Below are 477,671 nucleotides of genomic sequence, written 5' to 3' on the forward strand. Positions count from 1 at the left end.
ACACCCGTCTAGCGCCACGCTTTTTGTTTTTGAAAGAAACTGCCAGATGGCGCTTATGTCTCACGTGTGACGTGACTTGATGCGCTCGTTCGCCTCCACTGCACGCTCGAGGCACTCTAACGCAGCGCCTCCAGAATACCATTCGCCGATTATCTTGAGCATAACATCAAATCAATTTTTGTTCACTCTCTCCACACGCAAGCCCATCGTCTTTCGACGACATTTGCAGATTAAATGCAGATACGGGGCCAATTTTTTTTCAGCTAGCCTACGTTTATTTTGCAGCTTCTGTCACCAGCCTGGCCTTCATTCTGTCCACTTCGCAAACGCATCGTAATGGGTGCACCTGCCATTTCAAGTAAATAGGTTTTTATCTCGGACTTAATTCAACTCACTATAGATGCCGATTTGTCACGACCGTGTTCCAAAAAGGACATTACATATGTAGTTTGCTCGGCAAGTTGGTTTATAATATTTTTGGAAGAGCAAACTAACGAGCTCAACCTGACAGTACATCGAGCGAAATGTTTATGGCGGAAAGTCCACAAAAGCAATGTACGAGAAGCGCATTCATGAAACCTAGGCAGAGGCGTTTCACAGCTGCATACCTAACACTACAAAGGCAAGAAGCGTGTCAAAATGGTATGATGAACGCCACGTGCACCCTAAACTGACAACCCGAATTCCTTATATATTTGTAAGGACAACTGAAGGATACATGCGTTGTGCTTTGCCTTTTTTGTTTTTAAGGCTTAAAAATCTTCACGTACAATGTATATCTTCCTTTGCCGATGACACTGATATATTGGGGACGCAGATACTAGCGAAGATGTTAGTTTTGTGCCTGAAGGGTGTTCATACTGCCTATATATAGGTGTAACTAGGCCTCGACCCGTCTGATCTCAGTAGACAGGGCCGCATGACAAAAGAATTCCTTTCTAATCATTGAATGTTATTGGCAAAGGAAAAAAAAACAAAAAAGAAATATTGAACGTGAAACTCGTGAAGCCTTCGAAATAAAATCAGGGCGAAGTGTCATGTGAGTGATCATCCAGCTTTCCTCACAGATAAACTTGGCGTTGATACTTTGGTGTTTCATGGATATCGGCTGCTTCATACCACCTTGAAACATTTGTTGGAAAAAATTTACGGTTAATTGTGCAACTGTGGTTTAGATAGTTTCTTAAACATGTGCTTGTGGTTATTTTTGTGGCTTTTTTATAACATTCTGTTTTAAGTCCAGCACTCGACTTGCCTGGTTCCTACGCTACATTCGTGTTTTTCGTTGGTTTATTCTTACGTAGATAAGCAAAGATCATCCCTATTATCGTCATGTGGGCGTAGGACCCACCCTTCCTCATTCTCCCATATTTCACCATCGTGAACGCATAAAAAAGGTCTTCCCCGCAGGGGTGTCTGCGCAAGTAGGCGTTTGGTGTGTAGCGACACCACGGACCCGAGCGAACGGGGGAGTTTTGACTCCCTCCCACGCCTAGCCGTGCGTGGCTTTGCCGTGCCCGGGGAAAAGGGGATCCTGGGGGTTGAGCCGACGCTGGGTGATTGGACCTTTAAGGCCCCCCCGGCAGAAGCAAACACACCCCTTTGGCCCCGGCTTCACGTTGACGGCACCCCTGGGCTGACACACCCAGGGGAAACCGGCAGTCGCCTTTTCCTATCTCTCTCTCCCTACATCTTCGTCTTTATCTCTTACTTCTGCTCTCTTCCGTTTACTTCCAAACTTCCTGGCGGCTAGGGTTAACCCTGTGCAAATAGCCTACCTTGTTCTAGGCGCATTGGGTTATAGTGGCGTTGTACGGCTGGCGTCTGCAGGTTTCAGCATCCGCAAACTTGTAGCGTCCCCTTGTTTGGCTCCGTGGTGGGTGGCCGCCAACGCTGCTGAACAAAAATAAGACAGGCATGCACAGAGCATTCCCCTTACTGTCTGATCGTACCAGCTTAAAGCGGGTACGCACCGATGATATAAACTTTTTTAACCAGCCCAAAGAAACATATCCTCACTATCATGTTATCCACTGTGAAAAAAACTGAAAAGCAAGACAGAACCGTCTCTCCTTTCCTGGTTTCTAGATGTCTTACCGAAACTCTTGGCACAGGATACAAGGTAACCAAAATGGCTAGTGGAGACCTTCTCCTCGAAATCCGTGACAAAGAACAATTTGAAAAGCTAGACCGTCTTTCAGATTTCGGTGGCATACCAATAACCATAACACCACATAGATCAGTGAACACAACTCGCGGGGTGGTATCTGACATGGACTTACTTGACTTGACTGAGACTGAACTTTTGGAGGGGTGGAAGAGCCGAAATGTCACTAATGTACAGAGAATCATAATTAGAAGAGATAATAAGGAAACACCGACGAAACACTTATTACTCACATTTGCATCCAGTAAACTACCGGAATCTATTCAAACAGGGTACACAAAGACATCTATCAGGCCGTACGTACCAAATCCTCGTCGTTGCTTCCAACGCCAGAGGTATGGCCATGGCTCTAAAACCTGTCGTGGTCGCCAGACTTGTGCACAATGTGGAGTCCTAGGCCACGTGTCTGAGAACTGCAAACAACCGCCACACTGTGTATTCTGCGAAGGAAACCATGCCGCATATTCACGCTCCTGCACATACTGGAAAAAAGAAAAAGAAATAATTACGTTGAAGGTGAAGGAGAACATTACATTTAAGGAAGCACGGCGAAGAGTCGCTCCATTCTATGGACCTACATACGCTGATGCGGCGCGTCAGGGGGCACCGCCGCACCAGCCCTCGCCACTCCTTCGGCCCGCGCATACCGAGCCGGCGGTTGTGGCACCTGCCCCCAAGGCAGCTGTAGCTCAGGCTACAGCTCAGGCTGTAGCCTGAGCTGTAGCTCAGGCTGTAGCTCAGGCTGTAGCTCAGGCGAGGCCCGAAATTTGAACTAACAGCCCGCACGTGCGGGCATCCAGTGCCTCCGAGGAGGCAATGGATACGTCGGCACCCTTGGTGCCGAAAGAGCGGCGTGGCTCCCTGGTGCGCGTCAAAAAACGAAAAAGCAGATAACAGGGCCTGCTGATGGCCCTGTTAAGTGAACTCAAACTCCCTGTCTAAACAGCCACTCGCTTTTCGTACACACAGCACTATTTCACATTCACCATGAACACTCAAATTATACAATGGAACGTCAGGGGCCTTCTCAGAAACCTTGACGACATCCAAGAACTCTTACATGAACACTCACCAAAAGTGCTGTGTGTACGAGAAACACACCTTAATTTAAAACACACAAATTTTCTTCGTAAATACGTTATTTTCCGAAAAGACCATGTTGATGCCATGACATCATCCGGAGGTGTTGCCATCATAGTGAATCAAGGAATAGCATGCACACACAACTCCAAACATCCCTTGAGGCAGTGGCTGTTCGAGCGGTTCTTTTTGATAAACTGATCACAATCTGCACTATTTACATTCCTCCTAGCTATCAGCTGCCAAAACGCGATTTACACTCTCTAATTGATGAACTTCCGGAGCCTTATGTTCTCCTTGGAGACTTTAATGCGCATAGCAGGCTATGGGGTGACTCTCGGTATGACGCGCGAGGTCGACTGATCGAACAGTTCCTTATCTCGTCGAGCGCGTGTCTCCTAAATCGAACAGAACCAACCTATTATAACCTCGCTAATAACACCTACTCCTCCATAGACCTGAGCATAGTATCTCCATCTCTTGTGCCTCTACTCCAGTGGAAAGTCGTCAGTAATCTGTACGGAAGTGACCACTTCCCAGTAGTTTTGAGCACAACTATACTAACTGAGTGTTCACCACGTGGTCCTAAATGGCTCATAACCAGAGCCGGCTGGTAACAGGTTTATACAATCGCTCGTCTAGGTTGGAGTGACATATGTACTTTGAACATTGATGTTGCTGTCAACTACTTCACAGCGTTTTTGATTGATGCTGCAACAAAATGCATCCCACAAACAAATGGACACCCTGGAAACAGGCGTGTGCCATGGTGGAACTCTGAATGCCAAAACGCGCGCAAACAGCAAAACAGAGCATGGAGGTTGCTTCGAAACTCACCGACAGCCGAAAATCTTAACACCTTCAAGAAAATAAAGTCTCAAGGCAGGAGAACGCGTCGGCAGGCCAGAAGAGAAAGCTGGCAGAAGTTTTTGTCAGGGGTTAATTCATACACACAGGAGGCTAAAGTCTCAAACATGGTCGGTAGGATAGCAGGAAAACAAGTACACACACTTCCACTCGTAAGCACTCAAGATACCTTGAAAGATCAGGCAAACTTCCTTGGTGCACACTTCGAACGGGTGTCCAGCTCGTCCCACTATACTGACACTTTCCAAAAATACAGAACAAGAATAGGAAAGCAGAAACTCGAACACAAATGCACTAGATGCGAGGCATATAACCAAGCTTTCAGTCTAGCTGAGCTCCGAATATCTCTAAACTCTTGCAGTACTTCTGCCCCAGGTTCTGACCGTGTAGTGTATGAAATATTAAAAAAACCTACCAATCGAAACGCGAAAAACCTTACTTTGTTTGTACAATGCTATTTGGTTTTCTGGCACTATCCCTACCTCCTGGAAAGAGGCTATTCATATTCCCATTTTGAAAGAGGGCAAGGACCCTTCCTCAGCTTCGAGTGATGGGCCTATTGCACTTTCAAGCTGCTTGTGCAAAATATTCGAAAAAATGATAAACTGCCGACTTGTACATTTCCTTCAAACAAACAATTTGCTCGACCCATTTCAATGCGGGTTTCGAGAGAGTAGATCCACCACAGACCACCTTGTTCGTATCGAGGCACAGATCAGAGACGCTTTCGTCCATAAACAATATTTTCTCTCTGGGTTCCTCGATATCGAAAATGCTTATGATACAACATGGCGCTTTGGAATTCTAAGAGACCTGTCCCACATTGGCGTGCGCGGTAAAATGTTTTCCATAATCAAGAGTTACTTGTCCAATCGTACATTCTGTGTCCGTGTGGGCAGTGTTCTCTCCCAAACATTTGTCCAGGAAACAGGCGTGCCGCAAGGTGGTGTGCTTAGTTGTACACTTTTTCTCATAAAAATGAATTCCTTGCGCTTGACCATCATTCGCAATATGTTCTATTGTACATATGTCGATGACGTCCAGCTTGGCTTTAGGTCTTGCAATCTGGCAATGTGTGAGCGGCAGGTTCAGTTAGGTTTAAAGAAGGTCTCCAAATGGGCAGAGAAAAACGGATTCTGACTAAACCCACAAAAAAGCACGCGTGTCTTGTTCTCCAGAAAGAGAGGCATGCACTCAGAACCCGACATTGAACTGAACGGTCAACGTCTGTCTGTTAATACGGAGCATAAATTTTTAGGATTAATCTTGGACAACAAGTTGACCTTCGTACCGCACATCAAGTATCTAAAAACAAAATGTTTAAAAGCCGTGAATGTTTTAAAAGTGTTGTCACGTACTAGGTGGGGTTGTGACAGGCAATGTCTCGTAAACCTATATAGAAGCCTCATTCGCACCCGCTTAGATTATGGGGCCGTTGTCTATCAGTCTGCCACTCAAAGTGTTTTGAAGATGTGGGACCCCGTGCACCATTTGGGCATCCGCCTTTTCGCACCAGCCCCGTAGATAGCCTTTATGTTGAGTCAAATGAGTGGTCGCTTCATCTGCAGAGAACTTACATGTCCTTTGTTTATTTCCTTAAGGTGAAAGCAGACAAGAAGCACCCCTCATACTCTACTATTAATGATTTGTCGAGCTCAATTTTTTTTTCAAAACAGGCCTTCGATGAGGCAGCCCTTCTCAATTCACCTGAAGAGTCTAGCTGAGGAAACTGGAGTCTCACTAGAACACAGTTCAATGGCTCCTGTAGCATACCCGCCACCATGGCAATGGCAGACTATAGACTGCGATGTGTCTTTTCTAGAAGTTACAAAACATGCGCCTATTGCCCATATCGGAACATACTTCCTGGAACTTCAACACAAATACACACGTCCTGAGTTCTTTACAGATGCCTCCTAGTCTAACTCCTCTGTGTCCTACGCTGCTGTCGGTCCATCCTTTTCGGATGCTGGCCCTCTACATGCAGGCACAAGTAACCTCACAGCGGAAGCCTATGCGATACTTGGGGCGGCTAAACACATCAAGCAATTACAAATACAAAAAGCAGTAATTTATACAGACTCCCTCAGTGTAGTAACGGCTCTGCACACTCTTAAAAAACACAAAAACCCAGTACTTGTCTCACTTTACTCCATTTTATGCACACTCTACACACTCAAACAACATGTTGTAGTGTGCTGGGTGCCAGGGCACCGTGAGATTCAAGGCAACGTGAGGGCGGATCAGCTCGCTGCATCCGTCCACAAAAGCACTGCCCCTACACCCATATCAATCCCGGCGCTTGATCTTAAGCCGTCTCTCAAACGAAACCTCAGAGTATACTGGCAAAGCAAGTGGGATACACACACACAAAACAAACTACACGTTATTAAGCCACATCTTGGTCATTGGCTGCCCGTATCGAAATCGCGTCATACAGAGGTAATACTAACGAGACTCAGGATAGGACACACTTACGCGACACACACATACCTTTTGTCTGGTGACGATCCACCATTGTTTGACAGATGTGGTGAAGCATTAACAGTCCTTCACATGTTAATTCAGTGCAAACACTTAGAAACTCTATGAAAACAACATTTTTCATTACCCTACCGACAACATATACCTTTACACCCTGCAATGTTCGTCGGTAGGGAACCGCTTTTTAGTCATAAATCATTGTTACCCTTTTTAAAAGAAATTCATAGTTTTCATATCATATTCCCGGGCATCCCGTAGCATGACCTCTCCAGAGAGGTTTTTGCTGCGGTGGTTACACAAGAAAGCACTTGCCTCACGGCCCTTGGACGCAAGGGTATGAACGAGTGAGGCACTTATGCTAATGCCATACATATCCACCATCGTCTTTTATTATCACCAACTTTTGTCATCTATTCACACCACACACACCTTTCACGGCATGATCATGATTTTTTTACTTGTATGTTTTTACCCGCCTTACCGCGAGGAATTTTATGCGCCTTATACAGCCGCTTATCACAATCATTGTCCATATTTTTAGTAAGATGAACTGGCGCTCTTTGGCCGTGAAATGGCCCTTGCGCCACAAAACATCAAACATCATCATCAGAAAAGGTCTTCATCAACGCGTGACAAGAACGAGAGATGTGTTCCGATTATAAGTCGGCCAACTCGCCGATGAGTCTATCAGTGGAATGGAAAGACTCTGATTGAGGCGTGAGTCAGAGTCTGAATGAGTCCGGCTAGGTTATACTTAAGCCACAGCATTGATTTTCCAAATTGTTAATCTGTCTAACTCCCCCTATCCCTGGAACTCATTTCATTGAAGGTCCTTGATAAAAACCACTTGCTCATATCTTCGGCAGCGGTGACAGCGGTGGACAGATTTTGGCAGCGGTGACAGCGGCGGAGCAGCAGGCGTAATTCTTGACTGTTGCACATTACAGGCGTCAATGCAACCATGCTGACAGCGATATTCGACGGACACGTGGGAGCCCCGCCGCGGTGGTCTAGTGGCTAAGGTACTCGGCTGCTGACCCGCAGGGCGCGGGTTCGAATCCCGGCTGCGGCGGCTGCATTTCCGATGGAGGCGGAAATGTTGTAGGCCCGTGTGCTCAGATTTGGGTGCACGTTAAAGAACCCCAGGTGGTCTAAATTACCGGAGCCCTCCACTACGGCGGCTCTCATAATCATATAGTGGTTTTGGGACGTTAAACCCCACATATCAATCAATCAATCAATCAATCAATCAATCAATCAATCAATCAATCAATCAATCAATCGACGGACACGTGGGACTGCGCCGCAAGACAGCGCAAGTGTACAAAAGAGGACGGCAGCGCACAGGCTTCGTTCATCGGGTCCTGACTGCGCAGGCTGAACGACAGAGCACGTGACCACCGCCCGGCTATAAAACTACCGCTGTTGCACGGACGCATCATTTGGCAGCGGTGACAGCGGCGGAGCAGCAGGCGTAATTCTTGACTGTTGCACATTACAGGCGTCAATGCAACCATGCTGACAGCGATATTCGACGGACACGTGGGACTGCGCCGCAAGACAGCGCAAGTGTACAAAAGAGGACGGCAGCGCACAGGCTTCGTTCATCGGGTCCTGACTGCGCAGGCTGAACGACAGAGCACGTGACCACCGCCCGGCTATAAAATTACCGCTGTTGCACGGACGCATCATTTGGCAGCGGTGACAGCGGCGGAGCAGCAGGCGTAATTTTTGACTGTTGCAAATTACAGGCGTCAATGCAACCATGCTGACAGCGATATTCGACGGACACGTGGGACTGCGCCGCAAGACAGCGCAAGTGTACAAAAGAGGACGGCAGCGCACAGGCTTCGTTCATCGGGTCCTGACTGCGCAGGCTGAACGACAGAGCACGTGACCACCGCCCGGCTATAAAACTACCGCTGTTGCACGGACGCACCATTTCGCAGCGGCGACAGCGGCGGAGCAGCCGGCGTAATTTTTGACTGTTGCAAATTACAGGCGTCAATGCAACCATGCTGACAGCGATATTCGACGGACACGTGGGACTGCGCCGCAAGACAGCGCAAGTGTACAAAAGAGGACGGCAGCGCACAGGCTTCGTTCATCGGGTCCTGACTGCGCAGGCTGAACGACAGAGCACGTGACCACCGCCCGGCTATAAAACTACCGCTGTTGCATGGACGCACCATTTCGCAGCGGCGACAGCGGCGGAGCAGCCGGCGTAATTTTTGACTGTTGCAAATTACAGGCGTCAATGCAACCATGCTGACAGCGATATTCGACGGACACGTGGGACTGCGCCGCAAGACAGCGCAAGTGTACAAAAGAGGACGGCAGCGCACAGGCTTCGTTCATCGGGTCCTGACTGCGCAGGCTGAACGACAGAGCACGTGACCACCGCCCGGCTATAAAACTACCGCTGTTGCACGGACGCATAATTTGGCAGCGGTGACAGCGGCGGAGCAGCAGGCGTGATTCTTGACTGCTGCACATTACAGGTTAGCAAAATTTTCAAATATTTCTAAAAGTCAATTAGGACATTATCTCTGTCACCGCTGCCACAAAGAGTGACACTTTCTGTTCGTTGTTGTGACCATTAAAAATGACAAAGGATGTTTCAAAACAGGTTGAACAGTTCAAAGATGAACTCCGGAATGAATTTAAGAACTTGAAAGAATCTCTCGAAAGAAACATGCGTGCAGCAGAGAGAAAACTCCGGACTGAGATCGACGACATGAAGCGCAGCATGGATTTCATTAGTAAAATCTCGATGATGCTAACTTGCGGCTTGATGCTACTTTGACGGAGAACAGCTCTCTTAAAAAAGAAAACGAAGCGCTCCAGCATAAAGGTCGCTCATTAGAAAGGTAAGTAATGGAATGTCAAACCAGTCTTGTGAAAACTGAGCAGTACTCGCGCAACAAAAACCTTGAGATTAAAGGTGTTACGGAAACACCCGAATGAGTGTTTGGGAGATGTTCTTGCTCAAATTGGAACGGCCATCAGTGAACCTATCTGCGCGAACGATATAGACGTAATTCACAGAGTGGCAACGAAAGACAAGACAAAGAAGAACATTATTGTTCAGTTCGTGAAGCGCGAAAAGAGAGACGAGATTCTAGAGAAGGCTAAGCAAACAAAACTTACGAGCGGAAGCCTGGGTCTATCACTGGAAGCTTCTAGAAGTGAGGCAAATCATCCTATCTTTGTAAATGAACACATTTGTCGGTATCTAAAGACACTACTTGGTATGGCAAAAGCGCAAGCGGGAACATGGCTGGAAGCTTGTCTGGATAAAAAACGGTGCCATTTTTGCCCGTCGCGATGGGACTTCATCCATTGTGCCAATAAAACCCGAGAGCGATTTGGACAAGATTACCGCCAGAGGATAAGGATGCGCGCCCCCTGCGCGAACACTTCGATTGTCCAGATTGTAGAAACATGGATGCTAACTTCGTGCTACCTGAGGACATGCGTGGTATGATATCTGACAACTCAGAGGAGCTTTTTAAGGTTTACCATCTAAATGTTAGATCCATGCAATGTAAATTTGATGAAATCCACGCCCTTTTAGAATCCTGCATTGTTAGTTTCGATGCACTTATGTTCACTGAGACTTGGTACAATGAAAATTGGGATCACTTTGTTTTACCGTCTTACGATCATTTCTTTTTACACAGAAGAAAATTGTAGGGGTGGTGGAGTTTCTATTCAGGTTGCTATACCAGGTTTTGAAATTCTACCAGAGCTTAGCACTGTTACTTGTGATATCGAAGCCATTTGTATTAAGAAAAATAGCAATGTGTTCGCTGTTCTGTACAGACCACCAAGTGGCAACATATCGGCGTTCTTGAAGTTTCTCGATTCTTTGCTTTCATGTGCCAGTGAAAACAGATGGTTACTAACAATAGGCGGTGATATGAACATTGACATTGCAAAAGGCTTCAGTGCGGCGAATGATTTTTTGCTTGTATTACAAAGCAACGGTTTTCAAAATCCTATATCAACACCTACACGCGTTACTCTTTCATCAGCATCTGTGCTAGATTTGTTCATTACTAATCGAAACACTGATGGCATTCTCTCTGGCGTTATCAACAGTGACGTCAGTCATCACCTACCTACATTTTGCATGCTTAACCGTAACAGTTCATTGCAACAAAGGGATTGGCCTCAGCTCGTGTACAGGGATATATCGTATCAAGCGCTACAGGTGTTTCGGGATAAGATTTCTAAAACAGACTGGAGGGAAGTATTTCTTCTTGAAGACAGCAATAAGTGTTATGACTTATTTATAAAAATTTTCAAAAAACGAATACATCAAGCTTAATAAACATAACAATAAGCTTTTTGCCAACTTTCTTAAGTCTCGTAAAACGGAAGAATTAAAAGAGTTTAGGAAATTTCGAAATAAGTTGAATAAAGCCATTAAAAATCAAAAAACGAATATTATAAGCGTGTATTTGACAACGATTGCTTGTGTAGTGGTAACAAAGTGTGGAAAAAAATAAACGAGGTACTAAACCAGAATATCAAGGATTATACGATCGCCAACCTCGTCATAGAAGACAAAACGATTGGTGGGACCGAACTCGCCAACCTTTTCAACAATTTCTTTGTTCAAATCGGAAGTAGCACCTACTGTCACGAAGCTGCTAATCGTATCCCGAGACTATCCCACACAATGTACTTGCAGCCAACATCTGTCCCTGAAGTGACAATGCTGTATCAGAAGCTTAGGAACAGTCGTAGCCACGATGTGGATGATTTAGAAATAAAACCAATCAAATACGTTATAGACTTAATATCACCAGTTCTTACACACATATATAACGTCGCTATTTCTACTGGGCTTTTTCCAGACAGCATGCAGGTGGCTAGAGTTTCAGTGATTTACAAGAATGGAGACAAAAATAGCTTAAGCAACTATCGTCCTGTGTCAATATTGCCTATCTTTTAAAAGGGACTTGAGAAAGTAATAAATTGTCGTATTGAGAAATTTATTACAAAATACAACCTATTAACAAATCACCAATTTGGCTTCAGAAAGGGACGTTGCACTGAGACAGCACTTCTTGTTCAAAAAGAGGAAATATTACACAACTTTGAAAATAAGGTCATGACACTGGGTATATTTCTAGATTTTAGTAAAGCTTTCGATCGGGTAAACCACTCAATTTCATTTGAAAAGTTAGAACATTATGGGTTACGTGGGAGAGTGTTACAACTTATTAAATCTTATTTGAAAATGCGCTACCAATATGTTGAACTAAATAAATGTAAATCACATCTTAGGCCTATTGAATATGGGGTTCCTCAGGGTAGCATACTAGGACCGATTCTCTTCCTTTTCTATATTAGTGATATTGTAAGAATCTATGAGGATTGTAAATATATCATATATGCCGACGATTGCTCGGTTCTTCTTGAGGGAAGAGACTTGGAGACCATAACACGAAAGGGTGATACATTCTGTCATAACTTACAGATATGGTGCAAGTTCAATAGGCTTACTTTAAACGAATCGAAAACTAAATGTGTGTTGTTCCGTGCCCCGGGCATTTTAAGAAGCATCGACGATTACATAATTCTTGGGCCATTTCAAATTAATATAAAGAAACATATTAAGATTCTTGGTGTAATTTTTTCAGAAAATATGCCTGGAATGAACATGTGAGAACCTTATTGCCAAAAATAAACAGAGCAGCCGGTGTATTAAGCCTAAACCATGATACTTTTCCTGTTAGCATATAAAGAATGTTATATTTCGCGCTCTTCAACTCTCGCTTATATTATTGCACGATAATATGGGGAAACACAACATTATCAAACTTACAGCAAATATTCTTAGTCCAGAAAAAAAGCACTTCGTTCAATAGAAAACGTATCGTTTCTAGAACACACAGAACCTTTATTCCACAAACATAAAATTATGAAGATTCACAACATATACAAGCATAAACTACTGAGAACATACAAAAATGCCACATTAGGAAGAACACAGCTATTCGAAGAAATTGCAAATCTTCGAGCAAATACAATTTCCTATCCTTTCAGGTATCGCCCACCATACCACGTTCCTTTCTCGCGTACCCATTATGGGAAAGAAAAAAGTTGATTATGTACCCGCAACCACACTAAATGAACTAGAACAAAGAAATGTTGACGTTCTTAACTTTACTAACAAAACCTTACAAGATCATTTTATGTAAATGTATTAGAACTACTCATGTCTGTATACTTACAGTAGCTGGTTTTACTAAAGTGATTGTAACTTAAAACATACATTCATGTTTTTTTTTCATTAGAACACCGTAGTCTACATAACTACTTTTGGTAATCGAATTGTATATACTGTGGCTATATAGACTTGTTAGATGTTTTGCCCTGTCACTATACTGCTGTACGGGTGACCAGAGCTTAGTCAAGCTGCGCAAGCGCAGCTTTTTTCTCTGGTCCCCTATTTTCGCAGTGACAACGCTCTGTAGTGCCTGAAGCGAAAATAAAATTTGATTTGATTGATTTGATGATGATTCGAATGATCACCTTAACTTAAAAGCACGGAATGAAATAGCGACATAAAATGCACCACTGAGTTGAGATATCAACATTAATGCTAACGTGAACAAGGATATAATGTATACTGCCTACTTCCAAGGAGCACATCTATTTGTAAATTTGTTTGCAGAGTCACGGAGCTAATGCCGTTTGCGCCGGCGTGATTTCACAATTTGAAGTTAGAATTCCCAACGAGGCGTTAGCAGTTTCTCTTAAAACACCCGTAATTTTTGGTGATGTTAAAGTGATTTTTTGCATCACACTGGCTGCAACTTTATTGCTAATAGGTAATGTGATTATACACTACACCGTTCGCATACTCTGACAAAGTAGAATGAGCAAATTATGCCCAGCATGCTGCAAAACTCGTATGATCTTTTCCAAGACGAGAGAAGAACGCATATCGGATTACGATAATAACGAGAGGAAAATCTAAATAATTATTCGTAACTCAAATATTGTGTATCTAGTGTAAATCACAATTGTTCAAAATTAATGAACATGGCTTTAAGAGGGCATGGAAGTGGATTGCGCAGCATGTTCTGGCACATGTGCAACTCCCGGGAGTATTACATCGTGATTTACATTGAGTCTTATCTACAATTGTGTACCAAATCAGCGGAGAATGAGCACTGTATTCCACCTTCATTAATCATGCGGCTTCCAAGGCGACAGAGCAGCACGATTTGCAAGCATCGACCACCCCTATGCTCTCTCCTGTATTGAACTGCTTGCCCCCAGACGCCGCTTCTGTTTTTGCATGAATAAATGCGGCGATTGGAAAATTATGGAGCGCAAAAGAAAATATTCACAAGAACGAGAGCGATGGGACGGGCGCTTGTGATTGCCCTTTCGATGTATTGTTTTGCGCTAAACAAGTTTAAATCTCGACAAACTTTAAGTTTTGTAAATGTAGTGACAACGCATGCTATCAGCTCTAATAGCATTTCCTGCCATGTGATACGCTGAAAGCTTTCGAGTGGATTCCAAGGAGGAAGGGGGCAGGAATCAACACACCGCTCCTGCTGTGTGCGACGCTCAGTTACTGGCAAAAACAAATTATTTCAAGCTGTATTGCGGTCAAAGAAGTTTGTGACACCTGAGAACTTGAGGATGTTCTAAACGCTTTGCCAGCGCGCCTGCAGTTTAGGACTACGTATCGACACGGTATAGAAGTGCCCTTTTTTGTATTTCTTCTTAATCAAACTTTTTTCTATTCATAGTCAGTTTCGACACACGGAAGCAATTAATTTCGGCGGTTGCTCACCCGTCATTGGGTTCGCCCAGTCCCTTCTGCGAAAAACTTGACGACACGGGTTTTATCCCAGGCTCAAGTTTGTCATACCTGAGCTTTTGCGTTCTTTGTACGCCCCACGGAATGCAGACAGGCTACAAAACGCAGCGACAAGCTCTACTGTCCGGGTTTAGAACATGCAGCACTAATATCTGTTATATTTCAAATGTGAGCATTCGGCAGACGTCTGCTTGGTTGGGGGAACAGAAAATAAAAAAAAACCCAGAAAACTCCAGCCAATAATTATATTAAGAAACCCAACGTTTTGAAGGCTGATCGTCTTTTTTCTTCGGGTTGAGAAAGCCCGGGATGTTTGCCACGACTCGCTGCAAGCGCTGGAAGTAGAGGGAGGGCAGTGTTTCCAGTGGTGCAGTTGTTGTCTCCCACTGTTCCAGGACTGTTCCAGGACTCAAAGGAGAGCCGCTGGCGAAGGTTTCTTTCTGTTTAGAAGATCACCGTGCTGTAGGGACAGGTATGGTGGCCAACCCGCTTACAATGTTTTGCCTCTTCCCCTGTTCATTTGACCGAAGTCCTTCCTGTGCTGCCACATTTTTTCATGCAAGTTCTTGGTTTAGCCGGCGCACACGAGCCTGCACACGGCACCTTGCGCTATTCCCGCAGATGCAAGGTCTTAGAACCAGCGGATGAAACTTCCGATGATGGTGGGAGGCTTGGGCAACTTCGACTTCTGCCTTTTTAACTTCTCTGGCGCCCACGATGTAGAAGATCGACACCAGCCGTTGTTGCGGTGCGGTTGGTGTCACAATTTCCCCTTCTTTTCTTTTGCGGAGGGCTCTGCGAATAAACGCCTTTGTAAATAACCATCGGTGCCGAGGTCACGGATTATTTTCTGCCTTCGCCACTGTGGTGACAAGTGGTGATTGAATAAATGGCTGTTTCGATGGGAGTTTTCACGTTCGTTCAGATTTCTCTATTCTTACCCGAGAAAGTTGGTTTTGAACGTTTTTGCTCTTGGGAATGGCCGTACATATGTACGTATAGGGTTGTTTTTCAGAGGAAGCTTGCAGTAACTCATCTGGGAGGCTGGTGTGATTAGCTAAAAGTCGCCTAACTCACAAAGCTCGGGGGGGGGGGGGGGTCTTGAGAAGGCATGCAGATAGCACAGCAATATGTAAAGAGAGGATATTTTGCGCAATGGAGCGTTGCTAAAGCCTTTTTATCAGCCATTTATTTAGGACCATCCCCACTTCCAGTCATACATTACGTCCTATTCCCCCCTCCCCCCCATCCCCGACACACACTGTGATAAGGGATAACACTGGTGCACGCCATAAATAGCCCCTATTTTTCGGTGGACTCTATGAGCAAAGGAGCACTTAAACAAAAAAATGACACTTTTTTTTTTTTTGCAACCGATGGCAGGAAAGCTCGTTTGATCGAGCGCGCGATGTTAATTGTTGAAGTCTTGGTTCCACAGAGCGCCGAGTGAGGCGGGACCCAGAGGAGTTTTCGCATGGAGGAAAGGAATTCCTGGGTTTTCGTGCAAAGCTAACTGGCTAGGTGGACCCACAAAACCGCGTGCACGCTGTGATGCACCATGTCGACAAGTCTCTTCAAGGAGGTTTCGTGGGCGCTACTGTGATCTGCTTTCCAGCGTTGTAAATATGCGTAAACGCTTCAAAAAACGCCGCTGAAGCTCGAACACTGGCCTTTGTAATCCCGTACAAGTCTGCCCCTCTTTCCGTTGAAAGGGTTCTCCAGGTGCAGCCAACACAAAATTCGTGACGCGGGGGGTGGTTGTTTGTTTACCGGAATGACGAAGGCATATACAGTATGCCGATGGGCGACACGCGATTCAAAATTAATTTTGAATACGTTCTAGGTGACAATATTTGTTTACATTTCATAGATGATGTGTGTATCTACACAAATCTATTTGACGGGTTATCTCGCTTTCAAAATTTTGTTTCAGTACTCCTTTTAAGGAAAAGAAAGGGAGAGGGAGTATGGGCTGGTATGAATATAAAGAGCGGTCTCACAAACAAACGAGATTCAAGAACTGCTCTCCATCCCCACCACCCACCCGCACCTCCTTGCGTCTTTCAAGAATGTAGTCTTTGAAGTAGGAAACAAAGAAAACGCGCATGTCCTATACTCATTTCGCTTCTTTTGTATTCGTTGTAGCACTTGCATCATAAGTCGCTGTTTCCTCATGGGAGGCGGATTAGCGCCTTTTTCGTGCATTTCTTGAATCACTATAGCTATGCTATTGTGACCTACATAAACGCCCACCTGTCTGTTACCCAAAAATAAAAAAAAAACAGTACATTACGCATGAAGACTGCGAGCTCCACTTGCCTTTACTTACCCATTGAAAAGAGGCTCTTCTATTGTTCATTTATTTAATAGTAGCCTCAAGGACGGAAGGCATTACAGATGCAAGTGGCACATTTGATGAAAAATAAAAGAATAACTGTTACTTGGAAGTAAAAATAATACAAAGAGAAAGTTAATAAGGAATAATACCTAGAAGATAAAACAGCATCACTGTGAACGTAAAAAAAAAAACGAAATTTCTAGCGATACAGTGCTCGCTACGTGAACAAACGGAGTGCCCTGAAAGAACTTATATTCAATGCTGAAAAACAAACAAATTACCGAGCGTTTGCCAGTCCTCTTACATCTCCATGCTGTTCTCTCACGCATTACTGCTAAAAGTTGTGATTTTCAGCAAAACAGGCAGAAAAAAACACAGTAAAGTAGCCTTTTTTAAATTGTAGTTTCGGTTTCCACGCCGCCGTCGAGAAGTTGCCGCCGCGGCCGCCGCCGAAACGTTACTAGATCCTGACGTTGATTTTGCCCGGCAGGCGCCGACGATGCCGCCGACTAAGAACGACCTCCACGCCCACGCCGGTCGAAACCGCCTAGGTACAGTACACTTCTAGTACACTCTAGCTTCGTCACACGGGACGGTTTTTTGCTGGTCGAACCATTTCGCCAACGTGACAAATTCGTTGACGAGCCCAAAACGTCACGGCTGCCGGGGCGCTTTTTTTAAAGGCGATAGTCTTTCCACAGAACACCTATACACTACCATTTCTTGGGGTCTTTCTTGGGGACCTTCGACGAAAAAATTTTGGTCAGTCTACCAGTGTCAGAAAGAAAGGGGAGTTGGCACCCGAAAGCGCCGCGTCCCAGAGTACGTGTCACTCATCAAACCCTCATCAACCAGTTACGTTCACCCCAGTAGGGTGCTCCGCCCCTGGTTAGAGGGTGGTCCTGTTTTTTTTTTTTTTTTGGTGAACGGCCCTTCCCGGACAAGGGTGCCCATCCACTCGGCGCGCAAAGCACCGAGCAAACGCGACATATCTTGCGGCCCCATACCGCGAGATGGACGGTACCTTACCCAGGCGAGGGGGCTACTCTTTAGCGCAGCTGACGAGGTCAGAGCACACGGAGATGTGGCCTTTCCATAGCGACCGGTGGTCGAAGACCCCCGTGGTCCCCGCTCAAAGCGAGTGGTCGGGCTACGCCCCCTTGGCGCGACGAAGACGATCGGCGCGCGCAAGAAACTGGTAGGTGTTCTCTGGAAACACGTAGCAGGCTTGTGCCCACTGGCTACCTGCCAGCGAGCGGTTTGAAATAAGACGCAGCAGCAGCCACCAGCCACGCGCGCAAGAGACCGGTATACACACGCCGAGGGCGGGGCTAGTGAGAGAAACGAGTTTAGCCAACACCACCTAGTCTAGGTGGTGTTGGTTTAGCTCGGAGGGGGAAAGAGTGCATTCGTTCTCACCCTCTAAGAGGAGCGAGAGAGGAGGAGGAAGCGTCTACCAAGGGGCGCGCCGCCTGAAAGAAACCGGCGCAGAGTTTTTCAAAGCACTGGGGTTTAGGGACAGGGAGGAAAAAACAGACTTTGAGCGGGTAGAGTTAACTAGAAGGAGGTTATCTGATTGATGACTAAAGTCAAGGCACGAGTGAAAATTAGAAGCTTCACTGCTAAGTACGAATCCTCACTCTCTCTATGTAAAGGAAAAAAAAATATAGTTTTTGGTTCATTCAGTGTTACGGCTTGGTGGCGCTAGCCACCGCCCGATCTAAAGGGTACAGCCATACCCATCTATCAATCCATCCATCCACTGCTTTCTCCCGGAGAAGAGAGGAGGAGGGCGCCGCCGAGCAGAATGTAAACCACCGGACGTGGTCGTTTCGATTCGCTCGCAAGATTTGAAGCTGGACGGTTGTGCCCTCGCGATCTCCGACTTCAGCGTAGCTCCCGCCGACGGTTCGCCCTCCGCGGTCTCCTGAAGCCGTGCAGCTCTCGCATTGTGGTGCCCCGCCCTTGGACTGCTTCGACCGGATCCCCACTTTCCTATCTCCTTCTTTTTTCCTCTCGTTGGCTGTCTTCTTCTCCTTCTATTTTCCTTCTATTCTTTTTATCCCTCCTTCCCCCCACCCCTATAAGGCACTGCGCCGTGTCGCCTGAAGGCAGACAGAAATTAGGTGCCTTTTTCCTCTTTCTCATGAACCACTAACAACAACGTGGTCGTTTGTCCGAGCGCGGAATGAACGCGCCCATGGACTTAAGCAACAAGGCATGCAGACGAGTGATGCCTCGCCAAATCATGCTGCTAGATGTTCCGCCATCATAGCCGGATGGTTAGTTGCCCGTTAGACTCACTATAGATCACTGGCGGTCGGTGCCAGGTTTCGAGAAACTTCTTTGCGCCTAGGCGATACCGCTCACGAAAGAGATGGAACCAGACCCCTTTCCGCACTTTTGCAAGCAGTTCGTGAAGGCCCGGAAGTCTCGCCTGGTAAATGGCCTCGCATCGCGCCGACCAATAGTCTGGCAACTGACTTATGCAACGCCAAACAGAACGTTGCCATGTGGTATAGGCACTCGTCGAGAAGCACGAGCTGGTTGACCGCGTGAGTGCGGATTTAAATATCGAACCGTGGGATATGAAACTACCGGGAGCTGAAATAAGTCGGCTATCTTTCGGAGTAGGGCTTTTGGAAGGAAGCCCTCGTGAAAGATGTGAACCGCGTCCTCTCGACTGTGACAAAATGGATAAACACCGCACTGGATGCCACATTCATTCTTCTTATTCCTCGTCCCGCAGTGCGCTGCGAATACGCACCAACTTGTTCAAGTTTTAATTCTCATCTAGTCGATGTTATTGATTGCCAATGAGTAAGCCAGCATAAGAATAACTAGTGGAGTTCTCCTGAGCGACATTAATATTGATATCACCCAGCAAAATGATGTGAATGCTGGATTCAGTGCAAGTATCGAGTAGTTTTCCAAGATGGGTTTAGTGTAGGTATTGAGCAGTTTTCAAAATTCTTGAAAAAAGTGTTAAGTTCTGTTATATCGTGATCTGAATACGACACTTATCAAGGTTTTTTTTTTGTTTTATGAGGCACTGAGCTTTTCATATAATTCTGCAATATCCATAGTTATCCATGTAACTAATAAAAAATGCCCTGCACCTCTTGTTATGACACATTGGTTATAAAATTTTCTGTCTTCTGCAATGATTGCCAAATATATTTAGAAGGTATATTAGGCGTTAAGGTCTGCTGTCCGTCCGCTCTGCCCTTCAAACCCAATGAGGCTCAGGCAGGCCAATTTTGTATCTCTGAGCTACTTTTTCAAAATTATAATAAAATATTAATATTACTATTATTCCCACATGCATCTTGTGATATGTATACCTCCTGTAGCAAAATTTATACAATCATGTTCACTTAACGAGCTATGTTGATTGGACATCCAGCAAGTGCTGGCAAACGTGCAATTTAAGTGATATCAAATACCAATCAGCATAAAAGGTATGCAGGACATACTCCTTTCACAACTGGCAGAAGCAGGGTGGCATGTGGCTCGCAAGCAAGTTTTAAGAGCACCTTCATACGTTTAGCCGAGTGGAGTACTAATATAAATGCACTGTAACAAATCCAAACTGTCCACTTTGTTATGGCTCATAGATTAAACATAACCGTTTTGTATCATCTAACCTCAGGTTTATTTTATTTGGCAGAAGTTGCAGAATGTTTGAGGATCAATGAATTATTTTTCTTAGAAAAACGCCTTTCATAAAGAAATGATCAGCAGTGCACACTAATCATCATCTATTGTTCTTTTACCATTAGTTAAGCAAACATGTTAAGAAAAAAAAACATCAACTAGCAAACCGGCCATGTTTTTTTTCTTTGCCATGTATTTCTACATATTGCAAAGAACGACAATCTACACTTTGCTCAATAAGTGCAGAACTCAGCATGAAATTTCAGCAAGCAATATCCGAATTTTTCATTTCATTTTGTGAGCTCGAAAAAAAAAAGAAAGTTTGTAGTAAAAGAAGTCGAGCCCGAGTTCTTAGTAAAACATTCAATCTGATGAATGCTGAAAGACTAAGGGAGTTCTTTGTTTAATCTTCGGCGTAGCGACACGAGCACTGGCCTGTCATTGGCATGCCTCTTTTTCTACAAGATGGTCTAGAACGGGAACATTTTCCAGTGCCTTATGGCACACTTTATTCAAGGTATCATGCATCTCTCCGCATTTGGGCGAGCACTGGGATGTGTAGTCCCAATGTTAATCGTTTGGTTGATTTCAATGAAAGGCTACAAACATTTTTTTCTATTATCAGTTCTCGAGGTATGACATTTGCCATGCACTAAAGAAACAAGTACTTGCCCATGCGCAACGATTCACTGAAACACTGGCCTTTCTGTGGTGATGCTCTTGTTTTACAAAACAAGTTGAACAGATAATTTTTGGAAAGCATTGCAAAAAGAAATAAACTGATGGCAGTGAGACAGAGAATGATCAGTATGGTAAATCAGTGGGTTGATGATGATGATGATGATATGATATGTGGGGTTTAACGTCCCAAACTCACTATATGATTATGAGAGACGCCGTAGTGGAGGGCTCCGGAAATTTAGACCACCTGGGGTTCTTTAACGTGCACCCAAATCTGAGCACACGGGCCTACAACATTTCCGCCTCCATCGGAAATGCAGCCGCCGCAGCCGGGATTCGAACCCGCGTTCTGCGGGTCAGCTGCCGAGTACCTTAGCCACTAGACCACCGCGGCGGAGCGTAAATCAGTGGGTTGATGTTTCATTAGTGATTGGATAGTTTTATGACGAACATCAGCATCAAGTACAGGTGCAGAAGTCGGCAGGAAATCCTATGCACATCAACATTTGTTGGCTCTACGGTTCTCATATTCCAGCATGCATTTGTAATACTCAACTACGATCAAGCCAACCAGTGTTCTGCTGTCGAATAATGCACCAGCTATTAAATTCCCCATTTTCTAAAGAGCAACTGCATGTAGTAACAATAAAGATTTTCAGGATCGTTCTGGACCATTTCTTGACCACCAACTGCACACGGACGGTGGCGAAAAAGAGGTGCAGGAGCATTAGCGATTTATTTGGAGCGGAACCCAACTGTCTATCGCTAATTCATTGATGGAAGCAGCATTTTGTTTTTTGCAGCAGATGCTGGGGCATAAAAAAGTGGTGGTTTGGAACAGCCTTAAGTGCCTTCGGAGCACAAAAAAATGCTAGTTTAGGGTGGCTATTCGTGTTTTCGAAGCAGATACATGTTCCTAACAACTCCTGAAGACTGAGGCATCATTTAGGTATTTCATAATTATATATATTTATTATCAAATATACAGTGCACTAGTATACAGTTAGTTAGAGGGAGGGGGTTCGGACTTTCCTTTTGTTCAGACTGGGGAAAACTTCAATTGCAAGTGTCCCCCTTGAGATTTACTGTAGATTTAACACATAGTATATTAGAGTTAAAAGTTACAAAAAAGTGCAATGAACTTTTTAAACAATTGCCTTTCACTGCGTACCTGTGTTAACTGTTCCTCAGCTATGTGAAATATGCAAATCGCGAAACAGGTTAAAAAACAGTGAACAGAACAATGCATTTGCTCGAGCTTGGACCCCATGCTCGTTATGAGAGAGGATAGTTTTTTTTGGGGACCTTTGATACAAAAATTTTGGTCTGTCCGTCTATCTGTCTGTCTGTAAATCTGTTCGTTTGTCCGCTCTTAACAGAACCCTAAACGGCACAAAATTGGCCAAACGATACTCCAAACAGCCGACCCCATTCGCAGCGCCCACCAATATTGCTCAAGATTCAGCGTTCATACTTGTCTGATTGTCAATTAAAAATCAATCTGCTAGCACATGCAAGGCACGCACATTGGCGTCGTTGCTATGCACGATCTGCATCCCACAGGAACGCTCCCTAGTATGACGCCAGATGCAGAGTTGAAGCTAGCACCGATTGCGTACAGCAAGGACGCAATCGGTGTTCCAATTGCGTGCACTGGCAAGTACAGTGGGGTTCCGTGTACCTCGATAGGCAAAGCGTCCACGCAGGCCTTGTCTACTAACGCCGAGGACGGCTAGTTCCGCTTTGTTATTCTTGGGCAACTTTTTTGCGACCCTTTCATTTCTTATGTAAATGAAGATACAACCGCTATTACAAAAAATGGTCACCATGGCCTGATGACTTGTGGTTTTTCTGGATTTACACCACCGAGTAGCATACTCAGATGAGCGTGTACACAGCTGCTTTGTGTATTGTTTAGGCCCACTGGATAGTCACATGGTTCAAATTCATTGCTTTTAGTTTCCCAACACCATTTGGGAGCAGGTTTGAAGCAAGTACTTGCGAATATTGCACTTTGGAGCGACATTTTTCTTGTGGAGAAGTTTGGAGCAATTGGAGCAGCACTTCCATCACTGCTAATTTGTGGACGTCACATTCGACCATGCGTTCTGGCATTCACTCGTACAGCGGTTTATGCGGCAAAAAGGTAAGAGTAACTACTGCCTATAAACAAGCTAATTAAAGACTCAAAACGAGTGAAAGCTACTGTATATCGCGAGATAGTGGGCATAAATGCTAATTGCAGAAATAAACAATCCTCAAAATGCTAAAAGAAGCGCTGCTGGCCTAGCATGCAGCTTGCGGCAGTTAGAGTACATGAAACGCAAATGCTAGAGTAGGCCCACCAAAATACCCATGCAAAGTTAACGTGCGAAAGCGCATTGTCTTCAAACAGGCTGATGTCACACTCAACACGTGTACCTCGCAACAGAAATAGGCGAAATCGCCCACAGCGAACAATTGTGCGAGAAACATACGCAGGTTTCGAGACCTCAAGATAGCCTCAACGTGCAGGTGTCTGCGAATTCTCGGTGAGTGAAACACCCGCACTTTATGGGTAAGCACTGAAACGACGCACAAACACAAGTTAATTGTTCTTGCTAAACGGCGCACCACAAACCAAAGTCCGAGCCGAAAGCGCTCACCGTGGCTGTCTCACATTCATAAAGCCGTACAAACTATTCCCTGACCAAATACACACGCAAAAAATTGCATTTGAAAAAAAAAGTTACAGATTTTCCCGACGATTCGCAAACTTCTTGGTAAACCCCCCCTCCAAAAAAAAAAATAAATAAAAAACCTCACCTTCATATGGTGGCGCTGTGGTGCAATAGGTAATGGGGAGCCTACATGATGGTCATGTAGGCTACCTGATACGTAAGATATCTGGTTCGTGTGCATGTGGTCCCAAGTTCGATTTCGGAGCTGCGGGTGCTTTGCATGTTAATTTCGCAGGTGTAGATTGACGTGATACTGTCCAATTACCTGTAGCCATAAGATTCGCCGCGATATCAGCAAAAAAATGCACAAAAAATCTAAAACAAACTTTTTTTCGCGTCAGGGCCAGGCCGCTTATTGAAGTGTCACCTATAACCACAGGCCGTACTTAGCCCCAGAAAATTTGACCTAGAATCCCGCATATTCTGAAGGCCATTAGGGATAGGGCCGCTTCCTGTAGGACACTGCTAGGGAGCCCAGAAAATTTGACCTAGAATCCCGCATATTCTGAAGGCTATTAGGAATAGGGCCGCTTCCTGTAGGACACTGCTAGGGAGCCGTGTAACGAACTGACTAGGAGCAACCATAATTTGACCAAATTTCCTGCCAGCTGGCGTGTATTCTTGCCAGGATTTGACCAAGAGTGTAGAATAATGTTTTTTCACCACGATGTCAATGCTCTATAACACCAATATCTCACATAATAGGCTGTCTTTTTGGTGCTTTTGGTATAGTGTCTTCATATAAGTGTTATGAGTGCTCATATACCAGTAAGGTCTTTTTTCTTGAAAGAGATAACAATCCAAGATATACTTATCAAAACTGCCTTGGAAGAGTTGGGGGGGGGGGGGGTCAGAGCCTTTGCTTACGTAATTCGTGCCTCTAATCAATAAATCTTGAAATTGTGTATGAATGAAACTGTTTTCGTATGCAAGTAAGTAGAGGTCAGCATAAACGTGAATATTGATAAGCCGGAGATTAGTATTGAAACTGAGTATATATGACCATAGGTCAACAAAGAGAAGTGGAACTCCATCAGTGTCACTGCAGAAATACATCTTGCTCTTCGGACTCGCTCACACTCAGAGTACCTAAAGTTTTCCTGAGCTAAAGTCATTCTGACTCACCTCGACAAAATTTCTTTCAACCAGACTCACTCGGAGTCTAACTCACAAAAATATTACTCACGCAGATTCACTCAGACTCGCCGCTCGATCTGAGTCTGTGAGTTTGCTCAAGTGAGTTCGTTGACCTATGGTGAGTGTATGCATGTGTTCGATCAGGTGACCTTCTATGGAAAAGGGGCGAGTAGCAGTGAATATAGGAAAAGGGCCCCTCTGCTTCATTGGTGCACGTGTGCCCAATGAGGTGGAATTTTATTGAAAAGAATACATTACTGTGGACACACGAGGGACCCTTTCCTCCATGAGTATACATGTCCCTAATGAGTTCGCATTTCAATGAACATGATGCATTGCAGTGAACACAGGGAAATGGATTCACTCCTCTGTACAGGCAGATGTGTCTCATGAGGATCTCTTCCAAAAAGTATTTATTACAGTAGAAACAGGAACACGGCCACTATCAAATATGTATGCAGATGTCTTACCAGGAGGCTTTCTACACAAAGAATGCAAGAAAATGGATGCTCTCACGTGTGCTTTCGCATGTGTCTCGTAAGGTTCTTTTTGTCGATAAAAGATGCATTGCAATGGACACAGGAAAATGGACGCTCTCCTGTGTGCTTTCGCATGTGTACTGTGAGGTTCTTTTTTTCTGCAAAAGATGCATTGCAGTGGACACAGGAAAATGGACGCTCTCCTGTGTGCTTTCGCACGTGTCTTACAAGATTGCTTTTCTGCAGAAAGGACGCATTGCAGTGGACACAGGAAAATGAACGCTCTCCTGTGTGCTTTCGCATGTGTCTCATAAGGGAAGTTTTGTGTACAAATGAAGCATTGCAGTGGACACAGGAAAATGGACGCTCTCCTGTGTGCTTTCGCACGTGTATTGTGAGGTTCTTTTTTTCTGCAAAAGATGCATTGCAGTGGACACAGGAAAATGGAAGCTCTCCTGTGTGTTTGAGGATGTGCTTCGAAAGGGAAGTTCTGTACATAAAAGAAGCATTGCAGTGGATACAGGAAAATGGACGCTCTCCAGTGTGCTTGCGGATGTGCCTCATGAGGTAGTTTTTCAGTACAAAAGAAGCATTGCAGTGGACACAGGAAAATGGACGCTCTCCTGTGTGCGTGCGGATGTGTCTCTTGAGGGTGCTTTTATGTACAAAAGAAGCATTGCAATGAACACAGGAAAATGGACGCTCACCTGGGTGAGAGCGGATGTGGTCAGTGAGGTGGCCTTTCAGCAAAAAAGAAGCATTGCAGAGGGCACAAGAGAAGGGCCGTTCTCCTGTGTGCGTACGGATATGTCTAACGAGGGTGCATTTCGTCACAAAAGATGCACTGCAGCTAACACAGGAAAATGGCCCCTCTCCTGTGTGAATGCGCATGTGCTCATTGAGGTGGTTTTTTATCGAAAAAGATGCACTGCAGAGGACGCAGGGGAAGGGCCGATCCCCTGTGTGGGTGCACAAGTGAGCCCCAAGCTTGGACTTGTACATGAATGCAGCTGGACAAAAGCGGCACTGAAAGGGGGGCTCGCCCATGTGTTTCAGAAGGTGTCTGTTCATAGTTGATTTGTCCACGGTCACATAAGTGCACTGCTGGCAGGAATGAAGTCGGCTTCGTACAGATGCCAGTGAAGAAGACCGTTCCAAGGAGACACACGACAGGGAGCCTGAAAAGACATTGAGAGCCCACAAAGCAATGCAAATTATGTGTGACACACTACATGGAACTGCACTACAGCAGCAGGCAATACACATGGGCAGCTGTGCATGCAAAATATATTGATGTCCACCTCATCTCACTAAGGCTACCATTGTGCCAATAGGGCACCATCACAGCATGTATTACAATAATTCCCATCTGGCATCGGATAAATTCTATGGTCAACACATGCGAACAAAGTGTGCCAGAAACTAGAATACAATTTAGTTCTCATTCCATTGCTAAGTATATTGCAAACGTCGAAAGTGTCTGAATGTGCACAAAACAAAACTAGCCCATTAAACTGCTTACTGAAGTTCTGTTTGCGGAGAAGTATTCACAAAACACTGCACACAAATTACCACTTCTTATCACAACACATCAAGCATAATAAAAAAATATGAGTGAAATATATTTATGTGATGCACTGTGTAAAATTAAAAACAAACAACACACATTTATGCACTACCGCAGCAACTGTTTATATTGCCACTTGGCTGCTAGTTGCGGCGAGCGCAAGCCATGGCTGCCCGCGAGAATCGAAGACGATGTCCTGGGGCAGCGCCTGCTCTGGCTAGTTGTTTTTTATTGAAGCAGCCATCTTGCCAGTTTTCGGTGCGTCTCCCTGCCGGCTCAGTTCTTTCAAGTTGAAGACCTTCTGTAGCACGTGAACACTGGTGTAGCTGCTAAGCAACCCCCAGCCGATGTTCCAAACGCCTCCAGGTAACCCTGTACCTGCAGTGACAACACCTGTTCGCTGCTCAAGCCGAAGACTCCGAGGAATACCACCTGAGCGTGGACCTCTTCCCGAGATGACGTCTGTCACACCCTCGAACGCTATGGAAGGCGCTGCAGCCTCCAACGCACAGGAAAGCGCTGCAGCCATGCCTCATACGCTGTGAAAGCCACATGTGCCGAGGGTGTTCCACGGTTCTGTCTTGGAGGATGTTGAAGACTGGCTGGCTCAGTTCGAACGGGTCTCGGATTACAATGGTTGGACCGACTTCGACAAAGTGAGGAAGGTGTATTTCAGCTCGGAGGACGGCGCTCGTACTTGGTACGAAAATCATGTACCTTTTCCCTCGTGAAGCGTCTTTCGTCGATACTTGCTGGCAAGTTGGGCCGATCCCGATGGCCGTGAACGAGCCGAGCGAGCGATTCAGTCGCGCCTCTAAATGCCGAATGAAAGTGCCACGATGTATGTGGAGGACAAGACGAGCCTCTTTCGTCGAGCCGACCCCGACATGGCGGAAGAAAAGAGGGTCCGTCATTTAATGCGAGGAGTGAAGAAGCAGCTTTTCGCTGGCCTCGTTCGCTGTCCCCCAAAGACCGTGGCGGAATTTCGGACCGAAGCTACAACCATGGAGAAAGTGCTGCAGCAGCGCTCTACTGTGTACGACCGGCAAGTGAGTGCCGCTTCGTCAATAGGTCAGATCGGAGGTGCGGCAAGCAACATCAACATCGACTCTTTCGGTGACCTCATTCGATCGGTGGTGCGTGATGAACTACAAAAGATTCAGTGCGAGTCCTAACCTACCACAGGGTCTATTTGCAGCCTTGTCAGAAACGAAGTACGACAGGCTCTCCAAGTGCCGCCTTCCAACTATGTCTCCCCTGTCCCGACGGAGCCACATCGTGCATCATATGCAGAAGCTGTCAGCCAATACACTCCTGCTTCACAGCGCTTCGTTAATCCTTTGCCTCAGGATGCACTTAAAAATCGACAGCCGCTTCACAGAAAATCCAGCGTATGGCGCACACCTGACAGATGACCACTGTGTTATCACTGTGGTGAAGCTGTACATGTGTACCGGGAATCTCGCTATCGTCGCCTCGAACTACAGGGCTTTGCTGTCGACGCACCATGACCGAGATTCGGCGAAAGGCTGAGAGCTATTGAAGATTACCTCTCATAGCAGCGCATGCCACTGCGGCGGCACTCGCGGTCCCCATCCCCAAGGCGATCTTCAAATTTTCGGAGCTTCCCAGGGGCGGCGACGGTGCGCTCGCCAAGCCCTAGGCGGTAAAACTAATGATAGCGGCCTACGGGAGCGAGGCCGCTGACACTCGACGCAAGCAAGGCCTCCCACCGGCGCAAGCACTTACACCGAGCGATTCCCCGACGACAGCGACGAAAGCCAGAAGCAGATTTTCTTAGAACATACATGTGGTAGTCGACGGTCACCACAACGTTAGTGCATTATTGGACACAGGTGCAGACTACTCGATCATAAGCGGGAAACTAGCAGCGCACATAAAGAAAGTTGTTACGCCTTGGTACGAAGCACAAATTGGTACTGCCGGTGGGCACGTAGTCACCCCAATCGGCATGTGCACTATCAGAGTGAGCATTCGGGGACGTATGTTTCTCGCCAGCTGCCTCGTACTTGGTGACTGTTCCCGAGACCTAATCCTGGGAGTCGACTTTTTGTGGGAGCACAGCGCTATTATCGATCTTCAAGAGCGTACCGCGACGTTTTTGACAGCTGAATCTTCCGACAAATATGACGACATCCGTGACAGCATGCTTCGCGTTTCTGCCTACAGCATCCTTTTGCCCCTACGTTCAAGGATCCTAGTTGATCTGGTGTCTGACAAGTTACCGGATGGTGAGGTTGTCGACAAAGGAAACTTGACGCTTTTGTTCGCGCTGCACGCAGCCTCATCAAGCTTCATGACGGACACTCTGCCCTACTTGTGACTAATTTCAGTAACGAGTACCAGCACCGGTTTCGCGACACCGCCATCGCTTTCGCCTACCCCACCGCAGACGTTTCTGAATGCTTCGCATCTACATCAGCCGACAACGGGCTTCGACTGACACCAAGCGACGTGACTTCACTACTTGCAAAAGTTGATGTGAACTGGACCCTCTCGGAACAACAACATACCGAGCTACGTGAACTGCTATATCAATTTAAAAAGTGCTTCTCGTCCACCTCAAAGGTTCGTCAGACAACGATCGCCAAACACAGAATAATTACGTATACCAACATCTCGGCCATAAAACAACACCTATACCGCGTTTCAACAAAGGAACGTGTCGTGATAAATGCTGAAGTCGAAGAGATGTTGCAAGTTACGTTATCCGACCTTCGAAGAATGCGTGGTCATCTCCAGTCGTGCTCGTGAAGAAAAAAGATGGATCACTGCACTTCTGTGTGGACTACAGGAAACTCAACAGCGTGACTAAAAAAGACATCTATACGCTGCCCCACATCAAAGATTCCCACAACAGACTGCGGCGGGCCAAGTATTTTTCATCGATAGACTTGAAAAGTGGCTACTGGCAGATTGAAGTTGATGAACGAGATCGTGAAAAAACCGCCTTCGTTACACCGGATTGCCTATATGAATTCAAAGTGCTTCTCTTCAGCCTCTGTTCTCTATCTGCAACATTCCAGAGAATGATGGACACTGTTCTTACCGGTCGTAAGTGGCACACATGCCTAGTTTATCTGGATGATGTTGTCAAGTTTTCTGCCACCTTTGAGGAGCACCTGAAGCGTCTGCCGAATGTGCTGGAAGCGCTCCGCTCTGCTAACCCGACACTGAAGCCAGAAAAATGCCACTTCCTTTACAAGGAACTAAGATTTCTCGACCATGTTGTCAGTGCGGATGGTATTCGACCAGACCAAGACAAAAGTACCGCGGTGGCCTCGTTTTTTGTTCCACGTTATAAAAGGCAGTACATCGCTTGCTAGGGCTCTGCGCGTACTATCGCCGCTTTATAGCCAATTTTTCTAGGATTGCCGAACCACTCACTCGACTCACTCGTGAAGATGTTCCATTCGTCTTAGAGGATCAACAGGACGCAGCTTTCTCTGAACTACGGGAGCGTTTGCAGACACCACCACTCCTCGCTTACTTTGACCATGACGCTGATACTGAATTTCATATTGACGCCAGCAACGTGGGTCTTGGTGCTGTCCTCGTACAACAACAAGAGGGCACAGAGCGAGTGACAGCGTACGCTAGCCGCACTCTTTTCCATGCCGATGACAACTACTCCCTGTCAGAGAAAGAGTGCCTCGTGTATGGGCCACAATGAAATTTAGGCTTTACCTTTACGGGGTCACTTTAAGGTAGTGACCGACCATCATTCGTAGCGCTGGTTAGCCAACCTACGGGACCCGTGTGGGCAACTGGCGCTATGGAGTCTTCGTCCGCAGGAATACGATTTCACGATCGCTTACAAATCGGGCCGCAAGCACAAAGATGCTGATTCATTATTCCCAGCATCTGTCGAAGTTTGTGGCCACGACACTGAGGATGACGGTGGTTTCCTTGGGGCCCTTACTACAACAGATCTGATTACACGACAGCGCCCGAACGATGAAATTCGCGCAGTTATCGAAAACCTTGAAGGACGCAATTCTTCTATACCTCGATGTATTTATCGAAGTATGTTGTCGTTATGTCTGCGAAATGGGGTCCTGTATAAGAAAAACTCCAAAGGCAATGAGAGAACATATCTTCTAGTTGTGTCAACTGCCATCCGTGACGACATTCTTCTTGCCTGCCACGATGAGCCCACATTTGGTCATTGAGGTTCCTCTCGAACTCTCGTCTCGGAATCTCGCTCGAGTTCGACAAGCATACTACTGGCCTAAGCTTTCTGCATCCGCTAAGTGATTCATGAAAAGCTGCCGGGAATGTCAACGCCGCAAATCTCTGCCACTGAAGCCCGTGGGGCTTCTTTAACCAATAGAACTACCCAGAGCGCCATTTGATCAAATAGGAATGGACTTACTGGGGCCCTTTCTGCTATTATCTGCCGGCAACAAAATGATCGTAATGGCCGCCGACTATTTGACGAAGTATGCTGAAACAAAGGCACTACAACGTGCTACGGCTTCTGACGTCGCCCAATTCGTTATGGACCAGATCGTTTTTCGACATGGCGCTACGTCGTGCGTAATCACAGAGGAACAGCATTCATGACCCACCTCATTCATGACGTATTCAAGCTCAGCTACACGAGACATCGCAAGACCACGACATATCGTACGCAGAGCAACGGCTTGACAGAGCAACTAAACAAGACCATCACTGACATGTTATCTATGTACGTAGATGTCCAACATAAGACCTGAAACCAGGTGCTACCATACGTCATACTCGCGTACAATACTTCCGTTCAGGAAACTACGCAATTCAAACCTTTCCGTCTTGTCTATAGACGTGACGTCCAGACCATGCTGGATGCGATACTTCCACACAATTCCGACGCTTTGATCATTGCTGATGCTGTCGAGCTTACCCAGTACGCCGGAGAAGCACACCAGTTAGCACGCCTACACATTACCCACCTGCAGAGCGCAGACGCATGCTGCTACAACGCTCACAATCGACAAGTTGAATACCATCCAGGCGATCAAGTTTATGTGTGGACTCCAGTCCGACTCAAGGGATTGTCAGAAAAACTGCTCAGTCGCTACTTCGGACCATACAAAGTGTTGGGACGCGTGAGCGATGTGAACTAAGAGTTGGTCACTGACGGCACCTTCTTGCCACGGCGGCGAAGGCACTCCTCAGAGATTGTGCACGTAGTGTGACTAAAGCTGTACTTCACGCGATAGTGTGACTGTGCATGAACCTTATCGGTGTTTCTGTGTATGCGCGTATTTTCTTTGGTCACCCCGACTTTGCCTTTGAACTTCACGAGCATCAGAGCGATGCCTTTTTTTAGTAATGGAGTAATGCCACTTGGCCGCTAGTTACGGCGAGCGCAAGCCATGGCTGCCCGCGAGAATGGAAGACGATGTTCTGGGGCAGCGCGTGCTCTGGCTAGTTGTTTATTGAAGCAGCCATCTTGCCAGTTCTCGGTGTATTTCCCCGCCGGCTCAATTCTTCCAAGTTGAAGACCTTTCGTAGCAAGTGACAATACATTATTGCCACAGTTACATTTTTCACTAACGTCTCTCTACAGTTTCCATGAAAGCACAATGATAAGCAGGGGAGACAAAGTCATTTATCAAAGCAAACTATCACTGTTGCGGATGATTGTGACAGCGCGACAACAAGCAGGAGAACCAAGGAGAAAGAAGAATAGTTAGGCACGAGCGGTTGGAATAAAGGCACGCTCTAGGTCTAGGGCTCGGGTCTTGAATACGCGACATCCTTCTGGTGTCGAAACCCCCCCTCCCGGTCACGCCCTTCCAAGACTTCTATTTCTGATGGCGTCGCCGGAGCGGCTGCGTAAGTAGCGTGGCGTCGTCTGGGCTAGCGTCACACGAACTATCACGCTGCTGACCGACGAGGTGCAGGCTTCCGTTTCTGTTGCCAGTCAGGTCGACTCTCACGTTGCCTACCTCCCTCAAAGGAATGCCAAACTTGTCACCTTAAACAAAGAAATCTTCGATGCGACTGACGACGACGACTATGAGGAAGAGCTCGAAGTCGTGGAAGAATACGACCGAAGGGTCTCTTGCACCGTGCCCTGAGCGCGTTTCTTCCTCCGAGAGGCCGCAAACAAGGCGACAATAACAAGTGCTGCAAGGTCGGTAGCTACATCACCTAACGCCGATGCCGGTGGTGCCAGCACCGCAGTCCAGAGTCATGTCAGTGACTCTTCTCGAGTAGCCGATGAGATTCCCAGTCTAGAAACGATGCCGCATCGTCACACGGTGGCCCTGCCGAAACTACAGATCCCGATGTTTCCCGGCGCACTTCGCGATTGGCAGTCCTTCTGGGACCATTTCAGTGCCACAATTCATCTGGATGAAGACCTTTTACAGATAGAGAAGTTCCAGTACCTTCAGTCCTATTTGAGTGGTGCAGCAAAGAGAGCAATCGAAGACATCCGACTAACCGAGGACCATTACAACATCGCGATCAAGACCTAGACGGAGCGATTTGGTCGATGCGACTTGCTTTTCAACAAGCATGTTGACGAAGCCACGGCCTTAGCGCCAGTGAAGTCGTCGACAGACGTGGAGAAACTTCGCCTGCTCTACGACAAGGTCAACTTTCGAGTCTTCACGTTCACCGGTTTGGGCGTCTCTCCGAACCAGTACGACGTGGTCCTCGACCACGTTCTGATGAAGTGTCTGCCAGGTGATTTTGCGATTCTCTACTGCTAGAAGGCGCAGGAAGCTCCGCAGGAAACGTCCGGCATCGCAACACTTGAACAGAGAGCTCGCCAGACTGCCGAATCGCTCAGGTTTCTACGCATTCAGATTAAGGTTCGCGAGAAAACCAGGCCAGAACAAACAGCGTCTGGTTTCTCGCAGTCGCAGCCTGAAGAGGTAGAACCTTTGTCGGCACCGATGGGACATTTGTCTACGCTGTCCGCACTTGCTGCCGAATCTGTTACATTTACGGAAGAGATGTGCCCTTTATGCAGCAGTTGTCAGCACACCATCACGAATTGCAACGTTCAACTCCCGGCTGAGGGAAAACGCTACTGCTACGTTGCGGCTTGCAAAACCACATGGCGCGTTTTTGCCGCCTGCACGCAGCATCACCGGTAAGTGCAACCAACGACACCTCACTATCCTCTGTGAATTGTTCACACTGGCAGCCCCAACCAGGATAAACGCGACGACAGTAAACCAGGACAAACTCCACATCGCCGGGCGATGCAGCTAACATGCCTTCAGTGACATCGGCCCCAAGCGCCCTGAGCGGAATGAACGCCGTTCTTCTTCAAACAGGACGAGTCTGGATAGAGTACGGGTCCCGAAAGTGTCTCGTGGGCATTCTTCTCGACAGCGGCAGCCAGCGCGCATTCATCGCAGCGGATGTTTCAAAGGACCTAAGGTGCCCGGTTATCGGAACCAAAGAACTTTCTTTGGTTACGTTCGGCCACTCGAAGCCATGCGAAGTAACACGCAGTTGACGGGTAGCGTTGACTCTATGAGGCCAACGTAGGGACATGGCGATAACCGTGGAGGCCTTGGAAGTACCCAAAGTGTGTGCAGTAACAAGTCCGCCGCTCAGTACTGATGTTTCACAGCTTTTGTGGGACATGAACTTGTCATGCTGCAGACAACTTTCATCCTGACACCTGGAACCCACAGGAAGTAAGCATCTTACTTGGTTCCGACGTCTACTAGAAGGTAGTAACTGGAAGAATAGATCGCTTGTCCAGTGATCTTACGGCCATGAAAACCAAGTTTGGCTGGACTGTTCAGGGCACCATAGAACGCGAGAGAAGTTCAGCATACATGAGCGCTCTATTCCTGTACTATACCTCGAAGTTCGTCCCTAACGGTGATCTTTCTGCAATAAGGCGTCTCGATGTCAGGGGGCCAAGGCACCTGCTGAGAAAAGAAACAAGGCTCCACCAGAACTTGAGGCATCTGAACAGGGCATCATAAAGTTGGATGGCTGCTACAACGTTCCGCTAAAACCACCAGTTTTGGGTAGACATTCAGGCAGTGATCATCGAAGATTGGGAGAAGGCTATTTACATGTGCAATTGAACTGGTTCAAGAAACGTTCTGAACTGTATAGACACCGTGGCAAGGCAATCAGAGAGGCATTTAGCAAAAAACAGAAAAGACGATTTGAAATACGACAGCCAAAAGATGATGGCTATTATGCGCCTCATCATGCAGTCATTCATGAAAATGCTGTCACACCAAGGCTTTGTGCTGTGTGACACCTCAACGCACACGCTAGGTCATGCCTGTCACAACGATGCCCTGCTGAAGGGTTCAAAGCTCAGCGCTGATGTTGTGCAGTAGCGGCTCGTCTTCCAGAGCCAACCAGTCGTCTAATGTAAGTTCGGGGGAGATCTTTGGTGGGAAGACCGGTCATACCGGATCACCCGCTTGACAGGAAATGCATTGAGACGGTCATTAGTGCTACAGCTTAAACGCCGAAGGCCTCGTTGTTGGGAGCTGCGAAGTGTGTTCCTGTGTTGACAGTAGCGCATGTTCAGTGCTACAATAGCTGAATGGGGCGGTCAGCGCACCCAGCAGAGAATGATATTGGGCGCATGCTTTACAGTGACTAGCTTCTGGAAAGGCAAGGAAAGTGACTGGTTCAGTTAGCATATAATCTGGAGGCAAGTCAGCCAGACAAGTGATCTGGACTAGCGAAACTACCTCGTGATCGTCTTGGCCCCTTGAGAGTATGTTGCAGATAATTGCGGCCGCGCAACAACAAGCAGGAAAACTGAGGAGAAAGAAGAATGGGAGGGCACGAGCGGTAGAATTAAACATGGACGTTCTTGGTGTAGGGCTCGGGTCTTGAATACGCGACAACCACTACTGATAGTGGTCGCGTCTTATCTGCATAAGTATTTTGCTCAGCATACACAGATATGTAAAAACAAAAGGATGCATTATTAAGTTTTTAGTCTGGACCATGAGACATTCGTAAACGTGGCGTGTGTGTTGTAGCCGAAGTTACGACAAGTGGACTTGTCGTTTTCAAGGTTTCTTGTTGAAAAGTCGACTGCAACACCCACACTGTGTTTACGAATTTTTAACCACAAGCTTTCATCTTCTCCTTCTTGCCTTTTGTTCGAACTTCCAGTCTAAATCAGTTATTTGCCACACAAGCGAAGCTTCATGTCGACAATTTAAATTAACACTGCAATAAAATTCATTACTTTTCCCATTTCAATACTGTTTGCACAAACCCTGAAAAAAAGAAAGATTAGTAAATTAGTAAATCTCGCTCGTTTTGATTCCGGCAATCTGGAGTCGCAGTCCAGTTATGGTCGCATACCAATCACAAGCTTGAGTTCGTAATGCATTAGGCTGCCACATACGGTGTAAACTGGTAAAAAAGTTTCAAGAAGAATCTACTACAATGCCTGTATGGCAATATCCAGAGGAAGTAATTTTCAAGTAATAACTGATAGTAATGCGTAATGAATAATTTTTGCAGTATGTTCAAAGACTACGGTCAGAATATGAGAGATGCCATAGTGCAGGGCTCCGAATATTTCTACAGCCTCGAGTTCCTTATTAAGTAAGGAATATTCCTGTGCTTACATCACTCCTGGCAGACATTGTTTCTCTACCGTCACTCACCGAACACTCTTTCTAAGGTTCTGGTTAAATACTGGCCGTCCTGGCTATGGTTATTAACATGCTAAAAACACTGATATCAAGAAGAATGTGCCATTAGTTGGCTATATCCAGCACAGTAAGAAGATCCCAGTTGAGGGCATAGCACGTGACATTGCGAGAACTCTTTGAGGTGACATGCGTAATTTTAGTGATCTGTTGCTGAGCAGATGAGTAACAGCCACGAGAAATAACACCCACAAATGAAATGCACGAGCATTCCTAAAATCTTATATTCAAATTGCAGCGATGCTATATGTTACGTCGCAAGTGAACGGCTCAGTAACCAAGCAAGAACAAAAAAGGTTTATTTTGCGTGTCTCACTTTTATGTGCTCGGCGATGGCGATGACGTCATGACAACATTGACGACACGCTTGCATGGCGTAGCACATCTCCCCCTTTTACCAGTTGAACCGTTGAGGTGGTCGCCGTAGCCTGTTGGACCGGCGAAGCGGTGGCGGTGCTTCAGGTTGGCTAGAGGGCGGCGACCCTGCCGGCGTGGGGTCAGCCATGCCGGCTGGCATCGGCGAGGTTTCGTTAGCGGTGGTGGTGGATGTTGTAGTGCCCCCTGGCTGCGCCGTGTTCGACTCCTTCGGGGTGCGCAGCCGCAGTTGATTCGCATGACGACGTTGCTCGCCGTCCGGCGTAGGCACAGTCGCCATCCGAGCCCCTTGGGTACTAAACTCCCGGCAACCATTTTGGCCGGCTGTGGAAACTTCTCAGCCACACCGGCTGTCCTGGACAGAACGGCATGGTGGAGGAGCGCTCTTCAAGACGCGGTTCCCCGCCTGCACTCGGGAGGCAACAGTCTAGCCTGGTCCGTAGCTGATAACCCAGCAGTAGTTCGGACGGAGACTTCCCAGCCTTTACCGGTGTCCATCGTTATCGGCATAAAAACTGAGACGTTTAATGAATGTGCACCCCCTTGGCTTTTTCGAAGGCCTTCCTTGATCGTGCGAACCGCGCGTTCCGCCAGGCCATTTGACTGCGGGTGGTAAGGCGCCGTCGTCACGTGGTTGATCCTGTTCATTCTTACGAACTTCTGAAACTCGGCTGAGACAAACTGTGGCCCATTATCTGAAACAAGTGTATGTGGCAGTCGAAACCTGGCAAATATGGGCCTCAACGCTTCCACGGTGGCTTCTGATGTCGTACTCCGCCTCGATATGGCCTCCAGCCACTTTGTTTCAGCATCTACGACCACCAGTAGCACGTTTCCGACGGGGCCTGCGTAGTCGATGTGCACTCGAGACCATTTCCGGCCCGTTTCTGGCCTAGGCACCGGAACCTGCGCAGGAGGCATTGCACTGGTTTGAGCACACCTCTCACATTCGCGTACCATCCTTTCGATGTCGGCATCCAACCCTTGATACCAAAAAATGGTTCGAGCAAGGTTTTTCATTGCCGCCATCCCTGGATGTGTTTTATGTAGGAGCCTCAAAAGACTCCCAGCAGCCGCTGATGGCACTACTATTCTATGTCCCCAATAAATGAGGTCCTGATTCACCGTCAGCTCATCCTTTTTCTGGAAGAATGGCCGGAATCGCTCCTCGGACTCTTTCAGGTACTGCGGCCAGCCCTGCAGGATCCACTTTCGCACCTGCTGTAACATAGCATCACGGATGATTAGAACCGCCAACTCTTTGGTACTGATGGGTGCCGCGTTCACAGCTTCAGCGTATAATACATACTCGGGAGCGTCGTATTCTACGTTATCGGGCTGCCCCCGAGGAATAGGGAGTCGGCTGAAGGCATCTGCGTTTACGTTTTCAGATCCTTTACGATAGGTTAGGCTGTACCGATATCCACCGAACAGCAGGGCCCAACGCTGAATGCGGGCCGCGGCCATCGGCGGAATTCCCTTGACTGGACTGAACAGTCCGGTTAACGGTTTGTGGTCGGTTACTAGTTCAAAGTGGGTCCCATACAGATAGTCTCTGAACCTGGTCACGCCAAATACGAGGGCGAGGGCCTCCTTTTCCTACTGGGAATAATTTTTCTCGGCTTTTGTTAATGTTCGTGACCTGAATCCGATAGGGTAGTCAATTCCTCCGACTCGATGCGACAACACTGCTCCTAATCCTACTGCTGAAGCGTCGCCCTCTAGGCGAATGGGCTTGCTTGGGTCAAAATGCACCAAAAGTTTTGCATTCTTCACTGCTTGTTTAGCTGCCTCGAAAGCATTCTGCTGTTGTCTGCCCCAGACCCATTTTACGCCCTTTGCCAACAATGCCTATAAGGGAGCTAGTAAGGTCGACACATTAGACAAAAACTTGCCGTAGTAATTTAACAGACCTAAAAAAGCTTTCAGTTCTCTTACCAAAGTGGGCTGGGGGGGGGGGGGGGCGTCGAGCAGTGCCGTGATGTTGTCGCTTTTGGGGCGTAGGCCGTGTCGGTCGATGCAGTGTCCGAGAAAGGTGACTTGCTCTTGCCTGAACTTGCATTTCTTCCGTCGTATGCGCAGGCCGTGTTCCCTCAGGCGCTGTAGCACTTGCTCAAGGATCCTGCAGTCGTTTGCCTTTTCCGATACAATTATGTCGTCCAGATATACCTGCACGCCGGGGATACCGCTGAGCACGGCCTCAATGCGCCGCTGGAAGATTGCTGGCGCTGACGACACTCCGAACGGCAGCCTGTTGAAACAGTAGAGACCCTTGTGCATGTTAAAAACGACTAGCCTCTTCGAGTCCTCGTCAAGGGGCAGCTGATCATAGGCGTTTCTCAAGTCCAATGTGCTGAAAGCTTCTCCGCCGTTGAGGTTCGCAAAGATATCGTCAACCCGCGGCAGCGGATATTGCTCCATTATGGCAGCTGCGTTCACCGTAAGCCGGAAGTCGCCGCATAATCGCACCTGTCCATCCTTCTTGACTACGGGCACCACGGGTGTGGTTCATTCGGCCGATGTTACCGGTGATAACACCCCTTCGTTTACCAGCCGATCTAATTCTGCTGATACCATTTGTTTGAGCGCATACGGCACCATCCGCGCCTTACAAAACCGGGGTCTTGCGCCTTCTTTGACGGTCAGGTGTACCGGTGGCCCTCTGAGCAAACCCAACCCCGGAGCAAAGATATCACTGTACTTTGATAGCATGGTTTCCACCATTCTGTCTGCATTTTCCGCCTGCTCATACGCCACCTTGTTTCCAGTGAGTACCAGCACGCCTGCCGTATTGAAGCTGCGGATAGTGTCACGGCCGCAAAGCATCGGTCCCGGACAGTCGATGACGAAAAGTTCGGCCTGGATGGTCGCGCCACTCATGGTCGCATTGAGTTGCAATTTTCCGTTGATAGGAAGTGGTCCCTTGAAACACGACAGCTTCATTGTTGTGGCTTGCAAACGTGACCATTTGCCTCGGTGTCACTCGAACACTGGCCGCGGAATAACACTCACAGGTGAACCCGTGTCTACCAACATCGTGAGCGGCACTCCGTTCCAGCTTATCTGGCGCAAAATAGGCTTTACGTGCGTGCTGTCCGTCACTTGATGTGCAGTCAGCGTGTATAAAGCTTCGAAGTCCTCCGAACTCTCTTGTGGATCTTGCAAAAGGGCGTTCGCTTGTTGCCTCCGATTAGTGTCTTCGTACGACGCTCTACACACTCGTGCCAAGTGGCCGCGTCTCCGGTATCGATTGCACACTGTTCGGAGATGACGACAATCATCCGCTTGGTGCGAAGATGCACCACAGCGGGTGCAAGGCCGATGATCATCGCGAGATAGCCCACTTGCTTTCTTTGACTTCGAACGTGAGAGGCCCGGCCGGACAAAATTCGTTGTGTCGGCTACCGGGGAGGGCAGTGGCTGCATGTTCTGCGCATTTTCCGCGGTGGCCTCAGCAGCCATTACGAAGTCTTCTGCTTCCTTCAAAGTCAGGGAACCGCGGGTCAACAACAGACGTCTTACGTCGTCGTCTCGAACACCACATACAATGCGGTCCCGCAGCATGCGGTGCAACATGTCGCCGAAATTGCAGTCTTCGGCCATGCGGCGAAGGGCGGCTACAAAATCCCGCACTCGCTCACCTTCTGCCTGTGTGCGCGTGAAGAATCGGTAGCTGGCTGCTGTTTCATTGACCTGCGGCTTATAGTGGCTCTGGAGATGCTTGATGACATCGCTGTAGGTGAGGTCGTTCACGCTTTTGGGGTGGCATCGTCCCTGAAGTACTTTGACGGCGCCATTGGACAGAGCCGCCACCAGCAGGGCTCGTTGTTTTGCCTCGTCTGTGATTTCCTGTGCTTAAAAGTATGCTTCCAAGCGTACCTTGTAGGCGGACCAGCCTCCTTCTTCTTCCGTGAATGCAGGCACCTGTCCCGGCGCCATAGCTGCCTGTTTCAGAAGCCGTGCTTCAAAGCCTCCTCCCACCGCGTCGATTCGTGCCTCGTCACCACTGTTCGAGTGAACGGCTCAGTAACCAAGCAAGAACAAAAAAGTTTTATTTTGCGTGTCTCGCTTTTATGTGCTCGGCGATGGCAATGACGTCATGACATGATTGGCGACACGCTTGCATGACGTAGCACTATACATTAACAGATTTCCACTTTGCATGCATTCATCTTCTAGCCGTTCCCACAAAGTGCTGCCTTGAGAGCGCCTAGCTTGTTTTTGGTGCATTGTCTCCGACAGCTGTTCCAGCGGTGCGACGCGGGGTATCGTGGTAAGGACACATGATCCGTGCCAATTCCTCCAAATGTACATGCGCTGAGGAATCCGCTCCTCAGAAACAGGCAATACACTACTGAGAACGTCCAAACGAAACAACATTGATGGTGTACGTGTACGAGTACGCTCAGGCACGCCATGTGCACATGTGTGATGTGATACAGAGATGACTTCTTGAAGTAAAACTGTAGATACTTAATAAACAGGTGCGGTTGGTTGCTGTCTCAAAATAAATCAACAGGTGTTTCATACCTTTGTACACATACCTTTGTACGCACTGTACTTGCCGCTCTCTCACCAATTACATCGCACTAAAAAGACAGACAACACGAAAATTACTATCTCACTATGGCAACCGTATTCCTTTACGTCAGCATTTTGAAGGATGATGACTGGTCGAACGCAAAAGCATTGAGTTGCTACCCTCATTTTATGTAACAGTTTGAAATGCCGCTATGGCACCTTTGCGGCCAAACTGAATTTTTCATAAATCCGATGAGAAACGCGAATACATACCTGAAAAACAACTGTATGGTTCTGTCTGCATAGCAGTTGAAGATACGATTTTCTTTTCGTCCTTCTGGGTTCCTTCGTGGTGCATGAGTAGCTGCACTTGAACCGATTTCTCTGTACCATCATTCGTTTCACACGCTGGCTCTGGTGATGTTTCCACAGCTTGTCTCAAACCACAAGCCAGACCTGGTGCTACTTTAAGAACTTCCTCTGTTACAACATCATCCTGAAATTAATTTGCTTGTTTTGTTACAAGTGGTAATAAAAAATATAATTCCGAGAAAAGAAATCAAAGCCGCTTTACCTGATCCATTTCGCTACGATGATTTGGTTTTGACGTGTGTAGGATGGTTGTGCCTCCAAGAAGCAACCATCCAAGAATCTGAAATAGAGCACGAAAAGACGAGTTACTGATGTATACACACAAAAATAGGAATATATCGCATTCATTAGAACGCCCGCTTCTTAAACATTTTTTAAAGGATAAAATAAAACCAATTATACTTCTGTACAATTGCCTAATCAAATTTCTAATGCCGCACCAAGTACTGCCAATGTTCGTCAAGAACTCAAACCTAAAGGACGGTAAAAATTTAGGCGAGTTGGAAAATGGCCATGACGTTCAGCGTAAACAAAACACAAACAATATAAGGAAACGACGACACAAACGTTGAATCGTTGAAAGCACTGACACAGCATTTCTGTCACCATTTCCTTCTCTTGTCCATGTTTTGTTTGCACTGGGTCTCATAACTAAAACCAGTTATATACATTTGTGTGGAGTTTCACTGAAGGTGTCGTAACAATATTACCACTAGTGAAAGAAGCTCATGTAAATATACTTCCTTGAAATTAAATATAAAGATGAAAATGGTTGTTTGGCCTCTCTATTTCTGAAAATATTTGAAAGAATATCTTTGTATCTATATATATGCTGTAAAATTTCGATCCAGCGCATCCTTCCCTTACTGTGAAAGATAATCGGACATGATTTGTAGAGGGCGCTCTTCCTCGTTAACGAATTGGAAACAAGATGGCAGCAAAGGAGCGGTGCGTGCTTTTAATAAAATATGTTTGTTGAAACCTGTGCGTAGCATGGATTGAAAGACGAAGAGGAGTAGTGGAGCAGAAACTTGATGAGCTTGGACAGTTCTACGGAGGCCGTGTTGGGAGGCTGTTGCGCAGTGCGCCAATACAGTCTGCAAAAAAGATTTTAAACATAGTTTGTTCTTTATGCTGAAGATTCTGGAAGTCGGCCTTCATTCCACTAGCTATCGCTTCTGGCCTGCCATGTCATTCTGCAACCAGACCGTCCCGAAGTGCGTGAAGAACAAGCAGGCTTGTCATTAATTCCAAAGTACAAAAATTGTGAATGGTGCAAAATAACTCATCCAATCCCGAAAATTAAGAGTTCTCGAAGCGTCATGCCCTCTATAGTTGATGAAAGGCGGTCATAGTCAGGAGGGCTAAACACCGAGTCGAAAACTTTCCCGAAGCACGAATCGGTAGCCAAATAAACAGGGAAGCACCCATTTCTTGTTGCAGAAATCTGAAGGATTCTATTATTCTGCTGGTGCGAATTTTCGGTAATGATACTTGCGACAGTGAAGCCATTTCAAACTTTCTTTTTTCCCACTATGGACACACACTGACAATTAAGATATACACTTATTTTCATGATTGCAGCAACGCCAGAAGATTTTGATACCATTGTTTTATAAAGGTATTCTGGAAAGAATCTCTGCGCATAGAGGAATACTGTACTTGCTAATATTGTGACGGAATCGCAATGCTGATGAACGCAGAGACCGCGTGTCCAAACTGAAACTGTTTATATGGCAGAAATCGTGGTCGGTACACGGGAAGTCAGATTGCAGCGATGTGTACTGACACTGGTACCAGCAAAGAAAGCGTCGGCTGTCGGTACTCTAACTAACGCTCACGCACATCGGCATTTACGCAAGTGCTGTTGAATATGCTATCACTAGTGGCCACGTAGGTTCAAGAGTCATCTGTTATGTTCACGTTGTGCCCTTAATCTTAACAAAATGATCTACTGCAGTCCTGAAGCTTTCCAAACACAACAAGAGCACTTTTTGCGCTAGGAATCACTAACAGCGTAATGGGGCGATAACAAAAATTGACAAAAGAATGTGGATATCCTCCATGAAAGAAGCTAAGGAAGTTACAAAGGCAGCAGGACATTCGCTCACGAGTGTGCACAAAAGCATACGATGCGGCACTGCATGTGTCAGAATTTTGTGAGCCCATGTGTTCAAGCTTCGTGCAAAGTGACGTGACTGTCCAAGTCTGCATCCGGAAACCTAAACCGAAAGTTGCATAAATAAATAAGGTGAAATGAAATTATTTAGCAATACTACATAAATCGTGAAGTGGGTATCATAATCCTAGTGCCATAAGAAATGTTTGCAACAAAGAAAGCACAAGCCACAAATTTGATGGCGCCTCCTCTTTGGAATTTCTATTTTCTTTCTCATCAACTACATTATTCTCTACAGTGGACTGCTAGTTGTCAACCTGGTTTTCCATTCTTCAAGATTTTCTCATACGTTTTCATGGTGAGCTGTCTATGCTTTGTCTGAAAACTGTAGTGTCTCAATTTTTTTAGCAAGAGTAGCGTTCTGCTACATATTGTTAGACACTCTTAGTGTGTTGAAATACTTTTTTGAAACTTTTTTCAATGTCGCTCGATTGCTACTTCACATTATGTTCAAATCTTGGGTTGAATTTCATCTAGTTATTTTCTGACAACTGTACCACAAGGATACATCATAAGAACACACTAAAAAGTACATAATTGACACTTGGCAGTAGCGAAGCAAGTGAAAAGTCAAGTAGACCAAGGTTAAGTAAATATTCGCAAATAACCAGCTCGCGTAAAAAAAAGTGGACCATGTCTCCGAAGGAAACCATGACGGGATGTGAAGCAAAAGCGGTGCGCACGGCGTTGACCTGGCTGAAAAGGGCGTCGACGAAGGTGCTGGAAGAACAATTTAAAGAAAAACTTGGTCTTTACTCGAGTTAACGTTTCTTTGAAATGCACAAACACGGGATGCTGGTTGAGTTTCGTGCAAGTTTCACCACAGATAAAAGAGTCGAAAGAGTGTATTCACTCGACCTGCGGTCGAGCGTTACGGGCGTTAGAGAAGGTGAAGCGAGAGAGAAGTGAGTTTTGAGTGGGTGGAGGAGCAACAGCACCTTGACGTAATGGGAGGAGCTGGCAGCTGCTGCAGGTGAGGGAGAGAGGAACATCAACGCAAAGCTGCGACTTGACCTACTTGGCATTGTTCCAACAACGGCGGCGTGGAGAACGCAATGCGTGCGGCGCGCTAGCAAGGAGACACAGGTGGACAGCGTTACACAGGGTACTCAAAAAGCTGCTTAGCATCTGAAACCACAGCATATCCACGAAGTGAATGGTGATGAGTTGGTGAAGCAGTGGGATCATTTGGTGTTACCGTAAATCAGCCGTGACATTGACCGCTCATGCATTTAAATCGGTGCCAAAGCAGTGTGCGATTACATACGATTATTGGTCATAAATTGTACATGGTGTTCAGTAGTGAATTTCATTTTGCCTTCATTATTACTGCTTTGTGGTACCAGATCTTGACCAAACTTGGCAAAGACGAGGTCTCTGAACATTACCTGGGTGGTTGTTTCCAGTCATATCAAATGCGTTGTAAAAAGCATATAGAGACGTCGTATACTACACAAACTACTCGTAGTCCACAATCATTGTTATCACGGCTACAGTGCACGCACATGCCACCAACGAAAAATCCCAGACTTTAAAAGGACTGTCTACTCTCCATCACTGCTTTTCCGTTTTGTGTCACAATAAAAAAACGTATCATCTGTACTGCCTAACCTAACAGCGGTTTTTCTGGAAAGTGTGTAGAAATTTTTAAAATTTGCGTTCGGCCTCCTTTCATCGATGGGATGAATGCCCACAATGCTCGTCCGTGTAGGCGATGACAATTGTACTGCCGGTGAAAGTCGAAAACTGAGCTTTATCAAGTTCTGTTTATTAATGAAACAAATACCTCAGTGGTCATTGAAGACACGCATCCACTTTTTTGTTCTTGTGAGTTTCTCCGACATCCGAGTGATTACGTCAAGTGAGGACACTTAGTAGCAATTAACAAAACATCTGATAACTGTATCTGTAAGAAACAAGCTATTCGGTCACCAATATTGTGTATTCAAAAGTGAAGAGAATAAAGGAGAAAAAGCCTTGTGCTCTTTGTTCATCAGCGTCTGACTGATAAGGTCATGTGTTCGAAGACTCCCATCAAACGCTGTGCACAAGCCGCGGTTAGACGGCGGGGTGCGATCATAGCTATACGATCGTGATACAACAAAATGGCAATGAGAAAAAGCTTGTGAGAGGAATGTTACAGTTATGTTAATCTACGCCTTGACTGCAGTTTACTTGTGTGTCTCTTGTAAATTTACTGAAAGGATGTCAGTCACAGCTGTGACACCGTTTTTATTTGCCTCTAGTACTGCTCTAAGGCCACAGAAACGATGGACAAAGTTTTTCAAAGCGTACCTTGTGTCGGTCAGGGACTGTGACTGGCTAGCAGAGCGAAAGGCAGCACCTGTTCTAACACCACTCTGAGTGGAAGGACTGCGTCTGTACTTTAACAACAAAGCAGTGAAACAAACAACAGCAGTAAGCGTCGCTACGGACGCCCCACAACCTCAATTTTCTACTGAACCAGTGTAGACATCTGTGCATCGCACGAGTTATTGGATGAGTGAGTACACAAAGTTAATAAATGGTTTGGACTTGCTCTTCATGAATACAATGAATTTCAACGTTGAGAGACATCAGTTATGCATGAGGCTTCAGTTGACGTTTGAACCTTTCACCTAGTATGTTGCTCAACTCAAACAACTAGCTTTGACTTGGAATTTGCATCGACAATTTATGAACGCATGCAGGATTAACTTGTTGACGTAGTCTCCAACCTAGCGTTGCGCGAGCGCTTCTCGAATTCCAGCTGAACAGTTGCTTTGGCCAAGGCTAAAGAAATTGGCAAAGCTATGGAAGCAACACACAAAGTTAATGCGGTTTATGATAGAGCACCAATGCAATGCATTGACGAATTGCAATGTGAAATCGAACGCTAGATCAGCAGCGCGTCCTCCAAGCAACTTTCTGATTTCGTGCACCCGTTCGTGAGCCAGATAGTGTTCGTTACAACTATGCAGCAACAGGCTCGCACCACGGCATCCGTGCCGCAGAAGAAGGTGCAAGAAGCAACCAAGGTAACAACCACCGATCGTTTTGCTACTGTTGTGGCTCGATGAAGTACAAAGCAAATGCGAAAAACTGCCCAGAATGAAGACAACAGTGTCGCAAGTGTCAGAAACATGGATTGTTCGCGGTTGTTTGTCATAAAACCGTCTGCAGAAGTTGCAGTGTCCCAAGCCCTAGTCTCCACTGCTGGAGAACATAGCGTCCTGAATTCACCACACATTCTTAGAATAGGATTGCCACTATGCAAGAAGGGACCTAAAGTTCACAAAACATTTAAGGAAAATATGCTTCCTCATCTTATAGGTACTGGTGCCACAGTATTCTTTGTAAATAACGCTGATTTTCAGAACTTGAAAAATTTTGCACCTTGTCTCTTTCAGCGCCGAGTCTTCAAAACTATTCTGGCAAGTTGATTCCTAGTCTGGGCACCTTCAAAATGGAAATTGAATACAGTGGCATGCGGGCAACAGTGACACATTACATCACAGAGGAAGGTTTCTTGCTGCTCAGCCTTGACGCCATGAAGAAGCTACATATTTATATGGTTGGGTCAACCAGAGAACTGCACGGGCTGCAAACCGACCTGAGAGCTTGGCCTAGGTAAGGCATTGTTGGATAAAGCCCAGACAGGGCTCGGGCCTGGGCCCGAGTCTGGCCCGTCCTATGCCCAGGTCTCAAATACAGGGTGTTTCAAGAAATATGTCCAATAACTATTCAAAATTAGCAAAAGGAGGCATCTGCGCGCTACCTGCGCCGTTCCCTAAATTCTGGCATAGGGCATCTTCAGGTGCGTACAGACTTCAAATACAGAAGTAATAAAAAAGCTTAAAAATTAGCTTTTTATGCAATTCATAACAATTGACTTTTCATTGCGGGCATTTTTGAAGTTATTCGCAAATGCGCTGTTTGGTGCGTGCAGGTTTCGCCATTGCCAGCTAAATTAACAAGATTTCGTTGCTGTGTGGTGATTACCAGCGCCCGCCTCTCCGAAATTTTAAAGTGGATATCGACTATTTGTAGGAAGAACATTGATTCACCCACTTGACTCAACCAGCTATTTCCATTGGTTAAAGAGTTAATTGTTTCAATTGCTACATAATTTCCGCAATTAAAACAAGAGTGTAGTGAAGCAGAGGCTTGTTTGTTTTTGGACTGTTGGAATGTATGCCATAGTGTGGGCGGCATTGCGCTGAGCGCCAATAAAGGGTCCAGGAAAATCGTTTGACATCGTTTTGGTGACGAGGCTTATGGAACACAGCCTTCATCTCCCCAAGCTTTTGCTTCCAATATGGGACGTCTTCTTGCCGCCAGACCATCGTGGGGCGTGCCAAAATCGAGCAAGCATCTCCTCGAGCCCAAACTATGAGGATTGTCATGGAGGTGAACCAGCAACTCTAGTCTACACAGTTTGGCCTCCTGACGCTTCCCGTCCTGCAAAACAGGTTAAAGACTTAGCTGCGCTGAATGCCGAGCTGGAAGCCTTCTCCTGACAGATAAGGAAAAGGGAGAAGACTACGACTCTGTCATGGAATATGAGTAAACTACTGCCAGTGCCTTGGCCCTGCTATACCCATGGACAGGCTGCTCAAGGTTTTTGCACTCCCTTCAACGGCGCATCCACACACAATCAGGGATGGGGTCCCGGAAGCGACCTTGGCCCCGGACACGCCGCAACCACTTGACACTTGACAACTAATTTTTCTCTACCCAGTTAGTTCTGGCGCAACAGAAACATTACCCTTTGTAGTGTTTGTAGCTGCCACAGTTAATTCCAAAAGTACATAGTAATTTTACAGGCAGTATTTTTTTATCTGAGAGGCTCGTAACACGGATGAGCCTTTTCAGCATTCCTGGCGACTTGTGCATCCTGTTGTTGTTCTGCTTTCGCAGAAGTTCCAGTAACTATGCTTAACCACATTTATTCTGAGCTTTAAAACTCCTTTTGAAAATAACAAGTCTTTAAAATGAGATGCTTTATACAGCTTCTCTGTCATTGTACCATGTTGCATGCACCTGCATCCGACATTGTTGCCCCTGTGTCGCGGATGGCTTGTTATTATTATCAACAATATTTATTTTTTTTAACTGTAGCTGTAGCCTGATTTTTGTTATCGTCATGCAAAGAATAAAGATAATTTTTTGGCCAACAGTGCTTTGCGTTTAGTCAGAGTGAGTGCCTTAGCCAGAGCCGATTCGCGGCCGAAGTCCACAAGGTTATCAGGCAGTCACTGTCACTCGCTAATGTACTCGAAAATCACTCCACTTGGTTTTTTTGTCTTGTGGCACCACATGAAGCACAGACCGCCCAAATCATGATTATGCATGCTTACGTGCATTGAGAAGATGACAGAAGATGTGCTGTTGTGAACATTGGGGATGTTAAAAGCTTCAAGCCTTACGACGATTTTAAGACAGCCTTCTACAGCGTCAGATAGACGGACCAACATGGGGAACCTCACTTCTATCGCATCAGGATTATTCTCCTCGAAAGTAAGCTTGCTTCAAATTAGCCGCTATATTTTACTTATTTATGTGTTTGCATATGTGTGTACGTGCATGAGTGAGTGACAATATAGAGCATGTGTGCAACAGACTGCACCCCAGCTGTCGTCATGCCTACATGTTCCTTGTTCATTATTCTCGCAGATAGTGTTTCGAAGAACCTTGAAATGCTATGTCTTTCTTAACAATTTACAATGCTATACCGCACCCTATCAGTGAAAAATTAAAAACGATTGCACCTATGTAGTCACCGAGAATAAATATTGGTGTCTGTCTAGACGTTAGACAAGGAAACAAGGATTGTTGGCGTACATATCATCTCGTTAGCTGTACTTGTGTGGTTTTGCTATGTGTGGTTTGTGTGGTTTTGCTATGAATATATTTCAAGTCATGAAATTTTATTCTATCATAATGAAATGCTTATCTAATTTTGTGCTGAAAGGCCGAAAGAAAAATTTGAATCTAGAACTCATAGATAAAGAATGCTCCATGTTTTGGGTATCACAGCAGGGTGCTGGCATTGTATCAGCATAACGTTTTTTGTATTTTTCAGGGACTGAAGATGACCTCAAAGTAAAAATGAGGCAAAGGCGAGTGCAAATTCCGAAAAATCCTTGATGGAAGCAACAGTGAAGACAGCGGTAAAAGCATTCAGGTAAGCATAGTTTTCTTATAGCAATGATGTCTCTTTGGCATTTCTCAATGGGGAAATGACATGATATGTATTTGATGACATTTCTTTCTCTTACAGACACCAAAAAAAGAAAAGCAGGAAGATCCCAACAACGTGCTACTTGACCTACTGGCATACAAGAAAAAGTAAGCTCATGCAAAAAGGGCATCAGCAGCGAAGCAGCCCACTGACTTCTGCCCAGGAAAAATAGGCCCGCCTCAGCGCTATAGTGAGGCAGAAGGAAGTAGAGCTGAAAGACTTCAAAGCTCTTAATAAGAATCTGCAACAGAAGCTTATAGACACAAAGGGTTCTAGGCAAGGTAAGCAATGTTTCGTGAGCATAAGGAACACAGTATAAAAAGTAGCGATTATATTTTTCTAGAAGCATATTCAATTATTAAAAAATCCCCAGTGTTCTAATGCCTTTTATATTTCTCTTGGTGCAGCCAATTCATCGCAGGCACTGCCACCTGCCTTGCCAGCAGTGTTGTCACAGCCACATATTGCTGAAACATTGCCTCAAAAGCTGGAGGTGCCGGACTGCAACTTCTGTTTCATGAGTTTTCGTAGAACCCATCAACTGACATAAGCTTGATGGATTGTATTGAAATTTGTGATAGCATTCTTTTACAGGCTGACATTCAGAACATATTGAGGATGACAACGTGAGCATGGCAGCGTATTCAAAGCAATCCTAAAAACTCTCTCTTTGCAAAAGACCTCATGACGGCATTGTGGAGCGCCACTGAGTGTCTTGAGTAAAGGAGAGGCATGAGACACCTACCAAACGTGGAACTGCGGCGACGGTGCACGAGAAGAGGACAGTCATTCGAGCGCACACGCACCAGCCATGTAGATGCAAGAGATTGGTCAGAGAGAGGCTCGTGGCACGGACTCGTGCGCCGGGAGAAAAAATGCCGGAATATGAGCTGGCACTGTGTGTTGGGACGCCAAGCTGCAAAAACGTGTGAAATGAGCAGCGCTACCCCGACAAGAGCAGCATGGCCGCTCTGTTCTGAGGATGTCGGCAAGTAGAGCTTGAAAAGTGGCCGTTGATCTAGGAGATGGTCTTAAGTGGGACTGCCAGGACTGCCAAGCAGTTCCTCTTGGACTTGCACCTGTTCCACATCGCACATATTATTATCCTTCAGACTTTTTGCTGATATTACCTTTCAAACTTTTTGCACTTGGATAATGACGCTGACGCGTTGCTGTTACGTAGCTGATAATTATGACAATGGGAGACAAGGAACACTCGTACGAGAACAAGTTTACAGGAAGCAACAGCTCGCTCATATTCGAGAGAGGGATTTGGTCACAAGTGCCTTTCGTCATCAGAAACCTGAACTTACTCGACGCACAAAGGTCACAACCTTTGTGCGTTACCCTTCGAAGTCAACACAACAGCACTTTAGTGCAGATAGAAGCTGTTGTCATTCCTTACATCTGTGGTGACATAATTGAATCTTGATACAAATGAACTTCACAGTCATGCAGAAAATAAATCATTTGCGAATACAGAGTTTTCTCCAAGCATCACCTGTGAAGCTGCAGTAGGTCTTCTAATTGGGTAGGATCAATTGTGGAAAGTAGTGCTAACTATAAGTTGGGTGTAGGATGACAGAGTGTTAATTGCCATTAGCACGAAAATGGGATGGACTTTACAAGGTCCACCATCCGTTGAGGAGCAAGGTGCACAGTATGCGAGCAGTCATACCTGCATCCTGCGAACAGATGTCTACGATGGGGTGGATTTCTCATACTCATCACAACGGGTTTCGAGCTTGATACCAGTGGTATTGTAGAAAAGCCATTTGCAAAGAAAAATATCAACATAAAAGGGTTCAACAAAGCCATCGATGTCCAAAATGGTCGTAAAGAAGTTGCGTTACCAAGGACATTAGAAAAGAATCATGGCAGTGTTCGCATTTTTTTTTTGAAGAAAGAAACAAGTGAACCTTGTGTAAAAAGTATGATGCCACGCAAGAAAAAGAAAGCAGTGGAAAAGATCGCCGCTCATAAAATGTCAGAAGTAATCTGCGAAACAGGTTCAGCGAGAACCCTCAGTTGTGCTGGACACGTCTTCTAAGGGAGCAGAAGAGTGGTTTATCGTGCATGGAATAAAAAATTAAAGCGATAGTTCATGCACCCACACCACAGAACATGAAATCCTTTTCGTAATTCCTAGGAGTCGCCAGCTACTATGTCAAGTTCTTGCATCACTATGCAGATTTAGTGTAACCATTGTGCAAAATGGTTAGTCATTTGAATGGACGGCTAAAGCTCAGAAGAGTTTTGATCAGTTAAAGGAGCAGTTGGCCTACAAAGCTGTTGTGCAGATGTTAGACACTGAGCTATCTGTCATAGTCACTACGAATGCGTCTGATGTCCGGTTAGGAGCAGCTTTTCAGCAAAAGGAAGGATCACATCTTCATACAGTGGCTTTTGCATAGCATGCCTTCTCACTGGCAAATGGAAATATTTCGAAGGGGAATGTGAAGCACTCGCTTGTTTATTCGTTAGCGAAAAATGATACATCTATTTGTGGGGCAGGTGCTTTACACTCGGAAGCGATCGCCCAGCATTAGTTGCTTTGCTATCCACTGGAGATTCAGGTCGTCGACTATTACGCGTTTCTCGATTGACAATTCATTTACTGTATTACAACTTTCAAATATTAATGAGAAATGACAGACAAATATGCCAACAAAAGTAGAGGGAATATCATTAAAAGTAATTGTGATGTAATTGTGAAGAAATAAATGTGGATGAAAAGATAACTTGCCGTGGGCAGGATCCGAACCTGCAACTTCCAAATAACGCATTCGATGCTCTATCAACTGAGCTACCAGGGCGGCTATCCCCCTGCCCATTTTATTGGGTATGTATGTGCATTAAACGTGGAAGCGTCAGTAAACGCCGTCTGTTGCCATTGCGGCAAATGTAGGACACTCAATTTTCGCATACTGGCATGACGTAGCACGTGGTCTTATTACGAGCGGCAGCTGAACATTAATTCCTCGCAAACTACGTGAAGCCTATAAGTCTTCCAGAATGAGACCCTCTCTATAATTAAAAGAAAAAAGGTTAAACTTACGGGCTCATTTTCTTTGTTGAAAACAATATTATTGAAAACTGACATGCAATTAGGCGAAAGAAAGTATAGCGGATAATTTTAGAAGTAATTGTAATGTAAAGAAAGAAAAGTGGATGAAAAGATGACTTGCCATGGGCAAGATCCGAACTTGCGACCTTCGAAAAACGCAGCCGATTCTCTACTAACTGAGCTACCACGGCGTTGACTGACGCTCTCACAATTAATGCACATACATACCCAATAAACTGGATGGGGGGATAGCCACTGTGGTAGCTCATTGGATAGAGCATCGAATGCATTATTGAAAGGTTGCAGGTTCAGATCCTACCCACCTGCAATTCATCGTTTCATCCACACTTTTTTCACATTTACATTACCATTGCTTCTAATATTTTCCCATATACTTTCCTTGGCATAGGTGTCTGTCAGTTCTCATTAATATTGTTTCTAACAAACAAAATAAGCCCTTAAGTTTACGCTTTTTTCCAACTTTCAAATATAATAACACAGAGGCATGAAAAATAATGAAGACGCATTTCCTAGACTACCCATCAATGAACATTACGCCAGTACTGCGGAGAAAGAAGAAATCGTTCCACTAGTAAATTCGGCAGTTGGCAAGGCTACTGTACAGGCTACAACAGCCAATGATCCTACGCTGACTAAGCTAATTCAACAACTCTGTAAAAGCTGGTTACATAAGAAGGCATTATCAGCTGACCTGATTCCATTTTTAAGATTCAAGTCAAATTGTCGCTGGTGGGTGGTCTTCTTGTGCACACAAACTGCACAGTAATTCCCAAAGTGCTTCGCTCAACTTTCTCACAGTTGGCGCATAAATTGCATGCTCGCATAGTTTGCACAAAGAAGCATCTGAGAGGGAGATACTGGTGGCCTCACCTATATAAGGGTGTCTAGGAATATGTAAACAATTGTCTCATATGTCAATCAGCAGATAAGTCGGCCAAAGTGGTCTTTGCGCTTTTACAACCTGTTCCTCAGCTAGATCAGCCCTCATAAATGTTAGCCATGAATATACAGTGGAAAACAATTCATACGTTTTTTAGTGGATCGGGAAGGAAAAACGGAACAGCTGAGAAAATGCCAGAGTGATATAAGCTGCAAAAATTAATGAAATCACAGGCATTTTCACTACAAATTATTTATTTGGGCATGGTGAGCCTCAGACTTGAAATATTCAAGAAAAGTTGACTGCCGATTCTTTCACTCGCTGGTAAACACCACACGTTTCTCAATAAACTGGAAGGCCGCATTGATTTCAGCGTCGCTTTTGTGTATGATGTACCTGCGAAGGTGATCCAGAGCCGTGATGGCTTCTCCAAAGCTGTGAAAGACTAACTCCACTGCCAACTCTTCAGAATCGCGTGACTCGTGCTCGTCGTCATTATGGCAGTCACCAGATTCACTTGCCATCGAGTTTGCAATGAACCGAGCCATCCATGTTGCAGGAAAGGAACACCCTCAGCTGGTCTTTGCCGCAATTGCCTCCATGGTAGGTTTCACCCTGCAGGCTTAACGATTTAGATGGCTGCACACGAAAGAAGACGCCTGTTTGGTCAGCATTGTAATTGTCACAAGACTTGTACCTTTCAGTTAAAGCAGGTAGTGTGGACTTCCAATCTTCGACTGTTTACACGTTCACACTTATCGGTTCTCTACCTACTGTTTTGTAAGCAATGCCGTGCCTCTTGCAGAAACTATCAATCCAGCCATTGAGCGCTGCCCAATCTGTCGGCTATTTCCATCACCTTCTCCTGTGAAATGCTGCCATCATAGGTAATGTTGGCAGCGCGAGATCTCTTGAACCAAGTGAGAAGAGCCTTGTCAAGGCTCCCGAAGTTCGCACGACGCGCTTGCTTGGCTTTTGGGCTGACGACAGCAGCATTCTTTCCAATCTCGGCATGCTTCGGGACGATGCTGTTGAGCGTTGACGGCGGCATGTTAAGGTTTTTGGCAATCTCGACCCTTTTAGTAGCGAAGCTCCTTATGGTATAGGGCAATCCGTTGTCCCTTCGGCATACCCAGAAGCGTCTCCCTTATCCTACAATAGATGACGTTGTATGTATAGGTCCTTGAAAATATAGGTACGGGGTTGTCTGTGGACGAAGGGAGCACACTCGATGTTCAGATGAAAACTGTTTATTCGGAACAACTTGCGGCCAGAAACTGAAGGTCTGACTGTAGCAACACTAGAGCACTGACAGCGGCGAACAGAGCGTCGGCCGGCGATCAACTGACAATCGGCAAAACGCGGCGGTATTTATACATGTGTCATTGAATATTCTAGCTTTATCACTCGTCACCCCGCAAGCTCTGGAATAATCTCCAGTGTATGGGTAAAGCGGGCAATCTTAACAGAACGATCTACAAGGATTGCAAACGTTCTCGAACAATGATGCGCAGTTAGCTGAGCATTTCTTACCCAGATTTGTGAGGTTTAACGTCCCAAAACCACCATATGATTATGAGAGACGCCGTACTGGAGGGCTCCGGAAATTTTGACCACCTGGGGTTCTTTAACGTGCACCCAAATTTGAGTACACGGGCCTACAACATTTCCGCCCCCATCGGAAATGCAGCCGCCACAGCCGGGATTCACATTCCTTACCCAGGCTTTGATGGCTAAAACCGAATCAAACAAAAGTGAAAATAGGAAAGTGTGTGGAAATTTTATCCCTAGATGGCATTAGTGGTTTTTGTATTGCTGACAGATGGATGGACAGAAAGACAAACGGACAGACAGATGCATGATGAGACTCACAGCAAACAGACTGGTGCTTCGCCCCACTTATCAGCATTCCCTCAGTGGATATGCTGTGAATTTTCTTCACGCTGGCTGCTAGTCGATTGCTACAAGTATGTCCTGCTTTTCTTTAAGGGAAAACACTTTCCACTTAAGCATTGCAATTAAGACTTGAGAAAGAGTGCGTTGACAAGTTAAACGGTATTAACAGGGTTTGAGCACACAACAATGATTGAAGATGAGTGACAGAACTGTGGCGGTGGTTGACTGTCACACACTATGGGCATTCCGTAATGAAACTTCTGTTGTAAGCACACTGGTAATAGTGATAGCACTTCTCACAAGTGGGCATTTAGGGCCAGCCTCTCCAACTCTCTAGTGGCTTTTGTAGCCGGTTGGTAGCCAAGCCAGGTCAAGACTGTCAAAAGTAATATCAAAATGGCAGCACCCGGGCGGGTTCAGTGGGCTAGGTTGCAACGCATTATTGAGGAATGGGCTGACAGTTTCGACATAATAGCAGGCCTCGCAATACATGAGATTCTACGGGAGCTATGCTTGTACTGATGAAAAACAATGTAACAGCCAACCGCAGCAGGGAAGAACATAATAGCGCGCTGTAGTCAGACCCTTAAACATCCCACCAAGCCCAAATCATGCAATAACTGTCATGCATGGCCGAAAGTATGTTTTAATTCCTCCGAGATTATGCATGATGCCATAAATTTTCTTCAACATCTATTTAACATAGAGAAATTTCAAGTGATATTGTTACCGACAATGGTCCTCCATTCATTTCTAAACCATTCCAGGATTTTCTAAAGGAAAGAGGCAATCAGCTTTGTAAATCGTCGAATTATCATCCATAATTCAGTGGACTAATCAGACAGTTCATTAGAGTACTGAAGGAAGGAAAACAGGTCGCACGCCTACAGGACAAACTAGTGAAACAGACCATTTTTGAGTATCAAGCCTTGTATGAATTTTTACCGCATGTGAAAACGGGAGTTCCACCTGCAGTGCTGTTACATGGCAGAGCACCTTGAACACGACTGAATTTCAGTAACACAAAGTTATCTGAAAATCAAACCTGCCGCTGAGCATAAATACCAATCCATCACACTATAGAGTGCAATCAGAGGACAATTAATTCTTCAGACCACAAACTCACAACAGAATCCAGAGTAAACAGCAGCAGATGCAACCCTATGCTGATAAACGTACAGGCACGAAGTACCCGTCAGTAAAAGTTGGAGATTACGTTGATGTTTGGTCATACCGCACAAGTACGAGCAAGTACTTAGGACCACATTTCAAGTCATGCGAAGGAGAGGTCAAAACTTATTTCTCCTTAGCGACAGTGAGACTTTTTCACGATAGTGAATGTTTCAAAATTAATTCGAATACCAGAGCATTCAGGGAATGATGATTGCTTTCCACGCACTTGTTATTCCTATGCTGGACTAGCTCGCTATTTAGGCTCCTCACTTGCAGAAGAACAGTCTGATGGCACTGATAATGTCACAAATACTTCGCACAATAACGCTCTTCCTGATATGGGTGTTCCAATGCCTGAATACCTCTGATCTACCACTGCAGACTTTTGCAAAAAGAAGGGAAAAGATAGCACAATACCCTCATCAGTTGACAGTAACACTTAACAGACAAATTCGAATGCTGGAGCTGGGCGTCCAGTATGCAAGCGCCACTCTCCAAGACAAACCAGACTACAAGATGAAGTTTTAAGCTTCTTGATGCAAGGCCTTGTAGTTATCTTGTGCTGTGCATTACTATGTCTGTTGTGTTTTTTCTTTTGTTCTATTGTTCTAATGCGATAAGTGCCTCACAAAATTTATTAGTTTTTTTATTAAGATTTCTCTACTTTTCCGTGTGAATGTCACAAAGTTTCTGATGTGTTCGTTGCTTATAACGTAATGGCATTGATCAGATATTATTAAATCGGAGCTTATTTTCAAGGAGGGAATGATGTCATCATGTCAAGTGACGTCATCTAGTGGCAATCCACAAAACATGCCCTAACTGAATTTGTAAAAGTAGTGACACAGGCCATTCGGCCCCTACCATTGTGTTTTTGGAAAAGGAAGAATAAAAAAGCAGAGGGTCTCGCACTCTTTTTTCATTGGCGTCTGACTGCTGTGGTCAAACGTTCGAGGCACCCCTTCAAATGCTGTGCGCGGGCCTCTGTTGAACGGCGGGCTGCAATATTAGCTGTATGATAGCGATACAAGAGTTTGCAGGCAAGCGATCACCGGCAGTGCCACCAGGCACCTCTGTAAACGGGCGACAAAAAAAAGCAAAACTTTAACTCTTGCACATCCTGAAGCTGCCCCAAGTGCGCAAAATACAATACCAGGTTATGAATGTTTGTTTTTTAGCAAAATAGGTTACCCTGCGAAGATTTCTTGTCCTACCAGTAGATTGGCCACATCCCTGTTGTATGATTCTAGCAGTCACTTTTGTCGACTTTCAGCATCTACTTGAAATTATAATTCCTTTTTTTACAGGATGTCAGCGTGCTTGTTGCCACCGGTGTCATGTACGATGTTCTCGTTTGCACCATGACCAGAAAGAGCTTTTTGTGCAGAGGATAGTCTATTTAGGGAGCTTCGCCCTAAAATGTGAAGACAAAGTGCATCTTTCTGGTTCCCTCATTGTTGCCAAATGGCTATACTTAGTAAAGCCTCTCTGTTCATAAAGGCAGTTCTGGTGCTTGGGCTAAATCCAAAGATATGCCTCCTGCACAAAGATGTTGACAGCCAAAGCATGTGGATATGCAGATCAGGTGCAGTGGCAATTTTTCTTGCAACGATAAACGACTAGTAGGCACTGTGAGCAGATTGTCCGCTCTAAAATAGGCAGGTAAAATAGACGTCTGTGCTTCCTGGATAGCTTGCTGCTATCAAGCTAGCTTGGAAGGCCCAAGAAAACGTGAATAGCCTTCGTGCGGTAGATACACACAAACTGACGACCCACCAGGACATGTGGCTATAGCCTTAAGCATTGGTCTTTGTCATAGGTTGTGGAAAAAATTTGGCAGAACCAACGTAACTTGGGAATCAATCTTATGCGTAGCATGCGAATAGAAGGTGCATGAGTTCCAATTGTTTTTATTTAGCGACGCGTTATGAAATGGCCCTCAATAATGTACAAATTCATGCATAGATATATTGTTACGATGTGTATGTGCCAAAGTGAGAAGAGGCAATAGAAGTGTGAACTTTCGAAGAAGATCTGTCGGCAGCTTTGTCCCGTGCGGCCTCACCTTCCCAGCCTTGTGTTCAATAAACCCCAACACCCCTACTTCAGACGTAGCAGAGTGGTGGAAGGTGCTGGGTATAACAACCAACGACGGGACAGCTACCCTTAGGACTTCGCCAAAGTCGTCGCTTCGCCAGCCTGCCTCCTCCTTTGCCCAGTATGCCTGACGAAGCAGAAGCTCGGGAACCAAACCCGAGCAGTTCTTGGCCGTATCACAAAGAGCCACGAACGTTTTCCGGAAAGGCCAAGGATGACGTGGACACATGGCTCAAGCACTAAAAGTGGGTAAGCCAATACAACAAATAGGATCCTGCCTCCCAGCTGTATCGTGTTTTTTTTTCTTATCTTACTGACGATGCACTCATCTGGTACAAGAACCACGAAGAAATGCTGACAACGTGGGAACAATTTGTTGCTGAGATAACGAAGTGTTTCAGTAACACTGCTGCGCAAAAGAAGCCTGCTGAGCAGGCTTTTGCACAAAGGGCTCAGTTGCCTGGTGAGACTTGTACAATGTACACAGAAGACATTTTGAGGCTCTGTAAGCTAGTAGATTCCAGCATGTCCGAAGAAGACAAGGTGGGACATTTATTGAAAGGTATTGCTGAGAATGTCTATAACTATCTAATAAGAAAAAAAAGCCTGACCTTCATGTCAAATGTCATCAGACACTGTCAGACGTTTGAGACATTGAAGCAGCGCAGAATAACGCTGAAATTTGCCCATCTGGCCAATGTCACCGCGGTGGCTAGCATGGAAACTGCACCACCTAATGAACTAGCTACAACCACCCGTCAGATCGTTCGAGAAGAGCTAGGCAGACAAAAAAGCACGACACGTGAAGTGGCTTACGCCTCTTGGCGCCATTTCCCGCAAGATGTGGCTACCTCACAGCTTCAGAATTTCGAGAGTTAATCCGTCAACGCAGCGAAGCTTGCAGAATCTCAGCGCAGCTATCGCTGAAGTCGGACTTACTACCAGAGGCCGCCGTACCCTCCGCGCTACCGAAACGATCGACCGTACCACCGGCCAGCGAACGATTATGTTGTGCGTCGCACTCCTGCAAATTACCATGCCAACATGCCAGATCACGTCGAGTCGCAGCGATGACTTCCCTCAGCTCTTGTGTGCTACAACTGCGGCGTGACTGGTCACATATCAAGGTACTGCGATCGCTCGCGATTACCCCGCTACGAACAGCCGCCACCCCGGATTCAGCAGCTCGGTGTCCCACCTTTTGAAGAACACTGCACCAGCCAACCACGACCCAAAAGCAGCTTCCGGCAGGGACACTTCCGCAACACTTCTCCGGTCTCAGACCAAAGTGTGACACCACCTCCAGCATCTCGACTGCGCCGGTCACCATCGCACCGTCTTCACTACCCGTCCCCATATCAGGAAAACTAGGCAGCGCGACCGCTGGGGGTTAGGTCGCTGGTGACTCGCTGCAAGAACAGATACCTCCGCCGCTGTTTATGTTTAAAAACAGACGGCAAGTTTTTGTTAATGGTGTAGATACGATGCCTTTGGTGGACACTGGAGCCACCGTGTCAATCATGAGAGCTGCGTTCAAAGCTGGTTTGGGACTAAATGTAATGTTTTTAAGGGAGAAAGCGATAACGTTCTGTGGCGTGTGTGGCAACTCGTTGTGTCTGATTATTGTTTGTACCGCGGCAGTGTCAATGAGTGACCAAGTGTACAGAATTCATGTTTCTTCCAAGGAGTAAGCATGACATCGTTCTAGGCACAGATTTCCTGCAAATGTGTGGGGCCCCTTTAGATTGTCGAAATGGCGAGGTTATCATAAATGACATTGTTGCTCATAGACTTATCGAGAATTCGGGCAAGAAAACGGCGCGCTCTGAGTGCATGAAGATACCGTTGTCCCGGCCTCCTGTGGTGTATGCGTTCCAGTATTTTCTTCGCATATTAACCACAACAATACCAGGTTCGACGCGCTAGTGGAGCCTTTCCATCCGATTGTATAAAGAAGAAATCGTTGGTACCTCACAGCCTAGTCTCAGTGAGAAAAGGTCGTTCAGAACTTTGGACAATAAATTGTTCAAATGAACCGGTGCTGCTACCAGGAGGACATAAGCTAGCCTTGTTTAAAGAATACTCGCCGACAACAGTAGCTGTCCTATGTGACGTCCGACGTGACAACCAAGTGACCACCTGCTCAGGTGGTTCAAAAATTTTACCTATGGCTGATAAGTCATTGGCTGCCGACAAGCGCATCATGCTTGTGGACGTTGTTATGCCTGCGAGTCCACAGCGAACGTCCATGTTTCTGAAAAAGGCAATCTGTGTCAAGGCCAGCCCGTGAGCCCGCCTGACGCGAACGACTCAACGGCGTCAACACGCGGCGGTGCCTCTCTGCCGTGCACGCAGTGAGTCACCTCAGCCAGCGAGCCCGTCGAGCAAGCAACCGGCGCCTTCCTGTCTGGCGGGTCTGACGCAATGCGTGGCGACGTCCCTCGTCCTTGGGTGCAGCCACCTGCAGCGCAGCCTCTCCAGATTCAATGAGAATGACGCGGCCCAGCGGTGACCATATTGGAGGAGTCTGACCTCACGACCAGCGGCGCTTCTGGTTGAACATTTGGTTACTCAAAGAATCCACCCGGCGCATATAAAAAAAGCCCTGCGGCGCGTCGCGAGCAGCAGACCTATGTGTTATAGAGGAGAGCTCGGCTCTTCGGGTCTCTAAGCTGTCGGCCCCAGTGCCGAATTTGTAACACCTCTGTATATATGCTGTACATAAACCTTGTTTAACTCACCGTAGTCTCGTCCGCTCGTCTATCAGCTCTGCGCAGAAGCAGTCGCGAGCTGAGAAACCTACGCTACCAAACGGTTGGTGACATTCCCTGCGGAGTTCGATGCAGTGGCGCCTTCGGGACCGTGTTGGCGTCGCCGTCTTTCAAAACAGTGGTTGCAGCGGTGGGATTTCGAGGCGCCCTTCATAACGTCGTCGGAGGCGCGCTTCGCAACAACGTTCTGTTGAAGTACTTGCAAGTTTTCAATTTCTCCCAGAGTGACCATGCGCCTTCGATTCCTCCCTGACGTACACGCCACAGGATAAATACAGAAACGGTACAGCCCATCCGACAAAAACCGTGCCGAGTATCGCTGTCCGAGTGCAAGATAATAGACGATCAAGTGCGTCAAATGCTCCAAAAGGGCGTTATTCAAGAATCATAGAGTACTTGGGCAGCTCCTGTGATTCTTGTGAAAAAGACAAATGGTACCTGGAGATTTTGTGTTGACTATCACGGTTGGAACTCCATCACGAAGAAAGATGTTTATCCTCTTCCACGAATTGATGACGCCTTGGACTGTCTCCATTCAGCGTCCTACTTTTCCCCTATCGATTTACGTTCAGGCCACTGGCATCTAGTGGACAAGCAAAACACTGCTTTAATAAACCCGGACAGACTTTATCAATTGAACGTGATGCCACTAGGATTACGTAAGGCTCCTGCCACAATCCAAACGTTCGTGGATACGGTTCTGCATGACCTAACATAAAACATCTATATGAGCTACCTAGATGACATCCTGATCTTCGGGCGCACATTTCGTGAGCACAACGAACGCGTGGACATTGTTCTGAAATGCATTAGAAACGCTGGTGTTGTTCTTAATTCGAAGTGTGATTTCGGCGACTCGTCAAACTTTGGTACTTGGGCACCTCATGAAGAAAGATGATATCAGGCCTGACCCAAACAAGACAGCAGCTGTGAAGGCGTGCAAACCACCTTGCTCAACGAAAGAGATTCGTAGCTTCCTATGCTTGTGCTCGTACTTTCGCCGATTAACTCCCGCATTCGCCGACCTTGCCTTCCCCTTGACCCGCCTGCTACGTCAAGGTGCTAGTTTTTAATGGATACATGACTCTGAGATGGCCTTCAACCAACTCAAGTTCTTACGTCACAGCCTAATCTACGGCACCTTGACCCTTCTGCACCGACCAAAGTTCATACTGACGCCAGCGGCATTGGCATAGATGCATTTCTAGTAAAACGCTGCGATGGAACGAAACATGTCATTGCATATGCCAGTAGATTTTTAAGTAAACCGGAACGGAATTACACAGTGACTGAGCAAGAATGTTTGGTGCTCGTCTTCCCTGTACAGCAATTCCATTGATACCTGTACGGTCGTCCCTTCCAAGTGGTCACAGACCATCATTCCTTGTGCTGGCTCGTAAGCCTTCAAGACCCATCTGGCTGCCTTGTACGCTGGGCTCTATGGTTGCAACAGTATGCCTTCACGGTATTGTACAAGAGTGGCAGGAATCACGCTGACGCTGAATGCATTTCGCGGATGCCGATTACTACAACACTTTGCGATGCCAACAATTTCGATCACCTAATTGCGTCAGTGACTCCAATATTCCCGGACAATACCACCTTGGAAAATGAGCAGTGGAATGACGTCAGCTTGGAGCCGTTATTTGCTGACGCACGAGCATCCACTTTGGCAGGACGCTTTTGCGCTTGTCAAGGATTTCTTCACAAGAAGACCTTCTCGGCCACAGGTTTCCCCCGCCTCCCTTGCTGGTAGTTTCGGACACACCGTGTTCCTCTGTTTTGCATGCCATGCAGGACGACGCAACTTTGGGTCACCTGGGAATGACGCAAACACTTCTTTGTACACAGAAGCGATTTTACTGGCCACGCATGCACCAGTTAGTTGAGCAGTATGTGGCCAGTTGTACTCAATGCCAGACGCACAAATCAGTCACGACTGCTTGGGCAGGACTTCTACAGCCTGTGACGCGTCCCAGCACTCCATTTGAGCAAGTTGGCATTGACCTCGGAGGTTCTTTGTCTATTGAGCAAAAGGCAACTGATCGATTGCAGTGTGTGCCGGTTATCTTAGCCGCTACTACGAGACGGCCACCCTGCCATCTGCGACGGCTGGCCAAGTATCCTCATTCCTCCTGCACCCTACTATACAGCGCCACGCACCTCCTGGCGTCATAATAACTGACAGCGGCTGTCAGTTTACGCCAGACGTCAAGAAACTGCTCCGTATGTGTGGCTTGGAACTTCGACATTCGACACCTTACCATTCACAGACGAATGGCCTTACTGAAAGCACAAATCGGACGCTAGTGAATATGCTCTCAATGTACGTGGCGTCCAATCACAAAAACTGCGAGGACATATCACGTATGCCTTCAACACTGCCCAAAACGAGATTACCGGCCACAGCCTTTTCTTCCTTTTTTTAGGTTCGACCCCCTTGTTATACCCTTGACACTATCTTTTTGTTTTATGACAATGACGATCCTTCTTTAGCCGAAACACTTTGCCTTGCAGAAGAAACTCGTCGTCTTGCCCGCCTGCGTACTATAGCATCACAAGACCGCTGAAAGCTCCGCTACGACAGCAAGCATCGCCACGTCCCATATGAACTAGAAGACCTTGTCCTGATGTGGAAGCCTATGCGCAAGCATGGCTTGTCCACAAAACTCCTCGCCCACTACACTGGACCATTTATTGTCCTTAAGCGCCTCAGTGCAGTCGATTATAAAACAGCACAACCGACAGTTAGTGGGAGACAATTCACTAAGACTGAGGTTACCATACGGCTTGCCTCAAAGTTTTTAGACTGCGGGACGATGCATGAAATGCGCGGTGCGCTTCATCTGCGAAGAGGGAAATATTACGACGTTTATGTGCCGGACTGAGAAGAGGGAATAGAAGTGTGGACTTTTGAAAGAAGATCTCTCGGCAGCTTCGTCCCCTGCGGCTTCGCCATCCCAGCCTTCTGTTCAATAAATCCTCGCACCCTTACTTGAGACGTAACAATATGTTAAACAGCAGTATATGTTTTAGATTATATGGTGTTCACAGTAGTGCAACAATGCAAACAGCAGCATAGATAATAGTACCAGTAGAAGCGGTGAGCTGATGTGAAGCGCTGGTGTTTGTGCTGGGGTCACGAGAATGGGCTACACAAGTCAACCTGAGCAGATGACGCCCAACTGCTGTTAACGTTAACCTGACATGACAACTGTATCATAGGAGTACGCATGTAATGTTTATAAAGCTTGATAGCCAGTACTCGAACAATTCACGTTTCACAAACATTAGGGTCCATTTGCAAGGTATGCCTGAGACCTGGTGTGGCTCTGTAGTGGAATACGCGACTGCCACGCTGAATGATAGGGTTTGATTCCTGCTGAGACACTTACATTTATTCTTTGCATTTGTCCAGTCAACGCTGCTTATGTCAGGTTTTTCTTAACGCTCAAGCATTAAAATTCCCCCTGTGTGTTCTCGCTGTTCCTGTGTAGACATAAAATGTCTGTCACCTGCCACACATACCAGCCTTGGTATATGTTTCACTGTTTCTTGGAAAACGTTCGATGACGTACACGATGAGATTGTGACATTATTCATGTCATGACCAGCGTGTCATGTAGGTCAAACCATCTTACCTTACCATACTAATTAGAGAGGTGACCATGACAGCACCCAGACGTGGGCGGCTAGACAGATAGATTAGGAAGACAAGCAGATAGATGCCAAAAGTGCTGGCAGTGTGCAATGAAATACTTCGCATTTAATAATGATGAATGACACTTAGACAGCACTCGTTCATGGGCCGGCTATGTTGTTATGTGCCCCTTCTTCCCTTAGTTTGTGTCAGCTCCTTGTGTGCCTCCACCCAGGTATCACTCTTCATCATGACGGTATAAGTACAGCACTCATAAATTGAAACAGGCATTTTTAGGGCTACGTAGCACAAATACTTAAGTTTTGACCAGGGCTACGTAGCACAAATACTACAGTTTTGACTGTCTTCAGTTAGGGCCATATCAGTGTAGCTTAGAACGAAGTGTGTACATCAAAGCAAAAATTATTTCTAGACACCAGATTCGTTTCGACATGATGTAATATTTTGAGCATTTTTACATAGGTTGTGCTACGACCAAAATTCATGCTGCACTTCAATCAGTAAATACTGCACATAGGCACTAAATAAAAGCTTTGCGTATTGTTTTGCTGCGAGGGGCTGGCTAATATCTTTACAGCTCGCAAAAAAGTGCGTACATACCCACAGAGGAGAATGCCTATAGTGGCTAGGCATGAATGAAAGGAAGCAGGTTGCGCCTTCGTCCACTGGACGGTACCACATGTCCGCCTGGAGCAGGGCACCACGCAGGGATGCAACAGCTAAAAAAGAATTTGGAGCAATTTTCAGAGCAGCAAAATGCTGCTTTTCGAGCACTAAAATCCAAATTCAGAGCACGTTACGGGAAAAAATTTTCTTATGAAAGACCGAACTTGCAGCAGTACGAAAAAGAAGGTTTACATTAAAAGAAATATATTTACAAAACATTCAACCCCCCTAAATCGTGCATAGTGAACATGGGCACTTCTATTTAAATAAAAGTAGTGTTTTGAATTACCCCACTGAGAAACAATGAAGCCCACATTAGCATTTGCAATGCCTGTGGAATCCTTTGACAGACTGTACGAATTCAAATATGGCTCTGCCAAGCTGGTGACCTTCAAATTAAGGAGATTCGTGAAACCGAGGTGCAGGGATGGCAAACAAAAAAAACTGGCGCACAAGTTTTCTTTGGGGGGAGGTCGGGAGAAGTGTTATTCGATGTTCTAAATGATTGCCAGCAAATCTTTTAGACACCAGAAATCACAAGTGCTCACAATTACACGGCGCATACACGCATGAGTAATTTAAAAACTGTGCTGCGTTCCCTTACTAGCTACAAAGCCCCTCCCAAATCACAAGACACTTTTCCACGGGACCCCAGTACACTACGGCCAGGGTGGCTTAAGCAGCATTCTGCGCCCCCTAAGGTTAGAACAAGGACAAAAAATTTTCGAACCACTACCCCCCCCCCCCCCCCCCCATGAAGGTGTGGTTATGTTTAGATTGATAGATTGATATGTGGGGTTTAACGTCCCAAAACCACTATATGATTATGAGAGACGCCGTAGTGGAGGGCTCCGGAAAGTTAGACCACCTGGGGTTCTTTAACGTGCACCCAAATCTGAGCACACGGGCCTACAACATTTCCGCCTCCATCGGAAATGCAGCCGCCGCAGCCGGGATTCGAACCCGCGCCCTGCGGGTCAGCAGCCGAGTACCTTAGCCACTAGACCACCGCGGCGGGGTGGTTATGTTTAGGGCCCAACTTCTCGGCTTGCTTGCAAGGTGCGTTCAACCCGCAACACCAACCGGCGTTCATCTTGGAAGTGATTTGTGTGGCAAACGTGGTGGCTGGCAATGACGGCGTTCCGAAAACATAAACTTTGAGCGCGAGCGAAAAATGCGGCGTACGTTATACTATACCTGCGTTTGCTGACTGGGAAATTCATATTTTTGGCAAATTGTGGGTGGCTGCGGCAACGCTTTTTGGGGGGGGGGGAGGGCTTGATGTTTCATTATGCACCAGTAGGTATCCGCTATGGTCCGCGAACCGATGAGCGTTTGGTGTTGTGTTTTCATCTTTTACTTCATCTGATGGATTGCCATTCACGAGTGTCCTCACGCGTAATGAAAACACACACACACATACACACACGCACACACGCACACACGCACACACACACAAACACACACACACACACTCACACACTCACACACACACACACACACACACACACACACACACACACACACACACACACACACACACACACACACACACATACACACACCTTACAACGTGTTGTAAGGTTAGGGTCTGCAGCTTGGTTTGATTAATGACGCAAAGTGCAGGCGGCCTATGTAGCCTCAATTTTTGCTAGAGTAACGCACGTGAGATATTTATGTGGCTGGTCGGGCGTTTTGGTGAAGCGTAGCACAATTTTAGCAAATTTCGTGGTTTTGGCACAGCTGGGTGCAAAAATGGAGAATTCTATCAAATTGGTTCAATTAGCGCAGCTGTTGCACCCCTGCGCTGCCTGTCAAACTGCCTGCAGAAGTACTGGACTATGAACAGAAAAGGAAGACGAAGATGTTTCAACGCAGCCGTGGTTTCTTTCGCTTCGTTAAAAATTACTCGACACTATGAAAATCTCGACCGTATCAAGATAAAAAGCTTCTCAGAAGCAAATGGGGAGCTGAGGACTTCGGTGAAGACACTCCTTTGCCCTGTCCTGCTGATCCTGTGCGACTAGCCAACCTTGAATCTGCAAGGCTAACGTTTAGGCCTAGTATGGACTAGCGTCCATACTCGCCTAAAGAAGAAGACGTGCTGGTGGCAGATGTGAGCGTTTCATCTAAGCCATCACTGGACTATAGCGCATGACCACTTCCGTGCCAACTACAGCAGCGATGTGCAGCTGACAGTTTGACGATTCAAAGCACAACGACCAAGGAGTGTACACTTCATGATGAGAGTACGAACTAACGAGAGGTCGTGCTAGTGGATAGTGGAGACCCCATGGACGTGCAGGCTTCTGGCGGTCCCGTCATTCCAGCAAAGCGAGGTTTTTTTGTAATTGTGCATCAATAAGATGCCATTGTATCGAACAACCACCGAAAAAAGTAATGGCCACTCCTGACAATGCCTCCACGCTCTCCGCTTCTCAGTCTTACCCAACACCCACCCTTCCCAATCTTTTCGAGTTAACCTACGCCCCATCTCATGCTACGACATAAATTCAGTGCGCGCCACACATGTTCAAAGCGTCATTGACCATGCCCTTGAAACAAAAGGGTACAGAGGGTTCGCAGCATACAGATCGACCAACATGATTACTGTGCACTTGGCATCTCTCAACAATGTGCAGAAACTATGCTCTTTAACATCTATACCGCTGTCAAAAGATCGAGAGCTGCCTGTTTAGTGCTACTTTGCATTGGGCCCTGACATACAAAAGTGTGTTGTCTATGGCATTGACCCTGAAGACTCTCCTGAGATAATATGCCACGAATTGTACTTCCCAATGCACAGGGTTCTTGCGGCCAGATTCATGGGCAAAAGTCGTACTTGCTTAGTAACGGTGCAGGGCCCCCAATGTATTCCAAACAAATTTTACTACTATGGGTGTTTGTTGCGCCCTGAACCCTACCTTCCTCGAGCAATTTTCTGTTACCGTTGCTTTCAACGGGGACACATGCAGGCATTTTGCCCTGAGCGAACTATTGACCCAAACAGCCTCCCACCTGAGGGCCAACCACGACATCGATGTGGCCTACGTGAATCCGATGAGCACATAATGACAAGCATAAACTGTCTGACTAAACAGAAGGCCACAGTGAGATCATGAAAGGCTACACCAAAAAACAATATAGTAAGAACTAACAATCGCTTCAAACTTCTTACTAAAGAGCCGGAGGCACTCACGCCAGAAAACACACAAGGCTCGGAGAAACAACTGTATTCTGTGGTTAAACAAGGCAGACAAACCCAGACAATGAAACCAAAATTAGCTGAACCACTGCATGAATCGAATAATGGCCATGGTGATATTGACGCTCGGATAGAAGCACTGGCCAAAGAAATTGAGGGGCCACACAAACGTAAAGAATTTGGTCATTCTGAGGCGCCAGAAAACAGGATCTATGCACAACGAGTCACTGAGTGCGCATTCCCCAGTTACACCTGCAGCCCACACGATACAACTTGTCAACAAACCTGTTGAAACAGCAGTTTTGGATCAGCCTGCTCAACTGACGGCACTCATACAGAATTGCTTGCATGATGGCTAACTTTCTGCACCAGCTGCCACGTGACGGAATTCTTCAATGGAATTGTCCAGGCTTAAGCTCAGAATTAGGAGAATTTAAAACTAAGCTTGAATACAACAAGCTACATGCAGGGGCACTATTTATTCAAAAGCATAATAAGCATTGCTCTCTGTACAATTTTAAAGGGTATCAGGACCTGTTCATTACAGATAGGCGTGCTACGACTATGGGTCGAACTCCAGGAAAAGCCGCAGCGTATGTGTCATTGCGTATTCCTCATACAATGATTACTATTGCGCCATGGTAAAGTGGGAAATAAGAAGTTGTCACTGTTCTGACACGACCATCGAGGACTTCTGTCATACTAGTGTCTTTTTATGCCAGACCACAGCGTTCACGTCTTAACTTGGGATGGATAGCACATTTGCTTTCTACATTTCCGGGGATTCCTATCCTCGTAAGTGGAGATTTATATGCTCCACATACAGATTGAGGTTACAAGCACAGCTCCCAGCGAGGATGCCAGGTTAAAAACATCATGACTGATGCCACGTTTACACTGTTGAACCATTAAACTGCGTCTACGTGCTCTGTACGTACAACATCAGAAACGCACGCTCCGGATCTCACATGGTGGTTGGGTCCTGGGACACCGCAATGGCGAGTGGAGGCCGATACCTGGGGTAGTGGTCATATGCCAATCAATATTGGTATACAAAGAAGATGCATAAGGAAAATTCAACGTGTAGCGATCACACACTGGGATAAATTTCGGCAATCGATTGCTAAAGTTCGCACAGTGTTCACAGAAATTCTTCCTGCTTTGCAAGAACTGCTCCGCAGTAACACAGTCGTGACCACCGTTGACGAAGAACAACGTCAACTGGACCTCGCTCTTTTGAGACTCTGGGCGAAGCGACGTCAGGCGCACCTGTATGCATAGAGGAATCCAGATGCACCAGGTAGCCGTGCACATGCCAACCATATAGCAGCAGCAAAGGCACGTCGGCACAAAAAGCAGCTTTCCCGACAGCGGTGCCATGAGTGGAGTGAAAAACTTGGATCTGGCATAAAAACAGAGCCCTTCGGCGTACGTTGCGGTCTATGAAATGCCGTCACAAGCAACCTGACCCTGCAGCGAGCAACAGGTTATCAATGCAAAGTACGCCACAAGGATTCGCAGAGCAGGCTGCAAGAGCATTTTTTCCAAAGTATGATAGTGCATCTTCTATAGCCTGTCCCGAAATCGACGAGCTTGACCCAAGTCCCAAATCCAATATATCTAGTCCTTTCGGCATAGTCGAACTAATAGCAGCGATTGAAACTTCTCACCAAGGAACAACACCTGGTCCCGACGGTATTTCTTCTGATGTTTTCAATAACAAGGAAGGTGAAGCTGTCGATGCACTTCTACAGGCTATTAATAAAGTATGGGAGACTGGGGATGTCCCATCTGATGGGAAACACTCAGCTGTCATCCCGATTCCAAAACCCGGAAAATCTTCAAATAACCTGCAATCCTTACGCCCAATTTTATTGACTGCTACTGTCTGCAAGCTTGCTGAAAAGATGTTGGCCACACGTGTTTCCTGGTGGCTTGAATGACACAACAAGTACCATCCGGCTCAAATCGGGTTCCGTTCTCAATTGGGAACTGAAGACGGTCTTTCTATCTTGTCGTACGACATTTTACAAGGACCTCCGCATAGCCACGCAGTGCGCACTGTAGTAGCAACGGACATAACGAAAGCTTACGGGAACATAAACAATCATGCAATTTCATCCAACAACATGGAGCTCTGATTTCCACTGGGGGTAGAAGATTAATTTACTCTTTTCTTCACACCCCCACATTGGTGATAAAAGTAGATGGAAAGCCTGAAGGGTGCTTCGTGTCCAACAGAGGTGTCCCGCAAGGATCCGTTATGGCTCCTCTCCTGTTCTACATTGCTCTAATACCTCTAGCATGGCAACTACACCGAATTGCAGACGTGAGATTTCTGATATACGCTGATGATTTGACTTTATGGTCTGTGCATTAGGACGTCTCAAGACAAGCACAACAGCTTCAGAAAGCTCTTGATGTTCTTGAGCTACACTCGGAATGCAGAGTTAGACATGTCCGACCAAAAATCAAGCTCTATGTTGAGGTGGCTAACAAGGCAGGACGCAGAAAAATCAAGCAGTGCCCCTTTACATTTACACTAGGTGCAGTGACCATTCCTAGGGCTTTGGAGGTCCGCATACTAGGTCTTGATACTCACCAGTCCGGCAGTGGAGTGCAGTGGTTTCGCAAATTTGGACATAGTTACACAAGAACACTTCATCTGATTCGCTGCATTGCATAGAAAGCAGCTGGAGCTCATACACATGTAGCTAGACAGCTCGTCCGCACAGTTCTTCAGCCTAGAATTTTATACCAGGCGCAATTTCAACGGTTAAATCTGGCACAGTTGGCACAGTTGGAGACTATTAAGAGTGATGCTCTATGCGCACAATAACAGCGTTACCTCGCATCACTCCCATACCAACTTTACAGGAGTACGCCCAGCTTAACAAAATTGCAGAGCTGATTTTGCAAAGAGAAAAAGCTGGTGAAATCAAACGACAACTTGGGCCAGTTGTTGCTGCATTGCATGGTGACTTTCAACGCGGCTCTCGCATTGACAACCAGCCCGAGTCTATGCCTCCCTGGGAATGCACCATCATCACATCTAATGAAACAACAAAGTTACGGCCCTCAGATACAGCCTCTACAATTGACGAACGCTCCATCATCGAAGCTTCATGCGGTAATACTTGCAAACTATATACAGATCCTGCTATCCTTCAAGACGGCGGAAGGACATCATTCCTGAGTACTACGCATAAATTTGTCAGTGGCCACCAGCGTTATCTATCTACAGAAGCCACTCCTCTTGTGATGGATCTCCAAGCCATCCATAAAACAATCCAGGATGCTACCTCTAAGCTGCCCACAATTAAACAGAGTGACTTGTACACTGATTCCTTAGGAGCTATGAAGGAGCTCAAGAAAAACAGAAGTGTCTCTTTTGAAGAACGCTTGTTTCTGCGCTCTGTATAGTTTAGTTAAACCATCAGTTTTTGAGGTTCCTCGCCTCCCCGTCTTGCGGTGATGGCCGTGGAGCATGCCAGAGGCCCGCCTGGTCAGAGGTCCTCACACCCGTCAACCACAAGAAAGTGATCTGGCTCCCCCAGTGACACTGAAGACACCGATCTGTATTCTATGTCGGAAGACGACAGATCCGATGACAGCTTCATACCTGTCCGGGGTAAAAGGGCGAAGAGAAGGGCTGCCAATATACAGCATCAGCTCCTGCAGGTACAGCGACTGTACAGTCAAGGCTTGCGCGCTGGCTGCATGTCATCATCTTCATGCCGGAAGATCCTTCAAGCAACCTGCGAATGCTGAACAGGCAAGCCCTTTCCATTGCTCTGGAATGTGCGGTGCTAGATCAAATTAAGGACTTAAGAGTAAACCCAAGGAAGAATATTCTTGCCATAGACGTGCACGATGTGAGTGCGCTAGGACAGCTGCAGCAAAGACTGAGCTGGGCGACATTAAAATGTGCCCCTTTATCCCGATAGATGATAAATCAATCACCGGTATAATTTATGACATCGACATTGCCATTCCTAATGTTGACATGCCTACCCTCATCAAGCCTGCAAACGAGGGAACTGTCATTACGCAAGTGCGGCGCCTTGGAAATACGCGCTGTGTAAAAGTGTTTTTCCAGGGAGATTGCATACCGTTCCACGTTAGAGTTGGACATTTCCGACATCCGGTTCGACCATTCATCCAAAAGCCACTTCAATGTCATCAATGCTTCAGGCTAGGACACGTCAAGGGCGTATGTGCTAACTCACGACAGTGTCCCCGTTGCGCAGAACCTCATGCCGAAGACACCTGTCCTCACGCAGCGGTCCTCACGCTTCCTCGTCGAAAGACTGTCCTCGAATCCAAAAGGAGCACGCGGTTCTCAAACAAATGGCCCGAGACAACTCGACACACAGGGAGGCAGCTGAAGTCGTCCGACGTCGGTGTCATCGAAAGTCTTCAAAGAAGGCACATTCCCAAAATGCTATTTCTCACTCTTTAGCGGTTCCACTCAGTAGCGCCGCCCAAGGACCCACCACTTCTACGAAAGAAGCGGAGAAGCCTCCTTCTCTGGAGGAATGGCCCCCGCACCCGACCTGCTCTTACGCCAAAGAATCTCTCCAGGTTGCAGCCACGCCAGAGCCGTCTCCAGCCATGAAAGATTTGCCTAAAACAGAACGCCGAGTGATCTCAGTGCTGCGTTCCCTCGTTGGAGCCATTCGAGCGATATTAGTTGACATGAAGACAGCATCTGCTCAAAGCGCACATGGAGTATTGGACATCCAATTAAACACCAGCGGACTAAACTCATGCCTTTCAGATTTTCGTCAGTTTGTGTATATCAACGTGTTTCCACTCGTAATTTGTGAACCCAATTTGTTGAAACCAATAAGACTTTTGGTGTACGAAGCTGTCATGTCTTCAACAAACGGTGCGTGCAGCAAAATCATCGTCTTTGTTCGTCGTGAATTGACGTATGTTATGCAACCAATTGCACCTCACGATGACAATCAGTATGTCTGCATCACTGTGAAAAAGAACAAACTCATGTTTACTCTCATAGGCGTTTATATGTCGCCTTCAAATATTCTCGATCCCAGGAGATTAGTGGATATTTTAAGAGGGTGTCCTGCACCATGGGTCATCATGAGTGATTCCAATACACATCATCACGCATGGGGAAGTACGTGGACGAACGCAAGAGGACGCAGGTTAGCAAACATCGCCTACAACTATGACCTTACTCTTCTGAACGACAGTAGCCCCACTTTTCTACGAGGGGTGACATACGGCAGCTGTCTCAACCTTGCTTCTGTCTCCAACTCGCTCGCAAGATTCGTCAAGTGGTTTCTAGATGTTGAAACACGAGGAAGTGATCACATTCATATCTACCTTAACATCAGACACCCGTCTAGTTGTGGTCCACGGACGACCATTCGACAGTCCAATGAACCGACTTCAAATCTGACATGGAAGATGTTTGCAGCGATGCCCTACGATCTGGGTTAGAGCAAACAATTAGGAGCACAATGCAAAACGCCACTCGCACGGTGATGATATCTTCCGCACGAAACGACTTTGACATGAGTTGGAGCGACTCCGAGCACTTCAATTCTTTGTATTAGCAGAAGATGGCCCAACTACGTGACGCTATACTTCTAGGGGTGTTCCTCAAGGCGGAGTTCTTAGCCCAACGCTATTCAATCTTGCACTAGTTGGCCTTGCTGAATACTTGCCAAGTACCATTAAGATCTCAATATACGCAGATGACATATGTGTTTGGACTTCGGCAGTCACACGTCCTCAGATACGTTCCCGGCTTCAAAGAGCAGCAACTATGATTGCCACTACTTGTTAAAACAAGGTCTCAGCATATCACAAAAAAATGCGCGCTGGTGGCCTTCACTCGCAAAGCAATGACTCCTTATGTTATCTCAATCTGCAGGCGACCCATTTCTTATTCCAGAACTCACTGGTTTCTGGGCATCATTATTTACAGATCCTTTGTTGGAGTCCGCATGTGGCCTGTACGGAAAAGCGCCTGACCGCTATTTCCCAATTGTTCAAGTTCCTGGCTGGAAAGACATGGGGGATGTCAGTAGGTACAATGATGGCACTCTACAAAGCCATGTTTCTCGGTTTCCTGAGATATAGCTTACCCGTGCTGAGTAATACCTGCAAGACCAATGTTCGTGTTCTACAGGCAGTGCAAGCCCAAGCACTGAGAGTGTGCCTTGGTCTGCCCAGATGTACGTTAACAGAGGCAACAATTGCAATTGCCGGTGACTATCCGATACAAACTCACATTGTTGTAGAAGTCCTGAGAACGCACATCAGACACTTTGCGCGTGCTCCCTATCATCACCTTGCACTGTTGCCTTCAGAGAGAAGCCAAGCATTGTTCACTAAAATGATTGTGAAGTACAACGAGAAACTTCTCTCGGGCTTCACTCCTGCATCTAAACCATCGACACCCCCTTGGTGCCTTATTCGACCCACTGTGCATCTTAGTGTACCAGGGATCTGAAGGAAATCTGAGCTTTCATCGCCTGTGCTGAAGAAACTGTCTCTTCTTCTTTTGCACGAGAAATATTCAGACAGCGTACATATATATAACGATGGCTCCCCGAACCGCCAGTGTTCATCAGGTGCAGTATTTGTCCCAGCAAGAGGTGTTACCATCAGCTCTGGACTGACCACTCCACGGCATCTACAGCAGTGGAACCAGCTGCTTTGCGCGCTGCACTTTGTGTGGTATATCAGGAACCACCGCAACAATGGTTGATTTTCAGCGACTCAAGGGCTGCCCTACAATCTGTGCTCTCAGCACTGGGTCGCGGGCCGTACGAACAGCATGTTTTTTAAATTAGATGCCTTCTCCACACTTCACACGAGAAAGCGCATCATGTGATATTTCAGTGACTACCAAGTCACTGCGGCATCATAGGGAACGAACAGGCCGATACTGCCACGCGGGCAGCTCTTGAAGGAGCACAAGAAGAAGCCATACCACTTTCGCTGACCGATGCTGCCAATAATCTACGACGACTTGCGCGTGAAATCACGTTTCCACTATGGTGCCCACCAAGCAACGAAACGAATCGTCAACACCACCTGTCCTCTTTGATGGCTCTCCGCATGCCTACTGGCCTCGACCGAAGAGAAGCCACCATTTTTCATCGCTTATGGCTAGGAGTGGCACTTACAAAATTTTTCATTTGTCATAGGAATGGCCGACAACGCTCTCTGCGAAGTCTGTTATTGCGAAAAGACGCTACACCACATCTTGTGCGACCGTCCGTTGTATGACATCCAGAGACAGTCACTGGCGCCCGTTTTTGCGCCTATCGACAACAGCCAAATGTCTATGGACACCATTCTGTAAAGTGCCCGAGAGAAGACATTGCAACAGAAGGCGACAAAAGCTCTGTTGAAATTTCTACGTGAAACGGACTTGAACGAACGGCTGTAAAAGCAATGTCACACACCGCGAAAGACAAGATTGGACAATGACTGAGTGTGCGCGCGTGTGCTGCCGAATGTGCTGTGTTTATCTCTCTTCCCTCTCTGCTCTCTATCTTTCATCTCGCCCATCTCTCTTCCATTTGCAGGGTAGCAAACCGGCTGCCCAGAGGCTGGTTAACCTCCGTGCCGTTCTTTTTCTCCTTTTTTTCCTTCCTTAATGAAAGTACACAAGGCTTTGGAGATTTGCCAGGCTATTTATAAGCTGAACCATGATACGGCTACTTGCGTAAAAGTGCACTGGATTCAAGGCCATGCTGCGAACCCAGACAACACTTCTGCTGACCGGCAGGCGCACTGACCTCCAGACGTAGACCTTCCAGCAACTCTCCTTCCACCTCAGCCCCTAAACTTACTCCATACCCGTAAAAATGTTCTCCGGCACGATACACCTGCTCTCATTCAACCGTGTGTCTGTTCTCTCCCCCCCACCTTACTAGGACGGAGGAAGTTGTGCTTAGGGGGCTTCAGGCAGGGGTGGCTCTTACACCGGCATTTATATGATCATCAAACTGGTCACATTTACGAGTTGGTGATACGTGTCCGTATTGTCCCACTCCAGCGATGCAAGCAGATATATACCACCTTTTTATGGACATGTAAAGGGTTGCCCCGCCGCAGTGGTCTAGTGGCTAAGGTACTCGGCTACTGACCCGCAGGTCGCGCGATCGAATCCCGGCTGCAGCGGCTGCATTTGCGATGGAGGCGGAAATGTTGTAGGCCCATGTGCTCACATTTGGGTGCACGTTAAAGAACCCCAGGTGGTCGAAATTTCCGGAGCCCTCCACTATGGCGTCTCTCATAACCATAAGGTGATTTTGGGACAAAAAACCCCACATATCAATCAATCAAAACATGTAAACGTTGCGGCCAGTATGCTCCTATCACATACTTCAAGCCAGCTTTCGCAACAGCGACACAGACAGTTATAACCACTGGATACATGAAAACAGATTTCACAAAACACTACTTTACTTCATACACAACACCGGCCTAACAGAACACAATTAACAAAAAATATGCCTTAAAGGCAAGCCTTTGTTGCAATACAAAAAAGACCTCGAACAATGGCATTAGGACGTCAAACTTGTAACAAGTACAGGCAAGGAAATGTATCACTATTGTGTAGAAAACATATCTACTTCTCTCGAAAAGGTCCTGCTTCGGAAGACGACAAATCTCAACACTAAGACTGTGTACTTGAAAGGTGTTTAGTAATACTTAAAGCGTTTTGAGCATTTCTTAATGTCTAATGGTACAACAGCGGCAAACTGGTTTGCTTCCACTTAAAATTTTCCCTGGGCAGGGCTTTAGTGGTGAGAGACACTAAGCAAACGTGGAAAAGAAATTGAGAGGCATCAGTGCACACAATCAAGGGTTCACTGCGTCAAGACCACACACCACGTAATTCAAACGAAGGAGGAGTCAGAAGGAGGAAAAATGTGAGGTATGTAGCATAGGGCACTCATAAGAAATGTCTTGGTTCAGGAAATTCTATGTAGAAAATGTTAGGAGTGGGTTCTTTGAAAAACAATGTAATAAATGCTAGCGAGGGATAAAGCATGCATGCGCTTGTGTCTTTTGACGAGGACACGAATTTGGTTAATGCAACCCAATCATGCTTCGAAGAGCATAGAAGTTCAAGAGCAGACACTGAATATGCCAACACAGGAGCCGTAGTCAGTATTACTGAGGAGCGAGAGTCCCACTCTAAATTTTCACATGTAAAATGTGAATCGTGCCAAATGTAACCTCGCCCATATACAGACGAGTGAATACCGTGGAAAGGTCAGCGTGGTGTGGTGGTTAAGTAAAAAAACCAGAGCATGCTCTTACATGGCATTGTTGTAAAGAAAAATGGCAGGAAGTAACCAGTTCTGATTGGAAAAGATTTGATGGAATGCCTAAAACTTGAATGGTTTAAAGTTGGCCAGATTGCGGCCGAAGCACGAGCTGTGGCTCTAATACAAAAGTACCTGGGCATGTTCTCAACAAAAGTTAGAACAGTACAAAAATTTTAGGTACATTATCTCGAATATTCGGGCCCCGCTCCTGTGTTTTGCTCCGCAAGGAAATATTTCTTTGCACTGCCGGAGAAAGTTGAGCAGCAATTAGGCTACACCACTAATCACCATCGCTAAGGAAAATGAGAGCGTATGTTGATCTGAGGAGCACAAAACAACAGTGCCCTTTGCTGAACACATATCGTTACCCACCTCTAGGATGAGAGAACTCGTACACAGCCCGAGCAGGAAGAAAAGTGCTTTCTGCACTGAGCTCATTTTTGCCATGTAACAAACACTCCTACTTACACCAAAGAAGCAACCATTGTTTACAGTAAGCACCAGTCTGGGATGCCTACTGCAAGCTCCAGTCATTGCCCCGATATTTCAGGCTATGACAGATGAGGTGCTTCACAGCATTTTGACACAAAAGATACATCAGCAATGTGACTTGACTATGGCAGAGTCTGACAGCGGTGATTGCCAACATCGGAATACATCTTGCACGAATTGAGGAAATCTAAAGCTTAATTTGGGTAAGTGCCTATCCTTTCACAAATCTGCGACATATCTCAGTCGCAAGGTCATGGAAGAAGACATTGACCCTGCAAACACGTAAAAGAGGGCCATCTTCCGAGCCCTTGAGCCCACAACAGTTATCCAGCTCTACCCAAATTTGGGAAGGTAGAACTTTTAGTTAAAAGTTTTTCCAAGAACACTTGGACACAGTGGCGTAACTAGATAGGACGGCGCCCAGGGCAAATATATTTCCGCGCCCCTCATTATGCCCGTGATAATTTCCGCGCCCCCCCCCCCCATTAAAAGCGCTAATGTAGGCTTCCGCGATTGCCTACTGGCGCGCGGCGGGCCATTTCGGAGGCCAAGGGCCACCAGTTCTGATTTCGATGAGCTACGCCCGCGTTTTTGTATAGTATTTTTCTTTTTTTATTCAAACTTCCGGAAGTCCCTTACCCGTCATTGTTCTCTTCCAGTCCACACTGCAAAAATCTTGACGGCACGGGCGCTTCCCAGGCCCAAGTTTCTCGTACCTAAGCTTTCGCGCTATTTGTGCATCCCAAGGAATGCAGGGTGAGTACAAAACAAAGCAACCAGCTAGACACCGCGCCCTCGGGTCTGGTATGGGGGTTAAACTGGTCGGAGTGTTCTGCCGTTTCGCTCCGTTCGCTGTTCCATTGATGGAGGTCATCCTTGTGCGGCCGCATTCTTTCAGGGAAGTTCTTGGTTTCTCCAACGTACGAAGCGGGGCAGTCGGCACATGCTGTCGGGTACACTACGCTCTGCGCTTTTTTCGCAGGTGCGTGTTCTTTGGGCCAAAGGATGAACCTGCCCATGGCGGTGGATGGCATGTGGGAAACGTTGACCCCCGCCCTTCTATTGCTTTGCTGGCGCCCGCGATGCAGGGAATCAACAAACGTCGCCGTCGTGTCACGCTTTCTCCGTCTTTCCTCCAGAGAACTCTGCGAATAAACGCCTTTGTTTAGCCTTTGGTGCCGAGGTCACGGATTATATTCGCCCTTCCTTCCGCCGCTGCGTGGACGATTAGTCGTTGGACGATCGGCTATTTCGTTGGAGTTTTCTGTTCTTACTCAAAAAAGGTGCATTCGAACTTTTTTATTTTATTTTGTTTACGTACGTGGTTGGTTTCAGGGAAGCTTTCAGTAAGTGGTTTGGGAGGCTGGTGGGGTTCGCTGAAACTCATCTAACCCAGTGCTGCGGAGCACAAAACAAAGCTTAGCCGAGGGTCATGGGAAGGCACGGAGGTAGCGCAGCAAAATGAAAATAGAGGATCCTTTTCCCGATGCAAAAGCCATTGCGGCAACCCTTTCCTTCACCACCATCCCCACTTCCAGTCGTACATTACAACCTCGCCCCTCCCCCCTTCCAGGCGGTTTTACGGAAAAAAACATTGACAACCTTTCCAGGGGGCGCCAACCCGAGGACTCGGCTTGGCGCCCCCTCCCTAGTGGCGCCCGGGGCACTTGTACCCCCTTGCCCCCCCCTAGTTACGCCACTGCTTGGACAGTACCAGAGACATTCTACCAGCTACTGAAGAAAAATAAAAAAATGGTCATAGGAAAGAGAACACAGCAAAACAAACAAAGCTAAGAAACAGTTACATGCATAAAAGAACTGGCATTCTATAATGTATAGAAATCGCCCACAATGTTTTTCTATGTGTCGTCTTATCGCTAAGGTACCCCGATTTTTCACGTTAGCCATGTCTTGACCGGTTTATTGTGTTCGTCAGGCTTCACGTCATATGCCAATTTTGATAAATACACTGTACAAAAAGTGACCACTATAGCACCTGGACAAAGGTGAATAGAGAGAAACAATTGAAGCACCTTTGGCTCACCAAGAAATGTTTCAGCTTTAATGTTACTCTATGAACTTTCCTTCCAGTATCTGCGTGCTGTCAAGTTCCTGTCATGTGTAATACAGCTTCGCTAATGAAGCAGTTTCACACAATGAAACCGCCTCACAACAATTTTGGAGCACAGCTCTTAGCCACCCATTCGTGCATTGAGCAGCCGCTGGCAGCTCAATGCACGATACAGCAAACGAGTACAATGTAGAATTTAAGCAGAGTGCAGCAAGCCTCTGTGAGAGTGTCTGCAATGCCTCGAGCCTGCTCGTTTTTTTTTGTGGGAGTGCAACGCATGCCATTCGCACACACGCACGAGAAAGTGAGTTAAACTGTGATGCTTGGGAGGTAAGGACGTGCATAGGTCTTAGGGACACTTGGTGTATATAACACAACACTATCGTGCAGTCACCGATGACACCACCACTAAGACATATGGCAATGGTACCCATTGATGCCATATGTGGACATTAAGTGCTGCATGAACGAAGGCCTGTATGAAGCAGCTGTTGTGGAATCAGCCACGCAGTGCCTTCTACAGTCTCCTGGTTAGCGAGGAAGTCACCTCCCCCCCCCCCCCTTTAGCTCAACGCAATATCGAAACACCTAAATAGCTGCACTTGAAATTCACAGTAGACAGTATCGTACTGGTCGAATACTTCTTATACTTGCCACTTTATGATCATCATCAGCCGCACTACGCCCACTGCATAGCAAAGCCTTTTGGCATGTTCTGTCATTCGACACAGCCCTGTGCTTGCTGCTACCCCGTTATACTCTCATACCTTTTAATCTCATCTGCCCCTTTAGTCTTCTGTCAGTTTCTGAAATGCTCGCCCTCATTTAGAATCCATGCAAATACCATTAATATTTAGAGGTTATGCTGCCTATGCACTTTGTGTCCTACGCATTTCTTCTTGATAATTTCAACAATAGTATCGTTAACACCCCTTTGTTTCCTGTCCCACTCTACTCTTTTCCTATCTATCTTTTTTTTTTCACTCATCAGTGCATCCACAATTTAAGAGGAACCCGCTTTTGTAACCTTCTAAGCTTCAAGCTTTCTGCTCCGTAGGAAAGTACAAGGATGATGCAGCCGTTTTATATCTTTCCTGTTCAAGAATAGGATAAAATAGCATTCATGATTTCAGGATGCTCGTCGAACATGATCCAACCCATCCTTATTTTCCTAGTACTCCTTTAAAACCTCCAGAGTCTCGCCACTCAACTCGCTGCAAAGCGCTGTTCTCTGCCGTGATTGTTGCATAATACTTTTACGCTCCCTAGTATTCAGACCAACTCTTCAGCTTTTCTTGTCCAATAAAGTAATCATGAGTTGTAATTCGTCCCCCGAGTTCCTCATTGATGAAATGTCATCAGTGAATCGCAGGTTACGAAAGTATATTCTCCATTAACTCATACCCATAACTTTCGCCAATTTAGGGCCCTGAAAACTTCGTGTAAGCACGCGGTGAATAGCATTACGATGATTATGTATTTTTACCTAGCACCTTTTTTTTAATTGAGATTAACTCACTTCTTAAAAACACAGGTCACCCACAAAGTTTCAACATGCGATATCTTACCTGATCTTTTGGCCTCTTCAACAAATGGGCTTTCGGTGCCTCCGATGCCTTCTGTTCATTAACGAAGATCGATGGCGCCACGGCAGCCCTTAATTGAGCAGACTTTATCGGACTTCCCATCACACGCATTAATGATAAACACCGATGGTAGTTACTATCACGAAACTGCTTCGAGCAGAGAGAAGACTCGAAATTCCTCCTTTTCATCGTCGCGACACACTGAGCAGCTTGTTTTTTCTCCCGTTGGAGGCTGTCATGAGGCACATCATTTTGGTTGCAAGTGCTTTTTCAGCCGTAAGATGTACAAATGGGCGGCATGGTGATAAGGGTAGGTTCTCCATCCAGTAGCAGCTCTTCGAAGCATGAACTGTAAACGTAGGGTGGGCAGGTCGATAACCCAGGCCAAGAAGGGCAACTGAAGCGGAAAAGCAGCACACAGTGACGATGCGAGCGTTCCGACGCGACTTCTTCACAGCGATTCAGCGTCAGCAAACTACGCCAATTCGAGTTTCTTGGAAGGTGCCATCTTGACGACAAAACGGGAAAATTGTTCGTTTGTAGCACGGAGAAAGGAAAGGTAGGAGAGGGCATGCTCAGCCGGCGCGGGGCGTGTAAAGTGTGGCAAAAATGACATCATGGCGGCCATATTCACTAGGCACAGAGGCGGCGTTGCTATGGTTACGTGTTGCGCAGTGGAGCTCTTCTAGCAGTGAGCGGCCGCGGCTGGCGGCGGAATGTGTGCCTCCCCAGGTCTCGTGCTGAGCCGTGGCGGACAATATCTGTGCTCTGCGCCACGTTATTGGTTACGCAGTGTTCTCCTGGCAGTTACATTGCTCTTAGCAACGTTTACAGATCCCTTTCTTCATCACGGGGTTTCAACAGTGCGTAGAACAAGTGCATATCCATGTGTCGTGCGGCGGATGACGCGGATGAAGCAGTTAGTGTTCAGCGAAATCGCGTTGGGCACCATGACGAAGCTGAATGACGACGAACGCCTTGCAGGTCAGTGATGGTTGAGCAGTGCTCCTGCTTGTGACAACGGACGACGCTGTTGAGCCCAGCAAGACGCCGTGAGGACCATGTACACATACGTAGTTTCGTGCTGTCTGTGTACAGTAACAACTTGCATGTGCGTATTAAAACACGTTTTCTGTTCCGCTTGGTGCACTCTCCACCAGCATTGCATGTAATCTCAACGTAACAGCAACCGCGTTCAACTGTCACTAGCACCATGCTCAAAGTCACCACGGTCGTAGAATGCTGACGCCGGTGAGTTTCACGCGGAACATGGACACAGTGGCAAGACGCTGCGTCGGCCACGTGGTGGAATGAAACCGTAGAAGGCGCACGACCGATCGTGTTGTCTGTACAGTTGCTGAATTAATGACGGGAAAGCACTTGCCGTTGTCGGTGCATCTAGCGTGCGTTCTCTCGTAGTTGCTTCGTTGTCGGCGAGCTGTTACTCCCTGTTATTACTCGGACGAAGCGATTTCGCTGAAGGTGTCCCGCAGGCTCAGAGTGATGAGCCCCGTTCCATTAGTTTCAGATCGTCACGACACACGCGCTGCGCAGCTCACGTGCTTTCCGAGTCGGAGAGAGAGTCGTGCCTTTTGCTTCACATTCGGACGTAAACAAACGAGGAGAATTTACCTAGTCAATATGGCTGACTTGCGGCTTCATCCCGGCTTCACAACGAGTGACGTCAGGGCCTCTTCTGCAGCAGTTTGCAGCATGGATACACTGTTCTTTCAACACCCCCTAGACTATTCACAAGGCCCGTTCATACCCCTCTCTCCAGACGGCATACGTCACGCTAGTTGTCCGAATGGCGGACAAGCCACGACAAGTTTGCCTTTCATCGCTACCTGCTTCGCTGGTCAGGCTGCATTAGACTTGGTGCTGCATCGCAGTGCTCTGAGTCTTCGGCCGGTCCCACGTGTCCTATTTTATTGGTGTTGCGTTTTTGAGTATGTGATTACACGTCGATCAGTGCGACATGGGACGTTGTTGTGTTCCCGGGTGCCGCGGTAATTATGACAGTGGTCCCAAAGTGCATGTTTTCGCATTCCCCAAGGATGAAGCTCAGAAGAAGTCTTGGATAACAGTGATTCCGCGAAAGGATTTCACACCAAGCATACACTCCAAGGTGAGAAACTGCTGAAATTCGTCTTACCGGCTCTATCGCAATACTGATTTCAAGGCAAACAATTCCAAGGCAATCAATTCAACACCTATGGAGAGACAAAATGCAAAGTTGGTGTTAAATGTCATTAATCCGTTTGTATCAAACGCCCTTGAGACACGTGGTGATACCCTTGAAACCACATGTGCTAGTTCAACAGCCTTCTTTATAAACATCATATCGACGTGGTGGAAAATCGTCAACGTGAAGACCCCTTCGAAAGGTCGCCGACTGAACGACACTCTTCAAAATCCAGTGAATTCTACGGTGGATCAACAGCTGGTTTTCCTTAGTGGTATGGTAGACTGGCTGGACGCTTCGAGCAGCGTCAACATGAGCCGTGGCTGCTTGACAAGGGAAACACATTCTGCGTTGAGACTCACTTGCTACTCCCTTGTTGAGCTGTCGCGGTACTGTTTAGAAGAACTGAAGTTCAAATATGTCTTGCTAGGAAAATTTCAAACTGACACTCTTTAAGATCGCTTCGGTCGCTACCGTCAGCTTGCTGGTGCACAATATCATGTTTCCGTGAGGCATCTTCTGGAGTCTGAAAAGAAAATTCGTCTGCAAAAGCTGCTGATGCTTTCGCAGCCAGACATCAGCAGCGAAATTGACACAGAAGTATCGCAACATAACTTCTCTGTTCACATCTCAAATGATGAAATTTCCAACCCAAAGCATGACATGGAGGTCGTTGCTTATATCGCTGAATATTGTGCTTATTCAGCTCTGAAGAAGCTGTCATGCGCATTTTGCAGCAGCGTGCTCGTCCTGGAGAGCAGGAACATAGATGTGGAAGGTAACACAATGATTGACAACTTGTCAAGGGGAAGCTTAAAGTTTCCGCAGCCATGTACTGTGCACATGGTGCTGGTGACAACGCTTGTTGTCGAAAAGCTCACCAAGGGAGAAAATGCAAAGGCGTTCCTCGCGTCGAACAACCAACGTGGCATTGTAAGCTCCATTACCACATCACTGCTAGGAGATGTTGAGCTAGAGACTCGTGAAAATGGCCATACCTCTGAGACTATTGACACGTGCGGTTCTTTTGGTTTACGAAGGAAGACGCTATCACTTTCTGTTAAGCGCAACGCAGGCCGCGTTTATCTTGTATGCCACTCTGGAACGCGTTACGACGCGTGTATAAAAAACTGACACGTGCGGTTCTTTTCGTTTGCGAAGGAAGACGCTATCACTTTCTGTTAAGCGCAACGCAGGCCGCGTTTATCTTGTATGCCACTTTGGAACGCGTTACGACGCGTGTATAAAAAGCCGGCGCAGTGCGCCACTGGGGGTCTCTTTTTTTTTCCGTCGGCCGACGACTGTTCACGCCGCTGTTGCTGTGAGTTGTGTTTGGCCCTGTTTTGCTGGGCACAAGTTCGCCCAATAAACAGTTCGCCTGACACCGCCCTGACTCCTGCGTGCTTCCTCTCAAGTGCTACGTGTATCACAACCTCGTGACATCTGGTGGAGGTGCTTCTCTGTCCATGTACCGTACGCCCCCGTCCAGCCGTGAGCCAAGCCCAAGCCGCCAAGAGGACGACGCCGACCCGGTCGTTCGAGTGAGCCGAAGACAACAAGGACTACCGCCCGAATACCTGCCGCTCCCCGACAAGGACAAGAAAACAAAGGCTGCTACGAGGAACTATTGTTCCTTGGCCACGTTATCAGCAAGTCGGGAGTGCTCCCTGATCCACAGAAAACAGCTGCGATCGCCGACTTTCCTGCACCCACCGACAAGAAAGCAGTACGCCGATTTCTTGGCCTCTGCGCTTATTACAGGCGCTTCGTGAAGAACTTTTCGCGGATCGCCGAGCCACCGACGTACCTCACGAAGGCCGACGTCGACTTCAAATGGGAAACGCCGCAAGTCGAGGCATTTCAATAATTAAAGCGACGCCTGCAAACGCCGCCAATACTGGCACACTTCGACGAAGAAGCTGACACCGAAATTCACACGGACGCAAGCAGCACAGGGCTCGGCGCCGTGATCGTGCAGAGGACCGACGGACTTGAAAGGGTCATCAGTTACGCTAGCCGGTCACTTTCGAAGGCAGAAGCCAATTATTCCACGACAGAAAAGGAATGCCTTGCCATCATCTGGGCTACATCAAAGTTCCGCCCCTACCTGTACGGCAGGCCTTTCAAAGTCGTGAGTGACCACCACGCCTTGTGTTGGCTAGCTAACTTGAAGGATCCATCAGGGCGCCTCGCACGGTGGAGTCTCAGACTACAAGAATTTGACATCACCGTCGTCTACAAGAGCGGACGAAAGCACTCCGACGCCGACTGCTTGTCTCGCGCCCCAGTCGATCCGCCGCCCCAGGATGACCAGGACGACGACTCTTTCCTAGGACCCATAAGTACCGACGACTACGCGGAACGCCAACGAGCTGACCCGGAGCTCAAGATCCTCATGGACTACCTGCAAGGCAAGACCGCCGACGTGCCGAAAGTATTCCGCCGAGGACTGGCTTCGTTTTTCCTGCGAAACAACGTCCTCCTGAAGAAAAACTTCTCGCCGCTCCGCGCCGACCACCTCCTCGTGGTACCTTCAGCGTTACGTCCAGAGGTTCTGGAAGCATTACACGACGACCCGACAGCCGGACATCTTGGTGTTTCCCGCACACTGTCACGAATACAAGAGAAGTACTATTGGCCTCGCCTCGCTGCCGACGTCGCCCACTACGTAAAAACATGCAGAGACTGTCAGCGACGCAAGACGCCGACAACTAGGCCAGCCGGACTTCTGCAACCCGTCGAACCACCTCAACAGCCATTCCAACAAATCGGCATGGACTTATTGGGGCCGTTCCCGACGTCAACTTCTGGCAACAAATGGATTGTCGTAGCGACTGACTACCTCACCCGCTATGCCGAAACAAGGGCCTTGCCCAAGGGCACTGCCGCCGAGGTCGCCATGTTCTTCATCGAGAACATCGTCCTCCGCCACGGAGCCCCCGAGGTCCTCATCACCGACAGAGGTACGGCCTTTACGGCTGACCTAACGCAAGCGATCTTGAGGTACAGTCAGACAAGCCACCGCCGAACCACCGCGTACCACCCACAGACGAATGGCCTCACCGAGCGTCTAAATAAGACCATCGCCGACATGCTGGCCATGTACGTGGACGTCGAGCACAATACGTGGGACGCCATACTCCCGTATGTAACCTTCGCGTACAACACGGCCGTGCAGGAAACGACGCAGTTTGCTCCATACAAGCTCGTCTACGGACGGAGCCCAACAACGACGCTTGACGCCATGCTACCGGTCGGCACCGACGGAGAAGACCTCGACGTCGCCAGCTACCTGGATCGCGCTGAAGAAGCTCGACAGCTAGCCCGCCTGCGTATCAAGAGCCAACAGACGGTCGACAGGCGCCACTACAACCTTCGACGACACCACACCGAATACCAACCAGGTGACCTTGTCTGGGTCTGGACGCCGATACGACGACGGGGATTGTCTGAGAAGCTCCTGCGACGCTACTTTGGACCCTACAAGGTAGTCCGACGTCGTGGTGAACTGGACTATGAGGTCGTGCCCGATGGCTTAACGTCATCCCAACGACGCCGTGCACGACCCGAAGTCGTACACGTGGTGCGACTTAAACCTTATTACGCGCGCTGATTAGCTGTGACGCATTGTTAATGTAATTTATTGCATGTACTCTCTCTTATGTTCTGTCTTTAGCATCGGGACGATGCTTTTTCAGAGGGGGGTAGTGACACGTGCGGTTCTTTTGGTTTACGAAGGAAGACGCTATCACTTTCTGTTAAGCGCAACGCAGGCCGCGTTTATCTTGTATGCCACTCTGGAACGCGTTACGACGCGTGTATAAAAAAACTGACACGTGCGGTTCTTTTCGTTTGCGAAGGAAGACGCTATCACTTTCTGTTAAGCGCAACGCAGGCCGCGTTTATCTTGTATGCCACTTTGGAACGCGTTACGACGCGTGTATAAAAAGCCGGCGCAGTGCGCCACTGGGGGTCTTCTTTTTTTTCCGTCGGCCGACGACTGTTCACGCCGCTGTTGCTGTGAGTTGTGTTTGGCCCTGTTTTGCTGGGCACAAGTTCGCCCAATAAACAGTTCGCCTGACACCGCCCTGACTCCTGCGTGCTTCCTCTCAAGTGCTGCGTGTATCACAACCTCGTGACACTATCGTGGGGCATGTAGTGCGTGTTGCAACAAATGTCGCTCTGAACAACTTTTGTAGACTTCGAAATGACACCATCGAAAGCACCGCACAAAAAAAGGCAGCTGACAGAAAAATCAAAACCTTGAACAAGAAATGAGGTAGGATGGTTTTAGCCTTTCGTCCTAATAAAACCACTTCTACAAATGCATTTCTAACTATTACAGTTTGAGCACTAAAGTGTAAAGGCAGGCGTAAACAAATGCAGACCGCGCAGAAACAAAAAAAGAACAAAAAAACACCGGCTTTCAATAAGTGCCCACAGCAGATATAACGAGAACGAGTGGCGACGACCGCCGGGGTGCAGGTGGGCAACTAGCGTGACGTCACGCTCTCCCTGGAGGGGTCTTGTGAGTAGTCTAGGTGGTGTTGGTTCTTTGCAGTACGTTCCACATGGGCCTCCTTTGCGCATGCGTGGCCGTCGCCTAGCAACGGAGACGCGCTTTACGAGCGTAGCCGAGCGGCCGAGCCGAATGGTGTTGGCCGAGCACAGGCATGTCGGGCGTGTAATAGCGCGATAGCACCGCTTGGCCGCTGTTACTACGCTCAGCACTTGTTGAGAGCCGATTCCGTGCCACTTTTCCTGCGGCACGGGGCTCTATGGAGCCTGCAGTGGCGACAGCACCTGAAGGAAATGTATTAAGGAGGCACCTATGGGACTTGAAGAAGTGTGAAAACACGTGGACCGGCTATGCTGACTGCAGAGAGGCATACGAAGAGCTTTTGAGGGAACTCGCCGCTGTCAATGTGTGCTTCCAGAATGAGCACTCAGTGAAGCCAAAAGGTATGTTCATCGCAAATACGTAGCGTGTACGTGCCGCCTCAGGATGGTGCGTGAGGGATGGATGGTCAAACTTTTATATCAAGAGTCCTGAGAGATGCGACTAGCGCACAGTGGGCTCCTCCCACGTTGGGACGGATGATGTAAAGATTTATTTTATCTGTGCAGGCAGGCTGATGTTCAGCACTCAATGCGGACATGTGGTCATAAATGAAAACATCCCTTTTAAGGTTGTCCAGACCACGGACAGAGGCTGCCTCTTTGGGAGAGACCTGCACAAGGTGCAGAATTCAAGAAATCAACATGTAACATTCGCACGGACACATCGATCGAACCGATACGGATAGTTTAATTTGTCACATGCACTCATATCCTTTTCGCATTGAAGCGTGCAAGTATTGGTATGTCGCACAAAATTCTGCTGATGCGCATTCACAGTGACATGCCTTCACGACCACATCACTGTAGGGAAACAAAAGAGCAAACCCACGCTGATCGACATTGTTAACGTTTATCAATTATTTGGCAGATTTTATGTTTATTTAGTTATTATATAGGACATAAAGTTTCATCTGTTTATCGACCGATTAACGTTTTCATGGCGATCGAGGTACGTATTACCAGATATTAGTGAAAAACGCTTGCCTAAAATGTGACATTCTCTGATACTGAAACCAAGTGAGCCGTATTTTAACAGCTGGTCTTCCAGTGCTGTCTGTCATTGCTGATTGCACGTAAAATTGTAACAGTGAAACTCAAACAACTGCTGCAGTTGCAGAGCGACACGAAATCCATAAATGAGTAGCACATGGGGCATCGAATAATGTTAAAGTGAACATCTTTGAAAATAATCTGTCTTTGGCAAAGAAATATCAATGTAGTTTTTTTTCTTTTTCGGTAATACACCTATTCATCAATAAAGCTAGATAAAACAGTAATTACTTAAAGGAGGGTAATATTCAGGTTAAAATGATTAAACGTACAGCCCTATTAGCATTTCTTGTGGTATGCACTTTTATGTTTGTTATAAAAACCAGGGGATTCATTTTATGGGGAGGGGACAAGGGAGGGTCAAGCCATAATGCTAATTTAAATGTGAGCCAAATACTGTGGCACCTGTACCCAAGTGGAGACGTGGAGTGCTGCTCCTAAGTGAATTTATAATGCCAAAACACAAACTACTTCCTCTAATCCATGTATGATTGCCATTATTTGTTGCATACTGATGTTCCATATCTCATTTCATGCAATAGGAGAAGCATGTCGACTGGTCAGCAGCTACCTTCCAGCGAAAAAAGGTGAGGCTACAGGGGACAAAGAAGAAGGGGTGCACTGCAACGATGCATGTGAAACAAGTGGAGTTGTATCCGGAATTCAGGGTAAACAGAAAAACGAATGCATATAGCCTGATATATTACTTGTTGGCTTTAATCAATACTGAAGTTAAAGTTGGAGACATCCACAAAGTAGTAGTAGTTTGCGTTAAATTAGTGAAAGCAATCTGTGGCTTGAATCTGCAGCGCTGTGTGTGTGTGTGTGTGTGTCTTCCTTTGTCCTTGTGGTTGCGCGCTACACCAGTTTCATGGATCAAAACCAACTAGCCCAACAACGCGTTTTAGAGCTTGAAACATGCACCATGATATACATGTTTTTGATAATGCATGCGCATTGCACATGTAATACTGAATTACACTTTTTGCTCCTCATTCTGTGCATAAATGTGTCTTTTATTGATTGTGGCCAAAATGACTGAATAAAGTCTACGAGTATGAGCACCTTTAAATTTTATGCACACCTGTTTGATGATGCATACGTAATTTTGAAACTTAGAATAACAGAGAGCTGAGCTAGTTGGTAAGCATTCATTGTAGTGGTAAGTATTCATTATATTATTGATAAGTTCTCGGTGTCCTGACTTTTTTCTTGTGTCCGTGTTTGCATGCCCTGTATTTTTGAAAGCGCTGTGTGGACAATTATTCAACCTACAAGTTTTACAGCTTGAACTGTTAACTATTTTTGAAATCACTGCATGAAACGTTATTTAGTTTGTGAATGTAGGTACTTATTTTATAAATCATTCTTTATGCCGTGAAAATCACTCTATAATCCCAAGAATGGTCGTTGAAGTGGGTTATATCTTTAACTACACTTGTTTTGACACACTAGTTCTGTGTAAGAGTTACATTTCGCACCACAATTGCTTGTGCATGCTACTAGGACCAAGAAGCAACAAGAGTGTTGCACACACATCTTGCAATACCTCTTGACAAACAGGTTTGTTGTTTCGTGGGCAGTCATCACTTTATAATTCACTCGAATGGTGCGTGAATGTGCAAAGTTTTTCTTGTTACTGTTGTTTGGTGTGTTTTACTTGGATCTCTTTATGTATTGATACTGCAATCATTGCTGCAAGGTTTCAGCACTTCATGCTACCTATGAAAGTGTCAGTCGAGCGCCATTGAAAAATTTAACTGCTCTTTAGTGTTTATAGCACCGAAGTGCAGTATTCATGGGTAAAGGATGCATGGCAGCGCATATATTTCTGGCAAATGCAGCTAAAGCTGAAAAAAAGTTGTGTATTTAAAATCATTTTAGTATTATTGTATTGAGGGTATTGTGTAATGTCACCGTTATAAAACACAGCTTTCTAATGTCTACGTGCTTCAATTGTCATGTCTTCTCTGCTTTCATATGTCAAATGCACCTTCATTTTCTACCACTGAAAGAGGTTCCCATTTTTGCAGCCAATTTTGGGAACAATCTAATTTCTTTTACGCGGTTTATCATTTGCTCTTTTCTTTAATTTTTAGATCAACATCCCACAACCATGTACCAAATGGGAGCACGAAACAGCTTCAAAGGAAATGATCTCTCGACTGAGGTTGGCATTGCAAGAAGAAGCTAGTGGTAAACCTGTTCTGCACCAGCATCGCTTCTATGCTGTATGTCCGACAGGGAAAGCCACTCTAATCATGACATTGATGCTCGCTGGGCAGGCTACGCACAGCCGATAAATTCAGAAGTGTCCAAAAAAATTTGTGAGGTTGTACAACAAGGTGTGACATCTGTAAAAACTGTTGAGAGCTGCCTAAAGTTTTTTGTACGAGATGTACTGTTCTCAAACAAGCAGTGCCCCCCATCTACTTGCAGAGACTTTTACCTTACGAACACAGACATAAAAATCATATTCAGAAGGCACTTCGTAGGGACAGATTTAGTTCACTTGATCAAGAGAATGTGGCAGTGTATGTAGAACAAATGAAAGAGAAAGCACCTGGAACAAGATGTTTTTTCCGAGCCTATCATGCCATGTCTCTGGAAAATGATCCTGATGGGCAAAAGGAACCGCAGGCCGAGTTACTTGATTGTGACGCTTTACAAACTGTGGCACAGGAATGTGAGCAGACACTGCTGCTTTGCATTCAGACTGAGTTCATGAAGGACTTGATACTTAAGTACAGTGATGTTGTCGTATGTCTTGATGCTACATACAAAACAACGAAATATGCACTTCCACTCTTCCTTATTGTGGTGAAAACTTCAAGTTGCTATGCTGTTGCAGGTACATTTATTGTACAATTTGAAACAGCTCTCTGCATCGAAGAGGCATTAAACATCCTTAAGGCCTGTAATTCAACCCTAAGTCCTAAGTTTTGGATGGTGGACTATAGCCCGGCAGAGATCAGTGCACTTTATGTTGCCTTCCCGAAGAGTAGGCCAGTCCTATGTGACTTTCACCGAGAGCTGGCTTGGCACAGGTGGCTTTCGAAAAAAGAAAATGAAGTACAAGATGTTGACGGTATTAAGAAAATGCTGAGGCAAGTATTAGCCAGTACAAACGAGGGTGACTTGACCAAAGCAATTGAAGCTTTGAAGGAGTCACAACAATGGAAGGGAAACGAGAAGCTGCAATCCTATCTAAGTAATAAGTGGCTTTCAGTAAAAGAAATGTGGGTGAAAAAGTACAGGTTGGACCTCCCTTTTGGCATAAACAACGGAAGAGAATAAAAAAAACAAGGAGCTCAAGGCATACTTGGCTGGAAACAGTGGTCGCCGTAGCCTGCAAGGGCTTTTGAAAGTCTTAGTTGAAAGCTTTTTTCCGGAAAAATAGGTGCAGTTCTTGCAAGCAAATCTGAGTTTTTCAACTTCATACCGCCTTTATCATCATGATGTGCCCGATTTCCTCCATGGGAGGCCCCCTGTTGTAGCTAAGCATATTATGGAGCGGCTCACAGTGGGCATGTCGGCTGGCCTCGCGTCGACATCATGTCAAATCCGTTTATTTTCTTCATGCAGCTTCTCGTCTTGGGATCGACGGCGACGGTCCGAGAGACGTATTGCACATTCGTCTTCGCTGAACCCCTGGAAAATTCTGAAGACTGCGCAGGACAACCAGTGCACTACAAGCGGTGCTGGGAAGGATGGAAGGTGCCACGTGCGGCTACATCGACGTCACCGGGCGGAGATATAAATTCACGGCATCCATCGAGCTTCTTCAGTGGGCATGTCGGCTGGCCTCGCGTCGACATCATGTCAAATCCGTTTATTTTCTTCATGCAGGTTCGTGATGATGTTTTATTTGTCATATGTGACGACCCTTTCTTTGTCCAGCTGACATGCCCATGTAGCTTAAGCAGAATCTGTTCTAGTGTACGCGATATGCTTCTCTCTTTGCTTTTATTGTGTAACGACGTCGAGCCGAATCCCGGCCCTGACGTTCAAAAGTTGCTTGCTGAGCTTTTGGATGGTCAGAAAAGCATTCGGAAAAGGCTGTATGGCATTGAGCTGAAGTTAAAAAAAGTGGAAGAAGTTGCTACGGCTGTAAATGAGGTGAAAACAATGGCGTATAAGTTGGAAAAAAGGGTCGTAAGCTAGGAAAGCAAGCTAGCTGATCTTGAAGATAGAAATAGGCGGAACAACTTGATTGTCTTCGGTATACCGGAAACAACTAATGAAAGTTTCGATGAACTCAGCGAAAGTGTGTTGAAGGGTGTGTTTACCAATATCCTGGCAATACAAGTGTCGTGTGCGGAAAGAATTCACAGAATTGGGCGCAAACAACTACGTAAGCCTCGCCCTATAATTATAAAGTTTATTGATTACCGTGACAAGGTTAGTGTGCTTAAAACTTGCTTCAAACTAAAGGGTACAGGTTTCTCGATTTCTGAGGACTTCTCGAAAGCTACACGACATAAAAGAAGAAAACTTTGGGAAAGCTTGGCAGAAAATCGAAGGGCAGGCGAAAAGGTGAAATTAATCTATGACAAAATCCGAGTTAACGGTGTTCTGTTCGTTTGGAATGCAGACCGTAACGAACGAGTGCCACTTCCAGGTAATGTCGTTAAGAAATCTCAGCAGTGAACCGAAGCACAATCAGGCAATTCACTTCGCTACATTCAGTTTAACGCCCGCGGCATCATTAGTAAACTTGATGACCTGGAAAGTATCACAATAGCGCATGCACCCCATCTGATTGTAATAACAGAAACCTGGCTACATTCAGATATTAAGGACGACGAAATAGCGCCCCAAGGATATGGCATTTATAGGAAAGACAGACCATCTCGTGTTGGTGGTGTGGCCATCCTGTTTAAAAACAACCTCAATGTGACTAGGCTTCCGATAAAGACGGCATTGAAGGTGTCATTATTAAAATACATCTTGAGGAAATGAACTTGGTTGTGGGTGCATTTTACCGCCCTCCGTTTGCCGAGAAGGCGTTTTTTGATGGTATTAAAGATTTTCTTTGTTCTTGCAACACCAGCACTTCTAATATATGGTTAGCTGGCGATTTTAATATTCCTCAAGTTAATTGGGACGCGGACTTCCCGGAATCACTTTCTAGTGCTGCTGAGCCCTTGGTCGACATTGTTATTTTTCATGACTGAACACAGTTAGTAAAACAACCCACCCGTGTTCAAAGTAACGCACAATCTATTTTGGACCTGTTTCTTGTGAGTGACAGAACACTTCGCCGAAATCCTGCTTTGTGCGTCTATGACGGTGTATCCGATCATCGATTGTTATCTTTGAGCATTCCACTCCACGTAAGGAAAGAAGTGAAGAAAAAACGCGTAGTGCCAAATTTCACTCGTGCTCATCAGCACGAGTGAAACTACGTCGCCGTTCTTGACCTGTTAGATATATCGTTTTCAGATTTCGGTGATATGTATGAATCAAGTAGTTGCTCTGTCGAAGATTTGTCGGGTTTCTTAAAAAATCTTGTTATGAAATGCGTCTCAAGTCATGTCCCCTCAAAGATTATCAGAACGCAATCTGCTCGCCCTTGGACGACGAGGGAAGTAGTGCGAGCGGGACGCAAACTAAAGAAGATGCGCAAAAGACTGCGCCAGAACCCGTTGTCTTCTCATGTATGAAAATTTTCTAATATGTGTTTGCAGTTAAATGAAACCATAAAGAAGGCAAAAGACTACTTTTTCAACATATCTTTGAAAAACTTCTTGCTTTCTGCTCCTGCGAAGTTCTGGCGACACTTGTCACCTAGGAAGCAACAGGCATATAAAATCCTCATTATTGGAGAATTGGTAACTGATGAATCACTCCTTGCATCATCGTTTAACAAGTTCTTCTGTTCAGTCTACAAAATGACGATGGGAAACAACCAAACTTTGCGATTTCTCAGTACGTACCCAAAAATTTTGACTTAATGATAACTGAAGAGGGTGTCTTATCACTGCTGCTTAAAATCAATATAAAGAAATCACCAGCAATTGATTGCATACCGAACGCATTTCTAGTAAGGTATGCAGAATGGTGTTCAAAGTATCCATCTATTATATTAAAAAAAAACATTGTCCACTGCAGAACTCCCGAGAAATTGGAAGCGCGTGAAGGTTGTTCCGATCCCTAAGGTGGAAGATGATTTACTAATTACGTTATACAGACCAATATCTTTACTGTGTACCTGCTCAAAAATGCTAGAGCATATTATTTTTACGCACTTGTCAAACTTTCTGCAACAAAATAAATTGATTGATTGCCGCCAACATGGTTTCCATAAGGGAATGTCGACGGTTACCCGACTCCTTGAAACAATACACGAGTTTGCCTCAGCCTTACATAAACAGAGTCAAATCGATATAACATTTTTGGACTTCCAAAAGGCATTTGATCGCGTTTTGCACCATAAGCTTTTGTTAAAATTAAAACCCATATTACAAAATAACTCACTTCTCTCATGGATAGAGTCTGTGGTAAAAAAAAAACGCTGCCCTAGAGAGTGTGCGTCATGCTTTGACGTAGAAAATCGGTGTGCGGGGCCGATTTAGTATTTCAAAGTGCGCGGGAATCATTATGATGGTGATAGCGGCAAAACTATGAGCGCGCCTATGCGCGTGCTCGTGTGCGTACCACGTGAAAAAGCTCCCGAGCCACGGAGACAGCTCGGCTCACCCCAGAGAGCAGAGAGCAAGGACAAGTTCGGGCCACGCCCCGGCTGCTCGTTCTGACCCTTCGTGTCCGGGCCTCGTCTCGGCGTTGAAGTCCTCGGGTGCGTCCTGGACTGGGCATCGCCCCACCTCGCCCCACGTTGGTCTGAAGCGGCGTTCGTCACGGCCAGCTGCTGTTCTGGTCTCGGAGCGAGACGCTGTCCCAGGTCTGTTCGCGGCAGACGGGCGGTACGCTGTTCTCGGTTGTGTACAGGCAAGCGCAGGCGTTGACCACCGTACTGGGATGCCCCTGGCGGTTATCTTTTAGACCGGGCCCCGCCTCGGTACGAACTCCGCAAGCACAAGGCACACCGCCTCCTGACTACCAGAGAGCTCAAGGTCAACCGCAACGTTCACGCCCCAAGAGTAGAATGTGAGTGGACGAACAAGAACATCAACTCTCTTTCGCGTAGGACCGTGAACGCGTGTATATATGTGTGAGTTTATGTTGTGTGTATCCCCTTGTCCGTCTTCGTGTATATAAAAGTCTCTCGTTGTCCTCGAACGTCCTCTGTTCTCATCTGGCTAACCTGCGCCCACAGTTGCCCACAAATTTTGGCGAGCCTGCCAGGATAGATCGGCCTTACCTTCTTGCCGAGAGCCAGACGGGCGGGACGAACCGATGGATTTAGAGAAATTGCACGCGATCGGAACGGACATGGGTCTAACAGGATCGGCACTGCAGGAATGGGTTGACGCGGAGCGCGTTATCGAAAGGGACCTTCGTGCGCAAGTTCGCGACGAGCAGGGAGAAAAGATAGCGCTGGAGGAAAGACGGCTGCAAGCCGAGGAGCGCGTTTTGCTGTTGAAGCTAAAGTTGCAAGAGCAGAAGACTGGTTCGAACGCGGGAGAGATAGGGAGACCGGCAAGCGATGACGCAGCGTCCCCAGCTGTAATGGATAGCTGTGGCCCGCACAAGCTATTACCACCGTTCAACGAGATGCGAGATGACCTCGACGCATATCTGCAGCGTTTTGAGCGCGTCACGGTGTCTCAGGAGTGGCCTCAGAGCAAATGGGCCTTTTCGCTCAGCTTGTGCCTGACGGGAGAGGCGTTATCCGTGATTAGTCGACTTGACTCTGCTTCCGCCACCGACTATGATCAGGTGAAGGCAACATTGCTGTTACGACTCCGGTATACGGCTGAAGGATACCGCGAGAAATTTCGCAAGGCGAGACCACAGGACAAGGAGACGGGGCTCCAATATGCTTCTCGCATAGCAGGTCATTTCGACCGTTGGATGGAGCTGGCAAATGTCGAGAAAACATATGACGCTCTTCGCGACGTAATGATTTCAGAACAGTTCATGAAGGGATGCTCACCCACCCTGAGGGTATTTCTGAAGGAGAGGAACTGTAAGAAATTGCACTCTTTAGCGCAGAACGCAGACTGCTTTCTGGAAGCCCAAGATTTGTTCAATTTGGGCAAGGATAAACTATCTAAGGAGAGCTCAGCAGATGCTCGTAAAGCAGAAACTGCTAAGCGCCAGTTCAAGGGCCAAAGTCTCTGTTTCTTGTGCAATAAGACAGGGCACCGGGCGTCTGAATGTTGGTCTCGGGCAAGAAATAAGCTGTCAGCAACAGGCTGGTCGAGTGGCAGAAACGGTTCGTCTATGGAGACAACTCGAACCCAGGAAAAGCAGTTGGCGTCGTGCACGCTGTCACCCAAAGAAGGAGACAACGCTGACACACCGGAGAAACCGGATGAAGGGTACGTCGTACTCCAGACTGGGGAGGCTATCCCGATCGTGAATATGACGTCGACGCATACCCCAACTGTGGCTGATGTCGGAACTCTGCCTGTAGTGAGAGGATTGCTTGAGGGCAAAACTGTATCTGTACTTCGAGATACGGGATGCAACACGGTAGTGGTACGAGAAAGGCTTGTCCCGAAAGAGAAGTTTACGGGGACTACAAGTCCGGTTTTTCTGCTCGACAGAACAGTGCACCACTTGCCGGAGGCAATCGTTTCTATTGACACACCGTTCTTCACCGGTGTCGTGCGAGTTAAATGCATGAAGAACCCTCTATACGATGTCGTGCTAGGCAACATCGAAGGTGCCCGATCTACAGAGCTAGAATATTCGCACAAGCCTCAACAGCATCGTGATTACAGCGGAGGGAATGTAGTCAGAAAACTCGCTAACTCGCCCGTGCCCATCATCGCGGACGACACGCAAAGTGATGTCGGAAACGATTCAGGCTACTTACCAATGACAGTAGAGACAACTTGCACACCTCATAGACCCGCAGATCAAGTACCACTCGGTGATAGTGCTGCAGCAGTGAAAGAAACACGCGCCACAGCCAGGCTACCTGTTCTGAAAGCCACTACCCCAATCATAGATAAAGTGACGCTTGAGGAATATCAAAGAAATGACCCATCGTTACGGCATTGTTATGAGAGTCTTGGTAAAAAGTTAATAGTAAAAGATCGCGAAACCTGCTTCTTTCTTGTAGATGGTATCTTGTATCGAAAGCACAAGCTACTCTCAGAGAAGGAACTCGAACAACTGGTCGTACCGAGACAACTGCGAGAGACTGTGCTCAAACTAGCCCATGAAGGTATCCTCGCCGGACACCAAGGGATATCCCGAACAACTGACCGTATTCTTGCCGAATTCTTCTGGCCAGGTGTTCAATCAGAAACCAAGAGGTTTGTGAAGTCCTGCGATATCTGTCAGCGGACTGTCCCGCGCCATTTGGTTGGTCGGGCTCCGCTAGGTACCATGCCAATCATTGAGACCCCGTTTTCACGTGTGGGCATCGACATCATCGGTCCTTTGTCACCGACATCTTCCAAGGGCAACAGGTACATTCTAACCATGGTGGATTTTGCAACGAGATATCCAGACGCCATCGCACTTCCTTCGAGTGAAAGCAAGGTCGTGGCAGAAGGACTAATGGAAATGCTGTCGCGAGTTGGTCTACCACGCGAAATTGTAAGCGACCGCGGGACAAGCTTCACGTCGTCGGTTATGAAGGAGTTCAGCCGGCTACTATCTATCAGGCAATTACCGACAACCCCTTACCATCCGATGGCAAACGGGTTGGTCGAACAATTCAACGGCACGTTGAAGCAAATGCTCCGCCGAATGAGTCGGGAAAGCCCGAAAAATTGGGACCGCTACCTCGGCCCCCTCCTTTTCGCGTATCGGGAGATGCCACAAAAGAGTACGGGATACTCACCATTCGAGTTGCTTTATGGCCGGTATGTTCGCGGCCCAATGGCGATTTTGAGAGACTTGTGGACTAACCCAAAGTTGGATGACGCGACCAAATCAACCTATGAATACATCGTAGAACTGCGGGAACGTCTGCAACGAACCTGTGAAATAGCATCTCAGGAACTTGCGAAGACACATGTTCGTCAGAAGACTTACTATGATCGCAAGGCGAAGAAGCGGGACTTAATCGTGGGTGACAAAGTTCTCGTGCTGCTACCCGCCGATCACAACAAACTGATACTAACATGGAAGGGCCCCTTTACTGTGACAGACAAGAAAAGCCCTTTGGATTATGCTGTGGACCTCGGTCACAGAACAACTGTCTTCCACATCAACATGCTCAAAAAGTACGAGCTGTGGAATGCCTCGGACACGTCAACGACGACAGCTGCTGCTGTAACGTCAATCCATCAAGTGGAAATCGAAGGCACAGAATATTTATTACATGCCCCACTTGCACAAACGCAGAATTGGAAGGATGTGGCTGTAGCACCTAGCCTTAGTAGAGAACAAAAAAACCAAGTCCAAGAGCTCCTTTCCACCTACCACGACATATTTTCTGATTTACCGGGAAAGACTGATGTTGTAGAATGCCAGCTGAAATTGACCACCGCTCATCCCATACACGTCCGACAATACCCCATACCTTTCGCTGTTAAGGAAGCTATTGAGAAAGAAATCCAGGAAATGTTACGGCTGGGCATAATAGAGAAGTCTGCATCTGCTTATCAAGTGCCGATTGTGGTTGTCAAGAAGAAGGATGGCACGATGCGCCTCTGCATTGATTTTCGTCAACTTAACAATGTGGTCGTTCCTGATGCGGAACCAATTCCACGCGCTAACATAATGTTTGCACGACTTACTGGGCGTCAATACTTTTCGAAGTTTGACTTCACAAAAGGATATTGGCAGGTACCCATGGCCAGTACGTCAAAAGAAGCTACAGCATTTTTCTGTGACTCGGGCCTATACCAATTCCCCCGCACCTTGATGGGATGAACACATGGTCACATTACGCCATGTATTTCAACGTGTGCGCGAGGCGCGTTTAACTATCAAGCGAAAAGAAGCGAGATAGGTTCCCCGACGACTAGATTCCTTGGTCACATTGTGGGACAAGGGCTGCTACAACCTCAGAAGGACACATCAGACAAAATCGTGCCAGCGAAACGGCCGGAAAGTAAGAAAGAGCTTCGAGCCTTTCTCGGACTTACCGGCTACTACCGAGAGTTTGTGCCCAACTATGCCGAGATTTCACATCCACTTACCGAGCTCACGAAGAAAGGAAGTCCTAATAAGCTGGAATGGCGTGACGAGCATCAGGATGCATTTCAAAAGCTCAAGGCAATGATGTCAAAGCGACCCATACTGAAAGCACCTAACCTCGAGAAGCCTTTCGTATTGCGCACTGACGCATCATCACGGAGTTTGGGAGCTGTCCTCCTACAAGAACACAATGGTCTCCTGCATCCAGTGTCCTACGCCAGTAGAAAGCTGCTACCGCGTGAAGTGGCATATTCTACAATTGAGAGAGAATGCCTCGCCATCGTGTGGGGTGTCCAGAAATTTCATGTGTACCTCTACGGCAGGCCATTCGTTTTGCAATCAGACCACCAGCCACTGAAATACATCAACTCTGCCCGACAAATCAACACACGAGTGCTACGCTGGAGCCTACTCTTGATGGACTACGACTTCCACGTAGAATACATTAAGGGCTCAGATAATGTCGGCGCCGACTATCTTAGCCGCACATCTCTTACTACTGACTAGGCTGTCCGATTACTCGTATAGACACACAAAGAACTCATGACGCGGGTAATACGTTGTCTACTCTATGAACATGCCTACCATTCTTATCCCCACCGTTTCGCTGTTCTTGAACTGGGGGGAAGATGTGGTAAAAAAAACGCTGCCCTAGAGAGTGTGCGTCATGCTTTGACGTAGAAAATCGGTGTGCGGGGCCGATTTAGTATTTCAAAGTGCACGGGAATCATTATGATGGTGATAGCGGCAAAACTATGAGCGCGCCTATGCGCGTGCTCGTGCGCGTACCACGTGAAAAAGCTCCCGAGCCACGGAGACAGCTCGGCTCACCCCAGAGAGCAGAGAGCAAGGACAAGTTCGGGCCCCGCCCCGGCTGCTCGTTCTAACCCTCCGTGTCCGGGCCTCGTCTCGGCGTTGAAGTCCTCGGGTGCGTCCTGGACTGGGCATCGCCCCACCTCGCCCCACGTTGGTCTGAAGCGGCGTTCGTCACGGCCAGCTGCTGTTCTGGTCTCGGAGCGAGACGCTGTCCCAGGTCTGTTCGCGGCAGACGGGCGGTACGCTGTTCTCGGTTGTGTACAGGCAAGCCCAGGCGTTGACCACCGTACTGGGATGCCCCTGGCGGTTATCTTTTAGACCGGGCCCCGCCTCTGTACGAACTCCGCAAGTACAAGGCACACCGCCTCCTGACTACCAGAGAGCTCAAGGTCAACCGCAACGTTCACGCCCCAAGAGTAGAATATGAGTGGACGAACAAGAACATCAACTCTCTTTCGCGTAGGACCGTGAACGCGTGTATATATGTGTGAGTATATGTTGTGTGTATCCCCTTGTCCGTCTTCGTGTATATAAAAGTCTCTCGTTGTCCTCGAACGTCCTCTGTTCTCATCTGGCTAACCTGCGCCCACAGTTGCCCACAGAGTCACACTTATCGTCTAGGAGTCAATGCGTATCAGTTGGTGGCTCGTGTTCACGCCCGGCGCCCGTGCAATCAGGCATTCCCCAAGGGTCGGTTCTCGGGCTACTATTCTTTTTAGTTTATATAAATGATATCGTAAACGATAGACCCGTCAAAATCAAACTATTCGCGGCCGATTGCATCCTTTATCAGGAAGTAAACACACCTGCTGACCAGGCATTATTAAGTAGTGCCCTGGACAAACTGCATATTTGGTGTGAAAAATGGCAGATGAGCATCAATACTACAAAAACCGTCTCAATGACAATTTCAAGAAAGAAGGTGCCACTTACTTTCCAGTATTCAATAAATGGTCGCTGTCTTAGTGCTGTAAATCGTTATAAATACTTAGGTTTAATAATCACTTCAGACCTCCGGTGGAATGAACATATCACTTTTGTAGAAAAGAAAGCCATAAAAAAGCTTGGATATCTTAGAAGATCGTTACGACAGTCAACGCAAAAAATAAAACTATTAGCATATAAAACCTACATTCGTCCCCTTTTGGAATATGCCTGCGTGGTCTGGGACCCATACACAAAGAAAAATATTGATAAACTAGAAAACCTACAAAGAAAATCTGCGCGATTTATCTTTCGCTCATGCAATCCCCTTACGTCATTCACTGCTTTGCTTCAGACAGCGAACTTGGAAGCATTACATTTGCGGCTATATCGCGAAAGACTAATATATATGTATCTGCTCTGCCACGATAAGCTTGGCATTGATTCAAGTGCGTATATAGGAAAAGTTGTGCGACGACCCACGCGGGCGGATCACTCAAAAAATTACAGGAATTTTCTTGCAGAACGAACTTGTACATGGGCTCTTTTTTCCCACGAACTGTACGCAAGTGGAATCGCCTCCCTGGTGGGATTGTGGAGGCGGCGACAGTGGCGTCATTCTTATCGGAGCTAAAAAACTTATGGCATGTCTTCCTGCCATATTTGTACTCTTTGTTTTGTGATGTTGCATTGTTAGTACACAAGTGATGTTAGTACGCACTTATATAGATATTAGGCTATGCGCAATTGCATGTCATTCACTGTATATTTTTCTTTTTACCGCGTTAAAACCTGTGTGTCCGCGACATTCTCTGTGCGTAATATATTGTGAAAATGTTCAGCGTGCTATATCTATATTTATATGTTACCCACTCCTGCTTATGGCTTCACTTTGAAGCCAGCAGAAATCCTGTAAATAAATAAAATAAAATAAATAAACAAGAGCATCTGATTACAGGTCGGGGGACGTGGAAGTCGGCAGTGAACAAGGAACATTTTGCATTCGTTCTGTCACTCAGGGTGGTGGCTTTCATGAAGTTAACTTTAGTGATCCAAGCTGTACATGCTTCGACTTCAAGAAGTCAAAATTGCCATGCAAACACTTTGCTGCCATTTTTTTTTACTTGTTGATGGGTGGGGCTTTTCACGTCTACCTGCGGAATACAGGGAAGGGCCTAACATGACTGCCCATTCTGTCACAAGCTGCACATCTGCTGACACAGAAGATCCTGAAGTGCTAGCTGATCCGGTCACTGAAGAGTTTCAGTGTGGTTTGCAGAAAACATCTGAACAAAGTAGGCGCCACTTAAGTCAAAAATAAGGGCCGAAACCGATCGTCTGCTCTCTTCTCTACACTACATTCACAATGACACAGTGTTGTAACACTTGTTTGGCGCACTACATGAGGCAAGAATCCTCGCTGAAGAAAATGTTACCACAAGCAGTGGAATCGGTATACGAGGCTCACCAACAAAAGAGTGCTCAGGAGTGGCAGCAAAAAAAAAAAGAGCACAAGCATCACCAGCAACTGGAGTTGTAGTGAAGAAACTGCAGTTACATAAGGACCATCTGCCTCAGAAGGAGCACTGGGTCTCAAGGGGAAGGGTAGACCGAAAGGCTGAAGTTATGAGGAAATGTTACAAGTCACCGTTCTGATTTGTAAGCCAGCAGGTAATGTTTGGTGCTTTGGAGCAAGGATACTAAAATAAAAACTGTATTTTCAATATGCACACCCCAAAGCTTGTATGTCAATGAACCCTTTCTTTTAGATAGACTGATCCAATATTCTTTGCTCCTATCAGGTTGTGTAATATCTTTTGCTGGTTCATACTGCCAGAGTTTGTGAAAGGCTGCGTGCTGACAGACTATGGTCCTTTGTATTAGCGAGAAACTTTGCATGACATCTTTTTTTTTTCGTCGCACTCTGTAAACAATGTTCTCTTATGGTGCCCTTCTTCACTGTGGTTTAGTGGAGTCTGCCACACATGCTACCAGTGTTTATTTTTAGTTCTTGTAATTAGTTCCTGAAATGATGTTTGTGCACTATTCTTCTATGAATAATATTCATTTCTATGCCACCAATGTGTATTTACGTTGTGTATAACACTCATTGCTTTCAAGTTTTATTTTTATAGTGTTTGTGCAGTATTGTTTTATGACACATATTCATTTCTGTACCACCAATGTGTATTTATCTCATGTATGTGACTCATTACTTTTAAATGTTATATTTATGCTGATTGAACAATTGACATGCATTCGTAATATTGAATATGATGTATATTCTGCCTCTGATGCGTCTCTTGTGGAAGCATTAGTCTTGCTGTTTGGTACAGCAAGCCCTCAAACATCAGACCTTCTTCTGTGTACCGTGTTTATTAGTAAATAATTAAGCGCTAACAAAAATAAACTGTATTCTGATTTTGATGCACCGTGGTCAGCAGTTTACATTTTCTCATTCTTGCATGCCTATTACTACGACAAACAACGAGCGAAACAGTTGAAGTGTTCGTGGATTTCGTAAGAAAACAGGCGAGTCTGTCTTGGGTCTGCCAACGTTCATAAAATGGTCAGCACGGCTGCTAATGGTGCTTTTTTCCCAAGATATTTTGCTTCTACACGCGTGGCCGTCTTGCATGCTTAGCATTCGGTGCCCATCTACATGCCACGCAGTACATGCGCTCTTTAGTGAACCCGCAACCATAGGTCGGCGTACTCACTCGTGAGTTGACTCACTCAGGCTCGGATCGAGCCACCAGTCTGAGTCTGTGTGAGTCCAGGTGAGTGATATTTTGGTGAGTTTGAGTCCGAGCGAGTCCGGTCGAAGAAAATTTTCGCGAGTGTGAGTCTGAGTGAGCCCTGCTCAGAAAAATTTTGGTGAGTGTTAGTCTGAGTGAGCTCCACAATTTTTGCCGACCTATGCCCGCAGCCGCCCCAGCATCGCACTGCAGCTGAAACCCAGTATCAGCCCAGCCGGACAGCCATGCGGTAAGTATCGTTATAGAGGTGTGTGCAGGGTTCCCCATCATTCAACGCAGCGCCCCCCCCCTCCCTCTCTTGTGTGACTTGGGGGTCAATGTATGGAGCAGATTTTGCGCCCTCCCCTCCTGGGTGACTAGGTGAGGCGCCCCCCCCCCCCCCCCCCCCCATGCGCACGCCTATGAGTACCGTAACGTGTCGCCTTTCCTACTGCATAGACAGGCGACCGACATTTGCGTGCGGTAGATGCCGTATTTTCGGCGTTTAGCGTACGGAGGTGCTAAGATGCTCCAATGAAATGGCCTGTACTGAAGTACAATAAAAACTCGGGCTCCCTTATGCATTTGCCTGAGACGACTGGAAGGTAAAAGCCACGAAGACGATGTTCTAGATGAATTACCCGTTCAAACGCTCACCGTTAATGGGCCTAGTTGCTGCATAACTTTGCAGGTAAGAACTTCAGCACAAACGAGGGCTAATTACAGAGAGATGAGACGAGCCCTGGCGCAGTGCGCGTGTTCCGTCCTGATTAGCGCTAAAGTATTCACCTTCAAAATGTACTGAAGAAACATTTGTATCGGATGGAGAGAAGTAGCACAAGTACAGACCAGGAGCGTAGACAGGGGGGGGGGGGGTGACCCCCCTCCGAAATTTTTCAATTTTGCAGATGTATATATACACGCACACATACAAACGCACGCACGAACATACACGGAGTATGGTCAACCCCCCCCCCCCCCTCTCCAAGAAAAAATTCTGGCTACGCCCTTGGCACATGCCGGCGTGCAGCGCATATAATCGCCCATCGTAGCAGCTGCACGCCCAATACTTCTTTCAAATGTGCCCACGTGGGAGCCTTCGTCTGTTTTTTTTATTCTTCTAAGCTTGATTTGGCCTGTTGTAGAGCGACATTTTTAGTTCGGTCCTCATAGGCGTCTGCTAGTGACGCGAACGAGCGCTGCCCATGGTTGCCAGGCGTGGCCACGCATGCGCAAAGGAGACCCATGTGGAACGCACTGCAAAGAACTCCCTTTTGTGTGGGGCTGCCTGCTGCGCTACAGTGTACTAGAAGAGGGCAGTGGGCTTACTCCACAGCTACTCTGACGCTTTTGACGTCACATAAGAGATATGGCGCCACAGGCATCTTCAATGGAAGCTTCACCTGCAGAAGCTGCTCGCCGATGGCCGCTCGTAAAAGTTGCAACGTGCATTTATTTGATATTTGTAATAAACTTGCATGCTTTGACTGCCCTCTGATAATATTAAGAGCTTCTGGTGCTCTCGCTTCACAGTGTTTTCCTTATCTTTTGCGATACAGCTTCCCGAAAATTAGTCCGATCACTCCGATGGCAACCGTCGCAGTCTCTGCATTCTACTTTCTAGTGCGACGCAGCTAACGCTTTGTGTGTGTGTGGGGGGGGGGGGGTCGGAGGGTGTGTGCTTGAGTTAGTAGAGTATTCCTGATAAGCACTATATTTGTTGAGGCCACATCGTGTTTGCTCGAATATAACACCTCGTCGAAAAGGATGATATATCCCACAAATTATATGTTTGATACAGTGACCAAACGTGCGGTTCATGCTGTGTAGACCGAACCTAAAGAGAATTCGCAACAAGATTATGCCCGCCCTTTTACGACATAATTAGAAAACAGTGCACGTTCACTTCCTAGAAAAGCTTTAACATGCAGGCGTGCTGGCTGGGTTTGCGCATTTATTATAAAGTGAAATTGTAGTGCTTAAATAATTTTTGTTCTGCTTCAGTTGTAGACCATGGCACAACAGTTTTCTGGGGGTTATTAATAATCATAATTATGCAAATACACGTATGTTAGACATATGTAGAGCCACGTAGTGAAGAACTAAATAAAGATACACACGAAGCTTCTGCTCCTGACATGATAACTTTTATTTGGAAGAACTGTAGTGCACCATCTAGCCGCTGATTTACACACCTTATTCACTTCATGTGTGACGGCTCATCTTCAGCTGCTTGGCCCTCTGCCGCTTCCCTGCCTATTTGTCAGTGTTCAGTCCTTTCAAATTAAATGAAGACGTGTGACAACGTAAAAAGAAATTACTTTTGCTTTGAGGGTAGCTGCGTGCGCACTGCAACCAACTTCAATCGAGAGTCTGCGCTGAACTATTGCCAGTATGTCCATAATGCTGTCAGAGTGCAGCTTACTCTGGCAAAAATATTCGGTGGAAATATTTTTGAGCTTTTTCATGAAGCTGTACAGCTGGCTTGAGGGATGAAGGAGGCCTCCTCGGTCACAAAAGTTGGTCAGCCGAACAAGCTGAAAACAGCCTCGGCATGGATAGTGGGTGAGGTATGCGCACTTTTTTTCCATCGATAATATGCGCAGACGCGGTTGCAAGTGGAGTTCGCAAACTGCGTTGGTGTCTTCCAGAAGCTTGTCTGCTCTGTGTTGGTTCTTCTCGCATTCTTTCAGCCTGTTGTCATCCTTCAGGACGCCAAACAATGACAGGTCTTGCTTACTCTTCACGAACACGTTGCCTGTTACACACCCAAGTGCCTAACAGTGGTTTTGCCGTTGTCGCGGCATGGTTACAGTATGCAATGTAAAGCATACTGTCGTCTTGCGTGGTGCGTAACGCTCAAAGCTGACGGCAAAAACTCGGTGCACCAATGTCCACAGCCACACAACCTGGCTCAAACTCAGTTGCTCTGCAGGACTTGACCGGCTCACAAACGGCTCAGCTGCAACGTCCCTCCCAAAATTCTTCCACGAATGGATGGATGGATGGATGGATGGATGTGGCTGAACCCTTTAGATCGGGCGGCGGCTAACGCCACCTAGCCGTAATACTTAGTGAAGTAACTATTAGATTTATCTTTTTTTTCCTTTAAATAGTGAGGTTGAGGATTCGTACTATGAAGTGAAGGGTTTAATTTTCACTCGTGCCTTGATTTTAGCCACCAATCAGATAACCTCTTTCTAGTTAAGTCTACCTGCTTAAACTCTATTTTGCCCTCCCTGTCCCTAAACCCCAGTGCTTTGAAAAACTCTGCGTAATCATCCTGAACTATAGGGTGAAGCCCTTTACAGAACATTATCAGGTGTTCGGCAGTTTCTTCTTCCTCTCCACACGCACTGAATACTGTATCTACCCCTTCGTATTTGGACCGATATGTCTTGGTTCGCAATACTCCCGTCCTGGCCTCAAACAGTAGAGAACTACCCCGAGTATTATCATAGATCCTTTATTTGGATATTTCCTGTTTAAAAGTTCGATAGATCTCTAGTGCGGACTTCTTAATCGTGCCAATTCTCCACACGTCAGTCTCCGTTTCCCTCACTTTCTTCTTAACCGATAGTTCTTTTTGGTTTGGCCACCTGCTGTTTTCTAAGTATTTACCGGTCAAGTTCCTGGCTCGCTTCCTCCTATTTGTATAGACATTCTTTATGTACAAGTAGTCGAAAACCTTCCTAGCCCAACGCTCTTCCCCCAGTTCTATCAATCGCTTCTCAAACTTTATCTTGCTGCTAGCTTCCCTGCCCTCAAATGATGTCCATCCCATATCACCTTGTACTCCCTGATTTGGTGTATTCCCGTGAGCTCCTAAAGCAAGCTTACCTATTCCACGTTGCTTAATTTCTAATCTTGAACTTCTGATCTCATGCACAAGACCGAATTGCAGAAAGACAGCCCAGGAACCATGACCCCTTTTCATATTTCTCTCGCAGCATCATATCTATTGTAATTCCACAGTGCCCTATTTTTCATGACTGCTGCATTCCTGTTACCTTTAGTCGTCATGTATACTTCGTGTTACCTTAGGTACTCGGTCCCATTGCTTATCCATACGGCCAGATATTTGTATTTATCTGTTATCTCTAGCGTGACCTCCTGTATTCTAAGCTCAATACCTTTGTTGTCATTGAAAATCATGACTGCTGATTTTTCCTTACTGAATCTAAACTCTAACCTATCTCCCTCATATCCGCAGATGTCCATCGATCTCTGCAAATTTTCCTTGTTGTCGGCCATTATTACTATATCATCTGCGTACATTAATACTGGTAGTGCCTGATCAATGAGTTTTTCTTGTTTGACTAAAGAGATGTTGAAGCCAAGTCCACATCCCTCTAATTTGGCCTCTATCCTTGTAGGTACATCATGAATAACAAGGGTGACAGTAGACACCCCTGCCTAAGTCCCCGTTTCACCTCTGTGGGCTTGGATACCTGTTTTTTGCACTTTATAACTACCTTGCTACTTTTAGAGATTTCCTTTAAAAGATTAGTGACTCCATCTTCCACAACCAGTGTGTCTAGTATTCCCCACAAGTCCTCTTGAACCACGCTATCATACGCTCCCTTGATATAAAAAAAAATGCTAGCCACAGGGGCCTGAGTTCCTTTTCTGCTAATTCGATGCACTGCGTCAGTGAGGGCAGGTTGTCTTCCAACCTCCTGTGTTTCTGAAACCCATTCTGCAGTTCCCCCAGCACCCCGTCATCCTATATCCATGCCTGCAGTCTTTCCTTTATAATCTGCATCGCCAGCCTGTAGACCACTGATGTCCATGTTATAGGACGGTAGTTGCTTATGTCATCTTCGTCCCCCTTTCCTTTATAGATCATGCTCATCCTGCTAAGTTTCCATCCGTCAGGGACTTCACCATCGATTATTGTTCTACTCACTGCCTCTCTCAAAGTCTGTTTAGACTTCGGACCCAATGTCTTTATCAGCATAATTAGTATGGTATCTGGGCCTGTTGATGTACTATTTGGAACCTTCTTCTCAGCCCTTTCTTACTCTCGTTGTGAAAATGGAGCCATTGTGCCACTTGATCCATCTCTGTCTATTGTGGTGCATAAGGCACTTCTTTGTTGAAATATTTCTGTCACCCTTGTTCTTATATATTCAATAGCTTCGTCCCCTTCTAGCCTAGCACCTTGAGCTGTAGTTATAAACATCTGCTCTAGGTTTGTTTCATTTCTTAGGGAGTTTAGATGGTTCCGAAACTTTGCAGCTGCCTTTCTATATTTAATGTATTTCGGCCAGCCACGGAGCTCCCTTTCTTCTAATATTTTTATTGATTTTAAGGGATGCGTCCCTTCTACAGCTTAGAAAGCTTTGCCATTTTCTTTCAACATCATCTGTCGGTTCACACCGCTGTTTAGCATGTCTGTGTTCCCTAGAGGCTTCCTGGCGTTTCGCTATGGCTCTCTTAACTTCCTCATCCCACCAACTCTTGGGTTCGTGCCTTCTTTTCAGAAGGCACAAACCTGCTATGCTGCTATTTTTTGTGCCTTAGCAAGCTCTAGCTCAAACAGTCTAATTAAATTCGTGAATGTCCACACTGTTTTATTATCCTCAGTGATTACTTTCTCAGTTTGTTTAGTAGCTATTTCTTTTTGCCTTTATGAATAAAAAGTTTCCTGTAGTTGCTCATCTTGTCTCATTCCCACTTTCCCTGCTCTTCCCATCCTTAGCTTTATATGTTTGTGATCACTTCTGGAGCCACCTTCACCTATGTGCATTCCCCTGAGCTTATAATACATACTATGTGACATCAGTGCGTAATCTATTGTTGACTGCAGCCTTCCTACCTCCCATGTTATTTGTCCTTGACACTTCTGGGTACTGTTTCAAATGATCAAATCATGCCTTTCACACATATCCATGACCATTTTGCCTGTTGAGTCAGTTTACCCATCTATATCTTCTATGTGTGCATTCATATCTCCTAGTTTAATTATCTCGCACTCTATTCCTAAATTCTGAATGTAATTTGATACACACTCTACCATTGCCTGGTTTTCTTCTCTGGGCTCTGCTCCGTCCACAAGTACACGAAACCAAGGAGTTTCATTTGCCCTGCCACTTTCCCTTTTAGCCATAAATGTTCCTTGTATCCCTGCTTGACTCTTCGCCAACCGTTCTCTTATGTATAAATGCACCAATCAGGGGCGGCGCCAGGATGTTTTTACTGGGGGGGCAACCACGAAAAGTGAGTTCTTCCGGGGGGGGGGGGGGCAAGCTAGCTCTGCTGCTACTAGGTTTTCAATATATGCTTCCGGGCACTTGGGTGGGCATAGGGGGGGGGGGGGGGCAGGCGAGAATTTTGGGGGGGCTCCAGCTCACCCTTGCCCCCCTCCTGGCGCCGCCCCTGGCACCAATTCCACCCCCTTTTTGCTGCCTTCTATTCTATTGCAAAATTCCTATACGTAGTCCGGATTGCAGTGTGGTTGCTTCAGGTCCCGCAGATGTGTCTCCACAACCCCACATACTATCAGCTCCTCCTGCCTCAACTTCTCTTCTATCTCTTCCCACTTTAACGTATTCCTGCCACCCTGCATGTTAATATAGCCTACGTCTGACTTAGCTCGGCTCTTGTGCTTACGTCGATTTCTTATTTCACGGACTTCGTGTGGCTTGAATATTTGTGCCCATTTAGGTCCGTCTTTGGCTACACTGTTGGCCTCAGGGCTCTGGGTCCCCCTAAAAAAGCTATGGCTTGGTGACCCATTCTGTTACCAACCCTCCTGCCCGTCGCACCACTGTAGTGAATGCCAGCCTGTGCAAAGTGGCGAGCGCCGGGCTCGTACACGTCTTGGTTAACTTCCATTACGCTGTATCCGAGTTGCCGGCTCAAAACCTTGATCACACAGTTGGCCTCCACTGCCCTCCTTTTAATCCCAAGAGGCTGCCCCCAGACATCTGGGACTGTGCATATAGTCACATGCACACTCCCAGAGGCTTTTCAGAGCTTACGCATCCCATCCTGTAGCTTTCTCTGAAGGTTTTAATCCTTGCCCCTCAAGACATCATTGAGTTTAGCTTGAATAATGACTAGATTTTCGCCCTTCATGCTGTTTTCTACAACCTCCTGAGCTTTGGCCAGTGAATCCACCATGCTCTTCCATGACTGTGCCTCCACCCTGACTCTCCCATCTTCCTTCACTGTCTTGAAGACACCATCCCTAACCCTGGCCACGTTAGAGTCCCCCACCACTAGGACCCTTCTACGCTCCAATCGCTGGCTTCCTGTTTGTGATGGCGCCCCTGTTTGCTTCACCTGTTTCTCTCTCTGCCGTCTGTCCTGTGTTACTGCCCTGCTTGAAGACTGCTGCGACACCGAGCTGTATGTTCTCGGAGCCTCCATGCTGTGGCCAGACACTGCGGCCCCCTGACCTCCCTTCTCGCCTGTTCCTTCCCGCCTGTCGCCTTCTCCGCTACCCACGCTTTCCGTCTCACACCACTCGGGGTTGGGGCAAAGCGCCATTAGCTCCTTTACCCGCTGCTCTAGCTCGGTCAGCCCTTCCCGTTCTTTTCGAAGGTCGCCCTTCATTTGCTTTAATAGGCTGGCGGTAGCCTCCTCCCGTTCACGCGACGCTCCGAACTCTTTTTGGAGTTCTATCCTCTTCTCTTGTTCCACCTTAAGCTCCCCCTGAAGCCCCTTGATGCTAGCCTCCATGCGTTGCACGGCAGCTTTCAGTGCATCGCACAGCCTGCACACGAAGCTCGCCTTCTGCGCGTTGGCCAAACTCGTGAATGCTGTCTCATCTAAGTAGAACCAGCGCTTGCATTCTTCGCATTGCAACAGCTTACTCTCGCTCGTGGTTTTCCTAGCCTCCTTAGCCATCGCCCGCCGGACCATCGGACCGAGTGCCCGACAGGCCTATGTTCAACACTAATCCCGCTATTCAGCCGCCTCCGTTAACTCTCCTACCTCAACAACTGTTTGAAGTTACCACCTACATCGCACACATACGTGTTCAATTTCGTTAGTAGCCTCTCACTAGGTCCCCTTCGTGTTCCGCTCTAGCTCTTTAACAACTAACCGGGCGCCCCGACCTTCTTCAAAACAGCCGCCTAGCCCGTTCACGTGGTCAATGTCACTACAACGTTGCCCGTGTCCCACACCTACAGTACTCGCAACGATAATTGATGATTAGGGGCGAAAAAAATAATAATGTGTTCACAAATACAAAGAAATAAAAAGAAACTTTTTTCACGTTGCGCGCTGCTTCTGCACCAACCGACCTTGCACGACCTTGAATTTGCCGAACAGGTGGAGCGCGCGAAAACCGCTCGTGCGACCAGAGATTCAGAGAACCACAAACGTGCGACATTTCTGGAGCCACCCCTATGCATACCTTCCGCCGGAGAGTGAGCCCACTGCCCCCTTCTAGTCCACTGTAGCTGCGGTGCGCGGCGCAGAAGACGCTGCAAAAAAAAAAAAAAAAAAAAATAGGCCGAGAAGGCTGCGCCGCGAACGAGCCACCCCCACAGAGAAACGACTGCTGCGCCGCACAGAAGTGACGCCATGCATTTTTCGGTTAGGCGCTTCGTTTGAATAGTCGGGAGTGTCCAGCAGTACGTCTAGACGTTACAATAAAAGTTAAAGTTACGTCCAAACGTAAAAGTAAACAAAACTTATTAGTTTGACCCAGCGTGACAACAATAGAAAACCGGCTTGTTTGCTACCCGAAATCAATCAGCAGCTGTGGCGTAGTTCTACACATGAAGGAATTTTAAAAAGCCTATTAAATAGGACGCTTTTTATTTCTTTTCTTTGTTTCATGTTTCTCCTTTGTTTGATGTATATTTGTTTGTGAATGTTGTATGTACACAGGCAATAAAGGAAGAAAAAAAAGCAGCTGTGGCGTAGTTGGTTAAAGCAGTACATCAAAAGCTGGTGAGGTGGTTCAAGTCTTATTGCATTTAGCGTTACTTTCTCATTTTTTTTGTTCACGCATGTATTGTTATAACATTTTTGCCTGCTCATCAGCCTGGCTTGCTGCTGCTGGCCCCGTCCAGAGACCCTTTAATATTGGATCTTTGATGCATCGCACAATAAAGTGTTTTGCGAATTAGTGCTCTTAATCGGCGTGACACAAAAATACACGAAGAACGCAAATACAGCTGGCTGCATTGGTTTCTTCGGCACGGGTGTCAGGAATGTTGAGTTCCACGGTTTATCAAAGTTTTGATGACAGAAAGGTGCACTGCACGTAGTCTCGGGCAACTTTTTTTATGTCGCTCAGTGTACCATCACCTGACGAGGTAACCGGCAGGCCGCTTCAAAATACTGACGTGCCACCGCAATGTTCTAGGCGATCAGCACTTGATAAACAATGCCCAAGGGCAAGTTCCGATGGCGTTATCCCATCTAACTGCAAAACAGCTTGTCTACCTTGCTGAATAACACGCACGGCCTGTGACAGTACGGGAGCATTTGCGTAGCAACGGATGAGAACGGCCCTACGTGTTCGCCCTTAACCAAACTGCCGGCAATGCAGTATCTCTGGCCTACGGAGATCACAGACTTCGTAAGAACACTACAATAAAGTTGTTTCCATCCATCGTATGAACACTTCGTCGATGCACTGGGGTTTCCTGCATGTGCGTCCGGTCAGTCACACGTGAACTGTGCGAAAGCATTTATTTCATCGTCAGCCTTGCATTTCGCGACAAGCAAAACTCGGCAGCAAGAACACTTTCACCTTTGACAACACCACACTTGGCATTGAAATCTAGAAAATGCAGTACGTTCAATAACTGTAATCCGCACATCATACTGAGAAACTTTATGGCGCACACACTCAGATGAAGCTGCGGCGCGGTGGACGGCCGCGCTAGCTCCAACCACCAGGTTCAACTAAGCATCCAGCAATCACATGAAGCAGTGGCGACACAGGGCCTCCGGTCCTCCTTGGAAGCAGCCTAGGCTATGGCCGCGATTTTATCGGAGTTTTTAACGACCTACACACATCGCGGGCAGCTACCATCTCGCAATGTTGTTGTTGTTCTCCTATTGTCAGTGGTGCATACCCACTGTGGGGGATAGGCCAAGAATCAAGTGGTTTTAAAATTTACTGCTTAGATTTGGAAGGATGGAGGTTTAACAGAAAGATTACCAATAGCCTAGAAAAGCGTGGTGCTTAATGCAATGCATACCAATATTTACATAAACGAATTTATTCTTAAAATAGAGCAATAATCTGATTTTATACGTATATAATTAAGTGGACATGTTAGGATAATAAAACTGGTTAATCAGTCAACCTATTAGTTTCATCAATATAGTCCGGGACGGCCGCGCATACTGTCGCATTAGAGAAACCAGAAATGGAAGCGCCAAAAGACAAAATGACAGGTATAGATAAGTCCATACCAATAACACGTAAAGGTATTTCTAATAGGGTTTTTCGTAATGTGTTAAACCGCCTGCAGGTCAAAAATAAATGGTCTATTGCTTCCAGTTCATCACAGATTGCACAAAGTGGCGAAGATGCCTGAGCAGACCTGTGTTTATAGAAATTTAGATTTGGTACCCGGCAACGCAGCCTTGTGATAGCTACTTCTTGTTTTCTAGTGCGGCAAAAGTCTCTTCGCCAGGGATATAATAAATGGCGATATTCTGTAGAGTTTGTTAGTGCTGAACCTTTAATGACTTGCATAAGCGTACGTTTGCGGATTCGAGCAATGTTTACCTTTCGCAGCCACAGCGCCCATGGCGCCCCCTGTGTTTAAAGTACTTGTAATATGTGTTTAGTTAACAAACCTAGGTTGATTTACTCGTTAAACACCTGTTTAGTAAAATTTTTGTAGGTTTAACGTATTACACATGAATAATTTACATGTTTGACCAGCTTTAGGTAATAATATTTAATTTGACGTCACTTTCGTGAGGCGCAAGAGCCACTTCTGTGTAGGGATGGCTGCTGCGCCGCGCGGCGCAGGAGACGCTGCCTTGAAGAAACTCTATGGCTTTGGAAACGCTGGCTTGGACGCGGTAGAGTAGATGAGCACAATGAGTGCGCGGACGCGTAGGAACGTTCCGCGGCGGTCAAATGCACTGACCGCGGGTACACGAACGCATGGGAAATGCTGGCACATTAGCCCCGCATTTCACGGGGAAAAAATGAAAGAAAAACGCGCGCAATTTTTTATTGCATCTCAATTTTTATTTCATGTTTTATTAATCTCTTAAAAGGCGCACAATTTTTCATTGCGTATTATTTATTTCAAGTTTTATTAATCTCTCAAAGCAACAAATACATAAACTACAGATGTTGTGTTAAATAACTTTTGCCATGTCACGTGGTATACTGTTGTCAACGTCAGAGAAGAGTCGTCTACGTAGAGGACCAACATCATTGCATAGCCGTGTACGTAGGGCCATTCATACGCCCATGTTATGCCCTCATTCTCTAGGCGTGCGCCGGCAGAGGAGAGGGGGAGCAGCGTTCACCTTGAAATTTGACCCATTTCTGCTGCGCGTAGCGTTGCAAATTTTGGCAAACGTGATCATGATTGCCTCGTCTACGCATTGCGCTTGTCAGCTCAAAATTGTCAAACCTGGTGAGTGGCCCTTTAACAGGCCGAGGAATGGCACCCTTAGCCCAATATCTGTGTTCAATATGCGATGCTCATCTTGCTATCACGCCTCTTTCTCTGAATATGCTTTGGCGGTTAACATCTACAAATACCATAGGAGGAGGAGGAAGAAACTTTATTATAAGAAACCAACAGGTTTAGGTGGCCGGACGTAGGCCTCCAATGAGGAGACGTCAAGGGCTTGCCTCGATGCCGCCTCACGGGCGTGCTGGGTCGCCCAGGTTTGGTCGTCAAGAGCGGGGCTCCACAGAGCCTCATAGAACTTCGACGAAAGGGTTGTGGCGTTAGTGTGTCTGTACTGTGCCGGGCACTCCCACAGCATGTGCGGAAGCGTAGCCCGGTGAGTGCTGTAGCACCGGCAGGGCGGTTGTGTACACGTCCGGGATTATGAGGTGAAAGCGGGCAGGTGAGAGATACGTGTTCGTTTGAAGTAGACGGAAAGTGGTGGCCTGTGCCCGGTTGAGCTTGGGGTGAGGTGGGGAAAAGGCGTTTTGTAGCTGTCGCCACACGCAATGGAGTCCTACACCATGCAACCAGCGTCACTACTTCCTCTGCCGAGATGGCTGAAGAGGTGGCCATCGCCCTGGCCACTTAATATCCCACCTGTGACACCATCGTATGCGACTCTCGCTCAGCCGTCACTAACTCAAATACAAATAACTCAAACTCAAATAACAAGCAACAAAACAAACAAAGCCCAAATTCCAAAAAACAACACTAATAACAATACAGCAACTGGAGAGATATGTTAAACATGTGTAATTCACACAATTGCGCTGGGTGCAGTGTAAAGAGACTTCTACCACAGAACACAGTCACTTACGAATCATTGTTTACATCTTGCAATATCAAAGCAAACTACCACTACTGGTCACTGCGGTATGTTATCTGCATAGCTCTTTTTCTTAGCATAGACAGATACGTTAGAACAAAGGGGTGCGTAAATAAATGCCTAGTCTGAACCTTGAGTAATTAGTGAATACGGTGTGCGTGCACTAGCTGACATTCCTTGGCAATACTGGTAAAGCGACCACAAACAACCAAGTACACGCAATCATACTTTTACCTTCAGCATCAATCAGGGTTGAGCATTATAAATTCCGTAACCAGTTACACTTTTATAGTATTATTCCTTAGTACCCACTTTTACAATAAGCAATTTCACAAAGCTAGACACCTTTTGAAAAAGAAAATGTTTGCAGTATATACACAGAAAGAAATAAAGAGGAACACTGTAATTAAGCAGGAAGATTAGAATAAAAAATTGTGTGGAAGTGTGATGCAGTGGCTTATATAGGACACAAATGTCTGGAAAACCGAAGCGATACTCTAAGTACACGTTTCCTCACATTAGCACACCACATGCAGGTAGACTATGGTAGAATCTCAACGTTATAAATATCTAGGAGTAGCATAAGTATTCATAAAAGCAGTAATTCGTAAACATGTACATCTAGCATGCTACATTGGTGTGCTGCTAGTATGCATGACATTTGAAACAAAAATGCGAAAACAAATAAAACTGGGACATGTTTTCATTTATTGTTTTACAGGGCCACACAATGTTAGAGGTCATTCTGAACGGTTGCCAGTAGTTTTCAGATGTCGGTGATTACAGTGTTGCTCTTATTTATACAGCACACGCACATGTGTGCAATTAAAGGATAAAATGCACGGTGTCCCACGAGACCTGAAATCTCTTTCATCATTTTGGCGTTCTCTGTAAGATTTCAGTAAACTGTTGCGAATGGGACTCAAATGTCCAGTGAGACTCTAGCTCTTAGTTATTTCAACACCTCAAAAACAAGTTCGATTATCCACACAGAAGGCCGCAGTGATCAGATATTACAAGTGTCACGGTGCCACGGAACCAACAAATCAGCAACACTATTCTCACGCTTCACTTTTGTGCTTCAACGACTCGTCCCAGACTCTTCTGCTGCTTAGTGGTGTCGTGTCGCCAAAAGACAAGATTCCCCCCGCTGCTGGTTCTCTGCTTTAAAACCCTGTCTTGGCCATGCAATAATGCGATTTAGGCCATGTAGTTGTCATACTTGCCGCTTGTCTCTCTAGCTCGATATTTTCCACAAAGCTTCCACATTGAAGCATCTGCGAGAAGTTGGCACGACCAACAAGTGGAGAAAGCCTTGCTCAGTTATTGGTTGTGCACCAATGAGGTTGTAGCTGGTGTAATGTTTTGTTGCTGACGTATGCGTAGACACAATGAGAACCGATGCCACCCTTCAATGTGGACGAGATGGTTGGTAAGGAGGTGGAAGAGACAAAGAGAAGCTGAAATGATTGTTTTATCCCTTTTAGCTGCCTTGTTAATGGACCGATTCGCAAGACTTTAGCAACGGTATGGTTGCATTGGCCAGGTTTACAGTTACCTTAGGACAATGGTGTTGTTTAGTCGTCCTTTAGGGTAACCCCAAACCGGCTTCTGGAAGAATTGAGTTAGAATGCCCTGAACATGATAATCGAAGAATTTCACATCGCTCAATCAAAAAGGATACCCCCACACTGGAGTGCATTCAGTTTCGTTGTTTTGGAGGCAGGTTGCTCGCAGCAGCTGATGCTCTGGCAGGTACTGTGCTAATTTCTGGCTGCAGTGATCCTCATGAGTTGCCTCACGCACCGTGGTTGCCGGTCTCACTAGTCGCATCACTGAAGTGGCCATGAGGGTTGCCAGCCGTCGCACCTCCTGCCACCTGGTTGGGACAAGAGGGGTTGTTTACTGCATGAGCCCCACCGCAGTGGACACCGTGAGGCTTGCAGCTCCAGTGGCATAACTAAGAGGGGGCACGGGAGTACAAGTACTCCAAGTACCACTTGGGAGAGGGCGCCGAGTCGAGTCCACTCAACATGTGCTCGGGGACTTCCTGAGGACCCAAACGGCGTGCTAGCACCCCACGCCTTTGGATTGGTCACCTCTACAGGCTCAAAACAAGTGAGGGCATGCCACCACACTGTTGCAACCCTCCCTTCCTCATTTTCTACCTTCCTGCCATCCGTGAAGCTACAGGCTATTTTGACTATAAATGGTGCTTCTTTCCTTCCGCAAATGAAACACAATCATCAGGGAGCCTGTGGCTTCCGGGAACCTGTCGTTCATATGAACAAGAAGCCTGTGGCTCCTTCTCATATACAAGCCCATGAAAGGCAATAAGATAAATAGGTTGGTGTAAGCCTATTTCCACATAAGCAATATTTTAGTCATGAACGTGGGTATCCTGGGATGTAGACAGAAACTTTTTTCCTTAGTGATGACCTCTATATTGGTGATTCAGCATATGTTTGTACGTGTGCACATGTATATACATATACAAGGACGAGGAAAGAATTTTATTAAGAGTCCGGTGAGTAGATGGGGTGGGCGATTGGCCCCGCCTAGGTTATGGCCAGGAGTCCTCGAATCCTGGCGGCTTCCTCGGCCCACTGGACGGCCCACATTTTGTCTTCGAGGACGGAACTGAGCATTGCGGCTTCCCAGTGCGCGCGAAGGCCGTCAGCCGAGGCCGCATACTTGTTATGAGTACTAATCCCTCTACATTCCCATAACATATGCTCCAGAGTGGCTCTGGAGTCGCAACGCTTGCACCTGTCTGTTTTGTATATATCAGGATAGATAATGTGCGATAGCACAGGATTCGTATATGTCCTAGTTTGTAACTGCCGCCATTCGACAGACTGTCTTTTTGTTAATTTTGGGTGAGAGGGCGGGAATATGCCCCTCAGTAATCTATAATGTTTTCTAATTTCATTGTATCTGGTCATTCCGTCTTCCCACTCCCACTCGTCTGCCACGCCGTAATCACCGGAGCAGGCTGGGGCGGCACTTGAGAGGGCAGCTCGGTCGGTGAGCCCTCGAGCTGCATCATGTACAGCCCCGTTGTTGCTGTCCCCCGCGCGATGGCATGAGCAGGTGTCCATATAATATATGTATTTCTGGGGCTTGTTCGACACCCTGCTTGTAGAATACGTAGTGCCTCCGGGGAGATGCGACCGTTGGCAAAGTTTCTCACTGCCGTTTGAGAGTCACTGACTATCACGGTTGCGTTTGTCTGAGCTACAGCGAGCGCTATGGCTACCTCTTCTGCTGTCTCGGTACTTGTGCGTATCGTCGCGCATGTCGTACAGCGTTTGTTGCTATCGATTATGGCTGCAGTAAACCCCCGTTTGCGCTTGTATCGAGCAGCGTCTACGAAAACTCCGACCTTGTCATTACCGAATTTTTTTGTATTTGTTTTGCTCTTGTCTCTCGTCTTATTGTGTTCGGAGTGCATGTTTTTTGGCAAGAGTGGTATCATCATTGTTTCCCTGATCTCTTTCGGGATGTCCACCTTAACTCCGTGTTGCGTGTGATACGTTATGCCTAGTCGCTCTAGAATATGTCTTCCTGCTCGTGTCTTAGAGAGACGTTCATATTGCGCCGTACGCTGCGCCTCAATAAGCTCATCTATAGTATTGTGCAGGCCTAGCTGTAACAGTTTGTCGGTGCTTGTGCTAATCGGTAGCCCTATAGCTAGTTTGAATATTTTTCGAATGAGGCAGCCTAGCTTGATCTTTTCCGCGACTTGCCATTTTAAGTACGGCGCTACGTGTACTATTCTGCTTATCACGAATGCCTGTATCAACCTTATCATCTTTTCCTCCCTCATGCCACTGTGCTTAGTTGCTATCCTTTTTATGAGTCTCATTATTTGGGCTACAGTTGCATCCAGTCACCTGAGGATTTCTCCATTGTTGCCCTTGGCTTCGATAAGCAGACCCAGTACCCTGATCCTGTCGACTATGGGTATGGTTTTTCCATCGGCTGTTCTTAACAGTATTTCTTCTATATGAGCGTGATCTTGCAGGCAGTTGCCTGGTTTGCGACCTCTACGAGTAGGTCTGTACAGCAACGGCTCCGATTTTTCCACAGAGCAGGCTAGCCCAGTACCTTCCAGATACCGCTCGACCGTTTCGACTGCTGTTTGAAGCGTTTCCTCTATTTCGCCATCACTACCACTTCTCACCCATAAGGTGATGTCGTCTGCATATATAGTATGATGCAGTCGTTTGATTGCTTGGAGTTTGGTTGGCAGTGCAATTAGAGCCAGATTGAATCATATAGGTGATAATACTGATTTTTGCGGCGTACCTACACTGCCCATCTCAATTTCCTCCGAAACTAGGTCACCATCATGATCTTTGCCTTCCTTCCTGTCAGGAAATTACGCACGTAATTGTACGTCCGTTGTCCCAGATCTAGATCGTTTACCCTTTTTAGCACCGTTGCATGGGTTACATTATCAAAGGCCTTCTTGAGGTCTAACCCTAAAATGGCCTTTGTCGCTGTTCCCGGATTATCTATAATCTGATGTTTTAACTGTAGCATTGCGTCTTGCGTTGAGAGATTCCTCCTGAACCCTATCATTGTGGGTGGAAGCGCATCCCGGTCCTCGAGATAGGTAGTTATCCTCTCCAGAATCACGTGGTCCATGAGTTTCCCCACGCAAGATGTGAGAGATATGGGTCTCAAGTCCGCAATCTGCAGTCGCTTGCCTGGCTTGGGTATTAACAAAATTTTTGCCGTCTTTCATTGTTGTGGAATCTGTCCTGTCTTCCATGGTTCGTTAATGATTTCAGTTAACTTAGTTATGGACTAGTCATCCAAATTGCGTAGCGTTTTGTTAGTTATGCCATCTGGTCCAGGTGCTGATCTAGTATTGAGTTTTTGCAAGACGGCCCTCACTTCTGCCTCCCCGATCTCGTTGTCTAAATCATCATTTGTCAGCCCTGTGTAATCAGGGTGTGTAACGGGAAGCGCTAGCGAGATGTATGTTTTCTTGATTTCATTCAGGAAATCCTGCTCTGTACCTTGATATCTTTGTATTAACCGATTAATATTGTGCCTTCCTGCCAACTTGTTTTCGTCCGGGTTTAACAAATGTCTAAGGATGGTCCACGTTTTCGCCACTCCTATCTGGTTGTCCATGTCATTGCACTTTTCCTCCCACTGTTGTCTGCACAGCTGCTGGGCGTATTGCTCTATATCCCTGTTCAATTTAGCTATCCCTCTACGAAGTGTCCGGTTGTGCCTTTGGTTTTTCCACCTCCGTTGTGAACCTTCCTTAGCTTCCCACATGTGGAGAAGCTTATTGTCTACATACTGTAGCTGCCCCTCCGGTGGCGCCATTTGCGTAGTGGCCTCCACGTATCGTTTTAACTTTTCGGTCCATTCCTCAATACCCTGTATCATTTCGTCGGGCTCCTCTCTGATGTTCCGGAACTTGTCCCAATCGACAAGTTTAAGTTGTCTGCCTTTTGCCTTCCGCGGCCCTGCCCTCACCGTTATTTCAAGTATAAAATGATCACTTCTTAAGTCATGTTGCGTATTGGTCCTTTGCGTGTCCAGCATGTTTTTGGTGAACGTCAAATCTGGCGTAGTATCCGCGCAAACGCTAGTACCTGTTATTGTAGGAATGGATGGATCGGTCACGAGCGTCAGGTCCTCCTCCTGTGCGTCCAACCACAAGTTCCTGCCTTTCTGGGTTTCGATCCTGTATCCCCATGCACCGTGTGGGGCGTTAAAATCTCCTCCAATCAATAGCCCCCGGTTGCCCGTTATAGCGAGGGTTTTTCGAAACAGCGTGCGGAATTTGTGCTTTCTGCATTTAGGACTGCTGTAAATATTCAATACAAAAAGACTGTCCTCTGTTTTCCGCGTCGTCGACTGCTGACCCGCAGGTCGCGGGTTCGAATCCCGGCTGCGGCAGCTGCATTTCCGATGGAGGCGGAAATGTTGTAGGCCCGTGTACTCAGATTTGGGTGCACGTTAAAGAACCCCAGGTGGTCTAAGTTTCCGGAGCCCTCCACTACGGCGTCTCTCATAATCATATGGTTGTTTTGGGACGTTAAACTCCACAAATAAATCTGTTTTCCGTGTCGGTATGAGTTCGAGGAGAATGTGATTTATTGCCTTGATTTCCGTGTCATGTTGCACCACCGCGTGATTTCGCTTAACCAACGTTGCTAATACCTTTGTCTCCCCATCAGCACTGCCGAATGACTTCTATCCCGACAATTTGGCCAGCCCGTGCGTTTCTCTCACCATTATGTTATCCGTGGTGCTAGAGTCTTTAAGATGTTGTTGCAAAATGTATCGTTTTCGATTATATCCTCGACAATTCCATTGCCAAATTGTGTAGCTATTTTGTCTGTCCATGGCGGCATTACAGGCTCTCTAATCCCTCGGTGGGCACCGAGGTCCTAGCGTACGGTTTGAAAGAAGTCTTAACCGGGCCCCCACCACTTGACTGCGATCCCCATATTGCTAGCTTGGCGTCAAAATCAGCCACCATTTGCTGCACTTTCTGATATATCGTCTAGCCTAGCTCCTCGATTTTGGCCTCTATGTTTGCCTCAAATCTAACTTCTTGTTGTTCGAGCTTAGTTTGCAATTTTCTTTCAATTTGTTCCATTTTGGCTTTTGATGGTGTTTGCGAATTCCTCCTGTCTTTCTTTTGGCATCGCCACTGCTTTTGGTTTCTTTACCACGGTTTTAATCGGAGCGTTCTCTGGTTTTCGTTTAACAGGGGTGAGGGCTGCTACCTCTTCGTCCATTGCTGCGCTTTTTTCCTCCATTATAACTTGTGAGGTTTCCTCGTTGCGTGTAACCCCTCCGTTTTTCAGAAAATCATTTTCTTCCCTGACTTTTTTAATCTCATTCATAAATGCAACATTGTTCTGCCTGATCTGCGCCAATTCGTTCTCTAGCGCCTTAATCCTACACTGAAGAGCAGCCTCTGCCTCCGCGCGCGCCCCAGAAGCTACATCAGCCCAGCTCACCTGGAAGGGTCCCGCGGTGCCACGGGCGCCGCTCGTTCCTTTTGGGCTTTGGGATCCTCCTCCCTTTTGTGATCGGGGAGACCCGGAATTGCCGGTCTTGGGTCTAGACTTCGATATGGACCTCGATCTGGACCTCGATCTGGATCTCGACATAGATGTGGTGGTAGCAAACGTAGAGCGGTTTTTGTTTTGTGCTTGAAGCTTGGTTAAGGCTTCTGGTCCGGATGCGCCCGGCGTCCGAGGTTCCGATCGTTGACCTGGATCGCCTCATCTTTGCCTGTGAAGTGCTTTCGCTTCCGTCTCGTAGTAAAGTGCTTCTTCTTCCTCCCGTCGGGCTCGTTCCCAGCGTCGTCGTTTTACCAGGTATGGTACCTTGAATCTGGCCTTGCAATGGCGATCTGCCGTCGGGTGGTTTTTGCCACACAGCTGGCACTTCACTTCGCACTCGTGCTCCTGCGGTGGGTTCTCAGTGCCACACTCTCTGCATTTTTGGCTATTCGGGCTCGGGCAGACGTCAGCTCTGTAACCAAGGCGTCCACACTGGTAGCACACGTCTATTTTCTTGCAGTATAGTGAGCACTTGACCAGTGCTCTTCCATAGCTCACATAACTTGGAACGTGATGCCAACCGAAGAGGACGATGACGTTCGTAGTGTTTCCCATCCTTTTGGCCATGAGGACTGTCGGATTTCTCGGGGTTACCAGCATTTCCACGATCTCTCTTGGAGACACGTCCTGCGTTAATCCTCGGATCACCCCTTTAAGATGTATCTTCCGGAGCTGACTCGTACGCATTGGCTTCGAATTCCTTGTCCCCAATCTTCAGTTGAGCGATGGTTCTGTATTTTGCGGCGCGCTCCTCTGATGGTGTGCTGACCACTAGAATGTTCTGTTTATAGTTGGCACATACCGTGTCTCCTTCCGATTCATTCCTGAGTATTTTAGCGGCGTTGGCGACGCAGCATTCTAGACGATTGATCCCGTATTCAGTGACCTTGAAGCCGTCACGTGGGCACACAATTATCTTGTAATCTTCCTTCTGCAGACGGGGTATCCTGCTCGCAGCCACAATTTGTCTTGCTCTCTGTCCCTTGCTACACCTTATTACTGACCGCGTTCTCGCTTGAGAAGTGCGTTTCTTGGTCCTTGGCTTCATGCGCTGTGGTTTCTTTGTTGGCTTGTCCTCTTCTGTTCACAAGGCGCCAACCTGCTTCGTTCACATAATCTTATTGCGTGATATCCTCGCCGTCCACACTCATCGTAGCCATCCTGTGGCATTAACCCTAGAAGACACCGCCTTGAGGAGGCTCAAGACGCCAGCGTCCATGGGCTAGGCCAAGCGCATTATGCCCAGCAGTAGGAGGCAACGGCGTCATGCGTTCGTCGGCGTTACAGAAATGTGGTCGATGTGCCGAAAATTAACCGTCCACCTACTTGAGAGCGGTATTGCGGGGTTCCGTGGAACTTCCACTTTCTTCACTGTAAAAAGGCGTCCATCAATTCTTCGATTTCACGCTGAGAATCACTGAGAATCTGCGGAGCCGACGTGGCCAAAGTAATTATTGTTTAGAAGACATCGAGGAGTTTGAGTCTTCTGATGGAAACAAAGGTGTCACGTGTCAAGTCAATGTCACTCACTAAATTAATGTTTGTGTACCCAGTCCACACACAAAGTCGCCTTCTTGCAAGTGCTTGCAGCAAACGCATGCGCGGGACTTCGGCTCAATGCTCCTCCTAAGCTAGCTTTATCAGGCATGCATCGTGATGTTCGTTATCCTTGAAGCGAAACCGTAAATGTGAAAAACACCCTGCTCTTTTCGATGCGCAATACAAAAATAGTAGCTTACTGCACACTTGAAAACATTGGTCACACTTTCCAAGCTCTTGCTGTTTCTAGATGCCAGTGCACATGAACCGGTTGTGAAACGGCTAATTGAAAGAGTAAACTCTGAGAAAAAACACGCTCGGGCATCTGGATACCTGTTTTTACAGCAAGGTTCTATGAAGCGAGGTGGCGTCATGTGATAGCAATGTTATAGCATGTCGACTGCTGCACCCTTGCTTGCAGTTGTGGACCTTGTGCAGAATAGCACCAAAGAGATACATGAAGTAGAGCTGCAATGGCAAATTATCCTATTATGAATGCATTCATGTGAATATTGCAGTGCGCTGAGCTTCAACAAGCAAAAAAATGCCAGAAATTGAAGAATATGTGCATAAACCATCGACATAAACTGCAATACGTACAGCGGCAACTATTAGAAATCGTATAGTGCACTACATCAAGTCATAAGCATTGATAGGCGCGCATCAGTTTTATTTGGTAGCACTGCGCATGTCCGCGGTGATGAGTGAACGGGGCGCACTAGACAATCCTTATTACTTGCTACTGTCCCTGTTTCATTTGATGCTGATAATCTTAAGGCTTATTCCCATTTGTCACAATAATCACAAACTCAGTTCAGCCGTAATTGTCGGGAGCTATTTATTTCGATACCTTACTAAGTCCTTTTGCTTTGATTTCTTGGTTCTACCGGTGAGCGTGTTGGTGATAACAGCATCCAGGTGTAGTCTGACTCCAGTAATGTCGGTGTCGTTTAAACATGCAAGCCTCGAAGCGATTCGGCACCGGATTTCACCATGTTCTGTCAATGCCCCGCAAACAACTATCAGGCTTCGATGGTTTTCATATCATGGTGCATTTCTTCTCATTAGTACCCTCCTACTCGCTCTTTCGACGCGTGCCTCATTCCAGGGGCGGATTGAGCTGCTTTGCATAGCTTTGCTTTCACTGCTCTGCCGCAACTCTCTTCGTGGCATGGTTTCTCTACTCGAGTTTTTCAAAACAAAAACGCCACTAATAAGAACAAGAAATTAAACACGCCCATACACTAACAGTTTGCGGCAACAGGGCACTGTCAACGAAACGACTCTTTGCAAATGCAAAGCGTCCTTTTGTCGGTTGGAGCCAGGCTTCTTTTGCAGAAAGCTGCTGCAGCTATGAGAGCATGAGGTACTCTTGCAGACGCAATGAAATGCAAACTTGCTTTCATGTTGAGATCTTCTCTGCAATGTTCAAAATCTGTAACCACATTCATCATGGCAATCATGAAAGCCACGGCATCGCTCTACCGTGGCCAAGCAGCGGCAGATTGCTTGCATGGTGTCTTTTAATGGCACTCTCTAATTGGCTGAGACAGCGCCTCCTCTATTTTTAGATGCCTGTCAGGAGGGGTGTCGCTGGCCCCGCGAGCCCTCTTCTGTTACCCTCTCTCATTCACCTCATTTCGCCGCTGGTGGCGCTGCCAGCTGACACAAGGCTCAGCTGCTGAGCTCAGCCGCACATTCCATCTCCATGCTTATTGTGCACGTGTAGCGTGGTCCGCCGTGTCACTGCTCTTTGTTGACGGTTGCCCTGCTTCCCACCAATACCCCAGAGTACACTTTTTTCCCAGTGGAAGCCATAATTAGGCTGGAAAAGGTTTGCACAAGGTCCAACCAATGGCTTCCCAAACCGGAAATTGTAACCCTTGCTTTGATTGGAGGCCACCTAGCTCGAGTTATGGCAGAAAAATGAAACTGCCAGGGTGGCATACCATTAGTTGAGAAACCGAAAGGAAACGCGCCTGTTGATAGATTGACCACATATCAGGACAAGGGAGGACTCGAGTATCTCAAAAAGAACTCATAACACTATTAAAAAGCCTCGGCAATTGAATTTGTAAACATCGTTCTTGACTACAGGAAACAAATCGTAAGGCCACCGGAGACCAGTGTGGAGAAAACTGTAAACCTTTTGATAGACCTCCCTGTCCTGAAGTGCGAGAATGAAGACCGTGCCTACAGGAAAGAATTCATTGAACTTCTCAGCAGGAAGTTCATCAAGCCACTCCTAAGTAATCATGCGATGGATATTACTGACAAGAACTGTGTAATCAAAATGTATGCTAAAAAGCCATTGTCGCGAAAAATTCTCCAATTGTAGTGTGGAGTGTTGTGCGTATTTTTTGTCACTGTAAATTTTTTGTGAAGAAAATATATGAAATCATTTGGTTGACTATACATATTTTTTGTCTATCACAAAGTAGAGAAATAGAGAGGCATTAGTTACGGGAAACTGCATGGAGGTTTGCCTCCAGCCACACACGTGCGTTGGGTGGTAGTACAGTATTCGTGATAATAAAGCGCCAGTTTTTAAAATAGGCATCTAGGTTGATTGCAATGTTAACTTTTGAAGGGCATCTTCAGCACCTAAAATGAAACATAAACAAAATAGTATGAGGAAAAATGGTAGGGCATGCCCGTCCCAACTATTTTTTGAGCTCTTAGGTACTGCTGAAATAAAACATGCCTTAGCCTTCTTCCAAAGCATGATCACAACAACAACACTATTTCTTGCGTCAGAAGGGCGATAGCTTGGTTGTAGTTCCTCACGCTGTTTCTGAAGGGGCGAATGAAACATGCCTTAGCAATCTCCCGAAGCATGATCACAACAACGACACTATTTCTTGCGTCAGGAGGGCAATAGCTTGGTTATAGTTCCTCACACTGTTTCCAAACGCGCGCTACAACAAATCGCAGAATGACCACAATCAAACACATGAAAGATATACACAGCTTCACAGGTGCAGTCTCATGCAATCCCAAAGTCGTAGTCGTAAAATCTGCTGGCGAGACACAAAATAACGTAGTTTCTGCAACTCGAGCACATTAACAGTATCCAGTAAAAACTGTGCGTTGTTCAAAAATTTCAAATCTATAATAGGCACAGCCAGAGCATCACCGCACCTTCGTCCAGAACAGACGACAGGCCGGCGATAGTGTCGGCCGGTGGCACCACACCACGGAAGGATGCAAAGCGCGGCGTCCCGCGAGCTCTTATTGTTCGGCATATGAACTGACTGGCATCTAAAAATGGAGGAGGCGCTGGCTGAGAGCGATCCGATTCGTGACAAAATACCTTGAGCACTGAATCTCTACTAGTGATTTATCTTTTCACGCCCACCTAAAACTGAACACATTCTTCATAGCCCCTACTCGTTGTACCTCAACTTATATTTCTTGTTCGTGTACCCTTAAAGGAACACTAAAACACTTAAAAAAACGAAATTATGGTGTCATGATACGTAATTTCGTGTGCCGAACTCGAAAATCAAAACGAATTTGCATAAGCCAATGCAAGTAACTTTATTTCGCCAAAAACAAGAACTGGTGCCACGGCCAACATCACGAATCTCGCCGCGACTGTGATTGGTCGAAGCTCCATGACATCACTGTCAGGAAGAGAAGGTCAGCTGACTGCGCTCACCGGTAGTCAATCCCATGTTATCTGTTGAAATCGGGTAGTTGCTGTAAGTATGGCGAGCTGTGACAGTCGAAGCGAGTTATCAGTTCATTCGTAAATGTTCGAGCCGGTCGCCACTTTAAGGGCGACGACTGAAGCGGCACAGAAAAGCGAGTTCCAACCAGCCACCCTCACCCTTTTCGGAAACTTACACTGGCACGTATAACATGCATGCCAGTGCTTAATTTTGCTTTAGTAAAGTGTTACAAACGATACCATTATCGGTGGATATCAAATTCGATAAGAAACAGCAGCATCGGAACTCGCTTTTAGACGCATATTGGCACGGCCTGCGCTAGGCGTGAGCAGAAACTTCAGCTGATCATGGATTTCACAGGTCAGACTGCAACATTGTTATTGCAGTCAGTATCTTATTTCGTAGTGGGTAAGGTGGACATGGTGCGTCGGAATGCTACCACGAGGATAAAAACAAAACAAAACAAAGTCAGACGAGGACCCACTCTTGCCACAGTGGTGATATGTGCTCTTACTGCTCTGAAATTTGCGCGAGAATAGTTTGGCTCATATATTACAGTTCTGTTTTTTTTATATTAACATCGCTATATCTAAGTTCTGCCCAGTACTATAGTGATGATGTGTTAAAATGCAAAGGGTATATGAGCTGCGCCAGAATCATGCAACTGTCGTGTAGAATAGCTTACTTGGATTATGCGTACTGATATTTTTGTACTAGTGTTTTCACAATACGTGCTCATGCACGCACTGCGTGCCAAGAGAGAAAGAAAAGGAGGGCGTCTACTGCCTCCAGCAGATTTGTGACCGCCATAGCGCGCTTCATCTCGTAAGTTTGAAGTTTTTTTTTTAGTTGCAGCGGCCTATTTTGCAGCCATTATCTGATCCTGAGCCATTATCTTATCCCGAGGAAACTTGTGAAAAGCGACCTCATCGCCACCGCAAGTGCTGCGGCAGCCATATGCCGCGCAGTAACTCGGCATCGCGAGTCCACATCAACCTTGCATAAACACAACTAGTGAATGTCAGATGGCGAAAATCTCTAATTAGAAAAAGAGAACCGTGCAATGGCAAGAAATCCCAACGAACTGACAAAACTGATGCTTTGCCAGGCAGCAGATCGCAGCAGAAACACGGTCAACCGCCAAGAAAACAAGCTAAGCTGACTGAGCGACGCAGGCGGCCCGGCGTAAAGTTGCCCGCTGGGTGGTGGCTCGACCCCGACAGTGACGTCCCCTCCCCACGTCTCTATCTCTCTTGTGCTTCGCCCTGTGCGCGCGCATGCTGAAGGGGTGTTTTTTTGGCCCGAGTCTCCTAGGTTATAGCGCCGTTGTTTATTCGAACCTTGCAAAAATAGCTTCTGTAGATGTGTTGTAAGAAGTGTCGGATACTGAATTGATGATGATGATATATGTTGTTTAATGGCGCAAGGGCAATTGATGGCCAAAGAGCGCCAGGAAATGATATCGGATGAGAGCAATGGTTATGGTAAATGGCTGTAAAAGGGCCTAAAATTCTGCGCTCTAAAGATGCGTAAGACATATATTTATTAAAATCATGAAAGTGAAGTTAAGCATGCCTGGTGAGAATGAGTCTTTAGTTATCATGACATCATAAAATAGGAGCGTTATATTAGCACCAATTTCTCGCCAGCGCCCTTGGTCCCAAGGGCCGGGAGACAGGTGCTCTTTTGGATGTAGCATCCGCAGCAGCAGCCTCTTTTCAGAGGCCGTGCTACCGATCACTTGAGTAAATAACATGGAAAGTATTTACTTTCTTTAAAAATGCATTCAATGCATTATGTTTAAAAAGAGGTTCGCGACCAATAAACATAGCTGGGTGACGGGGTATCTGTTCCTTGTACGTTAGTGGAAAATGTTTTTTTCCTGTAAGCCTCTAGCTCAGAGCATTCAAGGAGTATGTGAAGTACGGTAAGTGGACGGCCACATCTTTGACAGCTGGGTGGGTCACCACCGGACAAAAGGTGTGTGTGCGTGCTGTGTGTGTGTCCTATTCTAAGCCGACAGAGACTGACCTCTATACGGCGTGTTTTCGACGTGAGTGGCCAGTTACCGAGGTATGGTGTAATCAAGTGTAACTTGTTATGAGTTTGTTGATCCCATAACTTCTGCCAGTAAGCCCTGAGCTTTTTCCGTATGTTTGGTTTTAGGTCCATTATAGGGACAGCAACTGAAGAGTTGGCAGAGCTTCCGTTAAGTGACCTGGCGAGCTGGTCGGCCAACACATTTCCTTCGATCTCGTGATGTCCTGGCCCCAAGCACACGACATGTTGCTTGGAAGTATAGGCCGCACAGAGTATTAAATAAAGGGATATAATTATAGGGTTTCTGTGTTTTTTAAGATTTTCAATGCTTTTAAGACACTCAGGGAGTCTGTGTATATAACTACCCTTGGCGTATTCAATTCTTTGATGTGTTTAACGGCTACGAATAACGCGTAAGCCTCGGCTGTAAAAATGCTTGTGCTGGTGGACAGAACGCCGGCATCCTAAAAGGATGGGCCGACCGCCGCATAGGACACGCCAGTATGGGACTTGGATGCATCAGTATAATATTCTGGACAGTCATATTTATGTTGCAGCTCTAAGAAGTACATCCGAATGTGTATGGGGGAGGCATGCTTTGTGACAGCTACGAAAGAAGTGTCACAGTCTATAACCTGCCACTGCCATGGCGGGAGCCGCAGAGCGGGGGGGCTGAGGTGGTATTCAAGCAGTGGGACATCTGTTTTTTCAGCTAGGTCTCTAACACGCAGCGAGAAAGGGCGTGCCATTGCGGGTCGATTGTAAAAAAGTTGAGAGTTGGACAGGTCGTAATGGTGGAATATGCAGGTTGCTCACTGTTCGCATTTACTTTAAGGAAATATATGAAGGAAGAATATGTTCTCTGCAGATGGAGTGACCACTTGTCCGATTATACACAAAGGATTTCAACTGGGCTTGTTCTAAAGGCGCCTGTGGACAGGCGGATGCCTTGATGATGAACAGGGTCCAACATTTTCAGAGCGCTTGGCGTGGCAGAGTGATAGACTATTGCCCCATACTCAAGACGTGAGCGTATGAGGCTTCTATACAGATTCTTGAGGCACTTTCTGTCGCTGCCCCACGTTGTTCGTGACAGCACCTTCAGGATATTTATTATTTTCAAGCATTTATTTTTAAGATGTTTTATGTGCGGTACAAAGGTTAACTTCGCGTCTAAAATTATACCTAGGAACTTATGTTCTGTGTTTACGGGTAACGCTCACCCTTAAGGACCAGTTCACGTTCAGGGTGCAAGCCTCTTTTTCGTGAAAAAAGGACACAGGTGCTTTTCTGTGGGTTCAGTTTGAACCCGTTTTCATCAGCCCATTTGGATACCTTGATAAGGGCAAGCTGAACCTGTCGCTCACAGATCCCAAGAGAACACGATTGAAAACCTATCTGCACATCGTCGACATATGTTGAATAAAAGATATTACGTGGAATGTACAGACGGAGAGAATTCATTTTTATAATAAAGAGCGTACAGCTGAGCACCCCAACCTGTGGCACTCCGGTTTTCTGTACAAATGTTCGGGACAGAACATTGCTCACTCTAACGCGGAAGGTACGATCAAACAGATAGCTTTCAATGACACTGAACATATTACCGTGTATACCTAGGTGTGAGGGGTCTCTCAATATTCCAAACCTCCACGTAGTATCGTAGGCCTTCTCCACGTCGAGGAACACAGATAAGAAAAACTGATTATGAACAAAAGCCTCACGTATGCGTGCCTCGATACGTATAAGATGGTCGGTGGTGGATCGGCCCTCTCTAAACCCGCACTGGTATGAGTCGAGCAATTTGTTTGTTTCTAAGTAGTGAAGTAAGCGGCAATTAATCATTTTTTCAAATATTTTCCATAGGCAGCTTGTTAACGCTATAGGTCTGTAACTTGATACAGTAGAGGGATCCTTTCCCTGCTTCAAAACTGGAATTATAACAGCCTCCTTCCAGGAGGAGGGGATCACACCTGAAGACCATATGCGATTAAAAAGAAAGAGAAGGGTTTCTTTAGTTTCGGAGGGTAGTTCCTTCAGCATCGCGTACATTACGTTGTCAGAACCTGGGGTAGATGTATTACAGCAACTAAGTGCTGTTCGCAGTTCTGCTAAGCAGAATGGTGCATTATATGTCTCATTTCTTGCGCATTTTCTTTCTAACTTTTGTTTTTATATTCGTGCCTTGTAATTCTGGAAGGATTCGGAGTAGTGTGATGAGCTCGATATATGTTCGAAATGTGTGCCAAGAGAGTTGGCTTGATCTTCCAAGCTTTCCCCGAGGCTATTTACTAGTGGAAGGGAATACGTTTGTTGGCCTTTAATTTTCTTTACCTTATTCCACACTTTTCCCTCATCTGTGTACGAGTTGATACTCGATATAAACTTTGTCCAGCTCTCTCGTCTAGCTTGTCGACGCGTTCTCCTTGCCTGCGATTTGACCCGCTTGAAATTTTCCAGGTTTTCAGCTGTAGGGAAATCGCGAAGCAACGCCCATGCTTTGTTCTGAGTGGTCCGTGCTCTCCTGCATGCGTCGTTCCACCACGGGACTCGCCGTTTAGAAGACACGGCGCTCGTTTTGGCAATACATTTAGATGCGGCACCAAGTATAAAAGCTGTAAAATACGTGACAGCGTCATCTATGGTAAGGCAGACAGCTCAGTCCATGTTATGTGTGTAAGAGTTCTATACCCTTCCCAATCAGCTGAGTCAATCTTCCATCGAGGAACCTGCGGGGGTAGTTGATCTTTGTTCGGCGCACTCAGGATGATTGGGAAGTGGTCACTCCCATAAGAGTTTTTAAGAACGTTCCACTTAAAAACAGGTAAAAGGGATGGTGATGAAATGCTAAGATCTATGGAGGAGTACGTGTTGTTTGCAAGGCTAAAATACGTAGGCTCCTTTATATTTAAAAGACATAAACTAGAATAGAAAAGAAGCTGCTCAATGAGACGTCCTCGCGCATCACAGTGAGCATCGCCCCACAGGACATTGTGTGCATTAAAATCACCTAGAACCAGAAACGGCTCTGGCAGTTCATCTATTAATGATTCTAGATCACGTCTGTGTAGCTGTTGATGCGGTGGTATGTACACAGAACATATGGTAATGAGTTTGTTAAAAAGTTCAGCTCGAATGGCCACAGCCTCAAGGGCCGTTTGGAGCTTCAAATGTTGGCATGCTATACTACGATCAGGTATAATGACTACACCGCCAGATGGTACGACAGCATCCTCCCGGTCTTTTCGGAAAATAATATATTGTCATAGGAAGTCCTTGTGCTTAGGAGTTAAGTGCGTTTCTTGCACACACAGCACTTTCGCGTTGAACTTACTCAGAAGTTCTTGGGCGTCATCTAAATTTCTAAGTATTCCCTTTACGTTCCACTGTATGATGTTGTTCATAGTGGACAAAAAAGGGAAACGTGCTGTGTGCAGAGAGGACGGAGATTAGCTCATTTTACAGGGCCTTTGTCAGGCTCTGTAATCGGCGTTCTGTCCTTTTTGGGGCGGTCGAGAGAAGCTCGCCGCTCCTTCGGCGCTTCCTGCGCCCTTTGACTTGGACTGGTGTCCATAGCCTCTTGCGAGGCACTGGACGCCCGCTCTAAAGAGCGATCTGTGCGTCGCTTAGACTTCGCCTCAATCGACGAAGTCTTTGTCCCCACCGAGCTGGGAGTCGATAAAGCCCCCTTGGCCTCTTGATTGCCCTGGCTGCTGCCAGAGCTTGTAGAGGTCACTGGTGTGGACAGGCTGGATGTGGGCAGGGCAGCGCTGGCTGCTCCCACCGTAGGGGCTTGTGACATTGGCCTCGGCTCGCTAGGCGAGGTCCGGGCAAATGCCAAGGGCCTTTATGGTGCCGCCCCTCGTTGCACCACTTCGGCGAAGGGTGTTTTAGTGCCAATGTTAACGACATCCATTGTCTTGCTTCCCTGAATGTGATATTTTCCTTTACTTTTATAGTTATTATTTCTTTTTCTTTTTTCCAGGCTGGGCACGCTCTGGAGTATGTGGGCTGACTACCTTCGCAGTTAGCACAGAGGACCTCATCATGACTATATTCATCAGCACTGTGGCCGGTTGTGCCACACTTAGCACAGATCAGCTGCCCTCGGCAGCTCTGGGATGCATGACCAAATCGCTGGCATTCGAAACAACGCCTCGGGTTAGGAATGAAAGGTCGGACATGGAGTTTTATATAGCCAGTTTTGAGAGTCTCAGGTAAAGTGGTTGAGTTGAAGGTGAGTATTAAGTGCTTTTTTGCTATTTCGTTGTTGTTGCGTCTGATTTTGATTCGCTGGACATGTATTACACCTTGGTCCTTCCATCCATCAAGAAGCTCTTCTTCACTCAGTGTCATGAAATCTTCGTCCGATACCACGCCCTTCACTGTATTCATGGTACGATGTGCACTCACAGATACGGGGATTTTACCAAAGGCTACAAGATGCGAGTGTTTATTGTACTGTTCCTTGTCTTTTAATTCGAGAAGCAGATCTCCACTTGCCATCTTCGTGCCCTTATAACCGGTTCCAATGGTCTGTCTAAAGCACTTGGCCCCAAGGAAGGGTGAGATTGCTCTAGCTTTCGTAGATGATTGTTCGCATTGGAGGACATGGCATTTTGGGAAAGTTGCTCTGTTTTTGGGCCAAAGTAGTGAAGTTGCGTCGGTGCGTACCCTTTTCGAGGCACGATCAGTTCGAGAGGGGGTCGGGGATCCCATGAGAAATTGTGTATTTTTCGGTAACGGCGCCTACCACCCACCACGGAGTCCAACGAGGGGACGTGGCAGAGCATGTGGGCATGTCTGCGCAACGCCAGCAGTACGCAGTTACTATAACCCAATATGGTTTACCCTAGTTTGGATAGCCACACAAGGTTAACCCTTGCCGCCAGGAAAAACAGAAGTAAACGGAAGAGAGTAGAAGACAGGAAAGATTGAAAGTAAGAGGGAAAGACGAAGATGAAGAGAGGGAGAGACAGGAAAAGGCGACTGCCGGTTTCCCCTGGGTGGGTCAGCCCAGGGGTGCCGTCTACGTGAAGCCGGGGCCAAAGGGGTGTGTTGCCTCCGCCGGGGGGCCTTAAAGGTCCAATCACCCGGCGTCGGCTCAACCCCCAGGATCCCCTTTTCCCCGGACACGGCAAAGCCACGCACGGCTAGGCGTGGGAGGGAGCAGAAACTCCCCAGTTAGCTCGGGTCCGTGGTGTCGCTACACACCAAACGCCTACTTGCGCAGGCGCCCCTGCGGGGATACTGAATTCAAGACCTCTTTAGTATCCCTTCAAAGGGACACTAAAGGCAACTATTAGGTCGATGTGGATTGTTGAAATAGGAGTCCAGAAACCTCGTAGGGCTACTTTAGTGCCAAGAAAGTGCTTTTTTTAAATGAAATCATGTTTTAGTCGTCTGCACTGAGTTACTATCATTATTAGTATTATTTATTAGGTACCCACAGCACCTGAGTCAGTGGCAAGAAAAGCACCAAAGGTAACGCATAGTGACGATGTCCAGATGATGGTGGTAGAGGCGTTTGAATATGTCCGTCATGTTCTTGACCACGTTGTGGTTTTTGTGATAGAAGTTTTGGTCACCAGCAGCGCTAGTCAGGTAGAGGTTATGATTGTTGCTGCGCCTGCTTAAGGCGACTTAGACGAGTTTATGCGGGTGCTGTTCACCACCTTCCCGTTGCTTCGCATCCACACATGGTTCCCTCTAGCGGTATATGATGTGACTTTTGCACACAACTAATAATATATGATTAATAAAAAGTCAGCTTAGCCACAACAGCAAAGCAGTGAATGCGATAGCATGGAATAGTAAAGTAGATAGATATTCTCGGTTTAACGTCCCAAAACCACCATATGATTATGAGAGACGCCGTAGTGGAGGGCTCCGGAAATTTCTACCACCTGGGGTTTTTTAACATGCACCCGAATCTGAGCACACGGGCCTAAAACATTTCCGCCACCAAAAAATTGGAAAGTCACGAAAAGAATGGCAAGCAGATCGAAATGAGCACCGCGTTTATCCTGCACAAATTAGGTAGAGATTGAGATAAAGACGCTTGTCTCAGTAACAACGGAGATAAGCGTCTCAGTTGTTACTTTGCTGTGTCTGAAAAGCGCGGCTTTTTCGCAAACGAAGACTGTGTAACGATTGAAGTGACCTTTGTGCGCCTGGTCTCTATAACAGAATCGTTCCAGTGAAAGCCCAACGCCAGCCAAGACGTATGGTCTTACACACTGTGAGATAAAGGCGTGCGAGTGAGCGTCCACTCTCCTCCGCATCGCAAGGCAAAGTACGCGTGGGAATTGAGAGCACTCGTGGCCGCATCGTGACGGTGGGGCAACGCATACTCATTGCGCCATCTTGCTGGTAATGCTGCAAACATGATAGTCCTCCCCCCCCCCCCCCCCGAGATGCCTGTGAACAGCGCTAAGGGGCTAATAATATAAATAGCTTGCTGTTTGAACGTTGAGGAAGTTGTTCATCAATGGCTCAGTGATTAACGCCTCGGATTCACGAGGCAGAGGTCTCACGTTTGATTCCGTCCGCCGCAGTTTTTTACTCATTTTTCTTTCTTGCATTTACATATATATAAATAGGTATACATATACGGTGAAAGACGCCGGTGCCAGCGGTATAACCAGTGAAGAGTGTCCATATAATTGCTATTGCAATAATAAAACAATCAAAATATTATTAACTTATTATCATTATCTAAATTACCATTGCAAGGTGTGTGGAAATCTATTTGCCAAGGACGCCGCCCTATCTAGTTACGTTACTGTGCAGCTCTCGGCCTATGGGTGTCGGCGGCCACGCAAGAGGCATCGCTCAGCACACTGGCAAATCTCAGTGACGTGGCCAAAGTTACTGAACTGCCGGCACTTGGCTAAAGCCTCACGTGGCGTCCATGCAGCTGCAGGCTGTAGAGTGTGATGCAGTCAGGAGAGACAGGGCGTGCGAATTGGACCTTTACGGTGCTATCCACCCTGCATTACAGTGGCTGGAGCGGTTGAGCCGAGGCCTCCGAGTAACTCAGCCTACGTCAGGTCGCTGTCCCACACCGTAGACGAAGCCCATACTCGATGTGTAGGCTTATGCCAAAAAAGCCAAGGAAAGAAATAGCTGAACCATAATTGATGCCAGGAGGAAACGGAAGCCGTGGCTTCCCATGGCACAGACAAGTGCCATGATTATTTTCTTCACTTCCAGGCGCACACTCTCCGGTTTGCGCACCACCCAAATGAGGGCCCGACAGATCAATGGCCGGCAGGTTCCCTGAATGTAACAGCGATGCCATTGAGCTCCGAGATGGTCAGGATCTCTGATAAACGTCGCATCAGTGACCACCGACGTGGCACGCCGCCGTCGCTGGCCACTGGTGAGATGAAATGCCACTGACGCGATCGCGGACAATCATATTTCGTATTTGATGAACCATCTAAGGCTATCTAAGGCCTTCGCTTTAACAAGGCTGTTGTGTAGTAAGTAGCGTGGTCGGAAGTGTTCCTGCAATGTCGCAAGATGATGACAAAGTGCCAGAGACATCCAAAAACGAGAAAATCTGGCCAGATGACGTCAAGTTTGGCTAGCTAATTATAATCACGTGAATACAGTGAACGTAAAAAAACACAGCGGGCTCACAGAAATAGTAAGCACAATGATTTCTGTTTAACATTTCATTTTTCTTGGTCCAAATAGGCACAGATGATTGACATGTAGCGAGCTATAAGGTCCCAAAACCACCATATGATTCTAAGAGACGCTGTAGTGGAGGGTTCCGGAAATTTCGACAACCTGGGCTTCTTTAACATGCACCCAAATCTGAGCACACGGGCCTACAGCGTTTTCGCCTCTATAGAAAAAGCAGCCGCCACAAGCAAGATTTGATCCCACACACTGCGGGTCAGCACCCGAGTATCTTAGCCACCAGACCACCGTGGCTGGTTATATAGGCACAGATGAGACAACTCAAAAAATGGCATCCAAACTTGAAATGAGAAATTACTTTTCTGGTGCGATGAGGAACTGACTCAATAGCGCATAGGCCCACACTATCAGTGTCGTGTTGAGAAACAGCCTACTTTTCAGAGGAGGAGGAGGCCTGCCACTGCTGAAGTCACTGCCTTTTGCATGCGTGCCTGTTGGTTCATCATCGCCGTGCTGTGGAGTCCCTCTTTCCACGAGCAATAGATTTAGTGTACTCTTAGCAATCAGGTCAGGCACTTGAGATGCAGTTGGACATTTTGGCCCCAATCGCTTAAGAGAAGGCGGCAGTAGAGCCAGACGTTTTCAGATAGCTTTCTTGGTTTTACACTGTATCGTCAGGTATTTAGCCCTGGTAAAATGGCAGGCACAGCAGCCGCGGTGAGCGAAGGTTTTTTTGGTGTATGTAACAGATCGTTTCCCCTGTATTCTGCACATGTGGCAGAGATCGCTTCTTCCAGGAAATGCCTTGCGCACACATCATCAGTAAGCTACAAAGCTTTTTCAGCTCTGGCAATAGCTCGCCGCCACTTATCCGAGCGATCTTACTAACGCGGAACCTCGAAAATCAACACACGCTCTGGTCAAGCTTTCGATACCCCAGCTTGCAATTTGGGACAAAACACTGCTCATTTCGAGGCACAACCAGCAACGAGGCCGCTCACGTGTAATCGTAGTCATATGCAGCGTCGAGGTATACACACACTGATCCACAAAGTGCGAACCAACTAAATAAATGCACTGGCAGTGCTCACAGGCACAGGGCAATGTGTTTCTAAATCACAAAATCCCATGCCCACAAAGCTTCTAGGAAGATGTTCTATCATGCAAATTTCACAATGACTGCCACATGAATACCTGGCACACTATAGAGTAGCGCCATCTCAACTCGCACGACCGAAACTACTCATAGCTCAAGGTCATAGGCGAACACAATCTGCCTGTGTCCTCTCCTTATGCTGAGCGCGAGTGTCAGCATCCAACTTATTCTTATACGTGGCCCCGACCCGCAAAAGCCTACCGCCATCGCTGCATTTTCTCCACCCGCCAACCAGAAGGCCTCTCATCGATTTCTCGGTCTCCACGCCTATTACAGAGGGTTCGTCAAAAACTTCGCCCGGATCGCCGAGCCACGCACTGATTTTACAAGGTTCAACACGTGTTAGCAGGCAAACTTGAAAAACCTTTCAGGTTTCCGAAAGGAACCGCAAACGCTGACGACTCGCTGAATGACAAGGAGCTGATCTAGAACTCGGGGGGCCTTAAGAAATATCTCGAGGGCAGAGTTGCCATTATCCCAAAGGTATTCAAGCGAGCACCGACTTCGTCTATCTTGAAAAACGGGGTTCTCCAAAAAACTTCTCGGCACGTCGAGCAAAGTATCCCCCCTTCTCGTCGTTCCTTTCACCTAGCGACCAGAAATACTCCAGGCCCTGCACGACGAACCCACGGCTGGACACCTGGGAGTTTCCCGCACGCTCGCGAGAATACAAGAAAATTATTACTGGTCCCTCCTTGCGGCCAACATTGCTCTTTATGTGAAGACTTGCTGAGAGTGTCAGCGATGAATGATACCACCAATTAGGCCAGCTGGACTTCTACAGCCTATCGAGCCACCATGCCAACCATTCCAGCAAATCGATATAGACCTACTGGAGCCGTTTCCTACCTCGACTACAGGAAACAAATGGATCATCGTCCATACCGACTGCCTCACATGATATGCCATGTCAAGAGTCCTGCTTAAAGGCAGTGCATCCTAGGTTAAGGTGGCCAAATTTTTTGCTGAAAACATCGTTCTATGTCACAGTGCGCTCGAAGCCCTCGTCACTGACAGCGGTATGGCCTTTACAATGGACCTAATTCAGGCGATCTTCAGGTACAGCTAGACTAATCATCCAAGACTACCGCCAACCACCGCCTACCATCCACGGACCAATGGCCTCACTGTGTGGCTAAACAAGACCATCGCCGACATGCTGGCCATGTACGCAGACGCCGAACACAAAACTTGGGACCTCATCCTTCTGTACGTGACCTTTGCATACAACATGGCAGGGCAAGAGACAATGCAGATGTTGCCATAAAAGTTGGTCAACGGAAGGACCCCACCATCGATGCTCGACGCCCTGCTGCCAAACGTGGCTGATGAAGGAAGAAAACCTTGACGTCACTGTCTACTTTCAGTGCACGGAAGAGGCTCATCAATTCGCCCGCCTGTGTATCAAAAATTAGCAGACGTTTGCCAGCCGCTGTTACAATCTTCAACAACGCTTTGTCGAGTACCAGCCCTGTGATTGTGTCTAAAATGAACGCCGGTAAGCTGACGTTGCCTCAGTGAAAAACTTCTGCGATGGTACTCTGGACTGTACAGAAAAGTTCGACGTCTTGGCCCACTCGACTAAGGCTGTATCCCACGGCGTTACGAACTCTCAATGGCACCATGCTCACTCTGAAGCCGTCCATGTCATGCTCCACAAGTGATTTCATGCGCAAACCTGAGGCCTCTATTTTGATGTTGTTGCTGTGGTTTATTGCTTGTACTTGTTTATTTTCATTATTATTGAACTTTAATTTTTTTCTTAAGCATCGGGACGATGCGTTTTTCAGATGGGGGCAACGCCACATTCCCTCCTCAAGTTTTGTTATCGCCCCATTTCACTGTCAGGAATTCTCAGCGCTAACTTTTATTTATTTATTTATTTATTTATTATACCATCAGGGTTTTCATATTACAGAGGGGAGGGTTATGTTACATGTAGAAAATGGGAAGCAACACTTGATAAATAAATACAAAAACGAAATTTCAATAATGGGCAGAATAATACAGAGCTACGTAATATACAAACTATGTCAACAAAGACAACGTAGCAGTAGCGATAATGCAGCTAGTACATGTTCAAGCACTAAGCAAAGAACAACAATCAATCTCAAAAACAACAAGGGAAAAAAACGAAAAGAACATGACACACAAACACACACACACACACACACACACACACACACACACACACACACACACACACACATATATATATATATATATATATATATATATATATATATATATATATATATATATATATATATATATATATATATATATATATATATATATATATATATATTGTCGGCATTCATTAAGCACATCTACTCTCTTTACAGATATTCATCATCATGAGTGGTCGTCATCTTCATCTGCTGTGGGGACTTGGCTTGTCTGAGTTCTGTGCCTTGGGCATGGTCGCTTCATCGTATCTTCTGGGCCTAATAAAGGTTGCCTTCACCGTTACATGACAAGTGGTGGAGTGTGCTCTACAATCTTCCGTCCTCTCCCAGCGCAATCTGCCTCCTGGAGCTCCGCTCAGGTTGTTGTTTGTGCCAGGTGTCCGGTAACATGCCTCTGGACGAGCCAACCGGCGCTTCTGCGTCTACCTCCACGGCCCCGGCTACCGCGGCCTATCCATCGTGGATTGTCACCACGCACCAGCGTGAGCCGCCCACGTTCGCCGGACTTCGAGGTGAAGATGTGGAGGATTGGTTGGACCAGTTCAATCGAGCGAGTTCCACTAACAACTGGGATGATCCTACCAAGCTTCGCCGTGTTTCTTTCTATCTGACAGGCGTAGCGAAAACATGGTTTTTCAATCATGAAACGGACATTACGGACTGGACACGTTTCAAGCAACAGCTTTGTCAAATTTTCGGCACCCCGGGGGTTCGTTCAGCTCTCGCGAAGAAGACACTGGATGCTCGCAAGCAACAATGCGGTGAGTCTTACACATCCTACATAGAGGATGTGCTTGCTCTCTGTCACCGTTTCAACAGGTCCATGTCTGAATCAGAGAGAGTTCGTCATCTATTGAAAGGGATCGGCACGGTCGCGTTCAATGCCTTGGTCATTCGAAACCCGACTACAGTCGTTGACGTTGTTGCCACGTGCCAACGCCTAGAGGAACTTGAATCCCAACGGTTATCGCCGGACAGCGCTGAAAACACCACCACGACAGATGCCTCATTGCGTGCCATCATCCGGGCGATTATACGGGAAGAGCTGCAATCTTTCGGCCTCTCAATGACATCGAGTCCACCTCCCCCCTCCAACACTGTTTTGCGCGACGTCATCAAAGAGGAGTTGGCGTCCATGACTGGGCCAGCGTATGTAGACTCTCCTGTAATTCGACCCCAGCCGACGTACGCACAAGTCCTCGCTGGATCACCACCCGTCGTACAACCGATGCCCACACACACGACGCCTGTCCCGCTGGCTTCGTTGACTCCGAGTGCGTCTACCCAGCACCTTCACCATTTATGATGTAATGGTGAAGGCAACCTTTATTAGGCCCAGAAGACACGATGAAGCGACCACGCCCAAGCCACAGAACTCAGACAAGCCAAGTCCCCACAGCAGATGAATATGACGACCACTCATGATGATAAATATGTGTAAAAAGAGTAGATGTGCTTAATAAATGCCTACACTGCGAGAAGTTTCAATTACGTTTTATTGGCCCCTGCACTGTCTTGGACCAAACGTCTCCTGTGAATTATCGCGTGGCACCCGTTCTTCTACCGACGGACCGCCGCTACAGGGCAGCAGAAATAGATAGTCCACGTATCCCGCATGAAGCCTTTCGTACGACGTTCATCTTCGCTTTAAACTGCGGCCAAGAACTGTGGTCAGTATGACCGCTTTCACGTGGGGGAGGGTAAGTTAGTGTAGCCATCTCAGGTTATTTGAAATATGAACACCTCGATATTTGTAAGATGAACCAGCCTCAAGGTTGGTATCGCTAAGATGAGACTGTGGACAAATAAGTGAAGTGCGGCACAAAACGCATTGCTTTGCATTTTGAAATGTTCAGTTCCATGTTCCATAATTGGCAACAGGTAAATATGTTATTTAGATCCGCCTGAAGCGAGGTAACATCGTATTCGTTACTTATTTTTCGATAAAGCACGCAATCATCAGCGAATAGGCATAATTTTGATGAGACTTTAGTTGACAAATCATTCATAAAAATTAAGAACAGCAAGGGTCACAACACAGAGCCTTGGGGAACGCGCGAGAGCACCGGTTGGATGAGGGAACAAACATTTTTAGCAGAAACAAATTGTGTTCGGTTAGAAAGAAAGGCTCGAATCCAGTTAAGCACGTTAGGATCTAGATTTAAATGTTTCAGCTTAAGAAGTATTAGCTCATGACTAACCTTATCAAATGCCTTCGAATAATCTAAAAAAAGACAGTCAATGGTAAATCCAGAGTCCAGCAGGACATGCAGGTCGTTAGTAAAGACTAAGAGCTGCGTGTCACAAGGAGTTTTTTACAGAAGCCATGCTGGGAGGGTGTGAAAAACTGGTTAGACTCAAGAAATTTAACAAGGTGAGTGAAAATGATATGCTCTTGCACGGGACAGATGTGAGCGATATCGGATGGAAATTTATTGGATTGTGTGTCACCCCTGATTTGTGAACTGGCACTATCTTACCAGTCAGTCTTCCGGAAGGCTAGAGGGCTACAAGGACTGTGAAAAAATGCATGAGAGGATAGTAGAGTAATATTACGGCGGTTTTCAGGAATTTATTATTGATTCCATCAGCTCTACATGATGACGAGGTTTTAAGTTTTTTAATGACCGCACGAATACCTTTGGAGGTAAGGAAAATAGTGTCCATGGGTAGGTAATGGGATGAAGGCAAAGTGATTTGGTTGTTGTACGTCACCTGGTGTGAGAAAGCTTTTATGAATGTGTCGTTTAGTAGAGATGTGCATTCTACATCGGGCACGGGATGCCCATCAGCCGTCAGCAAGGCTATAGTGAGATTCTCGCTGCCACGCACGAAATTCCAAAACTGTCTAGGGTTATTTTTCAGCATAGTTAGCAGAATTTCATTGAAAAAGGAAAACTTTGCATGTTTTAGTGCAAATAAATAAGTTGCAGCAGCAGATTTGTAAGTTGACCAACGTTGATCAGACGGGGATTTGGTAGCAGCACGATGAAACCTTTTCTTACGGTTAGAAAGACGGTTAACGTATCTGTTGTACCATGGAGCACCAGTATTACGGAAGACTTTTTTGATGGGGATATATTTAAGAGTTAGCTCGGATACTTTAGCCTTGAATAGGTCCCAGTTGCTCTGCACCAATCTTTCGGTGTAGTAGGGTAAGAACTTATCTCAAAAAGTGCCCAAATCAATGTTTATTGAGTTAAAGTCAGCCCTTTTGTAATTGCGTGTTGTTTTAAGCTGTTTACGCATGCGTGAGAATGACAGTAAAATATGCGCTTGAATACTTTTGTGATCACTGATACCAGGAACATTAGTCACCGAAGATACGATATCTGGTTCTGATGTCAAAATAAGGTCGAGAATGGATGATGTAGTATTCGTAACGCGAGTTGGAAAATTAACAAGTTGCATAAGACCAAAATCAGAACACATGCGAATGAAATTCTGTGCTTCAGCTTAGTTAGGCAACGAATATAAGTAAGAATTAGACGACACAATATTAGCAAAATTGAAATCGCCGAGTAGAATTACATCTGCGCAGGGAAACCAAATTTTCATATGACTCAGACAATCAAGCAAGCCGTCGCAAAAACTTGAACAACCGGATGGTGGGTGGTAACATACGCCAATGACAACTTTTTTAAAAGCCACGTTGAGGACACACCAAGTTGCCTCTAATACCGAGTCCATTGCAACAGCGCAGTTTTCAATTCTCTCATTCAGTACAAGAAGAACACCACCACCACCACATCTATCACATCTGTCACAACGAGATATATTTTGTTTTTTTTTTTCGCAGCACAGCAATTCTTCGTTCCGAATTTTGTCGGAAAGCCAGTTTCAGTTAACGCAATAATATCGACATTCCAATCATTAACTGCTGCACAAATTTCATCCTTCTTGGACAGTAGGCCGCGAACGTTGGTAGAAAGCATGATCGAATGGCAAAAAGCATGAACACTGCACCTACAGTGTTCGAGAATCTTCGGGACTGCAGTAGGTCATTTTGCTATTATTACGCCTGCTTCGTAAACACAAAAAATAATTCTGGAATCTACGTCGCCACTAGCCTAGACGCTAGAATATTCAATGGCAATCAATCAATCAATCAATCAATCAATCAATCAATCAATCAATCAATCAATCAAAGAACTTTATTTTCACCAAGAAACATCTATAGTAAAAAAAAGATCAAGCCGTCATTTGACAGCTTGACAAAACCCCAACCACCCATCGATGGTGAAACGAGAGGGTACAGAACTTGATCTCAGAAGAAATAAAAAAAAAGAAAAAGAAAAAAAGATACACAAAGAAAAATGTTCAACACTTCAAGTATGCGTTACAATGTAGAATGCGAAAATCTATACAAATATGCATGCACATATCATAGATATGTGTAGAGTATAGAAAAAGTGAATGAGAAAGGAAGTAGTCTGACTTTCCTTTTACGTGGCCACAAGCTCAGCCCAAATAAACTGCTTATTATTCGACCTGCACTCTGCTCTCTCTGCTCTCATCACGACCCCGAGACAATAGGAAAAGGGCCACTTTCCTTCGTTGGTGCAGATCTGCTCAATAAGGTGGCCTTTCATTTAAAAGAATGCTTGCATTGAACACATAAGAAATGGCTTCCTGTTTGAATATACATGTCCCTAATGAGTTCGCACTTTATTGAACATGAAGCATTGCAGTGAGCACAGGGAAATAAACCTTCTCATGTGTGCAAGCAGATGTGTCGCACGAGGCCCTCCCAAAGAAGTGCCCATTACAAAGACAAGAACAGGGCGGCTATTGAGTGTGCATGCGGATGTGTCTTACAAGCTGGGTTTTCCACACAAAGGACGCATCGCAGTGGACGGAAGAAAATGGACGCTCTCCTGTGTGTTTTCGCGTGTGTCTCACAAGGTTTTTTTTTTTCTCTGCAAAAGTTGCATTGCAGTGAGCACAGGAAAATGGACGCTCTCCAGTGTGTTTTCGCATGTGTAATACGAGGGTGCTTTTCACTACAAAAGACGCATTGCAGTGGATACAGGAAAATGGACGTTCTCCTGTGTGCTTTCGCATGTGTTTTATGAGGTGGCTTTTCTCTGAAAAACATGCATTGCAGTGGACACAAGAAAATGGACGCTCTCCAGTGTGCTTTCGCATGTGTCTTATGAGGTGGCTTTTCCGCACAAAGGCCACATCGCAGTGGACGCAAGAAAATGGACGCTCTCCTGTGTGCTTTCGCATGTGTGTTACGAGGTTGCTTTTGTCTGAAAAACTTGCATCGCAGTGGACGCAAGAAAATGGACGCTCTCCTGTGTGTTTTCGCATGTGTGTTACGAGGTTGCTTTTGTCTGATAAACACGCATCACAGTGGACACAGGAAAATGGACGCTCTCCTGTGTGCTTTCTCATATGTTTTATGAGGACGCTTTTCTCTGCAAAAGATGCATTGCAGTGGACACAAGAAAATGGACTCTCTCCAGTGTGCTTTCGCATGTGTCTTGTGAGGTGGCTTTTCACTGCAAACGATGCGTTGCAGTGGATACAGGAGAATGGACGGTCGCCTGTATGAGTGCCCATGTGCTCAGTGAGGTGGCCTTTCATCGAAAAGGAAGCATTGCAGTGGGCACAAGAAAAGGGTTGATCCCCTTTATGGGTGTACAAGTGAGACCCAAGCTTGGACTTGCAAATGAATGCAGCTGGACAATAGTGGCACTGGAAGGGGGCTCGCCCTTGTGTTTCCGAAGGTGAGTAACCATAGTTGACTTGTCCAGGGTCACGTAGCAGCACTGCTGGCAGGAATGAAGTCTGCTTCGTACAGATGCCAGTGAAGAAGACCGCTCCAAGGAGACACGGGATAAGGAGCCTGAAAAGCTATTGATAGCCCAGAAAGGCATTGCAAATTGTATTTCACATACTACATGGAACTGTACTACAGCAGCAGGCAATACAGATGGGCAGCTGTGCATGCAAAATATACTGATGTTCACACCTCATCTCACACATACCAAGGCTACTGTTATGGCAACAGGGCACGGACAAAGCAAAGGTTATGAAAGTTTCCATCTTGCTGCACATAAATTCTATGGTCAACACATGCCAACACCAGTTGCCAAAAATAGAATAAAATTTAGTTCCAATTCCATTGCTATGTATACCGCAAATGTCGAAAGTGTCTGAATGTGCACGAATAAAAACTAGCCCATTAAACTGCTTACTGTAGTTCTGTTTTCAGAGAAGTGTTCAAAAAACACTGCACAGAAATCACCACTTCCTATCGAAACATATCAAGCATAATAAAAAATATGAGTGAATTGTGCTTATGTGGTGCAGTGTGTTAAAGCAAAAAAAAAACACATTTATGCACTACTGCCACAACCACTGTTTATAAATTACTGTCACAGTTTCCACATTTTCCACTAACGCCTCTGTACACTTTCAATGAGAGCCCAATGATAAGCAGGGAACACAGTCATTTACGAATCATTAGTTATATTACAGTATCAAAGCAAACTGTCACTACTCAACATTGCGGCAACTTATCTGCATAACTATTTTCCTCACCATGGACAGATAAGTAAAAACAACAGGATGCATTATTAAATGTTTTGTCTGACCCATGAGACAATCGTAAACATAATGTGTGTGCTGCAGCCAAAGCAACGACAAGTGGACTTGTCGTTTTCAAGGCTTCTTGTCAAAAAGTCGACTGCAACACCCACACCATGTTTACAAATTTTTAATAACAAGCTTCTATTTTACCCTTTTTGCTCTTCATTGGTATTCTCGTTAAAATCATTAAATTGTACAAGCAAAACTTTTTATCTAAACAATTTAAATGTAAAAACTGCAATAAATGTATTACTTTCTAAATTTCGCTTTGATTATAGACAGACACTGAAAAGAGAGACTAGTAAATCACGTATGCTTCGATTCCGGCAATCTGGAGTAGCAGTCTAGACATAATCGCATAACAATCACAAGTTTGCGTTCGTAATACATTAGGCTGCCACTTACGCTGTAAAATGATAAATAAGTTTCTAGAAGCATCTACTACAAAGCTTGTATGGCAATATCCAGAGGATGTAATTCTTGGGCAGTAACCGATAGTAATGAATAGTGAAAAAAAGAATTTATTCAGTACATACACGGGACAATACAAACAGGAACACTTGAATTATGGAGCAAGTATAGAATGGAAAAGCTGTGGTAGTGTGATGCAGTGGCATATGGGACACGAAATGATGATGTTTGATGTTTTGTGGCACAAGGGCCATTTCACGGCCAAAGAGTGCCAGTTCATCTTACTAAAAATATGGACAATGATTGTGATAAGCGGCTATATAAGGGCCATAAAATTTCTCACGGTAAGGTGAGTAAAAACATACAAGTAAAAAAATCTTGACCATGCCGTGAAAGGTGTGTGTGGTGAGAATAGATGACAAAAGTTGGTGATAATAAAAACGATGGTGGACATGTATGGCATAAGCACAACTGCCTCCCTCGTTCATACCCTTGTGTCCAAAGGCCGTGAGGCAAGTGCTTTGTTGTGTAGCCACTGCAGCAAAAACCTCTCTTGAGGGGTCGTGCTACGGAATGCCCGGGTATATGATATGAAAACTATGAATTTCTTCTAAAAACGCTAACAATGATTTATGACTAAAAAGCGGTTCCCTACCGACGAACATTGCAGGGTGTAAAGGTATATGTTGTCGGTAGGGTAATGGGAAGTGTTGTTTTCTTAGAGCTTCTAACTGTTTCACTGGATTAACATGTAAAGAACTGTTAATGCTTCACCACATCTGTCACACAATGGCGGATCGCCACCGGACAAAAGGTATGTGTGTGTCGTGTATGTGTGTCCTATCCTGAGCCTCGTTAGTATTACCTCTGTATGACGCGATTTTGATACTGGCAGCCAATGGCCAAGGTGTGGCTTAATAATGTGTAGTTTGGTTTGTGTGTGTCTATCTTACTTGCTCTGCTAGTAGTCCCTGAGGTTTCGTATGAGAGAGGGCTTAAGATCAAGGGCCAGGATTGATATGGGTGGAGGAGCATTGCTTTCGTGGACGGGTGCAGCAAGCTGATCCGCCCTCACGTTGCCTTAGATCTCACGGTGCGGCACCCAGCACACTACAACATGTTGTTTGAGTGTATAGAATGTGCATAAAATGGAGTAAAGTGAGAAGAGGACAGGTTTTTTTTTGTTTTTTAAGAGTGTGTAGAGCCGCTACGACACTGTGGGAGGCCATATAAATTGCTGCTTTTTGTATTTGTAATTGCTTGATGTGTTTGGCCGCCACAAGTATCGCATAAGCTTCCGCTGTGAATATACTTGTGCCTGGATGTAGAGGGCCAGCATTCGAAAAGGATGGGCCGACAGCAGTGTAGGACACAGAGGAGTTAGACTTGGAGGCATCTCTAAAGAACTCAGGACGTGTGTGTGTTGAAGTTCCAGGAAGTATGTTCCGGTATGGGCAATAGGCGCATGTTTTGTAACTTCTAAAAAAGACACATCGCAGTCTATAGTCTGCCATTGCCACGGTGGCGGGTATGCTACAGGAGCCATTAAACTGTGTTCAAGTGACACTCAAGTTTCCTCAGCTAGACCCTTCAGGCGAACTGAGAAGGGCTGCCTCATCGAAGGCCTGTTTTGAAACAGAATGGAGCTCGAAAAATCATTAATAGTAGAGTATGAGGGGTGCCTCTTGTCTGCTTTCACCTTAAGGAAATATACAAAGGACATGTAGGTTCTTTGCAGATGAAGCGACCACTCATTTGACTCAACATAAAGGCTTTCTACGGGGCTGGTGCGAAAATCACCCGTAGAAAGGCGGATGCCCAAATGGTGCACAGGGTCCAGCATCTTCAAAGCACTTCGAGTCGCAGACTGATAAACAACTGCCCCATAATCTAAGCGGGTGTGAATGAGGCTTCGATACAGATTTATGAGGCATTGCCTATCACTACCCCAAGTCGTACGTGACAGCACTTTTATAACATTCATGGCTTTTAAACATTTTATTTTTAAATTCTTCATGTGCGGAACGAAGGTCAGCTTGTTGTCCAAAATTAAGCCTAAGAATTTATGTTCGGCTTTGACGGACAGACGTTGACCGTTCAGTTCAATGTCGGGTTCTGAGTGCATGCCTCTCTTTCGGGAGAACAAGACACACGTGCTTTTTTGTGGGTTCAGTCAGAATCCGTTTTCCTCTGCCCATTTGGAGGCCCAAATGGTGCGCAGGGTCCAGCATCTTGAAAGCACTTCGAGTCGCAGACTGATAAAGAACGGCCCCATAATCTAAGTGGGTGCGAATGAGGCTTCTATACAGATTAATGAGGCATTGCCTGTCACTACCCCACATAGTACGTGACAACACTTTTAAAACATTCATGGCTTTTTAACATTTAGTTCTTAAATAATTGATGTGCGGTACGAAGGTCAACTTGTTGTCCAAGAATAAGCCTAAGAATTTATGTTCCGCTTTGACAGACAGACGTTGACCGTTCAGTTCAATGTCGGGTTCTGAGTGCATGCCTCTCTTTCGGGAGAACAAGACACACGTGTTTTTTTGTGGGTTCAGTCGGAATCCGTTCTCCTCTGCCCATTTGGAGGCCTTGTTTAAACCTAACTGAACCTGCCACTCACACATTGCCAAATTGCAAGATCTAAAGCCAAGCTGGACGTCATCGACATATGTACAATAAAACATATTGCGAGGAATGGACAAGCGCAAGGAATTCATTTTGATGAGAAAAAGTGTGCAGCTAAGTCTACCACCTTGCGGCAAACCTGTTTCCTGGACAAATGTTCGGGAAAAGAATGCTGCCCACTCTGACACGGAATGCCCGGTTTAACAGGTAACTTTCGATTATGTGAAACATTCTTCCGTGCACGCCAAGGTGGGATAGGTCTCTTGGAATTCCAAAGCGCCATGTTGTGTCATAAGCCTTTTCGATATCGAGGAACACAGAGAGAAAATATTGTTTATGGACGAAAGCGTCTCTGATCTGTGCCTCGATACAAACAAGGTGGTCTGTGGTGGATCTACTTTCTCGAAACCCGCATGGAAATGGGTTGAGCAAATTGTTTGTTTCAAGGAAATGTACAAGTCGGCAGTTTATTATTTTTTCGAAGACTTTGCACAAGCAGCTTGTAAGTGCAATAGGCCTATCACTCGAAGCTGAGGAAGGGTCCTTGCCCTCTTTCAAGATGGGAATAATAATAACCTCATTCCAGGAGGTACAGATAGTGCCAGAAAACCAGATGGCATTGTACAAACAAAGTAAGGTTTTTCGCGTTTCGATTGGTAGGTTTTTTTTAACATTTCATACACCACACGGTCAGAACCTGGGGCAGAAGTACTGCAGGAGTTTAGAGATGTTCGGAGCTTAGCTAGACTGAAAGCTTGGTTATATGTCTCGTATCTAGTGAATTCGTGTTCGAATTTCTGCATTTCTTTTCTTGTTCTGTATTTTTGGAAAGTGTCAGTATAGTGGGACGAGCTGGACACCCGTTCGAAGTGTGCACCGAGGAAGTTTGCCTGGTCTTCCAAGGTAACCCCTTGAGTGTTTACGAGTGGAAGTGTGTGTACTTGTTTTCCTGCTATGCTACCGACCATGTTCGAGACTTTGGCCTCCTGTGTGTATGAATTGATCCCCTACAAAAACTTCTGCCAGCTTTTTCTTCTGGCCTGCCAATGCGTTCTCCTGGCTTGAGACTTTATTTTCTTGAAGGTGTTAAGATTTTCGGCTGTCGGTGAGTTTCGAAGCAAGCTACATGCTCTGTTTTGCTGTTTGCGCGCGTTTCGGCATTCAGATTTCCACCATGGCACACGCCGGTTTCCAGGGTGTCCATTTGTTTGTGGGATGCATTTTGTTGCCGCATCAATCAAAAACGCTGCGAAGTAGTTGACAGCAACATCAATGTTCAAAGTACATACGTCACTCCAGCCTAGACGAGCGATGGTATAAAACTGTTCCCTGTCGGCTCTGCTTATGAGCCATTTGGGAACATGTGGTGGACACTCAGTTGCTGTAGTTGTGCTCAAAACTACGGGGAAGTGGTCACTTCTGTACAGATTACTGAGGACTTTCCACTGGAGTAGAGGCACTAGAGATATGCTTAGGTTGATGGAGAAGTAGGTGTTATTAGCGAGATTATAATAGGTTGGTTCTTTTCCATTTAGGAGACACGCGCTCGACGAAAGAAGGAACTGTTCAATCAGTCGACCTCGCGCGTCGCACCGAGAATCACCCCATAGCCTGCTATGCGCATTAAAGTCTCCAAGGACAACATAAGGCTCCGAAGGTTCATCAATTAAAAAGTGTAAATCACGTTTCTGCAGCTGATAGCTAGGAGGAATGTAAATAGTGCAGATTGTGATCAGTTTATCAAAAAGAACCGCTCGAACAGCCACTGCCTCAAGAGATGTTTGGAGTTGTAAGTGTGTGCATGCAATTTCTTGATTCATTATGATGGCAACACCTCCGGATGATGTCATGTCTCCACGGTCCTTTCGGAAAATAATGAATTTACTAAGAAAATTTGTGTGTTTTGAATTAAGGTGTGTTTCTTGTACACACAGCACTTTTGGTGAGTGTTCATGTAAGAGTTCTTGGATGTCGTCAAGGTTTCTGAGAAGGCCCCTGACGTTCCATTGTATAATTTGAGTGTTCATGGTGAATGTGAAATAGTGCTGTGTGTACGAAAAGCGAGTGGCTGTTTAGACAGGGAGTTTGAGTTCACTTAACAGGGCCATCACCGGGCCCTGTTATCTGATTTTTTGTTTTCTTGACGCGCTCCAGAGAGCCACGCTGCTCTTTCGGCACCAAGGGTGCCGACGTATCCATTGCCTTTTCGGAGGCACTGGATGCCCGCACACGCGGGCTGTTAGTTCGAATATTGGGCCTCGCCTGGTGAGGTGAGGCCTTGAGACCTGAGGACTCTGGAGTCTCCGGTCTCTGTTTGGGAGTAGGTGGTGTAGCCTGGACTACAGCCGCCTTGGGGGCAGGTGCCACAGCCAACTGCTCGGTATGCGCGGTCCGAAGGAGTGGAGAGGGCTGGTGCGACGCTGCCCCCTGTTATGCCAGCGAGTCCTCGTCAAACGACCGTGCCTCTGAAAAAGGCAATCTGGGTCAAGGCCAGCCCGCAGTCTGCCTGGCGCGATCACCTCGACGGCGTGAACACGCGCGGCGCTCCTCTGGCCCACGTGCAGTGAGTCAGTTGCGCACGTGACAGCGAGCCGGCGTCCTCGTGTCAGGTGGTCTGACGCATGGCGCGGCGGCCCCCATTGGCGGAATCTGCCCGGACGACCCGCGGCGCTTCTGATTGGACACTTTGGTTGGACCCGGTGTAAATAAAAGAAGCCCTGCGGCGCGTCGCGATCGGCGGTCCTATGTGAGAGGCGTCCCCGTGTCGGAGTGCCGACATGTGTGTGAGTCAGCGGTCTTAGGCGAAAGGCTGAATTATGTGTTAGAGGAAGAGCTCGGCTCTTCGAGTCTCTGTCGGCCCCAGTGCCGAAATTGTAACGCCTCTGTAAATATGCTGTACATAAACCTTGTTTAACTCACCGTCGTCTCGTCCGCTCGTCTTATCAGCTCTGCGCAGAAGCAGTCGCGAGCTGATAAACATACGCTACCAAACGGCTGGTGACCTTCCCGGCAGAGTTGAAAGCAGTGGCGCCTCCGGGACCGTGTTGGCGTCGCCGTCTTTCGCAACAGTGGTGGCTTCGGCGGGATCGGTCCGTCGTTCTCAACAGTGGTGGCTTCGGCGGGATAGGCCCGTCTTCCGCTTCGCAACAGTGGAGGTCAGCGGCGGGATAGGCCAGGCGCTACGCAACAGTGGTTGGCAGCTGCGGGATCGGCCGGCGTCAGCGACATCGATGCGGTGAGTGCCTGATGTTTTCCCCTCAGTTCACCAGACTACTCTAGCTCAGGTTGTAGTAGTTTAGAGAAGGGCTGTGTGAAGCATTAGAGTGAGCTTTGATCGTTTCAAGCAAAGTCGAAGTGCTTTGAAACCAAAGTTAATGCGGAGGGGGTAAACACGGGAGAGTGAAAAATTGCTTGCGCGTCTTGCTAGTTGACTTATAGTGGGTACGGCAAGTAAATTGTTAACAGGGGCAAACAGCAAGAGGCTAGTGTGAACGATGGAGAACCTTAAAGTGAAGGAACTCATCGAAATTTGTGAGGAACTCGGCATTACTTTGGGCCGTGCGAAACGAAAGCAAGCGATCCTTGAGATCATGAAGGATGAGGGAGTGTCGGCTGAGGAAGTCGATGAGGCCTGGGTGGATATCAAAGCACGCCGTGAGGAGGCTGAAAGGCGAGAAGTAGAAGCTCGCGAACGTGAGGAGGCTGAAAGGCGCGAAGCTCGCGAACGTGAAGAAAGGCGAGAAGCTCGCGAACGTGAAGAGGCTGAAAGGCGCGAACGTCGCGAGCGCGAGGAGGCCGAGAGACAAGAGCGCCTAGAGATGAAACGACTAGAATTGGCAATCCTACAGTGTTCGCAGGCGCCTAGCGTAGCTTCTCCGACGATTCAGGTCAGCGGTTTTAGAATTCGTGACCAACTGCCACCGTTCGTAGTAGGCGAGGACATGGCGAAGTATCTCGTCAAGTTTGAACACGTCTGTGAGCGAAACGCTTTGGAGCGGTCTCTTTGGGCGCGGAACCTGCTAGCTCTTCTTCCCGGCGAAGTGTCCGACGCATTAACTTGCTTGTCGAGGGAAGCGTTTGAGAGCTATGACGAGGTTAAGGAAGTGCTCTTGAGACGTTATAAGTTGTCACCCGAGGCTTTCAGGCAAAGGTTCCGGTATGCTGAAAAGGGGAATGAGTCACACGTTGACTTCGCGTTTCGTCTTAAAGCCGATTTGATTGAATGGCTCAAGGGCGAAGGTGTTTATGACGACCGCGATAAAGTGGTGGAATGCGTTGCATTGGAGCAATTCTACCGCTGCATCGAGGAGGATGTCAAACTTTGGCTGCAGGACAGACTTGGGGACGTACAGTTAAACAAGGCAGCTGAGTTGGCTGAGGAGTATTATACTCGCCGAAAGTTGCATAGCAGGGCAGCGCGCGTTGAAAAGGATGAAAGGAAAGAGGGCTTTTCAAGGAAACCTGATCAACGGAAACCCGCTCCGCACCGTAATTTCAAGAAGGACCCGTCTCTTACGAAGGACAGTGTAGGGGAAGGGCAAACAGAAGCGGAGAAATCGAGTGAGGTTTCTACCACACAGGCATTAGAACCGGAAAACAAACGGAAGCCGCTAATCTGCTACAACTGTAAAAAGGAAGGGCACATCGCGAGAAACTGTCAGGAAAAGTTTGCCTTCGCAACGATCCGAGAATCAGAAAAAAACATGCGGTTGTTGGAGCCGTATCTCCAAGAAATTAGGGTCAATGAGAAAACGTGCCGAGCATTTAGAGACTCAGCGGCAACCATGGACGTTGTCCATCCTTCATTGGTGTCTCCGGATGACTTCACAGGAGAATGCGCGTGGATCAGGCAGGTCGCCGAGGAGCAGAGTGTTCGCTTACCAATCGCCACCGTTGTCATTGAAGGCCCGTTCGGTAAGCTTCGCACCGAAGCGGCTGTGTCTGCCGCGCTGAACGATCGTTTTCCTTATCTTTTCTCCAACAGCTCGGAGCAGCTCCTCAAAGAGCAGGGCAAATCGTTCTTCCCCAACTTTGCGTGCATGGCCCTCACGCGATCGCAAGCGCGAAAGCTTTCGCGGAGGCTGGACTTGGTTCCATGCGGTGAACTCTCAAGTGACCTTGTCGGCGGGTCGACGGAACCCCAGAAAGGAAATTTTCCGCATGAGTCATGTGAGCAGTCACGCGAGCGGCCCGTCGCGGGAGCGGCCGGCGCGGTATGCGCTGGGGGAGACGACGTGGCGCCATTGAGTCAGAGCGAGAGGGTTGCAACGCTCTCGCCTGTAGCGGAAAGTTGGAGCGAGCTGCCGAGAGTTGATCGAGAGACGCTCATTCGAGGGCAGCGTGAGGATCTCTCGATTGAAGCGCTAGTGGAAAGCCAAATTGAAGCGCGAGTGGAAAGCCAGAAAAACGCGGCAAAAGTGCTGTCGAAGGAGCACTACGAGAAATCGGGGAAGAAGCGCGCTTTTGAAGTTGATAATCAGGTAATGCGGCTGCAGCCACCCAAAAGGAACAAGCTTGAGGTTGATTGGGAAGGGCCCGCCACAGTATTATCGAAGCCTTGCGATACAACTTATGAGGTGCAAGTAGGAAGGCGGCAGAACAAAATTTACAACTTGATGAAACCCAATGTTCAACATCAAGCGGTCGTAAATCAGCTGTTGAAGGCTTCAGAGGAAGAGGGAGCAGAAAATTTGAGTTCTAGTGAGGTGATCGAAGGGGGATCGAAAGTAATTTGGGAGCAGATAAACCTAGAGCCTAGCTTAAGTGAAGGAGGACCTGAGAAAGAGGACCTCAGAAAGATTGGTTCCGAGTTTGAAGACGTGTTTTCGGACCGCCCCGGAAACATGAGGGTGATCGAACACGATATCGAGCTAAGCGGTGAGGAGTCAATCAGTAGCAAGCCGTATCGTTGTTCCCCTGTGCAACGTCGCAAGTGTGAGCCGCTCTTGGTGCCGCATAGGTATCGTCGCCTAAAAGTGGCCGGTTACTGAGGTGGAGCATGTTGCTCCACAGCGCAACTTTGACGTTCGCTAAAGAAAAAAAAAAAGGGAAAGGCAAACGCTAATGCAGGTGCATTGAGCAGTGCGTTCCAGCTAGTAACTTCTCAACCTTTCGGTTTCTCGCTGGCGATTCGGGGCAAAATTTTGACCTCATCACGACCTGAGCTGAGCGCTCTCGTTCAGAGTGATCTCAAGGGGCCAACTTTATGTGGTATTCTAATTCGTTACGTTGTTGTACGTGGAAAAAAAAATTTGAGTTGTCATTTTAAGAGTCTTTTGTCCCACATGTGCCTCTTGATGTAGAGGGAACAAAATTCCGATAAACACGTAGATAGGTATATGTTGTTCTATACTTTGTCTGGTGTTCTCTTGGGTGACCGAGGGCACTTGCTTGTGTCGTGTGTTGTCTGTTGTCGAACCGTTCTTAGCAAGTTGCAGAACCATCGACAAGTGCTGAAACCGAAGATGGTCGGAAGAGACGAGCGAAGTTGGCCAGCAAGTTGTGGCGACAAGCCCGTGGAGCTGGGATCCGTCGTCAAAATGGGATGTGTTCCCGGAACAGTCTGGAGCTGTATTCTCCCCATGGCCATGGAGGCGAACCTGGAGGGACCTGGCGAACGAGCGCACCTGACATCCGAGCCCCGTGGAAGCAGCTCGTCTTTCCGGTGCATTGTCTGGCGGCGGGGGTGCTGTTATGCCAGCGAGTCCTCGTCAAACGACCGTGCCTCTGAAAAAGGCAATCTGGGTCAAGGCCAGCCCGCAGTCTGCCTGGCGCGATCACCTCGACGGCGTGAACACGCGCGGCGCTCCTCTGGCCCACGTGCAGTGAGTCAGTTGCGCACGTGACAGCGAGCCGGCGTCCTCGTGTCAGGTGGTCTGACGCATGGCGCGGCGGCCCCCATTGGCGGAATCTGCCCGGACGACCCGCGGCACTTCTGATTGGACACTTTGGTTGGACCCGGTGTAAATAAAAGAAGCCCTGCGGCGCGTCGCGATCGGCGGTCCTATGTGAGAGGCGTCCCCGTGTCGGAGTGCCGACATGTGTGTGAGTCAGCGGTCTTAGGCGAAAGGCTGAATTATGTGTTAGAGGAAGAGCTCGGCTCTTCGAGTCTCTGTCGGCCCCAGTGCCGAAATTGTAACGCCTCTGTAAATATGCTGTACATAAACCTTGTTTAACTCACCGTCGTCTCGTCCGCTCGTCTTATCAGCTCTGCGCAGAAGCAGTCGCGAGCTGATAAACATACGCTACCAAACGGCTGGTGACCTTCCCGGCGGAGTTGAAAGCAGTGGCGCCTCCGGGACCGTGTTGGCGTCGCCGTCTTTCGCAACAGTGGTGGCTTCGGCGGGATCGGTCCGTCGTTCTCAACAGTGGTGGCTTCGGCGGGATAGGCCCGTCTTCCGCTTCGCAACAGTGGAGGTCAGCGGCGGGATAGGCCCGGCGCTACGCAACACCCCCGACGCGCCGCATCAGCCTAAGATGTGTTGTAGAAAGGAGAGACCCTCTTCCGGGCTTCCTCAATGATATGTTTTCCTTGACTTTAAGATTGATTATTTCTTTTTCTTCCTTCCAGTTAGGACACGAACCCGAATACGCGGCGTGTTCCCCATCACAATTCACGCATTGAGCCGTAGTAACACAGTTATCAGATGGGTGGCCGTGGCTACCATATCTTGCACAAGTTTCCCGACCCCGGCACTTCTGCGAGCCATAACCAAATCGTTGACATTTATAACACCGTCTTGGATTGGGAATGTAGGGACGGACAGAGAGTTTATGTAGCCTGTGTCTATAGATGAAAGCAATGTGCTAGATGCGAAAGTGAGTTTTGGTAGGTATCTGTTTGTTGTCGCGTCTGATGACGATTCATTTCACATCCGTGACATTTTGCTCTTTCCACCCTTCAAGCAGTTCCTGTTCAGACATTTAGAGAAGGTCTGCTTCTGAAACAACTCCGCGTGAGGTGTTCATTGATCTATGAGGTGAAACAGATACTGGGATATTACCAAATGCTACGAGACTGCCAAGTTTTTCATAGTGCTGTTTTTCAGGCAGCTCAAGGAGAAGGTCTCCGCTAGCCATCTTTGTAACCTTGTATCCTGGGCCAAAGACTTCAGTCAGAGATTTGGCAACAAAAAATGGAGATATGGCTCTGGCTTGTTTTAACAGATTTTCACTGTGCACAACACGGTATTTAGGAAAGCATTGTCTGGGTTGGCTGAAAACTGATATTTCATCGATGCGTCCCCTCTTAAGCGGAAGAGAATCTAGGAGACGGGGAAATGCAGGTGTTCCTATAGTAGTGTACTTTTTTTCGGCAGCAATGGCAACCACCCACCATGGAGTCCAACCAGAGGACGATGAAGCATTTAATAGCATAAGGCTGCAGACGCCAGCCGTACATTGCCACTATAACCAAATAAAACTAACCAAGATTGAGTAACCACACAAGGTTAACCCTAGCCACCAGGAAAATTGGAAGTAAACAGAAGAGATAAGTAGACAGGACAGACTAAAATTAAGAGATAAAGACGAAGTTGTAGGGGAGATATAGGAAAAGGTGACTGCCGATTTCCCCTGGGTGGGTCAGCCCAGGGGTGCCGTCTACGTGAAGCCGGGGCCAAAGGGGTGTGTTGCCTCTGCCGGGGGGGCCTTAAAGGTCAAATCACCCAGCGTCGGCTCAACCCCCAGGATCCCCTTTTCCCCGGACATGGCTCAGCCACGCACGGCTAGGCGTGGGAGGGAGAAAAAACTCCCCCATTAGCTCGGGTCCGTGGTGTCGCTACACACCAAACGCCTACTTGTGCAGGTGCCCCTGCGGGGATGACACACGAAAGTCCAGTGAACCAGAGCAACACCAGAGTCATTCTATACTGGCAATGCTCTCAGTACATGTTAGCTCATTGTAGCTCACAATATGTGGATAGACTATGTAGGATCTTATTACAAATATCGAGGGGTCACAAAAAATATTTGCGCAAGCAAAAATTTTTAAATATGTAAAGCTGGTATGCAAAACAAGTGTGCCACAAGTGTGTCCAACATTTGACAACGAAAATAAATAAAATTGCACATCTTTTAATTCATTGTTTTACAAGGCCACACACAGCAATGTCACAAGTCATTCTGAACGATTGCCAGTACTTTTCAGATGTCGACAATCATAATAATTACTAGAGGCCGGGTTTTTAAGCACTAAAAAAATACCTTTGATACGCCAAAATCAGGTATGCAGAACACCAATTTAGGCCCCGAAAGTCGTAAATATAGTACATAAAAATGTGTACATAAATTCAAATAATTTCAAACAAGGATGTGCCTCACATTAATCTACTAAAAGAAGCAACAATTGTTACTGTCTATAACAGCAGAAACGCGCAAACAGTTGAACATAGCCATGGATATCCTGCACGGTTCACAGAACACAGTCTCTCCTTTTATTGTCTAGCATGGTCTGGGTCTCTTTCTTCGTGATTCAGAAGTGCAGCACAGGAGCAAATAGCTAGAGTGCTAAATGACCAGAGAAGATGGATTCCTCCGCATTAGCTAGGTCTAACCGTGTAGCGTAAATTTCTCTCTAGTCTGTGAAGACTTTGAAGGGCCCCTCAGCAGGTTGGCGCATTTAGAGCCGACGAGTGTAATGGATGCACTGGGCTCTTACGACCAGGTCAATAGTTTTAACGCTATGCGTCTCGAAAAGACTTGAAAATTAAAAGTAAATGCCGCTTGCCTTTCTCCTTGCCGGTGCGCCCCATGAAGGAGGTGGTGAAAAGCAAGTAAGGAATGTTCCTGTGCTTACATCACTCCTGACAGACACTGGCACTCTGCCGTCCCTCACCGAATACTCTTATTTAGGTCCTGGTTAAATATAGGACGTCCTGGCTAAGGTTAATAACACCATGAAAATACCGATATCAAGAATAATGTGCTGTTTCTTGGCTATATACAGCACAATAAAATGAATCCAGTTGAAGCCGTAGCACGTGACATTGCGAAGATTATTTGAGGTAGCATGCGTAACTGGTGTAATCTGTTGTTGAGCAGATGAATAAAAGGTGTGAGAAATAAAACCCACACATTGAATGTGAGAGCACTTTTTGAAAATTTCATTCTCGAATTGCAGCAAGATGCTCTACACTAATAGGCTTCTGCATTGCATGCATTATTCTTCTCGCCGTTCTTGCAACGTGCCGCCCTGACAGCGCTTCGCTTGTTTTTGGTTCAGCTGTTCCTGTGGTGTGACGCAGTCTATCGCGGTAAGGATGCATACTTTGTGCCAGCATCTCCAAATGTACACGCTCTTATGGATACGTCCCTTAGAAACAGGCAATAAACTACTCAGAACGTCCACACGAAACAACATTAACGATCTACGAGCACGAGTACTCCCGGGCAAGTCATGTGCACGTGACCTAGCTTGCGCATGAGGTGTTGATGCACATGTGTGATGTGATACTACAGCTCCTATAACAAAGAAGGTAGTGAAAAAATTGGGCTTGTTGGCTACACAGGGCAAGTGGCAAATTCTTCAAGTTAGCCTCCTCGCATAATGGTTTAGTGGGTCATAAGGAACCAATTTTAAAATATCACCACAGTGCAAAGCTCTTCATTCTGCCCGCAACAACATCCATTGTCTACGCACAATCTCTCAGGTGACCTGGCGAGGGGCCCATCAAGAAATAAATTACGAAGCAAAAGCCGTGTATGCCTTGCTTTTTTTTAAAATCCACACTCCTTTTCCCTTGACGACTTGCCATGGTTCCATATTCGTTCTCCACATGGCCGTGTCTACACAGGAAGACCTTCTGCTACTTTCTCTACATCACATCCATCCACGTTTTCGGGGCAGCTCTTCAAATTCTTAACATATGCCCTGCATATGCTAAAACGGCGCCCATTCAGTGCTACAAAAATAGTACCTTTTCCTCTGCTCAACCTCTCTTCTTTCTGAGGAGCGCTTTGTAAGCAATATATTTGGAAAACTGCTCTCACACCTCACTGTTGTGTTTCAAGGTCTTGTCTGTGAATTTTTGGTGCAACTCAAACATGGATTGGAAGCTAAGTAGTGAGGAAAACAGCCAATGCATCTAACCTCCACGACCATCATATCTTGAAGCCTAGGCACGTTATCGTTAAAAATTGAAAAAGTTAATATTTTTAAGCATCTTTTGAACGCAGTTGACCCTATTACAAAAAGTTACTGCACGTTATCGTTAAAAATTGAGAAAGTTAATAATTTTTAAGCATCTTTTGAACGCAGTTGGCCCTATTACAAAAAGTTACTGCTTGTTATCAATAATACTGCTTAATCCGCAGCTTCACCTATAACGAAACAGCACGCAAAATTTTATGGGGTAACATTGATTAGAAGCAGAGGTATCATTGTATGTAATACTAGGATGAAAGAAATTACGTTTCGAGAAAAATGGCTTTAATGATTTGAACCGAGTGTCTGTGTAACTAAGCAACCATCAATGCACTTGGAAACCACCAGGATTATTGCTTGGGGCCTCTTTAGAAGTGGTACAAGTTTTTTTCCAGCAAGACGAAAGAAGTAGTTTTATCCTAGCTTGTTTTGTGTCTATAGGTGACTCTCATCCCCGTTATCCACAGTGGGTTCATTTTTGCCATATCGAATTGCTGACTTGCGTTTACGCTTGTTTTTCATCCTATACTTCGCTATGTTTCATGAAATATTATAATTTTCTCCTTAAAAAGCCAAAATTAAATCCAATAACTCGAAATAGCACAGAAAACAACACTGACTGCTGAACAAAAATGCACACATTTTGACTAGTGGAGTGCTGCAACCAAGTAGTTAAAATTTTAAAATAAAATGAGGACGTGATGTCCGGAAGCTTTGAAGCGTGCGTAAGTAACTTAGCATTACATAATATATATATGTGACGTATAAAGTGGATTGGTAGAAGCCGAGAAGGAAGAAGTGCAGAATAGGATAAACATGGCGTATGAGCCAGGCCACGTCACCCAGTCATCGTAGCGTTACACAAGTCGACAGGATGAAGACCTCGCAACCACTTCATCGCCCGGCCATCATCATCGAAGACCTCAGTGAGACGCAGTGACCGAACGCGGACCACCAAGACCACCAAGCATCATGACAGCAGCATCAGACGACCTTCCCATCCCCAAGTACACCGGAGCAGCGGACGATGTACCTGTACAGGACTGGTTCGACCTGTTCGAGTTCCACGCTACCGCTGCATCTTGGTCGGAACGGGAAATGGTTACGAACTTCAGCGACTACGTCACCGGTGAGGCATTTAAATTTTACCTCACCCACATATTCGACAACGATGAGTCTTGGCAAAAGATAAAACAAGAAATGATCGTTTGGTTTAAAAAATACGATGACGACTACGACGAAGACTTGCATGTAACCCACCCTCCACAGACAACCGCGCTCAGTCGCCACAGTCAAAAGCAGTCCCCAAGCATTCGAACGCCCAGAATGAATCGACCACTGCCAAAACACAAAATAGAACATCAGTTCACTGACAGGCGGCCGTGCGTATTTCGGGAACAACTCAACCGTCGAACGCAGCTCCCTTGTGCACGAAAGTCGGCATTTCCAAAGTCGTGGCACCAACATACGACACGAGACGTCGCTCACCCTACTGATGCCTTTCATGCTTCGTCTCGCATACATGGTCCACCGCCTGGTTTTCGACGACGCAGCTCTTCAAAGGCTCCTAACGGTCGCTATTCGTGTCATAAGGACGCCTTGTTCATGGTAGACCAGCTGACACACGGGGAAAATACCAAACAACGCCAAGATGACTCAAAGAGTGAAAATCAGTCTTCACGCATTGGAGCAGCTTACTGCCCATCTCGCAGACTTGGCCCTCCTCCTGGTTTTCCATCGCTTGGCTCTTTCGTGACTCAAAATGTCCATCTCACATCTAGCACGCTCACAATGGTCGGGATAGAGCTGCGGAGCTCGGACGATGCTACGCCCAACCCTGGACTTACCACCCAGATTCATGCGCCAGAACACCTCGCATCGTTAGTTGCACAGAAAGAGGACCATTCACAACTCAAACCTTACCGAACCACCCCTGTTGCAATGTTGCCGTCGAGTGCGCAGCCACCAGAAACTCCAAACACAGAAGGCTCAGACGCATCGAAAGTCGCATGCTACCAGGCGCAAGAACCACTCATAGTGAGCCACGAAGAAGAATCCCCTGATGAACTATCTGTCAACCCTGAATGTTTTTTGTTGCAAGAGTTCATTTCCACGGCACCGCAGACTTGCCAAAATTTGCATTTTCAACCTGGCGATGCGACGTCACTTGTGGTACCCCCATGCAGTGGTCACCAATCCAAGAATCGAACAAATTCAGAAGCAAATCATACATCAAACCTCGTACACAGTTGTCTTTCAGAAGCGTCCGTAATCAACCACGTCACAGAAGCCTCTGAAGAGCAGGCTAGCAATGATGGCGCACCACCAACCATGCCCGATGAGCAAGAAACCTGTTCACCATGCATCAGCTGTCTACAGGACGCGTCAAACCTCAAAGTAAATGAATGTCCCATTCCGGAAGGCTTGCCACTACAGCCATCTCTTGATCAGCACCAGCAAAGCAAGCAAAGCCAAGTACAAAAACTCAAGACACAACGAAAGAGACTGCAACGAGGGCATCGAAAAACGCAAAATTTAACGGAAGTTCAGGCACCTTCATTTTCTTTTGAGAATCACGACAACCCAACGACTACCAACTATTTATTGGTCACACCAACTGTCAGAGAAAAGCAGGCTCGTGTTACTAAAGGAGTACCACCTCGACAGATTCCGCAACATCAGCAGTGCCATCAAGAACTCAAAGAACTCCGGAAAGTACGGCAGTTACATCAAGCACTACGACGAACTATAACAAGATCACAGGCAGATTTGCGGCTTAAGGATGGTCGTCAGGAACGACACCAACTAAAGAAAAGACCAAGTCAACATCTGAGCCATATTTGTAGAAGGAAACGTCAAGGATGTCTTCTGTACCAGATAACAAGCCATCATGTACAATCCTACCGACGAAGATACCACCACAGAAAACCACGAAACAGACTGAACGCTACCAATTGCAAAGTTCACGAACGCAGACATCGTATCATCAACTTCGGTTCTGGCAAACGCCAGCTGGAAGCAATGCTTCTGTCTCAGCCACGACACAAAATACAGCACCCAGGACAGAAGATTCGGCGCATACAACGTCTGACCTTCAAAGGCTACAAGGACGTCCAACCTCGTTCGTTCTTCGCAGCTGCTGAAGCCATGTCATGGTCAGTGAAGTTGTGCAAGACGTGGTTATATTTTCCAGAACGCCACAGTCAGCCTCGCCCACCCGAACGCCTGTGTTAACCGGACTGCTGCACTCCCTCCTGAAGTCTTTGAAAGTGCACGGAACTCCTCTGGAGCATAGAACCAATTGTGGATTTTGACATTTGTGACTTTCCAACCTCTCCTTGTTTACTTTTTCTTGTTCGTAATTCATGCATTCTTTCGGGGGGAGAGGGAATCGTGTGACGTATAAAGTGGATTGGTAGAAGCCGAGAAGGAAGAAGTGCAGAATAGGATAAACATGGCGTATGAGCCAGGCCACGTCACCCAGTCATCGTAGCGTTACATATATATATATATATATATATATATATATATATATATATATATATATATGTATATATATATATATATATATATATATATATATATATATATATATATATATATATATATATATGTATATATATATATATATATATATATATATATATATATATATATATATATATATATATATATATATATATATATATATATATATATATATATATATATATATAAGGTCGTAGGTTCGATTCCTGCTTACAGTTGGTAATTTTTTCATCCACTTTTCTTTCTTCTTATTTACATTCCATTAATGTTAATAACTTCCCCTGTACATTCCTTGGCATTACTGTCTGTTATATCTCATTATTATTGTGTTAAAAACACGGAAAAACGAGCCCTTAGGTATACACTTCTTTCCCTTATTACATATGTATATATATATATATATATATACATATATATATATGAAAAATATTTATGAAGAGGTACTTAGAATTATGGAAGCAGAAAATTCAGTTTTAGTTTTGAATGCACTCACCAGGAGTTGAAAAAATGATGCTACCTTTCCAGTGACTCAAGATAGCTACATAATGTTTTTCTCCAAGTATTCTTGAAGGGTCAGGGAACTCAAAAATATGAAATCACCATAAAACATTGTTTAAATGTGTTTTCAAAGGTGGTGACTGACCTTCAAGGTTCAATAAGGAATCCTACTTTACCTAAAATTTTTTTTGTTGACACCTCCCTTAGAAGTTCGCTTGTGCATGCAGAGGGCCACAGCGATCATATATTGCAAATGTCAGAGCGCTCTGTAAGCAATATATTTGGAAAACTGCTCTCACACCTCACTACTGTGTTTCAAGGGCTTGTCTTTGACTTCTTGTCTTCTACTGCTATGTGACCGCACGTCGCCCAAAAACAGGCTTCCGTAACACTGACTGCCATAGCTGTTGTCTGCACGATTGCGTCATGAGTAAGAGCGCACGAGACACACACAAGATGCTAGAATTCGGCGTTTGTGTGTCAGAACCCCCTATGGTGTGCTTAAGCGCCACGTTCCCGTACGAGATTGGACAAGAAGGCTTGTAGCATGCGGCCCAAGCTGTAATGAGAAATCCCGGAGGATGAACTGTCACTACCATGGCGAAAGCAGCAGAAGCTGCCCGGTTCTGAAATATGTTGGCATAAGGGGCCTGGGAAGTGGCCGTCTTCCTCGCAAGTACAGACTGAGGCTGCCCGGACTCTCCATAGCTTTGCTCAGCAGTTCTTAGGGAACTACAGCTCTTCCACTTTGAGCCAGAATGAATGCCGCCCACACCAGTCCTCAAAGGGAGTCATCAATGAGGCCATTGACGAGTTGCGTTAGACTAAACGGGCCAAAAATGATGGATAAGACCAGAACACCGGCAATAAAAACAAACAGCACGTTGGGCGGAAACTACCGTAAGAGCTTGGGGAGGAAGTCGACGCAACAACTGTATAAACTGTAAGATTTCGTTAACGAAACATCAATTGAGCTAGAGAAATAAGGCCTGAGGATTGAACTTGACTCGCATTTAAGTTACACCTGGTTTCACTGTATAGGCCGTTATTGTCTGCGTTTCTTTTTGGTGGCTTGAGCGTTTGTCCAGATTTTTGCCCTCTCGTGCAATATTGAATGGGTTTGCCGTGTAACCTTCGACTCGCGTCTCTCTCACAATCCAACTCTTCGCAAGAGCTCCCGAGATAAATCATGACATAAATTGCCAATTAATGTGACGAATTTATCTCGGGAGCACTTGCAAGAGATTAGATTGAGAGAGATGGGGGACGGGCATTTGAAACCAAACACACTATATGAAGAACAAGAATGAACGAAATACACAGAATTCACGCTAAAGAATTCAAAATTAACTAACTCTATATGTACACACCACACTACAACAGACTGAAAACAGAAGTAATCACTGTCTGCGATACAGCCAACTCTAGCCCTAACCGGTAGCTATTCGAGATGACATTTCAGTACCAAAACATTCTTAGAGTTTGTCGCTTTGCCACGGCGATGGTCAGTCGGTTGTGTCGTCGACCTTCCCAAAGTTCCTGCCATCATGAATCGTTTCCGCTGAAGGAGCCGATTACTAGGATGGTGCCGGTCTTTGTCGTCGTCGTCTCCGGCTCAGTTAAATTATACACCTAACTTGTCAATGGCGTCTTCACTATGATGCAGGCTTCATCCACTCTGGCTTGAAGCGGTAGAGCTGTACTCCACCCAGGGACTGCTGTGACAGCTTGGGGCAAGTCCGGGCAGCCTCAATCGAGTCCTCACAGATTGATGGCCACTCCCCGACTCTCTTTGTAGACAGCTTGAAAACCGGGCAGCTGCTATTGCTTCCACCGCGGTAGCGAAGCTGATCTTCCTGATCTTCGCAGTTCGAAGTCCCAACGCACAGTGACAGCTGATCCTCCGGTATTTCCCATTAAGACTTGGGTCCCATGCCACAAGCCTTCTTGTCCAAACTCGTATGTGAACGTGGCACTTAAGCACACACCCGAAATCTCGCACACAGACGCCGCACTCTAGACCCCGGCACGTGCCTCGTGCCTTCTTACTCATGACAAACTGTGTTTTGGTATTGTAGTGATGTTACTTAGGTCGCGTAGTTGTCACACCTGCTATTTGTCCATTTATTATGTTGATATTTTGCACAGCGCTTCCACATCGAAATTTCTGCAAGCAAGTGGCACGACAGACATGAGGAGAAAGCTTTGCTCGGTTAATAGCTGTGCATGAATTAGGTAATGTATGGTGTAATGCTACATTTCTGGCGTCGGTACAGACACGACGACAATCGATACCACGCACCCTTCTGAGTGAAGAAGAAGGTTGGGGATGCAGAGAGAGAAACAGAAAGAAGCCAAAATGATTGCTTTATCCCCTGTGACTACTTTGATATTGAACTTAAAGAGAAATTTTGGCAACAGCACGGCTGCATTGGACAAGTCCAAAGTTACCTCTGCAGCATTACAAAGTTCTGACCAGGGTTTTGTTTCCTGGTCCTTCAAGGTGACACCAAACTGGCTTCGAGATAGATCGAGTTAGCACTTTTTCATACTTCTTTACACCCTGAACACAAAACCAAGCAATTTTACATTTCTCAGCCAAAAATTTAGGGACCCTTAAGCTTCACCTTTAAAGGGACCTACAACTGGCCAGAACCTATGGGTAAATCATAGTAGAAATGAAAAGAGCATAATATTCAGTGACACATTCCTGCATTCTTTTTGCACTGTGAGTAGGACATATATTTCTGAATCATGCTCAACATGATCAAATACCGTCTTGTTGCGCAGCCTAGTGGAAGAGCCTTGAATGTAAACAATGGAATATGAAGTCGATCACTTTCTGAACGTGGTCGTGTAGTCAGAGGCTATGGTAGAGCCAGTCCTCAAAATTAAAGTATGTGTATATAATATTATCCAGCCCCGCTATATTTTGTGCTGCTTACGACGTAAAAAGGGTAAGGCTTACAATGGAAAAGCGGCGCTGCCGTCGCGGCTGCCAGTAGACCGGATTGAGCCCTGGCGCAAACGCAGTAAACAATCAAGCTCGAACATGAACTACCGAAACAGTCACCGTTTTTTGCAGAGTGAGTGTACGACTTAAGATTCACTGCAGAGAGAAAAACTCTCATCAGAAGTGTTTTGCAGCACTTTCCACTTTAATGTTCCGAATCGAACTAACTCATGGGTGAGATTTCCTTCGCGCTAAGAAAGACAGGCACCCTGAAACATGGTTGCTGGTCCTTTTAAGAGTTGCGATAGTGATATACTGCCGCTGGTGCACAGTTACACATTATAATGCATATTCATTATTGTATGATGTTAATTGAAAAGTTTCAATAGGGGATCACTACTATGCAATTGATAAAGTTGAAAGCGGCTTGTGTTACTCAAGCGTCCACATAAGGCTCTAATTAGTAGGTAGCAAGCTTTAAACCTTGATCAATTATATACGTTGAACCTTTTCGAACTTGCTATGCATCGACTAGGTGGTCTTAAGGGAATACATGCGACGTTCAGACCTGTTGCATTGAATGGCGCGCTTTAAACCACGAAGTCGTTACGATTATCACATCTTCTGATCCTTGATGGCAATTTACGCTTGTACCATGCAATATTACGGCGATATTACAAGTTGTAGTGTGAAGTCCGTATACAGGATGCGTGTTTTCATAAAGCATGAATATCATTTTCCCTGCCATTCTAAGAAGTGAAAGCTCTCTTCACTGTATGTTTAAGCGGCGGAATGGCTGTGGTAGAACACCTGCTTGCAGAGAAAACAGCCTAGATTCAAGCATCTCTCGGACCGAAAAATTTTTATCTGTGCTTTTTGCATCATTCTAGATTTTCTGATGACGCACAGGATGATTTTTTCACCCAACCCATAGTGCTGATACCGATGCAGACGACGGAATGTTTGTGAATTGTTCTCATGTTGAAAGGCATCACACCCACACTGGAGTGTGTTTGGTCAAGATGCAAAAGACCACGCTACGAGCTGACTGCTTTGGGGACACAAAGCTGCAGCGGATGATCATTTATATGTACATGTGTGATGCTAGATGTGGGAGACGTGGCCTGGCTCATACCCCATGTTTATTTCTTTTTTTCACTTCTTCTTCATCATCCTCTACCATCAGTGACTGCCTTCTTACGTCACAGGATTCCCCCTCCCCCCGAAAGTATGCGCGTGTTACAAGCAACAAAACACGAAGAATCCAAGTCCTTAAGTGGGAAAATGTCCAAACACGAAGTAAATCCTTTTGACAAGGCAGCTCAGCAAACTGGCACACACAAATAAGCACAGGAGATGGTAGCAGTTCAGTCACATCAGTGAGAACTCTGGTGAGCGAGGTTGGCTGTTGCGTTCGGGGCAGCATATGTATGCCCTGAGTCTAGAAACTGATGAAATCTGTCTTTGTAGGCGTCGCTGTCTTTCCTTTCCGGGGCTACATCGTTTGTGGTCATCAACGCAGTCATTGTCCGAGTGTGCTAACGCTTGTCTTTTGCAGAGTGCCATCTAATTAAGAGATTCCAAAGTGGCTATAGTGCCTGAGGATATTATCAGGGAAGACACGCTGGTACAAACCACAGTTGCACCTGACTATAGACCTTCTGACCTAGACCACTTGACTGCACACCACACCTTGTCAGCAGCCACCAGCAGTACGACATCGGCAATTCCGCAAGGTCACGACCTGCCTTACGAGCCAATACATCAACTTTGCCTTGTGACGCCGCACATGTCAAATGGGACACCTCGTAACCCCTGGACCCACGAAGGATGGTGCAGAAGTATCCGCTTAGTGTGTGCCCCATACTCTACACGTGACAACATTCTTTCACATAATGAACGAGACCTGCACCGACTACCCCGACACAGTCACCCGCCAGAATGTTTGACAGTACAACAGGGCAAGTCCCGGTGTATGCACAACTGACCGCCACGGCTTAGTCAAGGAGGCCTGCCAAAGACCATTTCCACGACTCTTCCTGCAATGTCGCAGCGTGCCCGAGACCTGCGCCCACAACGAGGCAGCCAAGCTCGGTCGCCTGATTCTTCGGCACTTCTGGAAGACACATCGTGGCCTCCAAAAGAAGAACCACCCAGGTACAGCCACTGTCGCCCCCCAGAGACAATCTGGAAGCTCGCCACGCTACGTTGAGTCATGGCCGAGTGTACGGATTACATGCCCACATGGGTGCGGGCTAGAGGCTAGGCTGCGCAGACGAGAAAGACGAGGCAGATAAAAAACAGTCGGCGGGCAACAAAGGTGCTGTCTTTAAGTCCCATTCCTCTCTCTCTCTCTCTCACACACACACACACACACACACACACACACACACACACACACGTCCTCCGCCAAATCACCATCCCCCTCCGACTCACTCGATTCGGACTTTTCAACATCGGTCAAGCAGGGGATCAAACCGGCCTTGTGAAAGCCCGCCAACACGGTCTTATCAGTTATGGAATTCCATACTTCACTCACCCATTTCACCACTTTTACTCAGCGTGTCTCATGTGCCCCATTTAAGTGAAGCTGTAACCACCCTCCGACATCCATGATTCCCACAAACATCGCAGGACGGTCTTAAAGCAGCAATTAACACAAATATAGAGTGGCTGAAGAATCTTGGTCATGCCACCGGGTATGATCACAGACATACAATTCTTCACACAGATACTTTTTTTGACAATGTCGGTGAAATGCGCTTGTATGCTGTCCATAACCAGCATGCCTGGCTTCACGCGGAAGAATCCGTCGGGTCGACGTGAGAAACAGTGCTCAAGCCACACCCATCATTTCTTCATCCATCCAACCCTTAGTGTTGGCCTGAACCACAACTGTAGAAGGGACAATACCTCTTGGCAAGGTTTTTCGCTTAAAAAGACGCTTGGGAGGCAACTTAGTGCCGTCTGCGCAACAGGCGAGCACAACGGTAAAGTGCGTTTTTTTTGCCTGTTGTCCTCACCATGACAGTTTTTTGGCCTTTCTCAGTGATGCTTCTCCCAAGCGGGATGTCGAAGGTCAACGGCATTTTATCCATGTTGACGATGTGGCTTGCGCTGATGTTGTGCTTCGCTACCTCCTCCCACACGAATGAGCTTAAGCGTTCCAGCTGCGCCTGAAACTCGTGAGGAAGCTTCTGACGCACTGTAGTGCAGGCTCTCATGAGAAACTGATTCTGCCACATAAAGCGTAAACACCATGACGGACCACCATTGAACCCCCCAGCGTTAGTCTCCGCTGCCAAAGCCTTCCCCTTAACGCGTAGCTGCACCATTGACAAGCCTCTTCCTCCGGCTCGCTGTTGCAGCACCCACGTTCACAGGCTACGCTCGAGGTCCGGCCAGCGTGTCTTCTTGTTGCGGTTGGCCCTCTTTGTCGATTTCATTGTCCGGAGGACGCTGTGGGCTTAGCGCCAGTCCCGGATCATTTTTTCGGAGACATTAAATTCACTCCCTGCAGCACGAGTTCCGGGTTCTTAGGCAAATTCAACCGCGCGCAGCTTGAACTTGGCATCGAGAATTCACTTACTTTGTTTTCTATGGGGCGCTATGGTGCCGTTGTAACATTAGCGAGGCTGCTGAACTTAGGCCACTACGCTACGATGCTGTAGCGAAACACAACACACGCGATGCGCAGCAGCCGCAAGTGCTATAGCGTACGGAAGTGACGGCAAATAGCGCACAATAGCCTCGTGCCATCTCTTAAGCATGACGCGTACTATTAACGCACAAGCACGACCTTTGAAATGACGGCACGGGCCACCTATTTCAGAGGTCATGGCATGAGCCTCAGCCTAATTTAAGCAGAGCCAAAGTGGCAAGTACACGGTGCTGTGTGTATTCGCAATGTTCATAAACTGCAGTGCCGCCTAGCGGAATTCAGGAGCGTCCTCTCAAGGATGATCAGTAGGCAGACACTCCCAATGCTGCCTTGTTCGGCAGTGCTAGCCGCAGTGTTAACACGTTAAAAAGAAACCAACACAAACCATTGTATGTTTCGAACATCAGTCAATATTACGGACCGTCTGTGACACGTTAACTCTGCTTCATTCTTGAGAGACGCGAAGTTTTCGTGAAAATACGTGGCAACTCGCGCTTTCAATTATAGCCCGCACAGTACATATACCAGCTTCCAAGATTTTATGCAGCAACTTTGGGTAGTTAAATGTTACTGTCTGACCATTTCAGTTAAAACTTGCCTTGTTTTACATGCGTATAGCATTCGTGAGTGCTTTCGTAGTGCATGAATCCCATAAAATTTATTGTGCGCGGAAAGTAGCGCAGGGTCGCGATTTGCGCTTTGCACCTTGGCTTACGTCGCGCTGCCACTTTTTAACGGTCGTTGATAGATGGCAGCACACTGCAAGCGATTCCTTTCTTGCCGGGTATTGGATCGAAATGATCTCCACACCCCCAGATAAATGTGGTGAGGGACGCCGTGTGGGTATTGTGCATAGTGGATGGCGCGTTGTTGGTGCTATCGAAGTCGTTTGGGAGGATAATTTTTCAGATTACTTTCAGCAGTGATGTTAAAAGAAAACCTCTTTACGTCGAGAATTTTTCTTTGGACTTGGGAGGTTGTCAGCACGCTGAGAGTGACAGCAACGATGAACGATCAGCTGCTAGCTCACGAACAGTGCGTGTCACATCCTGTCCCATCGTGCGTTAATGTTTTCACGCTTGTAAGTCACTTTGTTTATATTTATTGTATAATATCCTTTAGGCAGCTCAAAATAAAAAGAATCCATATTTTTTGTGTATTGCATGTAGCCCAATTACAGGGAGTATTACAAAATGCCGCATGCCGCCAATACGCTCGAACTTGACCAGTGTAGCGAAATGGTTAGAGCAATAAAATATGCAGTTACGACTACAGTCAACGCTAACTTCTTCTGCACTTCACTGGTGTCCTCTGAACGATGTTGTTGTCTGACAAATTTTTGCAATTTTGACATTGCGGAAAGCATACGCATGTATTCGTTTTGATATCCTTGTTTCGATTGCACTGATGAAACCTGCAACATGCAAGTTCAGAGAATTGCGCACTGCTAGAGTCTGATCATGGCTGTGAGACAGCTGCTACCTAATGGGAAGTTAAGTGCTTGTGTTCCGTTGAAGAATCAGCTACATGATGCTTACAGTACAAGCAATGACGGCGTAATATGTTTGCAATCCTGTACAGCTGCGACGACGTACTATTCCCTAGTGGCCTACTAGTGCAACAAATCCGCCAGACAGGCTCAACACAAATGATCTCGAAGTGCTGTTCAATTAGTACGTGGATTCTGGTTCGTGCAGTTTTCTGTAGCACGAACAGGATTATGCAAAGCATCGTTGATACATGGTCGATCAGATGACACCACCACCCTTTGCACTGCAGCGAGAAATGAGGCCGCGAATATTGCGCAGCTCCTATTGGTTGAGAAAGTACTTTGGTTCGATATACATTCATTTGATGATCAGGAGTTCATCCAGTGAAAGCGGCCCGGGGAGTATATCCTTGCGTTTTATCTTTTATTATGCGAGTTCACGGGTTGATCATCCTTCCACAGCCATCTTGGATTGCACGGCGCACCACCTATAGGCCATGGGCATTGCGAATTGTACGTTGTGTCCATTCTGTAGTTACACTATGATAATGACACTAAAGTTATTAACCATGCAATAAACAATGGCAACAGGGCCGCCTCTGTAAGCACGTCGGAGTCGATGAGTTTTGTGTTCACTGCTGGCGACGGCAGCACGAGCAGCTGAAAACCACCAAGATCCGTTGCGCCTTTCACAGGCTTAAGAGTGAGATGGATGGTAAAACTTTATTTCGTCACAAGTCGAACGCGGACTATTCCGTGTTAGATGGCCATCAGCCCAAGGTTGATGTTGCTCCATTTGCTGGCTCCAGTTGAGTGACGAACACTAACACTACGGCCGCAGCGCCCGCGAGCTTTGCGTGCGGTATTTCTTGACTATTTGCCTGGGTCTTCTGTGTTTCCAATAAATCTTGCCTTGTGTTAAACCTGTGGTTTCATTGTTAAGGTAAATCTTAAATAGTACTGCTCGAAGCTTGTATAGTTTGTTGCAGGTGTTAGAATCCTGATTTGCGACCACTTCGTTTTTTTTATTGTTCCGCACAACGTGCAGGTTCGATTGGGGAGGTCCGAGGAGGCGCCTCAGAACACTTCCCGCAGTACAAGTCCGTTTGACGCAAGCATTTAATGGCAACAGCTTCAGACCACTTAACCCAAAACATAACGAGTCCCAGCTCTCGAATACAGTTCCCAAGAGATGCACAAACTGAATATTATTCCCTAGACAAAAGTCCTAAGCCCTCAGTTCCTACACAGAGTGTGTCGCGGAACGTCAGAGGATTGGCATCTCACCCGCGTTGTTGCGCAAGAGTCTGGGCGCAAAGCACGGGGTTGACGCCGTCGTTGGTGTCGGTGTTGAACAGCCACACGAACCACAGGAGAAGCAGCCTTCCTAGGCTGGTAGATGCTGCCCCAGCTGACGTTGCATAGGCTGATACAGCCTCGTCTCAGCTCGAACCCGAGGATGGACAGCTCAGACCTGTCCACGGGCACCGGAACGTCAGCGCAGTCAGGCAGTCCTGGAGCCCTTCAGGTCGCCGGACAATGGAGGCAGCAGCCTTGGCTCAGGTACGGAATCCGACCGCCCCGATACGTGGCTCGTCTTCCTCCAGCCACTGCTGCGACTCCTCTTCCTTTTTCCTCACTTTGGCGTGCCTCGAAAAATGCTGCGTCTGCCTCGAATTGGCGCTTCAGTCATTTCTTGGTGTTTATTAACATACGTGCCTGCTTCTTGTTCCTTGCCGACTTCCAACTTCATTCATGGCGCGCACTTCAAATTCCGCTCGCCCCGTTTCAAGTTCTACGAACTCTGCCCGCTTTAAATTCCGCGCACTACATCACAATATGAAAGCATTGATTACTTTTTCTCTCAGCAGACATCATGATAACCTAAATCATCCGTTTTCATTGGAAGAAATAAATAACGCACTTGCAGCATGTCGACAAAGGACAGCAGCTGGTCCTGAAGGGATAACATATGCGGCGTTAAAAACCGGCGTCCTGTGGTCACAAATACTTTGTTAAAGATATTTAATGATGCATGGACAACAGAGTGCCTTCCATCCTCCTGAAAAGTTGCAAGAGTGACCCCGATTCTCAAACACGGCAAAACACCTTTATCCATAGATTCTTTCCGTCCAGTCAGCCTGACTAGCTGTCTTTGCAAACTTATGGAAAAGATGATCGATGCTAGACTACAGTGATAGACGGAATGTACGAATGTGCTTCCGGAAAATATGGTAGGCTTCCGTAGGCCCCGCTGCACCATGGATGGCATTCTAGACATTGTAACTTATGTAGATCATGAGAGGAGCTGTGGAAGAATTGCCGTTGAAGTATTTCTAGATATAAAGCGAGCATTCGACACAACCAGCTACGCTCATGTACTACACGGTTTAATTCAGTTGGGAATAGTCGGCAGAACACCAAGATGGATTGCGGAATTCTTGAGAGACAGAAAAATCTTCATTGACACAGCTAACGGCAAAAGTAAAGAGCATGAAGTTAGTCAGGGAGTTCCACAGGGCAGTGTACTAAGCCCATTTTATTTAATTGGGTTATGGCTGAATTAACCCATATCTTACCAAATAGTTTGAAATATTCACTATATGCGGACAATCAGTGAATTTGGGCATCAGACATTTCAAGCACTGCAGCAAAATCTTCATGAAGGCCTTACAATAATCAACGACATATTAAGAGCAGAGGCATGATTATTTCTTATGAGAAAACAGCTTTCCTTCCATTCACAAGGAAATGGCTTAAGAAATTTAAGCTTGAGATAAACTCTCAGCACTTACAACTTGTGCGACAGAACACATATTTAGGGGTTATTTTAGACAGACGCCTGTCTTGGACTCCAAAGATAAAATCATTAAAGGAAAAAAGTCAACTCCCTAATTAATATATTACATTGACTGACCGGAGTGAGATGAAATAATTCATGTTCTTTTTTATTGGCGTACATTCAGCAATCATTCGACAAAGAATAGCTTATGCTGCCTCGGCTTTACATGGGATATCCTGTAACTTAGAGGAGAGAATCCAAAGATTGTTGGCCAGAAGCCTTCGTATATGTCTTGGTGTACCGCGAGCATCTGCCAGTGTTTTGGTAATTGCGGAGTCTCGTCAACCGACTTTCCATGCTATGAGATTTACGGAAATTTGTCAGCATTATCTTCAGTTGGCTACTCAACACGCTAATCATCCCCTATACCGAGCTATTCAGGAGAGATCAGCTGCAAGAATTCATAAAACTACACTAGAATGCCACAGTTTACTGCCTACGCACGAATACTGGCCTCCATGTGCATCCCACCCACCATAGCAACTCTCTATCCCAGATATTACAACTTCGATTCCAGGATTAACTTGTAAGAATGATATGCCTATAATTTCAATACAGCAATTAGCTTTAACACATCCTTATACCAATTATGAAGGCTATATTCACGTGTATACCGACATACATGCCTGAATCAAAGCTCTACGTCAGCATTCGTTGTACCTACATACCAAGCGAGAAAAGCTTTTAGTCTAAGCCATTTCACAACATCTACAATGGCAGAGCTTTACGCAATACTCTGTGCTTTACGCTTCATATGTTTACAGTCCGGTCCATTTCGATGAGTAGTTAACAGTCATTCACAGTCCTCATTAGTTTCTTTAAAAGGAATTAGCTCGGGCAACAAAGCTGGTGAGCTCGCATATGAAATACAGAGGACGTACGCTATAGCAAAAGATTTAAACCACATCATAATGTTCCAGTGGGTGCCAAGCCACTGTGAAATCACAGGAAACGACATAGCTGATCACATTGCACATGCCGCGCATCAAAAAAATAATATATCACTGATACCTCTATCGATGACCGATGCACGATGTCTAATAAATAAGCTGAGCTGTCAACTGTTTATGGAAACCTGTTTCGAAAATGGCGCACAAAACTGCTCTGTGGAGAATTGCTTCATGCGTGTGGCTGGGGGGGCGATGGTGGCGGTCCGTCAGATTCGCCGCTACCCCTATCGTCTATCAAAACATGTCACTTTGGCGCTACTTGATAGGGATCATAATTTTGCTATCACATGCGAGCCTAAATTCATTCCTCAACTCGCTCGAGTTGTCAAGCGATGACATCGAAGCCGACCAATTACGGCTGAATGTGAACTACTATGCATGAATTGTCGATCTCGTGTAAGCTTTCCGTTTCATTTTCTTTCAAAGACTCGTCTTGGCTCGGCTTGGCTAAAGTAAAAAAAATACCCGTGCACGGCCAAAGGTACTTGCTTAAGAAGACCGGAGAAAATGCTGTAACTTTTGTAATTTAGCCCACTCTAAATCAGTGGTCGCGAAACTGCAGGCTTGACAAACACAACATTACTTGTTCAAACTTAGAGAGCTTCACTTTTCCTCACTGCTGGGGTTACACTGGCGTATAATCGCTGTCGCGATTAAGACTGCATAATTGCAGCAAATCGAAAAATTCTGATTATAAATGTTCTACGGTGTTTTCTGCATTACCATTCCGTGATTACAAGCTCTGACAGGTAACCTTTCCGTTGCACTCAAGAAAACTGGTACTATATATATCGGTTGTGGGTCCCTTTAATGGTTAGCCAATCGGTAGAAACAGTCATCCATGGGCTTCGGCTTCGTACAGCCTTCACGAACTCCTTTCTGTATAGAATAAAAAAAGCTAGCAGTCCTAGCTGCTCATGGGGAGAAGATCAAGAAGATGTGGAGCACATTCTTCTACATTGTAAAAATTGACGTACCTCGAAAGAACCTTTACAAAAACTGAAGTGACCTCTATCAATTGCAAAAATCTTGGGTCCATGGCCAAAAGGAAAGCTACAGCCACTGCAGCGCGTGCTGTCGTTCACTTTCTAGAGGAATTGTGTAGTCCTTGACTTTCTAAATGAATTAAAAATAACTCATAAGTACTAACCGAAAAAAAATGTATTATCTTCACTGTTAACCGGTATGTTTCAAAACAATATTTTCGTGTTTCACTACGATATTTTAGGGAAAACCTTTCTGAAAACAGTTCAGTACTTAAGTGGCAAGATCACCTTAGACATTTTATTGAACTTTCATGCTTTATGAACACTTAAATTGCATGATTACTTGCGTTTTACAAACGCTGTGTGGTGTGGACACATTTCTATGTAGTGTAGACACATTTCTGTGTGGTGTGGACACTCAATATTGAAAAACGTGGACTCTATGCATAAGCGTTGAGCTATGTAAATATGTATAGCCTTGTATTTGCTACAAAATATGCAATGTCGACTTTTGTGCAAGAGAAGAAAAGAAGCCGGTGCCATGCATTGGCAACAACCTCTCCTTATATACATTTAACGAAAAAAAAATCCACGGGCCAAACACACATGATCAGTGCCTTTTGGACAGCAGACACAGCCGCCAATCTCGCCATCGCGGGCACATGTTCGGGTTGCCCCTCCCCCCCCCCCCTAAAAACAAACAAAAAACTACTTTTGCAAGTTGACAGAGCCACCCTTATAGTTGCGTCACATCTGTGGGGCCACGCTGCATTTACTGAATAGTTTTCCATCATATCCGTGTCTGTGTTCATGTCATTCGCTCTTCGTTTTCGACGCCGTGCACGCATTCATAGTCTCACTGTGCTTGTCGTGCGCACGATGTGGCCCACGACGACGGACTGCTTTGCTTTTTTTTTGCAATAGCAATTATATTGACAGTCTCGGCTGGTTTTTTGTGCCACCAACGTCATTCAACAAATATGTGTTCGCAATTCCCACGGCCTATAGGTGGCACCCCGTGCAATCCAAGATGGCTGCAGAGGGATGATCAACCCGTGAACTAGCACAGGAAAAGATAAGATGCATGGACGTACTCTCCAGGCCGCTTTCACAGGATGAACTCTTGATCATCAAATGAATGTATATCGAACCAAAGTACTTTCTCAAGCAATAGATGCTGAATATTCTCTACCTCATTTCTCGCCGCAGTGCAAAGGGTGGTAGTTTCAGCTGATCGACCGTGTATCAACGATACTTTGCGTAATCGTGTGCGTGCTACAGAAAAACTGCGCGAGCCAGCATTCACGTACGAACTGAACGGCACTTCGAGATCATTTGTGTCAAGCCTGTCTGGTGGATTTGCCGCAGTAGTCAGTAGGCCACTAAGGAATAGCGCGCTGTCGTGGCTGCACAGGACAGAATGTTTGCCGTAGCAATTGTTTGCAAACATATTATGCCGTCATCATTATTTGCGCTGTAATCATCATGCAGTTTCTACTTCAACAGAATACAAGCATTTAACTTCCCATTAAGTATCACTTGGGTCACAGCCATGATCAGACTCCAAAAGTGCGCAATTAGCTGCACTCGGATGTTGCAGGTTCCATCAGCACGATCGAAACAAGGATATCGAAACGAATACACGCGTACGCTTTTCGCTGAGTCGAAATTGTGAAACTTTGTCGAATAACAATATTGTTCGGAGGGCACCAGTGAAGTGCAGGAGAAGTTAACACTGACTGTAGTCGTAACTGCATATTTTATTGCTCTAACCATTTTGCTACACTGGTCAAGTTCGAGCAAATTGGCGGCATGCGGCATTTTGTAATAGTCCCTGTAATTGGGCTACATGCAATATGCAAAATAATATGAATTTTTTTATTTTGACCTCACTGAAGGATATTATACAATAAATGCAATCAATGTGACTTGCAAGTGTGAAAAAAAAAAACATTAACGCACGATGGGACAGGATGTGCAACGCGCTGTTCGTGAGCTAGCCGCTGATCGTTCATCGTCGCTGTCACCCACAGCGCGTTGACAACCATCTACGTCCAGTGAAAAAGCCTCGCCGTCAAGACAGTTTCTTTGAACATCGCTACTGAAAGTAATCTGAGCCATTCTCTCTGCCGAACGACTTCTATAGCACCAACAACGCGTCGTTCTACAACCCCAACGCTGCGTTTATCTGGGGGTGCGGAGAACATTTCAATCACAGAACACCTTTCGCTCCAGTGCCAGGCAAGAAAGGAATCACTTGCAGTGTGCTGCCATCTATCAACGAACGTAAAAAACAAGAGGCGCAGCGTAGGCCAAGGTTTTGAAGTGCAATACGTGATCCTGCGCTACTTTCCGCTTGCAATGAATGCTATACGCATGTCAAACAAGGTGAGTTGCAACTGCAAAGGTTAAACAATATCATTTAATTATCCAACGTAGCTGAAGAATATCTCGCGAAGCTGATATGTGTACTCTGTGGGCTATAATTGAAAGCGCGAGTTGCCACGTATTTTCACGAAAACTTCGCCTCTCGTAAGAACGAATCAGTTTATCGTGTCATAGATGGTCCGGTATAGTCCCTGATGGACGCAACATGCAAAGTGGTTTGTGTTCGTTTCTTGCTAATGCGTTAGCACTGAGGCTGGCACTGCCGAACAAAGGATCGTTGGGAGTGCCTGCCTGCTGATCATTATGGACAGGACGCTCCTGAATTCTGCTAGGCGGCACAACAGTCTATGAACATTGCGAATACGTATCTATATATGGTGGGTGTTTGTTATTCAAATCGTCATCATCCCTGCTTGATCATAATCACCCTCATCCGCTTGTCTCTTGGTCCTCATCGCCACTGTGGGTCATAATCATCGTCATTGTCTGTGTGCAGCCTCTGCCCGTTTCTTTTGCGAGGTTTTTCCTCCAATAACTGCTGTTGCAACCAGAACTTCATACGTGGTGGAGGTCCGAGGTTTAGTGCGGGCGTTTGTTATTCACAGCCTATATGAAAACTCAAAAAACAAAAAAAGCCCCCCCCCCCCCCCCCCATGCTCGGCACCCAGGTCGTTACGATGCGCCAAGTTGCGCTTATCTACCATGCGTACTTTGCCCTGTTAATGGGGGGAGGGGGGGGGGTGATGCTTGTGCGTGTGCGCTTATCTTTCGGTGGGGAGAATCGCGTGCCTTCGACATTGACTGGGACGATATCGTTTAGTTGCCAGACGCACAAAGATCACTTAACTAGCTGGACAGGTGCCATTTTCAAAAAGAATGCATGTTTCAAACACAGCGTAGTAACGACTAGGGCACTTCTTAGCTCGAGCTCATATCTGTACCTGTGATTACGTTTTATAACTCGTTTTTGTTTAAACTGCGCGTGAAGTGTCAAGCGGTAAATCTTCTCAGTGTACTCACGTCCTATGTATGTTGTTGTCGTGCGTCATTTGTGCGTAAGAAGAACGCTGCACATTTCAATCTGTTAGCCGCTCCCAGGGTTACATTCCGAGTTGTTACTAACTCATTCATTGCTTCACCCTTGCGGCGAAACTACGACTTTAAGTTCGGAAAACCGTGTCGTCACGACCGAGGGGATGTCAGATTAGGCGTCGATGAAAACTCTTCGAGATCACGGTGATGACGAATTTTCGGAAGTCGAATTGTCACGCGCTTCCGTTTTTAGCCGCGCAGCGAGTTCGCAGGCTGGTAGCTTTTGCAATTAGCTAATCAGTTTTGCTAACACAACGGCGGGTTGAATGGGATGCAATGATCGCGATAGCGAAAAATTGTAATGTTATAAGAAGTAAGACTGGCAGCCAACTATTTTTGATTCAATATCGAAAAAATCCTACAAAACGCCGGTGTGAGCAAATACAGCCGCTCCAAGGAGAAGTGCTTTTTTCACACGGTCCCCTAGCATTGAAATCGCACTGATACTCGCTGAGATAGAGAGTGCGCCAGCGATTGCGACAGCCCTTAAAATCCAAGTTTATTATTGCTACTCGAGCGATCCCCCTCTCCCTTGTTTCATGCTCGTTCAAAGTGGGTGATTTACTTTCCGCTTGAGCATTCAACGTCAGTTCTAACATGCGGGAGATGTTATACACTTTCCAGGCAATAGGGACGGGCTGACCCATTTAACTTCTGGTTCAGCAGTGCTCACCCAATCTTACTCACTCGAGAAAGTTACAATGCGCCGGAGCATGTTATCAATTTGTACTTGTTAGGGAACATGGCGGCGATGGCAAAAATTCGCAGACAGAGTCCATATAATTGCTATTGCTATACTAATGCAGTTTTTTACAGTAAAATAAGTGTTTTGGGTTAGCTCTGCCTTCAGTCCCCCCTTTTATTTAATTTGCACCTTTACTTTTCGAAAATTTGAAATGAACCTGCCCATAACGAAATCCTCTTTATTAGGAATTTCCCCGGGAATTTATCAATTTCGTTATATCCAGGTTTATTTGTAGATCAACAGGTGTTTCAGGAGTTCGCACTGTACTTGCTCCGTTCTCACCAATTGCATTGCACTGAAGCGATAGACAATGCAAAAAATTGCTTTGCTCACTGTGGCAACCGTATTCCTTTATGTCAGACTTCTGAAGGACGATGACTTGTCGGACTCAAAAGCATCGAGCTGCTACCCTCACTTCATGTACTATTCTGAAATTCCGCTATGGCAGCTTTGCAGCCAAACCGAATTTTTCAAATGATCTGAGGACAAATGCGAATACATACCTGAAGAAAAAGCGTATGGTTCTGTTTGCATAGCAGTTATGATAGAATATTCTTTTCATTCGCTTGGGATCCTTCGTGGCACATAAGTAGCTGCCCTTGAACAGATTTCTCTATACCATCATTCCTGTCACACGCTGGCTCTAGTGATGTTTCCACAGCTTCTCGCCAATCACAAACCACACCTGGTGCTACTTTAGGTATTGGCTCTGCTGCGTAGGCATCCTGAAATAAATGTGCTTGTGTTACGAGTGATACTGCAAAGTATTTTTTCGAGAAAAGAAATGAAAGAAAGAAAGAATGAATGAGAGCTTACTTGATCTCTTTCTGTACTATGACTTGGTTTTGACGTGTGTAGAATGACTGTGCCTCCAGAGAGCAACCATGGAAGAATCTGAAATAGTGTATGAAAAAATGAGTTACGCGTGTATGCACTAAAAAATAGGAACATATAGCAATTGTTGGAATGCATGCTTCTTAAATATCTTTGAAAGGATGTAGTAAAGAAATTTGTACCTTTCTATAATAGCCCAATTTTATCTATTTCCAATGCTGCATCCAGCACTACCAATGTTGCTGAAGAACTCAATTTAATCAGACGGTCACGAATTAGGGGAGTTGGAAAATAATCATAACGTCCAGGATAAAGAAAACACGGATGAATGAGAAAACGACGCAAACACTGAATCGTTTAAAGCGGTGACGTAGCGCTTCTGTCCTCATTTTCTGCTCTTGTCGTGTTTTGTTTTCACTGGGTGTCATAACTCAAACCAATTATTTTTTTCTAAACAGAGTTTCACTGAATATTATCCTATAAAAATATTATCCTATTTTGGAAGCTGGTCATCTGAATCTACATCATTGAGATTGAAAATAATGATGAAATTCATTGATTGGCCTCTGCAGTCCTAAAATATTTACAAAAATATCTTCGTATTCTTATATATGCTCTAAAATCTCGATCCAGCGCCTCCCTCCTTTACAGTGAGAGATAAGCAAACAAGATTTGTAGAAGGCACCCTTCTTCGGTCACGAATGAATTGCAAAGTGGCAGAGGAGGAGAGGTGCACGCTTCCAGTGAAGTGCCTTTGTTGAAAATTGTGCGTAGCATTGACTGAAAGACAAAGAGGAGCAGAAACTTGACGGGTTACAGCAGTTCTGTGGACGCCGTGTTGGGACGCTATTGCACAGTGCACCAATACAGGCTGCAGAAAAGATTTTAAACATCATTTTGTTTTTATGCCGAAGACTCTGGAAGCCGGCCTTCGTCCCACGAGCTGTTGCTTTCGGTCTGGCAAGTCGTACTGCAACCACATCATCATGAAGCGTGTCAAGAACAAGCAGGCATGTCATTGATCACAGAGTACAAGGATTGTAAATAGCGCAAATAGGTCAATAAATTGCAAAAATTAGAAGTTTTTGATTGCTCATGTCCCCTATATTTGGTTAAAGGCGATCAAACAGAGTCAGACACACCGAACACCGAGCTGGAAACCTTTCTAAGACACGAATTGGCAACCAAATAATGAGTGAAGCACTAATTTCTGGTTGCAGAATTCTGGAGAATTCTATTTTTCTGCTGGTGCAAATTTTCAGTAACGATACTTACGACAGTGCAGCCAGTTGTAAAAACAAAGATATGCACCTATATTCACGGTTGCACAAAACGTCACAAGATTTTGATACCATCGTTTTATAACTAGATGCTCTGGAAAGAATCTCTGTGTATACAGGAATACTGTACTTGCTAATGTTGTCACGGGGTCGTGATGCTGACGAAGGCAGAGACGGCTTGTCCGAACTGAAACTGTTTATTTGGCTGGGAGGCGGTGAGGTTGCGCCAGCTCCAAACCGAGACTGTGCTGACCCCATCGCTAGCGCGACACGTGTGCCCCGAACTCTACGTGAGTGAAATGTGCAGTGTGTGCGCGAGCGCGAGAGCCACCCTGGCTCACATACTCTGGGGATGTGACGCAGACAGCGCGGACGGTCCGGTGTTACCGCCGCAAGTAGAACAGCGTGTGGGGTCTACGGACCCAGAAGACCAGCGAAGGGCCGTCCGGCAGCTCGAGGTCGCACTGGCGCTGCAAAGGCGAAAGGGGGACACCCCCAGTAACCCGAGCGGCGACGGGGCACGAAGGCCTTGAGGTCTAGGCCCGCGTGACATTAGGACTTCTAGTGTAACGTGAGATAGGGTGAACCCCACGCCCTGCGCGGCCGGAGGGAATCCCGCATGCTGGAACCCAATAAAGTTTATTCTCTCTCTCTTTATTTGGCTGAACTTGTGACCGGTAAACGGAAAGTAAGATTACGGCGATATACACTGGCATTGGTACCAACCGAGAGTGCGTCGACCATCGATCAACTGACCAATGCTGATGCGCATCAGCATTTAGACATGTGCATTGAATATTCCAGTGCTATCACTAGAGGGCACGTAGGTTCAAGAGTAATCAGTTATGTTCGCCTTCTGCGCGTAATCTTTACAAAATAATCTACTGCAATCCTGAAGCTTTTCAATCACTGCAAGTGCAGTTCGCACTGAGAATTACTAACAGTGTAACAAGGTGATAACAAAACTTGAAGGAATATGGCAATAACCTCGATGAAAGAAGCTAAGGAAGTTACTAAGGCATCAGGAGAATCGCTCACGGGTGTGCGCAGAAGGATACGATACGGCATTGTATGTGTCAGTTTCGCGATGCCATGTGTTCAAGCTTCCTACACAGTGACGTGACTGTTCAAATCTGCATCCGGGAACCTAAACCAAAGGTTGTATAAGTAAATAAGGTGACAGCAAATTATCTAGCGATACTACACAAATCTTGAAGTAGGTATATTATAGTAGGAAAACTGGTGACTGCACGAATTTTCTCGGGGTCCGGCTGCACATCAGAGGCGTCGACAATGTGGCCCAACACTGTAATTTGCCGGCGTCCGAAGCGGCACTTAGACGAGTTCAATTGGAGGCCTGCAGTGCGGAATATGTCGAGAATAGCTGACAAACGCTGAAGGTGGGTCTCAAATGTTGGGGAATATACAACGACATCGTCAAGATAACAAAGACATGTTGACCATTTGAACCCTTGTAGCAGAGAGTCCATCATGCGCTCGAACGTGGCTAAGGCGTTGCATAGCCCAAATGGCATAACCTTGAACTTATATAGGCCGTCTGGAGTTACAAATGCAGTCTTCTCTTGGTCTTTTTTGTCGACAGCAATCTGCCAGTAGCCGGAACATAGGTCTATTGTGGAAAAGTATCGGGTGCCGTGGAGACAATCGAGAGCGTCATCAATGCGGGGTAAAGGGTAAACGTCCTTTTTCGTGATTCTATTCAGATGACAATAATCCACGCAGAAGCGCCACGTGCCATCTTTCTTTTTAACGAGCACAACGGGGGACGCCCATGGGCTCGAAGAGGGTTCAATAATTCCTTTGGCTAACATCTTGGTGACTTCTTGTTGAATTATTTTACGCTCGGTGGCAGACACCCGGTATGGTCGCCGATGAATAGGATGAGAATCACCTGTGTTAATGCGGTGCTTGACGATTGAAGTCTGGCCGAGTGGACGGTGGTCGACGTCGAATATGTCGCGGTATGAAGCCAGAAGGTGGCATAGCGCGGTTGACTTCTCAGGTTTGAGGTCCGGGGCGATCATGGAGCGTAAGGTCGCATCGAGGCACGTGACATCCTGCATGTGATGTGGGTGCTCGGGACATATGTCAGCCGTAAAACAGGTGACGTGGTCGTCAATTAAGGGCCTTAGTGTGGCGACCGAAATTTCTTGGAGTAGCACTTGTTTTATGAAACCGAAATTGATAACAGGTAAATATGTTTGGTTAGAGGCCATGCTTACGACAGAGTGTGGGACAGTAATGTCACGCGCCAGGAGAAGATCAGTAATCGGCGTCACGATATAATCACCGTCGAGCACGGGAGAGGGTGTTACCAATTCAATGAATGTGAGAGCTTTAGGTGGTATCTGGAAGTAGTCAGTGGTGCACAAGCTGTTCGGGAGTTCAGGGTGAAAATCCGGGAAAACAGGAAGTTCCAGGCAGAGAGTACCGGCGGCATAATCTATGAGGGCAGAATGCGTCGATAGGAAGTCCATGCCGAAGATTAGGTCGTGGGGGCAATTTTCAAGCACCGTAAATAAAACGGGAACATGGCGGCCGGCAATACTAACACGAGCGGTACACATTCCAGTGATGGCCACAGTTCCACCATCAGCGACACGGAGGGCTTTAGCTGCTGCAGGCGTGAGGACTTTTTTGAGCAGGCGACACAGATGAGCACTCATTATAGACACTTGAGCTCCGGTATCGACTAACGCCGTCAAAGAAATACCGTCCACATACACCTCAATCAAGTTCGTATCAGTGGGGAGCGTCACTGGAGGATTTGGATCGTTCGCAAGCGATGCAGCACTACCTCCTGGAGCTGCATGATCTAGTTTTCCGTCCGAGAGGATCCACAGTTGACCGGCGACAAATAGCGGCGTGGTTGTGGAGATGGAGAACGGCGGCGTTGAGGTGACGGCGAACGAGCAGTGGAGCGGCTGTTGGGGATGTCGGAAGAAGGGTACACACGACTGGGCGAATACCGACGGGAGTCCTCGTATGGTCGATTAGAGGAAAATTGGCTCCAGTTTGAGGACACCCAAGTGCTGCGGCAGCAGCGGGAGATATGGCCAACTCGGTGGCAGCGGAAGCAGATCGGCTTGTCGTCTGCAGTTCTCCATTCCACCGGATTGCGGGATTGTGGAATGAAGTGTAAGTCATGGCGTGGTGCATTTGTTGTCATTGGTCTGGAGACGAGTCGGGAGACAGAGCAGGCCACAGGAAAACCAAGCTTTGCAATTACCTGCCTCACGACGGCTTGAATAATGGAGACCGGCGGAGGCGTTTCTGCGGCGCCATGGTCGAGCGGATGTGGAAGAAATGGTGCCGGACTTGACGCCTCAAGCTCCCGTCGAACTATTCGTGTCACGCTGTCCTGCATGGGCGGTGCGGCAACACGATCGGTGTAAGTGGATGTAACAGCCATGTTTGGTAGCCGCGTAAATTGAGACAGAACACGGCGGTTTTTGGCAATTTCGAAGCGACGGCATTCTTTGATAGTCATATCTACGGTCGTGACGTTATTGTAGGCGAGCAAATTGAAGGCGTCGTCCGCTATGCCCTTAAGTATGTGGCCCACCTTGTCACTCTCTGTCATTTGCTCGTCGACTTTTCGGCACAACGCGAGCACATCCTGTATGTACGAGACATACGACTCTGTTGACGACTGCACACGAGTGGCGAGTTCTTTTCGCGTTTCCATTTGGCGACCGGACGGGTCCCCAAAGATGTCGCGTAGTCGCTCCTTGAAGGTATCTCAGCTGATGAGCTCGGTCTCATGGGCGTCGAACCAGACCCGTGGGGTCCCGTCCAAGTAAAATATTACGTTGGCGAGCATCATGGTAGGGTCCCATCGGTGTGTGTGGCTAACACGCTCGTACATACGGAGCCAGTAGTCGACGTCGAGCCCAGGTTGTGCGGAGAATGTACCTGGATCACGGGGGGTGGGCATCGTCAGGTATGTAGTGGCTGGAGCTACAGATGGAGACGCTGACAGGCTGCTGTCATTGGTAGCCATGGCCGGAGACTGAATGGTGCGGCCACTGCGAAGCTTCGTGGTGAAGACGGGGAACGTTCCACCTCCACCAAATATGTTACGGAAAAGAAGAGACGCCGTAACGACGAGGCTGGGGATTAGATATATTAAAAACCAGCGGTAATGGCGTGCCTGGTTCACCAGCGATCGAGCCGAGACAACCCTTCGTCTTTCTCGTCAGGCACACACGCGCGTCGCCCCCTAGAATATCAATATGCATGCATGTAGCAATATTCCTAGTGCAATGACAAATGTTTGCAAGAAAGAATGTACAAGCCACAAATTTGATGGCACCACCCTTTTCAAATTTTCATTTTATTCCTCATCAACTACCTTAATCTCTACATTGGACTTCCGAGAGGAATGCTTGCTAGCTGTCAAGCTGGTTTCCCATTCTTTAAGAGTTTCTCTCGTGTTGTCATAGTCAGCCGTTAATGCTTTGTCTGGACGCTTTCGTGCCTCAATTTTTTTATAGCAACAGTAGCATTCTGTTACATTTTGATTTTGAGTTTTGTGTTAATATCCTCTAGACTTTTTTCAATGTCGCTCAATTGCTACCTCACATGCTGTTCAAATCTTGACTTCAAATTCCTTTAGTTCTTTCTTTACATGTTTACCGCAAGAAGACATCATAAGATCGCACCAACAACAAGTACATAACTGAACAGCACTTGGCAATAGCAAAGCATGTGAAAAGTCAAGAGCACCAAAGTTCAAGTAAAGCTTACCGGATAACCACCTTGCGTGAAAAAAGATAAACATAGCATATCCACGAAATGAATGATGACGAGTAGGCGAAGTAGTGGGATCTATTGATGTTACCATAAATCAGCCGTGACGTTGACCACTCATGCTTGTCAATGAATAACAAAGAGGTGTGCGGTTACATACGATTATTGGTCACAAATTGTACATGGTGCTAAGAAGTAAATTTTATTTTTCCTTCAATATTACTGCTTTGTGGTACCACATCTTGACTGAAGTTGGCAAAGACGAGGTTTGCTCACATTAGCCGGATGGTTGTTTAAAATCATATAAAATGCATTGTAAAAAGCATATAGAGACGTCTTATACTACAAAAAGTAGTTGTAGTCCCTGGTCCTCATTGTTATTAAGGCTACAGTGCACGCACATGCCACCAACGAACAATCCACGACTTTAAAAGGACTGTCTACTCTCAATCACTGCTTTTCTATTTTGTGTCGCAATAAAGAAGTGTACCATCTGAACTGCCTAACCTAGCAGTTGTTTTCTGGAAAGTATGTAGAATTTTTTTCAAAACTGAATTTTTCTATCTGCGTTCGGTCTCCTTTCATGGGTGGGCCCGAAACACTCGTCAGTGGAGGCGTTGACAATTGTACTGCCTGTGGAAGTCGAAAACTGAGCTTCATTGAGCTTTGTTTATTAATAAAACAAATACATCAGTGGTTGTTGAACACACACACACTTTTTTTGTTTTTATGAGCAGCTGAGGACTCCATGGTCATGCTTCTCCGTCGTTTGTGTGACGACGTCAAGTGAGCACACTTAATGGCAATCCACAAAACGTCTGACAACTATATCTGTAAGAAATAAGCTATTCTGTCCTCAACATTGTGTATTCTAAAAACGAAGAAGAATAAAAGGAAAAAGGACCTCGCGCTCTTTGTTCATCGGCGTCTGACTGATGTGGTCACGTGTTCGAAGGCTCTCAACAAACGTTGTGCGCAAGCCACCGTTGGACAACGGGGTGCGATCATAGCTATATGATCGTAATACAACAAGATGGCTTCGAGAAAAATTTTGTGAGAGGAATGTTACAGTTATGTTCACGTATGCCATGACTGCAGTTTTACTGTGTGCGCCACTTGCGAATCTTCCGGAAGAATGTCAGTCACAGCTGCGGCACCATTTTTATCTGCACCTGGTACTCCTCCAAGGCCATATAAATGATGACCAAAGCTTTTCAAGGTGTACGTTGTGTCGGTTAGAGGCTGCGAAGGGTCAGCAGTGCCAAAGGCAGCTCCTCTCCGGACATCACTCGGAGGGGAGAGACAGCGTCTGTACCTCAACAATGAAGAAGTCAAACAAACAACAGCAGTCAGCGTCGCTACGGACGCCCCACAACCTCAAGTTTCTACTGAACCAGCTCAGACCTCTGTGCATCGCACGGGAGACTCGAATGAGTGAGCACACAGAGTTACTGAATAGCTTAGACTAGCTCCTCATGGATACTAGGAATTTCATCGTTGAAATCAGCAGTTGAAGCAACAGGCTTCAACTGCCGGATAATCCTTTAACCCAGTATGTGATTCAACTAAAAAAACTAGCTTTGACTTCAAAGTTGCTTCAACATTGAATGAAGGCATTTGTGATGAACTTGTTGAAGGAGGGTACAAGACAGCGTTTCACAAGCGCTTCTTGAATACCGGTCAAACACTTACGTTGCCAAGGCTGAAAAAATCCGCAAAGCTATAGAAGCAACACAGCAAGCTAACGCAGTTCATGATAGAACACCAGTCCAATGCATTGATGAATCTGCAATGTAAAATCAAACACTAGATCAACAGCGCCTTCTTCAATTGCCTTCCGGATTTTGTGCGCCCGTTTGAAAGTCAGATAGTGTTCTACACAACTATACAGGAGAGGGCTCGCACCATTGTGTGTGTACCACAGAAGAAGGTGCAAGAAGCAACTAAGATAAAGGTCGCTGATCGTTTTACTACTGTTGTGGCTCCGTGAAGCACAAACCAAATGCAAGAAACTGCCACACCCGCACACAACAGTGTCACAAACGTGGGAAACTTGAATACTTTGCGGTTGTTTGTCATCGAAAACCATCCGGAGAAGTTAAAGCGTTTAAATGAAATATGCTTCCTCTTCTTGTGGATATTGGTGCCGCTGTAATCCTTTGAAATAACCCTGATCATCAGAATTACTTTGCAAGATTTTGCACTTTGTCTCCTTTGGTGCTCGGTCATCAGAACTATTCTGGAAACCGCATTCCTAGTCTTGGCACCTTAAGAGCGGAGATCAAACACAGAGATACGCAGGCAACAGTAACATTTTTCGTCACAGAGAAAGGTTCTTTGCGTCTCGGCGTCGACGCGATGCAGAAGCTACAAATTTATATTGTAGGGGTCAACAAGGAAAGTGCGGGCTGCAAGTTTTGCGAGGCCAGGGCAACCCTGGAACAGATGCTATGGGAGTGTGGCAGAGGTGGGGCTCCAGACGGGGACGCAGCCTCGAACCAAACACGCTGGGAGAGTGCTCTGCTCAGCCACAACAGTAGTAAGGAAGAGTGCTCTGCTCAGCCCACAGTTGGCCCTCAAGACCAACTGTGGGCCGTCCAGCGGGCCGAGGCCGCCACCAGAGCTCAAGGGCTCCTGGCCGATATCTAGGCGGGAATGTCTGCCCAGATTCCTGAATAACTCGCCAGACTTTTTTTAATAAAGTTGAGTCTCTTTATTTCGGTGGTCATTTCACTGAATCGTTTACATGGAACAAACACATTGACACGGCCATAGTAAAAGCTAGTAAGATGTTTTGCTTTATTGCCAGAAATTTCAAACAAGCAACGCGCAAAATCAAGGAAACTTTATAATTTTTATTTTGCAGGTCAGGTTCTATACTTGATTACGCATGCGTAGTATGGGACCCCCACCAAGGCTATCTATAAATTAAATAGAAAAACTTCAGAACCAAGCGGCAAGCGGCAAGGCTTGTCTTAAATAATTATAGCCCATATGCCAGCGTTTCACAAATGAATGCCACTTTGTGATAGAATCTTCTACGTGTACATACATAGAAACTACTGCTTAACCTGTTTCACCAGATAATCACCCTAACACAACAGTCAATCACCATAACTACCTTGTTCATCACCATAACTACCTTGTTCAAGCACCCTACACATCCACTTGCTGTGATAATATTGAAAAGATATCTACCTTCAATTGCAGCTTTAATGCTTTTTTTACTCACTCTTGTAATGTAAATGGGAACAAGAAAAGTGGATGAAAAGATAACTTTGCGTGAGCAGGATCTGAACCTGCGACCTTCGAATAACGCATTTGATGCTTTACCAACTGAGCAACCACGACGCTGACTGACTCATCCACGTTTAATGCACATACATACCCAATAAAGTGGATCGGGGATAGCCGCTGTGGTGGCTTAGTTGGTGGAGGATCGAACGAGTTATTCCAACGTCACAGGTTTGAATCCTGCCCGCGGCAAGTTATTTTTTCATCCACTTTTAGTTCTTTACATTTACATTATCATCATTTCTAACATTACCCCCTATACTTTCCTTAACATAATTGTCTGTCAGTTCTCATTATTATTGTTACAATGAAAGATGTTTATCTGAAAAGGGCTGATAAAAAGGGGCTGAATGGCTGCCACCCGGCACCGATCCACTCGCAAGACAAGCGCTTTTCATCCTTCCCTTCTCTTCGTCCTCCCTATCGTGTTAGCGCAGCACTCCTCCACCCGCAAACGAAGCGTTGGGCGAGTGACGGGTATGTGAACGTGGAGTCGTGCAGGCGACAGCGCTTTAGGTGCGCGACGTGAAAAAGTTGCACCTGCCGAGAACGGCAGCCGTGATTGAGGAGACGAGCTATTGAGTATGTCAGGTCACTGAGGCGACTGACAATGACGAAGGGGCCGGTGTAACGGGCCAGAAACTTTTGACACATGCCGCACTTGCGAAACGGCATCTAGAGCCAAACTATGTCACCTTCCTTGTAAGAGACGTCTTTGTGCCGTGAATCGTAGGTGATCTTGGAACAGTCCTGGTTGTAGGCCCGTGTGCTCAAACTTGGGTGCACGTTAAAGAACCCCAGGTGGTCGAAATTTCTGGAGCCCTTCACTACGGCATCTCTCATAGTCATATGGTGGTTTTGGGACGTTAAATCACCCATATCAATCGATCAATCAGAACAGTCCTAGGATGCCAACATACGAAGTCGAGCTACACGCCATGCTTCCTCTGCGTGGTAAAGAGCCTGAGCAATAGAAAGGTCCGCATGAGTATGAAATGGCAGAATGGTGTCAAGGAAGAATCGGGGCGGTCGAGTGTAAAGGAGGTAGAAGGGGCTGTAGCCAGTGGCTTCATGCCTCGCCGGGTTGTAGGCATACGTAATAAACGGAAGGATGTCATCCCGATTTTCGTGGCTTGAACAGACGTACATAGAAATCATATTGGCGAGTGTTCTGTTTGTGCGCTCCACGAGGCCATTTGTATGTAGATGATAAGGGGTCGAGTGGCGAAATTGACAATCTCAGAGACGCAAGAGCTCTTTGACCATGTGGGAAAAAAACTGGCGTCCACGATCACTCACAATAATGCGAGGCGAAGTCCGTGGCGAAGTATGACTGTCGACAGGAGGAAGCTCGAAACATCAATTGAACACACAAACGATGACCCAACGGTTGTTGTTTGATGAGCATAAGAAAGGGCCGACAAGATCCACTCCCACCATTTCGAAAGGTGTTGAGGGTGGTGTCAAAGGGTAAAGGAGTCCGATTGGGGCAGTGTTCGGGTGCTTGAATTGTTGGCATTAGTCACAAGTGGCCATATACTTTTCTTTAGTCTTTCTGCTAACTCCGGCATATTTCAGTTGTAATTTAAGTCTGTTGATCAGCTTTCGCTGCTCCCTTGGAGGGGATGGATGCAGACCACCCCGGTCGCCTGCCGGCACCAGCGGTGTCAGCGGCGGCCGCCTCCAGGAAGCGGATGGGACAAGCGAGTGACAGCGACAGTGAAGATACTCATGCTTACTATCTCAGCAGTGAGGACTACTCAGATGACGGTTTCCAACCTGTGCTGAGCCGCAAGGCGAAGAGAAGGAACATGAGGACATCCTCATCCTCAACTATTCAAACTGTAAGTGAAGCGCCGAAATCGAACACTTATACCATCCTGTTTCTGCCTGCACTTCCTACCGTCAGCATGAAACGCCTTAACAGACAGTCTGTGTCGAGGTCTCTGGAAACGCTCGTGCCAAATGAGATCACGGACATGAGAGTGAACGCAAGAAAGAATATACTGGCTGTGGGCGTTTTGCACGCAAGTGCGTTGGGCGTTCTGCGCAGTGTAACTGACTTGGACGGCAACCAGGTGCGCTCTCATGTTCCCTTGGGATGTGATGTAGTAACCGGCGTGATCTACGACATTGATGTCGCTATTTCCAATAATGACTTACAACGTCTTGTCAAGTCAACAACTGATACTCTAATTGTTGATGTCACCCGGCTAGGCAAGTCTCGCTGTGTGAAGATTGCGTTTAGGAGCACATCACTCCCCTCTCATGTGAAGGTGGGGTACTTCAGACATGCTGTGCGGCCTTTCATTCTGAAGCCTCTCCAGTGCCGTAAATGCATGAAACTTGGACATGTGAGCAGCGTCTGCGAGAATTCGGTGGTATGCCACCGCTGCGCCGAGCACCATGAAGCGGATAAGTGCGTCGCAACTGTCAAGAAATGCTCTAATTGCAATGGATCCCATGAAGCCACATCGAAGGACTGCCCGCCGATTCAGAAGGAAATTGCCATCTTGAAGGAGATGGTGCGCGATCACTCATCTCATCGAGAAGCCGCAGCTCAAGTCAGAAGGCGTCGTTCACGTCGACGTCGGTCTTCGAGGACGCCCGCTACCTCCTCGACACATTTGCGTGATCCCTCATCAGTACCACCTTCTTTGCCTCCCAGACCACATGCCGTGGGAAAGGCTGTAAAGGACAAAGCCAGTGAGCATACCCTAACTGCGACAGAGTGGCCTGCACTTCAAAGGGAAGCAGCATCAAGCAAACCGAAGGAGTTTCATGATGGCCAGTCCGCGCTCCCGGTTCGAGATCTTTCCAACCAAGACAGGCAAGTGACTGCAATTGTCCCGGTTGGAGATCTTTCCAACCAAGACAGGCAAGTGACTGCAATCGTGCAATCATTAATTGCCACGATTCGCACGCTACTGAGCAGCATACAATCTCCGTCTGCTAAGAGTGCACTGCAAATACTGGATGCACTGAATCCAGTTCTTGCTAACTTCGTATAAGCACAATGGCTCAACAAAATCTGATCTTCCGCACTGAAGTTAAAAGTGCGTCAATTTTTCAGTGGAATGCCAGAGGCATGAAGTCCCGTATCTCGGACTTACGCCAATTTGTTCGGGCCAATCAATTCCCTATACTTGTCATATGCGAACCAAACGTATCAACGCCGTATAGATTGTCCGGTTATGAAGCTTTTTGTTCAGCTGCTTGCGAAGAACGAAGCAAAGTAATTGTTTACATTCGCACAGACTTGACTTACCTTTCGCACCCAATAAGTTCAAACGACGACAATCAGTACGTGTGTCTTCGTGAAAAGAAGAATGCAGTTTCGTTCACGCTTATTGGTGGATATATATCTCCGTCATCACGATTTGACTGCGACAGATTAAAAGACATCCTAATGAGAACCGATGGGCCTTGGATCATCACCGGTGACTTCAATGCCCATCACATGCTTTGGGGAAGCACTAGGATGAATGGCAGGGGCTAGAACATTGTTACATTCGCTTCCGATTACGACTTTCCATCATGAACGATGGTACCCCCGCATATCGGCGGGGTCTCACGTATGGCAGTTGCCTTGACCTGACATTGGTGTCATGGTGCTTCTCTCACAAAGTTAAGTGGTTTTGCGATATTGAGACTCATGGGAGTGATCACATACCCACCTACGTGACGATCAATAGTATCATAAAAACTGTCCCTTCCGGTGTTGCAATTGGCACTGACTGGTCGATGTTTGCATCGCGTGTTGAGAACGCTTGCCAAGAAGGCCTCGCCTGCAGCCTGGAAAATACCATAGCGGAAGCTATGCAAGCGTCCAAATGTAAATTACCATTTTCGTCTAAAATAACACAGTTTGACATTGAACTGGAAAAATTACGAGCTATACGAAGGCGTGCTGAACGACGATACAGACGCACAAGATCAATTTACGATCTGAGGGAAGCAAGGCGGCTCCAGAAAAAGATTCAACAACGCATTTACAAACTGGAGAGCGAACGCTGGAAAGCATTCTGCGAATCTCTAGACCCTCATAAACCGCTGCCATATATCTGGAGAACAGTTCGTGGTCTTTGCTCCTCTCCGCAACAACGGCACCCTTTTAAAGCTTTGGCACTCCATCACGGAAAAACAGGACTCGAGGTGGCTGAAGAATTTTGCACGAGAGTTGCCGGGAATATTATGAACGAGAGCATCGACGCCGTGATTGTTCCTGAGACGCGATTACCAGAAATGGACATTCCGTTCACCATGGAAGAACTGGAAGGTGCGTTAGTCGCTTCTAAGCGCATGTCATCGCCAGGTCCTGATGGTATTACTTATAGTGCGTTGAGACACCTTGGAAAAAAAGCCAGAAAAGAACTTTTAACATGCTTCAACAACTCCTGGCTCAGCGGCAGTGTTCCCCGAGAATGGAAAATAAGTCGATTAATACCACTTTTGAAATCGGGAAATCACCATTGGACTTGACAGCGTATCGCCCTATTGCCCTCGCAAGCTGCCTCGGAAAAGTGATGGAAAGAATGGTTGTATTTCGTCTCGAGTGGTACTTGGAACGATACACCAAATACCCGTCTTGCAAGGCAGGCTTTCGTCGGGGCCGCTCATCCATTGACTGTGTCCTTGACTTATCGACATTTGTTCAACAAGAAAAAAGTCGCAAGCGCATATCAGTGGCACTCTTTCTTGACGTGAAGGGTGCATATGATAATGTAGCTCACGATGCCATCCTCACTTCTCTCGCAGCAATGGGCATTGGGGGACGAATGTTTCAATGGATAAAAGATTATTTAACTGGCAGGGGTTTCTTTGCACAAACATATGAGGGTACATCTGCCCAACATTACACCTACTGCGGAGTACCTCAGGGAGGTGTTTTAAGCCCCACATTGTTCAATGTAGCCCTCATTGGTCTGTTGAAGGTTCTGCCAAAGTCGGTGTGCCTATCTATATACGCCGATGATATTTGCCTCTGGAGTGCTGCAGTTACTCGCCCTCAGGTGCGTGCACGAATACAGCGGGCAGCAACCCTCACAACAGCCTACCTTCAGAAACAAAGCCTAAATATATCAACGGTGAAATGCGCGTTGATGGCGTTTACACGCAAACCAATGACACCATACCCTGTTTATATCAATGGGCAGAGTGTCAAATATGCACGGACGCATCGTTTCCTGGGTATAATAATCGACAGAAGTCTTTCGTGGAGCCCACATTGTGCGTACTTGAAGAAGAGACTGCTATCTATTGTGCATATCATGAAATTCTTGTGCGGTAAAGCATGGGGAACTTCTGTGGCCTCCATGCTACAGCTGTACAGGGCCCTATTTCTGGGTCTATTGCGCTACAGCTTGCCGGTACTGACTAACACTTGCAAATCGAATACTCATTCATTGGAGAGTTTGCAGGGTCAGGCACTGCGTGTCTGCCTAGGACTGCCCCGATGCGCTTCTGCATATGCCACAATCATGCTTGCCAAAGACCATCTGGTCAGGACATATATAGTTGTGGATTGCCTCAGAGCGCACATTCGACATGCTAGCCGTGTCCCCGACCACCACTTGGCCCTTCTACCTTCCGGAAGACCACGTGCTACGTTTTCAGACGTCATAGCCAAGCACCTAAACAGCATTCCATCAGGATATACGCCAGCTGCGAGAACGGCATGTCCTTTGTGGTGCCTCGACCAGCCGCAAGTACGTCTAGAAATTCCGGGAATCAAAAAGAAAAGCAGTCACTCCAGAGGAGCATTGAAGCAAGCAACACTGCTATTATTACATGAGTTGTACTTAGACTGAACGCAGATATACACTGATTGGTCCGTCTCGTCCAGCAGCTCATCAGGTGCCGCTGTAATTCCGGCTGCAGAAATGACAATCAAGTTTAAGTTGTCGCATATGACTACATCTATGGCATCAGAGCTTGCTGCTATAAGGGCTGCTTTACAATATCTCGTTCAAGAACGTCCAGGAAAATGGGTCATATTCTGTGATTCGAAAGCAGCGCTTCAGAGTTTGCAGTCTGCCATGCGTAGGAGGTGTCATGACCAACTGGTACAAGAAATAAGACATTGCCATCATGAAGCTCTAGCACGAGGACATGATATTATATATCAATGGCTGCCTGGACATATCGGTATTACCGGAACTCAATTAGCCGATGATGCAGCCCGCTCAGCCCATGAAGAAACCCGTGTAGTCCCGATCCCTCTATCAAGGAATGATGCAGCAAGACAACTTTACCTGCTGGCTCGAGATCTCACACGCACGTTCTGGTCGTCTACCAGCTTCCAAAGGTGTCAATTTTATGAACTGGATCCTTCGCTCAAGCTAAAGCTACCATCACAACTTTCCCGCTCTGATGGACACTGTTATGCCGCCTTTGTTTGGGTGTTGCATTTACAAAGGTGTACTCCTTTCGCATTGGTATGGCAGACACTCCTACATGCGACTACTGCGGAGCTGAAGACACCATTGAACACGTCCTGTGCAGCTGCGCTTGCTACGCCACGCAGCGATGCCAGCTCCGGATGGTTTTGAATCGACTTGACCCGGGACCAATTTGTGTGCAGAAGATACTAGGACCTTGGGCATCTGCCTCAGTTGCGCAGAAAGCAACTAAAGCACTGCTACTTTACCTTAAGTTAACAAACCTGAGCGACCGCCTATAGACTGTGTGCGCTCGCCGAGTGTGCTCGTGCTTGTGTGTACCTTCTCATCTTTCTTCAACCTCTTTTCTCCCCTTTATCCCTTCCCCAGTGCAGGTTAGCAAACCGGATGTGCGTCTGGTTAACCTCCCTGCCTTTTCTTGCATCTTTATCTCTCTCTCTCTCTCTCTTCTTATTTTAGGCCAGTAGAATCTACCTTGAATGCTGTGATACGTTTTGGCAAAACCAATGTGTCCGGCCGTCTTGTCATTGTGCATAGCACAGAACACATCTCGTCGCAAGTTTGTGGGAACTACTAATGGTAAGCGTGTGCCATCAGCCGCATAATTCTTTTTATAGAGCAGGTCATCTTGCATAACAAAGCAATTGTTGTTTGTCGGTGGAGCAGCTGAGTCGAAAAGGGCATATAGAGTGTGGTGGTCGGGCTGTTCTTTCCTGAAAGTGGCGAGGTCAGGAAAACATGTATGGTCATTGAAGGCTAGAAATTTATCAAAATTTTCAGCGTCACCGGTAGTTGTGGTTAGTGGGAGCCGCGAAAAACAGTCGGCATTGGCATGCTGGCGGCCATTCTTGTAAGGGACTGCAAAGTCAAACTTCTGCAAGCTTAGTGCCCACCGAAAAAAGCGACCAGATGGGTCACGGAGACCAACACACCAACATAGAGAATGATGGTCGGTAACAAGCATGAAGTGATGGCCGTAGAGATACGGGCGGAAGTCCTGCACAGCAAGAACTATAGCGAGACACTCTTGCACCATTACAGTGTAATTCTGTTCGGCCTTGCTCAAAGAACGACTGACGTACGCAATAGCATGCTTGATGTCACCAAAACTCTGGATGAGGACGGCACCAAGGCCAATTCCACTTGCATCGGTGTGCACTTCCGTAGTGGCAGAAGGGTCAAAATGGTAAAGTATAGGTCAGGAAGATACCATGAACTTTAGCTCCCGAAACGAAGATTCGCAAACCGTTGTTGAGGTGAAAGGCGTGTCCTTGCGTAGCAACACTGTCTACTAAAACACTAATCTTGCTGTGATGCATGGTGACTGGTGGAGGCATGGGGAAATGTGGCTGAAGATAGCTGGCGACATCACCTCCATCGGTCGCGCCGCCTAGTTTCGCGGCGGTGGGGACTTAAGACGTCGCCGAGGAGATAGAGACCTGTACATGGATGGAGACCTGCAGAGGGAGACCTGCAGGCAGCGGTGTCAAGCTCCGCACGGAAGCTGGCGAGTCGCTGCGGTAACTCGGCCGAGAGGGCGTCCTGCTATCAGAGCCGGAAGGCAAGTTGGCTCCTTCACCATCGTAATTGTTGCACTCATAGAAAGTGCGTGGTAGGTCCCTTGATCGTGCTGACATGCGACGGCGCTGAGGACAAAATCGGGCGACGCTGACGCCACATTGGAAGCAGACGAGATATGCTGCAATTGCCAGTGGGAGGATAAATGGTGCGGCTGTCCCACGACTGAGACTGCGGATAGACCGCGTACGAAGCCGTCGTGTACCTCATAACCGAGATGGGCGTTCATTGTGGAGCTTAGTATCATTGGACGAGGTGCGAAGTTGTATGTATCAACGGAAGCAGCGTTGATGCCGTCACACCCCGATCACAAGGAGGAAGCGAATCCTGAACCCGAGGAGACGGAACAGACGCCGCTTCACGTTGGCCGAGCTCTCGCTGCACCACTCGGCGGATAATTGACGCGAAGTCGGACTGGGCTAGAGTGACGTCAACGCTGGCGACAGTCGTTATGTTGGTCAAGAGGCTGAACTTCGGCGTGATGTCGAGCTCTTAAGGATTCAAATGTGCGGCAGTGCAGGATGACGTCACTGACGGACTCCAGACTGTCCTTCGCGATGAGGTACTGGTAGACGCCCGCTGCAATTCCTTTCAGAAAGTGACCCACTTTGTCCGGGACCTTGCACGAGCTCTTCTTCAATGTATGTTGTGCAGGTTTCCCAACAACCTGAGCGTGCTGCATCAGCATTTGTTCAACACGCTTCTTTTAGGCCGCTGAATCTCCGAAGCACTTCCTAATCTCGCCGACGAACTTCTGTCACGTTTTCAAGCTCTCCTCGTGGTTTTCACACCACACAGACGCGGTTCTTTGAAGGAAGAGGCTGATATTGATAGGCTGACCAGTGGCATTTGAACCACTGAACCGACTTGCCCGTTGGTATAAGCTCATTCATACGTCCACATCCACACCAGCTTTTCCTGCAAGGTTCGTGGCACAATGTAGGGTTGCCATAAGTGACTGGAGGCGGCCGGTGTCAGGAGACCATAAGCAGGTGTTAGAAGCTCCTTGTCTGTGTCGGAATCCATCTCTGGCGGTAGACTAGCAATTCACCTACTTCGGCGAATGACCAATTAATGCGTCTCTGCAGTCGGTGCGTCGTTGTTTGTAGGGAGCGCCATTGTCATACCCAGAACCTCCACCAAACTGTTACGATGAAAGATGTTTATTTGAAGATGGGCTGATGAAAAGGGGCTGAATGGCTGCCGCCCGGAACCGATCCACTCGCAAGACAAGCGCCCTTCGTCCTCCTCTTCGCTTCGTCTTCCCTGTCACGTTAGCGTAGCAATATTGTTTCTCACAAGGAAAGGAGCTCCTAAGTTTGCACTTATTTCTAACTTTCAAATTTAGTATTAAATAGGCCCGCAAAATAATGTTGAAGACGCTTTGCCTAGACTGCCCATCAACGAACATAACGCCAGTACTGCGGAGGAAGAAGTTATTGTTTCACTAGTAACTTCGGTAGCTGACAAGGCTACTGTACAGGCTGCCACAGCCAATGACCCAACACTGACTAAGGTAATGCAGCAACTCTATAAAAGGCAGGTTAGATAAGAAGGCGTCATCAGGTAACCTGATTCCATTTTTTCAAATTCAAGATGAATGGTCTCTGGTGGGTGGTCCTTTATAGAACACGAACCGCACTGTAAGTCCCAAAGTGCTACGCTCAACTTTCTTGCAGTTGGTGCATGAATTGCATCCTCGCATAGTTCGCACAAAGGAACTTCTAAGAAAGAGATACTGGTGGCCTCATCTATATAGGCAAGTCTAGGAATGTGCTAAAAATTGTCTCATATGTCAATCAGCAAATAAGTGGGCCAAAGTGGTTTTTGTGCCTTTTGCAACCTGTTCTATGGCCACATCAGCCCTCACAAAAGTTAAGCCATGAATATACAGTGGAACATATACAGCGTTCATACGTTTTTTAGCAAACTGGGGAGGAAAATCGTAAAAGGCAAGAATGAGAAAAGCTACGAAAATGAATGAAAGCACATGCGTTTTGACTACAAGCTATTTATTTTTGCATGGTGAGCCTAAGGCTTACAATAGTCAAGGATAGTTGACTGCCGATACTTTCGCTCGTTGGCATGCACCGCATTGCTCGGTAACCTTGAAGACCACACTGCTTTCAGCGCCGTTTTGGTGTGCGACGTACCTGTGAAGATAGTCCAGGGCCGTGATGGCTTCTCTAAAACTGAGATAGGCCGACTCCGTTGCCGATTCTTCAGAATCGTTTGGCTGTGCTCGTCATCGTCATCGGAGTCAGCAGCTTCACCTGTGATCAATTTTCAATGAACCGAGCCATGTTGCAGCAAAGGAGCATCGTCAGCCAGTTTTTGCTGCATTTGCCTCCATGGCACACTTCGCCCTTCAGGCTTGATGGTTTCGATGACTGCACACGGAATGGGCCTGTTTCGTTAGCATTGTAAATGTCATGAGGCCTGTATTTTTCAATTAAAGCCGATAGTGTCGACTTCCAATTACACACTGTTTCCACATTCACACTTGCCGCTTTTCCGCCTATCGTCTTGTAAGCGATGCCGTGCCTCTGGCAGAAACGGTCAAAGTAGCCATTGGACACCACAAAGTCAATGATGCCCAGTCTGTGTGCTATTTCTATCGACTTCTCATTTAAAATTCTGCCATGAAAGCTAATACCGGCAGCGCGAGCATCCTTGAACCGGGTGAGAAGAGCTTTGACGAGGTTCTTGAGGTTGGCTCCAAACGCTTGCTTGGCTTTCAGGCTGAAGAGAGTGGCATTCTTTTCAATCTCGGCATGCTTCGAGACGATGCTGTTGAGCGTTGACGGCGGCACACTAAGGTCTTTGGCAATGTCGACCCTTATAGTAGCGAAGCTTTTTAAGATCTAGGGCAATCGCTTGTCTCACCGGCATACCCAGCAGTGTCTCCCTTATCATACAATAGATGACGCTCTATGTATATGTCCTTGGAAATATAGTCACAGGGTCGTGACGTGGACAAAAGGAGCACACTCAATGTTCAGATGAAAACTGTTTATTCGGCACAACTTGCAGCCAAGAACTGAAGGTCAGACTTTAGCAACACATGGGCTCTGACAGCGGTGAACAGAGCGTCGGCAGGCGATCAACTGACAATCAGCGAAGCACGGCTGTATTTATACATGTATCATCGAATATTCAAGCCTTATCACTCGTCTTCGTGCAAGCTCCGGAACAATCTCGAGTGTTCGTGTCTAGCGGGTAATCTTGACATAACGATCGACAAGGATCGCGAATGCTCTCGAACAATCATGCGCAGTTTGCCAAGCATTCCTGACTCGGGCTTTCTGGGCGAAAACTGAATCAAACAAAAGTGAAAATATGAAATCGCGTAGCAATATTATCCCTAGATGGCATTAGTGGTTATTGTATTGTTGACAGATGGACGAACAGACAGACGCTTCGCCCCACTTATCATCATTCACTCCTTGAATATGCTGCAAACTTTTTTCCTGCTGGCAGTTTGTCAATTTCTTTAGGTACATTCCACTTTTCCTCAAGGGAAAGCACTTTCCGCTCACGCGACGACATTAGGGCTTGACAAAGATTGTGCTGACAAGTTTAGTGGTATTCAACAGGCTTAGGGCAAACAAACAAAGATTGAGGACGAGTCACAAAAGTGTGGCGGTGGTTGACTGTCACGCACTTCCGGCATTTCATAATGAACTTTCTAATGTTAATGCAGTGATGATGGTCATAGCACTTTTCATGAATAGCGATCTAGGGGCGGCCTCTCTAACTGGCCTTCGGCTTCTTGCAGCCTGTTCTGTAGCGAAGCCAGGCCAAGACTCTCAAAAGTCAAATAAAATCACGGTTCGACAGGCTAAGTTGCGAAGCATCATGCAGGAACGGGCTCACAGTTGCGCCGTAACAGCGAAGTTCGAGATATATGAGACTCTATGGGTGAAAAAAACATAACAACTGAAAAAATGCAACAGTCAGGAATGCAACAGCAGGGTTCCACTGTAGTCAGACCCTTAAATGTCACACCTAACCCAACTTATCTATTAACTGTCATGAGTTATAATTCTCGATGGCCCAAAGTATGTTTTACTTCTTCCACGGCTTCGCATGAGGTCATGAATTTTCTTAAACCTCTCTTCTGCAGAAAAGAATTTTCTAGTCAAATTGTTACCATTAATGGTCCTCAAGTCATTTTTAAATTGTTCCAGGATTTTCCAAAGAGGAATTCAGCATAGTAAGTCATAAAATTACTACCTCCAATCCAATGGTCTAATCGAACAGTTCATTAGAATATTGAAGGAAGCAATACAAGTCGCATTGCTGGAGGGCACACCAGTGTAACAGAGCATTCTTAAGTATCTAGCCATGTATCGATTTTTACGCATGTGACAACGGGAATTCTGCCCACCGTGCTTTTACATGGCAAAAAAACCTCGAACAAAATTGGATTTCAGTAACATGAAGTACCAAAATCAAATCTACCGCAGAGCGTAAATAGCTATCAATAACACTATGGAACACAATCAGAGCACAATTCATTCCAGAGATCGCAAAGTCGCAACAGAATAGAGAGTAAACAGCAACAGATGAAACCGCATGTCGATAAATGTAGAGGCGCCAAGTATACCTCAATGAAATTTGGGGATTTCGTTGAAGTTTGGTCAAACCACACAGGTACAAGCATGCACTTAGAACCCTTTCAAATCATGCAAAGGAGAGATCAAAGCTTTCTCCATAGCGACAGTAAGACTCCAAGTCTTGTTTCAAAATTATTGTGACTAACACAGCATTCAGGAAATGATGAATGCCTTCCACGCACTTAGTATTCGTATGCTGGACTAGCTCTTTAATTAGGCTCCTCGCTCACAGAAAAACAGTCTGACGGCACTAATAAAGTCACAAATACATCACACAATGATGCTCTTACTGAGGTGGTCAATACCAGATGCCTGAATACCTCCCGTCTACCTCTATACACTTTTGCAACGAGGAGGGGGAAACTAGCACCATGCCCTCATCAGCTGACAGTAGCAGTGAACAAATGAATTCGGATGCTGGAACAGGATGTCCAGTACGCAATTAAGCGCCACACTCCAAGATGAACGAAGGGCTGCGAGTTGTAGTTTTTAGCCTCTTCATGGAAAGTTTTGTAGTTAACCTGTGCCATGCATTACTACTACTGTTGTGTTGTGTTTATTTCGTTTTGTTGTTGTAATGTAATAAGTAATTTTCAAGATTTATTTTTGTTATCAAAACTTCTGTACTGGTTGCATGAGAAACTCAGTTTCCAGCGTGTTTGTTATTTATAATGTAACGGTGTTGCTCAGATATCATTGATGTGATGTCAAGTGAGGTCATCAAGTGGCAATCCACAAAACATCTGTTAACTGAGCTTGTAAGAGTAAAAGAACAGAGAACCTCGCGCTCTTTATTATTGGCGTCTTACTGCTGTGGTCATATGTTGGAGGGCTCTCGTAAAACACAGTGCGCAAACCTCAGTTAGACAGCGTGGTGCGATCATAGCTACGTGTTCGCGATACAACAGTTTCTAGGCAAGCAAATGCCGACAGTGCCACCATGCCACCAGGCGCCTCTTTACACACACGAGAAAACAAGAAGCGAAATTGAGTCTTTGGCCCATTCTAAAGCTTCCTCAAGTGCACAAAATACAATTTGAGGTTATACACATTTGTTTTTAAGCAAAATAAGTTGGCCTGCGAGGATTTCATGTCCGACCAGTATACTGGCCACATCGCTGCTGGGCGATTCCAGTGGTCACTATTTTGTTGACTCTCAACATCAACTTAAAATTATAATTCTTTTTATAGAACGTCAGCATGCTTGTTACCTCTGTTATCATAAACGATCTTCTCATTTGCACTAAGATCAGAAAAAAATGTTTGCGAACTAGACAGTCTCTTTAGAGAGCTTCGCCCTAAAATGTGAAGACAAACTATGTGTGTCTTCCTGGTTGCCTCGTTGTTGCCAAGTGGCCACGGTAGGTAAAGCCTCCCTGTTTATAAAGAAAGTTCTGGTGCCTGCGCTACATAAAAAGATATGTCCCCTGCACGAAGAAGGTTGACAGCCGAAGCACGTGGATATGCAGATAGGGTCAATGGCAATTTTTTCTGCGATGATAGATGGCTAGTAGGCAATCTGAGCAGACCGTCTGCTCTAAAATAGAAAGACAATATAGACGTCTGTGGTTCCTGCAAGGCTTAGTCTAACCAAGTTAGCTTGGAAGGCCCAAGGAAACGTGCGATAGATACGCACAAACTGATGACCCACCAGGTCACGTGGCTACAGCCTCAACCATTGGTTTTTGTCCAGGATGTAAAAATAAGTTAGGTGCTGACACTCCCCGCTCCGCGCAAGGAGAGCGCGCGGGCAGGTTGTGTTCGCCGATGAACCTAAGGTACTAGTAGTGTCCGTCGCGCGAGTTGAGGTGGCGCTACTTAATAGTGTGCCAGGTATTCACGCGGCGTTCATTTGAAATACACGCAACAAAGAGCATCTTCCTGAAAATTTGGGTGCATGAGATTTTGTGATTCAGAAATGCGTCGCCCTGTGTCTGTGAGCCCTGTCAGTGCATTTGTTCAGCTGATTCGCGCTTAGTGATTCAGTGCGCGTAGACCTCAGCGCTGCATATGACTCCGAGTACGCATCAGTGGCCTTGTCGCTAGCTGCGCCTCGAAATGGGAAATGGTGTTTTGACCCTAATAACAAGTCTTGGTTTCGGATATTTATGGAGCATGCATCGCTTTTCAAGGCTTCGCGTGAATTAGAGCCCTTGGATAAGTGGCGAAGGGCAAATCCGAAACCTCACGGAGCCTTGCGGCCTACTGAGTATATGTGCGCGAAGCATTACCCCAAAAAAAATGATCTCTGCCACATATCATGCAGAATACAAGGGAAACGTCCTGTTACACGCACTAAAGAAACCTACGCTTTCTTCGGATGCCGAGATTGTTATCTTACCGAGCTGTGCAGAATACCAGACCATGCAGCAAAAAAAAAAAAAAGAAAATCTCAGCGAAAACGGCTGGCTCTACTGACGACTTCTTGGAAGCGACGGGAGCCAAAAAGTTCAACTGCATTTGAAGTGCCTGACACTGAAAAAACAACAAATTTATTGCACGCAGATACAGTTTTTCTACAGCACAGTGACGATGAATCAGCAGGACGCATGCAAAGGGTAGCACTTTGACTTCAGCAGCGACAGGCCTCTTTCACGTAATGAGAAAGATGCTTCTCAACACGACACTGATAGTGTGGGCCTATGCGTTACCCACTCAGTTCTTCACGCAGGAAAAGTAATTTCTTGTTTTATATTGAGATGCCACATTTCTGAGCTGCCTCATCTATGCCTATTCAAGCCAAGCGATATTTATTGTAGAGTAACCAGGGAACAGAAATCATTGCAAATACATACTAATTCTGTGATGCAGTGATCGTGATTATAATTGGTGTTTATGCTTGATTTGATCACGCTAGATTTTCCCCTTTTTCTTGCAGGACCGTGACGATGTCTCTAGCGCTCCATCGTCACCATCTTGCAGCATGGCAAGCGCACTTCAAACCATGGTACTTACGACACAACACCTTTTAATTATTAATTCAAGGGCCTTATATATCCTTAGATGCCTCATCAGACGCGGAATATGATTGTCAGCATCCCGCGTCAATGGCGTAAAGGTCGAGCTGCACAAGATATACTGATGCGCTAGCTTCCACTGTCTCCTAGGCACTTCACCGAGTTCCACTCTGCCCGGCCTAATGAAATAGCGCAAAGTATGGCTGATGGCACTGGCCCATCTGTCCCGACATGGGTGTGGTACGGGTCGATGTCCAATCAAGCTTTCCCACTTACCATGCAGTGTACACTGCCAGAGGCCGATATCTGCGTGAAGCTAACAGTAGGACTGCCAAGAGTAGTGTGTCAATTTAGGTTCCTAATAGAATGCGTGTGAGTTTCCTGACACATCAGTTGAAAGCTTTCTCAAGCAGTTTTCATTCATTTCGCTGAGCAACAGAATGCGACAGTGATGTGCGCGCACGCGCTAATACACACACACACACACACACACACACACACACACACACACACACACACACACACACACACACACACACACACACACACAGACTGTCGTCTTCCTAATAGCTAGCGCGCCTTTGCCATCAGGCTGCTATTCTTATTGCAAACACCTCAAATTTTCCCTCTCTCAGCTTTTCTGTATCAATAAACATTTTTTCTCTCTTTCAAATTTTCTCTCATACACAAAGCTGTCTTTTTTTTTGTTCTGAACCAAAGATGTCGACGTCAACACCGCAATTTCTACAAAAAGAGATCTTTAGTGCTCTCGCATGAAAATGAAACCGATTTCCACAGGCCAACTTTAGCTGCTGTCGGTGCATTTATATTACAAAAACACTGTTAGCAAATGACCTGCCTATAAAATTAGGAAATCAATTTCATTACAGCAGAGTCACAATGTATTAACTTATTTACATCTATGTACATCTGTATATCGAGCATATTAAACCAGCGAGGCTTTGCAGCAATAACCTTCTACACCTGGACCAGTGAGCGTCTTAGGATGGATGGATGGATATGGCTGTACCCTTTAGATCGGGCGGTGGCTAGCGCCACCAAGCCGTAATACCTAATGAACCAAAAACTATATTTATTTTTTTTTCTTAAAAAGTGAGTTTGAGGATTCGTACTTTGCAGTGAAGAGTTTAATTTTCACTCGTGTATTGACTTTAGCCACCAATCAGATAACCTGCTTCTGGTTAAGTCTACCCGCTTAAAGTATATTTTGCCCTCCCGGTCCCTAAACCCCAGTGCTTTGAAAAACTCTGCGCCATCATCCTGAACTATAGGGTGAAGCCCTTTACAGAACATTATCAAGTGTTCGGCAGTTTCTTCTTCCTCTCCACACGCACTGCATACTGTGTCTACCCTTTCGTATTTGGCCCGATATGTCTTGGTTCGCAGTACTCCCGTCCTGGCCTCAAACAGTAGAGAACTACCCCGAGTATTATCATAGATCCTTTCCTTGGCAATTTCCTGCTTAAAAGTTCGATAGATCTCTAGTGCGGACTTCTTAATCATGCCCATTCTCCACATGTCAGTCTCCGTTTCCTTCACTTTCTTCTTAACCGATAGTTCTTTTTGGTTTGTCCACCTGCTGTTTTCCAAGTATTTACCAGTCAACTTCCTGGTTCGCTTCCTCCATTTTGTATCGACATTCTTCATGTACAAGTAGCTGAAAACCTTCCTAGCCCAACGTTCTTCCCCCATTTCTCTCAATCGTTTCTCAAATTTTATCTTGCTGCTAGCTTCCCTGCCCTCAAATGATGTCCATCCCATATCACCTTGTACTCCTTGATTTTGGTGTATTCCCGTGAGCTCCTAAAGCAAGCCTACCTATTCCACGTTGCTTAATTTCTAATCTTGCTTGAACTTCTGATCTCATGCACAAGACCGCATTGCCGAACGTCAGCCCAGGAACCATGACCCCTTTCCATATTCCTCTCACAACATCATACCTATTGTAATTCCACAGTGCCCTATTTTTCATGACTGCTGCATTCCTGTTACCTTTAGTCATCACGTATATTTCGTGTTCCCTCAGATACTCGGTCCCATTGCTTATCCATACGCCCAGATATTTGTATTTATCTGTTATCTCTAGCGTGACCTCCTGTATTCTAAGCTCACTACCTTCGTTGTCATTGAAAATCATGACTGCTGATTTTTCCCTACTGAATCTAAAATCTAACCTATCTCCCTCATTACCGCAGATGTCCATCAATCTCTGCAAATCTTCCTTGTTGTTGGCCATTAGCACTATATCATCTGCGTACATTAATGCTGGTAGTGCCTGATCAATGATAGTGCCTTAGCCAACCCTCCGCGAGCGCCACCTGTCGCATCGCACGGAAAGGGCCTAGGCGGCAAACACAATCTGGACGGGGTGCAGGCGCGGTGTCATCACCTAACATATTCTTACACCGTGTCTCTGTTATAGACTGTAGAAGAAATTCGGCATATCCCATGTACATTAGAATCAATGTTATGCAAACCATGCGGATGCAAGGTGAATGTGTTTCAATTTTTTTTACTGAGTGAGAAGTTATGAAGTGGCACTCATTATACGTACAAATCCATGCATATTTTATATTAGCAGTTGTTTGCAGTTGCATTAGGAAGCAAACAGCAACAAAGATATTAGTGACAGCAAATGCGGTGAGCTGATGTGAAGCGCTGGTGTTTGTGCTGGGGTCACGAAGATGCTAGCCCTCAACACAGCTACACAAATCACCCTCAGCAGATGACGCCCAACTGCTATTAACGTTAAGCTGACATGACAACTATATCACAGGAGTACGTATATAATGTTTATAAAGCTTGATAGCCAGTACTCCAAGGACAATCTACGTTTCACAAGCATTAGGGTCCATTCGCAAAATATATTCGAGACTTTGCTTGGTTCTGTGGTGGAATACGCGATTATCACACAGAATGCAAGGTTTTGACTCCTGCTGAGACACATTTATTCTTTGCATTCGTCCAGTCAACGCTGCCTATGTCAGCTTTTTTCTTAACGCTCAAGCATTGAAATCGCCCAAGTGTGTTCTCGCCATTCCTGGGTAGATATAAAATGTCTGTCACCTACGGGACATACCCGCTCCTAGATATGTCTCACTGTTTTTTGGAAATTGTTTGATGACGTACCCGACGAGATTGTGACATTATTGATGTCATGACCAGCGCATCATATTCGTCAAACCATCTTACCCTGCTTTACTGATTTAGTTAAGGGGGTAATCATGAGAGCACCCAGACGTGGGTACCTAGATCAGAAACAGACAGACAGACAGGCATATAGGTCCCAAAAGTGCTTGCAGTGCAAAGAAATGCTTCACATTTATTAATGAATAATGACGCAGAGACAGCAACCAATCATGGGCCAGCCACTTGGTTACGTGCCTCTTCTTCCTTTATTCTGCGTCAGCTGCTTGGTGTCTCCACCACGGTATCACTTTTTATTATGACAGTATACTTACAGCACTAGTAGACTGAAACAGGCATTTTTAGGGCTACGTAGCGCAAATACTTATGTTTTGAATGTTTTCGGTTCGAGCCATATCGGTGTAATTTATAGCAAAATGTGTACATCAAAGCAAAAATTATTTCTAAACACAAGATTCGTTTCAACATAATACGGTAATTTTGAGCAATTGTGCAGACAAGTTGTGGTACGAAAAAGTTTCATGTTGCATTTTAATCGACGAGTACTGCAAATAGGCACTAAATAAAGGCATTGCTTATGGTATTCCTGCGGGGCTGGGTGATAACATTAATCGCAACGAAGTCCCTACATATGCACAGAGTGGAATGCCTAGTGGCTGGGCATGAACGGAAGCAAGCAGGCTGCGCCTTCGTCCACAGGACAGTACCGCATGTGCACCTGGAGCTGGGCGCCAACTACTGCCTATTGAACACCCTGCAGAAGTACTAAACTGCAAGCAACGGCAACGGGACGTCGAACTTGTAAGCAGTACAGGCAAGCAAATGCCAACTTGTGAGTAGAAAACATATTGTTCTCTCTAAAGGTACTGCTTGGGAAGAACACAGAGCTCTACACAAGACTGTGTACTTGAAAGGTGTTTATTAGTACTTTAAGCGTTTTGAGTATTTCTTAATGTCTAATGGTACAACAGCACCAAACTCTTTCGCTTCCACTTACAAAATTGCCCTGGGCAGGGCACTAGTGATGACAGACACTAAGCAAATGTGGAAAAGAAAATGAGGGGTATCAGTGCACACAGTCTATGGATCACCACATCAAGACCAGAGACCACCTAACCCAATCCTAACAAAAGACGAGTGGGGAGGAGAAAAAATGTGAGAGGTGTAGCATGGGACACTTATAAGAAATGTCTTGGTTCAGAAAAATTATATTTGTTGGAAATGTTTAGAAGTAAGTTATTTGAGCAAGCATGTCCTAAGTACTAGCGCGAGACCAAGCGTTCCTGCGCCTGCATCTTCGGATGAGGCCTCGAATTTGGTTAATGCAACACAATCGTGTTAAGAAGACCGTAGAAGTTCATAAACAGAGAGTACCAGTCTAGGTTTTCACATGTAAAATGTGAACCAGGCGAAATAAAACTTTGATACTTAAAAGGACAAAGTGGTGTGGTGCTTAAGTACAAAGACAAGAGCATGATGTTACGTGTCATTGCTGTAAAGGACAATGGCAGGAAGTAACCAGTTCTGAACGAAAAAAATTTGATGGAATGCCTAAAACTTGAATGGATTGAACTTGTTCAGACTGCGGCCGAAGAGTGAGCTGTGGCTCTAATACAAAAGTACCTGCGCATGTTCTCATCAAAACCTAGAACAGTACAAAAGTTTCAAGTACATATTCTCAAAAACTCGGGCCCAGCTCTCGTGTTTTGCTCCGCAAGGAAATATTTGTTTGCATTGCAGGATTAAGTTGAGCAGCAACTAGGCTACACCACTAATCACCATTGTGAAGGAAAATGACGTCTGTTGATCTGGGGTGGAGGAGGAGAAGGAAAGAACTTTATTCAGAGTCCGGCGAGTAGATGGGGTGGGCGATTGGCCCCGCCTCGGCTACGGCCAGGAGTCCTTGAATCCTGGCGGCTTCCTCGGCCCGCTGGACGGCCGACATTTGGTCTTCGAGGACGGAGCTGAGCATTGCGGCTTCCCAGTGCGTGCGAAGGCTGTCAGCAGAAGCCGCATACTTGTTATGAGTACTAATCCCTCTACATTTCCATAACATATGCTCCAGAGTGGCTCTGGAGTCGCAACGCTTGCACCTGTTCGTTTTGTATTTATCTAGATATATAATGTGCGATAGTGCAGGTTTCGGATATGTCCTAGTTTGTAACTGCCGCCATTCGACAGACTGTCTTTTTGTAAATTTTGAGTGAGGGGGCGGGAATATGCCCCTCTGTAATCTATAATGTTTTTTAATTTCATTGTATCTGGTCATTCTGTCTTCCCACTCCCACTCGTCTGCCACGCCGTAATCACCGGAGGAGGCTGGGGCGGCACTTGAGAAGGCAGCTTGGTCGGTGAGCCCTCGAGCTGCGTCATGTACAGCCCCGTTGTTGCTGTCCCCCGCGCGATGGCATGAGCAGGTGTCCATATAATATATGTATTTCTGGGGCTTGTTCGACACCCTCCTTGTAGAATACGTAGTGCCTCCGGGGAGATGCGACCGTTGGCAAAGTTTCTCACTGCCGTTTGAGAGTCACTGACTATCACGGTTGCGTTTGTCTGAGCTACAGCGAGCGCTATGGCTACCTCTTCTGCTGTCTCGGTACTTGTGCGTATCGTCGCACATGTCGTACAGCGTTTGTTGCTATCGATTATGGCTGCAGTAAACCCCCGTTTGCGCTTGTATCGAGCAGCGTCTACGAAAACTCCGACCTTGTCATTACCGAATTTTTTTGTATTTGTTTTGCTCTTGTCTCTCGTCTGGCCTTATTGTGTTCGGAGTGCATGTTTTTTGGCAAGAGTGGTATCATCATTGTTTCCCTGATCTCTTTCGGGATGTCCACCTTAACTCCGTGTTGCGTGTGATACGTTATGCCTAGTCGCTCTAGAATATGTCTTCCTGCTCGTGTCTTAGAGAGACGTTCATATTGCGCCGTACGCTGCGCCTCAATAAGCTCATCTATAGTATTGTGCAGGCCTAGCTGTAACAGTTTGTCGGTGCTTGTGCTAATCGGTAGCCCTATAGCTAGTTTGAATATTTTTCGAATGAGGCAGTCTAGCTTGATCTTTTCCGCGACTTGCCATTTTAAGTACGGCGCTACGTATACTATTCTGCTTATCACTAATGCCTTTATCAACCTTATCGTGTTTTCCTCACTCATGCCACTGTGCTTAGTTGCTATCCCTTTTATGAGTCTCATTATTTGGGTTACAGTTGCATCCAGTCACCTGAGGATTTCTCCATTGTTGCCCTTGGCTTCGATGAGCAGACCCAGTACCCTGATCCTGTCGACTATGGGTATGGTTTTTCCATCGGCTGTTCTTAACTGTATTTCTTCTCTATGAGCGAGATCTTGCAGGCAGTTGCCTGGTTTGCGACCTCTACGAGTAGGTCTGTACAGCAACGGCTCCGATTTTTCCGCAGAGCAGGCTAGCCCAGTACCTTCCAGATACCGCTCGACCGTTTCGACTGCTGTTTGAAGCGTTTCCTCTATTTCGCCATCACTACCACTTCTCACCCTTAAGGTGATGTCGTCTGCATATATAGTATGATTCAGTCCTTCACTTGCTCGGAGTTTGGTTGGCAGTCCAATTAGAGCCAGATTGAATAACTTAGGCGATAATACCGAGCCTTGCGGCGTACCTGCACTGCCCATCTCAATTTCCTCCGAAACTAGGTCCCCTATCTTGGTCTTTGCCTTCCTTCCCGTCAGGAAATTACGCACGTAATTGTACGTCCGTTGTCCCAGATCTGGATCGTTTACCCTTTTTGGCACCTTTGCATGGGATACATTATCAAAGGCCTTCTTGAGGTCTGACCCTAGAATGGCCTTTGTCGCTGTTCCCGCATTATCTATAATCTGATGTTTTAACTGTAGCGTTGCGTCTTGCGTTGAGAGGTTCCTCCTGAACCCTATTATTGTGGGTGTAAGCGCATCTTGGTCCTCGAGATAGGTGGTTATCCTCTCCAGAATCACGTGCTCCATGAGTTTCCTCACGCAATATGTGAGAGATATGGGTCTCAAGTCCGCAATCTGCAGTCGCCTGCCTGGCTTGGGTATTAACACGATCTTTGCCATCTTCCATTGTTGCGGAATCTGTCCTGCCTTCCATGATTTGTTAATGAATTCAGTTAACTTAGTTATGGACTAGTCATCCAAATTGCGTAGTATTTTGTTAGTTATGCCATCTGGTCCAGGTGCTGATATAGTATTGAGTTTTTGCAAGACGGCCCTCACTTCTGCCTCCCCGATCTCGTTGTCTAAACAATCATTTGCCAGCCCTGTGTAATCAGGGTGTGTAACGGGAAGAGCTTGAGAGATGTATGTTTTCTTGATTTCATTTAGGAAATCCTGCTCTGTACCTTGATATCTTTGTATTAACCGATTAATATTGTGCCTTTCTGCCAACTTATTTCCGTCCGGGTTTAACAAATGTCTAAGGATGTTCCACGTTTTTGCCATTCCTATCTGGTTGTCCATGTCATTGCACTTTTCCTCCCACTGTTGCCTGCAAAGCTGCTGGGCATATTGATCTATATCCCTGTTCAATTTAGCTATCCTTCTACGAGGTGTCTGGTTGTGCCTTTGGTTTTTCCACCTCCATTGTAAACCTTCCTTAGTTTCCCACATGTGGAAAAGCTTATTGTCTACATACTGTAGCTGCCCCTCCGGTGGCGCCATTTGCGTAGTGGCCTCCACGTATCGTTTTAACTTTTCGGTCCATTCCTCAATACTCTATATCATTTCGTTGGGCTCCTCTCTGATGTTCCGGAACTTGTCCCAATCGACAAAGTTAGGTTGTCTGCCATTTGCCTTCTGCGGCCCTGCCCTCACCGTTATTTCAAGTATAAAATGATCGCTTCCCAAGTCATATTGCGTATTGGTCCATTGCGTGTCCAGTATGTTTTTGGTGAACGTGAAATCTGGCGTGATATTCGCGCAAACGCTAGTACCTGTTCTTGTAGGAATCGCTGGATCGGTTACGAGCGTCAGGCCCTCCTCCTGTGCGTCCAACCACAAGTTCCTGCCTTTCTGGGTTTTGATCCTGTATCCCCATGCACCTTGTGCTGTGTTGAAATCTCCTCCAATCACTAGCGCCCGGTTGCCCGTTATAGCGAGGGTTTTTCATAACAACGTGCGGAATTTGTGCTTTCTGCATTTAGGACTGCTGTAAATATTCAATACAAAAAGACTGTCCTCTGTTTTCTCCGTGGGTATGAGTTCGAGGAGAATGTGATTTATTGCCTTGATTTCCGTGTCATGTTGCACCACCGCGTGATTTCGCTTAACCAACGTTGCTAATACCTTTGTCTCTCCATCAGCACTGCCGAATGACTTCTATCCCGAAAATTTGACCAGCCCGTGCGTTTCTTGCACCATTATAACAACCAAGGTGCTGGTGTCTTTAAGATGTTGTTGCACAATGTATCGTATTCGATTATATCCTCGACAATTCCATTGCCAAATCGTGTAGCTATTTTGTCTGTCCATGGCGGCGTTACAGGCTCTCTGATCGCTCAGTGGGACCGAGGTCCTAGCGTACGGTTTGAAAGAAGTCGTAACCGGGCCCCCACAACTTGACTGCGATCCCCATATTGCTAGCTTGGCACCGAAATCAGCCACCATTTGCTGCACTTTCTGCAATATCGTCTTGCCTAGCTCCTCGATTTTGGCCTCTATGTTTGCCTCAAATCTCACTTCTTGTTGTTCGAGCTTAGTTTGCAATTTTCTTTCAATTTGTTCCATTTTGGCTTCCATGGTGTTTGCGAATTTCTCCTGTCTTTCTTGTGGCGTCGCCACTGCTTTTGGTTTCTTTACCACGCTTTTAATCAGAGCGTTCTCTGGTTTACGTTTAACGGGGGTGAGGGCTGCTATCTCTTCGTCCATTGCTGCGCCTTTTTCCTCCATTATAACTTGTGAGGTTTCCTTGTAGCGTGTAACCCCTCCGTTTTTCAGAAAATTATTTTCTTTTCTGAGTTTTCTCTGGGGCGGACAAAACAACAATACCGAATTGCTGAGCAAATATTGTTACCCACCTCTATGATGAGAAAACTTGTAGGCGGCCCGAGCGGGAGGAAAATTGCGTAGTGCACTAAGCCTATTTTTGACATATCAACCACTCTTACTTGCACCATAGTAGCGACCATTGTTTATAGTAAGCAGCAGTCTCGAGTGCTTAGTGCAAGCACCAGTCATCGCATCTATATTTCAGGCGATGACAGATAAGGTGCTGCACAGCAGTCGACACAAACGATACATCAGCAATGTGAGTGACCCGACTATAAACGTCTGACATCGGTGATTGCCAGCAAGCGTCGGAATACATCTGGCACAGATTGAAAAAATCTAACGCTCAGCTTAAGTGCCCATTCTCTGAGTATTTTCACAAATATGTGACACATTTCGGTCGCAAGGTCACTGAATAAGACATTCACCTTACAAACGCGTAAAAGAGGCCAATCTTGAAAGCACCTGAGCCCACAACAGTTATCGAGCTCTACACAAATTTGAGAAGGTAGAACTTTTAGTTAAAAGTTTCTCAAGAACACTTGGACAGTAGCAGAGGTATTCTACCAGCTACCGAAAAAAAATAAGAAATGTTCATGGGAAAGAGAACGCAGCAAAACATTTAAGGCTAAACAAGATTTGCCAACAGAAAACGAGGTCCTGACTTTCTATGATGTCCAGAAATAGCTCACAATGCTTTCTGATGTAACGTCTTATCTCTTGAGTATTGTGATTTTTCACGTTGGTCATGTTATGACCTGTGAATTGTGTTCATCAGACGTCATGTCCTATGCCAATTTCGATAAATACTCCGTAGAAAAGGTGTCTACTAAAGCACCAGGACAAAGGTGACTAGAAAGAGACAATCGAAGCAACTTTGGTTTGCCAAGAAAATTAATCTCTGAACTTTCCTTCCAGTATGTGTGTGCTGTAAATTTCGTGTCATGCGTAGTACAGCTTCTCTGATGAAGCAGTTTCACACAATGACATCGCCTCACAAATATTTGGAGCACAGCTCATAGCTGTCCGTTCGTGCATTGAGAGCTGCCTGCATAACCTATGCAGTGAACGAGTACAAAAAAAATTAAAGCAGGGGTCCTCTATGATAACGTCTGCAATACCTCGTACCTGCTCGCTGTTCTTGTGGCAGTGCAACACATGCCACTCGCTCAATTGAGTTAACCTGCGAGGCTTGGGAGACAAGGACGTGCGTAGGTCTTAAGGACACCTCGTGTATATCGCTCTAACACTATCGTGCAGTCACCAATGACATCATCACTAAGGCATATGGCAATGGTACCCATCGGTGCCATATGTGGAAATCAAGTGCTACACGAACAAAGGCCTGTATGCAGCAGCTGTTGTGGACTGCAGCCACGCAGTTCCTTCTGCAGTTTCCTGGTTAGCGAGGAAGTCTCAATACTTTTCCTGTCTGTTAAAATTACTATCCCCCCCTTTTTTTGCACTGCTCGGTGCATCCACAATTCAAAGTGAGCCCTCTTGTAAGCTTCAAGCTTTCTGCTCCGTGGGTAAGTACAGGAACGATGCAGCTATTTTATATCGTTCCGTTAAGAAATAGGGCAAAGTTACATTCATGACTTGAGAATACTTGACGAACGTGCTACAACCCATCCTTATTCTCCTAGTATTCCTTTACAACTTCCAGAGTCTCGCCATTCGACTCGTTGCAAAGTGCTGTTCTCTGCCGTGATTGTTGCATAATACTGTTACGCTCCCTAGTGTTCAGACCAACTCTTCTGATTTTCTTGTCCAATAAAGAAATCATGAGCGGCAATTCGTCCCCTGAGTAACTCATCGATGAAATGTCATCAGCAAATCGAGGGTTACATATGTATACTCTCCATTAACTCATACCCATAACTTTTGCCAATCTAGGGCCCTGAAAACTTCGTGTAAGCACGCGGTGAATAGCATTAGGGAGATCATCTTTTTATGCCTTGCATCTTTTTTTTAATTAGGATTCGCTCGCTTTTTTTTAAAGAAACAGGTCACCCACAAAGCTTCAACATTCGAAATCTTACCTGATCTTTTGGCCTCTTCAACAAATGTGCTTTCGGTGCCTTCGATGCATCCTGTTTATTAACGAAGATCGATAGAGCCACGGCAGCCCTTATTTGAGCAGACTTTATCGGACTTCCCATCACACGCATTAACGATAAACACCAATGGTAGTTACTATCACGAAACTGCTTCGAGGAGAGAACAGTGGTTCTCGAAGCCTTGAAGTTCCTTGTTTTCACCGTCGCGATCCTCTGAACAGCTCGTTCTTTTTCCCGTTGGAGGTTGTGATGCGGCACATCAGTTCGGTTGCATGTGCTTCTTAGGGAAGGTTTTCATCCAGTAGCAGCTCTTCGAAGCGTGAACTATAAGCGTAGCGTGGACGAGAGTCTAGGATAAGAAGGGCAACTTACGAGGAAAACCAGCACACAGTGACGGTGCGAGCATTCTGACGCGACTTCTTTTCAGCGGCTCAGCGTTAACAAACTACCCTGATTTGAGTTTCGTGGGCGCTGCCACCTTGACAACAAAACGCAAAATTTTTCCGTTTGTATCGGTTGCATGTTTTCTCATAGAGTTCTCATGGCACCTTCAACTGAGCCACACTGCACTGGCACCGTGAGGGTAGAAGCACGGCAAGCAACGACAAACACCGCCACTGTTTAAACTTCGGTAGTTTCACGACCCGCTACGCGCCATCCGAACGTGTGAACCACAAGACACAATGTGCGTGGAAACGTCGCCTGCGCCGCCGACGCCAATTGATCGGCGCGCCGCCGCTACCAATGTGTTTTCTAAGCGTGTCATTGATATACAATTGAGTTTTTTTGTAAACCTGTTCTTTGGCAGTTAATTTTATCACCAATAAATTATTGGTCCTTGCTTAATTATGCCCTCTAGTAAACGCATGGCAATTAATTAGCCTGCCGGTTAGAGTTATATAAATAGAAATCCAACACCTTTATTCAACTCATAGAGCTTCATACAATTATTGTATGAAACTCTATAATTCAACCCTTCCTTTCAAAATGAAATAATTGGAAGCGCAAACCAACGGGACAAGGGAGAAGAGACAAAACAGCACAGACTGAAACACAGGTTATTCAGAGAATAAGTTATATACCAGAAAGATGAGAAAGGGAAACAACTAGGGAGAAGGTTGCACCTTGATCAGGTGTCGTCCAGAAACAATATTTCACAATCTAACAGTGACATGGATGGTGAACCAACACAACTATCAATATTCTTTTTAATAAAAAAGGCTTCCGCAATCTCTCTAGTTTTCGTGTCATGATGACTGTATAAGATAGATGTGCGCGAAAAATCAGGTACGCAGCCATCATGACACGAAAACTAGAGAGATTGCGGAAGCCTTTTTTATAAAAAATAATATTGATAGTTGTGTTAGTTCACTATCCATATCACTGTTAGATTGCGAAATATCGTTTCTGGAGGACACCTGATCAAGGTGCAACCTTCTCCCCAGTTGTTTCCCTTTCTCATCTTTCTGGTATATAACTTCTTCTCTGAATAAACTGAGTTTCAGTCTGCGCTTGTTTGTCTCTTCTCTTGTGTCCCGTTGGTTTGCGCTTCTAATTATTACATTATGAATTTGTACCAATAGCCCGCCTGTCAACCTTACTGCCTTCCTTTGAAAAAGTGAATTAAGTGAAAAAGCAGGACACCATACCATTCATGGCCTATCCCTCTAAGTGGCGATAGTTATAGTACAGAGCCTAGAATATACTTACTCTGAGCACTATAGTTATAGCGCGAGAACCACGGAGGAAGGAAAGGTTCCTTTCTCCGTGACGAGCACCATAGAGGTTCATACAATAATACGGCGAGAAAAGAACGACGACACAGATACAAGAAGGACACGGTTTCTGTGTCGTCGTTCTGCTCTCGCGCTATAACTATCCTCATGTCAAACCAACTATATAGCCCAAGCTCCCCCTCCCCCTAGGTGGGTTGCGCCAACGTAACGTTGGGTTGCGCCATAGAGTTAATACACACTAAAGGGAACTCTGGCGCTAGTGTCTATGGGAGCTGCAACACACGGAGCTTCAGCGAGCATGGGAATGATGGGTAGTACACACATTTGTCTATTATTTGTACTTCTGGCCTGCTTTTGCTTCTTGGCTCCGTGCATGTTCGTGTGGCTTGGAGCTGTTTTCTTACGAAACAAATATTAGCAAAGGTTCACCGTTTGCGCTTCACAACCTTTTTTTTTTTTAGGCTTAACTTTTCGAATCAAGTCACTAAGTTTGAAAGGGTTCGTTCTTTCTTTCAAAACAAAACCGTAACCAGCAATAAACGAAGCCGCAAGTACGATTTGCCACCTGCAAGTACAAAGACTAAGCAAAGTGTGTACTACCCATCATTCCCGTCACAGATCTGTGATTCCCGTGGTCGCTGAACGATCGCAACGCCAGGAAGCCCCTGAGGCTCTAGAAAATTTCATGGGTTGCGCCAAGTTGTTGAGGAATTACGGAGAAAGGAAGAAAGGAGAGGGCATGCCCAGCCGGCACGCTACGTTAAAAATGTGGAAGAAATGATGTCATGGCAGCCATAATCACAAAACACGGTGATGGCGTTGCTATGGTTACGTGTTTGCGTGTTGCGCAGCTACAGTTAGAGGTGTGCGCCGACTGGTCGGCGCGCCGCCGCCGAGAGTTTTCGCCATACCGCCGACGTTTTTCATCAGCGCAATCTGCGCGCCATATATGCGCCAGCACTGACTTTTCACAGATTTGTCCTTTTCTTTTTCATCTTGATTTATAGCTCTGTTTTACATTTTATGTAACCAGTAAAAACCAGGCTTCTTTGTTATCTTTATCCAGCTTCAGAGACCGAGAGTACCACTATGAACAGCGGCACAAGTTCGGCGGCCGCTGCATGAAATGACATAATGGACAAATTGACAAAAAAATATAATAATGTGTAGGTCGTCACCTAACGCGCTGCACTGCTACCACTTCATTTCTTCTGTGTATACGCCCTGTTTCGGGCACGATCATAGGCTGCCATCTTGGACTGATAATTACGCCGTTTTACATCCATATGAATAGTATATATACGTTGATGGTAGCATCATGGAAGCTTGATTGGAGCTTCTGAGAGTTAGTTCAGAGCATCTCGGTGCTCGCGCTTTACGCCCTGGTCTTCCAAAAATTCTCTGCAGGAGAGAACATTCGACAGTTCGCAATAATCTGCTAGGCAGCTTTTCTGTAAGGTTAGTTTTTCAACCAAGAACTCTCGTTCACAGGCTGCTTTTCTCACTCATTTCGTTTTTACCATTCCTTTTTTTTTGGATCTTGCTGTGCTCGCGTGCCTTCGCTGGAATTTGGAGAGGTGACATTTTGTTGTATTCGCGTGCTCAAAATGAGAAATAAAAGCAGTCTGTGAACGAGAGTTTTTGGTTGAAAAACAAACCTTACAGAAAAGCCGCCTTGCAGATTACTGTAAACCGACAGACTGCATGTCTATTCAGTTCAGGGCAGTCCGAAGAAATTGTCTTCATCTCTGTCCGCCAAAGGGGGGGGGGGGGTGTACTGGTTTAGAAGAAGGCGCCTAATTTCTGCAGCCCAGCAATCGAGAGAGGTAGAAAGAGAAAGTCAAACACTGCCTTCTTTTCAACCCAGGAAAGAGAGAAGATGCACGTTCAGTTCGTCGCACGGCGAGAAAGAAACATAACGTAGGTCACAGTGCAATAATACGCACGATACATCACAGTGCAATAACATTGCATCGCATGCTCAGAATAGGGTCTGCAGCGCTAGGCAGGCTAGGGCTTGTGAGAATGGAAGACTTGCAAGCGCCACAGAGTGTGGGAAACATACCTGACCAGGCACCCCAAGCTCTCGGCCAATTGTTCAGCACGTCTCGTGGCACGTCGAACAAATCAAGCAGCCTCGATTTCAAACAGCTCTTCCTAGGCCGTCAGTCAGTCAGGCGTGTTCAAAGAGTCTTTGACGAGGGGAGCCAACAGCCCTAAATAATTCGAAGAATGACTTTCGTGCTGTCGCCGCTTTTGGCGCACCTCGAGAGCGTTGATCCGGAACAAATCAGGGTAGGCTTAGCTGCAATCGTCCAAGCGGCGCCTAGCCAGGGAGGCCGATCTCAACATCTTTTACAGACACACACACATAAGCACGAACAGTTTCACTCCAAGAGGGAATTGGTAGGGGTCGCAATGACGTATGTAACGTGCATCTACTATAAAAAGGCGTGCAGTGTATGTCATAGCTTGTTTTCTTTGAACGTCTTGTAATTCTAGTATATATTCATTATATAGCTGAGGTAAGAGGCGGTTGTTAGCGGCATATAATTGGGTTAAAGTACTACAAATATTTATTCGCCGCGCATGACTTCTAGAAATGATACTCCGAGAAAAAGGAAATCGCTCCAACATTTTTAAAACTAAGTTTGCTCGTGGGAGTACTTGTTCTTTGTCTGCGCTTTTCTATAGTTCATGAGTGTTAAGCCCCCCTGCCGCTTCTATAGAATGGTGTACAATAAGCCATATCAGCGCAGTTACAAGAATTTCTACAGACTACCAAGCATACGATCACCAGGCATTTTCCCTCCAGCATATTTTGATGAAAAAAGCGACATATTTTTGCTGAACACCCGATTTGTGCACTGGGGCCCGGTGCACAGATGTTGTATGTTGTAACTCTTGATAATAGCGAGTGCGAAGACGGCAAGTAAGAGCCTCTATGTTATTGTCTGCGCATCCGGTTTAACGAAAACCTCTAGTCTTGAGAGTGTTGGGTTAAACCATGCACTCTGCCCATTGCAATTTTTCATCATGGCGTTTCTGAATAAAATTTCTGAGTGGTGCTATGTGAAGCACGCGGCAGTAGTGCCGATGTGCTATTTGGTGCTGGTACAAATAGAAAACTAGCTTGTATCTCTTCTTCAATGAGTCCTTCAATTAACCCTATTCTAGGGAGCTGAGTAGAAGACTATACGCCTGACACACCTGGAAAAGTAAAGCACATTATAAAAGACCACTTCTGCTAATTGAAGGACTCTTAGACCATCACCATCTAGACTGTGGTGTTCTGCAGAAAGATGTTGAGCCAATGATGCACCGCATTAGGCCCTAAATTTAACATTGATGTGTCCAGACAGAAATATACTCAGCGCATTTGCTAGCAGCCTGCCCTGTGTACCGACTGTAATTTTTTTTTTCAGAAAAGCTTTTTTTGTTTTTAGTGAGTTAAATAATTTTGAATTGGCACTCTACTGATCCCAGCCCTTGCATGTGTTTAAATGAAGGTGGTTGGTTTATACCTTAAGCAATGCGTCCTAGCATTACGTGCAAGCTCACCAGATGCGACAAACATCTAGACAGCATATCCAGCTCTCTAAGTAGTTATTCAAATTATTTCCGTGCAAGTATTAGCTTTAGTCAACGAGGAATTCGAATACTCTTAGAGTGCACCAAGTGGACATCTTGTGACACTGTGAAAGGATACCGACATGTCAAGCTCCTAGTTAATTACACCCGAAGATTTATAAATTGATACGGCACAACGATCATGCAAAGAATCCGCAAAAATAAAAAGGGTATGCTTCGCGGTGGATAAGTTGCAATTATAAACCAACACATTATTACTGGTTAATTAAACATGGTCCCTCAAATACTATTCAGTTAGTTTATAACTGTGGCTTCTCTGTCATGCAACATTTTTTTTATTTTATGGATTCTTTGCTTTTGTCGCACAGGTTGGTATCACTTCCCGGTAAGCGGAGAGCTGCACGTGGTTTAGATGCACCTGGGTAGGGTTCGCATTTATTGTTGACTAAAGCTACAATAATGTGGCACTCGAAATGCCAAAAATCAAAATGACGAACTTTTAGAATGCCGAAATTTAGAACACCGAAAAATCAAAAAGCCGATTATACAAGATACTGAAAGTGTAAAATGTCAAAAAATCAAAACACCTAACTATCCAAACGCCGAAATATCAAAATGTCTGCGTCACCTAGCTATACTGGAAGATGAAGTATCTAGCTAAATTAGAGGTTACGCCAGCACACTCGTTCACCCTCATTTCCAGTTGTCCCTTTACATTTATCTCAAGCCTTCATAAAATAGCAAACTATAAATTTTTCCACCTCCGATTGCACATCAGAGTGATTTCTTGCTTATCGCAAACAGTTTGCTTTGTAAGCAGTGGGGTTGTCGCTCCCTTGACGATGCCTTCAAGTCTGGCTTGCTTCCTCTTCATGGTAGCAATAAACCAAAATTGCATGGCTGTCGTAGATCACTTTCTTCGAGATTGTCATGCGAGTACCTTCTACAGGAAGGCCGGTAGTCACTCTGGCGTTGCAGTCTCTTCACTTCGCGCACCTCCAATAGTGCCTAGAATACACCTTCTTGTCAACAACATAAACATAACCACAACTGCAACAAAGTATTGGTTTTGCTTTTTGGTAACACACCCCGCCACATCTTCGTCAATTTCCCTCCGAATCGGTAGTGTCCGCGTGCATGGTTCAAGGAATTTTCGGCGATACGTCTTTTCAGCATTTTGACTTTCCAGCATTCGTTGTTTTCGGTGTTTCGATTCTATGGCATTTAAATTTTTCAGCTTTTTGACATTCGACCTTTTAATAAATCAGCGTCTTGATTTTTGACATTTTGATAGGGACCCAAGCTAATACTCCCTAATAAATCACTTCAATTAGCCTGAACAAAGTTTAATATGTTCTCTAAATGCTCTTCGCTTCCACACAGCTTGTATTTCATGCTAGGATCCATTGTTAGAAGGTATGAACACGTACAAGTACACAGATAACTTAGATAAGCCGAAGATAACTAGTGAATAATTTTCTCACCTAAAACAAAAAGTAAACAAAAACTTTCAGTCAGTACGCATTGAAAATCTCTACTAAATCGACTGTTCAGTATATTTTACTCGGAACACGTCAATGTCAAACTTACGACCACTTATGAGCAAAAAAAAAAAAAGCTTTTTTTTAGCAAAATCTGACGCCAGTTGTTCACGTTATTTTGCATTACCTACGTTTCAAATTATCTTTTGCCTACAGGAAAACTACTTGACAATTCGTTAATACAATCTATTTCATGTCACTATTATCTGTCTATGGAAAAAATCTTCGATATGCGCCGTATTTCTCTTCCTTAAGGCAGCAACAAACACCCTATGAAAGGGTTTGGAAAAATTATTTCAAGTTCAAAGGACACCCCTGTTCCATTGAACAAACTTTTCTTTATTTTAATATAGGAGTGAGTTAGTGAAAATATTATTGAGAATGTAGAACAGATTTCTTGGCAATACATTTTACGAGTCAAGCTTCAAGCTTTCCGAAAACAATTCGCATGCGTCTTACGGTACTGAAAAATGTATGTGAAGAAACATTTCAGGGGAAAATCTCTTGCTCTATAAACAGATGATCCTCAATTTTTTAAAGCTAATCTCTAATGGTCGAGCGCCAAGGTTTGGAGAGATGGCGTGGAATAGCCCAGTGATAACACTTGCCACATAAAGCTGTTTGTTTGCTCTAGATTGAGGTATAAAGTTAATTTTCACTTGGAGCCCCATGTGGTGTAAATTTCGTCTCAATGTGGACCCAAATTACGATTTTCTTAGGCCGGTATTTCTTCTCACAAAAAAAGAACTTTAGTCTCCCAAAAATATAGAAATAATATACTCTCCCCAAAGCAAGCATTTTCTTACTTAGATATTTATGCATAGCGCAACAACACAAAGAAATAAATCAGGGGCAGCGTCAGGATTATTTTACTGGTGGGGCACTCATGATAGGCGAGTTCCTTAAGGGTGAGCAGGGAGGCAGGGAACTTAGCCATTGTGTTGTGACTATGTTTTCTCTTGGGGGGGGGGGGCAGTGGGGGGCGAGTGAAAATTGAGGGGGGGGGTAGCTCCAGCTCCCCCGTGCCCACCCCTTGCGCTGCTACTTGGAAAAAAAGCAAACAGAAGATTTCGGCAAGATTTCTGGTCGCTTCTATGACAGAAAAATAGCAGCAATATTGTTCAGCTTTTAACACCTGGCACAAACGATCTTGCTTAACATGAAAACCGAATTCGCCATTAAAACGAGCAAGGTTATAGTAAATTTTGCAAACAACACTCAGACTACACTCTGCAGAATACGGAAAGAGCACACGTACGGGATAGGTCGGCAAAAAAAAATAGAACTCAGTCAGACTAACTCAATAACCATATATAAAAATATTTTGCTTGGGCTCACTCAGACTGAGACTAACGAAATTTCTCTCTATTTAAATTCACTCAGACTCACCGATGTTTTTGTCAGCCGGATCCACTAATATTTTCCTCAAATATACCCACTTATACTCAGACTGATCAAAACATTCCTCCAGCGGACTCACTCGAACTAATAGACTCGCCAAATGTTTCTAAAACAGATGCACTTGGACTAAAAATGAGCGATATTCGACTTAGTCGGCTCATACAATAAACGTCGAAGGAGCACCATTAAAAAACACATGTGGAAGAATTTCAATCGCCAAGCAACCTATATATATATATATATATATATATATATATATATATATATATATATATATATATATATATATATATATATATATATATATATATATATATATATATATATATATATATATATATATACATATATATATATATATATATATATATATATATATATATATATATATATATATATATATATATATATATATATATATATAATAGCTTTCAACATACAAAAACAAGTTATTTCCACTGTCTCTAAATATTAATATTAAAGAGAAACTTGACATTATATGCAATTTCCACGACAGGCACATGCGCGCTGATAGCACTAAATACAATAAGTACCATATGAATTGGCTGCTGTAAATACCTGTGCTATTTTAAAATTTGCTGATACTATGCTGGTACATACATTCGCCCACGCTTGTAATTTGGTCATAGTGCGGAATGCTGTAATATAAAATTTTTGTCAGCAGAAAATTTGAGAACCATGACTTGACAGGGTCGCGTTCTTCAAAAAGCCTGTTACCTGTCCCGAGTTTCGTATCAGGTAAGGTGCATTCATGGTTCATTATTCATCATGTCTTCCTTCAAAACACTACAAGAAAAACTTGTCTTCATTGGATGCACTGGTGTTAGTGCACATGTACGTGTTATCCTACATAAGCTGAGTCTTTTGACAATAACTCATCAGTTGCAATACAGCGCCTGTGTTTGCATCTTTTTAGGTATGCATGATTGTGTTGTATTGTATGCTGCTTCCCCAAAAGGAAAATAATGACTAGGTCATTACCTGCTGCAACAAATAAAAAAAAACGAGATGCAACATTTTTTTCTTTCAGTACTCCTCTTTCTGTCCCCCCCCCCCCCCCCACACACACACACGCACACCAGAGCTATAAGCGTCCAAGAAGGACGAGGGGCTGTTTACGGTTGCGCACCTGTCATTGCTTCTCTAAATGTTTCAGTGTAAGGGGGTTTGTCGGAGTAGCGAGGATATACGACTGGAATCAAAGGTGAACATTCGACATAAGCCTGTCTGTTTTGGATAGAAACTGAAGGAATGAGAACTCCAACCAAAATATATTTAAGGAAAAAAAAACCCCTATGTTTCGAAGCTGGTCCGGCTTCTTCTTTAGGGATGAAAGATTGGCTTCAAAACGTCGTTTTTTTTTTAATATGTTTCGGTTGGACTTTTCACATTACTTCAATGTACGAATAAAAGTGGGGATGGTGATAAAGGAAAGGGTTGCCCCAGTGGCTTTCGCAATACTTCATTAGGCAAAATATCTTCTCTTTTCATCTTGCTGTGTAATCTAGCCTTCTCATGACTCTCGGCTAAGCTTTGTGTTGTGCTCGGTAGCTCAGGGTGAGGTGAGTTTCCGCAAACCTTACCTGCCTTCCAAACCAGTTACTGCATGCAAGCTTCCCCTGAATGGGTGAGTCTGTGGTTGAAGAAAAGGAAAAAAAGACGCTATCTTTTCTTGCGAGAGCAGGGCCCAGTGGCTTGAAGGGGGGGGGGGGAGAAAAGAGTTCAGAAGTAGGAAGGAGGAGAAGGTTTGGAAGAACGTGACGGCCATGGCTGCCAGAGCAGAAAGAGAACAGGGGCCGTTGGCAGGGCAGTCCCAGTCGTACGACTTGGTAATGTGGAGCTGCAACCACGTACGCACATACCTATGGCCATTCCCACAAGAAAAAAAAATGTCCTAGATAACCTTTCTTGGGCAAGAATACAGAAAACTCACTAAACGAGAAAACTAAGATAAATAGACAACCGATTATCCAACCACCGACTGTCACCACAGCTGCGGAAGGCAGGAGAAACGTAATCCGTCACCTCAGCACGAGCGGCTACACAGAGGCATTTATTCGCAGAACACTGTGTATAAGAAAAGACACGGGAAACACGACACCAATGACACCGCAACGACGCCACATGTCGACCCAACTTGAGCGCAGGGAACCGTGAACGGAGCACAATGGCAGAACACTGCGACACCACTCGCAACATGTTTGCCCCATACTAGTCCCGAAGGCACGGTGTAGAGCTCGTTGCGTTTTGTAGTCTTTCTGCATTCCTTGAAGAGCACAAAGAGCGCGAAAGATTGGGTACGAGAAACTTGAGCGTGGAATACGACTTTGCCATCGAGCCTTTTGCAGTGTGGACTGGAAAAACGCGATGGGTGAAGGACGACAGGAAGTTCTTTCGCGCTTCGAAGATGACTATGAATGGGAAAAATGTGTTTAAATGGGAATAAAAAAAAAATCTATAAAAACACGGGCCTTGCTGCGTTGTGTCGGTACAACAGAATTGCAGGCCGTTTGGAAAAAGATGGCAGCAATATCTCATAAAAAGACTCGAGAATTAAAAGCCTCACTGATGGCCGAGAGGTAAAAGAATTCTTCGACCATGTTTCAGCTTGAATAAATTTATTTCCGCGAGTGATGAGGGATTACGTACGGCATGAACGGTGCGTTTCTGCCTCCTTTCTTCTTGAAATATGGCCGCGAGAATTTTCATGATACCCTAAATTACGCAGCCACTGTTTAATTGGTAGCAATTGACATGACAAAAGCTCATGGTCTGTGTCATCGTACATTTTAACAAAACTTGAAATCAAGCCAGATGGCGCATTGCTATCGGGAAATTTTTAGCGCAAACTAATGCTTCCTCACGATGTTCACAAGAACGCACCCATCCTGTCTCTCTCGTTCTTCTTAACTTCTTGTTTAGTGCTCACAACTTTCTGAATCGCCACATTTATTCAAGAAAAAACTGAAGTGGCATCTGAGGGCACAAGCAGTTCAACGCAATAGAGAGAGAGAACGGGTGCTCGATTGCTCACGAATCGTGCTGCTTTCTCGTCTTTGAAGCCACATTAATAATGAATCTGGAGCTTAGCACTTATTCTCCGTTGATTAGGTACATAATCATAGATCAAGCTCAGTGTAAATTCCGATGTCACGTAATAAAGGTGACCTGGAGTTGCACATGTGTCACAAAAAGCTGCAGAACCCAATTCCATGCCTTCGTACCGTCATGCTCGTTTAATACAAGCGTTTGTAGATTGGATTACAGAAACAACATTAAAAGACCGAGAAATATTTAGTTCCTCCGTTCGTTAGTAACGCACTTCGTTATGTAATCTTCTGTTCTCTGGGAGCAGATCACGTGAGTTTTGTAGCATGAATTAACATAAAGTGCTGTTTCTATTTCACCACAGTCAGCGAATGGTGTACTCTACAAACACATCACCTACATTAAACTTCGTGCCAACACAATGCATACAATCCTCAATTACATCGCCAAAAAAAAAATACGGGTTTCACGGAAAAAATTTCCTAATGCTTCGTTATATATTCAAACGTCAAACTTAAAAGTAGCACCACCATGAACGGGATTAACTCCATGGCCAAATTTCACTGCAAAAAGCGCTCGAATAACTGCACCTTCCAGGTATGCAATATACATTGCATGAGGTTTTAGAGGTGTGGTGACATCATTAGTTCAGGTTACATTGTTCTAGCGCAGAATTAGCTTTTTAGTCACGTTTACTATGCTTTTTAATGTTAATATTTCACCTCATCAGCCATTTAGTGACAGTCATTTCACTTCCACATCATTAAATGAGAGTTATGAATAGTTGATGTCCAAGCATTTTATAAGGTTATATGACTGGTGTTTATCAAAGGACCTAGAATGAGTTTCGGAGAGGGGGAGATATGAACAGTTTTATCATTTGAAAAATAAAGTTTTTGTCTTTACAAGCCGGAACGTCAATACGACAACAAGGCACGCCATAGTAGGAGATTTTAAATATTCGGAACCATAAGTCGGCAAAATAAATGGAGCCTATATAAACTCGCTCAGTAAATGTGCTTTTATCTTAGGACCCGATATAGGGCCCAGCCTATAGCCGGTATTTTGGTGACCAAAAACATTTTTCTCTGCAAAACATTTTCGCAATAGACTGCTTTCATAGAGTAAATCAGCCCGACATTTTTCGAATACACCTGAGGTAGTCACCAAAAGCCTTGGAAGTTTGGCGAGGAATGACCGATCAAACTTTACGTCAATATCTATCACTTTTCGTCTCCACTGTCTCTTTCTATTTTCGTGTTCTTCCTTTCTGGACATTCAACTTCACAGTAATTTAACAAATCCGCATTATATTGGTTCTATAGAAGAAAATAGCTTGTGGTACACGCATCTTAAATAAAACTTGGCCGTGTACTTATGCCACGTCTCACTGTTTTGTATCAATCATTTCACCATTCTCATCTCACCATATTGCCACGTGGTTGCGACGGCAAAGGATATGGTACTTGGGTTGCTCAAGACGACACTTTTTATTTCGTGAACATGTGCCTAGAAAAGTACAATGTACTAGAAATTCATGCTTTACGCAGATAGCAGTAATTCAAGATTGGTCGTCGGCAATATGATCTGCGTGAAGGTACGTCCCCATATATGCTCGTGGCATCGAACATCATCCGTATTGTAGGTGTCTCAAGCTTATCAGATGATTCTAAAATGATCTAGAATTTTTGCAGACAGCCAAGCGTGCTTTGCGCAAGGCAATTGATTAATATGTGGTGTTTAAAGTTTCAAAACCATTATATGATTATGAGAGATGCCGAAGTGGAGAACTCCAGAAATTATGACAACCTGGGGTTCTTTAACATGCACCCAAATCTGAACACATGGGCCTACAGCATTTTCACCTCTATCGAAAATGCTGCCGCTACAGGCGGGATTCGATCGCGCGACCTGCGGGTCAGCAGCCGAGTACCTTAGCTACTGAACCACAATGGCGGTGCCTTTGCGCTAGGCAGTTGCATAAAAATACAAGCGAAGTGGCAGTATAATAATGTTGCGATAAAATTTCAGCAGATGCGACAGGTTCCACTGTGGACGCTATTTTCATACAGAACAGTCAGCGGGTAGCCACGCGTTGCTAGGTGCATCAACGTCTTTGGGTATTTTGAGTAGGCTAAGTTTCTACCTAAAACATACGGCGTGACGACAGCACTCACCTTGACGGTAAATTTTAGCGAAACGAAGTGCACGCTTCGGTTGGATGATATGCATATTATTAAGAAGCTGTTGTGTATTCATTCCTCAAAGGTCGAGATCATCAATGGTCGAGCAAAGCTTCACTATCACGTGCTGTATGAAAGGAATATATCTAAGTAATGTTTACAGCCAGCCTATAGACTGCAACCACAACTGACGGTGTGGGCCGACATCACTCCTTTAAGTCTATATATTTAGGGTTGTATCCGTTACAGTAAAAAGTAACTAAATACGTTACTTGTTACTCTAATAAAAAAGGGAACGTTTCACGGCTCCATGTTATATATATACATAAAAAAGGTAACGCAATACCATTACCGTAAGGGAAAAACATAACGATTGTTACCTCTGCCGTAGCTCTGGAATCTTCAGTTTTAATCAATGTGTCTTTGCTGCAGAAATCCACAATGAGAATTTTTAAATTTCAAATTTATGTTTCACACATACTAACCCAAGCAAGCAATACTCAATGTTCAATTAATGAGAATCTTTTATACAAATGTGCTGAACCTTAGCAATGTTATATAGAGGCTTAAATGATGCCTGCCCATGTGATGGCTTCTGACTCTGCAGTGACCCAGGGTGAAACCATTTTTTTTTCATTGGAGCATTATACACAAAGTGAGGTTCGATAATCTACGGTATTCACAAAGAAGCTATCATTGAACTCTCAAGAAATTTACAACAATCGGCCTTTTCTTGATCCTTCAGCACCTTCAATAAAGCATGTCGAAATCGGTACTGCTGGTCCTAGCAACCGAAATGGCCCGCCGTGCGCCAGTAGGCAATCATGGAGGCCTAGGAGGACTACATTAGTGCCTTCTTATTGGGGAGGGGGGTACAGGGAGATGTCGTGGGGAGGAGGGGGGGGGGGGGGGTTCTTGCAAGTTTGTGACACCAGATGTGGCTTGCAGACGCGTAAGTCTAGAAAAATCACGAAGGGGGATACACATCTTGCAATAGCAGACATTTTGTTTTAATATTTTGCAGGTTTTATTTTTGTTTATATAGGAATTAAAATCATGCCTAGAAATAAAATTGACAAACGAACGTAGGTTCCCAGCACTCCTAATTGCATTCTTCTATTGAGTCTTTTTCGGATCCAGTCGAGAGTGGCAATTGCGATTTCAATTGTCTCACACACCTAATGGGTATTGAGCACGTATACATGCTACAAAAAGCATTAAAAAGTTGAATGTTTTATACATACTTATCAAGCATTCTTATTTGTGACGTTTTTAAGAGAAATTTTAATGGGGCCCACTTGCAAGGGGTGTTCCCCTCCCCTGACCGAGCACAGAGGGGTCGGGGAGTCAACGTTCTCTGCAGGCGTGGTGAACGGGCCTCCAGGTCGTGACCAGTGTGGGCTGTGTATCTGAGCAAATATTGCATTTGCTCTCATCTGCACATATGACCATCGACAAGTTTTTGTCTTGGGAGGATGCAAACCCCTCTTTCAACTTGCATCATGGCTGAGAAAGCGGGTCGTGTGTGTCGTTAGAGTGGATAGCAAGTGCTGGTGCGGCTTGAAGGGGTCAAGTGCCCCTTTTGCACCACCCGCCTCGCCCACGCCCATCTCTACACTTCATTCGTTGAACACTGCGGTGATGACTAGTTGACTAAATGCGCAGCTTTGTTTTCTTCTGCATTTTATACTGCTATATAACACATTCTCATATTGTGAAAAGTAAGTATATCGACTCGTTTGAAGGAAAGTAACATTCAAGGCATGACAGATATTCAAAAAAGCGGTTTCCTGCAATCGCAATAAGAAAACTCGTAGCAAACGTGCTTCTTTTTTCGTGACGCGTACAATGTAAAAGTGAGATCCGATTCGGAAAAAGCGAAATGAGTGACGTGCGTCCGTGCTTCCTCAATGTTCAATGAAAGAAGGTTTCATGAAGTATGACATAGCCAACAACAGAAACAAACTGCTGCATCTTAAATAAGAAAAAAACAAGCAAAGTGCTGCACATTCGTGGTAGAGCATGGAGATATATTGAATTATGCGTATTTTATTATGAAAGCGAAATAAAAACTATTTTACAAAACGCTTTGCATTCATCTTGATGTCTACACATCTGTGTAGTGTCATTAGTGCTATTTGGATGAAAACCCCTGAATTTCAACTAATTCAGTAACCTGTGGCAGAAGAACTTTGCGAATTTTTAGTTTCGGTTTCCGCGGCGTCGGTGCCGCCGCCGCCGATGAAAATAACCGGCGTGCGCCGACAACGCCGCCGACTCTGAACGACCCCCCCGCCGCCGCCGGTCGAAATCGCCTCGGCGCACACCTCTAGTTACAGTGGCTGGAATACTAGAAGTGTGATCACCGCCAAGCGGCTGCTATGGGAGGTAGTGACGCCGCTTTGCGATGTTTCCGCTAGGTGGCGCGCTGTCGTATACACAAGTTCTGTTCGGGCTGTCACGATGGATGGGCATGTTTTTTGAGCGATGAAGATCGACTGCGCAGATAAGTGTTTTTGCATGTTTTGAGCTTGTCTTCATAATTATAAGGCAGTGGTTGAAATCTTCGTAGCACTTATTTTATGGTACGGCTTTTTCGGGGGCCAGTCACCAGGTATTTATTAGTTAGTGCGCGTGTGTGTGTTTGAGTTTTTATTTTTTTCTTTTGCCACCCCGTGGGGGAGGTGCGCGTACATTAAACACGCAAATTTTTGTAGTAGAGCTTAGACTTTTTTTTTCGTGGTGCAGGGCTCGAGTTTAGTAATTATCGAGTATAGGGACAATTGGTGTCAGAAAGACGTGGTTAAAAAGACTGTAAAGTGTTCAGGATGTGGAGTGGGTTTGAAAGTGGACCCAAGCGTAGAAGCTGATGTAGAAGAAGCTGACGCGAAGTGTAGGCAATGTAAGGTCGAGGAAAAAATAGAGAAAGTGATGGTTGCCCAGAGTAAACTGCTGATGAGAATCGCCGAGCTCGAGACTGCGTTGGTGACAGAGCAACAGAAAACGAGGGCAATGGGAGAAAGACTGAAGTCCGCCGAGGAAGCACTAGCGAAGCTGAACAAAGAAGCGGCCTACAGAGAGAACAGTAGGGAACCGGCAACCAGAACGGTGGAGAAGGAAGAGCAAGCAAGTTTGGAAAAAACAGGTTTAGCCGGTTCAATTGTCGCAAGGTCCAGGTTCAGCGAGGTAGTGCTGGGGCTGGGAGGGGACAAAGCAGCCGGCGTCACAGGTGCAAGTAGCCCCCAGGTGCAGGACGCTCCAGCTGATAAGTCACAGCCAAGGAGGTTATACTAAATCTTCTGGAGTGGCGGTCCCGCATACCCGCCCATGTCTCGAAGTGAAGCCGCAGCGGCCATATTGCTCAGGGCAGAAGCAGGCGGCGCCTGCTTTGAAGCGCCGTGATTCTTGCCATGCGTTTCGTTATTGCTACAAAAGCACCTGTTTAATATTTTTATATAGTAGGCGAAGGAACACGGAAAGGACTTTAATGCACATCTGCTTTAATTTTTCTTGGACACTTGGCGTTTCAAGCGTGTAAAAAAAAAAGAACATGCCTGACCTGCAAGGAACGCGCAGCACAGTCACAGCGAAAGCTGGGGAGTGGTCTTTCAGAGCCTTCTCTAAAAACTCTTTGGGATGCTACAAGGGCACTGCTGGGTATCCACAGTGCCTTAAATAATCATAAATTTTCTGTAGTAGGCCAGCATTCACTATGCTATCCTTCGCCATTCTTTGGAGAATCGTGCGCGGTATTCGCTACACACTTGTTTGAAGTTTAGTGCATCTTTTTATGCAGTGGCTGATGACGATGAAGAAATATGCGTGAAGTGTTATGCACCACAGTTAATAGGTGATCAAGAACAAGTTATTTAATGGATGGGAGTGTTGGGCGACCAAGTCGTCACGAAATTCGCATTGCGTGACGCCTCGCTGTTCCTTGATGGTCTAAAACACTTTATTACTCATATTAATGCGACTCGTTTCCAGACATCAAGCCTGCCTAAAACCAGTTTAGAAACAATTTCCAGCGCTGGCGCGCCTCAGTGGTAGAATGCTGGGTTGGCACGCAGCGGACCCGGGTTGGACTCTCATTGTGTCATTGATATTCTTAACTTACCGAGTTTTTTTTGTTCGATACTAATTACGAGTGGCGGCGGCGGCGGACACGGCTCTACGCATGACCCATGTTTTGATCTCGTAACACCTTTCACTATAAAAAGAAAAAATAACTTACTCAAGGATATGACACACACACACACACACACACACACACACGCGCGTGCGCGCACACACACACACACACACACACACACACACACACATATATATATATATATATATATATATATATATATATATATATATATATATATATATATATATATATATATATATATATATATATATATATATATATATATATATATATATATATATATATATATATATATATATATATATATATATATATATATATATATATATATATATATTCTACAAAAACATAGAGCCTGCAAAAAAATTATTCTTAGCGTCATTGTGCCCCCGGACGCCAAAAGAAAATCTATGAATGCAGTCGCATAGTCGCTAAAATATGGGAGAATAAGCGAATGAGCGAAGCATGCCTACTTAAACATCGAAAGCTGAGCCCAGTGTCCGCTTCACACGATTCGCACAGCCAAATACTACCCAAGAGCCCAACATCGTCGCCTCAAAATGTGATCACAGACGTGTTCAGAAGCGTCTTGTTCAATTAGAAGCATGATACGCAACATTACTAGCACTAAATCAACACGAAAGCCACGCACGCTAAACTGCGCCCATCCGTTTTCTGCCCTGATCAATATGGCGGTGTCGGCTTCAGCCGCGGAGCCTCTCCGCCACTCCAGAATCTTTAATATAACCTCCTCGGTCACAGCATGTGATAATCGCCGGGGACTCGAATTTAAATTGATGCAAGGATGCCATCAAAGAGAGGGTAAGAGGTGACAAGAGGGTTGCAGTAGGGGCGTTTCAGGACGCAAGTTTTAAGCAGTCATGAGGCAAGCGAGCGCAAAGCTCAAAACTACAGCTGATAGACGAAACCTCGTGATAATTTAAGGCGGTTTAAACGATGACTTAAATGAAGATACAGCAGGACTAGCAACCACACTGGCGAAAGGCATCGATGACATGCGCGCCACTTCTCCTAAGGTACAGGTAGTGATACGCACGATACCGAAGGTACCGGTGCGTGATAGCAATCTGCAAAGAGCGGTTGTCAACGCAAACCAAGAGATATGGCGGATGAGTCGAAAGAAAGACTTTGAGGTGGTGGAAATAAACAGAGAGGTGCATAGGTGGGGTGGTTTTCAATGAGACAGAATTCACTTCGATGGGCGGCTAGGCCATGAGGTGGGTTGGCGACTTGCAGGACGCGCAGTAGCTTTTTTGGGGGGCAAGCGAGCCCTTCGGGGTGCAGGATAGCTAGTAACGAGGAAAACAACCAGGGAGACTCTTCGACAGGTGGTATGGACAGATACGATTCCAAAGTGGCACCAATATCTAAGATTTGCGGCCACGAGTGGCATACTGTTAAGACGTGCCTTCTTCTGTCATAGGAAAGCGAGGCTTGCCTCGCGCAACCAGCCCCAAGCCACCTGGCCGTTACTCATCAACCAAGCTGTCAACAATCCACTACTATCTGGCCCCGACCAGCATGACGAAAAGAAGAAACGCCCTCCTGTGACGTCACAAGCAACAGCGCCACCGGGACCATACTTGAACGCTGGGAAGCTGCTCATCTCCGGGATTTGCGGCCACGAGTGGCATACTGTTAACACGTGCCTTCTTCTGTCATAGGAAAGCGAGGCTTGCCTCGCACAACCAGCCCCAAGCCACCTGGCCGTTACTCATCAACCAAGCTGTCAACAATCCACTACTATCTGGCCCCGACCAGCATGACGAAAAGAAGAAACGCCCTCCTGTGACGTCACAAGCAACAGCGCCACCGGGACCATACTTAAACGCTGGGAAGCTGCTCATCTCCGGGATTCGCGGCCACGAGTGGCATACTGTTAACACGTGCCTTCTTCTGTCATAGGTAAGAAACTTTTGTTCACACTCACCGTAATTGCAGCTACCATAACTTTATGAGGCCGTAAATCCCACCACAGGTGTTGTTACAATTGTGCCATGGGTGTCGACGTTTGTACGTATCGTGCACGCATCGGTACCTTCTTTCCCAGACGAGCACACGGGTGCCATCGTGTCGATTGTTTCTTTGCAGCGTTTGGTTTAACCCGGGTACTTTGCCCTAAACCTTCTTCACTGCTACTGTCTATGTGCCTTGCGCTCCTGCTGCTATCAGCTGGAGATGTCGAAGCAAATCCAGGGCCCAAAATCGATGATGTGCTCGCACTTGTCAAGGAGTGTCATGAAGAAACCAAAACGGCTCTGGTAGAAATCAAACAGCATATCACAAGCATGGACACTCGGGTTCGCGCTATCAAACGAAGTATGAAAAATGTGTCTGATTGTAAGGTCAACATCGATGCCGCCGCTGATTCCGTTAAAGAAGTGAAAGTTCCCATTAACAAGGCCAATGAAGAGCTCGTAGATCTCGTGGAAGACATGAATAACCGCATGCGCAGAAACAATCTTATAATTAAGGGTCTTGATGAAGTTGAACATGAGGACTACGTGAAATCAGAACGTATTTAAGAGAATTTTTTTCTAAGCATCTCCGGCATGACGTTGGCGACATTGAACGGGCTCACCGCGTTGGTCGCAGTCGACCTAACATTCATAGGCCACTCATTGTAAAATTTCTGAACTTTAAATCAAAAATAGAGGCTCTGAGCCTTGGACATAAACTGAAAAACCTCGAATCACCCAAAGTATGGCTTGAGGAAGATTTTTCCCAGAAGGTTCAGTTCGCTAGAATGAAACAGCGTGAATTCGGAAAGGCAAATAGAACTGACGGAGGAAAATACTATGTGCGCTTTAGCAAGCTTCACACGGAATGCGGCATTTACCGCTATGATTCATCCATAAACCAAGTAGTCCAGGTTTCTGCAAAAAATCAGCCCTCCTCTAGGTGACACACTGTTAGTCGCTCACGTAGCTTCCAAACAATAGCCCCAGTTTCCTTACTCCTAGCAAACTTCCGCAGTATATTTCCAAAGCTTGACACCCTTAAAGCTACTATGCACACATGTTCAGCCGATATCATTATCGGCACAGAAACATGGCTTTCCGACGAAATATCAAATAAACATCTTACCCTTCCTTCAAACGTCGAAATTTTTCGCAAGGACAGGTGCGGCGTAACGATTGCAGTTAAAGAAGAGTATCGCCCATCACAAATAGACATAGATTCACCATTAGAAATTATCTGGGTCAGCATTCACATTGGCCATACACCTTGTGTCTTAGGCGCTTGTTACCGTCCCCCCGATGGTCCCGCAGATTTCGTCGACAGTTTAAACGATACAATTGGCACCATCTTGCACGAATTTCCAAGTAGCTTGTTAGTTACAGGTGGTGATTTTAACTACCCGGGCATCGACTGGCCAACAAACTCCGTCACTGCGCAAAATAATCGCCTCGAATGCCTTAGCTTCATTCAATGTATTGATTACCACCAACTTACGCAAATAGTATGCGAACCAACGCGGAGCGCACATTTGCTTGACCTCATTCTCACGAATCAACCCGAAATTACTAACACACACGTCATTGACGAAATAAGTGACCATAAGGCCATACACTGCACACTATCAGTAGCACGCGCTATCAAAACTAAAACAGAAAAACAAATCCTCAACTACGGACGCGCTGACTTACAAAAAATGAACGATATGCTGGAAACCTTAACTATTAATCTTGAAACTGGGTTGCAGGATCGTACAATGAATGAAAACTGATGTCTATTTCGCGACAAGCTCAAAGAAATTCAGGCATCTTGTGTTCCAAAAACGGTAATAAGCTCTAGGACGAACGACCCATGGTTTACCCGTGACGTCAAACGGCTTTTAAACAGAAAAAAAAGGGCCTACAGAAAGTCAACTCGAACCAACGATCCTGATGACTGGCATAACTACAAACAGATTTCTACTTTAACTGAACAAACAATACGTGAGACAAAACATAAGTATTTTAATATTACGCTCCCAAGTATTATGAAAACCGACAAAAGCAAATTCTGGAGTGTTATAAACCCCAAGAACAAAAACACGGTACCCGTCCTAACCAATACAACCGGGGATAAGTTATCCTTGCAAGAATGTGCCGAACATTTCAACAAAGCCTTTGCCAAAGTTTTCACTACCGAGCTACCTTTAAATGACTCTTTTGATCCGTCGCAACGAAACATAGATTCCAGTTTTACGCCCATTGTAATTACAGCCCATGGCGTGGCATGCGCTATCGACCACCTAGCTTCCAAAACTAGCCCCGGGCCTGAGGGTATAACAGCGAAGCTCTTGAAAATAACTTCTCCTTACTCAGCTTACCTGCTTTCGTTGTTATTTCAGCAATCCCTAGATTCAGGTTGCTTGCCGGACGATTGGAAATTTGCCCATACCCTACCATTTTTCAAATCTGGCGACCGGTCTGATCCCCTTAACTATAGGCCTATTTCACTTACTTCAATCAGCTGCAAGTTGCTGGAACATATTCTTTACACGCATGTTGTAACCCACCTTAATCAGAATAACTTCTTCATTAGCAATCAACACGGATTTAGGAAACATTTCTCATGTCAGGCACAACTTTTTGAGCTGGTCACAGACCTCCACGTTTCGCAGCACAGGTTGCTTTGTACCGATGCCATTTTTGTCGATTTGTCGAAAGCGTTCGATCGGGTTCCACATTAGCGTCTAATGGCTAAAATTTGTAACTTTAATCTGGATGACAAAACAACCCACTGGATTCGTAGTTTTTTAACAGACCGTTTGCAATCTGTAAAAATAAATGACCACGTTTCTGACCCAGTGGGTGTCTCATCAGGAGTCCCCCAGGGGTCAGTACTTGGCCCTTTACTGTTTCTGATTTATATAAACGACCTCGCATGTAACATTTCCTCGTCAATTCGTCTCTTTGCCGACGACTGTGTGATATATAGAGAAATAGTAACTTCCGATGATGTTTCTACACTCCAGCATGATTTATTTATTCTAACTGAATGGTGCGAAAAATGGCGGATGAAAATAAACGTAGAGAAAACTAAGCATGTGCAATTTTCTTCTACGACAAGATCCGACACTTATAATTACTTAATAGATAATGCCAGAATAGAAACAGTTTCATCTTTCAAATATCTGGGAGTTACATTCACCTCCAATTTAAGCTGGACCCCCCATATAGAAAAAATCACATCGAAGGCGTGTAAAAAGCTCGGCCTGCTCAAGCGTCACCTTTATTTAGCTAATTCAGAGACACGACTTCACGCGTATAATGCTCTTATCCGCTCTTCACTAGAATACACGCAAATCATCTGGCATCCACATCAGATGTGTCTGACTAACATGCTTGAATCCGTACAGAACAAGGCCGCGTGCTTCATTCTGTCATCGTACTCAAGATACCAGAGTGTATCTGCCTTGAAGAACAAACTTAATCTCCCCCCTCTCACCCAACGCAGGCAGCTGTCAAGATTAACTTTTTTTCACACCCTGTACCATCATCCAACACCATTCGCTCGCAAATTTATACTCCCGGCACCCTATACGTCCGCACGCGCTGACCACGCTCCCAAAGTTGGCCCAATTTTCGCCCGGACAAACAAATATCAGAACTCACCCCTTGTTCTGGCAATCAATGAATGGAACTCTTTACCTAGTAGCCTAGTGGACCAAACAGACATTTCTTCTTTTCAAACCGCACTCCTCGCTTTTCTAGCTATTCAAAATACACTGTAACTTGTCTTCATCATGCTCATCTTTTTAGGCTGTAAATTTGTGTTCCTGCCTTCCAAATACTAGATTTTCTGTTACTTTTACACTTTTTTTATATGTTTCACGCTGTACTTTGCAATTGTGTACTTTTGCTGCCTTTATGATATTGTAATGTCACTTTTGTTGTGTTGATTCTTTCTTTTTACAATATTGTACGCATGTGTCGGCTTTCAACCCCATCCCCCCTATGTAATGTCTATTTGGGCCCTTAGGGTACCTAAAATAAAAAAAATAAATAAATAAAAAATAGGTAGAGTCCGGGGCAGAAATAGACATAGTCATGAGCGCCCAGCCAATTCAGACATAGGGTATATTAACATGCAAGGTGGTAAGAGCAGGCTGAAGTGGGAAGAGATAGAAGAACAGCTAAGGGAGGAGAGGCCGATGATATACGGTTTTGTAGAAACACATCTCAGGGACATGGAACAACCTCCTAACAATGCGGACTACGAGTGGGAATATTGTAATAGAACAAAAGGCAGCAGAAAGGGGGGTGGTATTGGGCCATTCATTCATAAAAGTACAGACTGGCAAAGGGTCAAGCAGGAGTGCAAGGAACATTTATGGCTGAAAGGGAAAGTGGCAGGGCAAATGACACTCCGTTTCGTGTACTTGTGGACGGGAGCAAAGGCCAGAGAGGAAAACCAGGAAATGGTACAGTGTATATCTAACGACATTCAGGATTTAGGAGGAGAGTGCGAGATAATTATACTAGGAGATATAAATGCGCACATAGAATATATAGATGGGTATACCGACCCGACAGGCAAAAGGATCATGGATATATGTGAAAGGCTTGATTTGATCATTTGCAACAGTACAGAGAAGTGTGAAGTGCAAATAACATGGGAGGTAGGAAGGCAGCAGTCGACGATAGATTATGTACTGATGTCACATAGGATGTATGATAAGCTCAGGGGAATGAACATAGATGAAGGTGGCTCCAGAAGTCTGGGTAGTGATCACAAACGTATCAAGCTAAGTTTTGGAAGAGCAGAGAAAGTGGGAGTGAGACAAGATGAGCAACTACAGGAAAATTTTTATTCAGAAAGGCAAATAGAAATAGCTACTCAACAATTGAGAAAGTACTTACGGAGGATAATAAAACAGTGTGGACATACACGAATCTAATTAGACTGTTTGAGCTAGAGCCTCCTAAGACGCATGAAGAGTCACCCCCCCCCCCCCAAAAAAAAAGAGAAACTCAAAAGTTGGTGGGATGAGGAAGTTAAGAGAGCCATAGCAAAACCTCAGGAAGCCTCTAGGGAACACAGACATGCTAAGCAGCGGGGTGAACCGACAGATGATTTTGAAAGAAAATGGGGAAACCTTTCTAAGCTGTAGAAGGGATGCATCCCTTCTGATCAATGAAAATATTAGAAGAAAGGGAGCTCAGTGGCTGGCAGAAGTACATAAAAAAGATAGAAAGGCAGCTGCGAAATTTTGGAACCATCTAAAAACCCTAAGAAATGAGACGAGCCTAGAGCAGAGGTTTATACCTACAGCTCAAGGTACTAGGCTAAAAGGGGACGAAGCTATTGAATATATAAGAACAAGGATGACAGAAAAATTTCAACAAAAAAGTGCCTTATGCACGACAATAGACAGGGATGAATCAAGTGGCACAATGGCTCCATTTTCACAACGAGAGTGGGAAAGGGCTCAGAAGAGGATTCCAAAAAGTACATCAACAGGCCCAGATGGCATTCGAATTATGCTGATAAAGACATTAGGCCTGAAGTCGAAGCAGGCTTTGAGAGAGGCAGCGAGCAAAATAATAATCGATGGTGAAGTTCCCGATGGATGGAATCTTAGCAGGATGAGCATGATCTATAAAGGAAAGGGGGACAAAGCTGACATAAACAACTACCGTCCTATAACAGTGACATCAGTGGTATACAGATGGCGATACAGATTATAAAGGGAAGACTGCAGGCAAGGATAGAGGATGAGGCGGTGCTGGGGGAACTGCAGAATGGGTTTCAGAAACACAGGAGGTTGAAAGACAATCTGTTCTCACTGATGCAGTGCATCGAAATAGCAGAAAAAGAACACACGCCCCTGTGGCTAGCATTTTTGGATATCAAGGGAGCGTACGAAAGTGTGGTTCAAGAGGAATTGTGGGGAATACTGGGCACACTAGGCGTGGAACATGTAGTCACTAATCTTTTAAAGGGTATCTATAAAGGTAAAAAGGTAGTTATAAGGCCCCGCCGCGGTGGTCTAGTGGCTAAGGTACTCGGCTGCTGACCCGCAGGTCGCGGGTTCGATTCCCGGCTGCGGCGGCTGCATTTCCGATGGAGGCGGAAATGTTGTAGGCCCGTGTACTCAGATTTGGGTGCACGTTAAAGAACCCCAGGTGGTCAAAATTTCCGGAGCCCTCCACTACGGCGTCTCTCATAATCAAATGGTGGTTTTGGGACGTTAAACCCCACAAATCAATCAATCAATCAAAAAGGTAGTTATAAAGTGGGAAAAACAGGTATCCAAGCCTGCAGAGGTAAAACGGGGGCTTAGGCAGGGGTGCCCCCTGTCACCCTTATTATTCATGATGTACCTACAAGGATTAGAGGCCAAATTAAAGGGAAGTGGACTGGGCTTCAACCTCTCTTTAGTCAAACAAGGAAAACTTATTGATCAGGCACTACCAGCATTAATGTACGCAGATGATATAGTGCTAATGGCCAACAACAAGGAAGATTTGCAGAGATTGATGGACATCTGCGGTAATGAGGGAGATAGGTTAGATTTTAGATTCAGTAAGGAAAAATCAGCAGTCATGATTTTCAATGACAACGTAGGTAGTGAGCTTAGAATACAGGAGGTCACGCTAGAGATAACAGATAAATACAAATATCTGGGCGTATGGATAAGCAATGGGACCGAGTACTTGAGGGAACACGAAATATACGTGACGACTAAAGGTACCAAGGAATGCAGCAGTGATGAAAAATAGGGCCCTGTGGAATTACAATAGGTATGAAGTTGTGAGAGGAATATGGAAAGGGGTCATGGTTCCTGGGCTGACGTTCGGCAATGCGGCCTTGTGCATGAGATCAGAAGTTCAAGCAAGATTAGAAATTTAGCAACGTTGAATAGGTAGGCTTGCTTTAGGAGCTCATGGGAATACAAAATCAGGGAGTGCAAGGTGATATGGAATGGACATCATTTCAGGGCAGGAAAGCTAGCAGCAAGGTAAAATTTGAGAAGCGATTGAGAGAAATGGGGGAGGAGCGTTGGGCCAGGAAGGTTTTCAGCTACTTGTACATGAAGATTGTATATACAAAATGGAGGAAGCTAAATAGGAAATTGACTAGTAAATACTTAGAAAACAGCAGGTGGTGAAACCAAAAAGAACTAACGATTAAGAAGAAAGTGAAGGAAACGGAGACTGACATGCGGAGAATTGGCATGATTAAGAAGTCCGCACTAGAGATCTATCGAACTTTGAAGCAGGAAATTGCCAAAGAAAGGATCTATGATAACACTCGGGGTAGTTTTCTACTCTTTGAGGCAAGGACGGGAGTATTTCGAACCAAGACATTATCGGGCCAAGTACGAAGGGGTAGACACAGTATGCAGTGCGTGTGGAGAGGAAGAAGAAATTGTCGAACACTTGATAATGTTCTGTGAAGGGCTTCACCCTATAGTTCAGATTGATGGCGCAGAGTTTTTCAAAGCACTGGGGTTTAGGGACAGGGAGGGCAAAATAGACTTTAAGCGGGTAGAATTAACTAGAAGAAGGTTATCTTAGACAAGAAGGACAAGAAGGGCACGAGTGCTTACTTCCAAGTCAGTTTATTGCGCAGAGCTGAAAATATATAAAGGAGACAGTAACCATGTGACAAAAACCATAAGGCACAAAAACTTGCAGGCACTGATAAAATTTTACAGACAGTCGAATCAGTCTAATGTTTTCGGTTTTTCAATTGACATAAAGGACCTTTACTGCATGTATCCATACGATACGCAGCGTCGCACCGCTAGAACTGCTCTAAGGGACAATGCACCAAAACGGCACGAAGTGCTGTGAATGCTGGCATTGGCCAGTGCGAGAACGTTGAGAACAGCAACCCAAACAAAATGAAGGAAGCTTGGTCTCACATCTCGCTCGATACAAGGTTAAAAAATGTAATATGCATAGATTTTGTTTGCATGTTTTAATATTATTGGTAACCTTTATACTTCTATTCACGCAACAGATTGCACTAATTACACACATCGCCTCGAATCATTCTCGCCGTGTCACATACTACCTTGACGTGCACAATACCATTCTTTGTTTTATACGTCACTTCTACCATGTTGGGGTGCATGCCCGCGAAGTGAAGGTCAGGGGGCGTTCAGTGTGAAATTTCACAGCTTCCCGAGGCGTATAGCATAGCAATTCTTGGCAGATTCTTGGCCTGCTCGAAATTTTCAAACCTGCTGAAGGGCCCTTTATTGTTTTCACAGAGAGAAGAGAAATTGACCCTGTGTGGTTAGACCAAGTTATTACGAGGCAAAAAGACCACTCTGGCCTTTTAGCGCTCAGGCTATTTGTTCCTGTATTGCTATTCTCAGCCATGCCAAAAAGAAAGAGACCCAGGAACATGTTTATTCGATGGTGCATACTTATCTCACCGTGCTGAACTGTAAAATGTGAGGCTCTTATCTGCTAACAATGTGAGAAAAAGAAATTGCATGGCTGTGCTAAACCACAAGTGCTTTTGTACATAATAAAGTAAAACATTTCTGTTAGCATTCTTCTTGTACACACAGCTCCCACATGTGGTTCTTCGAAAACAAATTTTATCAAAATTTATTGTGCTGATGTTTACAATTTCAGAGGACTAAAGTGTCTTGCCCGCCTAGCCTATTTTTGGTGCCCGAAAACCCAGTCTCCAGTGCCTAAAAATTCAGCCACTAGTTATGAGGGCTCATAAAGGAGTAAGGTCATTTTTTCAAGAAAACAACACAAAATATATTCATCAAGAAGTGCCTTGGATGAGTTGGCGGTGAAAGGGGGTCAAAGCCTTGCCTTATGTAATTCGTGCCTTTAATCAATATATATTGAAATGGCATATGAATAGAGTTGTTCGTTTTCGGGTTTTATATTTTTTTCAAATTCGGAGGGTAAAAATTGGGCGGTATTTTTCAAACTGATATTCGGGAAAAAATCGTTTTTTTTGCGAAGCCATTCCTTACTTCGGGTTTTTTCGGGTTAAATATACGGTTGTACTTATCAGAACTTACACTGAGCTTATCAAAACGTATCACGGGCTTTTTAAGTATAACACGTTAAATTTGGTGTTTCAAGCTGATAATTGGGACAGACACCAGAGTATTATAGCAAATACAGTATACTACCCGAAATTGAAAATGAATCAGTGGTGTTTGGAAATGAATGAATCAGTAAACATTGACTCTTAGAAATTATACATTTTATTCTCGAAAATCTGGTCATCGATTTTTTACACGTCCTTGTTGACATACATTATCTATCTGCATGCGCAACATGTCAGTCTCCATTCGAGATCTGTCCGGTCGTTGAACATATCTCAGCTGGGAGAAAGTTCTCTCCACACCACAGCTACCATTAGCTAGGCACAACGATGTCAGTGTAGCTTTTGCAAGCCTTGGGTAGCGAGAAGTAGAGTCATGCCAATACTCGATTAGTTCGACAGCTGGGTTTGTGGGGCTCGCTTCCAGCAAATACTGGTTGAACTCGTCATTAAGGGAATCTACATTGTCGGTTACGGACATGAACAGAGGTCGGTAGTCCTGAAATGACTGCCCCAGCAGACGCTTCTGAAACGGATCAAGGACGGCTCCCAACTTCCACAAAGTTAGCTGGTTTTCCTCTTTTTCTGAGGCGTTCCGTCCAAGAGTGCAGCGCCATTTTGTGGCTAGTTTCGTGCAGAACTCTTCAGAACATGTTTTTACTAAATTAGCGCTGCGCTTGGGTAACATAGACAAAACAGCTTTGGCCTGATCGCTTTTACCGATCATCGCCGAAAGCTCCCCGACAATCTGCTGCAGCTTCACGTTTAGCAGGTGATCAAAGCTGGGCATCAAAAGCTTCCCACTTTCAAGCGTTTTCTGGGCTTCCAAAAGAGGGCCGAGTGCATCTCTCATCAAGATTGCCTTCGCATAAACAACTTCTTTTTCAGAAAGTATCCCTCGAATAGCTTCCGCTTTGCTGCTATCATGCGAGCTTTCAGCAAGTTCTGTTAACGAGCTCCACATTTCTACGATTACCACAAGTGCCTTGTAGAAGCTTTGCCATCGATTCGGGACAACAGAACGTGGCTTCTTAATGTCAGGTCCAAAGAGGCCATTAGAAGAACAAATTTCAGTGTACTTTTGGTAAAGCTTGTTAGCGTGCTTAAATAACGCTCCAAACTTGATCACTATGGATCGAACATCAGACATGCATGGTAAAGAAATGGCATGGTCAACACTCACATGAATAAGGTGTGCTATATCTTTCACATGCAAGATTTGGATCCCTTCAGCCTGACAGATTTCTCGAACCATCTTTCGCATGTACTCCGCTGAGTCTGTGGCTACTGCCACAACGCCTTTCCACGTTTTCCACTAACTGCGCTGGCCACCGTGTAAGTGTTCGATGCATTTACCCTGTCGACGTCGACCAGAACAACATGCTTCTTCACGTTTTTCTGGCTATAGTAGCACAGGAGGGTGTTGATGGTAGGCACACCAGTGATGTCTGGGGATTCATCGACGATGACGCTCACTTTCACATCTCGCATATCATCGCGGATTTTCTCCATGTCTTTGTCAAAAGCTTCTTTCAGGTATTTCAGCCGAAGTCTTTGTCCTGTTGGCATGGTCTTCGCGGCCTTGCAGTATTTGTGTGCGAAGTCTCCCAGTGGTCCGTCCGCCTGGTGACGCTAGAGCACGAACAAAGTCATGGATAGCGCCGTCCGCTTCAGTTTCTTTCGCACGCTGTCTACAGGACATATCAAAAAGCGTCTGCTGAGACATTCCCGCAGTCTCAGCTTCCTTGGAAGCCGTCTTGAACTTCTTATGACGAGATGACATTAGATGCTCACGAATTCGGTCGTAGGGCTTCTTCGCTGGATCGGTGACCATCTCGGTGTTGCAATATTTGCACACTAAAGAGCGGGTGCCTTCACTGTCTTTCGTTGCGATCTGGAGATCTTCATGTTCTTTACACCAGTCATCCAGTGTCTTTCGTTTTCTTCCCATCTCCACGCTGAAGTTTCCGGTGCCGCCTTATGTCCGCGACGGTGGCTTTGCGCTCACAAGACGCGCCTGGTAATGCTAAGTGAGGATGGCGATATGCGTCTCGTCTCGTGTCGCGCGAAAGAGTGAGGGGCGTTCGTGCGGGGTTGGACGCTGGGGGAGGGTATGGCTGGCTTCTTCGTCGCTCAATCTCTCCCCCACCGACTGGTCACCCGTCCCTTCCGCGTGAAATTCTTGGAAGCAGGTGCACATACCCTAGACTAATCTGCAGTGGGCAAAGGGGCAGATTTCTTTGCTTTTTCTTTCACCCTAAATTTGTTCACAATGTACTCAAAGCTTTGCCGGCCTCAAACGTGTTTCCCACTTTCTCCTGCAAGCATTTTTTTAGGGGGGGGGGGGTGCATGTACGCTCTCACGCATGTGCGTGCAGAGGAGAGAGGGGATGTAAAGATTAGAGAGGAGAAAGGGGTGACAAAGGAGACAGGTAGTGGTGAGAAGAGAAGGGGAAGAGCATCAACACGAGTTAGCAGCAACCCACGATTGTGCACATCGCTACAGGGAGGCTTATTCGGAGAGAAATCGGGTTTAACCCGATTCTCTTGAAACTTGTTCGGGGTGAAATAATCGGGTAAAATCGGGTTTTACCCAAAAACGAACAACCCTACATATGAATGACGCTGCTTTGGAATGCGAGTAAGTAGAAGTGAGCATAAAAGAGAATCCAGATAAGGCTGAGAGTATTAATATTGAGTAGATACAGTATAACCTCATTATAACAGAGGTCCATAGTGAAGAGAATTTTAGTGCCTTGTAAAAGGAGTATGTAAAATCCAAGTACTGTTAAAATAGACTTTTATAGAAATGCTGAATGGGTCTGTTATAACAGGAGAGAATCACGAGTCATGTCGAATTTTCTCAGTGGTGCATAAAAAGTTGACTTTTCGGAAATCCTTGTTCAGTGTCTGCAGCCTTTTCAGTATTCGATTTCCAAATACGTTCACTGAAAATTACATCGAATTGCTGTAAAAAGCTTTTTTGCGCTTGCCGAAGTGTTAAAAATCATCGTGGAAGTCACAAAAAAAAATGACGTTATTCAAAAATTATTAGCTTCGCGATGGCACAACTGCCCACCACCGTTTTGGGCTCGTTGTAAAAGCATTTTTTATTCCGTGTTCAAAAAGCAGACGTGTGAAATTCATTTGGAGGATTCCGAATGACTGCTTCTCCTGTATTGCTCCATGGAGTATGCCTCACTAGTGCGATGCTCGTTCTAAACGCCTCTGGGATAACGTCGTCTGCTTCTCGTGAATCGCGCGGCTGTCTAAAAGTCCACAACTTAGTGACATTTTTACACTCGTTCTGTATTCACGGGTTGTTAAGGCAGCTGCAAGCGCAAGTTCAGACTTTAGGTTACGATCGCGCGCCGTACTCGTCGCGAACATCGCACAAGCGCATCTCAATCCGATTGTGATAGCGCTGACTCGTTGGCGAGAAGATTCTGCTTCAGACCCTGCTATGAAGACCACCACGGGACAGATCTTCGCATTCGAAATCGAGCATGTCGTACTTTGAAACATCGGGCACCGCGGTCATGTACATCGCAGTTGCGCTTTCTGCTCAAAGTCATGGCCAGGCCTAACTACGCCCTGAACTTGGCAGGCACGACCGTCGCGCTAGCAAATATGTCAAAAGCGAATAAGCCGTAGTGTGTTTCGTCACAAGGCACAAATCACTAGAATCATAAATCTTGCGCATCGGTAGCGGACCCAAGCCGTGCTCGCCACGCACCGACTGCCCGGAACAGTGGTGGCAACGGCCAGCAGTTTTCCGCGTCAGCGCGCCAACTTGCAAAAACAAGCACGATGCACCCCAATTTCCGGCGACGAAGCTTGGCGTAATTAATCATTGTCAGACTGGACGGATATCGGTAGGCTTCGTATTTAAATTGATATGCCAACATCAGCGGTGCTATCACCGTCCCGAAAATATGCCACACAATGCTACACGAAAAGTTACAAAATTTAGGATGTACATGGCAGAAAAGTCTACTGTAAAGAAGTCCTGACTGCCTTGCAGGTCTCAGTGACATTTTAGTGAAATATATTCGAATGTCCGTTGTACCAGAATCCCTGGTAAACGAAGTTCAACCAATAAAACAATTAGAGAGGTCGACATAATGCGATCAATCAGTATGTATTAACCCAATGTCTGTTGTAAGCAGATCTGCTGTAACGAGGTTATACTGTATGACCATAGATCGACAAAGAAAAGTGGAACTCGCTCAGTCTCACTGAAGAAATATATCTTGCTTTTTGGACTCACTTACGCTCCAAGTCACGAAATTTTCCTGACCTGAACTCACTCCGATTCACCTTCACAAATTGTTTTTTCAGCCGGACTCACTTGGAGTCAAACTCACCAAAATATTACTCAAGCGTACTCACTCAGACTCACAACTCAATCTGAGTATTTTGTGAGTCGGCTAAAAAGTTAGTTCCCCGACCTGTGGCGAGTATGCGTGTGCTCAATCAGGTGGTCGTCTATTGAAAAGGGTGAGTAGCAATGAGTAACGGCTCAATCTGAGTTTTTGTGAGTTGGCTCAAAAGTTAGTTCCCCGACCTGTGGCGAGTATGCGTGTGCTCGATCAGGTGGTCGTCTATTGAAAAGGGTGAGTAGCAATGGTATACACTTTGTGCGGGGCACATTCAAAGGCGCGCGCAGCACAACTTGTGGTGTTGCGGGTGCGCAACATTGCGAGTCTTAGCAGACTGAAACGCCTGATTGCTTTGATAGCTATGATGGCGCAAGCGCCCGTAGCCAGCGTGTTAGTGCGTGCTTCGAGCAGAATTTAAAGATATCGCAGGGCGACAATCTTCCGCGATGCCACCATAAATAAATAGAAAAACCTGCACGAAAGCGGCCACGTTTTCCGCTTTAGTGAGCGCCTTGCTCCCGTCGCCAGGAATGACGGCTAAACGCGTGCATCAGGTGTGCGTACTGCATGAGGCTTGCTGCATAGCTATCATGGCAAGCTGTCATTCTTTCGAACTTAAATTATCATTGGTGCTTGCCCACTACCCGCGTACTTGCGAAATACTCGGAGCGTTTAGTAATATCGAAGGCTCCACGGCCACTCGCCGTGAAAATTGGCATGCTCGTTTGTTGTGGCGTCATGTACGGCGATTTTCAGCTGCTGAGTCTCGTGAAGTGCTTTGCTTGAAATCGTTGCGGCATCGTTGTCGCTCATCATGATCATAGTTTTACCTCACCGCTCGCGCAGCTCATGCTAAACTTGAGGCGCGGGCGAGAAAGAGAACACGAGAAGATTTATTCCAGAGAGGACGGCGCATGCTCCATTACATCTTTTGCTTCACCTGTTTAAGAATCAAAGAAAAAGGCTTTTGATTGAACTAAATTGAAGGATGGGATTCATCACTCCCGGCAGATATTTACTTTGGAGCTACACCACCTGGTTTTAGACACACGAGTGTTTGCGATGCCATATGTGATTTCCTACGCCAGATGAACAACTTGAATTGTAGGGTTATGTAAATGAAACTTATTCTTCAATGACATTACGATTTTTTCATGAATTAAGCTAATTAGTTATTTAAAAAATGATCGATTGCTAAATATCTTTAGATTTATGAACAACATCATTTATATAACAAGGCACTGCCCATTTCATGGCCAATTCCCCATGGTGCCTTCCACAAGTTTAATAAGGACCAACCAATTAACTGACATCCTAGCTTGATCCTACCGAGTGCGCATACGCTGCTGGGTGGCTACTTGTGCTTACGGTAAAATGCTATGTAACTCAGTTTGCCCTTTCACTGATCCACCCATCAACTCAGGAAAGCACTAATTGACCTCGCATTGCATTCCTCAAAACTGCAAACGATATACGGCGAGGTAGTAATTATTAAGGTCCATTAAATCGTCACATCAGCCTTGATCTGAAGTAAAATTTTTTGAAAGTATTTCTTTTCTCACCAGCTCTATGACAGCAGGAACGTCACGCAAGATCATCGCACCTGCAGAAGGTGTCTCAGACAAATTAAAGCACGCATCGGCGGAACGCGAGATGGCAGAGGGAATGGGAACTAGACACTTTTTATGTGTTCCAAAGCCGTGATCCACTTATTTTGCTGCCCAATAAAGCAGGGACAAGTCGAGAAACTATAAAACTTCCTTCCCAGAAGACACGACATGTACCTGTTGATACAATCGACTACGCAGCAGTTCACGATTCAGATAAACTTCGTGCTAGCGAACGTTGGGGGAGTGTTTTGTCTGCTCGGGCTCTCAACGTTTGTCTTCTCTGATGGCTGCCTGGCGGCGCACCAGTCTCAAAGCACGGAGTCTATAAGAAAAGAGCCACTCTTCTTTGTTCATGTGCATGTGCCCAATGAGGTGGCCTTTTATTGAAAAAAGAATACATTGCTGTGGACACCCAAGGGACCCTTTCCTGCCTAAGAATGCCTGTCTCTAATGAGTCCGCATTTCACTGAATATAATGCATTGCAGTAAACACAGGAAAATGGACCCACTCTTCTGAGCAGGCAGATGTGTCTCAAGAGGATCTCTTCCAAAAAGTATGCATCAGAGAAGAGACAGGAATAGGGCAGCTATCAAGTGTGCATGCGGATGTGTTTTACAAGCTGGATTTTCCACACAAAGGATGCATCGCAGTGGACGCAAGAAAATGGACGCTCTCATGTGTGTTTTTGCATGTGTAGAGCGAGGGTGTCTTTCTTTACAAAAGATTCACTGCAACAGATACACAAGAAAATGGTCGCTCTCTAGTGTGCTTGCGGATGTGCCTATTGAGGAAATCTTTATGTACAAAAGAAGCATTGCAGTGGATACAGGAAAATGGACGCTCTCCAGTGTGCTTGCGGATGTGCCTCTTGAGAGAACTTCTCCAGGAAAAAGAAGCATTGCAGTGGACACAGAAAAATGGACGCTCTCCTGTGTGTGTGCGGATGTGTCTTTTGAGGGATATGTTATGTACAAATGAAGCATTGCAGTGGACACAGGAAAATGGACGCTCACCTGTGTGAGTGCGAATGTGGTCAGTGAGGTGGCCTTTCTGGGAAAAGGTAGCATTGCAGTGGGCACAGGAAAATGGCCTCTCTCCTGTGTGAATGCGCATGTGCTCATTGAGGCGCATTTTTATAGAAAAAGATGCACTGCAGAGGGTGCAGGGGAAGGGCCGATCTCCTGTGTGGGTGCACAAGTGAGCCCCAAGCTTGGACTTGTACATGAATGCTGCTGGACAAAAGTGGCACTGGAAGGGGGGCTCGCCCATGTGTTTCGGAAGGTGCCTGCTCATAGTTGATTTGTCCACGGTCACATAGGTGCACTGTTGGCAGGAATGAAGTCGGCTTCGTACAGATGCCAGTGAAGAAGACTGTTCCAAGGAAACACAAGACAGGAAGCCTGAAAAGCCATTGAGAGCCCACAAAGCAATGCAAATTATGTGTCACACACTACATGGAACTGCACTACAGCGGCAGGCAATACACATGGGCAGCTGTGCATGCAAAATATATTGATGTTCCCCTCATCTCACTAAGGCAACTATTATGGCAATAGGGCACCATCACAGCAAGTGCTACAATGATTCCCATCTGGCTACGGATAAATTCTATGGTAAACACATAACACAGTGTGCCAAAAACTAGAATACAATTTAGTTCCGATTCCATTACTATGTATATTGCAAATGTCTAAAGTGTCTGAATGTGCACAAATCAAAACTAGCCCATTAAACATCTTACTGAAATTCTGTTTGTGGAGAAGTATTCACAAAACACTGCACAGAAATCACCACTTTCTATCGCAACACATCAAGCATAGTAAAAAATATGAGTGAATTATGTTTACGTGATGTAATGGGGAACAAAAAAACATCATGCATTTATGCACAACCGCAGCAACTGTTTATATATTACTGCCACAGTTAACACATTTTCCACTAACATCTCTGTACCGTTTCAATGAGAGCACTATTATAAGCAGGGAACACAGTCATTTACGAACCATTAGTTACATCATGCAGTATCAAATCAAACTACCACTACTAAACGTTGCCGCATTTTATCTGCATAACTATTTTCCTTAGTATGAACAGATATGTAAAAACAAAAGGATGTATTATTAAGTGTTTAGTCTGGACCATGACACATTCGTAAACATGATGTATGTCCTGTAGCCGAAGTTAAGGCAAGTGGACTTGTCGTTTTCAAGGCTAAAACACCCACACTGTGTTTACGAATTTTTAACCCTTTTCGCTCTTCATTGGAATTCTCGTCTGAATCATTGATTTGTTGTACAAGCAAAATTTCATCTTAACAATTTAAATTTAAACAATGTAGTAAAATTTTTTACTTGTTCAATTTTGATTGCATTATACACAAACATTGAAAAAAGAATATTACTAGTAAATCGCGTACGTTTCGATTCCGAAAATCTGGAGTAGCAGTCCAGACATGGTCACATGAGAATCACAAGTTCGAGTTCATAATGAATTAGGCTGTAATTTAAGGTGGAAAATGGTAAAAAAGTTTTAAGAAGCATCTACTGCAATGCCCGTATGGCAATATCCAGAGGATGTATTTATTGGGTGATAACTCATAGTAATGAATAGTGAATAATTTTTGTGGTATGTACAAAGACTACGATAAGATTATGAGAGATGCCGTAGTGGAGAACTCCAAATATTTCTACAACCTCGTGTTCTTTATTGTGCACCTAAATTTAAGCACACCAGCCACAAGAATTTTCGCCTAAATTAAAAGTGTAGACATCATAACCGGGAATCGATACCAGGGCTTGCAGATAAGCAGCCCAGCACGAAGACCACTAGGCCACCCAGATGGGTGAAGAAGAGTGCAGGCATTAGCAACAGCCAAATGACTGCTGTTAAAGTGATCACGAACAACAACAACAGCTTCAGCGAAGTAGTGGTGGGGCTGGGAAGGGACAAAGCAGCCGGAGCCACAGGTGCAAGTAACCCCCAGGTGCAGGACGCTCAAGCTGAAAAGTCACAGCATGTGATAATCGCCGGGGACTCGAATTTAAATCGATGCACAGAAGCCATCAAAGAGAGGGTAAGAGGTGACAAGAGGGTTGCAGTAGGGGCGTTCCCAGGACGCAAGCTGGAAGCAGTCACGAGGCAAGCGAGCAAAAAACTCAAAACTACAGCTGATAGACGAAACCTCGTGATAATTTCAGGCGGTTTAAACGATGTCTTAAATGAAGATACAGCAGGACTAGCAACTACACTGGCAAAAGGCATCGATGACATGGGCGCCACTTGTCCTCAGCTACAGGTAGCGATATGCCCGATACCTGAGTTACCGGTGTGTGATAGCAAACCTGCAAAGAGCGGTTGTCATCGCAAACCAAGAGATATGGCGGATGAGTCGAAAGAAAGGCTTTGAGGTGGTGGAAATAAACAGAGAGGTGCATAGGTGGGGTGGTTTTCAACGAGACAGAATTCACTTCGATGAGCGGCTAGGTCATGAGGTGGATTGGCGACTTGCAGGACGCGCAGTAGCTTTTTTTGGGGGGGGGGGGGGGGGCAAGCGAGCCCTTTGGGGTGCAGGATAGCTAGTAACGAGGAAAACAAGCAGGGAGACTCTTTGACAGGTGGTATGGACAGATACGATTCCAAAGTGGCACCATGTTATGCCTGCGAATCTGCAGCAAATGTCCGTGCCTCTGAAAAAGGCAATCTCTGTCAAGGCCAGTCCGCGAGCCCGCCTGACACGAACAACTGAACGGCGTCAACACTCGACGGTGCCTTTCTGGCGTGCACGTGCAGTGAGTCACCTCAGCCCGCGAGCCCGTCGAGCAAGCAACCGGCGTCTTCCTCTCTGGCGGCTGACGCAATGCCTAGCGACATCACTCGTCCTTGGGTGCAGCCACCTGCAGTACAGCCTCTCCAGATTCGATGAGAAAGAATGACGCGGCCCAGCGGCGACCCCCATTGGAGGAGTCTGACCTCACGACCAGTGGCGCTTCTGGATGGACATTCGGGTTGGACCCGGTGCATATAAAAGAAGCCCTGCGGCGCGTCGCGAGCAGTCCTATTTGAGAGCAGACCTATGTGTTAGAGAGGAGAGCTCGGCTCTTCGAGTCTCTGTCGGCCCCAGTGCCGAATTTGTAATGCCTCTGTATATATGCTGTACATAAACCTTGTTTAACTCACCGTCGTCTCGTCCGCTCGTATATCAGCTCTGCGCAGAAGCAGTCGCGAGCCGAAAAACCTACGCTACCAAACGGTTGGTGACCTTCCCTGCGGAGTTCGAAGCAGTGGCGCCTTCGGGACCGTGTTGGCATCGCCGTCTTTCAAAACAGTGGTTGCAGCGGTGGGATTTCGAGGCGCCCTTCGTAACGTCGTCGGAGGCGCGCTTCGCAAATGTGGTTGGCAGCTGCGGGATCGGCCGGCGTCAGAGACATCGATGCGGTGAGTGCCTGATGTTTTCCCCTAAGTTCACCAGACTACTCTAGCTCAGGTTGTAGTAGTTTAGAGAAGGGCTGTGTGAAGCATTGAAGTGAACTTTGATCGTTTCAAGCCGAGTCGAAGCGCTTTGAAACCAAAGTTAATGCGGAGGGGGTAAACACGGGAGTGTGAAAAATTGCTTGCGCGTCTTGCTAGTTGACTTATAGTGGGTACGGCAAGTAAATTGTTAACAGGGGCAAACAGCAAGAGGCTAGTGTGAACGACGGAGAACCTTAAAGTGAAGGAACTCATCGAAATTTGTGAGGAACTCAGGATTACTTTGGGCCGTGCAAAACGAAAGCAACCGATCCTTGAGATCATGAAGGATGAGGGAGTGTCGGCTGAGAAAGTCGATGAGGCCTGGGTGGATATCAAAGCACGCCGTGAGGAGGCTGAAAGGCGAGAAGTAGAAGCTCGCGAACGTGAAGAAGCTGAAAGGTGAGAAGTTCGCGAACGTGAAGAAGCTGAAAGGCGAGAAGTTCGCGAACGTGAAGAAGCTGAAAGGCGAGAACGCCGCGAGGAGGCCGAGAGACAGGAGCGCCTCGAGTTGAAACGAACAGAATTGGCAATCCTACAGTGTTCGCAGGCGCCTAGCGTAGCTTCTCCGACGATTCAGGTCAGCGGTTTTAGAATTCGGGACCAACTGCCACCGTTCGTAGTAGGCGAGGACATGGCGTAGTATCTCGTCAAGTTTGAACTTGTCTGTGAGCGAAACGCTTTGGAGCAGTCTCTTTGGGCGCGGAACCTGTTAGCTCTTCTTCCCGGCGAAGTGTCCGACGCGATAACTTGCTTGTCTAGGGAAGCGTTTGAGAGCTATGACGAGGTTAAGGAAGTGCTCTTGAGACGTTATAAGTTGTCACCCGAGGCTTTCAGGCAAAGGTTCCGGTATGCTAAAAAGGGGAATGAGTAACACGTTGACTTCGCGTTTCGTCTTAAAGCCGATTTAATTGAATGGCTCAAGGGCGAAGGTGTTTATGACGACCGCGATAAAGTGGTGGAATGCGTTGCATTGGAGCAATTCCACCGCTGCATCGAGGAGGACGTCAAACTTTGGCTGCAGGACAAACTTGGTGAAGTACAGCTAAACAAGGCAGCAGAGTTAGCTGAGGAGTATTATACTCGCCGAAAATTGCACAGCAGGGCAGTGCGCGTTGAAAAGGATGAAAGAAAAGAGGGCTTTTCAAAGAAACCTGATCAACGGAAACCCGCTCCGCACCGTAATTTCAAGAAGGACCCATCTCTTACGAAGAAAAGTGTAGGGGAAGGGCAAACAGAAGCGGAGAAATCGAGTGAGGTTCCTAAACAACGCACTGATACCACACGGGCGTTTGAATCACGGAAGCCACTAATCTGCTACAACTGCAAAAAGGTAGGGCACATCGCGATAAACTGTAAGCAAAAGTTTGCTTTTGCAACAATCCCACAATTGGAAAAGAACATGCAGTTGTTGGAGCCGTATATTCAAGAAATTAGTGTGAATGGGCAAACGTGTCGAGCACTTCGTGACTCAGGGGCAACTATGGATGTTGTCCATCCTTCATTGGTGTCTCGGGATGACTTTACAGGAGAATGCGCGTGGATCAGGCAAGTCGCCGAAGAGCAAAGTGCTTGCTTACCAATCGCCACGGTTGTCATTGAAGGCCCGTTCGGTAAGCTTCGCACCGAAGCGGCTGTGTCTGCCGCGCTTCCCGATCGTTTTCTTTATCTTTTCTCCAACAACTCAGAGCAGCTTCTCAAAGAGCAGGGTAAATCGTTCTTCCCCAACTTAGCGTACATGGCCCTCACGCGATCGCAAGCGCGGAAGCTTTCGCAGGAGCTTGATCTTGTTCGATGCGGTAAACTATCAAGTTACCTTGTCGGCGGGTCGACGGAACCTCAGAGAGGAAATTTTCCGCTAAGTCATGTGAGCAGTCACGCGAGCGGCCCGTCGCCGAAGCGACCGGCGCGGTTTCCGTAGAAAGGGGAGACGACATGGCGCCATGGAATCAGAGCGAGAGGGCTGCAACGCTCTCGCCTATAGCGGAAAGTTGGAGTGAGCTGTCGAGGATTGATCGAGAAACGCTCATTCGAGAGCAGCGTGAGGACCTCTCGATTAAAGCGCTAATAGAAAGCGTAAACTTGGGAAAAAAGAAAAAGAATGTTTCTTTTTTTTTTTGAGAAAGCAGGGCTTTTGTATCGGAGCTACACAAATGCGCAAGGTCGCAAGTATGAGCAGCTCTTAATGCCACAAAAGTATCGTCGTTAACTATTGGAACTGGCGCATGAAAACGCATGAGCAGGGCATCTCGGCATAAAAAAAACCAAGGCTAGAGTTTCCCTTGAGTTTTATTGGCCGAAATGCTGGAAGAATATCGAAGATTTTGTGCGCTCATGCGACACTTGTCAGAGAGCGGGGAAATCCACGGACAAGTGGAAGGCACCCATGAAGCTTGTGCCAATTATCACAGAACCTTTTCGGCGCCTAGTAATTGATATAATCGGGCCATTGCCAGAGTCAAGGCAAGGTTGTCGGTACATCCTGACGGCTCTCTGTGTAGCCACAAAATTTCCGGAAGCGATACCCCTTAAGGAGCTCAATTCTCCTCATGTCGTGGATGCACTGCTATCTATATTTGCACGCGTCGGATTTCCTTCTGAAATCCAATACGACAATGGTAGTGTCTTCACCAGCTACCTTACCTCTACCTTTATGGATAAATGTGGAATAAAAGTAGTGCACAGCTCGATCCATCACCCGCAATTAATCCGGTAGAGCGAAGCATTCCGTTTTGAAACGGATACTGAGAGCTCTCTGCTACGAGCACAAATGCGACTGGGAAGCGTGTATTCCTCCCACTATGTTCGCTTTGAGATCAGCTCCTCATGAGAGCACTGGTTTTAGCCCTGCAGAGCTTGTGTATGGCAGGAGTTTGAGAACACCATTGCCAATGCTACGCGAGTCCGGGGAGAGATTCGATGAGGACCCTAATGTAGTTGCGTATGTTTTAGACCTCCTTCAGAGGCTTGGAAAAACGAAAGATCTTGTGGAAAGCCACATGAAGGCTGCACAAGTGTTGTCGAAGGAGTGCTACGACAAATCGGCGAAGAAGCGCACATTTGAAGTTGGTAGTCAAGTAATGCTGCTGCGGCCGTCCAAAAAGAACAAGCTTGAGGTTCATTGGGAAGAGCTCGCCAAAGTAATATTGAAGCTTTCTGATACCAATTATGAAGTGAAATTAGGAAGGCAGCCGAACAAAATTTACCACAGTAACTTGATGAAACCATACGTTCAACGTCAAGCGGTCGTGAATCTGCTGTTGAATGCTTCAGAGGAAGAGGGAGAAGAAATTTTGAGTTCTGGTGATGTAATCGAAAGGGGATCGGAGGTAATCTTGGAGCAGTTGAACCTAGAGCCTAGGTTAGAAAAGGAGAATGCGTTTTGCCAGCTAAAACAGGCCCGAAGCGTAAAAGCCTGTTCTCATGGCACCCGATTTCTCTAAGAGATTTGTTATTCAATGCGACGCGAGTGATCGCGGCATGGGAGCTGTATTGTGCCAGGAAGACAGTGCTGGTAACGAAAGGCCAGTTTTATATTTAAGTCGAAAACTCAGCGGCAGGGAAGAGGCATACAGTACCTCTGAAAAGGAATGCGCTTGCCTCGTGTGGGACGTTCGAAAGCTAGCTTGTTATGACTCCGGTTCGAGGTTTGTGGTTGAAACGGACCACTTTCCTCTAACCTGGTTAAATAACATGTCGCCTAAAAGTGGCCGGTTACTGAGGTGGAGCATGATACTCCAACAGCACAACTTTGACGTTCGCTACAAAAAAGGAAGGCTAAACGCTAATGCAGACGCATTGAGCCGTGCGTTTAGTTAGTACCTTCTCTACCTTTCGGTTTCTCGCTGGCGATTCGGGGCAAAATTTTGTCCTCATCACGGCCTTAGCTGAGCGCTCTCGTCCAGAATGAGCTGAAGGAGCCAACTTTATGTTCTATTCTATTTCGTTACGTTGTTGTACGTGTGAAAAAAATGAGTTCTCATTTTAAGAGTCTTGTGTCCCACATGTGCCTCTTGATGTAGAGGGAAAAAAATTCCGATAGACACGTAGCTAGGTATATGTTGTACTATACTTTGTCTGGTGTTCTGTCGGGTGACCGAGGGCACTTGCTTGTGTCGTGTGTTGTCTGTTGTCGATCCGTTCTTGACAAGTTGCAGAACCATCGACAAGTGCTGAAACAAAGGATCCTCAGAGACGAGCGAAGCTGGCCGGCAAGTTGTGGGGACAAGCCAGTGGAGCTGGAATCCGTCCTCAAGAATGGGATGTGTTCCCGGAACAGAGTCTGGAGCTGCATTCTCCCCATGGCCCTGGAGGCGAACCTGGAGGGACCTGGCGAACGAGCGCACCTGACAGCCGAGCCCCGTGAAAGCAGCTCGTCTTTCCGGCGCATTGTCTGGCGGCGGGGGGGTGCTGTTATGCCTGCGAGTCCGCAGCAAACGTCCGTGCCTCTGAAAAGGGCAATCTGTGTCAAGGCCAGCCCGCGAGCCCGCCTGACGCGAACAACTGAACGGCGTCAACACTAGACGGCGCCTTTCTGGCGTGCACGTGCAGTGAGTCACCTCAGCCCGCGAGCCCGTCGAGTAAACAACCGGCGTCTTCCTGTCTGGCGGCTGACGCAATGCCTAGCGACGTCACTCGTCCTTGGGTGCAGCCACCTGCAGCGCAGCCTCTCCAGATTCGATGAGAAAGAATGACGCGGCCCAGCGGCGACCCCCATTGGAGGAGTCTGACCTCACGACCAGCGGCGCTTCTGGATGGACATTTGGGTTGGACCCGGTGCATATAAAAGAAGCCCTGCGGCGCGTCGCGAGCAGTCCTATTTGAGAGCAGACCTATGTGTTAGAGAGGAGAGCTCGGCTCTTCGAGTCTCTGTCGGCCCAAGTGCCGAATTTGTAACGCCTCTGTATATATGCTGTACACAAACCTTGTTTAACTCACCATCGTCTCGTCCGCTCGTCTATCAGCTCTGCACAGAAGCAGTCGCGAGCTGAGAAACCTACGCTACCAAACGGTTGGTGACCTTCCCTGCGGAGTTCGAAGCAGTGGCGCCTTCGGGACCGTGTTGGCGTCGCCGTCTTTCGAAACAGTGGTTGCAGCGGTGGGATTTCGAGGCGCCCTTCGTAACGTCGTCGGAGGCGCGCTTCGCAACAGCCAGTATCTAAGATAGGTAGAGTCCGGGGCAGAAATACACGTAGCCACGAGCGCCCAGCCAATTCAGACATAGGGTATATTAACATGCAGGGTGGTAAGAACAGGCTGAAGTGGGAAGAGATAAAAGAACAGCTAAGGGAGGAGAGGCCGATGATATACGGTTTTGTAGAAACACATCTCAGGGACATGGAACAACCTCCTAACAATGCGAACTACGAGTGGGAATATTGTAATAGAACAGAAGGCAGCAGAAAGGGGGGTGGTATTGGGCCATTCATTCATAAAAGTACAGACTGGCAAAAGGTCGAGCAGGAGTGCAAGGAACATTTATGGCTGAAAGAGAAAGTGGCAGGGCAAATGACACTCCTTCGTTTCGTGTACTTGTGGACGGGAGCAAAGGCCAGAGAGGAAAACCAGGCAATGGTACAGTGTATATCAAATGACATTCAGGATTTAGGAGGAGAGTGCGAGATAATTATACTAGGAGATATGAATGCGCACATAGAAGATATAGATGGGTATACCGACCCGACAGGCAAAAAGATCATGGATATATGTGAAAGGCTTGATTTGATCATTTGCAACAGTACAGAGAAGTGTGAAGTGCAAATAACATCGGAGGTAGGAAGGCTGCAGTCGATGATAGATTATGTACTGATGTCACATAGGATGTATGATAAGCTCAGGGGAATGAACATAGATGAAGGTGGCTCCAGAAGTCTGGGTAGTGATCACAAACGTATCAAGCTAAGTTTTGGAAGAGCAGAGAAAGTGGGAGTGAGACAAGATGAGCAACTACAGGAAAATTTTTATTCAGAAAGGCAAATAGAAATAGCTACTCAACAATTGAGAAAGTACTTACGGAGGATAATAAAACAGTGTGGACATACACGAATCTAATTAGACTGTTTGAGCTAGAGCCTCCTAAGACGCATGAAGAGTCACCCCCCCCCCCCAAAAAAAAAAAAGAGAAACTCAAAAGTTGGTGGGATGAGGAAGTTAAAAGAGCCATAGCGAAATCTCAGGAAGCCTCTAGGGAACACAGACATGCTAAGCAGCTGGGTGAACCGACAGATGATGTTGAAAAAAAAGGGAAACCTTTCTAAGCTGTAGAAGGGATGCATCCCTTCTGATCAATGAAAAGATTAGAAGAAAGGGAGCTCAGTGGCTGGCAGAAGTACATAAAAAAGATAGAAAGGCAGCTGCGAAATTTTGGAACCATCTAAAAACCCTAAGAAATGAGACGAGCCTAGAGCAGAGGTTTATACCTACAGCTCAAGGTACTAGGCTAAAAGGGGACGAAGCTATTGAATATATAAGAACAAGGATGACAGAAAAATTTCAACAAAAAAGTGCCTTATGCACGACAATAGACAGGGATGAATCAAGTGGCACAATGGCTCCATTTTCACAACGAGAGTGGGAAAGGGCTCAGAAGAGGATTCCAAATAGTACATCAACAGGCCCAGATGACATTCCTATTATGCTGATAAAGACATTGGGTCCGAACTCTAAACAGACTTTAAGAGAGGCAGTGAGCAGAACAATAATCGATGGTCAAATCCCTGACGGATGGAAACTTAGCAGGATGAGCATGATCCATAAAGGATAGGGGGACGAAGATGACATAAGCAACTACTGTCCTATAACAGTGACATCAGTGGTCTACAGGCTGGCAATGCAGATTATAAAGGAAAGACTGCAGGCATGGATAAAGGATGAGAGGGCGCTGGGGGAACTGCAGAATGGGTTTCGGAAACACAGGAGGTTGGCAGACAATCTGTTCTCACTGACGCAGTGCATGGAAATAGCAGAAAAGGAACTCAGGCCCTTGTGGCTAGCATTTTTGGATATCAAGGGAGCGCACGATAGCGTGGTTCAAGAGGACTTGTGGGGAATACTTGACACACTGGGTGTGGAAGATGGAGTCACTAATATTTTAAAGCAAATCTATAAAAGTAACAAGGTAGTTATACCGTGCGAAAAACAGGTATCCAAGCCCACAGAGGTGAAACGGGGACTTGGGCAGTGGTGTCCACTGTCACCCTTGTTATTCATGATGTACCTACAAGAATTAGAGGCCAAATTAGAGGGAAGTGGACTTGGCTTCAACCAATCTTTAGTCAAACAAGGAAAACTCATTGATCAGGCACTACCAGCATTAATGTACGCAGATGATATAGTGCTAATGGCCGACAACAAGGAAAATTTGCAGAGATCGATGGACATCTGCGGAAATGAGGGAGATAGGTTAGAGTTTAGATTCAGTAAGGAAAAATCAGCAGTCATGATTTTCAATGACAACAAAGGTATTGAGCTTAGAATACAGGAGGTCACGCTAGAGATAACAGATAAATACAAATATCTGGCCGTATGGATAAGCAATGGGACCGAGTACCTAAGGTAACACGAAGTATACATGACGACTAAAGGTAACAGGAATGCAGCGGTCATGAAAAATAGGGCACTGTGGAATTACAATAGATATGATGCTGCGAGAGAAATATGAAAAGGGGTCATGGTTCCTGGGCTGTCTTTCGGCAATTCGGTCTTGTGCATGAGATCAGAAGTTCAAGATTAGAAATTAAGCAACGTGGAATAGGTAAGCTTGCTTTAGGAGCTCACGGGAATACACCAAATCAGGGAGTACAAGGTGATACGGGATGGACATTATTTGAGGGCAGGGAAGCTAGCAGCAAGATAAAATTTGAGAAGCGATTGAGAGAAATGGGGGAGGAGCGCTGGGCTAGGAAGGTATTCAGCTACTTGTACATAAAGAATGTCGATACAAAATGGAGGAAGCGAACCAGAAAATTGACAGGTAAATACCTAAAAAACAGCATGGGGCCAAACCAAAAAGAATTATCGGTTTAGAAGAAGGTGAAGGAAGCTGAGACCGATATGTGGAGAATTAGAGTGATTAAGAAGTCCGCACTAGAGGTCTATCGAACTTTTAAGCAGGAAATTGCCAAATAAAGAATCTATGATAATACTCGGAGTAGTCCTCTACTGTTTGAGGCCAGGACGGGAGTATTGCAAATCAAGACATATCGGGCCAAATACGAAGGGGTAGACACAGTATACAGTGCGTGTGGAGAGGAAGAAGAAACTGCCGAATACTTTAAAGGGCTTCGCCCTATAGTTCAGGATGATGGCGCAGAGTTTTTCAAAGCACTTCGGTTTTGGGACAGGGAGGGCAAAATAGACTTTAAGCGGGTAGAATTAACTAGAAGGAGGTTATCTGATTGGTGGCTTAAGTCAAGGCATGAGTGAAATTTAAACCCTTCACTGCAAAGTACGAATCCTCGACATCACTTTTTAAAAGGAAAAAAAATCTAGTTTTGGTTCATTAAGTTTACGGCTTGGTGGCGCTAGCCACCGCCTGATCTGAAGGGAACAGCCATATCTCTACAACCATCCATCCATCCATTCAACCATCCAGAGAAGTCAATGCACGGGTGAAAATTAAATCCTTCACTTCAATGTACCAGTCCTCAACGTCACTATATAAAGGAAAAAAGAAACATAAATCTAGTGGCTATTTCACAAAGTATTACGGCTAGGTGGTGTCAGCCGCCACCTGATCCGAAAAAAAAAAAAAAAACGCCCGCCCGCCCGCCCGCCCGCGGGCGGACAGACGTGCAGGCGGGCGCGTTTAAGCAGCACGTTCCTAGCCGCTAGGGGCGCTGATGGCAGCGGCATGGGTAGTGAGCGGCGCACTTCGCAGAGCTTTCCTCAAGTGCGCATTTTTTTTTCAGAGGCGGTAGCTTTTTTTACCAGTACTTCGTCGATCGGTGATTGCGCTGAGTTACTCTGAAATGCCTGAAGGTGTTAACGACAAAAACAAAAAGTAGGTCCAGCGTCACTGCATTATGCTTCAGTTAAGCCTCTTTAAGAGTCGCAAGGGTGGCAACGTGTATCACTTAGTGGAGGAGTCGCTCTGTCTGTAGAAAAAACGCTGCATGAGATGGAATGAAATGAGGAAGACTACGAAAGACTTCCATCTGGTGCACTAGCAGTGTCTGTCACCCATGAATCATACACCGCTGAGCGGCGGTTGTTCACCCTGTATATTATGTGGCAAGCTACGCTGTGAGAAATCTGGTACTTCGTAATAGTCGTAATGAGTGAAAGAACACCCGCCTTGTTTCGCAGTGTTGGTAGTTAGGCATTATAAGTAACACCGTTGCTGGTATAGCACGTCACTTCGGCAATTAGTATTTGACGCACTCGTTATACATGTAAAATTAGAGCTGCTGCTTAAATTGTGCGAGTTGTAGTTGTCAGCAAGTCGTTCCTGCAACACGGTAGCGCTATTTATCAGGTATGTTTCCAAAATAAAATTTGCTTCTGCTGATAGTACAGGTCGCGGAGCATTAGGTTTGCAGTACCTGCAAAAGCAATGCTCACGTTTTCATAAACAGTTCAAATTCTAGCGGGTCCTGTGTAGGTTTTAAAGGGGCAAAAATTATTTACACTGCAAAGATTTTACACTGCAAATACCTGCGATTATGGTCCGCAAGCAGATGCAAGCTGCCAGAACTGTAATTTTTTTTAAAGTCAGTGATCATATCTTTGCAGAAAGGGTTGACGGTGAAATAATGTTTCTGCTTTCTATGACAATGAGAAATGGATTTAACATGCGCCACGTTGTTATAAGCCATCACATGCAACTCTCCGGTGCACATAAGGCCACATGTGTTCTGCGTCCGGCATCTTGTGAGAAATTTGCTAGTTTAGTTCACCTAAATTGGCTATAGTTGTTTTTTGGTCAGAGACTTCATTTCTTTTCTTTCAATAGGTCAAGGAGCATGGGACTAAAAGCTCGAAGGATTGACAAAGTACCGATCCAGTCAAAAGTTGGCAAAGCAGCAATACACGACAGACATTCATACATGTAGAATAAAAAATAAATTTTACAAGTACAAAATGACACCAAGTATGAATACAAAAGTTATGCAGCGAAGCTCCACAATTAGAGAGCGAGGGAATACATGTGTATGATGACTTGGCAAGAACATGAAAAGCAAAAATCAATAAGTAGAGCGACCGAAATTCCGGGAGATTTCTTATTCGGGAAAGTGAATTAGCTAGGCGAAGTATCTAATGTGATGATTTTGATTATTGAAAGTTACATATATCTACAGTGCTATAGTTAGAAATTATTTGTAAGAAATTAATTACACATAATATTATAATGAAGTGTCAGAAATCATCAGGATCAAAACTATACACTGATACACAGAGACATCACAGTAAAAGATACAATACAGTAATAACAATTATTTTAAAAATGCGCAAGACAGCCAAACGTGGCAACGTTTCTTGCAATATTTAAATATAATCATCGGAATTTCAAAATGGCACAAGAAAGGACAAAGTGCCAATGTCTTCGTGGTTTAAGGTGGTTATGAGGTAAGGTAGCCTGTAGGACAATGTTAATCCTAAATGCTTCTAGGAATAGGTAAATTCCACATTTATTTCTTCGTGCCTAGTGAGACAAACACTTGGGTTTACGTTTATCTTAGATAAATTATGGTACTACAACCATGTTTAATGAATGCTTTATGACATGTCAATTATAAATACGAGGTTTATTAAAATGATATTCTGGCTCCCACAGCGCGGGCACATTGATTCAAACTTCTAATCTTGAAGTATAATCGATAAAGAACCCCAGATGGACGAAATTTCCGGAGCCCTTCACCAGGGCATCTCTCATAATCATATGGTGGTTTTGGGACTTTAAACTAAACATATCAAGGCCTTTTCAAGAATGGTTTTCAGAGATGAGACTTTAAAGAACTTAGTTGCCATGTACTGCCCTACACTTGCTCGATCAAAATGATTTTACCGAAAACGTGTCACCACCACACAGCGTGGGAGCAATTTTTGTGGAGAGCGGCGCGTGCTGTCTCGTTTGTTTCCTCTGCAAGGTTACCCGGGCCGGTGCATGCAGTGCCCCAAGCGGCATCGGCGCGTTTTGGGGACTGGTTTTGGCGGCCGCTTTTCACACCTCCTCATTCTAGCCACCCTAGCGGAGATGCGCTGCGCAGAGACGGGAATCAACCACGCGCGCGGGCAATGTGAAACATCTAAAACATATTTTGTTGCTCGTGCATGGCCTCAAATTACGACCAACAAGATATGATAATTAGCTTCTGGAATAACAGGATGCCTACACAGGTGCACGACTGAACTGAAATACCGACAGGGTGCAGAAAGTGAGTGCGTGACAGCATTGAAACATTTTATCGATGTGAAGTGGTAGAAGAAAGGAACAAAAAATTCAGTTGTGAGCCATTGCTTACAACACCTTCCACGGCGAACAATAATTTCCTCAAGCACTAATTTAGAAATAAAGCCCCATCATTTGTAATGCTCAACTCAGAGACGAGAATCATGAGCAGTATCTGGATAAAGATATTTTATTTTCTGCACACAGGTCATACAACAGATTTCCGAGTAGTGACTCATTTGTTTACAACAACACATTCTTAATAACTGGTTGCGCGCCTTTTTTATCCCGAAGAAAAAAAAATGCTAGCATATCCATGGAATGAATGATGGAAAGTGGGATGAAGCATCCGTCCGTTCATTCGTTCTTGCTTCCGTTCGTCTATGCGTCCGTCTCTGTGACCGTCCGTGCATCCATTCGCCTGTCCGTGTGTGCGTCTGGTCGTGCATTCGCACGTCCATCTGTGCGTCCGTCCTTGCATTCATCCATACATTTGCCCCTGCATCCGTCCATGCGCCCATTCACCGGTGACCCCATCCGAGAGTCCGTCCATGCATCTGTCTGTGTGTCCGTTTGTCCATCTATTCGACACTCCAAGTACCACTATCTCGCATCTTTTCATCATATATTCCGCATATGCATCACCATCCAGCGGACATTCCAAGAACTAAACAAGAAGTGGCGCACGCACACTTTTTTACGGCTTGCGCTTCGTGTCTACTTCTCACCTTTAACCACCTCGAGTTCATGTTATATACTAGTTTACTGAATTCATGGCACTGCAGCCCAACGCTCGCTAAAACTTTCTAAAACCAAGGAGGTTATGCCCAGCGAGTATAACGTAGCAACCCTTTTTTGTCAGATAGTGCTCAATGTACTTGCCAATGGCTGCTAAGGGGAAATGAGAGACAGGAGAATTCGGCTTTTAGTTAACGCGCACGCTGCGAATTTTTCATTGTTGAACAACATACAGAAGAAATTTCTCACCAGCACCACCTTGGAGGTCAAAATGTAAGACTAATTACACTCTACGACTACTACTACGACTACGAAGGACGAACAGGTGCCGCTATAAGGAGCTTGGTCCCTAAAAAGTTTTATAGTTCACAAGCGCCCTACAGAACATTGGACTGCAACCCTAGGTGACCCTCCTGAGCTTCCGATAAAATTCTTTTTTTTCATGGCAAGATGCTCGCTCTTTGTGGAGTGACTTTGTGTAAAAACGCAAATGGGTGAGCAGAGAAAAACTTGGTCACTTGATTGGTGAGGCTCGGACCAGGTTGTGCGCGGAGTGCGACTGTTTTTTTTTTTTTTCAAGCAGGAAACGAGTTTATCCAAGCTGTCTCTGTGAAGCTCGCTGTAGCTTAACCAATTTTAAAGAAAGTGATTTCAAGGGCGTCTACAAATGCAATGAGCTGCTACGAAAGGCCTACCGTTAGGCGTCCGCACGAGGGAGGCAAACAGGGGCGCCCCACTGTAGTCACCTGGGAGGGAGCGCTAAATCTGCTTTGACAGTGACTAAGCAGCGGGGCGCCCTTTCAGTCATCATAAAGGTGGGGGCAAAATGTGCCTCAGTTACGGATTTAATAGGGAGGAGGCACCCTGCATTGAACCTTCGATACCCCCCCCCCCCCCTCCTGAACGACAAGCATGCCTAGGGGCCTACCCCTTTCAATGCAGACAATTTCGCCATCCCCCGTGTGCTCGAAGTGCCGGGAGATGTACCTCGCGTAGAAGTGCAGCCCGCATACAGCCCAGTTTTCTTGAAGCAGCTCGTGAGCGCGCGGGATCATTCTCCGCCACTGCGCTAATAGGAATTCGTCCTTTGTAACGTCGAACGCATGCTTCTTTTAAGCTGACTTGTAGCCTGTATTGCACTTTGGGACGAAGCAATGACTTTGTTTTCGCCCCATGAGAGTGCTCACTGAAGCATTGGTGTCAGAGTGCCACCACAATAAAAAAACTGAGGACGAACGCACTTGACGAAACTGTCGGACACGTGCAAACAATATATAAATGACTGCGCGTGCCCCCCCCCCCCCCCCCCGTGGCTCCTCCCCAGAGGCTTCAGTGCGCTCCGTAGGTGCCGCTTGCCGCTCATCAGACTTTCCTATTCTAGCCACTGTGCTTGCAACCACGACCTTGTCGTGCTCGCTACAAAGTTAACAGTGGCATCACGGTCGTCGTGCGAGGTAGCCGAGAACTTGGCAAAATGCGTCGTAGCGAACGCTTTTGGGCGTCCCTCGAGATCACAGCAGATACCACTGTTGCGGTTAAATGATTGCAAAAAAAGATAGCTGCAAAAAGTTTCTATGGCATGCGCGGGCGGCCTGGTCACAGATTGCAGAAGATATTTGCCATGAACCACTGAAGATGAGTAAACAAAGAAGCTGTTTCCAAACAGTGTACATGTATGTAAATTGTGAAATGCTAAGGGACCTAACTTTTTTGCATTATCGCATTTTTTGCTCCTCCCTATGAGTTTTTTTTTTTAAATTGCACGTTAAAGAACCCCAGGTGGTCTAAATTTCCGGAGCCCTCCACTACGGCGTCTCTCATAATCATAGAGTGGTTTTGGGACGTTAAACCCCACATATCAATCAATCAATCAGTTTTTATAAAATTTACTCCACGAAATAAACGCATCCCCCCCCCAACTTTGCTCAGGTTTTTCAAGAAAAAGAGTGCATTCATTACGCGAGTTACGGTACTCAGGTCCTTGTTAAATACTGGCTGTACTGCCTATGGTTAAATATGGGCAGTAAATACTGATATCCAGAAAATCACACACAAAATGTCCATTTTCCTGTCTATATCCAGAACATCAAGTGTAACCGGACTAAGAGCATAGAACATGACATTGCAAAATTATTTGAGGTGACATGCGTAATGTGAGTGATCTGTTGCTGAGCAGATGAATAACAGCTGTGGGAAATAAAACCCACAAAGAGAATGTGAAAGCATTTTTTGTTTTTCATTTTACGTCCGAATCGTAGCAAGATGCTATATATTGTGGGAATTTAGTTCACATTTAGTCCGCAATCGAGAATCCGGCTACCGTTGGCGACGTTGCGACAACCTGCCAGCGCCTCGAAAAACTAGAGTCTATGCGCCTACAACCAGACAGTGACGCGGCCCGTATTACAACTGATCCAAACTTGCAAGACACGATAAGGGCGATCATACACGAAGAATTAGAATCAATGGGATTCACACTACCTTCAGTGTGTCCCATTCAGTCTTCTTCAACGTCATTGCGGGATGTCATCAGGGAAGAGCTCACATCCATTACCCACATGGCCAGCCTGCAGCCCACTGTCTCTCGTACTCTTCCATCGTTCCCGCACACCACCGCCGCGCCACCAGGCATCGTCAGCTCGACGTCCCCGCCGCGAACGTACGCGTCGGTTGCTCCCGCACCTCCCACAAGCTTTCCCACGAGCTTTCCATCACCACCGCCTGAGCCGTCATCTGTTCTTCTGACTGCTCTCTCTCCCGGTGCAGTTTGCGCAAGCTACTACCCGCCTTATCGATCGACTCGGCCTACGTGCTATTATTGCGGCTTTCGTAGTCACATTTCACGCTTTTGCCGCAAGCGCCAGCAGGATGAGCGCCGAGGGTACGACATACGCGAACGAGACTATACCGCAGGAGCCTTGTACCAGGGCCGTCGTTATTCGTCACCGCCGCGTCGGTCTCCATCTCCGCCAGCATCCGGTGAACTGCGCAGTAGTCATCGATCAACCAGACGCCGTTCACCATCACCCAACCGTCGCTCCTCTTCTTTTCTTCAGCCTGCTTCCCTTACTTCTGATCGGCGTCCGGAAAACTAAGCGATGCAGTTTTTGGAAGACAAACTGCATTCGAACACAGGACTCCAATTCCTCCAGCGCGCCCCTACAATATGATTGCGGTCACAGTTGAGGAAGTGGTTGTTGATGCTTTGGTGGACACTGGGACTGCATTTTCTGTTATTCATGCTGATTTGTGTGCCCGTCTTCGAAAAGTCACGACGCCTTATGATGGACCGACACTGGTTAGAGCCCAGGGAACAATAATTTGCCCTTCTGCTCTCTGTACTGCCCGTGTACTAATCGACGAAATTGAATGTGCTGTGCTATCCCCTGTGCTCCCATGAACTCATTTTAGGCTGGGACTTTCTTTCCTCTGCTTCTGCAGCTATTTGTTGTGCACAACGTGTTGTCCATCTTACTGACACGGACCACTTGCTTAACGACAAAACCTAAAGGCCACTTTGACTCATCATTGCTGTAGACATCGAGTTACCACCAAACGAACATCAATTAGTCACAGTTTTGTCCAACGACGTCGACTCTGGTGACATTTTGGTCACTCCGTCACCGCGTTGCCTTAATAAAGGCACAGCTCTCGCATGAGGTGTGGCTCGCTTCAACAATGGATCACCTGTCCTCGCTGCTACCAACACCACACAAGATAAAATTTTACTGCCACGGGGCACTACTCTCGCCTGCGTTGCCAATCTGGAGCCTGTGTGCGTTGTGCCTCTTACGTCTGTCTTCTCTAAAGGCCATCCTGCAGATCATGCTGCTTCCTCGGCCTTTACAGCTGCCAGCCAGCAGCCATCAACAAAGACTAGCTAGACTCACAGAAGCAGCAGATGCTTGATTTGTTGGAAAAGCATGCAAACTCCTTTGACGTTCATTCATCCACCCTGGGCCAGACAACCGCTACAGCACATCGTATTCAGACCGACGGAACATCCATTGTGCACCGCCGTCCGTACCGCGTCTCTCTAGCGGAACGAAAAATCATTGAAGAAAACGTAGACGATATGCTCCAACAGGAGATAATCCGACCCTCTACCAGCCCTTGGTCGTCGCCCATCATTCTGGTGCGTAAAAAAGACGGTTCCGTACGATTTTGTGTCGATTACCGAGCACTCAATAAGATCACTAGGAAGGACATATATCCCATGCCACGCATCGACGACGCCCTAGATTCCTTACAGGGTGCTGAATACTTTTCGAGCGTCGACTTGCGTTCCGGCTATTGACAAATCTCCATGCACGAAGATGATAAAAAAAACTGCGTTTGCAACCCCGGACGGCCTATACGAATTCAATGTTATGCCGTTCGGTGTATGCAATGCGCCTGCAACTTTTGAGCGCATGATTGACACCGTGCTGCGTGGCCTGAAATGGAAGACTTGCCTATGTTACCTCGATGACATTGTTGTCTTTTCATCGACGTTTCCTCAACATCTGCAACGCTTGGACGAGGTCCTGACTTGTCTTACGGGCACTGGTCTTCAAATTAACACCAAAAAGTGCCATTTCGCCAGCAGATCTATCAAGGTACTCGGTCATGTTGTGAGCAAGGAAGGAATTCGTCCAGACCCTGATAAAACTGCTGCAGTGCTTCCCTTCCCTCGCCCTAACAAACTGAAATATTTGCGAAGTTTCCTTGGTCTCGCCTTTTACTTTCGGCGATTCATACAAAACTTTGCCTCCATAGCCGCACCACTTCATAAGCTACTTGCTTCGGGTATGCCCTTTCAGTGGTCTCAGGAATGTGGATCGGCTTTCGACACATTGAAGAGTGCCCTCACGACCGACCCTGTACTTTCTCATTTTCACGATGATGCACCGACCTTCCTGCACACAGATGCTAGCGGCCGCGGTTTAGGAGCCGTGCTCCTGCAACGCGACAATTCTTCGCGAGAGCGAGTCGTTGCATACGCCAGCCGCGTCCTCTCCGCAGCTAAGAGGAACTACACGATCACCGAGCAGGAGTGCCTCGCCATCGTTTGGTCAGTACAGAAATTCCATCCATATCTGCATGGCCGCCATTTCACCATTCTGACCGACCACCATGCTTTATGTTGGCTTTCGACACTCAAGAACTTGTCGGGACGCCTCGGACGCTGAATTCTACGCCTCCAAGAATATGATTTTGAGATCGTATACAAGTGTGGCAGGAAGCATAGTGACTCCGACGCTCTTTCTCGCAGCCCACTACCAGCGACTCCACTCGGGGTTTCCGCAATCAATTTGCACAATACGCCCTCGGAGTCCACGTAAACGGCGGTTTCTTATCTCGCCTCTACGGACCAGCTGCCTTCGGACGACCCCCACGATTTTTCCTCTCGACAGTTGGCTGACCCATACTGTCGTTGTATTATAGGCTACCTCACTGGCAGTTCCCGTCCACCTAATGCAAGGCTCCGTCGCCAACTCTCGCAATTTAAGCTGGACAACTCGGTGCTGTACCGCAAAATTTACCATTCTGACGGTCAGCGCTGGGTTCCCGTTCTACCCCGATCGCTTCGGTCCGAAGTCCTCAGAGCGCTTCATGACCATCCGACTGCTGGTCACCTTGGTTACCATAAAACCTACAATCGCCTTCGAAGTCGGTTTTATTGGCCAGACATTACCACTAGTGTAGCTCGGTACGTTGGGTCTTGCACTACCTGCCAATGTAGAAAACTACCAACATGTGCTCCCGCCGGTACACTACAGCCTCTTCCGTGCCCAGCCACACCATTCGAAGTTGTAGGCGTCGATCTTTATGGCCCCCTTCCAGTCAGTGCTGCTGGAAACCGATGGATAGTAACAGCCGTTGACCATTTGACGCGCTACGCCGAGACGGCATCCATTACTACTGGTTCAGCTTCTGAAATTGCCGATTTCATCCTCCGAGCCATTATACTGCGTCATGATGCTCCACGTGTGTTGCTCAATGACCGGGGAAGAGCTTTCCTTTCACAACTAGTGAACGAACTTCTTCACGCCTCCGGCACAACTCGCAAGACTGCCTCTAGTTATCATCCCCAGACACACTGCTTCACTGAGCAATTCCACCGCACTCTTGCTGACATGATCGCCGCCTATATTCAACCAGACCACAAAAACTGCGACGTGGTTCTACCATTCGTCACTTTTGCCTACAATACGGCCATTCAGCGGACAACCAACTACTCGCCATTTTACTTAGTTTATGGACGCTCCCCTACTTCTTTCCTGGACGTCTCTTTCTTTACCTGCCAAGCGAATTCATCTCCATCCTCTTCAGAGAAATACCTTTCAAGACTTGCACAGTGCCGCCAACGTGCTCGTATGAACACTGAAGCCCGACAGCAAGACAGAAAGCTAGTTTATGATGAATCGCATAGTGCTGTATCCTTCCAACCTGGAGACGAAGAGCTCCTTTTGACGCCTGTTCGCACACCTGGTTTGTGTGACAAATTTCAGCCTCGATTTATCGTGCCGTACACAATTCTTGAAGAGACTTCACCCGCGAATTATCGCATGACCCCACTTGTAGCCCCAGCAGATCTTCGTTATCGAACTACAGAGATCGTCCATGTCTCCCGTATGAAGCCCTTCATGCGACGTTCTTTTTCCCCTTGACTTGCCGCGGCCAGGCTGGCCGCTTTCACGTGGGGGGAATTAGTGTGGGCATTTAGTATACCAATCCTCTTCATCTGTACATTATCATCATTATCATCTCTGGCTCATGCATCTTCATCGTTGTCGCGTAGCATCTTCATCTCTGGCTCATTCATCGTAGCTGCCGGCTGCCGGTTCCTCGGACCTAATAAAGATAATCCAAACCAAGACTTCCACTTTGAAAGAGTTCATCCCGTCGTTCCCGCAACAAACCACCCTGACAGCGCTTAGCAAGCGTTCATATCGCCGCTCCCACAACAAGCCGCCCTGAGAGCGCTTGTTTTTGGTGCAGCGTCTTTGACAACCTCCCAGCGGTGCGGCGCAGCGTATGGTGGTAAGAATACATAATCCGTGCCAGCCTCTTTGAAGTACTCGCGCTGAGGGATCCATCCCTCAGAAACAGCCAAGACACTACTGAGAACTTCCAAATGAGACATCATTAAAGGGGTACTGAAACAAAATTTTGGGGCCGAGATAGCCTGCGAGGTCGATTCTCGTGAACATTCGTATATCGTCTGCAAGATATCAACAGCGAATATAGCTTGGAAGGTATTTTAAATTCATTTTGAAGTTTGCATGAGCGACCGACTCCATAGCACTATAGGCACCATCAGAGGGGACCCCGAGGTGAACCCCTACTTCCCTCATGTCACCACGCTACGGTCAACAAAACAAGTTATGATGACGTCATACCCGCCATTTTTTTTGCCGCGTTAGTTCTCGCAGTCTATATTTCTCGGCGGCTGGTTGCGAGTGCGCGGCCGTGGCGCACGCTTAGAAAGTTATGTGTTTGGTGACGTTCCATTCCCGTTTCCTATTCAAACGTAATTCTTTATGCGGACCGTGCGGAAGCGGGTCACAGTTTTGTGTGCTGACGTGGCCAAAAGCTGCACACGCTAAATGGCAACAGTTGCACCCAGTTTTTGGAACTCTCTCAAACCAAAACTGATTGATAATGAGGTGCCTGTAATTAATTGTCGCCTGCTGCAGCAAACAATGTGTCGTGTCATGACTAACAGGCCCCCAGCAACGCATTGCAGCAGAAAAACGCGAGGCCAAGGTTTTTGTGTCAGTACCCCTTTAACGGTGTACGTACACGAGTACTCTCGAGCACGTAATGCGCACCTGACCTAGCTTGCGCATGACGTGCTGATACGCATGTGTGATTGGATGCTACAGCTCCGATAACGAAGAAGACAGCAACAGAATGCGGCTGCGACAACTTCCATTGTCTACGTACAATCTCTTATGTGATGTGATCACACACATACACACACACACAAAAAAAAAGCCGTGTACGTCTGCTTTTTGTTTAAATCCACACTCTCCTTTTCTGACAGTATTGCATGGTTTCGTATTCAATCTCCACTTGTCCGCGGCTACACAGGGAGACTTCCCGTTTTTTTCTCCCCACAACATTCATCCAAGTCTTTAGCTCCTAAATTTTTTCAGGACACTAGACATCCGTCTTTCTAAGCTAATGACCGCTTTCTCGTCCATGGACACAACTCTCTCATCTCCTTCTCCTGAATTTACTTCTCGCTCCCCATTCCCCTGCATAACTTGAGACGACGTTTTTTTTCTGAATGAATGAATGAACAACTTTATTTATCCCTTGTTAAAGGGAAGGGGGCAACAGGAAAGGGTGTGGTGGGGATGAACTACTTGAAGTAGTCCTCCTCTACCCTCTCAGCCCACTCCAGGATGGCCTCCTGGATAGCGGGCCTCGAGCTGCGCAAGGCAGCCTCCCACTGCTCCTCACTAGAAATTAGGCGTTTCAGGAATGGGGGAAGAGGGTGCTTAGGGCAGCGCCACATGATGTGGTTCAAGTCTGCTGTGGAGGAGGCACAAAATTTACATGAGGGGGAAGGATAACAGGATGGATGAATGCGGTGTAGGAGGTAAGGCGAAAGAAAGGTGCGAGTCTGCAGCTGTCGCCACAGAATTTCGCACCTGCGTGAAGATTTGCGCGTGAGTGGCGGGAAGGTTAATCGCTCTAAACGGTAGTGTGTGCAAATATCGTGGAATGAAATAAGGCGATCCCGCGCTGTAAATGGCGCCTCATTCGTAGCGAATTGCGACACATCGGATGCGTGTGCCCGGACTGTGAATCCTCGGGCACTCGCATGAGCCGCCTCGTTTCCGGCAAGGCCCGCATGCGCGGGAGTCCAGATTAGTGCTACAAGTCGATCAAGGGGATGATGCAAAAGTAGGGAAAGGGCTGGCTTAGAAACCCTGCCCGCTCCGAAATTATATATAGCTGTTTTGGAGTCACTGATTATAACGGATGAACTAGGTATTGTCAGGGCCAGGGCTATGGCCGCCTCTTCCGCTTCCTCCGAAGAAGAAGCAAGAACGGAGGCGGCCGCAGCGACCTGGCCGTGAGAGTTGATTACCGATATTGCATAATGATGCCTGTTTCCGTAATCGGCGGCGTCAACATAGAGCACATCATTGGAGGAGGAGAATTGTTTTTTGAGGGCCCTCGCGCGCTGCATCCTGCGCTGTTTCTGGTGCTCAGGGTGCATGTTTTTTGGAAGTGGTGGAATGTATAGGTTCTCGTGTATGTGGTGTGGAATGGTGTACTTGACCTTAGTGATGGATGCCGGAGTGACAGAAAGGGTTTGTAGAATGTGTCGGCCTGTCACGGTGTTAGAAAGTCTGTTATACTGAGATGCAATATGGGCTTCTCCTAGTTCAGCAAGGGTGTTGAAGGTGCCAGTACGCATAAGCCTTTCAGTGGAGGTCCGTATAGGCACCCCTAAAGCGAACTTATACGCTTTGCGTAAAAGGATGTCTATCTGGTCAGATTCTGATTTAAGAAAGTGTAGGTAAGGCGTTGTAAAAGTTATTTTACTGATAACGAAGGCTTGGACCAAGCGGAGGAGTTCGGCCTCCTTTAGTCCGCCATGTTTATTACTGACCCGACCCAAAAGTCGCAAGGTATGATCAACGGTGGTGTGAAGTGTCTTTAGTGTGTATGTGTTGAGCCGATTGCTTTGAATGTGTAAACCGAGCACGCGGATCCTATCCACTCGAGTAACTGGTACGTCATCTAGAATTACCTGTATATTGGATATGTGTTTTTCGCCCCCTCTGTGAGATGGTAGGAGAAGTAGCTGAGATTTCTGTGGGGAACATGAAAGATTCATAGACCCTGTAAGTGCCACAACCGTATTTGCCGCAGCTTGCAGGGTGTCTTGAATCTCTCCATCGGAGCCGCCAGTCATCCAAAGAGTGATGTCGTCGGCGTAGAGTGAAAACTTGAGGTCAGGGATAGATCTCAATGCTTGCGCCAACGGCATCATAGAGACATTAAAAAGAAACGGTGACAGCACAGACCCTTGGGGCGTGCCGTAACTTCCCAAAGCGTAAGACTGAGATTGATCTGCGCCTATGTGTATGGTTGCGGTACGGTTGGCTAAAAAAGTAGCTATATAGTTATATGTCTTTGCGCCAACCCCTATGAGATTAAGCTCGCGGAGGATGGCGGAATGAGCAACGTTGTTGAAAGCTCCATGGATGTCCAGACTCAAGATTGCTTGCGTATCTAGGCTGCTGTTGGGTGTAATGATATCATGCTTCAGTCGAAGCATGACATCTTGACATGACAGAGATTTTCGAAAACCCACCATTTCTGGTGGATAAACATTGTTGTCTTCCATGTATTTATTCAGACGGTTGAGTATAACGTGTTCAAGCGTTTTACCAAGACAAGAAGTCATACACCGCTGAGCGGCGGATGTTCACCCTGTATATTATGTGGCAAGCTACGCTGTGAGAAATCTGGTACTTATAAGTAACAAGTTATAAGTTACTTATAAGGCATTATAAGTAACAACGTTGCTGGTATAGCACATCACTTCGGCAATTAGTATTTGACGCACTCGATATACATGTAAAATTAGAGCTGCTGCTTAAATTGTGCGAGTTGTAGTTGTCAGCAAGTCGTTCCTGCAACACGGTAGCGCTATTTATCAGGTATTTTTCCAAAATAAAATTTGCTTCTGCTGATAGTACAGGTCGCGGAGCATTAGGTTTGCAGTACCTGCAAAAGCAATGCTCACGTTTCCATAAACAGTTGAAATTCTAGCAGGTCCTGTGTAGGTTTTAAAGGGGCAAAAATTATTTACACTGCAAAGATTTTACACTGCAAATACCTGCGATTATGGTCAGCAAGCAGATGCAAGCTGCCAGAATTACTGTAATTTTTTTAAAAGTCAGTAATCATATCTTTGCAGAGAGGGTTGACGGTGAAATAATGTTTCTGCTTTCTATGACAATGAGAAATGGATTTAACATGCGCCACGTTGTTATAAGCCATCACATGCAACTCTCCGGTGCACATTAGGCCACTGTGTTCTGCGTCCGGCATCTTGTGCAAAATTTGCTAGTTTAGTTCACCTAAATTCGCTATAGTTGTTTTTTGGTCAGAGACTTCATTTCTTTTCTTTCAATAGGTCGAGGAGCATGGGACTAAAAGCTCGAAGGATTGACAAAGTACCGATCCAGTCAAAAGTTGGCAAAGCAGCAATACACGACAGACATTCATACATGTAGAATAAAAAATAAATTTTACAAGTACAAAATGACACCAAGTATGAATACAAAAGTTATGCAGCGAAGCTCCACAAATAGAGAGCGAGGGAATACATGCGTATGATGACTTGGCAAGAACATCAAAAGCAAAAATCAATAAGTAGAGCGACCGAAATTCCGGGAGATCTACTATTCGGGAAAGTGAATTAGCTAGGCGAAGTATCTAATGTGATGATTTTGATTATTTAAAGTTACATATATCTACAGTGCTATAGTTAGAAATTATTTGTAAGAAATTAATTACACATAATATTATAATGAAGTGTCAGAAATCATCAGAATCAAAACTATACACTGATACACAGAGACATCACAGTAAAAGATACAATACAGTAATAAGAATTATTTTAAAAATGCGCAAGACAGCCAAACGTGGCGACGTTTCTTGCAATATTTAAATATATTCATCGGAATTTCAAAATGGCACAAGAAAGGACAAAGTGCCAATGTCTTCGTGGTTTAAGGTGGTTCTGAGGTAAGGTAGCCTGTAGGACAATGTTCATCCTAAATGCTTCTAGGAATAGGTAAATTCCACGTTTATTTCTTCGTGCCTAGTGGGACAAACACTTGGGTTTACGTTTATCTTAGCAAGATAAATTATGGTACTATAACCATGTTTAATAAATGCTTTATGACATGTCAATTATAAATGCAAGGTTTATTAAAATGATATTCTGGCTCCCACAGCACGGGCACATTGATTCAAACTTCTAATCTTGAAGTATAATCGATAAAGAACCCCAGGTGGACAAAATTTCCGGAGCCCTTCACCAGGGCATCTCTCATAATCATATGGTGGTTTTGGGACATTAAACTAAACATATCAAGGCCTTTTCAAGAATGGTTTTCAGAGATGAGACTTTAAAGAACTTAAGTGCCATGTACTGCCCTACACTTGCTCGATCAAAATGATTTTACCGAAAACATGTCACCACCACACAGCGTGGGAGCAATTTTTGTGGAGAGCGGCGCGTGCTGTCTCATATGTTTCCTCCGCAAGGTTACCCGGGCCGGTGCATGCAGTGCCCCAAGTGGCATCGGCGCGTTTTGGGGACTGGTTTTGGCGGCCGCTTTTCATACCTCTTCATTCTAGCCACCCTAGCGGAGATGCGCTGCGCAAAGACGGGAATCAACCACGCGCCCGGGCAATGTAAAACATTTAAAATATATTTTGTTGCTCGTGCATGGCCTCAAATTACGACCGAAAAAATATGATAATTAGCTTCTGGAATTACAGGATGCCTACACAGGTGCACGACTGAACTGAAATATCGACAGGGTGCAGAAAGTGAGTGCGTGACAGCATTGAAACATTTTATCGATGTGAAGTGGTAGAAGAAAGGAACGAAAAATTCAGTTGTGAGCCAATGCTTACAACACCTTCCACGGCGAACAATCATTTCCTCAAGCACTAATCTAGAAATAAAGCCCCATTATTTGTAATGCTCAACTCAGAGACGAGAATCATGAGCAGTATCTGGATGAAGATATTTTATTTTCTGCACACAGGTCATACAACAGATTTCCGAGTAGTGACTCATTTGTTTACAACAACACATTCTTAATAATTGGTCGCGCGCCTTTTTTATCCCGAAGAAAAAAAAAATGCTAGCATATCCATGGAATGAATGATGGAAAGTGGGATGAAGCATCCGTCCGTCCATTCGTTCTTGCTTCCGTTCGTCCATGCGTCCGTCTCTGTGACCGTCCGTGCATCCATTCGCCTGTCCGTGCGTGCGTCTGTTCGTGCATCCGCACGTCCATATGTGCCTCTGTCCTTGCATTCGTCCATGCATTTGCCCCTGCATCCGGCCATGCGCCCATTCGTCGGTGCAGCCATCCGAGAGTCCGTCCATGCATCTGTCTGTGTGTCCGTTTGTCCATCTATTCAACACTCCAAGTACCACCATCTCGCATCTTTTCATCATATATTCCGCATATGCATCGCCATCCAGCGGACATTCCAAGAACTAAACGAGAAGTAGCGCACGCACACTTTTTTACGGCTTGCGCTTCGTGTCTACTTCTCACCTTTAACCACTTCGAGTTCATGTTATATACTAGCTTACTGAATTCATGGCACTGCGGCCCAACGCTCGCTAAAACTTTCTAAAACCAAGAAGGTTATGCCCAGCGAGTATAACGTAGCAACCCTTTCTTGTCAGATAGTGCTCAATGTAAATGCCAATGGCTGCTAAGGGGAAATGAGAGACAGGAGAATTCGGCTTTTAGTTAACGCGCACGCTGCAAATTTTTCATTGTTCAACAACGTACAGAAGAAATTTCTCACCAGCACCACCTTGGAGGTCCAAATGTAAGACTAATTACACTCTACGACTACTACTACGACTACGAGGGACGAACAGGTGCCGCTATAAGGAGCTTGGTCCCTAAAAAGTTTTATAGTTCACAAGCGCCCTACAGAACATTGAGCTGCAAGCCTAGGTGACCCACCTGAGGTTCCGATAAAATTCTTCTTTTCATGGCAAGATGCTTGCTCTTTGTGGAGTGACTTTGTGTAAAAACGCAAATGGGTGAGCAGAAAAAAACTTGGTCACTTGATTGGTGAGGCTCGGACCATGTTGTGCGCGGAGTGCGACTGTTTTTTTTTTTTTCCGAGCAGGAAACGAGTTTATCCAAGCTGTCTCTGTGAAGCTCACTGTAGCTTAACCAATTTTAAAGAAAGTGATTTCAAGGGCGTCTACAAATGCGATGAGCTGCTACGAAAGGCCTACCGTTAGGCGTCCGCACGAGGGAGGCAAACGGGGGCGCCCCGCTGTAGTCACCTGGGAGGGGGCGCTAAATCTGCTTTGACAGTGACTAAGCAGCGGGACGCCCTTTTAGTCATCATAAAGGTGGGGGCAAAATGTGCCTCAGTCACGGATTTAATAGGGAGGAGGCACCCTGCATTGAACCTTCGATACCCCCCCCCCCCCCCCTCCTGAACGACAAGCATGCCTATGGGCCTACCCCTTTCAATGCAGACAATTTCGCCATCCTCCGTGTGCTCGAAGTGCCGGGAGATGTACCTCGCGTCGAAGTGCAGCCCGCATACAGCCCAGTTTTCTTGAAGCAGCTCGTCAGCGCACGGGATCGTTCTCCGCCACTGCGCTAATAGGAATTCGTCCTTTGGAACGTCGAACGCATGCTTCTTTTAAGCTGACTTGTAGCCTGTATTGCACTTTGGGACGAAGCAATGACTTTGTTTTCGCGCCATGAGAGTGCTCACCGAAGCATTGGTGTCAGAGTGCCACCACAATAAAAAAACTGAGGACGAACGCACTTGACGAAACTGTCGGACACGTGCAAACAATATATAAATGACTGCGCGTGCCCCCCCGTGGCTCCTCTCCAGAGGCTTCAGTGCGCTCCGTAGGCGCCGCTTGCCGCTCATCAGACTTTCCTATTCTAGCCACTGTGCTTGCAACCACGACCTTGTCGTGCTCGCTAAAAAGTTAACAGTGGCATCACGGTCGTCGTGCGAGGTTGCCGAGAACTTGGCAAAATGCGTCATAGCGAACGCTTTTGGGCGTCCCTCGAGATCACAGCAGATACCACCGTTGCGGTTAAATGATTGCGAAAAAAGATAGCTGCAAAAAGTTTCTATGGCGTGCGTGGGCGGCCTGGTCACAGATTGCAGAAGATAGCGCCATGAACCACTGAAGATGAGTAAACAAAGAAGCTGTTTCCAAACAGTGTACATGTATGTAAATTGCGAAATGCTAAGCGACCTAACTTTTTTGCATTATCGCATTTTTTGCTCCTCCCGAAAGAGTTTTTATAAAACTTACTCCGCGAAATAAACGCACCCCCCCCCCCCAACTTTGCTCAGATTTTTCAAGAAAAAGAGTGCGTTCACTACGCGAGTTACGATATTCAGGTCCTGGTTAAATACTGGCTGTCCTGCCTATGGTTAAATATGGGCAGTAAATACTGATATCCAGAAAATCACACACAAAATGTCCTTTTCCCTGTCTATATCCAGAACTTTAAGTGTAAACGGACTAAGAGCATAGAACATGACATTGCAAAATTATTTGAGATGACATGCGTAATGTGAGTGATCTGTTGCTGAGCAGATGAATGACACCTGTGGGAAATAAAACCCACAAAGAGAATGTGAAAGCATTTTTTGTTTTTCATTTTACGTCCGAATCGTAGCAAGATGCTATATATTAATAGGCTTCCACTTTCAAAGAGTTCATCCCGTCGTTCCCGCAACAAGCCACCCTGACAGCGCTTAGCAAGCGTTCCATCTCGCCGCTCCCACAACAAGCCACCCTGAGAGCGCTTGTTTTTGGTGCAGCGTCTCCGATAACGTTCCAGCGGTGCGGCGCAGCGTATGGCGGTAAGGATACATAATCCGTGCCAGCCTCTTTCAAGTACTCGCGCTGAGGGATCCATCCCTCAGAAACAGCCAAGACACTACTGAGAACTTCCAAATGAGACATCGTTAAAGGGGTACTGACACAAAATTTTGGGGCCGAGATAGCCTGCGAGGTCGATTCTCGTGAACATTCATATATCATCTGCAAGATATCAACAGTGAATATAGCTTGGAAGGTATTTTAAATTCATTTTGAAGTTTGCATGAGCGACCGACTCCATAGCGCTATAGGCACCATCAGTGGGGACCCCGAGGTGACCCCCTACTTCCCTCATGTCACCATGCTACGGTCAACAAAACACGTTATGATGAAGTCATACCAACCATTTTTTTGCCCCGTTAGTTCTCGCAGTCTATATTTCTCGGCAGCTGGTTGAGAGTGCGCAGCCGTGGCGCACGCTTAGAAAGTTATGTATTTGGTGACGTTCCAGTCCCGTTTCCTATTCAAACGTAATTCTTTATGCGGACTGTGCGGAAGCGGGTCACAGTTTTGTGTGCTGACGTGGTCAAAAGCTGCACATGCTAAATGGCAACAGTTGCACCCAGTTTTTGGAACTCTCTCAAACCGAAACTGATTGATAATGAGGTGCCTGTAATTAATTATTTGTCGCCTACTGCAGCAAGCAATATGTTGTGTCATGACTAACAGGCCCCCAGCAACTCATTGCAGCAGAAAAACGCAAGGCCAAGGTTTTTGTGTCAGTACCCCTTTAATGGTGTACGTACACGAGTACTCTCGAGCATGTGATGCGCACGTGACCTAACTTAAGCATGACGTGCTGATGCGCATGTGTGATTGGATGCTACAGCTCCGATAACGAAGAAGGCAGCAACAGAATTCGGCTGCGACAACTTCCATTGTCTACGTACAATCTCTTATGTGATGTGATCACACACATACACACATACACACACACACACAAAAAAAAGCCGTGTACGTCTGCCTTTTGTTTAAATCCACACTCTCCTTTCCTGACAGTTTTGCATGATTTCGTATTCAATCTCCACTTGGCCGCGGCTACACAGGGAGACTTCCAGTTTTCTTCTCCCCACCACATTCATCCAAGTCTTCAGCTCCTAAATTTTTTCAGGACACTGGACATCCGTCTTTCTAAGCTAATGACCGCTTTCTCATCCATGGACACAACTCTCTCATCTTCTTCTCCTGAATTTACTTCTCCCTCCCCATTCTCCTGCATAACCTGAGACGACGGTTTTTTTTCTGAAGTTGTCTGAACAACGAAAAGACTTAACTCAACTTCATAGAGTTCGGAAAAGTGAATGTTGCCCTGCAACATAAATAACGGTCTCAAACCATGCTCGAAAACAATATTTGAGCTTAAATAGTGTTCATATAAGTGCCGATGTTGAAAATAGCCATTTATAGGCATTTATAGACATATAGGCATGAATGCCAAAAATAGGAGTTTATAAGCACCATGAAAACACTATAGAAGCCCTTATTAGCCTATCATTCACGCTTATATATTGAAGTGGCACAATAGGAATGCAAGGAACCAAATATGCATTTGCCTAAAATCCAGTCTCTAGTAATTACAAAGGGACACCTTGCATTTCTAAGTCTACATTCGGAAATGTGTGTTAACATCTTCGAGAAAAAAATTTACAGTTTTTGTCCCAAATTTACAATTATAGTTTTAGTTTGCAGGACCTTAAAAATTTTAAGATTAGGATGATGAAATACCAAAAAATGAAAAAAAATCAATTTATAAAAATCGTAAAGTCAAATATGTATGTTATGCCAATGATGATAACTAAAAAACTTTTGGTGCAACTCAAACATGGCTTGGCAGCTATGTAGTGAGGAAAACAGCCTGTGCATCTAATCTCCATGACCATCATATCTTGAAGCCTAGGCGCATTATCTATAAAAGAAGAAAAAGTTGACATATCTTCAAGCTTGTTTTTTACGCAGTTGGCCATGTTACAAAAAGTTACTGCTTGTTATCATAATAGTGCCTCAATGCACAGCTCCACCTATAAAGAAACAGCACGCAAAAATTTATGGGGTAACATTGGTTAGAAGCAGAGGTGTCGTTGTACGTGTAATATTAGGATGAAAGAAATTACGTTTCGAGAAAAATGGCTTTAAAGATTTGAACCAAATGTCTGTGGAACAAAGCAACTATCAATGCGCTTGGAAATCATCAGACTTATCGCTTGGGGCCTCTTTAGAAGTGGTACAAGCTTTTTTTTCAGCGAGACAAAGGAAGTTTTTTTTTTTCTAGCTCGTTTTGTTGTGTCTATAGGTGACACTCAACCCCGTTATCCAGTGGGTTCACGCTTGGCATACTGAATCGCCAACTTGTGTTTATGTTTTTTTTGTAAAAGTGGCCCGGAAAGTGGCCGCCTACCTCGGTGGTACCGAGAGAGGGTGGCCCTTATAAATGAGGACACCAATTGTCCAGCTCGAGTGCACCCGAGAAATCACGATGTCAGTAGCGAGTTTTACACATGCTTCTACATCTGACCAGAATCGAACTAACACGTTTATTTGCTCTTTTTACGCAACTTTGTTCAACGATTCATCAAATGCTATGACGAGGTAACACGCTTCACTCACTTACAACACAAGGTTCTCTTCGAAAAATAAAGGTGCAAGACCGAAGAAAATGGTATAACCCACTTGGTCTTTGCCAAGTTGCATTTCCTGGGCTGTAGCTGCAGACAAAAACATCAGCAAAAACAGAGAAGCCGACGTCGCAGCAGCACGTAATGATGAGCACGTCATGACAGCATTGTAGTACCAAATGACTTTAATAACAATGACCTCTTTGTCACATTGAAACAAAGTTTTAGGGTCAAAGCTCCTAAAGGCGTGGGTCTGTCTATCCCTTGTATGTATGTACATTACCACCCATAGTTCCACCTTTGCCAACTGCACACTACTTTGTCTTTGCAAACATCCCACTACGCCCTATCAACAATCCATCACTGCACCGACCATAAAGCAAATACTGTTGAGATGTAGCCAATATAAAATGCAAGACAATCGTGTACTTGTATCCAGGTGCGCGTTAAAGAACCATAGATTGTCCCACTCTGTCCATCCCTTGTTTTTACATCACCGCCTATAATTCCACCTTTGCAAACGACTCACTACTTCGTCTTTGCAAACATTCCACTACGCCCCATCACCGATCCACCACTTCACCGACCATAACGTCGTTATAATGACTGGGGAACAGAAGGGACGTATAGCTACCACTAACGAATAATAAAATTTCTTGTATAAATATATACAGTGTTTGTCACACTTTTGATAATGAATTAGATGATATTCATGGATGGTTCGCGGTTAGCGATGAAACCCTCCAGATCTTCGCCCCCCTCACCATCATTCACTCCATGGATATGCTGTGATTTTTCGATGCACTTGGGAGCTGGAAGACTGTAGGCAGAGTTGTAGCAGGTGAAGGCTGCGCAGATCCTGACATCCCTGGCCCAGTCTGAGTCACACCGGCAACCGATCATCCACTTGCAGCGGCATCAGAAATCATGCTAGGAGGGTGTCCTGGTTCCCATCACAAGTTGACGCTTTTTACTATTGGCGTAGCTCGTCACAGTTCTTTTTACCATGTTACTTAGTGAAAACTGTTTTCTGCACAGCACACAGCATGCCGCACTCACCTTATTTTCAACTGGCCTAATCCAAGCTGCACAATCGGAATGTTCGGGATTCGTCTAGTCCTGAACGAATGTACACTTGAATGCCATTATACTTCTGAAACGAAAGTTGCCTGCGGCACCGCTGCCGTGTTTGAAAAAGTCAGCTTAGATTGATGACACAAAAACAAGAGAGAGTTTGTAACTTTGCAGCTCTATCATTGTAACAAAATGAGTGCTCCATTAGGCACGAGTGTCACCTTTGAACGACAGAAAGCTGCCACGCCGCCAGCGGGTTTCTCTTGAAAGCACGCGCCATGTGCAACGAAAAAACAAAACAACAACTATTAAAGACAGCATGACAACGCGTCAGACATCAAGCGGCGGCACATCAGCCTCCTTACTGTTGTGTATAGTTGCTAGCGCCCCTACACTCGTTTAAGATTAATGAAAAAGGCTAGGTAAGCCAGGCCTACTCAGTTGTCCCTCGCTCGCATGGCGGTGTTTTTTTATTCACGGCTTCATGTCGTCGCAACGTACAGCAGTAACATGGCCTATACGACCCCAACCAACATAACATGGTATCAGAAGTTTAAATTAAATCATCGCCCTCAACCGTCAAGCATGGCCACCGCCTTCATTAAGCCACCTCTGCATTTCCAACCGAGAGACGACCCGTCAACCGCATGGGAAGAATGACGGTAAGCCTACACCATGTACAAAGGAGCGTGCGAATACGATTCTAAGCCTAAGCCAGCGAGGACCCTCCACGCTGGCTTAGGACCGTTCTGGGACCGGAAGCACGGCGCATCGCACAGACATTTCCGGTGGACCCTGCCATGGACACCAACGGTGCAGACCCGGTTATGTACATCCGAGGCAAGTTTGACAACATGTATTGCCGGTACAAGAACGTAATACAGGCAGCAGCCCTGTCCAATTCATTCGTTCAAAAAACAGGTCAATCCATAGATGAATTTGTCACTGACCTTTGTCAACAGGCAGAAAAATCTGACTTGGGTGACAAGTGCGAGAGACTCATTGGCATCGCTTGGCATACGGGACTCGGCTCTCCACGAACCAAGCCAAAAGCATCGCCCGATAAGTGTTAACAAGCCGGCACAGCCACATCGTTCGTCTAACAATTCTAATCGTAAGTGTTCTCGCTCTGGAACCTCGCATATCCCTCGACAGTGCACAGCTTATGGCAAGACTTGCTACAACTATGGAAAACTGGGCCATTTCGTGCTCTGTGCAAACAGCCGCATGAGCAGCCAGTAGCGCGCAGACTGCGAATTGGGTTGCTTGACGAGCATCCACAGCAAGACTCGCACAAGGAATTACACTTGGGCTGCTTGACTGTATGAAGTGTTGATGTCCACCCAGCCGACTGGAGCAAGACTGTCAATGCGAATGGGCATGAAGTGACATTCAAGTTAGACACAGGATCGGATGTCAACATAATTTCACAACAGATCTTCACTTAGTGGCCGTGCAGACCGGCAACAAAGCCAACACCAGCAAAAGTCACCACCTACAGTGGGCAACAGCTTCTGATAGACTATGATTATGAACTCACATGTGCAGTAAACAACGAGGTGTGCCAGCTCAGATTTCTGTTGGCGAAACAGCCACCAAAGCTAGTACTGGGGGTCAATGCATATACGGCTTTGGGATTGCTCTCCTGTGTGAAGATTCTTGATGCAGCAATGTGCTCACCCAGGACTCTCCCTCAAAAGCAGCACCAAGTGCTGCATGAGTTTCCAGATATCTTTGACGGTATTGGCCAACTGCCAGGACTGTACAGCATTGACCTTCGTGATGGTGCCACCCCAAGAGTTTGTGCTCCTCGCAGAATACCATGTGCACTTGAGGACGAGGTGAAAATGGAGCTCAAACGAATGGAGAAGAATGGCGTGATTGTTCCAGTGACTGAGCATAGCGAGTGGGTTCATCCGATTGTGGTGGTAACAAAAAAAAAATTGCCCGCAGCTTCCCTCGGGGGAACACTGAGGAGGATGCGGACCATATAATTGGTTAACGGGGTGTTAAAGTGCGACTTACTTGGGTCGATGGCTAAATTGGTTAACGTGGTTGTGAAATGGGGTGTTAAATTGCGACTTACTTGGGTCGATGGCTAAATTGGTTAACGTGCTTGTAGGAGGGGGTGTTAAATGAGTGAACACGTATACACACGTATGCGAAAGGGCGGCGCTGGTCAAAGGGACGTCGATCATTGTGTTTGTGGATTCGTTGGAATTCATTTCACCGCGACCTTGGACGTCGACGCGCCGTACAAACCAACCGACGAGCGGCAACTGGGCGAGCGAGCGCCGACCTTGAGTATATATACAGCACGACGGCGCATGCACTGTCAGCTGTTGAATGTTCTCGAAGCGCGACGCCACATGCGCGTCCACTGGAGAATCAGGAGAATTGTAGATGTCGAACGCGGTGTGTAGAGGAGGAAGGGTGCACAGATGGTGGAGGAGTGAAGCGCGCGTGGTGTGTAGAGGAGGAAGGGATGCACAGATGGTGGAAGAGTGGGCGACGGCGCGACGGCGCATGCGCGCGCGTCAGCTGTCGAATGTTCGAGAAGCGGTGCGGACGGCGCGGACGGCGCGGACGGCGCACTACAAGGCGCGAGTATAAGATGCTCCGCATCTAAAAAGATGGGACTATGCGTGTATGCCTGGATCCTCGCAACTTAAATGCAGCTCTCAAGAGGCACCGCTACCCAATACCACGACCAGAGGAGCTCTTTGCAAGCCTAAATGGCTCTACGATGTTCTCCATTCTTGATGGCAAAAGTGCATTCTGGCAACTGACCTTAGATGAGGCAAGTTCAAGACTGTGCACTTTCACAACACCCTGGGCAGATACCATTTCTTAGAGTACCCTTTGGGCTTGCCACAGCTCCCGAGATTTTTCAACAGGCCATTGAACAAGCGTTTCAAGGCCAAGTCATAGTGACACCATATTTCGACGACACACTGGTCGCCTATAGCACTCCAGCTGAACACATAGCCCAGCTTCAAACAGTACTGAAAGTTAAAACAAAGAACAATTTGAAGTTCAACAAAGCAAAACTCAAGTTGGGACTTTCTGCCATCACATATCTAGGACATCAGCTTTGCTCACAGGGGCTAGCTCCGGATCCTGAAAAAGTCAAATCCATCAAAACCATGGCTGTACCAACTGACAAGTCATAGCTACAAATATTTTTAGAAATGCAAGAACTCCGCCACTGCCGAAATCTACAAGGCCTCATTCCCAACCTGCAAACGAAATCACAGTCTTCATTGAAAGTGTTGCTGCATGCGCATCAGTCCATAGTGGTGCTTCTGTGTCTGTGTTGAGCTAAGCAACATGCTGCAAGTAGAAAAAGATTACGATTCCTCTTTCTGGTGTTTCTCTCCGCTCGGCAACTGCGCATCACACACCACCTTCCGTGATGTGCAGAGCTCGTCTAACTATTTAGGACATTTTGTCTGTGATTGAACTCGTTGTCTTTCGACACTGCTCGCACAGCGTTATATTTGGCTGGGACTTTCTTTTCATGCATCATGGCACTGTTGATTGTGCCATGCCAAGCTAGAATTATCAGCGATCTTTGACATCTAATCTGTCAAGCCATATTTTTCTTGTGTCGTCATTGCCAAGGACACAAACATTCCACCTATCTTGGTTTTCCTTATGCCAATCTCCTGCGACTATGCTTTCTCTACCACCTTGTAATTCTCTCAGAAAAATTCACTTCTCATAAGGACGTTCTTCTCCACTTTGTTCTTATCAAGACCGAAAACTCTGGCGCAACCATTCATGTCCCGAACCTGCTTTTGGTCGCAACCACAATGTTCGGCAAAGAGTGTATAGGGTGACTTGAAGACATTGATTCAGTCGGCTCGAACCAATCACCTGGTCCCACAGCAAATCTCCATGCCGCCAGCATTAGTCTTCCTTTCATCGATTGCTTCGGACCTTCCAATTGCTCATCGGACTAACTCTTGAAGGTTTTCGGCCACTTTTGGATATCTTTCGATAACAAATAAACCGGTTTGGGCAGAACATCTTTATTTTTTCATCCATCATATAGACACCAGCAGCTATGCGCCAGTGTCTATACCGTGTCTCTCATGCTGAACGCCAGGTTTTTGACGACCAGGTGGCCGATATGCTTAGTTGGGGAGTCATACAGCCATCCCGCAGCCCTTCGGCATCCCCTGGGGTGCCTGTAAACAAGAGGGGCGGTGGCATCCGCTACTGTGTTGATATAGGTGCCTATAAAATATCATCATCAAACGCCGGAAGAAGAAGAAAGAAGACTGCTGCCTGGAGCGAGCGCGCACTACTTCATTTCTTCTAATAAACCGTATTCGTTCGAAGCAGTCACCGGTCTCGATCGTCTTTATAATGGTGCCGTGAACCAGGATAATACCTCCTCGCCGGCAAGAAAGGTCAAACTGCCACAGAGCAGCAGAGAAGAAAATGGTGGAGGAGCAGAGGATCGACCTGGATCGAGCGACGAGACCACGGTGGACAGTACGAGCATCAGAACGGACGATTGACAAGTAAAAAGTCATTGTTAACCGCCTCAATATGAGCAAAGAAGTGATAACAAAGAAAAGGAAAGCGCTTCACTCCCAGATCACGCGACTGATTAACGCAGCCGAGCAGCAAATTAATGATGGAGCTAACCAGGAGCAGCTGCTTACAACGCAGGCGCAGATTAAAGCAATAAGCGACATTCTCAAGAGAGCGAACAAGCAAATGGAAAAGTTTCTAACAGAAGACAATGCCGAAGCTGAATTCGAAAGCGTCATAGAGTATGACATGAAATTAACGGCGATCTTATCTACAATAGAATTCAGACTTCGACAGCCTGAACAATCGGATTCAAGCGATAGGACAAGGCAGGTGACGCCCTCAAGTACAGGACAAGAAGCAACGGAACTAGTTAAGCTACAAAAGCTTGAAATGATAAAGTTTGGGGGAAAAACTTTGGAGTGTAACCGCTTTTGGTCTCAGTACGAGTCGGCAGTTCACCTGAGACCGAACATGAGCAAGGGACAGAAGTTCAATTACTTGTTAGCATCACTAACCGGAAAAGCTGCGGCTGCTATTGAAGAACTTCAGTGCTCGGCAGAGGAAAATTATGATAACGCAATCAAAATACTGCAAAAAATGTTCGGCAATCGAAAACATTCTATTGAAATTCACATGAATGAGCTATTGAGATTGGAGAAAGAGAGGTCTGTTCAAGATACCGATGACTTAAATAGGCTAGTACAGAGAGTGCAAGTTAACATATTGGCACTCAAGTCACTAAAAGTGGAAACCGAGAGCTATGTGCCGATGTTGTTACCGGTATTGAAAAGAGCAATTCCACCAGAATTATCAGTGCAGTTCAAGTCAAAAGAGGCTATGAGAAAGAGCTCAGCTTCAGAAAACGGCGAGCCAAACAACGCAACGGGAAAAGCGTGTGAAGAAAAGCTGGACAGGCTTATGTTTTTCTTAAGAGAGCAAGCGGCTTTTCGTGAAGAAACACAACGTGAACAAGAGAGGATAACTGCAAAACCAAGAGAGAACCGCGGACAGATGCGCACAACTTCAAGCTTCTTTAACTCAGCGGATATGCTTATTCTGCAAGCAGAAAACCCACGCAACCGAAAACTGTCGTAGGAGCATTCCAATGGATGAAAAGAAAGCTATGCTTACCGAAAATAAAGCATGCTTCAGATGCACGCGACCAAACCACACTGCACGCATTTGCAAGGCCCAAGTAAAATGCAAGCAATGCAAGGGACGACATGCCACGTCAGTATGTAGAACGGTGATGCATAAAACAAGGGCAGAGCTGATCTCAACAGCGCAAGCCGAAGCGACGACGTCTACGCTACAAGCAACCGAAAATATCAAGCATAAGTTTGTGCTCTTGCAGACGGCTGTAGCGTGCGTAGAAGGAGAAACATGTGGCCGACATTGCCGTTTGTTATTAGACAGCGAAAGTCAACGTTTATTTATTGAAGCGGGATTAGCGAAAGAAATAGGTGCGAAGGTGTTGCAACAGGAAAGGCTGACGATTGGTTCATTTGGAGGAGACGAAAAGGTCAAACTAATGAACGTGGTGCAAGTGACTGTAGGATCATGAGAAACAAGCACGACAATAGTGATTGAAGCGTTACAAGTCGACGTTATCTCGCACAGTTGTATACCCACTCCAACTAAGAAACTCAGCGAGAAAATGAAACAGCTAAATATGCAAGTGGCTGATCACAGGACCAAGACGACTGCAACAAATATTGTAGAACTACTGATCGGCTCAGACTATTATTGGAAATTCTTTACTGGTAGAACTCAAAGAATCGAGGACAGACTGATGGCTGTAGAAACTATACTGGGATGGGTACTGCAAGGGCCGTCAGAGCAAAGCAAGACAAAACTAACACATAATCAAGCAGTCACGGTTCTGAAGGTCAAAGCTGCGGAGACAGAACTCCAGCAAGAGCTACAGAAGTTCTGGAGCCTGCAGTCAATGGGGATCAGAAGAAATAGTTTGGATAACACCGGAAATGAAGTGGTCGAAGAATTCGAGCGCAAGATTGTACAACAAAACGGTCGCTATCAAGTCAGCTTGCCATGGAAACAGTACGTAAACTTGGAAAGCAACAAGGAAAATGCGATAAAAAGACTACGGCAACTGACTAAAAGGCTGCAAAAGAATGAAGACATGCTGTATCGCTACGACAAAGCTATATCAGAGTATATGGCATTAGGAGTCGCAGAGGAGGTCCAAGAGCCATCAGAACAGCCAAATGCACTTTGCTACTACATGCCACATCATGCGATCATTAGAAAGGATCGAGCCACAAAAAAGGTTCGAGTAGTGTTTGACGCCTCATCACATTCCCGAAAAGGCATGTTTTTAAACGAGAACCTAGAAGCAGGACCCAATTTGAATGAGGACATGCTATCGCTGCTCATTATTTCCGAAAAAAAAAAGGTGGCGTTAGTTGGAGATGTTGAAAAGGCATTTCTACAAATCTCTATACATGAAGAGGATAGAGATGCAATGAGATTTCTGTGGTGAAAGCATGACGCTGAAGGGAGATTAATGAATGAGGTGCAAACATGGCGCATGACAAGAGTAACGTTCGGAACAACACCAAGTATGCTTATAATGGCAGCGGTGGTAGCATGAAGATTATGCGACTACATCAAAGGTCACTTCAACGAAAGTTTTCAGGAAATACAATGCTGGACGGACTCGATGATTGTGCTGCACCGGATCAAGGGAACAAGCAAAAGAGATCCGTTTGTTGCCAACAGAATCGCAGAAATTAGAGAAAAAACACTTCAAGCAAGCTGGTCATTCGTTCAAAGTGACGACAACACTGCTGACCTACTTACACGAGGAATAAGCGCAAAGGCATTGATAACGTCAAAGTTCTGGTGGAACGGTCCCGAATGGATAACATTCCTGGAAAAGAACTTAGTAAGCATAATTGGCACAAATACAGACGTGGAAGACCAGCATAAAACACAATGTCACCAATGCATGGGAAGAGCCGAAATTGCGCCAATCTTAGAAATCGAAAGGTATTCATCATACGGACGGTTTATAAGAGTGACAGCATGGGTGTTCAGATTCATAAACAACACAAGAAAAAAAAATCACAAAGGGCCGTTGACAGGAAAAGAAGTAACAAATGCAGAGAAATACTGGATAAGACAGACCCAAATATCAGTAAGACAAACAAAGAGTGAGACCTATTCAAACAATCGATCATTTGAAATTAATGGACACGAAGTCTACCTTGATGATGATGGAATCATCAGACAGAAAGAACGATTGCAGTGCAGCCAAGAATTCAATAAGCACGTAATAGTAATTCCAAAGGATGAGCATTTCACGGAACTGCTAATACGTCACGTACATAAAATGGTATCACATGGAGGAGTTCAAGTGTTGACTTTGAACTAAGTTCTGGATATTGCAGGGTAGACAAGCAGTGAAAAGAGTTCTAAACAAATGTGTCGTCTGCAAGAGGCATAACTCCAGACCGGCGACTCAAGACATACCTCCACTTCCGGTTCACAGAGTCACTGAAGCAGAGCCATTGAAAGTTACGGGAGTTGACTTCACAGGACCTCTTTACCCAAAGGACAAGTACCAGATTGTGAAGCGATATGTACTGATATTCACCTGCACGGTAACAAGGGGAGTACACTTGGAAGTTACCAACGATTTACAGCTCAACGGGGAATACCAGCAGTAATGTACTCGGACAACGCCAAAACATTTATAAAACCTGGAAAGGAAATCAACAGAATGCTCGAAACAATTAAAAACGAGGCATTAAAGAGTTACTGCAGTGGCCAACAAATTCGATGGAAAACAAAAGCCGAGTGCGCGCCATAGCGAGGAGGATTTTACGAGCGCCTCATAAGAAGCTTGAAGACGTCGATGCGAAAAATAATATCGAAAAGCACAGCTTCGGTAGAGGAGCTACGCACTATTGTAGCAGAAGTTGAAGGAACACTCGACTATCGACCATTGACTTACGTATATGCAGAACCTGACGAGCCAATGCCACTAACGCCGGCAGACATCATAGGTGGACAGCGACAGCTTCAAGACGGACAAACAAGACTGTACAACGGTGACATTGAAGACGCATGGCGACGCAGATGCAAACTCGTGCGCGCTTGGTGGAAAAGATGGCATCAAGAATATATCAAGGAAATAGGAGCTGCGGTCAAAGCCAAGACACGGCAAGCAAAACCACTCTCACAGGGTGACATCGTGTTGGTTGAGAACAAAGCTCCAAGAACATATAAAATATATGTTCATACATATATGAACATATAAAATACAGGCTCCGGGAGCCTGTAAAATATCATCATCAAACGCCGGAAGAAGAAGAAAGAAGACTGCTGCCTGGAGCGAGCGCGCGCTACTTCACTTGTTCTAATAAACCGTATTCGTTCGAAGCAGTCACTGGTCTCGATCGTCTTAATTGTGCCTTTACAAGATCACCGGCAAAAATGTCCATCCGTTCCTTAAAGTCGATAATGCGGTCGATTGCGTGCAAGGTGCCGAGTTCTCTTCCTGGATCTTCGGTCGGGGTACTGGCAGGTACCTATGGATGAAGTTGACTGCCCCGAAACTGCGTTTGTAACTCCTGATGGCCTGTACAAGTTCAACGTGATGCCGTTCGGCCTTTGCGATGCCCCAGCCGCCTTCAAATGTTTTATGAACCACATACTTCGAGGTCTTAAGTGGCCCACTGGCCTTTGCTATATGGACAATGTCGTGGTTTTTTCAAACAACTTTGAGACCCACCTCCAGCACCTTGCAAGTGTCTTGAAATGCCTCACACGGGCTGAACAACAACTACATTTCAAGAAATGTCACTTCCCTGCCCGAAACTCACCATCTTAGGGCAAGCTGTCAGCAAGGACGACACTGTGCCCGACCCAGGCAAGCTACTGCGCCGTCACCAAGTTTCCCACGTCATTAACAACAAAGAATTCCTGAGCTTTATAAGACAATGCTCTTATTTCCAACGATTCATTTGTAATTTCACATTCATAATGACCTCTTTAACATGTCTACTTGCAGACAGTCAAGATATCTAGACAGGGTCGTCCGCCTGTGACGATGCATTCGCGAAATTAAGTCATCTACTGACATTGCTGCAGATTCTACGTCACTTTGACCCATACGCCTCAACCGAAATCCACTACATGCAGTGGAGTTGGCCTTAGTGCTATCCTTGCTCAGCAAAAGTCTGAAGAGCTGAAGAGAATTGTTAGGTCATGAAGCAAGAGTGCCTCACCATCGTTTGAGCAATCACAAAATTTAGAGATTACGTACATAGCCGCTTATTAGATGTCGTGACTGATTACCACGCCCTCTGCTGATTGTTGTCTCTAAAAGATCCATCCGGTCATCTAGCTCGTTGCGCATTACGTCTAAAAAATTATGAGATCCGCGTCGTCTACAGGTCAGGACGCAGACATTCAGACGCTGACGTTCTCCCTCACTCTCATTTTCCCCAGCACTGTGCAAAAACACCTCTTTCCAGCTACGATTCTGCGTCTCTCACACACACTGACATGCCATGTGAGCAGCATCAAGACACTTGGATAGTCTCTTTAAGCAGTTCTTATCCGAGCCATCACCCAGTACCACCAGTCGCTCGCTCCAGAACAAAGCTCGTCATTTCAACATGCACGATGAGCTCCTTTACCGCCGCAACAACCTAACTGACGATCACAAGTGATTAGTGATCCCTCGCCATCTACGTGCTGATATCTGCGCCACTTTCCATGCAGACACCCGATGCAGTCACGCCGGTGTAATAGTTGTATGCACGCCTCCGGCTGCGGTACTACTGGCATGGAATCTACCGGTTTGTTTGCCAATGCATGCTTTCATGCTCTAAGCATCAATGCCGGAAGAGTCCATTGTGTCAATCACTGGACTACTCCAGCTACTGCCCTGTTCTAATCACTGGACTACTCCAGCTGCTGCGCTGTTCCTCACGACCATTCGATTGTATAGGAATCGACCAGTACGGCCCTCTTCTGTATACACATGATGGGAATCACTGGATGATTATCACTATTGATCATTTGACACGAAATGCTGAGACGACCGTGCTGGCAGAGGTCACGTCACGTGAAGTCGGCTTATTTATGTTTCACAAACTTGTTCCTCACCATAGCGTGCCTCACGAGCTACTCGGCGACCGCAGACGCACGTTCCTCTCGGAAGCTGTACAAGCCCTTTTGCATGATTGCAACGTTGTGCATTGAACGATTAGCGCACACCATCCCCACACCAATGGCATGACTAAGCGCTTTAAACGCACACTCCATGATGACATGTGCAGTTGAGAAGGACAGCTTATTGGAGACATGCATGTCAAAGTGATCCCAGTTGAAAGGACATGTTACATGTCCGAAATTCTGAGCAGGAACAAATTGTAAAGGCAAGTCTTCCCTTTGCACTTCTGGCATCCCCTTCGCTGTTACGAAGAAGGCTGGCCGAAATCATGAATCAGGCGAGGCTCTTACGTTGAGCTAAGAGTTCACGCTCATTGTAGCTTGTGACGATCTCGAAAACAGCAGAAAATAAAACCATTATGTACACAACCAAAATGCGGAGGTCATTAGTAAGCTTTTTGAGAAAAAAAACAAAATTTTTTAAAGAAAGTTTTGTAAGATTTCTTTAGTTTTGAGAGATTTGAAATGGTGTTCTTTGGTAAAGAAGGTCTCAGCTTAAAATCAAAGTGGTTTTAGGGGTTCATGATAAACCCATAACATTCTTTTTATGAACTGATAATTGAGGGCACAAGTAGATTTTGTCAGGTGCTCCTGATGCGTACAGCATTGAGTGTTATCTTAACAGCGTGTTTTTCGTAAACATTAAGATTCAGATGTGCGTTTAATAGACCTAAGCTTCTAGAGATAAGCCATGCAGTTAATAGTGTGTGTAGATGTTAGAGTGCTCTTATATGCGAGTAGTGTACAGCTAAAGCACCCACCAAAACACAGTGTGCTCTTTCTCAGACGGGCTAACATAAGGAAATACCCTTAACCAAATGAGACCATTATTACTTTGATTTCAATCTTATAGAATGCTTATGGATTGTGTACACTTTTTCGAAGGATGAGGTTAGAGACACTTTTCGGACAGTTATAGGATTCAGCTCAATCTATTGTTAAAGCGTGCGAATCTGTCAGGGTGTGTCCCACTAGCAGGTGGAAAATGGTAACCTTTGAACTTCGATTTCAGCAGATGAAAAAATAAGGACGAATACTGAAGGCAGGTAAGTGAAACTCATGCAGTAGTTCCTTGTTTTGGGTTTATTGTGGCTTTAGGTTACGTATCGTAAGTAAGGGGTAGTAGGGAAAGCACAGTGAGGGCTGTTCAGAAAACTGGCTTGCTAGATTAGAAAGTGAGCTTATTGTAGAGAGAGAGTGTTGACTTCTTACAGGGCTACTGACGTTGTTCTCTAAGAATGCCCGCTCCTCACTGAAGCCTGACTTTAGAACTTCCACCTGAGGTGCAGTAAAAAAAGGGATAGTCCATGGCAGACTGATAGCTTGAGACAACGCCCCTAATGCAAGAGGCAGCCTCAAGAGTTCTGCCACCATTTGTTTCATGACTTTCATGACCTGGAAAAGGGCCACTGATTACTTCTTTTAAAAATACTTCTTGGGTTTGTTTACACTTGTCTGAAGACGCTCCTATTCAGGTTTTCAGGTTTTGTGTGCCGCTGTTTCAACTTAAAAGCACAGGTGAAAGTTTGAGTGAAAGGTGTATTTCCTTTGAATGTTAATAAAAGGAAAAGAAGTCCTTGTACAGTTTGGCGGAATGGTCCAGCATTCACCCGCCGAGCAGTTGTGTTTCACTTCCTCTTTAATCTTTTTATCATCTCTACTTTGAAAATAAACTTCTGTCATTTTGTACGAGCGCCTCTTCTCTCTGCAAAGTTAGGCAACGAGTTCAACAAGGGGGCCCGCTACCAACGTCAAGACTCACAAGACCAAGGCTCCCATAGGCTGGTATGAGTGGGAAAACACTGCAACCACCGGGCCCAACAACTCGAGGCAAAAGTGAGATAGGGCTCACCATGAATTCCTACTACAGGGGTGTAACAGCCGAAATACAATTTGGAGTAATTTTCAGAGCAGCAAAATGTTACTTTTGAAATATTAAAATCATACATTTTTTGTCATGAAATATCGCATTTGGAGCAGTATAAATAAGAAAGATTACATTTTGAACAATAAAATATGCATAAACCATTCAACATCACTTAAACCGTGTACGTGAACATGAGCACTGCTATTTTATTGAAAGTAGTATTTTGAACCATCCCACTGAGCAAACAATGATGAAGTCGATATAAGCATTTGCTGCGCCTGTCAAATCATTTGCCAGACTCTGCAAATTAGGTAAGAACCTGCGAATCTTGCGACCTTAAAATTTGGGAGATCCGTAAAATCGAGAAGTAAGGGTGGCGAAAAAAAAAACTGTCGCACAATTCTTTTAGGGGAGCAGAAATGTCATACACTGCTCTAAATGATTGTCAGTAGCTTATTTAGACGTCAGTGATTATACTGGTATTCCGAATTATGCGGTGTACAAACCAACATTCTTAGAATTTGGCACCAACTCGTATCCGCTCCGAGGGGCGGCTCTGGCATATCATTGAAATCGAGCCGCCGCCGCCGGCTCCCTGCGGCAACGTTGAATTCTTTTTTTCTTTTTTTCCTTTTTTTGGAGTTCGCTTGCTGAGACCACAGCGGCGGGAGCTGGAAGGTTAGATTTCTGTCATCGCAAATAGTATTTAACATGGTACACAACAATCAAGCACGCTAATTAGCAGTTTAGAATAGTAAACATGTCGACCTGCGGAGCGCCAAGCTGTCACAGTGACGATGCCCTTGAGGAAATCACTTGCAATCGACAGTACTTTTTCAAACCCCCTAATCACCCTGCAGTTCTCAAGGCCTGAACAGCTGCTATTCCACGAAAAGCCTTCTAGGTGACGCTCAAGACATACATTTCCGACTTACATTTTGAATTCAAAGACCTAATCACTTGCTACGAGCACATCGTAAGGGGAAACGTGAAAATTCTATATGGTAAGAGCTACGAGCACATCGTAAGGGGAAACATGAAAATTCTATGTGGTAAGAGGACACCTAAGCCTCCTGCTGTTCATTGAAATTTCATGAATATTGTTAAAGTGCAAAAGGAAACCCCCGAAACTTAGAGAACCTGCGAATTTCGACGGCCGTGTGTCGGCAAGTGGTGGTGATGTGTTGGACGTTAACATGGAGGAGAAAAGCGATGTTCACAAAGCTACTGGCGTCCCCTCCGATCCTGAGTATTGTCCAGAGATAGCAACTTGGTTCCATGCACTACAAGATCGATCAATGCTCCAATCCCAAAATGCTGAGCTTATACAGGAAGTTTTCCTGTTTTTTTTTTTTTCGAATTCGTTTGTTATGCTGCGCTGAAAGCTTCAAAGCGAAGTCAGCCAGAGGGTGGCGCTACAAAACCAAGTGGCTGATTACTTGCCCGCTCTTTAAAATATGGAACCCTGCTGCTGCTGATAGGTCCATGTCAAAGGTGAACATACTGCCTATGCCGACACCATGACTTAAACAAATAAATTATTAAGGGAATCCCTAGCATATTGGGATTCAAAAAGGTTTCACTCAGCAGCATCGGTTGTTGTGCTGGAAGAAAGCCGGTCATGAGTTAGTCCATTTCACTAGTAGAACCTTTTGAAAGCTGTGTTTTTATTTTTTGAATGTCGTTAGTCAATTTGTTTGAAAAACATTGGCCTTAATAACCGTATTTGTTAATTTTTCAGTAGTCGAGCGTAATTTTTGGTGAAGCTTCACTGATTTCGTAGATTTCTCCATTTTTTTTTCTACTGAGCTTGCTGATTTTTCTTTGTGCTCTTGCATGGTGGGCATGAGTGTTTCCGCGTCAGCCCGAAAGTGCTCCTCCACATGTCCCGGATCTTCAGGGCTGATGTTGCGGCTGAAATCCAAGGGAATAAGCTGCTATGACAGCCCGTGCATATCTTCAGGTGATCAACATAACTGAGAAAATTTGATACAATGCGCAAGCTCGTGAGTTTCAGCTGACTTCCCAAACCACGTTTGTTGTATGCACACGAGGGAACAAGCTTCCCTCTACAACTGAAGACAAAGATGAAGCCTTTTGTTACCACCCCTGCCTTGTCGATTTCGACAACACCTTTATTTTAAATAACTTTGAAAAAAAGTAACTTCTTCCTGGATAAGCTCAACATTCCTGGATTGGAACTTTCTCTGATCGTGTACTGTAGGCAACTGAGCTGCTACCTCTGGACATAACTTTAGATCGGAGTGGATGCCAGTAGCTTCGTCAACATCACTGTACTTCATGTTAATGTCAGGCACATTGAAACCAGTTACCGACGCATGGCCCTGGAAATTCGAGGTTTCTTGTAGTTTTGGGGGTTCCCTTCTACGCTTTAATGTCACTGATTTGGACTAGTGTGCAGGAATTTTTAAAAAAATTCTAGGAATAGTACTGGGCTCAAGTGGCAATCTAACATGTGGTAATTGGACAACATTTCCACCTACTTTGTGCTCGCAGCAAGAGATTAGGTCTTCAGATTCGAAATGTAGGTCTTGACTGTCACCTAGAAGGCTTCTCATGAAATAGTTGCTGTCAAGCCTTGAGAACTGCACGGTTATTTGGAGTTTGAAGAAGTGCCGCTTATCGCAAGTGTTTTCCTCGGAGGCATAGCTATACTTCCGACAGCCCTGTGCGCTACAGGTCGGCATGTTTGTTATCCTACTTCTAATTCACTCAAGCATGCTTGATCGTCGTGTCACGTGTGAAATACAAATTGCGAAGAGCTGAAGAGCTTTTTTAAATAAAAGTTATTTTAAATACTGGCTGTATGTCATCTATTACAATGCATTCTATTTCTTTTTAAAATTATTTTTCCATCACTTTGAAAGCTCTTCTCCAAACTCCTCGAATAATTTCAGCTACAGTCCAAGGAGTTTGTGTATGAAACGCAACTTCACATAAAAATTATACCTTTTATGTCAGATGTGAGGATTGCAAGCTCACCCATTAAAGCACAGCAGGATTGCAGTGCGAATTCGCACAAGACTATGCATGTGGCCTGTCTATTTTTCCTTAGCTGTTCAAAAAGGACCACAGCTATTTCTCCATATGTTCTTATGAGCAATTTATACGATGGGTAATTACAACAGACTCGTTCACCTAGAATCGTCCATAACCTGAAGGCGCATATATGGCCTATTTATTGCAGAGGGCAAGGCAGAATTTTTTGTCAGGGGACACCACTTTGACTTGAAGAAGGTGCGGGACAGACAAAAGAGTCATGTGTCACTTTTTGCTCTGCAAACAATAGAGGGAAAATTGGGGGTGGGGGGTGGGGAGGAGGACAAGAATGGTGCAGGCCCAGTGTGCCACCCGCTGGCCACACCACTCTGTCATTGCAGGCAAAGAAAGAATCATACAATTCTTAGCTACAGGCGCAGACCTTATTTATCACTATCTTGTATTCATTCGGCCCTCATCTAGCTACTTTAGCTAAACCGCGTATTCGAAAACTAATTTCCCGCTGTTTCGCATGCAGAGGTAGCAGACGACGCTGCTTCACCAATACCAAAGTGACAGCAGTGCCGCTGCTCCGTGAGATATAAGAGGAGACCGCTCCTCGCCGCTGCGACCACGCACGCTCACCCAACAGACAGTATCTAAAAACGTTGGTACTAACGCATGAGTAACCTTTAAAAATGTGCAGCGCCTCGTGACAAGTGCTAACAGCGCTTTTCAAATCTCAATTCGCTTTTCCAAAGGGCACCAGTGTACTGCGGCGAAAGGGGTTTAAGCCGCATTCTCTGCACGGGTAAGAACCAAAGTCAAGAAATTTTCTAACCGCTACACCTCCTCCCCACCTTTCACCTTTTTTATTCTTTCAACAGGTGGTTAAGTGCCGCTTCGTTCCCTTGCGAACCGCATTTGACCAGGTAAAGTAACTACGGCCCGCACTCGTTTGCCCAGCGATGGTACCGGATATCTATCACGAGTACCACGGCCGTACGACGCAACTTCAACACACAAAAAATAGGTTTAATGTGCCACTGCTAAGGCAATTGATATCGTCGCTGGCAATGTCGGCGTTTGCAGCACGTAGAGCTGGTTCGCGTGCAGGAAAAACAGCATACATTTCCAGCTTTAGTTTTTAACAAACCATAGCAGCGTTTCCAGGCTAGGAAATTCATATTTGCAGCGAAGCATGTCTGGCTACAGCAATGCATTTTTGCCTTCAAGTTCCATCACACCACCGATAGGTATCCGCTGCAGTCAACACACTAATGGGCGCACAGCGTTGTTACTTTATCTCATCATATTACAAGTACATTTTCGGCACTCCAGTTGAAGTCTGCGTGCTTTGATAGATGGTGCAAACTGCATGTAGTCGACATGGCCTTAATTCCTCGCCGAGATGAGCGCACCCAAGAAAATTTTGAGGCTGTCAGAGCATTTAGGCACAGTGTGGTGCAATTTCAGCAAATTTCATGGTTTTGGTGCAGCTCGGCACAACAATAAAAAATTGTATCAAATTGGTGCAATTGGCACAGCTGTTGAACCCCTGTTACTAAATGACAGCAACGCTGGGTTGCGTGCTGTCTCCAAATAAATCAAGAGGCATTTCATAGCTTTGTACGCAGCGTACTTGCTGCGATCTCACCAATTACATTGCAGTGAAGTGACAGGCAACACGAAAATTACTTTGCTCGCTGGAACAACGGTATTCCGTTACGTCAGCCTTCTGAACGACAGTGACTAGTCGGACGTAAAAGCATTGAGTTGCTACCCTCACTTCATGTAACAATTTGAAATGCCGCTATGGCACCTTTGCGGCCAAACTGAATTTTTCATAAAATCTGATGAGAAATGCGCATACATACCTGAAGAAAAAGTGTATGGTTCTGTTTGCATAGCAGTTGACGATAGAATTATCTTTTCGTCCGTTTGGGATCCTTCATGGTGCATAAGTAGCTGCACTTGAACCGATTTCTCTGTACCATCGTTTGTTTCACACGCTGGCTCTGGTGATGTTTCGACAGCTTGTCCCAAATCACAAGCCAGACCTGGTGCTACTTTAAGAACTTCCTCTGCTACAAAGTCGTCCTGAAATAAATTTGCTTGTCTTTTACAAGTGGTAATGCAAAATATTATCCCAAGAAAAAAATCAAAGCACCTTACCTGATCTCTTTCGCTACTATGATTTGGTTTTGACGTATATAGGATAGTTGTGCCTCCAGAAAACAACCATCCAAGAATCTGAAATGGTGCACAAAAAAAAAACGAGTTACTGATGTATACACATAAATATAGGAACTTATTGTAATTTTTGGAATGAATTCTTCTTAAATATCTCTTAAAAGATGGAATGAAACCAATTATACTCTTTTATAATTGCCTAATCTATTTCCAGTGCTACAGCCAGCACTGTCAATGTCATTCCAAAAGTCAAACCAGCCATGAATTAGATGAGTTGAAAAATGATCATGACGTCCAGCGTAAACAAAACACGGAGGGAATATGAAGATGACAACAAAAGCGCTGAATCGTTGAAAGCACTGACACAGTGCTTCTGTCATCGTTTTCTTCTCTCGTCCGTGTTTTTGCCATGAGTAAAGGAGAGCACAAGGCACGTGCCGAACGTGGAAGCGCGGCGACGATGCACGAGGAGAGAAGAGTCATTGGAGAGCTCGCGCACCAGCCACGTAATTGCAAGAAATTGGTCAGAAAAAGGCTCCTGGCACGAGACGCGGGCCGTGAAGAAAAAAATCCTGAAGGATAAGCTGGCACTCTTTGTTGGGATGCCGAGATGCAAAGACGGGAAAACGAGCGTCGCTACAGCGACAGGAGCAGCATGACCGCCCGATTCTTTGGATGTTGGCGTGAAGGGGCCCGGGAAATGGCCGTCGACCTTGGAGATGGTCCTGAGTGAGGCTGCCCAAACTTGCCGCATCCTGCCCAGCCGTTCCTAGTGGACTTGCAGCTTCCCCACATCTCATCAGAAAGAGAGCAGCACACACCAGTCAGCCGACTGGATGCGTCAGGGGGGGGGGGGGGGTTCCCTTGACGATCAGGGCCTCGCGAGGCTGGAAATTAAGACAAAGACTGAGACACTGGCAATGAGAACGAACGGTTTGTACGGCCGGAGCAACTTACGGCGACCGTAAAGAAATAGAGCAGGGACTCGACAAAACGTCGACGCCACAAGGGGCAACGAGTCACGACGCAACAATCTCTAACAATGTTCCATTGTTGACGCCATGTTAGCTTAGGGCTAGCAGCTAGGGCTAACAATAGATTAGAACTAATCTACAGCTAGTTTGGGTTCGCCCATGTAGGCAAATTGTTATTGAGTTATTGATTAATATGTGGGGTTTAACGTCCCGAAACCGCCATATGATCATGAGAGATGCTGTAGTGAAAGGCTCCGGAAATTCGGACCACCTGGGGTTCTTTAACGTGCACCCAAATGTGAGCACACGTGTCTACATTTCTGTCTCCATCGAAAATGCCGCTGCCCCGATTCGATCCCCTGACCTGCGGGTCAGCAGTTATTGAGTTATTGGTTGTTGAAATATTGTATAAGATTTTTTTTAGTGTTATTGTTATTGAGTGCTGTAACGCGAATTCTGTGAATTGGTTTTGTCTGTCTGGTGTGATGAAGTATGTTTGTCTTGGCACACTCGCATCTCTCTTTCAAATCCACTCTTCACAAGCACTCCCGAGATCAATATACATGACATTTAATTGGTGAGCCTGCCAGAATAATTGGCAAGCTTGCTGTGATCCTGGCAGGCTCGCCAATTAATTTGTCATGAACTCATCTTGAGAGCGCTTAGATCGATTGGAATTGAAAGAGTCGCGAGACGGACGTCACACAAATAACAAACGCTTCATAAACTGAAAGCTAAAAGGCAAGAAAATCGAAATCGAAAACGAAACCAACACTCATCACCAAGAAATTACCCCAATAGCAGTAAAAGAAAAATACTCTACAAACCAGTCTAAGTCTGTTCTTTGCCCCATAGCCACTGATCCTAATCTAATAGGGCATCTCAAGCATCAAACAATCTCATGGTTCACGTCCGCTTCTTTCCGATGCCATGTTGAGGTTTGCCAACTTCATAACCCGAAAGCTAAAAGGCAAGAAATCGAAAGCAAAAACGAAACCAACACTCATCACCACAAAATTACCCCAATAACAGTAAAAGCAAAATAGTCTGCAAACCAGTCTAAATCTGTTCTTTGCCCCATAGCCACTGATCCTAATCCAATATGGCATCTCAAGCATCGAAATATCTCACGGTTCACGCCGGATTCTCTCGGATGGCATGTTGAGGTTCGCCAAGTACGTCGTTGACTTTCTCCTCAATGTCTCACTGTCACTGTCGATAGGTCCCGCTGGAATGAGCCGCTCGTCGTCGTCACCTGTGTCCCAGACTTAATTGTCTTTTTCGGCCTCGCTAAGCTAGGCTTAGCCTTGCCATGGACTCCCTCGATGGCAAGTCCGTTCTGCTGACTGGTGTGGGCTGTTGCCATCTTGCCGCAAAGTGCTGGAGCTGCAAGTCGCCTAGAAACAGCTGTGCAAAGGTGCGGCAAGTCTGGGCAGCCTCACTCGGAACCTGGGAGGTCAACAGCCACTTCCCAGGCCTCTAACGCTGACACCCCTCAGAACTATGTGGCTATAGGCCTACTGCACTCACTTGATGGCGCCACCGCTCTCAAAGTGCACAGCGCCAATGTGGCAAGATTGAGCCTTTTGTCCTTATTCCCTTCTCGGCGCGTAGCTTGGCGTTGTGTGCGGCAAAAGCCGGTTCGTGACAATGGCCACGCCAAACAAGTCTCACTTGCTATTTTGTGGCTACGGCCAGAAAAAAAAAATTTGAAGGATATTTAAGACGAAGTAGTTTGCTTCATGGTGGCAACTTGTACGCCGCTAATCATGTTTATTGAGTGAAGGAACTCTTCAGTGCTGTCGGTCCGATGAAAATCTTCCGAAAGGGTGTTGTGCAAATGAGCGTAGAGATCAATACACTTTTTCTCTTGGCAAGCGATAGAAGATACTTATATCGGCAGCTTGGCACGTCGCTTGTCCTCTTATCGTTGCAAATTGGCAGAAACAAGTAATATAGTTGAAATAACACACTAACAGTAATAAAAAGAACAGAAACCGCATGAAGTGCCCATCTCTTTGTTTTCTAGCTATGTTAATGCGCTAATTGAGAGCATTAGTGACTAAACGGTGGCAGAGTACATGTTACGAAATCCTCTTCAGATTGTATTTTTATACTGAACAGGCCTAGGCGTTGCAGTTAAGCAGGCATTATTTCATTGTCTGGATTGTTTGAAAACAAGTCTCTACAGTAATAAAAGGACTGTGTACTTTTCTTCTACTACAGGTTTTCCCGCTCAATTTATTCCAAGCACCAGCCAAATTAATCTAGGTGCCGGTCCTTTTAATCCAGCCGCCACTCAAATTAATCCTGATGCCATTCAATTTAACCTAAGTGCCACGAAAATTAATCCAACTGCCAAGCCGATTTAATCTGAACGCCAGCGCATTTAATCCTGATGACATTGTGACTTCAAAACGACCCAGAATTTTCGGGAATGCGTGGAGTGAATAGCTTTGGAGTGAATTTAACAGGAAAAAACCATGAAAGAGTCACTAGTGACTCAATGTGACTCGCGCGACTTTATCACACCTATCACCCGCGTAAACTCTATTCACACCTTCGACATGCATATCAAAGGAAACGCCGTCCACACAGTAATAACTTGATACTTATTAACCAGGCCAATCATCTCATCACGAGTGACTTAGGTGACGTCATCACGCATATCACCCACGCACGCACTGTCTTAACCTTCCGTAATGAATATCAAATGAAACGTCTTTGAAAGGGCAGGAGCTTGATACCTAAAACTCGGCCAAGCCATTGGATCACCATTGACTGAGGGGACGTCATCACCCATATCACCCGCGCACGTAATTTACTCGCCTGCCGACATGCATACCAAACGAAACGTCTTTAGGAGAGCAATAACGTGTTACCTATGACTCGGCCAACTGACTTGATCACTAGTGACTCAGGTGATGTCATCACGCCTATCACCCACACACGCAATGTCTAACCTGCCATCATGTGTATTAGCCGAAACGTCTTTGAGAGGGTAATCACTTGATTGATTGATTTGTGGGGTTTAACGTCCCAAAACCATCATATGATTATGATAGACGCTGTAGTGGAGGGCTCCGGAAATTTTGACCACCTGGGGTTCTTTAATGTGCACCCAAATCTGAGCACACGGACCTCGACATTTCCTTCTCCATCGGAAATGCAGCCGCCGCAGCCGGGATTTGAACCCGCGAACTGCGGGTCAGCAGCCGAGTACCTTAGTCACTAGACCACCGCGGCGGAGCAGGGTAATAACTTGATCGCTGTCAATCGGCCTAGTGACGTCATCACTAGTGGCTCGGGTGACATCATCGCGCCTGACAGCTACGCACGCAGTGTCTAACCTGACTTCATATATATCAAACGAAACGACTTTGAGAGAGTAATAACTTCCAAAAGGATCAAAATGTGGGCCAGTTGTTAATTCATTTTCTTCGTTCAGCGAACTGGGAGCGCAGAGAAAACACAAAGGACGAAGCGAGGAACCACACAACACGAGCGCTCAACTAACAACCGATTTATTTTCCACATCGGAAGGACATATATAAACACAAAATGCGCATGTCAAAAAAGATTATGACGAAATCAAGGGCAGCATGCGAAGCGTGTAATCAAGGCACATGTCTAAGGGTTATCTAGGTAGCTGAATTCACAGTCAAGTAGTGAGAGGGAAGGATGACTTATACATTGGTCCGTATTCCTGGAAATGTGATAGGCTTCAGAAATTTCGCGCGTAGTTTGATGAGGATGCCGGAACAGAACAATTGTATTCTCAAACAGAGGTTGGCACTTGCACGAAACGCAATGTGACGCTAAATGGGAGTAAGAACATATACTGGCCAATAAATTGGCCAGTATATGTTCAATGGTGCACAGGAGGGCACATAATGCATCTAAAGGTAGAGGATGCCTCCAGAAGCACGTAACTAAGTTTGTTAAGTGCATCACCGGAGTAGTATATAAGATACCCCTTTCTTGCGGACGGATGTACATTGGCCAGACCGGCCGATGTGTGAACGTGCGTCTCAGGGAACACAGAAGCTCGTTGAAAAGTACACCTTACTCCCATTTAGCGTCACATTGCGTTTCGTGCAAGTGCCAACCTCTGTTTGAGAATACAATTGTTCTGTTCCGGCATCCTCATCAAACTACGCGCGAAATTTCTGAAGCCTATCACATTTCCAGGAATACGGACCAATGTATAAGTCATCCTTCCCTCTCACTACTTGACTGTGAATTCAGCTACCTAGATAACCCTTAGACATGTGCCCTGATTACACGCTTCGCATGCTGCCCTTGATTTCGTCATAATCTTTTTTGACATGCGCATTTTGTGTTTATATATGTCCTTCCGATGTGGAAAATAAATCGGTTGTTAGTTGAGCGCTCGTGTTGTGTGGTTCCTCGCTTCGTCCTTTGTGTTTTCTCTGCGCTCCCAGTTCGCTGAACGAAGAAAAAAAAAAGTAATAACTTCAACACTGTCACTAAACCCAGTGACGTCATCACTAGTGACTCACGTGACGTCATCTCGCCTAAGACTCACGCAAGCGCTTTCTAATGTGCCTTCATGCATATCAAACAAAACGTCTTTGAGAGGGTAATAACTTGAACGCTGTCACTGAGCCTAGTGACGTCATCAGTAATGACTCGTGTGACGTCATCGCGCCTGACACCCACGCACACAGTGTCCAAACCTGTCTTCATACATATCAAACGAAACGTCTTTGAGAGAGTAATAAATTGAACGCTGTCACTAGGCCCAGTGACATCATCACTAGTGACATGCGCGACGTCATCTCGCATAAGACTCACGCAAGCACTCTAATGTGCCTTCATGCATATCAAACGAAACGTCTTTGAGAGAGTAATAACTTGAACGCTGTCATTAGGCCTAGTGACGTCATCACTAGTGACTCACGTGACGTCATCACGTCTATCACACACGCACGCGATGCCCTAACCTGTCTTCATGCATATCAAACGAAACGTCTTTGAGAGAGTAATAACTTGAATGCTGTCACTAGGCCCAGCGACGTCATCAATAGTGACTTGCGTGACATCATCTCGCCTAAGACTCACGCAAGCACTCTCTAATGTGCCTTCATGCATATCAAACAAAACGTCCTTGAAAGGGCAATAACTTCAACGATGTTACTAGGCCTAGTGACGTCATCACTAGTGACTCATGTGACGTCATCATGCCAATATCTATATAAATAAATATATATATATATATATATATATATATATATATATATATATTAATATATATATATATATATATATATATATATATATATATATATATATATATATATATATATATATATATATATATATATATATATATATAATCATGCGCACGCGGTGTCCTAACCTGTCTTCATGCATATCAACCGAAACGTCTTTGAAACAGTAATAACTTGAATGCTGTCATTAGTCCTAGTGACATCATCGCTAGTGACTCAAGTGACGTCATCATGCCTATCAGACACGCACGCGGTGTCCTAACCTGTCTTCATGTATATCAAACGAAACGTCTTTGAGAGAGTAATCACTTGAACGCTGTCACAAGGTCCAGTGACGTCATCACTAGTGACTGGCATGACGTCATCTTACCTAAGACTCACGCAAGGACTCTCTAATGTGCCTTCAAGCATATAAAAAAACGTCTTTGAAAGAGTAATAACTTGAACGCTGTCACTAGGCACAGTGACGACATAACTAGTGACTCACGTGACGTCATTAAGCCTATCACACATGCCCCGCCGCGATGGTCTAGTGGCTAAGGAACTCGGCTGTTGACCCGCAGGTCGCGGGATTGAATCCCGGCTGCGGCGGCTGCATTTCCGATGGAGGCGGAAATGTTGTAGGCCCGTGTGCTCAGATTTGGATGCACGTTAAAGAACCCCAAGTGGTCGAAATTTCCGGAGCCCTCCACTACGGCGTCTCTCATAATCATATAGTGGTTTTGGGACATTAAACACCACAAATCAATCAATCAACTCCTATCACACACGCACGTGGTGTCCTAACCTGTCTTCATACATACCAAACGAAACGCCTTTGAGAGAGTAATTACTTGAACGCTGTCACTAGGCCGAGCAACGTCATCACTAGTGACTAGCGTGACGTCATCTTGCCTAAGACTCACGCAAGCACTCTCTAATATGCCTTCATGCATATCAAACAAAACGTTCTTGAAAGGGTAATAACTTAAATGATGTTACTAGGCCTAGGGACGTCATCACTTGTGACTCACGTGACGTCATCACGCCTATCACACACGCACGCGGTGTCTTAACATGTCTCCATGCATATCAAAAGAAACGTCTTTGAGAGAGTAATAACTTGATTGCTGTCACTAGGCCTAGTGACGTCAACACTAGTGACTAGCGTGACGTCATCTTGCCTAAGACTCACGCAAGCACTCTCTAATATGCCTTCATGCATATCAAACAAAACGTTCTTGAAAGGGTAATAACGTCAACTATGTTACTAGGCCTAGTGACGTCATCACTAGTGACACACGTGACGTCATCACGCCTATCACACACGCACACGGTGTCTTAACATGTCTCCATGCATATCAAACGAAACGTCTTTGAGAGAGTAATAACTTGAACGCTGTCACTAGGCCCAGTGACGTCAACTCTAGTGACTAGCGTGACGTCATCTTGCCTAAGACTCATGCAAGCACTCTATAATGTGCCTTCATGCATATCAAACAAAACGTCTTTGAGAGGTTAATAACTTGAACGATGTCACTAGGCCTAGTGACGTCATCACTAGTTACTCACGTGACGTCATCATGCCTATCACGCACGCATGCGGTGTCCTAACCTGTCTTCATGCAAGTCAAACGAAACGTCTTTGAGAGCGTAATAGCTCGAACGCTGTCACTTGGCCTAGTGACGTGATCACTAGTGACTCGCGTGACGCCATTATGCCTGACACCCACGCAAGCACTCTGTAACCTGCCTTTATGTAGTATATCAAACGAAACGTCTTTGAAAGAGTAATTACTCGAATGCTCTCACTAGGCCTAGCGACGTGATTACTAGTGACTCCTGTGACGTCATCACGTCTATCACACACGCACGTGCTGTCCTAACCTGTCTTCATGCATATCAAATGAAACTTATGTGAGAGAGCAATAATGTCATACTATGACTCGGCCAACCGACTTGATCACTAGTGACTTACGTGACGTCATCACGACTAACACTCATGCAAGCACTCTCTAACGTGCCTTCATGAATATGAAACGAAACGTCATTTAGAGAATATTAACTTGAATGCCGTTGCAGGCAACGTCTGCTAGTAAAAAAACTGAATTCTCGAGCTGCACAGCCATTCACCGGCTAACCGGTATATGTAGGCACCAGATCGCGCGTTTCGAATTCAGACATGGCTTTTGTTTGACTTGACGCTTTTCTTAACTCGAGTAGATGCGATGGAAGCAACAGTACCTTCAAGCAGCAGTGGGGTACAACCCAACATCAGCGTCCCACCACACGTTGAGGGCAACAGTTCTCCTTCATTCAATAAATAGGAATAATAAAGGCGAAATGACAAGCATTTTCCAAACAATACTCAATTACGCAACATTCAATCGATACCCTGACCTCTCTGCGACGCATTTACTCCAGCTCGTCGTGTGGGAAGATGTAGGCGGCTTTTTTGTCGCTTCTCGTGTTTTGAAGTATGCCTTGAAAATGCGGGCAGCCAGGCCGCACTGCTGTGAACGGACAGGCGTTCTACACTAAACAGGCACGCTTATTCCAAGCACACTAACCTATAAGAAACGGCGTGGCGTAGAGTGTAGAAGGGAAGGCACGAGTCAGGCACAGCATTCAATGGCGCATCAGCAAATGGTCACTTGCAAATAGCAATAGTATGTATCTCAAGTATGGGGAATGCCCCCTATTACAACAGATTTGTTTTAATAGATAACCAGATGAGATATCAGTTGGGCCGAAGGAGTGGTAGACAAATTTTTTTTTAGCAAGTTTTGGAGCAGGCAGACCATGCGTCTTATGTTTGATTACGGATATACAGTATTATGACTAGAGGCTGGAATATATGCAAATGTCTGTTTCGTTTCTTGCATTCCTATCGTGTCATTTTGACACATGAGCACAACTTAGAGGGCAAGGAGAGCTTTTATAGTGCTTTTATAGTGCCTATATACTCCTATTCTAAACGTTGTAGCCTCAATTCATATAGGTGCCTGTAAATGCCTGTTTTCAAAATCGATGCCTACATAAACGCTATTTAACCTGAAATTTTGACTTCAAGTACCGCTGAAGCCCGGTATTCACGTTATCCGTCAAAATATACATTTCAGGACACTGTGGGGTGCAAACTACACTTTATTTCATGAGTTACTTTTAGAACTATCAAGCCCAGAAGGCATTTTAGCCAAAAGGAAGGTCGATTAGCCTCTACACATGTATACCATGCATGTCGCATCGTCCGCTCAGCCTTTTTCCACCGTCCGCTCAAATGCGTAGGGAGCAGGAGGTGCTTCTGTACAGCGGCAGGAAGATGAAGAATGAATGCGAAACTGTGGAGAGTCATCAGGGGAAGTAAAGTGCAGATAAAAAAGCAGTATCTATATAGTTTTCGTTTTATTTGTCATTTACATGTGGTGCTTCAGTAGGTCACCTGAAAATTTTTACTTAGGCAGTGGAAAATGTTGCGTGCCCAATGAAAAGCTTTGTACCACTAGAATTATTTAATTTGATCATTAGAAGCTGCGAAAGCATGATCTGAGGAGGTGAGCTTGAAACCTTCCCCACTAAATCTATGTAGACTTCGCAAGCCCAATTCCTTCCCCGCTATTGGTATCAGAGTCACTCGGAGCTGGAGCATCACACGACATGCATGAGCACGCCATGCGCGCGTAAACTACACTCGCATGAGATGCCCATGTCAGCCCGTGCGTGCAAGCGGTGTTCTGCCGTCTCGATGTTCTTTTGTATTATACTGCGATTTTCGGGGGATAGATCCCAATCTGCGCGCACGTTTTGAGAGGCTGGCTTGGATAACGTATCCTTACCCCAATACACAGTGTCACACCGCTGCAACTTTTGTAAGGGACGACGCACCAAAACCACGCCCAGCGTTGTGAATGCTGGCACCGACACGATGCGAGAACTGCGAGAACACCAACGCAAACAAAATGGAGGCACCTTAGTCTCGCATCTCTCTCTATATGAAATTAAATAAATAAGGCGAATAGATTTCGTCTGTGTGTTCTAGCATTTTTATCAACATTCATGCTTCTATTTAGGCAACTGTTTGCACAAATTGCACACGTTGTCTCCAGTAGTTCTCGCAGTGTCACGTACTACTTTGACATATGCAGGACCATTCTGTCACCTTCACCATGTTGGGGCGCACGCCCATGAGATGAATGTCAAGCCGTGTTCAGTTTGGCATATCACCTCTTCATGACGCGCGTAGTACTGCAAATCTTGGTGAATGAGATTTTGAGCGGCCAGTGCATGCATTTCTTTTCGCTTCTCAAAACTCTTAAATTTGTGTAACGACCCTTAAGGTGTTCCCAGACAGAAGAAAAATTGAGCCTGTGTGGTTAGGCCAAGTTAATAAGCCGCAAAAAAAAAAAACTTCTGGCGTTTTGCACGCTGGCTATTTGTGCATGTGTAGCCCTTCTCAGCTATGCCCCACAAAAAGAGACCCAGAAGCATGTTTATTTGACGGTGCGCACTTAACTGAACTAGAAATAGAGAGACCGTATTCTGCGAACCCAACGGAAAAACGCATGTTTGTGCTAAACCATTACGCGTTTGTACCGTTATAAACTAAAGCATTTTTGCTTGCTTTCTTGTTGTAGAGACTGATCCCGCACCTGTTTATTGGAAAATTTGAGTTTTGTCAAAGTTTATTGTGCCTATATTCACAATTTTGGAAGCCTAAAACAGTGTTTTGGCCACCTATTTTTGGTGCCTAAATCCCGGTTATTTTTAGTACCTATAGAGCCGGCCTCTATAATTATGACCTACCGGACATGTTTTCGCAATGCCGAAGCAAAGATGATGCCCGGTTAAAACATCTACCGTACCTCAAGAAAAAATTGTTGTTCTAATAACGTCGAGCTGGTTAAATCGGTTATGAAATGGGTAATGAAAGAGAACCGGGGCAAGTCCGTGAAAAACAAAATTTATTATTATACAGGCAAAGCTGTTGTCATGAACACGAACCCGTAGTTGTGCTGCTGAGCAGTGTTCTACATATCAAGGCAGTCGAGGGAAGCTTGTACAAAAGTGTAATTGTGCCTATCATAAGCGGCACAGTCCACATGCTGGATGTGCTGCATAGAGCGTCCCGCGGCCTCAACCAGCAGAGCACGGCGATGTTCTTTCTCGGAGATCTCTCCCGGTGTCGTGAGATCATCCCTCCGCTCGCTTAGGAAGCCCTTTACAACTGCCTTGAACTTTGTGAAGAGCTCCCCAACCGGATTGAAGAAAGGGCTGTATGGCGGTAGCCACTTGACTGTGTGGTCGATTGCTGCGAGGACAGCCTGTTCGGCGCAGCGGTGCGCTGGTACGTTGTCAAACAGGAACACTGCCTGTATTCCTGGTTCCTGCTGGGAAACTTTACTCAACACTTCTGCAAGAAAGTCGTTGAAGACAGCCCAGTGGACCTTGTCCGCAATTGTCCAATGGAGAAGGCCATTCGCTGACATGCAGGCTATAACATTTACATTCGCCCCCTTCGCACTAGTTGACAAACGTTATGCTGGAGCACCTCGTTTCGCCCTTCCGAAACTGCGCGAGCACCATACGTGGAAGTTGGTCTTGTCGATGTAGTATCGTGTTAGCGTAGTTCCCTCGATCTGAAGCCACTGGGCATATCGGCACCGCAGGTGTTTCACGTCGGCGCGATTTCTATCTACTGGGCTCGATGTCAGCAGCTTCACCGAATAACCATGGCCATCGAGAAGCCAATCAATCGTCGACGAGCTCACTTCAATGTTAGGCATCTCATCCTTGAGAGCCCTCTTCATTTGTTCCAGTGTGAAGGATAGATTTTCCTGTACGATTCGTTGCAGGGCGTCCACCACGTCCGGTCCAAATTTCCTCGACGACCACCACGTGTTTTAGCTGTGTCACGGTCACTAGCGGCAATAGAACGCACGGTCTTTATATTGAATTTGAGTGTTTCGGAGAGCACTTTTAAATATCCTCCGCACCTGTAAACATCTATTATACGGCAACGATCTACAGGGGAAACGGGAGCGTACTTTTTCTTCGGTTCATCAGGTGCCTTCCGTGGCCTTCCGGGGCACCGAGAGTCTCGGTCTTCCATAGCACCAATGGTCGAAGCGCAAATTTTCACCTATTCCCAGGCCTGAAAAAGCGCTCACCTAACGATGACATGGGCGGAAACTTGAAACTACGCCGGCTTGTCGCTCGCATCGCATCACGTCGTCCCATCCTATGCGCGAAACAGACTCGCCGAAAAACAGCTGTGACACACTGTCGTCTGCATCAGTTTTACTTCAAGCAATTGCTTCAAATCATAAATAACCAGCATTAGGGTATTCTAGCACGAATTACAACGTATCTTCAGTTCTGCAATTTATCATTTCGTGGTATTGTTGTCTGCATTGTAGAACGTCTGCCCGTCGTCTGCATGACTGCCCGTCGTCCTGACAGCAATACAGGCAGTGTTCCTGTTTGACAACGCACCAGAGCACAACAGGCTGTCCTTGCGGCAAGCGGCCACACAGTCAAGTGGCTAAAGCCACAAAGCCCTTTCTTCAATCCGATTGATTGAGGAGCTCTTCACAAAGTTCAAGGCAGGTGTAAAGGGCTTCCTAAGCGAGCGGAGGAATGATCTCCTCACGACACCGGGAGGGATCTCCAAGAAAGAACATCGCCGTGCTCTGCTGGTTGAGGCCGCGGGGTGCTCTATGCAGCACATCCAGCATGTGGACTGTGCCGCTTATGATAGGCACAATTACACTTTTGTACAAGCTGCCCTCGACTGCCTTCATAAGTAGAACACGGCTCAGCAGCACAACTATGGGTTCGTGTTCATGAAAACAGTTTTGCCTGTATAATAATAAATTTTGTTTTTCACGGACTTGCCCCGGTTCTCTTTCATCACCCATTTCATAACCGATTTAACCAGCTCGACGTTATTAGAACAACAATTTTTTCTTGAGGTACGGTAGATAATAACTATAGAGGCCGGCTGTATAGGCACTAAAAAACCGGGATTTAGGCACCAAAAATAGGTAGCCAAAACGCTGTTTTAGGCTTCCAAAATTGTGAATATAGGCACAATAAACTTTGACAAAACTCAAATTTTCCAATAAGCAGGTGCGGGATCAGTCTTTACAACATGAAAGCAAGCAAAAATGCTTTAGTTTATAATGGTACAAACGCGTAATGGTTTAGCATAAACATGCGTTTTTCCGCTGGGTTCGCAGAATACGGTCTCTCTATTTCTAGTTCAGCATGGCCAGTTCAGTGTGCACCGTCGAATAAACATGCTTCTGGGTCTCTTTTTGTGGGGCATAGCTGAGAAGGGCTACACATGTACAAATAGCCAGCGTGCAAAGCGCCAGAAGGTTTTTTTTTTTTTTTGCGGCGTATTAACTTGGCCTAACCACACAGGCTCAATTTTTCTTCTGTCTGGGAACACCTTAAGGGTCGTTACACAAATTTAAGAGTTTTGAGAAGCGAAAAGAAATGCATGCACTGGCCGCTCAAAATCTCATTCACCAAGATTTGCAGTACTACGCGCGTCATAAAGAGGTGATATGCCAAACTGAACACGGCTTGACATTCATCTCATGGGCGTGCGCCCCAACATAATGAAGGTGATAGTATGGTCCTGCATATGTCAAAGTAGTAGGTGACACTGCGAGAACTATTGGACAACGTGTGCAACTTGTGCAAGCAGTTGCCTAAATAGAAGCATGAATGTTGATAAAAATGCTAGAACACACAGACAAAATCTATTTGCCTTAGTTATTTAATTTCATATCGTGAGATACGCGAGACCAAGGTGCCTCCATTTTGTTTGCGTTGGTGTTCTCGCAGTTCTCGCATCGTGTCGGTGCCAGCATTCACAACACTGGGCGTGGTTTTGGTGCGCAGTCCCTTACAGAAATTGCAGCAATGTGACACTGAGTATTGGGGTAAGGATACGTTATCCAAGCCAGCCTCTCAAAACGTGCGCGCAGATAGGGATCTATCCACCAAAAACGCGCAGTACAATACAAAAGAACATCGAGACGGCAGAACACCGCTTGCGCGCACGGGCTGACAAGGGCATCTCATGCGAGTGTGGCTTACGCGCGCATGGCGTGCTCATGCACGACGTGTGATGCTCCAGCTCCGAGAGACTCTGATACCAATAGCGGGGAAGGAATTGGACTTGCGAAGTCTACATAGTTAGTGGCGAAAGTTTCAAGCTCACCTCCTCAGATCATGCGTTCACAGCTTCTAATGATCAAATTAAATAATTCTAGTGATACAAAGCTTTTCATTGGGCACGCGACATTTTCCACTGCCTAGGTAAAAATTTTCAGGTGACCTAGTGAAGCACCACATGTACATGACAAATAAAACTAAAGCTATATAGATACTGCTTTTTTTTTTATCTGCACTTTACTTCCCCTGATGACTCTACACAGTTTCGCATTCATTCTTCATCTTCCTGCCGCTGTACAGAAGCACCTCCTGCGCCCTACGCATCCGAGCAGACTCTGGAAAGAGGCTGAGCAGACGACGCGACATGGATGGTATACATGTGTAGAGGCTAGTCGACCTTCCTTTTGGCTAAAATGCTTTCTGGGCTTGACAGTTCTAAATGTAACTCGTGAAATAAAGTGTAGTTTGCACCCCACAGTGTTCAGAAATCTCTATTTTGACGGGTAAAATGAATACCGGGCTCCAGCGGTACTTGAAACCGAAATTTCAGGTTAAATAGTGTTTATGTAGGCATCCATTTTGAAAACAGGCATTTACAGGCACCTATACGAATTGAGGCTACAACGTCCAAAATAGGCATATATAGGCACTACAAAGCACTATAAAAGCTCCCCTTGCCCTCTAATTTGTGCTCATGTGTCGAAATGACACGATAGGAGCGCAAGAAACGAAACAGACATTTGCATATATTCCAGCCTCTAGTCATAACACTGTATATCCGTAATCAAACATAAGACGCATGGTCTGCCTGCTCCAAAACTTGCTAAAAAAAAAAGATTTGTCTACCACTCCTTCGGCCCAACTGATATCTCATCTGGTTATCTATTAAAACAAATGCGTTGTAATAGAGGGCATTCCCCATACTTGAGATACATACTATTGCTATTTGCAAGTGATCATTTGCTGATGCGCCATTCAATGCTGTGCCTGACTCGTGCCCTCCTTTCTACATTCTACGCCACGCCGTTTCTTATAGGTTAGTGTGCTTGGAATAAGCGTGCCTGTTTAGTGTAGAACGCCTGTCCGTTCACAGCAGTGCGGCCTGGCTGCCCGCATTTTCAAGGCATACTTCAAAACACGATAAGCAACAAAAAAGCCGCCTACATCTTCCCACACGACGAGCTGGAGTAAATGCATCACAGAGATGTCAGGGTATCGGTTGAATGTTGTGTAATTGAGTATTGTTTGGAAAATGCTTAATTGTCATTTCGCCTTAATTATTCCTATTTATTGAATGAAGGAGAACTGTTGCCCTCAGCGAGTGGTGGTACATTGATGTTGGTTTGTACCCCACTGCTGCTTGAAGGTACTGTTGCTTCTATCACATCTACTCGAGTCAAGAAAAGCGTCAAGTCAAACAAAAGCCATGTAAAGATGCCTTTGACTGAATCAAGTCGGTTGACCGAGTCATAAATATGACATTACTGCTCTCTCACAGACGTTTTGATCGATATGCATGAAGACAGGTTAAGACAGCGCATGCGTGTGTGACAGACGTGATGACGTCACACGAGTCACTGGTAATCACGTCGCTAGGCTTAGTGAGAGCATTCGAGTTATTACTCTCACAAAGACGTTTCGTTTGATATGCATGAAGGCAGGTTACAGAGTGCTTGCGTGGGTGTTAGGCGTGATGGCGTCACGCGAGTCACTAGTGATCACGTCACTAGGCCTAGTGACAGCGTCCAAGCTATTACCCTTTCAAAGACGTTTTGTTTGATATGCATAAAGGCACATTAGAGAGTGCTTGCATTATATTTAGGCGAGATGACGTCACGCTAGTCACTAGTGATGACGTCACTGGGCCTAGTGACAGCGTTCAAGTTATTACTCTCTCAAAGACGTTTCGTTTGTTATGTATGAAGACAGGCTCGGACACTGCGTGTGTGTGTGATAGGCATGATGACGTCACGTGAGTCACTACTGATGACGTCACTAGGCTCAGTGACAACGTTTCAGTTATTACCCTCTCAAAGACGTTTTGTTTCATATGCATGAAGGCACATTAGAGAGCGCTTGCGTGAGTCTTAGGCGAGATGACGTTGCTGGGCCTAGTGACAGCGTTGAAGTTATTACTCTCTCAAAGACGTTTCGTTTGATATATATGAAGTCAGGTTAGACACTGCGTGCGTGGCTGTCAGGTGCGATGACGTCACCCGAGTCACTAGTGATCACGTCACTAGGCCGATTGACAGCGTTCAAGGTATTACCTCCTCAAAGACGTTTCGGCTGGTATACATGATGGCTGGTTAGACATTGCATGCGTGGGTGATAGGCGTGATGACGTCACTTGTGTCACTAGTGATCAAGTCAGTTGGCCGAGTCATAAATAACACGTTATTGCTCTCTCAAAGACGTTTCATTTGGTATGCATGTCGGCAGGCGAGTAAATTACGTGCGCGGGTGATATGGGTGATGACGTCCCCTGAGTCAATGGTGATCCTGTGGCTTGGCCGAGTTTTAGGTATCAAGCTCCTGCCCTTTCAAAGACGTTTCATTTAATATGCATGACGGAAGGTTAAGACAGTGCGTGCATGGGTGATATGCGTGATGACGTCACTTAAGTCACTCGTGATGAGATCATTGGCCTGGTTAATAAGTATCAAGTTATAACTGTGTGGACGGCGTTTCCTTTGATATGCAGGTCGAAGGTGTGAATAGAGCTTACGCGGGTGATAGGTGTGATAAAGTCGAGCGAGTCACATTGAGTCACTAGTGACTCATTCATGGTTTTTCCCTGTTAAATTCACTCCAAAACTATTCACTCCACGCATTCCCGAAAATTCTGGGTCGTTTTGAAGTCACAATGTCATCAGGATTAAATTCGCTGGCGTCCGGGTTAAATCGGCTGGCGGTTGGATTAATTTCAGTGGCACTGGGAATAAAATGAATGGCACCTGGATTAATTCGAGTGCAGCTGGATTAAATTGACTGGCACCTAGATTAATTTGGCTGGCGCTTGGATTAAATTGAGCGGGAAAACCTGTAGTTATCAGCGCACCGCCGACACACATCATCTAGTGACAAGCCGTGTGCTTAGCGGAAACCGCCGACCAACGCTCGACAGAAAAAGAAAAGTCTCATGAGTCAGTTTTGAGTGTCGGTTAACGTCTAGAAAAAATATATTTCTCAATATACACTGTGTTCTTCGTTTAGGTCAAACCATTATAAAGCCGATCCTAAGGAGCCCAATCGATGTGTGCAGCCGACAAAATGGGTACTATTTTACATCGCACTGGCTACCACCAATCTCCATTGGGGCCAACAATAATAAAACAAACAGAGGAGCCAAGAATGTGTTAATACTACCTGGAACAGTAGCACAGGCAGAATATTCTTTCAGTGGAGGTTCAGCCGTACTCATGTGCGCTCGTGCATGATTTTGTATGTGTATATTGCACATGCACAATTTTAGATTATGGGGGTGGGAGGCGTGAATGGGTTGTGATCTCCCCTGGCTTTGCCACAGTGACACGAGGAAATGTGGACGCAACTGTGCCAACAGGCAGCGTTTTCTCCTGACAGCTGCTATTCAAGATTTTCGCCTATCGGCGCTGTACTATTTCTAGGGAGTAATGATAAAATTGCTCGTTCCACAGTTACCTGTTCTTACTTAGAGCTATTATGACATCTAAATATGCAATAACAGCAGATGGAAGTCAACTTTTCTTGTTTCGCCGCATACGGATGAATTCACTGGTAGGGATCATTGCCAATCTGGTGCGGCCAAGCGGGATTGTGCAGAGCGAACAGGGACATTTCGTTAGCAGCTGCCAGAGTGGCACTGCCTACGAGGCCTATACTGCATCCATTATGGTAGCGACGCTCGTTTCCCGTGTCTTCGCAGCTTGGCGCTTCAACGCACAGTGCCAGCTCATCCTCCGGGACTTTTCTTCATGGCCCGGGTAGCGTGCCATGAGCCTTTTTTCAACAAACCTCTTGTGTTTACGTAGCTGGTGCGCATGCTCTCAGGTGACTCTTTTCGTACTCGCACACGATCTCCGCGCTTCCACGTTCAGCACACCCCTCGTGCCTCTCTTTTATTCATGACCATCTTGTTTCTACTGGATGTCACAACTCAAGCCAATTACATACCTCTGCATGAAGTTTCAGTGAAGATGCCTTTCAGAATAGTATGCCATATTGAAAAAAGCTCATCTGAGTGCTGCGGCTTGTCCTTTCTTCTATTTTGCGCTCGTAATCGTGCACTGTCTTAAAATATATTCAAGTACTGCCACCAACTAGCCCAGCTTTCAGTCCTTCTAAAATACGTTCATGTGAATCTACTTCGTTGAAATTGAAGATAAAGATTAAAATGATTGAGCGGCCGCTGTAGTACTGAAAATATTTGCAAGAATATCTTTGTAATTATGTATGCTGTAAAATCTCGATTCAGGACACTCTTCCTTTACAGTACGTGAAAGATAACCGGACATAATTTGTACAAGGCACCCTTCTTCGGTCACGAATGAAATGCAAGGCAGCAGAGGAGGAGAGGTGCATGCTTCCAATGAAGTGTGTTTGTTGGAATTGTGCCTAGCATGAACTGAAAGAAGAAGAGGAGTAGTGGAGCAGAAACTTGACGGATTTGGACAGTTCTACAGATGCCATGTTGGGACGCTATTGAGCAGTGCACCAATACAGACGGCAAAAAAATATTTAAAAATTGTTTGTTCTTTATGTTGAAGACTCTAGAAGCTGGCCTTCTCTGATAATTGTATCTGTACCCAACGTCTGACAACTGTTTCTGTAAGAAACAAGCTATTCAGCCAACAACATTGTGTATTCTAAAAACGAAGAAGAATAAAAAGAAAAAGGACCTCGCGCTCTTTGTTCATCGGCGTCTGACTGATGTGGTCACGTGTTCGAGGGCTCCCATCAAACATTGCGTGCGAGCCTCATGACGACCGGGTGCGATCATAGCTACATGATCGTGATACAAGGAAATGGCTTCGAGAAAAAGCTTGTGAGAGGAATGTTACAGTTATGTTTGCATATGCCATGATTGCAGTTTACTGTGTGCGCCACTTGCGAATCTTCCAAAAAGATGTCAGTCACAGCTGTGGCACCATTTTTATCTGCACCTGGTACTCCTCCAAGGCTATATAAATGATGACCGAAGCTTTTCTAGGTGTACCTTGTGTCGGTCCGAGGATGCACAGGTCAGCAGAGCCAAAGGCAACTCCTCTCCTGAAATCACTCGGAGGGGAGAGACAGCATCTGTACCTCAACAACGAAGTCAAACAAACAACAGTAGTCAGCTTCACTAAAGACGCCCCACAACCTCAAGTTTCTACTGAACCAGTTTAGACCTCTGTGCATCGCATGGAGACTCAGATGAGTACACCGAGTTACTGAAGGGCTTAGACTTGCTTTTCATGGATACAACGAATTTAATCATTGAGCAAGAGGCTTCAACTGCAGGGTGATCCTTTAACCAAGTATGTGATTCATCTGATAACACTAGCTATTGATTTTGAAGTTGCTTCAACTTTCCATGAACACATCTGTGATCAACTCGTTGAAGGAGTCTCCAACACAGCGTTGCGTGAGCACTTCTTGAATGCCGGCCGAAGACTTACGTTGGCCAAGGCTGAAGAAATCGGCAAAGCTATGGAAGCAACACAACAAGCTAACACAGTTTATGATGGAGCACCAGTCCAATGCATTGACCAATCCGCAATGTGAAATTGAACGCTAGATCAGCAGTGCTTTCTTCAAGCAACTTCCAAGTTTTGTGTGCCCGTTCAGAACATATCGTACTGAATTCACCACATATTCTTGGCGTACGATTGCCACAATGCATAAGGAGCCTGTAGTCCAAAGAACATATAAAAGAAATATGCTTCCTCTTATTGTAGATACTGGTGCCGCTGTAGTCTTCTTAAATAACCCAGATCATCAAAATTACTTTGCAAGATTTTCCCACATCCTTTTGGTGCCGAGGACTTGAGAACACTGCCTTCATGTCCCGGGAACTGTTGCTTCAGATGTGGGACGTCTTACTACTGCCAGACGATCCCGAAGTGTGCCAAGAACAAGCGGGTGCCTCGTCGAGCCCAGACTATGACGATTGTCAATCAGATGAACAATGAACAAGCTAATCCAGTCTACACAGTTTGACCTCTGGACGTTTCACGTCCTTCACAGCTGGTTAAAGAGTTAGCCACATGGAACGCCAAGCTGAAAGCCTTCCTGACAGACGGGCAAGTGGCACGAGGCTCCGATTTCGCCATGAAATATGACTAAGCTGCTACCAGAGCTTCCACCTTGCTTGAGCATTACATGGACAGACTCAAGGCTTCCGCACTCTCTTCAATGGCGCATCCATCTACAGCCACTGATGGGTACCTGAAACGACCTGCGGACATCAAACGCCTGAGTTAGGCCACGCAAGGTAACCTGGGTCACATGGAGTCATGCCTGCAAGCAGCAGCGACTGTAGTCGACGACTACGCAACCTACTGCGGACTCCACTGTGCCCCGGCTAAGTCAGAATTTGTGCACGTACGTCCCTCCCCTCAGGACACAACTCAGCTCCATATCAGTCTTCCCTCGGGACCGATCCGTGAGGCCAAGGAGATTGGCGTCCTTGGCCTCTTCATACACCACCAACGCAAGGCCCACACCACAATAGCCAAACTTCGCACGGTGGAAGACCAGGTGGGACGTATGGTCCGCCGGGTCTCCAACAAGTGGGGCGAATTACGAAGCAGGGATGCAATGCGGCTTGCCCATGCTTTCGGGACGAGTAGAATACTCTACTTGACTCCCTACTTGCACCTGCGCAAACACGAGGATGATCAACTCGAGGTCATCCTCCGTAAAGTTATTAAGCGGGCTCTCGACCTCCATATCACCACGTCCAACCAGAGACTTCTGGCCCTAGGCGTGGTGAATACCTACCGAGAACTTCGAGAAGCACACCTCGTTAACCAATACACGTGCCTTGCACAGACCCACTCCGGTTGCCGCCTTTTGGACCGAATACACATCAAACACGATTACTATATTGAGGAAAGGGTGAGAGTGCCAGAACCTTGAAGACGCGCCCTCCAGGTCCAACCCCTTCCCCGCAAGATGTCCAAAGAAAACCACAGTGGTCGCCACCAGGCGCGCGCGGAAGCGTTGCAGCGACACTTTGGTCAAGAGGAACACGTGTGCTACGTGGACGTTGCCGGCCCGCACCATGGGGGGTGGTATACGGCCGCAGTCATACACAACGCAAACACCGTAAATGGGCTCACTTTCAAAGCCTACAGCGCAACACACGCGGAGGAGATTGCCATCGCTCTGGCTCTCACCTATCCCTCTTCTAAACATATCATCACCAACTCACGAAGGGCCTGTCGGAACTATCAGCTAGGGTGGGCTTCTCCGCTTGCTCAGCGCATACTGGAACCTAGCTGCCGACACGTTAATCCAACTCCGCGAAATCTGGTTTGGGCACCCGGTCACCAAGGACTCAGGGGTAACGAACAGGTCGATAAGGCCGCCAGCACACTCTCTTCCCAGGCTACCTCCCTGTCTTTGGAAGCCTACTCTCAATCAGACAATTCGGCCCTTTCGTTCAAAGATATTACCAATTACTACAAGGAGGAACACCGGCGCTATCCAGACCCTTGTAAAGGACTGCATCGTGCTGACGAGCGCCTCCTTTTAAAATTGTTTACCAATATTGTACTGTGCCCGGCGGTGCTAAAACATTTAAATTCATCCTTTGATGGCACGTGCCAGCTCTGTGGTGAGGTGGCTGATACCTTCCACATCGTCTGGGCGTGCCAATCTAATCCATCTATCCCCCTCAACCCCAATCCCACGAGAGAGGACTGGGAGGCGGCCGTGCTCGGCTGTCAAGACCTCAAGGCTCAAGAGACTCTGGTTCAACGGGCGCGGGTGGCGTTGCCTTCCAATGGAGCTCTGGAATAGGGGTTCCACCTAGTGCTGTGAGGGTAGGAGGCCAATAAGACCCCAACCCAATCATCTCTCTGTAACCGTTTAATGGTTAATAAATGTTTCACAACCACCTATTATGTATGTGATGCTTAGAACAACAAGAGTCAAAGAAAATTCCTACGAGAAGATGTTTGCAGGAAGCTACAGCTAACTCCTATTCAGGAGAGGGATTCGGTCACAAGCGCGTTTGGTGATCAGCGAACTCAACTTACTCAACGTACGAAGGTTGTCAGCGTTACACTTCAGAGTCAACATGACAACACTTTAGTGCAGATAGAAGCTCTTGTATTTCTCTACATCGGTGGTGACATAATTGATTCTTCAGACTAATAAACTTTACAGTCATGCAGAAGGTTAACCATTCGCCGATGCCGTTGTTTTCCAAAGCATCATCTGCGAAGCTGGAGTAGGTGTTCTGAATGGATAGAATCAATTGTGGAAAGTATTCTAAATATCAGTTGAGTGTTGGATGACAGAACGTTAGTCGTTCTTAACACGAAAATGGGGTGCATTCTACAACGTCCACCATCCGTTCAGAAGCGAGGTGCACAGTATGCAAGCAGTCATACCTGATTCCTGCGAACAGATGTCTACGATGAGTAGATTTCTCATACTCATCACACAAGTTTCGAGCTTCATACCAGTGGTATTGCAGAAATGCCATTTGCGAAGAAAAATATCGACATAAGAGGGTTTAACAAAGCCATCGATGTCCGAAATAGTCGCAAAGAAGTTGTGCTACAAAGGACATCAGCGAAGAATCATGCGAAAAATCACAGCAGTGTTCGCATTTCTTTAAAGAAAGAAACAAATAAACCTTGTGTAAAAAGTATGAGGTCACACAAGAAAAACGATGATGCGGAGATCAGCACTCATGAAATGTCAGAAGTAATCTGCAAAACAGGTAGGACAAAACACCAGTTGTGCTAGACGCATCTTCTAACGGGGAAGAGGGTGCCCTTCAATGTCCAACTTATAGAGGCGGTTAAAGCAAAGTTGATTGATTTGTGGGGTTTAACGTCCCAAAACCACCATTTGATTATGAGAGACGCCGTAGTGGAGGGCTCCGGAAATTTTGACCACCTGGGGTTCTTTAACGTGCACCCAAATCTGAGTACACGGGCCTACAACATTTCCGCCTCCATCGGAAATGCAGCCGCCGCAGCCGGGAATCGAACCCGCGACCTGCGGGTCAGCAGGTTAAAGCAAAGTCACCCTTGAAGTCAGCTCTCCCTTCGTCAAGGTGAAACTTGAGAAGACGGCAATTGGCCTGAATGTATGCTGCAATATCAGCATTATGAACCCCTCAATTCGAGTGACACGCATCAACACCGTTGTCATGGTGGCCTTCAAGGCACTCTCGTTGAGCTATCTGAAGGATTTTGGTACCTAAGATGACACCAACGTGTTAAACAAGTGCACAGTAATTGTGATGCCTGGGTGCGATTATCACTCGATGCCCCCTTAACAGCTACAATGCCATTCCAAAAGACAGTGAGTCCCGATCGAAGCTGCTTTAAGTCAACAAGATCGACAGTATTATGCCTGTTGCTGCTAGTAGAGACTATCGTGAAAGCGTATATTATCGTTAAACATGTGCCAGATAGAGCAGTACTCATATGTGAAGGGCCTTGAGGCTAACACATTTCGGAAGACTTTCTGTTCTTTTACTACACAGAGTTTCATTTTACAATAAGGAAGACACGCTAAAGACAGATAGTCGTACGCAGTCGAGACTTTAGAGACATATTAATTTAGGACTTTTCTACACTCGTGCAAATAACCTGAAAATTGTAGCTGAGCATTATTCGTTGATGGGAATATTTGTGGAAGGATGATACAGTCTGTAAAAGGGTGCCTATGTACAATATTAAAGAAAATTTTGTGAAATTTTAAGGGTGGGACATGTAGAAAATCGTGCGCCTTTTGGACTCAACAGATTAAGAAGGTAAATGGGACAGAAGTTTGTTCTTGCACTGTTCAATAAACACCATCCCATGGAGGGCACTGCGCCGAGTGCCAATAAATGTTGCAGAGAGATTTTCTCTCAAAGGCATAACACTTTCAAAGATCAAAGCCTGTCACAAAAAGACGATGAGACAGGCATTTTCAGGGAACGAGGACGGTGGCTTGTTGCTCATAGGTATAGCTCGCATTGACAGATCTATGGAACTGTGCTAGCGGTGACTCAGGGAAGAAGGGTGGGGCAAAATAACTTTCTTGTTTTGAGCACAGAAACAGTGTACGGTAGAAACAGCCGAGGACTCGACACGACAGCTATCATTTATGGAACGCTACCCAGCCTGGTGTATTCCTTGAAGAAGTAGCTAGAGAGTGTTATTATTTTTATTGCATGGCGTAACAAATGACTATTCCAGGAGATATGTTAATTTCACTCAACAGCCCCAGCTCACATAAAATATATGCAGAATCAAACTATAGATGTCTGCCATTTTTCCATTTTAAAGGGGTACTTATAAGCACGTGGGTCCTGCAAGAAAGACGAAGGCGACAGTGCATACGGGCATCTGCACACTTTTAATGCAGACCTCAACAACGAGAAAGATAAGGAACTCTCTGGCGCGCGGTAAATAAAAAGACCGACCCGCTGCTGCTTTCTCAGCTTCTTAAAATACCACCTCTGTCTTCACGTCGCGACACTAGTGGAGGTGCTGGGGCCTCCAACCAGATGCAGGAAAGCGTTGTTCGGGACCGTAAACCCAGTCAAGAGCCTCAACATCTTGTTACGACTCCAGTACACGGATTCAGCCGGGCCCTACTAGGCCCAAGTCAAGAACTCTTGACTGCATCTCTTCTTATCAACATGGCAGCTCCTTCAACGTCTGCGAATTTTCCTCCGGCCCAGACGGCTATTCCTTCCCAAGTAATTTTTGAGCCTCCTCGTGTTCCCGAAGTCTTTCAAGAGAACCGTACGAAGATGTCGAGGACTGGCTCGACCAGTTCGAGCGAAGCGCTGTGGTGAATCGCTGGAGCACGCAAGAGAAACTTGGTCGTGCCTACTTCGCAATGGAAAATAGCGCTCGCACATGGTACAAGAGCAGGGAGCCTACTTAACAAACCTGGAAAAATTCTGCCAAAAGCTTCTCTGGACGATCCTGAGTGCAGACTGACGGGATCTTGCACAACAGATGACTGAAGCCCACGTGCAAAAGCCGAACGAAAGCGTCGCCATGTTCGCTGAGGATATGGCCCGTCTATTTCGCCGCACTGACACTGACATGCCCGAGGTTAGGAAAGTTCATCACCTGATGCGGGGAGTTAAGGAACCCCCTTTCGCCGGCCTTGCACGAAAGCCGCCAACAGCAATGGATAAATTTACTAAAGAGGCGACTGTCATCGAGCCGGCGCTCCGGCAACAATGCCGCCACTTTGTCCGCCTGCCCGACCAAACGCCTGTTGGTGCCGCCGCTCAAAATGCTGCCATTTCCGAAAGCTCTCTACGGCAAACGATTAGGCATATCCTGCGGGAAGAGCTGCGGGCCCTCGGCCTTTCGTCTACCGAGCCTTCAGTTGCTTCTGTTGGGGAAATCGTGCGCCACGAACTACAGCAAGCCTTTCCATCACCGGTGCCACCACCAGAACCACGTCCATTGACATATGCTAATGCCATCCGCCGTTCTCTGCCAGCCCCAGAAGAGGCACCCTTTCAGCCACGGCCCGTTACCTTGCCTTGGCGGCAGCGAGAACCTGTGCGGCAACCACCAGTATGCCGGACCGACTAGTGGCGTACTGCTGACCGCCGACCGACCGCTTTGTTTCCACTGCGGCGAACCAGGCCACATCTCGTGCTACTGCCATCATCGAGAAGCCCGGTTTGGAAACTTTTCTCGTCCCGCTTCATTTTATTTTCAAGACTTTCGTGACCATGGTGCTGATCACCTGCAGACCAACCAAGTGTCTTCACTAAGTCGTCGCTCGCGGTCTCCCTCGCCTGCTTGAGGTCACACTTTCCCGAATCGCCAAAGTTACGCTGACTTCGTCGGAAACCGCTCGCCAAGCCCGTGCCGGGGAAACTAACTGCCGTGACCTCCGATGCAAGGTTGCCAATTACCGAGACGCCAAAAAGACCCCCTTGCCTCTACACAAAGACGACATGACGACGGTGATGACAAAGATGACAACCACGAGTACTAATGCCGATGAATTTGTACGTGCCGACCTCAGCGTTATTACAGACGGACACTACGTAACAGCAGTGGTTGACACTGGTGCTGACGTTTCTAATATGCGACAAGAGCTCGACGACCGCCTTAAAGGAGAACTGACATCAAATTTCAAGATCGAAATGTGCCCACCATTCGATAGCTTGGTATGCATAGGTCTTCTTGGCCAAATTTGAACGGCATCCGTCGCGTCTAAGTTATTTTAATTTGATGTCAAACAGCATAGAAAAGCTAAGGAGAAAAAACGGAAAATAGACTGCCCTGTGACATCAACACTAGTGCTGCGTGTTGGGTGTGATACATTCCACAAATATCATCCTGAGTGACGATGCCCTAGTATTGATGACGTGTACGATCCGAGTGTTCTTATCGTGGCGCCGACTGAGACACACGAGCGAACATGGATGAAACGTGCATCTTCGGGCACCTCTGCAGTGCTGCTTGGAACGGCGTCCGTTTCGAAATCACTGTTCTGCAAAAAGGTCGATTGAAGCAAAAATTATTCGCAATGTCGCGAATCGCGGGGATTCCAAGCTCCAGGCTATCTTATTGAACCCGAGTCGACACGTTGTACGGCGACCACAGCAATGCAGGTGACAAAGCATGACTGAATGGGTCCGCATAGCAGACGAAACGTTTGTGAAGCAGCTGAGTCTGACGTCACTCTTTTCTGTGGAGAAGTGATCAGCTGTGGCGTGACCTGGAGGTGACCGCGAGGTACCGCCACTGCTGGTGCTCCCAGCGCTAAAAACGGCGGGATTGCCGACTTATTTAATAATGCTAGATCCCAGTAATATAAATAATAAAAGTGATCGTAATTCATCCCTCAGTTGCGTTTTAGGTCGTGAATCGCAGCTACGGGGTCTATAGCTACTCGCTGAAGCAAAACTCTTGGCATGAGTAAATTTGATGTCAGTGCTCCTTTAAGAAGGTCAAGATGCCATGGAGTGGGCCGAGCATAAGGAGTGCTGGTGGACAGCTAATGACGCCAATCGGTAAATGCACCGCTCGGCTCATAATCGGTTATTTGAGCTTCGTCGCCACTTTTGTCATTTTACCGGACTGTTGTAAAGAGCTGATTGGGGGTATGGAATTTTTTCGAGAGTATGGTGCTGTCATGAACATTCCAGAACGTATCGTCACCTTTTCCGCCCATTCATACGTCGACCCCACCACTACTACAACATCATTTACTACAACATTTACGTGTAGCCGATGATGTGATGCTCCTGCCGAGATCTTGCTGCCTTGTGTCAGTGTTATGTGAACGCCCGTGCCATAACGAGGTGATAGCGGAACGAATAGACACGCTATTGCTTACGCAAGGTGTTTCAATAGCGAGCGGCTTTTCTGCCTACCCTCTTGTAAGCGATGCCGTGCCTCGGGCGAAAACTCTTTAAGCAGCCATTGGACACCGCAAAGTCAACGATGCCCAGTCTTAGGGCTATTTTTATCGTCTCCTGGTTGTAAAATGCTGCCGTGAAAGCTAATACTGGCAGCGCGTGATGTTAAGGCTTGGCATGTTTCAGAATCATCGAGAATACCATTGCAATCACGGAATAATGAATGCCTTCCACACAATGACTATGCATATGCCGAACTAGCTCGATCTTTAGGCTCCTCGCTTGCAGAAGAACAGTCTGATGGCACTGAAAATGTCACAAATACATCGCACAATAATGCTCTAAAGAGGTGGGTGTTCCAATGCCTCAATACCTCCCAGCTACCACTGCAGACTATGTAACAAAGATGCCCTCATCAGCTAACAGTAGCGGTTACCAGACGAGTTAGAACGCTGGAACTGGGTGTCCAGTACGCAAGCGCCACCCTCCAAGACGGACAAAGGACTACGCGATTTGTTATTACCCTCTTGATGAGAGGTCTTGTAGTTTGGTTCGGTTGTGCATTACAATGTCTTTTGTGTTCTTTTTATTTCATTTTGTTGTTAAGAGATAAGTACCAAGATCTATTTTTGGCTTTTTATCTAGATTTCTCTACTTTTTGAGTATGAATGTGAAAGTTTCCGAGGTGTTGTTTATAATGTAACAATGTTTATCAGACATTATTGATGTGATGATGTCAAGTGAGGTCATCTAATGGCAATTCACAAAACATCCGTTAGAGTAGTTTGTAAAGGTTGTGAAACAGGCCATTTGGCCATCAACATATTGTATTCAATAAGGAAGAAAAATAAAAGAACAGGTGGCCTTTCGCTCTTTGTTCATCGGCATCTGACTACTGCGGTCATATATTCGAGGCCTCCTGTCAAATGCTGTGCGCAAGCCTTGGTTGAATGGGGAGCTGCAATATCAGTCGTATGATCGCGACGCAAGATTTTGCAGGCAAGCGATCGCCGGCAGTGCCACCTGTACATGTGTGACAAAAAAAAAAGCAAAACTTGAACTCTTGCGCATCGTAAAGTTGCCTCAAGTGCGTAAAATACAATATCAGGTTATAAACATTTGTTTTCAAGCAAGATAAGTTGCCCTGCGAGGATTTCTTGTCCTACCAAGAGACTGGCAACATCGCTGTTGGGTGATTCTAGCGGTCATTTTTTGTCGACATTTAGCATCAACTTAATATTATAATTCCCCCTTTTTCTTTACAGGACGTCAGGATGCTTGTTGCCACCAATGTCATAAACGATCTTCTCATATTCACCACGATCAAAAAAAATTTTTGCGTGGTAGACAGTTTCTTTAGGGAGCTTCGCCCTAAAATGTGAAGACAAACTAAGTGCGTCTTCCTGGTTGCCTCGTTGTTGCCAAGTGGCTTCGGTAGGTGAAGCCTTGGTGTTTACAAAGGCAGTTCTCGTGCCCAGGCTATACACAAAGAGACGCCCCCTGCACGAAGAAGGTTGACAGCCAAAGCATTTGGATATCCACATAGGGCACAGTGGCAATTTTTTCTGCGATGATAGATGACTAGTAGGCACTTAGGCACTGTGAGCAGGCTGTTTGCTCTAAAATAGACAGATGAAGTAGACCTCTGTGCTTCCTGGATGTGTTGCTGCTACCAAGTTAGCTTGGAAAGCCCAAGAAAACGTGAATAGCCTTCCTGCGATATATACGCACAAACTGACAACCCACCAGGACATGTGGCTACTTGGCTTTATTGAGTGAGACGTAATGAAGAGACGCTCCATATACGTACAAATCCATGCACATAGATATGTTAAACAGCCGCATACATTTTATATTAGCAGTTGTTTGCAGTTGCATCAGGCAGCAGACACATAGATATTATTAACACCAGAAGCGTAAGCTGATCTGAAGTGCTGGTGTTTGTGCTGGGGCTCACGAAGGTGGTAGCCCTCAACACTGCGACACAAATTAACCTCAGCGCAAGGCGCCTAACTACAATTGATGTTAACCAAACTTGATGACTGTATCATGGGAGCACATTAGTGATTTTCATATAGATGTTGATAGCCAGTATTGCAACCAGAATTGACATGTTTCACGAACATCAGTGTCTATTTGTAAAGTATTTCCAAGACTTAGCATGACCCTAAGGTAGAATAAGCGATTGCCACGCATAATGATAGGGTTCGATTCTTGCTGAGACACATTTATCCTTTGCATTCATCCGGACAACACTGCCTATGTGAACTTTTTCTTAACGGTTAAGCGCTGAAATTGCCCATGAGTGTTCTCACCATTCCTGGGCAGATATAAAATGTCTCTCACCTGAGGGACATACCCACCATTTAACGAAGAACGTGACCATGACAGCACCCTGACGTGGGCGGCTAGACAGACAGACATGCAGATAGATCCCGAAAGTGCTTGCAGTGTGCAAAGAAATGCTTCGCATTTATTAATGATTATTGACACAGAGACAACCATCGTTCATGGGCCAGCCATTTTGTTATGCGCCTCTTCTTCTTTTACTTTGCATCAGCTCCTTTTGCAGCTCCACCAAGGTATCACTCTTCATTATGACAGTATATGTACAGCCATGGCCTCCGAGATAGCGAAGTGCGGCGCGTCCCTCTCCGGCCGTCCGAATCACCGCGCTCCCCAGCAAAGTGAACGAGTATCACCTCGCCCGCCCGGCTACCATGAGAGGGCGCGAGTTTTGGCAACGGCAACACCACGGCTGACAGCAGAGCGCATGGGATTCCAGCGTGCACATGTTCTTTTTTTTTTCGCGTAACAGCAAGAATCACCACTAGAGTCTTCTGACTGAACTGAAGGAATGTATTTTTCGGCGGGCGTTACAGCAGACCACAAAGCGGATGGGATTTCAGCAAGAGCACGTTTTTTTTTTTTCCTCCACGTACGATCAAGAATCATCGCCAGAATCTTCTGGCTGAACTGAAGAAAGGTATTTTTTTTTTGTTACTGCATTTATTTTGGTCCCATTTACGAAGAAAAGCATGGCAACTGCAGCATTTTCCTGATAGGAAATTGTAAGGAGGTATACACTCGCCTGTGGCAATATTCCTTTTTTTTTTCACGGTCTGTTTTAGCTCGCTGCTAAACACCTCGATTTGAGAAATATAGAGACATTCTAGCATCCCTCCTTTCCGGAAACTTCTGTAAGGGAAACTGGGCTAATTGTCGTCGTTGATTTTATTGCTCTCCAATCCTGCCTCATAATTTTACTGTTATATCTCGCACGAATATTTATGAGATGGTCAACCAAAGCACAGTTATGCTCTAGGCAACTGAGTGCCCAGTTCATGTCATTGAAGTAAGGCATATGAAAAGTAATTTTGCTGGAATATTGTAGAAGGCTTCGATTAGCCCACCTACATTCGCTCCCCACGTTTTAACAGTGAAGGTGCCTGAGTTGCGATCGTCTTTTTTTCATCATCTGAACTTTGATTATGTTTTGATCGCACAATAGAAATATCAGTACTCTCAACTGCATCCAAATCCAAGGGTCAAACATGTAGCATAACGGCATCTTTCTAATGAAAACCAAGTACTCACTGAAGGAGAAAACAAGCAAAGCATTTTGATGTTCGTTCTTAGATTGTCCAACGTATCCATTGAACACTGTAAAATTCACAGGGCGAATGGGTGACAATAAAAGACTAGAGCGTGCCTGTAACCAGCCCGTGGTCGTCGCAGAACCAGTGACATTCAATCTAGACATAGTCTAGACGCATTTAGACCGCCTGCTCCCTCCTCCCTGCATCCTGCTTCTGTGGCTCGACGGGAAGATTCTTCAAACGGCGTTATAATGAAAAGCAGCGCTGGTTCCATGAAAGGAAAAAAAAGCAAGCCTTTTATTGGAGTGTAACCCGTGAAAATAGAGCGCGGCACTATTCTGACTTCACTTGTTGATTGCGCTGTCATTTTTTTTTCTTTGCCAGTGCCGTCCCTACAATACAGACTGCAAACTTCGATGTACAGTAAGTTTCCAGCCCATCCGGATCCCTTGCAGAGGTATCGCAGTTATAAGCGCCATAATATGGGCAACGCAAGTCTACAGCGAAACAAGTCAATTTGAGAATATATACGCCCAAGGATTGACTTCACCTCTCTTACACCTTGGGTTGACATTTCCGAATGAATACTAAGTTATATTAAAGCACAAAACCATTTTTTTCTCGCCACATATAAGCTTTGCCAACAGCGTGACAGCCCTTTTGACCGACAGAAAGAGCGATGCCGTGCGGAGACAAGAGAGGACCATGCCCACCACTCGAAACACGCGCTCTTCATACGATTGGGACAGCCCGAGAGAAAACCGCCGCGCGCCCGCAATCGGAAGCCATAGTACAGCACTCATAGATTGAAACAGGCATCTTTAGGGCTCTGGAGCACAAATACTTATGTTTTGACTGTCTTCGTTTGCCCATATCAGTGTAATGTCAAACAGAATGCGTACATCAAAGCCAATATTATTTCTAGAGACCAGATTTGCTTCGACAAGATGTGGCACTTTTGAGCAATTTTACATATAAGTTGTCATCTGAAAAAAATTCATGGTGCATTTCAATCGTTAGGTACTGTACAAAGGCACTAAATAAAGGCATTGCTTATTGTATTCCTGCGGAGTCGGGTGATTTTTCACAGCTCGCAACCACGTCCCTACATACCCAATGAGGGGAATGCCTAGCGGCTGGTCATAAAAGGAAGCAAGCAGGCTGCACCTTCGTCCACTGGACAGTGCCACATGTACACCTGGAAGCAGATCACCAACTGCTGCCTATCGAACTCTCTGCAGAAGTACTCTACTACGAAGAACGGCAACGGGGCGTCGAACTTGTAACACTACAGGCAAGGAAATACCTCACTACATATCTAGTTCTCTCGAAATGGCACCGCTTGGGATGAAGACAGAGCTCTACCCTAAGGCTGTGTATTTCAAAGGTGTTTAGAAGTACTTGAAGCATTTGGAGCATTACTTAACGTGTAATGATATAGCAGCAGCAAACTGGTTTGCTGCCACTCACAAAATTGCCCTGGGCACTAGTGATGACAGAACACTAAGCAAATGTGGAAAAGAGAACAAGAGGCATCAGTACACACAGTCAAGGGCTCACTGCGTCAAGACCAGACAACAACTAATCTAAACGAAAGAGGAGTAAGCAGGAGCAAAAATGTGAAGTATGCAGCATGGGACACTCATAAGAAATGTCTTAGTTTAGAAACATTCCATTTGTTGGTAATGTTTAGAAGTAAGTTATTCGAAAAAGCATGTCCCGAAAACTAGAGCAAGACCAAGCAATTGTGCGCCTGAATCTTCGAATGAGGACTCGAATTTGGTTAATGTAACACAATCGCGTTACGAAGAGCGTAGAAGTTCAGAAGCAGAGAGTACCAGTCTAGGTTTTCACATGTAAAATGTGAACCAGGCCAAAGGCAACTTTGCCCATATACGTAAAAGGACAGAGTGATATGGTGATTAAGTACAAAGACGAGAGCATGATGTTATGTGGCATTGTTGTAAAGGACAATGGCAGGAAGTAAGAAGTTCTGAATGGAAAAAATTTGATGGAATGCTTAAAACTTGAATGGCTTGAACTTGGCCATATTGTGGCCGAAGCACGAGCTGTGGCTCTAATACACAAGTACCTGGGCATGTTCTCAACAAAAGTTAGAACAGTACAATATTTCAAGTACATATACTAAAAAACTCGGCCCCGCTCTCGTGTTTTGTTCCGCAAGAAAATATTTGTTTGCATTGCAGGAGAAAGTTGAGCAGCAACTAGGCTACACCACTAATCACCATTGCGAAGGAAAATGAGAGCGTATGTTGACCTGAGGAGGACAAAACAACAATATCCATTTGTTGAACACATATCGTTACCCACCTCTAGGATGAAAGAACTTGTACACGGCCCAAGCAGGCGGAAAAGTGCTTTCTGCACAGAGCTCATTTTTGCCATGTCAACAACCACTCCTACTTACACCAGGGAAGCAACCTTTGTTTACAGTAAGCGCAAGTCTCGGGTGCTTACTGCAAGCTCCATATTTCAGGCGATAACAGATGAGGTGCTTCACAGCATCTTGACACAAAAGATGCATCAGCAATGTGACCTCACTATGACAGAGTTTGACATCCGTGATTGCCAGCAAGCATGGGAATACATCTTGCAGGGATTGAGGAAATCTAATGCTCTAGGTAAGTGCCTATTGTTTTAATTCTTTCACAAATATGTGACATATTTCAGTTGCAAGGTCAGTGAAGAAGACATTCACCCTACAAACACGTAAAAAAGGGCAATCTTCCAAGCCCTACAGCCAACAACAGTTATCGAGCTCAACCTAAATTTGGGAAGGTAGAACTTACAGTTAAATGTTTTTCAAGAACACTTGGACAGTAGCAGAGATATTCTACCAGCTACTGAATAAAAATAAAGAATGGTCATAGGAAAGATAACACCGCAAAACATACAAAGCTAAGAAACAGTTGCATGCAGAAAAGGACTGATAATCTATGATGTCTAGAAATCGCCCATAATGTTTTTCTATGTGTCGTCCTATCGCTAAGGTACCCTGACTTTTCACGTTAGCCATGTTTTGACCGGTGAATTGTGTTCGTCAGACTTTATGTCTTATGCCAATTTTGATAAGTACACTGTACAAAAAGTGACCACAATAGCACCCGGACAGAGGCGAATAGAGAGAAAAAATTGAAGCGCTTTTGGCTCACCAAGAAACGTTTCACATTTAAAGTTACTCTCTGAACTTTCTTTCCAGTATATGTGTGCTGTCAAATTCCTGCAATGTGTAATACAGCTTGGCTGATGAAGGAGTTTCACACAATGAAACAGCCTCCCAACAATTTCGACGCACAGCCCTTAGCCGCCCATTCGTGCAATGAGCAGCGGCCAGCATAGCCAATACAGCATACGAGTACAACGTGGAATTTAAGCAGAGTGCAGCAAGCCTCTGTGATAGTGTCTGCAATGCCTCGAGCCTGCTCGTTTTTCTTGTGGGAGTGTAATGCATGCCATTCGCACACAGGCACGAGAAAGTGAGTTAAACTGCGATGCTTGAGAGAAAAACGTGCATAGGTCTTAGGCACACTTGGTGTATATAACGCAAAACTATCGTGCAGTCACCGATGACACCGCCTTTAAGGCATACGGCAATGGTACGCATTGATGACATTAGTAGAAATTAAGTGCTGCATGAACAAAGGTTTGTATGAAACAGCTGTTGTAGAATCGGCCACGCAGTGCCTTCTCTAGTTTCCTGATTAGCAAGGAAGTCACCCCCTTCCCCCCCACTTTAGGTCAATGCAATATCGAAACACCAAAATAGCTACACTTGAAATTCACAGTAGGCAGTATCGAATTGGTCGAATACTTCTTATACTTGCCTCTTTGTGATCATCATCAGCCTCACTACGTCCACTGCATAGCAAAGCCTTTTGTCATGTTCTGCCATTCAACACTGTCCTGTGCTTGCTGCTGCCCCATTATACTTGGAAGTGTGGCAGTTTGGGCTAGTTGGTATGACATGATAGTTATAGTTATCCCCATCATACTCTCACACTTCTTAATTTCAGCTTCCCCTCTTTCTGTCTGCCACTGAAATGCTTGCTTTCTTTTAGAATCCATGCGAATACCATTAATGACCAGAGGTTATCCTGCGTACGCACTACGTGCCATGCCCATTTCTTTTTCGTTTACAGTCCCACTGCACACACCCTTTTGTTTCCAGTCCAACTCTACACTTTTTCTGTCTGTTAAAATTACTGTCTTTTTTTGTTTTGTTTTGCACTGCTCAGTGCATCCACAATTTAAGGTGACCCCGCTGTGTAAGCATCAAGCTTTCTGCTCCGTAGGTGTGTACAAGGAGGATGCAGCTGTTTTATACCTTCCCTGTTCAGGAATAGGATAATATACCATTCACGATTTTAGACTGCTCTTCGAACGTGCTCCAACCCATCTTTATTAACCTAGTATTCCTTTACAACTTTCAGTCTCGCCACTCGTCTCTTTGCAAAGTGCTGTTCTCTGCCGTGATTGTTGCATAATACTTTCACGCTCTCTAGTGTTCAGACCAACTCTTCTGCTTTCCTGGTTCAATAAAGTAATCATGAGCTGCAATTCGTCCCCCGAGTTACTCGTTGATGAATTGTCATCACAGAATCGCAGGTTATGAATGTGTACTCTCGATTACTTCATACCCATAACTTTTGCCAATCTAGGGCCCTGAAAACTTCGTGTAAGCACGCGGTGAATAGCAATAGGGAGATCATGTTTCTACCTAGACCTTTTTTTTTTATTGAGATTCACTCATTTTTTTTTAAGAACACAGGTCACTCACAAAGCTTCAACATTCAAAATCTTACCTGATCTTTTGGCCTCTTCAACAAATGTGCTTTCGGTGCCTCCGATGCATTCTGTTCATTAACGAAGATCGATGGCACCACGGCAGCCCTTAATTGAGCAGACTTTATCGGACTTTCCATCACACGCATTAACGATAAACACCGATGGTAGTTACTATCACGAAACTGCTTCCAGCAGAGAACAGTGGTTCTTGAAGGCTCCTAAATTCCTTCTTTTCACCATCGCGATGCACTGCACAGCTTGTTTTTTCTTCCGTTGGAGGTTGTGACGCGGTACATCATTTCGTTCGAAAATGCTTCTTCATCCGTACGGAGGGCGAAATGCCGCGGTGGTGATAAGGGTTGGTTCTCCATCCAGTAGCAGCTCTTCAAAGCGTGAATTATAAGCGTACAAGGTGTCTATTCTCCCGGCAACCGGGATAATTGTTCAAAAAATCTTTCTCCCGGCGGTCGCTCCCCATTAGCTCTGTTATGTCACGTGACTAACTGCCGTGGGCCAGAGCGTTATTTTTAGGCACAGCATTTTTAGGAAACTCTATGCCGTGGCAACTTTTACGATACTTTTGGCGGGACTGGTAGAGGTGTGAGCCAAAGAGCCGGCGCGCCGCCACCATTAGTTTTCGCTACCGATTGGCGCGCCGCCGCCGCCAACGTGTTCTTTTGGCGCGTTTTTTAAATAGGAATTTTTTTAGAGACGATACTCTTTCTTGGGGACATTCGACGCAAATATTTTGGTGTGTCTGTATGTCTGTACATTTGTCTGTTTGCCCGCTCCTAACAGCATCGGATATTTGAAACGGCCGACCCCATCCGCAGCGCCCACCTGTGTAGCTCAAAATTCAGCGTTCATACTTGTGCAATTGTCGATTAAAAATCAATTATTGCGCGTGTCTGTGGCACCATAACAACACTTATATATTCTGCATGTGTGGTTTTTACCAGAAGAGGCACGCATAGGTAATTTCAAGGACCGCAGCGCTTATCACGCTGCGCTGACCATCCAACGCTTGCTCGGAAAGGCGAGTGTTTCCAACGCTTTGATAAAACAAGTCGGTGGTAACACCTACCCATCACCTTGCGTTCTACACTTTATCACCTCTGAGGCTGGCGCGCACAGCCGTCTCAGCGCTATGCTCTTTGTTTTTGAAAGAAACTGCCAGATGGCGCTCATGTCTCACGTGTGACGTGACTTGATGCGCTCGTTCGCCTGCACTGCACGCTCGAGGCACTCTAACGCAGCGCCTCCAGAATACCATTCACCGATTTTCTTGAGCAGAACATCAAATAAATTTTTGTTCACTCGCTCCACATGCAAGCCTATCGTCTTTCGACGACATTTGCAGACTAAATGCAGATACGGGGCCAATTTTTTTTCAACTAGCCTACGTTTATTTTGCAGCTTCTGTCACCAGCCTGGCCTTCATTCTGTCCACTTCGCAAACGCATCGTAATGGGTTCACCTGCCATTCCAAGTAAATAGGTTTTTATCTCGGACCTAATTCAATTCCCTATAGATGCCGATTTGTCACGACCATGTTCCAAAAAGGACGTTACATATGTAGTTTGCTCGGCAAGTTGGCTTATAATATTTTTGGAAGAGCAAACTAACGAGCTCAACCTGACAGTGCATTGAGCGAAATGTTTATGGCGGAAAGTCCACAAACCCACGTACCAGAAGCGCATTCATGAAACCTAGGCAGAGGCGTTTCACAGCTGCACACCTAACACTACAAAGGCAAGAAGCGTGTCAAAATGGTATGATCAACGCCACGTGCACCATAAACTGACAACCCGAATTCCTTACATATTTGTAAGGACAACTGAAGGATCACTTATACATGCGTTGTGCTTTGCCTTTTTTTGTTTTTAAGGCTTAAAAATCTTCACGTTCAATGTATATCTTCCTTTGCCGATGACACTGATATATTGGGACGCAGATACTAGCGAAGATGTTAGTTTTGTGCCTGAAGGGTGTTCATACTGCCTATATACAGGTGTAACTAGACCTCGGCCCGTCTGATCTCAGTAGACAGGGCCGCATGACAAAAGAATTCCTTTCTAATCATTGAATGTTATTGGCGAAGGAAAAAAAACAAAAACAAATATTGAACGTGAAGCCTTCAAAACAAAAACAGGGCGAAGTGTCATGTGTGAGTGATCCCCCAGCTTTCCTCACAGATAAACTTGGCGTTGATACTTTGGTGTTTCATGGATATCGGCTGCTTCTTACCACCTTGAAACATTTGTTGGAAAAAAATGTACGGTTAATTGTGCAACTGTGGTTTAGATAGTTTTTCAAACATGCGCTCCTGGTTATTTTTGTGGCTTTTTTATAACATTCGGTTTTAAGTCCAGCACTTGACTTGCCTGGTTCCTACGCTGCATTCGTGTTTTTTGTTGGTTTCTTCGTACGTAGATCAGTAAATATCATCCCTATTATCGTCATGTGGGCATAGCACCCACCCTTCCTCATTCTCCCATATTTCACCATCGTGAACGCATAGAAAAGGTCTTCATCAAAGCGTGACATGAACGAGAGATGTGTTCCGATTACAAGTCGGCAAACTCGCTGATGAGTCTATCAGAGGAATTGAAAGACTCTGATTGAGGCGTGAGTCAGAGTCTGAATGAGTCCGGTTAGGTTATACTTAAGCCACAGCATTGATTTTCCAAATTGTTAATCTGTCTAACTCCCCCTATCCCTGGAACTCGTTTCATTGAAGGTCCTTGAGAAAAACCACTTGCTCGTATCTTCGAATAAAAATGATCACCTTAACTTAAAAGCACGAAATGAAATTGCGACATAAAATGCACCACTGAGTTATCAACATTAAAATCCTAACATGAATAAGGAGCTAATATATACTGCCTACTTCCAAGGAGCACATCTATTTGTAAATTTGTTTGCAGAGTCACGGAGCTAATGCTGTTTGCGCCGGCATGATTTCACAATTTCAAGTTGGAATTTCCAACAAGTTGTTAGCAGTTTCTCTTAAAAAACCGTAATTTTTGGTGATGTTATAGTGATTTTTCGCATCACACTGGCTGCAACTTTAATGCTAATAGGTAATGCGATTATAGACTACACCATTTGCATACTCTGACAAAGTAGAATGAGCAAAATATGCCCAGCATGGTGCAAAACTCGTATGATCTTTTCCAAGACGAGAGAAAAACGCATATCGCACTACGATAATAACGAGAGGAAAATCTGAATAATTATTCAGATTTTCCTCAATTATTGTGAACTCAATTATTGTGTACCTAGTGTAATTCACAATTGTTCAAAATTAATGAACATGGCTTTAAGAGGGCATGGAAGTGGATTGCGCAGCATGTTCTGGCACATGTGACTCTCCCGGCAGTATTACATCGTGATTTACATTGAGTCTGATCTACAATTGTGTACCAAATGAACGAAGAATGAGCACTGTATTCCACCTTCATAAATCATGCGGCTTCCAAGGCGACAGCGCAGCACGATTTGCGAGCATCGACCACCCCTATGCTCTCTCCTGTATTGAACTGCTTGTCCTCAGACGCCGCTTCTGTTTTTGCATGAATAAATGCGGCGATTGGAAAATTATGGAGCGCAAAAGAAAATATTCACAAGAACAAGAGCAATGGGACGGGCGCTTGTGATTGCCCTTTCGATGTATTGTTTTGCGCTAAACAAGTTTACATCTAGACGAACTTACAGTTTTGTAAATGTAGTGACAACGCATGCTATCAGCTCTTATAGCATTTCCTGCCATGTGATACGTTGAAAGCTTTCGAGTGCATTCCAAGGAGGAAGTGGGCAGGAATCAACACACCGCTCCTGCTGTGTGCGACGCTTAGTCACTGGCAAAAACAAATTATTTCAAGCTGTAATGCAGTCAAAGATGTTTGTGACTCCTGAGAACTTGAGGATCTTCTAAACGCTTTGCCAGCACGCCTGTAGTTTAGGACTCCGTATCGACATGGCATAGAAGTGCCCTTTTTTATATTTTTTCTTAATCAAACTTTTTCTATTCATAGTCAGTTTTGACACAGGGAAGCAATTAATTTCGGCGGTTGCTCGCCCGTCATTGGGTTCGCCCAGTCTCTTCTGCGAAAAACTTGACGACACGGGTTTTATCCCAGGCTCAAGTTTGCCATACCTGAGCTTTTGCGTTCTTTGTACGCCCCATGGAATGCAGACAGGCTACAAAACGCAGGGACGAGCTCTACTCTCCGGGTTTAGGACATGCAGCACTAATATCTGTTATATTTCAAATGTGAGCATTCGGCAGAAGTCTGCTTGGTTGGCGGAACAGAAAATAAAAAAAACAGAAAACTTCAGCCAATAATTATATTACGAAACCCAATGTTTTGAAGCCTGATCGTCTTTCTCCTTCGGGGTGAGAAAGCCCGGGATGTTTGCCACGACTCGCTGCAAGCCCTGGAAGTAGAGGGAGGGCAGTGTTTCCAGTGGTGCAGTTGTTGTCTCCCACTGTTCCAGGACTGTTCCAGGACTCAAAGGCGAGCCGCTGGCAAAGATTTCTTTCTGTTTAGAAGATCACCGTGCTGTAGGGACAGGTATGGTGGCCAACCCGCTTACAATGTTTTGCCTCTACCCCTGTTCATTTGACCGAAGTCATTCCTGTGCTGCCACATGTTTTCATGGAAGTTCTTGGTTTAGCCGGCGCACACGATCCTGCACACGGCACCTTGCGCTATTCCCGCAGATGCAAGGTTTTAGAACCAGCGGATGAAACTTCCGATGATGGTGGGAGGCTTGGGCAACATCGACTTCTGCCTTTTTAACTTCTCTGGCGCCCACGATGTAGGAGATCGACACCAGCCGTTGTTGCGGTGCGGTTGTTGTCACAATTTCCCCTTCTTTTCTTTTGCAGAGGACTATGCGAATAAACGCCTTTGTAAACCATTGGTGCCGAGGTCACGGATTATTTTCTGCCTTCGCCGCTGTGGTGACGAGTGGTGATTGGATGATTGGCTGTTTCGATGGGAGTTTTCACAATTGTTCAGATTTCTGTATTCTTACCCGAGAAAGTTGATTTTGAACGTTTTTGCTCATGGGAATGGCCGTACATATGTACGTATAGGGTTGCTTTTCAGAGAAAGCTTGCAGTAACTGATCTGGGAGGCTGGTGGGATTAGCTAAAAGTCGCCTAACCCACAAAGCTCGGGGGGGGGGGGGGGGGGGGGGGGCTTGAGAAGGCATGCAGATAGCACAGCATTATGTAAAGAGAGGATATTTTGCGCAATGGAGCGTTGCTAAAGCCTCTTCATCAGCCATTTTTTTAAGACCATCCCCACTTCCAGTCATACATTACGTCCTATCCCCCGTCCCGCCGTCCCCAACACACGGTGATAAGAGATAACACTGGTGCACGCCATAAACGGCCCCTTTTTTTTTTGGACTCTATGAGCAAAGGAGCAGTTACGCAAAAAATGACACTTTTTTTGCAACCGATGGCAGGAAAGCTCGTTTGATCGAGCGCGCGATGTTAGTTGTTGAAGTCTTGGTTCCACAGAGCACCGAGTGAGGCGGGACTCAGAGGGGTTTTCGCATGGAGGAATGGAATCCTGGGTTTTCGTGCAAAGCTAACTGGCTAGGTGGGCGCACAAAACCGCGTGCACGCTGTCATGCACCACGTCGACAAGTCTCTTCGAGGAGGTTTCGTGAACGCTACTGTGATCTCTTTTCCAGCGTTGTAAATATGCGTAACCGCTTCAAAAAACGCCGCTGAAGCTCCAACACTGGCCTTTGTATTCCCGTACAAGTCTGCCCCTCTTTCCGTTGAAATGGTTCTCCAGGAGCAGCCAACAGAAAATTCGTGACACGGGGGGTGGTTGTTTGTTTACCGGAATGACGAAGGCATATACAGTATGCCGATGGGCGACACGCAATTCAAAATTCATTTTGAATACGTTCTAGGTGACAATATTTCTTTACATTTCATAGATGATGTGTGTATCTACACAAATCTATTTGACGGGTTATCTCGCTTTCAATATTTTGTTTCAGTACTCCTTTTAAGGAAAAGAAAGGGAGAGGGAGTATGGCCTGGTATGATTATAAAGAGCGGTCTCACAAACAAACCAGATTCAAGAACTGCTCTCCATCCCCACCACCCACCCACACCTCCTTGCGTCTTTCAAGAATGTAGTCTTTGAAGTAGGAAACAAAAAAAAAGCGCATGTCCTATACTCATTTCGCTTCTTTTTTATTCGTTGAAGCACTTGCATCATAAGTCGCTGTTTCCTCATGGGAGGCGAATTAGCGCCTTTTTCGGGCATTTCTTGAATCACTATATGCTATTGTGACCTACATAAATCGCCCACCTGTCTGTGGGCGATTTATGTAGCCTCAAGGCCGGAAGGCATTACAGATGCAAGTGGCACATTTGATAATAAATAAAAGAACAACTGTTACTTGGAAGTAAAAATAATGCAAAGGGTAAGTTAATAAGGAATAATACCTAGCAGATATAACAGCATCACTGTGAAAGTAAAAAGAAACGAAATTTCTTGCGATAAAGTGCTCGCTACGTGAACAAACGGAGTGCCCTGAAAGAACTTATATTCAATATGTATGCCAACAAACAAATAATTTTATTATTTGTTTATAAATAAACAAATAATAAAATATTATTATTACTATTATTCCCACGTGCATCTTGTGATATGTTTACCTCCTATAGCAAAATTTATACAATCACGTACACTTAACGAGCTATGTTGATTGGACATCCAGCAAGTGCTGGCAAACGTGCAATTTAAGTGATATCAAATACCAATCAGCGTAAAAGGTATGCAGGACATACTCCTTTCACAACTGGCAGAAGCAGGGTGGCATGTGGCTCGCAAGGCAGTTTTAAGAGCACCTTCATACATTTAGCCGAGTGAAGTACTAATATAAATGCACTGTAACAAATCCAAACTGTCCACTTTGTTATGGCTCATAGATTAAACATAACCGTTTTGTATCATCTAGCCCCAGGTTTATTTTATTTGGCAGAAGTTGCAGAATGTCTTGAGGATCAATGAATTATTTTTCTTAGAACGCTTTTCATAAAGAAATGATCAGCAGTGCACACTAATCATCATCTATTGTTCTTTTACCTTCAGTTAAGCACACATGTTAAGAAAAAAAACATCAAGTAGCAAACCGGCCATGTTTTTTTTCTTTGCCATGTATTTCTACATATTGCAAAGAACGACAGTCGACGCTTTGCTCAATAAGTGCAGAACTTAGCATAAAATCTCAGCAAGCAATATCCGAATTTTTTATTTCATTTTGTGAGCTCGAAAAAAAAAAGTTCGTAGTAAAAGAAGTCGAGCCCGAGTTCTTAGTAAAACATTCAATCTGATAATTGCTGAAAGACTAATGGAGTCCTTTGTTTGATCTTCGGCGAATCAACACGAGCATTGGCCTGTCATTGGCATACCTGTTTTTCTACAAGATGGTCTAGAACGGGAACATTTTCCAGTGCCTTATGGCACACTTTATTCAAGGTATCATGCATCTCTCTGCATTTGGGCGAGCACTGGGATGTGTAGTACCAATGTTAATCGTTTGGTTGATTTCAATGAAAGACTACAAACATTTTTTTTCTTTATCACTTGTCGAGGTATGACATTTGCCATGCACTAAAGAAACGAGTACTTGCCCATGCACAACGGTTTACTGAAACACTGGCCTTTCTGTGGTGATGCTCTTGTTTTACAAAACAAGTTGAACAGATAATTTTTGGAAAGCATTGCAAAAAGAAATAAACTGATGGCAGTGAGACAGAGAATGATCAGTATTGTAAATCAGTGGGTTGATGTTTCATTAGTGGCTGCATAGTTTCATGACGAACATCAACATCACGTACAGGTGCAGAAATCAGCAGGAAAACCTATGCACACCAACATTTGTTGGTTCTACGGTTCTCATATTCCAGCATGCATTTGTAATACTCAACTACGATCAAGCCAACCAGTGTTCTGCTGTCGAATAATGCACCAGCCATTAAATTCCCCATTTTCTAAAGAGCAACTGCATGTAGTAACAATAAAGATTTTCAGGTTCGTTGTGGATCATTTCTTGACCCCCAACTGCACACGGACGGTGGCGAAAAAGAGATGCAGGAGCATTAGCTATTTATTTGGAGCGGAACCCAACTGTCCATCCCTGATTCAGTGATGGAAGCAGCATTTTGCTTTTTGCAGCAGATTCTGGGGAATAAAAAAGTAGTGGTTCAGTGCCTTCGGAGCAGAAAGAAATGCTAGTTTAGGGTGGCTTTTGGTGTTTTCGAAGCAGATACATGTTCCTAACAACTCCTGAAGACTGAAGCATCATTTAAGTATTTCATAAATATTTATATTTATTATCAAATATACAGCGCACTAGTATACAGTAAGTTAGAGGGAGGGGGGTTCGGACTTTCCTTTTGTTCAGATTGGGGAGGACTTCAATTGCAAGTGTCCTCCTTGAGATTTACCGTAGATTTAGCACATGCTATAATTGAGTTAAAAGTTACAAAAAAGTGCAATGAACTTTTTAAACGACTGCCTTTCACTGCGTACCTGTGTTAACTGTTCCTCAGCTATGTGAAATATGGAAATCGCGAAACAGGTTAAAAAACAGTGAACAGAACAATGCAATTGCTCGAGCTTGGACCCCATGCTCGTTATTAAAGACGATAGTTTTTCTTGGGGACTTTTGATACAAAAATTTTGGTCTGTCCGTCCATCTGTCTGTCTGTAAATCTGTTCGTTTGTCCGCTCTTAACAGTACCCTAAACGGCACAAAATTGGCCAAACGATACTCCAAACAGCCGACCCCATCCGCAGCGCCCACCAATATTGCTCAAGATTCAGCGTTCATACTTGTCTGATTGTCAATTAAAAATCAATCTGCTAGCACATGCAAGGCACGCAAATTGGCGTCGTTGCTATGCACGATCTGCATCCCACAGGAACGCTCCCTAGTATGATGCCAGATGCAGAGTTGAAGCTAGCACCGATTGCGTACAGCAAGGACACAATCGGTGTTCCAATTGCGTGCACTGGCAAGTACAGTGGGGTTCCGTGTACCTCGATAGGCAAAGCGTCGATGCAAGCCTTGTCTACTTACGCCGACGACGGCTAGTTCCGCATTGTTATTTTTTGGGCAACATTTTTGCGACCCTTTCATTTCTTATGTAAATGAAGATACAACCGCTATTAAAAAAAAATGGCCACCATGGCCTGATGACTTGTGGTTTTTCTGGATTTACACCACCGAGTAGCATACTCAGATGAGCGTGTACACAGCTGCTTTGTGTATTGTTTAGGCCCACTGGATAGTCACATGGTTCAAATTCATTGCTTTTAGTTTCCCAACACCATTTGGGAGCAGGTTTGAAGCAAGTACTAGCGAATAATGCACTTTGGAGCGACATTTTTCTTGTGGAGAAGTTTGGAGCAATTGGAGCAGCACTTCCATCACTGCTAATTTGTGGACGTCACATTCGACCATGCGTCCTGGCATTCACTCGTACAGCGGTTTGATGCTGCAAAAAGGTAAGAGTAACTACTGCCTATAAACAAGCTAATTAAAGACTGAAAACGAGTGAAAGCTACTGTATATCGTGAGATAGTGTGCATAAATGCTAATTGCAGATATAAACAATCCTCAAAATGCTAAAAAAGCGCTGCTGGCTTAGCATGCAGCTCGCGGCAGTTAGAGTACATGAAATGCAAATGCTAGAGTAGGCCCGCCAAAATACCCATGTAAAGTTAACGTGCGAAAGCGCATTGTCTTCAAACAGGCTGATGTCACACTCACACACGTGTACCTCGCAACAGAAATAGGCGAAATCGCCCACAGCGAACACATGTGCGAGAAACATACACAGGTTTCGAGACCTCAAGATAGCCTCGACGTGCAGGTGTCTGCGAATTCTCAATGAGTGAAACACCCATGCTTTATGGGGAAGCACTGAAACGACGCACAAACACAAGTTAATTGTTCTTGCGGAACAGTGCACGACAAACCGAAGTCCGAGGCCGAAAGCGCTTACCGTGGTTGTCTCGCATTCATAAATCCGTACAAACTATTCCCTGACCAAATACACATGCAAAAAATTGCATTTGAAAAAAAAAGTTACTGCTTTTCCCGACGTTTCGCAAACTACTTGGTAACCCCCCCCCCCCCCCCTAAAAAAAAAACCTCACCTTCATGTGGTGGCGCTGTGGTGCAATAGGTAATGGGGAGCCTATAGATGACGGTCATGTAGGCTCCCTAATAGGTAAGATATCTGGTTCGTGTGCATGTGGTCACAAGTTCGATTCCAGAGCTGCGGGTGCTTTGCATGTTAATTTCGCAGGTGTAGATTGACGTAATACTGTCCAATTACCTGTAGCCATAAGATTCGCCGCGATATCAGCAAGAAAATGCACACGAAAATTTAAAAGAAACTTTTTTCGCATCAGGGCCAGGCCACTTATTGAAGTGTTACCTGTAACCACAGGCCGTACTTAGCCCCAGAAAATTTGACCTAGAATCCCGCATATTCTGAAGGCCATTAGGAATAGGGCCGCTTCCTGTAGGACACTGCTATAGGGAGCCGTGTAACGAACTGACTAGGAGCAACCATAATTTATTACATTTCCTGCCAGCTGACGTGTATTCTAGCCAGGATTTGACCAAGAGAGTAGAATAATAATTTTTCACCACGATGTCAATGCTCTATAACACCAATATCTCACATAATATGCTGTCTTTTTGGTGCTTTTGGTATAGTGTCTTCAAATAAGTGTTATGAGTGCTTATACACCAGTAAGGTCTTTTTTCTTGAAAGAGATAACAATCCAAGATATACTTATAAAAAACTGCCTTGGAAGATTTGGGGGGGGGGGGGGGGGGTTCAGAGCCTTCCCTTACGTATTTCGTGCCTCTAATCAATAAATATTGAAATTGTGTATGAATGAAACTGTTTTCGTATGCAAGTAAGTAGAGGTCAGCATAAACGTGAATCTTGATAAGGCTGAGATTAGTATTGAAAATGAGTATATATGACTATAGGTCAACAAAGAGAAGTGGAACTCCATCAGTGTCACTGCAGAAATACATCTTGCTCTTCGGACTCGCTTACACTCCAAGTACCTAAAATTTCACTGCAGGGGCGCTTGCGCAAGTAGGCGTTTGGTGTGTAGACACACCATGAACCCGAGCTAACGGGGGAGTTTCGACTCCCTCCCACGCCTAGCCGTGCGTGGCTTTGCCATGTCCGAGGAAAAGGGGATCCTGGGGGTTGAGCCGACGCTGGGTGATTGGACAGTTAAGGCCCCCCGGCAGAGGCAACACACCCCTTTGGCCCCGGCTTCACGTAGACGGCACCCCTGAGCTGACCCACCCAGGGGAATCGGCAGTCGCCTTTTCCTATCTCTCTCTCTCTACATCTTCGTCTTTATCTCTTAATATTTATCTGTCCTGTCTTCTACTCTTTTCCGTTTACTTCCAAACTTCCTGGCGGCTAGGGTTAACCCTGTGCAAATAGCCTACCTTGGTCTAGGCACATTGGGTTATAGTGGCGTTGTACGGCTGGCGTCTGCAGGTTTCAGCATTTGTAACCTTGTAGCGTCCCCTCATTGGGCTCCGTCGTGGGTGGCCGCCAACGCTGCTGAACAACAATAAGGAAGACATGCATGGAGCATTCCCACTACTGTCTGATCGTACCGGCTTAAAGCCGGTACGCACCGATGATCTCACCAGAGAAGGATTGGTCACCCTGGTGCAGTATTTGGCCATCCCCTCCCGCAGGCATTCGTCAATTAACTCACGGCCCTCAGTCCCCACCAGCTGCGGAGCAACTGACCACGGCGGCGGTCAGATCTGCAAAGCAGCAGATGGTGCTAGGAATCTCTGGATACGGACAGGCCACCATTGGAACTTGAACTTAGCAACGTTTAACGTTAGAACGTTACCTAGTGAGGGAAGTCTAGCTGTATTATTCGAGGAGCTAGAAGGCATTAAATGGGATATAATAGGACTGAGTGAGGCTAGGAGGACAGATGAGGCCTATACTGTGCTACAGAATGGGCACGTCATTTGCTATCGGGGCTTGGCAGACAGAAGAGAACTGGGAGTAGGGTTCCTAATTCACAGAAACATAGCTGGCAACATAGAGGATTACTATAGCATTAATGAAAGGGTGGTAGGCATTGTAATTAAACTGAATAAAAGATACAAAATGAAGGTAGTACAGGCTTACGCGCCTACATCCAGCCATGATGACGCTTCAGTTGAAAGCTTCTATGAAGACGTGGAATCGGCAATGAGTAAGGTGAAAACACAGTATACTATAGTAATGGGCGACTTTAATGCAAAGGTAGGGAAGAAGCAGGCTGGAGACCAGGCAGTAGGAGATTATGGCTTCGGTACTAGAAACGCCAGAGGAGAGCTACTAGTAGAATTCGCAGAACGCAATAATTTACGGATTTTGAATACCTTCTACCGAAAACGAGGAAACCGCAAGTGGACATGGAGGAGCCCTATTGGCGAAAATAAGAACGAAATAGACTTTATAATGACTGCACACCCAGGAGTCGTGCAGGATGTGGAAGTGGTTGGCAAGGTAAGATGCAGTGACCATAGAATGGTACGGGCTCGAATCCGCCTAGACTTGAAGAAGGAACGACAGAAACTGATACGCAAGAAGCCAATCAATGAGCTAGCACTGAGAGGGAAAGTACAGGAATTCAGAGTGTCACTGCAGAACAGGTACTCTGCTCTTAGCGAGGAAACCAACCTTAGCTTAGATACAATGAATGAAAATCTGACGAGTATCATCACGGAGTGTGCAGTGGAAGTTGGAGGCAGGGTAGCTAGACAGGACACCGGCAAGCTTTCCCAGGAAACGAAGAACCTAATTAAGAAGCGTCAAATCATGAAAGTGTCAAGTACAACAGACAAAATAGAACTGGCAGAGCTTTCGAAGCTGATTAATAGACGTAAAGTATGCGATGTAAGAAGGTATAACATGGAGAGTATTGAGCACGCTCTGAAAAACGGAGGAAGCGTCAAAGCAGTGAAGAGGAAACTTGGGATAGGCAAAAGGCAGATGTATGCCTTAAGGGACAAGGAAGGCAAATTAACTACCAATATGGATAGGATAGTTAAAATAGCGGAGGAGTTTTACAAAGGTCTGTAGAGTAGCCGAGACAACCACGACCTTAATACTATAAGAACTAGCAGTAACCCAGACGACACCCCACCGGTAATGATAGAAGAAGTCAGAAAAGCTTTGGAGAGCATGCACAGAGGCAAAGCTGCTGGTGAGGATCAAGTAACATCAGATCTGCAGAAAGATGGAGGACAGATTGTGTTAGAAAAACTAGCCACTCTATTTACGAGGTGTCTCCTGACGGGAAAAGTACCAGAGTCTTGGAAGAACGCTAACATCACCTTAATACATAAGAAAGGAGATGACAAGGACTTGAAGAATTACAGGCCGATCAGCTTGCTCTCTGTAGTATACAAGCTATTTACAAAGGTAATTGCTAGCAGAGTAAAGAAAACATTAGAATTCAATCAACCAAAGGAACAAGCAGGATTTAGAACAGGCTACTCAACAATTGACCACATTCATACTATCAATCAGGTAATAGAGAAATGCTCAGAGTATAACCAACCACTATACATAGCCTTCATAGATTACGAGAAGGCGTTTGATTCAGTAGAAATATCAGCCGTCATGCAGACACTGCGGAATCAGGGCGTAGAGGAAATATATATAAACATTCTGGAAGAAATCTACAGGGGATCAACTGCTACCATAGTGCTTCATAAAAAAAGCAACAGAATACCAATAAAGAAGGGTGTAAGGCAGGGGGACACAATCTCCCCAATGCTATTCACTGCGTGCTTACAGGACGTTTTCAGAAGCCTAGAATGGGAACAGTTAGGGATAAGAGTTATAGAAGAGTACCTCAGTAACCTGCGCTTCGCCGATAACATTGCATTGCTGAGTAACTCAGGGGACGAATTGAAACTCATGATTACGGAGTTAGACAAGGAGAGCAGAAAGGTGGGTCTTAAAATTAATCTGCAGAAAACGAAAGTAATGTACAACAACCTCGGAAAGGAGCAGCGCTTTGCGATAGGTAATAGTGCACTTGAAGTTGTAAAAAACTATGTCTACTTAGGGCAGGTAATAACCGCAGAGCCTAACCACGAGATTGAAGTAACCAGAAGAATAAGAATGAGGTGGAGCACGTTCGGCAGGCACTCTCAAATTACGACAAGTAGATTGCCACTGTCCCTCAAGAGGAAAGTATATAACAGCTGTATCTTGCCGGTACTTAGCTACGGAGCAGAAACCTGGAGACTCACAAAGAGGGTTCAACTTAAATTGAGGACGACGCAGCGAGCAATGGAAAGAAAAATGGTAGGTGTAACCTTAAGAGACAAGAAGAGAGCAGAATGGATTAGGGGACAAACGGGAGCTAAGGATATCATAGCTGCAATAAAGAAGAGGAAATGGACATGGGCCGGGCATGTAGCACGTAGACAGGATAACCGCTGGTCATTAAGGGTCACCAACTGGATTCCCAGAGAAGGGAAGCGAGGTAGGGGGAGACAGAAGGTTAGGTGGGCAGATGAGATTAAGAAGTTTGCGGGTATAAATTGGCAACAGCAAGCACAGGACCGGGTTAACTGGCGGAACATGGGAGAGGCCTTTGTCCTGCAGTGGACGTAGACAGGCTGATGATGATGATGATGATGACCTAAAATTTTCTTGAGCTAAAGTCATTCTGACTCACATTGACAAAATTTTTTTGAACCAGACTCACTCGGAGTCAAACTCGCAAAAATATTACTCGCGCAGATTCACTGAGACTCGCCGCTTGATCTGAGTCTGTGAGTCGACTCAAGAGTGGTTTCGTTGACCTATGGTGAGTATGCATGTGTTCGATCAGGTGACCTTCTATGGAAAAGGGGTGAGTAGCAGTGAATATAGAAAAAGGGCCCCTCTGCTTCATTGGTGCGCGTGTGCCCAATGAGGTGGCCTTTTATTGAAAAGAATATATTGCTGTGGACACACGAGGGACCCTTTCCTCCACGAGTGTACATGTCCCTAATGAGTTCGCATTTCACTGAACATGATGCATTGCAGTGAACACAGGGAAATGGATTCACTCCTCTGTACAGGCAGATGTGTCTCATGAGGATCTCTTCCAAAAAGTATTTATTACAGTAGAAACAGGAACAGGACCACTATCAAATATGCATGCAGATGTCTTTCGAGGAGGCTTTCTACACAAAGAATGCAAGAATATGGATGCTCTCACGTGTGCTTTCGCATGTGTCTTGTGAGGGTCTTTTTGTCTATAAAAGATGCATTGCAATGGACACAGGAAAATGGACGCTCTCCTGTGTGCTTTCGCATGTGTCTTGTGAGGTCCTGTTTTTCTGCAAAAGATGCATTGCAGTGGACACAGGAAAATGGACGCTCTCCTGTGTGCTTTCGCATGTGTCTTGTAAGGGTCTTTTTTTCTGCAAAAGATGCATTGCAATGGACACAGGAAAATGGACGCTCTCCTGTGTGCTTTCGCACGTGTACTGTGAGGTTCTTTTTTTCTGCAAAAGATGCATTGCAGTGGACACAGGAAAATGGACGCTCTCCTGTGTGCTTTCGCACGTGTCTTACAAGATGGCTTTTCTGCAGAAAGGACGCATTGCAGTGGACACAGGAAAATGGACGCTCTCCTGTGTACTTGAGGATGTGTCTTGTGAGGTCCTTTTTTTCTGCAAAAGATGCATTGCAGTGTACACAGGAAAATGGATGCTCTCCTGTATGCTTTCGCACGTGTCTTACAAGATGGCTTTTCTGCAGAAAGGACGCATTGCAGTGGACACAGGAAAATGGTCGCTCTCCAGTGTGCTTGAGGATGTGCTTCGAAAGGGAAGTTCTGTACATAAAAGCAGCATTGCAGTGGATACAGGAAAATGGACGCTCTCCAGTGTGCTTGCGGATGTGCCTCATGAGGGAGTTTTTCAGTACAAAAGAAGCATTGCAGTGGACACAGGAAAATGGACGCTCTCCTGTGTGCGTGCGGATGTGTCTCCTGAGGGTGCTTTTATGTACATAAGAAGCATTGCAATGAACACAGGAAAATGGACGCTCACCTGTGTGAGTGCGCATGTGGTCAGTGAGGAGGCCTTTCAGCGAAAAAGAAGCATTGCAGTGGGCACAGGAGAAGGGACATTCTCCTGTGTGTGTGCGAATGTGTCTAATGAGGGTACATTTTGTCACAAAAGATGCACTGCAGCTGACACAGGAAAATGGCCCCTCACTTGTGTGAATGCGCATGTGCTCATTGAGGTGGTTTTTTATCGAAAAAGATGCACTGCAGAGGGCGCAGGGGAAGGGCCGATCCACTGTGTGGGTGCACAAGTGAGCCCCAAGCTTGGACTTGTACATGAATGCAGCTGGACAAAAGCGGCACTGGAAGGGGGGCTCGCCCATGTGTTTCGGAAGGTGTCTGTTCATAGTTGATTTGTCCACGGTCACATAGGTGCACTGCTCGCAGAAATGAAGTCGGCTTCGTACAGATGCCAGTGAAGAAGACCGTTCCAAGGAGACACAGGTCAGGGAGCCTGAAAAGCCATTGAGAGCCCACAAAGCAATGCAAATTATGTGTGACACACTACATGGAACTGCACTACAGCAGCAGGCAATACACATGGGCAGCTGTGCATGCAAAATATATTGATGTCCACCTCATCTCACTAAGGCTGTTAGTGTGCCAATAGGGCACCATCACATCATGTATTACAATAATTCCCATCTGGCTGCAAATAAATTCTATGGTCAACACATGCGAACACAGTGCGCCAGAAACTAGAATACAATTTAGTTCTCATTCCATTGCTAAGTATATTGCAAACGTCGAATGTGTCTGAATGTGCACAAATCAAAACTAGTCCACTAAACTGCTTACTAAAGTTCTGTTTGCGGAGAAGTATTCACAAAACACTGCACAAAAATTACCACTTCCTATCACAACACATCAAGCATTATAAAAAAATATGAGTGAATTATATTTATGTGATGCAATGTGTAAAATTAAAAAGAAACAACACACATTTATGCACTATCGCAACAACTGTTTATATTGCCACTTGGCCGCTAGTTACGGCGAGCGCAAGCCATGGCTGCCCGCGAGAATGGAAGACGATGTTCTGGGGCAGCGCCTGCTCTGGCTAGTTGTCATTTATTGAAGCAGCCATCTTGCCAGTTTTCGGTGCATCTCCCTGCCGGCTCAGTTCTTTCAAGTTGAAGACGTTTTGTAGCACGTGAAGACTGGTGGAGCTGCTGGGTAACACCCAGCCAATGTTCCAAACGCCTCCAGGTAGCCCTTTACCTGCAGTGACAACACCTGTTCGCTGCTCAAGCCGAAGACTCCGAGGACTACTACCTTAGCGTGGACCTCTTCCCGAGATGACGTCTGTCACACCCTCAAACTCTATGGAAGGCGCTGCAGCCTCCAACGCACAGGAAAGCGCTGCAGCCATGCCTCATACGCTGTGAAAGCCACATGTGCCGAGAGTGTTCCACGGTTCTGTCTTGGAGGATGTCGAAGACTGGCTGGCCCAGTTCGAACGGGTCTCGGATTACAATGGTTGGACCGACTTCGACAAAATGAGGAACGTGTATTTCAGCTCGGAGGACGACGCTTGTACTTTGTACGAAAATCATAAGCCTTTTCCCTCGTGAAGCATTTTTCGTCGATACTTGCTGGCAAGTTGGACCAATCCCGATCGCCGTGAACGAGCCGAGCGAGCGATTCAGTCGCGCCTCCAAATGCCGAATGAAAGTGTCAGGATGTACGTCGAGGACAAGACGAGCCTCTTTCGTCGAGCCGACCCCGACATGGCAGAAGAAAAGAGGGTCCGTCATTTAATGCGAGGAGTGAAGAAGCAGCTGTTCACTGGCTTCGTTCGCTGTCCCCCAAAGACCGTGGTGGAATTTTGGACCGAAGCTACAACCATAGAACAAGTGCTGCAGCAGCGCTCTACTGTGTACGACCGGCAAGTGAGAGCCGCTTCGTCAATAGGTCCGATCGGAGGTGCCGCAAGCAACATCAACATCGACTCTCTCGGTGATCTCATTCAATCAGTGGTGCGTGATGAACTAAAAAAGATTCAGTGCCAGTCCTAACCTACTACAGGGTCTATATGCAGCCTTGTCAGAAACGAAGTACGACAGGCTCTCCAAGTGCCGCCTTTCAACTATGTCCCCCCTGTCCCGACGGAGCCACATCGTGCATCATACGCAGAAGCTGTCAGCCGATATACTCCTGCTTCACCGGGCTTCGTTAATCCTATGCCACAGGATGCACTTCCTTCGCTGCAGCCAATTCAGCATTTAAAAATCGACAGCCGCTTCCCAGAAAATCCGACGTATGGTGCACACCGGACAGATGACCACTGTGCTATCCCTGTGGTGAAGCTGTACATGTGTACCGGGAATGTCCCTATCGTCGCCTCGAACTACAGGGCTTTGCTGTCGACGCACCACGGCCGAGATTCGGCGAAAGACCGAGAGCTATTGAAGATTACTTCTCACAGCAGCGCATGCCACTGCGGCGGCAGTCGCGGTCCCCATCCCCAAGGCGATCTTCAAATTTTCGGAGCTTCCCAGGGGCGGTGCTGGTGCGCTCGCCAAGCCCTAGGCGGGAAAACTAACTACAGCGGCCTACGGGAGCGAGGCCTTTGACACTCGAAGCAAGCAAGGCCTCCCACCGACGCAAATTTTCTTAGAATATACATGTGGTAGTCGATGGTCACCACAACGTTAGTGCATTATTGGACATAGGTGCAGACTACTCGATCATAAGCAGGAAACTAGCAGCGCACATAAAGAAAGTTGTTACGCCTTGGTACAAAGCACAATTCGTACTGCTGGCGGGCACGTAGTCACCCCAATCGGCATGTGCACTATCAGAGTGAGCATTCGGGGACATATGTTTCTTGCAAGCTGCCTCGTACTTCGTGACTGTTCCCAAGACCTAATCCTGGGAGTCGACTTTTTGCGGGAGCACAGCGCTATTATCGATCTTGAAGAGCGTACCGTGACGTTTTCCACAGCTGAATCCTCCGACAAATATGACGACATCTGTGACAGCATGCGTCGCGTTTCTGCTGAAAGCATCCTATTGCCCCTGCGTTCAAGCGTCCTAGTTGATGTAGTGTCTGACAAGTTACCGGATGGTGAGGTTGTCGCCAAAGAAAACTTGACGCTTTTGTTAGCGCTGCACGCAGCCTCATCACGCTTCATGACGGACACTCTGCACTACTTGTGACTAATTTCAGTAACGAGTACCAGCACCTGTTTCGTGACACCGCCATCGCTTTCGCCTACCCCACCGCAGACGTTTCTGAATGCTTCGCATCTACATCAGCCGACAACGGGCTTCGACCGACACCAAGCGACGTGACTTCACTACTTGCAGAAGTTGATGTCAACTCGACCCTCTCGGAACAACAGTATACCGAGCTACGTGAACTGCTATATCAATTAAAAGTGCTTTACGCCCACCTCAAAGGTTCGTCAGACACCGATTGCCAAACACAGAATAATTACATATACTGACACCTCGCCCATAAAACAACACCCTTACCGCGTTTCGACAAAGGAACGTGATGTGATAAATGCTGAAGTCGAAGAGATGTTGCAAGATGGCGTTATGCAATCTTTGAAGAGTGCCTGGTCATCTCCAGTCGTGCTCGTGAAAAAAAAAGATGGATCACTGCGCTTCTGCGTGAACTACAGGAAACTCAACAGCGTGGCTAAAAAAGACATCTATCCGCTACCCCGCATCGACGATTCCCTGAACAGACTGCGGCGGGCCAAGTATGTTTCATCGATTGACTTGAAAAGTGGCTACTGGGAGATCGAATTTGATGAACGAAATCATGAAAAAACCGCCTTCGTTACACCGGATGGCCTATATGAATTCAAAGTGCTTCCCTTCGGCCTCTGTTCTGCACCTGCAACATTCCAGAGAATGATGGACACTGTTCTTACTGGTCTAAAGTGGCACACGTGCATAGTTTATCTGGATGATGTTGTCGTGTTTTCTGCCACCTTTGAGGAGCACCTAAAGCGTCTGCCGAATGTGCCGAAAGCACTCCGCTCTGCTAACCCGACACTGAAGCCAAAAAAATGCCACTTCGGTTACAAGGAACTAAGGTTTCTCGGCCATGTTGCCAGTGCGGATGGTATTCGACCAGACCCAGACAAAAGTACAGCGGTGGCCTCGTTTCCTGTTCCACGTGATAAAAAGGCAGTACATCGCTTGCTAGGGCTCTGCGCGTACTATCGCCGCTTTATAGCCAATTTTTCTAGGATTGCTGAACCGCTCACTTGACTCATTCGTGAATATGTTCCATTCGTCTCGGAGGATGAACAGGACGCAGCTTTCTCTGAACTACGGGAGCGTTTGCAGACACCACCACTCCTCGCTTATTTTGACCATGACGCTGATACTGAAATTCAAACTGACGCCAGCAACGTGGGTCTTGGTGCTGTCCTCGTACAACAACAAGAGGGCACAGAGCGAGTGACAGTGTACGCTAGCCGCACTCTTTCCCGTGCCGAGGTCAACTACTCCACGTCACAGAAAGAGTGCCTCGCTGTTGTATGGGCCACGATAAAATTCAGGCCTTACCTTTACGGACGCCACTTTAAGGTAGTTATTGACCATCATTCGTTGCGCTGGTTAGTCAACCTATGGGACCCGTGTGAGCGACTGGAGCGATGGCGTCTTCGTCTGCAGGAATACGATTTCACGATCGCTTACAAATCGGGCCGCAAGCACGAAGATGCTGATTCATTATTCCGTGCATCTGTCGAAGTTCGTGGCCACGACACCGAGGATGACGGTGGTTTCCTTGGGGCCCTTACTACAACAGATCTGATTACACGACAGCGCCCGAACAATGAAATTTGAGCAGTTATCGAAAACCTTGAAGGACGCAACTCTTCCATACCTCGATGTATTTGGGTTTGGGCGTCTCTTCGGACCAGTACAACGTGGTCGTCAACCACGTCCTGATGAAGTGTCTGCCAGATCATTTTGCGATTCTCTACTGCCAGAAGGTGCAGGAAGCGCCGCAGGAAACGTCCGGCATCGCAACACTTGAACAGAGAGCTCGCCAGACTGCCGAATTGCTTAGTTTTCTGCGCATTCAGATTAAAGTTCGCGAGAAAAGCAGGCCAGAACAAACAGCGTCTGGTTTCTCGCAGTCGCAGCCTGAAGAAGTCGAACATTTGTCGGCACCGATGGGACATTTGCCTACGGTGTCCGCACTTGCTGCCGGATCTGTTACAGCTACAGAAGAGATGTGCCCTTTATGCAGCAGTTGTCAGCACACCATCACGAACTGCAACAGTCAACTCTCGGCTGAGGAAAAACGAGCTCAGTTCCGCACTGCTCGCTGCTGCTACGTTGCGGCTTGCAAAACCACATGGCGCGTTTTTGCCGCCTGCACGCAGCATCAACGGTAAGTGCAATTGACGACACCTCACTATCCTCTGTGAATTGTTCACACTGGCAGCCCCAACCAGGATAAGCGCGACGACAGTAAACCAGGACAAACTGCACATCGATGGGCGAGGCACTAACACGCCTTCAGTGACATCGGCCCCAAGCGCCCTGAGTGGAATCAACGCCGTTCTTCTTCAAACAGGACGAGTCTGGATAGAGTACGGGTCCCAAAAGCGTCTCGTGCGCATTCTTCTCGACAGCGGCAGCCAGCGCGCATTCATCCCAGCAGATGTTTCAAAGGACCTAAGGTGCCCGGTTATCGGAACCAAAGAACTTTCTTTGGTTACGTTCGGCCACTCGAAGCCTTGCGAAGTAACACGCAGTTGACAGGTAGCGTTGACTCTATGAGGCCAACGTAGGGACATGGCGATAACCGTGGAGGCCTTGGAAGTACCCAAAGTGTGTGCAGTAACAAGTCCGCCGCTCAGTACTGATGTTTCACAGCTTTTGTGGGACATAAACTTGTCATGCTGCAGACAAATTTCATCCCAACACCTGGAACCCACAGGAAGTAAGCATTTTACTTGGTTCTGATGTCTACTGGAAGATAGTAACTGGAAGAATAGATCGCTTGTCCAGTGATCTTGCAGCCAAAACCAACTTTGGCTGGACTGTTCAGGGCACCATAGAACGCGAGAGAAGTTCAGCATACATGAGCGCTCTATTCCTGTACTATACCACAAAGTTTGTCCCTAACGGTGATCTTTCTGCAATAAGGCGTCTCGGTGTCATGGGGACCAAGGCACCTGCCGAGAAAAAAAACAAGGCTCCACCAGAACTTGAGGCATCTTAACAGGGCATCATAAAGTTGGATGGCTGCTACAAGGTTCCGCTAAAACTACCAGTTTTGGGTAGACATTCAAACAGTGATCATCGAAGATTGGGAGAAGGCTATCCACATGTGCAATTGAATTGAACTGGTTCAAGAAACATTCTGAACTGTATAGACACCGTGGCAAGGCAATCAGAGAGGCATTTAGCAAAAAACAGAAAAGGCAATTGGAAATACGACAGCCAAAAGATGATGGCTATTATGCACCTCATCATGCAGTCATTCATGAAAATGCTGTCACACCAAGGCTTTATGCTGTGTCTGACACCTCAAGGCACACGCTAGGTCATGCCTTTCTTAACGATGCCCTGCAGAAGGGTTCAAAGCTCAACGCTGATGTTGTGCAGTAGCTGCTCGTCTCCCAGAGCCAACCAGTCGTCAAGTGTAAGTTCGGGGGAGATCTTTGGTGGGAAGACCGGTCATACCGGATCACCCGTTTGACAGGAAATGCATTGAGACGGTCATTAGTGCTACAGCTTGAACGCCTGACTAGCTTCTGGAAAGGCAAGGAAAGTGACTGGTAAAGTTAGCATATATTCTGGAGGCAAGTCAGCCAGACAAGTAATCTGGAATAGCGAGACTACCTCGTGATCGTCTCGGCCCCTTGGGAGTATGTTGCAGAAAATTGCGGCCGCGCGACAACAAGCAGGAAAACTGAGGAGAAAGAAGGATGGGAGGGCACGAGCGGTAGAAATAAACATGGACGTTCTTGGTGTAGGGCTCGGATCTTGAATATGTGACAACCACTACTGAACGTTGTCGCATCTTATCTGCATAATTATTTTGCTCAGCATACACAGATATGTAAAAACAAAAGGATGCATTATTAAGTTTGTAGTCCGGACCATGAGACTTTCTTAAACATCATGTGTGTGCTGTAGCCGAAGTTATGACAAGTGGACTTGTCGTTTTCATGGCTTCTTGTTGAAAAGCCGATTGCAACACCCACACTGTGTTTACGAATTTTTAACCACAAGCTTTCATCTTCTCCTTGCCTTTTCTTCGAACTTCCAGTATAAATCAGTTATTTGCCACACAAGCGAAACTTCATGTCGACAATTTAAATTAACACTGCTTTAAAATTCATTACTTTTTCCATTTCAATAGTGTTTGCACAAACATTGAAAAAAAAGAAAGATTAGTAATTCTCGTTTGTTTCGATTCCGGCAATTTGGTGTCGCAGTCCAGACATGGTCGCATACCAATCACAAGTTTGAGTTCGTAATGCATTAGGCTGCCACTTACGGTGTAAACTGGTAAAAAAGTTTTAAGAAGCATCTACTATAATGCCTGTGTGGAAATATTCAGAGGAAGTAATTTTCGGGTGATAAGTGATAGTAATGCGTAATGAATAATTTTTGCAGTATGTCCAAAGACTACGGTAAGAATGTGAGAGATGCCATAGTGCAGGGCTCCGAATCTTTCTACAGCCTCGAGTTCCTTATTAAGTAAGGAATGTTCCTGCGCTTACATCACTCCTGGCAGGCATTGGTCCTCTACCGTCACTCACCGAACACTCTTACTCAGGTTCTGGTTAAATACTGGCCGTCCTGGCTATGGTTATTAACATGCTAAAAACACTGATATCAAGAAGAATGTGCCATTTGTTGGCTATATCCAGCACAATAAGAAGAACCCAGTTGAGGGCATATCACGTGACATTGCAAGAACTCTTTGAGGTGACATGCGTAACTTTAGTGATCTGTTGCTGAGCAGATGAGTAACAGCCACGAGAAAAAACACCCACAAATGAAATGTAAGAGCATTCCTGAAATCTTATTTTCAAATTGCAGCGATGCTATACATTGACAAATTTCCACTTTGCATGCATTCATCTTCTAGCCGTTCCCGCAACGTGCTGCCCTGAGAGCGCTTAGATTGTTTTTAGTGCATCGTCTCCGACAGCTGTTCCAGCGGTGCGACGCGGGGTATCGTGGCAAGGACACATAATCCATGCCAACCCCTCCAAATGTACACCCGCTGAGGAATCCGCTCCTCAGACACAGGCGATACACTACTGAGAACGTCCAAACGAAACAACATTGATGGTGTACGTGTACGCTCAGGCACGCCATGTGCACATGACCTAGTTTGTGCATGATGTGTCAATGCACATGTGTGATGTGATACAGGGATGACTTCCTTGGAGTAAAACTGTAGATACTTAATAAACAGGCGCGGTTGGTTGCTGTCTCAAAATGAATCAACAGGTGTTTGATACCATTGTACGCACTGTACTTGCCGCTCTCTTACCAATTACATCGCACTAAAGAGACAGACACAGGACCGGGTTAACTGGCGGAACATGGGAGAGGCCTTTGTCCTGCAGTGAACGTAGTCAGGCTGATGATGATGATGATGAAAGAGACAGACAAAACGAAAATTACTATGCTCACTATGGCAACCGTATACCTTTACGTCAGCATTTTGAAGGATGATGACTGGTCGAACGCAAAAGCATTGAGTTGCTACCCTCATTTCATGTAACAGTTTGAAATGCCGCTTTGGCACCTTTGTGGCCAAACTGAATTTTTCATAAACCCGATGAGAAACGCGAATACATACCTGAAAAACAATTGTATGGCTCTGTTTGCATAGCAGTTGAAGATGCAATTTTCTTTTCGTCCGTTTGGGATCCTTCGTGGTGCATAAGTAGCTGCACTTGAACCGATTTCTCTGTACTATCATTCGTTTCACACGCTGGCTCTGTTGATGTTTCCACAGCTTGTCCCAAATCACAAGCCAGACCTGGTGCTACTTTAAGAACTTCCTCTGTTACAACGTCATCCTGAAATTAATCTGCTTGTTTTGTTACAAGTGGTAATGCAAAATATCATTCCGAGAAAAGAAGTCAAAGCCGCTTGACCTGATCTATTTCGCTATGATGATTTGGTTTTGACGTGTGTACGATGGTTGTGCCTCCAAGGAGCAACCATCCAAGAATCTGAAATAGAGCACAAAAAGACGAGTTACTGATGTGTACACACAAAAATAGGAACATATCGCATTCATTAGAATGCACGCTTCTTAAACATTTTTTAAAGGATAAAATGAAACCAATTATACTTCTGTAAAATTACCTAATCAAATTTCTAATGCCGCACCAAGCACTGCCAAAGACAAAGAGGAGTAGTGGAGCAGAAACTTGATGAGCTTGGACAGTTCTACGGAGGTCGTGTCGGGAGAATGTTGCGCAGTGCGCCAATACGGTCTCCAAAAAAGATTTTAAACATAGTTTGTTCTTTATGCTGAAGATTCTTGAAGCCGGCCTTCATTCCTCTAGCTATCGCTTCTGGTCTGCCATGTCGTTCTGCAACCAGACCGTCACGAAGCGCGTAAAGAAAGAGCAGGCTTGTCATTAATTTCAACGTACAAAAATTGTGAATGGTGCAAAATAACTCATCCAATCCCGAAAATAAAGAGTTTTCGAAGCGTCATGCCCTCTACCGAGTCGTGCTTCGGGAAAACCTTCCCGAAGCACGACTCGGTAGCCAAATAAACAGTGAAGCACCGATATCTTGTTGCAGAAATCTGAGGGATTCTATTATTCTGCTGGTGCGAATTTTCGGTAACGATACTTGCGACAGTGAAGCCATTTCAAACTTTCTTTTTTCAAACTATGGCCACACACTGAAAACTAAAACATACACCTATTTTCATGATTGCAGCAACGCCAGAAGATTTTGATACCATTGTTTTATAAAGGTGTTCTGGAAAGAATCTCTGCTCATAGAGGAATACTGTACTCGCTAATATTGTGAAAGAATCGCAATACTGACGATTGCAGAGACCGCGTGTCCAAACTGAAACTGTTTATATGGCGGAAATTGTGGTCGGTGTACGGGAAGTCAGATTACAGCGATGTGCACTGGCACTTGTACCAACAAAGAAAGCGTCAGCTGTCGGTACACTAACTAACGCTCACGCACATCGGCATTTACGCAAGTGCTGTTGAATATGCTACCACTAGTGGCCACGTAGGTTCAAGAGTCATCTGTTATGTTCACGTTGTGCCCTTAATCTTAACAAAATGATCTACTGCAGTCCTGAAGCTTTCCAAACACAACAAGTGCACTTTTTGCGCTAATAATTACTAACAGCGTAATGGGGCGATGACAAAATTTGACAAAAGAATGTGGATATCCTCCATGAAAGAAGCTAAGGAAGTTACAAAGGCAGCAGGAGAATCGGTCACGAGTGTGCACAAAAGCATAGGATGCGGCACTGCATGTGTCAGAATTCTGTGGGCCCATGTGTTCAAGCTTCGTGCAAAGTGACGTGACTGTCCAAGTCTGCGTCCGGAAACTTAAACCAAAAGTTGCATAAATCAATAAGGTGAAATCAAATTATTTAGCAATACTACATAAATCTTGAAGTGGGTATCATAATCCTAGTGCCATAAGAAATGTTTGCAACAAAGAAAACACAAGCCACAAATTTGATGGCACCTCCTCTTTAGAATTTTTATTTTCGTTCTCATCAACTACATTTTTCTCTACAGTGGACTGCTAGTTGTCAACCTGGTTTTCCATTCTTCAAGATTTTCTCATACGTTTTCATGGTCAGCTGTCTATGCTTTGTCTGAACACTTTAGTGTCTCAATTTTTTTAGCAAGAGTAGCGTTCTGCTACATATTGTTTGACACTCTTGTGTTGAAATACTTTTTTGAAACTTTTTTCAATGTCGCTCGATTGCTACTTCACATCATGTTCAAATCTTGAGTTGAATTTCATCTAGTTATTTTCTGACAACTGTACCACAAGGATACATGACAAGAACACACTAAAAAGTACATAAATGACACTTGGCAGTAGCAAAGCAAGTGAAAAGTCAAGTAGACCAAGGTTAAGTAAATCTTCCCAAATAACCAGCTCGCGTAAAAAAAATGAACCATGTCTCCGAAGGAAACCATGACGGGATGTGAAGTAAAAGCGGTGCGCACGACGTTGACCTAGCTGAAAAGAGCGTCGACGCGGGTGCTGGAAGAAAAATTTAAAGAAAAACTTGGTCTTTACTCAAGTTAACGTTTCTTTGAAATGCAAAAACACGGGATGCCGGTTGACTTTCGTGCAAGTTTCACCACAGATAAAAGAGTCGAAAGCGTGTATTCACTCGACCTGCAGTCGAGCGTGACGGGCGTTAGAGAAGGTGAAGCGAGACAGAAGTGTGTTTTGAGTGGGTGGAGGAGCAACAGCACCTTGGTGTATTGGGAAGAGCCGGCAGCTGCTGCAGGTGAGGGAGAGAGGAACATCAACGCAAAGCTGCAACTTGACCTACTTGGCATTGTTCCAACAATTGCGGCGTGGAGAAAGCAATGCGTGCGGCACGCTAGCAAGGAGACACAGGTGGACAGCGTTACACAGGCTACTCAAAAAGCTGCTCAGCATCTGAAACCACAGCATATCCACGAAGTGAATGGTGATGAGTAGGTGAAGCAGTGGGATCATTTGGTATTACCGTAAATCAGTTGTGACATTGACCGCTCATGCATTGAAATCGGTGCCAAAGCGGTGTGCAATTACATATGATTATTGGTCATAAATTGTACATGGTGTTCAGTAGTGAATTTCATTTTGCCTTCATTATTACTGCTTTGTAGTACCAGATCTTGACCAAACTTGGCAAAGACGAGGTCTCTGAACATTACCTCGGTGGTTGTTTCCAGTCATATCAAATGCGTTGTAAAAAGCATATAGAGACATCGTATACTACACAAACTACTCGCAGTCCACGATCATCATTGTTATCACCGCTACAGTGCACGCACATGCCACCAACGAAAAATCCCAGACTTTGAAAGGACTGTCTACTCTCCATCACTGCTTTTCCGTTTTTTGTCGCAATAAAAAAACATACCATCTGAACTGCCTAACCCAGCAGCGGTTTTTCTGGAAAGTGTGTAGAAATTTTTAAAACAGAATTTTTTATTTGCGTTCAGCCAGCTTTCATCGATGGGATGAATGCCCACAATGCTCGTCCGTGTAGGCGATGACGATTGTACAGCCGGTGAAAGTCGAAAACTGAGCTTTATCAAGTTCTGTTTATTAAAACAAATACCTCAGTGGTCACTGAAGGCACACGCCCACTTTTTTTGTTCTTGTGAGTTTCTCCGACATCTGAGTGATTACGTCAAGTGAGGACACATAGTAGCAATGCACAAAACACCTGATAACTGTATCTGTAAGAAACAAGCTATTCAGTCACCAATATTGTGTATTCGAAAAACGAAGAGAATAAAAGATGAAAAAGCCTTGCGCTCTTTGTTCATCAGCGTCTGACTGATAAGGTCATGTGTTCGAAGACTCCCATCAAACGCTGTGCACAAGCCGCGGTTAGACGGCGGGGTGCGATCATAGCTATACGATCGTGATACAACAAAATGGCAATGAAAAAAAGCTTGTGAGAGGAATGTTACCGTTATGTTTATCTACGCCTTGACTGCAGTTTACTGTATGCGTCGCTTGCAAATTTACTGAAAAGATGTCAGTCACAGCTGTGACACCGTTTTTATTTGCCTCTAGTACTGCACTAAGGCCACAGAAACGATGGTCAAAGCTTTTCAAAGCGTCCCTTGTGTCGGTCAGAGACTGTGACTGGCTAGCAGAGCGAAAGGCAGCACCTGTTCTGACATCACTCTGAGTGGAAGGACTGCGTCTGTACTTTAACAGCAAAGCAGTGAAACAAACAAGAGCAGTCAGCGTCGCTACGGACGCCCCACAACCTCAAGTTTCTACTGAACCAGTGTAGACCTCTGTGCGTCGCACGGAGTATTGGATCAGTGAGTACACAAAGTTAATAAATGGTTTGGACTTGCTCTTCATCAATACAATGAATTATCGTTGAGAGACGTCAATTATGCACGAGGCTTCAGTTGACGTTGGAACCTTTCACCTAGTATGTTGCTCAACTCAAACAACTAGCTTTGACTTGTAATTTGCATCGACAATTTAAGAACGCAAGCAGGATTAACTTGTTGACGGAGTCTCCAACCTAGCGTTGCGCGAGCGCCTCTGGAATTCCAGCTGGACACTTACGTTGGCCAAGGCTAAAGAAATCGGCAAAGCTAGGAAGCAAAACACAAAGTTAACGCGGTTTATGATGGAGCACCAGTGCAATGCATTGACGAATTGCAATGTGAAATCGAACGCTAGATCAGCAGCGCGTCCTCCAAGCAACTTTCTGATTTTGTGCACCCGTTCGTGAGCCAGATAGTGTTCGACACAACTATGCAGCAACAGGCTCGCACCACGGCATCCGTGCTGCAGAAGAAGGTGCAAGAAGCAACCAAAGTAACAAACACCGATCGTTTTGCTACTGTTGTGGCTCCATGAAGCACAAAGCAAATGCAAAAAACTGCCCAGAATGAAGACAACAGTGTCACAAGTGTCAGAAACAAGGATTGTTCGCGGTTGTTTGTCATAAAACCGTCTGCAGAAGTTGCAGTGTCCCAAGCCCTAGTCTCCTCCGCTGGAGAACATAGCGTCTTGAATTCACAACACATTCTTGGCATAGGATTGCCACTATGCAAGAAGGGACCTGTAGTTCACAAAACATTTAAAGAAAATATGCTTCCTCTTCTTATAGGTACTGGTGCCACAGTATTCTTTGTAAATAACGCTGATTTTCAGAACTTGAAAAATTTTGCACCTTGTCTTTTTCAGCGCGGAGTCTTCAAAACTATTCTGGCAAGTTGATTCCTAGTCTGGGCACCTTCGAAACGGAAATTGAATACAGTGGCATGCGGGCAACATTGACACATTACATCACAGAGAAAGGTTTCTTGCTGCTCAGCCTCGACGCCATGAAGAAGCTACATAATTATATGGTTGGGTCAACCAGAGAACTGCACGGGCTGCAAACCGACCTGAGAGCTTGGCCTAGGTAAGCCATTGTTGGATAAAGCCCAGGCAGGGCTCGGGCCTGGGCCCGAGTCTGACCCGTCCTATGCCCAGGTCTCAAAAACAGGGTGTTTCAAGAAATATGTCCAATTATTATTCAAAATTAGCAAAAGGAGGCATCTGCGCGCTACCTGCGCCGTTTCCTATATTCTGGCATAGGGCATCTTCAGGTGCGTACAGACTTCAAATACAGAAGTAATAAAAAAAGCTTAAAAATTAGCTTTTTATACAGTTCATAACAATTGAGTTTTCATTGCGGGCATTTTTGAAGTTAATCGCAAATGCGCTGTTTGGTGCGTGCAGGTTTCACTATTTCCAGCTAAATTAGCAAGATTTCGTTGCTGTGTGGTGATTACCAGTGCCCGCCTCTCCGAAATTTTAGAGTGGATATCGACTATTTGTAGGAAGAACATTGATTCACCCACTTGACTCAACCAGCTATTTACATTAGTTAAAGAGTTAAATGTTTTATTTGCTACATTTCTGCCGCAATTAATGTTCCTTCGCATCTGAAGATTCCTTCTGCCAATGTAAAGAAAACGTTGCAGCCAGGAAGCAAATGACTTTTTTCGTAATTTCGAAATATTATAGTCGCAATTCTTGAAACACCCTGTATATAGATATAATGAGATGTCTACCACACACTGTTTTGTTTTGTGGTTTTGTGGGGTTGAACATCCTGAAGCGACCCAGATTATGCGAGATGCCGTAGTTGAGGGCTTCGGCTTATTCAGGACAAATTGGGTGCATTGTCATTCACTTAAACCCAAAACCACAGGTCGTCAAGCATTTTGCTTTGCTGATAACCTACACGTAATTTCAAAAAATTTTTAATACAAGTTTCCACCGTTATATTGAGTGAAAGATGCTCTTGAATGCCATAAGGAAAGGATTGCCAGGTGGTACTGCAGCAACTGCTAATGTTTTATAGTGTTCATAAAATGAGCACGCTTATATCTAGGGACAATTTTCCAGTCTGCAGATGCACTCGCATGCCCGCCACGCCTTTTACCGCCTGTGAGCTCCGTGGACAACGTGACTCGTAAGTCATTCAAAACTTCGGAGCTGCCGTTGGTGCACTTTATGTGCAAAATATGAAAAAAAAAAGGTAAATGTTCCCAATTTTTGTGTTAACAAGGTAGTTGCAAATATTTAGTACTTAAGAATTACCCAGAAGTGTTCAGCATTTAGCTGGAAAGCACATCGTATGAAACAAATTTTTGCGTATTTTTACAATCGCCTTCATGCTTTTCGTGCTTCGACAGTAACTGATAAGCGTCCTCATTTGTCGAAGCACAAGTGTCGAAATGGTACTCAAAAACCTGGAAGCGCTCCTACGGGGGAAGTAAGAGCTCTACATTAGACAGGTTATGATTATGATGTTGAAGTGCTGCTGTACCCTTTAAAACATGAGGGGGAGGGGGGTGTAGAGGAACAAGTGTTTTGGCACCATTTACTGCATGCTAGTCCGACGGCTCCTGTGGCGCCTTGAGTTCAAAAACTTTTCACCCCTTATAACTTCTTTCGAGGTTCTTGGATATTGTTGGTTAAATAACACACATCAAAACTGGAGACACAAGCCCCTACACGTGTAAAAAAATCAAGCTACACAGGTTGCACGTGTTTAGCTTATCTTTCTTTGATGTCTGAAGATGACCAATCTTCTTGCATCGCATAGTTTGGCGAGCTGCATACTTGCTTAATTAGGAACCTGAGGGGGCGACATGCACTGACCACTGCACATTTGTTAGAATTCACAAGAATGCCAGCCGCTTGGCTCGTCGAAGCATCTCTTGAAGGTATGCGACTTCTTGTTCACTCTTCACCTTTTCTTGCCATACATCTCCTTCTCCTACATTGTCCCAGCCAAGACATGAAAGCCCGCCACCACAGCCACACTTCTCTACCCTGTTCGCACTGAGGCCTTCAACCATCGGTGACTAGGCAACCCACTCTAGTCCTTTTGGTGCCTGTGGGGGATCGTGCTTCAGACACCCAATACGCCACGTTCAATGGAGAGTTTAAAGAAACCGCCGGCATGGTTTGCCTCAGTGTTTTAATTGACAGTTCTTGAGACACTGATTACGCTCTTACTTTAAGACTTGAAAAATGTGCGTAACACGGGCTGATGAGATGAAAAAGGGCCAATTCTTAATCAAATCCTGGTTAAATGTTGACTATATGCAAGAAACTAAGGTGACTAATTGATCGTTTCCAGGATATCTCTAGGATTCAAACTCGGACCTGATTAAGAGTGTAGTGAAGCAGAGGCTTGTTTGTTCTTGGACTGTTGGAATGTATGCCATAGTGTGGGCGGCATTGCGTTGAGCGCCAATAAAGGGTCCAGAAAAATCGTTTGACATCGTTTTGGTGACGAGGCTTATGGAACACAGCCTTCATCTCCCCAAGCTGTTGCTTCCAATATGGGACGTCTTCTTGCTGCCAGACCATCGTGGGGCGTGCCAAAATCGAGCAGGCATCTCCTCGAGCCCAAACTATGAGGATTGTCATTGAGGTGAGCCAGCTGCTCCAGTCTACACAGTTTGGCCTCCTGACGCTTCCTGTCCTCCAAAGCAGGTTGAAGACTTAGCTATGCTGAATGCCGAGCTGGAAGCCTTCTTCTGACAGATAAGGAAAAGGGAGAAGACTACGATTCTGTCATGGAATATGAGTAAACTACTGCCAGTGCCTTGGCCCTGCTATACACATGGACAGGCTGCTCAAGGTTTTTGCACTCCCTTCAACGGAGCATCCACACACAATCAGGGATGGGGTCCCGGAAGCGACCTTGGCCTCGGACACGCCGCAACCACTTGACACTTCACAACTAATTTTTCTCTACCCAGTTAGTTCTGGCGCAACAGAAATGTTACCCTTTGTAGTGTTTGTAGCTGCCACAGTTCATTCCAAAAGCACATAGTGATTTTACAGGCGGTATTTTTTTATCTGAAAGGCTCGTAACACGGATGAGCCCTTTCAGCATTCCTGGCGACTTGTGCATTCTATTGTTGTCCTGCTTTTGGAGAAGTTCCAGTAACTATGCTTAACCACATTTATTCTGAGCTTTAAAACTCTTTTTGAAGATAACAAGTCTTTAAAATGAGATGCTTTATACAGCTTCTCTGTCATTGTACCGTGTTGCATGCACCTGCATCCGACATTGTTGCCTGCCCCTGTGTCGTAAATGGCTTGTTATTATTATCAACAATTTTTAATTTTTTTTTAACTGTAGCTATAGCCTAATTTTTGTTATCGTCAAGCAGAGAATAAAATATAATTTTTTGGCTCACAGTGCTCCGCGTTTAGTCGGAGTGAGTGCCTTAGCCAGAGCCGATTTGCGGCCGAAGTCCACAAGGTTGTCACGCAGTCACTGTCGGTCGCTAATGTACTCGATAATCACTCCACTTGGTTTTTTGTCTTGTGGCACAACATGAAGCACAGACCGCCCAAATCATGATTTCGCATGCTTACGTGCATTATGAAGATGACGAAAGATGTGCTGTTGTGAACATTGGGGATGTTAAAAGCTTCAAGCCTTACGACGATTTTAAGACAGCCTTCTACAGTGTCAGATAGACGGACCAACATGGGGAACCTCATTTCTATTGCATCAGGATTATTCTCCTCGAAAGTAAGCTTGCTTCAAATTAGCCGCTATATTTTACTTATTTATGTGTTTGCATATGTGTGAACGTGCATGTGTGAGTGACGATATAGAGCATGTGTGCCACAGACTGCACCCCAGCTGTCGTCATGCCTACATGTTCCTTGTTCATTATTCTCGCAGATAGTGTTTCAAAGAACCTTGAAATGCTATGTCTTGCTTAACAATTTACAATGCTATATCGCACCCTATCAGTGAAAAATTACAAACGATTGCGCCTATGTAGTCACAGAGAATAAATATTGGTGTCTGTCTAGACGTTAGACAAGGAAACAAGGATTGTTGGCGTACATGTCATCTCGTTAGCTGTACTTTGTGTGGTTTCGCTATGAATATATTTCCAGTCATGAAATTTTATTCTACCATAATAAAATGCTTATCTAATTTTATGCTGAAAGGCCAAAAGTAAAATTTGAATCTCGAACTCATAGTTACAGAATGCTCCATGTTTTGGGTATCACAGCAGAGTGCTGGCATAGTATCAGCATAACTTTTTTTGTATTTTTCAGGGTCTTAAGATGACCTCAAAGTAAAAATGAGGCAAAGGCGAGTGCAAATTCCAAAAAATCCTTGATGGAAGCAACAGTGAAGACAGCGACGAAAGCTTTCAGGTAAGCACAGTTTTCTTATAGCAGTGATGTCTCTTTGGCACTTCTCAATGGGGAAGTGACCTGATATGTATTTGATGACATTTCTTTCTCTTACAGACACCAAAAAAAGAAAAGCAGGAAGATCCCAACAACGTGCTGCTTGACCTACTGGCATACAAAAAAAAGTAAGCTCATGCAAAAAGCGCATGAGCAGCGAAGCAGCCCACTGACTTCGGCCCAGGAAAAAGAGGCCCGCCTCAGCGCTATAGTGAGGCAGAAGGAAGTAGAGCTGAAAGACTTCAAAGCTCTTAATAAGAATCTGCAACAGAAGCTTATAGACACAAAGGGTTCTAGGCAAGGTAAGCAATGTTTCGTGAGCATAAGGAACACAGTATAAAAAGTAGCGATTATATTTTTTAGAAGTATATTCAAATATTAAAAGATTACCAGTGTTCTAATGTGTTTTATATTTCTCATGGTGCAGCCAATTCATCACAGGCACTGCCACCTGCCTTGCCACCAGTGTTGTCACAGCCACATATTGCTGAACCATTGCCTCAAAAGCTGGAGGTGCCGGACTAAGTATGCAACTTCTGCTTCATGAGTTTTCGTAGACCCCATCAACTGGCATAAGCTTGGTCGATTGTATTGAAATTTGTGATAGCATTTTTTTACAGGCTGACATTCAGAACATATTGAGGATGACAACGTGAGCATGGCAGCGTATTCAAAGCAATCCTAAAAACTCTCTCTTTGCAAAAGACCTCATGACAGCATTGTGGAGCGCCACTGAGTGTCTTGAGTAATGTAGAGGCATGAGGCGCCTACCAAACGTGGAACTGCGGCGACGGTGCACGAGAAGAGGAGAGTAATTCGAGCGCACACGCACCAGCCATGTAGACGCAAGAGATTGGTCAGAGAGAGGCTCGTGGCACGGACTTGAGCGCCGGGAGGAAAAATCCCTGAATATGAGCTGGCACTCTGTATTCGGAGGCCAAGCTGTAAAAACGTGTGAAATGAGCAGCGCTACCTCGACGAGAGCAGCATGACCGCTCTGTTCTGAGGATGTCAGCAAGTAGAGCTTGAAAAGTGGCCGTTGATTTAGGAGATGGTCTTAAGTGGGACTGCCCGAACTGCCAAGCAGTTCCTGCTGGACTTGCACCTGCCCCACATCGCACAAGAACGGGAGCAGCCCACATTGGTCAGCCAAGTGGCCGCATCAGCGGGGAAGTCCTCGATGAGGGGGGCCTAGCGAGGCCGAAAATGTAGACAAGCACCGAGACACCGGGAATGCGGAATAGTGGATCGTCAAACAGATGTGAGCACACACCGTTGATGGCGAGGTGGTACCACTTCGTCGTAGCTCCGTAGGTGGCATATGAAGAGTAAGAATGTTCTATTATTGCGAGAGCGCATGAGAGAAGTCATCGAGACACCATCTTAGCTAGGGAAAGTTTATGTTTAAGACTGAACCTGTCTTGGATTCGTATTAATTCCAGTTTTGCTTGTATAGCCCATTATTGCATACATACCTGTTTCATTTTGGGGAGTGAATTCCGAGTGTCAGATTACTGTTTGCCGTTTTGTTTCCTGTGATGAAGTGTGTTTGCTTTGCCACGAGCCCTCCTCTCCTGTCGCCTCTCTCTCAATTCCATCCGATGCAAGCACTCCAGAAATAAATCCGTGACACTGAGTTACTTGGATGGTTTCTATAAGGTAACTGCCTGCTAAGAAATCTTTTATGGTTTGTTTTATTCCGGTCCCTAAGCACCTTTGCATCATTTCATTATTGTCCACATTGTAGGGAAGCATTGTCCACGCTTCCGTGGCCGTCCAAGGAAGGAACCACTGTTTCTCTGGGAAGTGTCAGCAGTACGAGGTGAATGAAGATTATTCATTAGGTCTAGTACTTATTTACTGGGTGCTTCCTACGAAACATTGAGTTATCAGCATATTGTGTGTATATTTTTGCTTTTGTTTGACAGAATGCAGCAAGCGGCGATAAGAAAAGAAAGGGCTGGTGACCGAGATCAAGCCAATAGCGTTAAAGCGGGTGAATCGATTCTTGGTGAAGAAGCTGAGCGATATTGAAAAAAAGGACTATAAGGTTTGCTAGCCAGCTAATTGCATTCTAATGTTTCAGGCTTGTGAGACAAACTTGCAAACTAATCATTTTGCCTGTGCGTGCAGTTTACCGTGCATGCCCTACATTACTCATGTCCAACAGCACACAGAAATTATCTGAAATTACGTTTCCAGTATTTTAGAGACTAGGAGTATTTTGGAGACCAGCAAATTGTCTGCGCTTTCCTGGTTTTAGAGCTTTTGCTATTTATTGTGCTTGCACACTCATTTTACCATTTATGTCTTCACTGTTTCTATCAGGGATATCAAGGAGCTGCCGTGATACTTGCAGAATTTCCCGGAGAACTTACAGCATTAATCAGTCGTGATAAAGTCTTTTATTGTGTATTTTAAATTGTGTTTTGTTGCCAATTACTGCTGCCGATGGGTACGATAGGTCACTCTAACCAATTGGTACCAATTGGGTACCCAATTGGCCTGTGCTACAATAACCAAGTGATCGCTTTCCAATAGGAGCAATTGTGTACTAATTTACAATTGGAAACTTTCCAATTAGAAATATTCAAACTGAGTCAATGTTTTTTTTTTACTTGGAAGGCACCTACCTGGCACGAGACCACCGCTGCACAGTACAATGCAAGTTATCCAAACCCGGTCACGCATGCGCAATATTTACCTCAGGGGCAACTGAAAATACACGTGCAGAAACTGAATGTGCTTCTGACACTGCTATATATGTCACTACGAATGACATGACTCCTGCGCTATCTTCTGATATTATCCTTTAGACTTTTTGCACTTGGATAATGACCCTGACGTGTTGCTGTTACGTACCTGATAATTAGGACAACGGGAGACAAGGAACACTCCTACGAGAACACGTTTACAGGAAGCAACAGCTCGCTCGTATTCGAGAGAGGGATTTCGTCACAAGTGCCTTTCGTCATCAGAAACCTCAACTTGCTCGACGCACAAAGGTTGTGAGCGTTACGCTTCAAAGTCAACACAACAGCACTTTAGTGCAGATAGAAGCTGTTGTAATTCCTTACATCTGTGGTGACGTAATTGAATCTTGATACAAGTGAACTTCACAGTCATGCAGAAAATAAACCATTTGTGAATACAGAGTTTTCCCCAAGCATCACCTGTGAACCTGCAGTAGGTCTTCTAATTGGGTAGGATCAATTGTGGAAAGTAGTGCTAAACTTAAGTTGGCTGTAGGATTACAGAGCGTTAATTGCCATTAGCACGAAAATGGGATGAACTTCACAAGGTCCACCATCCGTTGAGGAGCAAGGTGCACAGTATGCGAGCAGTCATACCTGCATCCTGCGAACAGATGTCTACAATGAGGTGGATTTCTCATAATCATCACAACGGGTTCCGAGCTTGATACCAGTGGTATTGTAGAAAAGCCATTCGCAAAGAAAAATATCGACATAAGAGGGTTCAACAAAGCCATCGATGTCCAAAATAGTCGCAAAGAAGTTGTGCTCCCAAGGACATCAGCGAAGACTCATGGCAGTGTTCGCACTTTTTTTTAAGAAAGAAACAAGTGAACATTGTGTAAAAAGTATGAGGCCATGCAAGAAAAAGGGAGATGTGGTCGCCACTCATGAAATGTCAGAAGTGTCAAAGTCACCCTTGAAGTCAGCTCTCCCTTCGTCAAGGTGAAACTTGAGAAGACGGCAACTGGCCTGAATGTATGCTGCAATATCAGCATTATGAACCCCTCAATTCGAGTGACACGCATCAACACCGTTGTCATGGTGGCCTTCAAGGCACTCTCGTTGAGCTATCTGAAGGATTTTGGTACCTAAGATGACACCAACGTGTTAAACGAGTACGCAGTAATTGTGATGCCTGGGTGCGATTATCACTCGATTCCCCCTTAACAGCTACAATGCCATTCCAAAAGACAGTGTGTCCCGATCGAAGCTGCTTTAAGTCAACAAGATCGACAGTATTATGCCTGTTGCTGCTAGTAGAAAATATCGTGAAAGCGTATATTATCGTTAAACATGTGCCAGTTAGAGCAGTACTCATATGTGAAGGGGCTTGAGGCTAACACATTTCGGAAGACTTTCTGTCCTTTTACTACGCAGAGTTTCATTTTACAATAAGGAAGACACGCTTAAGACAGATAGTCGTATGCAGTTGAGACTTTCGAGACATATTATTTAGGACTTCTCTACACTCGTGCAAATAACCTGAAAATTGTAGCTGAGTGTTATTCGTTGATGGGAATATTTGTGGAAGGATGATACAGTCTGTAAAAGGGTGCCTACAGAGAATATTAAAGAAAATTTTGTGAAATTATAAGGGTGGGGCAAGTAGAAAATCGGGCGCCTTTTAGACTCAAGAGATTAAGAAGGTAAATGCGCAAAAGTTTGTTCTTGGACTGTTCAAATGTACACCATCCCATGGAGGGCACTGCCCCGAGTGCCAATAAATGTTGCAGAGAGATTTTCCCTCAAAGGCATAACACTTTCAAAGATCAAACCCTGTCATAAAAAGACGATGAGATAGGCATATTTAGGGAACAACGAGGACGGTGGCTTGTTGCTCATAGGTATAGCTCGCATTGACAGACCTATGGAACTGTGCTAGCGGTGACTCAGGGAAGAAGGGTGGGGCCAAATAACTTTCTTGTTTTGAACACAGAAACAGTGTACGGTAGAAACAGCCGAGGACTCGACACAACAGCTATCATTTATAGAACGCTACCCAGCCTGGTGTATTCCTTGAAGAAGTAGCTGGAGCGTGTTATTTTTTTTTATTGTATGGCGTAACGAGTGACAATTCAAGGAGATATGTTAATTTCACTTAACAGCCCCAGCTCACATAAAATTTATGCAGACTCAAACTATAAATGTCTGCCATTTTTCCACTTTATAGAGGTACTATATAAGCACGTGGGTTCTGCAAGAAAGACGAAGGCGACAGTGCATACGGGCATCTGCACACTTTTATCGCAGACCTCAAAAACGAGAAAGACGAGGAACTCTCTGGCGCGCGGAAAACAAAAAGACCGACCCGCTGCTGCTTTCTCAGCATCTTAAAATACCATCTCTGTCTTCACGTCGTGACACTGGTGGAGGTGCTGGGGCCTCCAACCAGATGCAGGAAAGCGTTGTTCGGGACCGTAAACCCAGTCAAGAGCCTCAACATCTTGTTACGACTCCAGTACACGGATTCAGCCGGGCCCTACTAGGCCTAAGTCCAGAACTCTTGACTGCATCTCTTCTTACCAACATGGCAGCCCTTTCAACGTCTGCGAATTTTCCTGCGGCCCAGACGACTTTTCCTTCCCAAGTAACTTTTGAGCCTCCTTGTGTTCCCGAAGTCTTTCGAAGAGAACCGTACGAAGATGTCGAGGACTGGCTCGACCAGTTCGAGCGGACCGCTGTGGTGAATCGCTGCAGCACGCAAGAGAAACTTGGCCGTGCCTACTTCGCAATGGAAAATAGCGCTCGCACATGATACGAGAGCAGGGAGCCTACTTCACAAACCTGGGAAAATTCCGCCAAAAGCTTCTCGAGACGTTCCTGAGTGCAGACTGACGGGATCTTGCACAACAGAAGATTGAAGCCCACGTGCAAAAGCCGAACGAAAGCGTCGCCATGTTCGCTGAGGATATGGCCCGTCTATTTCGCCGCGCTGACCCTGACATGCCAGAGGTTAGGAAAGTTCGTCACCTGATACGGGGAGTTAAGGAACCGCTTTTCGCCGGCCTTGTACGAAAGCCGCCAACAGCAGTGGATGAATTTATTAAAGAGGCGACTGTCATCGAGCCGGCGCTCGGGCAACGATGCCGCCACTTTGACCGCCTGCCCGACCAAACGCCTGTTGGTGCCGCCGCTCAAAACACTGCCATTTCCGAAAGCTCTCAACGACAAATGATTAGGCAAATCCTGCGGGAAGAACTGTGGGCCCCCGGCCTTTCGTCTACCGAGCCTTCAGTTGCTTCTGTTGCGAAAAACATGCGCCCCGAACTACAGCAAGCCTTTCCATCACCGGTGCCACCACCTGAACCACGTCCATTGACCTATGCTGATGCCGTCCGCCGTTCTCTGCCAGCCCCAGAAGAGGCACCCTTTCAGCCACGGTGCCGTTACCTTGCCTTGGTGGCAGCGAGAACCTGTGCGGCGACCACCAGTATGCCAGACCGACTTGTGGCGCACTGCTGACCGTCGACTGCTTTGTTTCCACTGCGGCGAACCAGGCCACATCTCGTGCTACTGCCATCATAGAGAAGCCCGGTTTGGAAACTTTTCTCGTCCCACTTCATTTTATTTTGAAGACTTTCGTGACCATGGTGCTGATCACCTGCAGACCAACCAAGTGTCTTCACTAAGTCGTCGCTTGCGGTCTCCCTCGCCTGCTTGAGGTCACACTTTCCCGAATCGCCAAAGTTACGCTGACGTTGTCGGAAACCGCTCCCAAACCCCGTGCCGGGGAAACTAACTGCCGCGACCTCCGGGGGCAAGGTTGCCAATTACCGAGATGCCAAAAAGACGCCCTTGCCTCTACACAAAGACGACATGACGGCGGTGATGACAAAGACGACAACCACGAGTACTAATGCCGATTGATTGATGATTGATTGATTTGTGGGGTTTAACGTCCCAAAACCACCATATGATTATGAGAGACGCCGTAGTGGAAAGCTCCGGAAATTTCGACCACCTGGGGTTCGAGTACTAATGCCGATAAATTTGTACGTGCCGACCTCAGCGTTATTATAGAAGGACACAACGTAATAGCAGTGGTTGACACTGGTGCTGACTTTTCTATTATGCGACAAGAGCTTGACGACCGCCTTAAAGGAGAACTGACATCAAATTTCAAGATCTAGATGTGCCCATCATTCGATAGCTTGGTATGCATAGGTCTTCTTGGCCAAATTTGAACGGCATCCGTCGCGTCGAGTTATTTTAATTTGATGTCAAACAGCATTTTAGAAAAGCTAAGGAGAAAAAATGGAAAATAGACTGCCCTGTGACATCGATACAAGTGCTACGTGTTCGGTGTGATACATTCCACAAATATCATCCTGAGTGACGATGCCCTAGTATTGATGACGTGTACGATCCGAGTGTTCTTATCGTGGCGCCGAAGCGCAGAAACGCACTCGCTCGTCTACGGCCGGGCTAGCCTGCGCAGGTGCACTTTAGCCCAGCTGTGGCTCGTTGCGTCTGATCTTCATCGCACTGGTTTGAATGATTACGTGAAATTATCAAGATAAAAACCACTTTTAAAAGAATATCGAAAGAAAAGAACATGATTAAACGTGTGCTTGTCCGTCAGCATGTCGGGGAATCGTTGCGGTGTGTCTAGCTTGAAGCACGGAAAAAAGCGCTATCGTGTTGTCTTTTCATATCACGTATGTGTTACACATCAACAAAACTGCAAGCTATCAAACTTGGAAGAGCGTGTAGTCAGATATCATCCCTAAAGAGTAACACGTAAGTATTGTTGAAGTTTAGTTCATCTGTAGAATTTGCGTCCATGTAAAAGTCGTAATACCATGTATACCACAAGAAGCTGGATAGGTGGGGCCATCTGGAGGCGCGAAAAAGAAACTGACAAGCAGGAAACGTATTCTATTTCTCCGCTGATGCTCATTCGCGATAGCTATATTGCATTGATCCATTGCATTCAGGGAATACCTGAATGCTTTTCACGCCAAAACACACTAATATAGCTAACTGAGACACACGAGCGAACATGGATGAAACGTGCAACTTCGGGCGCCTCTGCAGTGCTGCTTGGAACGGCGTCTGTTTCGAAATCACTGTTCTGCAAAAGGTCGATTGAAGCCAAAATAATTCGCGATGTCGCGAATCGCGGGGATTCCAAGCTCCAGACTATCTTATTGAACCGGAGTCAACACGTTGTACGGCGACCACAGCAATGCAGGTGACAAAGCATGACTGAATGGGTCCGCATAGCAGACGAAACGTTTGTGGACCAGCTGAGCCTGACGTCACTCTTTTCTGTGGACAAGTGATCAGCTGTGGCGTGACCTGGAGGTGACCGCGAGGTAGGGCCACTGCTGGTGGCAATGCAGGTGACAAAGCATGACTGAATGGGTCCGCATAGCAGACGAAACGTTTGTGGACCAGCTGAGCCTGACGTCACTCTTTTCTGTGGACAAGTGATCAGCTGTGGCGTGACCTGGAGGTGACCGCGAGGTAGGGCCACTGCTGGTGCTCCCAGCGCTAAAAACGGCGGGATTGTTGGCTGTTATTTAATAGTGCTAGATCCCAGTGATATAAACTAATAAAAGTGATAGTAATTCATCCCTCAGTTACGTTTTAGGTCGTGAATCGCAGCTACGGAGTCTATAGCTACTCGCTGAAGCAAAAATCTTGGCATGAGTAAATTTGATGTCAGTGCTCCTTTAAGAAGGTCAAGATGCCATGGAGTGGGCTGAGCATAAGGAGTGCTGGTGGACAGCTAATGACGCCAACCGGTAAATGCATCGCTCGGCTCATAATTGGTGATTCGAGCTTCGTTGCCACTTTTGTCATTTTACCGGACTCTTGTAAAGAGCTGATTTGGGGTATGGAATTTTTGCGAGAGTACGGTGCTGTCATCAACATTCCAGAACGTATCGTCACCTTTTCCGCCCATCTATACGTCGACCCCACCATTACTACAACATCATTTACTACAACATTTACGTGTAGCCGATGATGTGATGCTCCTTCCGAGATCTTGCTGCTTTGTGTCAGTGTTATGTGAACGGCCATGCCGTAACGAGGTGATAGCGGCACGAATAGACACGCTATTGCTTACGCAAGGTGTTTCAATAGCGAGAGGCTTCTCTGCCTACCGTCTTGTAAGCGATGCCGTGCCTCAGGCGGAAACTCTTTAAGCAGCCATTGGACACCGCAAAGTCAATGATGCCCAGTCTGTAAGCTATTTTTATCGTCTCCTCGTTGTAAAATGCTGCCGTGAAAGCTAATACTGGCAGCGCGTGATGTTAAGGCTTGGCATATTTCAGAATCATCGAGAATACTATTGCAATCACGGAATGATAAATGCCTTCCACATAATGACTATGCATATGCCGAACTAGCTTCCTCTTTAGGCTCCTCGCTTGCAGAAGAACAGTCTGATGGCACTGAAAATGTCACAAATACATCGCACAATAATGCTCTAAACGAGGTGGGTGTTCCAATGCCTCAATACCTCCCAGCTACCACAGCAGACTATGCAAAAAAGAGGGGGGAAATAGCACAATGCCCTTATCAGCTAACAGTAGCAGTTACCAGGCGAGTTAGAACGCTGGAACTGGGTGTCCAGTACGCAAGCGCCACCCTCCAAGACGGACAAAGGACTACGCGATTTGTTATTAGCCTCTTGATGAGAGGTCGTGTAGTTTGGTTCGGTTGTGCATTACTATGTCTTTTGTGTTCTTTTTATTTCATTTTGTTGTTAGGAGATAAGTACGTACCAAGATTTATTTTTGGCTTTTTATCAAGATTTCTCTACTTCTTGAGTATGAATGTGAAAGTTTCCGAGGTGTTGTTTATAATGTAACAATGTTGATCAGACATCATTGATGTGATGATGTCAAGTGAGGTCATCTAATGGCAATCTACAAAACATCCGTTAACTTAGTTTGTAAAGGTTGTGAAACAGGCCATTTGGCCATCATCATATTGTATTCAAAAAGGAAGAAAAATAAAAGAACAGGTGGCCTTCCGCTCTTTGTTCATCGGCATCTGACTGCTGCGGTCATATGTTCGAGGCCTCCTGTCAAATGCTGTGCGCAAGCCTCGGTTGAACGGGGAGCAGCAATATCAGCCGTATGATCGCGACGCAAGATTTTGCAGGAGGGCGACCGCCGGCAGTGCCAACTGTAAACGTGTGACAAAAAAAAAAAAAAAAAAAAACTTGAACTCTTGCGCATCCTAAAGTTGCCTCAAAAGCGTAAAATACAATATCAGGTTATAAACATTTGTTTTCAAGCAAGATAAGTTGCCCTGCGAGGATTTCTTGTCCTACCAAGAGACTGGGAACATCGCTGTTGGGTGATTCTAGCGGTCATTTTTTGTCGACATTTAGCATCAACTTAATATTATAATTCCCCCTTTTTTTTACAGGACGTCAGCATGCTTGTTGACCAATGTCATAAACGATCTTCTCATATTCACGACGATCAAAAAAAAAATTTTTGCATGGTAGACAGTTTCTTTAGGGAGCTTCGCCCTAAAATGTGAAGACAAACTAAGTGCGTCTTCCTGGTTGCCTCCTTGTTGCCAAGTGGCTTCGGTAGGTGAAGCCTCAATGTTTACAAAGGCAGTTCTGGTGCCCAGGCTATATCCAAAAAAATACCCTCTGCACGAAGAAGGTTGACAGCCAAAGCATTTGGATATCCATATAGGGCACAGTGGCAATTTTTTCTGCGATGATAGATGACTAGCAGGCACTTAGGCACTGTGAGCAGGCTGTTTGCTCTAAAATAGACAGATGAAGTAGACATCTGTGCTTCCTGGATGTCTTGCTGCTACCAAGTTAGCTTGGAAAGCCCAAGAAAACGTGAATAGCCTTCCTGCGGTAGATACGCACAAACTGACAACCCACCAGGACATGTGGCTACAGCCTCAAGCATTGGTCTCTGTCATAGACTACTGAAGAAATTTGGCAGATCCCATGTACATTGCGAATCTATGTTATGCGAAGCATGTGAATGCAAGGTGATTGTGTTTTAATTTTTTATTGAGTAAGACGTAATGAAGAGACGCTCCATATACGTACAAATCCATGCTTATAGATATGTTAAACAGCCGCATACATTTTATATTAGCAGTTGTTGGCAGTTGCATCAGGCAGCAAACAGACACATATATATTAGTAACACCAGAAGCGTAAGCTGATCTGAAGTGCTGGTGTTTGTGCTGGGGCTCACGAAGGTGGTGGCCCTCAACACTGCGACACAAATTAACCTCAGCGCATGGTGCCTAATTACAATTGATGTTAACCATGAGAGGAGGCAGTCAATAACAACCCTGCTCACTGAGGTTAAACTTCCTCAACTTGCCATTCGCCGAAAAATCACTCGACTAAAGTTTTTATATCAGCTTTACAACAATAAGCTCAATTTAAACCCTTCTCTTTATTTGCGTCCCCCAGGAAGAGTCTCATCAAGAACCAATCACCCACACGTAATTATGCCCTACACACCGAGAATTGACACATTTAAAAACACTTTTCTTGTCAGAACGATTGTCGACTGGAACTGTCTTGCCGCCGATTTCTTTGAGAATGTAGACACAGTTGAATCTTTTGTTGGTAAATTAGAATTGTCATTGTATGATGTAGTTCCCACTCTGTAACAGCCCGACAGGGCTTACAGTATTGTGAATAAATAAATAAATAAACCAAACATGATGACTGTATCATGGGAGCACATAAGTGATGTTCATGAAATTCGATAGCCAGTATTGCAACCAGAATTGACATGTTTCACGAACATCAGCGTCAATTTGTAAAGTATTTCCAAGACATAGCATGACCCTAAGGTAGAATAAGCGATTGCCACGCAGAATGATAGGGTTCGATTCCTGCTGAGACACATTTATCCTTTGCATTCATCCGGACAACAATGCCTATGTGAACTTTTTTTTAACTGTTAAGCGTTGAAATTGCCGATGTGTGTTCTCACCATTCCTGGGCAGATATAAAATGTCTCTCACCTGAGGGACATACCCGCCATTTAACGAAGAACGTGACCATGACAGCACCCTGACGTGGGTGGCTAGACAGACAGACACGCAGATAGATCCCAAAAGTGCTTGCAGTGTGAAAAGAAATGCTTTACATTTATTAATGATTATTGACACAGAGACAACCATCGTTCATGGGCCAGCCATTTTGTTATGCGCCTCTTCTTTTTTTATTTTGCATCAGCTCCTTTCGCAGCTCCACCAAAGTATCACTCTTCATTACGACAGTATATGTACAGCCATGGCCTCCGAGATGGCGGGCGTGCGGCGTGTCCCTCTCCGGCCGTCCCAATCACCACGCTCCCCAGCAAAGTGAACGAGTATCACCTCGCCCGTCCGGCTACCATGAGAGGGCGCAAGTTTTGGCAACGGCAACACCACGGCTGACAGCAGGGCGCATGGGATTCCAGCGTGCACATGTTCTTTTTTTTTTTTCGCGTACCAGCAAGAATCACCACTAGAGTCTTCTGACTGAACTGAAGGAATGCATGTTTCGGCGGGCACCACAGCAGACCACAAAGTGGATGGGATTTCAGCGAGAGCATGTTTTTTCTTTTTTTCCTCCACGTACGAGCAAGAATCATCGCCAGAATCTTCAGGCTGAACTGAAGGAAGGTTTTTTTTTTTTGTTACTGCATTTATTTTGGTCCCATTTACGAAGAAAAGCATGGCAACTTCAGCATTTTCCTGACAGGTAATTGTAAGGAGGTATACATTCGCCTCTGGCAATATTTCATTTTTTTTTTTACGGTCCGTTTTAGCTCGCTGCTAAACACCTCGATTTGAGAAATATAGAGATATTTTAGCATCCCTCTTTTCTGGAAGCTTCTGTAAGGGAAACTGGGCTAATTGTCGTCGTTGATTTTATTGCTGTCCAATCCTGCCTCATAATTTTACTGTTATATCTCGCACGAATATTTATGAGATGGTCAACCAAAGCGCAGTTACGCTCTAGGCAACCGAGTGCCCTGTTCATGTCATTAAAGTAAGGCATATGAAAAGTAATTTTGCTGGAATATTGTAGAAGGCTTCGGTTAGCCCACCTACATTCGCTCCCCACGTTTTAACAGTGAAGGTGCTTGAGTTGTGATCGTCTTTTTTTCATCATCTGAACTTCGATTATGTTTTGATTGCACAATAGCAATATCAGTACTCTCAACTGCATCCAAATCCAAGGGTCAAACATGTAGCATAACGGCATCTTTCTAATGAAAACCAAGTATTCACTGAAGGAGAAAACAAGCAAAGCATTTTGATGTTCGTTCTTAGATTGTCCAACGTATCCATTGAACACTGTAAAATTCACAGGGAAAATGGGTGACCATAAAAGACTAGAGCGTGCCTGTAACCAGCCCGTGGTCTTCGCAGAACCAGTGACGTTCAATCTAGACATAGTCTAGACGCATTTAGACCGCCTGCTCCCTCTTCCCTGCATCCTGCTTCTGCGGCTCGACGGGAAGATTCTTCAAACGGCGTTATAATGAAAAGCAGCGCTGGTTCCATGAAAGAAAAAAAAAAAGCAAGCTTTTCAATGGAGTGTAACCCGTGAGAATAGAGCGCGGCACTATTCCGCCTTCACTTGTTGATTGCGCTGTCATTTTTTTTTCTTTGCCAGTGCCGTCCCTACAATACAGCCTGCAAACTTCGAAGTACAGTAAGTTTCCAGCCCATCTGGATCTCTTGCAAAGGTATTACAGTTATAAGCGCTATAATATGGGCAACGCAAGTCTACAGCAAATTAAGTCAATTTAAGAATAAATACAACATTCCCCCAAACATACCCAATTACTCATACCGCCCCGTCCTGAAAACATGCATCCAACATATCACACTAAGCGTCGAATCCAAAGAGCAAAAGCTCTTCAGAAAAATTGCATGGAGCCAATGACGTGCTCTATGGCGATGCGGCAGAATACCCATCCTCCTCATCCTATGCCCTCTGCTGCTGTCGATTATAACGGCAAGGCGCTCACAACGGCATCCATCACTGTCAACTCTTGGGAGGAGGCAGAGGAGGCTGATATCTCTTTAGGCAGCTGATGGCGTAGTGGTTAGAGCATCCGCCTCGCATGCAAGAGGTTCAAACCCCGGTACCGCGCAGTTCCCAACCGGATTAAAAAAAAAATCGGCGTGTTGATGGAACTGCATTAAGAGTCCTGGGGTGCGCCCTCACCGGCAAACACCGCCGACAATGCACTCTCTCACCAGAGAAGGATTGGCCACCCTGGTGCAGTATCTGGCCACTACCTCCCACATGCTTACGTCAAATAACTCACGGCCCTCAGTCCCCAGCAGCTGCGAAGCAACTGACCACGGCGGCGGTCAGATCTGCAACGCAGCAGAGGGTGCTAAGAATCTCTGGATCCGGACAGGCCGCCATTGGAACCTGAACTTGGCAACGTTTAACGCCAGAACCTTATCTAGTGAGGGAAGTCTAGCTGTACTATTCGAGGAGCTAGAGGGTGTTAAATGGGATATAATTGGGCTCAGTGAGGTTAGGAGGACAGATGAGGCCTATATAGTGCTACAGAATGGGCACGTCCTTTGCTACAGGAGCTTGGCAGACAGAAGAGAACTGGGAGTGGGGTTCCTAATTCACAGAAACATAGCTGACAACATAGCGAAATACTATAGCATTAATGAGAGGGTGGTAGGTGTCGTAATTAAACTGAATAAAAGATACAAGATGAAGGTAGTACAGGCTTACGCACCTACATCCAGCCATGATGACGCTTCAGTTGAAAGCTTCTATGAAGACGTGGAATCGGCAATGAGTAAGGTAAAAACACAGTATACTATAGTGATGGGCGACTTTAATGCAAAGGTAGGAAAGAAGCAGGCTGGAGACCAGGCAGTAGGAGATTATGGCATCGGTACTAGAAACGCCAGAGGAGAGATACTAGTAGAATTCGCAGAATGCAATAATTTACGGATTTTGAATACCTTCTACCGAAAACGAGAAAACCGCAAGTGGACATGGAGGAGCCCTAATGGCGAAAATAAGAACAAAATAGACTTTATAATGAGTGCACACCCTGGAATCGTGCAGGATGTGGAAGTTATTGGCAAGGTACGATGCAGTGACCATAGAATGATATGGTCTCGAATTCGCCTAGACTTGAAGAAGGAACGACAGAAACTGATACGCAAGAAGTCAATCAATCAGCTAGCACTGAGAGGGAAAGTACAGGAATTCAGAGTGTCGCTGCAAAACAGGTACTCGGCTCTTAGTGAGGAAACCAACCTTAGCGTAGATACAATGAATGATAATCTGACGAGTATCATCACGGAGTGTGCAGTGGAAGTTGGAGGCAGGGTAGTTAGACAGGACACTGGCAAGCTTTCCCAGGAAACGAAGAACCTAATTAAGAAGCGTCAAATCATGAAAGTGTCAAGTACAACAGACAAAATAGAACTGGCAGAGCTTTCGAAGTTGATTAATAGACGCAAGGTATGCGATGTAAGACGGTATAACATGGAGAGAATTGAACACGCTCTGAAAAACGGAGGAAGTGTCAAAGTATTGAAGAGGAAACTTGGGATAGGCAAAAGGCGGATGTATGCACTAAGGGACAAAGAAGGCACAATAACTACCAATATGGATAGGATAGTTAAAATAGCGGAGGAGTTTTACAAAGGTCTGTAGAGTAGCCGAGACAACCACGACCTTAATACTATAAGAACTAGCAGTAACCCAGACGACACCCCACCGGTAATGATAGAAGAAGTCAGAAAAGCTTTGGAGAGCATGCACAGAGGCAAAGCTGCTGGTGAGGATCAAGTAACATCAGATCTGCAGAAAGATGGAGGACAGATTGTGTTAGAAAAACTAGCCACTCTATTTACGAGGTGTCTCCTGACGGGAAAAGTACCAGAGTCTTGGAAGAACGCTAACATCACCTTAATACATAAGAAAGGAGATGACAAGGACTTGAAGAATTACAGGCCGATCAGCTTGCTCTCTGTAGTATACAAGCTATTTACAAAGGTAATTGCTAGCAGAGTAAAGAAAACATTAGAATTCAATCAACCAAAGGAACAAGCAGGATTTAGAACAGGCTACTCAACAATTGACCACATTCATACTATCAATCAGGTAATAGAGAAATGCTCAGAGTATAACCAACCACTATACATAGCCTTCATAGATTACGAGAAGGCGTTTGATTCAGTAGAAATATCAGCCGTCATGCAGACACTGCGGAATCAGGGCGTAGAGGAAATATATATAAACATTCTGGAAGAAATCTACAGGGGATCAACTGCTACCATAGTGCTTCATAAAAAAAGCAACAGAATACCAATAAAGAAGGGTGTAAGGCAGGGGGACACAATCTCCCCAATGCTATTCACTGCGTGCTTACAGGACGTTTTCAGAAGCCTAGAATGGGAACAGTTAGGGATAAGAGTTATAGAAGAGTACCTCAGTAACCTGCGCTTCGCCGATAACATTGCATTGCTGAGTAACTCAGGGGACGAATTGAAACTCATGATTACGGAGTTAGACAAGGAGAGCAGAAAGGTGGGTCTTAAAATTAATCTGCAGAAAACGAAAGTAATGTACAACAACCTCGGAAAGGAGCAGCGCTTTGCGATAGGTAATAGTGCACTTGAAGTTGTAAAAAACTATGTCTACTTAGGGCAGGTAATAACCGCAGAGCCTAACCACGAGATTGAAGTAACCAGAAGAATAAGAATGAGGTGGAGCACGTTCGGCAGGCACTCTCAAATTACGACAAGTAGATTGCCACTGTCCCTCAAGAGGAAAGTATATAACAGCTGTATCTTGCCGGTACTTAGCTACGGAGCAGAAACCTGGAGACTCACAAAGAGGGTTCAACTTAAATTGAGGACGACGCAGCGAGCAATGGAAAGAAAAATGGTAGGTGTAACCTTAAGAGACAAGAAGAGAGCAGAATGGATTAGGGGACAAACGGGAGCTAAGGATATCATAGCTGCAATAAAGAAGAGGAAATGGACATGGGCCGGGCATGTAGCACGTAGACAGGATAACCGCTGGTCATTAAGGGTCACCAACTGGATTCCCAGAGAAGGGAAGCGAGGTAGGGGGAGACAGAAGGTTAGGTGGGCAGATGAGATTAAGAAGTTTGCGGGTATAAATTGGCAACAGCAAGCACAGGACCGGGTTAACTGGCGGAACATGGGAGAGGCCTTTGTCCTGCAGTGGACGTAGACAGGCTGATGATGATGATGATGATGACCTAAAATTTTCTTGAGCTAAAGTCATTCTGACTCACATTGACAAAATTTTTTTGAACCAGACTCACTCGGAGTCAAACTCGCAAAAATATTACTCGCGCAGATTCACTGAGACTCGCCGCTTGATCTGAGTCTGTGAGTCGACTCAAGAGTGGTTTCGTTGACCTATGGTGAGTATGCATGTGTTCGATCAGGTGACCTTCTATGGAAAAGGGGTGAGTAGCAGTGAATATAGAAAAAGGGCCCCTCTGCTTCATTGGTGCGCGTGTGCCCAATGAGGTGGCCTTTTATTGAAAAGAATATATTGCTGTGGACACACGAGGGACCCTTTCCTCCACGAGTGTACATGTCCCTAATGAGTTCGCATTTCACTGAACATGATGCATTGCAGTGAACACAGGGAAATGGATTCACTCCTCTGTACAGGCAGATGTGTCTCATGAGGATCTCTTCCAAAAAGTATTTATTACAGTAGAAACAGGAACAGGACCACTATCAAATATGCATGCAGATGTCTTTCGAGGAGGCTTTCTACACAAAGAATGCAAGAATATGGATGCTCTCACGTGTGCTTTCGCATGTGTCTTGTGAGGGTCTTTTTGTCTATAAAAGATGCATTGCAATGGACACAGGAAAATGGATGCTCTCCTGTGTGCTTTCGCATGTGTCTTGTGAGGTCCTGTTTTTCTGCAAAAGATGCATTGCAGTGGACACAGGAAAATGGACGCTCTCCTGTGTGCTTTCGCATGTGTCTTGTAAGGGTCTTTTTTTCTGCAAAAGATGCATTGCAATGGACACAGGAAAATGGACGCTCTCCTGTGTGCTTTCGCACGTGTACTGTGAGGTTCTTTTTTTCTGCAAAAGATGCATTGCAGTGGACACAGGAAAATGGACGCTCTCCTGTGTGCTTTCGCACGTGTCTTACAAGATGGCTTTTCTGCAGAAAGGACGCATTGCAGTGGACACAGGAAAATGGACGCTCTCCTGTGTACTTGAGGATGTGTCTTGTGAGGTCCTTTTTTTCTGCAAAAGATGCATTGCAGTGTACACAGGAAAATGGATGCTCTCCTGTATGCTTTCGCACGTGTCTTACAAGATGGCTTTTCTGCAGAAAGGACGCATTGCAGTGGACACAGGAAAATGGTCGCTCTCCAGTGTGCTTGAGGATGTGCTTCAAAAGGGAAGTTCTGTACATAAAAGCAGCATTGCAGTGGATACAGGAAAATGGACGCTCTCCAGTGTGCTTGCGGATGTGCCTCATGAGGGAGTTTTTCAGTACAAAAGAAGCATTGCAGTGGACACAGGAAAATGGACGCTCTCCTGTGTGCGTGCGGATGTGTCTCCTGAGGGTGCTTTTATGTACATAAGAAGCATTGCAATGAACACAGGAAAATGGACGCTCACCTGTGTGAGTGCGCATGTGGTCAGTGAGGAGGCCTTTCAGCGAAAAAGAAGCATTGCAGTGGGCACAGGAGAAGGGACATTCTCCTGTGTGTGTGCGAATGTGTCTAATGAGGGTACATTTTGTCACAAAAGATGCACTGCAGCTGACACAGGAAAATGGCCCCTCACTTGTGTGAATGCGCATGTGCTCATTGAGGTGGTTTTTTATCGAAAAAGATGCACTGCAGAGGGCGCAGGGGAAGGGCCGATCCACTGTGTGGGTGCACAAGTGAGCCCCAAGCTTGGACTTGTACATGAATGCAGCTGGACAAAAGCGGCACTGGAAGGGGGGCTCGCCCATGTGTTTCGGAAGGTGTCTGTTCATAGTTGATTTGTCCACGGTCACATAGGTGCACTGCTCGCAGAAATGAAGTCGGCTTCGTACAGATGCCAGTGAAGAAGACCGTTCCAAGGAGACACAGGTCAGGGAGCCTGAAAAGCCATTGAGAGCCCACAAAGCAATGCAAATTATGTGTGACACACTACATGGAACTGCACTACAGCAGCAGGCAATACACATGGGCAGCTGTGCATGCAAAATATATTGATGTCCACCTCATCTCACTAAGGCTGTTAGTGTGCCAATAGGGCACCATCACATCATGTATTACAATAATTCCCATCTGGCTGCGAATAAATTCTATGGTCAACACATGCGAACACAGTGCGCCAGAAACTAGAATACAATTTAGTTCTCATTCCATTGCTAAGTATATTGCAAACGTCGAATGTGTCTGAATGTGCACAAATCAAAACTAGTCCACTAAACTGCTTACTAAAGTTCTGTTTGCGGAGAAGTATTCACAAAACACTGCACAGAAATTACCACTTCCTATCACAACACATCAAGCATTATAAAAAAATATGAGTGAATTATATTTATGTGATGCAATGTGTAAAATTAAAAAGAAACAACACACATTTATGCACTATCGCAACAACTGTTTATATTGCCACTTGGCCGCTAGTTACGGCGAGCGCAAGCCATGGCTGCCCGCGAGAATGGAAGACGATGTTCTGGGGCAGCGCCTGCTCTGGCTAGTTGTCATTTATTGAAGCAGCCATCTTGCCAGTTTTCGGTGCATCTCCCTGCCGGCTCAGTTCTTTCAAGTTGAAGACGTTTTGTAGCACGTGAAGACTGGTGGAGCTGCTGGGTAACACCCAGCCAATGTTCCAAACGCCTCCAGGTAGCCCTTTACCTGCAGTGACAACACCTGTTCGCTGCTCAAGCCGAAGACTCCGAGGACTACTACCTTAGCGTGGACCTCTTCCCGAGATGACGTCTGTCACACCCTCAAACTCTATGGAAGGCGCTGCAGCCTCCAACGCACAGGAAAGCGCTGCAGCCATGCCTCATACGCTGTGAAAGCCACATGTGCCGAGAGTGTTCCACGGTTCTGTCTTGGAGGATGTCGAAGACTGGCTGGCCCAGTTCGAACGGGTCTCGGATTACAATGGTTGGACCGACTTCGACAAAATGAGGAACGTGTATTTCAGCTCGGAGGACGACGCTTGTACTTTGTACGAAAATCATAAGCCTTTTCCCTCGTGAAGCATTTTTCGTCGATACTTGCTGGCAAGTTGGACCAATCCCGATCGCCGTGAACGAGCCGAGCGAGCGATTCAGTCGCGCCTCCAAATGCCGAATGAAAGTGTCAGGATGTACGTCGAGGACAAGACGAGCCTCTTTCGTCGAGCCGACCCCGACATGGCAGAAGAAAAGAGGGTCCGTCATTTAATGCGAGGAGTGAAGGAGCAGCTGTTCACTGGCTTCGTTCGCTGTCCCCCAAAGACCGTGGTGGAATTTTGGACCGAAGCTACAACCATAGAACAAGTGCTGCAGCAGCGCTCTACTGTGTACGACCGGCAAGTGAGAGCCGCTTCGTCAATAGGTCCGATCGGAGGTGCCGCAAGCAACATCAACATCGACTCTCTCGGTGATCTCATTCAATCAGTGGTGCGTGATGAACTAAAAAAGATTCAGTGCCAGTCCTAACCTACTACAGGGTCTATATGCAGCCTTGTCAGAAACGAAGTACGACAGGCTCTCCAAGTGCCGCCTTTCAACTATGTCCCCCCTGTCCCGACGGAGCCACATCGTGCATCATACGCAGAAGCTGTCAGCCGATATACTCCTGCTTCACCGGGCTTCGTTAATCCTATGCCACAGGATGCACTTCCTTCGCTGCAGCCAATTCAGCATTTAAAAATCGACAGCCGCTTCCCAGAAAATCCGACGTATGGTGCACACCGGACAGATGACCACTGTGCTATCCCTGTGGTGAAGCTGTACATGTGTACCGGGAATGTCCCTATCGTCGCCTCGAACTACAGGGCTTTGCTGTCGACGCACCACGGCCGAGATTCGGCGAAAGACCGAGAGCTATTGAAGATTACTTCTCACAGCAGCGCATGCCACTGCGGCGGCAGTCGCGGTCCCCATCCCCAAGGCGATCTTCAAATTTTCGGAGCTTCCCAGGGGCGGTGCTGGTGCGCTCGCCAAGCCCTAGGCGGGAAAACTAACTACAGCGGCCTACGGGAGCGAGGCCTTTGACACTCGAAGCAAGCAAGGCCTCCCACCGACGCAAATTTTCTTAGAATATACATGTGGTAGTCGATGGTCACCACAACGTTAGTGCATTATTGGACATAGGTGCAGACTACTCGATCATAAGCAGGAAACTAGCAGCGCACATAAAGAAAGTTGTTACGCCTTGGTACAAAGCACAATTCGTACTGCTGGCGGGCACGTAGTCACCCCAATCGGCATGTGCACTATCAGAGTGAGCATTCGGGGACATATGTTTCTTGCAAGCTGCCTCGTACTTCGTGACTGTTCCCAAGACCTAATCCTGGGAGTCGACTTTTTGCGGGAGCACAGCGCTATTATCGATCTTGAAGAGCGTACCGTGACGTTTTCCACAGCTGAATCCTCCGACAAATATGACGACATCTGTGACAGCATGCGTCGCGTTTCTGCTGAAAGCATCCTATTGCCCCTGCGTTCAAGCGTCCTAGTTGATGTAGTGTCTGACAAGTTACCGGATGGTGAGGTTGTCGCCAAAGAAAACTTGACGCTTTTGTTAGCGCTGCACGCAGCCTCATCACGCTTCATGACGGACACTCTGCACTACTTGTGACTAATTTCAGTAACGAGTACCAGCACCTGTTTCGTGACACCGCCATCGCTTTCGCCTACCCCACCGCAGACGTTTCTGAATGCTTCGCATCTACATCAGCCGACAACGGGCTTCGACCGACACCAAGCGACGTGACTTCACTACTTGCAGAAGTTGATGTCAACTCGACCCTCTCGGAACAACAGTATACCGAGCTACGTGAACTGCTATATCAATTAAAAGTGCTTTACGCCCACCTCAAAGGTTCGTCAGACACCGATTGCCAAACACAGAATAATTACATATACTGACACCTCGCCCATAAAACAACACCCTTACCGCGTTTCGACAAAGGAACGTGATGTGATAAATGCTGAAGTCGAAGAGATGTTGCAAGATGGCGTTATGCAATCTTCGAAGAGTGCCTGGTCATCTCCAGTCGTGCTCGTGAAAAAAAAAGATGGATCACTGCGCTTCTGCGTGAACTACAGGAAACTCAACAGCGTGGCTAAAAAAGACATCTATCCGCTACCCCGCATCGACGATTCCCGACGATTCCCCGGCTTTAAAACTACCGCTTTGCACGGACGCATAATTTGACAGCGGTGACAGCGGCGGAGCAGCAGGCGTGATTCTTGACTGTTGCAAATTACAGGTGTCAATGCAACCTTGCTGACAGCGATATTCGACGGACACGTGGGACTGCGCCGCAGGACAGCGCAAGCGTACAAAAGAGGACGGCAGCGCACAGGCTTCGTTCATCGGGTCCTGAATGCGCAGGCCGAACGACAGTGCACGTTACCACCGCCCGGCTATAAAACTACCGCTGTTGCACGGACGCATCATTTGGCAGCGGTGACAGCGGCGGAGCAGCAGGCGTGATTCTTGACTGTTGCAAATTACAGGTGTCAATGCAACCGTGCTGACAGCGATATTCGACGGACACGTGGGACTGCGCCGCAAGACAGCGCAAGCGTACAAAAGAGGACGGCAGTGCACAGGCTTCGTTCATCGGGTCCTGACTGCGCAGGCCGAACGACAGTGCACGTTACCACCGCCCGGCTTTAAAACTACCGCTTTGCACGGACGCACAATTTGACAGCGGTGACAGCGGCGGAGCAGCAAGCGTGATTCTTGACTGTTGCAAATTACAGGTGTCAATGCAACCGTGCTGACAGCGATATTCGACGGACACGTGGGACTGCGCCGCAAGACAGCGCAAACGTAAAAAAGAGGACAGCAGCGCACAGGCTTCGTTCATCGGGTCCTGACTGCGCAGGCCGAACGACAGTGCACGTTACCACCGCCCGGCTTTAAAACTACTGCTTTGCACGGACGCATAATTTGACAGCGGTGACAGCGGTGGAGCAGCAGGCGTGATTCTTGACTGTTGCACATTACAGGTGTCAATGCAACCATGCTGACAGCGATAATCGACGGACACGTGGGACTGCGGCGCAAGACAGCGCAAGTGTACAAAAGAGGACGGCAGCGCACAGGCTTCGTTCAACGGGTCCTGACTGCGCAGACTGAACGACAGAGCACGTGACCACCGCCCTGCTATAGAACTACCGCTGTCGCACGGACGCATCATTTGGCAGCAGTGACAGCGGCGGAGCAGCAGGCGTAATTCTTGACTGTTGCACATTACAGGCGTCAATGCAACCGTGCTGACAGCGATATTCGACGGACACGTGGGACTGCGCCGCAAGAGAGCGCAAGTGTACAAAAGAGAACGGCAGCGCACAGGCTTCGTTCATCGGGTCCTGACTGCGCAGGCCGAACGACAGAGCACGTTACCACCGCCCGGCTTTAAAACTACCGCTTTGCACGGACGCATAATTTGACAGCGGTGACAGCGGCGGAGCAGCAGGCGTGATTCTTGACTGTTGCAAATTACAGGTGTCAATGCAACCGTGCTGACAGCGATATTCGACGGACACGTGGGACTGCGCCGCAAGACAGCGCAAGCGTACAAAAGAGGACGGCAGCGCACAGGCTTCGTTCAACGGGTCCTGACTGCGCAGGCCGAACGACAGTGCACGTTACCACCGCCCGGCTTTAAAACTACCGCTTTGCACGGACGCATAATTTGACAGCGGTGACAGCGGCGGAGCAGCAGGCGTGATTCTTGACTGTTGCAAATTACAGGTGTCAATGCAACCGTGCTGACAGCGATATTCGACGGACACGTGGGACTGCGCCGCAAGACAGCGCAAGCGTACAAAAGAGGACGGCAGCGCACAGGCTTCGTTCATCGGGTCCTGCCTCCGCAGGCCGAACGACAGTGCACGTTACCACCGCCCGGCTTTAAAACTACCGCTTTGCACGGACGCATAATTTGACAGCGGTGACAGCGGCGGAGCAGCAGGCGTGATTCTTGACTGTTGCACATTACAGGTGTCAATGCAACCGTGCTGACAGCGATATTCGACGGACACGTGGGACTGCGCCGCAAGACAGCGCAAGCGTACAAAAGAGGACGGCAGTGCACAGGCTTCGTTCATTGGGTCCTGACTGCGCAGGCCGAACGACAGTGCACGTTACCATCGCCCGGCTTTAAAACTACCGCTTTGCACGGACGCACAATTTGACAGCGGTGACAGCGGCGGACAGGCGTGATTCTTGACTGTTGCACATTACAGGTGTCAATGCAACCATGCTGACAGCGATAATCGACGGACACGTGGGACTGCGGCGCAAGACAGCGCAAGTGTACAAAAGAGGACGGCAGCGCACAGGCTTCGTTCAACGGGTCCTGACTGCGCAAACTGAACGACAGAGCACGTGACCACCGCCCTGCTATAGAACTACCGCTGTCGCACGGACGCATCATTTGGCAGCAGTGACAGCGGCGGAGCAGCAGGCGTAATTCTTGACTGTTGCACATTACAGGCGTCAATGCAACCGTGCTGACAGCGATATTCGACGGACACGTGGGACTGCGCCGCAAGAGAGCGCAAGTGTACAAAAGAGAACGGCAGCGCACAGGCTTCGTTCATCGGGTCCTGACTGCGCAGGCCGAACGACAGAGCACGTTACCACCGCCCGGCTTTAAAACTACCGCTTTGCACGGACGCATAATTTGACAGCGGTGACAGCGGCGGAGCAGCAGGCGTGATTCTTGACTGTTGCAAATTACAGGTGTCAATGCAACCGTGCTGACAGCGATATTCGACGGACACGTGGGACTGCGCCGCAAGACAGCGCAAGCGTACAAAAGAGGACGGCAGCGCACAGGCTTCGTTCATCGGGTCCTGACTGCGCAGGCCGAACGACAGTGCACGTTACCACCGCCCGGCTTTAAAACTACCGCTTTGCACGGACACATAATTTGACAGCGGTGACAGCGGCGGAGCAGCAGGCGTGATTCTTGACTGTTGCAAATTACAGGTGTCAATGCAACCGTGCTGACAGCGATATTCGACGGACACGTGGGACTACGCCTCAAGACAGCGCAAGCGTACAAAAGAGGACGGCAGCGCACAGGCTTCGTTCATCGGGTCCTGCCTGCGCAGGCCGAACGACAGTGCACGTTACCACCGCCCGGCTTTAAAACTACCACTGTTGCACGGACGCATCATTTGGCAGCGGTGACAGCAGCGGAGCAGCAGGCGTGATTCTTGACTGTTGCAAATTACAGGTGTCAATGCAACCGTGCTGACAGCGATATTCGACGGACACGTGGGACTGCGCCGCAAGACAGCGCAAGCGTACAAAAGAGGACGGCAGCGCACAGGCTTCGTTCATCGGGTCCTGCCTGCGCAGGCCGAACGACAGTGCACGTTACCACCGCCCGGCTTTAAAACTACCGCTTTGCACGGACGCATAATTTGACAGCGGTGACAGCGGCGGAGCAGCAGGCGTGATTCTTGACTGTTGCACATTACAGGTGTCAATGCAACCGTGCTGACAGCGATATTCGACGGACACGTGGGACTGCGCCGCAAGACAGCGCAAGCGTACAAAAGAGGACGGCAGCGCACAGGCTTCGTTCATCGGGTCCTGACTGCGCAGGCCGAACGACAGTGCACGTTACCACCGCCTGGCTTTAAAACTACCGCTTTGCACGGACGCATAATTTGACAGCGGTGACAGCGGCGGAGCAGCAGGCGTGATTCTTGACTGTTGCAAATTACAGGTGTCAATGCAACCGTGCTGACAGCGATATTCGACGGACACGTGGGACTGCGCCGTAGGACAGCGCAAGCGTACAAAAGAGGACGGCAGCGCACAGGCTTCGTTCATCGGGTCCTGATTGCGCAGGCCGAACGACAGTGCACGTTATCCCCGCCCGGCTTTAAAACTACCGCTTTGCACGGACGCATACTTTGACAGCGGTGACAGCGGCAGAGCAGCAGGTGTGATTCTTGACTGTTGCACATTACAGGTGTCAATGCAACCGTGCTGACAGCGATATTCGACGGACGCGTGGTACTGCGCCGCAAGACAGCGCAAGCGTACAAAAGAGGACGGCAGCGCACAGGCTTCGTTCATCGGGTCTTGACTGCGCAGGCCGAACGACAGTGCACGTTACCACCGCCCGGCTTTAAAACTACCACTTTGCACGGACGCATAATTTGACAGCGGTGACAGCGGTGGAGCAGCAGGCGTGATTCTTGACTGTTGCAAATTACAGGTGTCAAAGCAACCGTGCTGACAGCGATATTCGACGGACACGTGGGACTGCGCCGCAAGACAGCGCAAGCGTACAAAAGAGGACGGCAGCGCACAGGCTTCGTTCATCGGGTCCTGACTGCGCAGGCCGAACGACAGAGCACGTGACCACCGCCCGGCTATAAAACTACCGCTGTTGCACGGACGCATCATTTGGCAGCGGTGACAGCGGCGGAGGAGCAGGCGTAATTCTTGACTGTTGCACATTACAGGTGTCAATGCAACCGTGCTGACAGCGATATTCGACGGACACGTGGGACTGTGCCGCAAGACAGCGCAAGCGTACAAAAGAGGACGGCAGCGCACAGGCTTCGTTCATCGGGTCCTGACTGCGCGGGCTGAACGACAGAGCACGTGACCACCGTCCGGCTATAAAACTACCGCTGTTGCACAGACGCATCATTTGGCAGCGGTGACAGCGGCGCAGCAGCAGGCGTAATTCTTGACTGTTGCACATTACAGGTGTCAAAGCAACCGTGCTGACAGCGATATTCGACGGACACGTGGGACTGCGCCGCAAGACAGCGCGCAAGCGTACAAAAGAGGACGGCAGCGCACAGGCTTCGTTCATCGGGTCCTGACTGCGCAGGCTGAACGACAGAGCACGTGACCACCGCCCGGCTATAAAACTACCGCTGTTGCACGGACGCATCATTTGGCAGCGGTGACAGCAGCGGAGCACCAGGCGTGATTCTTGACTGTTGCAAATTACAGGTGTCAATGCAACCGTGCTGACAGCGATATTCGACGGACACGTGGGACTGCGCCGCAAGAGAGCGCAAGCGTACAAAAGAGGACGGCAGCGCACAGGCATCGTTCATCGGGTCCTGACTGCGCAGGCCGAACGACAAAGCACGTGACCACCGCACGGCTATAAAACTACCACTGTTGCACGGACGCATCATTTGGCAGCGGTGACAGCGGCGCAGCAGCAGGCGTAATTCTTGACTGTTGCACATTACAGGTGTCAAAGCAACCGTGCTGACAGCGATATTCGACGGACACGTGGGACTGCGCCGCAAGACAGCGCGCAAGCGTACAAAAGAGGACGGCAGCGCACAGGCTTCGTTCATCGGGTCCTGACTGCGCAGGCCGAACGACAGAGCACGTGACCACCGCCCGGCTATAAAACTACCGCTGTTGCACGGACGCATCATTTGGCAGCGGTGACAGCAGCGGAGCACCAGGCGTGATTCTTGACTGTTGCACATTACAGGTGTCAATGCAACCGCGCTGACAGCGATATTCGACGGACACGTGGGACTGCGCCGCAAGACAGCGCGCAAGCGTACAAAAGAGGACGGCAGCGCACAGGCTTCGTTCATCGGGTCCTGACTGCGCAGGCTGAACGACAGAGCACGTGACCACCGCCCGGCTATAAAACTACCGCTGTTGCACGGACGCATCATTTGGCAGCGGTGACAGCAGCGGAGCACCAGGCGTGATTCTTGACTGTTGCAAATTACAGGTGTCAATGCAACCGTGCTGACAGCGATATTCGACGGACACGTGGGACTGCGCCGCAAGAGAGCGCAAGCGTACAAAAGAGGACGGCAGCGCACAGGCTTCGTTCATCGGGTCCTGACTGCGCAGGCTGAACGACAGAGCACGTGACCACCGCCCGGCTTTAAAGCTACCACTGTTGCACGGACGCATCATTTGGCAGCGGTGACAGCGGCGCAGCAGCAGGCGTAATTCTTGACTGTTGCACATTACAGGTGTCAAAGCAACCGTGCTGACAGCGATATTCGACGGACACGTGGGACTGCGCCGCAAGAGAGCGCAAGCGTACAAAAGAGGACGGTAGCGCACAAGCTTCGTTCATCGGGTCCTGACTGCGCAGGCTGAACGACAGAGCACGTGACCACCGCCCGGCTTTAAAACTACCACTGTTGCACGGACGCATCATTTGGCAGCGGTGACAGCGGCGCAGCAGCAGGCGTAATTCTTGACTGTTGCACATTACAGGTGTCAAAGAACCGTGCTGACAGCGATATTCGACGGACACGTGGGACTGCGCCGCAAGAGAGCGCAAGCGTACAAAAGAGGACGGCAGCGCACAAGCTTCGTTCATCGGGTCCTGACTGCGCAGGCTGAACGACAGAGCACGTGACCACCGCCCGGCTTTAAAACTACCACTGTTGCACGGACGCATCATTTGGCAGCGGTGACAGCGGCGCAGCAGTAGCGTAATTCTTGACTGTTGCACATTACAGGTGTCAAAGCAACCGTGCTGTCAGCGATATTCGACGGACACGTGGGACTGCGCCGCAAGAGAGCGCAAGCGTACAAAAGAGGACGGCAGCGCACAAGCTTCGTTCATCGGGTCCTGACTGCGCAGGCTGAACGACAAAGCACGTGACCACCGCCCGGCTTTAAAACTACCACTGTTGCACGGACGCATCATTTGGCAGCGGTGACAGCGGCGCAGCAGCAGGCGTAATTCTTGACTGTTGCACATTACAGGTGTCAAAGCAACCGTGCTGTCAGCGATATTCGACGGACACGTGGGACTGCGCCGCAAGAGAGCGCAAGCGTACAAAAGAGGACGGCAGCGCACAAGCTTCGTTCATCGGGTCCTGACTGCGCTGGCTGAACGACAGAGCACGTGACCACCGCCCGGCTTTAAAACTACCACTGTTGCACGGACGCATCATTTGGCAGCGGTGACAGCGGCGCAGCAGCAGGCGTAATTCTTGACTGTTGCACATTACAGGTGTCAAAGCAACCGTGCTGACAGCGATATTCGACGGACACGTGGGACTGCGCCGCAAGAGAGCGCAAGCGTACAAAAGAGGACGGCAGCGCACAAGCTTCGTTCATCGGGTCCTGACTGTGCAGGCCGAACGACAAAGCACGTGACCACCGCCCGGCTTTAAAACTACCACTGTTGCACGGACACATCATTTGGCAGCGGTGACAGCGGCGCAGCAGCAGGCGTAATTCTTGACTGTTGCACATTACAGGTGTCAAAGCAACCGTGCTGTCAGCGATATTCGACGGACACGTGGGACTGCGCCGCAAGAGAGCGCAAGCGTACAAAAGAGGACGGCAGCGCACAAGCTTCGTTCATCGGGTCCTGACTGCGCAGGCTGAACGACAAAGCACGTGACCACCGCCCGGCTTTAAAACTACCACTGTTGCACGGACGCATCATTTGGCAGCGGTGACAGCAGCGGAGCACCAGGCGTAATTCTTGACTGTTGCACATTACAGGTGTCAAAGCAACCGTGCTGTCAGCGATATTCGACGGACACGTGGGACTGCGCCGCAAGAGAGCGCAAGCGTACAAAAGAGGACGGCAGCGCACAAGCTTCGTTCATCGGGTCCTGACTGCGCAGGCTGAACGACAGAGCACGTGACCACCGCCCGGCTTTAAAACTACCACTGTTGCACGGACGCATCATTTGGCAGCGGTGACAGCGGCGCAGCAGCAGGCGTAATTCTTGACTGTTGCACATTACAGGTGTCAAAGCAACCGTGCTGACAGCGATATTCGACGGACACGTGGGACTGCGCCGCAAGAAAGCGCAAGCGTACAAAAGAGGACGGCAGCGCACAAGCTTCGTTCATCGGGTCCTGACTGCGCAGGCTGAACGACAGAGCACGTGACCACCGCCCGGCTTTAAAACTACCACTGTTGCACGGACGCATCATTTGGCAGCGGTGACAGCGGCGCAGCAGCAGGCGTAATTCTTGACTGTTGCACATTACAGGTGTCAAAGCAACCGTGCTGTCAGCGATATTCGACGGACACGTGGGACTGCGCCGCAAGAGAGCGCAAGCGTACAAAAGAGGACGGCAGCGCACAAGCTTCGTTCATCGGGTCCTGACTGCGCAGGCTGAACGACAAAGCACGTGACCACCGCCCGGCTTTAAAACTACCACTGTTGCACGGACGCATCATTTGGCAGCGGTGACAGCGGCGCAGCAGCAGGCGTAATTCTTGACTGTTGCACATTACAGGTGTCAAAGCAACCGTGCTGTCAGCGATATTCGACGGACACGTGGGACTGCGCCGCAAGAGAGCGCAAGCGTACAAAAGAGGACGGCAGCGCACAAGCTTCGTTCATCGGGTCCTGACTGCGCAGGCTGAACGACAGAGCACGTGACCACCGCCCGGCTTTAAAACTACCACTGTTGCACGGACGCATCATTTGGCAGCGGTGACAGCGGCGCAGCAGCAGGCGTAATTCTTGACTGTTGCACATTACAGGTGTCAAAGCAACCGTGCTGACAGCGATATTCGACGGACACGTGGGACTGCGCCGCAAGAGAGCGCAAGCGTACAAAAGAGGACGGCAGCGCACAAGCTTCGTTCATCGGGTCCTGACTGCGCAGGCTGAACGACAGAGCACGTGACCACCGCCCGGCTTTAAAACTACCACTGTTGCACGGACGCATCATTTGGCAGCGGTGACAGCGGCGCAGCAGCAGGCGTAATTCTTGACTGTTGCACATTACAGGTGTCAAAGCAACCGTGCTGTCAGCGATATTCGACGGACACGTGGGACTGCGCCGCAAGAGAGCGCAAGCGTACAAAAGAGGACGGCAGCGCACAAGCTTCGTTCATCGGGTCCTGACTGCGCAGGCTGAACGACAGAGCACGTGACCACCGCCCGGCTTTAAAACTACCACTGTTGCACGGACGCATCATTTGGCAGCGGTGACAGCAGCGGAGCACCAGGCGTAATTCTTGACTGTTGCACATTACAGGTGTCAAAGCAACCGTGCTGTCAGCGATATTCGACGGACACGTGGGACTGCGCCGCAAGAGAGCGCAAGCGTACAAAAGAGGACGGCAGCGCACAAGCTTCGTTCATCGGGTCCTGACTGCGCAGGCTGAACGACAGAGCACGTGACCACCGCCCGGCTTTAAAACTACCACTGTTGCACGGACGCATCATTTGGCAGCGGTGACAGCGGCGCAGCAGCAGGCGTAATTCTTGACTGTTGCACATTACAGGTGTCGAAGCAACCGTGCTGACAGCGATATTCGACGGACACGTGGGACTGCGCCGCAAGAGAGCGCAAGCGTACAAAAGAGGACGGCAGCGCACAAGCTTCGTTCATCGGGTCCTGACTGCGCAGGCTAAACGACAGAGCACGTGACCACCGCCCGGCTTTAAAACTACCACTGTTGCACGGACGCATCATTTGGCAGCGGTGACAGCAGCGGAGCACCAGGCGTGATTCTTGACTGTTGCACATTACAGGTGTCAATGCAACCGCGCTGACAGCGATATTCGACGGACACGTGGGACTGCGCCGCAAGACAGCGCGCAAGCGTACAAAAGAGGACGGCAGCGCACAAGCTTCGTTCATCGGGTCCTGACTGCGCAGGCTGAACGACAGAGCACGTGACCACCGCCCGGCTTTAAAACTACCACTGTTGCACGGACGCATCATTTGGCAGCGGTGACAGCGGCGCAGCAGCAGGCGTAATTCTTGACTGTTGCACATTACAGGTGTCAAAGCAACCGTGCTGTCAGCGATATTCGACGGACACGTGGGACTGCGCCGCAAGAGAGCGCAAGCGTACAAAAGAGGACGGCAGCGCACAAGCTTCGTTCATCGGGTCCTGACTGCGCTGGCTGAACGACAGAGCACGTGACCACCGCCCGGCTTTAAAACTACCACTGTTGCACGGACGCATCATTTGGCAGCGGTGACAGCGGCGCAGCAGCAGGCGTAATTCTTGACTGTTGCACATTACAGGTGTCAAAGCAACCGTGCTGACAGCGATATTCGACGGACACGTGGGACTGCGCCGCAAGAGAGCGCAAGCGTACAAAAGAGGACGGCAGCGCACAAGCTTCGTTCATCGGGTCCTGACTGTGCAGGCCGAACGACAAAGCACGTGACCACCGCCCGGCTTTAAAACTACCACTGTTGCACGGACACATCATTTGGCAGCGGTGACAGCGGCGCAGCAGCAGGCGTAATTCTTGACTGTTGCACATTACAGGTGTCAAAGCAACCGTGCTGTCAGCGATATTCGACGGACACGTGGGACTGCGCCGCAAGAGAGCGCAAGCGTACAAAAGAGGACGGCAGCGCACAAGCTTCGTTCATCGGGTCCTGACTGCGCAGGCTGAACGACAAAGCACGTGACCACCGCCCGGCTTTAAAACTACCACTGTTGCACGGACGCATCATTTGGCAGCGGTGACAGCAGCGGAGCACCAGGCGTAATTCTTGACTGTTGCACATTACAGGTGTCAAAGCAACCGTGCTGTCAGCGATATTCGACGGACACGTGGGACTGCGCCGCAAGAGAGCGCAAGCGTACAAAAGAGGACGGCAGCGCACAAGCTTCGTTCATCGGGTCCTGACTGCGCAGGCTGAACGACAGAGCACGTGACCACCGCCCGGCTTTAAAACTACCACTGTTGCACGGACGCATCATTTGGCAGCGGTGACAGCGGCGCAGCAGCAGGCGTAATTCTTGACTGTTGCACATTACAGGTGTCAAAGCAACCGTGCTGACAGCGATATTCGACGGACACGTGGGACTGCGCCGCAAGAAAGCGCAAGCGTACAAAAGAGGACGGCAGCGCACAAGCTTCGTTCATCGGGTCCTGACTGCGCAGGCTGAACGACAGAGCACGTGACCACCGCCCGGCTTTAAAACTACCACTGTTGCACGGACGCATCATTTGGCAGCGGTGACAGCGGCGCAGCAGCAGGCGTAATTCTTGACTGTTGCACATTACAGGTGTCAAAGCAACCGTGCTGTCAGCGATATTCGACGGACACGTGGGACTGCGCCGCAAGAGAGCGCAAGCGTACAAAAGAGGACGGCAGCGCACAAGCTTCGTTCATCGGGTCCTGACTGCGCAGGCTGAACGACAAAGCACGTGACCACCGCCCGGCTTTAAAACTACCACTGTTGCACGGACGCATCATTTGGCAGCGGTGACAGCGGCGCAGCAGCAGGCGTAATTCTTGACTGTTGCACATTACAGGTGTCAAAGCAACCGTGCTGTCAGCGATATTCGACGGACACGTGGGACTGCGCCGCAAGAGAGCGCAAGCGTACAAAAGAGGACGGCAGCGCACAAGCTTCGTTCATCGGGTCCTGACTGCGCAGGCTGAACGACAGAGCACGTGACCACCGCCCGGCTTTAAAACTACCACTGTTGCACGGACGCATCATTTGGCAGCGGTGACAGCGGCGCAGCAGCAGGCGTAATTCTTGACTGTTGCACATTACAGGTGTCAAAGCAACCGTGCTGACAGCGATATTCGACGGACACGTGGGACTGCGCCGCAAGAGAGCGCAAGCGTACAAAAGAGGACGGCAGCGCACAAGCTTCGTTCATCGGGTCCTGACTGCGCAGGCTGAACGACAGAGCACGTGACCACCGCCCGGCTTTAAAACTACCACTGTTGCACGGACGCATCATTTGGCAGCGGTGACAGCGGCGCAGCAGCAGGCGTAATTCTTGACTGTTGCACATTACAGGTGTCAAAGCAACCGTGCTGTCAGCGATATTCGACGGACACGTGGGACTGCGCCGCAAGAGAGCGCAAGCGTACAAAAGAGGACGGCAGCGCACAAGCTTCGTTCATCGGGTCCTGACTGCGCAGGCTGAACGACAGAGCACGTGACCACCGCCCGGCTTTAAAACTACCACTGTTGCACGGACGCATCATTTGGCAGCGGTGACAGCAGCGGAGCACCAGGCGTAATTCTTGACTGTTGCACATTACAGGTGTCAAAGCAACCGTGCTGTCAGCGATATTCGACGGACACGTGGGACTGCGCCGCAAGAGAGCGCAAGCGTACAAAAGAGGACGGCAGCGCACAAGCTTCGTTCATCGGGTCCTGACTGCGCAGGCTGAACGACAGAGCACGTGACCACCGCCCGGCTTTAAAACTACCACTGTTGCACGGACGCATCATTTGGCAGCGGTGACAGCGGCGCAGCAGCAGGCGTAATTCTTGACTGTTGCACATTACAGGTGTCGAAGCAACCGTGCTGACAGCGATATTCGACGGACACGTGGGACTGCGCCGCAAGAGAGCGCAAGCGTACAAAAGAGGACGGCAGCGCACAAGCTTCGTTCATCGGGTCCTGACTGCGCAGGCTAAACGACAGAGCACGTGACCACCGCCCGGCTTTAAAACTACCACTGTTGCACGGACGCATCATTTGGCAGCGGTGACAGCGGCGCAGCAGCAGGCGTAATTCTTGACTGTTGCACATTACAGGTGTCAAAGCAACCGTGCTGTCAGCGATATTCGACGGACACGTGGGACTGCGCCGCAAGAGAGCGCAAGCGTACAAAAGAGGACGGCAGCGCACAAGCTTCGTTCATCGGGTCCTGACTGCGCAGGCTGAACGACAAAGCACGTGACCACCGCCCGGCTTTAAAACTACCACTGTTGCACGGACGCATCATTTGGCAGCGGTGACAGCGGCGCAGCAGCAGGCGTAATTCTTGACTGTTGCACATTACAGGTGTCAAAGCAACCGTGCTGTCAGCGATATTCGACGGACACGTGGGACTGCGCCGCAAGAGAGCGCAAGCGTACAAAAGAGGACGGCAGCGCACAAGCTTCGTTCATCGGGTCCTGACTGCGCAGGCTGAACGACAGAGCACGTGACCACCGCCCGGCTTTAAAACTACCACTGTTGCACGGACGCATCATTTGGCAGCGGTGACAGCGGCGCAGCAGCAGGCGTAATTCTTGACTGTTGCACATTACAGGTGTCAAAGCAACCGTGCTGACAGCGATATTCGACGGACACGTGGGACTGCGCCGCAAGAGAGCGCAAGCGTACAAAAGAGGACGGCAGCGCACAAGCTTCGTTCATCGGGTCCTGACTGTGCAGGCCGAACGACAAAGCACGTGACCACCGCCCGGCTTTAAAACTACCACTGTTGCACGGACGCATCATTTGGCAGCGGTGACAGCGGCGCAGCAGCAGGCGTAATTCTTGACTGTTGCACATTACAGGTGTCAAAGCAACCGTGCTGTCAGCGATATTCGACGGACACGTGGGACTGCGCCGCAAGAGAGCGCAAGCGTACAAAAGAGGACGGCAGCGCACAAGCTTCGTTCATCGGGTCCTGACTGCGCAGGCTGAACGACAGAGCACGTGACCACCGCCCGGCTTTAAAACTACCACTGTTGCACGGACGCATCATTTGGCAGCGGTGACAGCGGCGCAGCAGCAGGCGTAATTCTTGACTGTTGCACATTACAGGTGTCAAAGCAACCGTGCTGTCAGCGATATTCGACGGACACGTGGGACTGCGCCGCAAGAGAGCGCAAGCGTACAAAAGAGGACGGCAGCGCACAAGCTTCGTTCATCGGGTCCTGACTGCGCAGGCTGAACGACAGAGCACGTGACCACCGCCCGGCTTTAAAACTACCACTGTTGCACGGACGCATCATTTGGCAGCGGTGACAGCGGCGCAGCAGCAGGCGTAATTCTTGACTGTTGCACATTACAGGTGTCAAAGCAACCGTGCTGACAGCGATATTCGACGGACACGTGGGACTGCGCCGCAAGAGAGCGCAAGCGTACAAAAGAGGACGGCAGCGCACAAGCTTCGTTCATCGGGTCCTGACTGCGCAGGCTGAACGACAGAGCACGTGACCACCGCCCGGCTTTAAAACTACCACTGTTGCACGGACGCATCATTTGGCAGCGGTGACAGCAGCGGAGCACCAGGCGTGATTCTTGACTGTTGCAAATTACAGGTGTCAATGCAACCACGCTGACAGCGATATTCGACGGACACGTGGGACTGCGCCGCAAGACAGCGCAAGTGTACAAAAGAGGACGGCAGCGCACAGGCTTCGTTCATCGGGTCCTGCCTTCGCAGGCTGAACGACAGAGCACGTGACCACCGCCCGGCTTTAAAACTACAGCTTTGCACGGACGCATAATTTGACAGCGGTGACAGCGGCGGAGCAGCAGGCGTGATTCTTGACTGTTGCACATTACAGGTGTCAATTCAGCCGTGCTGACAGCGATATTCGACGGACACGTGGGACTGTGCCGCAAGACAGCGCAAGCGTACAAAAGAGGACGGCAGCGCACAGGCTTCGTTCATCGGGTCCTGACTGCGCAGGCCGAACGACAGTGCACGTCACCACCGCCCGGCTTTAAAGCTACCGCTTTGCACGGACGCATAATTTGACAGCGGTGACAGCGGCGGAGCAGCAGGCGTGATTCTTGACTGTTGCACATTACAGGTGTCAATGCAACCATGCTGACAGCGATATTCGACGGACACGTGGGACTGCGCCGCAAGACAGCGCAAGCGTACAAAAGAGGACGGCAGCGCACAGGCTTCGTTCATCGGGTCCTGACTGCGCAGGCCGAACGACAGTGCACGTCACCACCGCCCGGCTTTAAAGCTACCGCTTTGCACGGACGCATAATTTGACAGCGGTGACAGCGGCGGAGCAGCAGGCGTGATTCTTGACTGTTGCACATTACAGGTGTCAATGCAACCGTGCTGACAGCGATATTCGACGGACACGTGGGACTGTGCCGCAAGACAGCGCAAGCGTACAAAAGAGGACGGCAGCGCACAGGCTTCGTTCATCGGGTCCTGACTGCGCAGGCCGAACGACAGTGCACGTCACCACCGCCCAGCTTTAAAGCTACCGCTTTGCACGGACGCATAATTTGACAGCGGTGACGGCGGCCGAGCAGCAGGCGTGATTCTTGACTGTTGCACATTACAGGTGTCAATGCAACCGTGCTGACAGCGATATTCGACGGACACGTGGGACTGCGCCGCAAGACAGCGCAAGTGTACAAAAGAGGACGGCAGCGCACAGGCTTCGTTCATCGGGTCCTGACTGCGCAGGCCGAACGACAGTGCACGTCACCACCGCCCGGCTTTAAAGCTCCCGCTTTGCACGGACGCATAATTTGACAGCGGTGACGGCGGCGCAGCAGCAGGCGTAATTCTTGACTGTTGCACATTACAGGTGTCAAAGCAACCGTGCTGTCAGCGATATTCGACGGACACGTGGGACTGCGCCGCAAGAGAGCGCAAGCGTACAAAAGAGGACGGCAGCGCACAAGCTTCGTTCATCGGGTCCTGACTGCGCAGGCTGAACGACAGAGCACGTGACCACCGCCCGGCTTTAAAACTACCACTGTTGCACGGACGCATCATTTGGCAGCGGTGACAGCGGCGCAGCAGCAGGCGTAATTCTTGACTGTTGCACATTACAGGTGTCGAAGCAACCGTGCTGACAGCGATATTCGACGGACACGTGGGACTGCGCCGCAAGAGAGCGCAAGCGTACAAAAGAGGACGGCAGCGCACAAGCTTCGTTCATCGGGTCCTGACTGCGCAGGCTGAACGACAGAGCACGTGACCACCGCCCGGCTTTAAAACTACCACTGTTGCACGGACGCATCATTTGGCAGCGGTGACAGCGGCGCAGCAGCAGGCGTAATTCTTGACTGTTGCACATTACAGGTGTCGAAGCAACCGTGCTGACAGCGATATTCGACGGACACGTGGGACTGCGCCGCAAGAGAGCGCAAGCGTACAAAAGAGGACGGCAGCGCACAAGCTTCGTTCATCGGGTCCTGACTGTGCAGGCCGAACGACAAAGCACGTGACCACCGCCCGGCTTTAAAACTACCACTGTTGCACGGACGCATCATTTGGCAGCGGTGACAGCGGCGCAGCAGCAGGCGTAATTCTTGACTGTTGCACATTACAGGTGTCAAAGCAACCGTGCTGTCAGCGATATTCGACGGACACGTGGGACTGCGCCGCAAGAGAGCGCAAGCGTACAAAAGAGGACGGCAGCGCACAAGCTTCGTTCATCGGGTCCTGACTGCGCAGGCTGAACGACAGAGCACGTGACCACCGCCCGGCTTTAAAACTACCACTGTTGCACGGACGCATCATTTGGCAGCGGTGACAGCGGCGCAGCAGCAGGCGTAATTCTTGACTGTTGCACATTACAGGTGTCAAAGCAACCGTGCTGTCAGCGATATTCGACGGACACGTGGGACTGCGCCGCAAGAGAGCGCAAGCGTACAAAAGAGGACGGCAGCGCACAAGCTTCGTTCATCGGGTCCTGACTGCGCAGGCTGAACGACAGAGCACGTGACCACCGCCCGGCTTTAAAACTACCACTGTTGCACGGACGCATCATTTGGCAGCGGTGACAGCGGCGCAGCAGCAGGCGTAATTCTTGACTGTTGCACATTACAGGTGTCAAAGCAACCGTGCTGTCAGCGATATTCGACGGACACGTGGGACTGCGCCGCAAGAGAGCGCAAGCGTACAAAAGAGGACGGCAGCGCACAAGCTTCGTTCATCGGGTCCTGACTGCGCAGGCTGAACGACAGAGCACGTGACCACCGCCCGGCTTTAAAACTACCACTGTTGCACGGACGCATCATTTGGCAGCGGTGACAGCGGCGCAGCAGCAGGCGTAATTCTTGACTGTTGCACATTACAGGTGTCAAAGCAACCGTGCTGACAGCGATATTCGACGGACACGTGGGACTGCGCCGCAAGAGAGCGCAAGCGTACAAAAGAGGGCGGCAGCGCACAAGCTTCGTTCATCGGGTCCTGACTGTGCAGGCCGAACGACAGAGCACGTGACCACCGCCCGGCTTTAAAACTACCACTGTTGCACGGACGCATCATTTGGCAGCGGTGACAGCGGCGCAGCAGCAGGCGTAATTCTTGACTGTTGCACATTACAGGTGTCAAAGCAACCGTGCTGTCAGCGATATTCGACGGACACGTGGGACTGCGCCGCAAGAGAGCGCAAGCGTACAAAAGAGGACGGCAGCGCACAAGCTTCGTTCATCGGGTCCTGACTGCGCAGGCTGAACGACAGAGCACGTGACCACCGCCCGGCTTTAAAACTACCACTGTTGCACGGACGCATCATTTGGCAGCGGTGACAGCGGCGCAGCAGCAGGCGTAATTCTTGACTGTTGCACATTACAGGTGTCAAAGCAACCGTGCTGTCAGCGATATTCGACGGACACGTGGGACTGCGCCGCAAGAGAGCGCAAGCGTACAAAAGAGGACGGCAGCGCACAAGCTTCGTTCATCGGGTCCTGACTGCGCAGGCTGAACGACAGAGCACGTGACCACCGCCCGGCTTTAAAACTACCACTGTTGCACGGACGCATCATTTGGCAGCGGTGACAGCGGCGCAGCAGCAGGCGTAATTCTTGACTGTTGCACATTACAGGTGTCAAAGCAACCGTGCTGACAGCGATATTCGACGGACACGTGGGACTGCGCCGCAAGAGAGCGCAAGCGTACAAAAGAGGACGGCAGCGCACAAGCTTCGTTCATCGGGTCCTGACTGCGCAGGCTGAACGACAGAGCACGTGACCACCGCCCGGCTTTAAAACTACCACTGTTGCACGGACGCATCATTTGGCAGCGGTGACAGCAGCGGAGCACCAGGCGTGATTCTTGACTGTAGCAAATTACAGGTGTCAATGCAACCACGCTGACAGCGATATTCGACGGACACGTGGGACTGCGCCGCAAGACAGCGCAAGTGTACAAAAGAGGACGGCAGCGCACAGGCTTCGTTCATCGGGTCCTGCCTTCGCAGGCTGAACGACAGAGCACGTGACCACCGCCCGGCTTTAAAACTACAGCTTTGCACGGACGCATAATTTGACAGCGGTGACAGCGGCGGAGCAGCAGGCGTGATTCTTGACTGTTGCACATTACAGGTGTCAATTCAGCCGTGCTGACAGCGATATTCGACGGACACGTGGGACTGTGCCGCAAGACAGCGCAAGCGTACAAAAGAGGACGGCAGCGCACAGGCTTCGTTCATCGGGTCCTGACTGCGCAGGCCGAACGACAGTGCACGTCACCACCGCCCGGCTTTAAAGCTACCGCTTTGCACGGACGCATAATTTGACAGCGGTGACAGCGGCGGAGCAGCAGGCGTGATTCTTGACTGTTGCACATTACAGGTGTCAATGCAACCATGCTGACAGCGATATTCGACGGACACGTGGGACTGCGCCGCAAGACAGCGCAAGCGTACAAAAGAGGACGGCAGCGCACAGGCTTCGTTCATCGGGTCCTGACTGCGCAGGCCGAACGACAGTGCACGTCACCACCGCCCGGCTTTAAAGCTACCGCTTTGCACGGACGCATAATTTGACAGCGGTGACAGCGGCGGAGCAGCAGGCGTGATTCTTGACTGTTGCACATTACAGGTGTCAATGCAACCGTGCTGACAGCGATATTCGACGGACACGTGGGACTGTGCCGCAAGACAGCGCAAGCGTACAAAAGAGGACGGCAGCGCACAGGCTTCGTTCATCGGGTCCTGACTGCGCAGGCCGAACGACAGTGCACGTCACCACCGCCCAGCTTTAAAGCTACCGCTTTGCACGGACGCATAATTTGACAGCGGTGACGGCGGCCGAGCAGCAGGCGTGATTCTTGACTGTTGCACATTACAGGTGTCAATGCAACCGTGCTGACAGCGATATTCGACGGACACGTGGGACTGCGCCGCAAGACAGCGCAAGTGTACAAAAGAGGACGGCAGCGCACAGGCTTCGTTCATCGGGTCCTGACTGCGCAGGCCGAACGACAGTGCACGTCACCACCGCCCGGCTTTAAAGCTACCGCTTTGCACGGACGCATAATTTGACAGCGGTGACAGCGGCGCAGCAGCAGGCGTAATTCTTGACTGTTGCACATTACAGGTGTCAAAGCAACCGTGCTGTCAGCGATATTCGACGGACACGTGGGACTGCGCCGCAAGAGAGCGCAAGCGTACAAAAGAGGACGGCAGCGCACAAGCTTCGTTCATCGGGTCCTGACTGCGCAGGCTGAACGACAAAGCACGTGACCACCGCCCGGCTTTAAAACTACCACTGTTGCACGGACGCATCATTTGGCAGCGGTGACAGCAGCGGAGCACCAGGCGTAATTCTTGACTGTTGCACATTACAGGTGTCAAAGCAACCGTGCTGTCAGCGATATTCGACGGACACGTGGGACTGCGCCGCAAGAGAGCGCAAGCGTACAAAAGAGGACGGCAGCGCACAAGCTTCGTTCATCGGGTCCTGACTGCGCAGGCTGAACGACAGAGCACGTGACCACCGCCCGGCTTTAAAACTACCACTGTTGCACGGACGCATCATTTGGCAGCGGTGACAGCGGCGCAGCAGCAGGCGTAATTCTTGACTGTTGCACATTACAGGTGTCAAAGCAACCGTGCTGACAGCGATATTCGACGGACACGTGGGACTGCGCCGCAAGAAAGCGCAAGCGTACAAAAGAGGACGGCAGCGCACAAGCTTCGTTCATCGGGTCCTGACTGCGCAGGCTGAACGACAGAGCACGTGACCACCGCCCGGCTTTAAAACTACCACTGTTGCACGGATGCATCATTTGGCAGCGGTGACAGCGGCGCAGCAGCAGGCGTAATTCTTGACTGTTGCACATTACAGGTGTCAAAGCAACCGTGCTGTCAGCGATATTCGACGGACACGTGGGACTGCGCCGCAAGAGAGCGCAAGCGTACAAAAGAGGACGGCAGCGCACAAGCTTCGTTCATCGGGTCCTGACTGCGCAGGCTGAACGACAAAGCACGTGACCACCGCCCGGCTTTAAAACTACCACTGTTGCACGGACGCATCATTTGGCAGCGGTGACAGCGGCGCAGCAGCAGGCGTAATTCTTGACTGTTGCACATTACAGGTGTCAAAGCAACCGTGCTGTCAGCGATATTCGACGGACACGTGGGACTGCGCCGCAAGAGAGCGCAAGCGTACAAAAGAGGACGGCAGCGCACAAGCTTCGTTCATCGGGTCCTGACTGCGCAGGCTGAACGACAGAGCACGTGACCACCGCCCGGCTTTAAAACTACCACTGTTGCACGGACGCATCATTTGGCAGCGGTGACAGCGGCGCAGCAGCAGGCGTAATTCTTGACTGTTGCACATTACAGGTGTCAAAGCAACCGTGCTGACAGCGATATTCGACGGACACGTGGGACTGCGCCGCAAGAGAGCGCAAGCGTACAAAAGAGGACGGCAGCGCACAAGCTTCGTTCATCGGGTCCTGACTGCGCAGGCTGAACGACAGAGCACGTGACCACCGCCCGGCTTTAAAACTACCACTGTTGCACGGACGCATCATTTGGCAGCGGTGACAGCGGCGCAGCAGCAGGCGTAATTCTTGACTGTTGCACATTACAGGTGTCAAAGCAACCGTGCTGTCAGCGATATTCGACGGACACGTGGGACTGCGCCGCAAGAGAGCGCAAGCGTACAAAAGAGGACGGCAGCGCACAAGCTTCGTTCATCGGGTCCTGACTGCGCAGGCTGAACGACAAAGCACGTGACCACCGCCCGGCTTTAAAACTACCACTGTTGCACGGACGCATCATTTGGCAGCGGTGACAGCAGCGGAGCACCAGGCGTAATTCTTGACTGTTGCACATTACAGGTGTCAAAGCAACCGTGCTGTCAGCGATATTCGACGGACACGTGGGACTGCGCCGCAAGAGAGCGCAAGCGTACAAAAGAGGACGGCAGCGCACAAGCTTCGTTCATCGGGTCCTGACTGCGCAGGCTGAACGACAGAGCACGTGACCACCGCCCGGCTTTAAAACTACCACTGTTGCACGGACGCATCATTTGGCAGCGGTGACAGCGGCGCAGCAGCAGGCGTAATTCTTGACTGTTGCACATTACAGGTGTCAAAGCAACCGTGCTGACAGCGATATTCGACGGACACGTGGGACTGCGCCGCAAGAGAGCGCAAGCGTACAAAAGAGGACGGCAGCGCACAAGCTTCGTTCATCGGGTCCTGACTGCGCAGGCTGAACGACAGAGCACGTGACCACCGCCCGGCTTTAAAACTACCACTGTTGCACGGACGCATCATTTGGCAGCGGTGACAGCGGCGCAGCAGCAGGCGTAATTCTTGACTGTTGCACATTACAGGTGTCAAAGCAACCGTGCTGTCAGCGATATTCGACGGACACGTGGGACTGCGCCGCAAGAGAGCGCAAGCGTACAAAAGAGGACGGCAGCGCACAAGCTTCGTTCATCGGGTCCTGACTGCGCAGGCTGAACGACAAAGCACGTGACCACCGCCCGGCTTTAAAACTACCACTGTTGCACGGACGCATCATTTGGCAGCGGTGACAGCGGCGCAGCAGCAGGCGTAATTCTTGACTGTTGCACATTACAGGTGTCAAAGCAACCGTGCTGTCAGCGATATTCGACGGACACGTGGGACTGCGCCGCAAGAGAGCGCAAGCGTACAAAAGAGGACGGCAGCGCACAAGCTTCGTTCATCGGGTCCTGACTGCGCAGGCTGAACGACAGAGCACGTGACCACCGCCCGGCTTTAAAACTACCACTGTTGCACGGACGCATCATTTGGCAGCGGTGACAGCGGCGCAGCAGCAGGCGTAATTCTTGACTGTTGCACATTACAGGTGTCAAAGCAACCGTGCTGACAGCGATATTCGACGGACACGTGGGACTGCGCCGCAAGAGAGCGCAAGCGTACAAAAGAGGACGGCAGCGCACAAGCTTCGTTCATCGGGTCCTGACTGTGCAGGCCGAACGACAAAGCACGTGACCACCGCCCGGCTTTAAAACTACCACTGTTGCAAGGACGCATCATTTGGCAGCGGTGACAGCGGCGCAGCAGCAGGCGTAATTCTTGACTGTTGCACATTACAGGTGTCAAAGCAACCGTGCTGTCAGCGATATTCGACGGACACGTGGGACTGCGCCGCAAGAGAGCGCAAGCGTACAAAAGAGGACGGCAGCGCACAAGCTTCGTTCATCGGGTCCTGACTGCGCAGGCTGAACGACAGAGCACGTGACCACCGCCCGGCTTTAAAACTACCACTGTTGCACGGACGCATCATTTGGCAGCGGTGACAGCGGCGCAGCAGCAGGCGTAATTCTTGACTGTTGCACATTACAGGTGTCAAAGCAACCGTGCTGTCAGCGATATTCGACGGACACGTGGGACTGCGCCGCAAGAGAGCGCAAGCGTACAAAAGAGGACGGCAGCGCACAAGCTTCGTTCATTGGGTCCTGACTGCGCAGGCTGAACGACAGAGCACGTGACCACCGCCCGGCTTTAAAACTACCACTGTTGCACGGACGCATCATTTGGCAGCGGTGACAGCGGCGCAGCAGCAGGCGTAATTCTTGACTGTTGCACATTACAGGTGTCAAAGCAACCGTGCTGACAGCGATATTGAACGGACACGTGGGACTGCGCCGCAAGACAGCGCAAGCGTACAAAAGAGGACGGCAGCGCACAGGCTTCGTTCATCGGGTCCTGACTGCGCAGGCCGAACGACAGTGCACGTCACCACCGCCCGGCTTAAAACTACCGCTTTGCACGGACGCATAATTTGACAGCAGTGACAGCGGCGGAGCAGCAGGCGTGATTCTTGACTGTTGCACGTTACAGGTGTCAATGCAACCGTGCTGACAGCGATATTGAACGGACACGTGGGACTGCGCCGCAAGACAGCGCAAGCGTACAAAAGAGGACGGCAGCGCACAGGCTTCGTTCATCGGGTCCTGATTGCGCAGGCCGAACGACAGTGCACGTCACCACCGCCCGGCTTTAAAACTACCGCTTTGCACGGACGCATAATTTGACAGCGGTGACAGCGGCGGAGCAGCAGGCGTGATTCTTGACTGTTGCACATTACCGGTGTCAATGCAACCGTGCTGACAGCGATATTCGACGGACACGTGGGACTGTGCCGCAAGACAGCGCAAGCGTACAAAAGAGGACGGCAGCGCACAGGCTTCGTTCATCGGGTCCTGACTGCGCAGGCCGAACGACAGTGCACGTCACCACCGCCCGGCTTTAAAGCTACCGCTTTGCACGGACGCATAATTTGACAGCGGTGACAGCGGCGGAGCAGCAGGCGTGATTCTTGACTGTTGCACATTACAGGTGTCAATGCAACCGTGCTGACAGCGATATTCGACGGACACGTGGGACTGCGCCGCAAGACAGCGCAAGCGTACAAAAGAGGACGGCAGCGCACAGGCTTCGTTCATCGGGTCCTGACTGCGCAGGCCGAACGACAGTGCACGTCACCACCGCCCGGCTTTAAAGCTACCGCTTTGCACGGACGCATAATTTGACAGCGGTGACAGCGGCGGAGCAGCAGGCGTGATTCTTGACTGTTGCACATTACAGGTGTCAATGCAACCGTGCTGACAGCGATATTCGACGGACACGTGGGACTGTGCCGCAAGACAGCGCAAGCGTACAAAAGAGGACGGCAGCGCACAGGCTTCGTTCATCGGGTCCTGACTGCGCAGGCCGAACGACAGTGCACGTCACCACCGCCCGGCTTTAAAGCTACCGCTTTGCACGGACGCATAATTTGACAGCGGTGACGGCGGCCGAGCAGCAGGCGTGATTCTTGACTGTTGCACATTACAGGTGTCAATGCAACCGTGCTGACAGCGATATTCGACGGACACGTGGGACTGCGCCGCAAGACAGCGCAAGCGTACAAAAGAGGACGGCAGCGCACAAACTTCGTTCATCGGGTCCTGACTGCGCCGGCCGAACGACAGTGCACGTCACCACCGCCCGGCTTTAAAACTACCGCTTTGCACGGACGCATAATTTGACAGCGGTGACAGCGGCGGAGCAGCAGGCGTGATTCTTGACTGTTGCACATTACAGGTGCCAATGCAACCGTGGTGACAGCGATATTCGACGGACACGTGGGACTGCGCTGCAAGACAGCGCAAGTGTACAAAAGAGGACGGCAGCGCACAGGCTTCGTTCATCGGGTCCTGACTGCGCAGGCCGAACGACAGTGCACGTCACCACCGCCCGGCTTTAAAGCTACCGCTTTGCACGGACGCATAATTTGACAGCGGTGACAGCGGCGGAGCAGCAGGCGTGATTCTTGACTGTTGCACATTACAGGTGTCAATGCAACCATGCTGACAGCGATATTCGACGGACGCGTGGGACATCGCCGCAAGACAGCGCAAGCGTACAAAAGAGGACGGCAGCGCACAGGCTTCGTTCATCAGGTCCTGACTGCGCAGGCCGAACGACAGTGCACGTTACCACCGCCCGGCTTTAAAACTACCGCTCTGCACGGACGCATAATTTGACAGCGGTGACAGCGGAGGAGCAGCAGGCGTGATTCTTGACTGTTGCAAATTACAGGTGTCAATGCAACCGTGCTGACAGCGATATTCGACGGACACGTGGGACTGCGCCGCAAGAGAGCACAAGCGTACAAAAGAGGACGGCAGCGCACAGGCTTCGTTCATCGGGTCCTGACTGCGCAGGCCGAACGACAGTGCACGTTACCACCGCCCGGCTTTAAAACTACCGCTCTGCACGGACGCATAATTTGACAGCGGTGACAGCGGCGGAGCAGCAGGCGTGATTCTTGACTGTTGCACATTACAGGTGTCAATGCAACCGTGCTGACAGCGATATTCGACGGACGCGTGGGACTGCGCCGCAAGACAGCGCAAGCGTACAAAAGAGGACGGCAGCGCACAGGCTTCGTTCATCGGGTCCTGACTACGCAGGCCAAACGACAGTGCACGTTACCACCGCCCGGCTTTAAAACTATCGCTCTGCACGGACGCATAATTTGACAGCGGTGACAGCGGTGGAGCAGCAGGCGTGATTCTTGACTGTTGCACATTACAGGTGTCAATGCAACCGTGCTGAATGCGATATTCAACGGACACGTGGGACTGCGCCGCAAGACAGCGCAAGCGTACAAAAGAGGACGGCAGCGCACAGGCTTCGTTCATCGGGTCCTGACTGCGCAGGCCGAACGACAGTGCACGTTACCCCCGCCCGGCTTTAAAACTACCGCTTTGCACGGACGCATAGTTTGACAGCGGTGACAGCGGCGGAGCAGCAGGCGTGATTCTTGACTGTTGCACATTAAAGGTGTCAATGCAACCGTGCTGACAGCGATATTCGACGGACGCGTGGGACTGCGCCGCAAGACAGCGCAAGCGTACAAAAGAGGACGGCAGCGCACAGGCTTCGTTCATCGGGTCCCGACTGCGCAGGCCGAACGACAGTGCACGTTACCACCGCCCGGCTTTAAAACTACCGCTTTGCACGGACGCATAATTTGACAGCGGTGACAGCGGGGGAGCAGCAGGCGTGATTCTTGACTGTTGCACATTACAGGTGCCAATGCAACCGTGGTGACAGCGATATTCGACGGACACGTGGGACTGCGCCGCAAGACAGAGCAAGTGTACAAAAGAGGACGGCAGCGCACAGGCTTCGTTCATCGGGTCCTGACTGCGCAGGCCGAACGACAGTGCACGTCACCACCGCCCGGCTTAAAACTACCGCTTTGCACGGACGCATAATTTGACAGCGGTGACAGCGGCGGAGCAGCAGGCGTGATTCTTGACTGTTGCACGTTACAGGTGTCAATGCAACCGTGCTGACAGCGATATTGAACGGACACGTGGGACTGCGCCGCAAGACAGCGCAAGCGTACAAAAGAGGACGGCAGCGCACAGGCTTCGTTCATCGGGTCCTGACTGCGCAGGCCGAACGACAGTGCACGTCACCACCGCCCGGCTTAAAACTACCGCTTTGCACGGACGCATAATTTGACAGCAGTGACAGCGGCGGAGCAGCAGGCGTGATTCTTGACTGTTGCACGTTACAGGTGTCAATGCAACCGTGCTGACAGCGATATTGAACGGACACGTGGGACTGCGCCGCAAGACAGCGCAAGCGTACAAAAGAGGACGGCAGCGCACAGGCTTCGTTCATCGGGTCCTGATTGCGCAGGCCGAACGACAGTGCACGTCACCACCGCCCGGCTTTAAAACTACCGCTTTGCACGGACGCATAATTTGACAGCGGTGACAGCGGCGGAGCAGCAGGCGTGATTCTTGACTGTTGCACATTACCGGTGTCAATGCAACCGTGCTGACAGCGATATTCGACGGACACGTGGGACTGCGCCGCAAGACAGCGCAAGTGTACAAAAGAGGACGGCAGCGCACAGGCTTCGTTCATCGGGTCCTGACTGCGCAGGCTGAACGACAGAGCACGTGACCACCGCCCGGCTATAAAACTACCGCTGTTGCACGGACGCATCATTTGGCAGCGGTGACAGCGGCGGAGCAGCAGGCGTAATTCTTGACTGTTGAACATTACAGGCGTCAATGCAACCACGCTGACAGCGATATTCGACGGACACGTGGGACTGCGCCGCAAGACAGCCCAAGTGTACAAAAGAGGACGGCAGCGCACAGGCTTCGTTCATCGGGTCCTGACTGCGCAGGCTGAACGACAGAGCACGTGACCACCGCCCGGCTATAAAACTACCGCTGTTGCACGGACGCATCATTTTGCAGCGGTGACAGCGGCGGAGCAGCAGGCGTAATTCTTGATTGTTGCCCATTACAGGCGTCAATGCAACCGTGCTGACAGCGATATTCGACGGACACGTGGGACTGCGCCGCAAGACAGCGCAAGTGTAGAAAAAAGGACGGCAGCGCACAGGCTTCGTTCATCGGGTCCTGACTGCGCAGGCTGAACGACAGAGCACGTGACCACCGCCCGGCCATAAAACTACCGCTGTTGGACGGACGCATCATTTGGCAGCGGTGACAGCGGCGGAGCAGCAGGCGTAATTCTTGACTGTTGCACATTACAGGTGTCAATGCAACCGTGCTGACAGCGATATTCCACGGACACGTGGGACTGCGCCGCAAGACAGCGCAAGTGTAGAAAAAAGGACGGCAGCGCACAGGCTTCGTTCATCGGGTCCTGACTGCGCAGGCTGAACGACAGAGCACGTGACCACCGCCCGGCTATAAAACTACCGCTGTTGCCCGGACGCATCATTTGGCAGCGGTGACAGCGGCGGAGCAGCAGGCGTAATTCTTGACTGTTGCACATTACAGGTGTCAATGCAACCGTGCTGACAGCGATATTCCACGGACACGTGGGACTGCGCCGCAAGACAGCGCAAGTGTACAAAAGAGGACGGCAGCGCACAGGCTTCGTTCATCGGGTCCTGACTGCGCAGGCTGAACGACAGAGCACGTGACCACCGCCCGGCTATAAAACTACCGCTGTTGCCCGGACGCATCATTTGGCAGCGGTGACAGCGGCGGAGCAGCAGGCGTAATTCTTGACTGTTGCACATTACAGGTTAGCAAAATTTTCAAATATTTCTAAAAGTCAATTAGGACATTATCGCTGTCACCGCTGCCACAAAGAGTGACACTTTCTGTTCGTTGTTGTGACCATTAGAAATGACAAAGGATGTTTCAAAACAGGTTGAACAGTTCAAAGATGAACTCCGGAATGAATTTAAGAACTTGAAAGAATCTCTCGAAAGAAGCATGCGTGCAGAAGAGAGAAAACTCCAGACTGAGATCGACGACATGAAGCGCAGCATGGATTTCATTAGTAAAAATCTCGATGATGCTAACTTGCGGCTTGATGCTATTTTGACGGAGAGCAGCTCTCTTAAAAAAGAAAATGAAGTGTTCCAGCATAATGTTCGCTCATTAGAGAGGGAAGTAATGGAATGTCAAACCTGTCTTGTGAAAACTGAGCAGTACTCGCGCAACAAAAACCTTGAGATTAAAGGTGTTACGGAAACACCCGAATGAGTGTTTGGGAGATGTTCTTGCTCAAATTGGAACGGCCATCAGTGAACCTATCTGCGCGAACGATACAGACGTAATTCACAGAGTGGCAACGAAAGACAAGACAAAGAAACACATTATTGTTCAGTTCGTGAAGCGCGAAAAGGGAGACAAGGTTCTAGAGAAGGCTAAGAAAACAAAACTTACGAGCGGAAGCCTGGGTCTATCACTGGAAGCTTCTAGAAGTGAGGCAAATCATCCTATCTTTGTAAATGAACACCTTTGTCAGTATCTAAAGAGACTACTTGGTATGGCAATAGCGCGCAAGCGCGAACATGGCTGGAAGTTTGTCTGGATAAAACACAGTGCCATTTTTGCCCGTCGCGATGACACTTCATCCATCGTGGCAATAAAACGCGAGAGCGATTTGGACAAGATTACCGCCAGAGGATAAGGATGCGCACCCCCTGCGCGAACACTTCAATTGTTCAGATTGTAGAAACATGGATGCTAACTTCGTGCTACCTGAGGACATGCGTGGTATGATATCTGAGAACTCAGAGAAGCTGTTTAAGGTTTTCCATCTAAATGTTAGATCCATGCAATGTAAATTTGATGAAATCCACACCCTTTTAGAATCCTGCATTGTTAGTTTCGATGCACTTATGTTCACCGAGACTTGGTACAATGAAAACTCGGATCACTTTGTTTTATCGTCTTACGATCATTGCTTTCTAAACAGAAAAAAGTGTAGGGGCGGTGGAGTTTATATTCAAGTGTCTATACTATGTTTTGAAATTCTACCAGAGTTTAGCACTGTTACTTGTGATATCGAAGCCATTTGTATTAAGACAAATAGCAATGTGTTCGCTGTTCTGTACAGACCACCAAGTGGCAACATCTCGGCGTTCTTGAAGTTTCTCGATTCTTTGCTTTCATGTGCCAGTGAAAACAGATGGTTACTAACAATAGACGGTGATATGAACATTGACATTGCAAAAGGCTTCAGTGCGGCGAATGATTTTTTGCTTGTATTACAAAGCAACGGTTTTCAAAATCTTATATTTCCACATACACGCGTTACTCTTTCATCAGCATCTGTGCTAGACTTGTTCATTACTAACCGAAACACTGATGGCATTCTCTCTGGCGTTATCAACAGTGACGTCAGTGATCACCTACCTACATTTTGCATGCTTAACCGTAACAGTTCATTGCAACAAAGGGATTGGCCTCAGCTCGTGTACAGGGATATATGGTCTCAAGCGCTAGAGGTGTTTCGGGATAAGATTTCTAAAACAGATTGGAGGGAAGTATTTCTTCTTGAAGACAGCAATAAGTGTTATGACTTATTTATAAAAATTTGCAAAAAACATTATTTAGAGTCGTTCCCATCACGGACATACCGTAAACAAAAAAAAAAGGGTGCGCAAACTGTGGGTCACACATGAATACATCAAGCTTATTAAACATAAGAATAAGCTTTTTGCCAACTTTCTTAAGTCTCGTAAAACGGAAGAATTAAAAGAGTTTAAGAAATTTCGAAATAAGTTGAATAAAGCCTATAAAAATAAAAAAAACTAATATTATAAGCGTGTATTTGACAACGATTGCTTGCGTAGTGGTAACAAAGAGTGGAAAAAAATAAACGAGGTACTAAACCAGAATACCAAGGATTATACAATCGACAACGTCGTCATAAATGACAAAACGATTGGCGGGACCGAACTAGCCAACCTTTTCAACAATTTATTTGTTGAAATCGGAAGTAGCACCTACTGTCACGAAGCTGCTAAGCGTATCCCGAGACTATCCCACACAATATACTTGCAGCCAACATATGTCCCTGAAATGACAATGCTGTATCAGAAGCTTAGGAACAGTCGTAGCCGCGATGTGGATGACTTAGAAATAAAACCAATCAAATACGTTATAGACTTAATATTACCAGTGCTTACACACATATATAACGTCGCTATTTCTACAGGGATTTTTTCAGACAGCATGCAGGTGGCTAGAGTTTCAGTGATTTACAAGAATGGAGACAAAAATAGCTTAAGCAACTCTCGTCCTGTGTCAATATTGCCTATCTTTTAAAAGGGACTTGAGAAAGGAATAAATTGTCGTATTGAGAAATTTATTACAAAATACAACCTATTAACAGATCACATATTTGGCTTCAGAAAGGGACGTTGCACTGAGACAGCACTTCTTGTTCAAAAAGAGGAAATATTACACAACTTTGAAAATAAGGTCATGACACTGGGTATATTTCCAGATTTTAGTAAAGCTTTCGATCGGGTAAACCACTCAATTTTATTTGAAAAGTTAGAGCATTATGGGTTACGTGGGACAGTGTTACAACTTATTAAATCTTATTTGAAAATTCGCTACCAATACGTTGAACTAAACAAATGTAAATCACACCTTAGGCCTAATAAATATGGGGTTACTCAGGGTAGCATACTAGGACCGATTCTCTTCCTTTTCTATATTAGTGATATTGTAAGAATCTATGAGGATTGTAAATATATCATATATGCCAACGATTGCTCGGTACTTCTTGAGGGAAGAGACTTGGAGACCATAACACGAAAGGGTGATACATTCTGTCATAACTTACAGATCTGGTGCAAGTTCAATAGGCTTACTTTAAACGAATCGTTAACTAAATGTGTGTTGTTCCGTGCCCCGGGCATTTTAAGAAGCATCGACGATTACATAACTCTTGGGCCATTTAAAATCAAAATCGAGAAACATATTAAGATTCTTGGTGTAATTGTTCCAGAAAATATGTCCTGGAATGAACATGTGAGAACCTTATTGCCAAAATTAAGCAGAGCAGCCGGTGTATTAAGCCTAAACCATCATACTTTTCCTGTTTGCATTAAAAGAATGTTATATTTCGCGCTCTTCAACTCTCGCTTATATTATTGCACGCTAATATGGGGAAACACAACATTATCAAACTTACAGCAAATATTCTTAGTCCAGAAAAAAAGCACTTCGTTCAATAGAAAACATATCGTTTCTAGAACACACAGAACCTTTATTCCACAAACATAAAATTATGAAGATTCACAACATATACAAGCATAAACTACTGAGAACATACAAAAATGCCACATTAGGAAGAACACAGCTATTCGAAGAAATTGCAAATCTTCGAGCAAATACAATTTCCTATCCTTTCAGGTATCACCCACCATACCACGTTCCTTTCTCGCGTACCCATTATGGGAAAGAAAAACTTGATTATGTACTCGCAACCACACTAAATGAACTAGAACAAAGAAATGTTGACGTTCTTAACTTTACTAACAAAACCTTACTAGATCATTTTATGTAAATCTATTAGAACCACTCATGTCTGTATATTTACAGTAGCTGGTTTTACTAAAGTGATTGTAACTTAAAACATACATTCATGTTTTTTTTTTTTTCATTAGAACACGGTAGTCTACATAACTACTTTTGGTAATCGAATTGTATATACTGTGGCTATATAGACTTGTTAGATATGTTTTGCCCTGTCACTATACTGCTGTACGGGTGACCAGAGCTTAGTCAAGCTGCGCAAGCGCAGCTTTTTTCTTTGGTCCCCTATTTTCGCAGTGACAATGCGCTGTATTGTCTGAAGCGAAAATAAAATTTGATTTGATTTGATTGATTTGATGATGATTCGAATAAAAATGATCACCTTAACTTAAAAGCACGGAATGAAATTGCGACATAAAATGCACCACTGAGTTGAGATATCAACATTAATGCTAACGTGAATAAGGACATAATGTATACTGCCTACTTCCAAGGAGCACATTTATTTGTAAATTTGTTTGCAGAGTCACGGAGCTAATGCCGTTTGCGCTGGCGTGATTTCACAATTTGAAGTTAGAATTCCCAACAAGTCGTTAGCAGTTTCTCTAAAAACACCCGTAATTTTTGGTGATGTTAAAGTGATTTTTTGCATCACACTGGCTGCAACGTTAATGCTAATAGGTAATGCGCTTATAGACTACACCGTTCGCATACTCTGACAAAGTAGAATGAGCAAATTATGCCCAGCATGGTGCAAAACTCGTATGATCTTTTCCAAGACGAGAGAAGAACGCATATCGGATTACGATAATAACGAGAGGAAAATCTGAATAATTATTCGTAACTAAACTATTGTGTATCTAGTGTAATTCACAATTGTTCAAAATTAATGAACATGGCTTTAAGAGGGCATGGAAGTGGATTGCGCAGCATGTTCTGGCACATGTGACTCTCCCGGCAGTATTACATCGTGATTTACATTGAGTCTGATCTACAATTGTGTACCAAATCAGCGGAGAATGAGCACTGTATTCCACCTTCATAAATCATGCGGCTTCCAAGGCGACAGAGCAGCACGATTTGCAAGCATCGACCACCCCTATGCTCTCTCCTGTATTGAACTGCTTGTCCTCAGACGCCGCTTCTGTTTTTGCATGAATAAATGCGGCGATTGGAAAATTATGGAGCGCAAAACAAAATATTCACAAGAACGAGAGCCATGGGACGGGCGCTTGTGATTGCCCTTTCGATGTATTGTTTTGCGCTAAACAAGTTTACATCTTGACGATCTTCAAGTTTTGTAAATGTAGTGACAACGCATGCTATCAGCTTTTTATAGCAATTCTTGCCGTGTGATACGTTGAAAGCTTTCGAGTGGATTCCAAGGAGGAAGGGGGCAGGAATCAACACACCGCTCCTGCTGTGTGCGACGCTCAGTCACTGGCAAAAACAAATTATTTCAAGCTGTAATGCGGTCAAAGATGTTTGTGACTCCTGAGATCTTGAGGATCTTCTAAACGCTTTGCCAGCGCGCCAGCAGTTTAGGACTCCGTATCGACACGGTATAGAAGTGCCCTTTTTTGTATTTTTTCTTAATCAAACTTTTTTCTATTCATAGTCAGTTTCGACACACGGAAGCAATTAATTTCGGCGGTTGCTCGCCCGTCATTGGGTTCGCCCAGTCCCTTCTGCGAAAAACTTGACGACACGGGTTTTATCCCAGGCTCAAGTTTGTCATACCTGAGCTTTTGCGTTCTTTGTACGCCCCATGGAATGCAGACAGGCTACAAAACGCAGCGAAAAGCTCTACTCTCCGGGTTTAGAACATGCAGCACTAATATCTGTTATATTTCAAATGTGAGCATTCGGCAGACGTCTGCTTGGTTGGGGGAAAAGAAAATAAAAAAACCCAGAAAACTCCAGTCAATAATTATCTAAAGAAACCCAATGTTTTCAAGCCTGATCGTCTTTTTCCTTCGGGGCGAGAAGGCCCGAGATGTTTGCCACGACTCGCTGCAAGCCCTGGAATTAGAGGGAGGGCAGTGTTTCCAGTGGTGCAGTTGTCTCCCACTGTTCCAGGACTCAAGGGAGAGCCGCTGGTGAAGGTTTCTTTCTGTTTAGAAGATCACCGTGCTGTAGGGACAGGTATGGTGGCCAACCCGCTTACAATGTTTTGCCTCTACCCCTGTTCATTTGGCCGAAGTCCTTCCTGTGCTGCCACATTTTTTCATGGAAGTTCTTGGTTTAGCCAGCGCAAACGATCCTGCACACGGCACCTTGCGCTATTCCCGCAGATGCAAGGTCTTAGAACCAGCGGATGAAACTTCCGATGATGGTGGGAGGCTTGGGCAACGTCGACTTCTGCCTTTTTAACTTCTCTGGCGCCCACGATGTAGGAGATCGACACCAGCCGTTGTTGCGGTGCGGTTGGTGTCACAATTTCCCCTTCTTTTCTTTTGCGGAGGGCTCTGCGAATAAACGCCTTTGTGAATAACCATTGGTGCCGAGGTCACGGATTATTTTCTGCCTTCGCCGATGTGGTGACGAGTGGTGATTGGATGAATGGCTGTTTCGATGGGAGTTTTCACGTTCGTTCAGATTTCTCTATTCTTACCCGAGAAAGTTGATTTTGAACGTTTTTGCTCTTGGGAATGGCCGTACATATGTACGTATAGGGTTGCTTTTCAGAGGAAGCTTGCAGAAACTCATCTGGGAGGCTGGTGGGATTAGCTAAAAGTCGCCTAACTCACAAAGCTCGAGGGGGGGGGGGGGGGGGGCCTTGAGAAGGCATGCAGATAGCACAGCAATATGTAAAGAGAGGATATTTTGCGCAATGGAGCATTGCTAAAGCCTTTTTATCAGCCATTTATTTAAGACCATCCCCACTTCCAGTCGTACATTACGTCCTATTCCCCCTCCCCCCCATCCCCGACACACTGTGATAAGAGATAACACTGGTGCACGCCATAAATAGCCCCTATTTTTTGGTGGACTCTATGAGCAAAGGAGCACTTACACAAAAAAATGACACTTTTTTTGCAACCCATGACAGGAAAGCTCGTTTGATCGAGCGCGCGATGTTAATTGTTCAAGTCTTGGTTGCACAGAGCGCCGAGTGAGGCGGGACCCAGAGGGGTTTTCGCATGGAGGAAAGGAATCCTGGGTTTTCGTTCAAAGCTAACTGGCTAGGTGGACGCACAAAACCGCGTGCACGCTGTCATGCACCACGTCGACAAGTCTCTTCGAGGAGGTTTCGTGGGCGCTACTGTGATCTCCTTTCCAGCGTTGTAAATATGCGTAACTGCTTCGAAAACGCCGCTGAAGCTCGAACACTGGCCTTTGTATTCCCGTACAAGTCTGCTCCTCTTTCCGTTGAAATAGTTCTCCAGGAGCAGCCAACACCAAATTCGTGACGCGGGGGGTGGTTGTTTGTTTACCGGAATGACGAAGGCATATACAGTATGCCGATGGGCGACATGCGATTCAAAATTAATTTTGAATACGTTCTAGGTGACAATATTTGTTTACATTTCATAGATGATGTGTGTATCTACACAAATCTATTTGACGGGTTATCTCGCTTTCAAAATTTTGTTTCAGTACTCCTTTTAAGGAAAAGAAAGGGAGAGGGAGTATGGCCTGGTATGATTATAAAGAGCGGTCTCACAAACAAACCAGATTCAAGAACTGCTCTCCATCCCCACCACCCACCCACACCTCCTTGCGTCTTTCAAGAATGTAGTCTTTGAAGTAGGAAACAAAAAAAAAGCGCATGTCCTATACTCATTTCGCTTCTTTTTTATTCGTTGTAGCACTTGCATCATAAGTCGCTGAGCAATGTTTCCTCATGGGAGGCGGATTAGCACCTTTTTCGTGCAATTCTTGAATCACTATATGCTATTGTGACCTACGTAAATCGCCCAGCTGTCTGTTACCCCCTCCCCCGCCCCAAATAAAAAGCAGTACATTATGCATGAAGACTGCGAGCTCCACTTGCCTTTACTTACCCAATGAAAAGAGGCTCCTCCATTGTTCATTCATTTAATAGTAGCCTCAAGAACGGAAGGCATTACAGATGTAAGTGGCACATTTGATAATAAATAAAAGAACAACTGTTACTTGAAGTAAAAATAATACAAAGGGTAAGTTAATAAAGAATAATACCTAGCAGATATAACAGCATCACTGTGAAAGTAAAAAGAAACGAAATTTCTTGCGATAAAGTGCTCGCTATGTGAACAAACGGAGTGCCCTGAAAGAACTTATATTCAATATGTATGCTGAAAAACAAATACTTTACCGACCGTTTGCCAGTCCTTTTACATCTCCATGCTGTTCTCTCAGGCATTACTGCTAAATGTAGTGATTTTCAGCAAAACAGGCAGAAAAAAACACAGTAAGGTAGCCTTTTTTAAATTGTAGTTTCGGTTTCCACGCTGCCAGCGCCGCCGACGAGAAGTGGCCGCCGCGGCCGCCGCCAAAACGTTACTAGATCCTGACGTTGATTTTGCCCGACAGGCGCCGACGATGCCGCCGACTAAGAACGACCTCCACGCCCACGCCGGTCGAAACCGCCTAGGTACAGTACACTTCTAGTACACTCTAGCTTCGTCACACGGGACGGTTTTTTGCTGGTCGAACCGTTTCGCCAACGTGACAAATTCGTTGACGACCCCAAAACGTCACGGCTTCCGGGGCGCTTTTTTTAAAGGCGATAGTCTTTCCACAGAACACCTATACACTACCATTTCTTGGGGTCTTTCTTGGGGACCTTCGAGAGTGTCACACCGGTCCCGTTAAATAGGGAGGCGATCGCTGGGCTATTTCTAAGAGCCGAAGTATCGGCCCCCCGAACCGCACCACGAAAGCGTGGACAATTTAGGAGTGGTCCTTATTGGCGCGCCAGCAGACGCCGGCTGTGGCCCAAAGAACAAGTCAGAGCCGAGAGTTGATAAAAAAATAAAATTATATTCTCAATAATGGCAGATCGACAACAATACACAAGTTTGCAAACTCCACAAAAGATGAGGACAATATGTCACCAATCAAACAACGTACTACAAAGTACAATCAGCCACACTCAAAACAACGGACACAGACAACAATAAACACTACAATGCAGTCGCATGCATTGAACAACCAAGACACTTAAAGACTAAAGAGACAGAAAATCTATTCAGTCCAACGTCCTGGGAACAGAAGTCTGAATAATACTCTTCCGAGAATCACTCACTCAAAGTCCAGCGCTGTTGTCATTCCGCTGCCCCCTGAAGTTTCTCTTCCAGGAAACCTCGCCGAAATTTCTCTTCCAGGAAACCTCGCGTCCTCAAATGGCCACTCTCCAAGCTTCAAACTTCTTTGCCGGAAACACGTCGGCTTCACACACGCAGCTGTTGCCCCGCGTCTTCGCTCGATAGCGGTAAACACACGCTCTTGCCTGTAGCTCGAGCCTTCACCGCTCAGGTGGAAATCCTCTTCTTCTGCTGCTTGGTCCCAACAGACAAAACCTCCGCCGACTACACGGCGGAATCCCTACGCGCGCTCTGGCGCTCACTTCCGTCTTCTCCTGCTCTCTCGTCTCGGCCGCTCGATTAAATACCTTCCGCGGGAGATTCCAGAAGGTTCTCGTCATTTCGTGGGCGCGATACGCAGCGAAGGCTGGGGAGAGGCGAGACGGTTCGACTGCCCTCCGCGTCGGATGACTCAACTCGGCGTGGCCACGCCTCCTTCGTTCTAGAAATATCGCGGGCTTGCTGGGCCGCCGATGTGGGGTGAGGAGGTTCGTTGGCGAAGCCACGCTTCCGAGGGGAGAGCGCGCGCCCGGGGAGCCTTGGATGTTCGTTTTCTTTTTTTTCTTTTGACCTCGCGGCGTTTCTCCCACCCGTTATCACAAGAATTTGGCGGCGCGCTCATTTTTAGCGCTCGTTCTGTGACAGAGAGAAAAATTTTGGTCTGTCTACCGGTGTCAGAAAGAAAGGGGAGTTGGCACCCGAAAGCGCCGCGTCCCAGAGTACGTGTCACTCATCAAACCCTCATCAACCAGTTACGTTCACCCCAGTTGGGGGCTCCGCCCCTGGTTAGAGGGCGGTCCTCTTTTTTTTTTTTTTTTTGTGAACGGCCCTTCCCGGACAAGGGTGCCCATTCACTCGGCGCGCAAAGCACCGATCAAACGCGACATATCTCGCTGCCCCATACTGCGAGATGGACGGTACCTTACCCAGGCAAGGGGGCTACTCTTTAGCGCAGCTGACGAGGTCAGAGCACACGGAGATGTGGCCTTTCCATAGCGACCGGAGGTCGAAGACCCCCGTGGTCCCCGCTCAAAGCAAGTGGTCGGGCTACGCCCCCTTGGAGCGACGAAGACGAGCGCAAGAAACTCGTAGGTATTCTCACGGCCGGACTCGACTCCTCCGGCGCTCCCCTTACGGCCTTCGCATTGGGGCGTTTTGCTGCCTGCCGCCGCAAGTTCGGGGTGGCGTTGCTAGACAACTGTTGCTCCGCCGCCTCCAAGCGCGTTCACGGGCGCAGTGTGCGCGCCACAGCGCTATGACCATCATAACAGCGCTGAGTACGAGGAACAGAACCAACTGCGGCGCCTGAATTCTTGAAGATGAACGTTTTATCCACACAATACAGCTCGGTCGTTGCATGTGATTAGGTTAAAATGGTATAGTCGACCTCTGAGAGCACCGCTTACCCAGTCGCAACCATTCCGGCAGCTTTCCCGGATTTTCGCACACGCGTGTTGTCACAAGCAACAGTAATCCATTACAGCGCACAAAATTCAGAGAGAAAAAGCAATATTTATTTTGTCGTAAGGTGGACTAGAACTTAAATAAAAAAACAATTTCTGTGCGAGGTGAGCACAAATACCTTTTTCTTTCAAACCCACGCTAGCAATACAAATTAACACAAACACAAATGCATGGTACAAATAAAGCGAACCTCCATGACATACTTATCACAGTCTGAAATATTTTCTAGACGGCTTGTGCACATACGCAAGTGGTTTTTCATTTCTAACGCTCACCATCTTGGTGTAGTTAACGAGAATTTGTCTGATGAATTTGTCCGCAATTAAACGAGCTGTGCGCCTTGCGTGGCTGCTGTCTACACCCTCTGGGCAGAGGAGGACGGGTGATTGTTCGAGGTGTGGGGTAACCAGAAGTTGCAGCACTTCATGCACTTTTGTACGCGGAAGTTTGCTAGCAGCTTTTTCAAAGAAAGTAACAATGTTGTCCAACAGTGTCAAAAGCATACGGTTTGGGTAGTGGAGTGCACTTTTGTCCTGGCTGTGCAACAGAACATACAAAGGGTCAGCTTTGATCGTAGTTGTCAGCATCGTAACACAAGCATCAAACTCAAACTCACTGACGAGCTTCACGATGTATCCACTCCCCGTAGGTAGACGGCGATGACTCCGCTTTCCGTTTCGTCGGCTGTTGAGGAGCCGAGGTGGCCACGCGCTGCAGGTTCTTTACGCGGCCTCTTCGTAGCCGGGACCATATACGAAGGATACTGATCAGAGACCGTGGGCACGGCTCCTGGACGCAGTTTCCGGATACGATATCCGGGAACATAGTCATTTTCCGTGAAGTATTGCTGCACACTACAGTCGATGCGGACTTGTCATTGATGACGAGGTTTTCACGCGAAACATTTTTCCTCCACTTCGAACACAGTTCCTCATCACTAGGAAATTGGTGGTACGCCACACCCGGTGTCTTCCCTTGCTGTGACTTACACAGCGGCACGCAACAATAAACCACGGCTACGCTAGTGCAGTTAGCGTGCCTGAGCGTGTCTGATGCATTGTTTACCCGAGGTCATCGCACGCAGTCATGAAAAGTCGCAGTCGGCGACGCGGGGAGCCGGCGAAGCTTACTGTGAGGTGGTGCTGCCCTCGTGCGGTTAGCCGCCGCACTACGCGTCAGAAAAAAATATATGCGCGGCGCCGGTATTGAGAAGGCCGTAAGGAGCGTGCGGAAGGAGCGTCGAGTCCGGCCGTGGTATTCTCTGGAAACACGTAGCAGGCTTGTGCCCACTGGCTACCTGCCAGCGAGCGGTTTGAAATAAGACGCAGAAGCAGCCACGCGCGCAAGAGACCAGTATACACACGACGATAGTTATAGCGCGAGAACAGAACGACGACACAGAGACCAAGCCGACTACACAGTGTCCTTCTTGTCTCTGTCGTCGTTTTGTTCTCGCGCTATAACTATCGTCATGCCATACCAACTAGCCCAAACTGCCACACTTCTAAGGTATACACATGCCGAGGGCGGGGCTAGTGAGAGAAACGAGTTTAGCTCGGAGGGAGAAAGAGTGCATTCGTTCTCGCCCTCTAAGAGGAGCGAGAGAGGAGGAGGAAGGGTCCACCAAGAGCGCGCCGCCTGAAAGAAACCGGCGCAGAGTTTTTCAAAGCACTGGGGTTTAGGGACAGGGAGAAAAAAACAGACTTTGAGCGGGTAGAATTAACTAGAAGGACGTTATCTGATTGATGACTAAAGTCAAGGCACGAGTGAAAATTGGAACCTTCACTGCTAAGTACGAATCCTCAATCTCACTATGTAAAGGAAAAAAAAATAAATCTAGTTTTTGGTTCATTTGGTATTACGGCTTGATGGCGCTAGCCACCGCCCGATCTAAAGGATACAGCCATATCTATCTATTAATCCATCCATCCACCGCTTTCTCCCGGAGAAGAGAGGATGAGGACGCGGCCGAGCAGAATGTAAACCGCCGGGCGTGGTCGTTTGTCCGAGCGCAGAATGAACGTGCCGATGGACTTAAGCAACAAGGCATGCAGGCGAGTGATGCCTCGCCAAATCGTGCTGCTAGATGTTCCGTCATTATAGCCGGATGGTTAGTTGCCCGTTAGACTCACTATAGATCACTGCCGGTCGGTGCCAGGTTTCGAGAAACTTCTTCGCGCCTAGGCGATACCGCTCACGAAAGAGATGGAACCAGACCACTTTCCGCACTTTTGCAAGCACTTCGTGAAGGCCCGGAAGGCTCTCCTGGTAAATGGCCTCGCATCGCGCCGACAAATAGTCTGGCAACTGACTTATGCAACGCCATACAGAACCTTGCCATGTGGTATAGGCACTCGACGAGAAGCACGAACTGGTTGACCGCGTGAGTGCGGATTTAAATATCGAACCGTGGGATATGGAACTATCGGGAGCTGAAATAAGTCGGCTATCTTTCGGAGTAGGGCTTTTAGAAGGGCGCACTCGTGAAAGATGTGAACCGCGTCCTTTCGACTGTGACAAAATGGATAAACACCGCGCTGGATGCCACATTCATTCTTCTTATTCCTCGTCCTGCAGTGTGCTGCATATACGTACCAACTTGCTCAAGTTTTAATTCTCATCTAGTCGATGTTATTGATTGCCCCATATGTTATTGATTGCCAATGAGTAAGCCAGTATAAAAATAATTACTGGAGTCCTCCTGAGCGACATTAATATTGATATCACCCAGCAAAATGATGTGAATGCTGGATTCAGTGCAAGTATCAAATAGTTTTCTAAGATGGGTTTAGTGTTGGTATTGAGCAGTTTTCAAAATTCTTGAAAAAACTGTTAAGTTCTGTTATATCGTGATCTGAATACGACACTTATCAAGCTTTTTTTAGTTTTCTGAGGCATTGAGCTTTTCATATAATTCTGCAATACCCATAGTTATCCATGTAACTAATAAAAAATGCCCTGCACCTCTTGTTATGACACACTGGTTATAAAATTTTCTGTCTTCTGCAATGATTGCCAAATATATTTAGAAGGTATATTAGGCGTTAAGGTCTGCTGTCTGTCCGCTCTGCCCTTCAAGCCCAATGAGGCGTAGGCAGGCCAATTTTGTATCTCTGAGCTACTTTTTCAAAATTATAATAAAATATTATTATTACTATTATTCCCACATGCATCTTGTGATATGTATACCTCCTATAGCAAAATTTATACAATCATGTACACTTAACGAGCTATGTTGATTAGACATCCAGCAAGTGCTGGCAAACGTGCAATTTAAGTGATATCAAATACCAATCAGCGTAAAAGGTATGCAGGACATACTCCTTTCACAACTGGCAGAAGCAGGGTGGCATGTGGCTCGCAAGCAAGTTTTAAGAGCACCTTCATACGTTTGGCCGAGTGGAGTACTAATATAAATGCACTGTAACAAATCCAAACTGTCCACTTTGTTATGGATCATAGATTAAACATAACCGTTTTGTATCATCTAGCCCCAGGTTTATTTTATTTGGCAGAAGTTGCAGAATGTTTTCAGGATCAATGAATTATTTTTCTTAGAAGAACGCCTTTCATAAAGAAATGATAAGCAGTGCACACTACTCATCATCGATTGCTCTTTTACCTTCAGTTAAGCAAACATGTTAAGAAAAAAAGAACATCAACTAGCAAACCGGCCATGTTTTTTTTCTTTGCCATGTATTTCTACATATTGCAAAGAACGACAGTCGACGCTTTGCTCAATAAGTGCAGAACTTAGCATAAAATCTCAGCAAGCAATATCTGAATTTTTCATTTCATTTTGTGAGCTCGAAAAAAAAAGTTTGTAGTAAAAGAAGTCGAGCCCGAGTTCTTAGTAAAACATTCAATCTGATGAATGCTGAAAGACTAATGGAGTTCTTTTTTTGATCTTCGGCGAAGCAACACGAGCATTGGCCTGTCATTGGCATACCTGTTTTTCTACAAGATGGTCTAGAACGGGAATAGTTTCCAGTGCCTTATGGCACACTTTATTCAAGTATCATGCATCTCTCTGCATTTGGGCGAGCACAGGGATGTGTAGTCCCAATGTTAATCGTTTGGTTGATTTCAATGAAATAATACAAACATTTTTTTCTATTATCAGTTGTCGAGGTATGACATTCGCCATGCACTAAAGAAACGAGTACTTGCCCATGCGCAACGGTTTACTGAAACACTGGCATTTCCGTGGTGATGCTCTTGTTTTACAAAACAAGTTGAACAGATAATTTTTGAAAAGCATTGCAAAAAGAAATAAACTGATGGCAGTGAGACAGAGAATGATCAGTATTGTAAATCTGTGGGTTGATGTTTCATTAGTGGTTGCATAATTTTATGATGAACATCTACATCACGTACAGGTGCGGAAGTCAGCAGGAAAGCCTATGCACATCAACATTTGTTGGCTCTACGGTTTTCATATTCCAGCATGCATTTGTAATACTCAACTACGATCAAGCCAACCAGTGTTCTGCGGTGGAATAATGCACCAGCTATTAAATTCCTCATTTTCTTAAGAGCAACTGCATGTAGTAACAATAAAGATTTTCAGGTTCGTTCTGGACCATTTCTTGACCCCCAACTGCACACGGACGGTGGCGAAAAAGAGGTGCAGGAGCATTAGCTATTTATTGGGAGCGGAACCCAACTGTCCATCTCTAATTCAGTGATGGAAGCAGCATTTTGCTTTTTGCAGCAGATTCTGGGGCATAAAAAAGTGGTGGTTTGGAGCAGCCTTAAGTGCCTTCGGAGCAGAAAGAAATGCTAGTTTAGGGTGGCTATTGGTGTTTTTGAAGCAGATACACGTTCCTAACAACTCCTGAAGACTGAAGCATCATTTAAGTATTTCATAAATATTTATATTTATTATCGAATATGCAGTGCACTAGTATACAGTTAGTTAGAGGGAGGGGGTTCGGACTTTCCTTTTGTTCAGATTGGGGAGGACTTCAATTGCAAGTGTCCTTCTTGAGATTTACCGTAGATTTAGCACATAGTATAATTGAGTTAAAAGCTACAAAAAAGTGCAATGAACTTTTTAAACGACTGCCTTTTACTGCGTACCTGTGTTAACGGTTCCTCAGCCATGTGAAATATAGAAATCGCGAAAAATGTTAAATAACAGTGAACAGAACAATGCATTTGCTCAGGCTTGGACCCCATGCTCGTTATTAAAGACGATAGTCTTTCTTGGAGACCTTTGATAAAAAAATTTTGGTCTGTCCGTCTATCTGTCTGTCTGCAAATTTGTTCGTTTGTCCACTCTTAACACAACCCTAAACGGCACAAAATAGGCCAAACGATACTCCAAACAGCCGACCCCATTCGCAGCGCCCACCAATATTGCTCAAGATTCAGCGTTCATACTTGTCTGATTGTCAATTAAAAATCAATTACTGCACATATATGAGGCACCATAACAACACATAAATATTTTATATGTGTGTCTTTTTTATAGAAAAGGTATACATAAGTAATTCTAAGGACCGTAGCGTTAACCGCACACTTGCAGCAAAAAAGAAGTGTTTCCAACGCTTTGCTAAAATGATACGGTAGTGGCACCTACCCATCAACTTGCGTTCTAAACCTTATCACCTCAGAGGTGGGTGCGCATGTCACGCGCTTCGTTTTCCAGGATAACTGCCAGATAGCGCTCATGTCTCACGTGTGATGTGACTTGACGCACTCGTTCGCCTCCGTTGCACGCTCGAGGAACTCTAACGCAGTACCTCCAGAATACCATTCACTGATTTTTTTTGCCCAGAACATCAAATAAACGTTTTGTTCACTCTCTCCAGACGCAAGACTGTCGTATTTCGACGACATTTGCAGTGTAACAAGCAGATATGAGGCCAATTTTTAATAAATTTTATTTCATAGCATGATTTTTAGAGTGGCCGTGAAAACTTTGCTTTTCCACGACAGTGGCGCACTATCCGTAGCCATACGCACTAAGTAGGTGACATCTGCCCGAGCAGACCAGCGTAAACACTTTGTCTCTCGAGGATTGGGGAACTGCACGGCATCTGCTAGCACATGCAAGGCACACACATCGGCGTCTTTGCTATGCACGATCTGCATCCCACAGGAACGATCCCTAGTATGACGCTAGATGCAGAGTTGAAGCTAGCACCAATTGCGTGCAGCAAGGACGCGATCGTTGTTCCGATTGCGTGCTCTGGCAAGTACAGTGGTGTTCCATGTACCTCGATAGGCAAAGCGTTCATGCAGGCCTTGTCTACTTACATTAACGACGGCTAGTTCCGCATTGTTATTTCTGGGCAACCTTTTTGCAACCCTTTTATTTCTTACGCAAATGAAGATACAACTGCTATTAAAAAAAATGGCCACCATGGCCTGATGCCTTGTGGTTTTTCTGGATTTACACCACCGAGTAGCATACTTAGATGAGCGTGTACACAGCTGCTTTGTGTATTGTTTAGGCCCACTGGATAGTCACATGGTTCAAAGTCATTGCTTTTAGTTTCCCAACATCATTTGGGAGCAGGTTTGAAGCAAGTACTAGCGAATATTGCACTTTGGAGCGACATTTTTATTGTGAAGAAGTTTGAAGCAATTGGAGCAGCACTTCCATCACTGCTAATTTGTGGACGTCACATTCGACCCTGCGTTCTGCCATTCACTCGTACAGCGGTTTGATGCTGCAAAAAGGTAAGAGTAACTACTGCCTATAAACAAGCTAATTAAAGACTGAAAACGAGTGAAAGCTACTGTATATCGTGAGATAGTGTGCATAAATGCGAATTGAAGAAATAAACACTCCTCAAAATGCTGAAAAAGCGCTGCTGACCTAGCATGCAGCTCGCCGCAGTTAGAGTACATGAAATGCAAATGCTACAGTAGGCCCACCAAAATATTCATGTAAAGTTAACGTGCGAAAGCGGATTGTCTTCAAACAGGCTGATGTCACACTCACACATGTGTACCTCGCAACAGAAATAGGCGAAATCGCCCACAGCGAACACACGTGCGAGAAACGTACGCAGGTTTTGAGACCTCAAGATAGCCTCAACGTGCAAGTGTCTGCAAATTCTCGGTGAGTGAAACACCCACGCTTTATAGGGAAGCACTGAAACGACGCACAAACACAAGTTAATTGTTCTTGCTAAACGGCGCACCACAAACCAAAGTCCGAGCCAAAAGCGCTCACCGTGGCTGTCTCACATTCATAAAGCCGTACAAACTATTCCCTGACCAAATACACACGCAAAAAATTGCATTTGAAAAAAAAAAAGTTACAGATTTTCCCGACGATTCGCAAACTACTTGGTAAACCCCCCCTCCAAAAAAAAAAATAAAATAAAACCTCACCTTCATATGGTGGCGCTGTGGTGCAATAGGTAATGGGGAGCCTACATGACGGTCATGTAGGCTCCCTAATAGGTAAGATATCTGGTTCGCGTGCATGTGGTCCCAAGTTCGATTTCAGAGCTGCGGGTGCTTTGCATGTTAATTTCGCAGGTGTAGATTGACGTGATACTGTCTAATTACCTGTAGCCATAAGATTCGCCGCGATATCAGCAAGAAAATGCACACGAAAATTTAAAAGAAACTTTTTTCGCATCAAGGCCAGGCCGCTTATTGAAGTGTCACCTGTAACCACAGGCCGTACTTAGCCCCAGAAAATTTTACCTAGAATCCCGCATTTCTGAAGGCCATTAGGAATAGGGCCGCTTCCTGTAGGACACTGCTAAGAAGCCGTGAAACAAACTGACTAGGAGCAACCATAATTTGACCGAATTTCCTGCCAGCTGGCGTGTATGCTTGCCAGGATTTGACCAAGAGTGTAGAATAATGTTTTTTCACCACGATGTCAATGCTCTAAAACACCAATATCTCACATAATAGGCTGTCTTTTTGGTGCTTTTGGTAAAGTGTCTTCAAATAAGTGTTATGAGTGCTCATACACCAGTAAGGTCTTTTTTCTTGAAAGAGATAACAATCCAAGATATACTTATCAAAATCAAAAACTGCCTTGGAAGAGTTGGGGGGGGGTCAGAGCCTTCCCTTACGTAATTCGTGCCTCTAATCAATAAATATTGAAATTGTGTATGAATGAAACTGTTTTCGTATGCAAGTAAGTAGAGGTCAGCATAAACGTGAATCTTGATAAGGCTGAGATTAGTATTGAAAATGAGTATATATGACCATAGGTCAGAAAAGAGAAGTGGAACTCCATCAGTGTCACTGCAGAAATACATCTTGCTCTTCGGACTCGCTCACACTCCAAGTACCTAACATTATCCTGAGCTAAAGTCATTCTGACTATCCTCGACAAAATTTTTTTCAACCAGACTCACTCGGAGTCAAACTCACACAAATATTACTCACGCAGATTCACTGAGACTCGCTGCTTGATCTGAGTCTGTGAGTCGACTCAAGAGTGGTTTCGTTGACCTATGGTGAGTGTATGCATGTGTTTGATCAGGTGACCTTCTATGGAAAAGGGGCGAGTAGCAGTGAATATAGGAAAAGGTCCGCCGCTCAGTACTGATATTTCGCAGCTTTTGTGGGACATGAACTTGTCATGCTGCAGACAAATTTCATCCCAACACCTGGAACCCACAGGAAGTAAGCATTTTACTTGGTTCTGATGTCTACTGGAAGATAGTAACTGGAAGAATAGATCGCTTGTCCAGTGATCTTGCAGCCAAAACCAACTTTGGCTGGACTGTTCAGGGCACCATAGAACGCGAGAGAAGTTCAGCATACATGAGCGCTCTATTCCTGTACTATACCACAAAGTTTGTCCCTAACGGTGATCTTTCTGCAATAAGGCGTCTCGGTGTCATGGGGACCAAGGCACCTGCCGAGAAAAAAAACAAGGCTCCACCAGAACTTGAGGCATCTTAACAGGGCATCATAAAGTTGGATGGCTGCTACAAGGTTCCGCTAAAACTACCAGTTTTGGGTAGACATTCAAACAGTGATCATCGAAGATTGGGAGAAGGCTATCCACATGTGCAATTGAATTGAACTGGTTCAAGAAACGTTCTGAACTGTATAGACACCGTGGCAAGGCAATCAGAGAGGCATTTAGCAAAAAACAGAAAAGACGATTGGAAATACGACAGCCAAAAGATGATGGCTATTATGCGCCTCATCATGCAGTCATTCATGAAAATGCTGTCACACCAAGGCTTTATGCTGTGTCTGACACCTCAACGCACACGCTAGGTCATGCCTGTCTTAACGATGCCCTGCAGAAGAGTTCAAAGCTCAACGCTGATGTTGTGCAGTAGCTGCTCGTCTCCCAGAGCCAACCAGTCGTCAAGTGTAAGTTCGGGGGAGATCTTTGGTGGGAAGACCGGTCATACCGAATCACCCGTTTGACAGGAAATGCATTGAGACGGTCATTAGTGCTACAGCTTGAACGCCTGACTAGCTTCTGGAAAGGCAAGGAAAGTGACTGGTAAAGTTAGCATATATTCTGGAGGCCAGTCAGCCAGACAAGTAATCTGGAATAGCGAGACTACCTCGTGATCGTCTCGGCCCCTTGGGAGTATGTTGCAGAAAATTGCGGCCGCGCGACAACAAGCAGGAAAACTGAGGAGAAAGAAGGATGGGAGGGCACGAGCGGTAGAAATAAACATGGACGTTCTTGGTGTAGGGCTCGGATCTTGAATATGTGACAACCACTACTGAACGTTGTCGCGTCTTATCTGCATAATTATTTTGCTCAGCATACACAGATATGTAAAAACAAAAGGATGCATTATTAAGTTTGTAGTCCGGACCATGAGACTTTCTTAAACATCATGTGTGTGCTGTAGCCGAAGTTATGACAAGTGGACTTGTCGTTTTCATGGCTTCTTGTTGAAAAGCCGATTGCAACACCCACACTGTGTTTACGAATTTTTAACCACAAGCTTTCATCTTCTCCTTGCCTTTTCTTCGAACTTCCAGTCTAAATCAGTTATTTGCCAAACAAGCGAAACTTCATGTCGACAATTTAAATTAACACTGCTTTAAACTTCATTACTTTTTCGATTTCAATAGTGTTTGCACAAAGATTGAAAAAAAAGAAACATTAGCAAATCTCGTTTGTTTCGATTCCGGCAATTTGGAGTCGCAGTCCAGACATGGTCGCATACCAATCACAAGTTTGAGTTCGTAATGCATTAGGCTGCCACTTACGGTGTAAACTGGTAAAAAAGTTTTAAGAAGCATCTACAATAATGCCTGTATGGAAATATCCAGAGGAAGTAATTTTCGGGTGATAAGTGATAGTAATGCCTAATGAATAATTTTTGCAGTATGTCCAAAGACTACGGTAAGAATGTGAGAGATGCCATAGTGCAGGGCTCCGAATCTTTCTACAGCCTCGAGTTCCTTATTAAGTAAGGAATGTTCCTGCGCTTACATCACTCCTGGCAGGCATTGGTCCTCTACCGTCACTCACCGAACACTCTTACTCAGGTTCTGGTTAAATACTGGCCGTCCTGGCTATGGTTATTAACATGCTAAAAACACTGATATCAAGAAGAATGTGCCATTTGTTGGCTATATCCAGCACAATAAGAAGAACCCAGTTGAGGGCATATCACGTGACATTGCAAGAACTCTTTGAGGTGACATGCGTAACTTTAGTGATCTGTTGCTGAGCAGATGAGTAACAGCCACGAGAAAAAACACCCACAAATGAAATGTAAGAGCATTCCTGAAATCTTATTTTCAAATTGCAGCGATGCTATACATTAACAAATTTCCACTTTGCATGCATTCATCTTCTAGCCGTTCCCGCAACGTGCTGCCCTGAGAGCGCTTAGATTGTTTTTGGTGCATCGTCTCCGACAGCTGTTCCAGCGGTGCGACGCGGGGTATCGTGGCAAGGACACATAATCCATGCCAACCCCTCCAAATGTACACCCGCTGAGGAATCCGCTCCTCAGACACAGGCGATACACTACTGAGAACGTCCAAATGAAACAACATTGATGGTGTACGTGTACGCTCAGGCACGCCAAGTGCACATGACCTAGTTTGTGCATGAAGTGTCAATGCACATGTGTGATGTGATACAGGGATGACTTCCTTGGAGTAAAACTGTAGATACTTAATAAACAGGCGCGGTTGGTTGCTGTCTCAAAATAAATCAACAGGTGTTTGATACCATTGTACGCACTGTACTTGCCGCTCTCTTACCAATTACATCGCACTAAAGAGACAGACACAGGACCGGTTTAACTGGCGGAACATGGGAGAGGCCTTTGTCCTGCAGTGGACGTAGTCAGGCTGATGATGATGATGATGAAAGAGACAGACAAAACGAAAATTACTATGCTCACTATGGCAACCGTATACCTTTACGTCAGCATTTTGAAGGATGATGACTGGTCGAACGCAAAAGCATTGAGTTGCTACCCTCATTTCATGTAACAGTTTGAAATGCCGCTTTGGCACCTTTGTGGCCAAACTGAATTTTTCATAAACCCGATGAGAAACGCGAATACATACCTGAAAAACAATTGTATGGCTCTGTTTGCATAGCAGTTGAAGATGCAATTTTCTTTTCGTCCGTTTGGGATCCTTCGTGGTGCATAAGTAGCTGCACTTGAACCGATTTCTCTGTACTATCATTCGTTTCACACGCTGGCTCTGTTGATGTTTCCACAGCTTGTCCCAAATCACAAGCCAGACCTGGTGCTACTTTAAGAACTTCCTCTGTTATAACGTCATCCTGAAATGAATTTGCTTGTTTGGTTACAAGTGGCAATGCAAAATATCATTCCGAGAAAGGAAATCAAAGCGGCTTTACCTGATCTATTTCGCTACGATGATTTGGTTTTGATGTGTGTAGGATGGTTGTGCCTCCAAGGAGCAACCATCCAAGAATCTGAAATAGAGCACAAAAAGTCGAGTTACTGATGTATACACACAAAAATAGGAACATATCGCTTTCATTAGAATGCCCGCTTCTTAAACATCTTTTAAAGGATAAAATAAAACGAATTATACTTCTGTAAAATTACCTAATCAAATTTCTAATGCCGCACCAAGCACTGCCAAAGACAAAGAGGAGTAGTGGAGCAGAAACTTGATGAGCTTGGACAGTTCTACGGAGGCCGTGTCGGGAGGCTGTTGCGCAGTGCGCCAATACAGTCTGCAAAAAAGATTTTAAACATAGTTTGTTCTTTATGCTGAAGATTCTGGAAGCCGGCCTTCATTCCACTAGCTATCGCTTCTGGTCTGCCATGTCGTTCTGCAACCAGACCGTCACCAAGCGCGTAAAGAACAAGCAGGCTTGTCATTAATTCCAAAGTACAAAAATTGTGAATCGTGCAAAATAACTCATCCAATCCCGAAAATCAAGAGTTCTCGAAGCGTCATGCCCTCTATAGTTGATGAATGGCGGTCATAGTCAGGAGGGCTGAACACCGAGCCGAAAACCTTCCCGAAGCACGACTCGGTTGCCAAATAAACAGGGAAGCACCGTATTCTTATTGCGGAAATCTGAGGGATTCTATTATTGTGCTGGTGCGAATTTTCGGTAAAGATAGTTGCGACAGTGAAGCCATTTCAAACTTTCTTTTTTCAAACTATGGCCACACACTGAAAACTAAGATATGCACCTATTTTCATGATTGCAGCAATGCCAGAAGATTTTGATACCATTGTTTTATAAAGGTATTCTGGAAAGAATCTCTGCGCATAGAGGAATATTGTACTTGCTAATATTGTGATGGAATCGCAACGCTGACGAACGCAGAGACCGCGTGTCCAAACTAAAACTGTTTATATGGCAGAAATTGTGGTCGGTATACGGGAAGTCAGATTACAGCGATGTGCACTGGCACTGGTACCAACAAAGAAAGCGTCAGCTGTCGGTACACTAACTAACGCTCACGCACTGGGGCATTTACTGAAGTGCCGTTGAATATGCTACCACTAGTGGCCACGTAGGTTCAAGAGTCATCTGTTATGTTCACGTTGTGCCCTTAATCTTAACAAAATGATCTACTCCGGTCCTGAAGCTTTCCAAACACAACAAGTGCAGTTTTTGCGCTAAGAATTACTAACAGCGTAATGGGGCGATAACAAAAATTGACAAAAGAATGTGGATATCCTCCATGAAAGAAGCTAAGGAAGTTACAAAGGCAGCAGGAGAATCGCTCACGAGTGTGCACAAAAGCATACGATGCGGCCCTGCATGTGTCAGAATTTTGTGAGCCCATGTGTTCATGCTTCGTGCAAAGTGACGTGACTGTCCAAGTCTGCGTCCGGAAACTTAAACCAAAAGTTGTATAAATCAATAAGGTGAAATCAAATTATTTAGCAATACTACATAAATTTTGAAGTGGGTATCATAATCCTAGTGTCATAAGAAATGTTTGCAACAAAGAAAACACAAGCCACAAATTTGATGGCACCTCCTCTTAAGAATTTCTATTTTCTTTCTCATCAACTACATTATTCTCTACAGTAGACTGCTGGTTTTCCATTCTTCAAGATTTTCTCATACGTTTTCATGGTCAGCTGTCTATGCTTTGTCTGAACACTTTAGTGTCTCAATTTTTTTAGCAAGAGTAGCGTTCTGCTACATATTGTTTGACAATCTTGTGCTGAAATACTTTTTTGAAACTTTTTTCAATGTCGCTCGATTGCTACTTCACATCATGTTCAAATCTTGAGTTGAATTTCATCTAGTTATTTTCTGACAACTGTACCACAAGGACACATCAGAAGAACACACTAAAAAGTACATAAATGACACTTGGCAGTAGCAAAGCAATTGAAAAGTAGAGTAGACCAAGGTTAAGTAAATCTTCGCAAATAACCAGCTCGCGTAAAAAAAATGGACCATGTCTCCGAAGGAAACCATGACGGGATGTGAAGCAAAAGCGGTGCGCACGGCGTTGATCTGGCCGAAAAGGGCGTCGACGCGGGTGCTGGAAGAACAATTTAAAAAAAAAACTTGGTCTTTACTCAAGTTAACGTTTCTTTGAAATGCAAAAACACGGGATGCTGGCTGAGTTTCGTGCAAGTTTCACCACAGATAAAAGAGTCGAAAGAGTGTATTCACTCGACCTGCAGTCGAGCGTGACGGGCGTTAGAGAAGGTGAAGCGAGACAGAAGTGTGTTTTGAGTGGGTGGAGGAGCAACAGCACCTTGGTGTATTGGGAAGAGCCGGCAGCTGCTGCAGGTGAGGGAGAGAGGAACATCAACGCAAAGCTGCAACTTGACCTACTTGGCATTGTTCCAACAATTGCGGCGTGGAGAAAGCAATGCGTGCGGCACGCTAGCAAGGAGACACAGGTGGACAGCGTTACACAGGCTACTCAAAAAGCTGCTCAGCATCTGAAACCACAGCATATCCACGAAGTGAATGGTGATGAGTAGGTGAAGCAGTGGGATCATTTGGTGTTACCGTAAATCAGCCGTGACATTGACCGCTCATGCATTTAAATCGGTGCTAAAGCGGTGTGCAATTACATACGATTATTGGTCATAAATTGTACATGGTGTTGAGCAGTGAATTTCATTTTGCCTTCATTATTACTGCTTTGTGGTACCAGATCTTGACCGAACTTGGCAAAGGCGAGGTCTCTGAACATTACCTCGGTGGTTGTTTCCAGTCATATCAAATGCTTTGTAAAACGCATATAGAGACGTCGTATACTACACAAACTACTGGTAGTCTACGATCATCATTCTTATCACAGCTTCAGTGCACGCACATGCCACAAATGAAAAATCCCAGACTTTAAAAGGACTGTCTAATCTCCTTCCATGCTTTCCCGTTTTGTGTCGCAATAAAAAAAAAACGTACCATCTGAACTGCCTAACCCAGCAGCGGTTTTTCTGGAAAGTGTGTAGAAATTTTTAAAACAGAATTGTTTATTTGCGTTCAGCCTCCTTTCATCGGTGGGATGAATGCCCACAATGCTCGTCCGTGTAGGCGATGACAATTGTACTGCCGGTGAAAGTCGAAAACTGAGCTTTATCAAGTTCTGTTTATTAAAACAAATACCTCAGTGGTCACTGAAGGCACACGCCCACTTTTTTTGTTCTTGTGAGTTTCTCCGACATCTGAGTGATTACGTCAAGTGAGGACACTTAGTAGCAATGCACAAAACATCTGATAACTGTATCTGTAAGAAACAAGCTATTCGGTCACCAATATTGTGTATTCGAAAAACGAAGAGAATAAAAGATGAAAAAGCCTTGCGCTCTTTGTTCATCAGCGTCTGACTGATAAGGTCATGTGTTCGAAGACTCCCATCAAACGCTGTGCACAAGCCGCGGTTAGACGGCGGGGTGCGATCATAGCTATACGATCGTCATACAACAAAATGGCAATGAGAAAAAGCTTGTGAGAGGAATGTTACGGTTATGTTTATCTACGCCTTGACTGCAGTTTGCTAGTGCGTCACTTGCAAATTTACTGAAAGGATGTCAGTCACAGCTGTGACACCATTTTTATTTGCCCCTAGTACTGCTCTAACGCCACAGAAACGATGGTCGAAGCTTTTCAAGGTGTACCTTGTGTCGATCAGAGCCTGTGACTGGCTAGCAGAGCGAAAGGCAGCAACTGTTCTGACATCACTCTGAGTGAAAGGACTGCGTCTGTACTTTAACAACAAAGCAGTGAAATAAACAACAGCAGTCAGCGTCGCTACGGACACCCCACAACCTCAAGTTTCTACTGAACCAGTGTAGACCTCTGTGCATCGCACGGGGTAATGGATGAGTGAGTACACAAAGTTAATAAATGGTTTGGACTTGCTCTTCATGAATACAATGAATTTCATCATTGAGAGACATCAGTTATGCATAAGGCTTCAGTTGACGTTGGAACCTTTCACCTAGTATGTTGCTCAACTCAAACAACTAGCTTTGACTTGTAATTTGCATCGACAATTTATGAACGCATGCAGGATTAACTTGTTGACGGAGTGTCCAACCTAGCATTGCGCGAGCGCTTCTCGAATTCCAGCTGGACACTTACGTTGGCCAAGGCTAAAGAAATCGGCAAAGCTAGGAAGCAACACACAAAGTTAACGCGGTTTATGATGGACCACCAGTGCAATGCATTGACGAATTGCAATGTGAAATCGAACGCTAGATCAGCAGCGCGTCCTCCAAGCAACTTTCTGATTTTGTGCACCCGTTCGTGAGCCAGATAGTGTTCGACACAACTATGCAGCAACAGGCTCGCACCACGGCATCCGTGCCGCAGAAGAAGGTGCAAGAAGCAACCAAGATAACGGTCACCGATCGTTTTGCTACTGTTGTGGCTCCATGAAGCACGAAGCAAATGCAAAAAACTGCCCAGAATGAAGACAACAGTGTCACAAGTGTCAGAAACATGGATTGTTCGCGGCTGTTTGTCATAAAACCGTCTGCAGAAGTTGCAGTGTCCCAAGCCCTAGTCTCCTCCGCTGGAGAACATAGCGTCCTGAATTCACCACACATTCTTGGCATAGGATTGCCACTATGCAAGAAGGGACCTGTAGTTCACAAAACATTTAAAGAAAATATGCTTCCTCTTCTTATAGATACTGGTGCCACAGTATTCTTTGCAAATAACGCTGATTTTCAGAACTTGAAAAATTTTGCACCTTGTCTCTTTCAGCGCGGAGTCTTCAAAACTATTCTGGCAAGTTGATACTTAGTCTGGGCACCTTCGAAACGGAAATCGAATACAGTGGCATGCGGGCAACAGTGACACATTACATCACAGAGAAAGGTTTCTTGCTGCTCAGCCTCGACGCCATGAAGAAGCTACATATTTATATGGTTGGGTCAACCAGAACACTGCAAGGGCCGCAAACCGACCTGAGAGTTAGGCCTAGGTAAGGCATTGTTGGATAAAGCCCAGACAGGGCTCGGGCCTGAGCCCGAGTCTGGCCCGTCCTATGCCCAGGTCTCAAATACAGGGTGTTTCAAGAAATATGTTTAATAATTATTCAAAATTAGCAAAAGGAGGCATCTGCACGCTACCTGCGCCGTTCCCTATATTCTGGCATAGGGCATCTTCAGGTGCGTACAGACTTAAATACAGAAGTAATAAAGAAAGCTTAAAAGCTAGCTTTTTATACAATTCATAACAATTGACTTTTCATTGCGGGCATTTTTGAAGTTAATCGCAAATGCGCTGTTTGGTGCGTGCAGGTTTCACTATTGCCAGCTAAATTAGCAAGATTTCGTTGCTGTGTGGTGATTACCAGCGCCCGCCTCTCCGAAATTTTAAAGTGGATATCGACTATTTGTAGGAAGAACAATGATTTACCCACTTGACTCAACCAGCTATTTACATTGGTTAAAGAGTTAATTGTTTTAATTGCTACATTTCTGCCGCAATTAATGTTCCTTTGCATCTGAAGATTCCTTCTGCCAATGTAAATAAAACGTTGCAGCCAGGAAGCAAATGCCTTGTTTCCGTAATTTTGAAATAATATAGTCGCAATTCTTGAAACACCCTGTATATAGATATAAGGACAGTCGCAATTCTTGAAACACCCTATATATAGAGATAATGACGTGTCTACCATATTTTTGTTTTGTGGTTTTGTGGGGTTGAACATCCTGAAGCGACCCAGAATATGCGAGATGCCGTAGTTGAGGGCTTCGACTTATTCGATTTTTCAATTCAATTTCAATTTTTCAATTTTATTTTATTTCATCCCAAGGATGAGGGCAGGCTCGGGAGAAAAGTGACGTTTTGTCACTTGAGGAGAACCCGAGCCTCCCTAATACATGGCAAGCAACGTGGACATGGGTAAAGAAACATAGGTCATGAACATATAGGGAATGAACATAGGCCATGAGATGTTTGGCGCAGTACAAGTCGGAAGATGCACGTACAGTAATGCTATGTACAGAGACTAATATGCGTAAGTAGTTTCTTTCGGCACAAATTCCAAAGTACAATGCAAAATATGACAGAATACAAATTACTATATATATGACAACAATGCTATGCATAAAAATTCAGGACAACTGGGGTGCATTGTCATTCACTAAAACACAGAACCACAGGTCATCAAGTATATTGCTTTGCTGATAACCTACACTTAATTTACAAAAATTTTTAATACAAGTTTCCACCGTTATATTGAGTGAAAGATGCTCTTGAATGCCATAAGGAAAGGATTGCCAAGTGGTACTGCTGTAACTGCTAATGTTTTATAGTGCTCATAAAATGAGCGCGCTTGTATCTAGGGGCAATTTTCCAGTCTGCAAATGCACTCGCATGCCCGCCACGTCTTTTACCGCCTGTGAGCTCCGTAGACTTGTCAACGTGACTCGTAAGTCATTCAAACCTTCGGAGCTGCTGTTGGTGCACTATATGTGCAAAATAAGGAATAAAAGATAAATGTTCCCAATTTTTGTGTTAACAAGGTAGTTGCAAATATTTAGTACTTAGGAATAACCCAGAAGTGTTCAGCATTTAACTGGAAAGCACATCGTATGAAACAAATTTTTGCATATTTTTACAGTTGCCTTCATGCTTTTCGTGTTTCGACAGTAACTGATAAGCGTCCTCATTTGTCGAAGCACAAGTGTCGAAATGGTACTCAAAAACCTGGAAGCACTCCTGCGGGGGAAGTAAGAGCTCTACATTAGAAAGGTTATGATTATGATGTTGAAGTGCTGCTGTACCATCTAAACCTTAGGGGGAGGGGGGTGTAGAGGAACAAGTGTTTTGGCACTTTTTACTGCATGCTAGTCCGACGGCTCCTGTGGTGCCTTGAGTTCAAAAACTTTTCACCCCTTATAACTTCTTTCGAGGTTCTTGGATATTGTTGGTTAAATAACACACATCAAAACTGGAGACACAAGCCCCTACACGTGTAAAAAATCAAGCTACACAGGTTGCACGTGTTTAGCTTATCTTTCTTTGATGTCTGAAGATGACCAATCTTCTTGCATCGCATAGTTTGGCGAGCTGCATATTTCCTTATTAGGAACCTGAGGGGGCCACATGCACTGACCACTGCACATTTGTTAAAATTCACAAGAATGCCAGCCGCTTGGCTCGTCGAAGCATCTCTTGAGGGTATGCGACTTCTTGTTCACTCTTCACCTTTTCTTGCCATACATCTCCTTGTACTACACTGTCGCTGCCGCGAGATGAAAGCCTGCCACCACAGCCACACTTCTCTCCCCTGTTCGTACCGAGGCCTTCAACCATCGGTGACTAGGCAACCCACGCTAGTGCTTTTGGTGCCTGTGGGGGATCGTGCTTCAGACACCCAATATGCCACGTTCAATGGAGAGTTTAAAGAAACCGCAGGCATGGTTTGCCTCAGTGTTTTAATTGACAGTTTGAGACACTGATTACGCTCTTACTTTAAGACTTGAAAAATGTGCGCGACACGGGCTGATGAGATGAAAAAGGGCCCATTCTTAATCACATCCTGGTTAAATGTTGACTATATGCAAGAAACTAAAGTGACTAATTGATCGTTTCCAGGATATCTCTAGGACTCAAACTCGGATCTGATTAGGAGTGTAGTGAAGCAGAGGCTTGTTTGTTCTTGGACTGTTGGAATGTATGCCATAGTGTGGGCGGCATTGCGTTGAGCGCCAATAAAGGGTCCAGAAAAATCGTTTGACATCGTTTTGGTGACGAGGCTTATGGAACACAGCCTTCATCTCCCCAAGCTGTTGCTTCCAATATGGGACGTCTTCTTGCTGCCAGACCATCGTGGGGCGTGCCAAAATCGAGCAGGCATCTCCTCGAGCCCAAACTATGAGGATTGTCATTGAGGTGAGCCAGCTGCTCCAGTCTACACAGTTTGGCCTCCTGACGCTTCCTGTCCTCCAAAGCAGGTTGAAGACTTAGCTATGCTGAATGCCGAGCTGGAAGCCTTCTTCTGACAGATAAGGAAAAGGGAGAAGACTACGATTCTGTCATGGAATATGAGTAAACTACTGCCAGTGCCTTGGCCCTGCTATACACATGGACAGGCTGCTCAAGGTTTTTGCACTCCCTTCAACGGAGCATCCACACACAATCAGGGATGGGGTCCCGGAAGCGACCTTGGCCTCGGACACGCCGCAACCACTTGACACTTCACAACTAATTTTTCTCTACCCAGTTAGTTCTGGCGCAACAGAAATGTTACCCTTTGTAGTGTTTGTAGCTGCCACAGTTCATTCCAAAAGCACATAGTGATTTTACAGGCGGTATTTTTTTATCTGAAAGGCTCGTAACACGGATGAGCCCTTTCAGCATTCCTGGCGACTTGTGCATTCTATTGTTGTCCTGCTTTTGGAGAAGTTCCAGTAACTATGCTTACCCACATTTATTCTGAGCTTTAAAACTCTTTTTGAAAATAACAAGTCTTTAAAATGAAATGCTTCATACAGCTTCTCTGTCATTGTACCGTGTTGGATGCACCTGCATCCGACATTGTTGCCCCTGTGTCGTAAATGGCTTATATTATTATCAACAACTTTTTATTTTTTTTTAACTGTAGCTATAGCCTAATTTTTGTTATCGTCAAGCAAAGAATAAAGATAATTTTTTGGCCAACAGTGCTTTGCGTTTAGTCAGAGTGAGTGCCTTAGCCAGAGCCGATTTGCGGCCGAAGTCCACAAGGTTGTCACGCAGTCACTGTCAGTCGCTAATGTACTCGATAATCACTGCACTTGGTTTTTTTGTCTTGTGGCGCAACATGAAGCACAGACCGCCCAAATCATAATTTCGCATGCTTACGTGCATTATGAAGATGACGAAAGATGTGCTGTTGTGAACATTGGGGATGTTAAAAGCTTCAAGCCTTACGACGATTTTAAGACAGCCTTCTACAGCGTCAGATAGACGGACCAACATGGGGAAGCTCATTTCTATTGCATCAGGATTATTCTTCTCAAAAGCAAGCTTGCTTCAAATTAGCCGCTATATTTTACTTATTTATGTGTTTGCATATGTGTGTACGTGCATGAGTGAGTGACGATATAGAGCATGTGTGCGACAGACTGCACCCCAGCTGTCGTCATGCCAACATGTTCCTTGTTCATTATTCTCGCAGATAGTGTTTCAAAAAACATTGAAATGCTATGTCTTGCTTAACATTTTACAATGCTATATCGCACCCTATCAGTGAAAAATTAAAAACGATTGCGCCTATGTAGTCACCGAGAATAAATATTGGTGTCTGTCTAGACGTTAGGCAAGGAAACAAGGATTGTTGGCGTAGATGTCATCTCGTTAGCTGTACTTTGTGTGGTTTTGCTATGAATATATTTCCAGTCATGAAATTTTATTCTACCATAATAAAATGCTTATCTAATTTTGTGCTGAAAGGCTAAAATTAAAATTTGAAACTAGATCTCATAGCTAAAGAATGCTCCATGTTTTGGGTATCACAGCAGGGTGCTGGCATAGTATGAGCATAACTTTTTTTGTATTTTTCAGGGACTGAAGATGACCTCAAAGTAAAAATGAGGCGAAGGCGAGTGCAAATTCCGAAAAATCCTTGATGGAAGCAACAGTGAAGACAGCGACGAAAGCATTCAGGTAAGCATAGTTTTCTTATAGCAGTGATGTCTCTTTGGCACTTCTTAAAGGGGAAGTGACGTGATATGTATGTGATGACATTTCCTTCTCTTACAGACGCCAAAAAATGAAAAGCAGGAAGATCCCAACAATGTGCTGCTTGACCTACTGGCATACAAAAAAAAGTAAGCTCACGCAAAAAGCGCATGAGCAGCGAAGCAGCCCACTGACTTCGGCCCAGGAAAAAGAGGCCCGCCTCAGCGCTATAGTGAGACAGCAGGAAGTATAGCTGAAAGACTTCAAAGCTCTTAATAAGAATCTGCAACAGAAGCTTATAGGCACAAAGGGTTCTAGGCAAGGTAAGCAATGTTTCGTGAGCATAAGGAACACAGTATAAAAAGTAGAAATTATATTTTTCTAGAAGTATATTCAATTATTAAAAGATCACCAGTGTTCTAAGGTGTTTTATATTTCTCATGGTGCAGCCAGTTCATCGCAGGCACTGCCACCTGCCTTGCCAGCAGTGTTGTCACAGCCACATATTGCTGAACCATTGCCTCAAAAGCTGGAGGTGCCGGACTGCAACTTCTGCTTCATGAGTTTTCGTAGAACCCATCAACTGACATAAGCTTGATGGATTGTATTGAAATTTGTGATAGCATTCTTTTACAGGCTGACATTCAGAACATATTGAGGATGACAACGTGAGCATGGCAACGTATTCAAAGCAATCCTAAAAACTCTCTCTTTGCAAAAGACCTCATGACGGCATTGTGGAGCGCCACTGAGTGTCTTGAGTAAAGAAGAGGCATGAGGCGCCCAGCAAACGTGGAACTGCGGCGACGGTGCACGAGAAGAGGAGAGTAATTCGAGCGCACACGCACCAGCCATGTAGACGCAAGAGATTGGTCAGAGAGACGCTCGTGGCACGGACTCGAGCGCCGGGAGGAAAAATCCCAGAAGATGAGTGGGCACTGTGTGTTCGGGCGCCAAGCTGTAAAAACGTGTGAAATCAGCAGCGCTACCTCGATGAGAGCAGCATGACCACTCTGTTCTGAGGATGTCAGCAAGTAGAGCTTGAAAAGTGGCCGTTGATCTAGGAGATGGTCTTAAGTGGGACTGCCCGGACTGCCAAGCAGTTCCTGCTGGACTTGCACCTGCCCCAAATCGCACAAGAATGAGAGCAGCCCACACTGGTCAGCCAAGTGGCCGCGTCAGCGGGGAAGTCCTTGATGAGGGGGGCCTAGCGAGGCCGAAAATGTAGACAAGCACCGAGACACCGGCAATGCCGAAGAGTCAATCGTCAAACAGACGCGCGCACACACCGTTGATGGCGAGGTGGTACCACTTCGTCGTAGCTCCATGGGTGGCATATGAAGAGTACGAATGTTCTATTATTGCGAGAGCGCATGAGAGAAGTCATCGAGACACCACCTTGGCTAGGGACAGTTTATGTTTAAGACTGAACCTGTCTTGGATTTGTATCAATTCCAGTTTTGCCTGTATAGCCGATTATTGCATACATACTTGTTTCATTTTGGGGAGTGAATTCCGAGTGTCAGATTACTGTTTGCCATTTTGTTTCCTGTGATGAAGTGTGTTTGCTTTGCCACGAGCCCTCCTCTCCCGTCGCCTCTCTCTCAATTCCATCCGATGCAAGCGCTCCAGAGATAAATCCGTAACATTGAGTTACTTGGATGGTTTCTATAAGGTAACTACCTGCTAAGAAATCTTTTATGGTTTGTTTTATTCTGGTCTCTAAGCACCTTTGCATCATTTCATTATTGTCCACATTGTAGGGAAGCATTGTCCACGCTTCCGTGGCCGTCCAAGGAAGGAACCACTGTTGCCCTGGGAAGTGTGAGCAGTACGATGTGAGTGAAGACTATTCATTAGGTCTAGTACTTATTTACTGGGTGCTGCCGACGAAACATTGAGTTATCAGCATATTGTGTGTATATTTTTGCTTTTGTTTGACAGAATGCAGCAAGCAGCGAGAAGAAAAGAAAGGGCTGGTGACCGAGATCAAGCCAATAGCGTTAAAGCAAGTGAATCGATTCTCGGTAAAGAAGCTGAGCAATATTGAAAAAAAGGACTATAAGGTTTTGCTAGCCAGCTAATTGCATTCTAATGTTTCAGGCTTGTGAGACAAACTTGCAAACTAATCATTTTGCCTGTGTGTGCAGTTTACAGTGCATGCCCTACATTACTCATGTGCAACAGCACACAGAAATTGTCTGCAATTACATTTCCAGTATTTTAGAGAGTAGGAGTATTTTGGAGACCAGCAAATTGCCTGCGCTTTCCTGGTTTTAGAGCTTTTGCTATTTATTGTGCTTGCACACTCATTTTACCATTTATGTCTTCACTGTTTCTATCAAGGCAATGAAGGAGCTGCCGTGATAGAAACATACCGAGAACTTACAGCATTATTCAGTCGTGATAAACTCTTTTATTGTGGATTTTAAATTGTGTTTTGTTGCCAATTACTGCTGCCGATTGGTACAATAGATCACTTTAACCAATTGGTACCAACTGGGTACCCAATTGGCCTGTCCTACAATAACCAAGTGGTCGCTTTCCAGTAGGAGCAATTGTGTACTAATTTACAATTGGAAACTTTTCAATTAGAAATATTTAAATTGAAGTCAATGTTTTTTTTTTTTTTTACTTGGAAGGCATCTACCTGGCACGAGACCGCCGCTGCACAGTACAATGCAAGTTATCCAAACCCGGTCACGCATGCCCAATGTTTACCTCAGGGGCAACTGAATATACACGTGCAGAAACCGAATGTGCTTCTGACACTGCTATCTATGTCACTACGAATGACATGACTCCTGCGCTATCTTCTGATATTATCCTTCAGACTTTTTGCACTTGGATAATGACCCTGACGTGTTGCTGTTACGTACCTGATAATTAGGACAACGGGAGACAAGGAACACTCCTACGAGAACACGTTTACAGGAAGCAACAGCTCGCTCGTATTCAAGAGAGGGATTTGGTCACAAGTGCCTTTCGTCATCAGAAACCTCAACTTACTCGACGCACAGAGGTTGTGAGCGTTACGCTTCAAAGTCAACACAACAGCACTTTAGTGCAGATAGAAGCTGTTGTCATTCCTTACATCTGTGGTGATGTAATTGAATCTTGATACAAATGAACTTCACAGTCATGTAGAAAATAAATCATTTGTGAATACAGGGTTTTCCCCAAGCATCACCTGTGAAGCTGCAGTAGGTCTTCTAATTGGGTAGGATCAATTGTGGAAAGTAGTGCTAAATATAAGTTGGGTGTTGGATGATAGAGCATTAATTGCCATTAACACGAAAATGGGATGAACTTTACATGGTCCACCATCCGTTGAGGAGCAAGGTGCACAGTATGCGAGCAGTCATACCTGCACCCAACGAACAGATGTCTACGATGAGGTGGATTTCTCATACTCATCACAACGGGTTTCGAGCTTGATACCAAAGGTAATGTAGAAAAGCCATTCGCAAAGAAAAATATCGACATAAGAGGGTTCAACAAAGCCATCGATGTCCAAAATAGTCGCAAAGAAGTTCTGCTAACAAGGACATCAGCGAGGAATCATGGCAGTGTTCGCATTTTTTTTTTAAGAAAGAAACAAGTGAACCTTGTGTAAAACGTATGAGGCCACGCAAGAAAAAGGGAGATAGGAGAAGATCGCCGCTCATGAAATGTCAGAAGTGTCAAAGTCACCCTTGAAGTCAGCTCTCCCTTCGTCAAAGTGAAACTTGAGAAGACGGCAACTGGCCTGAATGTATGCTGCAATATCATCATTATGAACCCCTCAATTCGAGTGACACGCATCAACACCGTTGTCATGGTGGCCTTCAAGGCACTCTCGTTGAGCTATCTGAAGGATTTTGGTACCTAAGATGACACCAACGTGTTAAACAAGTGCGCAGTAATTGTGATGCCTGGGTGCGATTATCACTCGATGCCCCCTTTGCAGCTACAATGCCATTCCAAAAGACAGTTTGTCCCGATCGAAGCTGCTTTAAGTCGACAAGATCGACAGTATTATACCTGTTGCTGCGAGTAGAAACTATCGTGAAAGCGTATATTATCGTTAAACATGTGCCAGTTAGAGCAGTACTCATATGTGAAGGGGCTTGAGGCTAACACAATTCGGAAGAATTTCTGTCCTTTTACTACGCAGAGTTTCATTTTACAATAAGGATGACACGCTAAAGACAGATAGTCGTATGCAGTCGAGACTTTCGAGACATATTAATTTACGACTTCTCTACACTCGTGCAAATAACCTGAAAATTGTAGCTGAGCGTTATTCGTTGATGGGAATATTTGTGGAAGGATGATACAGTCTGTAAAAGGGTGCCTAGACAGAATATTAAAGATAATTTTGTGAAATTATAAGGGTGGGACATGTAGAAAATCGTGCGCCTTTTGGACTAAGGAGATTAAGAAGGTAAATGGGGCAAAAGTTTGTTCTTGGACTGTTCAATAAACACCATCCCATGGAGGGCACTGCGCCGAGTGCCAATAAATGTTGCAGAGAGATTTTCCCTCAAAGGCATAACACTTTCAAAGATCAAAGCCTGTCACAAAAAGACGATGAGATAGGCATTTTCAGGGAACAACGAGGACGGTGGCTTGTTGCTCATAGGTATAGCTCGCATTGACAGATCTATGGAACTGTGCTAGCGGTGACTCAGGGAAGAAGGGTGGGGCAAAATAACTTTCTTGTTTTGAGCACAGAAACAGTGTACGGTAGAAACAGCCGAGGACTCGACACGACAGCTATCATTTATGGAACACTACCCAGCGTGGTGTATTCTTTGAAGAAGTAGCTAGAGAGTGTTATTTTTTTTATTGCATGGCGTAACAAATGAAAATTCCAGGAGATATGTAAATTTCACTTAACAGCCCCAGCTCACATCAAATTTATGCAGACTCAAACTATAAATGTCTGCCATTTTTCCACTTTATAGGGGTACTATATAAGCCCGTGGGTCCTGCAAGAAAGACGAAGGCGACAGTGCAGACGGGCATCTGCACACTTTTATTGCAGACCTCCACAACGAGAAAGACGAGGAACTCTCTGGCGCGCGGTAAATAAAAAGACCGACCAGCTGCTGCTTTCTCAGCTTCTTAAAATACCACCTCTGTCTTCACGTCGCGACACTACTGGAAGTGCTGGGGTCTCCAACCTGATGCAGGAAAGCATTGTTTGGGACCGTAAACCCAGTCCGGAGCCTCAACATCTTGTTACGACTCCAGTACACGGATTCAGCCGGGCCCTACTAGGCCCAAGTCCAGAACTCTTGACTGCATCTCTTCATTCAACATGGCAGCCCCTTCAACGTCTGCGAATTTTCCTTCGGCCCAGACGACTTTTCCTTCCCAAGTAACTTTTGAGCCTCCTCGTGTTCCCGAATTTTTTCGAAGAGAACCGTACCAAGATGTCGAGGACTGGCTCGACCAGTTCGAGCGCACCGCTGTGGTGAATCGCTGCAGCACGCAAAAGAAACTTGGCCGTGCCTACTTCGCAATGGAAAATAGCGCTGGCACATGCTACGAAAGCAGGGAGCCTACTTCACAAACCTGGAAAAATTCCGCCAAAAGCTTCTCGAGACGTTCCTGAGTGCAGGCCGACGGGATCTTGCACAACAGGTGATTGAAGCCCACGTGCAAAAGCCGAACGATAGCGACGCCATGTTCGATGAGGATATGGCCCGTCTATTTCGCCGCGCTGACCCTGACATGCCCGAGGTTAGGAAAGTTCGTCACCTGATGCGGGGAGTTAAAGAACCGCTTTTCGCCGGCCTTGTACGAAAGCCGCCAACAGCAATGAATGAATTTATTAAAGAGGCGACTGTCATCGAGCCGGTGCTCGGGCAACGATGCCGCCACTTTAACCGCCTGCAAGAAAAAACGCCTGTCGGTTCCGCCGCTCAAAACGCTGCCATTTCGAAAAGCTCTCTACGGCTAACGATTAGGCAAATCCTGCGGGAAGAGCTGCGGGCCCTCGGCCTTTCGTCTACCGAGCCTTCAGTTGCTTCTGTTGCGGAAATCGTGCGCCACGAACAGCAGCAAGCCTTTCCATCACCGGTGCCACCACCTGAACCACGTCCATTGACCGATGCTGATGCCGTCCGCCGTTCTCTGCCAGCCCCAGAAGAGGCACCCTTTCAGCCACGGCCCGTTACTTTGCCTTGGTGGCAGCAAGAACCTGTGCGGTGACCACCAGTATGCCGGATCGACTTGTGGCGCACTGCCGACCGTCGACTGCTTTGTTTCCACTGCGGCGAACCAGGCCACATCTCGTGCTGCTGCCATCATAGAGAAGCCCGGTTTGGAAACTTTTCTCGTTCCACTTCATTTTATTTTGAAGACTTTCGTGACCATGGTGCTGATCACCTGTCGACCAACCAAGTGTCTTCACTAAGTCGTCGCTGGCGGTCTCCCTCGCCTGCTTGAGGTCACACTTTCCCGAATCGCCAAAGTTACGCTGACGTCGTCAGAAACCGCTCCCCAAGCCCGTGCCGTGGAAACTAACTGCCGCGACCTCCGGGGGCAAGGTTGCCAATTACCGAGACACCAAAAAGACCCCCTTGCCTCTACACAAAGACAACATGACGGGTGTGATGACAAAGACGACAACCACGAGTACTAATGCCGATTGATTGATGATTGATTTATTTGTGGGGTTTAACGTCCCAAAACCACCATATAATTATGAGAGACGCCGTAGTGGAGGGCTCTGGAAATTTCGTCCACCTGGGGTGCGAGTACTAATGCCGATGAATTTGTACGTGCCGACCTCAGCGTTATTATAGAAGGACACAACGTAATAGCAGTGGTTGACACTGGTGCTGACTTTTCTATTATGCGACAAGAGCTTGACGACCGCCTTAAAGGAGAACTGACATCAAATTTCAAGATCTAGATGTGCCCATCATTCGATAGCTTGGTATGCATAGGTCTTCTTGGCCAAATTTGAACGGCATCCGTCGCGTCGAGTTATTTTAATTTGATGTCAAACAGCATTTTAGAAAAGCTAAGGAGAAAAAATGGAAAATAGACTGCCCTGTGACATCGACACAAGTGCTACGTGTTCGGTGTGATACATTCCACAAATATCATCCTGAGTGACGATGCCCTAGTATTGATGACGTGTACGATCCGAGTGTTCTTATCGTGGCGCCGAAGCGCAGAAACGCACTCGCTCGTCTACGGCCGGGCTAGCCTGCGCAGGTGCACTTTAGCCCAGCCGTGGCTCGTTGCGTCTGATCTTCATCGCACTGGTTTGAATGATTACGTGAAATTATCAAGATAAAAACCACTTTTAAAAGAATATCGAAAGAAAAGAACATGATTAAACGTGTGCTTGTCCGTCAGCATGTCGGGGAATCGTTCCGGTGTGTCTAGCTTGAAGCACGGAAAAAAGCGCTATCGTGTTGTCTTTTCATATCACGTATGTGTTACACATCAACACAACCGCAAGCTATCAAACTTGGAAGAGCGTGTAGTCCGATATCATCTCTAACAAGTAACACGTCAGTATTGTTGAAGTTTAGTTCATCTGTAGGATTTTCGTCTATGTAAAAGTCATAATACCATGTTAACCACAAGAAGCTGGATAGGTGGGGCCATCTGGAGGCGCGTAAAAGAACCTGACAAGCAGGAAACGTATTCTATTTCTCCGCTGATGCTCATTCGCGATAGCTATATTGCATTGATCCATTGCATTCAGGGTATACCTGAATGCTTTTCACGCCAAAACACACCAATATAGCTAACTGAGACACAAGAGCGAACATGGATGAAACGTGCATCTTCGGGCACCTCTGCAGTGCTACTTGGAACGGCGTCCGTTCCGAAATCACTGTTCTGCAAAAGGTCGATTTTTTTCTCGCCACCATTTTCTCCATTTTTTTCTCGCCACATATAAGCTTTGCCAAGGGCGCGACAGCCCTTTCGACCGAAAGAAAGAGTGATGTCGTGCGGAGACAAGAGAGGACCATGCCCACCTCTCGAAACGCGCTCTTCATACGATTGGGACAGCCCGAGAGAAACCCGCCGCGCGCCTGCAATCGGAGGCTATAGTACAGCACTCATAGATTGAAACAGGCATCCTTAGGGCTACGAAGCACAAATACTTATGTTTCGACTGTCTTCGTTTGCCCATATCAGTGTAATGTTAAACAGAATGTGTACATCAAAGCCAATATTATTTCTAGAGACCAGATTTGTTTCGACAAGATGTGGCAAGTTTGAGCAATTTTACATATAAGTTGTCATCTGAAAAAAATTCATGGTGCATTTCAATCGTTAGGTACTGTACATAGGCACTAAATAAAGGCATTGCTTATTGTATTCCTGCGGGGCCGGGTGATATTTCGCAGCTCGCAACCACGTCCCTACATACCAACTGAGGGGAATGCCTAGCGGCTGGGCATAAAAGGAAGCAAGCAGGCTGCACCTTCGTCCACTGGACAGTGCCACATGTACACCTGGAAGCAGATCACCAACTGCTGCCTATCGAACTCTCTGCAGAAGCACTCTACTATGAAGAACAGCAACGGTACGTCGAACTTGTAGACATTACAGATAAGGAAATGACTCACTACATATCTAGATCTCACGAAATGGCACCGCTTGGGATGAAGAGAGAGCTGTACCGTAAGGCTGTGTATTTCAAAGGTGTTTAGAAGTACTTGCAGCATTTGGAGCATTACTTAACGTGTAATGATATAGCAGAGGCAAACTGGTTTGCTGCCACTCACAAAATTGCCCTGGGCAGGGCACTAGTGATGACAGACACTAAGCAAATGTGGAAAAGAGAACAAGAGCCATTAGTACACACAGTCAAGGACTCACTGCGTCAAGACCAGACACCAACTAATCCAAACAAAAGAGGAGTCAGCAGGAGCAAAAATGTGAAGTATGCAGCATGGAATACTCATAAGAAATGTCTTGGTTTAGAAAAATTCCATTTGTTGGTGATTTTGAGAAGTAAGTTATTTGAAAAAGCATGTCCCAAAAACTAGAGCAAGACCAAGCATTTGTGCGCCTGAATCTCTGAATGAGGACTCGAAATTGGTTAATGCAACACAATCCTGTTACGAACAGCGTAGAAGTTCTGAAGTGGAGAGTACCAGTCTAGGTTTTCACATGTAATATGTGAAACAGGCCAAATGCAACTTTTCCCATATACGTAAAAGGACAGAGTGGTGTGGTGCTTAAGTACAAAGACAAAAGCATGATGTTATGTGGCATTGTAATAAAGGACAATGGCAGGAAGTAACCAGTTCTGAATGGAAAAAATTTGATGGAATGCCTAAAACTTGAATGGCTTGAACTTGGCCATATTGCGGCCGGAGCACGAGCTGTGGCTATAATACACAAGTACCTGGGCATGTTCTCAACAAAAGCTAGAACAGTACAAAAATTTCAAGTACACATTCTCAAAAACTCGGCCCCGCTCTCGTGTTTTGCTTCGAGAGGAAATATTTGTTTGCATTGCAGGAGAAAGTTGAGCAGCAACTAGGCTACACCACTAATCCCCATTGCGAAGGAAAATGAGAGCGTATGTTGATCTGAGGAGGACAGAACAACAATACCCATTTGTTGAACACATATCGTTACTCACCTCTAGGTTGAAAAAACTTGTACATGGCCTAAGCAGGCGGAAAAGTGCTTTCTGCACAGAGCTCATTTTTGCCATGTCAACAACCACTCCTACTTACACCAGGGAAGCAACCTTTGTTTACGGTAAGCACAAGTCTCGGGTGCTTACTGCAAGCTCCAGTCATTGCCCCCATATTTCAGGCGATAACAGATGAGGTGCTTCACAGCATCTTGACACAAAAGATGCATCAGCAATGTGACCTCACTATGACAGAGTTTGACATCGGTGATTGCCACAAGCTTCGGAATACATCTTGCAGGGATGAAGGAAATCTAATGCTCCAGGTAAGTGCCTATTGTTTTAATTTTTTCACAAATATGTGGCATATTTCAGTTGCAATGTCATTGAAGAAGACATTCACCCTACAAACACGTAAAAGAGTAATCATGAGCTGCAATTTGTCCCCCGAGTTACTCGTTGATGAATTGTCATCACAGAATCGCAGGTTACGAATGTATACTCTCGATTACCTCATACCCATAACTTTTGCCAATCTAGGGCCCTGAAAACTTCGTGTAAGCACGCGGTGAATAGCATTAGGGAGATCATGTGTTTCTATCTAGCACCTTTTTTTTATTATTGAGATTCACTCACTTTTTTTTTTAAGAACACAGGTCCCCCACAAAGCTTCAACATTCGAAATCTTACCTGATCTTTTGGCCTCTTCAACAAATGTGCTTTCGGTGCCTCCGATGCATTCTGTTCATTAACGAAGATCGATGGCGCCACGGCAGCCCTTAATTGAGCAGACTTTATCGGACTTCCCATCACACGCATTAACGATAAACACCGATGGTAGTTACTATCACGAAACTGCTTCCAGCAGAGAACACTGGTTCTCGAAGACTCCTCAATTCCTTCTTTTCACCATCGCGATGCACTGCACAGCTCATTTTTTCTTCCGTTGGAGGTTGTGACGCGGTACATCATTTCGTTCGCAAATGCTTCTTCAGCCGTACGGAGGGCAAAATGCCGCGGTGGTGATAAGGGTTGGTTCTCCATCCAGTAGCAGCTCTTCGAAGCGTGAATTATAAGCGTACACAGTGTCTATTCTCCCTGCAACCGGGATAATTGTTCAAAAAATTTTTCTCCCGGCGGTCGCCTTCCATTGGCTCTTTTATATCACGTGACTAACTAGAGTTATTAGAGTTATTTTTAGAGTTAGTGGAGTTTTAGGTTAATAGAATTATTTTTAGGCACCGCGTTTTTAGGAAACTCTATGCCGTGGCAACATTTACGATACCTTTGGCGGGACTCGTAGAGGTGAGAGCCAAAGAGCCGTCGCGCCGCCGCCGTTAGTTTTCGCTACCGATTGGCGCGCCGCCGCCACCAACGTGTTGTTTGGCGCGTTTTTTAAATAGGGCTTTTTTAAAGACGATAGTCTTTGTTGGGGACCTTCGACGCAAATATTTTGGTCTGTCTGTAAGTCTGTACATTTGTCTGTTTGTCCACTCTTAACAGCATTGGATATTTGAAACGGCCGACCCCATTCGCAGCGCCCACCTATGTTGCTCAAGATTCAGCGTTCATATTTGTGCAATTGTCGTATAAAAATCAATTATTGCGCGTGTGTGTGGCACCATAACAACACGTATATATTCTGCATGTGCGCCTTTTACCAGAAGAGGCATACATAAGTAACTTTAAAGACCGCAGCGCTTGTCATGCTGCGCTGACCATCCAACGCTTGCACGGAAAGGCGAGTGTTTCCAACGCTTAAAACAAGACGGTGGTGGCACCTACCCATCGCCTTGCGTTCTACACCTTATCACCTCTGAGGCGGGCGCGCACACCCATCTAGCGCCACGCTCTTTGTTTTTGAAAGAAACTGCCAGATGGCGCTCATGTCTCACGTGTGACGTGACTTGATGCGCTCGTTCGCCTCCACTGCACGCTCGAGGCACTCTAACGCAGTGCCTCAAGAATACCATTCACCGATTTTCTTGAGCAGAACATCAAATCAATTTTTGTTCACTCTCTCCACACGCAAGCCTATCGTCTTTCGACGACATTTGCAGACTAAATGCAGATACGGGGCCAATTTTTTTTTCAGCTAGTCTACGTTTATTTTGCAGCTTCTGTCACCAGCCTGGCCTTCATTCTGTCCACTTCGCAAACGCATCGTAATGGGTGCACCTGCCATTTCAAGTAAATAGGTTTTTATCTCGGACTTAATTCAACTCACTATAGATGCCGATTTGCCACGACCGTGTTCCAAAAAGTACATTACATATGTAGTTTGCTCGGCAAGTTGGTTTATAATATTTTTGGAAGAGCAAACTAACGAGCTCAACCTGACAGTACATTGAGCGAAATGTTTATGGCGGAAAGTCCACAAACCCATGTACCAGAAGCGCATTCATGAAACCTAGGCAGAGGCGTTTCACAGCTGCACACCAAACACTACAAAGGCAAGAAGCGTGTCAAAATGGTATGATCAACGCCACGTGCACCCTAAACTGACAACCTGAATTCCTTATATAATTGTAAGGACAACTGAAGGATCACTTATACATGCGTTGTGCTTTGCCTTTTTTGTTTTTAAGGCTTAAAAATCTTCACGTTCAATGTATATCTTCCTTTGCCGATGACACTGATATATTGGGGACGCAGATACTAGCGAAGATGTTAGTTTTGTGCCTGAAGGGTGTTCATACTGCCTATATATAGGTGTAACTAGGCCTCGACCCGTCTGATCTCAGTAGACAGGGCCGCATGACAAAAGAATTCCTTTCTAATCATTGAATGTTATTGGCAAAGGAAAAAAACAAAAAAGAAATATTGAACGTGAAACTCGTGAAGCCTTCGAAATAAAATCAGGGCGAAGTGTCATGTCTGAGTGATCCTCCGGCTTTCCTCACAGATAAACTTGACGTTGATACTTTGGTGTTTCATGGATATCGGCTGCTTCATACCACCTTGAAACATTTGTTGGAAAAAAATGTACGGTTAATTGTGCAACTGTGGTTTAGATAGTTTCTTAAACATGTGCTTGTGGTTATTTTTGTGGCTTTTTTATAACATTCGGTTTTAAGTCCAGCACTCGATTGCCTGGTTCCTACGCTACATTCGTGTTTTTCGTTGGTTTATTCTTACGTAGATCAGTAAAGATCATCCCTATTATCGTCATGTGGGCGTAGCACCCACCTTTCCTCATTCTCCCATATTTCACCATCGTGAACGCATAGAAAAGGTCTTCCCCGCAGGTGTGCCTGCTCAAGTAGGCGTTTGGTGTTAGCGACACCACGGACCCGAGCTAACGGGGGAGTTTTGACTCCCCCCCACGCCTAGCCGTGCGTGGCTTTGCCGTGTCCGGGGAAAAGGGGATCCTGGGGGTTGAGCCGACGCTGGGTGATTGGACCTTTAAGGCCCCCCGGCAGAGGCAACACACCCCTTTGGCCCCGGCTTCACGTAGACGGCACCCCTGGGCTGACCCACCCAGGGGAAACCGGCAGTTGCCTTTTCCTATCTCTCTCTCCCTACATCTTCGTCTTTATCTCTTACTTCTACTCTCTTCCGTTTGCTT

General features: G+C 46.4%; 4 protein-coding genes, 2 long non-coding RNA genes and 1 pseudogene across 14 annotated transcripts; 2 read left to right on the forward strand and 5 right to left on the reverse strand.

Moving 5' to 3' along the window:
• Window positions 1-25,381: 25,381 nt before the first annotated feature.
• Window positions 25,382-42,255, reverse strand: LOC142802710 (uncharacterized). Its single transcript, XM_075887707.1, has 3 exons — window positions 42,183-42,255; window positions 41,882-42,104; window positions 25,382-26,643 (listed from the first exon to the last, which is right to left on the reverse strand). Exons 1-3 carry the CDS (start codon window positions 42,189-42,191, stop codon window positions 25,499-25,501), a joined length of 1,377 nt encoding a protein of 458 aa, XP_075743822.1. The 5' UTR covers window positions 42,192-42,255; the 3' UTR covers window positions 25,382-25,498.
• Window positions 42,256-80,025: 37,770 nt separating this feature from the next.
• LOC142802711 (uncharacterized) lies at window positions 80,026-80,811 on the forward strand. The gene is made up of 2 exons (XR_012893951.1): window positions 80,026-80,393; window positions 80,620-80,811. It is a non-coding gene; the product is annotated as an uncharacterized LOC142802711 (long non-coding RNA).
• A 32,668-nt stretch (window positions 80,812-113,479) lies between these two features.
• On the reverse strand, window positions 113,480-114,353 carry LOC142803048 (uncharacterized; annotated as a pseudogene).
• A 35,101-nt stretch (window positions 114,354-149,454) lies between these two features.
• LOC142803049 (uncharacterized) lies at window positions 149,455-150,510 on the reverse strand. Its single transcript, XM_075888156.1, has one exon. The coding sequence runs from the start codon at window positions 150,256-150,258 to the stop codon at window positions 149,455-149,457; it is 804 nt and encodes a 267-aa protein (XP_075744271.1). The 5' UTR covers window positions 150,259-150,510.
• A 36,584-nt stretch (window positions 150,511-187,094) lies between these two features.
• LOC142802709 (uncharacterized) lies at window positions 187,095-349,186 on the reverse strand. Of its 2 annotated transcripts, XM_075887705.1 has the most exons (5): window positions 348,421-349,156; window positions 312,043-312,120; window positions 311,745-311,967; window positions 187,400-187,477; window positions 187,095-187,308 (listed from the first exon to the last, which is right to left on the reverse strand). In XM_075887705.1, exons 1-4 carry the CDS (start codon window positions 348,547-348,549, stop codon window positions 187,416-187,418), a joined length of 492 nt encoding a protein of 163 aa, XP_075743820.1. In that variant the 5' UTR covers window positions 348,550-349,156; the 3' UTR covers window positions 187,095-187,308; window positions 187,400-187,415. The 2 variants fall into 2 exon arrangements, with proteins under 2 accessions (XP_075743820.1, XP_075743819.1); XM_075887704.1 differs by lacking the exons at window positions 187,095-187,308; window positions 187,400-187,477 and adding an exon at window positions 254,541-259,668 and having other exon boundaries at window positions 348,421-349,186.
• Window positions 349,187-363,152: 13,966 nt separating this feature from the next.
• Window positions 363,153-475,387, reverse strand: LOC142802707 (uncharacterized). Of its 8 annotated transcripts, XM_075887697.1 has the most exons (7): window positions 474,794-475,386; window positions 454,979-455,109; window positions 454,765-454,842; window positions 454,464-454,686; window positions 373,692-373,769; window positions 373,391-373,613; window positions 363,153-365,038 (listed from the first exon to the last, which is right to left on the reverse strand). In XM_075887697.1, exons 4-7 carry the CDS (start codon window positions 454,584-454,586, stop codon window positions 363,726-363,728), a joined length of 1,737 nt encoding a protein of 578 aa, XP_075743812.1. In that variant the 5' UTR covers window positions 454,587-454,686; window positions 454,765-454,842; window positions 454,979-455,109; window positions 474,794-475,386; the 3' UTR covers window positions 363,153-363,725. The 8 variants fall into 8 exon arrangements, with proteins under 8 accessions (XP_075743812.1, XP_075743813.1, XP_075743811.1 ...); XM_075887698.1 differs by lacking the exon at window positions 454,979-455,109; XM_075887702.1 differs by lacking the exons at window positions 363,153-365,038; window positions 454,979-455,109 and adding an exon at window positions 370,495-370,739 and having other exon boundaries at window positions 373,391-373,769; window positions 474,794-475,376.
• LOC142803434 (uncharacterized) lies at window positions 382,120-383,313 on the forward strand. The gene is made up of 3 exons (XR_012894114.1): window positions 382,120-382,354; window positions 382,897-382,998; window positions 383,095-383,313. It is a non-coding gene; the product is annotated as an uncharacterized LOC142803434 (long non-coding RNA).
• Window positions 475,388-477,671: the final 2,284 nt, after the last annotated feature.

This window comes from Rhipicephalus microplus, chromosome 3 (genome assembly GCF_043290135.1).
Source record: "Rhipicephalus microplus isolate Deutch F79 chromosome 3, USDA_Rmic, whole genome shotgun sequence".
Lineage (NCBI taxonomy): Eukaryota > Metazoa > Arthropoda > Arachnida > Ixodida > Ixodidae > Rhipicephalus > Rhipicephalus microplus.

Coding starts and splice junctions, on each gene's coding strand:
- LOC142802707 (XM_075887696.1), bottom strand. CDS start 474,922: ATGCGTGTGATGGGAAGTCCGATAAAGTCTGCTCAATTAAGGGCTGCC. Junction 373,770..474,793: donor TGAAGAGGCCAAAAGATCAG/GTAAGATTTCGA, acceptor GCTCTATTTCAG/ATTCTTGGATGGTTGCTCCT. Junction 365,039..373,390: donor GCCATACAATTGTTTTTCAG/GTATGTATTCGC, acceptor ATGGCTTTTCAG/GCTCCCTGACCTGTGTCTCC.
- LOC142802710 (XM_075887707.1), bottom strand. Junction 26,644..41,881: donor ACCATACAGTTGTTTTTCAG/GTATGTATTCGC, acceptor ATGTCTTTTCAG/GCTCCCTGTCGTGTGTCTCC.
- LOC142803049 (XM_075888156.1), bottom strand. CDS start 150,258: ATGAAAGGCCACCTCACTGAGCACATGGGCACTCATACAGGCGACCGT.
- LOC142802709 (XM_075887704.1), bottom strand. CDS start 348,549: ATGCGTGTGATGGAAAGTCCGATAAAGTCTGCTCAATTAAGGGCTGCC. Junction 312,121..348,420: donor TGAAGAGGCCAAAAGATCAG/GTAAGATTTTGA, acceptor GCACCATTTCAG/ATTCTTGGATGGTTGTTTTC. Junction 259,669..311,744: donor ACCATACACTTTTTCTTCAG/GTATGTATGCGC, acceptor ATGGCTTTTCAG/GCTTCCTGTCTTGTGTTTCC.